The sequence below is a fragment of the Symphodus melops genome (genome assembly GCF_947650265.1).
Source record: "Symphodus melops genome assembly, chromosome: 7".
NCBI lineage: Eukaryota > Metazoa > Chordata > Actinopteri > Labriformes > Labridae > Symphodus > Symphodus melops.
In genome coordinates this window covers 23,509,499-24,006,202 of record NC_136697.1, presented here as the reverse complement: position 1 = coordinate 24,006,202, position 496,704 = coordinate 23,509,499, and the positions used below count along the sequence as shown (strand labels likewise).

Genomic DNA, 496,704 nt, shown 5'->3' with positions numbered 1-496,704 from the left:
GGTAAATATGTCAATGCTATGTTACAAAACAGCAGAAAGAGGAGCACACTCAAACTGTGATGCACGGCCACAAGAAAACTACAAGAAAACAGTTCCTTTAAAATGTGTATTATCTGGGTATCTGAGAAAAATAACATTTAATGTAGACTTATAATGCAGGAAAAAAAAACATGCAGAAAAACAGAATCACAGGCTGAGTTTCAGATTTGTTTTACTTTCTTAACAAGAATTTAGGAGCAACAGTGTTATAGGAAACAAAAATCAATAGGCTTTTTTTTTCTCTCTGGAGGGTCTGTGTGAATTTCTGCACATATTGCAATTTCTTTTAAATAAATTAGTTCACAGAAAGATGACCCAAGGTGAAAAGTAACTGTTCACGCAGCACCTCAACAACTGAGAGCATCCAAAATCAATAAAATGTCTTCTGATGATCAGTTTTGCTCATGCTAACGCAGCGCCTGTCCATGCAGGTTTATAATGACTGCAGAGGTGTTGAGCCGTTGTTTCCCAATTTAGAGAAGCAGCTTGCAGACACTCCGACAGCTTATTATAGTGTGAGGAATGACGAGAGGCAGCGTAAAGTGTTACTCAGCACAAATCAGCTGCTGCTCACAACCACTACCTGCAGAGGCAGCCAGATTCAGCCACACTGGGACACAAATTAGGTTCACATATGATATACACAGACACATACACGTTTTTTGGAGGGTCAGAATTGCATATTCATCATTTCTGTCTCAATGGCTGCTCCTCCGTGCTGTAATTAACATGTTTTTGGTCATTTCTGATGTCTTCTAATAATTTTGATGGGGACGATGGGTGGCTTGTTTTATTAGATGTCACTCTTGTTCCTGCTGGACTGAGCCAGTTCTGCAAAGACACACTGAATCCAGTTCAGTAGGCACAGGAGTACACAACTGGGAAAAAGTCCACATTATCACTATTTGGCACATGAACAATGCTCGTATTGTTTTAAACCATTCATATTTTGGGGAGCTCTGAAGCTATAAGACAAAATGACCCACTACTCCATAAAACAGATACAAGTATTACTTCCCACAAATCCTCCTGAATAGACCATGTGTGATTTAAAGTTGCCCTTCTGTTTTCTTCCTTTCAGCCATAAATACCACATAAATCAGGAGAAGCTAACTGCACAGTGTCTGGACATGCATTGAATTTTACAGCATTCCTTCATCACTTTACTGTATAGGTGGCCCGACAATTTTTATCCCACGCATCTGTCTTCCCTCACCTCTCCGGGGCTCTCAGGTATGTGGGAGTTTATTCTTTCATGTCAGAAACTGAACTTAGCCACTGTGAACAATTCCTGTTTGGTTTAATGCTCACTAGTGAACTAAGTTCTGCATCTTCAGAGAAGTCATCCCTGAGTGACATTTGCTGCAGGAAATGAAAGTGCTCTGTGTGTTATCCTGAAAAACAAAACAAAAACACCTTTTATTTGACTGGTAAAACTGATCATGGGGGTAATTAATGTTGCAATCATGTTCACTCCTCTCAGAGTAATAACATCTTCTGCTGCTCTCATGCTGTGGTTTAAACGAATGGAAACTCCAGAACTCCAGGGAAACGTGTCTGGGGAAAAAAACAGATAAAATGTGCTTGTAGAAAGAGTCCATTAGTCTGAATAAATAGCGTAAAACATGTTCCCACAGAAGACGAGTGGTTGGAGTGAGACCACAGTTTACTCTCAAATGCAATAAGTGAAAGGTTGTTTTCAGAACATGTAAGGCATTGGTTTATATCACTCCTTACATCCAGCAGTACGAGTTACTCAAGGGCTTAGATAGGCTACTAAATTGAAAGTGAGAACACAAATGAGACTAGAAATTTCTATTTTATTTGTTGAAGTTAAGAAAAGTAAATATTCTGATTACTTTCAGTGTATCATGAACATAGTACGACAACATCTGCATTTAAACCATTGACTGTGTATACAGACTGACAACACATCTCCACCTCCTTATGTTGTACAACAATGAAGCCAAAACCTGTGACAGGCATTTACAAAGTGCTCATGTCAAAGCAGCGTCTTCATGGGATTGGCTGGTGGATCCATGATGTCATGTAGCTCGCATCAAGCTCGCAGAAGTGATTCTTGTGTCGTTTTGAAGCGCACACTCGCGGTTAACAAAAAGGTCAATGACTCTTGAGGTTGTGTTTGTACTTTGTTAATTTGTTGCTCACAGAGCAGCAGGAGCCGTATTTGTCAACAGAGCTATCAATCATGGCGTAACCAAATAAAAATAAAAGAATTACAAAAAAAAGAGTACTAGAACACAAAACAGAGTGATAAGAGGTTGACATCGTTACAGAAACCAGGTTTGAGAAGAATCTAGTTCATGTGTATTTCACGTTTAAAGCTTGCCCCCCCATGTCTTATCTGCTAACATCAAGGAGGCGTGGTTTATGACCTATAGTGCAGCTGGTCAGTAGGGGGAGCACTTGGGCCATCCATTGGTTTATTCAGTCCATGATTTGAATATTGCACAACACCTCTTATTTTATGAGATAGAATTGTTTTCTTTGTTAATCAGAAACACTCTGAAATAAATATAGCAGAGAAAATCGTTGAACATTTTCTCCTGAGATTGATTCAGAGCAAAATAAACAGAAAATGTAAATAGTCGAGTAAACCTGTTGTCAGTGCTAAATGAAGTAACTGAGTCAGTTTATATGCATTCTTTGTTTGCTTCTTGTCATCACTGTTCATACTGTATTCGACACAGGCCTCAGCTTTGAGGGGCCCGTTGATATGAGGTTTATATTACTTCATGTGAAGGGCGTGATCACGGGACGTTTCTAAGCTTTAACTGCAGATATCAGCTTTCTCTTTTCACACTGTACATTTCTTTCTTTCCCTGACCGGCTGTGAAGAGTCTCTGCCTATTATAGTTTGTACTCAGGTAGTTTTTCTGAGCCTCGGGACACGTGGGCTCAGTTTTCAAGACAAACTTTCAGTCTGCACAAACTCACCGAGGTTTCATGACATCACTGCTCAGCAGTAAACAACTTACTCTCACGGTCGTGCCGCCTTGATCTGGAGCCAAACAGAAAAACTACTGCACACACAGCCATTCATAGAGTCTTGAGATACTGATATTTACTTTTCCTTGGTCATTAAGGCACTTGATCGGATATTTATCAAATGTCTTCATTGTTTCCACGAGGGAAAGTGTACATAGTGTTTATACCTTGTATTGTCGATTGTATTTTTTTAACCCCTTTATTTAATGAATGTAAATTTGCTCATATCTGTTCTTTTTTGCTATTGATGCTATTTATATTACCTGTTTTACTGTTTTTTTGGAGCTGCTGTAACACCCAGATTTCCCCCACTGGGGATCAATAAAGTTTATCCTTATCCTTTAATCCCAAAAAGTAATCTCCATAGATCCCTGTCCTCAGAATTACTTGGAGTTTACACTCTTGCAGCGGCAAAAATCTTGTAAACACAACCCAAGAGTCGGATAATAGTTTCAAGGGTATCAGTGTCCAAGTGAGGTTACCTGAGCTCTTCTGCCATTATGTCATTTTTTACCCTGCTTCAGGAAAAGAAAAGGCAGCTGCAGCCTTTGTCATCCCACCACCTTCTTCTTCCCCGTGGAGAAGACGTGTAATGATCCATCTCGGGAGTGACAAAGCCTCCTCTGCTGCTTGTTTTTCTGGCATGACTTTGTCTTACTTCTGTTCTACCTAGGTAATGGTCATTTTCTAAAAAGGAGATAGGGAAGTTGTTTAAAGACAAAGTCGGTGTAATTAGGTAGCAAGAGAAAGATAGAAAACAGAGAAACACACCACAGTCTTAAACTGTCTATAAACGCAATTCTGCAGCGCTGTATTCAGCATAAATAATCCCATATGAGACCACATGCATTTTAACGTGACACAGTGCACATCTTTTAATCAGATATTAACATTCATGCATGTTGTCTTAAAAGTGCATTCAAATGTTTGGAATCTCAACTTACCTGCATAAGGTAAAAAAAAAAATAGGCGGGATAACGAGACAGAACGAGGCCCCTCAGTGCTGTCAAAACCTGAACAATCTTTCCTGGCTTCTGTTGCATGTTCCTAGCAAGACAGCGCTGCATTCTGCTCCTCAAGCTGCTCGGAGCGAGTTCTGGGTGAGCAAAGGAGCGTAGCGTGTGTGAAAAGAGAGAAGGCACAAAAGGGGAGGAGAGGTGGGAGTTGAAGAGAGAGTGGATGATGGGACAGGTGTGGAATTTACACACCCTGCTGGTAAAGCACACTATTGGCATATTTGTTTCAGCCTGATGAGTCACCCCTCTTATGGTGGAGGTGAGAGAGATTGTGGGTTTGTGAGTGAGAGAGGGAGACACAAATAGAAACAGAGAGGAATACATTTTATGCAGGATGCATCATTGTTTCACTCGGAGATGTGTCAAATGTACATGTTTACGTTGGCTCTGTCTGAATTCACATGCGCTCGGTTGCAAGGATTAAGAAGAAAGCTGTGAACCACAAACATATCCTGCAGCAGATACACATTTAATATTCAGTAAGTTTGACAGAGAAAGTAACTCAAACAACAGTCAAAATAGTCCCATTGAACACTCACAACAATGACATTTGGTATTTCTTCTGATTTCTACCTTTTATTGTAACAGAGGGCATCAATGAACTTAGACAGTTTCACCTATTTTATCACTTATTTCTTTCACCGACATGCTGTACATGTTTTGTTTTTTTATAATTTATTAAAAAAATGTATAAATTACAGTGTGGCTGATCTGACTGTAAGCTGTTGCACTGTAGCTGTTTGTGAGAAAGCTCAAGGCTCAGCGGCACCTCTTCGACTGAGAGTATGGTCAGTATGGTGAAAGCCATCGATGGGCCTCAAAGTGGACTTCACTTACAGTAGGTCCATGTTTTATACAGTCGATAGATCTATTTTCGAGATCCCCCTGCTGACTGGCTGCAGAATAGGTTATAAACTTCACACCCAGATTCTGTGGAGATGATGACTTATAACATCACACTGGTTTGTGTTCATTTTTCAAAGAACTTGCTGCGTTCTCAACCAGATGAACAGCAGAGGGTGAAAAACAGTAAGAGAAAACGTAACACTTACACTGAAGTGACTGAACTTTTGATTACTTTGCCTGCTTTAAACTGACACAAGAATATGTTCTGATGCACCGCACTGTACTGTCCGGTTTGTTTGTTTTCCACTTGACTGTACTACCTGTTGTAAAGTTTGTAAACAGTAACCACTCAGCAACTAATACATAGTCTTAGATTTTGTTTTTTTTGCTAACGAGCAGGGAGAAAATGCAAAAATGTCCACAAGTGTCCTCACGTCAGTCACCAGATACCAATGTGCCCTCCCTCCATCAGGATGATTGTTTTGATTTGACCGCAGTAACCTGATACCTAGCGCTTTCATACATGGTTGCATCATGTCACTGTCCCTCTATACTGCAGGGCAACGGCGTGGAAAAAACCAGTGACTGTTGCCAGTTGTTGTCCTCCCCTTGTCTTTTAGGAGCACTCTGCAGCACGCTCCTCTTTGGCCCCTAATGCACCCGCTCCATTTAGCAAGGCAGAGCTGTGAAACCCAAGATCACAGACATGGTCAAAAACAACTTCACTCTCTGATTGAGCCAATATCTACTTTACATTTTAAGGAGAAACAGGAGCCTGGTTTGTGTGACTGCACATTCACTATTACAACTTCTACAATGTGTGATCTGTTGCAAAAGGTTCAACTCACATTTCAAGCAAGTCTCAATATTATCTGCAAAACCTCAGGAATTTTGTCGTCTTTTTCCAGATGTCTTGTATCCTTTACTTGACTTTGTAGTGTCAGCAACTTAATGCAAGAACGTCGTGCAAGAACGAAGTTTGAGAGCATCGACACATATTTTCTCAGGGGTCATTGTTTTGGAGCGAGAGTGGCCCCAAATACAAAGAGGTGAGACGGCTTCTGTGTGAAACCAGATCCAGTCCTGAGTGGTGGGCAGTGCATGGTTTGAGTTCTGGATGCATTAGCCCAGGCTAATGGGTTAGCTGGCTCCGACGAACCTGACTGTCCATTATCTACAGATATGGCTGAGAGAGTTTGAAGGCAAATTGCTTTTGACTGCTCTGATGTCCAACAAGCCCTTTAACTCTCCAGTTGTTGTGTGTGTTACTGATGTCTGTGATGTTTGAAGTCATACTACATTTTGTCATGACCAAGTAATCAGATTGTAGGGGCCTTCCATGAGTGTACAACATCTTTGGTACTTTTTTAAATACGTTTCCTATCACTCAAAAAAAACAACAAATAGTGCCAGTCTTTATTAGTCTGGAACCTTTGAATGACACTACTAAATCTTATTTCACCGGTTAAAGGATAAATTTAAACTAAGAGTAAAGGGGCCGCCATGGCTCAGTTGGTAGAGTTGGTTGTCTCTCAACAGGAACGTAGCCTGCAGCCATGTGTCCGATGTGTCCTTGGGCAAGATACCCAACTCCAAGATGCTTTCGCTGGGTGGCCTATGAATGGGTGTGAATGGATATGTTGTGACCTGCGGTGTAAAAGCGCTTTGAGAAGTCAGATCACTGGATAAGTGCGACACAAACTCAAGTCCATTTACCGTTCAAGTTTCAGTGAAGTTCAGAAACATCACACAGCATAGGCCCGTCTATTTTTAACTTGTTTTGTTGACTGACTCAGGAAGAAACCTGTCCTGTACCTGAGCAAATGGCAATAAACATCTCATCTTTCTTTTTTCATTTGGTCCATCACAAGGTCAACATTTCCCTCGCCTAATATATTAGGCTACAGTCACAATTAATTCCCATCAGCATTGACTGTATGTTGTGTTTAGTTTTAATTTCCAAACTTTAATATAGTAACAGTTTAAATTTAAACATGATAGTTCTTATAATTATAATCATGGTGTAGTTTTGAAAAGCCAATTCGGATTGCAGTAAACCTCCGTTCTCTCTCTCTGCCAGCAGAGGGCGACAGCACCTCCTTGTAAAGGGAAATAAACTATGAAAGACGGGAAGAAAATTCTATCTATCTATCTGTCTGATTGATGCATTTCACTTTAACATAAGTTTGAAAAGAGTTTTAAAATTATGCAAAGTAATGCATGCTTCTTGCCCTCTTTAATGATCCCTCCATTCCATCATTTATATTAATTTGACGTTCAAAGAAACGCCCTATAGCCCTTTAGACATGGTCTGTGACTGATAAATGATAGTGAATTTGTTTGATTGAAGGTGAAAAATGAGGAAGTGATCTGTCCTAAAAGAAACTTTGAGGTCAACTGCTGAAGTAGATTGCAGGACGGTTTCGGACAGCCCCAGAGAAAGACAGGAGCCGTGTAATGAGTGGCTTTTGAAGGAGAGTAAAGGTGATTGATGGGCATCGCCTTGCTGCATGCAGAGCCAACAGGAATTTGGGAATGAGTAAGTAATGTAATGGATCGGGAGAGAGAGAGAGAGAGAGAGAGAGAGAGAGAGAGAGAGAGAGAGAGAGAGAAAGAGCACTCGGGCAGGAGGTTTTGGATGCACTGCAGGACTTTGGAGGATGTGCCATAGAGGGTGCTGTTGCATTAATCAAATCTGGAAGTGATAAATGCCTGAATAAGAGATTCAGCTGCCAAGCATGAGTATTAAGGACAGAGATGAAGATTTTTTTTATGGTTGAAGAGGTTCTTTCAGTCAGCAGAATTTGTCATAATAGCATCCTTGAAACTTGGCAACATCAATTTAAGATGTGATTATAATTACTCTTTGCTGTTTGTGAGACATCCTTATTGTGAAGAAAACAAATATGTGTTTGTCTCAGACTCATTAAAGCAGGAATAACTTCTTCCTCTAAAACTCTCAAGGATCATGAGTGCCACCTACTGATCATGATGTGTAATGTATTCTTTGTGGAGAGATCATTTCTATCAATTTCATAGCTGCTTGGTTTTTAAAAAAAGACGAAGGAGGAGAGCAATTATGTAGTGTTCATTGTTCTTCATGCAAGATCTCTGACTTTGTAAGCAGCTGCAGAATTTGTATCACATTAACGTGATGTCCTGGACTCCCAGTGAGAGCAGAAGATATCCAGTTGCTAACAAAGAGGACAACAGCATCTGTGAGAATGTGTGGGAGACCTTTGACCCTCCCAGTGGTTAGTGGGAGTCAGTGACACTTACATACCAAGCTTTCAGGTCGGCTCGGCCTCTGTGGTATGAGTGGTATCACACAGGAAATGCAGAGGAGCTAATTATACTGACTGAAGTTTGTTGTTTCAGTTTAGGAGTGTAAAAATAATCTTCCAGAAAATAGGTCACAGTGTGTTTTTTTTTGTGTCTTTTTTGTTTGTTTGTGGATAGGTCTTACTCTGGAACCAAAGTCTCAGCTCAATTTGGGTTGAATTCGGTTGAAGTGAAACTTGCTTCAGTTTGCTGCGAGTCGAACTGACGACAAACAAAACATGATACATGCAGTGCATCATGTTTTGTTTTTCTTCTCTTTGCTACTCTGTTTAGTTGTTTGGGGCTTTAATGGAGGGACAGAGAGGTGTCACGCTCCCTAATGGTTCATTTATAAATGATCTATTTTCATGTTCTGAATATTGATTCTCAACCAAACATGATTATTAATCATTACTGTTGATATGCTTATCTTTGTAACCCATTGATCTGTCACACATCTGTTACACTTTCTCAGTTATTTCCTTAACTAAATGAATTAACTCCATGTTCCTACCAACCCATTGACTCTAACATCTTCACCTCACAATTAAAAGATATATATATTTTTTTGTATATTTAAATGAAGCACGACCTCCAGCGTGACCTTCACGTCCTTTTTGCCCAGATAAATTCATGTTCAGCAGTAGCACACATTCAAATTTCCTGGTTAAAATAAATATTTTTAGTACACTTATTTCTTAAGTTTGTCACTTTAGAGTTTAAACACACAACATGATGTATAACCATTATGACACAGTGCACATGATATAGTCTTGATTCATAGCTTTTGTCCCTGAAGAGGCAGAATTAATTATGATCTGAAATGACAGAACTTGATGTTTGTTGAATAACGATGGTCGCTTCTCCTTCAATCTGCCCTCATTACTCTGCTCATCATTTAGGATGTCTGTTCGGGATAATTGACGGGGTTGTGATTGAGGCCAGCTGCTAATGGACAAAGGCAAAGCACCAAAGAGCTTCATCTATCTTTCAGGCACCATGTAGGGATGTTCCTGTTGTTGTGATATGATGTCGATGATGGTGAACTGATGCCATCAGATGGCACATTGACACACTATCATGCTCGTGGCGTATGTCTCCTTTTCTGATAGGAACAAGTAGGGGGTGTAATATTCTACTTTTAAACACGTCTTTATGTCTACAGACATTATTCCACATGCTACTGTTGTTTTGTTTTTTTGTTCGTTTGTTTGTTTCAGGACTTCGAACATACTCTTTAAGAAAAAAGAAGTTTGTTTTTCATTGTTTGCACTTTTCAATGATGTTTAAAACCAATTTATTTGTCTTTGGTAAGAAAGACAAAAATGGAAAGAATGAGAAATTTCCAATGTTGGACTTTCTCTGGCGGGGCAGTCGGGACCTGCTGCGTGCGGTGCTCCATCAGCTCACAGAATGTTTTCATACATTTAAGTCCGCCTCAATATTCCTCTCCACAAAGGTAACTCTTATAAGGGCACTTGGTCATGTTTTATCTCTCACAGGGGAATCCAAACGGATACTTTTGGAACAGTATTCTTCCAACAGAGGAGCACACACTTTAGAAAAATAAGAGTATTCGTCAAGTTGTCCATGCGACATATTTTGGAAAAGGTAGCGGTAAACATGGGGAAAAGACTGAGAACAATGTTTGACTGAAATATAAATTTAGACTGTTTTCTTCACTGTTTGTTTCAGGGGGGGGTTTTTTAGGCTGGGCCGAAAGCAGTTGGGTGCCGGCTACATGTGGTACAGCGTCAGCTTTTATATCCTTATGCGGTCTTTTCTGCACTGGAAGGGCACTCTGAAGTTTAACTTTATCATGTCTTATCTGTCACATGGGCATACAGATGGATACATATGGAACATTTTCTTCTCATGGGGGGTGGGGGGGCAAACACAGCCAAACAAAACAGCTCACCAGTTGAATCTTAATGGCGCCCTAAAGTTTGACAAATAAGAAGAAATGACTCGACTTTAACTGGACCTCAGCTGGAAAGTTTCCTCAGACGTTCTTTACTGGAGCGTTGACATTGATTTAGAGCGCAAAAAAAGACTCGGCTCTCTGAGACAATGCTGCATGAGAGCAGTGGCACTAAATAAGACACTGCCACTTAGGAAAATAAGTGAGGCTGCGTGGATAGAGCCAAGATTGAAAGTTGTGTCAGCACAGTGTGTTAAACCACACTCCCAGGCTTGGCTGCTGCTGGAGCTGGTTTCCACCAAGGTCTTGCAGAGCTGTCCGTCTTTCTTTAATGACTGTTTACAAAAGCATAAAAACTCTTTTCAACACCTCCATTGACCGTCAGTAGTTCTTTAATGCAGAGGCTGCATGAGGACATCTTGGGGTGTATTCTCTTAATGAGGTCACGCTGCCCTTTTAATGAAGCTTGATTTATGTTTGCTCGCTCTTCAGATCAGTTTTGGAACAAGTAATCATCTCTCTATTGCTGTAAAGTGTCTCTGCAGTACATGAGAAGTAGATTTTTCTTTTCCAGCTGCATTTAAATTTGCAATGTACCACTTTCGACATAATGAATGGTACTTGAAACATCCACAGAAGGACTGCAGGTACCCTTTCCAAAGCTTCAGTTTGACCACGGTTTGACAAAGTCTTGTGAAACGGAGAGCAAAAATGTTGAATTTGACTTAACCTTTTTGCCTTGGAGACAAGTCACCTTATCGTACTGAATAAGAAATCAAGTACAAAAAAAAAAGGCCAAACACGAAGATCGCAGGCTCCACAGTTAGTTTTGAAAGGCAGTGCCGGATATGAAAAGATTCAGCTGTTGTTTATGTGTAAACATGAGAGATCACTCTGAATGGACAGCCCTGAACTTGGAGGTTAGATGAATGCAAAGAGTGTTCAGTGAAACCAAACGTTCAAATCTGCAGGAGGCTTGTGCAACGAAAGAAAGACAAACGAATTGAGATAATTGTCCCTGCATTAAAGGTTTCTACAGCAAGGATGCTGCAGTAATTACATTTACTTTGCACCTTAGAATGAGTTGATTAAATGTGAATAAGGTGGGTGCCAGTTGAATGAACCGAGAATCTAATTTCTAAAGTTGTACGTGATTAGTTTTAAACAGTTGAACTTCTTGTCTTCTTGTCATCATTGTTGTTTTTTTAAGCCTTTACTTTTTTTTTTTTTTTTTTACCTGATACAGAATTCAGATTTTTAACTGTGTCATGTAAATGTCACTGAGAAGCTTAAAGGATTAAAAAAAAAAGGAGTTTTGTATCTACTCTGGGGCTTTGTTGCTCGAGATGCAAATGCTGGTTGATTGGTGAACCTCATTGCTCCAGACAGAAATATGCAAACAACTACAGTGGATAGATTGGATAGTTATACAGTGGATAATTCTAAAAAAAACAAAAAACAAAACTTGGCTCTCTGACACTGAACCACAGTGTCCTTGATTACTGCCTCTATTTTCTCTGAGGAGCATGAGGTAGTGATTTTTGATTTGGAGTGAATTCTCTTGACAGCTGTTGGAAATCTCGTCATCAGCGGTCTAATCACTTGATGCCTTGATGACAAGGCTCTGGACTGCCATGGTCGTTGCCTACACGAGATTCTGGAGGAGAGAGCTCTACTTTAAAAGCCATGTTTTATTTGATTCTACGGTAGACATACTTCAGCCAAAACTCGGATGTTTTGTTCTCCTTCAAAACGCACAACATGTAAAATGTGCCCCAAGGAGGCTCTCAATCAATCAATCTAAAAAAATAACGATAAAGATAATGTTGAGGCAGATGGGGAATCACGGGAGTGATTATCTCTGCTACTGAATACCCCCCACCCCCCGACCAGACCCCACAGTGAAAACAAACCCTGTGTTGACTGTCGTTTAATGAAAGGGACATGTCCACAGGTTAGTAGCTTTGATCCCTTTAAGTACAAGACTTTATATTTTAACTTCTTCTAAAGTCAAGGACCTGTGCACTCACAGTGAAAAGAAAGTCAACGACTCCAGCGGTGTCCATTTATAAATGTCTGCGCTGGATTAATGACCGAAGGCCTTGGGGTCATGCTGTTTAATGAACAATGAGATTTGGGCTTATCTAGGTCAGTGCATGTTAGTGCTGCAGGTCAGATGTGAGTGAAAAGAAGTCTGACTGCTTGTTCCTGTTTTATAATCAGAGTCCCGCGCTGTGGGGACGACGCCAGGCCAGGCTTTTATCCCCTTTATGTTCCCTCACTGATGTTTTCATGTTGCTCCAGCATTTAGTTCAAAGATGAAACAAAGTGTAAGTGCCTGAACATTTCAATAAGAGGCAAACATCTGTCTCGTTACCTGGGAGGAAAGAATAACACAAGTGTAATATTTCTCTCCAGAAGCAGAGACGCTCACAGAGCAGCGTGCCGAGATCTTTTTTAAAGGAGATCTTTTCTGAACTACATGTTAGGCAGAATCGGACGCCATGTTCCGTCGTCGTGTTAGAACGACCACGGTAGCTCTTTCAAGGACACGACCACCTGGAAGCTCACAATCATTTTCCCTGTGACTGCAAACAGAGCTGAAGGAAGTAGCTGCAATTAACTGTTTCAAGAGATTGTTGAAATTAGTGTTTTTACTGATTCCAGTATATAACAAACAAGGAGGATGTTGAGCTACACATTACACAATGATACTTAATCAATGTCCCTGACTGACATAATTAATGATGGACAGATCTCCTTTCAGAGAAAACAGGCATATCTGAAAATTAGAGACATGTGACTATAAAACAATGTTTCAATGTGCTTAAAATAAGCTAATTACAAAGACGAATGATATCTTCAAACAAGTACTTACAGTAAAACGAAATAAATTTATATAAAACAAAGAAACTCTTTTTGCCCAACAGAGATAACATCAAAATAAAATAACAGTTCAAATGACGAGTGCTCCCAGAGATAAGAAGTGGACTGTCTTTGTTCTGTTTTCAGATAAAACATTTGGCAGAATAGGACTGCTGTGCTGTCGTGTGCAAATAAATCCAAATCCACGAGTTACATTTGATCTCTGTCTGTTCTCTGTATTGGTCAGTGTTGTCCAAATGGATTTTATGATTAAGTTACAGAACCACGACTGTTCTGTTCAAAGTCTTTCATACTTACAAATGGTTAAAATAAACTCCTCGGTCTGATTGCTTTATGAAAACTTTATCTTTCAATCATTTGACCCAAGTGCAAATTATCTGGCCCGCACTAACCCTGTCATCATTTTAAGTGAACACAGAGTGAAATACAGGAAACAACGGGAGGCTCACCTGAGACCTCGTTGGAACGGCACAGAGAAATATCGATCGGAAAGTGTCTGATTGCTGGCTGACGTTTTACCATATATCATGTGAAACTGTATGAATTTTAATGGCTTCTATCTCTATCCTATGCCTGTCATCCGTTTCTCCAAAACTAAACCAGGTAAACTCAGTCACTGTTTTGTTTTTCTCCACACACTGAGCCCCCATGGCAAGTACAATCGCACGCCAATGGGGTAAAATGAATCATTTCATTCCCATTTTCCGTCTGTCAGCCATGGCAACAGTTCTGTGCCGGCCACCTCTGCTGTACTTCTCAAGGCAATACTCGTTCTCCCTCTGTCATTATCACATCCATTAGTGCTTTTGTTGCCATTTTCATTTGGATTTCAGGCTTTCTTTCACAGCTGACTTCTGTGTCCTTGATGGTCACAACATCGAAACATATTAGACTCAGCACCCGGAGGTCTTTTAAGCTCTGCAGATTCACTGTCCATTATCTATTGTAAAATGTAAAGTTACTCGACTCAAGGACCAAAAGAAAAAAGAATATTGTAAAACAAAACCTAATTTTTCTCTCCCACAAAATCCTTGAACTCACTTATCTTATGACTTGCATGACACAGCTTCTTTTTTTGTGTGATGCAATTGGTCTTCCTGGCTTGAAAATAGGAATTGTTTTACAATGCTCTTTGGAACAGCGTGACCATTGTGTTCCCTAAAAGCAGGATATGCACACAGGGATCACTGATCTAAGATATGGCCTCACTGTGTGTGTGAGATGAACACAGTATTCTGTACACTTTGATCAGAACTGCCACAAACATCTTTTCAGATTGCAGTTTCTTTCTTCTCTCTGTGACTATATTTTTCTTTTTAAGATTTTGGATAATTGGACTCCTTGACTCCTTGGAGCGCTGAATTGGCTTCATTTATCTGACTTTGGTCCGTTTTTGACATTTAAATTCACCAGGAGTTAATACTCTTCTATTTCTTACCTTAAACAAAACAAAACAAAACACATTTCAAGCCTGACTGAATATTTTACTTGCTACCGCATGGTGATCGTAGCTTCTGAGGAAATGTGGTAATTTACTCACAACAGGAGAGCGTTGTGTGGGAAATTAGATTGACCTCATCTCCAAATGCAGGAATTCTTCATCCTCATTAAAGCACCATGTGTTGCAGTGAATGTGCTAAATTATCAGCAATACGCAGACCTCTTTGTTGTTGACAAATGATAGGAAAGCAGGTAAAGGAAATTTTTTTACTTTGATTTTCTGCATTAAAAAAAAATCTTTGTAGTGATTAAAGAGAAGCTATATTCAAGTACTACAGTGTACCGAAGAAAGCCTCATATTTTATACATTCAGTTTACATTAAAGCATTGATGTGATGCTAAAAGTGTCTCCATGGGACACACTGCTGCATGAGCTCTGGAGGAGTCACTGTTGTCTACTGTCTCTTTTTAACTTGATTATGCAGTGTGGAAATTAATATGTACGTGATGGGGAGACGGAAACACTCATGAGGACATCTTGTTGCACAACCCTGCAAATAACAAAAAGCATGTGATCAGTGCGTTGTTTGAATTATTTTGTTTTATTTAATGGGAAAGAACACAATGTTCACAGAATCTGATATCCTACATGACTCTGTGAACACAGAGTGTAGTAAGGCGTCACTTTTTGATCACAAATGATTAAAATCATTATCAACATTTGAAAACTTCAGCAAACGTTGAGACTCTAAAACCTTCAACTTCAGGAAATCTTTAAAAGTTTCAGAGAAGTTCTTATTTTTGGGATTGTGTACCCCTTATTTATAAATTGTGTACCCCTTATTTCCTAAATTTCCTGAGGGAGTCATCCCAAAGGATCAATAAAGTTTAGTCTAAGTCTAAGTCTAAGACTAAACCAGATAGATTTTGGGATATATTGATTTTTACGGTTGTCGTATTGAAGGGCCAACAGTAAAGCCCATGTTTTTGATCTTCTCATTTATTTCGAAACAGCAGGTTTAAAGTTCACAGTTCTTGGACAGTTTGTTCTTTGTGAACTAAGAAGAAAAAAAATCTCTTAAAAAAAAATGCAATAATTTTTTCTTATGATTAAAGAAATCGATGGTTTGAAAATCCTTGTTGAAACTAAAAAGTTTGTATGTATGGTTTAGAGGGGGGTTTTTTTTGGGGGGGGGGGGGGGGGGGGGGTGCGTTTTGCCCTAATTGGATAGAACAGCTGAAAAGAAACAGGAAATGTTGGGGGGGGGGGGTGACATGCAGCAAAGGGCAGAGGTCAGGATCGAACCCACAGCTACTGTGACGAGGACCACAGCCTCTGTCCATGGTCACTAGGCTTTTCTTTGGTCATTTACTACCCCAAACTCAAACTCAAGTATCCTTGCCAACTTTTGTTCAGGTCATTTCAGGGTTTTGGTAAACCATTGTGCCATTCAGCTTTATTCCCAACAGTTTGTTGTTGAGAGAAGCGAGAGGTAATATGACCAGAATGGGGAAGGGATGACTTAATGAGGCTGGAGGAAGTTAGATTCACCTTCAGGGGCGTTTTTCCTTCTTTTTTAAAAACATCAGTTTAAAAACATCAGTTTAGAAACATTGTCTTGGTATGTTTTAAAAGTAAGAACAGTAAACACAGGCTAAATGAAAAAAACACGGGGGGCCATGAGCAATAATAATAAGTATGACAATTTCTTTTCCCATTTATTACCCATGCTGTTTGTCCTGTTCAGGGACGCAGGAGGCTTGAGCCAATCACAGCTGGTTGTGGGTAAAACACAGGCTTGACATGTAGAGAAAGACAAACGTTCAAACGCACACCTACGGGCAGTTTTGGAGTCACCAATTAACCTAACGAGTATGTCTCTGCACTGTAATAGGAAGCTGGAATACCCACGCATGCCTGGGAGGGGGGGACATGCAAACTCCACACAGAAAGGCCCGTATCCGATGGGGATGTGAAACAGGCACTTTCTTGCTGAGCAGTCTTAAGTTTATTTAACATTTTAAGTTTGTTAAAACATCTTGGATGTAAACTCTGTTTCCTTCAGATTCAACTTGTTTATTTGGCATGTTTGATTATTAAGGATATTAAACGGACATATGAATCAGTATGTCACATTTGAGCACAGTTTAATGAGGCTAAATCTTTTCAGTACAGTACAATGGTATATACACATTCATCATATCACATACAGCATCTCTTGTGAACTATTAGATCTGCATATTATGTGCAGTAATGGGCCTTTCAGGTTTGCATCAGTAACTATCTGGGCCTGTGTATCTGTAGGAGGGTAAATAGGCCACCCACCATCTGACACAGAGCCAACACCATATTGAGCTCTTGTTATCTCATTTAGAGGTATCCATATGTGCTAATTAGGCCATCCTGACTCTGGCAAGGACAGAAGATCGCAGAGTGGCTGAGTGCGGAAATGTGGCTAGTCCGGAGCTGGGCTAGCTGATCCAAAACTGTGAGTATGTAAGAGGTCCCTAAGGCAACACAGTCCTAACGTACCTATCTATATGTATGGGCGCAGGCAGTATGACAAGTACATGCTTTGATATTCCCTTTGTAGCCCGTAGACACGGCTCTGCATGATGACCTCCTGCTGAGAGATCACGAGATGACAGGTCGAGATGTTGCTCAATCTCTTCTTTCTGTCAGGACTGTATAATTACATCTATGTGAGACAGAGAAATGGCTAATGTAAGGAAATGGCACACTCAGATGGGAATTTGATGACGATTTAGGTAATTTCGCTTGATTCAAGGAAATCAGAAATGAATAAATAATGAGAAAACTGGAATTCGGACACCGTAAATTAAAGTAGTGAATATAGGGTTAGATTGCTCTTCATCCCCGACTGGTTGCTTGTTAGATGCTGGAGGATCAAGCTCAGCCAATTTAACAAAAGGCCACTGTCAGTTTCTGTGCTGACTGTGCTCATTATAAGACTATTAATCATCAGGTGGGCCGTATGACTATATGATAGTGCTGTCAAACTGTGTCACTTGTATTATTGTGGTAAATGCATCGGTGCTTTTTTTTAAATATGATTTTTCCACATGACTCATCGTCCTTATAGAGCCTCTTTCACACATGCTGAAGTCACAATGTTGTCGACAACAGAGTCAGACGCAGATGATGTAAGCATCTTTAAACCAATACACACAGTCACAGTCTAAACAGCAGAGAAGAGTGTGAAGCAGATTCATTAAGTGATTCAGATCTGACCGTTTGGATATAAACGCCGTCATTGCAACCTCTTGCTGTTGGATGATTTTGATGAATGTAACCTGCTGACACACCGACTGACCCTGACTTTTTGTGGCTGGCGTGAATAAGTCGGAATGAAGTTGGGGTGAAATATTTGGCCATTTGCAGATGCACACACATGCCTGGAAAATTCTCACAAAATGATCTGAAAGTGCAGTTAATGTTTGAACGGGGGCTTTAAAGAGTCAGGACCCCCCCCCCCCCCCCCCTCCAGGGGCGTGATGCAGGGTCAGGAGAGGTCGCACAAAAAAAATGTCTTTGTACACATAAAAATGTTCTTTTAAAAAAAAAATTCAATTCATTACAATTTCCCTCAAACATGTCTGCATTACTAACTGTGTCACAATAGTGCCACAGGAGAAGCTATACAAATACACTGCATTTAAATTTTAACTATGTTTTGCCAGATTGCAACAAGTGTCATCCTTGTTCTCTCAAAGTGTAGTTAGAGCACTTTCGCTGTTGTGTCTGAACTAACGTGTCTTGTTGATTTGGTTCAAAGGTTTTCCAAGAAGACAGATGTTATTGTACAGAAGAAGTCTCCTGCAGCCGTGCTACTGAAGAAACCCTCTGACTCTGAATGGGACTTCATACAGGTCAGTCGGCTCTCTTTCATTGGTATTATTATCTTAATAAGCATTGCTTTTGAGTGTATATTGCTTATTTCTGATTGATAATGCATATAGTTTGACAGAGTGACACTGGAATAATGCTGCAGAGAGACAAGCCGTACGACAGTCATCTCTCCTCTCCACACACCCAGACTCTAGCAGTTCACACAGGAGCTAAGAACTAAAACAGAGTCCTTCCGGCAAAAACTCCTCCAGCTTTCAAAAATTCGCAGTAACGTCGAGTGGCTACAATGACGTAGGCTACATCACGTACGTAGCTTAAATTTCTTTTTTAGTCAGTCCGTGATAGGCTGTCGCAGTGTAAATTCCCATCAAACACAATCACACCATTGTTTCTTTACATTTTTGATGGTTTATTGATAAAGAATGCAACATCAATGCAACATAATTTGCATCTATGATAATATAAGTTTTATATATATAAAAAAAAAAAACTGTGCCTCAAGTGGGGGGAGGGGGGGGGGCATAGGGGGGCACTATGGCCGTCACTATGGCCAGCCGATAGTGACGGGTGTGCGACCATCATAAGTAATCAGCTCAGTGTGCACACACATCTTGTTGCTTTAAAGTCCCTGTGACTGTTCAAGTCTTACGTCCCACCGGACACAGATTCACCTCCTGGTCTTACTCGTAACAAAATGAATTCTTAATAATCCACACCGGGACGTCTACCCGAGGATACGAGTTCACAGTTGGATCTTATCTGTGTGGAGTCACAGCTCAGACCTCCGAGACGCCCAGGATGCTCCACAGCCCAACTCGTCACAAAAGATGACGTCGTGATGCCACAGGCGGCCTTCACTAGTTCTTTGCCGTTTGCTCGGTGTGTCAGGCCCATAAGACACACCTCAACTCTGCCTCTTTGACTGCCCATCAAACATATCTCTGGGTTGTTTATAACATGTTGTTTGTTGATAGCTTGTTTCCCAAAGTGTCCAAAAAGTCACCATTATCAAAGTAGAGAGGTTGAGAGCTCAATCCCCCACGACCAGCCTACAAACAGCAACTTAATAGCAAGAGCAAATTCAGCTTTGCTTCCATGTATGTGAATGTGCACGTGTGTCCATAGATGTGCATTGTCTTAGTCCTCCTGTGAAACTATAAGCATGTTAAATATAATATATGCTTAAAGCTCCCGGGCTTTGTTTCATCTTCAACAACAATCTTTCCCAGCAGCAGGGACTGGACTTCTCATCCTCCTGTTGGGAAGGATGAATCTCCTTCATCCTCCTCTGCTGTTATTCTCTGTAGTTTTTTTTTTTTTTTTTTGACAACCCATTGTTTTCAAAGCTCCAGTTATTTTCTTTGAAAATAAATGCCTAGCTGTCTTGGGTTGCAGAGGATTACGAGCCACAAAAACAGCTGTGTTCTTCTATTTTAGAAAGAGAAGAGATCTCGATTCCTCGTGCCACTTTTCTAATTATGAACCCGTTTTTTTTCCTTTGTCCACTTAATCCTTAATTCATGGCTGTATATAGTCAACAGCGATTGATTTGTAATGAAAACAACAGATTCGACTTGACTTAAACCTTCTGTTTTGCTTTTCTGACAGTTTAATGTTATGACAGTATTCAAACACTATTGTATGTACTCCAGAGGAGAAGGGTGATTACCTTTCTATACAGTATTACATGCATGCTTGCTTCAGCAGAGTGAAGTTTGGCCAAAATATCGAGGAGGAATCCTTTGAACCAAGGCAATGATGGAGTGGAATTGACAGGAGTGATGAAGGATAAAGAGGGGAAGGAGGTTGGAAAAAGGGACATAAAGAATGGTGAAAAACTCAGTCTCTTTGAGTGCTACTCACTCATCTGTGTATGTTACAAACTCCACCTCCCCCAGTACTTCTCTCCTCCCCTTCCCTCCCCTTCCCTCTCCTCCTGTCTCAGTCTTCGGCCAAGGAATCCCAGGCAGCGTTTAATTGCAGAGTGCAAAAGGCTTTAGTTGGGCTAATGAGCTCAGCACCGGAGCTGGGACTCTTCCACGCACTCTCTGACGGATCAGAAAAACCATATGGAGTCCTTCACCGGAGGAGCGTCACGGGGCGGCTGGATTTTAGGTGGAGGGGAGAGAAGGAATTTATAAATTCAGGTACAGCCTACTATCTTTGAGAGTATGTACCAAAAGCAAGAGACGGAGTAAGAGGTGGAGAAAGAGAGCGGGAGAGGGGAGGGGAGGAAACGGGAAATACACAGCCAGAGAGTGAGAGAGAGAGAGAGAGAGAGTAGAAGCCTGCAGCAGCAAATGAGACAGAGCAACGAGGCGGGAGAGGTAGAAAGAGAGACAGAGTGGAGGTGAAGAGGGGCCCCATGTAGGAGAGAGGGCTAGAGGGTGAAGAAGAGGAAGAAGAAGGAGTAGAAAGAAAGTTAGGTAGGTAAAGAAAAAGAAGGTCTGGGGAAAGGAAAGAACGGGCAGCAGAGATTAACAACTACAGGAGAGCAGGAGAAAGGAAACAACAGACAGGAAGGAAAGGGAGGGAGGGAGAAGTCTTGGGCAGAGAAGGGGGGAAAAAAAAGAGCTGAAGAAAAAGTTTTCTTGTGGGCAGACACAGATGAGGAAAACAGAGCAAGTGAATGACTGGGCTGGGGAGAGCAGGGACGGGAGGGGGACAGCTCTATTCTAAGGCGTTTTCCACACAAGCCTCTGGACGTCTTTGGACATGTACACAGAAACAACTGGACACCATCGATTCCTCCAGCACATCAACACCTCCACCCCCTGCTCCTGCCAGCACTGTGTCCGCTATGAGGAGCCGTTCCACCATCACGCCGGGCTTGGATACCCACCAGCAGGATCAGCCAGACAGACAGACCACCCATCTCTTGACTGCAGGAGAGACACACAGGCTCCTCGGTTTAAAGACGTAGGAGGGAGAGCTTTCCTTGTGGACGGGTTTGAGAGAAGTGGTCATCGCAGCCCACAGAGGAGGCCTGTGTTTGCAGGGCCGGGCCCTCGCAGCCAGTCGGGAGACGACTTGAGCCAAGTTCACCCCTGGGAGTTGAACCCTGCCCAGTGGAGCTACCCACCGGAGCCTGGGGTGAGACACTACCCGTCTGTCAGAGAACAGTGTGGCTGTTTGGTGCGTGGCGACTCCCGGACACACCCCTTTAACGCCGGGATACCCCACCCTCTCCCTCATCTTCAGGGCAAAGGTCAAGGGTACAGGCACAGGAGGACTATCCGGTATGTGTCAGTGGATGAGGAACGGGAAGCCTGTGGATGCAACTATCATTTGGAGTCGCACAATTACAATGTGGGTCATTCAAGCATGCCAAATGGCCACTGTGGACCAAGACCTGTGTTCTTTGAGGGAGGGGAGGAAAGAGATAGCCATCAGGACCGGGGACTACTGAAGGGTGGATCAGAGGATGGTTTTAATGGACGTGAAGACTCTCAGAAAGGCTTTTTCCCCACTGAAGTCCCACAAAAACAGTTAAAGCAGAGCAGACAGAAGGGGCCCTACACCCCTCCCTCTGGCATCAGCACCACAGAGCCCCCAAAGTCCACAGCAACCAACGACGAGCAGCATCAGCTGCAGAGTTCGGAGGTGGTGAAGCAGAGGAGAAGGCAGGATTTGGTGAGAGATCAGATCAGACAAGTGGTGACGGATCTGGAGGATGTATTGGGTGGGCTGAAGCAAGTTCATGTGGAGATGAAAGAGGTAGGAGTGTCTGTTATTAAAGACGTTTACTCCAGGTGTTCAAACAGGAACGTCTGCGTCAGGTGCAGATATACCAGCCTTTTCTCTCTGTGACATTTACAGATAAGCACACAAAGCTCAAATACCAACATCTGCGCAAATCATTTGAACACAGCTTTGTGCGTGCATTATCATGAGAGCGTATCATTACTTGTTCATGCTGACTGTATTGTTTGTGACTCACTCATCATCATTTTACCGAGGCAGTGATCGAGAGCGATTTTGCTCTGACCTTTTGCAGAAGGCTGGCCAAAATTGGCAGCGTTCCGGCCAGCACATTAAAGCACCCGCTCTGTTACTAAATTATGCCACAGTATCCATTTTGCATGCAGCTGTAAAATAGAATTGAATGCTTCTATAAAATACCTGCCGGTGTCCTGAAGCAACATCAATGCCATCATTTTGATTTGACACTAAAGGAGATAACCTGATTCCTGTGAATACGTACTCAGATCATTAACTTGAGTGCCTGAACCAAAACCACAAAGTCAAAAAACTCAAAAGTCTTGCACTTAAACCTACTTATAAAAAGGTATTAGCTGAAGGGTTTAAGTAAACATCGGAATATGTGAAAGTATGGAAAAATTGAAGGTACTCATTTGTTAAAAAAGGCCCCTATCATTGGCATATAATCATTTCACATTGTTAAATCAATACAGCTGCATCAATTATAGCTGATTTTTATTTGGATGAAAACATAAACATGGACTACGTCTCTTAGATGTCTTTTTTTGGTTTCTAAAGGAGGTTTTATGAAGCCCAATGATGGCAGAAATGCTCCGGCCAAACCATGTGCCCAACCGTCAGATAACTTGGCCACACCCCTCACAAGGCCACACCCCTCACAATGCACTTTATAAAAGAGTGATCTATAGAGACTAAAACTGGACTGTAAACACAATCAATCTGAATTTTAACATTGGACCTAATGAGGATTCCTTGGTTTTTAAGGCCAGCACCAAGTGGTCACTGGAGGAACTGCAGTTTTTTCACTTTTGCAATGGCTTAATTTTTCAACACAACACAGGTTGGCACATGGATATGATGATTTTTTTTGTTCTTGCATACACAGTTAGATAGCTTATCTAGTGGTTGTTAACCAAGGGGTCAGGGCCCCTCACAGGGGTCAAAAGAAACATCCGAGGGGTCGTGAGAGACTTGAAGCTCTGTTTCACTATTTGTAATAATTGTAAGATAAAATATTTGTTGGTTCAAATAAATCAAACCATCAGAGAAGGTTTAGAGGGTAAAGAACACTTCGGAGGCAGAAGGGGCTCCAACTATGAACCTCACAGTTTATTTTAATAAGCACAATCCAAGACTTGAATGAAATGATAAAATGTCCACTTGAACTGTAGTGGAGTCTCAGTATGGTTTAGTAATAACTGACTCGTAATACTGCAGATCATTAGTTTGGACACAGGTATTGACTCTCTGTATTATCATTCAGGTGGTCCAGCAGATCGATCGTCTCACAGCCAGTATCGACCTCAGTGAGGAGACGCCCTGCATCACTCAGGGGTCCTCGAGAACTTTTCACGGCTCAGTTCATCCAGGTGACCTCAAGGTGGCTCTTCTGTCCAATCACAAACCTGCTCCTGCACAAACGTCGCACCAAGTCGATGAAGACCGCATCATCCTCAGGACTAACTCTCCCTCCCCGGTTCACATGGCTTCTGTCGTCAAAACCAGCCGCTTCACCCCGCCGAGCCAAAATAAGGACATCAAGCACGAGAGGCATGGTGTTAACGGCCAGCCGCCTCACCTGTGTCCTCCCAGAGGCTCAAACCACATCGGACAAACTCATCCTGACCCTCATCCTCACAGCCTAGACCCTAAAGTCATTATTGGTAACAGCACCTCAAATTCAAGAACTCAGAAGCCGCCACTGTACCCTCAAAATGGGCGATGTGGCAAAGGCCCATACCTGCCTCCAAAGCCTGTGAGGACCCCTGCATACCCGGGGGGGAGGGGCCGCCAGAGTGCCAGCATAGTGTGAAGGAGGGAGGGGCTGTCTGCCCCGATGCCATGGGGGCCTGAAACATGAGACCCTGCTTCAGCAAGTGGAAGTCAGAGTGGGACCAGGCAGGGGAACAACTCATGGTAAGCACAGACACAAGAGGACTTTTCATGTTTTCTCCTCTCTTCTCTCACGGTGTTGATGTTTCCGTCAGAGCCGATGACGTTTGCTGTGTTTACTGGCAGAGCGGTTTTCAAAGTCAGTAAATGAATTGCAGCGTTCCTCCCCGTGACAAAAAAAGGTTTATGTGTGTGTTTGATGTATGTGTGTCTGTGTGTGGGCGGCAGGCGGAGGGGGCGTAAAGTGTCTGCTTTTGTTGATGTCACATGATTTCCCAGTTTTCTCCACACTGTAAAAGGTTTGTGTCTGATCGTTATCAGCCAGCAGAGTGAGCAAATTCACTTGCTCGTAAACGTTGGGAAAATTTGAGTTCTTTTTTTTTTTTTTTTTACAGAATTAACATTCAGTGAATACTTATTCTTACAAAATGACTGTAAAAATAAGCCGAGTTAAAAATGAAAGGCCTTAAAAGGATACTTCACCCATTTGCATGAAGCTGGAAATTTTCTTCATGTGATGCAATATGACGCTTTTTGCATCACATGAAGAAAATTTTCAAGCAAAGAAAAACAGATTTTCTCGTCTCAGGTCAAAATGAGGGCTGGATTCATGACCATTCAACACTACTACCATGTTTCTAATGATACACAGCTTCATGCAAATGGGTGAAGTATGCCTTTAAAAACAGTTCACCCATAGTGTTTCTTAATCTCTTGAATTTGAGGGCAGACTAGAGGACAAATCCAACTTCTAAGTAGATTTGAATGATTCCTGACCGGTCTCGAGTTCTGAGGGCAGACAGAGATTAAAAAGCTTTTGACAGACTTCTTTTTACAGTGTAACTTAGTCACCACTTTGGAGGAACTGAGACTTGGCAGGCACCCAGAGGTTTTTGGAGAAGGACGACCCCACAGCGGCTGGGATCCAATCATATGACACAAAAGAGGCGTCATTATATTTACAGGATGATCACAGCTCTGACTCAGAATTGGCATAACTCACTGCCAAAGGGCTTGATGAGGAGGACCCAAACCTTTCTTCTCTCGCCACAGTCAGATGTATCATTACTCACTGACTGGGAATTAGAATCAGACTTAATAACAAGATGACATCTGTGAAAAAGTCCCTCCAGGAGATACGGAAAATTGAACAGCAGATACATACAGTCAATTATTCCCCCAAAACAAAGTCCACTTTTCACAGATGCTGTATGTTTCAGTACTTCCCTCTTGTGTAGAGTATGCGTCACTGCAATCTATTTTTCTGGCCTTTCTGTGTTGGGCAAGCACAATCTGGTTTTAATCATAAAACCCTCTGGCCACGTGCCCGAACGGAGTGAGGCAAACTCTTGGTATATTTGTGACGTCCTCATAAACATAAGCACCGCTGCTCAGGGAAGGAAGCTGTTCTCCACATTCTGCTGCAGGGAGTGACGCGACGCCGAAGCTGCAGTCTCAGGTTGAGGCTGGCAGCCAGAGTAAAAAATGTCTGAGCTTTGACTTTAATAGTGAAAGAGGAGTTAAATTAGCTGTATAAAGTTGATTTTCTGTTCGACACACAATGCATTCTTTTCACTTTAAATGTCTTTCAAAGCACCGCTGCTGTTGACGTTTGAAAGGCCTGAATCATCTGAATTAGTCACCCAGTGCAGGTTCAATGTTAAACACCCAACACAACATATTTTGAGCTCAGCAGCCATGCCGCACACAAATACTCACATACTCACGCACACATTTTCTAATTTTATCCAGGAGTCTTACTGATTTAGTGACTACCCTGTCCCAAACTAATCTAACCTTTCCCTCAAGGAGCCCTTTTTGATTAAAATGATTAGCGTATCCCCACTAGCTTCCTCTTACTTGTTTCATTATAGGGTGGTGACTTTAATCAAGAAGACAGGGGTCCAAAGCTGCACATTAGCATCAGCACGAACAAAAAACAGAACAACAAAAGATGCATACGCAAAGTTAATATGAACTGCATCAAAAACAAATAAATAGAACGCATAATCAGTCATTTGAATAAACATTTATTGCTGCACTACCGCGCGCCCCAAAAACAAAACAAAAGAAAACTTGCTGATTATGTGATTTGTTTTTTTCCACAAGTTTCACTTTACCTGAGTAAAATAAAGTGGACTCTTCATCAGTGGGGGGTAAAAGGCAGTAGGAGGTCAGGTTTTATCCCTGTGCAGTAGGAGTAGCTGCTTTTGTAACTTCTAAAATCGAACTGACACTTGCTCATAGGGCACTACGTTTTTTACACAATGTGAAGATTACATTTGTAGCTTTAAAACGCAGGACAGTGTGTAGAGTTGAAAACGGAGATGAGAGAGTCAGGGATGACATTTTCAACCAGTCGCTGCTGCTTTGAGGGTTTTAGCCTCCGTACACGATATTTAGTCCCCGAACTGATCTTGCATCCTGCACATACCACCATTTCTACCATGCTAAATTAGGATGTCCTGAATATTCATTTCATTTAAGAAAATACATATCTCCAATTTTAAAAGGGACATGTGAAAAATCCTGTGTATTTGGGTAACCTGAGTGTCTATCGACCCACAACGTTTGAAATAAACACATCCAGTTTTTGTATTCTGGTAAAAAAAAAAAAAAAAAAAAAAACCTCCCCTTGTATCTCCACCCATGGACTCAACCAACAGCCTAGCAAAACATTTCTGCAGGTCTGCCATTTTTATTCTCACAACAGGAGTGACGTCTAAAATGATTAGTGAAATTTTCCTTTAATATATTGAAACGTACTTTCAATGAAGCCGTTTCTCTTTGCTTAAATGTTCCTTCTTTATTTCAAGAGATACTTCAGATGTTTATTTTCTTGGTGTTTAGTTTTTCTTCAAAACATGAAAAATCATCTTACCATAACACTCTCAAGGTCTAACTGTGATCTTCACGAGTACAAAAGCTCCTGTGCAAACACAGTAACACATAAAGCAGGTGTGATAACAAAACCTTCAATAGACTCAGCTTCACGTTGCTCGCCGACAAGCGATACAACTTGACCCACACAAGGACACACACAAACACTGCATCGCGCTCAGTCACGCACAGATTAAATCTGTGTTTCCATGGCTTCATTAATAAATAATGATACAAGTAACGCTGCCTTAAGAAGAAGCACAGTTTGAACGTACAGTGTTTGATTTCAAAGCAGGCTAAGTCTATTGAGATGCTGAGCTCATTCTATTGTTGTCCTGATGTTTCCAGGAGGAGCTGATGCAAGTGGGACGAGCTGTCAGCCAGTGGAAACAGAGCACGGCCTGAAGGTGGGGATATTTCCAAAGGGAAAACTCCCTCAAGAGTCAACCCACGACTGTATGTCACACACGCACAGAAGCATAGACAAGTGGAAGACAAACCTCTCTGGAGAATATCTACTTTTACTGTTACTTGTCAAATAAAATGTGAACTGCAACGTTCATCAGTAGAAACATAAACATATCTCTTCATGACAGTGTTTATTTATTTGTACTGTTTTATAATGCAAATAAATCTATTTTCTGGCAGCTTTCATCAGTTGGGATACTACCAAACCTCATGTATGCTATGTCAGGATTTACAAGAAATCCACAGTATTGATATTTTACAAATAAAGAGTTGAGACTTTTTCTGTTACCTTTTCTGTTTTTTTTGTAGTATGTAAGAATAATTAGTATAGAGACATGGAAGTGGGACCAGCCAATCTAAAATCAAATTGCAATAGGTGGTTTTTCCAGCATTTTCCTGGACTCTGGAGATGATGAATTGGCCGCTTAAAGTCCCAACATTTGGATACAAACTTAAAGGAAAGATTGCAGCATTACATGGCCCCTGACTCCGGGAAATGATTTATGCAATCACTTAGTCTGTTAGATGTTTCCCAAATGGTTGTGGAAGTTGTACAAAACACTTATCGGGCTGAGCTGGAGATGACAGCGTGTGATCTTTCATGGCCTTATTCTGTCAGGGCGCTCGCTGTTTCGTCCCGGGCCAGTCGGAGCCAGCATCAGCGTCTCTGTTTGTTTAAATCTTGTCTGAGACTTTCCCCACTGTGCTCCCACAACCTCCTGCTGCTGCTATCAGAGCGCACCGCTTCCGCCTCACAACACATCCCTCACTCCCCGTCTCTCTTTTTGTGTCTGCGACGAGGAGAAACGATGACAGATGGAGGTGACACATACAAGCTGTTACCTGTCATGGCTACTTTGTCCCTCACGTTCTGTCTGCAGCCACAGTGAGAGTCACTGGGTGGTTATGTAAGGTGAACGCTTGGGTTGTAAAGAGTGGCCGAAGGTAATATGCGTAAGGTGAAAAAAAAGGTACACTGCTGAGCATCCTACGTCACAATGTCACATTTGGTGCAAGGCCTTGAAGGAAATTTTTAATTATTTATTAATCTGCATAAAAAAAATATAGGGCAATGATGTTAGGCCGTTTGTCTTTTGTTTCTAAAAATGTGCTACTGCTTATTTTTTTTCCAATTAATTTTCTTTATAAAATACCCAAAGCCATCAACTCCTGAATGGAGGATCATTTGAATAGCAGTTTTAAGAGAAGGACACACAATATGGTGAACATGTGCTACACATCAGCGAGACCTGCTTTTTCAACAAGCATCAGATTTTAAAACTACAAATAAGACGGTAGGTATTATGAAATCTTATTTTATTTTTATATTGCAGAGGATGTTTGAGACAAACAGATCCTCAGAAGCACTAGCTTGTCTACATATTGATTGATTTAACATTATAAGTGAGGCTTAGATTTAAATAGTGTACTATATTTATACCAAACTGAAGTGAAGGAATTAGAATTAGGTGGGAAGACAGGATGGCTTAAAGTAAATTTTCCAACGTGCATCCATACAGAGGAAATATGTATAATATATAATCATATTTGCTGCACTATTAGTGCACACAAACCTTTACAGTTTGTTTAAACAGCTTCTCTAATCTTTAAAGTTAACAAGACCTCCATACAGCGATACAAAACAATGAATTTACTGGATGACAACCTTGCACATCTTAATATAATATATAATGTAATGATCATATGGCTCTGGGATTTAACAATATTCTTAAATAGGTACAGTATAAACATTAAGACTTAAAGAGATAAAGACAGCCTGAGCTTGGAGCGATGAATTATTATAAATCAAAGAAGCTAAGCCTTTAACATCCATCCCTAAATATAATTACAGTATATAATATCATCAGCATTGTTTTTGAGTATATATTGTTTATTTCTGATTGATTATGAATATGTAGTTTCTTGTTGTTTGACAGAGCGACACTGGAATCATGCTGCAGAGAGGAACAGTGACAAGTCATGCGACAGTCATCTGTCCTCTCCACACACTCAGATTCTACAGGAGCTGAGATCTAAAACTGAGTCCTTCCTTCTTCCAGAGGTAAAACACATGACCACCTGGTCAAAGGACTTTTTTAAAGAGGTCAAATGAAGTCTAGCTCTCAGTGACAACAGACTACATATTTTCTCACCTGAATGTTTTTATGCTTATTTTCTTAGACAATATGTTTAGTTTGCTCAGTCAATTTATGAAGATGTTCTTCTGATTAAAAACTCCTTCATAGTAGATAGTGCACTTCTAGGACATAAAGTTTAAAGTTTGTACTGTATATAAAATATTTGCCACACATGTTTTTAATAACTAAATTTAAAGTATTATTGCAAAGAAATGTTTATATACGCCCATATGGTTTAACATTGACATCGACCCAATAACACGGCTTTATGGAGCTTCAAACACGTTTCATCTTATTAATGGGACGTAACAGTTCAAGTTGACTTTCCCAGCTCTTAAAAAATTGTGATTGGTTACCGTACAGAGCTGTTCCAGTAAAAACACATCTAAATATCCCACAGCACACCAGCAGCACATTAACAAGCAGCAGACAGAATCAGTTTGCAGCTAGCTGGTAAACACCCAATGTAATATTTAGCTGCCTAAGAGCCATTGTGTGTTCCCCCACAAGACTTGTGTAAACCAAAATCAGAGTCAAAAGAGATTGAATATTGGACTTACATTTATTAAGAAAACAGAAACCAATCCACTCCTATTAAATGATAATCTTCTCAGCTTGCTTCATCGCCCCACAGGAAGGTTTAAATATGCACTTACACATGTGGATAAACAGTGAAGAGTTTAAAAAGCAAATGGACCTTTGAGTGTGAAGATGGCCTTGTATATATTAGAAGTTTAAAATGCTGGGACCATAGTCCTGTTTTTTTGGATAAGAAGACTGATTAATTTAAGTACCGGCTCAATGCATCAAAAGTGCTGCTTTCTATTTTGTGTTTTCTTGCAGGAGTGTGGATTAAATTTTTAATAGATTAGTCATGAACTGTGTCAGACTGTTTTCCATATTCCAGAAAGAGAAACACTCTTCTGCTTGCTATCCATAGGAGACGTCTGTTTTGGCAGTGAGATAAAAGTATTTTTAAAAAGGACCTTTCTTTCAACTGTTCCCTTTGACTGAAATCTAACTTTTAATACAAACATCTTATGATGAGACAAGTTCAGAACGCTGCTTGAATACCAAATTAGTCACAGAACAACCATCGATCCACAGAACGACCCCTTAATAAAGGTCTACAGACTTAGATCTGCTGCAGAGAAAGGCCTGGTGGGCTGTGAAAGGCCACGTCTTGGCCTGCAGTCCCTGACTGAGCCCTTCTGCGTACGCCGTCCGTGAATCTCATCACACAGACGCCGATGGCTGAGCTGTTGGCCGTGCTGCTTTTGTAAATACTGGAGTGACTGTGGAATCTCAGACAGAGATTTTAACCAAGACCAACACCAAACCCTTGGTACTGAAACCTCTCGTTTACCTCCTCCACCCAAAAATAATACATGAGTAAGATGCTGTTAATACCACAAGTGTCTGAAGCCGGTCCAATGGAGTATTGTTTCCTAGTCTGTTTGCGCTCTGGATGGATTCTTAACGGTGGATAAGTATACTATATCCAAATAGCCTTGTTAAAAACAGAGCAGCGGCAGGATGATACAGTGGAAGACTTTATAGACAAAAACTGCATTTTAAACCTGAGCTTTATATGTATATATTTTGAGAACAATGGGAATATAGTCACAAAAAGAATTCTTCAAGCTGACTGGCTGAGTCAACTACAACTTAGCCCATAAGTTAAAGTATGTGTTAGCTGGAGGCTAGTTAGCTAGTTAGCTAACCCAGATGCAGAATGCAGACACTAACGCAGGTATTGATGAATTAATGGTGAGACTCTCTCTGGGTAAAGGGAGAGCAGGAAATGAACCGTGTGCTGGGGAAATGGGGCAGAACGGGTGAAACAAAAGACATTCAGGAAAGGAATTGATGCAGGGGTTGGGTCAAGTTTAGCTCTAAGCAGAGAACAGGAGGTATCGTTAAAAATACAAAACGATAAGATGAGAAGGTTTTTCGGTAACTTACTTGAAGTAGACTAGTCTGGTTAACAGCTGGGGCTACAATCTGGCAAAGTGGTGCAGTTGAAGTCCAGTATTTGGAGTAGAGTTGATTGTAGATGTGCAGCTGCAGGACAATCCTGCACATCTGATCACACTCCTATAATCAAGCACAACACACTAAAATGTTGAACCACAGGGTATGACATTATGTCTGCTTATTTAGCTTCTTTTTTTTTTTTTTTCCGTTGAAATCATAATTTAGTTTCTAATTGTATTGTGGATTACTAACGGAAATATATCCACGTTTTAAAGAAATATGGTGATGTAGAAAATACACATCCGCCCATATATTGTTGTCCGAATTTTGAAAATACATTTTCCTCAAAAGATCTTGTACTGGTTATTCATTGTAAAGTTATTTTACTTTATTTTAAAATGTCAACTACGGGTCATGTAGGTAGTATTGACCAGGCTAGCTCGCATAAATCAAGTCTGGTGTTGATGAAGGCAAAGACTGTATAAAACATGAAAGTACTCTCAGTCTAAAGATGCAATATGAAGCCAATTGAATTTGCTATCTCAACCTGTGGTGGAGCTCAAGCAGGCATTAAGTCTCCTGGTTAATGTGCTACTACGCATCCACCTGTCAGTCAACTCAGTAATGTCCCTAATTATACACGTTTATGAGTAACTCTGGGGCTAAACTGCACAAGTATGATCTTATCATTTTCCAGCAGTCAGATTCGCAACAACTGACTTGAAAACGTGTTTTTAACAGTGAAAATAATTAACTGTTTTGTTTATTATTAAATTTCTGTTATGATTGGGACAAACAATTGGTATATATTGTTGTCACCACAAGAGGGCAGCATAGCCGTAGTTTTGCCTTACTACTAACAGGAGCGTTAGGCTATATTCATTTAATGTGCAACATATTCTGGTAGCGAGTGATTTTATTCTGTGGTTCAAGCAGAAACACAATGAACTGTAAAGCTCTGTGGAAAACTTTGTATTGAAGTTAGAACGAATGTCACTGTCACAGCGAAGCTTCAAAGTTCTCCCTCACGCCACGGCCACGCCCTCTTTATGTGGAATTATGTAGCTTACCCCTTCAGATCGTCTAAAACACACTGACGCTGAGTTAGTGATCATTAATATAGATGACAAATTACAGGCACGTAAGGCCTTTTGGAAGATTATACGGGGCCACACCGAGACATCAAAGCTTGACAGACACGCCGTTTCGTAAAACATCTTGATTTGCACAACTTTGAATCTTCAACTTGTCTACTATCAGCTGATACATAGAATTGATCAGATGAAGTGCATTCAAATAAGTACCCGATGAATGAGACAAATTACGCATTTTGTGACATAAAAAAAACTGTAGCAGACATCCTGTTGACATTTCACGATGACTTCAGTATAAAATTGTAGGTCTTGGCATGTTTATGTGTAAAACAGTTGTCATGTATGTAAGCAAAAAGCCTATTAAGAAAAATCAAAAGAGGGCGCCACTGAGCCATTTTGCCTCACACTTATAAATTTCATGCACTTCTGATCTTGGTCCAACATTTGTGTGTGGACACTCAAGGAACTGCAGTTCTTGTCACGTCTGCATTTGGCTTCACCAGGCTAACACTTAACACTTGGTTGAAGGTGGCGAGGCTGTTTGCGTTACAGCAGCCTCAAAGGGCTGTGAAGTAGGTACTGTAACTGATCAGTAGGGTATAAGGGCATGACTTGGATGATGGATTACCTCATGGACCGCGTATCTTTTCATAAAGGCACAAATTACTGTGTTATTTTAAATTCATTACATTGGTGTTTAGACTGCTCAAAGCTTTACAAACCCAATCAAAACATTTTACCATTTGAATTATGACTTCGGGCTTCTTCAAGGCTTTATAGGGAACAAAACAGATTGTTTCTAAGAAGAATTAATTCAGTGTTTGCTGTGATAGATTGGGAGCCAGTACAGTGCCTCAACAATCAAAGAAAAGCAAATCCTTAGAGCCATTCCTCTGAATACCACCCAAGTCACTAAACCACCCAGCTTGAAAGAGAAACAGAACTCATCATGAAACCCACTGGGAGAAGACTCCTCTGTGTTTTGCCTCTGTACTTCTAAATTTATAGCACTGTGTCTGCTGCTTGTGTAAGTGACCCCGGGTGAGGAAGTAGCCCAGTGTGTCTGCCCTACATGCCCTGGCTGTTGCAGGGCTGACCTCAGCACTGTTCTTAATCTCAACGGGATGACAGGACTGCTGAGGAATTTCTCTGCACGGTGCCTAAATCAACCTGTCAAGACGCTCCCTTCAGACGAAGCACGTTCCTCTGTTACGTCCCTGCCGACTCTCACGTGGCCCCTCTTTGTTGAAATATGACCTCAGAATACCAAGCTCTGGCCTTAGTAACCTCTCCAAACACTGCCCACCTACGTGCAGATGCATCCGGAAAATGTCTCTCCTTGCCACAGTATGCTTAGAGTAGGCTACGGGCAGATGGCAAAACCCATCCCTCTCTCACCTTACCTACCTGTACGCTTGATTATTTGTCAAGGCCAAGTGAGAAGTGCCTGGCAGATTTTCTTTCCTTTCTTTGGGCCTTTGCAGATGCCTTTGTGTAGGGATGATGGGACTCATCCAGATGTTGGAAGCCCCACAGCTGAGCAAACAGTCAATGTCTTCTCTACAACATGACATGTTTAAAATGACACGCTGGTCCAAAAAGGAGGAGACCAGCAGAGAGCTGAGGAACACAGCCAGCCAAACACTCATCACCTGATGGCTTTATTGAAGGGGCCTTGAAGGAGACAGTAATGTAAGTTTGGCTTTTAAGTAAGTTTAAAAAAAAACACCATGAAGTTCCAGAAGTACAAACCGTGGGATTTATGCCTTGCAGTAAAATAAACAAGATTATGTAGTTGGCATTGACCTGGAGTCTCAGTGTCTCTTTGCATCTCATTGGTACCGACAGTGATGAAAAATAAAGCTGATGCAGAAGTGCAAACTCTTGCAGTTCGTCGAGTGTCTGCTTGAGGCTGGAAGCAGGAGCACCGGAAGTCACAAACACATCCGTTCAAATTTTACAGCAGAAATCTAAATGTTTACAGCCTGGTACAAAAACCAAATTGGTCTGATGAGCTCATGTCTCGATCGGCACACACTGTACAGGGGAAAGACTTTATTCTACTCCTCATCACAGTTGATGGGATTTAAACTGGACTTCAGAGCCCCTTACAGTAACCGATGGGTGACGTCATTCAGACTTTGTCCAGTAACATTTACAGTCTATGCTCTGCACTCAGTGAGCATTGTTTTATCCACAAGCAATGTGATGGCAGAGTCTGTGAGTCAGTCAGCCTATCAGTTGATCCAGAATTATCTCAACAATGATTGGATGGACTCCATCGCCAGCAGAGGATTGGACTTGCTGACCACTGTTATGATTTGGATTTTTCCTCTGGCATCACCTCTGGCTTGCACTTTTTTAAAGTGAAATACTAAATTGTAATAACTTTAGCTTTTCATGTTGCAGCATGATCAAGTTATTCTAAAATTTTAGTTATTCAGTTCATTACTAAATATATCAAAACGGAGAAATTTAAAACGTTCTAGTAAGTGTTCATGCACCATATTTAAAATAAAGGTGAAGAGGGGCTTCAGTCGAGCTTTTTTTTTTTAATGGCCAACGAGTTGCAAACAGTTGTCTGACCAGAGGAGAAATAGGCAGATCTTAGCGTGCTGACATGCTAAAACACATGATGTAAACACGGTACAAATTGTACTTGCTAAGCATTAAAATCACTTATTTTGTCATTTTGTGTTAGCTGGCAGATGTCAGAGCTTGGCCTTGGTCACTGCTGTCTTGTTGCAGCCTTTTAGGATGGAGACTTGTTTTGCTTCTGTCCAGATCTAGACTTTGATCAAGACTTCTTTGAAGCGATCTCTCGTTGAAACCGTCACTGTCTGTAAATATTGTCCTGAAAAGTCCGAGACGAACAGGCCTGGAGTCGACTCAACAGGAGTTTGGGGAATTTTCCAGACACTTTCAATAACAGAGACAATCTACTCTGGCAGGGACGCACCATGGCAACTTCCAACGTAAACCATTTCAATTGCGTTTAATCTCATTGGTCGACTGCTGTCTTAAAAATAGACTATGCTCTGCTGTGTTAAATACCCGACATCTGTGCATTCAACAGTGCATACATTGTCTGGAGCCTGCATGTTTTCCAGTACATCATTCAAACGCACTTTATAAACTATATATATATATATATATATATATATATATGTATGTATGTATGTATATATATATATATATATATATATATATATATATATATATATATATATATATATATAGCTTGATTGAAAGTGATCAGTTCAAGGTAAAAACATCTCTGAATCAGAGTGAATAAAATCAGCAAGGGTTGGGGGTTCGTCCTTTCATTCCTTAGATGTTTGAAATAGTCTAGTGCTTGCAGCAAAAACACATTTGTCCTCAGTAAAAAAAAACCTCTTGGTGATGACTCTCTAGAAAGTTGTCAGTCTTCCCACTCAGAAAATATTCATGTGCAACTTAAACCCATGTCATCTCAGACACTCTCCTGTGGACATGAACGCTGGCAGGAAGCTGCCCCTGAAGCGACTCTCCTGAAATGCACAGAGGAAGAGAGAGTGAAGTGAAAAGGCCCCCATTCATGGTGCTCAAGCTGTGTTTTAGTAGAAATGGCACGGCTGTATAAGATCCTGCGGGATGCGTCTTCACAGAGGTCTGTCAGCAAACATGCCGCCAGCGTCTGCCTGCGGCCCTGTTTGTCTCTGAGGCCACAATCTGCACGAGCCACTCAAAGTAAAGATCCTACATTCAGCAGGACAGAATACAGATTCAGCCTTACACAGTGTGGATATTCAAGTTGTTTTTGTCCAACAAAAGAATATTAGATTTAAGAAGCATCTCACCTTAACCAGTCTCTGGCACATACAGTTTATAACAGTGTGCAAGCAGCTACAGCCAGACGGAAACTTTACACAAATGGAACAAATATATTTGGGTATTTTCCAACCTGAAATTAAAGCTTGAAGCCAACATTCAAAAGAACAAGGAGAAACTGTTATAACAATAAATTCATCTTTATTACGTTGAATTGAACAGACCAACAGAATGAGATTTTAAAACATTGATAATTACGACATATTCCACTTTTTGAAAACCACTCAGTTTTACACCAGCAAACATTCATGGAAACATTCTCCAACACAAAGTGAGATACTGGCAGACGAGACCAAAGAGTGGTAAAAAGATATCCTGTAGGTCTGGTGATATTTTTCATGTTTATTATTGTCAACAAATCTTCTTAAAGACAAAACTGACAGTGATCCAATTAGTGAAATCCTTGTATCCAAAGTCTGTATTTGCTATTCCTCTGTGCTGCAGACCGTCACAGATGTTCTTGAATTATAATGAGACGTGCAATTTCTTTAATTCCTTTTATTTTTACTTCAGAAAGCTACACAGCGGAGTGGCAACAAATAAATCCTTTAACTTTAATTCTTTGATGACTATAAATAATGTTAAAAAGTTGTTCACAACAAGCATAACCAATAGTACAAAATATATATCAGTGGATCCAGAGAAAGTACTGAAGCGCATAAATTACTAAAGTGAAATTTATTAGGCTACGTCAGAGTCAAAGTCAAAGCTTGACTATATTTTGAACTTCTTCAGTCCTTCTCTGAGAGCACTGACCTTTCACCGAGTGACTGAAGCACAAGAGTTTCCTTCTACTTCAATTGAAAATGTATCACATTGTAAATGCAAAGAAAGCTTAAAGCTTCCTGTTTCAACACAAACCAAATAGTTGATTTCAACATTGATCCCACCCCAGAAGAGGTAAATAATCGTTTACAGTTCGGGTGTTGGCCGATCAGATTTTGAAGGAGGCCCAAGTCGCCCCCATGTTCAGAGCAACAATTGGAAAAATCTTCAGTGTCCAGCTGTTTTAATGTTGTCATATTTATTTAATTGTTTTTTTTTAGGAAAAAAACGGAAAGACGAGGTGAGTGAATGTGAGACAGACTAAAAAAAATATATGGCTGGTTTTGGTCTTATGGCATAAAATCTGTTGACAATGCTAAAAATATAGTACATCTTATCCTTTAAATATAAGTATTAAAAAAACATGGTGTGCACAAAGCGGTAAAATAAATGAGAAACAACATGACAAAGACAACATGCAACAATAAACGATTCAAGCAATTAACCAGCATTGGAGAAGTAGACCTATATGAAAACAGTACTTGTATTTCTTCAGTAAAAAAAGTCGATATTTATGAAATGAATCATGGCACATTTGTAGAGATACAATATCAAGTAAAAGTCTCACGTGTGAAATGTACAGAAAAAGGTGTTTATGTTTGCATTTATTTCCAGTAAATGTAACACAAGACTAAACCAGCACTTTACCGATTGCACTTGTTTGTTTGTCATAAAGTCGAGGTTGCTGCACAGTACAGGGAGAGATGTTTGTTGCATAGTCCTGCAGATAGTTCTTGAAAAGGGAGGTTTCAACCTCTTCAAAAGGGAGGAAAAAAAACACAGGAGAACAAGATGTAAAAAGCTCATTTAAACACACAGGACTTATAGCATCTCTGTTGACATCACACTGTCTTGCTTTATGTTCATCTAGATAAAGGATACAAACGATTAAAATGAAACTTCATTTCTTCATCCATGTTTAGAAAATACTCCTACCTTGTTACTCTGCAGTTTCGTGTCTGCACATAGATTCCTGTGTATGTGATATCACATCTCACAACGTTGTTGGTGAAATCCGACTCTGGCACGTGGAAATTGGGATTAACGGTAACCTGCAGAGATCATGAATGAAAACGATTTGAGCAGCTCTGCATGCAAGTCTACTAAAGGGAAATCCAACAGGGCACACGTGTTACCTTTAAGATGTAGCTTCCTGGAGGTACGTCAGTGATGTCGATCCACTGACAGTCAATGTTGGCTGCATAGACGTCGTGGCATCCTGGGCTCAGCCCCTGAAAACACACCAAAACATCCCCCCCACGTTTGTTTTAAGGTTTTGAATCTTTAGACAGCTGTGTTCCTCCACGAGCTGTAAATGAGGCACATTACAGTTAAACAAACAGCTCTTTGGACACTCTGCTGTTACAAGACACCAGCACTCAGCAAAGCCAGAACCAGATATAATAAATATTCTCATACCCTAAGGATGTTTTTTCTCTTTCTGGCTCCATGGAGTTGTGGTAATAAAAACATTTCTAAAAAGTGACACAAGAGGATTAAAGACTCCACAACAAAAGTCACTTTTTAAAGCATAGCTTTGCTACCTTCACTGTTTGGTTTGACTCATTAAAGATGTGTTTCTGATAGACCAACATTGAACCAAACTTTAAAGAGCAGAGGTACTGGTTTTATGTATGACAAGCAAAGAGATGCAAAATGGTTGCCTACATATGAAATAGTTGGCTTTCTGGTTTTTTAAAGTTTTTTCCAGGCTTTGTGTGCCTTTATTTATGGATATAGCTCAATGGATATAGTCAGAAATCAGGGAAAGACAGAGAGAGTGGGGAATAGCATATGGAAAGGAGCCGCAGGTCACATTCAAACCCAGTCTGGCTGCTTGGAGAGCTATAGCCTCCGTACAACCTGAAAGAAGTCTAATTCTGTTTCTTTGGAGGAGGTTTGATGGGACTTTAAAAAATATCAGCCCTTGTATATGCTCAGCTAGCGTGACAGATTTTTTACATTTTTCACAAAGCCCTGGATTGTTATTTTGCGAGGTCTAAAAGAGGAACGGGGCTGAAAAGGAAATAAACATTGAGTTGTATCATCAACATTTTTGGATCTTATCAGATACAGGATATAAGGCCTCTGATATGTCGACGTTCCTCTTGACCTTTTAAAGTATTTTATATGTGCATATCCCTCCTGATGGTCTATATTATTAGCACATGGGTGATCCTCTGTACAGGCATCTCCTGGAGAACGTCATCGTATCAAGTCACAGTTTAGATAAATGCTCATGATTGGCCTGACCAGCACCAGGTCGGCAGGAAATCTGCCTGAGTTGGATGGAAACCAGACATCTGCCAGAGCAAACAAAAACATGAGCTCATGGATAAGTCTGGTTTCTAAGATATGATCTTTTTTTTGACAATTTCCCAAAAAATAAACAGTGATTAATCAAGGAAGCCTTGCACTGACAGAACATGTTGTAAAGCTCCGACCTGTCACCTGACAGGACAGAAGGAAAGGCCTTTGACGTGGTCCTTTCTTGCAGCAGCAACATTTGTCAGGTTTCAAAAGGTACAAAAACTCTGGACATAAATCTGATATTGCTCGTCTATTACATCCATTAAAAACATATGAAAGACCGTGCAGGATTTCCTTTTCTGCTCTTTATTGCCATTTGAGGTACTGAGTTACTGACATCTTAAGCGTTAATCAGGCTGACCTACTGTATTTTGTATGACCAGAATCCATTCATAACCACTCCTATCCCAGCCTTCTGTGTTTGAGAGACAGACGGAGTACATCCTTTTAAGGTCACCAGTCAATCTCAGGGATGCACACTCCCATTTACACCCACGGATGATTAAGAGTCAATACTTCACCTGATGTCTTTAGATAAAGGTGTCCTTTGACACACAGGCCTGCCTACAAAATAATTCAAAGAGTCTGTGACTCTTTCTGCTTTATAATTCCTGATTCCCTCAGCCTTCTTTTGCAAAATGATCTCGATCCCATTTTCTGTTCATAAGATAAAACTCATTGACTTTACAAGCTCCATAGGTGTATAAGTATGTTACCTGTGTATGAGACGTACAGGCGTAGCGGCGCCTGAATCCAGGGTCACAGCCCGTGTCCTCCAGGCAGAAACTGGCTTTATGACCCTCTGCTACTTTAAGTCCGGAGACGGTGTCCAGCAGGTCGTAGTTACTGAAGGCGTCCATGCTGTGGAAATGTCTGACCGAGAACAGAATAGAACATTGTTTCTTGCAGCAGGGCTCATACAGGTTTCAGATATGATGTTTTTTTTAAGGTGACTTTTGGAGGGCTGTGTGAACTCACTGGTGACAGCTATGCCAGTCCCACTGGTACCTGGGCTTGACAGGTAGGAAGTCAGTGGTGCCCTGATTCTTCACCTTCTGGGGGAACCTCAGGAGGACTCTGAAGTCGATGTCTCTCACGCCGGGTCCATATGCCGACCTTGGATGGATCACAGGAGGAAAAGGGCATGAGCTGCTTTGGAAAGTACTCCTGGCTGAGCTCCTGGACTTAGTTACGTCTAAGTGCAAAGGGTTTGTTCCATTGTGCTGAATGCTTTTGGGAAAATCAACCCAGAACATTTATGTGCTGGCTCGACATCATGTTGAAGAGTCACAGCTCTATAATAAGATCAAACCACTTTTTTTAACTTCATCAACACAGCAAAAAGACTTCTATATTATAAAGTGAGACATAGTTCTCCTTAAAAACATTTCCACTAAAACAAGTGAAACAAACCTGAAATGACCAGTTAAAACAGAGGAAATACCTCTGTGTGTGTGTGTGTGTGTGTGTGCATACTGAAGGAGTGAATCACTTTTGGCTGCACAGATTACCTGGCCAGACAGTTCTCCTCAGCTGCACAGCGGAGCGCGTACATCTGCATACGCTGGATGTAAGCACCTGCTTGGATGGCATACGGGTCGGGCACCAAGTCTGGTAGACCTGAGAGAGGAGATTACAAACACAGTACCAAGTTTTGAATGTTTTTTTTTTTTTTTTTAATCTGGAAACTTTTTTAGTCAGTTCATTTTTTGAGAAAAATTCTGAAACAGACACTGGCTGAGAATAAGAGCAGCTGTTTGTGTTTGTTGGCATGCTTCAAAGTGTTTTACATTCCTGAGCTGTCAGTCTGGCACTCAAAGCCCAAATTCATCTTTTTCCTCTTCTTGTTATTCACTTTATTCCTTTCTGTGATCTAGAAACAAGACTGGGCTAACTTCAAAAAGAAAAACTAAAACATCTCACATTAATTTCCAAATCAAAAACAGAAGACACTTCACATAAACCAAATTCAAACATGTATTTTCAGGTATTTATTTTGTTAGTGACGAGTAAAAGGCGCTGCAAAATCTACTTGGCAGTTTCTGGAGCTGAGATTAATCTCTAATGTTAACTGAACCCATTACAAGCATTTCATGCCTTATTTTTAATTTAGCTCAAAAAACAAAAGTGGGATGAAAAGTGGGACATTTTTGGTAGATAATTAGACAAATAGATTCATCATCATATGTGAAACCTGTATAAGCTCTGCCACAACTCGTGGACACACCGTGCCGTCATTGTTTGTTTTAGATAAGTAACATCAATGCTAAATAAGAAGGAAGATTCCACACAGTATACTTAGTACATTCAACTCACCATTTTGGAAATATCTCGTCCCATACCCTGTGCCAGGCGGAAGGCGCGTGCGGGCCCCTGACCTCCCTCTTGTGGGATACATGTTGTGGAAAACAGAATTCCTGTGGTTTTTGAACGGGTTTCGAGGGTCATCGTTAATCATGTCTTCTCCATTACCAGTGGCCTCGATCGCAACATCCTCACTCAGCGCGGGGAAAGAAGCAGGAGCTGCAGATTCTCTATCCAGACCTGTGGGATGTGCTGGAACTGAGTGATCAGTCTGCGCGTGCTGTCTGGAGACAGATGTGGCGTCTGGCACCGTGCGTAATAGTTGGTATTGCGCACCAGGAGCTGGATCTCCTCCTCTGGTATGTAGAGCAGTAGCATCCCCACTGATACCTCCACCTCTGCCCGGAAAATCTATAAAACTCCCCACTGCAGAGGCGTTCATGGCAGTGCTGTGCTCAGGGATTACTCGTCGTGCGCCTGAATTGCCTGTTGCTCCTGTTAAGTAAGGGCGCCCAGGCTGCTGAGCTGTGGCCCCTGACGCACGACCATTAGAAGCTACATACTGCCTAAAATCCTGTCTTGGAGCTACATTTTCTAGCTCTGCACCGTTAACAGTCCTCAATTGTCTAGAGTCAGCCTGTCCAGGTCTTAGAAGCGTCGCTCCTCTATGTGCAACCGGCATTTGGTTCCTGGTGGCACCCCTCCTGCTGCTCATATAAACCCTCGACTGGCTCCTGGACCGAACCGGAGCCTGGTACTCTAATCCAGTGCTCATTAAGCTATAAACCTGCCCGTTGTTCTGCCACTGAATCCGGTGCCGCCAGGGTCCAGCTGTGCGCTGCTGCTGCTGCTGCCCGGAGATGAGGGGAAGTAGTCCTTGGAAAAGGTATAAAAATACAAAAGACCATTTCGCCATGGCAGAAGAAACTAGAAAATAAAATAGAATAAAATAAATCCCTCTTGTAGATCAAGGTTATGAGAAGATTCACGCGCACAGATGTTGCTCTGAGGAGAGTGGATGAGAGGAAGGAGCGCGCTCTAAAATCCTATCACACAGAACAAAATATCAGCTCTCAGGAGGACAAGTGGAGAGGAGAAGACGGCTCGAACCTTTTCTCTGGTCGTGTAACGAATTCAGCCCAGTTACCAACGCACAGTTAAACTTTCTAGCAACAAAATTTAACCCGTACATTGCCGTAGCGAAGTTTCGTTACACAAGCCTTACACAAGGACGTTTGCAGAGTAAACTTTACGCACGGGTGTGAACTTAAGTCATCTGAATGTGGCCGTTCAGCCTGGAGATTTTCCAGACACCAGTCGGCCCAGTAGAGGAAAGGTTATCTGTAAAAAGTCTTTAGTTGTACTCTGTTAAATATTCTCTACTTCTACATAATGAGCAAGAACACCACTAGAAACTCAACAAGAGTATACTGTATGTTTAGCCAATTAGCCAAGTCATTTAAGGCCAGTCCATCATACATAATAAACAGATATTAGAGGGTATTATTTCGCAGTCAAAACTACAAACATGTTAACGAGACTTTAATGAGGCTCACCTGCTGAGCTTCATGCAGCACTAATCCTCCACCACAGGGCGGCAGGCTGCCACTGTGCGTCACCAGCCTCCAGACGCAGCAGCGCTGTAAGAGTCCAATTTAATCATCCATCCTCCATTTTTTAAAAGGATCTGTTGTTGTTGTTGTTGTTGTTGTTGTTGTTGTTGTTGTTGTTGTTTTTCCTGACTGAGTTTTCTTTAGTGACAATGAGATTTTCAAACTTCCAGATTTTATCACAATCCACAGCAGACTCCTTCAAAAGTTTAAGTCCTTTGAAAAGTTTTAAAAGAGAAATACACAAATCGTGTTTTTTTCCCCCACCGACAGAGAAGCAGTTCAATTTTCAAACGTTTTGAAGATTGTTATATAATATAATATAATAATATATATATATATGTGTGTTAAGCATTATGTATTCATGTATAGTTTTTGCCACTTTGTGTTTATCAGGCAAAGAGAAAGAAAGGGATTGTTTGTGAGTAGTTAAGAGATTATTTCTGCTGCTCATGTGCTCAGAGCGAAGTTATGAAAAAACTGAACACAAAACAGTGGCTTTCTGCTTCGTCCTTTTCATGCCATGTGTTTTTGTGTGACAGGTAAAATCTCCTGCAGTGAGGGACATGTAAGGCAGGCCACCTTCACTAAAAAGTTCAAGGCATTTTCAGTCATCCAGTACATGTTTAAAAAACTACAGAGAGTTGCTCTCAATGTTTCTGTTTATGTGACAATATATGTATTAATAGAGGAAAGACATTTATTAAGGCTGCATATGAACAGGGCAGAGGTTTGTTTTACCCCTGTGTGCAGGAGCTTACCTCTCTTATGTTCATACTACAGCTCTATTTCAGTATGCCTATTAACTGAAGACCGTGGTTTAATTCTTGAAGCATCATACACACCCTCTGCTCTGCAGCTCAGCACTCGTCTCGTCTCAAATGAAAAGCCAAATAGGGCATGAGCACGGTGAGTCTGTGTGCTTTTCTATTTTTAGTGTGAGGGACCTTCCCCTGGTCTAAAACCTGGCTCCGCCTGTTCTCTGCTGGTGCAGTGCAGATTTATAAGAGCCACAGATCCTCGGCACTGGTTTGGCACAAGACTTCCCGAGCAGGACATGTAAACCACAAAAATTAGCCAGTAAGTATGAATGTTGAATTGAGTCTTTCTTGTGTATCTGACCTGAAAGTAAACAAATCACAACAAATGTTGGCACATAAACTAATCTTGACTGTAAGCTAGCAGTGTTTGGAAATAAAATGAACACATTGTGGTTGTTTTCTTGGTACACATACAGCAGCAGCAGATCTTCGTCAGTGTGAAAGACTAATTCTTTTACGCTTTGAATATATCTTATCCCATGAATCTAGGTATCCAGGGCTGCTCACAGCTTTGCTTCTTGTGAGATTAAAGGAAGATGATGGTCTTAAAATGGTTTTACTACAAGAAAACTTCCCCCACAAGGAATATACCTGTTGTCTTCCCCTGAGGCCTCACACTGCCAGTCTGAGGAGTTTACACCTAAATGATAGATCCAGAGGTTTACCACAGAGCATGGGGAGACAATGCAGGTGAGACGCTGAACCAAATGTTTGAGAAAATGAAATGTCACTTTGTTATGTCCTGACTTTTTAAATAAACGTTGTTTTAACAGCTGATAAATGATGAATGACACGATATGGGACCTGTGCAGGTGCTTTGGGGTTCTTGTGACACCTGTCTTGCTTAACGTTGATTTGCCTTCGCCAGTTATCAATGCTGCCAGCTCTCCTCGTGTTTCGGATTCAGGCAACCTGTTTCTGTATTCACGTTTTTCACTGTGCACGTGACGAATTAAGAGTGGAGTGCGCTTAATATGTGAGCTATTTAAAACTGTCTCTTAACACTGCCAAGAACTGAACCTGTGATCTAAATACCATCTGGTGTGAAGGGTTAGCCCTGACTGAAGGCTGCTTTTTTTTTTTTTTTTTTTAAACACTAGTTTGATTAAAGTCTGTTGAAAAGATCTGCAGTTACATGAAACAAAGATACCATATAATCAAAAGTAGTAAATAAAAGTATCAGGGCAAGAGTCATCTATCCGATCTTTTTAAAATATTAATCAAGACATTTATCAGAACAAATCAACATTAAGGGAATGAAAAGACACATAGAACCACTTTTAATCCCAGCTGTAGTGTTTATATGTCATATCATGCGTCTTCCTCTGTGTGACAAGCCGAGTGTGTTCTTAAAGACGTTATTCACCAACATGCCCAGAAACTAGCATAACAAACTAATAGGGCGCCCCAGAGCTGGTAGGGTCTGGGTGCCTTGCTCAAGGGCACCTTGGTAGTGCTTGAGAAGTGGTCTGACACCTCTACAGCTACCAGACGAACTTCCATATGTTGGTCCGCATCAGGACCCAAGTCCATACGGAGTGAACTGCCCGCCTTTTGACACTAAAGTGAAGTCACTTTGTTTTCAAGAGATAAATAAGACATGAGAATAAAGTGTGTATGTGTGGTTCAGGAGCTGCTGCCACGTTCCAAGAGCACGCTAAGAAAGTGAAAAAGACAGAGAACAACAAGACGTTTCAGAGGTTATATTTGATGATTTCATGCTAAGACTTGAGCTAACTTCCCTTTGTCCTCTGTTTGGATGTAACGAAGTAGCGGTTGTGTACTTCTCAGCTGGTTGTTTGAGCCCACACTGACTTGATGTGTCATGATATTTCTCTGTTACTGCAAACTGATCAGGATCAAACGTTACATAATCAGACACCATGCTGCCTTCAAAATCAGAACAGGTGTTCCTTTTAAGCCGAACTCTACATCTAGATAGATAGAGGACGTCGTATAAAGACCATCTTTCTAAGCCATGGTACCAAGTGCTTTACAAGTTGGTGTAATCACCGAGAGATTGTAAGAGGATGACCTTAGCGTCTGTTCTTCTGTTCAAAGCTTTAACATATAAAGAGCAGGGTTCGTCAGTCATTTCAGGCTTTAAAATACATTTTAAAAATGTATCTAAATGGAAGAAATATGATTGTTAGAAATATAGCAACAGATTCTAAAACTGTCTCAATAGATGCTTACTACATTACAGTCTGTTATAAAGTATTGAGTGTTTCAGTCGTTCACATATGTTCAGCCACTGTAAGTCATTCATTCATCTCTCTAACACAACTGTCCACATGCCTCGGGGGTCCTCTCTCACTCATACGAGGGGGTCTGTGCAGCATGTGACAGCCGCTCGTCTCCTGTGTCCCTGCCCCTTCCACCCAAATCCCAAATATGGACGCCCCTGCTGTACTTTTTAGGGCTGCAATAGCGGCGAGTGACGTGGGAGTACATGCCACCCCACAAGGTTCTCACGTTACCTTAACCCCCCCCACAACCACTACCCGGTGGCATGATGGGACTGGACCCTGAGTCAGAGCTGTCTGTGGAGCGCAGGGTGGGTGTGTGTGGGTCAGTAATTGGCTGTGCACTTGTTAAATATATTCCCCTGACACCCACGGCACTTAGCCTAAATATAAAGTGACAGAGCACCCTCAGCTGCAGACCAACTGTTGGCATGAGAAGACTCTCAGAAACGCATCACAAGACCCTGAAACCCCCACCACACACACACATGCCAGGTCCTGGGATGGAACTGGGTGGTGAACAGTATGAGGCGATGCAGATTAAAAAAAAGAAAAAAAAGCTCATGTCTGAAACTAGAAACGTCCAGCCTTGAATATATATGACTTGGAGTGTAAACCCTTTCATGTCTTTATCATCGCTGCGGGGCAGACGTAAAGGGATTCACTAACGGTTAGAAATATAACTAAAGATAAGAATTACAGCCTTCAAGGTCATGCTGTAAGTCACTGACATCAAAGCCACAATAAAAGTGGAAATGTCCCGCTCATTGTTTCACCTCATTTCTGTGATGACTGAGTTGGCTCAGGGCAGAGCGATGTGGACGACTTTTACACAAGGACACTCTCTTTAAAACACCCTGTAATGACTGAAACCAGTTGGCTGAGTGCATGTTGGGACGGACATTTTTTCAATCATATTGCAATGCAAAAGTCCGAAGAAGCATGCTGACCTCAGTGCTGTGTGTATGAGTGTAAGTGTACGAGAACAGTATCATTAAAATAAAATCAACAATATGAGACTAAGTGCACCATCACACATGATCATACACTTTCAGGAAGCTCGTGTCATTGTACAGCTGGTGTTGCACACATGCTGTCTTGAAGTAGAATCATTTTACGCATAGAAACACAAAGTAACGCAAAGGCAAACACATATCAATACAAACATAAACATAAGGAGTCACTATTGCACATTTCCTGTCATATTTTCTGGACTTAACGAGACCAGTACAAAAAGAATGAGAACAAATTAGACCAGAGACAAAAACCACACTGATTAAGAAGAATAACATCAGTACTAAACAAATGTGTTTAGAAGAACCATGGCAGACGTTGTTGAAGAATATTTCTCCAAACACCTCGAGGCTCTCTGGGAAACCAATAAATGGACAGACAGACTTTTAGATAGATAGATAGATAGATAGATAGATAGATAGATAGATAGATAGATAGATAGATAGATAGATAGATAGATAGATAGATAGATAGATAGATAGATAGATAGATAGATAGATAGATAGATAGATAGATAGATACTTTATTGATCCCGAGGGAAATTTATTTTATGTTTGTATGCCTTCATGTCGAGAGAAAAAGTGGATAGAGTCAGAAGTCCCAAAGTTTTTTAAATGGCCCCCCAGGGACAAATAAAGTTTTTTTTTAATTGAATTGTCCTGGATATATATATATATATATATATATATATATATAGAGAGAGAGAGAGAGAGAGAGAGAGAGAGAAGGGAATGCCATGGGATTGGTGGAATTGCTTCGTCATGTTGTTGACGTTTTTTACTTTTCATATTTTTTATCATGCTTTGGTTATTTTTTAATTCATCTATTTTAAAACTCGAAAATAAAGAGTTATTAAAAAAAAGTCATCCATGTTTTGTATATCCTTTTAACCAAACAGAACAGTTATTTGTTCTTTTATCTCCTCCAGGAAACCTCTCTCTGTTAGTCACTTTGATTGAGGCATGTAATCTAATCTTTATGACGAGAGGCCTCATTTACGGGCCTAAATGGTTGTGCTGTAAAACGTGAAGAGCTTGACCTTTGTGTGACCCTCGTGGTCGTGTGTGCTGAGTTAGGAGATGAAACAGAGAGAAAAAAAAAGACAGGAAACACGAGGTGGATTCAGATGTTTCATTGTCGACACAAATCTGTCCTCCCAGTGGGCTTTTAGACTCTCACAGACGGTCACATCAATTCTCTTCCAGATGTTTTACACTGGGACGTCCAGAGGTGGCTTATCTTTTAGAAAAAGTTACACAGGGTTATACAAAACACAACGGTTCTGCCATTAGTTCTTAATAAGTTACAGAATTAACTATTTACAAATCAGGCTAGAAGTACAGAACCGGTGTCACACGCTGACGCAAAATGATATTTACAAGTCTATACACAGATCCTATGTGATCCCCCGTGCTGCTGTGGAGAGAAAGAGAGGAGAGACGTTACTAAAACTGAAACAGTCATCAATCATCTCTCTTTCATGTGAAGTATGTTGACGTCGATCTACCTATAATGTGTTCAGCAGCGAGTTCTGAATGCTTCCATACACTTTGCTGTAGATCTCTTCCTTTGAAGTCATGCCGTCAAGATACTCTGTGCAGAAAAAAAGACGAATGAGGTGAACGAGACAGGAAACGCATCTGTTTGTGGAGGAAGTTGCTTTTCTTTAGCATGTTGAGGGACGTGGATAGAGGAAAGAGGAAAAGCTGTGTAGGTATATGAAAGGTTGTTTATATTTTGTGTCGGCTTAACGTACCTATTCTGTCACAGTTGTTCTCCATCTCTTTCCTGTGTTTCAAGTACATGGGCCAGACGTGGCCGTCAAACAGATCGGGGGGGTCGGGGACTGTGTACGTCCTTGTACTGCAGAAACAGAATCAAAGTCATAGTTATAGTCTGTAATATCTCCTTGGGTGTAATCTGTCAAAGTCACTGAAACAGCGTGCTACCTTCTCCTGTTCTTGCACTCCTCATAAGGAATGGAAATGTAGAAACATTTGTCATAGGCTTCAATGAGAGGCCTGCAGAGAGGAAGCAGAGGATCAGGTCAGTGTAAAGGTCACAAGACTTGTTCGAGCGACTGCGAAACGAGCAAAAATGAAGAGTTGACCCACTGGTAGTTGTAGATGAGGAACCCCTCGATGATGAGAATATGGATCCCCGTCTCTGTGTCAGCGTCCTCGGCCTCAGATGACAGGCTGACGCCGTGAGAGCGGGCAAACTTGACCGGGTTCTCCCGCCAGCCCTTCACAGTGTTCACCATGGCCTCCATGTCCAGAGCGCTGATCACTGATACACAACAAGGAGAGAGAAAAGAGCGGCCTTCACCACACATGCAACAAACGCTCCTCACTAATGTGCTCTAACGCACATCAGTCACCATTAGTGAATGTCTGAAGCATTCACAGAAAAAAATGTGAAAATGAATATGATGTTTACTGTTGATTGGTTACCAAACTAGAGAAATGTGCAGGAAAGAAAGAGTACATTAATGCATGGTTTTCCTACAGGAAATCCATTCTTACCATCCCACTGTCTAAAGCCGTCCTCCCCGACTTCTATTTGATCGGGTTTCTGAAATAACAGTCACCAATAAAACATTGCTGCAACCTAGTAACCAGCCGGAGCAGATGGCACCTGGACAGGACAAGTCAAGGACTCGTCTCCACCTAAAGTAGCGCGCGGTGACTCTTTTTGAGAGCAGTTGATTGATCGCTTGCAAAACCGGGTGCAAAAAACCTCAACGATACGGCTTTGGCTAATTCAATGTCTAAACAATATCTCAAAGTTATCATCGTTAGATTATTTAATTCTACGTGCACTGTTTACAGAGACGGGCTCTAAGGTTCGGTGTGTTAAACTTTCTCTCACTTGTTTTCTTTGACCAAAAATCTAAAAGCAAATGCGAATTAAAAATTGTGCTTTCAGGTTGTTGTTTTTTTTTTTTTTGTTTTGCAGTTGTGAGGCAAAAGACGAATAATCACAATGTTATGCTTTTTTGGTTAAACATTTTAAATGAGGATGTAGAAAAAACGTTTTGGTATTTGGTTATTAATAACTGTCCCTGAAAATAGCACGAAAAGTTGGAAGTCTACTGGCTTCTCTTTAGCTCAATGGGATTATTTGATCAAGCAGAAAGGTTGGTTGCAGAATTTGCAACGTGGTTGGACAAGGTCAGACTTTAAGTGGGGACGTTCGGCCCTTTGATTGGCTGTCCAGGAGACAATCAGCCAGATGTATTACTAGGCTACTGAGTTGACAGGACATCTGCAGGTCAGACTGGGGGATACAAAATGTCCTCAAGGGCAAATTTAACGTAGCAAATTAAACATATCACAAATGATACTTACCTTGACTAAGTATTAATACAACAAGTATAGTTACTTTATCTTACAACTTAGCATATATTGATTCAAATGAGCTCTAAAGCACAAAGAAATGGGGCCTTTAATTCATCTTACCTTGAAAAAGTCATCCTGATGCACCACACAACAGTTGGGTAATGTCTTTAGAAGTCTATTTGTCAGAGTGGTCTTCCCACCGTTGGTCACACTGAAAGTCAGAAACACGTCAGGACACTCAGGTTAGTTAAGAAATGTAATTGATAGGCGAAAGAAATGCTGTTTTTGAATTTGACTTACCCTCCAATGCCTATGATGAACTTCATTTTAATTTATTGGTCGCCTCTTGAATTCAGTAAATAAAAGAAGGGAACCCAGCCAAAGCAAACAGTCTGTCGAAGGCTTCCTCTAAAAAACCTTCCCTTGTCCTCTGCCGCAGACGTCCCCCCCTTTTACTACTTCATTGATAGACAATCTCCTCGCAGGGCATTTAAAGGATTTAGCAGCAGCGTCACAGCCTCTCACCCCCTCTGCCCTCTTTCACCTCAGCCAATCAGACGGCGATTTACAGCTGGGCTGTACCAATGAGTAGGAGCAGGACCTGCGGGGCCTCGACATTTGCATGAAAGTAGATCCTAAATTTTCCACCTGCTGTCAGGAGTCAGTGAACACTGTCCAAATACACGTAACACAAATCCTACAGCTAGAAGAGTTCTTGGAAGATAATGGAGAAATATGCGACAGGCTAAGCTGTGAATCACTAAATTAATTGTGTCTTTGGAGAGAGCCACATGTGGAGTCTCAGACAGAAGCTACTGTACACTGATGAAAGCTTATACCATCTGTTCATTCTTGATTCAGTTTAAGTATAACATCAGGTGCCTCCTATAATAAAGATAAATATGTCTACAGATAACAGATGAGGACAAGAACTTGTATTATTAAATATATTGTAATGAAGGAAAAAGTCACACACCTGATTAAGACATCTGTGTGACAGCTGAGAGAAAAAGCTGATGCTTTGGGTTTTTCAGGGGGAAAAGTTTCCATGCTTATACAGCTCAGTGTGGGTGAAAACCAGAAGCTCTATATTTAGTCGCCTGTTGTGTATTTGAGTATGCTGCGTCACAAATATTTCTGATGCAACCAGCTCGAGTACGTGTCCTGCAGCAATGTGACCACAGTGTCTTGAGTCAAGGCTATCAGTCTGATAACTTGAGCGCCCACCGCTTATCAGCTTTGTTTGTTACACAGCTCTCCGGATGTGTGAAGTGAAACCCTCTGATTGTTGTGTTTGCATTTGAACAGCTTATGCTCTGATTGTGTCGCTGTGAGTGTGAAGCAGTCGAACTTTGAGTCCCAGCTATCAGAGCACACGGTTTCATGTTCAGGGCTTCGTCTTTCACCGACAATCCCGGCAGAGATGTCATTCTGTCGACGCTGTTTGATTTGATGTGTACGTCTTTAGTCTTTAATCAGAAGAGGTTGGCAGCTTGGACGTGTTGATGTGATTTTACTGAAGAGAAAAATGTTCGATTCTGCTTCAGACTTTGAGAGTACAAAACTGACCCACATAGGCTGACACATGTAGATACTGTATACACATATGGTGCACCATGTGTAACATGTGGCGCACATACTTTTTCCCTCTTGGCCTCACAGACGCTCGCTTGACCAGCCAGTTGTGTAACAGATCCATCTCTGAATTCTTCAAACCTCTTAGAGTAATAATCAGGTTTACAGGCAGAGAGAAAGAGTACTGAATGAAGAGCATAATCCACAAGGAACACTTAGTTTAGTGACTTTGATATTTACATCTGAAAAGACAGAGTATTATTATAGTATAGATAATGAAGTATTATTTCATCATCTGTACACACATGCTTAAACTTACATACTACATCAATTTAAATATATTTAATCAGACTGGAGGCAGGGAACCAACACAACAGATTTATATGATGTTTGAACATGTTATTCTGGGTTAGTCAAGGAGGCTTCATCTACTACTTTAACTTTAACTTTACTTTAACTTACCATGCACTCATCCTCTAAACTCTGAGTTTCATACCAGCATAGTGAAACATTGTACACTTTAACCTGGACACCCTGGTCAGTACACACTAAACACCTCCGTGCCTCCCTTCCTTGTTTTCATGTCATCGGGCACAGGTGTTGATATTATATTTATTCATGTCATATTGTTGTGTTTCAGATATTCAGAGATAAGAAACGCTTCTCACTCTGCCTCCGACTTTGTTGCTCTGCTAAAAGACAAAGTTTGGTTTGCTTTGGTTCTGACTCTGACGTTGTACCTGAGGTGTGAAGATTCTCTCTTGCTGTTCTGAGAAAGGACGCATGTGCGTGTCTGGAAAAGGTCACACTGTTCCTTTAAAGTTTACATTCATATTAATAACTCAACATAATAACATGTTCTTTTCAAGCTGACATGTGTTTGCATAGCACCAGTGTTAAAGAGATGTAGTTGTGTTGCTGAAGCTAGTTTAGACAAAAGGGCTGAATTGAATCAAAGTGGCTGATTAATATTTATCGATAGGAATCAAAGTATTGACACGTGGGTTTTGTGGCGTGTTAATAATACCTTGTGATCACAGTAATGTTGCGTATTAAAATAAATAAAGGTGACTTCAGGAGTATTGTGTTCAAATGACCCCTGTGAAGAACAGCAGCGGACTGTCAGGTGACACATTCATGAATCCTAATTATGGCCCTCGTCAGGAGCTGTCCGTTAAAAAGTCCAGGAAAAAACCAGAGGACATTTTATTATCGCTTCTTAATAAACACAGCATGACCAGTCTGGTGTAGTTCACTTGTTTATTTCTTACAAACAGTAAATGGCACATTTTCATAAATAATACTTTAAGCTTTAAATCTGATCTCTCTCTCTCTTTAAATATCTTTGTTTTATAACAATAGGAGGTTTCTGTCTTGTTAAAGCAGCTTTTGAAACATGATGACTGAAAACCTGACATAGACAGAAGGATTTTTAACAAGCATGCCACCTGCATATCAAACTCTGGAAAACACACGTTTCACAAGTTTGCATCAGTAACATCTACTGAAGGTCATTGCACATTATTTTTCATGAAACCCAACGACACCCATGCCACTCATATCAAAACTACACGTGTGCAAACACCTCTCAAAAATATATGTACACGTATTTACAATCTGAAGGTGGTCATAGCGCGAAGATCCTCGAGCCTTCAAGTTCATTTATTTAGTCGAAGTTGTAGATAAAGTTCAGCTTGTCATGCAGGAAGCTGAGACTGATTCATGTAGTCTTGTACTGCTTTGGTTTAAGTTTTAAGTTAAAGTTCTAGTAAAGAAGCAAGCATGACACTGACGATAATGTATCTGAGAAATGATTGTCTTGCAGGTAATGGATCCATGATGGACAGCTTTGTGATGTTGGTTCCTGATTCAATGAAAGAATGGTCCCCGCTGGTTCTTCAATGTAAAGCTCTGTAATGAAAATACAGTTTATTTCTCTTTTTGTCTTCAACACCGTGACACATCTCCAGGAGTGTAAGGCATTCAGCATATATTCCTATTATTCAGTCGACATGCACAACATGTAGACTAAATACTTCCAGACATGTTTCAGCTTTGCCTCTCTAATTTTCCCCTGCATCCTCCTGTGGCATTTAGTTAAGGGATGGTGCTTGTGACCATTCCTGGGATGTCAGCCAGACATCCTGATAGCTCTTTTGATATATGGTTGATAGCAGCGGAGGCCAGCACTGAAGGAGGGAGGGGGTTCTAAAATAACCCACCTCCCCCACCCTAACACACCCCGGCCCGCGTGGTCGGTATTTCCCTCGATTTCAGGACAGCCTGTGCGCTGCGGATCACTTTGCCAGACCTCGGCAGTATAGCTCATTAAAAATAGAGTTGATCGGTTTTGTGCAGGCAGCTCAAAGAGTCGAGCAGCTGTGCTTTATGTAACACTTCGTATGGAGGAAATATGATGTGTGGGGATCAGCTAACATTTCATGGACTCTGTCTCTCCCGGCCAGAATTTAAAGAAGTGAAACATGACTTGGCAAAAGGGAAAATGAGCCGAGCTGAGTGATAGATAGTAATGATGAGCTTCACCTTTAGTCAACTGTTCAAGATGTCAATATTTTCTTCTATGTTCTTCTTAAGTATCTCAATACATACTAAAGATGAACTGCAGCTTTATCAGCCCAGCAGTGTCACAGACGACAACAAACACATTAAAACAACCGCTGAAGAAAAAACCCCCATCCTGCTATAATATATACATTCAAAACAGCTACAATACAAAACAGCCTGAATAAAATAACAAGTGAGGAAGGGGAGCAGAAAACATTTAGCAGCACAGTCATTCAAATAGTCATCTTATAGTGTGCATGTATTTTAAGTCTCTTCTGCAGCCAAAGGTCCATATGATGCAGTGATTCACTCCAGCGTGACAGAGTGTGTGTGTGTGTGTGTGTGTGTGTGTGTGTGTGTGTGTGTGTGTGTGTGTGTGTGTGTGTGTGTGTGTGTATGGGGGGACAAGGAGAATCTCAAGTCAGGCAGGAAAAACACAGTCTCTTTTCCTTTACAACATGTATTTAATTGAAAGGAAAGAAACCTATTAGAAAAACCTGTGGTCAAAAACTACAGACTCTATTGTTTGTTTGTGTTTGTGTATCATCATTAAATAATCTTAAAGTTCCCTTTTTTAAAAAAAAAAACTGTGAACAGGAAACGGAGAACATGTCCGTCATGTTATCCATGCTCAAGGTGTGACTACCAAAGACGAGAGTGTAGCCACACACACTGCAGGTGTCTGAGGCTTTGAGTTAAACGCCTTGGGTTTATTTTGAAACCAATCATGAGCACATTTTGAGAAGAGGCTGGCTCACTCTCACTCACTCTTGGTTTTAAGGTCACTTTGATAATCATTTTCCCAAACATACAAACTGCACTCTGAACCAAGACAGCAGGTGCAGTTTGGACCTGAGATGGATGAAAATATGATAACAAAGTGAAACCGTCATCTTCTCTTATTAAGACAAACCTACTTTGCAAATATTTTCCTTCTATCTGTCATTGCATTGATTATGCTCTCCGTCCAGCACTATGCCAACACCAATATTTAACATATTTTGTTGTATTTGAAAAAAAATAAAATAAATCCATCTTTTGTCCCTTAATGCTGGATGGCTTCCAGTGTTGAGGTCCAGACTAAGCTGATGACTGAGTGTCATATCCACGTCTGTGTGAAAACAACTGCGACCCACCTTCGGGTTCAAACATTCAAACAGCTGAGAGTCTTTGCTCTGAAATGTGCACTTATGTAGTAAATCAACATCATGCTGTACTGAAGAGTGTTTGAGGCATTTTACTCATTAGAACAGATTATTTCCACCTCTGGCCTCACAGAATCCAGTGGATCTCGTGCCTGCCTCCTGGCCATTACAAACAGGTTTAAGGCATGTCCCGGTGGGCTCCCTTTTTGAAAACAGGGGCCCCCTTCTCTGCTGAGGTGACATCATCAAACTTCCTTCATTCATTTCCTTCCTTCTTTCGCAACTTCCTGTTTTTGTCCAACCAAAAACCTCCAAACTAGAACAATAATGATCTACTGTGATAAAAAAAAAATCTTGTTTGTGTTAAATGTAAAAGTTAAAACTTGAGTAGTGTGACATAAGTTTGCCCTACTTGTTTCTGCTGGTGATCTCACTTGTTTGTGAGACTGTATATTTGGGTCCTGGTCCCCCTGACCCTGTGGCCCCGTCAGTCCATGACCCAAAACTCTGACCAGGCGAGTGTCTAGCATTAGGCTGATTTCATGTCCCGTGTCTCTTTCTGCACACTTAAGCATGTATATGTAGACAGAAGAGGACATTTCCCTGTATGTCCGGGATTAGTTGCAGTGGTTTGACATTACAAACCAGCCTGGACAGGGTTGAGGAAGGCCGTTAAGTCAATGAGAACCTCTTACCTTAATGTCAGATGTCACGACCAACGTCTGCTATCATCGACTTCGGTCTGAAATGAATGAGATTCAAGTTGAGCCATAAGTAAATATAAATATTTTGCTTGCTCATGAAGCCCAAATTAGGTTGTGCCTTCTGTTGCCAAAACATATCCATGTGGCGGCTGACGCTTCAAGCGCTTAATGTAAAAGAAGAACCCACAGGCGCACATGTACATGTTTTCATAATACTAACTGACTGAATGAGAAAAGCTATCAAATAAAATGCCTGTTGTAAAATAGGTGACTGTTGTTCACCTACACGTTGTTTTGAATAAAGATTATGACTTTTCTAAACGTTCTCCGTGGGTTAATGATGTGGTGGAAACCTCTCGTTGAACCAAAGATGGCTGTGGACGGTTTGTCCTGCAGAATAAGCTCACCTTTCTTTTGGCAGTTTTGAGTTGGTCTGATTCTGCTCTTGCTCAAGTCTGTGAGTAAGAGAGTCAAATATGAATAAACATCTATTGGATCTAGGAAAAAAAAAAAGCATATGAAAGTATAATTTCTAGAAAATAAATTGCATAACAAAAACGGCCACTCACCTCTCTCTTTGTGCTCTTGCCTTCTCCTCGTCATACCTGTAAGAAAGAAATCTCAGTGATGTGTCATAACATCAGCATATTTTTCTACCAGTGGCATGAAGCTCCAAAAGGTCACACAGAGATGGCCAAAGAAGATTTTGTTAAAGTTTGGCCACATTTGCTGTGTTTAAGTATTCACTGCAGTGCTTCTCAAAGCCTGCAGTTATGAAACACACCCAGCTTATAATATTTCATTTCAGAGTTCCTCCACCTACACTAACGCTTCACAGTCAGAATGATCACAAATAACATTTTTCACTTTTTTAGAAATGTTCCTTTTCTTTGTGTTGCTGAGGACTCAGCTGTCACGTGTTGCAGGTTTCAGCTGCTTAGTATTTGTTCAAAATGACAGAAAGTCATGACAGGGATTGATTGACGGGTTTGTTTTGTCACAGCCAAAACATGTTGTGCTCTACCTTTATCATTCACCTCTTTAAAACTTTAAACAAAAATAAACAGATCGTGCTAAAAAAATTACACACACAATAAATCAGCAACCTTAACACAGCTTGGCTCTGGTTTGCCTCTACCCACATGCTGGAGGCATTCTTTAAGGTCCGATTACCGCAGTAGGCAACAGGAGCTGTCGTAGAAATGTGTCGTGTCTCAGCAGTGACCCCTGGTGGTTCAGAGTACTTACTGCAGCACACACTCAGGGATCTGCACATGCTCCATGGGGATGATCTGGCTGAGTTCATCCAGGGTGTGAATGTATCGGATCTTATCCATGAACTTCACACTGCAGAAAACATCAACAACGTACAAATGATTCACACAAAGGGAACTGTCTGAAACTGCATGTTTCTGGCAATAAAAAAATAAAATAGCTGACAATGTTCGACAATGTATATATATATATATATATATATATATATATATATATGTGTATTTTTTTTTTTTTACTTAATCATTCTCCTTTTTAAGACTCCATGTTTATCATTATTTCTGTTTATTTGATCTGTTCACAGAAAGGATCCCAGCCAACATAATGCACGATATGCCACACTGAATGCACCCCCACCTGATGAAAGGTCTTGAGATGGCCAGGACGGTCCGGATGAACCACGTTGGGTGAGCAATAATGAGACACTTCAGATTCTTCCTCAGTCTGCAGAAAACAATCAGATTTGCAGGATTTGTTCATGTATTACTCTCAAAAATGAGCTTCAGAAACACAAGTTTTACTTTCATACTGTGTGTGATCACACCTGAAAACAAAAAAACCTGCACTGAGAAATAATCTGTCTTACTTCCTGTCTATCATCTGGTAGCATCTTTTCAGCCAGCTGATGCCAGGCATCTTCCTGCGAGGAGTTGCTCCGTTCAGATAAATAATCATGTAATCTTCTGCCACCAGCAGCTCCAGGCTGCTCACCACGTACCTGAGGACAGAACAGACACGCTCAGGCCTGACTCAGACTGAACAGCAACATATACAATCAACAACACTGGAAAAGTGTGGCTGTTTAGAAGTGGCTCAGTGGATCAGAGTTCATCAGTAGACATGTTTTTAGTGACTGGCTCTTAACAATGCATGCTCCTAGATTCCCTTCAGAGAGCAGAATAGATCTTACAAGAAGAGATTCTCCATGATGTACGTGTAATCCTCACAGCTGCTGTCAGGAAGGTAGCAGGCTGCAAACACGATGATGGCATTCAGACCTTCCCCATAATAACCTGAAAGAGGAGAGAAACACGTTATCTGTTAAACTGCTCGTTGTTGTGTCGTCTCCATTAACACAGCGGTTTCATGTTGTATTCACATGCTGCTCATCTAGGTTGAATCTTCTAACAGGATCTTGTTTTTATTTACGAGTTATGTCCTTTTCACTTTGAATTGTTGTGTCGGCTTTTTGGCATGCTTGTTGAGATGCGTCCTTGTTTACAGCATTCAAATAGCAGACGTTTAATGTAAAGCAACAGGAGTTTCACTAGTGCATGAAATGTGCAGCATAAATACGTCAGCTTTGCTTTTTTTTTTTTTTTTTCTTTCTTCAGGAGTTCTATGGTCCCCTGATGATCACTTGATGCTCGAGGCTGCTCTATCTTTTATGTGTAGCAGAAGTAACTGAAAGACATCAGGGTCTCAGTTTGACCTGTCACAGAGAAGGATTTTATTTATTTAAGTCTACATACGTAACTAAGAGAAGCTCGCTTCAGTCTTTGGAGTTGGCTTAGGTGCACACTAATATTCACAGACATTAGGCACACATCAGATACACTTAACCTAAACAAATCAAGTTCAATACAGCAGTCCTGCAAATTATAATCTGACATGATGGAGGCGGTTGTATTCAGTTTTGGTTTCAGAATCAGAATCAGTTTTATTGGATCGGTGTGTTCAACACACAAGGAATTTAACTTCAGTAGACTCAAATTCATACGTTACATATCAACAATTAACTAAAAAAATAAAAAACAAGTAATTAGAGACTAATGTGTACAAGGCTAAATAAGATAATAGTGCAAAAGGATTTCAAATATACTTACAGGGTGCTTTTGAATTGCACTGTGTAATACTGACAGGCTTTGATTTTTTGAATAGTGGAATGAGAGTTTGAATCGCCTTTCAGTGAAACTTATTATTACAATCCGACATCATGAGAAACAATGTCCTCTAAAATGATCCTACAGCTGAACACTTCTAATGAACAGTCATAAAACTGCACTTTTAAAGACATGCCTGATAAAAACACAAGGCTGTGACCCCGTGAAGCTTCTTACATACAAACATCTTTTTTTGTCTGAGTGCTTTTATTCGTTTACTTCAGTTCAAACTTCCATTTAAAAAAAACAAAAAACTACCTGCTCTAATTAAAATCCACTTGTTACTAACCTCCATGTGTGACCACCCTCAGGTAGGGTCTGATGACCTGCATGTCGATCCTCTGCTCCTGATCACCGATGATCACAGTTCGCCAAAGACGACCAGAGGAGTCTCTCTCCTCTTCCCCCTCTCCTGGAAGACGCTTGGCAGTGGCCACAGGAGTGTCGTCTGCATACAAGGTGACACGAGGCAGAAGTTCAACTAAACTGAAACATTGTGGAAGTAAAAGTGTTGAGAGAGAAAAGAGGTTTGAGACTTTGTCTCGTGGATAACATTAAAGGAAAACTATATACTGTATTGCTATTCAATGTCCGCCTACAGCTTTGTGGACTAATGAATGGACTGTCAGCATTTATTAGTTACCGGTTATCCTGATTAATTAGGGTCTGAACAATGCATTAATTATTTTAAATTGCATGCAATGTTGTCCTTTTATGGGCACCATGGATAAACCTCTGCAGAGTCTAACCTCGTCACAGTGATGGAGAAGAATACTGCTGTATCTATGAAGGTCTCATTTTGCATAAAAAACTCCTAAACAGCTCAGCTAAGAGTCCAAAGTAACATCCACCTCATGCCATCAATGATTGACCTTCCTTTGAGCTGTTGTCATTTCGTTCTTGATCCATAATCAGTTCCTTTTTCTGTGGTTTAGTTAAAGTATTCACCTTTAATCTACCAGAAGGTCAAAACAGCAGTGAGAAAGATTCAAGTCACTTTTTCTGCTGGCTTTATAAATTGTTTCTGAGTAGCCGCCTCAACTTTAACCTCGTTCTTTGGAATAGATTAACAGAATTTGGATCAAATGACTTATTCTCACATTTCCTTCAGGTGAATTAGGCCAGACTGGTTTCAGAAGAGTTCAGATAGCACAGATGAGGTACGTCGTAGCTCATTGGGAGTTTGATGAACTCAGTCCTTAAGTGTTTTTTTAAAATTTTCATTTATATATTTTTTAATTAACAGTGCGCATTGATTTGTGACTAAAACTCAAACTAAGGCAAACTAAATTGAACATGATTCACTTCTTCTGACCTCGAAGTTATCAGTTCCTTCTTCAATTCTTCCTCAAACTGACTCTACATTATTTGAACTCTGTCTGACCTTCCCACTCCAGCTCGGTGCCATTGTTGATGAACTCCAGCGAGTCCGTCTCATCGGGCGTCTCGATGTCGTCCACGTTGATGTCCAGGTCGTCCGGTGTTTCCAGGAAGTCATCGGAGAGCACGGAGCCCTCGCTCTGATCCAGGGACAGGTTCATGTCGGGGGCGACCAGAGTGCGGCGCTTGCGCTGTGCAACAGTCTCGCCAACATTCAGAGAGGTTGGAGGATCTGTAGCACCATAAATACAATGAGTACAAGAACAAAATACAGCTGATATTTAATCGATTATACTTACTGCTTCTGTTGTCAGTGAGGCCACATAAAGAATCTCCATCTTCTGGAAGCGGCCTGCAGAGACAGAACATGAACAAAAGCAAGAATAAAATCACTTTTAATAATTGCTGTTTGTAAGAACTGTCGAATAATGGCTTTGACAAAGATAGGACTGAAGATAAACGATAAACTGTATCATCATAATCTCACTTTGCTCTTTGTTTATGTGTCTCCTTTGTGAGTTTACCACAGAGTGTCCTTGGAAACAAAATGTGTTGTTTAAATAAGCAACACCAGTAAGTAGCAGCTCCCCTCTGACATTATAATAGGAGCTGTAGTGTCTGCACTGAAGGGCCAGAGGGTTAGATTATGGTCAAAAGCACTCACACACACTTCACACAGACAGAGAAAGACATGAACAAAGACATGCATGCATAGACAAACACACCCAAACTCTCCACATGTACAGGCTAGTTGACGGTGCTACTGGTGTAATTGCAGTTATTATGTTGTCAGTGGCTTTGAGGAGGCGAGTTAAAGACAGTACTAACAGATATTAAAGAGCGGGGAGGAGGGAAACTATCAGCAGGGTGAAAGCATTCTTAAACATGTCTCTCTGGGACTTTAACTGTCTGCAGCTTCCTTTAAAGGTATTCATGAAAACATGTACTTTTAAACGGATGAGATAAAGGTGAGGTATAAAACAAAAGATTAACCGTTGTCTGTCTCCCCCATGCACCACCCTTAGTTTTCATTATATTGTATACACTTGTGAGTGACACATAATTGCTTCCTATGAAGACAAAGATGAAACACAATAGCAGTGTGGGTGGTCGACCATGTTTTCTTTTCATTGGGATGTGTTTGCTTTCTCCATTTTCTCACTATGCTTGTTTGCTTGTGTAACACATCATGTCTACATGGAGGACAGAACACCTTTCAGCATCAGACACACACGTCTGACCTTCCATCATAGTTGAGCTTGTTTGTCGAAGGCTATTCACAAATCGGACCAACTTACAAACGACACAATCTTTCTGTCAAACGCATGCTAAACATATCTGAGATTACCTGGGGAAGTCCTCATCCTGCCACTCGTCCTTAACCTCCATGCTGTCCATGCGTAAAGTGGCTTCTGCTGTTCCCATCCTCTGCCGGGGAGGACAGGGTTCAGCTCTCTGTGCTTGAAGAAAGGTTGAAACGAAGTCATGAAGTGGGAGATAACGGGTTAAAAACCTTGTTGAATATGTTCTGCTCTGAGACAAGCGAGCATTTCAGAGTGAAGGTGTGGAGTTTAAAAGGCGTTGGTGTTTCCTCGGAGGGAAGGATTTAATGATAGACACATCTAATTGAATTATGGGAAATGTAGGATTTGATGCATTTCACTTGTTTGCTGTTTTGTAGGTTACTGAGTATTTTTTATTTTCCATTTTTATACTATTACAATTTGCAACATGGGTCAGAGAGAAAATTATTTTCAAAGTTTCTGTATGTCCAGTACATATAAAAAATATTAACAATAAAGATGACTTGACTTTGGTTATTATTATCATATTTGTTATCTTTTAACAAACAGTTTTTAAAGACTGACCTGAATCCAACAATGTTCAGAGATCAAATATAGATATAAAGAGTTTTGGTAAAAGTTGGATCCAAAATCCAGTGACAGGGTTTGAAGCTCTACACCAACAAAGAAGAACTTTAAATATTCAGTGTGTTTGGCTAACACAGTAAGCAGGAGTGTTGTTAGCGTTTAACGGTTTAACGTTGACCAAACAGGACACTCAGTGGTTGCTAGGCGTGTATATTAATCACTGTTGTGTCATAACACTCTGTTTTCTTTACCAAAGAAAATCAGTTTGTATGACTAGTGTTCTGTTCGTAAACTCGCACTGCCACTGGAGGTCATATATTTAACAGCTCGCGTTCCCCTTAAAAAGAAGAAGTAGAAGCTGTTTTATCCAAGTTTAGAAAAACAAACTGCTTTAATAGGACAATAACTGATGTAATAAAGAATCTGTACAAAGAAATTGCTTCAGCTTTACAGAAGTCAACTGTGTTCTTGACTCATGGATGCTGTTTTGCTTCGGGCAATATCCATAAACTGAAGTCTTATTTTTGTGAAATGATGTCCCAGTGAAGTCTTCTTTCCAAAAGTCTTTGGGGAAGGAGACAAAAATAAAACCCTGCATTGCTCATAGTCCTTCAGGGCAATGCAAACAAATCACACATGACAGCAAATAGCAGATAGTGATCTGAACAACCCAACCAGACATGACAGAAGTCTCCATATGACGATGCTGGATGCTTCTTATAGCTCGGCTATGACGTGAAGCTATACGGTGTCTCGTGTTTAGGTCGGTTGCTGTCTATTGGGATCCGTCATGCGTGGAGTGAACATGGTGTGCAAGTCTCGTGTCAGAAATGTGTGCGTGGGGGAGGAGCTTCCTTCCTACATCCCTGAGCCAGCCAGAGTTCATGCTACAGCAGACGTTGGTCAGGTCCATTTGTCCACTGGGATGGAACTGATGTGCTACAGAACAACACATCAGTGACTACACCGAGGTAAAAAAGTGGGCTAAAAGGCACAGACCCTCAGGCTTCATGCTGCTGGTGCTACTGTGCTGTGATTGAATTCAAAAGATAGAAGAGATTAGTTCAGTGTTTGACCTCATCATACTGCTACAGAGAAGTAATGTTTCATGTGGCTTGATGGGGAATTCCCGATATGTCACTTGAATAAAGATCGTCCCGGATTAAAAGACACTTGAGAGTTTCCTCCTCTGTTCTCGTTCTTTAAAGATTTCTTTCTGTTACAGTTTGATCATTCTCCTGTCTGAATTATTAGTGTGTGTGTGTGTGTGTGTGTGTGTGTGTGTGTGTGTGTGTGTGTGTGTGTGTGTGTGTGTGTGTGTGTGTGTGTGGGTGGGGTATCCTTGCAGAGAATAAAGAGGAAAATTCTCACAGAAACAGAAGATCAATGCGCGTGTGGTTTGTGCGTGCAGATGGCTCAGCTGCTCACACAGTGAACTGCTGATTGATGGCCTCTAAGTAATGTTGCAGTAGCACGTGTCTGGTGAGGATTTGAGTCCAGATGGCGGAGCGGCCTTCAATTCCCAAACATGATCCTGTGAGGTTTTCACCAAAAACTTTATAATCTCAAATATAATAAAATACTGAAGATACAAAAGTGGAATGTGTTTTACTTGTTATGGTGAATATTTGTCATAGTTTAAAAAGTCTCATGACTTAGCGTAGCAAATTTCTTTCAAATAGAACATTATATTCTTCCTCCACTAGAAGAAATGAAATCATTTACATGCCTTGCAGCTTGGAGAAAAGCACTGACAGATCCACAGCTATGAAAGGAAGCCACAAGGAGAAATCATGATCAGTAAAGCCTTTTACAACTTGTCTGATGAGTTAGAAGTGATGTGAAAAGCCTGCAAAGCCCCCGATTGTTTGCATCATAATTACATTTGATGCTGTTTTGTTTTTTACTCTTCTATCTGCGCTGTAATGTTGGAACAACCAGCAATCATCTCCTTATCTGGAGAGTATCTCAGTCATTTGAATCACAGAGTTTAGCAGAATTAAACAAAGCAATAATCAATCCAATCTTGTCATTGAAACCGATTGTGACTGTGTTATGAAATCATACCATCAAAATCAGACTTCAGGTAGAGGCAGTGTACTCACATACTGTTATAAGGAAGTCTTCCTCTTCCCCGGATTTGATTGTTGACGTTCCCCTTTCCACCTCAAATCTGCCTGAGCAGAGTTAGGGTCATCAATGTTTACATCTGCAGGTACCCTCCTGTAGTCAGGATCTAAGCTGATGATGATTCTTGCTGTTTACAGATTCAAATGAAGGAGACTGACGGAGCAATGTTGTCCTCCTGTAGAGAGAAGACCAGTCAGGGAAGTCAGGGTCAACACACAACAAATGCCATCCTGCTATCATCTTTTCCCTCTCCTCCACCAGACAGATCCCTTGCTGCTGCTTTTTGGACAAAAGATAATCCTCGCTCTGTGCTTTTAGCCCGTCTCATGATGATCACACTCTCTCTCCCTCTCTTCCTCCCATTTACTTCTGCTTCTCTCTGCTGAATCCCCCTTTAACCCCCTCCTCCCTCCGCCAACACTAATGCTCCCACCCCAGGCTCTAATCCCGCTGTGATGATGTCACCCAAATGGGAGCTGTGGTACGGTCGTTGCGCAATCACACCTGCCTACCTTTTCTTTGATTCTCTTTGTACGGATCAGCTGGTTTATTTCTCTTCACGTTCAGTCCGTTTTTGCATCCATGATGAAACGGTGCTTTTTATCCTCCTGCAAACCGCAAGCTGGAAAAGATGGACGTTTCTACTTCATCTCTGTTCCCTGGCAACAGCATCTTCCTCCCTCACACACACACACACGCACAGCTTTCCTCTCTCGCTTGCCTTTTCTCACCATCTCGTTTAAGCTCTCTCACTCTCGGTGAAACCCCTCCTCCATGTGAATCCCCTCCTCCGTTTGAATACCCCTCCTTTTCTCTCGCTGTGACGATAACTCCCCCTCCCTTCCCGTCTTTTCCTGTCTCACTCTCCTCACAGCTGCACTGAGCTCTGGGCGATGTCAGTGGCATCTCCCTGACATTGCACTCATCGGCCAGTGGGGGAAGCTACAGTTTCCGATTCTTCTCTTGCCATTGGCTGTTTGGAAGATAAATGCATTGTGGTGTGTTTAGAGTTTTCTATTAATAACGCTCCTTGGCACGGCATTGAAATGCTGCAACCTTCCCAGACTTGTGACTAAAAGCACTTGTTTTCTCACCAAGCTGGTACACTAGAGCTGCTGAATTTAGAGTAGATACCAAGAGATGTTTATGTACAAACACAAAAATGCATACACTCTTTATATAGCATTAGGCTGACTCACAAAAAAAGGCTTACCAGCTGCAAGTTGTTGATTGTTTTTGTTTGGAGTAATTAGGTATCTAAAAATGTTTGAGTACTTTTTCATATTCTGAGATCAAAATTACCTTTAAAGTTTGAACCTTAAAGTTGGAAGGGATTAGATTATAATGTGTCAGCTCCTACCTTACACTAAACAGTGTTGACTTTGATAAAGAGCAGTAGAATTAAATATTAAACAGTTCTATATGTTCCGCATTGCCTACAATATGTACATCTAGGTCACTGAGGTATCTGTCGTCCTGCACTTTACTTTCCTGCCACTGGGTGGTGGTAGAGTGCTTCCTTTCAAAAACACAGAGTGCAAAGCTATCAGGCATTGTATAGTAAGCTGTTCTCCTTTTGTTGTGTTGCATTGTTTGGATTGATCTCTCGATGATTAAATGTAATGCCTTTATTATCTTTAGGTACTCACTGTTTCAAGTGCGTAGGTAAGGGAGGAAAATATTAAACAAAAGTATAAATGATATTGGATTTGAGGATAACATTTTATTGTAAAGTTCATTTGCTTAAGTGCATATTTATTTTTATTTTAATATAAACAGACAAACACTAAAAAAATCCAAGACTTGAAGCAAAGGTAACAAATCACTGTGTGATGTAAACAGGTCTCAAAGGAATGTTTGATGAATGTTAGTAATAATGAGGAGGGGTGTAAAACAAACCCTTTACACTTCAGTAACATTGTACAGGCACAACATCACTAATAAAAAGAGTCTCAAACATTTCACTGGAAGGTAAACGTCCATATTGTCATACAGGCAGAACATTAACACAATTGGGATGCAAAATGTCATAGTTATGTTTTTTTGTTGGTGCTCAATAAAAAGCCATATCGATGTTGTTTTGGAAAAGTTTGGATCTAACGGGTAATCAGGCTGGAAATGATTAAGGTAAGACAAACATCCAAAGGATTCTCATCAGAAGTTCACCAGGAAAGGTTAAGTATTTAATGTCCTTGGCTGACATATTAATGCTGTGCAGAGCAAAACCAAGAGACAAACCCTCGAAGAAACAGGAGAACAGCAAGTTAGTGTTTCTGCTCTATATTACTATTACTATGTCTATGCCTTTGCCTTCAATTACACTTTTTTTTTTATCCTACATCCAAAATGTATGACAAATAATACAAAGTGTAGTACTTAAAAGTTTAAAGGGTAATATATATTAATGCAAAATATAAATTATATATTTTCTCCTGAATAAAGGGCAGTTTTATTTTTTATTTTTTATTAGTTTTCGGCATATTTGACATTTTCTAGCTTTGATTTTCGAGAATTTAATTTTGTTTTGAACCTTAATTTAAGCCTGAAGAATCATTGAGGTTTTCAACATATAATAAATAAATATAAAATATAGAATTGGAGATATAATGAAAAACAAAACTCATTTATTCATAGTCAGAGACTCTGGTCTCGTGATCTGTCATCAGCATGAGGACAAACTTTACTCTTCATTAAAACAGATCATAGATTTCATTAAAAATGTTCTAAATATAAACGTTGTGTTTCTGTGTACGCACATGTTGCTCCTCTCATCCAGCAGCCAAGTAAAACGCCACTCTCCGCTCTTAGCGGAACCGCAATGCATGATGGTATATATTGTACACTCCTTTTTACAATGCATTTCGGGATAGATTGAGTGGGGTATGACCATGCTTACAAAATGGCGTTTTCACTATATGTTGAATAGGGAGTGATTTCGGACACTGTGTCCATAAAAGGATTATACTATAGTTTTGGAGCTGAAAAGCCAAACGCTTCAGTTCATTTTAAAGTTCTAAGTAAACCAGTGGGACTTGACACAATAGACAGTTAGTAGGGTTGGCAGCAGACAACATACTGCTGGGTATTACAGTCTATGGCCACACTAGTGCACATAAAGGCTGATCAGGGAGATTTCAAGTGTCTTACAACTACTAGAGTCCCTTTATATCACAAATCCACTAACAGCAGAGGGCCACTTAGGTCATTCCAATAATCCACAAAATATCCATTAAGTCGTACAGTATGACGGTGCTTCATGAGTGACTGTTAAGGATTACACTGGAGAGGACATTAACTTGAAACTTCATGGAGTTTTTACTTTTTACTGAGATTCTGTTGAAGACCTGTGATTGACAACATCAATCAATACCATGGAAATGTTGTATCATTAACAATAACTAAAGATTAACACCACTGTTTGCCCTAAATTGTTTTATCCTTTTTGACTCAAAGCATCCTTCAAACCAATGTACTTGTTTGTGAAGTGTCCCGTCAAACCACTTACACCTTTTCATTTACATTTAAACAGACAACTTTTTGTTAAGGTAAAAGGTGATTTATAGTGCAGGGACTTATCAAGTCAACAAAGCTTTTCAGCCTTTTAGTCTTTATTGGTTTACCTGGCCTGAAGGAACATTTATCCCTGTAAGGGCACCTGATAGTTTAGATGATGCTCGGATCTTCTAAAGCTTATGAGTATTGTTCTTTTGAATGTAATCCTTTGGATTGGCTGTTTTTATGGTTCTGATCCTAAATCGATCTATGTATCAATTTCAGATGTCAAAGTAAAAAAAAAACATACACCTGAAGCATTGAGTAATTTAATTTGTCATCAATTAATTAAAGTAAATGGATAACAGACTAAAAAGTATCTATTGATGAATGTGCTCTTTGTAACAAGTGTCCGAGCTCCACCAAAGACTTTTTGTATCTGTTTTTAGTTAAGGTCTCACAAGGTGAGGTGAATTCAGCAGCTGTATTTGAATGTGCCAACAAGCTACACATGTTTTGGCTTTTTGGGAACTGTCATATCATCCATTTTTTAAACAACATCATATAATAATTAAGTGTTAAGTGTTTTCAAATATTGCTTCATTATGTGGCTTCCTTGTACTTCTTGCTTTAATTTGTGGTAATCACCGCCAGAGCCTTTGTTTGCTTTTGTCATTAGTGCTAATTACTGGGTGGCACAAGCGTGGAGTGTTCTGTATTCTGCTGCATTCTGTTGACAATATAAAGACTCTTCATTGTCTGCAGGCCTCACATTATGCGATGAGCTCTTTGTGGTTTTAGTCCAGGGACATGTTATTAAGTCTAAACCTTTTGACTCAATATTCAAGGTTTCGAGTTCGGGAGTTTTAATAGCAACCAGCTGTTGCAAATATTTCAACTTCAATAATTTAAATGTTGAATGAAGAGCACGCTTCATCACTAAAACACTGAATACTGTAAACACGTTTAATATTTACTATTAATATGCAAGAGGGGAAAAAAACGGTCATTATTGTCAGACTGCTGCTTCTTCTGATCCTCCTGAGACCCCCCTTCCTCCTGTCCGACAGCGAAAGTGTCCCGCTGTGAGCTGCATATGGGAACAGTAAACTCAGGAAGGTTTCAGCGGCAGCCTGTCCTCGGAAAATATTTCAGGAGTGCACGTTTGCAAATGTTTTAAGTCTTTGTCAAAGAGCTTCATTTTCACATAGTGTTTGTTGAAAATAGTGAAAAGGGAAAGAGAAATGATGGCCTACATATGCTAAACAGGGATTTGTATCACTTCATGTGTACAGAATGAAAAGCTTCACATCCTCAGAGGATTGTGAAGTAAAATATATACATGTATTTATTTTTTCATTTAATTATATATATCTTCCTTTTCTGATGTTGTTTTGTCAAACACTTTAGGCCGAATCTTTCCATGAACTCAAACTATCTTGACTTGTATGTGAATGGTGTTTGACTTGTATCTAACACAGCTGTAGCTATTGATAAGATGCCAAAGAGTATTGTATTACAACCCTGACCCTAGTTTTTTTTTTTTTTTTTTTTTTTGGTGAGGGGGGGGGGGATCTTGAATGTGCACAGTCAGGATGAAACCAATTACATTTTGTAGAGATTTTGTTCATGTACTTATTTGATAGGAATGCTAGAAAGACAGAAGATGTGGGGGCAGAGACACATTCGGCTAATAGCGACAGTCCGGGAGTCAAACTTGCAACCAGTGTGACCAGGGTGCACATGGGGGGCCTGCTCTAACAACCACACCAGCCTCTGAACCTATTAACTTCAGCAACCAACTCTTGAAGCTGCATGTTTGCCTGTAATGAAGACACATAAAGGATCATCAGTGTTTATTATGAACACTTCAGCTGGATAAAATAATAATAAGAGTTTTTCATGCAATTTTCTTTGTGAATTCTACAAAACTCAAGTGATACAACCTAATACAGTTACCTTTGTGGTACGGTTATCCACAAAGCTAGACACCAAATTTGTTCATATAAATAAAGAAGTTTGAACTTTCTTGCCTTTGTGGATAAGTGTTGTGTCATGCGTGACATCAACCAACCTGAGCCAGGCTTATAAGGTAGCTTTAGGTGGTGCTTAAAGCTCAAATTAGTGTTCTAGAGGGCTCGTCAAGTTACTATCATTAAACACATCTCGTAGCCAGAGTGCTTTAAAACAATAATTATTTAATCACTTTACAATCTCAAGTCGTGCTGATGTGTTAGTTACAGTCAATTAGATAAGATAATTAAAAGGCAAAGTGTAATGAAATTAAAGTTGGACCGTCGAGGTAAACAAGTGACAGCTTTTTCAAGGCAATTATTTCTTCTTCCTCAAGAGGTGGAGCGGTTTCGATAAGGCATTTAAAAAAAATTTGTAATTTTTTTTTTTTTTTTTTTTTACAAATGGCCAATTTAAATAATGACAAAAATAAGAGTAAAGATACAAGTCTATATCCTATATACTGTATATATATGTTTAATGGAACTAATTAGAAAACTCAAACAAGTCAAGCTACAAGTCCCCATTATTTATCTTCTAATCTAAAAGTGCGCTAAAGTAAAAGTTTGAATATCCTGCACCGTCCAGAAAGTAAATATTTAATTTGACTACAGAAAACATTTCAGTTTGCCTTCTCCAGTTTCTGTCATTTCCTTGGAGTTGGAATATTGATTACATTTCTAATGGAGCATCGATCAGATAATGAGCACATTTATGGATGATCTTTGTGTCAACATGGCACAGCAGTGTAATGGAATGAGGTGAGTGAGTGCAGCCCTGGCCAAGACATCAAGTAACCGCAAATCTGTGCCAAGCTGCTGCTCTAGGTGCAGCTAATCTTCTTAAAAGAGGGTCAAGGCCCGAGCAGACCACCCTTAAATAGACATGGGTCATATCTTGTACAAACATAGAGTCCTATCATCCGATGACGACTAGACTGCGAGTAAAGAACACTATAAGTTGTAGGCTTAGAGCGGGAATGACGTTAGCAGTCTTCGCAGTGCAGACAGGAAATTCTGGATTTGTAACGAGATCTTTATGTTTAGAACTGAGAGACCCGAATCCAGTCCCATTTCATCACACCTAAAGCCAGATTCTACTACTGGTAACAAAACCATTAATGTGAGATTTTAGATTAAGATTAAACTCCGTACGCTGAGATGTATTGATCAACTCATCATTTTTATTTCTAGCAAAGTTTTAAAATTGTTTTACGGAGGTCACTCCCCTCTTGCACAGAAAAAACAAGAGGATAAAACATATTAAAATTAATTAACCTGGGTTACATTTTACCTTTCTAAGCACAATTGGGATTTTAATTCCAGTACTTGTAGCACATTCACTGTTCATTGTTTTTCAGTTTAGGAGATATTACATTTAACAACTAAGATCTTTCATAGAAGTGTGGTGTGCTAAGGTTTTAAAGAATTGTTAAATCCTACATATAAGTCCCACCAGTAAATGTGACACAGTCTGATCTTTGAGGTCTCTCAGAGAGAAAAAGGTTTCAAACGTTCTTCCTGCGCGATGACTTCTATTGTGTTGAGCAACATTCACAGTGTGCAGGATCTGTGCAGCTGTGTCATTCTCTGTGTTCTCCATGTGGAGTTTGCACTCCTTACAGCTACAGTACAGTAGTTGAGCTCTCAACCTACAGTGAAAGTTATGAAGTAGCCTTGAGACCCACAGCCTGCAGGTTGTGCTGCCCACCTGAGCTGGTCACGCATTAACTTTAATATAGGACTCTATGAATCAAAAGAGCACGTCACAAGCTTTATTCACTGAACAATAACGTTTGTTTTTGTTGCAAGCTGTTCAGGTTTAGGTTAAGTTGGTTGTTGTTGCTTTTTTTTTTTTTTACGAGTAAAACATACATCCTACTATCTCCCAACATGATCATGTGGATATACTGAATGTCATGTGTTGCTAAATTGAAAATCTAATAAAGAAGAATAAGAATTATAAACATTTTTAAAAGAAAAAGTCAACTAGCCTGGTGTGGGTAACTATGTATCCCTAAAGCTTACAATAGACAATGAATTGGGTGCCAATTTTTAATAGCGTCAGGTCGCGTGCATTGGGAGCTGGTAGAGTCGCCTCTCAACCAGAAGATCGAGAGTTCCGAGCTCCTGCATCAACATGTCTGACGTCTACATGGGCAAGATACTAAACCCCAAAGAGCTCAAATACATCAAGACAAGTTTTCTTGTATATTGTAAATGTACCTGGAAATAAAGACCGATTCAGATTAGTTCTGATGGTCTCTCTACACGGCAACCACTGCCATCAGGGTTTGAATGAGTGTGAATGACTAGGTGTGACCTGCGCCGTAAAAGCTGTTTGAGGAATCAGAAGAAGAGAAAAGTGCTTTACAAGCTTAAGTTCATTTACCATTTACTTCAAAATAAAACTGTTATGTTTCTGCCTCGCCAGACATCACTGAAAAACACCATCTTCCGTCTTTTACGCCTCTATAACTACCTGTGTTAGAATCAGGGACGGAAGGACTTAGCCTCACCATTTTGCCTACATGCTTCACACATTGCAAATGAGGCATATGTAAGACAAAAGTCATGTAATAAAACACTTCACAATACGCTTTTGAGTTTCTGGTCTTGAGTGTTTTATATAAATTGTGGCTTTTGGAAAGGATTCAACGGCACAAAAACTTTACATTAATGCAAGATAATGCAATTTTCCATTATAATCCTACATTCATAAGGCAATTATACTATTAAGGATGAGGAAGAAGATTGATGATTTGATCATTAACCTGAAAACAAGGATTGGGCCAGAATGAAAGCTAAAGCTCTGTTTCACAGGGGGAAAGAAAAACTAGATGAAGAGAAATAAGCCTTCATGAGAATACTATAAATTAAAAAAAATTCTGCTTGTTACCTGAAAAAAAACCACCCAACAAACAAATAAAAAATATTCCAAAATGCAAGATTGACAATTTCAAGATGATTATGTAATTAAAAGCTATTGATCTTCATCTGGTGAAATGCATTATCCCTTTAAACAATGAAAAGAGTTAACAGTTGTTAGTCTACTGATGACTTTTTAACTGCACAGACCTTTAAGTACCTACTATATTTAAATAGACCGCTTTCTAGTAATGTGCTTGTAATATTGTGACCATTTTAGTTTTGAGTCTTTGGAAGTCTGTGCCCTTTTATGGAGCAGTCACTAAGAAACGTTGTTTAAAAGGTTAAGGAGGTTAGACTTAAAGAGGGGGCCTTAACCTTAGGTCGAGGTGGGTTTTTATCTGAATTGGAGATGATCTTCTATTCTGACCATTATGACAAACATAGAGATTAAACGATAAAGTACCTAATTATTAAAAATACTTTTTTTCCCCTCTCTCTCTCTCTCTCCTATCAGACTCATCAGCTTGAAAAAAAATAAATGAAGCAATGGGCAAAAAAAAAAAAGGCACATTTCAAAACCTACTTTGAGTCAGTGAAGGATGCATTTCTGCTGGAGAACAATCTGCCCTACTCTGATGTGCTTTTTGAGCTGCTTGTAATCACAAAAAAACATTTGTAGACTGATATATTATATAATACAATATATTGAAATATACGTAGATCCTTTAACTGCCATGTTTTGATTTCTTAACTGATCAGTATTTAACTGTCTCTTCTGGCACTGACCCAAATGTACAACAAGTTACAGGTTCAGGTTTTCCTTGACAAACTAACTATTGCTGATCACATGACTGGTCTCTTTACCTTTTACCCTCCCTTTCCATCATTTGCCTGTCCTCTTCCTGCTGCTCACCATCCCCCTTTCCCCCTGTAAGCTGACACAGCGCCTTTAAACATTAGCGGCTTTCTTACTAATAGGATCTCAGAGGCTTAAACTGTCATCTGATAAAACTAAGGAGCTTGATAGCTATGCCGCGCCCTCTTAACCAATTTGTACTCAATTAGGATAATGGGGAAACAAGCGAAGAGGGACAGCTTTAATATATTAATGTGATAAAATGATTATCAATTTCCTTTGCCTATGGGTTGAGTGGCACTAGGACCCTCTTTAAAAATATTAGCCCATAATAAACCGAGTGGAACAACAAAGTCAATAAAAGCTTTTTTGTTACGTTTAGAAATGTGTCCACAAGTGTTTGTCTGATATTTAACATTGACACTGACCAGTAATATCAGTTCCAATTACAAATGTTCAAAGTTTAAATAAACAATTGCTCTTTAATTCCCACTGGCCAGTTACAGCCCCTGCTAGGGTCTCTGAAAACAATAATGGCAAATAGATAAGTCCCCTCCAAAATAACTGTAAGTGTGGTAAGTGCATTAACTTCCAATATACCAAAAACCTCAAGTATTCCAATCAAACATCAAGAAATGTGGTGTATATGATACAAGGTCCTTGTAAAAAAATATATGCAGGGTGAAATATCTCAAACACCCTATCTCTTCTTCTTCTCTGAGGAACAGAAGCCATCAAACTAAATCCAAGAGGTGATATTATTAATTTTATCAGGAAAAAGAAGCATTTTGGATTATTCCTTCATGATCTTTGAATATAATGTTTTTCATTATATTGTTTTAGCATTTATTTTTAAATCCCTTAGTGTATTTGTTTTGTGAGCAAAGTCTCCTTAAAATGTACTATAGTCTTTTTACTCTTTTTGTTTGAAGCATTCCCAATGTGCGGGGTTTTCACCAGCCCCCTTGATCCCGACCTGTTGACCAGGTGTGGAGTCTTCCTTACATTTGTTTGGACACACACACCTCACCCTCATGTTGTCTGGCCAACAAACCCAACCAGCCCACCTTTGCATATATATATATATATCACATTAGTAGATACAGACACATTTACTGGTGTGACTATATATATGTATGTGGATGTATTCGATGGTCTGCACCAGCGGCTAAAACTATAGAGTTCCTTGATATAGCAACAATTGGGTACGAGACTATCAACTTGGTGAATAAAAATGATACAAATACACTATGAGTCACCTGAAAATATACGCCAAGCATTTGAAACAAAACAAAATTTCTTCAACCTTGACTTTAAAATAAATGTTACAAATGCAACTTTTCTGACTTGGAAAAGTTTGAATGTTTTTTTTTTCAAAAGATATATTTTCTTGATAAGTGGCTGTCCTTCGCATTTTCATCATCATCAGATCATCAGCGACTAAGTCCTCTGCCAGTCTTATGGTATCAGATTACTAAGACAATTAATGCTACTTTCAGTTTATTACCATGATAGATAAGCATACTGAATAACTATTATAAGAAGTAAATATATATGAGAATTATAAAACCACATTTAAGTCTGTTTCAATGCAATTTATGTTTGTCTCTATATAACCATTCACCCCATAGAAATATATAAAAGTTTCACTCTTCCAATGGCAAGAAAGTGAGTAACAGGCAAGAGTAATGGGATTTTGCAGTCTTCTGTTTCTTGGAAAACGATCCTCACAACCAGGAAAAGGTGTTCAACCAAATCCATTTAGCTGACGGTCATTATGCTTATTGGAAGCACTGGCAATGCATCTCTATGTTGCCATATGGCTTTAAACTCGTTAGCAATTACAGCTCTTCAGCTAAAGCACATGCCAACCGTACAGACATTATATATATATATTGAAGAAATAAAAATGTGTCATTTCTTCAAAAAGGCTGTCGTGATCTCCGTTCTTCCATCACCAACCACCAACAAGTGTCCACCACATAGAACCAAGCACCAAACCTGGGGGGACAGAGCCGTCTCAATAGCTGCCCCCTCCCTCGGGAACTCACTCCCCACACATATTCAACACTGTTTTAATGTATGAATGTCAAAAATACTTTCTACAAAAATGTTCCATGCAGTATTTAAATTTTGGCAAGCAAAGAACTCCTAAATTTAACTCTGGCTAGTATGAGCCAGGTCAGAGGAAATCTCTAGTGTCTTTAAGGCTCATTAAGGATGGGATTGATCTCTGCAACACCTACTGTAGCCACTACAGCTCGGGTTGTGCCAGCTGGCAAAGGAGAAACTTGCAGACTGCCGGGTAAAAATGACCCCAGTGCCCCTAACCCAATTCCTCTGTGAGCTATCAAAGGCTGAGCAGTAAGATTATTCGTCAAACAGGCTTAGTTTTTTTGTACTGTACTCTTTTGACGTAAACACTTTAAGTTTATGTCAGAGTTTTGACTGATCTTGAGAGGAGAGATAGTAACTGGACTCAGGCTATGTCATCTAGTTGCTTGTGTTTAAATACATTTGGTAACATACATGAACAGCTAAATTATCATTAGGTTATTTTACTTATTGTGGTTATACACAAATGTTTAGTTGTTAAAAATTTGAAATGTATAATTAATTTAATTAAACTGGACTTTGAATATTTTTTTCCAAAAAATGTTGTAATGTCATTAAATTTCCTTTTGTTTTTAATTTTCAATATGCAATGCTGATCATGAGCAATTAATTAAACATGTTTTTAATGTAAGTCTTTATATTGTGAAGCCTTCATTATAAAAGTCCATCTCTGTGTCTTTTCTAGCTTACATTGACTATAATGAAAGGATTAGGGAAAAAACTCTCAGTACGAGCCATTATCTTTCAGACAATAGATTTTTTGAAAGAAAGTTTTGTCGAGGCTTCATTAGCAATGGCCTCCCTCTGTGGTCTGAATGCAGGACACATTTGGAGCAATTACTTGACCAGAAAACAACTGTCAGTCAGTCTTAAAGGGGAAGGATTCCAATTAATAAACCTCTTAAACCCTTTGGTTTTACTACCATTCCCCCGCAAGCTTTGGTGTCTCATGAGGTTAAGGTGAGTTTTGTGAGGAGAAAGACATTTAATGTGCTTGTTGCAAAGAACTTCAACAGTCGCTCCTTTGCTCACTTGTGCGCAGGGGATTTCAAGGACTTAACGGAGAGTAGCAAATACCTATAGCAAATACAGTTAGTGTTAATCGTCTGCTTATGGACCAGGGACACCATGTGTGCAGCACTGCCTATGTTAGGAACCTTATGAAGGTAAGATGACTTCCTCACTTTGTCAAATATGACATCTTTTGATCTATAGGTACCATATACTTATTTGTGATGAAAATATTTCCCTACTGCAGCTTGCCTTCTGTTGCACCTTGAGACATTCTCAAGTCTGTTGGATCACAGTTCAAGTTATTATATTACTTTTACCCCTTTTTTTAAGTGATAACAAGTTAATACGTTAGATAATTAAGTTGTCATATCTTATATCCACTAAACTGGAAATTTGTAAAACTGTCTTTAAATTGTATTCATAGGCCATCTTTTTATGTATTATGTAAGCGTTGCAGAGAATTACATTGTGTGTTATTGTTCTATCTTCTTTTCAGACAAAGATGTGAGTTTGTTCTTCTTTTGTGAAAACATCTCCTTCACCCTGACTAAATCTTGGAAGGATACGGCCCTCACGCTTAATATAGTAAAACTGCATTGCGTGTGAAGCAGAACAACAGCTCCTTGAAGAGCTGTCCTCCATCTTCTTACTTGGTTGCATTTCATTAAAAAAAAGGAAGCGTGCCCAAAGGCTCGAATGCATTTGTCAATGGATAGCCTGGGAATAGTGGACGATAGTTGCCTAGACAACTATGACATGGCCAAAGGTGCTGGGTCGAGTGGTGGAGGCAGGGTCCACAGTATTGATGTCATACTGGGATTCAGCAAAGATCAGGACCCATTACTTCATTCTGTCGGAGAAGATGACAGCCAAAAAACAAACATGGAAAATCAACAGCATCCTGAGAAGCATCACCCGTCTGACCCATATGGGCATCTTCCAGAACTCGGTGACAGCTCCCAACACTCCACCTACCATGGTGAGTCTTTTAAGAAAACTACAAAAAAAGTATTTTCTTTAAAATCACAAGAGGTTAAGAAGATTCTTTAACTGTGCAACAAGTGTAATAGAGCTGTATTATGATTGACATAGTCTTATATGCTGCTCTAAAACAGTTTCTCTCATGTGTTGATCAAAGCTCGTTCGTAAAGAGTTTTGGATTCACGTTACACCAACTGAAAGAAAGAGACCAGCAGATAGATGAACAAATAACAAAGTCCTATTACGGTCCCATATAATTTCTCCGGAGGGTACAAGCATTGCTGTGAAATCCTAGTTTTCCCAGTAAATGTGCATTTCTTGTAGTTACAGAAAGCCTACTGACAACTTTTCTTGTAGTCAGTGTACGCACCTTTCCCATCTCTGTTACTGTTTCCACTTTTACCTCCAGGAAGACAGACACGAGTTGTTGAGTTGTGTTTCCCTTTCATTCAGGTGTTTTCGTGCCAGGGCCTTGGTATTGTGCATGCTAGCTTAATGGCAAAGTTAAATGGAGAAGAGCTAAGATTAATGTCATTAGTTCTACCTGTCCTGTTCCTATCACGTCAATGAGAGAAGTCTCTCTAGCACAAAATCTTTGGATGTCTATATTAATTTAAAATAGTGTTTAAGGGGTTTGAACCATGGTTGGCCAAACAGCAGGTTTTAAATCCTGACCTGCTGAAAGATTGGCTGGCAATAACAGGGTAAATATGTCAACAAAGTTATTCTGTTGTCAGCCATCACCATCTACTAAAAATTACATAAAATTGCATCTTCTTAGGGTTGTTGTTTTTTTCTAAATCAGATTTTTTTTAAATATTAACATCATTTAGAAGCCCATTAAATTATGCGATAGTCATGACTTTTAGAATGAGATAAACTTGCAAAACTATCTCTATAATAGTTGAGGTGCATTTTCTTGAAGTGCATTTTCTTGAACCCTGCTGTCATATTAAACTAAACAATTCTTTGAAAAGTACTTTAAAAGAAGACAGTTTTTTTCATATCCAAAACCAGTTGCAAAATGTGGTCAACTGTTCCTCAGCTTAAATACATTTCATTTTCTGGTGGACAAATGTCTTGTGCAGACTATAAATGAACATGAGACACCATAAGTCACTGTGGGATGCAATGAAGCATCAGTGATGGGGATAGCCATTTGTTTCAATTGGTGTAATGATAAAACGTTGAAAATGCAATTGACAATGATACATCAGTAACCAAAAAAAAAAACAGTACTGTACAGTCACCAAAACAGAATACGATAACTAATACTACGTTACAGCAGGTCTGAACAATGTTAAAGTACAAACAAATACATAGCTTTGAAAAAATATAAAAGCTAATCTCGGATTCCATTCTCATTTAAAACAAACGTGAACGACTCCTTGCTATCATTTAGTAAATCTAATCAAAGATTTTCAGGACTCTTTGGGATTACTTTTATCTTTATAAACTTCTATTTTTTATTTTATCACCACAGTTGATTCTGCTCTGTGCTCATGACTTAAATGACTGATACAGACTAAATATGTCTTAAATGATGGTTGTAATATGTTGAGATATTCACTTATGTCTAAAGACTGGTTTCTAACCAATTTGAAAACTTTCAGGTTAAATATAGACTTCTCTAAATATTATGATCTCTAATAACTAGAAATTAACAAAAAAACATTTTAATGGGTATAAAAAGCTATAATTTCTCTTTTAAAACTATTGTTTAATTATTTAAAAGCTATAAAGTGTTTGCTGCTTGACATGATTGTTTCTCAATGATGATCTTTTGACTGTAATGCTTTAAACCATTTGATGTGTTGAACAAGCTTCAGTACGTCAGACACGTGGCTTATTTGCTCTACAGCTATTTCTTGGAAGACATAATCTGAACTATGACTGTTCAGCCAGCTTTGCAGAAGCCAACTAAAGTCCCTTGTTATTGGAGGAGGCATGGATTGCAGACTGAACTAGTGGCATCTGTTACTATGGGATTACTGGAAACAATTCAGTGAAAGACAAGATGTTATTTAGACTTGCCAAACCCCTGGTGTGACAAAGGCATCAGTCATTAAGCTCTGTGATCATCAGGAAGAGAGGAAAGAATTTCACTTTTTGATAAGGCTGTTTTAATGTGAAATTCATCATCAACTCATATAAAAGATGTTTTTTCATGGTATTATTGTTTAAGCTTTAAACTAGACATAAAGCACACATGATACATAAAGTTAAAGTATATTACATAGTTTATTTGATAATTAGGAAATCAGTTAGGGTATGAAGAAAGAAAGGTTAGGTTCCTTATAGCATTCAGAATACTAGTAATAATCTAGTTAACAGGCTGACTAAATACGCAATTTTTGAAAATGTAAAGAAATATTCACGTTTGAAAATGTGGTTGCATGTTAATGCAACAACTTGAGATGATCAAATATTTCGGCTGCTCATTAATACATTTTTGACTAGAAAAAAACAGCATCATGATAACATTTAGCTGTCAGAACTTTTATTTTTGGAGTCATTATATTTTGACTGAGAATGTTGTCTTTAAAAAACAGTTTACACTTACAAAAAGCATTTATATTTCACTGACAGTAGCACTTCATTATGACGTCTTAGATAAGGAAGTGCACTAAAGTGATTGTTCCTAAGATGGTGGACTCCTTTGGCTAGCTATTCGACTATTGGGGTTTAACGGTACAGTAGTTGTACCATTCCAAGAACCTCAATTGCTCTCTTAACTCCACTGTCATCTCTTTCTCTCCCCTGTCCTTATGTCCTTGGCTTTTCCTAGCCAGATGTCAACATAGTAAGATTGCCAAAACTAAAGTATGCCGTGTGCTTACTGGTTGGAAACCAACTGCACACCAGTTAGTTAATTAAAAAGTTAGTTTATATTGATTTTTTTATACTATTTGCATCCTGTCCCTTTTTAGAATCAGATCTCTTCTCCAGTGACAAGTGTGACGATGAAATTGGCGACCTGCAAAAAGAAGTGGATGTTTCAGAGGGGTCTCCAGAGACTCTCAAAGATGAGGAGCACACTAAAAAGAAACACAGAAGAAACCGAACCACCTTCACCACTTATCAGCTTCATGAGCTAGAGCGAGCCTTTGAGAAGTCCCACTACCCAGATGTCTACAGCCGTGAGGAGTTGGCCATGAAGGTCAATTTGCCTGAGGTTCGAGTTCAGGTAAAGACAATGAAATGTCCAACTGGCATGCTATCAGTTAAACCACAGTTCTGTACTGAATCAAAGGATTCAAATTGGATTCAACTTTCAAATTGGAACTCACAGAAAAAACAAACAAACATCAAGACAATCAAAGTTTGACTAAAAACACCCTGATTTATCAAGTGTTCCAACCTCTAAATCTTCCTTACAATCAAACTGAGTCAGACGAACTCAACACCTCATTGCACCATCTAATCCTATTACAATATCTTTTTGTCCAGGTGTGGTTCCAAAACCGAAGGGCCAAGTGGAGACGTCAAGAAAAAATGGACACCAGTACCATGAAGCTACATGATTCTCCCATGCTGTCATTCAATCGTCCCCCGATGCCTCCTAGCGTGGGGCCAGTGTCAAACCCGATGCCACTTGATCCATGGCTGACCTCGCCCATATCCAGTGCCACGCCGATGCATTCTATCCCAGGTTTCATGAGTTCACCACAGGGTTTGCAGCCTGCATATTCAAGCCACAGTTTCCTAAACACACCACCTGGAATGGTTCAAGGTATGCAACCAATCGGTCCTCCTCCCTACCAGTGCCCACCGAGCTTCAACGATAAATACCCTATGGAGGACGACAGGAGTTCTAGCATCGCAGCACTCAGGATGAAAGCCAAAGAGCACATTCAGTCCATGGATAAAACCTGGCAGCATATGTGAATGGATGAAACTGTGTGGAAGGAATTTTCAAGCTGCTCCAGTGAATGTTTACAAAATGCTTTTCCACTGTTTGTTTAATGTTCAAGCGGGTGGGGGTGGGAGGTGGGTGGGGGGGTGGGTGTGACACCAAAGGAGTCAGACAGTTTATTATGGACCCCAAAAATCAACTCTGGATATGAACTGCTTGTGTGTGTGTGTTTTTTTTTATAATTCACTTTAAAATGAAATTTGTTCTAACCATGTTTTTTGTCCCAAATCTTTTTAATTTCTTTTGGTTCATCTCAAAACATTTCAGAAAATACTTTTGTGTATAACTAAACACTCTAGTGTATTGAGTGGGAGAAAGTCTTCAATATGAATGTCTTAACACTTGTGCGACAACAATAATTGTGTATATTTGTGGTTAAAAAAAACAACTAAATTGCAATACAGCGGACCAGAGGCTTATTTGAGCCATGTCAGGGTCGCAATGTTGTTGGAGAAAAAAACAACTTATTAAGGTTTACATTGTAATTAAGGAATGATCTTTATGAGGAAAACTATATTTTGTTTAAAAGAAAAAAAGTGATATTCAGTTAAACCCTGCCTACATGGCTTTCAGATTAACTGCTATCATGAGAGCAAATGCTTTATGAGCATCTACTGATCATATTAAAGCTCCTTTGAGGAACTATGTATGTGTGTTAATTTTGGCAGCTGCTGTAGATATAGGGGTTCTTTCTGATCTTGTTGCTAATTTTTCTTGTACATGATGTAGGTAGGTTAAATGAAAACAAAATATATATAATTGTTTCTTTTACATGTCCAATGTAAATCTCTGGAGTGAAAATTGTAAAAAAAAAAAAAAAAAAAAAGAAGAAGAAGAAAAGAAGAAGAAAAGAACTGTTACTGCATTGTGCTGTTAATGATTTTGTCTGACACATTCCTCACAGCTGCAGTTTCAGGCAAAACATTAACTATAGTAAATAAAAATAGTAAATCCGTTAGTTGTCTCTTTTGTTTCTGTAGCCCTATAAAGATATCACTATTACTTTCAGACTGCTTCATACCCAGCTGAAAAGTCCTCACAGGAGCTTTAATTTGGTGGGCACCAGAGGTTTTTCTACCCTTGTGTCAGATTGGATAGGTTTTCCCTATTTCTGTGTAAAATGCTGCCCAGATTTTTTTTTGATACTTTCCTTTTTTTTGTTTTTGCAAATTTGGTACAAGTGTGATTTTATAACCACTATGCTTGAATAATGGAAGTTCTTTGTGTCTTTGTTTTTTTTTTATAATAAAACTGGCCTTTTGGAGAGCATTTATCCCTGTTGGGGGAGTTGATCGGAAGTCACAGAATGTAATCTAACGCAGAGGCTGATTGCAACAGACAAGCACGCCTCTTAACACCTAATTACTGCTTTTAAAGCGATTAACCCTAGATTCTCAACCACAGACAAAATGCCATCAGGTTTCCCTGAAAAAACCTTTTCACGACCTGATTATATCCGCCCCTCTCCACGAACCTAGTCATTTCTATGTTTTTATTAACAGCACAACATATCACTGATGTTTTTATAATTCACTACCTTAATGTTCATCCTTATTGGTAAAGGATGCAATGCATTGCACTGTTGACAAAATATTCATTAAGGCAGTAGGATTTACCGTGAGTAAGTTAATGGAAGCTGGCAGCCTATCTTTCCTCTTGGAAATAACCCAGTTGACTTTTGGATTAAAGTGAGATAGACATGATGTTTGGCTCAGACTTTTAGGTCATATGGATACAGAGTCTGTGTTTTTTTTTTCTGTATTTGTTTATTTGTGTGCATGCAACATTGCTAGGTTAGCAACTGCATTTGCCTAATTATTATTGTCTTTCTGAGTCTTGTGTGTCAGAAAAACACAGTCAAAATAATTCAATGGAAATCTAGGTTTTCTCAAGAAAAGTACTTGTTAACCATTATAACTTAAGGTTAGTTAGTATCAATACTAACCATAGATGATACCTATAACTATGACAATGCATTTAATGGATCTGGCAACTAAACTCCCATCTGGACACTTTAGTTAAATAAGGAATCATCATTTTATAGTATTTCAAAATATGAAATCATGGCTTTTAGAAATGGCAGCATTTGCAGCACTCTGTCAGGTTTTGTTGGTTATATTAATAAAAATCCCTGCTGACAACAGTGGACTAAAGCCAAAAAATACAAAGGAACAGTTCTTATTTCTAGAAGAAACTTTGATAAATTTCAATGGATGTTCATGTTTTTTTTTTTCATTTATATTAGAAGTTTTGGTATGTGACTTTAATTTTCATTTTGCGTAACATGGAATAAAGTTAATGTAGAATCACAAAGAAGCACTTTGATTGCGTACCTTGTTTTTGTTTTTACACATGCATTAGTGAGTCACCGACATGGCTTAGTGACGTTAATGAGCGCCGGTGTACAATAGGCCATGAAGGCTGTGATAGAGCAAGCTGGCCTGATGGAGGCCTGTTGTGTTCATCCAGGCCTGTGGAGCGTTGCCAGGCCGTTAGGCAGATGAAGCTCCACTCCATCAGGCCCAACCAGGGGTGTCAGGAGGCCCCGCCTGCTCGGGCTGCAGAGGCCACAAGGGCTCAAGCTCTAATTGCCCTCCGTTGGCCTGTGTGGCTTAGCTGCTCCAATTTATTTTTGGATAGAGGATTGTATTCAGGTCTATTTTGCATCTGACTACTTTGGAACAATCAGGAAGCAACACAGTTTAAACACAACGCTTCTATCTAACACAGTCAACTTCCTATTAATGTTGAAATCAATCAGATGCATTTGTTAAACGCTTAACAGCTTCTATGTATAGCAAAGAAAAACTGATTTTGAAGTTGGTGTAGGACATTGTAAGACACTCAAAAGTTTATTAAGAGTTATGAAAAGATTCTCCATTACACTAAGAATAACTAGTGCAAAGGACTTTAATTACAAAACATACCTACAAGTCATTTTCGCTACTTTTCTGCTTTAAGTTGCTACCTGTTAGTTATGCAAGGGAAACAATTGTTAAATACTCGCACAGTTTTTATGTCTCAGCAGAGTTAGAAATTCTATATTTAGTTAAACCGTCTCTCACCACACCCTGGTCAGAAATATATAAATGTAACACCACCCAGAATTTGTAGTAAAGGCATCAGAACTAGTATTTATATTCAACTACTTTTTCAAGCTTCACCTCCATTGGGGCCCAGGCTCTAGTTAACAGGCTGACTAAAATGTCATGGTCCATGGTGAGAATAATAAGGGAAAACAGCAGAAATAATCGGGTTTGATTAAGAAAACTTTTCAAGTGGACACCACTTTTCCTTCTTGACATAATTGGGAATCACTGAGGGTGGGGTGGTGGGGGTTTAACGGCTGGCGCCAGTTGCTTGTCTTTGCCCCAGTGTTCACTTTTAGAGAAAGGACATGTCAATCAAACCGCACTCCTCCCTCACACTGCATGTGTTTTGCTATGGGTTTGAAGTAATTGATTTGCTCTACCTCTATTAAATAACGTAGAGTAATACAAGTTGAATTGGATGTGAAAACTATTCACGCTAATTCAACACTTGGCTCACTTAAGATGTACCTACTTTTTGATGTAGGTAAATACACCAGCATCTACAGCTCACTCATGAAAAGCAGCAAGAAAAAATAGGGGAAACTTACAATCTTGCATCACACACGGCAGGACTCATTAGATGTGAAGGCCACAGATGCATATTGCTTGTAGTACATTTGAACCATCCACATAGTTCAAAGGCATTCAGCATCTTCATACTGAATAAAAAAAATATAAAAAATATATATATTAAGTAGTCACTAGTTGCTGGTTTAATGCTGTATTTATAGTTTGCCTGAGTACTATGATTTGTAAAACTTGCACTGTGCAATTGCAGGTAACTGGATCAAAAATGTCAACTTCTGCTAGATATTCCTTTGCAAAATCAATCACTTTTTAGATTTCTGACTCATTAGAATGTGTCAGCAATGATAAATACTGTCTCCAATAAACAAACAAGAATTATTCTTTTCTTCTTAATGATAGACTTTAATGATAGTTTATTTTTCAGGCAGTGTAAAGTGCCTGTGTTACTTATAGACTCAACATTAACCTATCATGAGCACTCGGTAACATTTAGCAAAGTTACAGTGGCAAGAAGCAAAATCCTTTTAAGAATTGTTAAACACACCTACCACAGAAAGATGAAGAGGTGCTCCTCCGAGGATATAATGACCCAAAAATGACACGGTTCATGTTGTGGACTTATCTGGAAGGGCAGGTTTTGCTTCACTTTTGATCTGAACACATAATTGCCTCTCATGTTGGTGAATAAAATGTTAACAATGCACAGCAGGGAGAAGGAAGTTGTTTAACATTAACTGCTGGCTTACATTATATTTCAGGTAAGTTGGCCATTGTTTCCAGAAGCATATTGTCAGATGATTGCTAAATGGTTTTAAGATGGGAAAGTCACAACTTCGTCAATATACTGATTTCAGACACTTTTGAAGTATACCTTCTGACCGGCATTGACCTTAAATACTGATACATTTTCCTTTTCAGCAATCAAATTGTAAATAAATATATATTACTATGGTCAGGCATCAATATTTTATTTGATATCACAAAGCAGGGCAACCCCACGCATGATCCAGTGGTCTGGTGACTGGATGGTAGGCAACACTACTGCTGTGATGTAATTCAGGTCCGTGCGCCTTGGTTTCTTGTAGATGGGGCAGACATAAAGCTTGGGATCCGGCGGGGCAGTGGAGTTAATGGCGAACATGTGTATGACAGGCAAAAGTGTGAAAAGCACTTTGGGTGATGACTCAATCAGTGCGGTGTTCTTCCTGTCCCAGCCAGCACCATCCAGGTACAGACCATACACATAAACTCCTTCCTGTTGAGGAAAAGCAGTAAGTGGCAGAGAAAAGCACTGTTCTTTAAAAAAAATAAAAATAAAAATAATGACACAGACTGGTGATGTGTTGCATTGGCCACTCGTATAGAACATAATGCTATTAGTGTTATGCCATTCTACTTACTGTGGGTGCGGCTGTGATCTCTTCCCTTGCCTGCTTTAGTACAATGTTGTTCAAGGTGACTGTGTCCAGAGCCCAGCCTTTGTTTGCCCTCGTTACTTCTTGTCTCATGGCCGTAAGAAAACCTGAAAAATGTTTCCCATTGAATGTAATCTACATATACCTTTATCAATTTAATGCAATTTCAGGGGTTTATTTCTGTATATTCTATTACCAACAAACAACACAACTTAATCAATTAGGATTCATTTTTTGTTTGTTTTAAGACCTCATACTTAAAGTTATGAGCAAACATACAATCAGTCTAGTGTCTATTCTGTTCAGTGATGTCCCTGCTCTTGAAAAGGGTATCGCTCACCTTGAGGGTTGAAGAATCCTGTCATCCAGAAGGTATTAGGCCTTCCTTTAAACACCCAGCAGTGGAACTGTTTGTTTCTCTCAATAAGCTCAGTGTACCAAAAGCCCAGTGTCGATGAGTCCCAGGAGATTTTTCTCCACAAGTTTGGCACACGAGCATCAAATATATTGTCAAGGGCATCACGGAGGTTCTAGAAATAAAATACAGATAATTAACTTTACTGCATGTGAAACTCTCAAGAGTATCATGCTAGGTGAGTCGTTCAATCGGTCAAAATCATTTCTAGAAAAGACTTTACTTTTCAAACATAACAGTATTGCAATATGACTCAAGAAAGGAATTGACTGTTTTACTTGAATCACAAACAGAAGCTGAAGTTTGTATTTTAAGGAATAAATAGTAAAGAGTTAGAGTTTCAGAGTGAGTTACAGAACAAAGAAATAATCTGACCTCGCTCATTATAATAGTTCCATCAATGGCCAGCTTCAGGTCAGTCAAACTTGTGCGCAGCATACTGATGATTCTTTGCATTCTATCCACCTCCTGACGTAAGAAGATGTTCATTGGGTTCAGTGCTCCCATCTTATCCAGACTGGCTTTAACCTAAATCCATAAGGGTTGAAAGGTTAGATCATTTGTTCCAAGTATAGGTGCCTATTACCCTTATTAATTAACAAACCAACCTCATGTGGCACATAACTAGGGGGCAGTTTCTCCAACATGTCTTCAGCCATGTCGTAAACAATTGACTCACGAGTCGCTCCTGATCCACCTCCACTTTCCTTTGGCTGGATATTTGTGACAGTTTCTAGCACTTCAGCAGATGTGTTTGTCTGATACCTATTTGATGTTGAAAACAGCATAAACGCAGAAATAATAATAATAACATGAAACACCTTAATAACCAAATTATTAAAGGAATATACTTCACCCATTTGCATTAAGCTTTGTATCATTAGAAACCTGGTCATATTTTTGAATGGTCGTGCATCCAGCCCTCATTTTGCCCTGAGACTAAAAGCTTTTTGTCTTTGTCTTAAAAAGGAGCCTCCGATGATGCAAACATTTTAATTTTGCGTCATTGGAGGATGTTTTGGTTAGCAAGAGTGAAACTACATCACTCGCTCCTCATGTTTTCGACCACTGAACTTAAACTTGACGTACGCTATATTGCTTAGAAGCTATGATAACAGGCTCTGTGGAAAAAACTGATAATCGAGAATGACAAAAAAAGTTAAGAACTTCAAACTGATATAGATGAAGGGGATTTTGAAGATTTTCAAAATCAAATGTTTGTGGCGATTTCCTCAATATCTCTACAATATAGTGGCGAGCAGTTGAGACTGATGAAGGAATGAGAGCTGTCTGCTGCTGACAGGCAGGTCTCAGAAGGGGCACAAGACCTGCCTGTCCACGGTGGAGCTGGGGTGAAGTGGTGGTGTTAGTGCTGTCACTGTTTGTCTATGGACACGGACATAGCGTCCATGTTCTTTCCAAGATGCCAATTGCTTCTGAAAGAGATTTCTGAATCAGTTCTTAATTTGATGCAATTCTGACATCAAGTCGGTAAGTTAAGCGTACACAGTAATTATTTTACGAGTTGTTGTTCTGACTTGGGCAGGTGTTTCACGTGCATTTTACAACTCAGAACAACTTTTAATTTTTTCAATGTGTCCGACACGAAGTGAATGCAACATTAAAGTCTGTATGTCAGCTTAAGTGGCCCGCTGTGCTGTGCATTCTGGGAGTTGTTATGTTTCATCTAATGTACATGAGCCAAAAAGATGCTTTCTGTCTTTTCTTGGTCAAGAAGGCCCAAAATCATTTCATATTTTAACTACATGTATGACCCAATTTCACTCCAGATTAATGTTTCAAAGCGTGAAGTATCCCTTTAAGTAGATATTTTTGTTGAATGATAGTTTTCGATTAACATTTCCTCACGTGATATCTGCATTAGGATGCAGCCCCAATGCTTGAGGGGAATCAGCAGTGGGCAGGCTCGAAATGCAATCCATGTACTTCTCTACTGTCTTGCACACTGGAATTTTGTAGCCAGTGTAGAAGCAAAACAGTGGGTCAAACATCTTTCTGCTGAACCACACCTGCAAATAAGAAAAAACACACACAAGTATGGGTAGATAGACAGCTACTGATCAAAGAGATATAACACATAAATGAACAAAAAAATCAAGTCATTACGCGTGCAAAACACTTGAGCAGCCGCTTATCATAGTCATCAGTAACCCTTCCTCCATATTGCACCTCGGCCAGCATGTATCGCACAGTGACCCATGAAACATCCTGAGAGAAAAACAAACAGCAAGACAAAAAGTGAAGGATGGAAAAAGCATAACAGGTCCCTTAACTAAATTATTGGACTGCTTTTGCTGATAACCACCTTTTTTGGACCGCAATCATCCAAATGTCTCTCAACAAATTCAACACTTGCAGTGAAGTCAGCAGAGTTGAACTCATATGGGATGTTCCAACCCAATGGTCCAAATTTACGTCGTTCCTAAAAAGAAAAGAAAGAAGGATCATGTTGTTTAAATAAAAGTAGACAAGGTTTAATGTGAAGCCAGATAAAATGATTGACTAAAATGTACAGCTTCCCAGAAGGTCTCACATTCCTGTTATTTGCTTCAATGTGTGCAACGCTGAATAGCATTTTTGGTTGGTTTAAATATTTATCTTGCCCACAATACCATTTACTGCAAATGAATAATGAACAAAAACATTTGGATGTTTTCACTAAAGCACTTTTTGACCTCATCAGTGACTTAAAAATAGACTGTACCTGTACAGCAGTGTGGAGGAAAGCCACACTGTACAGCAAAGGCTTCCACATAGGGAGGTTACTGACTTCCAACTGATTCTGTGATATCGCTGCAAACGTTCGTTTGAGTCCAGCCCGAATTCCCTGGGGTGGATCGTTGGTAAACTTGATAGAAGACTACAGGTAAAGAGATGAGTGTTCACAGAATTTTAGTTAGAGTATTTAACTTAGGACAGGAAATGGTGGTATACACTTAGTGAGAATTAAAATCCTGTTCCATAAAATCACCTGTAGGAGTGTGATGGAGAATCGATCGTGTGGTTCTGTGGTGATCCACACTCTGAAGGTGTTGTGCATTGATTCTGTATTTGTGATGGTATCTAGCAACTCATCCATAAAATCCAGACCCAGGTGACAATTTTGCAGAAGGACCCAGCCTCCCTAGACATTATCAGATGCAAAGAGCATACACAAGGCGCCAAGGTCAACCATCATTGAATACTCATTCCCACAACATGAAACTAAATTTAATTAAATACACACACCTTTGTCATGGATGTCTGAATAAGTTTCCGTGCATGCACCTCTTGTCCTTGTCCCATGGATATAGCTCTGCATTCTATAAGACACACCATGTAGTAAGATTTAAAAAAAAAAAAAAAAAAAAAAACAGCACATGAATGATTATTCACAGTTCAAATTAAAAGTTTATAAATGTTTAACTGGACAGTGAAGCTCACCAAGCTCAAGTTTTTTAGCGAGTGCTTCAATTTGTTCAGTTGGGTCTGAGCCCATAGAAAGGAAGCAAATGAGAGGAGTGCGAGGGTCACTCTCCTGCCATGTGCTGTGAAGGTTCAAGAGCACCGGCTCAGCAAATCTCAATCCCATGGATTCTCCTACATATTTTCTGGCCTGAGACAAAGTACGATCAGGACACCAAGACCTGAAGAGAAAATATTGTATTTAATATCAGTGTCCGTATTAAGGGTATTAATTGTGAGTTGCAAGGAAGCTGACATTATGATTAAGAATACATGGCCCACAAAAACGATAATATCATGATACAGCGAAGTGATATATTAGGATGTTTGACATGAGGGACTCTGTGTCATATAAATGCCACTCACTCATCACAGCTGAGCACAAGTCTCTATGTTGGCACGAGTTCATCCTCCACCTTTTCTCTCATCACAGAATAAAAAGCTGGAGAAACTTTATCAATTTAACTTCTTTTGGATTCAAAAGCAGCAAACACAACCCTCTTTTGCCATTGTTCCGCTTTACTCCACTGTCTTCTTATACGCTAATCCCACAGTCAAATTCTTTGGCCAATGAACTTTAGCTCATGTAACCTCTCATTCAAGTGATAAAATCCGCCGTCCAATGTTATCAAGTAGTGAAGTACTGATGAGACAAACTCGCAGAGAAATCTTTCTAGAGGGCTGTATTTCTTTAGTTAAATATTTGCGGCTTGCATATGCATAGTTGTCCCGCCCCTAGTCAACACAGAAACAACAGAATGTGACTTCCAGCAGGACTAACCTTATGAGCAAAAGTTTTTCAAACACATCAAGAGAGTTGTATCCATCGGGGATGACGCCTTCCTCTGGAGCATCCAGATTAACCCATGCTTTCCATCCTTTCCCATTTTGAGAAACCTACAAATATTTAATAAGCATAAACATTTTCTGTACACTTTTTAGCATGCTATATGATCCCTGGAAGTCAGGCTCACCTGGTTTATGATGTCAATGAACTGTGGCAATTTGCTGAGTTCCACCAAATTTAACCATACCATATCCAGGATCCAGCTGAATGGTTTCGGGGGACAGGTCTTCAGGTCAAGAGCTGCGCCCCCTGTTGGTAAATAAGAAGTTTTCATATTTTGAAGATGCCGCAACAAAAAGGTGCATTACAATTTTAAGCAAAGCTGATTATCTTACCTTTCATAAGAATCTGAAATTTGTTGTGCTCTATTTTGTTATTCTGTAGGTCAATCTTTAGGGCTAGCAAGAGCGTGAAGATGAACTTGTGGTTTTCATACAGTCCTCTCACGGTGTATCTGAACACTTCAAAGGTCAGATATTCAATGACGTTTGCAATCCGCTTCTTGGTTTTAGTGGACTTCTCAGACCTACAAAAGCAAACTCATGATTAGAGACAACAAAGAGAGGAGACAAGGTGTAACTATAGACAAGGAAAGTAATAAGATAGCTTTATTCGTACACCAGGGGACATATAACAGCGGCAGTTAAACAGCTGTTATAACCTAAAACTTCATCCTTAAAAAAACCCCAAAGGTTCTTTGAGCACTCTTTCTGAAACCAGTGTTTGTGGTACTGTACCTTTCCAGAGAGATGTCAAAAATTTTCAGGAACTGACCCAGAGAGGTCTGATACATGACATTGACCAGGCTCATTTCTGTGATCAGGAAGTAAAGGATGCTGCCTCGAGATGCAACCGGACGGTATTCAGCTTGAGCAATGTTGATCTTTAACTCGGCTTCTGCTGCAATTTCAAGCTTGGCACTAACTTCGGCAGCGGTTCGCTTGGTTATACTTAGAATGCTGATCATGGAGTCGTCATCAACCAAGGAACCTTTTATCAAATGAACAAGCACAATTATTTATGATTACAAGTCCACAGCTGTGAGAATCTATCCAAGGAACTGGTGTACCTTTTGTGCTGCTAAGTTTGTACAGCAGGTTGTCTTCCAACTCCTGCATCTTTCTCTTATTTGCAGTTACATCCTCAATTAGCTTCAGTCTTTCTGCCTCTAGTTCCTGTCAAATGATTTGAAATGAACAGGATACAGTGCAATACCAAGTTCACATGCTGCTAAAGGCACAACATATTTTAATGTCTAAAAACTTTAATTAAATCAAAGGGTAATATATCAGAACACAATTACTCATTAAGCTGAACACTACAAGGTCATGGGCTGTAAAAACATACGTACATATTTCTCTTTAAGGATGACACGACCTAGTAGCTGGTTCTCCAGGCCCTTCATGTTTACAGTAAAATCAATAATTGATGTCTTGGCACTGACTTCTGGAGAGTATGCAGGATTAGGCAGTTTGGTGGTAATATAGAGCTGGAAGCCATCCATCACATTAACCTCTTTGTCCCCAACTTTAACCTAGGACAGAAAAATCCATACATTTCATGAAGGGTGTCTTCAAAGTTGTTTGTTGTCAATTGAGTGGGTTTTGCAGCTGACTACCTTAAAACTGGTCCCAGATTTAATAAAGTTTTTCTCAAGGACATTGTCAAGGGCGGGGTCTAACTCTTCAGAGACATCTTCAATAAGAAGTGGGCGTCCCATAGAAAGGCAGTCTTCCAAATGAGTGCGAAAGAACTTGTGGTTGAGTGATGTCACCTGAAAGATAAATGACAGATATCTTCAATAACATGCGTGACTGTTATACTGTAAACAAATTGGGGAGCGTCTCTGGTGCATTTCACTATGTACTTGGAACGAATTAGCCTTTTCTTTCTCTTTAATCCAAGCCTTTCCCTGAGTCTGGGGATCGATGAGGAGGGGATATCGTGTTGCTTTTGTGACAATGATGCCGTTCTGCACAGACAAGTCATCTCCTGGGAGTCCTTGCAGGTTCCACTCACTTATCTTAATCATGAACACAAGTACATGTCTATTAGATTACCACAATAAGAACTTCTTAGCAGCAAGCAGAGAGGTTAAATGATCACATTGTTGTTCTTACAGTGGGAGGATCTACTAATGCTGAAATGAGGTTGAGGTCTCTTGTATAAGGGATTTTATGTTTCACAAGCTCCGCCTTCCAAATGTCCTTCAATAACATGTCACGGAAGTTCTGGTTGAATGGCCCACAGTAAGATAGGAAGCCAGTGAGCTGCAGAACATCACCAACAAGTCTGCATGAAAAACAGAAGAAACTTTTCTAACACTTGTATGAACAAAAACAAGCAAATGTCCACTGTGACAGACAGCCCCATTATTGCCGTCATTGTGACTATTGTTAGTATTACTAGAAGCACAGTAATGAAGTATTTGTTGTGGTAAAATAATAATAAGTATAAATATGACCCATGCTTTGTGTCTCTTTGAACAGTTTTCTTGAAACCCACCTGTTGATCTGTGACTTAAACTCTTTGCTTTGCTCTGTCCAGCGAACCTTCTCTCCACTAAGTCCATCAATAAGTGCAGATGCAGCCTGCATTTTGTTTTTACACTTTTCAGCGTCGTCAAGCAAGTCCTGTGAACATGTCATTTTGCATGATAAAAAAATAATTTTTTAGATGAAAGGAAGCTTGTTTTTAATAAAAAGTTTTCCTATTTAAACCCACTTGTTTCTCCTTCATGGCTGCATCACATTTGGCTTTTACTTTGTCAAACTCTGCTTGCTTTTCATCCAGCAGGGCTTCGGCCTGGGCCAGCTCATTATTTGCCACTTTTGACCGGCCTTCCTGAATAGCCAGGTTCGCCTGTGTACATACAAGTGATACAAAAGCTCACAAAACCACAACATAAAGCAGGCAGCACAATTCCAAGTTCAATTCACATTTTATAATGCATATTAATCTAAAAAGTGAATTGTGATCAAAGGGTATCATTGTTTGTTTTTCTTTAACATATAAAGTCTATAATCTATCTAATATTCCACTAGGCTATATATATATTGCATGAAATATAAGTATCAAGTTAAAAAATGGACTTCACCTTGAGTGGTAGCACTTCTTTATTGATCCCAAAGAATGTAGACATGGCCCTGGTCCATGCCAGCAGACCCGCCACGTTACCACACACTTTCTTAGCGTTTTCCATCGTGTAATCTTCCATGTCAAAGTAAGGTTTCAGCAGTTCTACAACTTCCTCATTAATTTTATCTTTTGGGAACTGCTGGAGGGACAGCAGGAAACCGGCGGAGCCAAAAAGCTTCAGAGAGAAAATGAGAGCCACATGTTAACAACTGTCATCAACTCCATAGAAAACAAATAGTGGTACTCTTGAAATGGGATGGTTGTGAGTATCTGGAGGGATGTCTAACATCTGTAAAGTAAAATGTGCACCTTCTGTGCCTCTCCCCATGAAGGCTTTAGACAAGGTCGTTCGGGATCCATAGTGACAGTGTCTAACTTCCTTTGAAATAATAGCAGGCAAGAATCCATAATTCTCATGATCAGATGTGGAGGCTTGGCCAATTTTTTTACAGTAGCAATGTCAGCAGGCTTGATAGTCTGCAAAATGTCCAGTAAATAGAAAATGATCATTAATGTTCAGTATACAGTATATAGTAGAACATTGGGTAGTGTACTATGCATGGTGAAAATACTGTACGTTGTCAAAATTCAGTCAAAGAAGTGACACAAATCTCACATTAAGAGCAGCTTTAGCCTCCTCTAAAGCTGGCTTTGCAGCCTCCAGTTTTTCCTCTGCAAAAGCTTTCTCTTTCTCAATTCCATCCACAATTTTCTGGGCTCTATCCTTCACAATCTGGACTTCATTCTTAACTATAGTAGCGGCTTCAGCACTCACTGTCACCTCTGCCACCACCTTTGAGAAGGCAACAAGCACATTATCCAAAATAAACACAATGACTCACATTTGTAAATTATAAACATGTAAAAAAAAAAAAAAACTACTAGCCATCTACCATTTATCCATGCATGAGTAGCTGCAGCCTGATTTAGTTTTTACCTTGTCAGCTTTGGCAGATGCAATAGCCAGTTCTTTTTCCTTGACTTCCAGATCTTTGGATAGTTGAGCCACAGACTCACTCGCCTCCATAAGTTTGGACAACCCTGAAAATCAGTAATGATTGAAAAGTTGTCCACTTATCACATATAATTTGTACTGTTACTGTACTTACTGTTTGTGTTAGCCTTACTGCTAATTTGCTTACCAACATTCATGCGCTCTGCTAGTGTGTTAATAAAGTTGTGCTTATCAGAGTAGAGTGTTTTGTAACCATTTACAAAAGAGAGGTAGGATTTTGGGGTGACATGAGTTCTTCTTCGGAACCTGTAGAATAAAACATTGCACATGAATGTGATTTAAGTCAGGGGGAAAATATGTAGGAGCATTTACAATGTGACAGAGTGAGCATTGGCCAGATTTGTATGGTATACCTTTCAAAGTAGCTTTCGCAGGCATCAGATACTTTGTCATGATATGCACCCATGGTAGTCACAACAGAAAGTTTCACATCAGCAGAACACACCATTGGAAAATCTGACAAGAAATAGTTGGATACAGCCACGAGGGCCTCTCTTGGCCAAGGAGTGAACCAGTCCATCGTGCACCCAGAAATTAACCCTGGAAACTTCAGGGACCTCGAACGAAACTTTTGCCCCACCTGTCAAAAAGAGTGGATGCAATGTCATTGGAGAGAGCATGATCATTTACAGGCATAAATGAAACCCAACTAACACTGAATATTGAGCAGGTCTAGTTAAAGGAATCGATTCATCAATGCACTGCAATGATTATTCTCATAATTCAATATCAAGTCAGGGAAATCCTGGGATGTTTTTTTTTTTGGAGGGGGGGAGGTTGTGATGACAACTCTCTCCACTGGGGGCACTGTGAATTCAGGACAGGCACAATAGTGCACTTTAGAGTGTACTGTTTTATTCTTTGTGAAGGAATAATGCAACAATAAAATACTTTTTCTAATCAGTTTGTTCTAAACTTTTAGAAACAATGCACACATTATTATTTAAGACACATCAGAAGGTTCTGTGAGTAGTCATCTGTATGTCTTATGAAATTAATGTTAAGGCATATCGAATCAAAATCAAAATTAAATCGAATCCTGATCCAAAGAATCCAAACCTACTGGTGAGAAGCAAAGAACAACGTGTAAGTTCTTTCTGGATCTGGATATGAAGAAGTCATAAAGATTGTCAAAAGTAGGTGGAATGCGAGGACACTCCTTTTTCATGACAGGGATGAGGTTCTGGGTGATCTCTTGCATCTCATCTTTGGGAAACAGGTTTGAGACCTGCACACAGTTCATTGACACGTTGTTTAAAACTTGGCTAGTTTTGAGAAATGTTGCATTAAAGACATGAGATGTTTACTGTTTAAGTCAAATGATGTCCTCACCTCTCCAGATGAAAGAACATTGTTAAGGTATTCTAAGAAGGCCTCATCTTTTATTTCATTATCTGTAAAGATGAAGGTGATGCCTTTTCCATCTGCCCCAGCTGTCTTGTACAAAACCTTTAGGTCATCCATGAAATTACTTATGTTGTATGTTCTAAAGAGAAAACAAAGCTGTGTTGAAAACCATGGATTGCTTTTTAAACAAAGAGAAGCTATATTTGCACATATTAAATAAGAATATGAAACATAACATTAATTATAACTCAAAAACTCCAAAACAAGTTGATCACAGTACTAAAAAAACAACAACAATGGGACAAAGTGATTCAAAGTTAACATCAGGTTCTTTCAGAATAAAATCTAACTATTGATTCTGAACAGTGAAGTCAAAGGGGATAAGATGATGTGGCAGTAGGCTGCTAAATTTGTGGAATTAAAGTGGTAATATACTTTTAATTTTTTTTTTTTTTTTTTTACACATTTTCATCCTGATCATTTTTACTGCATGGCCTTTTACTTCCAAGTTGGTTTAGTGACAGTGGGGACATTTCATTTATTGTATTTATTCCAGTTTTTACCTGGTCAGTGTTATCTGAAAAATGTTGTATCCAGCTATGTACGATGCCAAGCGTGTCAAGCTTTGTTTTCCTGATCCTCCCACCCCTACGAGCAAGGCATTACCGTTGTCGGTTCGAATGATCCGTGAGATCTACAGGAAGGCAAATGTCACATACATCAGAATATCTTTGGCTTACTTTATAGAACGGGCCTCCATTGGATTGGCTTTTAGATTTACCTTGACGAGATGAGTCATGGCATCCTTAAAGAAAACCAGATCCAGGCTGGAGCCTCTCACAACTTCATTGTGCTGAGCCTGATACATCATCAGCTTCTCTGATAAGAACTCAAAACTTGGCACCTAGGAGAGTTTTGTTTTTATGAGATGATGTTGACAGTGTTTGCAGCATCAAAACACAGATCTTCTAATAGCCTTAACAACACGTTCATACAATTTCATAAATTTTGGGGGCATCGAAACAGGCATCATCTTCTTCTTCTCCAGTGGGCTCAGGAGCATCTCGCAGGAAGTCAACAAAGTATGGCTCCGGGTGCACTTCTTGAACAAGACTGGTGTCAACATGCTCTTGGATCACACTATTGATGGCATTTTCAAACCACTCTCTGTCCTCAGTGCAAATGAACCTTAAGACAAAAAAAAAACAAAAAACGCTGAGCCTTGTTGCAATATTCTTAAAAGAGGAATTACAGTAACCAAGTACAGTACCTGTCAGCAATCACCCTTGTACTTTCACACTTGAAAAGGGCCAAGAGAGTAGTGATATCTTTACACTCCTCAACTTTGATGTTTAACATTCCTTGCCAGATCCTGGACAAGTCTCTCAAATTGAAGATGTAATGGAACTTGCTTGGTGTGGGAAGCATTTTCACCTTGAATGGACAATTATCACGACAGGTCAAGTCTTGATCAGTCAAATCTTTACCTATAAACACGTTCCTATCATATCTAAATATCAATAATAACCTTTGTCCGCTGCCATAAAATCCTCCCAGTAGACACAAGACATTTTATCAAGTCTGATATTTCAGGGGGAAAATTCCTGCATGGATGAAAATATCCACACCCAATTACACCTGCAGAGAGAAAGAGCACAAAGCATGAAGTGTTTTTATACCAAAAAAGCTAAATGGAAAAATAACAATTTACTTTAGAGACAGCTACCAAAGATCTTATCGATGGACGTGTTGGATGGCAGAGTGCAGTTGAAGACTGTAAACTGTCTTTTCAGCCTTTGTGGGATGTCATTTCTTCCACCACCTGGGTGAATCATGGCAGCAAGTACCTGTACATCTACAACAGTGGTGAAGTCTCCAGGCTTGTCCAGATTGTACATTCCACTCATTTCCATCATCTGCCGTACAATCTCATTGGTGATCTGATTGGACAGTAACATATAGAAGTTACTGGAATTTCACATAAAATATTCACTCTCTACACACAGGGCACACTCATACACATATATCTATCTATGAAAACCTTCTGTATAAACACCTGATCTCCCCATTCATTGACAATAGGCATGTTGATGTCATCTACAAAGACAGTCATCCTGCGTCCTCCTGGAGGTCCATATGTGCTGCCAATTCTTTTCTCAATGTAGCTTTCCACTGTTCTCTGTAAAGGCAATCAAAGGATGTCCACTCAAAAATTCTGAAGCCTTTAAAAGTCATGGATGCAGATCATAATAAATATATACCTGAAACATAATGGGTTCTGTTGCAGAGGAGAAGTTCAGGGATTTGAACAGGTCGGTCTCTGGGTCATATTTCTTGGTGTAGCCTTTTATCATTACTGTCTTGGCTGTTCCTTGTTCACCAATAAGCAGTACAGCCTAAACACACACGTAGTTTTCATCATTCACAGATAACCTTCAACCCACAAAAGTAGAGATAAAAACTACTGTTATACTTTAAAAGACACATAATGATGACCTTGCGTTGTTTGGCAATCGTCTCCAGAAGGAAAGACGTCCTTGTGTTATCCACATTTGGCACAAGAATGGAGGCGTAGTCTGGCACATGGTCAGTTGGATAGACATACTCCCCCACATGGTTGTTCCAATGACACCATTCACCTGAAACAAAGACCAAACAAAGATTAACCAGACATCAAGCAATCACTTAAAAAAGGCAAATGAGGGGTATGTAAGTGTTAGACTTCTGTACCGTTTTGGTTAACCATGTACTCAAACATAGTCTCTCCTGGCTGTGTTTTAGGCACATCAATTTTGTTTTCATGATTACAAATGTAAGCCTCCAGTTTGTCCCTATCCTCCAACTCCAAAAGGGCTCCCAGGCTCCACATCAGGCAGAAGACAAAAAGGCGTTCAAGGTGTTTGTTATCAACCAATCCCCCTTTGTCCTTAGTTGGGATGAGGCCTTCCAGCAAGTTCACAGACTGAGGGGGGATAGTATTCAAATAATTCAATATTTTTCCACAACAAGATAAAAATTAGATAAGATAGCTTTCACAAAACACACCTGCATTATATAGTTGCACTCCAGGAGGTCCATTTTTGGTTTCAGGTTGCGCTTCACATGTAAGTAAGCGTCCTCAAATATCTTCAAATATAAACTCATTATGCTTTCTGCCTGTTCAGTATTGCGCTTGTAAGCCCATCCCTACAACATTAAATTGAGGACTTCACATAAGGACTTCACAGTAAAATAAACATTCATTCTTATCTTCACACTTTCTCCAAATTGCTGATCTTGAATTTCTCTCAGGATCAATGACCTATCTATCTATCTATCTATCTATCTATCTATCTATCTATCTATCTATCTATCTATCTATCTATCTCTCTTGATTTAACAGAACAACTGTACCTGAAGAATAGGTCGCCAGCTGAGAGCTGAGGAGCTCATGAAGACCATACCCACACGTGACACAGTAGCAGGAGAAGCATTATCCATGTTGTGCACCTCAAACACCAGCTTGCAGGATGGAGACATAGTTATACGGTCACCATTAGCCAGGGTCAGCGTTTTGTTATCATCCAACACAGAGTTGAGGTTTTCAATCCATATGGCATCCACCGGGCCATCCAGCACAATCCATATGAACTCTCCTGAAAATGTCAACATTAACGAGTGAAAGATTTAGTGTAATTACCATCCAGCAACATGTGTCATAGTCCTTTTTTGAATGATAATATATAATATATGAATGCCTCTCTGTTACAGTCACTTTCAGAAAAAGGACACTTGTAATATGAATATGAAAGTTTTAGTTTAAATATTTCTCAACCTGTTACAAACCTTTCTTGGCTTTAAGTGTCCTCCTCCAGAGAGTGGAGAAGATCCCATCCGTCCAATCATTGGTGGCTACGTCAAGACGACCAAACATCTGTGGTGCAGTGATTGCTTTGGGGTTCATGCGCAACTCCCTATGTGGGCTCCCACACTCAGTCATAGCTCGCATCAGAGTATTGATGACCGTTGTCTTCCCCGCTCCACTCGGGCCCAAAGTCATCAGGCCATGGCGTACTCGTGAAGACTCATAAAGCTGACAATGAGAGTAAGACAGCCTGAACACATTTTTCAAACAACACAGATGTGTTGTTCAGAGGACAGTAAAACATTAATAAAGGGTTTTACCTGAACATCATCAATACAAATCAATTATTTATTAAAACATTAATAAAGGGTTTTACCTGAACAAGCTTCAGGTTCCATGGTGGATGGTTGATGAGGCCGGCAAGCTTCACTTGGTGGTCAACAGCAGCTTGAAGTTCAACGTATGTGCTCCCATCCAGCTGGATACCAGGGAACAGGTCATTGATCAAACTTTTGAAGAGTGGCTCATCCTCATCAACCTGAAACATAAGGAATGATTCAGATACACATTATCTTTTGACACAGTGAAACACCTTTTAATGTTTATTATACTCTTCAGTCTGGAGAACTATAGCCTCCGTACATGGAGCACACTAACCACTCACTGAACAGCATTTATAGTCTTACAACATCTTTTGCTATTTTTCACACTGGGAAAAAAGTCTTTATATTTCAAACAGTGCTTCATCTTTTCTCTGTTCACTCTAACTTTGTCTCCTATCATGCAGGTAAATTCTGGTGGTGGCGTATGAGAACCCTCAGTAGTTTAGTTGTCAGGGACCATGTAGAACAATAAAATTAATCTGACAAAGAAAAGATGCTTCGTAACAGATTATAGCTAATTTTCATCTGCAGTGCCCGGGCAGGTCAACACAGAATACATACTGTATGCAGTACCTAATTCAAGTATGTATGCAGAATACATACATACTTGAAATGCCCCCCCGAGGACAAATAAATAATCTTTTTGAATTGAATTGAATATACGATACAATAAAACAAAATATATTGCTTCACATTTGTGATGTTATAACCTACTGTATTATGTTGCTGTAAACATAGACACTGTTGGTACGCTACTGCTGGGGAAAAATAAGGTTATGTGCTATGTTTGCTCCAACAGCCATAATTCCTAAATGCATGCACACCGTGAAAAGAGAGGATGTGATAAAATATCTCTATTCATGGAGAAGCATCTTGATTTGTATTGATGATGTTAAAATACTCTGTTTGAGTCAAATCCAGCTCAGGAAGTCATTATAAATCATAAATGTCTTTTTGTTTTTGGTGGATCCAAAAAGCTGATCTGATCTGTGATCAAAATCCATGATCAGTGATCAGAACTATGGGATCTGTAACACCATTATTAGGTGGTCACAGTGAGCTCCTGTCATACCAGTTTAGAAAGATTCATGTCACGCAGCACTCTCATGACAGTGCTGGACTCTGAGTCATTAGGCCGTGCTCTCTTACTGGCCCCGAGTGTTCTTAAAACAGAGAGGATGTTCCTCAAGCCAAAATCATAGTGGACCTGAAACAGAAAGGAAGCTGTATGTGAATAAGCTTTAAGTCATTTAAAAATATGAATAATGTGTGGCCAAAAGCTTCTCGCCTGTTTTGTAAGCTGTTCTTCACACAGTTTGTAAAGGACAAAGAACTTCTGGGCTAAGATGACATTGTCATTGAATCCACAGCTGGCCAGTTTTACTCTCATGATGATCTGCAAAACACAGCAGTGAATCAAGTTGTTCGATATGAGTTAAGCTTAATGAAATCTAGACTTGACCCACCTGCCTGTCTGGTACCATCATAGACACGGTCCTGAACTGGACTTTTAAATTTTCAGGAAGTTCCTGACGACCAGCATATCCAGGGTTCTAGACATGGGATGATGATGTATTAGCTTCTGAATATTCAGTGTATATTTGTAGATTCCTTTGGATTCCTGTATCCTACCATGGTAATAAACAGGCCAAACTCTGGATTCAGATTCACAACATCTCCATCAGTAAAGATGAAAGTGCTTTTGTGTTTCTTGCGTGCCACCAGAACAATGTAGATCTGCTGAGCAGCTACTGAAAGCACCGGCAGGTCGATTCTGTTGAACTCGTCAAAGCAGCCCCAAGACCCCGACTGCGCAAGGCCTGAGGTAAAAGTAGAACATGAGATAAACAACACTCTACAACACAATGCTAGAGGAGTCAGTTCATCCTCTGGAGTACCTTTGTAGATTCTTCCCAGTCCTCTAAAGTCCATCTGGTCAGAGCAGTTGAACACAACCACATACTTGCCGAGGCAGCGACCCATGTCTTTAGTGGTTTCCGTTTTCCCAGTGCCAGCTGGCCCTGCAGGAGCTCCACCCATGCTCATGCCAAGAGCCTGGGACAGTGTGATATAACACCTGTTGATTAAAAAGACAGTGATTCGGAGAGACAACTTACAATGTATAAAAAATGTATTTTATCTATTTTAAAACACAAATTAAAATGTCCCATCTCTTGCCTGTCAGTCAGGGGGGTGATGACCAGACGGTCAGTACAGCCTAAGAACTCGTTTTGGTAAATGAAGTCGACATTAGTTATAGACACAAGGACCTTATCCAGGTCGTCCTTGAAGTAAAATCTGCTCTGCTTCAGCCATTCAAAGTCAGTGAGAGATTTCACACGCTTTTTTACCTGAGAACAAACAAGAGCCACATGATTATGTTACTGAAATGACAATAACTAGCTAATAGAATAGTGATAACAAGCCACGAGAGAAGAGAGATTTATTTAAAGAAACCTACCAGATCATTAAATATATCACTTTGGTGCACATGGATTGTGACAAGTGTCTCATATTTGACCCGGTCAAACTTGCTCAGATCATGGGTTGTTTGTTTAATTAGGGTTGTGAGTAGATCTAGGAATCTCTTTTTGGTGTAAGGCATGATCTCCCTGTCATCATCTGCATTCTGCAGTGCCTCCTCTGCATCTCTTGTCCAAAGCATTTGGATCCCCAACAAGCCAACCTGAAAGAAAGCAAGTTCAAAATGATAAACTAAAAAGATAAATGTCATAAAATGAATCTGTCAGCAACCGTTTTGCTGCCCCAGTTACTTTGGAAGGCAGCAAGAGGTCCTTTTGTTTAGCTTTGGTTTGAGGCATGAGGCCATATAACTTGATGGTTTGACAAAAGCATCAATTGTTCAGTGTGTAGCAGTTTAATCAGGACACGATTAAGCCTTTCCTCAAACAAGTGATGAGTGTTTAAAACCTCTTTCTCCCTTTAAGAATCTGCACAGAGTTGAGGTCACAGGTTGAACAGTTGATTCTATGAGGTTCTGACTTGTTGCACATGGGTCTGAGTGGTACTAAGGTTATGCATAAAAACGATGTCCTAATTTCCAAAAACAAGTCATTGTACTAAATGAGTTCATTCTGACCTGAGCTTGAAAGGTGTCAAGAAAAGGGAGAAGGTCAAAGTCTTCATCGTTGATTTCTAGACCTGAAGCTTTGATCACAGAGTGTAAAGAAGCCTGTTGCTGTAACAACAGCTCCCCAATCCAAAGCTCCACTGGTCCGTGTGCTATTACAGGAACGTCCAGCTGAAACCACAAATACACACTTACTTAATTATTGTTTACTTGTCATCAGAACATAAAAGCAGTTCATAAATAGTTGGTCATTTAAATGCAATATGATGCTTTAGAGTGGATTCAACTTAATAATGTACAACATAAATAAATCAGCTGCAACAATGTGCCTTATATTAAAAGAAACATGTGCAACATGACCACATTAACACTGCAAATGTCATTACATTTACATACCGGTAACTTCTCTCCCTCTTGTGAAATGACACACAACATCCTGTTGTAGTCTGTAGCATGAAACTCCACTTCATTGACATTGTCAAACACTCCAAGTAGATGTGACTGAAAGTAAAGCACGAGTAAAATTAGTTATTGGTCATTTTTGTCTCACAAATAACTCAATATGACAACTACAAAAAAATCCTTTGGAATTATGTTAAGATTTTTTTTTTCTCACACTATATTAAATTAAACATTACTGATAGTATATGTAAGTTGGGTCACATTCATATTTGTATTAGTTAGACATATTTGTCCCCACATTTTAAATGATTATGTTGCCAAACTTTGTGTTACAGTTTCCAAGGGTGCCCTCACCTGGATTGTGTGAGAATCACTGGCTTGTCCAAGTATTTCCAAGAGGGATGGATCAGACACAAAGAAGAAGCGTGGGAACAAGAGCCTCTTTTTCTCCAGGTACCTGTTGAGTGTTGAGTGACATCATTTCCAGTGTGACAATCATCAAATAAAAAACAAACACATGCTAATGACTGTGGTGATGAAAGTTAAATGAAAAACTTTTAAATAAAGTGCAAATTGGTTATTGTTTTTAAATGAGGCTGTCATAGTACACCAACATTTTTCAGACATATATGTAAAGGAAAAGCATCCATTTGTAGCAGCGTTGTCCTTAGTTATACACGTTAGACAACATCACAAGCTAAAGATACTTGAAGAGTTTAGATATAGGTTTTTTCCAGCCCAACTGATGTCTTTTTTTTCATTATTAATTAAATTTAAAAAAAAAAGCTTTTGACAAAGCTTTACCCTGCGAGAGATTTTTGACAAAACTCCAGCTGTTTCTGGAGATCTGGCAGCAGCTGTCCCAAGATTGGGTCCCCCGTACAGCACTCCACCACATTATGGACCTTCTGGGCCCGCTGCATGATCGTGATCCAGGACTTGTCAATGTTTTGAAAACGCTTGGCTTCCTATATGGAGAAAAAGTATTTTGGAATGTTACTGTAGTAGAGTTTAACATTATCATTTTGTTATCAAATAGTGCATTAATACACAACTGTGTTAATTCTTGATTCTGATTGGCCAACTACACACAGCAACAGTCTGCTATCCCTTAATAGCGGACTGTTGAATGATGAACGAAGTTCATTAATCATTATTTCTTACTTATCCATACCTGTGGAAGGTCTTTGGCGATGTCACCCCCAACAAACACAGCCTCCAAGTAGATCCAAAGGTTTTGGACAATAATCCACTGTTCTATCACATCAGATGATGTTGAAAGTTTGCTCACCCAATCATTGATTTCTGTTTTGTAGTAGGCACTGTACCTGTAAGGAAGAGAAGGACATACAATACAGTAACTTCCTGAAGATATACATGGGAAATGCGTGGAAATCATTACTAAGAGGAAGCATTGAATAAATGGGGCATCATTTTTTGGCTGTTCAAAATAAATGTACTGGTACATGTTATCGTTTGCGCTTTCGTACCTGTTGCTTAGCAGTGACCCCAGCACCATCAGACTATCCTCCAGGAAGGTGAAAATCTCTGCTGTCTCTGCACCTTTCAGCATCAGTTCTCCTCTATCCTTAAATGTATTTAAACTCAGGATCTGGCCAGACCACACTTCTTTCACTTGTGTTAACTTTGCCTCGATATCTTTCTCCTTCACAGCTGTTATGCAGATGTCCTTTAGTGCAGATATATACAAAAGGTTAGCTTGGGAGGGTAAAATCAATGACAGAGTACAAGTAAAAGAATGTGGCAGAAATCAGGGCAGGATGAATGCAGATTGCAACATCCAACATACCTCAATATCATCCTTGTATTTCAACAAAGGTGCTTCCATGATGTTCTGCAATGTAAAGTTTTCGGACTCCAATTCAAAATTGTGACCAGTCAGGTCAGTGATCCGGTCCCAGTGTCTCCGCATCATAGATTTATTTGCTATCATCTCAAGCAGAGGGCATGACTCACTAAAGTCATCGATGGTGGCTTTTAGGTCAAGGAAGGCCTGCCAGCTCTTCAGACCTTTTGGTAACTTTCGACATCTAGAATATAATGTGTTATGGTGCACTTGAGAAAAAATATAAACATCATTTGATTCTTGTTTTCGTTTTCTAACTCTGCCCACATTCAAAAACCTCTAACTTTTACAGCAATTTCGGTAATAAACAAGACACTGGAACTATGAAGTCTTTATAATGACACATTCCTAACTAACGCAAAAAACAAAACAATCATCGTTACCTGTTTTGAAATTCCAAAAGATCTGTGTTGATCTTCTCGATATCTACATTTACCCACAGAATGCTGTAGTACCCACTAATCTTGGCCATCACTGCGTCATACAGGCCATAGAGTTTCTGTAGTAGATCAAGCTCTTTTCTGATGTAATCAAGAAAACAAAACGATCTATTAGTGTTCATACATTCCACAAGTGCACAAAGACAACAGTCACAGTTCTAGTCATGTAGGATCCAATATGGCAGAGTGCTAACTCACTTTTTCTTGTGCAGAGAGTCGTACTGGGTTACTGGCAAACCAAGAAGCTGCTCTCCAGAGTTATAGATGCTGAAAATGTTCCACAGATCTTCAAAACATTCCTAAAGGATTAGGGAAAAAGGGTCTGTGTTAAATACAAAATAGAAACTAACCATTTTGAAAATGTTGTTTCCATCTTCATTTGCAAAAAACTGATTTAAACACAATTTATAGTAGTCTAGTTATTCATGGAACAAGGACATTTACTATGGAGTCAAACTTTTTTGGCAGGTTTTCTCTTTGATTAAGATCATTGTGAAATGTCTTGAGTGTGTCCCATGATGTCACATTCTCATAATTTCAGCAATAACGAATATAAACGATCTTTATCTTTCATTTACAATGTTACCTTAAAGTTTTGAAGTCTGCGGCTGGCTTCATGGGGAGCTATTCCATCAGCCATTGGGCCTTCCTACAAAAGAAAGAAAAAAGGCTGCATTAGAACTTGTTAATTGTTTAAATAACATATATGGTGGACTAATGAGAGTAAAAAAAACAAAGTACTTACTAATTCATACTGCTCCATATAATTGCTAACTTCATTTTGGAAATCACCAACAGAATCCAGAAGTTTTTGTTTGAACTTGGGCTGCAGGCGGACAAGCTCATCTTGCAATGATCTCTGGAAAAGCCAGAAATCAAAAAAGTAAGGTTACAGGACTATAGCAGTAACAATATTAAAAGTAATATTAATACTAACAGCTTTAGCTTGAAGCTCGTTGAAGTAATGTCTCAGGTTGGACACCCCCTCTACTTCTGTTTTGGTCATCTCGGGTTCATACTGCACTACAATTTCAAAGGCTTCCTGTGATAAAGAGTATGATGACATGTTGGATATGAACAGCTGAATTTATTCATCTTTAAAGCTTACTTATCAATGAGAAAGCATGTTTTACTGTTTTATTGAAAAAGTAATTACACTATTGAATCTGTCAGACTTCACAAATTTAAGACAGATTTCAGAGTTTGATCTCTAAGAACAGTAAGATATCATGGAATCATTTCTACTGTATCTCAAACAAAGTCTGAACACTATAATCACTATTGCTGGGGTTCAATAGACTTAAGCTGTACAACTGAATGACAATGATGATGTGACTCATACTTCAATGGAAATCAATGTCATATCCGTTTGTATTTCAGCATCCCGAAGTCCCGACAAGGCTGCCATGGCACTGCGCACATCTTCCAGACTAGTTACAGGATGCATGAGTTGTTTGAGGTATCTTTTAGTATGTATTCTAGTGTCCAGCATTTTCTTCTTGTACTTCTCTTTCAGGTATTTACACAACTGTTTCTTCCAAACTTTGGCCTCAGCTGTCAAAGACTTCTTCAATGGTTCTACATGCAACAGACACAACTTACAGTGAGGACATTTTTAAATCCTATTACACCTAAAAGGAATGAAATGAACTAGAAGGAAAAGATTCTGTTACTTTTTTGACAAAAACTATAAAATAGCCAAATAGAAGACAAAATAAATACTGTACGTTTTGGGAAATTACAAAGCACAATATTTTAACACAAACTCACAATTATAGAATAAATCATGAGGGTTACCAAATAGGATTTACAAACAAATAAAATAAATCAGAAATCTTTTTTTACCATTACCATCGCTATTGAAAATAAATGTGAATAAATCCAGAACATTTCTTTCCTAAGTAGGATTGTTGTTGGTCTACATTTGCTCTAAATGTGGCAGAGATGGTGATGATGGTCATTCCACTTTTTGGCTCCATACAGACAGGCATAAACAAAGAACTTGATGGATTCTGAATAATGCTTGAACAATGAGTTTTGTGGTTCCCGGAAATATACATGAGATGACCTGGGTAGAAGTTCCTTCTGTAACGCCCACCATGAGGTCATTTTCTTTATAGCAAAATGTTTATATTATTGTATGGAACATGTTAGATTTACCTTTCCTTAGCCTGCAATCATCAGGTAACAATTTCAGGTGTCCAGTACTTTTGCTGTGCTGTATGTTATGTTGTTCAATGTTAGCATGTTAGCACACTGTTTTGGTGATTCTTATTTCATGCTAACAACGCCATCAAAGGCAGTAAGCATTAACATCTGAGCACTGCTGAGTATGCAGTCTTACTCTAGTGCCGTAAACTGTAGAAGTAGGTCAACTAAAGCTTTGGCTCCATCCTCTGACTGGTTGATGTAACACTCTAACTAGCTTTCTACCAGCCTACCCGGCTGGACACACTGCAGCTACCTTACCTGTTGACAATTCAGTACAGCCCAAAACATTGATGGACCAAATATATTCCATTTCTTTTTCAATTGAGTCGTAGTGCTGGATTTCAGATTTGATCTGGGTTAAAGATGGATTGCTGTCGATTAATTCCTTCAAAAGTGTAAGAAAATAAATAATTATGTTAATATTATGCAAAATTGGATAAGGAGTCAAAACAATGACATGTTACTTGTGTAAGAATACCTTGATTTTGTGGTTTCTGTCCTTATCCAAGATCCCTTTAAAATGACTGAACTGCTCCAGAAAATCAGCCTCTTGTTTTTTTGGGATGGTTAACTTGGATTTCAGACTGTCCACGACCTTTTCGATGTCCATGTTTTCCAGAACATTTTGATGGAAGTTTTCTTCTTCTTCTTCAGCTTATAAAACATCACAAACAAAAAGCACGCTCAATTAAATATTTACATAAACAATTCTGGTCATACTTTGCTTATTACAGTGCTGTACAACTTTGATTCATTTTTGTCCTGTCAAAAGATTTTATAATACACTGGATTGGTGGGCGCAGATAGCCTAGCAGTTAGGTTGCTACTGTTGCCTCCCATCTACGGAGGCAACAGTCCTCCAAGAGGGTGCTTTTCCAAAGTAATTCCATACTCTCTCTTCTGAATATCTACTCTATCTGTTGAGCCAAATCCTCCTTTTCAGAACACTGCTCTTTGCTTTTAGTCTGCTTAGAGACTTAAGAAACGAGAACTGAGGTGGACGAGCAGATTTTTAGACTTGTTGAATCATTGACAGCAAGCCCAGGTTTCCTATATAAGGTTGAAGTGGGTGTCATCACTGAGATAATATCTTAAACCCTGGTTACAATGTAAACCGGTGGTTTCCAACTTCTGTTCCCTGGATCCCCTCTACCACTTGTACTTAACAAAAGATGAGCTCTGTCAAACGCATGTTTCATCTGTTTTTTAAAAGCATCTAATTTGAACCTGTCTTTTAGGCTTTGCATGCTAACAATGGCTTACCTTTATCCTTTGTGGTATCATCAGTGTATTCCCACTGCCACACAACACCTTTGCTTACTTCCAACACCAAGTCAATGAGCTGATTTATGCCCTGTTGGAGCTGATCAACATTGGGAACCATCACCTGAAGACAACATTTATATAATAAAGAAAATAGATATATTATGTTGATTAGCTCAGAGTTTAACTTTATGTTTTAACAGAAAGAGCTGGTTAATGTGTTAATGATTAGTATGAACTCACCACATCAGGTAAAACCAGTTGGATTTCAGATTTTATTAGTGGGGCCATCTTAGACCTAGAATTGGCAGAAAATCAGTACTGTTTAGCCTAGATATTATCATTATTTTACATATTGACAAGCAAACACAGACTTACTCGTGGAATAATCTCCTTTTCAAGGTGTCAAGGGATAACTTGGTAGTACTGACCAGTGCATCCAATATTCTTGAAGTAAAGTATTCATAAAGTGTTTTAAACTCCTGCAACATAGGTTGTTTTTTAGGCATTGATTGTAAAGTGTACATGAGAAAGATGCAATGGAATCAGAAAAACAAACCCACCTTTTCAAAGGTGCATGTGCTTTTTATCTCTGGGTCTACTTTAGTAGTTCTCTTCTTCTTAGCAGGGGTCTTCTCTTCTGACAATGTTTCATCCGTCGTTTCTAAAGGTTTATTGAAGTTCGGAGGGAAGACAACCACATATATATTCTTTTATCTTGGTGTATATTAGTTATTTTAATCTTTTGTATTATTTCTCTCTTTGGAAAATGGAAGACAATGAGACTTAAGAGCACCTGGAGCTGGTTCTTTATCAGTCATGTTGGTTTTTGGTTCATAAACAGCACTCAGCATGTCTCTCAGATTCCCCACTGCTTCTTTAACATGACTACACTTGCTGTTCAACGTCTTTATATGCTTCTCACAAAGGTGCTTACAAAAGAAAAAAGAGATTAGTGAAAAATAAATTCAATCAATATTGCTTTGAAAATAATCATTAAATATTAAATAGCACATACAACACTGCATACCTTGTTGTGGTCAATTAAGTACTGCAGTGTGGAAGCATGATCTTCTGGGAGTTCAATCAGCACGGTCTCTGAGATGTCTTTAAGGACATCATCAATGTGGATCTGACAAATATCCTGCACCTAAAAAAAAGTATATGACATATATTATCATTAATAATGTTACAATTGTATATATATATTTTTTTTTATATATATAAACGTTCATATTAAAAAAAACAATATTTGAGTTCACATTTTGCTCTGAGCTTTTCTCTAGTACCTTCTTTGCAATTTGTTGGAGCTCAAACAAAGCACTGTCAGCCTTTTGGAAGAACTCGTCCAATAAGAGGGAAGAACTTGACCAAGTGAGCAAGACTGCTCCATGTTGAAGCACAGATTCCACCTTGACGTTCATAAATGAAGAAATAATGCTGTTTAAGGACCTAAACACACATTACTGAAAAAAGACCAATCACTGTAAAGCAAGCATCACATTTACCCACTTATAGCTAAAGAATCTAGAAGGCGTAAGTGTTTCATTATGCCAGGTATATAAGCAAAAAACAAACAAAGTATAATCATATATTCAAACGTAAATATATTTTACTTTTTGACTGCTTACCTTTTTGATTTTTGAAGCCATCAAGTTGGTGAGATGTTCAGGTATGCACTTACAAACTGCCTCGTAATCTACCAAAATGGTCTACAAAAAACAACAACAACAAAATAACATGCAAGTCATAAAATTATATGGCCCTTTCTGTCTGTGAAATTGTATTACTTACCTGTAGTCGGAGATAAGTAGCATTTAATTGGCTTTCCAACTTAATCATATCCAATCCTATTTTTGGAATCTCAAGATCCATCTTCAACAAAAACTTGACCTCCTGAATTGTCTCGGTTACTTTCGGATGAAAACTGATCAGGAATGTTTTGTTCTTTGGGTGACGAATCAACAGCGTAAAATTCATGACTGTCACAAAGTAGGAAGAGGAAGGAGGGAACTAATATAAATACTAATCCTACAATATAATTCAAACAAACAACATTATGATGGTATCAAAATTAAAAGATAGAGCAAGAGAACTAACCAGAACCTAGATTGGACAATTCACTCATCCACGCTTCATGGTGAACAACCTCAAACTCTGTTAATACAGCTGCGGTTTTATTGAATATTGCCAGCACATCTTGACCCTCAGGTCTGCTCAGGATGTCACAGCTTGTCTGTTGCTAACCACAGAAACATTCAAGGTTAAAATAGTTTTAACAATGAACATGCATTCAAGCATTCTGCTGGGAGGAGTTTGGCTTACTTGTATGTATGTAATGACAGCAGCTATTTTTTTGTAGAGGAACCTCACCCAAGCAATCCTTCCAGCCACAGGAGGCATATTTTTAGTTAAGGGGGGATCATTTTTCAGTCTGTCATAGTACTGAAAAAAAGGTTAAGTATACCAGTAAACTCAATAAAAAATCTCAATATCCAGAGAAGATGTACCCACAAAAGTGTTCCCCAACAAGATGAGCTACCTTTCCCACAAACTCTAGTTCACGGGCATAAGCTTGAAAAATAACGCCAAAGATCTTAGGCATTTCTTCTTCAAGACAGGGAATGCTCAGCCTCTGAAAACTACAAATGAAAAATGGTGAGACCTTTTACCATAATAACGTAAAACCACCAACAGCTCAAATAACTAAAGGGCAATCTTAAAATTAGGCTACTATAGTTTGTCCCACTGACCGCTGTAATAGGGACAGAGATCGCTGAGTTGGCTTGAGGGCGGAGAAGCAGGAACTCATGAATGATTGCAGCTGGTTCTGTAGGTTAAGAACAATCAATTGAATATGACTGTATTCTTATTTAAATAAAACGTGCATTACATTTAAAGCACCACAGACTGTTAACAGTGGATAGTTATACATACCTCAAAGTGGCTGATTTGAGTCATGAACTTTGCAAAATCTTTCTCAAATTCAGATGACCTTGGACTCAACACATTGTTTTGCCTCCTTTTCAGGTTCATGGATATCGTGTGGAATTGTCTGGCCAGACTCTCGATGCCCTCAATATTTGATTTTGCGAGCGGTTCAAACGTCTTGAACACTGTAATTATTTGTACAATCTGCAAAAGATAACACTTACGGTAGTTACTAGATGAGGCTTTATGGCTGAAGTGAAATAAAATTAGATTTAAAAAGTCAGCTGCTTGGACTGCACCTTTTCAAGTTGAATGCAAAAGTCCTGAAGTTGGCCAAAGATCTGTGTCTCTGACACATCAAATGAAGACTCTCCAGCCTGTTCAATCATTTGCTTCATCGCGCTCTGGAAGCAACACTGGTACTCCTCATGCAGGCTGATACAGTTCTGCCAAAACCATAGGTGAAAAAGTTGGAATTAAATTTCAACTTGTGCTACTTTAGGCCCCTTCAATGACACCACAGCTAATCAATACTAGGTGTGGTTAGCACCTGTATTTTCCTGAGGATGTCTTCAGCATCTTGGTCCCATACTTGTTGCTTGCCAAAGTCAGTAACATATGCTCTGCATGATATAACCATCTGGTGTGTGACCTGAAAACATTTCCAGGAAAGCAAATACAAAATGTTCAAACAAATTGGTAGTAAAAATGTTTTCTTTCACTGATTAGAATAAACTCACCTTCAAGTATAGTTCCAATATCTTGTCGCCTGTATTAAAGTAAAGGGAATCATTGTAGATCCTCTGAATGGCATCAGTGATTTTCTGCATGCTTCTCGTCATGGCGACCTGATATCATACACCATTATATTATCTACGGAACACTATTACTGTAATGACTGACATACATGTATATTGACCTTATCACTTTGAAGTAATCACTAAAACGGTTTTCACACATGCACTTAAACATTCCTCCAAAAAGCAGAAGAGCCAGCCTATCAAATCTTCTTGAGTTACACATTCAAACATCAGAGGGTATAGCCTTTCCATTTGGATGGGAGAGGTGAGCCTTCAAGAGGCAAGACACACCACACACAGCATAATTATTGAACGAGTGGAAAAACACATGCATGTGGATGTGGATTGCGGCACGGTATTAATGCATCAGCATTGTGAATTTTAACATGTATTTTCTGTTCACATCACGTCACAACAATAAACAATCCTAACATCCTACAACTATCATCCATCATCCATTTACTAGTTTGTAAATGGATGCTTTAATCTAATATCTTCACCTTTATCTCCTTTTAAACCCCTACATGTATACCAGAGAATATTTAATAGAAAGGTTCCCATTCAACACTTTTCCTTTGACAATCCTTAGACAAGAAATGTTTGACTCAACGTACCGGGTCAGCGTGGTACAGAGGCTCACAGACGCTCTCCAGCGAGCTCAGGAATTTAACGTTGTCTTTTGCCTCACTGGTGCGCTCTACTATCTTGGCTTGCATCTCCTGCCACATCTACAAGCAAAATATACAGGGTCATTTTTTTATTTTATGAGCAAATTTAGAGCAAACAATCCTTTGTGATTTATAAAGCAATATATATTTCTGATTAGTTATTGGACTTCTAACTCTTTCTTTTTTTTAGAGTCCAAAAAAAAAAAAAAGCGAAAGAGGCCACACTTTTCTAGAGGTACGTACTGACATGGTCAAAAAAAAGCAGTATGCATCATGCTAACTAATGCAAGATGGACAGTATGCCAAAAAGATGTGCTTCTGGATAACTAGGGAACAATGTGTATTGATTCAGGCATAATTCACAGAATGCAGAAGACCAGTCTTTCTCATGTACAGTTTCCCAGCATGCAAAGCGCCAGGTCAGAGACTGAAATGTCAGACAAGCAGCAAGTAACCTCAGTGAAATAAATCACAATCAGACCAAACCACAAAAAGATACCAGCTATTATCTTTTTTGATTCTCAAAAAAATTTCAGTTAAATGTACCTTCACTGTTTGTTTTTATGGCACAATTTCAATAAATAACTTACGTTTACCAAAAACAAATGCTTTTATGTTACTTCTCTTCCCTCAGTTGGGTCATAACAACAGGACTTGTAAAAAATGTGTAAACTGTTATAACCTAAATCATTTATTCGTGGAAGTTTAATAGTCAAGAGTGCGTACCTCCTCTGTGTCTGGATAGCTGATATGGAGCACCGATACCACTGCAACACACTCAGGGCCTCTGATGTGATCCATGATGCAGTTTAACTTTATAGAGATTTTTTTCCAGTGTTCCAACTCAGCCATTGGTCCTTCAGCGTCAGCTCCTTTCCTCTTTGAATCACATTCTATCAGTATCTAGTGATTGTAGATTAAAAAAAAGGGACTTAATGTTAGATTGTAGCAATTCTTTTGACTTAAAAACAGTATGACTCCTATAGAAAGTTGGATATACATTTCATGGTCAAATGTGGATTCATGTGCAATGTGCATTTACTAGATTAAAAAGAAGTTAACAATGTTCAGTTACATGCTAGAATCTAAAGCACTTCTTTTTGATGCTGGATTGTTTAAGTCTTGGTTCCCTGATCTTTAACACTGACAACTGGCAAAGACCTTTTGAAAAAAAATAAAAAATAAAAAATAAATATATAAAATAAAAGTTTGACCATATATTAGTGACTGAATAACAAACATCTCAATTTCACTGACCTGCTCAATTTGCTTATACCATGACCTTAAAACTTCTTCCAGAAGCTTCACCAGGTCAGCGTCAGCAGCTGCAGCTTTCATGTCATCAATGGAGGCCAATTTGGAGAAGTCAATGTCTCCTACTGTTTCCAGATGAACAACACTCTCATTGCGCTTCTGGATAACTGGGGAACAAACAAGGAAGATTATGTTACAGGTCATCAAAACAATAACAGACCCTCATATCATTTTAATATGAATTAAAATGGAAAATACAACGTGTTTTGGCATGTTTTAATTTTTGAAGTTAAAACAAAATGATAAGTACATTTCTTATTCCCTCCAACCACCAAAACTTCAATTCAAAAATTGTGCAATTTATTGCTTACAAGAAAAAAAGGCCTTACCAATCAAGGAGTCAAGATAATGTTTTATATTGCTCTTGTAGTCCTTTATAAGTTTTTCTCCATGTTTAGTCTTTTCTAAGTCACCCCAGTCTTGTGCTTCTAGAGCTGGTAGCACAAAGCTGAAGGAGTCCCTTATTCCTTTCAGGAGACCACCTCGGGCATCAACCATTGAAAAGAAGATCTCCTACAAAACATCAATAGTCATCCATCCAGTAATGACATATAAAGGAAACAAGTTATTTAAGGTCTGCCAAAGTGATAAGACACGTTATTTTAATGGAAAAGTGTTCAGCACAGTGTGCACTTTATATTGGTATGAACAGGAACCAGAATTTCCATCCATCCATTTATTTTCAATTTTTTGAATTGAATTTTCTAGCACTTATCCGGGTCGCAGGGGCAGCAGTCTAAGCAGAGACGCCAAGATATCCCTCGCCCCGGACACTTCCTCCAGCTCTTCCGGTTGGACCCCGAGGTGTTCCCAGGCCAGCAGAGAGACATAGTCTCTCCAGCATGTCCTAGGTCTACCCCGAGGTCACCTCCCGGAGGGACATGCCCGGAACTCCTCCCAAGGGAGGCATCCAGGGGGCATCCAGAACCGATGCCCGAGACATTTCAATTTCCATAATTTCCAATAATTTCTTCATTGAACAGTGATTATTTCTTTTCTTTCTTTAGGATCCCAATTAGCACCAGCATTCACATCAGCTGTTCTACCTGGGGTCCAAAAAACTTTTTGAAAACAATGTAGCAACAAAAACGATTTTAAACCAAGATCCCAATCACAAAACTGCAAACCAACCAGATATATAGATGTCTTACCTCGTTAATGTTTTCTATATTCACAGGAACGTCCACTCTAGTCCTTGTGAAGTAGCAGCAAACACCAGTCAGGCATATCTGAGACAAATCGGCTAAAAACAGCCTTAACACTGTTTCACCTTTGGTAGTCTTAGGGTATGAACGTCCACATTCTGAAATCACAATTACTTTAATGAGAAGACTAACTGGGTGTCATATGTAGAATTTTTCAACGCTGATATCTTTTTGTGTGTAATAAAATATGGATATTCATCTTTTTTTAAGACAAGAATGCACAATATTAAGTTGATAATGTTGTATCCTATATTATACCAGTAGTAAATATAAACAACAGGAATCCAATTACCCATCTCTTAACCTTTTTTTCCAGTTAATATGAAACAAACTCCCCTGTTATCCCCTTCAAGGATCCCAAGATGTCAGAATATCTCTCAAATTTCTGAAAGATGAATTTTTGATATCTGATATTTGTGATTGTTTCTTTTAATCTACATATTTTTACTCTGGTTTATGAAACCCAACATCTAATACTAGAATGAGACTTTCTATTTCGGCAGGCTGGTTCTGAGCAGTGAAGCAAAAAAAAAAAACTGGAATCATGCATGATTCATGCCTACCTATTCCTGGGACTTTAGACTGTTGATACATAAAGGAAATGATTGTAGAACCTCCTTCAGCGAAGAAATGATCAAAAGCAGCCAGCTATTAGACAAAGAGATTGAAAATTGACAGAAATTTAAAACACTTTAAAAATGGTAACAAAGGCATGACCGTCTCAAAATCAAGAATAAAGAGCAGCACAGCAATATTTATACTAGTTATAGGAAATGAGATTAGATACACTGAAAAAATGTCTGTAGTGGTTTTCTGATAGGGCTTTTCTAGAGTTTCCCAGAGAAAATACAGTTTCTTGTTTGTCAGGTGGATATATTATCTCTTTACAATATATTTTAGTCTTTCCTAATTTACTTTTTTTATGTTTGCACTACAAGGCGAAAATGTCCCATGCCCCCCACTATAAATTACATATCAAGAAAATTAGAGCATTGATTGTAAAAAAAAAAAAAAAACCATATAATGAAAATTATACAAATGAAAAACAGGTAAAACTCACAGATGTACAATCTAAAATAAATTCCTCTGCTGCTGTCGGCTCCAAGTACAGTCTGTTAGCCAGGATGCCAATCATGTAGTTGTGAGCAGGGGTAAGGAGCTTCCTCCTGTTCTCTCTGGCTTGCTTGTACTTTGTCTAAAGGAAAAAATGTGTTATTAATAGTAATTAATGTACTTATGCAACCTAAACACAATGAACAGTACAACTAATAAATATGTTTATGAATGAATTTACCTGACCCCCATGCTTGGTCGCCCTTCGATCCTGAGTATTCATCGTCAAATTGCTGCACAGGTCAAAACCCTCTCTCCTTTGCAGTTGGAAAACTTTAAAAAAAAAAATTGCCTTAAGTTTAACTATCTGGTTAGTAGTATTACTCCATAACTGATAAACCAAGTGAAATGTTAAAACTAAAGCAGTTGGAAAACTATTTCGTAACGTTGCATGTTAGCTAGTTTAAATATTAGTCTTTGATAGAACCAATTAAATACTCTACATTTTTTTGTCTTACCTGTACTGTCGTCGGTCACCAGGTAAGATTAATACTTGTTTGCCACATTTTTGGGGTGTGTATTTGCTCGTGTTTCTCTCTTCAGAAAAACTGTACCGGAGATTTTGCTTTCCTTTAAAAGAAAGTTTCCAACCGTTAAATCGCCCTTCACATTAACCGTTTTTTTTTAAATTGTGTACTTACATACAGGCAAGAAATAATACATACCTACAGATATTCCTAAAAACAGACATAAAACAAAAACAATACACATTTTTATTAATTTTATATTTTTATTCATTACATTTTATTTAATATATGTAATTTAATTTACACATTAACAGTTACCAACGGTTTATTTTTTAGCATACGTGACGTCACTGTCAGGCGGGGGGGAGGGGGAGGCATTTTTCAAGTTGTAGCCATCGTTAAGCTGTAAACTTAGTAATGCTGCATTCAGTATATTTCACTGATCTTCTTGGTTGCATCAACGCTGTTTGTGCTCTCGTCACAACAATCAGAGTCTCTGAGCTGAACATCACGTAAACACACCATAGCCTTTAAATAAACCTAAATAACACACTGATGTCGGAAGAACGAACGACTTCCCAACTCGGGAAGTTTCGACAACCCGAGTAGCACCCGAATGCAGCACAAGTGACATATGTTTCGTGGTCTACTGTGATTGGTCCAGGCACACCATCGTGTTGTCCAATGGCAGGCAGACATCTGTTCTCTCGAGCCACTCTAAAATACTCTGCCCTCTTCCTCCTCCACCTGGTGTTCACTTCTCAGTGAGGACGTCGTCGTCGGTTGTTGAAAAAAAATGCAAGTCTTTGGAGTAGTTGTGGTCGTATTGGCATTGTACAGCGTACATGCCAATGTGTTCTTTCGGGAGGAGTTTACAGACGGTGGTAAGTTTGTCTTAAACACATATTTAAAACTGAGCCTGCAGTGGGTTGATTGATTCATTGCACGTTAGCTTGACTCTATCAACAAAAATGTACATCGTACCTTCCTCTTAAAAGTATGTTCTCATCACAAAACATCTTTTACCATTATTTGTTATAGTAATTCGCAGATTCGGCGGAAATACTCCCCTTCTCAGTTTCCTTGCTGTAACTTGGTGTTAGCTGGCTAACTTTAGCAATCCCCCCCCCCCAGCTTGAAAATGTATTTTTTTCTTCCTCCTAAGCTGAAGTTGCTGATTGTGGCCTTAATAGCAGCATAAAGATGTAACACTAGCCAGGCAAACTCATAACTCAGGTGATCTGACAGTTGTTTGTCAAGTTAGGATTTTAAGGGAAGTCGCTTGACGAAAACGAAATGTGTCTCAAGAGCTACTTTTATCTTATGTGTTTTTTTTCTCTTCTTCAGATGAATGGAGAAGTCGCTGGGTGAACTCCAAACACAAATCTGACTATGGAGAGTGGAAACTAACAGCCGGCAACTTCTATGGAGATGCTGAGAAAGACAAAGGTAAACTAATTGCTTTTAAATCCACTCATTATACAACAAAAACATGACTTGATTGGGTTTAACCCTTTTATTAGTGGTGATCATGATCTATTTATAATAATGTTAAGGCTCTTGACAGTAATTTGTGTTACTGATGTGTTGTATGAATAAGCTAATGTGGGAAAAAATAATAAAGACCAACATGTAAAAAGTTGATTCAAAAGCTTGGACATATCTTGAAGTAATGCACACACAAGATCCTTGACAATGCACATTTATAGTTTGAAGGGCCTTCGTCTTGTTATATTTACATTGTTAACTATAGAGAACCTATTTTATTGTGTTTTCCTTGCTTAAAACTTGCTTTGCTCTTTCCTTTCCAGGTCTGCAAACAAGCCAGGACGCTCGTTTTTATGCAACCTCTGCCCGCTTTGAGCCTTTCAGCAACGAGGGCAAGCCTTTGGTCATTCAGTTTACAGCCAAGCATGAGCAAAAGATTGACTGTGGTGGTGGCTATGTGAAAGTCTTCCCCTCAGACCTTGACCAGACTGATATGCATGGAGACTCTTCTTACTATGTCATGTTTGGTAGGTCACTATTTGTGATAGTTGAATGGTTAAATTAAACAATTGAGAGATTTTTAAAACACTTTATAAATATTTAATGTCATCCAGGTCCTGATATCTGTGGCTACAGCACCAAGAAAGTCCACGTCATCTTCAATTACAAAGGCAAGAATCACCTCATCAAGAAAGAGATTAAGTGCAAGGTAATGCTAACATTTTACACACGCACACATTCATTCTGATAGGCAAACATGCATTGCCTCTATACCAGTGACTTATTCCAAACTCCAATATTTCTTTCTAGGATGATGAGCTGACCCATCTTTACACGCTGATCCTGAATCCGGATCAAACCTATGAGGTGAAAATTGATAATGAGAAGGTAGAATCTGGCAGTCTGGAGGAAGACTGGGACTTCCTGCCGCCAAAGAAAATTAAGGACCCTGAAGCAAAGAAGCCAGAGGACTGGGATGATCGCGCAAAGATTGATGATGCTGATGACACCAAACCTGAGGTGAATTATTAAGTGAATCAGCCTCATCCCGCATAAAATGAAACATTTGCTATTTTCTGGATGAGGTTGGATGTTTTTCTGTTGACTTCTCTCCAACATTTCCAACGTGTCCTGATCTTTCTAGAGCTTTATTTACACTCGTATTTCTGTAATTTGAAGTTCAACTTTTTCCTTACTTATTCTCTTTTAGGACTGGGACAAACCTGAAAACATTCCAGACCCTGATGCTAAAAAGCCTGAGGATTGGGATGAGGATATGGATGGAGAGTGGGAGCCACCCATGATCCCCAACCCAGAGTACAAGGTATGCTAAATTGAGATAGTCATGGGCAGGGTTTGTGCTTTTCGTAATCCAGCCTGCTTGCGAAATACTTAACATTCACCAAATTCTAACAAACACCTTCTGTATTACAGGGAGAATGGAAACCCAAACAGATTGACAACCCCAACTACAAAGGAACCTGGGTGCATCCTGAGATTGACAATCCAGAATACAGCTCTGATTCCAACATCTACAAGTTTGACAACATTGGTGTTCTAGGTCTGGATCTTTGGCAGGTAAGAGAACCAATCTGGATTTGAAAATGAATCTTATTTCTTTGGTTATTCTAGACCTGCTGTCAAAGTTGCATTCATATTTATCTCAGGTGAAATCTGGAACCATCTTTGATAACTTCCTGATCACAGACGATGTGAAAGAGGCTGAAGAGATTGGAACAGAGACATGGGGCGCGACAAAGGTATGTTTGTCCTGGTGTCCCCTTTTGCCAATTCTTTTTATTGGAACAACATATGTAACCATTACCAGTGGGATACTGAACAGTTCCAGACATTGTTTGTAACAATGTTTATTTTATTTTTTTAACTTTCCCCAAAGGAACCCGAAAAGAACATGAAACAGGAACAAGATGACATAAAAAGAAAAGAAGACGAGGAGAAGAACAAAGAACAAGATACTGAAGCTATGGAGGAGGATGACGATGATGATGGCGATGATGAAGACATGAGTGAAGAAACAAAGGACGAAATGGAGGAGGCACTTTCAGAAATGGATGAGGAAGAAGCAAAGCATAAAGATGAGCTTTGAGGAGGTGTTGCTGATTTTGTACGTTGCTCCTTTAGAAACTGTCCTGATTTTTCCCAGGGGTATTTTGGCTGCTGTGCATCCTCTCCCTGAGATTTGGACACAACCCAACTTAGGGTGCAAATGTAGTAAAGTGGGTGTTGATGGACTTAGTTTCTCTTTCATTTGGCCATATTACCCTGTTGCCCCTGATCTGCTTAATTGATTCTTTTGTTTTTTTACCTTCAAGATCCATTTTTCATTTAGTAATAACAGAGAATAGGCAGCATGGATAGCCACTTTTTTTTTTTTTTTTTTTTTTCACATCTTTATATGCAGCAGATGTCCTCAAACCCGTTTCACAATTTTACCAAAAGCTGGTATACAAAAGAGGTGAATATCAGAAAATTGAGAATTTAAACTTTGTACCCCCTAGAAAAGGAATTCTCTTTTGCGGCCTCATGGAAAGTAAACTGCACATACCTTAAAATGAGTAGCATTGACCGACTAAATGCAAAACAATCACAAAATACAGACAAATCAAGACTGTTATGTAACTTGTTTATGTCTGTGGCACTGAATTTCAATGTTTCTCTCAAACCTAAATGCGTAATTGAAGGAAGTGTCAATCTCCATCTTAATGCACAATGAAATATTTTCTCTGCAGTAAATACTTTGGAAGTGTCTTCGTGGTAATGTGATGGAACCTGCATTACATCCTGGAAATCTGAAGAACGGATAGGGAGCCCCTGGAGTGACCCGTGATATCACAGGGAGGATTTTTATTGGACAGAATGTTAATGATACCAAAGTTTTTATTAAAAAGATTATAACCTAATTGCCTGCCTCTTTTATTGTGCTTATGCAAGTTTTTAATTGTAATGTGCTGTTCTGCACTTCTGCTTAGAATGCATGTGTGTACTGTAGTTTAAATTCTACATGTACACTTTGTGTGTAAAGGTGTGAATTAAGCATGGAATTGTGTTTGTTGGAAAAACACACTTTTCAAACATTAAAAATGGGTAATAACTTTCTTCAGAGAACGTTAATACTTTGCTCTTAAATTAGGTTTGCAACAATAAATTATTTCAACTGATTAAATTCAGATCGATTTATTTTCGTATTTAGTCCGACTCATTAAAGTAGAATCTTAATCTTCAACTGAGTGTCTGAATTATTCAAATACAGGCTTCACTTATGCACATCAATTAAATTAATGTATATTCATTGATTGCTCCAAGTTTAGGCTGTCTTTAACTCTTTGAATCTTCAAGTTTATACTGTACCTATTTAAAGACATTATAGTATTAAAGGCCCCGCTGTCTATTGTGCACAAACGACTTAACTACATGCTCAAAAACACAACTTTTCCTTGTTAGTTGATGTTATTCTGTGACTTTCAACAACTTTCTGTACCTGTCTGACTGTGTTTTTCACATGTTTCGTTTCTGTGCTTGCAGCTCGTTTGATGCTTATGTTAAATTATGTTGTCTTTTAGCGGCTCGTTTGTCTCATTTTACATGTGCAGCGTTTCTGAACATGCTTTTCTAAATGTTTGTCATTTTGGCCCCTGAGGGCTGCTGCCGACCGGAAGCCACGTCCTTCCCGTGCGCTCTGTCGCCGCTCGTGCCCGAACAGTTAAGGGGCGTGTGCGCGCTCTCGTTGTCACCAGGAAATATGGCGGCGCTCATGACTACCAGTCAGGTAACAACTCTCAGCAGCTCAGAATAAGTCTTATATTTCAGTATTAATTATCAGGTGACGATGTCAGTCGTTAAATGTACTTCGACCTTTAAGTAGCTCTATAAGCATGTGAGAAAGCTGCTCGGTGGAGCCGTGTTAGCTTCATTTCGCTGACAGCAAAGTTAACATCGTTAGCTAGGTGAAGTAAAGAAAGTAGAGTTAGTAAACGTGTTGATGGATGAATCATGACGGAGGCTAATATATCTCTAAGAAACTGGGGATGTCAACCAGGAGGATGATATTTAAATTAAAGAAAACAAATTGCTTACTGACGTGAAGCTGAACGGAGCAATAATAAACACGTAGCCTGCTATAAGTGTTAGCTGTCCAAGTGTTTACAGACTTTTATCCTTTACACTTTTCTCTTCAAACTGTATGTGCTATTTACAAGCTGACACTGTTGTTCTTGACTGAATCGTCTTCCCTGTCTGCGTGTCCAGCTCTCAGGTGGTTACCCAGCCTATGACAGCTACTACAGACAGGTAAGGTCTGACTTAACGCTGTGATTTCTTATTCAAATGATCATTTAGCTGAGTCAAATATATGATATTTCATCCTTGACTTTGTCACGTGTTTGTCTGATCTATCCATTTAGCTTGTTTGTATGCTTTGTTTATTTTTATTTTTTTTATTATCTACAGCTGGATCCAGGAAACACAGGAAAAATATCAGCCGGCGATGCAGCTCAGTTCCTTAAAAAGTCAGGCCTGTCAGACAGCACATTGGGAAAGGTGAGCTATATATATATACTTACTTGTGTATTCACAACTCACTCATGTATTCAGCGTCTGAACCTTTTTTTCCACATTTTTTATTTTAGATTTGGGATTTGGCAGATTCAGAGAGAAGAGGCTATTTGGATAAGAGGGTAAGAGATGATCTCTGGAGACGTTGTAGTTTTGTCGATGCTGCTGCTGATGTTTGCATAAAATACAGGATTTGCCTTCCTCCCTTCCTCTTTTCTAGGGTTTCTTCATCGCTCTGAGACTAGTGGCGTCAGCACAGGGTGGAAATGATGTCAGCCTTCACAACCTCAACCAAAACCTAGCTGTACCTAAATTTGTAAGTGATGGGATGACATTCCTGACAATTTCAAAATCCAATGATGTGATAAGGAACACAGTGGGTGTGGGAGATATTACACCTCTAACTTTGTTTTTAATCACCTCTTTGTAACTTGTATCTTTTTGCAGATGGACACGAACAGTCCTTTATTAAGTGTTTCAAACACGGGACCTGACTCTCAGTGGGCCATCAGGGTGAGCTGTCGGAGTTTTTGACTCGTTCCTTGCATGTTTACAAAAATCCAGCGTTTGATCTAAAATTCAATTTTGGTCTCTTTAAATTTTCCCAGCCTGATGAAAAAGGGAAGTTTGAGGGCATCTTTGAGAGTCTCTCACCTGTAAATGGACTCCTGCCAGGTGATAAAGTCAGGCCAATTTTGCTAAACTCCAAGCTACCTCTGGATGTGTTGGGAAAGGTGATATTTCTTGTTAAATTTATGTTAATAACATAATTGCAAATCCAAAGCAGTTGAACTCTTTTTTCTTCATTTTGTAAATGTTTTTTTTAGATTTGGGATCTAAGTGATGTTGATAAAGATGGACAGTTGGACAAAGAAGAGTTTACAGTGGTGAGAATATGCCATCTTTTGTTAACTTAAAGTTACGCTCTTACTTACTTAAAAAACAAATAAAATGAATTATAATCATAATATCAGATGCTGATAAATGATCTCATTTCCCTTGTACTAGGCTATGCATCTTGTGTATCGTGCCATGGAGAAGGAGCCTGTCCCAACATCCTTACCAACTAACCTCATTCCCCCGTCGAAAAGGAAGAAGTCAGCAGGAGCACTTCCTGGAGCCGTGTCTGTGCTGCCTGCTCTGTCTGGGCTGACGGCTGGCTCCGCTCTTCTTAAAGATTCCCTGCGAAGTACTCCTCCTCTGGGCAGCAGTGCTCTCCTAAGCAACAATACTGTCAACCTGTCACCAAAACACTCCTTTAAATCCAGCACACCGGTACGTTGCTTTTCTTGTGTTTTTCTTGAAGTGTTGACGCAGAAACACATTGATTGAATATTATAAATGTCTGACCCAAACATGCATGTTTTGTGGAATATACATGTACATCAGTTTACCAATATTATCTGACTGATCTAGACCCATAAAGGTATTTCTACATTAGCATTTAGGTATCCACTCGTGTAAAAATTTGTGGCAGAACATAAAACTAGAAAATGCCTGGGGTGATTGAACATGTGAAATCACATTGTTTGTTTGGCTTCATATTGGTGAGTTAGTCTCAGTGCTGCCTGCAGCAAAAAGATCAGATTGTCACAGCTGAGCAGATAGTTTAGAAGTTGTTTTTACGAGCCTTTTGAAAGAAATGTTAATGCACAGAAACAGTAATTTCCATTCCAGCTAATAATTCACTGTATCTGCTGTCATTTTAATAGACTTTTTTTATATAAAAAGTATTGGTCTTAAAAATAAATAAAATTAAGAGGTAATGTAATTTAAAAAATATTTATAATTCTGTTAAATGTCGATCATGAATTATCATCCAGCCACTCTCTCTGTTAATACATTCTAATGTCTTGAGTTTCGGTCGCAGTCACAGCTGCCTTCTTGTATTAATTACAAAAGGCGTGCGTGCTTGATAAACATGCTCTGCTACTTTATGTCGTTTCATCTCTGACTTCATAAAAAGCTCCGTCCGAACACGGCTTGTTGTTGTTAAGTACAGTATTTCCATGTGAACAACCCTTTAGAGCCTGAAATGTAACAGCAACCCGAAATGTTATTTAAAAAAGAAGCAACAAAACCCAAAATGTAATAACTAGTCGATAATGTAACAAAATGCTTAGCCCAAAATGTTGTAACTTTTTGCCCAGAATGCAACAGGTTGTTTCATAATTGGGAGAACAATATCTGGCCTGCCCCATAATGTAATAACTGACCCAAAATGTAACAACTTGTTACATGTTATTATGTTTTGGGCTCAACATATAGTTACATTATCGACCAGTTATTAAATTTAATTTTTTTAAAGAACGTACATACAGTTTTCCTTTCTCCTCCCTCAGTCAGAGCCTTTAAAGAAACCCGCATCCCATGTATTGATTGTTTCCTCATGTGTGATGGGTGGACTCGTTTTTCCACATTGTTTTCAGTGTCGTGCACTGCCCAGTCTGTTTCTCTTCACCTCGTTGTGTCTGCAGGGATTTTTCATCCGTGACTTTTGGAGGAACTGGTTTCCTCGAGAGGCTAGAGAAGTTAAACTCTGTAACACTGTGCCACAATCACCTGCTGTGTGCCAGTCCTCATTCCATACCGTCTCAACATTTCTCCTAAATTACATTTTTATATTACTTAATTACATTCATATACATATTACCTAACTAAGGCCAATAAAGTTAGCAGATTTATTTGACCGATATGTTCTTGTGCGTTTACTTTGGTTTGCAATACGTCTGTTTTTTCATAGGAGCTTTAATTTAAACTTAGATTTGATTTTTTTTTTAAATTGTTATTTGAATGGGCATTATAGGTCGACAAATCATTATGCAGGAATCTAAGGACATTCACTAATAAAGAGAGATCAGAGTGAGAAGCTTGATGCTCTGCATCTGGGCAGTGCTCGAAAGAGAGCGGGACTTGAACCGGTGACCTTATTTTATATACAAGTTAATTGATGCTACTTGTGCTATTAAGGTAGTAAACATTTTAGATACTCTTTTTTTTTTTTTTTTGATCAAAGGTTTTACTCTGTGCTATTTCAATGATCAAAAAGTTCCAGAGGCTTTAAAAAAATAGAGGATCTTAAATGATGTTTTTAAGAAGAAAAAACGAATTTGCTCAAATAAACGTTTTTATGCAAAATAGAGCGTGGAGGAGTTTGCTTGCAGTCATTTAAAAACAAGGCTACTGTTGAATATCGTGCGCCTGGGACTTCTTTTAATGTTGCGTGGTACAGAAACAAGTTCTGATGACTATTATCATATCAAAGGTCAGCATTCTGCTATAATGAGTGACAACCCTTGTTGATCTAGTTACTCTGGTTTTACTAGATTTAGACTAATACAACAAATCAACCCATTAACTATTGGACTCCAGGTTTAACCAGACTTTGTGTTCTTTTTGTAAAACCTCGTGCATCTTGTGTTTTGTTTATTCTAGCCAGCTGTGAACTGGGTGGTACCGCTGGCCGACAGGGAAAGATACGATGACATCTTTAAGAAAACCGACACTGATCACGATGGCCTGGTGACCGGGACTGAAGTGATCGAGATCTTCATGCTGTCCACTCTGTCGCAGACCATGCTGGCACAGATATGGTGAGACCAGAACGTTCACTGCCCCCTTTTTACACATTCAAAGTAACTGCACATGTTTATTTAACAGGGGGACACATGCAACGCACATTACTTCATATTTAAAATACAAAGTAGCCATGCCATGTATACAGGTTTTAATCCATGACTAATGTGCAACCCCTCTCCTTGGCTAGACTTTTAAGATTAAAACTGAAACCATAAGACGTGAAGAGATTCGACTACACTTAAAAGTTATTTGGGAAACATGAGCACCAATTTGTAATTGCATAATCTGCTTTTGCATGTTGAAAACAAAACCTGCCGTATGCGTGGATATTCTCACCAGCTTTAACACCAGCTCCATCTAGTGGACAGTCAAAGTTTCTTTTCTAAACTCATCTGAACACGATCGCTCTTGAAAATGTTTCTCACAATGCGAGATAATTGCCCTCCCCTCCTTCCGACTTCAGAAGGACGCTGCTGAAGTCAGATTCTGATTCTATGTGACAGTTATTGCCTTTAATCTTCATTTATTTAGTCCACATCTATAACAGATGTTGTCTTAAGTAACTTTACATAAGAGTAAGTGTTCACCTGACCCCTTCTCTGTTCACACATGCATCCTCTCCTCTCTCTGCAGGGGACTCGCTGACACTAAACAGACGGGCAAGCTGAACCGGGAGCAGTTCTCCCTGGCCATGTATCTGATCCAGCAGAAGGCCACTAAAGGTGTAGACCCTCCCTCCAGCCTGACCCCCGACATGATTCCCCCCTCAGAGAGGACTGCAGCTTCAGCAGCGCCACCAGTGAGTCCTCACACACACACACACACACACACACACACACACACACACACACACACACACACACATACTGTACCTGCCATTTATTGAAATTCTTTTCCAAAGATGACACATGTACCTGAATCACCTGTTGCCCTGCTGCTTTTATACATTTTGGATGCTGAGATCAGCTTTCTGACCTGTCAGCTTTGCCTCGCAAAACTTTGTCTTGCTTCTGCTTTCCTGAGCTTTCTTCCATCCTTTCAAACAGAGCTATGTGGGGTTTATGCCAGCTGTGAGACCTGACCTTTCCTCACATGCTCACATGCGCAGAGTGAGTAAATAATCGCTTTGTCACAAGGTGGCGCTGTTGTCCTGTCATATTGTCTGTGTTTCAGTCTGAGGCTTTTTGTTTCTAGATACCTTTTCTTTTACGTTTTTATTTTTGTATTAATCTTCCCCAAAAGTAGAATTCATCTCTGTTCTGCAATGTCGTTTACATGCTGTGTATTTATATATATATTTATATTTATATTTATATTGATTTAGAGTGAAAGCCTGTTCTAAACCTTAAATGTGTTAAATACTGCCACCTGCTGTTTCTTTAATGGTATGACAATAGAACCTCTCTCCAGAATTTGATGACTGACTTTATAATCATGCACATAAAGTGCCTCTTACTTTATCAGCAGATAAGGAACATATAATAATTAACCAAACAGGCATTATAACAGCAGAGTTTAGCTTTTTAAATGTCATTGTTTTCATTTCAGCTCTTTAGTTTGTTGGTTCATCAGAACTTCAACTATCAGGATGCAGTTTTTCATTCTGTGTGAGACAGAAATTAATTTTGGATAAACTGTAAGTTCAAATAAATAAACAAAGGTAGGAGAAATTCAGATCCTTTAAGTAGACCACAAAGTCTCTTCAGTCAAAATTGCAGATACTTTGATGCTTTTCCTCGCCATGGTTTTTTTAAAACTACAAGATCTCTGTGATTTTGTCATAGAGAGGGTTGAAAAGTACGGCAGATCACTGCAGGAATGTTTCATTTCGTGTAAAGAGAGGATTGTTTCGGAGCTTCTTAATTCATCAACGTCAATGTGAATCAAATGAATCTGTATTCTCTCGTCTGTGTGTATTCGTCATTGTTCATGTAGTGTGTTGCCCTGTTCGAGGTGTTTTTGCCCCCCTCCTGCATCTTTTGTTTTGTCGTACTTCCTTACCTCTTGTACCGTTCATTTTCACCTCGCTCCCTTTTTTTTTCTCTCTCTTTCCCTCCTTCTCACCTTTGTCGCCTCGTTTCCTTCTCCTGCCTTCCTTTTTTCCCCCCTCTTATTGTCTTTGTCCTGGAGTTACTTGATTCATCGTCTTTTCTTACCCCACTCTCCTTCGCTCTGCTCCGTCTTTGTCTCCCGCCTCAGGACAGCAGCAGCTCCACAGGGTCTGCCGAGCTGACGGGCATCAAAGAGCTGGATGACCTCAGCCAGGAAATAGCTCAGCTGCAGAGGTGAGCCCCTGAACTCTGAGTAGCAGGAGGACAGCTTTGTTTCTCTTCCTCCTCTTGAGACAGAGGAGGGGAGCTAACAGAGAAAGGATGTGCAGGATCAAAGTTCCTGAAAACTATTAGACGTATTTCTGCTGAATAATGTCAACATTCACTGACCAGGGTGCTCTTATCAGACTTTGTGTCCTTCAAGGTATTGAGGATATTTTACCGGGAAGTGCCTGGAGAAGTGATATTTGTCAATGCGTCAAGGCTGCGTGTTGTCTGAAGGGTCATGGAAAGAATACAGATCAATTGTTGCAACAGATGCCACATCTTTAACTGCTTCCTAATGTTTATTCTTTTAGGAATCCCTCCATCTCCATGTCATGCCAAGAGCAGTATAAGACAACCATGAATCCTTTTCTTTCTGCTCACGCACGCTCAAGTTTTCCACATCAGGACAGTTTACGTCAAGTAAAGTGACCATAAAGTGGAGATCAGCTTTAGTGCGATTTACTAATGTGTTTGCCACTCATGGCATTGTTTTCTGGGGAATCCCGTCACTCTGTTTTTGTCGAATGTCGAATGGCGAATCTATCCTAATGCTATTTCATAAAGTTTGGTCTCAAGCTCAACATAAGCTTCGTTAGGAGGAAGTAGTAACATATTATTAATCTTCGCTTTGTGTTGTTTGCCCATAGAGAGAAATTCATTTTGGAGCAAGAGGTCAGGGAAAAGGAGGACAACATCCGCCACCAAAATAGTGAACTTCAGGTAAGGTCGACCAGCCTATAAGTTTAAATCAACCTCTCCCTCGGAGTCCCAACAAAATGAGAGCGTTTTTAGGCACTTTGAGTGTCCAGTTAATCAGTGGATAAAGACGCTTCGCTGCTGCTCGTGTGTTTTGACCTTCAGGACATGCAGAATGGTCTGGACAGGGAGAGCAGCAGCCTGCAGGACCTGGAGTCACAGAAACAGGATGCCCAGGAGCGTCTGGAGGAGATGGACCAGCAACGCTCCAAGCTGGAGGGGATGCTCAATGACGTCAAGCAGAAGTGCCAGGAAGAGTCCCAGCTGGTTGGAGACTTGTCACATTCCAAACACGCATTCATATTAAAACAGAAAGAAAATCGTCTGTTGAGCATTTTGTATTTTGCCTCCTGTGACGTGGTAGTGCTCAGGAAATATCTTGTTGGAGTGCAAATTGGTGCCACTTTGTATTCATTCAGCAGATCATGCTTTGGTATCGTAAGAAAGCAATACCAGATATTAACAAAGCCATTAAGTGTTTAATGTTTGGTTTCTTTGGCTGCTAATTAAAGAAAAAGCACAACTTTTAAAGTAAGTGGAATTAGGAACACAATGTAAGTGTTTTATCTAACCATTCTATTTTTCTGCAACTGAAACTTAAATATGTCCATTATGATAAGGTCTTATCCTGTACTCTAAAAGACAGCAATGACTAAAAGTGTTCAGTTAGTTAATCTAATAAAAGTGATGCCCATCTAATGAACATTTGCTCTTCATTTCACCGTCTAGATCTCGTCACTGCACAGCCAAATCCGCTCTCAGGAGACAGATCTCCGGAGTCAGGAGGATGAACTCAACCGCACTAAGATGGACCTGAGCAGGCTGCAGGAGGAGGAGGCTCAGCTGGAGCAGAGTCTGCTGACTGGTCGAGTGCAGCTGGACAGCATCATCAAGTCCCTCAAAACCACTCAGGAAGAGATCAACCAGGTCAGTAACCACAGCTTATGGTGTGCACCATAACCCTAACCCTTACACACTTTAGTTTCATTTTTGATTCTTCTGTGTCTGAAGCCTCTTTCACACACGCACCGCATTTCAGGACAGCTTACCTCTAAAATGTTCAAGGCAAGTTTATTCACAGAGGTCTATTAATACATAAAGCCATTAATAGTGCTTTGCAGAGTTAAAAGCAGAACACTTGACCCTCACAGTGTAAAATGCTTCCTATTGGACAAGAGCCTGGAGGGGGGGTTTAAAGAGGCAGACTTCTCTAATAACATTTTAAACGAGGGTTGGTGGATGCAGCTCACGCAGAAAATGTCAGGACATTTTCAGGACTTTTGTGCATGTGTGAAATGCAATCAGCATTCTCTGGAGCAAACACGTTAGAAGCACACTGAAGTGAAACGGTCACATCTCTGCAGGTTATTATTAGCACGTTAAACCCATTACTAACTTCTAAGTAAAGTAATCTCTATTTATTGTATGCACAGGAAAGTAAAGTCAGCCTTTTCTATCTGAAGATGTCGCCTGAGCTCATTCAGGCGTGTCCTCCTACGCCTGGGTTTGGAGTTCTCTGGTGTTAACAGCTTTCTAAAATAGTTTTAAAAAAGTGACGGTGAAGGAGATCAAGTATTTTACTGAATGAAATACTGATCTGAGTGATCTGTGTGTCTAGGCCCGCAGCAAACTGTCTCTGATCCAGGACAGCCAAAAGGAGGTGACCAAGACCATCGAGCAGTACAACGGCGCTTTGAGCGACATAAACGGTGGAAACGTCAGCAACCTGCCCGACTTAAGTGAAGGGTTTGCTGAGAGGCAGAATGGAGGGTTCAGAAGTGTGGTGAGAGCGTGAATACTGTATATCCTCTTTCTTCCCCTCCAGTATCTCACCTTAAAGCAAAAAACTCTTCTTCCCAATAATCCCGGTTCAGATTTTGATACCCAACCAGAAGCATGTTCAAGTCACCCTGTCCTCATTTTTTGAATATTTTTTTATATATAATGCAGTAAGGTGATGTTGCCTCATTTCATCGTATTAGTTGGTTTCTTATTTGTCTGCATGTTACAGTGAAAAAGGAGCTCATTCACGTCTTTTAAGATAAATCGATGTTTTGTCGTTGTTTTAATGTGTCACATGCTTCGTGACGCACGGTAAATGAAAAGCTTTCAGACACCGTTCACACTGATCTGATTTATTGTCTTTCTGCATCCGTTCATCAGGATGACTCTTTTAAGTCAAAGATAGCCATGTTCAACAACAGCAGTGCTAAGGAGCCTCCAGTAGACCCCTTCAAGACAGAAGACCCCTTCAAGGCCGACCCCTTCAAAGGTCTGAAAGCCGTGTTTATATTCTTTACTCTTTCCCGTCTGTGATCGTCTGCACTAAGTTTGAGCTTCTGTCATGAAGCGTTTCCTTCAAATACTCCACATGTACCTGCGTTTCAGTTGTTTTTGTTTTGTTAGAAAAGGAAATCATCGCTGTGGGAAAACAAACTACAGCTCTGATCATTTGAATTTAAAGGCTGATGATGAATCTTGACCACGAATCACTGACACTTTTTGTTTTCTTTTTCTAGATCCGTTTGGAGATCCTTTCAAAGAAAGCGATCCCTTTAAAGGCACCTCATCCGATGATTTTTTTAAGAGTACAGACAAGTCAAACGTTTTTGGATCCTCAGAACCATTTGGCAGAAAACCGACGCCACCAGCAAAGGTATCAAAGCCTTTTTTTTTTTTTTTTTAAATCACTTCGCTGACATTTATTGTAGTGGTTATCATGTTCCTTTCTCATGCTATGCTATAATGAAGCACTCCATACAAAGGCTCACAATGATTCATTTGACTTTATGTGTGATGGCTCGCTGTGGTGCTGAGAGAAAGGAGCTCTGAAGTGTCCTCACTATTACAGAGAGCTACATAAAGATGCTGACATGGCGAATGAATTTTCGTTTCTTTGTCTCCTCTCAGCCGAGCGCCTTCGGTGACTCTTTCACATCAAACAGCCCCAAACCAAAGGACTCGGGTACGTAGCTTGCTCATATGTAGAGAGTGGACTTTGTGGTTTTAAATGTCCAAGTGTGAACTAAAAAGAACCCCTGATGTTTTACACATAAAATAAGAACATAAAGCACAAGGTGTGTTATTTGGTATTTGAAGTCAATTCTTTCTTCTTTTATTAGACTGAGTGTGGAGGGTTGTTGAGTACATGTTTCCATTTCACTGCAACAAAAATACAAGTCCCAGGCGCCTAATATACTGATCATTGGGTAACTTTTTGTTTTTAACCACAATTGGAGCCAATTTCCTGCACAGGTTACATAGCACAAAAATACCAAAACACACACACACTCTCTCTCTCTCTCTCTCTCTCTCTCTCTCTCTCTCCCTCTCTCTCTCTCTCTCTCTCTCTCTCTCTCTCTCTCTGATGATCATTAAGATAACAGGGACTTTAACACTGAAAGTGTTACTGAAAGGATTCATGTTAAGTCATCCTGACATCCTCAGACGGTCGATATGTCGTGCTTTCACAGCGGAGCTTACTGTATGTTGACATCTGGCTCGATCACTTCAAAGCACAAACGCCGGGGCGTCTGTGGCTCAGTTGAGACGAGTCGGTTTCCACTGAGGTTCGATCACCACCATGTCCAGCAGCAACCGATGTGTCCTTGACCAAGACGATTAAATATGACTGTGTTTAAATGGGATTAAATGATGAGTGCACACAGCAGCCTCTTCCTTCAGGGCGTGAATGTGTAGATGTGACATGCGGTCAGAAGAATAGACAAGCTGAAGTCCACTTACCATTCACCATCTTAAAAGACGGATTACTAATAAAGTGACTAATGATGACTGAATGAACATTATTCATAGTATGTCATTTTAGCGGATGCTAAACTGCATCCCTCTACCCAAAACGTGCAGATTTCCCAGAAGCCGGCTCTATTAATGGACATGTTAGTTGTGAAACACGTCTCAAAGAGCCATTCTTTGCCATTCTGGTGACGTTTTAGATTTAGATTTTATTTGGGGGAGGGGGGGCAGCAGGGCAAACCATTTTTACTCACTGCGGCTTCATTTTTTCCTGTGCTTTCAGGCTATTTTTAGTCGAGTACCTACGCATATAACTCCTGGCAAACTAAAAATACTCCCCCCTACCCTGGAAAAACAGGAGGCCTGCAGGAGCCAAACATAACAGAAACGTTGTGACTGTTGGTCCTGCTCTACTAGAATACACTGCCACTCCTTGAAGCAGTGCTCTGCTCGCTGCCTCTGTCCTTTCTGCTATTCAAACGCTCTGCCTCGTTACGGAAGTTGTTTTAAGTTAGTGGCGACTTCTGGTCACTGCTCTGCCATGCTACACACCTTCAGAGGAACACAGAGGCAACTGTAGCCCTGAGCTGACTTACTGTGCGTAAAAGAAAAACACTACGTACTTCACATGAATGGGCTCGCTTGTAATTGCACACTCACAACAAACATATTCTATTACAATGTTTTGTTTTTCCACTGTAACCATGTGCACTTAGCCCTTATTTTTTTCATTAAGTGGCATGCCAGCTGAGCTGCAAAACAACCTCGGCACAGTTCTGCCTAACACTGCGCTAAGTGACGCCTTTAATTAGCTGATCAGATGCATACGTCAGGTCAAACTAAACCTCTGCTCGCCAGGATTTGGCAAAATGTCACGGAAAATTATACGGTCATGCCTCATCTTTCTCCCCCCCCCCCCCCCCCCCCCCCCCGAAAAATAGTAAGCAGGCCCTTTCAGTAAGCAAGATGCAGAGCTGATTTTATTATTTTAAAAGTGTGGTTTAGGACTGAGCTTTATGATAAATTCTGGCTTTTTCTTTGAACACATTCAGATGTTCCTTATGTTTTATAATGTTGTCTTGTCACAGATGTGTTCGGGACTACGGACCCCTTTGGGAGCAGCTCCTTTGGAAGTAAGGGCAGTGGATTTGCTGACTTCAGTCAGATGTCAAAGGTGAGCTCCTGAATCAGTTCCACCATTTTTTATTATTATTATTATTATTATTACTCATGAGTCTGAGAGCAGAGGGGAACAAAGTGTTCTGTTAATTCCTTACTTTTGTGCCAGTTTATCACCTTTCTGAAAACAACCTCTCTGCTATCAAGGCTAAAGCTTTTGGCTCACACTCCTGTTGGAGTCATCATTTTTCTTCTTCTTGTCCTCTCCCTTGTGTGTGAACAGAAGTTGGACAACCCTGTTCTCCCGTCAAAGAAAAATGTGCCTAATCGGCCTGCACCTCCCTATGGTAAGCCCTGATTTTATATGCACTACCTGTGTGTGTGTGTGTGTACAGGACTGAGCATGCTGCTTAACTTCAGTTGTGTTTCTGTAATGTTCTGTTGATTTAGTCAAAGTGAACATGTTTACTGTTTACCAAGCCATTATTGTCTTTTCTTTATTGTACACTTTTTTATTTTGCGATGTGCCAGCTTCCATCTGTCACTGTCGTGTTGTTGCAGTCAAACCACTATGTTTACATGCACACCATGTTCCTGTATTAATCGGAATAATTACAATATTCTAACTGCGTAGGAGTCAACAATGGGTCGTGTAAACGTGTGAGTCAGAATATGCTACTTTACGTTCATCGATGACATCTTGTCATGACACTATTACTACGGTTTTTTCAGAATATACTGATTACCATGTACACATATTTTTCAGAATGTTGCCTGAACCAAAATAAAAACCATGATAGGAACGTTTTTGTGCATGTAAACATAGTCAATGTAAACAACTGTTGTTGTCCTACAAAAAATCCATTTTGTTCTCTGATGTTACGCAGAAGAAAAAAAAAAAAGTACTTCCCTGTTGAGATATGAGGGTGAGACTGAAATTGCATTCTTGTGAAGTTATAAACAGGAAAGCAGTTGGTGGAGGTGGGGGGGGCGTGATGTCCCCTCTCTGGTGTCACTGAGCTTTAATGTTAGTTCGAGGTTTAAAGCTTCCACTTGTCATATAGAGTGATGACATGGAGAACACCTCCTCTCTGCCTTTGGCTGCATTAAGCCTCATGTTCGCCTTGTTTTGTTTGTGTGTGTGTGTGTGTGTGTGTGTGTGTGTGTGTGTGTGTGTGTTGATGCTCACATAATCAACCACTACCCACAGGCCCTGCCCAGCACGTGCCCTTCCTCTGTGACCTTGCACTTATTCTGTAGGCAGGAACCACAGCGTGAGAAAGTTGGTGTTCCTCTTTGCTTTACCGCACACAGAAGGGTTGAGATAAGTGGCACTCGTGAACTAGCCGGCCAGCTGCAGAGATGAGCATCACATGACGCTCTCGTCCAATTTCATTGGCTACGCTGAATGACTTCATCACAGGGACGATTGCATTTGTTGTAGTCTCTTCAGGAATCCTATAGCCATTCGCTTTGAAAGGCGTGTACGTCATTAAAGCAAAACCGACAATATTCAAATGTCCAGTCTCTGCCCTGTGTTTGCATAGAAGCCCTTCAGATCACAGACGCAGCCGATGTGTCATTGCACAAATGTTTTAATGCATAAATGATTATGAAAACATGATAATACAAAGCGTTCTGTGTACAAGGGTGTGTCTCTTACAATGACACACTTCAATGCATCAGTGAACTTCACTCCAAAAATGTGGTCAACACCTTCTTTTTTTCTTTTTTTAAATCAATATGGCTTTCCCCTGGGTGACTGCTGTGCAAAGCATCAGCGTGAAGCTGCTGGCTTCCTGTTAGAATTTCGGCCTCACAATATAACACGGCAGCCTTTTGAAAGTGTGACCTTAGTTTCCCAAGAGCATCTGTTTGTTGATGTATGAAGAAGGGTTTTGACGATACCAGAATTTTAAAAGCTATGCTAAAAGTTCAGTTCCAACAGTCCCCATCCCACTGCTGTAAAAAACAGACGTCTTGTGCACCCAACATTTGGTACTTTCCTGTTTTTGGTGACCAAAAAAAAATAAAATGCAGGCAAAATTGCACAACGTTTCAGTACCAGAAACTTGCCAGGGTATTTGTGCCATTCAGACTGCGCTCTCTGTTTTGCTGGAGGCAGCTTTCGGTTAATGATATGACTGAGACGCTGTGTCATTTTTAGAGCTTTGGTACTTTTCAAGACTGTCAATCTTTGAACGTCAAAGAATGAACTGTTAAAAAAAACACGTGCTATCAAAAAATAGCCAAATACATGAACATGTGGACGACCTTGAAGTATGTTATCTTGCATGGACTTATATCAACATCTTCCTCTCCAGTAGGTTTGCTCAGTTTGACCGCATCAGAGCCGTCCCTGAGCGTCGGCTCCACGGCAGACAGTTCAGGCTCGTTTGTTACAACTCCCTCGAGTAATGCATCCAAAGACTGTCCTGTGGGTTTTGCAGATTTTGACTCTGTAAGTGTAGTCTGCTTCTGGTTTCCTGTTGGTATTCTTGTCTGCATGACGCCGCGCTGATCTTACGATCTGACTCTTCAGACTGTAGCGCTGTAAGGCTCCGAGGTGACAAGTGTCACTTGGCCTCTTTCTGTTAAAGACGTCGTGCTAACTGGCTGTCCGCTAACAACTGGCCGAACGTCTAAGAGCTTGGTGAAGACGGAGATGAAACGTTTACACGGCCTCTGAACGTGTGTCTGTTTAGTGGATTGTCATGGTAAAGGGGCTCTTGCATGCTTGCTGTTATCTCAGGATTTATAAACTCTTAATCAGCCAGTCAGTGAACTTGTCTGGTCAGGTATGCACTGAAGGAGCATCATTCAAGTCTTAGAAGTGCAATCTAAAGGGATATTTGCTGTCAAAGCATGATATGCCTGGAAGCAGAGCACCACAGAGTAAATCTTCCTCTTTGTCCCACGTCTTCCGCTGCTTTGCCTTTTGTGTGCAGCCTGAGTTTGGAGAGATGATGCATGGCAGCTTTTTGTGTCTGGTTTGTATCGTTCGACGTCACATGCATCGATGTTATCCCTCATGCCAGCATGAGAGTTGTGAAAGGAATTTGTGGGTTTTCTCTCTTTTTTTATTTTTTTTTATCGAGCTCTGTATTGTAATTTTTTTTTTTTCTGCCAGGATCTGAATATGAGGAGGTAAGTGCGTACATGGGTGTGGTGGTCAGTCCTCTGCATGTGAAAAAACCTGTCTGCACGGCGTGATCCGAGCACGCTGATTCATGAGCATGATTATTATTTCCTCAGTTACACTGATCCACGTGCTGAATGATTACGGGTAATATGTGGGCAGCAGTAGTTTGTCACGCTTGTAGTGTTGCTTTTTTCTGCTTTTCTGTGACGTCCAGGCAGAATCCAAACATCTAAATTATGGCATTTATTGTTTCTTAATTTACAGCTATGCAGCTTTATAAATCCGATCATTTCAGTTATGTTTGATGTGTATTTTGATCCTTTGCCCAAATGAAGAAAGTTGATTTAAAATTTGCATCCCATGTTACAGTACTCTCATATCGTGCTTGGATCCAATGACGCTGCTCTATTTGTGTTGACATTTCTGGTTTTGTTTCCATGTCTAATGCTTGTGTCTCTGCTCCAGTTTGGAAGTGAGAGCCAGCAGCTGAAATGGGCCAAGCGGGAGAGCGAGCGTGAGGAGCAGGAGAGGCTGAGGAGGCTGCGTCTCCAGGAACAGCAGGACCTGGAGCTGGCCATGGCTCTGAGCAGGGCAGACATGCCCAGCTCCTAACCAGGCATGCTCACCACAGCCTTACAGTCCCTCTGTCCTCAGGCTGATGACAACAGCACCCACACTGGCCCAATGTGACTAGCAGCCCTGTTTAACAACTTGTGTCAGAGACCAGTGTTTCTACGCCTCAACTGGACTCAAGTCAGATAACTCCATATTCAGCAAGCATTTCAGGTTTATTGCTCCCAAACATCAAGGCGCCTATAATCAGGGACAAAACACAGCAAAGTTAATTTCAGCTCATCCTGCAAAAAAACAAACATGTTTAATGCAAGTACTCCTCTGAGTACTCGAATACAACCTACAGTATATTTAACTTCATATCTCGGTGTCCAATTACCCTCAGTATCTAATCGCCTGTGTCTTACAAAAAGTCACTTTTAACAATACTTTTCAGTTTTATTTATATGTGTAAGCAACAGATGTGTTGTGTAAGTACTTGTAAAGGAAATGTATAAACTGTTTTATATAACCTTTTAGTTTTTTTTCCAGAGAAACTCCATTTTAAAATCAAACTATAGAGGCGTACTACTTCTTCAGCCTTTTATTGAGTTTGCCTAGTTTCAAAAGTTTAGTTTTAAGGAGCTCTGTAGTGTAATGTAAATACGGTTAGATGATGGTTTTATGTTCACGCTTTGGGAAAAAGCCTGAATCATTTGTTTTGTTTTTTAATGCAAACCTGTCTTAAAGGAGCAGAGTTTGCTAATCAGATCATCAGTGGGAAGATGTGCTATTTTAAGTCTAATGAGTTGTGTTTTTAGCCATTTGTGCCGGCTTCATCAGCTATTCAAGACCTTGAAGTGAAAATAGTGATAAATATTAGAGCATAGTCAGACTCTCAGCTTGGGTACATTTATGTAAGAAAACAATGTTTTGGGGAACCCTGATTAGCATTTTAGCCTTCACATATATCTCGTTTAATGGAGTTTTTGATGCTCGTGATAATCATTGAAGTCTTCCTTTCTTCTAAACAAAGTTCGGCCCATCTGCAGCGCTGTCGCACCGTCCCTCTCTGATGTCAACAGCTGGTGTCTGTCAGGCTGTCTTTCATTGGTTGCCTTGTTGTAACGCCCAACGACAACTTGCACTCCCATACAACTAAAGCCTCTATAAAATGGATCAATGTGTAAACTTGTGTTGTTTATACTGGTGCTGTTACACATACCTGTTCCTTACTTCTTCACACTATCACTGATACACAGTGACGTCTGCTTCCAACCTTTCGCCAATCTTTTCTGGCCTCTCAAATCAACCAGTGGATCTCTTTTTCCCTTGATGGATTCTTTTTTTCCCCCGGTCAGTTTTGTCTCATGATCCAGTTGGAGGACATTTCTTGAAATGCCTTAAAATCTTGTATCTTTGTAACTAAGAAACGCTAATCAGGTTTATTTGGCACATAATGTTTGCATTTGTATATTCCAGAGCTTACTGGATATGTGCAAAGTGATGGCGCCTTATTTATCATCATATCTGCATTGTATCATTTAATATTGCACAGTATGTATGTGATTCTTCAAAAAACAACCTCAGAGCTTTGACATGCTCTGAACTGTAATAAGTTTCAACTGAATAAAAGTGATCTTTGAAATCCGTTCAATAAGGAGCTAAGTCTTGTGTTCCAGGTACTCGTGGATCATCACTGTTCTTACAGCCATCAAATAGATGACCTCATGGAGCAGTAGTGATTAAACATTACGTGTAAGAGGGAAAGACTTCAGCCAACCTTTTTAGATTTAACGGTTTCAGTCTATAACTTCACCAAAATGTAGTTAAAGAGATATAGATATGTATCGTTTATATCTTGAATTGTTTTAATATTAGAACAGAAAAGCTGAAATGAAAGTGATACATTTGCATCAACCATTGCAGATATTTTTACCTAGTGTGCACTTCCTCTTTTTTAATAATAGGACGATAAATTCGAGCAAATTGTTGACATTCAGCACTTCAAGATATGCGATAACTCAAACTGTGTGACACGACGTCCACGCCCGTAATGCAACAGAAAGGGGAGCGATATGTCAATCACCAGCCAACTAAAGAAAATGTTGAATATTTATCTTTTTTAAATGCCATCTGGCTTTGATACATGGACTCACTTTGATGCGGGGGGAAACATATGCTGAGTGACACCACGCAGACATAATATGCATGGACTGAGAAACTTTGAAACTGCAGAGCAGGGTGACTCTGTGTAATTGTAGTATTAAGGCCCTTTGATGCCCTCCTATAATTTCTACCCATCAGAAAGGGAGTCTAAGGGCTCCCTGATGAGGGTTTGCAGTGCCCCTCTGTCCAGACAGCTCCCCGCTCACTCTGTAATTATGGAAATGGAGTGTTTGTATTTATAGGCTAAGCCCACAAGCGGCTGCCCTTCTGCAGCTGCAAGACATCACAGTGGAAATCAAGTGCCCATGTTTCGAATTAGAGTGGGGATATGATGGCAACATGTATGACCTATTTAGAGTGACGGATCTGACCGTCTGCAGGTTTGCTGCTCTTACTTACACTGGTTGTAAAGGCAGTGTGGAACCTGTCAGTGACTTATTGAACGAAAAGTGTGAAAAAGGTGTAAGCATGCATGAAAGGAAAATAGACCCCTGTCAAAAAGCTCAATTTCATTGTTTTTAATATTTACAATAAATACATTTGACAGTATAAAATCCATGTACATTTTTTTTAATATAAATTTAAGTGAAAAATAATGCACAGGACGTCAAGCCCTGATAGTGAACAGAGGGGGCTGGATCTGAGAGTTTCACAAACAAGGAGACAAAATCAACTCCAAAGAGTGGGAAACGGGAAAAGTTCAGGCCATTCAGACATTGAGGCAGTTTAAATAAAACATTGTCTTTGCACATGGCAGGCAACTGTATGTGCACCTCACTCCTGTCAACAAGATCATGTTCTGTTTTGTGGCCACATCGTTTGGTCATGAAGAGTTTTACAGTAGCACAGTCATAGAAAGGCACTTTTGTGTCAAACACAGCATTCCAGTTCTGTCAAAGAAGAGTAGTATGTACAGGGCCAGCCCCTTCTTGGTCTGCCTGCTCTAAAGCAAACACAGCTTTTCTAAAGCTTTCATACAACCAAAGTAGTACCAGCTACGTTATTAAAACATAAAAACACAAAAACTTTGAATTCAATATTATATATATATATATATATAAAAAGACTTTGGTCAGGTGTAGAGCAATTTAAATAAAAAATACACCAGTTAATTACATTAAAAAAATAACACAATCCCCCCCATGAACCCCAAGTCCTTATGTGGGCTTCTTCACATGTGTCTCTTCATGTGGAGAGCGAGGTGGTCAGACCTGGAGAAGGCGCGTTCACACAGATGGCACTGGAAGGGCCTGTGACCTGTGTGTTTGCGGAAATGACGCGTCAGCTCATCTGAGCGGGCAAATTTCCATCCACAGCCTTCCCAACTGCAGTGGTACGGCTTCTCACCTACATGGACAAAGAAATTAGAGATTATTAGTCTTTGTTTAAAGGGAATACATTGATTAGAGTTAACCAGGTATGTGCGTAATTACGCACTACTGTCATCATGATAGGTAATAAAAGTTATTCATAATAGATATGGGCTCAGACTTACCGGTGTGAGTTCTGAGATGTGCCTTCAGGTGGGAGCTCTTTGTGTAAGTTTTCCCGCAGCCAGCGAATGTGCAGGTGTGCGTGGCAGTGCGCTTCCGCGGCCAGGTGCGTCGCCCTCTCTTGGGTTTGGAGTCCATCAGCTCGAGGGGAGAAGAAGGCGGGGTGAGCATCACCCTCTGCGCGCCTGGCTGCATGCTGAGACCTTCATCGTACATGCCAAAGGCAGTGTGTTGAGCATGATAGGGCATCTGCATCTGTGGAGCCTGAGGGTGGTGTGGGAAAGCCGCCGGTGAGTGATACTTCTGAGAGAAGTTCATGGGTTGGCACAGTTGTGCCTGGCACTCCGAAGCTCCCTGGTCATTGGGGCTGAGAGGCGGGGTCATGTTGCTTGCTGCACGCGGGGAGATGGCCACTCGGGGCTGCTCGAAGGACATCATGCACGAAACGTTCCCTTCTTGCTTGATTTTGCTGCAGCTTTGTGGCACCATGCCCATAACGGGGCCGTAACCGTCCATGGGGGGCTCAACTTTGATCTCCTGCCGGGGGAAAGGCACCGTGTTGACGTAAAATCTCCCCTGAACGCAAGGGTTGCGCGTAATGCCATAGTTGTTGGGTCCTTCTGAGCGGAGAAGCTCTGTCATGAGGCTGGCGCCGTACGGGGGCGGCGGGGAGCGGTGGTCCTCAGCTTGGTAGGATGGCACCGAGTGTCCCGTCGTGTACATGCTTTGGTCAACGGTGCCAGCAAAGTCCGCCGCGCTGTCTGAGCCAGTTGTGTTGGCGAGAATAAAATCCAGATCCAAATAATTACTCAGATCCTCGTCGTCCTTTTTACTGTGATTGTCCAAGTTGTGTACCATTTCAAGCATGGAGCAGCTGCTGGAGACAAGTTTGTCCATCTCTCCCTTCCACCTCTGAAAGAACGAAAAGATGTTTGTTAGATATGATGAGTCAAATGTTGCCTTGAAGACAAAAGTTTTAGGAGAGACGCAGGTGACTTTACTTAGACCTTTCTACATGTCAAATGTGCTTTTATTCTTGTTACAATAAAGCAAGTGAACAGTTAAAGCTTTAAACATATTTACAAGCTCAATGAAAAGTTGAGTTCCAATAACATGCAACACTCACATTTTAACATAAAACAAAGTGATAGACTTACGTTTTCCCAGGTTCTCTCTCTTTGGTTTGAGAATGTGGAAAAGGACGGCAGCATCACTCCGGATAAGGCCATCGTTGGGTGAAAATAAGAATAATGTGTCTCGTCAAAGTCGCGTTGTGTTGAGCGGCAGCGCGCGGGTCTGTGCGCCTTAACTCACTGGTGCCTCTCCACAGCTGCGCTCAGAAGACATGAACAAGTTTGTAAGTGGTAGGAGGTCCTTCAAACCTTTTAACTGTCTGAGCTCGGCGCGATCGTCCAATTGTGAGAGCTCAGGAAACAACGTAAAGTTTCGTAAATTTAGCTCTTTATAAAGCGTCTGGTGCAGGCAGTGCTACTCAGTTCGCTCTGTGACAGATAGTGCAGCGCAGAGGAGCCTATAAAGTCCAGGACCTCCCCCCCACCGTGACGCAGACACCAACAGACACACCTACCACAATTTGAGTTGGAAAAAAGTTGCTGGCAAATAACAAACACACTGACAATATAGCAACCATAGATACTTACGTAATATGCTCAAAAGAACAAGCCTAATGACAGAAACTGCTGCAGGCTAAACCACAAGAACTATATTAAATATGAGAGGCTGTCGGTGCTTCAGATAATCAGATGAGATGTGACGATTACATGAACAGTCAGCCTAATGCGAAATATAATAAGAGAGATGTGGAAAAAAACCTGAAAGGAAAGACAATGGAATAAGAAAAAGATTTTAATAAGAAGGAGGCATCATGCGTGAAGATTATGGCAGTAAACCTCACTGGGCATGATATTGAAACATGTCAAACCGAATTTATAAATTGTTTTTATCGAGAATGATTAGTTTAATCTTTATTCTCAGTGTTTTCATCATTTGTTTTTGAGACCACAAGAACACTTTATATCCACTTTTGCTTTCCTTTAATTAAAAGAAGAAAACCATCTCGTTGCCTTGTCCAGCTTTCCCTGTTACCTTCCCATTATTAAACCTTTAGATTGAATAAGGTGATTTTTGATGAGTTTGAACTGTACATGCAGATGAAGATGCCTCCACCTGTTTGGCACGTCTCGCTTTCGGCTCATTCTCATTAATGGGAGACGGTTTTGTCCCCTCACAGCATGCTTGTCCAAACAGGCGCCAGACTCGTCTGAAACGCGTTTCACGGCTTTTAAACTCTCTAACCTCTGGTGATGTAAACATGATTTAAAGTAAGGTCCCATTCAGGTGTAAATAATGGACTGAGAGGGGGGGGGGGGGGGGGGCACTGCGGTGTCGATTGGAGCTCAAATTTACATCACAACTCGGGCCTGCTTGTTGTTGTTTGTGCTGAGGGGATCTGGTTTCTGACGTGAAGACAGTCGGTCTGTTTTCTCAGCAGGAATCCTCAGACTCCAAAGGTCATTAGGCCGACTGTAACTCTGCACTGCGCTGTAAAGCCTTCACTACATGAGAAAACATATTATCTCTAAGTGTTTTAAGACAATTATCAAACTCAAAGCATATCAGCATTATATATAAATGAAAAATTCACCCCTACACATACATAGGCCTATATAATATCTTCAATTAAACATAATGATACTCAAATGCTTTAATGACAAATCTGCATCCAGGTCAGGGATACTCAAGGATTTTTTTTGTCATGTCAGTAGTATCTAAACCCTGAAAACTTCAAATTTATATTTAATACTTCTACCTAAGTTTAGTTAACAAGAATGTTTAGTAATAATGTAACTTATAAATATACTTTATTCTAGTTTAATACTAATAATGATTGTTATTAATGATGTATTCACCTCCCATTTATCCAGTTGTAGAAGATTTTTTTTGCTTTTTAACTGAGGTTAGGTTAATTGACCTTTAAAGGTTTAATTAGTGTCAGTCTATTAACAAGTATCTGTCCTCAGTTATCCACTTCTTAGAAATCTTAGAAAACTTTTCTGAGTTAGTGTATTGTGTTAGCTCATCAAATTTCCAAACCAAAATATTTGAGTACATAAACTTTCCAACTCTGAGCAACACCGTGCCACGTAAAGCTGAAGAAAAGCACTCCCTCTTCTGCAACAGGTGCAGTAAAAACACGTCAAAGTACTCAGTGTGATGGGAATCTGAGTAAACAAAGAAGCTCTCAGCTCAGAGACACATGACAGACACATCGCCTCTCATCAGGCGCTCACCTCCACTATTAAACTCTAGGAGAGGAGCTGTGAGATTTCCACATCCTGATCCCTCATCTGTACTGTGTGTTCAGTGGAATGGAAAGTGCGTCACACGGCAGCAGTCCAGTAAGGCCGGAGAGGAAGTGTGTTTTCAGTGGCAGCGGACAGAGTGGCTGGTCTGATGTCTGAACCCTTGACCGCTGACTCTGACCCCGGCTCTGTGCCGCCAAGTCCTCTGCTCTGCTACCAGTGAGAGTGCTCTTTACTCTCACTTCCCCCGTTACTCAGCTACCTTTAACGCTTTGTAACGATCTAGTTTCAGGAACTTCTTCTACTACTGGCCTCTGTAGAGTTACTCTCATAAATTACTTTCAAACGCAATTTTGTTTTGCATCAAGCGCTTGTGGCATAGATTTCCCTCCCTGATGGCGATGTAAGAAGCTCTCACCTGTTGAATATAAACCGCTGTGGACATCTGATTGAGCTAATCTTGAAGATGATGCCATGTCATCACAAAATCACACATTTGTGGTTTTTAACCATGACATGTTTATCACCACAGAACAGAAAATGTATTATCTAGAGAGTAAGATAAGAAGGTAAAGATAACTCTGTGTGTTCACTGTGTAGCAATAGTTTTGGGGTTCTTAGCTCATCTAAGCACCGAGGCTTGAAACAAGATAAAACAAGTACCGGTAGCTTGGATCCATGCAAAGAACAGAGTGTGACTCACAGCCCTGGTGTACTTTATCATATTGTTTATTTTTACATTTGTACAAAAGTGTAGGAATTGATAGTTTGTGGTTGCTTTTAGTTTTGCATCATGAGTGCAACATGTTGTTCCTCAACATGCTGATTTATTTATTTAGGGACACCTTTAGCTTTCCTTCTACTCAATTAGCTCTGGGTCTCTAACCGCTTCCAACCCTCAATTGTAAAGCCTCGTTCCAGATAGGTCTTTTTTTTTACTGCTTTCAAACTGACATAAAACCCCTAAAAACTTTCAGGCTGATCTGAATGTGTGAATGTAAACAACTGAATACTTTTTTTTATTATATCCATTTTGGGGGTCTTTTCACCTTTATTTAACAGGACAGTTGAAAGAGTATGAAACAGGAAAGAGAGAGTGCGAAATGACATGCGAGAAAAGAGCCACAGAACGGATTTGAACCCAGGCCGCCTTCCTGGAGTACAGTCTTCTACATGAAGGCACATTTTTCACTCGGGATTTACCCTGAATTTTTCTTGCCAGGCCTCTAGTGAATTTTCAACATTAAGTCGGGGTGAGATGATTTGAGACATATCTGGGAAATTCACAGCAAGCTAGTGAGAGATTATGTTTACATCCTGGAATCAGTTTGTTGTTCATCCCTACGACCTGAATGTTGTCAAATTGGAATAAAAAAACAAAACAGATTTTGTTCCATATTGGTCAAGAAATAGTCAAGAAGAAGCATCAACTCTGTCTACCAAGTGAGACGCAGCTGCTTAATTTATGTTCACGTTATCTTTTGTTTGAGGATTTTATTATGATGAAACTTAAGCTTTGCATCACCTGGGCTGAGCTAAATGAGGAGGAAAGTTCACATCGTTCCTTTTACCACTTGTTATTTGGAAACAAGAAGTGGTGTCTTACATTTCACCTAGAATTTGCAGTACACTCAGTTCATTGTGATGATTCCACCAGACCTTGTTAACAGAAGATTTGCAACTTGTATAAAGAGCTTGCAGTGTGCACCTGGTGAATTCAAATGTCTGCCAGACAGAACTGAAAAGTTTTCACATGAGTAGCCTCAAATAATGTGAAACTGCACACAGCGGGGCTCTGATCCATGACGTGCAGCAACGGGATGAGAAAGGCAAACAAGTGAGCCGGAGCTGGCAAGTCTGGTGTTTCCCCAAAAAGAGCTCTCACTAATTTATATGACGTTTCAGAGAGGTTTGTATTTCATTCTGATCCGTCACTTCCTGTGGAGAAGTGTACGTACCCGGCGAGAGAATTTCATTTTGGCAAATTAAGTACAGGACCTCTCTTACAATGGGTGGGACACACTTCTAACTGCAGCTGCCAACATTGAAATATTCTTTAGTGGAAGTTAAAGACATTTATAAAATGTTCATAGAAAGCTGAAAGTGAATTGATCCCTCAAAGAATTCCTCTTTTGAGAGGTCAGAAGTCAAATATACGACAGCTTCTCGTATGCAGCCCAATGTGAGCTGCACATTTGAAATTCCTTGCAGAAGAGGAACCACTGAACATGCTGAATAAAAAAAAAATGTTGAATGCAAATGAGGCAAATTTCCACAGAAGCCTCAGAAAATCTCTTTCCCTGAATTGAGATTTACGCAATAGTGTAAATTGGGCAACCGGCATGTCATTTCACCACTGTAAAGACTGAATAATTTGTGCTGCTGACTTATCTATGCAGTTAAGTTTCCGAGTTATCAACAGGTTGTCAAGTTGCTATCCAGTCATGGAGCTGATGACATGTTGTTGCACCAACGACAGCGACACCAACTCTTGAAAATATTCTGTTTTCTTAAGACAAAACATTTTCCCACACAAAAACTTACTTGAATTGATGACAACTGCTGTTTTCACAGATCACACTTTCATCTATTATTCACTGAACTCTTGCTTCTCTTATTTTATACAACTTCAGTTCTCTAAATCCAAATCACACCCCACCCAAAAAAAAAAAAGGGAAAGCTCAACCACAATGCGAATAAGCGTTCTAGAAATAATGCAGGAAAAGGTCAAATAAGATGACAAAGTTGCAAAAATATCTGTTTTTTGAAAACAATATCTAGAGCAACCGACACGTTTTTCCACAGAGTAAAATACATGAAGTGGCAATTAATCACAGAATCTTTAGATATTTTCCCAATTTTCTTGTCTTTTCTGCCAAACACAGAACAGAGGGTGGATCACATGGTGCGCCATCACCATCCATGTCTCATGTTCTCCATGATGAAATTTGTGTTGCCACTATAAGTAAGTATTTAACTACATGAAAACAGGCATGCGTTATGTCTGTGTCAGGTCTGAAAGTGTTTCGTCAGTGTCGTGAGGACTTTTGGATACACATCAGCTCTGCCTCATGTGGCACACTTCGCTAACTTCCATGGAAAAACTGTGTGTGAGTGTCAGAGGTAGCGGTGGGCCTGCACAGGACGTCCTGACTGAGCCCGAGTCAAGGAGAGTTTGAGAGCGAGCGGGATCCTGCACCGTGCTTATATACCCTGGTTATTTTTAAACACCCACCCCTTTGCTTATTACAGAGTTCCCCCCCCCCCCACCCCCTCCACTCAGGAAACACGTTTGGCTCTTTTTCCTGCTCACATGCGGCCAGATTCAAACAGAATCAAAGAATGATAGCATTGAGGCTCTCCAACCCCCCTGTTGGAAAAAAAAAGAAGGGAAGGGGGGGTTAGACAAGGGGGAGAAAGATGTTTAGCAGAAAAGTTTGGCACGCGCCATCAGCTTGACATCCAAGGAGCTGGCTCTAGTCCTGCTCCAATTTCAGTAAACCTCAAACATTTGTTAAAATAACAGCACATGGACAGAGCAGACAGTCAGTTTTTACCTGAAGCAGAGCAATCAACCAGGTTTCTGTAGCAAATTAGCATAACTAAAGAACAGTTGAGTTTCACTGTTTAAGATAACTGTCAAAAACAGAGCTGCCAGCAACCTGCAGTCTTTCCTTGTTTATTACACTGCACTCATTGGCATTACGTGTGGTATGACGATGCCTAGTTGTTTACATTGCTATCTGTAAAGGAACGCTGTGATACTGAAACGTGCAGAATTACAAATTTAAGTTGTCACAACTCTAGCCCTACGACAAACATTATATTTCATAGTATGTGTTATTGACAAGGCAGCCTTTTTAGGGACAATTGTGTATTTTTAAAGAAGCCTCAATCCAGGATCAATCTGACAACTGATAAATGAACCAAACAATAAAATCAGATCGAAACTGAAGAGCCAAAAAACGCAGAACTACATTTGGACATCCCTCTCAGTATGAGGAACACCACTTTAAAAAGCATCAACATCTGAAATTAGAAAACTGATAGTTCAACGTTTTTAAGACACACACAGGGACTGAGAGCGTTGACTGTGCATTTCTTAAAGTCTTATGCTTCTGTGTTCATCCTTAAAGCCTACGGACAGGAGTAGTGAATGAACAGGGAACCGGTTTACGTTTCATCTACTTCGTTATTAACATCTGGAGCCAACTTTATTGCATGCCTTTAAATAAATAAGTAATATTCAACAAAACAATGAAACCTTTTAATAGATTTGCTAAATGAAAATTATGTGGATTTATTGGTCTTTAGTACGATTGAATCTACACGAAGACGTTACTCCATGTCATTATATAAAGGAGGACGAACTGATAATATTATCTTTCCTGTTAATTTTGGTACAGTTTAAGTGCACCAAAAACTAAAAAATGACCTCAAAGTTCAACTTTTATAATCCAAATGTTGAGTAGATAGCATTTCTGGCTGCACTATGCATTTGTAACTTTCATGTGTGCTAATAGCTAGCAAACACTGCTACTTTTATAACAGTAAAGATGGACTGATTATATGAAGCACTGCACATTTAAAAAAAATACAATATGACCAGTAGGTTCTGCCTTCTTTACCCAAATAAAGATAGCATGATTGGATGTATTAGCCATTGTTTATCTAAGCTAGGTGAAAGCCAGCAGCATGTAAATCATTTATATTGTAGAAAACTTGTTTTTAATGTGTTTTAATGACAGATGAAACACACTGGAGAAAAGAGTTTCAGGCAAAATGTGTGCAGAAGTGAACATTTGGAAAACAAAGGGTTCATACTGCGCTCCACAGCACCTCTGCCTTTAAAACAGCCAGCGTCTGGCTTCCACAGAACCCAAATATGTGTCTCGACAACCAATGTAGTTTTCAGCAAGTGTTATGGAAACCCACCTTTTAAAAATACGCAGCTCACTTCGGCTAACATGGCAAGGATAATGGCTACATGTGGATATAATTGAGCCAGGAGAGCACAGGGGGATGGGCCCCAATTTATTAGCTGTTAACACCAGGAATCATACCGGTCCCACTCGTCATACCACACACACACACACACACACACACACACACACACACACACACACACATACGGCTTCATTGGCTGTGAAAATGTTGTTTTTTCCCTCCAAAGTGCTAAGAAAGGTGCTTTTTATTAGATAAATGAGAATGGGCAGGCTCTTGAGATCGTGAAGTGGGCTGCTCTGAAAAAGACTGGAACATTTTCAGACATGTATTTGGTCACACGACACTTGATTGCTGGCCAGACTCAGAGCTACGCCTGCAAGAAAGATAATTTCACAATTTAAAGTTTAAAAGACTTTCAAAAGCTTTCTTATTAAGGTTAGTACCACTGTAACGTTTTCACGTTTACTCCATATGTTATCTGTTCTACGTTTTATATTTCATAAACAGTGCGTAGAGAAGGATTGAATGTTTTGTTGAAGTGCAGATGTAACCTGAGTTTATATGCTAAGCTAATGCTCACCCATTGAGTAAGTGGTGCCAACAATCTGAAAGAAAATAAGAACATATAGGCTTACCTCTTAAACTGTTGGGATTTTGTTTCTTAGCTGGAGGAACATGAGAATGCCCGACTTATTTAAATGTGAAATTTTTAACCTGGAAACTATTAGCTCGGCTTAGCACTAAGAGTGAAAACATGCAGACAAGGATAGCTGGCAATCAGAATCCAGCGAACAGCACTTCTACACTTTCAAATGTGTTGAATCTTTTTAACAAATCAAAAGGAAGAAAATAAGCAAGAATAGAATACCATTGTGTTTCTTCTATCTGGAGAGGATGCAGCCCCAACACCTTAAGGAACAATCGCACATCCAAATTTCTGATATTCTCAAATTATCTGAATTATTTGAAGAAAGATGTGGCCCTCTGATGGTACAAAACATGTGACAGAACAAAGAAATGGACCGAAATAAATACATATGCTTCATTGACCTTTGGACTGTTTTTTTCCAGCCAATGAAAATGACTGTGAAAATGTTTTGGTTCCCAACCCTCCAGTTGAGAACCACTCAGGAATATATGAAAAAAAAAAGAAAAAGCATACTCTGCAAATGCTCTTGTTGTTAAGTTTTAGCCTGAAAACCAATCGCTTGGCTTCGCACAGAGGTGAAACAGCGAGGCTTTCAGAATCAGGCTGAGAGAACTAATTAAGCTATTTTATTCTGCATTCATTATGTTGATCAAATAATTCATATGTTTTAAGGTTTTGATAAGCAAAGCTAGGCTAGCTGTCTCCATGTTGTTGTAAACAGTTTCTGTTGCTTAATTACGTACCCCAAAAAAAGTGATTAAGTGTCCTTCCATAAATTTGAACCTTCTCTTTTTTGAAATTTTTCAGATATGGTACCTGTTTCTTTATAAAGGTTTTTCTTTTCTCAAGTTAAAAATCTGAATCTGATTCCGATTCTTTTGCATTGGTTGGGTTCACTCTACTGTTTCACCTTCAGAATGATGACACTGTACAAAGCAGCGTCTATCCTGCTGAAAGCTCGGGGAGGCCTGTGTTTTTCTCCTCTGTGTGGTACGACGGCCTCAGTCCTGTGCGCATTTGAACATGCCGAACTAAACTGTGCCAGCTGTTCAAATAGCATAACCCCGGCCTCGACACAGGTTCCCCATTGAAGCCACGCTCCGCTTGATGGAGTGATCCAGCCTGCAGTGCACTTTATAGTGTACACACCTCGAAATGGCGACATTTGTAAAAAGGCTAATAAAAACATTCCTCCAGCAAGGAATGCACCAGGTATTTCCTCCCCTACACCTGGTTACGATTCCTTGAGTGCACTCGTCTGTTTTCACAGAACCACACTCTTTCAGGCAGTGGATATTGATCCTGTACTCATGAATGGCGTTGTGTTTTTCTAAATGGATGACATTGAAAACATGTGGGGCCAAAAGCTTGACGCCATTTCACCTCAAAGTGTTACGAGCTTGTTGGAAAGGTTTTTGAGAAATTCATAGAAGTTCAATGTGATGTTGAAATCAATGGAATTACGCAGTGAGTAAAAGTCATCTTGTGTGAAATCAGGTGGGAGTAGGTTATCAGCTCTTATGTCCAGTACAGGGTCAGGATTTGTCACTGTTCGTGAGAAGTGGCAGAAGACTATAACACATGACTACGTGTACGTGCAGGGAAGCTTCTCCATCTCAGGGTTTTCATCATTTCAGCAAGTCATTATTGACCTCTGACATCCTTTTAAAGGTATCACAATGATATCACAGATTACAGTTTGCAAGAGTCATTCTGTCCTGATGCTTTGGAGGTAGTGACAAAGGAGAAACACTGGGGGCCCAGTGGGAAGGTGTAACGTCCGAGCCGGCAGTTCTGGAACAGTGGTCTGTTGTGTTTGTGAATCCCCTGCTGTTTACCTTACCTAACACAATCTAAAATCATTTACTAACTCAACTCAACTCAACTCAACTTTATTTATAAAGCGCTTTAAACAGCCGTAGCTGTGACAAAGTGCTGTACATCCATGAAGAGCACAAACGTAAAACATAAGTAAAACACTAACAGGGTTAAAACAATAAAAACAATAAAAACAACAAAACACTAAAACAAGAACAGAGTCTCATGCTGGGTTAAAAGCCAAAGAATAAAAATGTGTTTTAAGATGAGTTTTAAAAATGGACAGTGAGGGGGCGTGTCTTATGTGCAATGGGAGATCAATACTAAGACATCAATATTTCGCTGTGGCAAATTTGACGCAAAAGAACAAACATATTGTGATGTTGGAATTTCATTTCAGCGCTGTTTTAGAATTGCAATGTGTTTGCTGAGCATGTAACTTATAGTTTTAACAGCTTCTTTGCAAAAAAAAAAATAAACAGCTTCCTGCTGTGAATGAAAAGCAGTAAGAGAGCAGAGTGTGAACAGAAACAGAGAAACTGTGAAGCAGACATCTAAAGAATGAGCTGAAACTTGCTATAAAGCTTCATAAAGCCGAGGGGAGCTGCAGATTCAGGTTTTTAACCTCGTGCTACAGCTGCTTTACAGCTGCAGTATTATGGCTTTAAAACAAGGGAAGCCCAGTTATGAGATCATTTAGCAGCCATCCTCACAGTAGATGCTCGAACAACCTTTGAACATCACAGAGAGGCTGAATACAAGGTTTTCATGGACATCACGTTTGAGTCCCTCCTCCATCTTATGAGAACATGAAGACAATCTAACAAGACTATTATAGTCTACAGGAACAGACTGGAAGTGTAGGTTTTAAAAGTAGTGTGCTCTCGAAAAACAAGTCATTTAGTAAAAGCAAATATCAGGCAGCATTGTGGGAAATGTAGGCTAAAGTATTTTGGTGTTTGAGACTTATCAGGGACTGAACGGTCAGGATGCTTTTTTTCTAAACTAATTCTTCTTAAATAAAAAAAAAAAAAAGGATTTTTGGCAACGGCAATCTAAATATAGAACTACTTGAGTCAGAAGAACATATAATATGTTATCCTTTATTATACCAAGAAGTATCTATTTTTATCAAATCATACAGACCAAATCCATACAGAAGTCTCTGCCCCTCCATGTCACAAGTCTTTCTTAAAGCTATCTGACACTCTCTCTTTGTCAATAACTCCTCAGGTTGTGGCTCTCAGGGGTCAGACAGGTTCCTCTGCACATTTCAGATGCTATCTCAAAGGCACACGGGGACATTAACCTAGAGTCAAACTGTCATAAAAACACCCTGCTTTGCAAAGGGGGTGAGGGGTGAGAAAGATGCTGACTGATAGTTTCTCATGTAGTTTCCTGGTTGATGGGATGAGACAGTTAAACTCAGAAACAGTTTACTTGTGAGAAATATTCTTATTAAATGGCCACACTGTCAGTTTCACATTGACAGAAAAGTCACAGCTGGTGAAGTGATTTCTGGGTGTAACCAGTGCTAAATCAATGAATTTCTACTTTGGACAGTTACAACAGTTGAAGGGAGTGTTCAGGTGCTGAGGGTGTTCCATCAACTGAGTAATTTTGACTTTTGGGTTCGGTTGCAAAAACACAGGGAGAGTAGCACTCTGTGGTTGACAAGCAAACGAGATCCGGTGTGTACCGACCATTTGGCACGCGCTGCATTCAGGTTCTGATGTGTCCCTCTTTCACTCTTAGCCTGCTGACAGGAATTGGTGTTTGAAGTGTGGTTTTGTCAGCTAACCAGGTGGGTCCACGATGCAAAATATTCAGCTCATCATGTGTGAAGTGTGCTACCTCAACGGAGAGAGTGGTTTGCAGAGCCACATGTCGGTTTCCTCCCCAACTTTCAGCAGTTTCTTTTGTGGCATCCACTGATATAGAGTGGCTATGTGCATCCACTGATATAGAGTTTAAATTAGCGAAAAGTAGTCAACAGCCGGAGAACTTTCACATACGTTTAATACAGCTGTTTTATATTACAGCGGCATAACTTAAAATGCACACTCAGCACGTTACATGAAGTCAAAAAAAGCTTCAAAAACTCCCGCAAAAACACTGAGTGAATCGAGTTACTCCTGGTCCCACAAACCTAATTGATTTATTTACTACACCTGGCTTCAATAAACGGCACCAAAGCGCAGGTCTCTGGTCTATTTAACGCTTCAGCTGAGGTATAATTAACCTGCTGTAATAGCTCAGGGGCCACACCGACTGGTTAACTTCAAACTCCCCCCGAGCTTCTTACCCCTGCTCTTTAATAACCTGTATCTCTTGTATCATCTCTGCCTCCTCACTTGCTTCCTGAATGGGGCCCACCATTGATCAGGCGGTAATTTATGAGCTTTCTGTAGGGGGAAATAGACAGGGGCTGGTTGTTATCATAGCTGTAATACTGAGGAGGGAAGACTTTTCTTATTAGCACAGGTGAAATTTAAGAAGATTACACAATCTGACGTCAAAATGACAATTATTACAGGCCTATGTAGTCATCATGCTTGTTCAGTTAACGGCCTCAATGCATATTTTTTCTTATAAGTCACATCAGGGTCATGTCTATTTGTGAATGATTGAGGTTATTCGTACAAGGAAGGACTGTTGACGTAACCGCACCGCAGTGTCTTATTCATCAACCAACTGTTCCCAAACTACGCGATCATCTTGTGCTTTCACACTGCATTGTCACTGTAACACACTATACTGTCTCTCTCTCCCTCCCTCTCCCTCCCTCTCTCTCTCTCTCTCACACACACACACACACACACACACACAAACACACACAGTGCTTAGTAACAAGAGCTGAGTAATACACGTTTAAATGTAATTTCAACATATAGCTATATATGCTATATAAAGCTTTAAAATTATAGCTTAAGTCATGTTGAGTTAGTTTTGTGAGTTGGTTCCAGTTCAACAGTTTCTAGGTTTTTATCCAAAATATGAATGCAGGAGCGGCTTGTGATGCGACCAGGAACTCCTCCTTAGACCAGACCGTCTCATTTCAGCTCAGCATGAAGGGTCTACGCAGGCTACCAAGGATGGTTTCATTCGAGGGATGCAGACTGGGTTGATTTTGGACATGGCTGTAGACAGTTTATAAAACATGGATGTAATCTTAGTGACGTCACCCATTGATGAGGAGGCCTTGTGAAGTCAAACAATGGGGGTGCCATATTGGAAAAGCTTTCTGTGGCGGACTTTAAGCCACCAGACAAACAGCTTAAATGTGCTCACCTGTCAGGCACCTAATCAGAGATGCCCTTAATCATGTTAATGTGTGTCAGACTCTTAGCCCTTAAAACAATCCAATCATACAAGTTGTGAAATAAATAACCCCTTTTTACTGTGTGAACGAATAACAGAAAATATTCAGTCAAAACTTGAGCCGGGCAGTAAATGGGCATTTTAACCTGGGCCTTGATTGGGGTCGCTTGGCTTTAGTAGTCAGTCTCAAGGGGACACTTTAGGAACGGCACTTGTTTTCCATTTCTGCATTGGCTTCATTTTGTAACACTGCAGGATGGTTCTTGGTCCCACAGGCCTCTTAAAGGGTCAAAGGTCAGAGTGGCTGCTCCTCTGAATCCATGACCTTTGGAGAGCTTGAGGATTCACCCTCTCAACCTTGACTGACCACTTAAGACTCACCTGAGCCCTCCCTTTAGCACTTATCAAGCCCATCGTGTTTGTCAGAACCTGTTTGTTGCATGACCTGCTGCCCGTGTCGTCCTCTGAGCCCCTGACACTCACCTCTCAGATAATGACTCCTGGCTCGATTAATTCCTTTCTTGTTTGTCTTCCCATATAAGCCCCCCACAATCATCAGCATGCCCGGGCAATTTTCAGGCTGTGTACTTCAACCTGCAGCAGGCCGAGGGGATAAACACACTTGATCCATAAATGCATGTGTGCTCATTATGGGAAGAAGAGCCCTGCAGCTCTGGGTGACATTCTTAAAAGCAGCTGCTGTGTTTAACCTGAGGCGCAGACACGGTTGCAGGAGAATAAGCCTCTGTTAATCTACCTGCCTGGCATATTATGCAATTTAAACATTCTTAAGTCAAAGGGATAGAGATGTTCTTTGACACAGGCCTGCATGCATGTCAGTGGGGTTCAACTTTTGAATAATAATGAGTTGCTATCTCTTTGTAATAAAATTAGGTGCGTTTTTCATGTGTGCCTCTTATGCAAATTAAACAAATTTGAGTTTGTGGCAGCGGTGTAACAGTTTTCTTAGTTCTGCATTAGAGGTGTAAAAGCGCTCAGATATGGCAGCTCGTCGATATATTTCGAGAGTTTTAGTATTACATACTGTAGGTGTGCTCGGTTTTAATGCAGCTGGTAACCACTTCCTGTTTTTGGAACAGTGAATCTCACAGTTTGGCCATCATTTCCTGGAGTGTGTTTCGTGTGTGTAAGCGTGAGCAGTCGTGTGTGTTGTGGGTTAACGCAAACTCAGGCAGCTTGCAGTGTTTGCAATGAACAATCACAGTTCCTCTCTACTCAGTGTGGTGCACCTTTTTTTTTTTTTTTTTTTTACAAACACCAGCTCTCTTTTCACTAGAAGTTTGTGGCGAGAGTGCACCAAAAACATTTGTATCTTTGTTCGTTTTCGTGTTGCTCTATGCATGTGTAGCTTTCAATAAATCTGATAGCCAGTGTTGCTTCATGTACAAGTATTTTTTTTGTAGACATATTGTAGTAAAATTAAATAAACAAATGTTCTTTTTTGTATGAAGGGCATGTGTTTAAGCCTTTTTGTCTTTCAGGAAACTGATGCATCATTCCCCATTGTGGCCTCACACTGTAACCTTCCTGCTCGACTGAAGAGCCGTGTGAGAGAGCTGCGTACACATTGTCTCTTCATCTCTGCGTCTCTCTTGATGTGCTTTGTCTACAATCAGCTCAGTCTACAAGCAGCTTGGACCTCAAGCAGCCTCGTGACAAAGATTTAACATTCTTGTATGAGTCGAATGTTGTCTCTGAAATCAGCGATTAACAGAAACACTAGCACGTCACTTGTGTGTATGTTGTGCTGCTTTCAGTGAGCCAATGGGACGGTCAGGATCTTAAATTGTTTTCACTGACTCTAAAGGTGACCAGATGTATACTCATCTGGAATTTTATGCGCCTTGCCCCATTGGGTTGCACAAGCTTGACTGAAATGCTGTTGGCTTGAAAATACAAAGAGAGATCTCACAGCTGCTTCTGATGGATGATTAGCAAGATACATTTTGAATCCAGAGAAAATGCTTAAACTCTCTTTCAAGTTCTTACATAAGGTTCTGAATTAGGCCTGCAAGATGTGAATACAACTATTCCATGTGCATGAGATGTAATAAATAAACCAAAAGTCATTTTCTCATATATAGAGATAAACTTAGGCTTTGTTAATGTGTTTCTCAAACGTGCATCAACACACACACACACACACAAGGATCTATTAGATGAGAAGGAGAAAACAGATGATTTAGCAACCGCTTCACACAGGTAGCCACATGTGCCACAAGTTAGAGAAGTGGGCCTGACTCGTGGGGGAAGAGGTTCCCTTCTGGTTTTGCACACAGAGATAAACAGCTCATTTGGCTGAAAATAGATCCCCTTCATCTCTGCTTGACCTAGAATTTGCGCTCCCACATTGAAGGTTTTCCACCAAACCCTGTTGTTACCTGCTGAAAAACTGAGGAGGAGGCAGAAACGTTTAGCGGCTACAAGTTCATCCTTGTTGCAGCACCCCAAAGACTGGAGGGTCCTTCGCCAGAGACTGGATTAGATGTCCTCTTGACTCTAGAAATACCCTCATTGGGGGACAAAATGGGGTTATAATGGAAATGTATGGCAGGGTGTGGCGTGTTATGAGTATACCACAAATTATGGGCTGGTGGGGGAATTGTTCTAATCCACAAAACCAATACTGCGGCAACAGGGCTGCCATTTTGGAGAAAAAGAAGGAGCCAGTTATTTCCTGAGTTCAGGCCGAGATCTAATTGATCATGAGGAAGCTGTGTGGGCCTGGTGGTGTTTTAAGGAGGGGGTAAAGACCCCACACATTTGAGGGTTTTACATGAGGAAGTGTATGAATATACCTGTCAGTGATGTTGTAAGATGGATACCATTGGTGTGGAAGCTATAATTACGTTCTTGTCCAAATACGGCTCATATTCATGTCTTTTTTTAATTCCCCCTCTCTCAGCAGGGAAAAGTTAGTAACAGCAATCAAAGATAGCATCTGATGTCTGCGTTCCAGCAAATTTAAGATTTCAGCTTCGTCCTTTGTCGTCATTCTTTAATAATTCACCGCACTTTGCTGGACTGTAACTTTCATCAGATGTTGAGACGCTGGGACGTCCTGGATCATGTTGTGTTTCTGCTTTTCTTGGAATGTGCGCTGGCCCTTTGATTGTTCTGTTTCCTGTGATTTCAGAGGCCCTTTGTCTCTGCGTGCTCACTCACTAATCAGGGAACTCCGTCATAGTTCCCCGTCGCCAGGCCGCGCTCCCCCTTAATGTCACCCTCTGTGTAATGATATTTTTGGCTCTGCTGTCACACTTTCACAGTCCGTTGAAGGGGGAGACATTTTTAAAGCTGGCAGGAACAATAACCTTGAGGAATGCAAGGACTAAAAATGAAATTGTGGCATCACTGGCAGTTCAGGAAGGTAACTACTTTGTCATGGGGGGAAAAAAAAGAAACTGAAAACCCCCCACAACTTGACACTTTTGCTCACCTTTATAGCCTCTATATGATTTATGATTTAAAATATTTCAGGCTACTGTACGCATGGATCATTTTTCTCTGTTCATAAACTGCACAAGACAAAAACACACGGCAAGTCGAGGGAATAATAATGAGGTCAGTTTTTTTACACTCTGGGTTTCCCCCATCTTCTTTTGCTTAGACTGTGGTTTCACAATGTGTTATGGGATCCATGAAACAACAATGAAACCAGATGTGCTTAGTAATGTGTCTCTGTACAGTCTTTTTTTTTGCAGAAGTGGAGAGGCGAGATCGCACCATGTAGTCTGTGTGAGAACTTTGTGCCATCTAAGCTTTCTGTAAGGGCCGCAGTTCCCTTTTATACCTCCTCTTAAAATAAGCCCCCTCCCATTGGCTGAGCGAGGACTGGTCATTGAATCACATCAGGCCAATTAGAGAGTAACACTTCCTCTGCCGTGAAAGATGTTTCCTGTTGATAGTAAACGTGTGGCCTGCTGAAGAACAGAGAAAAGCAGGGGGGGGGGCTTGTTGAAACGCTGCCAGTGTTTCCCTGACCTTCGTGGCCTACATGGCGGAAAAACTGATGCTGTCTTTGGCCGAGGTGTGTTTTGACTGTGTGGATGTATTGGCGGGTGAGTAGCAGTGGTGGAAAGTAACTGAGTAAATTTAATCAAGTGCAAGTTTTTTTATGTACGTGTGAAACATGACAGAAAGGGGAAAAATAAATAAATAATGAGGCAGAGGATGAAGTTCAAACCTTTTGCTCATTTCTGGACAAGTATTTCTTGAAGTTAGTTAATGTTGTCATGTCTTGTTCCAAGATTTAAAAAAAATGGTGTCTATGGCAGACCCTCCTATTTGGACCGTTGTAGAGGTGTGGGGAAAGAGGCCTGCAGCTTCAAGCGGGCAGACTAGTTGTTTTGATGGAACATTTAGCAATTAAAAAGAAAAGAAACATTTACCTTGTAAACCCTGTAGATGGTCTCATAAATAGCTGCTTTAGAATTTAAAAGGTATCCAACAAAAAATTAGCAAACAAGGGAAAAAGGACGTGCTTTACAAGCACTTTCACCTTTGCTACCAGGCTGCCTTCACTTTCGTCTAACAGTCTTCTACACTTCTCGAATTTCTAGAACATTTCAGGACAGGATGCCCCCGACATTTCTGTCCCCATTCACACACATCCCTCACAGCAGGAAATTGTACATGTCAGACGGAGAGGGTCACAGGAGGCAGAACATGACATAAAAAAGGGGGCTTTAAAGTCACATGTATCCAAGATGGCGGATGAGCGCAGCAGAGTGTGACAGCCGTGATGAGAGTTTTCATCTTTATGTCAATGCAACATGTAATTGGTCTTATTCAGGGTATGAACTAAAGAGAGGAAAAGAACATGCTGGGTAGCAGAAAAGAATATGAAGCAGCTTCATTACATGCATGACGATCCAACGACTCCCGGTCACAATTCCTTTCCGTGTTCAGCCTGACACCCCGTCCTACTGCGTCCTGTTTACTGCTTTGCTGAGGCTAAAAGTTCCAGTCAGGTGAAAAGTTAGCGATTTGCTTTCGCCCAGGCCGTTTGATTGTTGCTTTTTGAAGGGGCCTGATCACTTAAAGGGATACACCAAGCTGTGTATCATTAGAAACATGGTAGTAGTGTTGAATGGTCGTGAATCCAACCCTCATTTTGCCCTGAGACGAGAAAAATGTGTTTTTCTTTGCTTGAAAGTTTTCTTCATGTGATGCAAAAATCGACATATTGCATCACATGAAGAAAACTTCCAGAAAAATAAAAACACATTTTTCTCGTCTCAGGGCAAAATGAGGGTTGGATTCACGACCATTCAACACTACTACCATGTTTCTAATGATACACAGCTTCATGCAAATGGGTGAAGTATCCCTTTAATAACACTAAAGCTGCCAACTTCATACAAAATCCTTAAATTTGACTTCACCCTGATTAACTGCAACATTTGCTGCTTACACACTAATGCATCAAGATAAACAAAAAACAATTCGTTGGTGGTCTTGTGGTTCGTTTGCGAGTCCCATGTACGGAGGCTACCGTCCTGCAGGTGGCTCGGGTTCAACTGAGACCTGTGGCGACCTTACGGAAAGTCATTCTTTCTTACCCTGATTGTCTCCTCTATCTACTGTCCTGTCTCTCAATTAAGACATAAAAAGCTAAACATTAAAAAAAACCATATAATGACCACGAACCCCTTTGTTAATACTTTGTTTTAAGGACAGTGACACGATCTGAAAAGGTTTTTACACACACGATCCTTCCTCACTTGTGTGCCGCGATACTCAGTTTTGTTTAGATACACACAAACACATAATTGATTTACAATGAACTTCTGCCATGTCATGTCTTCCCAGTCTCACTGATTTGGGCTGACGGCTGACCTTCATGTTTACATGCAAACGCAGTGATGTGAAGTGGTTCCCTCCCTGTGGGAATGACAGCTTCACTCTGATCTACTCACAATCCAAATCTGTATTTAGAGCGACAAACAGATCTGATGCTTAACTCTTCATGGCCCATGATGTGTTTTCACAGCCATGTAAACACACTGAAACCACATGTGATGTGTTCCCTCCTTTTTGATGTCCGTGAGAAAAAAAACAATCCTGCAAAAGGTTAAAAATCCTTGAGGTCTGAGTTCTCATGGTAAAGCTTTCAGTGCTTTTCAGTCTGTTGACCTCTACCAGGGTTGCAGTGACCAGTCTAAAGCCCTCACGCCCACCTGTTTCTGCGGCCTGCATAGACTCAGGGTTGTTTACCTCTAATGGGACTCTGCTGCAGAGTAAAAACTGAGGGGCCCGATGGTTTTGGGCCGCAGGTTGGAGGAATGTCTACCGTCTGGACGGGAAAATATAATCAGCTGAGATCAGCAAATTAGAGGCCAGTTTCTCTTTTTCCTTTTTCACGCTCTCACTTTCTCTGCAGTGAGAGCGTGTATATGCTTCTCACGCAGGCAGGCTCTCTCTATTTCTCACTCTCTCTGAGCTACACACACATGGGCTCTTTCAGATGAAGAAAAATGACACCTTTTCTTTCAGCTATTTCCTCTGTTTTTACATACTTGGACCCGGGGTACAAGAGGCAACCTTGTGTTTTCATGTGACAAAACACACAGAGGTCTGTGTGGCTTTGGAGGAGGTGAATAGCCTAATTCATCATTTGAGGTTAGGCCTGTCTGAGCCTCATCAGGGAATATCTTTATCTACACTCAAAAAGTGGGACTGTTGGCGCTGTCTCTCGAGCTTAAAGAAACTCCAACTTAGCCCTGTCCTCCGTTTGACTGATGACTTCTCTGGAGAATCAAAATTCCACAGTAAAAGTTGGCTTTCTACCTAAAAGCTGTAGGCCTGCGTTTCGTGAGAGGGGAATCTCACGTTCTCCTGCTTTGCAAAGGAAATGGCTATTTGCTATGATCGTTCAGTTTATTGGCTGCGTTCACAGCAAGCCAACACCAGTAGTTTAAGAACAAGATTCTTATATTGAACAACAATATCAATACGGCCGCATGTGCAGTTTTTTAGTTCTTAAAAACGGGATGTTTACAAAGTCCTTACTGAATGTTCTCTAGCTTATTAGTAAAATTTCACATCGACCGGATAACGGCTGCTGAGGTGATCTGAGGCTGTTGGGATGAAGAAGATGATCAAACTGAAAAGTCAAAGTGGAGGGTCGCATGTAACAATGAATAAACTATTTTAAAAGACAGCAGCGATCCCTCTCCTGCTGCTGAGGTGAATTCTCCACAGAATATTCTGCGGCGTTCTCACATTAGCTCACTCGGACTTGCTGCAGAAAAATTTCTGTATGTTTCTCTTGTCATGGGCAAAGTGCATTAGACAGATATAATGTGTTATTTCACTGTCAAAAACTAAACTATGCAATACGCATATTCACATAATTTTGTACTATTACTGTATATACAACAATAATAGAAGAATTTGAATTTTGATTTTCTTAACCTCTAATTTAAACATATCAGTACTAGTTTATAACAATTGCACACAAATTAAATATAATATGCATACAAATTATATAACTTTCAGAACCTTTCTTTCTTGCAAATAGTCGATAGTCAAACTGAAAAACCCCAGAATATTTAAATAAATGATTTCTGTATCATTTAATCATTTTTTACTTTGTTAATTTAGCACTAGGAATAATAATCTGCAGGTTATGAATGGAAAAGGTATGAAATGTCACTGTGTGTGTTTTGTGTGCATAATCTATTTCATTCTGCAGAGATAAGGAGACTGATATGATATGTTGTGATTCCATGTTACATTCTTTATGAAAAGGGTTCGCTACCATTCAGCCGGTTATGTTGCAAGGTATGTTTCTGTATGGTCCATGTGCCCCCTTTTAACTTTGAGCACCTGCCCCTCCAAAGGTCTCTGCACGGCCCTGATCCTGACTAAGCCTTTGCTCGAGCTGCAGTGCTCATATGTTTTACATACAATAAAGAGCTGTGAGATTATGCTATTACAGTAAAACATCTAATAGTAACTTCTAGAAGTAAGTGGAAAAACATCCACAATAACAAAGCTCAAGCTACAGCAGAAATAAATAAATGTGTAAATGTTTAGTTATCCTGGTGTGCACTATTGTCATCGGCACACTCGTGTTTCACATGAGGAATAAAAAGTCATGCAGGAGCATTATTCCTGATCATGAAGCCTCCACAGTGGACATTAAGGCGAGCAGGTCAACCACAGGCACGCTCAGACTGACAGTCCTCGGCTGCCTGTCACGTACACTCACTCTCACACATTCTCGCTCGCTCTCACACAGATGTCGATAACCACACTTGTAATGTGAACCTCACTGCTGAACAGAGCAGGTCTATAATTACAGAGTGATGGTGGTGAAGCCATAATCACAAAGACTCAAATAGAATCTGAATTAACAGATTATTCTAGATTGACTTGTTCCCTCTGTTTACACAAGGCCGTTTTGATTTATATTTGGAGTTTGAGCGCCTATTGTCCCTCGAACAATTGTTAACCTTTCTCTGATTGAGCCTTTAAGAAGCCTAGAAGCGATGACTTGCAATTGTGCTTTTGCTTTCACTCAGAAGCCACATCAAAGCTGTTTTTCTGTGTCTCGAACGTCGACAGAAAAAGGCAGTTTGATTCTGATCATTACGCTCAAGAGGAAAAAAACAACACTGAATCAGTGGCCAACTGTGAATCACGCTCCTGTGTTCACCTGCGTTCAACAGATGCCTCAGTGTGCTTCTGTTACACACTGCATTTCCACTATTTCAGAGCAGCTGGCGGAAACCGTTAAATGAGCAGAAACTATGACACCTCCACGGTCTGAAAATTGGCCTTTTTTTCTTTCCACAGAAGTGTATTATTTTAACTGGTTCTGTCACCTGTTTATAGGCTTGTTGATCGTGCATGAGCTGCTCTGACCTGTGGAATGTTTTTCTCTTTATTTGGACCATTTCGCCTCTTAATGATGCATTCTCACATAAATCTTAAATTTGCTTTACAGAGCTACAGCTATTTCAGACACAATGAAACATTAATATTTGGAAAAAAAAAAGGGTAGAAATATGTCCTTTAAATCAGTGTATTGTGTAGTTAAACATATTCAGGGTACCCACAAAAAAAAGCAGAGTACAAAACAGGACATAATTAAGCAGTTTCATTACGTGCATGAGGATCGCACCGGTCAGGCAGGTAGCAGGATATAAAAGTCACCACGCCCTCTCACTTTCTCGTGAATTTTTCTGGATACTGTACTTCCTGCTGCCAGCTCACACCAACCTCATGCAGAAATGTTAGTCAGAGGCAATCAGGAAATATTCCAGTTAAACTTAAAGACAGCTCACCCAGAAAACGGAAGTTTATGAAAGCTCTATTTACTACTTTTGACATTGGAATGGTTTGTCATAGATGAGCTCTATCTTTATCTATGTAGGACAGCACTTTTTTTCAGTGTTCTGCATCAAACTGGGCTGTTTGTGACTGCAAACGACTGTTTAAAAACACTGTCGTTGCTCAATGGCAATTGCCTAAGACACCCCATTCCTGGGAAATGAATGCGTGCCCTTGTTCCAAATTTAGTTTTCGCCCGCCACCATGGGCTGCTATTTGGTCTGCCATTTCTCAGGGTTGTGGGCTTCTTTAATGAGCACTTTGATCCCACTCAGGTCTGGCGCTGGTGTTTACGCGACCCTGGAGTGAAGAAAAAAAAAGGAGAAAGGAAAAAATGGTGTCCTATTCTTTGCGAGAGACCTCTGAGCTGTGGTGTCCAGCGAAGCAGCCACATTAGGACCCCAGGGACCTGGTCTTCATCTTAAGACCCCGGATGACCGGCCGCAGAAACTTTGTGGCTGCTCTGTGGATTTCTGTGGAGAGTACAACAACAGATGAAAAATGTACACTAAACCAGGGCCATAAGGGATAAAATAACATGAATTATAATCAGTCAACCCATCACATTCTTGAGGATTAAAACTTCTTATTGCAAATGTCAGTGGCAGCTGTTTTTTTCTCTACTCATTCGTAGTAAAACATGTGCTCCTGATTAGGATTTCACTTTATCAGCTGAATACTTTTCATAACTGCATAACTTCATCAACTCCTTGGCTCAACACACCAAAAATGAAACCTCTCTGACTTTGACACAGAGCAGCTGTTGTAAGCGTGAAGGCAAAAGAACATTTGAACTGCATCCGTATGCCTTCACCGTAACCTGCGAAAGACAACGTGAAGATTACCCAGTTCAGAATCTTTAGTGTGTTATTTTTCCAAAGTCGGTCTCAGGAGGCATGACATCACATGAAAAGCAAGACACAGACGTGGCAGATGAAGCAACAGTCTTACGTTTGTGGGTTACGACAGTGTTTGCCTTTATGTCAACGCTGTATGTGAAATAGATGCAGATTAATCCCTTCGGTCTCTAATACATGCGTCATACCCCGCCCACCTGCTCATGATTTGTCCTGACTATTACCTGTTGTGTTCACACAGTTCCCCAGCCAGACTTTATTCAGAAATGTGTCGGGATGATGTTGGCAGAAAAAATCTTGTTGAAATCAGGTTAAAAAAAATAAGATCTGTTAGCATTCACACATGCACCTGGGCCTGAACGTTGTAGGACATTTTCTGGACTTTTGTGTATTTGTGGAAACAACAACTGACTTGTTGGATTAGCACCATTGGTGGCGTTATCTATTGATGCCCAAGGAAGTCGTTCACATGTTTCCTTTCTCATCAGGAGTTACTGACTGCACCTGTGGTGGTCTCACTCAGCTCATGGCTGATGACAATCAGCTGTGCCGGGAGGTGATATTAGCGATTTTCTCGTCAGTTGGTTTTGTGTGTTGAGACTGTCAGTTTGATGTCTTTTGAATTAAAATCTCAGTTGTGTGTGTTTTTTAAAAAAACATCTTCTGACAGCCATTTGTGAATCCTTCCATGAGCCCTTCTTTTATTGGCTCCCCTTCTTTTGTTTAAGATCAATTTAGACGAGGAACTTTTATGTTTGTCTGTGTTATTTTTAGACACGAAGCAGAACAACAATAAATATCTGCTCACAGTGAAGATACAAAGTTATAGAACATACCGGTTTTAATACATCTTCATGCTGTGTTAATTAGGAAGCCTTGATGATTTATGTAGGCTTGTTTGACTGTTTTTGGCAGACTAAGTGGGCTGGCAGGAAAAGTTCTGGTTACGGGTGAAAAAGTCAGATTTTGTGTCTCAATTCATCAAAAACAAATAGAAGGACCAAAGTACATATAACAAAACCAATGATTTATTTTAACAAAAAGCAAACAAAATGTACTGAGTTTCAAATCCATACAAAGTCCAAAAAAAGGCTCAACACAAATCCTCAAGGAGCCACGAGGAAACCGATGACAGGGTAGACAAAGGAAAGGAACACTGGGGCAATCAGACACAAGGGAGACTATAGTGACATAGGTGAAGACAAGCTGAGCAATCAAAATGGAGGGAAACCAGACAAAGTAGGGAAGTAAGAGAATAAATGCTAGACATGTTGTACACAGAGAAAAAAAAAAACTACAAAATAAAACAGGAAATGATGCAAACTAAAATTTAGGATTATCAAGAGAAATGCACAGGATACAGATACTCAAGAATACAAATGTGGAAAAAATACAACAAGGAACAAACAAACTAAACAAGAGTAAATCCTGACAGATCGTTCCTTTCAAGTCGAAAGACTGCTCAGTATCATATAAAGCCAGTCCAGGGAAACTTGTGCACATTGATACGACAAACCTGCACACAGATGGATGGATGGATGGATGGATGGATGGATGGATGGATGGATAGATAGATAGATAGATAGATAGATAGATAGATAGGAACATGGAGAGAATTGTCTTACGGTTCATGTAGAAACTTTTGCTATTATTGTTCGACGTCATTCGATTCAGAACATGAACTTAAATCATCTCTGACGGCAAACAAAAGCAAACAATCAACTTCTGATTGACGTTTTTCCTCGTTGCTAATTTAAACTCAGGACATGTATGCAGAACAAAAAAAGCTTTGACATTTTGTCTGGTTGCTTTTATTCGCCTGAAGGTATCAGCAGGCTTTGCCACATTCCACCAAATGAATTACCAGCTGCGTGGGCAAACACAAAACAATAAAGAGCTAAAAGAAGTGAATGTTTTCAGTTTGACATCAACTCCCATCTACTCGGCTTGTCAAACTCTGTGGGAGCACCCTGCCCCCCCCCCCCCCCCCCCCCCCCCAACAATTACAGCCTAACCCATGGCCTTACATTGAGTGTATTGAATACAATTTGGTGAAGATGTTGGTTACTTAGTTCATTATGAAACATAAATCCTTAAATCCTGTTTGAAAATGAAGACAGGATATGCAAAGCCTGAGTAACTGCCAGGGCTGGCAGGTGTGGGTGCTTATTTGCTTTTGGAAATTCAACTTGAAACTTGAAAACAAATCACAAAAACATTTATTTCAAGTTGTGTACATATCTTACTTACTCGTGCATAAATAACCCTTCCAGTCTTTCAAAGGCACTGCAGAGAGAGTTGGATGGTTTGATGGGAATTTATAAGAGCCAAAGACAAGACGGCAACTTGGTTGTTGACTCAGTGACTCACTGAAGGATTGTCGTTGTTTGCACTTGGCTGCTTATCACGAGTATAGGGCCATGTGAGCGGGTGGAGGAGCAAGATCCTCTCTGCAGGTAAGTTAACAATGACCAATCAAGATGCTTGGCAGACAAATCATGCAATGGCAGCAAAACTTTGGTGTTCTCGTGTGGACACACATTCACGTTTGCGGTGTAGGGTAGGACGGTTCAGTGCAAGATAAATCCGAGGATTAAGCCGGGTGTAAATGGCTGTCAGGCTTGATGCAACATTTTTGCCTGGACTTGCCCATTGTGTGCCCATCCACGTGTTCTGGATCCCCATGTGTCAGTGGTTATGAGTCACACCAGACAACGTTATTTGCCCAAGCTGTCGTGAGTCATGCACTGCATGCTAGCTGGATGGGACCAGGACTGTAGATGTTTTCTCATGCCTTTAGTAGACTATCTGTTTCACTAAAGCTTTTGTAAGGTATTCCTATCTGTTGTTTTTTTGCATGCTAATTTTCACATCCATCTCAAAACCAACAAAACACCCCCACTCCAAGTCTTCTATTTAAATCTACATCTTGCATGTCACTCAAGATTACTTTCAACCTTTATCATGAAATGTGCTGAGTTGTGAAAGTACATGCATAGCTATGATGCACTTTTTTTTTTTTTTACCTTCAAGGAATCCTAGAGAAGGGATGCACTAAAGTACACACAGTTCTTGACTTTAGAAACTTGCGTGGGCGGCTGTCAGAGTTGCATATCGGAGTGCGACCAAGGGTTGTAGCAGGATGGAGACAGTTCAAGCCTCAGTGCTGATATGCAGACATTATAGGTGTCTTATCTCTGCCTCTGGCTCCTTAAGTCAGCTTTACACCACTCCAGTTACAGGTTTTACAGCAACATAAAAAAATGGCCATAAACATAAAATGAGTGACTGATAACTGCACTCTGCTGAAGGAGGCCCTCTAATTAGTATGTTTTACGAGCAAGGGATCCACAGTGAAAACATGTCCATGCTGCGCCGAACAGCAAACACTGCCTGGGAGGTCACAGTGCCCGCAGTGAGATCTGCACTGTCCTTAGACCAAGTTCAGGCCACTTCACAGGAAGTCGCATGGCAGACCTTTGGCACCCACATCATATTTGCTAATTAAACGGTTAATCACAGTGTGAGTAATTAGATAGCTTCAATGTGCAGCAGCCAAGCGATGATAAGATGGCGGGCATTCCACTATTATCAGTGATGTTTGCATAGATATGTTTCTAACGTAACTCTGATTCACCAAACAACTCACAACTTATTTGAGCAACACTCTGAAGGGAAGTATTCAAAGAAGGCTTTCTATCTGTGACTGAAACTGAACCAAAGGAAAGAAAACAATAACAATGAGTTTCTCTTTTTTAGTTACTCAAGTAGGATAATCGCACGGCTCGTCCGGGCAGTCCTGGGACTCACTTGGACACAATGTTCGATTGAGCCCCTCCGGAAACTCGCCATAATGTTCCCAATATGAACTGTGTGACCGCTTCTCTGGCTCTCCATAGGAAATAAATAGAAAGATCTGAGTCATAGGAACCAGTGGAGCCGTACAGTAAGGGAGTTGAAAACTGATTCAACCTGAAAATTTGCTTTTAATATAAATGTACACTGAAGTTATTTGTGCAGAGAAATACTTTGAAATACTGAAATTTTACAGCTTCATTTAATTTTTACAAATTCAAAGAAAGCACACTACAGCCTGCTTGTTGACATAAAACTGCAGTTACAATATGAGGTAAGCTTAAACCCTTTACTGATGAACGATGGCACCCGTGAGGATTTATTTTGTGTTTTGGTCATTTTAAATAATGAGCTTGTGGAAGGATTTTTCAAAAACATGTCCACTGAGAATTAAAAGCTTTCAATGCTGTGGCGTGTCAGGAATGAATCACTAAAGAATTCCTCGAGATCACCAACATCTCCAGTTTCACCTGCATCTGCGAGAATGAGCTCTTGTGCTTGACGACACAGGCCGACCTCTTCGCTAAGAAAAGCTCTCTAAATGATTGAAATATTTCAGATGCTCCTCCAGACAAAAGAAGTAAAAACCAGGGAGTTGAGTGAGAGGCAGCAGAGTTCCCTCTGACCCTCTGGTCAACCAGAAAGTGGGAAGGGTTAATCCGGGTTTACACTGACCTCACTCAGCAGCTCCTCAGCTCTGCAGTGATAAACATGAGTACCACGAGGATTCTCCTCTCACCTGGTGACAAAGCAGCGCCCCGGACCTGACCCCACAGGTGACGACAGACCTGACAAGACAACTCTACTGTGGAAGATAGACGGAGAGAAGAAGACAGAGTCACATAGAAACAGAAGCAGAAGAAGCCATAAAGATAAGCCCCATTCAGTCACGGACTCTGTGAAACTGCTGGGTTTGTTTATCCGTTAAAGCCACTGGAAACCTAAATCCTTAATGGCTTCCTTACAATGTACTTTCAGGTGTTAAGCTCTAATTTTTAACACCATGTTAACCCAGGCTGTTACCAACCAGCTCCCCTGGTACATTTAGGGTGGTAGAGTCACTGTGAGACTGCAACACCAAATATTTAGTCATCACGTTTACATCCTGCAAACGTTGAATCTACCAGTCTAAGACATAAAACCTTAATTTTTTTTTGTGTGTTATTGAAATGTGGTGTCTCTCTGAATATAACTCATCGTGTCTGTTGTCTTGTCTTACATTGTTGTGTCGTGTTTCTGCACGTTGATGTTGCATCAGCCAAGCAAAATTATGTTCAAATTCTCAGATGAAAGACTTCAGCGTGGCACGTTTTGTGCAAGTTTGGATCTGTTTTTTTTTTATATCAATATCATGAACCCTGGAAGTCTTAGGAGGAAACCAAATAAAGAAAAGATGGTAACAAAAAAAAAGCAGCTAATAGAGGTGAAGGAGACAGAGTGAAGGGGAGAAAAACTGAAATGTAACTTGTTCCTTATCAACTCCCTTGTGTTTCTCTGCTCTCCTGCTTTTAAACCTGAAATCGGCAAACCTTTCCCCCTTTTCTTCCTCGCAGCTGATAACATCCCTGCAATCGTTCAAGGCAAACTCAGAGTTCAAAGGATGTCAGAGGAACTGTTTGCAAAGCGTTGGGCGTGGACATTAGCTTTGCAGCAATTTGCTCTTGAATTTGGACTTATCTGTATTTCTATTGATAAGGTAAAGCTGATTCATCAGTGACAAGGAGCTGAACTTGATCACAGCACATTACATTTTTCACCGTGACTAATGTTGAAACTATATGTTGTGTACAAAGGTGATGGAGGATGGAGAGGTTTCAGACTGGTGTTTGGGTAATAGCTATAAATCAACCGCAGACATGTTTAGTAGTCCGTGTGTAGGTGTGTTTTGTGTTGAACAGGCTTAAAAAACTATTACTACATTCCATGTATGTGTTCACCTGTCTGCTCAAGTTTCATCCTCACACACACACCTTCCAGCTGTTTTTATAGTAACAGCTGTAGATTCAATAAGTGAATTACTGACTGAAGCTCAGACATACATGACTTTGAGGGAATCTTTACGGCTGCATGTTTTGACATGAAAAGTCAATTCATTCAAGTCATCATAGCACAAACGAACATGTACTCAGTGAATTCCAGCGAATTTAGTTTGATGAAATAAATGTCTATGCTATGACACGTATATAAGAGCTCGTTCTCTTTACAAAGTCAGCACCACAGACACTTTTTTTGTTCTTTTGTTTTTTCTTCTTTTGATTCAGAAAAAGAGTTGCAGATAGCTTAACCAAATCATCAATTGTATTCACAAGAACATGGAGATTTTAGCCCAGTAGTGCAAACAGTCTAATCATGCACAGATCACATCCCACTTGATCAATGTGACCTCTCCAAATGACATCCTGCTGCGTTCTCACATCAGCGCGCTGACTTTTCTGTGGAGGAAATACGAGAAGAAACACTGGACGGATTCAGAGTGTACGTTTTCAGCTGTTGGCGTTGACTCGTGAAGCTCACCCGGAAAAACTTCAGGAATTGTGTGAAAGCACTAATTTCACTTTCAAGATTTCAAGTACAGAGTATGATCCACAACTTTGGATGGCTTAAATATATAAGGAGAGGTTCAAGAGACGCCAGCTAAGCTCAGTTGGGAGACCAGGTGCCTTGAGTCCTCTTCTCACTGGTCGCAGGTTTGAATCCCAGCCCTGACCCTGTCTGCCGCATGTCGTCTCCCACCCTCTCTCCACATGTTTCCTGTTCCTCCATAGCTGTCCTATCAAAGTGAATACACTGGTTTAGCTAAAACGTAAAGAAATATGACATGATTTGTTGTAACTTTCTGAGTTGTCACGAGCACGATTACAACAGATATCCTGCAGATAAAGTCAGCAGAGGGAAAAATAAATCCGACAAAGTAAGAAAACTCCTGCAGACCACATGAATGCTTGTTATTTCCTGCCTTGTTTACATGCAAGTGCAATAAAACTGTGATAAAACGATCTACAGAGGAGCTCCTTGAGCATGACCTTCTTGTAAAATGTTACACGAGCCTCTGCAGGTATTTTAATGAGTACATCATAAACTAAACCTTCACTTCTGTTGACACAGAAATGAAAGAGCTGGCAGCGTTTGTCGGTGCTTTAACAAAGCTCTTTCTGTGCTGCATCTGTCTATTACTTTGTAATTTTTTACCATTTACAAGGAGCATCAAGTTATGCAGGTAAGGCCAGTTAGTGTGTGCGTTTGTTTTTTTTCTCACAATCTACCACATCAAATTCCTTAGAGTCAGGTGAACCTGCAGAGTGCATGCAATTTCTTTGTTTCAGTTTCATGCAGCTCCTGACTTGATCTGTTTAGTTTTGAACTTTTCTGTAAGCTTCTTTAATTAAAGACACAGAGTGAGTATTAAGTCCGCTCACTGTCGACGCCAAATTCTTAATAGATTCAAGAGCAGCAAATACGTTCTGATAGAAAATGTTTAGACCCTGACTACCCGTGCTAAAAACTCTAGGTGTGCTTCCTCACACACTCATCATGCACCTGTACCAGACTGCGCTGAAAAGAGCTGATAGCCGAGTGAAAGAACTTGACATTTGTTTTCCTAATCGCCGCTGACACGTCCTTTCTGTTTGTGCAGAGCGAGAAGTATCACAGAGCTCAACAAAGGCCCCGTTTACTCATCGCCTTTATTTGTCAAAGTGTTTCCCCGCAGCTCCCTGAAACCACAGGCTCATTACTTTATCCTCCGTAGTGTTAGCTTTAAAAATCCACATCAGCACACTCATTTAGTAACGGATGATAAATATTTATGTGGCATGTCACAAAGAAGACAAACGGATGCAAGTGGAGAACAGACACGAATGCAAGCTCCCTTTTTCTTACCCAATTGTTAAGATTTATTTTTTCATGCTGAATGTCAGCTGGAACTGTTTAATCTATAACTACGGCTGGACTCATGAGATCTTACTGGATTGTTTGAAGTGATGTGGTGATTCTTGTAGCTAAGTCTATTGTTTTTATATAAGTGATTATTTGTTGTCAAAAGTAATGACATTTGGATAAAAATGGTTTCTCTTGATTGAATAATTGAGCTTTGGCTTTTCAAGCTGACCGGTATTTCAAAATAAAAGCAGACATTCAGCTTGATGAATGCCTGAATTGTACAGTTTCAATTGTTCATATCTGTCTCATTAAATTTCGGGATGCAGGGTTCCTGTCACAGGCTGCCAACCTAAAATATGGTTGTTGGAGAGGTGTCAGGGAAATTCCCGAGTACTGTTGAGGTGCCCTTTAGCAAGGCACAAAACCCCTAACCCCTCTGGTACCCTGCCTGCGTAGTCTGTAGCAGCCCCACTCTGACATCTCTCCTTTAATGTATGTCCACAAGTCCTGTTTGTGCATGCAAATAATAACAACGTGCTGTTGTATGTTTTGAGTTTTTGATTCATGATTCTTCTACTATGTTACCAGGGTTTCTCTTCTTCTGGCTTGATAATTGGTAAACCTTGTCGTTTTAACATGTGACTTTGGGGCCCCTTGATTCTTGTTGGTTTTTACAATAGATAGGCCATGCTTCAGGTAACCATAGTGTCCCCTCAGCCAGAAAGAAGCCTCAAGAGCTGACATGAAACATCACAAAAATATTCTGCTGCAGCTGGAAGCATCTGGACACGATGAGATCATTTTTTGTAGTTTGTGTTGAAATCTTGCAGAGACACGAAAAACCACATTGCCAAACAACAAATGATGCCCCGTGAACACAACCGAGCCAACAGCATGTTCGAACTTTTGTTCATCTCCCCTTCACCCACCCCTCCCCCCTCCTCTCCCAGTCTGTGTCTCAGGTTGCCTGCAGTCGCATATGATGGCCCGAGGCCTCCGCTTAAATCCGCAGCCCAGACGTCTGCCTCATCAGGAGTCCTGCATTGAGTGCTGCTTTAGTCCCCCCCCCCCCCCCCCCCCCCCTTGTTAATGGGAGCCCTGCATTGTGAGGTGACTCTTGCATTGTGAGGTGACTCTTGCATTGTGAGGTGACTCTTGTAATATTGTCTTGCAGAGTTGGTGAATCGGCTGTGAGGGCACCGGGCTGACAGCGGCTCCTGTGAAGTCTTGTTGACCTACTGACTGGAGCCACCTGACAGTCCATCATCAGGGCACAGAAACTCTCCTACAGGACTGAAGACTGGCTGCTTCTGGTCTGGATAAATACATTTCTCAAACTGGCTCAACTCGTAAATAAATATAATGTGAACATGTCCGTGGAGCTTTAACAACACATGAGATCAAAACACGTGAACACACCTTAAATCAAAAGAGTTAATAACTTCTTATCATGATGTAAAATAGTGGAAAGATGATGAAGTCCATAGTAATCAGCATTTATAAGGGCCATATCAATGCTAATGTGCTTGTTAACATGCTAACAACCATACCTACATATTTTATGTTAGTAGAATTTCTATGGGGTTCAAATAAAGTTTACACAATAATACTCAAAAGTACACACACACACACACACACACACACACACACACACACACACACACACACACTGTGAATTGAAGCTACAGAAACGAGATTTCTACTTCCAGATCGAGTCAGTGGCATGTTCAGGACACATGAATGCATCGCTTGTGTTTCGACTGTTTGTGTTGTTCTTCAGACGCTGCAATTAAACCATCAAATCAATATCTGCGCTGTACTCTCTGGTAATCTAACTTGTGATTTCGGTCCTTTGTGGAGCCATTGTTTCACTTAACTAATCAGAGACTGAGCTTTTATCTGATCGGAGAGCCTTTTAACGTCTGTCAGCAGACTGAACGAGCCCAGCTCCTGCTTCCAGCGTCTCTCACGTTCAGCACGCAACTCGATGTTGAAAAGAACCACTTCTGCCCAGAAGGGAAGAAAATGTCCTACGTTATTGAAATGGGATATTAACATTGTGTCTAAAAATACTTGAGGGACTCTTAATGATATGAGCATTCACAAGAATGGAAAAGTATCAGCCCCTGACCTGTTAGATCCTCAATGCAGGCTGACATTTCTTGAGTTGAAACTTTGAACTCAACTTTAAAGATTTGTTTCCGCAGAAAACATGTAGATACAGCAGAAACAGGAAATTGTACCCTTAAATGCAACCTTATACTGATGGTCACACAGATAAATTTGAGGTGACTTTGTCTCTGGAGGACTGTGTGCTGCCCTCATGTAACTGAAGCTCTCAGAGAATCTGTGGATAATGACGGTGCCTCCATTGTTCGCCTGCATTGTGTTTCTCTGGGAATTAGGACGACAAGAAACCTACCTTTTGTTAATCTCTCTTCTATTTTGTATTATCACATCAGTACTTCTACACCACAGAAGAGCACATCTAACACACACACACAAACACATTGACATTATGTGCACAAGGTCTACGCCACTTCAAAGGCTTCAGTCGGTGTACAAAGCTGCAAAATTGCAGGAGGAGGTTAAATTAGAAGGGGAGCACGGGTGCTGCTTGTTCTTCAGAGGGAGAGGAAGCACATTCGGAAGGACCTTTAATCTCCAACAATGCTGCTAAATTGAACACCCTGAGGGAATGACATCACATGGTTTGCTGTAGCGATATCACATTGCAAAATAGTAAATCCATTGCTGTCCCAGATCTTATTGTCCTCAGTGTGACAGAGGTCAAATTTCGGGATATTATAAGTTTGTCAGTGGGAGGTTTCTGGTAGGTGTTGTGTTGCTAATCCTAGCGAACAGAGGCACAACATAGGAGTTTAATTATGACATGATGTTGTTTCATCATTTCATTGAGAGATTGTCCAACAAATTCTTTCAGATATTTTATCAGTTTGGGTTTAGTATTTATCTAGTTCAAAAGTAACCCTAAACGCTGCTGTTAAAACTTCTGTGAGGAGTTTTTCACTGGTTTGGAAACAGACTGAAATCAATACGGATGCTCTTTTATACAAATGCAACCAAATCATCAGGTATAGGATTTTATTCAAGTATGCCTTTGGTCATTTGCCTCCATTGATAGGACAGCTGAGAGAGACAGGAAACTTTGGTTGGGGAGAGCGAGGATCGACGTGCAGCAAAGGACTGAGGCTGATTCCGCAGACGAGCGCAGCCTCTGCTCATGTTGGGCTGCCTCTGGGTCAGTCAGGTCAGGCAAACAGCCCTTGTTTACATTTTGAACAAAACAAGTTCAGACAGTAAATTAACATAAAGGTAAAGAAAGTTAAACAGCCTCATTATCATTGTTGGACTTTAATGTGAAACCCAAACACGTTGACCAAGTGATCTGGTGAAAAGTTAAAGGGGATCAGGATGACAGGGGTTTTTTTGGGTTGTTGGCAGACATCAATTACACCAGAGCCAGATATGCAAAGCAATACCATGAACCGCTCTTTTCCACAGGGGGTTGCAATAAATCAACTCAAAATAAAAGATCCTCACAGAGGCCATAACTGACTCGTATATGTGTCTGCTGGTGGTGCACAAAAACTCGTTTGGAATTAAATGTATTGCTCTGGAGAACAGGAGAATATATTGTACAATTCAAAAGGTGTTTTTTTTTGTGGTAAACTTTATACATTTATACATATACAACATAAGAGCGTTTATACATTTTAAATATGTGTAAATGTTATTCTGAATGCTCTGTGTAAGCCAGGTCAAACACAAAAACCTTTAATGATGTTTATAGGCTTTAGGGCCTAATCCACAAGTATTGTTGCTGCTTGCATGCACTTAATAGTCTTCAAAATCAAAACATAAAGTATCTCTGGGTAATGTTTGGTGTAAATTGTAACCTTTCAAAAAAAAAAAAAAAAAAAGCTGCGCTCCTCCAGCACCTCAGCTTAACTCATCATCTCTGTCTTTGTGACAGCCTATAATTGCAGACTTTTTAAGCAGCCCTGGAGATGTGTTGTAGATAAGCTGTCCAGCTTAACACAGGGAAGGCTTCTCCGTGGTTTCCTTTAGGCACGGCGTTCCCGAAGGCGGCAGGTTTCACGTGAAGTATCAGGTTTCAAAGATGTTGTTCAAAACACATAGAGTAAGATGACTGATTTATGGTGCAATAAGCTGGAAAGACTTAATGTGAAAAATAAGATCCATATTTAAGCTTGTTGTGTATTTTAGTGGCATGCTTTTTAAGCTAAAGTTGTCCCATGAGATCATGAAAGACAACTTGAGGACAAATGGTTTTTGATGTGATTGGTCATTACAGCGTTTAAAATAGGCCAACTTTTTAATTACAGTAAACACCAGCAGAAGTAAATACCCCGTCATCTGATACCATCTCGGGTAGAGTAAACCCCCCCCCCCCCCCCCCCCCCCCCCCCCCCCCTTTCATTAACACTTAACAGTAAATTCAGGTAATGAAGCTGTAGCCCTGAGGTCCCTCTGTCTCAAAACTCATCAAGAATGACAATAGAGCCGATTTCTACTCTGGGAAAAACATTAACACAATATGCAACAGAGGGATTTTCAGGTAGGATTGGGTAAAAAAAATGCCAGCAGCCAGATTAATTCTGGTTTATCCACATTTTAAGATGGACAACTTCCTCCGGTAATGATTGTGTATTGTCAGATCTGCAGCAGAATGTGGAGAGCTTGCTTTAGCGGGACTCATCAAGTGGCGTCCTTTGACGTTGAAGCTGGTTTATTGAATGCAACCTGCAACGCTCCAAACAAAACAATAAAAGCTCCGAGACATTCAAAGTGGAGAAGAGACAAAGAATGTGAGTTTAATGAAAACCTTTTTGAAAGTGATTAGTGATAGCGAGAGCTCCTCAGGCAGGTTGTTTTAAAGGCCCAAAGAGGTGGGTGACCTTTGGACTTTTACCTCGAAAGACAAAAAGTCATGACATCTCCACTTCAAAGTCAGAGGCCAGAGAAGATACAATCAATGAAACCTGCGAATCAAGTTTAGAAAAAGGTAGCGCAGAAGTGTTGAATGGAAACTTACAGTCAGATACTTTTAATGACGACATGAATTTTGACAAGTTATCATTTGCACGTCACTTTTTAACCATCGCTTGAACTAAACTGTGTGCTCCATTTTCTCTGTTCTTGCTCTTTGCTGCTCTAACACCGGACACTTCCACACTGTGGGATAAAGAAAGGTTTCAATTATGTTGTCTCAATCAAACCATACAGCGTGCAAGTATGACCCCAGAGAGTTCACATCCTGTTTCAGACATGTAAATACATACAGGACACAACAACAACTTTTTCAAGGTTAAATTTGCACTGTGGTGTTTCAGGCATTTGTGGACAGTTACAAGATGACTCATTAGCGCCTCTTAAAAAATCTAACAGGGCGACAGTGGCCGGCTCTAAAACAACTGGGAATTGCACAGCTTAAATTTTCTTAATGACCTCTGTTATGAAGTTCATAGAAAAGGCTTTAAAGATGAGGAGTTGTAAAAACCCACAGTTTTAGCCAAGTGAAATATTGATCAGCATGTTTCACCACACATGACTTCATCATACAAGCTGCAGTCTGACACATCAGGTTGTAAGAACAGCACATACGAAATCAGCAAGCTTTGTCATTTTGTTATAGAAACAGATACATTAAGTGACAATAATTAATTTAGAAATACACACTCAAAGCCTCCATTCTATTACAGACGTTTAGCAACATATTTGTTCTTGTTGGCAAAATGTATGAAGGACATAGTTTAGGATGAACTCTAAATGAAGCAAGTATAACAATAACTCATGGAAAAGTTATTGACCTTTTAGCGTTTGGAAAATAAAAACGACAAAAACCAATAAATGTGTTTTCTCATTCTAGTACAGTATTTTATATATTTTATATTTAATTTGTTTGTGATAGAATTTTGAATACAAGATTGCTTGCCTATAATCACAACATTAACAATTAGATAATTATAATCACAGTTGGATAAGATAAACCACACAAAGAGACATCACATTGTTAAACACCGAGGCATGTTTTCAACCTTTTCCTCCTGCAGATTAAAGATAAAAAAGACCTGGCGCTTCATCAGATTTAAGAACCTCAACGTCCATTCAAAAGAGAAACACAGATTCAGCTCTGCAGCTCACATGAACACCTCAGCTTCAACATGTGCTAATTACCTAACACGAACTCTGTGGTCATAATGCCATCCCTCCCGATCCCTCCTTAAACAATGAGCTGTAAAGTGAGCGGAGCCGCGAACACATGTCTGCCCTCAGACGCTGTGATGGGCAGCATGACATTAGACAAACAAGTCGCAGCTTATAGCTGCAATTATCCGTTCTTATGCTTTTGTCTATGTTTGAAATCAAAATACCTCTTTGATGAACATCTGATGAGTAATAAGTGATGGCACGAACGTTGTGCAGTCTTGTTCCTTTTGTTCACAGAGATGCTGATGAGTTGCACAAATCCTGCTCCTTCAAAGTTATTCATGAGGCTCAAACAAGTTTGTCAAACTAAATGAAAAAGCTCTGCTACAAGTATTGGCAGCAAATTGGATGTATGTTGATGTTGGATAGATTCTTGAAACTGAGGAACTGGAGATAGTTCCCCTGCCCAATTTACAGGTATACACAGAATAGGTGAAGAGATGAGAGATGTGGGGAGTTGCGAGTGGGGTCGAGACTTGATGTCGAACCGGAAACCAATGCATCAAGGACTTGCCTCAGTCACCTGTTCTATCGACTGATCGAAACCTGCTCCAATAAAATATTTTGGTTCTTGTCAATAACCACCATCTCTTACACTGCATTTTGCCAGGTTTGTTATGTGGTAAAATCATGTTCGGGGAATATAGAACATAGAAAAGGATCAGAGGCGTGATCAGAGGAGTAATGTTGTAAAACAGACAGAGCTATTGGCTGGATGAAGGAATAAAATACGTAGGTTTCAGATAAATCAGCTCTATCATCAGTGAAGTCTATATATTAGTCAGTGGACAATTGATACGTAAAGAAAAGACACGTTTGTTGAAAAATGCAAACTCAAACTCCAGTGTTCTTGGTGAAATTCCTCTTTGTTATTTCACCATCTGAAAAAATAACCTTGAAAATGTGTTTTTTAAATTATTATTCTATAGGACGTAGCCTTCGTTTATTAAAGCAATACCCATTGCTAAAGCTTCAGAAACAATACTTGTTTTAGTATTGGATAAAGGTCTGAACATCATGCTGTCCTTTTAGGAATGAAAGCGGGGGGGGGGGCTGTTATTTGTGTTTTTAGTCATTGTCACTGAAAGAAAGAGGAAACGTGACTTGTGCATGTTCTATTGTCATTTCCTTTTATAAAAACAATGACCGTGCCTTCCTTTATTGTTCTAGGGCCGATCAGAACATCTGTGTTGTGGGAGGGATAACTCAGAATACTCTTATTCTCACTGTACTCATGTTTAAAATATTTCAGAATTACTCATCCAGAGATTATAAATCATATGACTAAGATTTTACTTTCTCCAAAACACAACATGGTCTTCATGGAGATACATTTTAAGACTTTGACAGAAGTATCAACCGATCCCAATGAGTCACAGACCAGTTTGCCATCCCAAGAAAGTTTTGACTTTCAATAAACTCCCTTTCTGGACAGGCACGTTTAAACAGAAACACAAAAAGTTGCAACACTTTTTAAAGTTACACACATGACTGAGACTCAGAGCGTTTTTTGATGTGCTGCTAAGAAATTTGAATCAAAATGTGAATTAATTGAAAAGATCCTTCCTTTGGTTCTCTTGTATTTTCTGACAGGATTAAACATTGTTTGCATTTCCATCTGTCCAACAGTTGTGAGCAAGTATCTCAACGTTGCATGACTCTTTGCTGTGGAAAATGGAAAACAAAGCTGTTTACACTACTTGTCCGAGCTCAATATGTTTGCAGACATTATGAATAACTACTGTATAGAAGTACACAATTAATTTGTGATGGTCTTATTTTCTTTTGAAGGTACTAGAAAGCCATCGTGAATAGCTTCAGGAGTCATAGCCGGCTGAAAATGAATTTGCAGAAAATCATTGTTTCCCTTAAATTAATTGAATTGGTTTCAGCAGCCTCCCCTTCCAATCCACCCATCATACTGTATCTATAACTATTCTTTAACCAGTTACACCTGTCACTCTGGGAACACTGTGTGCTTTTCTTGACTGATGCTGGAACTAAAAACGCTTTCAGCACAAGAAGACGCCCACAGATCATAAAATCCCCAAACTGGACAATGAAGCTTGAGTTGTTAAAATCTTTTATAGTGAAATACCCCTGCCTGTTCTCTCAACCAACAGAAGTCAAACATTTACTGACCCTAAAAATACACGCTTTCTGCCGATTGTATAATTACATGGCGCGGGTAGCGGGGATGTTGGCGTGTAACGTGATGCCGCTTTGTGTGTTTGTGAAGGGAAGGGGTTGCGGAAAAGGGGAGGGAGATGAGGCGGGGGAGTTTTGGTACAATATAATTAAATAGGATGGCTTTCACAGAGCTCAACTTGTTATTGTCTTTAAAACCACAAAAAGATGGCATGTAAAAATAGATCTGCGGCAGAGGCTTTTTCTCCTTCTTTAAATGTATATTTTAGAAAGTTTTGATGAATGAATTCTGCTTTGAGGTGGTGACATTGATCAGCATCTTGAATGAAGGCCTCAGTGTGCCCTCAATCGAGTTTTTGTTCCTGCACATACCACTTGCATGTATGTCCGCTGTTAACCTGTCAACACAATAAATCCGCTCTCTTGAAATGGTCCTGAAAAAACTTCAGGTAAACCTTGAACCGTTGGTGTTCCCTGAGTTTAACCCCAGTTTGGCCAGTGCCACATTTTTTTTTTTTTGACTTATGCAATTCCATCCAAGAGGTATTTTATTGAAGTGGTTGCCTATTTGCCCGCACATTAAACGCCTGAGGAATGCGTCCCTCGGTTTGCTGAGGTTGTTTTGATGTGCATTCAAAAAGCCTGTGTGTGCAGAAGGAGCTTATTCACAGCTCACAGGGACTCAATGGCTTCATTTGTCCTTGAAGGTAAACACTCACAGAGGAGGCCCTCAAATATGGCCTTTTCAAATGCCAAGGCCCCCTCGGCTCTCCGTCTTATTTGACAATGAACAAATTCCTATTCAAAAGCACTTACTGTGCGATAGCGCGGCATTGTGGTGCCATCAGCACACCTGAGTTAATGAATGAACCACTGTTGAACAAAGCTTGTTTACAGATTAACCACACTGTAACAGGACATCTATGTTTGACATAATGAAGTCAGTCCAAAATAAAGATGTTTGCAGTGGATTAAAAAAATTCTGTTCTGATGTATTGTCTGGGTGTTCTGTTTGTTTACACAGACAAGATTCGAGCCCCTCTATCAACACCATGCTGCCGTTCAAAATTAATTCTTGTGGATGGATTCAAAGCAAATGTGTACTGTGTGTGTGTGTGTGTGTGTGTGTGTGTGTGTGTGTGTGTTTTAAAGTTTCCTGAATAATTTACACAAAATCTTTCCTCTAAGAGTCATGTGTAAACAGTTGACCTGTTACTTTTAGTGAATGAGTGTCAAAGGATCAGATTGTACCGATAGATTGACAGCCCATATGACCAATCAGAGAGCTAGAACAGGCAGCGAGGTTTTGACATGCTGTTTGTGTAGGATCAAGTTAGGTTGACAACTCCCAGGATATAGTTACACAGAGTCTGAAAGCGTCATGGCAACAGCAGACGTGCCAGTTTGATGTGTCCCCTCCAGTCTTGATAAATGTAAACTGCAAACTTCCAGCTTCCTGGGAATAATTGTTATGATATAGCTTGAGTGTGTGTGTGTGTGTGTGTGTGTGTGTGTGTGTGTGTGTGTGTGTGTGTGTGTGTCTGCACTCTTCCGCTTGTGGGAGTTTTCAAAGGAGACTTTATTGACACTTGCTCAAAGCTCAGTCCCACTTTAAACCAAACGTTTGTGCTTGACCATTGGAACAAACAGTTTGAGAACATAATATGTGAGCTCAGCTCGGTTGTGTGTAACCAATTCACTGAGTGAATACAGAGTGACTTGACATTTCACCACATTTATACAATCATCACTTGTACACACGACCTTAGCCGACAGTTTCAAACAGTATTAACTGGTTAGTGGTATAGTTGTACACACTTCCTTGCGAGAGAACCACAGCTCACGGCCAAATCTTCATGCTGCTATCGACTCTGAAACTATTCTACACTATGTTAAGGTGGAAAACGTATTGTTGCTTTAGTAGTTCAAACTGTCTCCATTTATACTTACTACTCATTCTCTTCTGTTGACTTGCTGACTAGTTTTGGATTTCTTCAACAAATAGTCACGACTGACTCAGGCTCCGTAGCTTACTGGATATTTAGTTTTCTTTTTGAATATTTATTTTTAACCATAAGGGAATTTTACAGATACATTTTTATCTTTTCATTTTTGATCTTCCAAATTCCTTGTGTTTTTATCTGAAATATCTTTTGTTACCTTGGTGACCAAAAGTTAAATACGCCCCTGCATCGCACACATGCCAAATGCTTAAGCACACAAATGGTTGGCATCTCCACTGGCATGGAAAGCAAAAAAAAAAACATTAGGTTGGATATAATCATAGAATCTGCAGCACAGAATTAAACACTTAAAAACAACAAACACAACGCACAACAGTAAAGCCTTCCTGAATTCACGTCAAATACCAGAGACAATGTCTGGATCAGATTGTCAAAATACCGAGACACCACAACACTTTTTACCCTGCAGGTTCCCAGCTTGGTGCAATGAGTCATCAGCGCCACAGTCTATCCCAGGATGCACCACGTGGGCACGCAGCATTCTCAGGTGAGGTGTGTGTGTTAGATTGTCTGTCATGTCTTTCAGTGCACAACTACACACAGGTGGCCTTTGTGGAATTCTGACATTTCACTCTGTCAACGCAAGAAATACAAAATAACTTTGGCTCCAACATCAACAGCGAAGAAAGTTTCAGACAGTGAATGTGTGAAGATGACTTCGAGAAAGGCCGCACATTCCCATCACAACTGTAAACTTCCACTCTTTATTTGATTATTGGTGCAGCCAAGCGACGTCCCACACACGCCAACACACCCATACTTTAGATAAAGGAAGTGTACTCTTGCATGACTAAAACACTCCGCAAACATGATTTAAAGCATCTGACTGACTGTAGTTCCAGCACCAAGCAACCAGACAGGTTGACAGGGTGCGTTTGTTATCACACATGCTTTCATATAAAAGAGAGAATCCTCATTGAACACAAAAAACATGAATGGAGTTTGGCATGCATGTATAAGTTACTGTATTGTCAAAACCTTGTTTTTTCTTCTAAATAATGCTGCTTCAATTTTGTTTTAAGATAAGTGTTGCTCACGTTTTCATTTTTACCTCTGGTTTTATTTCCATGACTTGCTGATTTCAAGATGTGCCTGTTTAACTGCTAAATGCTCCATTGTGTTTAGCAACTAACGGCTAGCTTTGAAAAATCTAATTAATTAGGGCCTGTGTCGCTAAGTGTGTCTTTGTTTCGACTGGCACCATCTATTTTCAATACAAATCCAAAGCAGTTCAATGTTCACAGCAACAAGCATCCGCAGCACAAACCTCCCCTCAGTGTCAGCTGGTTTGTTGTCGCTGCACCCACAGTTGAAAACCGTTCAACTTTTAAAAATGGATTACAGGAGGAGACTTTTTTTTTTCAATAAGTGTCAAACACCTTTTTTGTTTGTCTGTTTTTGTTTGGCTCATCTGGATGGAAAATTTCCTGTAGCACATTCTGTGAATTTGGCAAACACCTGTCTCTACTTGGACCAGCACCAAAGTTATTTGGCAGCTAATTTTGTGCTGCTTTCTGATAAGGTCAAATGAACTCAGTGAATGGAAATCTTTTGCTGTTACAACAATGCTGCTGTCTTACCCTGGTATGAATCGAAAGGTAATCCCTGATGAGATTTTTGTTAAGATGAACAAACTGTTTGTTTTGTTCTTTCTTGGAACTTGCTGAGCTTTTCTCCTCAGTTTTCGATTGCTCCACTGACCTGCACAAAACAAAGAGAAAGAAAACGCCTGCGTAGCCACTCCATCAGCATTGTTTCAGCTCACCCCATCAGCGTGCAAATCATGTAAATTGCAGAGAAGGGTGGGTGCGTATGCTGTAATTTCAATGGAATATGTGTGCTTAAATTAGAGCACGGCGTGGTTAGGGGGGGCGAACGAACTGAGGCGCTGGGGCCGGTGGCTGGTGATTGGCTGCATGTTGGGCTAACAGACAGGGCCTTTCCACTGGTCGTGACGGGCGGTTCTGATGTGGCGGACCACGCAGTTCTGATGACGGGGTTGCATGTGTTCCTTGACCCTGACCATAATGGACAACTTTTACCCGCCGGAAGAAAATTACAGCCCCTCAGGAATGTTGCTGTTATTATTTTTCCTTCTTCTTCCTATAAAATAGAAGAGGACTTTTCAACGTGTAAGCAATCATAAAACCATCTCAGCAAAGAGGGAAATGGACTTTTTTGTCATTGTAGTCCATGTAAGCGGGTTTTATATGACAAAGAGGGAGTCCAGACGAGTTTATGGGGATGTTCTACTAAATTAGACATATTTGTCCAATTTGTTCCTCTGCAAGCCCCCCGACTACCTCACTACCACAGCTGAAATGTAGAAGTCTATCTTTCCAGAGGAGAGGATGTCGAAAAACGTGCCATGTGAGTTTGCGCTAACAACAGCATACATGTTATTTATTCAGAGGGAACACATGCTTTAAGACTTTCCCACACCAGCTTCTAACAATACAACTCAAACACTTTAACTTCTCTTGTGGGAGCAGAGCGAGTTTAACTCCCCCCCTTAGATTTAAATCATCCTTAAAATATATATCTCCTGGAGGATCCCTCCAAACCAACCTGTGCACGCTGGTAAAACGAAAAGTGACTCACTAAAGTCCTTATAAACTGAAATTGCTTGATATATTTGGCTCGAGTCACCCGGGTAAATTTAACGGGGTCTGTAAGAAGTTAAATAGAATAACCACATGGGTCAACACTAAAAGTGAGGCTGGTTTGGCTCTAGAGAGGGTCCAGCATCTGCTTAAAAGCTAAGAGCTGAACACAAATGGGAAAACTCTGGCGCACTCTCAGCCTCCTTTTGGAAAGTGGAGCCCGAACAGAAAACTAAACAGGTGGCAGAGCTGAGCTGATTCATCCTTTGGAAGTGAAACTCCTCATTAGGATTTAGGTGAGGAGACTCTGTTCGACCTCGAGACACAAACACGTTTTTTTTTAAAGTTCTTTGCTCCTGTTTTTGAAGTGTGGAGATAAAGATCAGTGGGATTAGCACAGCTTGAATTCAGATGACTCTGAAAGTCTTTTAGGGAGTAATGGTGGTGGGGGGGGACCCTTCAATGATCATATCTGTTGTTGAGGATCAAAGGAGAGAGGCCTTAAAGCCCTGAGGGATGCTGTTGCCTCTTGTTGCTCCTCACCTCACTTCACCTGTCCCGTCAGGTGTGTAAGTGTAGGACAGGGCTGGGGGGAGATATTCAAGCTTATTATGTGACAGAAGAGAGAAAGGAAGAAGAATTCCCTTCAGTCTTTAAACATTTTGCACAGTGTTAAGATAATGAAAGGCGTCCCGCAGGCACATCCGGATCTGTCGCCTAAATGAGGTGGTTGTTTAAATCCTGGTGTAATTTTTTGGGAATGCTTGGGAATGTTGTCGTATGGATCACGCTTCCTTACTGTACAGTACTACCACCAAGGTCGTAATGTACTTTTTATTGTTTACTTCTTTTTACTTTATTTAGAATTTTGTTTGCAATATCATTTTGGTTTTAATGAGTTTTGGTTGTCGTTGATGGTTTTATTTTATTATATTTTTTTTAATTCTTACGAATAAGCTGCTTTCAAAAGTGCAGTCATGCAAATGGCAAACCTTCAGACAGACAGCCCATGCCACTGAATAAAAGACAGACAAATGTTATTCTACATGTAACAACATAACTGACCAACAAAAGGTTGAACACACTGGTGAGCAGAATATGGTGCAGCTTCAGCACATGCACCAAGATGTTAACTATCACATTACTGACATTTCTGCTTGATTGCAGTGACTTTTTTTTAATTGTCTTGCTGTGCACGTGCCTCCTCCCAGTAATTACGGTAAATGTTACGGTTAATTCACTTTAAGTTTAAAAATCTAATACAGATTCAGGATGGGTTTTTTTTTAAATAATAAAAATGTTTTTCATTGCAGTTTTCTTTATTTTGTTAGTTGCCACTGACTTTTATAACCTTGACTATTAAATGGCTTTTTTAAAGGTCTAATCTTAAAACACTTTCAGTGAAATAAATGACTGTTGCATATTTATAATATGCAACATAATGCAGTTTGAGCCTGTGGCCCAGAGATGTAAGCCTTTTGATTCCAAGTAAGTGACATGATTAGGTGTCAAGTCGCCTTCCCCTAAACAAGTATTGACCTTTAGATGTGTTCTTAGATTATTAGTATTAAGTGACACATATTTTCCAAGTACATTTTATCAGGTAATGCAGCGAGGAGCAGGAATTATTTTACCAAATCTGGGTAACAAATACGATACATTAAATTAGTATTGTTCTTCATGCACCAACAAAGATAATGTTTTACTAAAGTGTGTTTTTTTTTCTCACTAGTTTTTATCTGATGAAGGCAAAAGGAAAACAGTGTGTCTCAAGACAAGCTTTCATAACGGTGAGATTATTCAGCATGTTATAACTCTTAAAGCTGCATCTTAACTAGCTTACTGAGTTATGCATTTTCTTTTTTTCCTTGATGATTTTGTCAGTAAGTATGTTAGATAGAAACCGGCACCTGGAAGCTGAGAGACTGATTTTCCCAGGTTTATAGCGCAGTGACTCAAACATACATGTCCTGTTCCCGCATTATCTGCCACTGGAATTTTGTTATTAATTTCCCGTCTGTTATGATCAGAAACCAACAGTGAACTTAATGAGAGGTCCCTGGTGTATTACTTTAAAACAATAAGTTTAGCATCGAGGAAGCACATCCTTCTTTCACAGTAACTCATGAAACAGGAAAAGCAATGTTAAATTTCCAAACTGTTGAAATGTTGCATGGAAACCTTCTTCTGCAATTGTTTCCTGTTCGCACATTTGGAGCTGCAGTCTTTGATTCAGACTTGTAATTTATCGCTTCAGTGCCTCGTGATCTCCTGTGGGCATGACAGTAAATTGCCCCTCAGTGTAGATGTAGAGATAGAGATCACAGTCGCTGCGCTACAACCTTAGTTTTGGTATGCTGACGGATGGCTGCCGAAGCTTTTTTCTTTTAAACCTGTTGGGGCTGAGAGTCAAGAAGTCAATTAACTTGGGGTGAAAAGGTCAATTTAAGGATATTTTACCTGGCATGGTTTTAGTCTCTAATATAGTTCCATTCTTTAACACATTTTGTGAAGACAATGTATATTCTTGTTTTCTGGATTTGTTTGATTTGAGATTCTGATGTGAGCCACACTGGTTGTTTTTTTACTTTTCTTGATTTCTATTTTCACTGCAAATAGTCCCCCCCTAAGAGAAGGTAAGATTCTGCCAAGAGCAAAATAGAAATCCAACTCGAAACTGCAGTGAAGTTTTCTTTAGTGTAATGTACAAGCACCTTCAGGGGCAACAAGAAGCCATACATCTGTACTTTATTTCATAACAGCAGGTGTGTGCGTTTCCACTTTAAAATCTCAATCAGAGAATATTGTGGTTGTTATTGCATTTGGCCTGGTTATCAATTTGAGCACAGTGACGACTCAAGTGACTATTCTCTAATACTATTAGAGTGTTTTGAAGTTTGTAATTTTCATAAACATGTTAGTTTGACTGAAATCGTACTCAGTCAAATGTCTCAAAGTCAGACGATGACACTTTGATGATGTGGCTGAGGATCGATTAACTCTTGCACGTCTATGGTTCAACTTTGGAAGTCAGATGGAATTAGTGTTCAGAAACAATATCTAGAAGGATATTGTTAACTGTACTTGCATTTAGGTGTTTGAAGACATACAGTAGCCTACAGTTAAATTGGTTAAGAGGTTAAGATTTTAAATGGTTTTAAATCCAACTTCAGCCCTTCGCTGCATGTCTCTCTCTCTCCCTCCAACATTTCCTGTCTCTCTTCAGCTGTCATATCCAGTAAAGGTAAAAGGTGACTGGTTTAACCCCATTTTACTTTCCACACACACACACACTGTTTTCCTGCATCCAGCCCAAACCTGCTGAAACACTAATGGATGGAAACCACTGCCCTTCCTACAACAGCATCCAGTCTCGGCACCTACAGAATCTGAAAATCAATGCAGACATAAACATGTCAACATTTTTAGAACTAATAATGCTGGTGTTTTAGCAGGTGTCATTTTTACAGTGTGGAGCCAAACAACCCAACAGTGATGAACGGCATGGAGGAGCAGACTAAATATGTAAAAGCTGTGTACTTAAGGATCAAAGTATTGTCTAGAGAATAGTCTCCTCTTCTTCTTTTCAACGTGATTACATACTACATGCTACTGTGAGTTTGCTCACATTTACCACTTTGCTGTGGTAAATGTACACAAAGGCTTTTTGGCCTGCATGCTGTATAGCACTTAGTCTGAATCTGATCTGATGCCAGCTATAAAGGCCTTAAAAAAACTCTGGAGGATAGATGAATATTCAGACTGGGATCTCGCTACTCGCTTCTGTATGTCATATAAACTGTTTGAAGGAGAGTTTCACAATCTGCTAAAAACTAAAGGCATGCTTGAGTAAGTAAACCTTTTGCATTTACGTCTAAGGATGCCTAAGCTGTTAATAACATATATATCTTAAGTGTTTTTCCATTGAGTAATGTGTGGTGTTACAATAGCTACTAGGCCATAAATCAGCCACAGTAATTACAGACAATAACCTGTTTAATTGCTGTGAGGTGGGCGAAGGTTGTATCTCGCTGTCTGCACAGCTAATACATCATTTACACATTAATCAACGTTGGATGCAGTCTGCAGGGGCCGCACCTCCTACAAAGACAGGAGTTACTTCATCAGACTGGGATATGAAGACACACTGAAAGTCTAACCAAAGAGAATAAGCTAATCTTATCAATCATGTTGAAGATTAACAATAAGCGCCCTTCTTAAACGTGTGTTTATTTTTGGATTGTATGTATGTTTCTAAAATGTAAATGCTGCAGGATGTTTGAACCCTTTATGCTCTTTGTCTTATGCACGAGCACACAGTAAGCTAACCACGTGTGCAACCACCCTACCCCTAATCATAAATAAGGGGGAGCCTTCGAAGCGACCCCATCATTGCACCAGTGAAATACATACCCATCAAACAAGCTATTTCTGGTCTGAACTTCTTCATGTGGTTGATTTTCTATTTTTGCCTCAGCCTTGACTTTTAACTGAAGGATATTGTATACCCTGACCGAACTCGAAATTGCAAATTATATGAGGGGAATCATGTGCAGATAGGATGAATCACAGTAGGTTATCATAACCAGCACAAAGTCAAACACAAGTCGTGCTGAACGCGTCCTCAAACCCCTGTCCCGAGGCTGCATCCCAAAGGTTTATTTTTACTCAGCTGTGAATGGTTATGGCAGCAAACCGACATATGGCTGTAAGATTGAGTGGTCTTTGTGGAAAATGGGGACGGAAATTATAGAGGGGGAGAGCTGGTGTCACACTGGCCTCTCATTCCTCCTCTTCTCGTCAAACTGATTGGATAAATACACAAGGTTTCCCTGCGACCGGGAAACAGTAACAGGATGAGGACAGTGGTCGCGTGCATCACCTGCATTTACAGCAGGAGGGTTTATATTGAACTTTTCATCCAGACAGTTTACAATGTAGGCCTGCTCTCTCACAGCAGTTCAGCACGCTGGAAGGAAACTTTGTTTTGTGAGGCTGTAAAACACGGCACTGTCCCATAAAATCATGATGTGATGGACAGCAACTCAAATACCGAAACGCTCGTAGTGTGACATGGTTTCTTTTAAAAGTCCAAAAAGTTTAAATCAAGTTCAGTTTGAGGGTTTAATATGTAGGTGAGAAAAAAGGGACACATCTTTGAATGGGGTTTAGTTAGAATGAAGTTCAGAGTCAGAATTACATAAGATAAACTAATAACAAGAGCTTCCCTTGGACTAACAGTCACAGTCCGACAGGTTTAAAGCCAAATCCTCCTGATCTCCGCTGTTTAGATTCCTCTTTTTATGTCTCCTTTCTTTGATCCTTTTATGTTGGGAAATATATCGCTCAGACTTTGGCTACATTGCCTGCATTTTAATGTTGCTCTCATTTCAAAACATTTCATAAGAAGATTTGTGGAGCTAACATTATTGTAACTCTTCAGTTGTGTAATGAATCCTTGATATGGAGTAAAGTTAAAGACAGAAAACAAAATAAAGTCATGCCCCTTAATAATCACTTATGGGTCTACATACGGTGTCTGCAGAGACCCTGTAATCTACCTATACTTTAAATTTCTTAGCAGGAAGTGTCTGTGTCACCCCCAGCCAATGACAGAGCCCAGGTGAGTTTGGGAGTGGATACAATTCAATGATTGGATGCCATTAAAAATCCTGCGTACTCAGACGTTAAACATAATCATAGTGAGGTGAAATTCCATGCGAATGAAACTTGATCCAAATCGAGGTGACAACAAGATGACAAACGAGATGGGTGTTTTACAGCAACTTTATTTGGCCCGCCTCCGCTCCACCTCTTTGCCTGTGTATGGATTAGCCAGAAGTTTGTTGGAGTCAGCGTTCCCAATAAAGCCACTTGCCATCATTGGGCTTCATAAGGCGGCCTCTTTAGTTGCATGTCAAATTTTAGTTGTGACACATTAAGCAACAAGGAAGTGTCGCTACTGATGCTGATGAAGCTCTGCGATGAGTGAAATTGGCTGTTTTCTCCATCCTGCTGCGCGAAAACAAAAGTTAAAGATCTTCAAATCCACACCTGTTAGTTGCCTCGTATTTTTTCTCTGCCGTGTTTGTAAGCACAGCTGTACCAATTTCCCTGTTGACGGTTTCGACCATGAGCTCCTAAACTGTCGTGTTTAGAGCAAGAGCGAGCTGCACACTCACTTTCTCCTGCCCAATCTGTCAGTGCGGATCAGGTTTCTGGCCTATTCAGTGACTTAGAGTCACTTCTGACTGTTCCCTTTGAAGTCAATAATGTTTTACAAGGTTTGATAGTCTTGGAGAGTTTGTTGTGGCGCGGGACAGACTGTACTTTGTGAGTGTGTTTACTTTGCTGCTGTCTATCCAGAGCTCTTTTTTTCAAAGACCAGACCTATTCTAAATGAGACACAATGAAGAATCCAAAAACCAGTCAACCTCAGTAAGCAAGGCTGTCCTCAAACCGTGAGCTCATTGGTCGTACTGTAATTACCAGTACTCTTTGAAATCATCCATTGTCACATGTGAATTGAAGTGGATTTGCTGTAAGGGGACAATGAAGCCCCGCTGCAAAACGTCTAGCGAGTGACACTGATGTCAAACACATGTTTCCCCCCACAGCCCAACAGAAATAGACAAGCCTATTTAGAGGTCTGGTTTGCATGCAGGCTCCAAGGACTGATGTTTGCAATCTGGGAGCCACAGTGGGTTTTTACATGATCAGTAATTCAAAAAGTGGTCGGCCAAAGAATTCCTCTTGTGCCTCTTTGTTTTGCTGTTGCCATGCACTTGTGCTAAAATATCATTTGGTGCTACGGGCCGGCATTAAGACAGCAGAAAGTATGTCGGCCGCAGTCCAATAGGCCTATCAAATGTCCAGAGGAGCTGCAGAGGGGAAAACAAATATTTTCAGTAGCAGGGAGAGAAACCAAAAGGCGCTCTGGTGGACAATCAAAGTGAATTAGGGGGTTTCTCATGTGCGCGTCAATGTTTATTACAGCTGTAACTGTCCAGATAATATCCAGATGTAGGTTTTATAGATTTGTAGCTTGTTAAAAGAGCCATTTGAAATACAGGGAGAAGAGGTTTGACTTCTGCGGTGCTGCTGAGAATCTGGAGTTGTCGTTATTCAGGGTGCAAGGTGTATTTTGCGCTCGCCGTGCACTTGTTTTTCTTGTTATTTCTAAATAGGAAACGTGAACAAAAAGATACCAAAAAAAGCTCCTTAAAGCCTTTGAATTGACTTCTAACAGCCAGGTGTCCTGTGCCGTCTCATAGAAGACCGAGGAGGATTTACCCTCTTTTGTGGCTCAACAAAGGACTTCTCAATTTGCGGGCTGCTTCAAGCAACTCTGTTCAGCGAGAGGAGTAAAATACCATCTTTGTTATCAAACATTCAGAGATTTCCTCTCCTGTATGTGTAATGAAAAGGAAGACATCTTTTTTTTTTTTTTTTTTTTCGCACAACACAACTTCCCTCGAACACAAACCGGACACATCTCTGTGTGTTCAGGGGGGGTTGTTTACTCTTGAAGACCAAGGGCGATCACAGGCAGTTGTCAAAGGAAAACATTATTCAAACTGCCCTGTAGATTTTGCCTCAGGATGTGGAGAACCGTCATTTTAGATATGTCATTTTCACATAATCCCTCTGCAGCGTCGGGGCATGTCGTGGCACTGCAGCTCCACAGCATCGAGGAAACGCAGATGTGTAAATATAGAGCGCTAAAGAACTACCGGAGGCTTTGACTTTCAGTTTGGATAAGTGTGAAAAGAAGAGACGTTAAGTAACTGACAAAACAAACAGACAGGGCGCAGTGAGTGCCTTTTTTTCTGTGTTTTAGATACTACGGCTGTAACCAGGGTAGTTTTCCAGGACTATGTGTGGCAGAAGTCTGAAACTTGAGCTGACATTATACTCTATAATAAAATATGTTAGTATCAGTGAACTGACTGTGACTGTCTGAACACTTTTACATCATCTGTGAGTGATTCATGAGATAAACAGAGTTGATGAATGATGAAAGATGTTTTGGCTAGTTTGTCACATTTTCCCTTTTTAACAGTTTCACAAATCTAAAGACGTTTTCGCAGTGATAATAAACCGTGGACAAGAATATTGTTAACTTCTTGAAACCACAGCATCTGTGGAACTCTGGTTTCTTTTGCCACAGGAAGCCGTGTGCCAATCTTTCCCTCGACTGTCCTTTCTTCTGTCTGACCTCTATTTGGCCTGGCGTTCGGTGCCTCATACCAGACGTTTGGATCTCAGCGTCCGTCTCTCTTTTTTCTGTCCACTGTGAGCCTTTCCTCTCTCTCTCTCTCTCTTTCTGCGTCTGCTCTTTTTTTTTTTTTCCAGCCGTGTGAATGTTTTGCCTCTCGTGTGTTTGAGAGGAGCTCATGTGGCGACATCTGATGTTTCTTCTGTTTGCATTTTTTGTTGTTTGTAACGTTTGAAATATTTGACTCTGTCATTCAGATTATCCATACTGTGATCATTTTACAGTGTTTGGTCTATTCAGCACATTAGCTGTGAGTGTCAACCCATCGCTCCTCTGTATTGCTCTTCTGAAGCTTTCTTCCCTTTTCTTTTCTCTTTCCAAATTATTGGTCTGAGGATGTCGTATGCTTGTGAGGCCTCTTGAGGGAAACATTTGATTTTGGGCTGTACAAATAAGAAATCGACCAAACTTAAAGATCTCGTGTTTTTGGACTATTGTTCAGAGAAGCAGCAGTTTGGATTCCTTTATATTACACTCATAGACATTTTGAGCTACATATTTTACAACTATTTACATACCTCATCAAGACTATGATCATTTTGCTATCAATGATTGTAATGATGAGTATGTATACATATTACATAATTAAATTAAGAAATTCAAGTGCGCTGAAAAAGAAAATCCGTCATCTGTCGCCTGTAAAAACTTTAACCAATGTCTGCCACAAGGTACCAATCTGATGAACCAATCACACGTCTCCGTCTCCCTGCTCTTCTCTTCCTCCTTAAGTGCACAAGCCCACACTCAAAGTGTGAGCTGAGCTCTTTAAAGTTGAATAAGATATGTTTGAACTGTGTCTTAAATCATCTGCTGACCCTGCTTTTTTTTTTCTGTCTTTGTGCCTCTTGTGGGGTCTGAGCCACAGGTTGGGATCTGTTGCTCTGTAATAATAGGATGTGTGTATATTGTGAAATAGGCCTTGATAGTATGGTTGTACGTGCTCTACAGTCCTTTTGCTGATCTTCCAGACTTTGGACTCTGCTGCTGATGAGCCAGTTTCCAAGGCAAACCCACCAAAACACTCGTTACGTGCGATCTCTTAATGGGAAGCAAAAATAGCAACTGTGCCAAATGTTGTGAACTTTCACCCTTAAGACATGACGAGTAACAAGCTCTGATGAGGCTGTATAACCCACCGGCACGTAGTACAGTCAGAAGTCTCTGTGCACTATCTGTCAGCGACGTGTGGGCTGGAGACACTGAGATTACAGCAGCGTCTCAAGGCCAGCACGGTTGAGCACTCGGCTATAAGCTCTTTAAAACCAATATTGTTCTAAAGTCTACACAGGAGGATGGAAATTTCCCTGCACTTGAGGAATACCCTGCTGTAAATCCAGCCGGGACCACACACTGAGCTGCTGCTGCTGCAACAACTGTTTCAGGTTTTTGGTGTGTGTGTGTGTGTATGTAGGTGTGAGTGTGTGTGTGTGTGTGTGTGTGTGTGTGAGAGGAAGTCCCTCACATTCCGCGGCTTCACCTATAGTAAAACACCTTTTTCTCCGGTTACTGCCTCAAAGTGACTCATCAGCTTTCTGCATTTCACAACCGAGTCTTCTCACACGACGATTGTCGGGGCACTCTGCATGCCTGAGAGGGGAACGACCTGCTTTGACGTCACGCAAAGATCAGAGTCCTGGAGCGACACGCGAGGATATCCCTGTTGCTAGGCACCGGGGTTCCGTGTGCAGGTAAACACGGGGTTCCTGATTGTGGCACACCTGTGTTTGACACTGCCACGCTGTCACCTGTTGCTTCATCGTACTGTTGAGTAACCATAGTTATTTTCCATTGACAATATCTACACTAAGGTATCCGCTGTAAAATCTGTGTTGGCATGGAAACCAAATAACTCCTCGAGGGAACATAACAAGTTATCTTTTCCTCTAACCTGTTGGCCTAGTTATTGCATGAGAAAGTTTATTTGTGAGCATCACGTGAACGCTTCAATTATGCAATTAATTAAGCATGTTATTACTGCATTTACCACAGGTTACATTTACATCTTTGAAGTTGCTCTGACGTATTTTTGTAACACAAACGGGCGTCATGTTCCTTGACTTGACATGTTATGATAACCCGGTGGTAAATATACGATAAAAGAGTGTATGTTTATGGCAAATATTTGTGAACATAAGAGAGGATACGAGCGTCTGTAAGCAGTCGTGCGACTTCAGCTGCACGGCAGGGCTCCTCTCAGACGCCGCAGAGGTCTGATGTTTGCTTCATGAATGCAACCTTCTCATCACAGGCCAAATATTCACCAGCTCTGCCAGCTTTCGCAGAGAGGGAGAGCGCACGTCTACACACGACCGAGGAGCAGCGGGGGATTTTATACCTTTATGTTATAAATGATGGTGGTGGTAGTAATAGCCGTACACATTTCTGAATGGATAGACAAATCTGTTACAAATGTCTGTGGTGCAGGAGAGGATCCAGAGCCTTGGTGTGTCCAGAGTCCTGCACACACCAAGCTGCTCAAGAGTTTGTGTAATGAATCCGGTCTGACAAGGTGTCAGCACCACTTTAACACAAGACAGTAGAATTCTCCTCACGTCACATAAACGTGAATACACACCCAGCATTCAAAAAATACATTCGACTAATTACATTTAACAGTATACTACTAACCCTCCACCTCCAGTGTGATGTGATTACTATCACTGTTGTTTGGCCTCTCTCAGTAACCTCCTGTGTGCTGATAGGCCTCTCCTCAGAGATGGACACACCCTGAAGCTGCTTTTATTCACCTAAAAAAGACTAAAAAATTAAATATATGCCAAATGTATGACGAGAAAAAAACTCAAGCCTAATACTTAGCCAGCTTTGATGCCTTACTGTCACCTTATTGTACACTATTATTTTGTGATCACTTATTGAAAACACTTTCTCTCTTCATGCAGCAGTGTCTCTTTTACAGTTGTGTGTATTATTGCTGTACTTTTCTTTTAGAGAAGAAACAGTTGGGGGTTTTTTTTCTGTATTATTTCTGTGATGCAACACGAGCTAGTGCTATGATTTATAAAGAAATGGCTGATTAAATTAAGGCTTTTCACTTCTTTCAAGAGTATCTTGGATTTTAACACTTTGATGAGCGTCAGGTGGATCAATGAGCCAAGTTCAATAAAAACCAAAAGTCACAGAGATCAACTGATAATTCTTTATCTACATATCTCTGTTTGTGTCAAATACACACAATTTATCTGACTTAATATTTCAGTCACTGTCTCAAATATGGGAGAAAAGGCCTTTTCATGTCATGCATTTTTTTCTATTAACAAATCTTCTCGTGTTGCAGTGAAACGTTTCAGCTTTGGATTAAACGGTATGTTTTGAAAACAGGCCGGTTATTCTGCGGCTGATTCTTTAGTGAATACTGAAGCATTTCACTGAACTGAAAAATCTTCTGCTCCTCGACCAGATGCATCTGCTAAATAAGAGTGTCAAACGCAGAGGTTTGAAAGAATATTCCTGCAACACTCATTATTGAATCAAGTCGACCCTGTGCTGGTTTTTAAGGACAGACGTGGCTTTTTTTAAGTTATGGCGACATGGACTGACCCTTCAGCACCTGCTTTGAGTGACTCATGAATTCAGAATATCACAGTCCCCTTACAGGACTAACTTCAGGAATGACCTCATGCGGGACCTCTGCAGTCTGGCTTGGCACGAACAATAGCAGGTCTGTGCGCTGCGTCCATCCGACATTTCTCTCGAGCATGTCTGCGACCGCTGACCACAGCTTGAGTCACATCCTTCCCCGCTCTCCTGCATGTTTACGGAGCGCTGGCGCTCTGGTGCCTATGATATCACGCGCCCTGGGTATTAAGAGGCGCACTGTTTGAACAGACCTCCAGCACGGCGTGGAAAGAACCATCCAGGGTTTGCTACAACCACAAACATGATACTAGAACCCCCCTCCCCTCCTTTTTGAGTTTTCCCCCTGCGTTCAGCATTCCTCACTGGTTTGCGGTACAGGTGCCTCTGGGTGACACTATGTCAGTTTAGTGTGATGACTGCTGTGACATCACACACAAAATGACGCAGGGAGACGATGGAAAACTTTTCTCTAAATAGACATTTAATGATTTAAAACAGCGTGGTTACATAGAGGGGAAAGGGGAAACAGGTGTCGGGGTGGAAAACAGGGATTCATAACTGTTTGTTTTTCTTTGTTTTACTGAGTAACTTCAATGAGCACACTTCATGTGTTTTTATGCAAAGCGTAAACGTCCGAGGAGTCACACCGACGAATAGAAAGCACAGGAGCCGTGCAGGCAGGCATCACTCTGGCATGTATCAATGGCATCACATGGAGGTAACGGTACAAAAACAAGTGAGCGCTTCAATTTACAACATAACACTGAGTCGACGTTCATTGACATGTAACAAATATATACAGATAATCAACAAAGAGGAATTGTGGTAGAACAAAGCAGCTTCATCTGCGAGAGTGACCGGAGCGCGTTTGAATCCTGTGTGGAGGTGATTACAGAAACAAATGTAACATACTCTTTCCAACTATTTGACCTGCGGTGATAGGATGCTTCTCTTGGGTTAGATGTAAACTTTACTCTTGCTGTATTGGCCTCGCTCACATTCGTATGATACAGTTAATTATTTTTTTTACTTAATTTTTAAACCTTTCTACGCGAAGGCTCCATCTAATATTTGCATTGATCTGAAATGAATATACCTTCAACTCAAACGAACCGAAAAACAAAGTCGATACCGACAGTTGCTCTCATGACTGACACCTGCCATTTGATATCACATTAGCGGCTCGACTCCGCCCCCTCTGATTTCCACCTGCCTGCTGCCTACTGGGTCCGGAGCTGGTAATCTGTGGAGGAAATGAACAAGACTTAATCAAATGTACGACAGAAAAAGAGGAGGAACTGAAGAGAAATCAAGTGGAGGCAGCTGATGCTTTCCACCCAGAGTGAGTGAAACATAAAGGAAATGAGATGAGGATGTTTAGCAATTAGTGGCAACATTAGCAAAAAGACCAACATGTGCAACCTTGGTAATGTCAGCGTGAAGACTGAGGAAGGTCGGGAACATTTTTTTTTTTTTAAACTTAAAGTTCACTTTCTCACATTTCGCAGGACGTTGCCACATTGCCTCATGTTCTACAGTGTATCCCCTTTTTCATAGAACTGCATCATTTCAAAGTTGGTTCCCACCACATTGCATTGTATTGCCCAACTGTTGCCTAATAAGTGCACATATGGGCACTCTGTACAAGGATCACTGAACTATATGACCTACCTCCGTTCTGGGTGATGTAGCGCACCCACGGCAGGGCCTGATAGCCACTCTTCTCGATGATCTTCAGGTAACGCACCTGCAGAGGGAAACAAAGGAGAATGAGCCAAATGAACATGAGCAATTCAAGAGAGAAGGAAAAGCTTCAAACAGCTCCTCCGAGGATGAATTCTGTGATAGAATCAATGTCAGCTTGGCAAACAATTAAAATCAAAGTCTTTCTTTCAATAATGACATCGAGTGTAAATGCAGCAGCTCGTCCCTCTCTCTCTCTCTCTCTCTCTCTCTCTCTTTATGGTGGCGTTTGTTTATCTTTTAGTCTTTTTCTTTTTTTAAAAGATACTGCAACTAAAATATCAACCAATCCTGGAGAGGCTGGCGAGGAATCTTTCACTCAGTGTGGAAGTGCCTCTAATCACGCACCTCTTCATAGCGCTAATGTTCTGCCCGGAGTATTTTACCAGAGATTTAATAGTGAATCTGTAGTTTGAGCGCACCGTGTATCAGTGTGATAAACGGACTGTCACCACTAAGGCTGTAACGCTGGCCCCTCCGGAGCTACCTTTAAAGCCTCCAGGTGTGAAGTGTTTCAGAGGCCGAAGATACAATATCAGTGAAGTGCTGTGCAAGCTGCAAGTAGTAGTGAGAGTGAGAGTGGTGCTGCCGATGAGGAAGTAGTAGTACGAGTCACTCTCAGAAGAGGGAAGCAGATAGAAAAACAGCTTTCAAGGGACAAGCTGAGTGAATTTACATAACTGTAACATATCGTTCTCTTAAAGTTCTCTGAAGAGGGGGGTGAAAAAAAAATGCAGCATTAGCATTATCAGGATACAACTTTCACAAGCTATTGTGCAAAATTTCACCACAACAGTGTTAGCACACAGCTCAATTACGAGAAGTCAATCTAAAAATAAACCCTGCCAGCTTGACCATCACTGACGGCGATTGCACAGCGACAAGTGGAGAGCAAAAAAACAAGGTGCAAACATGGTCGGTGTTTTCATCGCTCCATGTTATTCAGATCAACTGGTTGGAATGAAAAGTTTGTTTATTTTTTATTTCTTTGAACAAAGATCTGAGGATGCCCTTCTTTGTGTCGTCTCTCTTTATCTTGTGGTGGCATTAAGTATGCGCTGTAAAACATAATTACACACATCTCCTCCATGCTCCGCGTTTATGCAGAAAAAAACGTTCACACAAAACTCTCTGTGAATAAAAAAAATAAAAATGGAACCGCTCTCTCACGATTAGGAGTGATTGCAGCGCGGCCATTTTAGGGCTGACACGACCCCTCTCTGGGAAATGTCGCCGGTTCTCAGCTGAAAAGCAGGACAGACTGGGCAGGAATTTGCGGGTCGGGAGATGGCGGCCCTCTGGTGAGGCCGCCTTGTTATTACCTTCTACTACACGGCGAGGTCGGAGAGAGAGAGAGAGAGAGAGAGAGAGAGAGAGAGAGAGAGGGAGCTCCGTGGCCACCAGACACATGACGACAAACACACAAACACAGGATCAGCGAGTTTGCCTGCGCAGCACTTCTCCCCGAAGCCGGCAGCCAAAACATGCAGCCAGGCCTGACCGTCGGCTACACCGTCAGCAAAACGCCACCAGAAGCCATCCTCCGCAAAATATCATTATGGCTTGTAAGAAGAGAAGGGGTAGGCTGGATGTTTGTCGTATGGTGTTTGGTAAGTACAGACTACATGTGTGGTCTGGATTTATCAGGCTTTTGCTCCAAGCCGGGGCCCCGTAAGCATCTGCCAGCTTGTTTGGGTTCCTTCGACTTCACCTAAAGACAGGAGATGTGAAAGTATAACAACACCTCTGCTCTTACTGCCGCACGGCCAAAGTGTGGGCTTCCTTCGCTTCGAGTCAAATTTACAAGGTGCAGTGACGTGCATTACACACACTCGACATGTGCTATCCCCTGCACTTAGTGGTGGAGTAAAGAGGAACTTTCTCATGCTTTGATATTTACATGCGTCTAATTAAACTTCACACGGCCTCTTCTCACACGTCGAGGAGCGCTGCTGCACGCTGCAGCAGAGCCTGAGAGCCAGTCTGCTGCCCTGTAATAAGGGGAGAAGGTTACAGGCCTGACACAAGCGCTCGATGGGAATATTGCTCCTATTAAGTCGGCTCTGAGATGGTGGGACTGAAAACACGGAGCGTTTAGAGCTGTGACATGGAGAGAAGGTTCAGCGGACACCTAAGAGCCCTTTTGTTTACAGAAGAGACCAACATATGGATTTGAAATGAATCACAGCTGTGACTCACTCGTGTGAGACAGCTGCTGGTGCCAAATATTGAAATTTTAATTGAAAAAATAAATACGGTGCTCTTTACAGATTTCTATGCCAAATTCTCTCACCGCCTTGTCTCTTTGTGACCGGCGCTCACGATGTGAATGAAGGAAACGAGAACAGGAGTTAACTGGCCAAAGTAGAAGTTGACAGAGATAAAATAAATCGGAAAAAAAAAAGGAAAAAAATGTGGGATAATGTTGGAGAGCGGTAACAAGATGTATCATGACAGTATGGTCCTGAAACCAGTAAGTGTAGTGTAGTGAGATATTATTTTAATCATGAGTCGAGTTGTATGAACATTTGATCCGAAATGGAAAAAAAAAAAAAAAAAATCATCTGAAGAAGAATCACTCTCACATCTTTAGGCAACAAAGCCAAATGTTTTTTTTTTTTTCTCTCTCTCTTAACGTTGAGGCTGGAAACAATAGTTGAGTCACAGATATAAATGCTATGCTAAGAGCTCCACTTTAAACTTGAATTTCCCTCGGGATCAATAAAGTATCTATCTATCTATCTATCTATCTATCTAAGTCGAGCATACGTTGAGAAATATGAAAGTCCCCCAGGAGCTCTGTGGGTTTCACATTCAGAGCTCTTTAGGTGGCTTCCTCCTCGACACTTCATCGAAAGACATTCAACGGTATAAAGAAACCTTTCTGACATTTGGGCTCTCTCGTTGGTTTCTGCATATTTCTTTTATTTATTTTCCTTTGAACGGTCTGCTTAACTCAAACAATATATAACAATATATCCATACAGACGAGTTCACAAACAGTGATGAGGACTGAAGATTTCTGAACTCATCAACTACTTTGTCCATGGATCAAAGGATGATAATCTTCTAAAACAAAGTATGATGAGTGAGAATGAATCGTTTTCTGATTGAATCTGTTGTCTGGATTATTAAACTGCTCGACATACTTTATCACGTCTGTTATTTCTTATGTGACTATTGTTTCCAAATCTTTTGTAAAACGTCCTGTGACTTCTTTTCTCAGGTCGTCTGTCCTCTGAGCGGTTCTCTAAAAGTTTGATTTGTGTAGTTTCTTCCTGCCTCAGGACTACAGATGACATTAGTGTGCATACTTACATGGATGCTTTTGGCTGTTATGTGGATTCATGAGCACCGTCCTAATTCAAGAAATACATAAACTAAATTAACATGTGACATGATCCTGGCATTATATAGATTGTACAGCGACGACAGGCCAACAGTAGTGATCATCCAAAAAGCACAATGCTGTCTGTAGATATTAATCAGCTGATCACTGATGAGTCTCGATCAAAGTGAAGAGGATCCATCTACACAACAGACGACACAGTCTGACATAGCTCTAAAAGGATTCAAGTATTAGATTGAAAATGAGCGTATGATGATTTCATTTTTATGTTCATGTGAATGTTTCATCTTAAAATTGTTGTTAAAAAAAAGATGTGTTACAACATAGATTAAGTGCATCTCTGTGTTCTTTTTATTGTTTACAAAATCTCTATTTGATAAGAAAACGTAAAAGAAGTCAGTTGAGTAACCAGTGAAGTGTTTACAGTAACACATGTTGTAAGTGTGAAGAGGAACTAGTGAAGAAAAAAAAACACACGAGTCACTTCAGTGTCTTTGACCTTAAACACACCGGACACTTATTTCTGCGTATGAAATTCAATCTCTCTGTAAAACAATAGAGAATCAAGGTGCAGGCCTCTCCTCTTGGATAATGCAGAGTGACTCCACACCTGCCTCTGTCGCTGCACTGCCACTCTGTGCACTCACTTTTATCCGAGCATCTGTTCATTTCAAAAAGGAAGGGAGGAACCAGATGATTTCACTCAGCTGTCAAATGACCTTTGAAAATGACAAGTATACTTTTATTGCCAAAAAACACCCCAATTAAAAGTATTATATTTTTCAATTAACGTTCAATTAACATCAGTGTGAGCTGCTGCCGTTTCCGAGTGGGCTGCGTAATGTCCATACAACTTAATGAGCTTCATAGGAAACGCTGGAAAAAAATAAAATAAAATGAGCAAAGAGCTCTTTTACTGACAGCTACACAGAAGTCAATCAAATGTGAGACTGAGAGAGGCCCTTGAAGAGAACAGAATAAAGTAGATCATCGAGGATACATGGTGGTCCACTACAAAAACATGATGCTGTTGTCCACGTTGTGCGTTTGCTTTTAGGAATTTACAATTACAAACAAAAGGAGAGATGCACCCGTCCACTTTTTTCACTTATGATCTGATTCAGATATTTTTCTTACTGGTATCATAACTAACAGTGTTGTTGTTTGGTCATATGTGTTAGGCTGCACTAGGCTGTCTTAGACCTGTGCTGGATTCACATATAGACAGGAAGCAGCAACAGCAGTGAGGTTTTTCAAATTACATCTTTTAAACTGAAGTGTAAGATTTTGAGTTTTGTTCATACAGAAGGAGCAGCTCCGTCTCGTCTGAACATCGTCATGTTGACGATTTGTGGACATTTCTTTAAGTTCAGTCTGAATGTCTTCAAAGTGACGTGGAGCTCCAACACTAGTCCCATATCAGATCTGCAAATGAACCTGATACCAATATATGATGGGATCGGTCACTTCTCTAAAAAAGCCTCCATAAAACAATCCTTGTGTCAGCACATTAGGCTGTTCATTTTGATAATAATTGACTTTAATACTACTAAGTAGAGCTGAAACGATTCCTTCAGTAATTCGAGTAATTCGATTACAAAAATTGTTCGAGGAATTTCCGCTACCTCGAGGCCTCGTTTAGTTCTTTTTTTTTTTTTTTTGCATCATCAAAACTATGCTGTGAGTATTAAAAACGCTTAATACAGCTGCAGCTACCTGCTCCTATCTCAGCTGCACGCCGAGTCTGACACACCAACAGACACTTCAGCGCTAACGCACACATACACACGCACACACGAGCGCGCCCCTTTTAACTTTTAGTCTGTCAACACATCCGCGATCTATACGACCGAGTCGGGAACACGTGATCCGATCAGACGGTCGGCTTTTCTCCGTTCACTCTCTCCATGTCTGCAGCTAACATAGCGATAGCAGCGTCCGCTCACAGTCTCTGTAGTCTCAGTCTGTGAGCGCGCTGAATGCACGCGCTGCAGGAGCAGAGATACACACGTCTAATAATCAACAGACTGATTATAGGAAGAGTCTAATGTTGGTAAAGCTAAATCAAGAGAGAACTTGTTTTGTGGAATGATACTTTATTGTTCTCTGATGGATTTTAGCTTTTAGTCTGTAATGTTACTAAGAAATGACTTTTCACAGCTATGATGTTGAAATCTGCAGGACGTGTTGGAGAGACAGCGCTTAGCTTCACAATGTGCCAGCTGAGAATCACGTGCGTTAATTCAAAGTGGAATAATGACGAGGTGAAAGCAGAGAGACTGAGTGACTGAGCTCTTCCTCTGTGATCAGTGAGCTGCCCTTCACTTCAAGTCGCTTTACTTCAACAAGTGTCTCTCTTGTAATTTGAGGTTTTGCTAAAGATGTGCCAACTTCCCTGAAAAGAGCACAGCAGTATGTATAACTTCTGGTTCCAACATGACTGGAGAATATTTCATTTTCAGAGTTTTAGACAAATAAGCACAATGTGGAGTAAGCTCCAGGTTGTGATTGTACCGGCTGAAAAACAAACTGCATTTCTCTCACACAGTAATAAGATCGGGGTCGATGACATATTTTTAAACCATGATTGTCAGGTTTCTTCACTGCAGGTCACGGGGAAGCTTCATCTTGTGTTGCTCTGGTGCTTCACACATAATCACAGGACAACTGTGATTACACAGGAGGTGCAGCACATCTGTGTAAATCTGCGGTCAGCCAGAGTTTTCATCCAAAACATGAAGGAAAACATTAACTTCTCTTAAAGCATCATGAGAATTACAATCAAAATCCGATAAATCTTCCGACATGTAACCAAGAACGACGTTTTCTATCGCTGTGATTAACACACAAAAAAAGGCAGAGGGTGACTCAAGTCTGCTTTGTTAAACACTGAACCACATATGGAGCCTCACAGCGCAGCAATACTGCCCCCTGTGGCCAAAAACAACACAGGCATGAATTGTTTGAATTCCTGCTCTGGAGAGAGTTTGTTTGAGACGCTGCTGCTGCTGCTGCTGCTGCTGCTGCGTGCCATAAATTCTAATTCAAGGATGACAGGGAAACAACAGAGAACCACAAGACATTTAGACTATGCATGCATGCATGAACACTGGACTGCAAACACGCAGAAAAAACTGGACCACTGCGCTTGTTTGTAACGTCTCCCAGGTGGTTTACCAAACAGGAACGATCCAGTCGGTCAGACCAACAGTTTCCTGTGATTAAATCGTATACTTGATCATTTTATCCCTTCTCTGGGAACTCATTTGAGCTCAGCTGACCTCTTCCTGTGTGCTGAGACATGCAGGTTAAATGTTAACCCTGACAGAGATTATGTGTGTGTGTGTGTGTGTGTGTGTGTGTGTGTGTGTGTGTGTGTGTGTGTGTGTGTGTGTGTGTGTGTTGAGACAGACCTGGATGCCGGAGGTGGTGAAATACGGAATCTCAAACTTGACACTGATCGGTGGCTTCCCCTCCTTGTCTTCAGCCTCGACACTCGGCAGACCGAAGTGGGCTCGCATCAGATACTCTTTCCCACCCTGTCAGAAGTCAAACACAACATTATGAACCTCAAGTTTCAAACCAAATCAAGTCAAGGATTTTATGAAAAACAACTCATGGACATGTAGAAACTCAGGTATGATACAAAAATCACCATAACTACTTAAAAACAGTCACTTTGTAATCCTCTGTGTGATACTCATGAGTCATAAGTTCTGCTCACAGGGAAGGACTTGATGGACCAGACGATCTCGCTGTTCTCAGGCACCCACTTCACGCTGCCCACTGTGGTCTTGAATTTGGGTGAATCAGCGTCCGTTGGCACAGGAATGTGGATCTCCACGTTGTTGGCTGTGGAACGCCTTTTAAACTGGCTCTTTGCCTGAGAGGAGAAACGAGCGGGTCAAGTTAAACAAGGTGTCCCGTCCTAAGCAGAGCGCTAACCGCAGGCTTATTAATAGCCGTGTGAAAACTAGAGATGAAGAAAAACAACCACGCTGTGTTGTGAAAACTATTACAGTGTGCTGAACTCTGCTGTGATGCTCCGTACTTTTTATTTTTATTTTCAGACATCACGGTGGAAGCAATCGTCCACAACTGTTTTTTTGTTTTTTTTTAAATGAAAGACTCAAGAAGTATTTAAAAAAGTGAAAAAGAGACGGACCTTGATCATGTACTCGATCCGACTGTGGGAGTGCTTCTCAATAACAGATTCAATCCAGATCAAGGGCTTCACCTGAGACACAAACAACACACACATTATTCAACCTACAGTACGTAACGTCAAACATGACGCAGACCCCATCTAGTGGACGGAAGATGTTACTACAAGAGCCAACAATCTGATCAGAGGAATTTAACACATTTGACCTTCTATATTGAACACTATCCAATGCTCTCTAGTTCACTACTACCTCCACATACTGAGACTTCAATAACTAGTGAAAGGTAGAATCATCACCTTTCTGACCGTCAGGAAGAACTGAAAATAATTTGCCTTGTTAAGTAGAATTTATGTTGCGAGTACAGAACTGAAGTAGCATGAAACAGAAAGTTGTCTTATAAGAAACAACAACCTGTAACGTCTAAAACCTGTGTGCATGTAGAGGTGTAATTAGATATGTGACGCACACTGAGCAGGACGCTCCCCTCTCTCTTTTTTTTTTAACAAACTGTAAGTCCTGCAGCGACACGAGGGCCTGTTCAAGAAGAGACCGTAACGCCTCGCCGTCGAAGTAAATATCATCGAGGTGAGCCGGCATCCAAGGAAGGAACAGAGAGAGTAACAACAGACGAAACAGCGTCTCTGAGCCGGCATGTCTGCTCATGTCTGTTTGTTTCCATGGCGGGCCTCTCGTGTTTCCATAGCAACATGACTTAATGTTAAAACATATAATGGTGCGCCAGTATTATACCGAGTAGTGACAGAGGTTTGTAAAGAAGCTGTGGTGAGGTCTCAGCTTCAAAAGAGCAACAAAAGGCGTGGGTTTAAATCAATTCTAAAGTTCTTCCTACTCCTATTTAGCACATCTGTTTTCATGAAATACTGAACGTTTTTGTATTTTCACGCTTTTCATTTTGTTTTGCATCTTTGATACGTTTGATTTTGATATGTCTGACATGAACTGTAATGTAACTGTTTTTTCATGCGTCGTCAACAAGCAAACACACAAATATCAATACATGCAGTAAGCTTATATGGGCGGTAAACTGCTCGCCGTTGGCAGGTTTTAATGTCACCTCGTTCCTCTTATGTGGAGTCAGCCACACCGGGTTATCAGACCTGGTTTAAGGAGTCGGAGGCGCTGTACTCACATGAGTGTTGAGGCGGTAGGACATGAGCTCAAACTCTCCATCGGGGGGAATGAAAGAAATGGTGCGATCGTTCTCAAAGCGAGACAGGCGGACACACTGGTGGAACTTCACATCTTCCAACTCGACTGATTTACTCTTACCCCCTGCGTGAAAATACAACACAAACCACATGCATACACATTTTTTTTTTTAAAAAAGGAGGAAAAACTAGAAGATTACTGTTGAATTAAGAGGAAGGTCTACCTGCACTTATAAATATTTCTTAGAGTTTTTAAAGTCAGGTTAAAGAAACGGATGGATACACAGTATGAAGGGTTTGAAATAAGTGTCTGACTCTGGCACACTTAGAAAGGTTAAAGCTCCTGTGAGGAGTTTTCATCTGGTTAGGAATCCAAATATGTGACCTATGTGATCAAGACTGATTCTTTCTATGGAGTAATTATTATTATTTTAACTCCTGCTGCAGAGAAGGTGACAGTAGATGTAAGTTAATGCACACTAAGAAACTCTTTCCCACAGTGAAGATTCACAGCAGGTGATCTGTGTGACTGTTTATTTAAAGCAGCAGGAGCTCTCTGTTTGAAAACACTCTTTAAAAGGTGTCCAGGACAAGATCAGCAAAAGGGCTAAGACGTACCGCTTTGTCAACAGGGCGACCAAAATCAGTGCAAAACAAAAGATTTAATAACTGCAGACGTTTCGTCACTACGTCATTTATGGCTTCTTTTATCTGCCTTCATTTTAGAGAGAGTGGATAAGGTTGAGAGAGAGAAAGAGAGTGGGGAAAGAAGCGACAGCTCAGATTTGAACCCGGGCCGCCCGCTCCCAAGGTCTACAGCCTCTGTGCATCAGGTACGGTCACTAACCGCTGGCTCCATTATATAACATGAGGGAACTCACGTCCGGTGTTCTCAAACAGAACTTTGTCGTTCAGGCCCAAACGCAACTCCGGCATTCCTGACAGAAAGACTCGCATCTTGATGGAGCCCACGATCTCACTCCGGAGGACATTCCCATTGGCACTGACCTGAAACACAGAGGGTGTTAACGCAACACTTACATTAGATAAATCAGCAAAAGCACCGAGCTTATTTTGTGACGCACACAGGGAGGAAGTTCCCGGACACTGTGACTGTCACTCCTTGAGCAACACAGCACTTCTAAAACGAGGAGTTCCTACCAGGAGGTTGACTGACTCAATGACGTCCAGGAAGACCTCGTTCTTCCTGTACTTGATGCCCTCTGACCTCCAGGAGACGGCGTTGGTGACTGTGGCGGGGGGTCTCGGGGCGCCGGTGTCCAGCTTGTGCCCCTCCTGGGTTATGTATCTGTGAGACAAAAAAAACACACGAAAAGAATGAGGAAAAACAGAGAGAGAAAGGAAGCCAGCTGTCTGTAGCGGTAAGTTCCCAGAAAGCATCAAAGGAGAAGAGAGAGACTTGTGGTTACGAGAGGGAGGACAGTGGGAGTTGTTGCTGAAGTCTGGGGGAAATCCAGAGTTAGCTTGTGACGTGTCAGTGTCAATCAGAGTGCTGTGAGTTGAAACGGTCACAATACAAATCTGTGTCAACCACAGTGCTCAGAGTTCAAACAGTCATCTGGTGCACTCGCACGTTCTCACTGGAAGATTTACAGGAATGACAAAGAACGGCTCATTTCATTACAACACTTCATCTCTGCTCAGGACAGGAACGCACCTCGTCCCTTTTTTTAAGTTTTCTTTTGGGACTTTTTATGACTTTATGTCGAGATAGGACAGAAGATAGAGTCAGCACTCGAGGAGGGAGGGAGAGAGAGAGAGAGAGAGAGAGAGAGAGAGAGAGAGAGAGAGAGAGAGAGAGAGAGAGAGAGAGAGAGAGAGAGAGAGAGAGAGAGAGAGAGAGAGAGAGAGAGAGAGAGAGAGAGAGAGAGAGAGAGAGAGAGAGAAGGGAATGACATGCAGGAAAAGAGACAGGTCGGATTCAAACCTTCTGTAGACGGACGCACACACTAAACACTACAGGAGCCCCACACATACTTTTTTTTTTAAATTGTAGTCTCATGTGTCTCCCTTCATTTTTTAGAAAGTGTTTGTTTTTTGTACAGTTGATATGTCTTAGTTGTTTATGTCTATTGTAACGTATGTAAAGAGCTATGTTGCTTATTTCTGTATTGATTTGTTCTTGTATTTTTATACTTTATATTTTGTACATTTTTACAAACATTGGGTCGTATACTCTTTACTGTTTTTCAAATGACAATAAACATCTGTTCTAATTCATTGTGATCTTTACTCTGATATTGAGGATTGTGACTTTCGATTACTTCGGTCTGTGAAATCACGAGGAAAGAGAAAAATCAGCACACTGAATGTCCTTTCCATTTTTTCGGACACATTTCAGCACTCGGCCTTTATGAAAGTTGACGTTTGTTTTTGCTGCTCTGAACCCAGGAAAAAAGGAAACTGAAAGGACATTCAGATGTTTCTCTTTAGTGTTGCTGTCGTCGTCTGCCTGGAACTGTGTGACCCTTTTTTGCTGTTTTTAAAATCAGGAGGAAACCAGGGAAACAAACAGTTTTAATGAGAATATAACTTGTGAAAGGTATCAGGTAGAATAACCAAACTGATGTTAAATAAAGAGAGGCTGATGATGATGATGATGATGAAGATCTTCAAAACAGAAAACCCTGCAGTGTTTTTTTTTGTTTGTTTGTTTTTTTCCTAAAGTGCTGCGCATATTTAAGTTAAATAAAAGGAGACGAATGACAGAGAACTGTGCAGGTGAACACAAAAACAAAAACAAAACAAAAACAATCACATGAGAACATTTCTTGAAAAGCTAATATTGTTTTGGGACTCATAAGAAAAAGAAATCACAACAAAATGAGTCAAAATACATAAATCTTGGGATGCCTGGAGGTTAGGTTGTGCCTCATGTACAAAGGTTTTCGTCCTTTTCTCAAATGATGACATTTGACCAAAACGACACTAAAATAATGGAAGTTTCAGAAACATGAAGTTATTCAGAGGCATCTCTGCAAAGAGTCTTAAAGTAGATGATTTTCCTGATCTGATCTTCTTCTGAACTAAAGTATTTATTTGACCAGAGATGAGTAAGAAAAGGTGAAATGGTCCGATTCAGTGACAACACGCTTCTTTGACTTGTGACAGTAAAGTATTTCACTCAGTGAGGTGAACTTATCAAGGACAGACTTTTACAGGCCACCAGGTGTCAGTGTGTCTCTTCAGTTTGAGCCCAGAGAGGTTAACATTGTTAACAAACACTCCTTAATCCTCTCTATATATACTGTATGGTATGATCGTTTTAAGACGAAGAGCGAGGGGTCTTTTTCTGCTGTCAATGTGGAAACTGGAAAATACTAATTATTAGTCATGGTTTTTTTTTTAATATTAGCTTAGGTAAAAATGAAAACAGGCTTCACATAGAAGGATACTTACTCTTGCAGGATCTTACTGTCTGTAGTCTGAGGATAGCCAAAGTCCATCAGTTCATCCATCAGCTCATAAATGATGACAAAGTTGTCTCTGATGCTCTCCTCCTCCAATTCTTTAAAATACTCTGAAAACACCTGAACAAGACAAACGCTGCTTTATAACCCAGCGTCACTATCATTGTGAATATTGAGTGCATGACTTCGTTAGCGTTACTTATTTTCTCATTCTGCTGCAGGAAAATACGCAGGAGACTGAAATCAAGCCTACCTGGACGATTTTGTACAAGAAAGAGAAGACCAGGGAGACACTGGCATTTTTCTTGGACGTCGCGACCACTGACAAGAAGTAAGTTAAGAACAGAAGCAACACCCGCTTTAAACTGAAACAGAATAAAATCAATTCATGAATCGAAAATATAATATCAAGAGTTGACATGTGGATTGGGGACAAATAAAAAGATAAATTAAAAAAAGAGGATACAGTAGAGGTTATTGTGTTTGATCCACATGAAGCGGACTCCTCCGTGGGCCAGGATGGGAGACAGCGTCCCCTCCTCCTCTTTGTCCATCAGAAGAGTCATGAAGTGCTCGATCTCCGACATGTCCACATCTCCCCGGTAGTTTCGACACACGAGGACCTGAAAGAACAACATTGTTACTACATCACAAAAGGACGGCAGTATTCCTGAGAAACAAGTGAACTTAAATGGTAATAAAATCACAAAGTAAGATGAATGTTGACGAGGGTTTTAAAGTTACTAATTCAGCTCAATAAATACACGTGGTCATACGATGATTTAATTTACCAGCCATTAAGAAATACGATTTGGCTGTGTCTCTTTACATTTTTTGTCTTTTTACGTGTATATGTTTATATGTTCACATATTCCCATATACAGAAGAACCAAAGACACACAATAAACAGAAATCATGCATCAATAAACACATGTGGAGCTTTAAGCAGAGAAACATGACGTGCATTCATGTCTAATGGTTCTTTGTCCTGGTGTTTAGCAGAGTTGCACTGTTGTTGAATTAAACGGTCGAGTTAAGGGAGACTGATACTCAGACTGCAGTAATGGTGCAAACTCACTGAACACACTTTGACTAAAGACAGAGCGAGTTGACATCATGACAGACAAGATGAGCACATCATAGCTGCTGAGAGCTTTAGGACTCAGCAGAGAACCAAAAAAAAACAGAAGGCAGCTCGTGTAGTATGATCTGTATAAGATAAGACAAACCTTTAATTCATGTCAATTCATGTGACTTTTACACTGTTATGTCTGCTAAATGCTGCTTCACGTCTGTTATAATTGTTTATGTTTAACCAGATGCTGTTTCTTGTTTTCACTTCTGATCTGTCTGCTTAATTACTGCCATGTTATTTGTTTTTGTGGCTTTTTTTTTTTTTTTTTTAGCAATGTTTGAATTTGTTTTGATTTTCCAGGAAGCCTTTAGTAAGATCTGACCAGGGACAGCAGATGAAAATGAGCCTTTTGACTAACTCTGGCATATTTACTTAAATGTTTTATTAATATGCATTGACCCTGTAAAATAAAATAATAAATAGATTTTGGGCTTTTAAGGATAATTATGGTAGGTACTTTCCTGCCGACACTTCCCATTGGGCGACCTGTGCTTTAGAAATGCATGTTTGGTAAGTGATTAACATTTCTAGCACAACAGCTAGGAGTCTTTAAAGTCTTTGCACCCTCGTCTCACAACAGCTAGGAGTCTTTAAAGTCTTTGCACCCTCGTCTCACAACAGCTAGGAGTCTTTAAAGTCTTTTCATCCTCGTCTCCTCACAGCTGTCCCACCTTTCATCTTCCTAATCGTTACGTGGCCTTATATATATTTTTCACTGAAACCCATCATAAGAAATCAGCCACATCGTTCAGGTGAAATGCAGAGGCTCTATTTGCAAGCTGACCCCTTCCCCTCAGCATATCAATGTGTGTTTTTATGTTATCTGACCTGCAGCAGATCATAATAATCTGACAGCTAAGAATGTGTTAGCCATGCTAACGTTAGCTTAGCACAGCAGCATCAGCTCCCTTTTTTTTTTTTCTTACCTTTCCTTTCAAATCCAAAACATACACCGCACTCGCTGACATCTCCGACTAATTTATCCGAGCTTAGTTCAGCTCGTTGTCAGCACCGTGTTGATTTTCTGTGATAATAACTAGTCAAAGGCTAACATTAAACAGCAGACATTCATTCATAATACTGAAAAGAGGAAATACACTCTTCCCTTTTTGTGACACCGTCCATAGAGCTCACGGACGCCTCCTGTTGGCCAGGAGGATGAAATGAAAGTATTTTTTATTATGTATTTCTCAAATGACTGATGGGATGTGGCAAATCCTTTTAAATATAATCAAACAAATACAAATGTACAGGATGAATAACTTCATGAGCGCCTTCGTGATACTGCATGATTATAGACAATATAACGTAATAAAAGTGCAATATATTTATCTGAATAGTAATCTCACACACAGCTTTTGTTTTTATATCTATTTGTAGCTGCACCTTATTTTGTAAATAATAAATTCCTCATTTAAATACATAATGCTTTTTATTCTGCACTTCAACGAGCCAATGCAACAACATTTCTTATCTGCACTGTAAAGCTCAAATTTGAATGACAATAATGCCTAAGGCTATAAACGCTGTTAACAGACTTCCTGTAAGAGCTGTAGTTTGGATTTGTTTTTGTAAAATCTAAAGTGCCATGTGATTTAATGTACTGAGGATAAAACATCTCTTTTTGTTATCAATTATCTATTTTGTACTTTACACACAAATGTAAAGACATTGTTTACAAGGAAAAGAAGAAAGAAAAAATCTTTTGATACACTGCTTAAAAACACACACAACATAGGTTTTAATGTTGTCAACAATCATAATCCTGTGCTGTATATTCTGTTTTCTTTGAATACTTTACTAACAACAAAAGATGACTTCTCTGTGCGTCGTAAACACAACTATTAAGAAAACCAGAGCTAAAGTTGTCATTAATCAGCAACATGAATTGTAGTGATTCTGTTTTTGAAAACATCATTTGTCACCTCAGGAGGAGGGAAACTATAGACCTAAAAAACAATAGTCCACTACCCTGGGACTTGTTAAATATTTAATGCCTGTGTCATTTCCTCTTTTTGTGTTAGGCTACTTAGGGCGTAGGTATTGTGCATGCCTGCTTTGTTGTCTTCATTACTATTTTAGCCTTTATATTGAATAAAACTTCTTAATAAGTAAGTGCTTTTCAGCATTTATTTCTATTTTGTTTGGACTTTTTGTTTTTCCTTTCAGTTAAAAAAAAACAGGATCCTAACAATGAGCAGTGAAATAGTCAGACAGGGGCAGGAACCACTCATCTGCACTTACAAAAAGAGGACAAAACTAAAGGGACAATACAAAGCCTCAAACACGTCACACTTCACTTTCTCATGTATTCAAGCCTCTGTGTACCTCAGGCCACAGGTACAGATCGCTCACCTTCAGGACTGAATGAGCCATGACAAACTTTGTGCCCACATCCATCAGACATTTAATATTTTTCATAACCTATTAACATGCCTTAAATATATCTCACAAGTTAACTTGAGTGGTTAATCATTTTTAACCCAAGTGTGTGTGTGTGTGTGTGTGTGTGTGTGTGTGTGTGTGTGTGTGTGTGTGTGTGTGTGTGCTGTGATTCATGTGAGCAGTGTTGGCACATTATTTTAGACAGTTTCAGTTAGTTATTGTTTTCTGGTGAAGCCTTTTGTTTTCATCAAAGTTTAATTTCCCAAAATGTTTTTTACATTTTAGTTTTTGTTATTTCCTGAACAATAATCTATGAAGATAAAGGAACATTTGATATAAAAAAAGGCAAAGAACAAGGCAAAACTACATCCAGTTTTTGAAGTATGCACTTTCATGACCTGACTATCCTCATTTTTACAATCTCAGTTCGCTGAATGATACACAATATAATCAGGTATTTACTTGGGTGTGAACTTACACAATTTACCTTGCAGAACCTTTGCCATAGTGGTGTTATTTGTGCCCTTATGTCTCTTAACCCCCATTAAAACAATAAACACATGCATTTAAAATGACTATAAATGTGCTTGCCCACATAAGTGAGAGCCACTGGTGTAACTGGTAAGCCAGCTTTGTCAACTTTTTGTGTCTGCCTTGTACAGTGAGTCTCTTACCATTCAACTCTCATTATGCTTTTTCATTGTTATTGTGCAAAAATGTGTGACTAATTTGAACTCATTCAAACTCATTCTTTTCTTTCAGCTGCACTTAATTAGTGCAAATCTTTATTGTCTTAAGTTCTGATGGGGCCTCCTTCCTAAGCCAATACTGAAACTTAACAAAACTTCATCATCTCACTGAGAATATCATCTGTGGTGTTAGTCTTAAACAGACTTGACATGCCATCATCAGAGGTGAAAAGACCGCTGAAACATGAGACAAAGTAACGCAGCCTCATGCAGCTATATTCTGCTTATTAATATGTCAGTGTAGGACAGTACACAAAGCCGCTTGAGCAATTACTGAGGTAGTGCAGGCTTAACAGTGAAATAACATGGGTTTAAGGGCTCGCTCTATAACACAAACTCAAACAGCTGCGACTTTTCACAGCTGTGTGTGTACAGAGATGTGGAATGATGACGGTGAGTGAAGAAGCACAACAGATCATTTGAGGGGAGGACGTTTTGGAGAAACCCAGTTTTTAAATTCAGAACAAAAATGGTCAGCAGTGACATTAATAAAGACGTGTTTCAAGAGTGAAAACAGACAAGCATCTTTTTTCTTCCCCCTACTCAGATCAGTATCTGCATTTGGAAAGCCTTTCAGCGCCGAGCTTTTGCAAGACAACTGTGCCTCGTCTAAGTGACACATCTAAGATCCTCTTGGCCTGTAAGATGGAGTCTAGACATTGTCAGAAGTCACAGATACACATGGACTGAGTTACAGGGCCAAATATAACAGATTGCTACTTCCCTCAGCTACTTCCATGTACTATATACTGTACAGTGTGTTTGTGTGTGTGTGTGTGTGTGTGTGTGTGTTTGGTGACTCTTGGGAAGCAGTGGATGTGATTGCGCAGTTAATAAACATGTTTGTGCAGAAGCCTCAGAGCTGAACAGGCCTGGTGACGTATGTAATGGTGTTACTGAATGGGCTTGTTAGTGTAGACTATGAGTCAGTGCGTCACACAGGTGTTACGCACTCTTTCGTGCAGGTGTTGCCACAGCAAACTGTTGTCATATGCGACTTTCAATTTTCTCTCTTTCTTCTGATTCATGGAGAGAAATAAATCCATTCACTGCTTGTCAAATTCTTACAGCTGATCACAAAGTGGAAGCGTCGAAGACCAAACTGTAGCATCAGTGCCCACATGGAGTTTGCATGACATCAGGCACTAAAGGCTACTGAAAGTGTTCTAGTCTCTCCTCTTCAAGCGTTCATACACTCTAATCTGTTCCACCATTCCCATGGCTTTGTGATTTATACTTAGCAGGACTTTGACTCTACTCCCAAGGCGATCCTGTGGCTTTTGGGGGAGTTTTTTACCATACAAGGAGCAGAGGAGTTTAGCTGGGTTTCCTGTGGGAGGTTTCTGATTTCTCTCACTCCGCATCTGATTCACTCTGCCTCTATTTCTCTCTCTCTCTTTCTCCCTCACTCCTCTTCCTCCTTTTCCCTCCTCTGCTCCTCTTCTGGTTCGTCGCCAGGCTTCTTTACTTCTAACCGTGCAGCCTAAACAAGTCAAAGAATTCTAATATTAAAGGAAAACCTCACCGAAACATTTCCAAAAACAATATTCGTACGCTAAATTGTCACAATAGTATCTGAGCTATGTGTTATCATAACATTGCACACAAGGAGCGTCCTGACAGACCAAATAAGGCGCACAGTCCCAGCTCTTTATCATTACAGGACGTGATGTAAGCTTGTTCAAGCTATCAAACTGCCACCACTTCTCACAAACTCAGGCCAAAAAAGGGCTGCGGCTCCCCTCCCCTTCTAAACAGTTGTATTAGTCCACTTACAGAAATATTGGTCTCTTTAAGACACGAGTACAAATGTGTGGATCCCATTTCCTCAGACTTTTGCAAAGCTAACGTAACGTTTTAAACACATTTACTGTGATCACTTAGTTTCTCTTGTGCTGCACACATTTTACAATTCACATTAGAAGTAAACCCAATCATTCCCAAAGTACCATTTAAACAATAAAAAACTTGTCTCTTGCCCCTCATGTGTGTGCAGTATCAAGCAGTGCGCTAACCTGCTTTATTGTTTTTATCTTCTTTTTTTTTTTTAAGTTTTCCCTTGTTCCAACTGTGCTGGTAAATACACCCATCCAAGTGGAGTTTTAGGGTATTTGTGTCACCTGAACTTGTGACTTTCTATTGAGGAAAAGTAGAAGAAAACTTAAGACCAAATTTTGGGAGCCGATAGCCAAGCAGTTATTCCGCTCAGCCCACGAACAGCGGCTATCGTCCTCATCGAAGCGGGCGAGCGTTGGAATCTGACTTTTTGCTGCATGAAATTCCCCACTCTCTCCAAAATATATATCTCTAAATGTATTGTCACTATGAAGATGGTGCAGGCTGATTGAAGACACATTGGTGTGTTTTAAATGTGTCTGTTATATTTGTCAAACCGTGCTGAGTGCCTGGACCTGGGTCATTGCTAACCAATGCGTTTGTTTTCAAGCTTCCCTCCATCTTTTCTTAAAGTAAAACCTTCATTGAGCATCAGTGGTTTGAGGGATATCATAAGCGCTTCTGTTGTCTCTCTTCTTTATCTTCTTTTAGTGTTGAACATACACACACTTGATGTACTTAGATTGAATCATCAAATGATCAGCCAAATAAGACAGAAATAGGAAAATTCTAAGGACATTTTTAGTGCTTTTGTTATAACTAGAAGATATCTCATCATTTTGAGGCGCTTGTATTTTTTTTTTTTTTTTTACTGGAAAGAAACAATATGGTCTTTAAAGTCAAAGTGCAGAAAACGGAATGTCAGGTGTTGTTTCTAATTGTCCCTCGTGTGATGGGTTCTCTTCGCCAAAATACAATTGTTCTGTGAGAAATCCCATCAAACTATGGGATGGACACTGCAACAAGTGTCAGTGCAGCATGATAAACAAGAGGCACTGTAAATGAGTCCAAGTTTATTCTCAGATGAATCTCAAGGGGCCTCTGTGTGCCTCACTGTTCTGTGAGTTTCCTTGTAATCTCTATTTTTAGATGGGGCAGCTGGCACAGATGAGCTGAAATCAAGCAGACAGGTCTATTAGTGCTGATGTCATCAGCGAACTCACACATACGCAAAAACAAAAGTTCCTGCTCCTCATTTTAAATTAACCACCTCTTCCACCAAAGGTCTCATTTTAAATGGTATCTATTGTCTTTTGGTACCATTTTCTCAGCTTTCTTGTCATTTTTTCCTGCAAATAAGTCCCGTGACATTAATACCACTCACACCATGCGTATCTCATTGGTGCATAAAATCATATTCCTGGAAACCATCTGTGTAATACAAGTTTTATCCGCATGTCAAAAAACATGACTAAATAAAGGTTCTGCCGGGCCAGTAGTAATTAAGAGGATGTTAATTGCAGGAGACCTGTGGTTTATGTCTGTGCAGCTCGACCGAAAAGCTGCAGCAGCCTGGTGTAGATCACATGCAGACAGCCCCAATTTTCTTTGGCTGGATCATTTTCCATACAGCCCTTTTTCATTCAGCGGCAGAATGAAAACTATGTCCTTCTCTAACCAACTCTGGTATTAACATCAATTTGAACATTCCTAAGTAAGAACACAGGCGTATGGATATCCAGCTCAAACGGGGGGAGAAAAATGAACTCTCAGAAACTCATATTACTGATGTGAACAATGTTCTTTTGATGTCTGGGCTACGGATCATTTTGCTGCTTCTTATCAGATATTTCTCTCCTCACTTCTGTCCAAAACAAAAAGGCCATGACCCAAAAAAGGTCAGGGGTGGGATGTTGCCAACACATCTACACCATGTTGTTCCTCCAAAGAGCCTTGAAGAGGTGAGGTCCAGATCAGGGAGGGATGGGGGGGGGGGGGCATAGTGAGGTTTAGAGTAGCCAAAGTGGGGAGTGGCGGAAGGGGTAAACGGTGGGAAAGGGCTGTCACTGGAGACCGGGGCTGCCTCAAAACCTCGAGTGAAGTTTAAATCACACAGAGCTCCTCCAACTCTCACTTTGCATCCTCCTCTCCTCTGCTCACTCTCCGTCTCTCTCCTCCTCCTCTTCTCTGCATCCACTGGTTGAACCTCCAGTTGGCCCTGCTCCGGATCTTCCTGCTGAACATCTGCAGCAGCTTTTCACCTAAAGAAATAAAACAAGCTTTCCTCTGACTTTTGTGAGCCACTGAAACCCATCCATCACCATGGAGGCCATCAAGAAGAAGATGCAGATGCTGAAGCTGGACAAGGAGAACGCCATCGACAGGGCGGAACAGGCCGAGTCCGACAAGAAGGCAGCGGAGGACAAATCCAAGCAGGTGAGACGAGACAGATGTGAAGGTGTCGAATCAGAATGAAAGGAATCATCCAAGGCAAAAAAAGTGCAGCACATCAGCAGTTAAAAGGAGTAAAGGAACAAATGCACAACATCAGTAAGATTAGAAAAAGAATGAACATTATGAGCATTTTAATCAAATTTTAAAATGGGATTTTATGTTTCATATACCAAACAAGTATACAAATGCTACAAAATGTAAAGATCAGTGAAAATAAATGTACCCAAATATATACATTTGAACAAATATCTTTATAAAATACTTTATACTTTATAAAAAACTTTTTTTAAAGTTTATTTGGATTTTTTGTGGGTTTATTGAAGTATGTGCAAAAATAAATTCATATTTTAGATATGACTTTTTTTTTTCATCTCATGATGCATGAGATTACGAAAGACTATTAAAAGTAGATTATTGTTGTTTTGATTTAAGAGGTTAAAAATCTCCAGCAACACTTGTAGTATGAAGATTAACTTTATTGACAAATTAGACTGACATGTTTCAGCTTGTAGCCTGCAAGTGTTGCTGGAGCTTGTTGACTTCTACAAGAACAGCCATATGTGTTGAGTTAAGAAGTAAAAATCTAGATGGTGAAATCTAGTTGCCACATTCAATTTTCAAAGAGTTTTATTAAATGTCTTATCCACTGATAAGAAAACAACCTAACCTGTTTTGATTATTTTATGAACACAGCTTGATTTAAAAAAAAGAAGTAGCTCCCATTTGCAAATGAAATCAATTGTATTTTGAGTGTGGGGTAGCCCTGCATAAAATGTCACGTAATTCCCAAAGCACCAAGTGCTGAATTACAGCGAGCAGCTGATACTGAGCCCTTGGGCCGTGTCTTCTGGTGGGCAGGGAGAGGAGGAGGGGGAGGATGAGGAGGTCCACAGGGATGCAAGAAGAGAATCCCAAAGTGACGACTGGTCAAGTTTTTTTTAACAGCAAAACTCAAGGATTGTTTGAAACTACCAGAAATATGTTGCAGGAGATAAAAGAGCGAATCCATAGCTAATGGTGTTTTTAATCATAAACTGAAGAGAACTGCATTACCCAGCATTCTTATCTGAATTTGAGTCTTTTCAGGAAAACCTCACAAATCGCACACGTCCATATTTGGTGCTGCATTGCAGCAGCCTTACACTGTGTGATATTTTGAGGGCTAACTTAATGATAGCATGCTTACAAGCAATGCAGAACTTGGGGATGTAATGGAATATTTGAGGTTTTCAAAACGTGGCAATTATTTCACAGTAGGAGGGAGTTTTGTCATCATGGCGGTACGAGAGGAATGCTAGAGGGCAGGGAGTTTGAGAGGCAGGATCTTCATTAAAGCAAGTGGAAAGAAACCTCTCTCGGGTGGCTAATACTCTAATGAGACCCTCAGAGACAACAAGGACCGACAGTTGTCAGTTGGCAGCACACACATGGACCCTCAGCATGTCTTCCAGATCAAGAAGCAGTCAGCATGAAATCCTAGAAGATTACGCAGGGGGCTTTAGTTTGTTTGGAGGGCAGCAATACAAGCAGTGCTAAGAGATGCTTTCTTTGCTATTCTTGGCCTGATGGGACCAGAGCGCAGCAGAGCTGACAGAAGACACTGAAAATACACAGAGCATAAACTTAATATCAACAATAAATACAGACAACAGACTCCAGCAGCCAGACTACATCTGGGGTACTTTTGATTTTTGTACAGACTTTATCACGGAGAGTTTACATTGGAAACTACTGTCTTCAAAAGAAATAGTCCTGATAAAAACTTTTGATGACGCAAGACCTGTGGCTTTAATCATGGGAAGACTTCCTGAATTTTGAACCATGCATAGCTGAGGGGATAAATGCAGCTGTAATCTTAAAATATAAACACATTTAAAGGGGACTGGCATAAAATTATGTTTAGACGTTCATGATTCCCAGAAGATGAATCATTATCCTTTTGGTGGTCCCCTGATGATTCCCTTACCACCATGAGGTTTATATTCATGGTATTAAGAGAGAACAACTACAGGATGTTTTTTTGGATGCGTAAACACACAATCATGTCCTCTGAAAATGACTATATTACGACTTTATATCTGGAACCATGGTTGGAACAACATTTGGTTTACAACCAAATGTCTTGAAAATGGAAAATCCCATTAGTCTCTTTGTTGTTTTATGTACTATTAAGAAAATGTTAGCATGTTAAATAAAGACTGTCGATTATAGATTTTAAGGAAAATACTGAAGCGCTTCAAAAGGGTTTTATTTTTAATGTCCAGCAGGGGGCGACTTAATTAGAATTAAACTTAAAGATGGAGATCTCAAAAATGTATAGAGATTTTGTATCCATTACATCAGCAAACATTTCCATACTGTATGTAGGCTACCATCTTAATTGAGCACTAAATACAGTTAGCCATTACATTACAGCAGATGCAGCTTGTTTCTATTAAACTGATGCCTCAGAATCATGCAGGCAAACTTTACCTTCACTGGTTGCTTGATGAATAACAACATACAGGTAAATGGGCTAAATGAACTAAGCTATTGGCCTGTGGTAACCGTGGACACAAGCAGAGCAGCATAGAACAGGAGAATGTTTGGGTTGCTTGGCAACAGTCCATGGTTTCAGATAAGTTGTAGAACCAGTTTATTAGAGGAACAAAACATAATAATCTGCTGTCGATCATGACTGAAACTGTAATTATATGTCAGTATAACTGTACAGATGTTTAAGCCTATAATTGAAGCACTTCAGTACTGATAGAAGGCCTTCACCATTAATTCTGTCATGTCATATTGCTTAAATTGATAAAGTAATGTATGCTTACAGTGACCATGTCATTGACAACTTGTTAACATTGTGATTTAACAGACAATAGCAATTTAAAAATGTGTAGGCCTATCCACCAGTACAATAAATGGTAAATAATGATTATTTTTACAGATTATGATATGTAGCCCGTATGCTACACAGTTTGAATAACAGAAAGGCCAAATGCGGGGCTATAAAATAGTAGTCCACTAAACAATGTGGGACATGCAGGTGGCTAAATTCCCTTTTTACAGTGTCTAATGCTCACACACAAAAATGGGATGGTCAACATGGTGAGCATTATTCCAACAAGAAATTAGCATGTTAGCATGACAGCATAAGAAAGTATAAGCTAAATTGTTATTTGTATGTAGCTCAAAGCATCAGAGAGTTCAAGTGCAATGCCACACAGTAACATAGAAGTGGTTGTAGGCCTTGTTGCTGCAAACTGCTACAACACTGTCTAATAAAACAGAAGATAAGTATCTATTTTTCCATGCAGTGTTTCACAGTTTCTTATACCTTTGAGCAGCAACATCTTGGATTGTGTTTATCGTATCCATCATGTTTGTCTTCTTTCAGCTGGAGGACGAGTTGCTGGCTCTGCAGAAGAAACTGAAGGGAACAGAGGATGAGCTTGATAAGTACTCAGAGGCCCTGAAGGAAGCTCAGGAGAAACTGGAGCTGTCTGAGAAGAAGGCCACAGATGTGAGTGAACCACAGAAAGGGACATCTGAAATGCATTACACTGGAACACCACAACTTCTAAGTTTCAGACTTCAGTAATGATAACAACTCTATCAGATGGACTAAAGATCGAGGGGAGGTCAGTCATAGAGACACATTCAGGTCGACAAACAGATGTTATTTTCAAAGAAATCTTGGAGTGAAAGTTTTCTAACACTCGCTCTGAGTGTTGTTTTCACTTCCAACACCCTCGAAAAGGCTGTGCCTGAACTCGTTCTGACAATTAAATTATGTCTTTATTAAAGAGACATGGCAGCCTATGATGCAACATTGACATTTAGAGATTAAATGATTAGAAACTGTATTGAAGTTTTAATCCATATCAGTATCAGGTACAAACCATGGATAGTTATGGGGCACAATTGTTCAATGTCCCTCAGTTTTGATCATTTCAAATGAATGAATGAAGGAATAAAAGAAGGCTCCTTCACACCACAGCTTTGCCCTGAGATTTGACATCTATTTCTGTCTTTTACAAATCCCTTACAAAAACACACTGCACTATGCATATATGACAGTATTTACACAAAACTTGTAATCTTCTTCTCAGCACCTACTGATCAACCTCAAAAGAAACGGATCAACAAGCCTTAAATGGAGCCTGAAATGACTGAGCTGTACCTCTTTATGCAGAATCACAGTCTTAGTTATCGGTGTATTTCTGAGGCTTGTAACAAAGCTTTTCCTCAAGCACAGACAGAACTCGGCCAGCCTGTAGCCGACCAGGAATCTCAGGAATGCAGCTTAAGCAAACAGAGAACCCCGTACTGCAGTTTCTAATGAAATCAATGCTCTGGCCTTTTTTGGGGCGGAGATACTCTGTGCTCTGTCTGGCCCTTACAACACGTACCTGATCTGGAACAAAGCAGAATGACCACTCACCTTTAAGGAGCATCTTTGTTTTACAGATATGCCTCAGTTCACAGGAAAAGATATGTTTTCATGACGTTTTATCTTTTATCTTGAGAAAAACAGTCTTGACTTTTGCTTTTCATGGGCAGTAACGACAAGTATACAATGAAACTTCTTTAATAATGTAGTTTTAAATGATGAGAATTTCATTATGTAGGAATAACAACATTTATACTCATACTATGTCTACATCTTACTGTTATTGGCACTATCTACTCATGTGCTGAATGGATAGATCTTTAGCTCCAGTCATTGTTTTGTTCAGTTTCAGTGTCAGTTACCACAACATAAAACATATATTGTTTAGCTCAGGTTAAGTCTGCACTCTGTATACAGAGACTACAGTCCTCGGCGTATCACGTGCTGGTTCAACTCCCGGCCTCAGCCCTTTGATGCACATTCTCCCCACTCTATCCTGCCTGAATGTTTTGCATCCCTTTAACAAAAAGAAAAAAGGTCCAAGAATAATCTACGTGAAAAAAAGGAAAGAAGAATTGACCTACAAAAGACATTACAGTTTAAATGTTCACAACCATGTTCAGATTCAGGTTACTTTATTTGTACATGTAGGTAAGTTTGGTTACAGGGAGAGTCACTTCCTACATAAAACACACAAAGTTTGACACAACCACCGTTTTACAGTTTGGTGCTGTAAAACAATCCTTCATTTACTGTGAAAGAATAAGCCTCTTATTTCTAACATTTAAATTAATAGTTGTGCATTAAGCAAATGTTAGCATCCTTGATTAAGACTGCAAGTGGAAATAGTCGGCTGTGGCTTCCCAGTTTAACACCTCAAATACAACATGTAGCTCATTTAGGTAAACAGGGCTCGTGATAGTAAAATAGTTGATAAAGCAGGGTATGTTTAAGGTGTAGCAGTGTGTGCTGTGATTGACAGGCTAGTTTAAATTGCAACTTCACAGTTAGGCCTCTTACAAGGATCCCAGTGTACGCATCCCGAGATATCATATTCACTGCTTCTTTTGGCTCCAAGATCACAACAAACAAATGCAAGATAATTAGCCTTTACAACTCAGACAAGTTGCATTTTATACCTTATTTTATTTATGTTTTTATTGTATTTATCTAATGACAATTTGCCTACAGCTACATTTCTGCTCTTGGGGATCAATAGAGGATTATCTTATCTTAAATTCAAAGACATAATGTCATTTATTATTTCAACAATATTTGAATGAATATACAGCACCTTTTACCAGTGTTACTTACTGTTTATGAAAGCATAAACCCCAAAAGGTTAGAGGTCTGCTCACAGATGATTTGTGTCTCAGATAAACTATCAGCAGCCAGCAGATCTGCTTTCTGTCGACTTGTCCAACCCCATTATGTCTTGTAGTATATTTTACACTGCTTCTAAGGGATGCTGTTGGGTATAAAAGTGACACAGGGACAGACAGAAAAAATAAATCAGTGAAGAGTGAGGGGGGGAGGTAGAGTCAGAAGGGGACGCTGGAGGAATGTGTCGCCACCCGATGGCTGCAGGTCATGCCTGCAAGCAAATCAATTTACATGCCAGTCCAATGCAGGTCAACAACCCGGGTTGTTGCAGCCACACCCAAACCTTAGACCATCCCTCCTTTCCTCCCCCTTTCGAGAAGTAAACTTTGGACCTTTTATTTTACAACTCTGTCCTTTCACACTCTTTCCTCTCCTCCCCCCAACTGAACCATATAAATCATATGTCTAGATTCTCGACATTTAATCAGCTATGATTAATCAGACTGGTGAATCCGATGAATCAGAACTGTTGCACACTCGTCCTCTCGTGATCTCTGCCCTGCTTCCCTCTGATCACACGAGAAAAATGCAGTTTAGGCAACACCTTAAATTTGCCTTATAAGTCCACAATAGAACCGCTTCGACTCCCTCTCGCAGGACTTTTCACACACCTCTTTTTGAGGAGGAAAAGGAGCAGTGCCTTCCCCTCCTAAATCCGGTGATGTCATCTGAGACCAGGCTTCTTCACAGGATTGGAGGAACTCGCCATAAATTTCCTGAAAACTCCCAGCCCTTTTTTTTTTCTCTCCCCATCCCAACAGTTGCACGTCCCCTGACTTCCTGCCCGAGAAAAAAAAGAGGCTTTTCCTCGGAGGCTGAAACTTCAAATCAATAACTTTTAAGGGACACAGACGGTCAATTTAGGCTGCTACTTTTCCCCCTTCCGCCTTCTTTTCGACCGAGAAAACTATTAAATCGAGGTAATGGAGGTGGTAAAGAAGAAAATCCAAAGCCTCCAGCAACAAGTTGACGATGCAGAAGACCGTGCACTGGAAGTACAAAGGGTGTTGGACACTGAACGGGAACTGCGTGAAAAAGTGAGACAATGTGTCATTTTCCTAAAACTTCTGTCGCCTTTTCAATTTGAGTTTTATTGTCACTCAACTCCTGTGCAGCTTTTATTGAGAACTTTTTGCGAGATTTTAACTCGCTCTCGGACCTCAGGTAACAATTATCATCCTCTGAAATGTTTTATAACTTTTTTTTTTTTGGTCCAGCGAACCCCATTCGTAAATATGACGTGTTTACATTGTAAGGTGTCCATAAAGTTGGTTTTGGAGACTTTTAGGGAAGTTGAGGCATCGTTGTGGGGACATTCCTTGGCGGACTTTTGTTCGGCTGTGTTATCTAACTCCAACCCGCCCTATATCTTCTCAAACACGAAGAAATGCACCGACATGAACTGTCAGCGTGGTTGTGAAATACCAAAGGATGGCAGGATTGTAATTTCTTTAAATCTCAACTATTATTGTCTCATAGGCCACACTTTGAAAGGTGTTTGTTCCTGTTTAGCATTTTTTTTCTGCTGGCGTTTTGAGCCTTTTCATTTGTCATTTGGATCAAAAGTGTACAAAGTGAAGAGCTGGTGCAGTTCTTCATTCTCCTCTCCACACAGGAAGGAGAGGGCAGACATGGTTATCTGTGATATCAGCCCCACAGGAAACAGGCCAAACACAGCTCATCTAGATACATACATGGGTTTACTTGACAACCATTAAAACAATCGAGCTGTAAAACTTGAGATGTGTCAGGGTGTTCGGCTGTCCTTCTGTTTGTCTACATCAGCAGTTTTTCTGAGTATCTGGTCAAGCTGCAAAGTCCAGAAGTTATTATGGTTGTTAAGGCTAAAACTGGTTACCTGTAAAAGACCTGACCAGTATGAATGAAGACAACAGGAATATACATTTAGATTATGTCCAGATACACTCAATATGATGAAAATTCCATGTCCATACTATTGGTTTCATTTAACTAAAAACACTCTAAGTATTTGGATTGATTGCCATCATAAAATAATAGGATATAAGATCATAAAACGGCATACTTTACCCATAACCTTTGAACCACATACCTTTAGTTCACAATGCAATGAATTAGATTTAATCAACTCAGTAGACCTAAATGCACTATAAATCAGACCTTGCAGTCCAAACTATTTTCCAAACACTTTTATAATCCATGATTATATAATGTATAGCAAGTTTCAAACATGCTGCTTCAGCCATCCTGGACAGTATCCTTCCTCCTGCAGCTGCACTGTGTTTCCTGGCTGACCTCTGACACCTCTCTTCCTCTCTGTGTCGCTGTAGGCAGAGGGCGATGTGGCATCCCTGAACCGCAGGATCCAGCTGGTGGAGGAGGAGCTGGACCGTGCTCAGGAAAGACTGGCCACAGCCCTGCAGAAACTGGAGGAGGCTGAGAAGGCTGCAGATGAGAGCGAAAGGTGACAATCGACATAAAAACTCAGTTATAATGCATCATCCAATCATTTAAGAGAAACAACACACTTTAGATCATGTTAGGTGTTATTGAGGTTAAACGCAACCATTGATCTTAAAGAAGGTTCTGTCCATCCACTGAATAAAACATGGACATACTCTGAGTGATTTGGCCCATTTACTTTCTGAAGAAAAGATGAATGATGACAATATGAAAAGCTCTCTCCACCTAACTATCTCAATCTAAAAACCAGACAGGTGAAGCTGAGGTGGGTCTTAAGCCTCCTAGGTCACAACAACTACGCTCCAAGCTGTCAGGACTTTGTTAAACACTGAACCTTAGCATAACCAATACAGATTATTTAGACTGTCAAAAATTCAACCCATGTACAGTTCTAACAAAAACAGATGCATGGACTGAATTGTTTATTTATTATTAGGCCTTCTGTAAATGACATTTTTAAATTGGGCTTAGTGGGAGTTCATTGGCTGTCGGAGCCGGCCTCAAGTGGACACTCGAGGAACTGCAACCTTGTTGCCTCTGGTGTTTGCTTCAGCTGTAGTCGCTCTGTTCTACCAAGAACAAACTACTGTAACCATAAAGATGTTAACCACACTTTAAGCGACATAAACATCTATAGGATTTTTGGTGGAGGGGGATGTTACTGTTTAAGGAAAATAAAAAGTTAAAAGTTGAATCAACTTTATACATTTTAAAATACAGATTCGTACAGATACAAAATAAGTCCGAGAGAAATTTCCAAAAGAAATGGTTTCATTAGAAAAAAACCTGCCAGCTTAACAAAACAACTAGTAGTGTTGCTAGTAACTAGTAAATCTTGTAAGGTGATTTAAAAGATTTAATCTCTTGGGAAAGTCTTAATTTCTGTCGATATGATTTTAATTTTTTTTCTGTGGCTACATTATCTATGAACTCATGTTTAATATTATCTTTGGGTTGACGAGCAGAGACAGTACTGTTGTGTTGTTTAACTTCAAACTGTCCGTCTTTGTGATCGTCAGAGGCATGAAGGTGATTGAGAACAGAGCCATGAAAGACGAGGAGAAGATGGAGATCCAGGAGATGCAGCTCAAAGAAGCCAAACACATCGCTGAGGAGGCCGACCGCAAATATGAGGAGGTTCGTCCTCAGGAGAGATCTCAGTAGAGCTAACTGATAGTTTACACATGGATCATACACCAATGTATATGCTCACCTGTGATTATTATTATTATTTTTTTTTTGGTCAGGTTGCCCGTAAACTGGTGATCCTGGAGGGTGAGCTGGAGAGAGCAGAAGAGAGAGCAGAAATTGCAGAGCTGTAAGCAGAAATTTGCTGAATCTCTTAAGACACCTACCCAATAAAATATGTTTTCAGTTTTACATTTAGAAAATGTATGTGAATTTCTGTCTTTGTACAGTAAGTGTGGAGACCTGGAAGAAGAGCTGAAGAACGTCACCAACAACCTGAAGTCTCTAGAGGCTCAGTCTGACAAGGTGAGTGGTGTCAACCTGTCCTGTAGATCAAAGGAACGCAATCGAATAAAGGTTAAAAGGCCCAAACAATAACTCTTAAAAAAGAAAGAGATAATATCATGTAACTTTAGGGTTTACATCAGAAATATTAAGCATATAGGATTGTAAAAATTTTCACCACTTTGATTCTTTTTTCTTTTTTTTTTTATATACCTTTTGTTTCAAAACAATGCAGTCCCTATTGTGTTGTTGATCGATGGCACCTGAAAGTCAAAAAGTATAAAAAAAAAAAATCTTCAGTTTTGATCAAAAGCCGCCATGAGCTGAAGAATGATAGCACGGGCAAAATTGTGCAAATACATTGGTCACATTTGGGGACAGAAATACATGTGTATTTGTGCAATTTAGAGTGTGTAGTAGTTTGGCTGCAACCTTTAGTAAAACAAAAAAAAACCTATCCAATATTTGTTGCATATGGGACTTTTATTATTTATCCCCGGTTTTAAAACGGGTCTCGATATAGTTTGATTTCTTTTCCTATACAAGCGTAAAATTATGGTGTTAAGCATTAAAAGCCTTTTTAAAAAAACTCATTTTCAGACAAATGTGTCTTTTTCATGTAAATGATTGTCTCTGTCCATGTCTTTTTAGTACTCTGCAAAGGAGGACAAATACGAGGAGGAGATCAAAGTCCTGAGTGACAGACTTAAGGAGGTAAGTTCATGTCTGTTCAAGCGCTGTCCTCTGGTGGGAGCTGTGACTGGACGATCAATGTTTATTGCGTGTCTTTTTTCTAAAGGCTGAAACCCGTGCAGAGTTTGCAGAAAGATCCGTTGCCAAGCTGGAAAAGACCATAGATGACTTAGAAGGTACGTGGATCCTTTTTTTTTGACTCACTTTGTTTAAAACGTTCCTGCTCTGTATTTCTTATTCTTAATCTACAATCTCTTTTTTCTCTCGTTTGTTTCTCCTCTTTGGCCTGAAATTCCGTCTGTACCTCTTCCACCTGCTCTCCCTCTCTCTGACCTCTGACCTGCAGACGAACTGTACACTCAGAAGCTCAAGTACAAGGCTATCAGCGAGGAGCTGGATAATGCCCTCAATGATATGAACACCTTGTAAACCTTGCATTAAGCTCGAGATGTCTTCACTTTCTCTTTGCCTCTTCTTACCTGTGTAGAAGCACTTTGTCTCTCGTTTTCTCCCTTTGCTTGAACTTCTCCTCGCTCCTTTTTCTTTAGTTCAATAAAGGATTTTTTCTCTTTTACTGTCTTCTTTCTTTTTTTTAACATCTTAAATGTGTTTTGTTTATCTCTCCACTTTAAAATAAATGTGTTTACGATATAGCTAATTGATACCTGCTGTTACCTTTTTAATTGCAGAATGCCTATCTAAAGCGAAAGAGGAAAACTTAGGAATGCACCAAGTCCTGGACCAAACACTGCAGGAGCTGGGAAGCTTGTAATATGCCAAGGAGAACATCAACCAATAAATAAAAAAACAACCCCCCTTTTTTTTTTTTTTTTTGTTAAAAGATATTTTCTACATGCCATCCATTGTCTGTGATTTCACTCTTTATCCTGGTAGCTAAAACACATGTACCCCTTTTTATATATTTATGGTTCTTTTGTTTCTTTACCTTTTTTTTAAAAATGGTTTTTGGGTCCATATGATTTTCAGTGTTGGTGCTGGAAGTGTTTTTGACCAAACCCTTAGCACAAATAAAAGTGATGAAGATGCTGATGAAGAAGTGAGTTGGATGAGTAATGTTGGCTGTCTGCGTGTGTGTGTGTGTGTGTCCTTTAGGCTGTTTCAACACACAGCCATAAACTGGAAACAGCAGAGAGAGCTCAACCTCTAATTTACAAGTGCTAACACGCTCACTGCTTTTTGTTTTGCCTCACACAGTAAATTCCTCAAACATGAAACTACAGCGCCGCTCGTCCCACAACCACAGCTGAGTCTGACATAGCTGATACAAGACAACTAATAGAATTTACTACAGTGATCAAACAGTGCACTGGTACATAAGGTAAATGTAAGAGCTAATGCTGTCCTCATGAGAGGAATAATAATGATGACATCACTCAACACTGTTTGCTGTTGTTTAGTTACTTTATATACCAAAACTTTTGTCGTCATTTTTTTATTATAATGAAACTAAATGATCAAGTCATCGCCCTGAACGTGAACGGTCTTCAAAGAGAAACTTCAAAACAGCAACCCAATAGTATTTGTAGAGGCTCATTACAGGAAATACAACGGTGTTTATAGATCAGTGAAATAAGTATTACCAGGGAAATCAAAAGTAAAAGAAGACTACTTTATAAATGTATTTTAAAATGCTTTATCTACTGTAACTGAATAATAACTTAAGTGGAGTAAAACACAATTTATTGCACTTAAAGTTCAATCAGAAAAGTATCTGTAGTTTGGGTCAACATTGTTAGCATGTGGCATTTAGGTCCTTTTTATTTAACTATATAGAGTATTTACAATTTATGCATCGACTCTTTGTTCAATCTGAGGTCCAAATTGCATAATTTTTCATTAAATAAATCTGATCGGTTGAACATTATCAGAAATTTGGGTCACAGTTTCTCGTTAAGGAAGTGATGGTGGGTCCTGAGGTTAGACCAGTTGAGAACGCGGATGTTGAGTGTCTTAGTGGTGTAGTGCAGGGTATGTGCAAGTATACAGAATTAATCACCTATTTTTCAGTCTCCTTAGAGTACACCCACTTCTTATCCTCCTCTGATAGTCTGCTGCTATCAACTTTCCCTCAGATGGTCAGGGGACTATGTAGGTGTCTCAGCCAGTTGTCTGTTTGCCAGTTAATAAGATAAAACCTGCTCTTATTTTGTGATTTATGTTGTTTTGGGGTGGAAAATTGGACGTAATTGACCCCAAATCAAACATAAATTAAGTTGATCCAATCAAAAAATATCCATAGGCCTATTGAAGAGGAAACACAGGAAGTCAAAACAAAAGTTAAAAATTCAAAGTGGAAAATCCCTAGTAAAACTAAATGGTCCTAAATGAGATTAAGTTCATCTGCAGACTAAAAAAGTAAATCTTGAGTTTGTTTTTAAGAATATTTACATCGTGTTCTGCCCTCGTGCCTCCAGGTGAACTGTATAAACTGCAGGTGTATTCCGGACCGGCAGGGGGCGTCGTTTCCACAAATCAACGTCACAGCTTCGCCGGGCGGGATTTCCGCAATAATACCAAGTATGGCGAAGACATACGACTATTTGTTTAAATTACTGTTAATCGGCGACTCTGGTGTCGGGAAGACCTGTGTCCTGTTCAGGTTTTCAGAGGATGCCTTCAACTCGACGTTTATCTCAACTATAGGTACAGTTTTCATTTAAATCGGCTGTCTTTCTTTCTGTTTACAGTGACGTCTGTCACGAAGGCTCCGTCTACTTCCTGGAATGCTAGCTGTGGTACATTGATAGCGCGGAGTATTTTCTCTCTTTTTGACATTTAAACAGTGTCTGATATTTGAAGAGATATAATTAATACAAGTGACTGTTTGACAACAGACGGAAAGGGAAGACTTAAATACTGGATGGGGTTGTCAATGTAACTGTAGGAGTGTGAAGTGTTGAGCTAATGCCGGGTGTCTCCTTTGATATACAAACATTAGCCTTTAGGCCTCGTCTATATTCTGGCGCTATTTGCGACTAATACACGCATTAAATAGAGGCTGTTGTTGTCTTCGTCGTCGTCTTTACATGTTTCTGTAGCCGAACATGGCGTAAAGCCGAGCCCTCGTTTAATCATTGTTATTGTGTGTCTCTATTGTGCTACATAATAAATGTGTCCCTGAAGGCATTGACTTCAAGATTAGGACCATAGAGCTCGACGGGAAGAAGATAAAGTTGCAGATATGGTAAGTCTAAAATAAAAACCTGTGGTTATGTTTTATTAATGTTCAGCTTGCTTGTATGGATGGTGGACTTTAAAGGTGCACTGTGGAGGTTTGATAAATAAATATAAAATTAGAGAAATACACAGATTATGTGTTAAATGTTTGAAGAAGTCATGGCCGTAAAAGTGAACCTGTAACTCCTGGTAAAAAAACAACAACTTCTAAACAAGGTCCAGTTTGTTCCAGTAAAGTTTGTTTTTTCAGTTGAGAAAATATATCGTATTGTTTCACTACCCCAACATTAAAATTTCATGACTAAATCTCCAGAGTGCACCTTTAAGGCAAGCTTCCTGTCAGCTGTAGTCCTTAAAACTCTGAAACTACGTGTAAAACCTTGTAAACGGCTTCAGCGCTTGAATCTTAAATGTAAAGGTACATTGTTATCATATTGTTTCTGCCCTAGGCGACAACCTTACTGGTTTTATGACCTGTCAAAGTTCATGCTCATTCAGCTTTTATTTTATATACTTGATTGATCCACGATGGCGCACAGGAGGCGCCCCAGAGCTGGTGGGCGCTTCACACCTCCCAGCAACACTCGCATGTTTGACTCCATAAATGTGAAACAAGTCTTTTTTAATATTGACCTGGTGTACTTCATAACAGCGAGATTTACAAACGTCTTTATTTCAAGGATGGTTAAGATTAAGAACAATTTACAGACAAATAGCTGTGCAGTTATAGAAATCATACAGCGAACGTGTGTAACCCCTTTCCCCTTCAGTATCCTCACTTTTCTTCCTTTTTTTATAATATACATCTTATTACTCACTATCCAGTATACATTTCTGTAAAGAGTGGTGTGTAGTTACATTTATTTAGCATGTATGGAGACAGTCCAACGCCTTCTCTACACCTCAAAGTTGAGGGACGAAGAGCAATAATAGAAATATAGTACAAAATACACAATGCATGACATGAACTGTATTCATACACATCGATATATGTATGCATGGATGGCTGTGACAGATGTACATATGAGAACATTAATGGATCCATTTGTACCCAAAGTGATGGTAGGTGGGGGGGCCTGACTTCACTGAGAATTTTAAGTCAATTCTGGTGTTTTTTCAGGGATACAGCTGGACAGGAGCGCTTCCGAACAATCACAACCGCCTACTACAGAGGAGCAATGGTGCGTGTCATCACAACAAATCTCCACTTTTCCTGGAAGCTACATGTTCTTGGCTCCATTCATCCCTCATCTTTTTTTTCTTCTTTTTTTTCTGTACAGGGCATCATGCTCGTCTACGACATCACCAACGAGAAGTCTTTTGATAATATCAAGAACTGGATAAGAAACATCGAGGAGGTGTGTAAGAGACTCAGCAGACTATCGTGTGTGTTCGAAACAGCTCAATTAAAAACAGAACTGCTACTGACTGTTATTGTCTTGATCCAGCATGCCTCCTCTGACGTCGAGAAGATGGTCCTGGGCAACAAGTGTGACATCAATGACAAGCGGCAGGTGTCCAAAGACAGAGGGGAGAAGGTGGGAAGTTGTTGTTATATTTTCTAATCGGTTATAGAGTAAGTGAATGTATATAAAAACAAGCAGATGTTAACAGACTTAAATTGATGTAAATCTCTGTTTCTTTTAGCTTGCTTTGGAGTATGGGATAAAGTTCATGGAGACCAGTGCAAAGGCCAACATCAACGTTGAGAATGTAAGAAGCTCGAGTTAGGAGATGATTCAAAAATCATGGATCATGTGTTTGACTTTTTTTTTTCTTTCATCCACAGTCGTTCCTGACACTTGCAAGAGACATCAAATCCAAAATGGACACGAAATTGGTAAGAAGACGCCTTTAATTAATAGCTTGAGCAGTGATTCATTTTGAGACTTGAAATTAATGGAGAATTTTATTTATTTATATATTTTTTTAAAGTTTGAAACTTTTCATTCTTCTGCATGTGAAAATGCACATCATAATTCTGTAGATAGGATTCTTCAGCCAGTTAGGCTCCTTGTGCCTGACGTCTGTCTGACCCTTTGCAGGAGGGCAACACGCCGCAGGGGACCAGTCATGGAGTCAAGATCTCAGAGCCTCAGAAAAAGACCAGCTTCTTCCGCTGTAGCTTACTCTGAGGACCGAGGCCTTCACCTGGACATGAATGGACTGTGCTTGCCGATGGCACTTCCTTCCCCTCTTTTGACCGATCCACGGCCTGTCCTCCCAGTCCGCACACAAACCATAATATTCCAAGAAATCAGAGGAGTTCCCCTCCTCCTCTCTTCCTCTTCTGAAAGCTTCCAGAGGTGCATCTCTTCCTTTTTTTTATTTTTTTTTATTTTTTATTTTTTCAAGGAAGTCTGTCGTCTTCATCGGGTTAATGCTGTGAGTGCTCGACCGGTCGAGGACCCAGCCAGCAGCATTCTCCGCAGCTTCCTTTTCACAGAAAGACAAGCTCTTACTCCTGATGTTAACCTCGTTGTACCACGCACTCACATTTCTCACAGCCAGTAGCACAACCGAGGATGAGAAACCGTTGAGTTTATGTCAAAGTTATGGGATTCCAATTACAAAAAGTAATATCTATATCTATTTTGTATTAGTGCTCTTTCCCCTATTTGTGTTCTAAATGCTAACCAGAGACTGAAAGGCTTGAGCTTTAGTGAAACAGAGCTGAACTGTCCAGAATCAGTCAGAAGGAGGTCACAGGTCAGAGAGGAATCAAGACGGTGTGAGCTCTGCTCTTCTCATGCGTGTTGCACTTTGCAGTCATTGGATGCGTTTCATCCCGTACTGATCATTACACAATTCTTCCAACGTTGTTTAACTTTTACACGGTAGCCATCAGGTGCTGGAAGACGGTAAAACTAGAAATACAATGCAGAGTTTTGACTGCGTAGATGAAGCACTTCCTGTTAGATTGATATCAGTGTTGGTGAGAAGACACGTTTGTGCTGAAGCTTTGTTTGGTTCAGAGACCTGCGTTGTCATCTTAAACTGATCAGTGCAAAAAAAAAAAAACTGTTTACAGAAATATAAAGATATGCAGCACATATTGATAATCCGCCACAGTAGAGTTCTGTGTAATAAGATATTTAGTCATTATTTTATCATCAGTATGTCTAGAAGTTATTCCTGTTCTAAAGATGTCTGAAAGTATCTTCAAAAGAGTTTTCTTATATCCAAGCTGAAACAATTAAGCTGAAAAAAACCAAAACAAACCATTGAACTTCCTGTCATGTCAGGTAAAGAAAGAAAGCTAATCCACGCGCTTCAGAAGATAGAAACAGCAAAAACATTCAGTGTTTACACTTCAGGATTCACCTTAAATGTGAATTTGATTATCAGGGCAGTTTACGTTTAAAGAAACAGCTTCTGCTCTAAATTGCGTTGCCTTTTTAATTTGAGGGTTCGGAAGCAGCTCTGATTCACAGTGAAGCTAAATGACGTCCTGGTTACATCGACAGATCCAAGTCCAGCACTGTAAGCCCCCTTCTTCTTCTCCTCCTGCTATCCACGCAGCTCTCCTTGCACTTTACCAGTAACTCGTGTTTTGTGTGTAGTCTGTGCCAAGTGATAGTTTTTGCAAAACAAAAGAAAAAGTGTTAATCTAATCAGTCTTTGTAGGACAACAAGCTGAACTCCTAAATTTGACTACACCTTGAGCTCCTGCTGAGATTTCACTGCTGGTGGAGCACTGTCCTGGTTTTAGATCACTGAAAAGTAAACGCCCTGTCATACTTAAATATATATATTTATATAAAAAGAACAAATAATTTGCAAGCCTGTGTTTATATGCTACTGCCCTGCCAAACTGTAGTTTTTCCGTGTGCACTGGCTCCATGTCAGCTCCAGATGGTCTCGTGTCGTCAGCCGTGTCCTGTGCGTTTGTGTGTGTCTTAGTTTGACAGCTAGGGGGCAGCGCAGGCAAAGTAGACACGACAGACGAGTGCCCGAACTCCAATTATAATCAGTATTGTATTGAGAGCGCGAGCCGTAGTGAACTCCACTTGTGTAATCCTTGATGCACCCTCTTTATGTCTCTTGAGTTTTTCCACCTTCATCATCCTGTGTTTCGTCGCTAGTCTGAAAAATCCAACTCCTGTATGCACAAAATCGAGGGAGGATCAGCTTTTGCTTGCCTGCACTTTTTTTTTTTTATTGTTTAATATCAAATCATTTGGGACCTCATGATTACCACGGCCATTTGTCTTAACCGCTAATACTCAGTTCTGTCATAGGTGAGCTATGCATTGTGAATCTTGGACCTGTGCACATTTGTGTGAAGTCAGTTTTCAGACATATTTGTAGTCCTGTACTGTTGAACGTATGGGGGGGGGGGGGGGGGGTTTGTTTTGTTTTGCATTATTCTCTGAGTCTTCAGCAGGACTTGCTCTGTTTTAAAGAGAGAGAGATCAATGTGGGTGAAGTTAAGAACGATGAGTACGAAGAAGAGTTTGGAGGCGGAGTCGCCGTCTCGTCGGAGCGATGCCGTAGCTTTAAGTCCTGAACAGAGACGTAGGGAGGAGACTTCTGTCGGCTGAAATGATACCTTCTCTTTGATTTTTGTTTTTAAAACCATATCGCACATCAGATTACACCGTACACCCCGTTTTTACAGCCATGTTTCCATTCCATCGATTTGTGAAGTGCACGGGGTGTATGAAACAAATACATACAAAGAAAAACACACGCCCACATTGTAAATACCACTCTGAAAAAAAAAATAGATCTACTTAAAGTGTACTGTACTTTCTAAACCCATATGATAATTTATCTACAATTTGTAGATATGTGTACTTTTGATTTAATAAAATAAGATGATAAAATTGTCTTTCATGAATTCACTTGTCTTTGTTGGTCTTGTGTGAGTCGACCCCGTGTTCCCACAATGCATCCTGACAAACAGCTCTCCTTTTCTGGCCTCTTGGGACCTGCTGGAATATTCTGCCATGTGTTTCTTTTATAGTCGGCTGTAACTCTATCCCTTTAGATACAAAACAAAAAATGCTCTGTTGGCGCTCACAGCTAATGAGGCGTGTCTTTGATTGATTAGCTGATTCTTCCAAACTGATGAGGAACCTGCAGGACCACCGTGACTGCAGCAGCACTGCACAGTTACAGTAAGTTAAAGGAGATGTGTAATCTCTGCTTTCTAAAAAATATATGTTTAAGGAACTGTCAAGGTAAGAATATTTTTATTTAGCAGTTTTTATTACAAATAAAAACACAAGCACACATAAATATATTCACAGGAGGGAAATGGTACTTTTTGTTTGAGAAGTCAGGATTCCAACTCTTGAAAAATAATCTTCAGTGTTAAAAGTTCTTCCTCAGGTTCTCTTTGAGTCACATTTTGGCTAAACTTTCTTCAGATCCTTATGTGAAAGGTGCTGTGAACAGAAACGAGAAAAAAAAACACTTCAGGATTCCAATGAAAGGAAGGAAAGCCAAAGTTACCGTAGGTACATTACTAAACCGAACCTTTGAGTTTTGGTCTGTTATATGAATGTGTATATATTTAGCTCCCGCTCTGTCGACCTACCTGAGGAAGTCTGGTGCTCGAACAATCATGTGCTGGAAGTCCTCCAGTGACAGACGCCCGTCGTTGTCCAGGTCGGCTTCATCGATCACTTTCTCACACACCATCCTCACCTCGTCCTCAGTCAGCTCGTTACGGGTCAGTTTGTTCACGGTTTTCTCCAGGTCCGACTTGCAGATGAAGTCGTCGTCGTTGAAATCTTGGAAAAGGCGTAAAAGGAAAGATGTGATGACAACGAAAATGACCACTGGAGCAAACGTTTGGATAATAACTTCAAGACAATTCCCAAGAAAAAACTACACAAGATTGATTGCTTACAGCTTCTTGAATGTCACTGTAACATATCAACTTGTTTCCAAGGGCGTCCCAAACACACATTTACAAACAGAAGAGTACGACACAATAATACAAAAGATAAAACGAGCAGATGAAAACCGAAACAAGACAAAACAAAATGAGAATTACAATCTTCAATGAGACACAACTACATAAAAAAGATCAGTTCGTACTTAGATGAAATAAACAGAACAGGCACCACTGGAAACATATCATAACATACACCAATGATCAATGCAGCAGCTCCACTGGCTGCTACCTTCAGCACTTTGTCTAGCTCCAAATGATGACACCAACACAAGGTGTCATGGGGGGATTTCAGCTTTGTTTATGGGGGGAGAATAAGATGCACCGTCCATCTTTCTATATGGTGGGTTAAATACAACCGTTTAATCTTGGTTACAGCTTGGCTGTGGGCACTCAGGGGTGGACTTGACCTGTTAGTCCCCTTAACATGCCTTGTTCCTCCAAGCGAAGGATTACAACCCCCCCCCCCCCCCCCCTCCTTAGGTTGTATACCTTCTCTATAGGTCTGAATAATTGATGAAAAATGTCTTTGACCCGTGACCACAGGGTGATGTGTATATAACTTCTTCATCTGTCAGCGTCTGTTAATTAGGGGCAGCCGTAGTCCTGCGGCCGGGCACAGGACGAGCCTGAACACGGCTTTGAAAAGCTCTTTACCTCCATAATAGGCTGCTTAATCATTAATAACATTCCATGCACCATCCGTCATGGTTACAGCTCCAAATCCCTCATCGTGCTCTCTTTGCATGTGATGCTTCCATATTGGACTTCAAGTAGATTTTCCATGATTTATCGAATGCTGTTAAACTTACTGGGAAATTTGAATTATTTCTCACCCGTATCCAAATCAGTTGAGACTTTTTATAAAACATTGAAACTTCCGTGTTTAATCTCGACTCCTTAGAGTCTATCTTAAATGAGCTCAAGTCCAGGAAACTAAACGTTTTGCAGTTTTCATTCAGCTGCTTAATAAACTCTGATCATACTGAATGAACTCGGCACTCTGCACTTTGCTTTAATATTTTGTTTTCGTTTGTTTGCATGGTGATTTTTGTTCTCGGTGCGATGCAAACTCCCCGAGGTGTAATAAAGGTTTCAGTCATTCATTCAATAATTAAATTCCCAATGTTCTATATATCCCTTATTGAAATTCTCACCCACAGGTTTGTTCAGAGAAGAAAGACGTACTTTTGTGTGTGAATAGTAAATGTATGATGTCAAAAAAAAAATAGTTTGTAGTAATAATCCTGCTTTAGGCTTCTTTGTTAAAGTTCAGTTTGTGGCAAAAGATTGAACTCAAACTCACCAAGCTCTCTCTTTTTTTTTTTTTTTTTTTTTTTACAAATTGGGTTTTAATTAAATAATATAAGAAGTAAAATATTCTGGATTTTAAACTTTTTTCAGAGCGTTGATGATGAACTTTTTTAAATGTTTTAATATATGTTGCAATAAGGAAAACGGCAACCAGAAGGATGCCATTTTTTTGTCGTGAGACCAACTTGAGGGTTGTTTTACCATAGATTTTGAAAGCGTAGTAGGCCTTGAGGTCACGCGGGGCCATCTCACTCAGGACTGAAAACATGTCCAGAAAGTCGTCCAGGGTCATGTTTCCCTCTCCGTCCTCCGAGAAAACCTCGGCGATCCTCTGACGAAATGGGTTGTCCTGCAAATGAGGGGACACGGGCAGGCCTACGGTTATAAAAGTCTGATGAAACGTGTGTCAATAATTCAGTGTGATCAGTCATACAGAACTATAAAGAGGAGCTCTGTGGATGTGATCGCTTTCCTTCGCTCTGTTGTTGTGTGTTTTTGCTCAGTAAAATCTCATGTCTATTCCTTTTCTCGCCTTGTTATGATTTGATACATTTCCACAGGAACTCCCTCTTTCTCAGTGTTAGCGCTCCTGTTTACCTTGCTGTCATTGGGTAAAGAGGCATATAATTGACCCATTTCCAACAAGTGTGCCCTGAGGGACTTGCCAGCATTCTTCAAGTTTAAAGGAGTCGGATAACGTATAACCTTTCAAAGAATTCTGTCGATTAGTTGGCCATTAATTATGGATTGGGAACACAGGGGAGAGAGTGGGTCTGCGGGTTGTGTGGACCAATGGGTCTACCTTCAGCTCGGGCATGGTGCCAATCAGCTCATATGGTAGCGTCACATCTGGTTGGTTGGTGTAGTCGAGGGGAACGAGCTGCGGTGCCAAATCCCTATAGCGGTAGAACAGCCTGGGAGAGGTTTGAAAAATGGACTTATTATTATTGTATGAATAGAAAATAATAGCATGCCTTTATTTTCATCAGGAATTGTACAAACATATGTTGCTTTACTTTTCTAAAACAAGAAAATATTCAATTGATATTTGATCACATAACCACTGGATTCGTCGAATGTTGTAAGAACTTTAGATATCAGATATCATTGCACCATACTCACATGTTATTGCACACTGATTGCTACTACACCATATTACACAGGAAGTGTTGTGCACCGTGTTACTGACAGAAGTAAGTCCTGGGGGGGGGGGGGGGGGGGGTTGTGCTGTGTAGTGTAGGGGGCAGTGGTGCTGTCAAGGTCAGGTCAGCTTCCACATGGCAGCGGAGAATGTTACTTTATATTTTGTAGGTGTTTGTTGGATAGAGGAAATACTCAATGTGCAATTCAAATGCAGTTTCTAATTTGTTCTCTGTTGTGCTGAAAAGTAAAAACACAGGGGAGAGGATCTGTTTTCGGAAAAATTACTTCCTGTAGAACTTTTAATAGCAGTCCATTTGACGAGTGTTACAATTAGTTTAGAGTGACTGCTAAAATTCTGATGTGGCCGGCGTCTTATCAGAAATTACTCTTCAGCCCTTTTAAGATCTGGATTCTGCAACAGTATATATATATTGATTTCACAATGTGTCCCAGTCTGTGAATTCACAAGAGGAAGCAGAAAAGAGCACGTCACAGTGGGAGCTCCACATACACATGCACAGTCAGACATGTAGGCTACTCCAAACAGCACTGTGCTCCACCACTGGTTCTGCCGATCCATTCTGCTGTAACGCTCTGTTACTACCTCTGACGACAGTATGGAGGGGGTCACTACGTCACAACAACATTTATATTGAAGGTAAAATGTCAGAGGGACGTACATTTTACATCTTCAAACCGCGCTCTGAATAGGCCTTCAATTATTTTAATTTACAAAATGTGTGCATGTCCAACATTCAGTGGGAGGTGCATGTTTAACATTTTATAACAAAAATTGTTTCAGAAAATATCGCTTACACATGAACAAAAAAAAAGCATTTAAAAAAAAAAGACTTTGCCCACAGGGGGCGCCAAAGTCAACGCAACGGTTACAGTGAATTTATTGACTCACCTGAGAATTTCTTTTCTTGTAAAATATGTACAATCCTGCGAAAAACAAAGATATTGTTTTATACTTTAATTTATATAATAATACATTAATAAAAAAAACACATTTACTTCTAAATGCAAAATAAATATGAAAAATAGTAATTTAAGAAAACCTGTATTTATTTAGTTAAATCTTCATGTTATGGTAATAATGTTTTGTATATGGAGCTGAGGTACACACAGAGTTAAAAAGAACAAACATTTCTCTTTGAAATGTAGCAAAATAAAGGAATAAAACTGAAATTATCACAAACACTAAAGCATAATATTTCAAAATAAATATTTAAAGTATTAAATTACTCCTATCCTCAAAGAATTAAAATCTACAAATATGATCAGTCATGCTCCCTGTAAAAAAAGCCCGTCATGACCCTGGTCCCCTTCTACTCACTGAAACAAAGTAGTGATATTCCCACAAATGGTCTAATCTTGTTTACATTCGCTGGTACTTGGTGTAGATAAGAGAAGCACAGCACAGAGAGAATGAGGCTAAAGAAATCGGAGTGACACCTACCTGATAGGCGTCTAGCTGCTGAGCTGTAAAGATGGTCTGTTTATTCCCCATGTCTGAGCATGCAGACACCAAGCCTCACATCCATCGCTGCTCCACCATCAGTGTTTTTTTATGGTGTGTGAATATGTCAGATATGAAATACTGGGACAAAAGGAAGCCCGAGCCAAAGAGAGGATCGGGTGTCAGGCTGCCTTGGGCCCTTTGGTCCCCGTTATAATGGCAGCATTTCATCATTTTCTCCATTGTGAATAGCAGCCCCTCTGACAATGAATAAGGGCTGTCGTCCAGCATCATGCCAAGTGGTATCAACCCCCTTTAGTGCCACTGTATGGCCAACGCCTCGGTCACTGCTCAGGTTACACTCTGTAGAGACAGGGTTTTGTCATGGGCAAAAGACGTTTTGATGGGAGACAAGTTTTGTTTCAGCAGAGCACAAAACTATTGGATATTTATCCAATGGGTAGATTTAAACCTTCAGTTTCAGATCAGGTATATTTTATAAATATATCCGACCTACAACTGAAAAGTAGAACATGCATTTTAATTATACTTGCAAAGTCATAAACCTTGTGGCAGGGAATTCAGCTAAAAATATAAGGTCTTCCAGGTCTTAAAGAGTCTCCCTGGCTTACCTTCATATGTGATTTATAATTTTATGAAATGAGTATTCAACTGAATTTAAAACCGAGATATTTAGTACTTTTATAACACTTGGTTTGAGTTTCTCTACACTCCGATCTCTATTACCTGCAAAGAGCGCTCACAAATAGTCCTACTGTCATGTTGATATCATAAATACTTTTAGAAGGACTCTCCAACCATTAGTCTGTGTTCTACGTGTAACAAATGTGTTATTTGTCTTTAACTACACAATAGCAAATAAATACAATAATAAGTTAGGTTTTGTTAAAAAGAGTCATGAAGTTCAGGCAGATAAATAGATGTACTACTTTTCTACATGACGCTGTATTATTATTTTTTTAAACCTGTCTCTCTTTCTGTATCTACCGGATAACTCAATCTTACTGTACAACAAGTGAAAACAAGGAGACACATTTCACCTTTTGTTAAGTTTCCAAGCAGCACGTTGTGTCAACTTGAAGCTCCTGTAAATAACTTTTCAGTTTGTGAAGATGTTTGTGCCTCCCTGTGGACAAAGTGCTAAACAGTGTCTTTTAAGAAAAACATAATATTGCTCCATTTAGTTATTTTAGGGACGTTTTATCATCATTTTTGCTATAAAAAATGTTTAACACAAGTGCCATGAATCCTGTTGTATGACTCTGACCCCTAGCAGTTGTCTGAGACATTGAAAATAACTATAACAGAAGTCAATCTTTGTGCTGACGCTCTCATTTTAGCTCGTTGCTCATTTCAGTCTGTAACCAGCTAAAAACGACTCATATAAGCTTTGACTTTGGTATTTTTCAACTGTTGTTTGATGACACTGACATGTTGGCCTTTGCTTATTTTCCTCTGAAGGAGCAGCTACAGATGTTGAAGTTTTCAGTCATCACCTCCAGTGTTGATTACAGGTTAGATATCCAGATGTTGCATTCAGGCAGCTGCCTCTGAGTATGTCTTTGTAATGTCTGCACACATTCTTGTTCAGTTTGCTGGGTAAGGAAGCAGAACATAAAACTTGTTCATGTCATTTTTCATACACAGTCAAATATCACCAGCGATATACTGAATCCTACTTTACCATCAAGATCTTTGATCCAGTGAAATGAGCAAACAGTCGAGGCCCATTTTAACACCATCTTCTCCACTTTCCTCTCCATCTGCTGGGCAGAAACATCCGTAATACAAGGCAGTCCAGAACCATCTTTAACTACAACCAGGAAAACAGCCTAAAGCAGAGGTTGTTGTTGTGATGGCTGTGGGGTTTGATGGCAGAAATAAAGTCAATAAAGTGGCCTTTACAGACGTATTAGTTAAGTCTTAGTATGTAGGAGTATTAAATAGTTTGTTCCTTTTTCTGAGTTGTCTATTTCTTTTTAAAGATATATAATCTATTAGATCTTGTTAGAATTTTAAAATACAGATTTTAGTTGATATTTTTCAGCTACTTTTCTTGTCAGGTTTTTTTTTTACTTTTAAAGGACGGTCTGTGACTGTGTTCAAAACCACACGAGCACCTCAGCGCCATCTGGTGGTGATGATGAGGTTCTGCAGAGTGAACGCTTCTGGATGGGATTAGTTTTAAACTCAAAAAGGATAAAGGCCTGTATGATATAAAAAATATATATATCACGTGTGATTCTAGTGTTTTACATGTGATCTGTTCTTTAAGTATTCAAGATTGCAAATTTAGGGATGGAAAAGCAAATGTTGACTTTCCCCCCATGAAGATAAATTACTTATACGAAAACTTGCTCCAAATAAATTCACTCTGTAATTTGTTTACACCATTTATTCTGACTCTGTCATCGTTTACAAAAACATAAAATATACACATTTACATCTTTCACAGGATCTCACTTCCATCACTGCCATATATTATAATTTATGAATATTTACATATATTACATTGCCACATACTGGGCTCTGCACATTACTCACTATTCTTTGCATTTCAGTTTTAAAGGGCAGCTGCTTCAAGAGATTGATATTGTACTTCTGATGAATATCTGTGCAGCCCAACTACATTGACAGTCTTCAGTGGCAGCCGCAGCTTCCAGCCACCATGTCGTTATACTGTTTGAGCACCACATTCTCGTCATCATCAAAGTAGAGGAGGTTAATGGAGAAGAGCTTGTCAGGCACGCAGCACGGCGTATCAATGCCTTTCATCAGCTTCAGAGCGTTGATGATGGACTGGACGGTGGCGTGGTTGGTCGGCCTCATGTTTTGGCCCAGAGGGAAGGGGCAGGAACCTTTGCAGTGGTAGGCGTTGTAACCCCGGGGGGACACGATCCAACCGGACCAACCGATCTCCTCGAAGTCTACGTAGAGAGGCTGCCGCTGGCAGGGAGAAGACACGCCTTCCTCCTCGCTGTAGTCCAGTGAGCGGGCGCTGCGGGAGGGTGGACCTGACATGGGGACCTGGGGCAGAGTGGAAGTGGGAGTGGTGTCGTTTGGGTCTGTTGAAGGAAAGGGGAGATTTTTTGTTAGACTACTTTTGTACATAGGAGCAGGAGCAGGTCCACAAAATGCCTCAGGGTTACAGTAGGAGATCTCAAGAAACCTCTACATGTCTGTTCTTCTGTAATCAGGAACAAAATGGCAGCTGCAGTCTTAGCTGTGATGGATTTACATCTTGAATACATACATTCACTCTGGGCTTGTTTTTATAGCTTATGGTGAAAATACTGTTTTGTTATCACTACAGATTCTCTGTAGACAATGATTTTAAATGATGTGCAATGTACACATTTGTAGTTATTCATGGTTTTACAGTCATTATTTTCATGGTACAAATAATAGTGTTGAAAAAGAAGGGGGAGAGTAAGGAGGCCAGGGTTTCTTTCTTAGGCCTCATAGCTCTCGTCTCGAGCACGGCTCATAGTACTGTCAGTGTGTTCAATTGAACTATTGCAGGATATAAAATATAAAACAAGTCTTACCCGTGCTTTCAAGAGTTGTGGAGCGTCGTCCGTCGTCGGTGAAAAGGACCAGCATGGGCTGTTTGCTCTGGTGATGGTTGCGTCCTGAAGCAAAGCGAATGTATTTCATGTCCATCTGGCTCCCTCCAAGAGTCCTCACCACCACATGGAGCCCCAGGTTACTGCCTTCATCCATTGTCCAGGACCGGACCTTCGAGAGGAAGATCAAAACGGTCGATTAAAACACAGAACGTGTACAGGTTTGTTGGGGGGGGGGGGGGGGGGGGGGGGAACTTCATGAGTTAAATGAGGCTTCACAGAAAAGCGGTTACTTACAGCTTGTGTGATGGTAAACACTTCCCAACCAGTAGAGTGGACTGGGATTAGTCGAGAAGACAACAACTTCTTCTCCTGTGTGCTGTTTTTTCTGCTGGGGTCGAGCAGCTGGTAGACACTAATCTGAACAGAACAGAAGAGAAGAGACAGGGGATTTACAGTCATGTCCCAGACAAGGGGGAGATGCACTTGGGTGTCTCTCATTATTTTTCCGTTAAGCATCTTTAATGGTACAAACCTGGCAGAAGTGATGTCTTTGAAATGTCAGCGTTGCCTGAGGCCGCAGCTTGAAGAGATGGAGCTCTGCTGTGAGGATCTTCTCACTTCTGGCAACCATGGACAGATTGAACCTGTACTCCACCTGTTCACTGTGCACTGCAATGGAAATCACGTCATTAGAAAAAACCTTATCAGAGACTGCTAGAAAGGAGCCAGGAGCAAACCTATATGCAAGCTCAAAACCAGCTCTTACATTTGTCAAAGAAGCTGCGCACAGTATTCCCCTCCAGGAGGTTCGGGTCCTTGGTCACCCCGTCCACATCAGCCACCGTGTTGTACAGATCAAGCATGTACTGGGGAGGCTGCTTGTGTCCATGGACAGCTGGAGGGTCCTCCATCCCAAAAACCTCCAACAGCCTCTTGATGGCTGCTGAGCGGACTTCCTCCGGCTCGTTGTCGGCGGTGAAATGATTCTCCAGGTAGTTGAGGGAAGGCCGTGCGGCGGCGTTAAACACCAGTGTCGCAAAGCTGATCACAAACATCAACATCTCTGAGGCTTGAGTAGGTTCCCGGTGCGTCCGCGTCTTCGATCCACAACCAGTCTGCAACTTTGAGTTGGAGTGACTGAGGGGGTCCTGGAAGTCTCGACTTTTATATCAAATGCTCCCGTTCACTCCTCAGTGCCCCTAAAGTCTTGGTAAACAGCAGTAAAGATGCTATTTGGTCGCAAATGTAAATCACCAATCAGCGAGTATAAAGGGAAACTAATGGCGGCGCTAACAAGGTGTGAACCCGATTGTAGATTTCATTCAAGCCCATTGTCCCCACGTCTGGCAATAAAGCTTCAAATAAACTCATTTCAGCCTTTGAAAAAGCGTGTTGCTCATCCACGAGAGACTTTGTCGTTATGGGGTGTACTTCTATCTGATTTCTGCTTTTAGATGGAGGAATATGGACACAGAGTAATAGGAGCTGATCTCTTGAGGAAGTGTCCTCTCCACGGGAGCTCATCTGCGCTTAAATGAATCCATTAAATTTGAATAATGGGCACAGTGTCTTAGGTGGAAACCAATTACTTCGATAAAGAGAAGAGTGTTGCTGACTTCACGTTGCGAGATTTGCATAACTGCTAATCCAGTTCCAGCTGGAGAATCACTGAACATGCAGGGTTTATTTTTTATTTTACTGGAACTCAAAGTTGACCATTTCAGTAGAACACGTTTGTATTGTGCTACATAGATTACCATCATGTATATGCATAAAAGACTTTCTTTTCACAATATGCTTGATATCAGTTCTGAATACAACTCGTAGTTTGTACATTTCAAAATAAAGTTAATCCTCTTTAGCTGGTCTTTAACCGCTTTCCATACAAAGTCTCTATTTCGAAATCAATTAATTCTTTAAAAAAACAATCATCAACTCGTCTTTAAAGTAGTTATCCATTTAATTCAACTGAATTATTCTGAATATCAACCTCAGAAAAAGCTCTAACGGACTTTCTGATCACTCTGATCTTTACGCATGAGGCTTCGATCTTTACGCATGAGGCTGCGATCTTTACGCACGAGAAAAAGACAGATGGACTCTGAAAGAAAAAAAAACGTTGTTTCCCCTCGACTGAAATAAACATTTATGAGATCAAAGCTTCTTCTTAACGACACCTTGAAAGCAAGTCCTACAGCAGCTCTACTCAGATGAAAGCAGAGAAACAAGTGCTTTTCACACGTGGGTTTAAAACCAGGACTTATTACCGACCTGCACGTGTGTTTTTTTAAACAGGCTGTGGCAAAACTGGCTTCTTTCAAGTGACTCTTTAAACACCGATTTCTGCTCTTTGAAACTGGTAACATTGATTTCACATTGAATAAAGGTGAAAGACTAATACACATTTATTCAGTGACATGCCAGGTATACCTCTCGTTTTTGTTTCATAAGAATTTGAAAGAAAAAAATATTGCACTTTTTTTCCCACAGATTGTCCTTATTAAATTTATTTACAAAATTATCATTTTTACATATATTACATATAATACAATAATACTTTAGGGTGGAAAGTTCATAAAAAATGTTCAGCATTAGATCAGTGACTCCGGCCTCTGGCGTTCTGAACAGGGATTTAGTTTCCTGAGAGGGAAGGCAACATTCAGTCTTGGCACAGACAGGAGGAAATGGAGTGGACAGTGCGAATCTGTCCGTGCTGGTTTAAGAAGCTGTGACTCTCGTAGGCCTGAGGAACACAGGAACTGGACTCTCCGTCCGCCCACAAGTGGCAGATTTCTGGATCAGATGGACTCCTAGGGCAGAACAAAAAAAAGCACATTTAAATCATGGTTTAAACGACATAAACAAACCTTAATGCTTTACATGATTTTCTGAAGTGTGCAAATGTGGTGACATTTTTAAATGAAGGTATGGATCTGCATGAAGCCGGCTGTTGACGTCAATTTGCACTAATGGTGACAATATTGTCCATCTGATAAAGCACTATACTAGCCCAGCAGCTATGTATCATGCCCCATGTGCAGAGGCCATAGTCCTCATTGCATCAGCTGTGGGTTCAAATCTAACTGGGGCCTTCCTGCTTCTCTTCAGTTGTCCTATCTTATAAGAGCAAATGGCCCCAAAATGTCTCTATTACGAAATCTGCTCATAAATAATTTAACAATAAAAACCAGAATAGATCAGTATTTTTACAGGTAACTTAAATAATATCCTTGTTATAAAACATGCAGTCATATCTTTAGCAACTTTGACCCACTGTTGGTGAAGTGAAATCAAATGATTATACTTCTAAACTGTTTTAAATGTTATATGCTTTTAATTTGTTTGATAATAAATGTATAGATTTATCATTTCTGGACATGACAGCCTAAAGAAAGATATGGACTGTGTCAGGATGACTTTAGAACAACATGTGAAAGAAATAGTAATATTACACATTTATTTGAAAGTCGCTGGTTTATTCTTGGTGTTAAAAGCATTTAGGTTCAATACGAGCTGCAACACGTGGAATGAAAAAAGGAAAAGGGTTGAAGGAAATTTAAAGATACCCTTTTGTTGTTTTTTTTGTTGTTTTTTTTTGCAGCAGGCAACCAAAATCAAATTACGTAATAAAGTCAATATGAGCCTAATAATTCTTCTTTAAAACGGGATAGAGGTTACACTATTAGAGGCTCTACTCTTTTCCTGAAATAAAGCAGATTGTATATAAGCAACATTTGCTGTAGGAATTAAACTAAAAGACCAACATGCTGAGGGCAGAAAGTGTCAGAGTTCACAGGTAATTGTTACGAGTGTGGCTGGGGAGGTGTTTGTGTGTGTGCGTGGGTATGTGGAGCAGCTGTGTTCATACTTACCTGAGAAGACATCGTTTTCCCATAGTGCAGCCTCCCAAACATCTGCCCACATCTATTTCCTGTGGAAAATTAGCAACACAGAGAGACGGCCGTCAGCTCGCAGCTGGTCACAAATATTGACACAGTTGAGTCGGGGGTTAAATGCTGTTTAACATGTTAACTGCTTTCATTCGACACCTGCGGGGGCCATTTGTGTTTGCATTGCCCTCACACTTCAGGTGCTGGAGGAGACAAACGGTGTCTGGGAATTTATCTTAAAACTCACTGTGGAAACTAAATCTTAAATGTGTTTTATCCCCCAAACTTTGAAGCTTAAAACATAAATGATTGTTTTAAACTATTCGCGATAGTTGAGCTGTGGATGGGGGCTTCACATATGGGGACGTTTAAGGGAGAATCATGAGTAAATCCTCAACGTCTGCATGGTCAACCAAACAATTTAAATCAGGTTTGATTTCCAAGAAGTAAGCGTAGCTCGGACTAAAATCTACCCCCAGTCCCTCATGTGTAATTATTGCATGCTATGTCTGAATAAGCATGCAGCACATCCTGCAGTCTGGCAGTGCAGACACAGACCAGTGGATTAGCTTGATTAAGTGCTGTCTTCCACATGTGTCTGATGCATAAAGATAGTTCATTACAGTCTGGCACCCAACTGGAGCCCCCCCGTTTCCTCTAAAGTTGATCACAAAGGAAAGTGTGAAACCTGCAGCACAAATGAATCCCCTCTACTGGTGCTTATTAAAGAGGAAATGAGGCCTTTTCTCAAAGGCTGAATTCAAATATGAAAATTGATATTCCCACATGTTCAATGTGGTCAAACAGGAGTTAGAAATAAAGAGAGACCATGTTGAAGCGTCTTAAACTCACTTTGAGCCTTTCTTCTTTGACTCCATCTGCATGCTGTACTATTTCATAATAATACTCCACAAATGGGACTCTATAGCAGCTTTCCTTCAGGTCACAAGCCGCCACGGTCTGGATGAGGTCCACTTTGTTTGGGGTCTCCACCAAGGCTGAGTCGAATTTAGTGGGGACGCAGGAGAATCCCTCTGTGAAGGATTGACAAAGACAACATTTTAGTTATGGTAATCTGAACGTGAGATTCAAAACAGAGGCACAACTGTAAAACAAAGTATATTTTTTTTGTGATTGCTTGAAAAAGAAAGGCCAATGATAGATCTTTTAAGACACTAAAAGAATCGTCCTAACTTGTATTATAAGTGCTGTTTGTGAAACTGACCAACCATATGTCTTCAATACGGTGATTTCATATCACAAAACACATAGAATGCTGTGGGAGATCTCCTAATTTAACAATAAAACTTTAAATTTCTTGAAAAAGAATGACTTGAGGCTTGCATTGCAGGGCTGCTTTACGGCAGTCAGTGAATTTCAAGTTTTATTTTGAAAAAAGAAAAAAAAAATCCCCTTTAGAACTACTTGAATCAATGCATCAACCCAATGGCCCTGTGGGGGTTGAAATGATATGCAATGATATGATAAGCACTTAAACAAATAAGACATTTTTTTAATTCCAAATTGTTAATTGTGCAAATGCATTTTTAGTTTCCTAAATTTCTCTTTTAATGAGGCCTTCGATATCAAGATAATAGAAGACAGACTTTATTTAAAAATGTGTTTGCATTAAAGTTTTTACATTCACTTAAAATGAGCTGTTCTTCGTATCGTTGTTTAAAATAAACTTTATGTGCAGTGAAGGCATCTTTTCTGGGCCATGTTTTGGTCGTTGTTTACTGTATGTGTATAAGCTGTAAGCCTTTTCTGGGTTTGCTTCAGGTAGACACACTCACCTGGCGCTCCCTTGGACCTGGAGCATCCTCCCACGTCGATGACCGTCTCATACGGTGTATCGGAGTAATAGCTCTTCAGTGCGGGCACGCGGAGGCACTGGGTCACCTTGATCTCGCAGTGACACTCCTGGATGATCTCCACCTCCCGGGGCCCCTCGAACAGAAGCACCCGGTCCACGCGCATCCCGGTCGGCTCGCACAGCTGGTGCATCCCGCAGGAGGGCAGCTGGTCCAGGGGCTCCGGACTCTCTGGAGGTGAGGGTCTGCGCGTTTTACCCTTTTATAAGGTAAAAGACGATATAGTTTGAGACATGTCGAAACAAGTTTCGACTATGTGAATGTTTTATTTAAATCTACACAGACACGTCTCTTAAAGCGTGCAGCTCAGATATTCATCAGAGCTGTTGATTGGTTTATACGTCATTTCACTTCAAATGTGTTCATCTTAAAATTAATGTATTGTTACACAGCTTTTTAGTAAGCTGATAATATTATCAAGTGGCTGCATTATTATTGGAGTTTAAAAACAAAACAAAACATTGACAGCCAAAGTCACAGCGCCCTCTTGTGGTCACGAAGCGGAACTTCACTTACTTTTTTGCTCCTGAGGAATTCGAGCATTGAGGAGTGTTTTGAGTAGTCCTGCTGTCCTGCTTCATGTGAAGACCTGACTGCTCCCTCACAGTGAGACCTGCACATGCCCACATCAACGCTGACAGGACTCCCAGAGATGTCTGCAGTGAGAGACACACACAGACATACATTTATATCATGTCAGAGACAAGGCCATTATTTAAAGAAGAAAAAGAATAAATCCATGTAACATTTAAGTATCTAAATCAGTATGAAAAAAAGATATTGCCTCATATACTCACACACTGACATGCATGATGGGAAATGTAGTGCATTACCTTGTCCGATGTAGACGAAGTGGCTCTGTCTTTTGCAGCACCTTCTCTGTGTGAACAGGTTTCTGTGATCTATGTTTTTGCTCAACACTCCGGTCACTGGAAATCACACAACATACATCACATGAGTTTGCAAAGTTAACTTTTTACTCATTAAAGCCTGCTCATGCTTTTCTTTACAAGGGGCTAAAAGGGTTAATCATGTCCAACGTTTAGCGCTTTGGGTTGATGAGGAAAGAGTATTTTACATCACAGTTAAATCTGGGGCACACAAGTGGAGATCTTCACATTTACTGTCATGAAATGTACTCATCTGCAGCACAAGAGGCCAACATGTAATTTTGTGATGAATAATTCAAACCATTGCTCTCGGTGATATTTATGCAGGAAGGTGTATGAACATGTGAACGTATTCATTTTGAATTTTGTTGGAGAAAAAAAGTCAACAGAAGGTTTAGTCTGCGGCACCACAGCCTCGTCTACCACTCATGCTTACAAGTCTTACACAAGTGACATATCCGTTCATCCAATGAAAAGCAACACGTCTAAACACATTATACCAACTTTAGAAAAGAATGAATCAAACAGTACTTACAGGTGAGGTGGAGGGCACACAGGAGGAGAAGGAGCTGTTGTAGTAAATCCATGTTTTAAGGTCGTATCTGCTCCTCAGCTGTTAAACTCAGAGTGTCCTTCTGCTCTCTCACGCCTCTGATATTTATATGGGATCAAGCTTCAGCCCCAAATGTGACCTGAAAACAAGCCCTTTAAAGTGGTGTGGAGCCTAAAAAGTGAGAGCTAATCAAATTTCCATGCTGAATGCTTTGTGGGATGGAGTTCTTACAAGCACTTCAAAGGAAACCTCTGCAGCTTTTCTGTTTCTGCTGCGAGTCACCCAGAGGCTCGAGTGTGTCGACCGGCCCGAGCTCAGCCTAATGAAGGGCTTAAGTAGCCTTGAGCCATTAAAGCGTCGCTCATTCAAAGGCATTAATCATCTTTTATCTCAGGGGGAAGGTGTTTAGCACCTCTAACTTAAAACAAAACCCGGCCCAAGCACACAAACAGGATCAGCGTGGGGGCCTGAGCCTCCCCTTCACCAAACTCCAGCACCTTTGTGTTTATTCAACGTGACACCAAATGGCTGGAGCTCAGAGCGGCCCCTGCAAAACTCAGCCCCTCTTTCTGCTACCAAGAGCAAAGAGGCAAGATGAAGACAAATAAAAGAAGCCCTCTGTTTTGTTAAGATGATGTCAGACAGATATTTTAGTTTTTAGATATTTGTGACGTAAACTAAGAGGACAGGAAGTGTTGCAAAAAGACTTCAAATCTGATCATGTTCTGTAGAAATTTCCGCCCTAAATACTATTTTTGTTACTTATTCAAAAATGCTATGTGATGTTTTAAAAAGGATGATTTTATTCTTATTAAAAAAGTGTATTTGTTTGCATCTTAATAAGGTGTTAGTCCTTCTTTGAAGTGCTGATCTAATCCCCTCATTTTCTCCGGGATCAACGGATCATCGTTGAGAGGGCCGTCAGCACTCAGACACCGTGATTAACATGACGCCTGCAACAGTTTCTATTGCTGATTCCACAAATCCTGTTGATACGCTATCATAGCCCTGGTAATACTCAGATTACTTGTTTATTCATTGATTTAATTATTTGAATCAGTCGCGTCAAACGTGAAGATTATTTGTACGATTTAGAGCGGCAGAACGTTTGTTAGAATCATTTCATCAGGTGTCAGAAGTTTATCAAGGCCAAGTCTCAAAGTCAGGAACTTTTAAAATAAAATTAAAATAAGTAATAATTAAGGTTGCACACCTTCAAACAGATGACGTTGGGATATAAATCTTTATATTGTTTGTTTTAACTTGATGTCACAGCGGTCATCAGAGCCTGTGACCTTTACACCTCTGGGGCATCTTAAATATTTGCCCCTGTGGTCTCCTACTCATTTTAATTCAGACACAGTTTGTATTATTAAAAGTGTTTTTCAAGTTATGTAACACAATCACACACATCATTATCATATTTTAAAAATGTGGCATGTCTAAGTAGTCAGACTCCTCAGGTGCTCTGTGACCTCGAGGGTTCACCTTATTGTCAGGCTCCTCACATGCAGACTGTAAGGTTCCAGTTTGTAAATCTTTCCCTGAAGGAAAACACATTTTCTGTTTGTTTCGGATCAACAAGGAAAACGATCACAACTATGTGATGATATTGATAGGACTGATGTGGTCTTAAAATAAGACTGATATTCATAGTTGTAGTCAGGAAGTCTCCTGCACTTCAAAATTGCAACTTGACAGTCTTTAAAGATCAACTTCACTTACTAACTTAAATATAAAGTACCTTTCACCGACAGATGCTTCATGTATCTGGCAAATCAGTGCAATTGCAGCAGGAAGCTACATCGAAGCAAACAAAGGCAGAAAGGACAAAGGCAGGCGTTGTAGTTTCAGTCCTTCAAAATAAAATGTAGCACCCTTCCTTTTCTTCCAAATCAACCTGTTTGAATGAAGCTTATCTCCCCTCCCTAATCCAACAAATGAATCTCACATTGCACATGCTGAGATGATTACTGATTGGTGATTGGATTATAGAAAGGCACTCTCGGCATAGCCACGCGGCTTATGAGCAAGGATGACTGTTAGACATCCCCGTTGTCTAGATCGTGCGGCAGAGGTTGTCAGCAGCGGCAGCTAACAGACGGTTCATCAGCAGGTTTTGCACCTTGTGTCTGATTGGTGTCAGGGTCAGTGTCTGGGTCACTGTGTAGTCTCGTCTGAAGGTCACAGACACTCCCTGAATCCACTCGCTGTAGCCTTTTGTACATGATATGAGCTTAAAAAATGTCTTTTTTTTGTCTTGATTTGATGGAAATTTAGAGTTTCACTTCACAGAAATGAGCAACATCATTTGAAACAAAAATACAAATAACGAATAGTAAAGATGGACTTATGTTAAAAGTGAATATGTTATCAGACTATCTGAACCCCTTTCTTACTGCACTTCCCCACTCCCCTGACCCCTAACACTATGCTCATAGGCAGTGTTTATATGTCGAGATAATCCCTTGAAGAGGCTGTGTGAGCATTTACAGGTGATATATGTTCGTGTGTGTGTGTGTGTGTGTGTGTGTGTGAGTGTGAGTGTGTGGGTGGGGGGTTAAAGAAGCCTCTGTAAAGCCCTGCTATTGTCTGTCTCTGTGGGATTACGCCGCGTCATGCTGCAGCTCGAGATTATACAGCTGGAGAAAACAGTGCAGCATTGGGAGAGAAAGAGCAGTGGACATCCTAAGAGCTCTGCTTCTGATGCATGCGGAGGGTTTTACATGACGCTCTCTGGATTATTTTATCTCCTTTTTTTTTTTTTCTTTCTTTCTTCAACCAGTTTGTGCTTTGTGAGAATTTCCCATGCCTGGTAATTTGTCCACTTTGTCTTGTTTGTAAAATCTTCAAGAAATCAGATTTGAAGGGGCAGCAGAGCACCTCCTGTCAGTCAGAGCAGAAACCATGTATCTGAACAACAAGAATAACAACATCAACACAGAGAGGAGCAACAAGAATATAAAAGGCAAAACATGTGAGTACAGACACACCACTTATTTAACACCTGAAGCTTGATTACTCTACTATTAAACAGAATATTACAATTTCTAGCGTTTAACCAAAAGCTGTAACATCCCAACTTGTTTTTCCAATTCTTCTCAGGGGTTCACTCGAAGACGACCTCGCGTCAGGAGGACAACTTCGACGTGACATCCCAGAAAGTGTTGAAGAAGGTGGAGATGGAAGAGAGCACAGCAGAGGAGAAGGAGGCGATGCGGCGCACCGCCTTTGGGAAAGCCTTTTATGACCTGAGCCACTCCGAGAGGGTGATGGATGACATGACGTTTGGACGGAGGGTAGGGCTTTACGAGCTGAGGGGAGAGATCGGCTCTGGAAACTTCTCTCAGGTTAGACTGGGGATACACGACCTGACCAGAGGTGAGACGCTCGCTGATTTGTTTGATTGGTTGTTGTTGTTGTTGTTTTTCAAGCTTCAGTGTCCAGGTAAGACAGCTGGAGAGTTAACCATATTTTTCTATCGACAGAGAAGATGTTCAAGCATTTCACGTTTGATTTATGATTCTACAACTTTTAAATAAAGTGACATGACTATTTGAAATGAGTTCATTAGTGTGGCTTTTTAAAGGCCTCTATCTGGTGAAGAGTCAACAGCATGCATGTTTCCAGAGTATCTGCTGTGTTGATAAGTAATGAGGGGCATAAAGACCACGCCCTTCCTCTCTGACAAAGAAAACTATTTTAGCACCACTAATAAAGTTGGTCATGTGTCGTATCAGAACAGTCCATCTTCATTATAAGATGTTTAATAGTTTTTATTCAACTATTATTTTTGATGCTACAATTGTGTTTGTATCAAATGTTATTTTGCATCAAATATCATTTTATCATAATTTTGAGTTATTTTATGATGAAACTCTCTACATTTAATTTTTTTTAAATTTAATGACACTTTAATTAATTAATTAAATTCAATTTTAATTTGCTGCAAAGGCCATGACAGTTCTCAAGATCAGTGGATACAGGATTACTGTCCAGATGCTTATCTTTATTTTTTTTATTAACATCTGTATTTTATAACTATTGGTGTTCTCTTGAGGATTTTTAGAAGGAAAGTTGAATAATATCTGCCGTCTAAATCCCTCTTCTTAATAACACATCCAAGTGTAACTAGAGGTATTCAAAGTATAAATTAAACAAGCCATGACCTAATCTATAAAGCCTTCAGCAATAAGTAATGATGCCTTAAAAAGTGCTGGAGCACCAAAACATTATGATATACCATGAATTATGTCGATGAGTTACTGAATCTAAATGTTTATTCCTCTTGTCTTCATCTGATAGAGCGAGTGGCAGTAAAAATCCTGGATAAGAATCATCTGGACCAGCAGACACAAGAGATCTGTTGCATGGTGAAGCTGGCTCACCCCAACATAGTGCGTCTGTATGAGGTGATGGAGACGTTCAAGCGGCTCTACCTGGTGATGGAGTACGCCAGTGGAGGAGAGCTGTTCTCACGTATCAGCACCAGGGGGCGCCTGTCAGACCTGGAGAGCAAGCTCGTGTTCTCCCAGGTCCTGTCAGCAGTAAAACACATGGTGAGTCAACAGCCGGCGGACATGAAGACTCATCTTTTTAGAAAATAAGAAAGTAAACATCCATGCCAGATCATTCAAACAGCTGAAGTAAAGAATATCACACTGATTTGAAATACTTTTATTGAAGATATGTCACGTATGAGATTTGTTGAGGCAAAAAAAAAAGCATGTTACAGCTTTCATATCTAAAGGTTCTCGAACCATAAAACAATTATGCAGGAGATAAGATTTAGTCTTAATGTCCCAAATTACACCACAATAATCTCAACCTATTTCCTCTTTTCCCAGCATGATAACAACATTGTACACAGAGACCTGAAGGCGGAGAACATCTTCTACACCAGCACCTACTGCATTAAAGTGGGTGACTTTGGTTTCAGCACGTCCAGCCACCCCAACGGCGTCCTTCACACGTTCTGCGGCTCCCCGCCATATGCAGCCCCGGAGCTCTTTACGGAAAAAGGTTACATCGGTCAGAATGCGGATATTTGGGCGCTGGGTGTCTTGCTTTACTTCATGGTGACGGCATCTATGCCCTTCAAGGCTGCAAACACAAATTTGCTGAGGTGTTGTATCCTGCAGGGCGCGTACGCCATTCCCCCGTTTGTTCCCTCAACATGTCAGGAGGTCATTCGGGGTCTGCTGAGGCCGGTTCCTGCGGATCGCCTCACTGTGGCAGATATCATGGACAGCCAGTGGATGGCAGGTGTTGAATACCCCCGGCCCTACCAAGCTTGTGCCCCAACACCCTCCCACCTGATCGAGCCTTCCTACAACCTCAGCTCAGATGAACTGAAAGTCAAAGCAGCGCTGGAGGATCTCGGCATCACCAAGGCCAATCTCCTCAACAACAACTTAGACTTGAGAAGCCCTGTTACGGGGGCTTACAGGATTCTGCTTCACCGCATCCAAAAGAGGAGGTCTGTGGAAGCTGTGGGCTTCAGACGGACGGGGAGCAAAGAGTCCCAGAACAGACTCAGATGGAGAGCAGGTTCAGAGGGAATGCTAAACAAACACCGATCTGTGGTCTGCAGCACCATGTAGTCAACGAAAGCAACGTATTGGGAGCTCATTTGTCTGTTTACTTAAAAGTTTCATGAGAAATGAACACACATTTCCACTAGAAAAAGAACTGAAATAGAAAATAATGTGAATATAATATTAAAGTTCAGAGTCTGATATAGCAGTCAGCTGTTAGAAAACCATGTTCAAAAACATCTTATTCAGCCATTTTACTGATTAGACTGATTTTACTGATATGCTATTTTTCAAGACTGTGAAGATCTTCGTTTGAATTTGAAAGGTACCATTTACCTTCCCATGTAGCATTCTGCTAGTAAGGAGAATAGAAGTAGTATGAACAGGCTTCAAAGAGCAGAAAAAAGATACGAGTGGCGTTCGCCTTAGTTGAAAAGAGAGCAAATAAAATGGATAAATGTTCTCCCAGAGTGTCACAGGTTTTATTATTATTGTATTGTGTATATGCCTTTTTTAACTTTTGTTTTATTGTCCAGCACTTTGGTCAGCTGTGGTTGTTTTAAAGTGCTTAATTAAATAAAGTTGGATTGGATTGGATTGGATTATTTGTTTGACTTGAAAGTTCCTGGTTGAGTTTGGCGTGAATCCTTCAAGTCGAAGACTTTCTTTGGTGGCTTGATGCTGAAACACATGTTGACCATGGCATGACGATGAAGGTGTTTTAAATTGTTTAAATTAATGGGCCTTGGAGTTATTTGTCTATTACAGCATGTATCCCAAGAGAGCACCTCAGATGTATGCTCTTTCTGTGTACAGGAAGCGCGCCTTCCAGTTTGTTTTTTGAGGGCATGTTGTCATTCTTAAAAAGACGTCTTATTCCATGGATGGACATTTACAACGGAGGATTTCCTAACATTTCCTGTAAATGCAAGTCACTGGAAAGAAGCGTAGGCCCTGTTATCCAGCTGTGGACATACTTGGCACTCTTTTGCTGCTGGAATAACATTTTAGTTTTTACAGTGCAGATGCACTTAAACTCACAGAGCATGAAAGCACGAGGACGATGATGACTTCAGAGGAATTTCGACATATCAAAACTACATGGAATATATAAGTACCGGTAATGATTGAACTGTCAGATAAGTGTGGGAAATAATCCAGAGATTTTTTAAAGATACAATTTAGTGTTTGGTTTTGCAAGATCACCGCCTGCTTTACGAAATATTTCACATCTATGTTTACATATCAAAGAAATGTAAACTTGTACGGGCTTTTCATCTTCATTAAACCCAGATAGTTATTTCATGCTCTTTGATAACTCCTGGTGCTAATCTTTATTCCTATAAAACATAGATGAAACTTTAAGTGGCTCATTTTCAATAACTTTTGAATACACAAAGTGTGCAGCTATCAGCAGTGCAGAGGACTCATTTTAGTGGCAGTATGTTTTCAATTCCATTCAATTCCAATTAAATAATAATAAAAATATATATATATTTGTCCCCGGGGCAATTCAAGTGCAGCTTTACTAAAATCAGACAAAGAAAATAAAATGTCCATAAAAAGTAAAGTGTCAAAATGTAAATACAAAATTACAAAGTTAAATATCTATCTATATCTATATATCAAAAAAGAGTTGGAGGTTTAAGTGGACCATGATCAGACTAAATATGTAAACAGAAATATCTACAGTACTGAACATATGTACATAACTATTGTGTATATAATAAACATATACAGAGATATGTGCAAGTGAAGCAACTAAATACATACTACAGCTGGGGGGGGGGGGGGGGGGGGGGGGGACGAAGGTTTTTATGGAATATCACATAATTTCACTTTTTTAAAACTATGTTATTTCTAAGCAAAGAATTAATCACTGCTGCAAACATAAGAATACTTCACAAAGTGGGTGCCGGAGAGCCAAGCAGTTAAGTTGGGTGCCCTATGTATGGAGACGTCAGTCCTCGTCACAATGCTGTGGGTTCGAATCCAACCTGGGCCTTTTGCTGCTATTATGTAAAGTGACCATCAGAGGTAACTAATCCTTGAATTTCCCTCGGGATCAATAAAGTATCTATCTATCTATCTATCTAGATATCTATCTATCTATCTATCTATCTGTCTGTCTGTCTGTCTGTCTGTCTGTCTGTCTGTCTGTCTGTCTGTCTGTCTGTCTGTCTGTCTGTCTATCTGTCTATCTATCTATCTATCTATCTATCTATCTATCTATCTATCTATCTATCTATCTATCTATCTATCTATCTATCTATCTATCTATCTATCTATCTATCTATCTATCTATCTATCTCTCTATCTCTCTAATCCCATTTATACAACGCAGACGAAGCAGCCGTTCTCTCCTCCGAACATTTCCTGACTCTCTTTGGCTGTCCGATACTAAAAGAAAAAAGGCACCAAAAATAACCTTGATAAACAAACAGAAAACATCCCAACAATGTTCTCATTGATCTGCTATTCAAAGTAGGATGCAGAGTTCACATGTGAAAGATCAATTCTAGTTTATTTTTAAATCTTGTTTTTCTCTGCAAACTTGTGATATTTTTAATCTTGTCTGAATGTCCTCTGAGGGAATACAAAGACTTACCTCATCTTATCTGTCATTATATTAGAAATACACATTTTAATCTCAGTATACCTGTATATATGTTATCCAAAAATATTTTCACCTAGTCTCTGAAACCTACATAAATTCCAGATTGAACTTTAGTGACCTTGAAGCGTAATAACTAACCTGTGGCAACATTTCTGGCTCAACAGCATAAAATAGTGCAGTCGTTCTTTATGATCCTACAGCTCATAACTCACTGCTCAAAGGGAAACAAAGGCGTGGGTTTGACAGATTTAGGTTGTGCAATATCATATATTACGGCTATAAATGACTTTCTTTTTCATCCCTCTTCTTGGCCTTTTTCGCCGGTCTCTACTTAGAGTCATGTTAAATGCCAACATTATTTGTTTGCACCAAACATGCACAGACCTCTGTGAATATGAACTCCAAAGTTTCAAAGGTATGAATTTGGCAGAGATGCAGCAAATGGAAAACAACAAGTCTGTGCTGTGATTTTGAATGATTTCATTGGCCAGCAATGACACTTGTGAGCATCACTGTTTCTGCTTTCTGCTTCATTCATCTGTTTCATTGTAAAAAAAACCTCTTACTTAGCTTTCAGGGTTTTTTTTTTATCTTTGACATAAGATGGCATACATTTCTGATCTCGATGCCAACCCAGCCTTTTCTTTCTGCCCCAGCATGCAAAGTCAAAGAGCGCTTCAAGTTTTTCAGTAATGTTTTGCAATAAGCATCAACACAAAGATCCTTTTCAAGCTGCAACAAAATTCTTTGTCCTTGAAAGTTGCATGAATTTGTCTCACTCTGAGCAGTTATACTTATCCATCAATGTGGTATAGGCCATTGCTGTCTTGGTAATCATTAAGAATTTGCCAAGTTATCAATCACCTTAACCTCTTGGCCAAATTTGAAACCAATTCAAACAAAACGTTCAGCTGTGTGCATGCAGAACTCTGCGTCTCATCTTGATTGCCCTACTTTAATCTATTCAAAAAGCACCATTGTGCTGTCTGTCATGTTGCCATTGATACATATTTCAATCAACACGCAGAGTAAAAGACCAAGCCTCTGCAAGGCATCAATTTCTGAGTCATTAATCTCCACAGACGGCCCAGTCAAACGCTGCATTACTCACTGGGAGATTTTATCAGCTGCATGTCCCAGCAGTTCTTGTAAATGCCCAGAAAGACGAGAGTGTAAAGCACCCATGACAAGAATCAATTAAGCACCTGTACCATCAGATACTGCTGGCTGTAAATCAGCACGTTACATTCACAACTACCCTCATTGAAGGGTCACATGTGTCACTTCTATTGATGCAGATAATTTGCGCAGCGAGTATTTAAAACTCTGGTTTTTATTGGCTTCACATGCAATGCAAATAAAGTTGCAAATCTCAGAAACAGCCAATGACTTGGAACTGTGTACTTCAAGCAAGATGGGAAAAGTAAAACAAAAATGGGAATAAAGAAAAACACTCATAATCATAATTTTTTTTATATAACACAAAGTATTTAGGGTCTCAAAGGGGGTTAAGATTTGTTGAGTTAATGGACCTGAGCTTGTGTAGCTCTTTTCTGATCTTCTGATACTGAAAGCAGCTCACACCTACACATTCACACACTGATGGCTGAGGTTGCTGTGTAAAGTGACCAGCAGAAGTAACTAATCCCATTCATACACATTCATTAGACGCTAAAAATCTAGCAGCGACTTGGGGTTAAACATCTCGCCTCATGGACGTTGGACACGTGGCTCCGACCTTCTCTTTGATAAACAACAATTCAGCCAACTGAGCCACAAGTGATTTTGGTATCCTTGTGTTTCTCAGTCCCTTTTTGAGTGTTTCCCCTCCAGAGTGCCTCGTGTGCCCAACCCTGAAAATGTTCACCTGTGTCAATTAGTTTAACCTGTGTTTGACTACCTGTGTATGTGGTCTGTCATTATGTCGACCCTCCCGTGGTTCGTGTTTCAAGATTTCCTTTTCCAGGATTTTTCCTTGGTTGTTTTTGTTTTTTTAAGGATATTTGTGTTGGATCTTTGATTGGACCTTCTTTCCTTTTTTCACCAGTAGAAGTAGGTAAATTCAATGTTTAAGGAAGTAGTTTTGGATATATACATTTTGCTCCAGTACATTTGTTTAATCCATTATTTGGACACTTGTAATGGGGCTAAGCTGAATACATGCAGTCATTAACTTTGCTGAAACCAAACTGTTTCAGGAATATAGTATTCCTCATATCATTTAGTCTCTGCATACATGTGTATAAAAGCATTCAGTAGGCCTTTTAAAAGAGTTTTAAAATGTTTTATTTGTTGTTGAAATAAAGTCTAAAAAAGGATTTAGTTAAAAGATAGAAGAAAAAATTGAAATACTTATTGTACAAAAGTAGTAGGCTTGTAAACAATATTAATAAACACATTTAGTGAACCTTTTAGAGTTACACAAATATTGTTAGAAAGCCTTGGCTTAAAACATGTGAAGAGACAAACATAAAAAATACAGACAAGAAACAAAGACAGAGGTTTTTCCATTTCTATAAGACAAAAATTTAGACATTTAACAGCTTATTATTACATCGGTTATTGACATTTTGAGACATGAAGCAAACTCCATCTTATTTATTATACTATTTACACTCCATCACCATTAACCAAGCAGCTCATTGAATATCTGAGACCTCGAAGGGCGAGAAAATAGTCCCAAGCACGCTCAGTAAAGCAGCCATGATGTTTAAAACATTTATATGTAATGTGCAGTCAAGCTGGTGTCAGCAGTCCAACCCCGAGGGAACTATTAAACTTTGACCAAGCCAGAGTGAAAGAGAAAATAATGCTACAAGAGGTCCTTGACCAGCCTTCCAGTAAGACGCCATAAAACAGTTTGATGCTTTATGATAAGATTCCTCCTTCTCAGTGTCTGTGCTGATGTAGACGGTGCTGTGAAGAGCAAAGACAAACATTTCAAATTGTTAAAAAGAAAAGAATTTTCTTTAATTCTTCTGAACGTCTCTATTTTTTTGCCACTTAAAATATTTATTTAGGGAAAATAAACTGAATGCGGTGACAGACTTGTCATTCGTTTTATGAACACAGGGATCCCTGTGATTTGATAAGTTGGATAGTATTTTCAGAAAGCACTCACCTTGCTGCCCTTCTTTTCCTTTCTGTCAACTCTCTTCATCAGCTCTTGCACCCAGCTCTCTCTGGGGTCCGTGCAAAACTCCCGGCCCTTCCTCATCGTGAAACTGGAAGTTAAGCATACAAACAGATGTTTAGTTTGAAAAGCCGGCTAAAATGAGGAACTCTGAAGTTGAAGAGAGGGATTGTTTTCAGGATTATTATAATTTTTTTTTTTAAACGGTTGAGCGTGTGTACTCACATCACAGCAGTCAGATTGCAGTCTCCATCTGGCACCTGCCATCTGTACTTCACCGCATGTCTCTGAACACCGTTGCCCATTTTTTTCACGTACCTCAAACAGCAGTCTTCAAAGGTCCCTGAGGGATGAGAAGCACAGCAACAATCAGTCCCATTACATTGTACAGTTCAGATGGAGGACCCCTTCAAGGAACAGCTTTTCCCACCAGACCTTTAGACTTTTACACCAATACGACCTCATAAAAAAATCTCACCCTGCTGTCTTTTTTTTATTTGATCAAATTTTCACTCACCAACTATCCTTATCTAGAAAAAAAAGAGAGGCTGTTTCGTCCGTGTGTTGTTAATCACATCATGTGACACCTATGACATAGATTAATTACAATATCTTGTTGCTGGTGGTCTTGTGTGTAAGTCATAGCGCTGCATTACTATAAATCTTTAAAAAAAAAAAAAATCCTCACAGGAGCTTTAATATTCACACAAAACCTCCCAGCAAAAGATTATGACACCTTTGTAAGTGTACATTGGCACTGTGACAAAAAAACCCAACCTTGAATGTTGAATCTATTATACAACAACATTTGTACAAAGTCCACTAAATCAAGTTATCAATAAAGAGGTGATTGTATCAGAGAGTGGATGTTGGACATGCTGAACAAAGAGACCTCATCCGCCCACACTTATACTTGCACGCAATAAACCAGCTTTGACCCTCACTTTATCTAGTTCATCAATCTGTTATTGCCACACATCTCCCCATTACCAGCTGTTTTGTAAATGATCTCACCTTGGGCCATCGTAAGACAGAGACAGAGTCCCATCAGCAGGAAGAACAGCGAGATGAACCGCATGGTGCAGATTGTATATCAGATCTGGAGGGAACAGGACACCAAGAGATTCACTGTTTACCTGCAGAGAGTCTTATCACACACTTTCCCCAAGTCCTGTTTACAACTTTGGACCTTGCACATATAATTGAAAACTCTCTGGATACGAACATGTGCTTTCTCTCTGCACCTGTATCTAAATTTATAACACTGTGACAGGTTTGAAATATGTGTCATTCTGTTTTTTATTGAATAAGGAAAGAAGCTGGTCGGAAACATCGACCAGCTCAAATGTATTGGCATTCAATGTTAAATCATTATAAAATAAATGTGACACATTAACTAACTTATAAATGATTACTTTGATTAACTGATAAAAACACAATAGAGGAATAAAAGGTACAGCAGTTTAGATTTCTTACATGAATCTGGTCGTTAGTACCACAGACGATATGTGTTAATGAATGATGCAGTCTGTGTAACCAGCACTCAAAAACGTTTAAACAAAACTTTTTACTTTCTCTTCACAAAAACTTTGAGTGACACTGCATATGAAAATGAGCTTTTTGGCCAATTAAGATGAGTGAAGAAAAGACGAGAAGTGAAGACAAAAGGAGTGAAGAGAAAAGTTGAGAAAATCCTGACAATAGTTGTTAGAAATGTAACGAAGCATTATTTGAAAATGGTGTCAATTTCAATAAAAGAGTTAAAGACAACTCACCTGAAATGCTGCACATGTATTTCCCCAGCTCTCTCTGTATCTCTGCCTCTATCTCTTCGTGTGTGTGTGTTTGTGTGTGTGTGCAGGTGAGACGACGGTGCTCTTATAAAGCACTCAGGACAGGGATCATATTTCCGCCGCTCTGCTTTGTACTCAGTTCATCTATCTCTCTTTTTTTTTTTCTTTTTCTGTGTCAACCCAACTTTGATGTGGGGGTGGAACAAGTGCTTTACAGCTATCAGATGACTTTGAGATTATCTGTGATTTATGTGCACATCTTCTTAGCTGGACATGATTCTTATGAAGCTGTTGTCATTCTTATTTCTCTTAACATATTTTAAGTAGTATGGTCGATCTTTATAAAACCCACTACTGAAACAGGAAACAGATCTCTTACAATACAATCTGTCTTTGCCTGAGGTTATTGTGATTGGAGTCCATCCTGTTACACTCTTAAAGGTTTAGTCATCCCTTCACAGTGACAGTTACATATTGAGAAACCCCTAAATCTGCAGTAATCCCTGCTGAAGGAAGGTTTTTAGTGCAATTAGTCCTTCAATACGGTTCTTAACTTTTGTACAAAATGTTTAACTGAGTAAACTCTGGCACTTCAGAGTGTCAGTGAATAAAGAGGGTAAAAAAACATCATTTTCAAACAATCAAACTTTTGTGTTCAAGCGTTGGAGCTCATCTGTTAGAAATCATTATACAGCACAGTGATATATGTTAGCTTAAGCAACAGATCAGGTATTTGCATCTTCTGTATTCATGCATGTTATTGTAAATGCAAACAATGTAACATATGGAGCAACTTGTTCATTTATAAAACATATCATTATCATTTTTATTAAATATCAAAATCACTTAAAATTGCATTTATAATGTGTTTGTCCATCTTTTTAAATACAAAACTAAATTCTTTGTGCTTGTCATCTTAGTCTATTTGTTGTACTGTAACTGCAGACCACTCATTGTGTTAGCTGAGAGATGACATGACAGACCATTACAACCTTGATATCTGCTGTGTATAAACAAAAACACAACTGAGACATATTCAGCCTATAACAACCAGCTTGTGATGGCTATAAGAAAAAGTGCAAATACAGTACATATAATATTTTACAGGTTTATTGATGTTGATGGCAACACGGCAAAATCCTACATGCTGATTGGCTATTTGTCTGGGCAGTGGAAGGGCTTATGTTTAGCTATCTTGGCATTTAAATGTAGTACAAGTGGAGGGCAAATACACAAGTATAACATTTTCCATTTACTTAAAAGTTAGTTGTACAGGTTGTGTATAGATATAGAGGTATAAAGATTGGTGGAAACTATTGATGGGTATACAAGTGTTACAAAGGTTGCCTTTCTATAAACCAATTAACCTTTGTCCTTTGGATGCCTAAAACAGGCGGGAAACAGGCAGTGACATCCTTTCAGGGTCTTAGTTCATAGAGCAAAACATTACAATCATTTTTCCCTCCTCGTGTCACAGTTTATTCATTAAGCTGAACAATATTATATTGCATACTGCAAGTCATCAAATGTGTGGAAAACCTTAGCCTAGAGAGAATTAGTTGATGGGCAGTATAAAGTGAAATGTTTCCTGTTGCTCATTTACTTTTAATTGTGTGTGGAAGTCCCCAGATACCACACATGTGTTTTATTTGGCCATAAAAATGTTTATCTCTGAACTCTACATCTGAGAGAAATGTTTGTTGGCTACAGATTACTAACATGGAGTATGTCGAAATCTAAATCTAATGTCCCATTTGAACAAACATAACTCGTCCATGTGCTGAAGTTTGTAGTCTGTTGAAGCGGTCCATACATAAATCAAAATGCCTACAGTTAAAGGAAAACATCATTATTCTGATTATTAATCTGTTGATCGTGTCTGTTTTGCTTGTCAGTTATCTCAGGCAACCCTGACTCTGATGTGGGAAACATAAGTTATCAAATGTGGATTATTCTTCCACTAATAACAATCTGACAGTTGAGATTTTTGAATTAAAAACACATGTCTGAGTTGCATTATCGCATATCCACCATGAAAGGCTTTCACTTTTTGATTCCTGAAAATAAGCCAGTTTTCTTTTCACTGTGTCTTTTGTTGAAGCTTTTGTGACAGATATTAATGAGCTCTGAACGCCCGTTTGGACATCTGATAGCGTTGCTCACTGTTTATACTCCTGACAGTACTCCCATCAAAACAGCATGCTAAAGTCCAATGAAGTATTTCCATGACCTGCCCCTTTTCATTTCCTATGCCCGCAAGTTACTTCTTTAAGGGTTTAAAAAAAATTTCAAATAGTTTTTTTTTTTGTTTTTTTTTAAGAGACTTTCTTGCCTTTCAGGGTAAGGCAGAGGGGATTCTGGTGAGACACATCGTCGCTTTGTTTCAACACCAGTCGCTGTCCAGTGTCTGCGGTGCTGCTCTCACTGTTCCATCGGGGAAACATTTATGTGTAAAAGTCACAGCCCTCCCCATCTGACAGGGTAAACTTTCCATTGTGAAGGATTTGTCAATGAAAGATATTGAAAATGTCATGAAATTTCCTGGCGCGCATGTGTGAAAACACCTACAGTACAGAGTGATGAGACCTGTGTTATATTTCTTTGCCCAAAGTACACATCAAGTTTGTATACATCATCTATTTGTTTTATGAATAGTATAAGGAGACCGGGTATGAGACAGCAACAAAGTTAAGATGACAATGTTTCCTTTATATTAATGCTACATGTAGTTCAACATTGTCACTGCATCAACAGAAGAACACACTGGTGTCCCAACAGTCACATACTGATCTGACTTCATGCTTTGTAGGGAGAAAAAATCCTGCTAGAGAGGTGTTAAAAAATGTCACCATTTGTGTTCACTCATGAAGCTCACCTCAAAAATGTCAAGACATTTCCAAAAGTAGTTTTTTTGTGTGTGTGCTAACAGCTGGGGACGACGGTGTTAAAGCGAGCTGAAGTCTTAGAACACATGCATTACATCCCACTTTAGGAATATGCAAACGTGTTGTTCCTTCCAAGTTGCCACCCAGGCATTTGAAGATTTCATGAAAGTTTAATGTGCTGTGATTTACACACAAATTGCCTCAGTCGTTTTGTGCGATTCTGGTCTTGCTGGCTGCTGACAGTTAGGTCTACACATTAAAGAGATCAGATTACTCCCTGGAAGGACAAACTGTAACTTCAAAAAGGAAAAAAACAATAACATTGGCTGTCATGATCTCTATTACTGGATGTGATTCCATAATAAAAAAATATCTTGATGGATTAATGGCAGTCAAGATGATGGTCTACTGCCGATGGCACTTGGACTCATGTCATGTGATGACATGCATGTGTTGTTTTCTTCATACCTTTCAGACAATGTGATATGTCGTTTTTTCTCATGGTGGCTGTCATTGTGCATGCATACACAAGGAGACATCTCCATTAATCTGTCTGTGTGAACGTTGACTTTGGCACACGGTTTATTAAAAGCTGCAACACAGATGAAGACAGATCATCCCCACATCCTGCAGACTGAATAATGAAACTGATTTAAGTTTAACATGTGTAGCAACCATCCATTTGTAAACTGTATGAGCCTGAAAAATGAAGACATTGAATCAAACGTGGAAAAAAATAGAAAGCTTCTCACATAATCACCTCATCTGACACTTACCACCTGGAAGGGGTTACAGGCTTAGAATATAACCATAAAAACGATTTATTTAACCTTTAATTAGCCAAGACAGAAAACTCATTGTGTAAATTGTGTTGCTGCCTGTCTTGGCTTTAGGACTTTCTTGAAAATGTATTTTTTTCTCAGTTTCATTTAAACAACGAGCAGCCTCACAGACAAATAAAATAAAATACACTATTAGACACTAAAAGACACAAGTAACACATTTAAACAGCATCTGTCTGTGAAGATCATCGACAGACACTTTTAGGAGAACAGCTACAGCTGGATGTGTCCGACTCCAGGTCATTTAACATCCTCTTAAAACCACCCAATGAGAGCATCTCGTTTAAGTCTCAGCTCTTTCTTTTATGACTTGTTCCAAACTTAAACGTCTTTTTCCCCAGTTCAGTTCGGACTTTTGGAACAGACAGTAAGAAAAGATCCTGAGCCTGAAGATTATGAGTCCCTGTACTCTTCTGACCTCTGTAGACTGGGTATTATTTATCGATCAGTTGATTAAGCAAAATGTATCCTCATTGCTCTTTTTCTTCTATAGCCCCCCAATTTACTTTCAGAAATATGCACTAACATGTATGTGGAGTAAAGTTACTACTTGGTGAGCGTTAAGCTTTCAGGCATGCTATCATTACAAGTGTTGACTTTCTGATTTTGCCCTGAACATTTGACATGTGCGACACTGAAAGAAAGAGAATAAGTGAAGCTGTTTTGGTTTTAAAGAACAAGCCAAGCGCTCCTGACAGATTATGTGGTAAAAAGCACAAACACAAGCAGAGGCTTGTTTAAGCTGTGCCTGAAGGGAAATTTGAAGAATGATTCTTTCTGAAACCTTGGTTTCAGAATTGTGCAATTCAAACTCTTGTTGGAATTGCACAATGTACTCTATGCTGCGTCCCATAACCATGATGTTCTTAAACAAAGGTTTTGAGTAGTATACAGACATAGCTTAAAGTCTGCTTTAAACTAAGTAAAGTATGCAACAAATGTAATTTCTTAAATTGATTTTGAGTAACTGAGCCTTACCAAACATTAAAACATCTGAGACGATAGAGACGGACTAACTTTGTCGCTGTCAATATTGCACCATATGAGCGAATATAAACAATGTTTTTCAATAATACTGCAAATTTAGATATTTAAAAGACAGATGCCATAAAGCTAGATGTTTTTTATTCTAATGTTAAATTTTATGTCCTAGAAGTGCACTATGTAGTGGTTTAACACCAGAAAGACAATGTCATCGTCCTGACTCTTGTAATACAATCATCAAATGACTGCTGCCAAATGTCGATATTTCAAGTTGAAAAAGGACTTTAAACAGGCTTCCTTTTGTATTCTTCAGTTAATCAGATATCATGATTTTTTTCATTGTCTTGCAATACACGAGTTATCAATGAATTGCTATGTTAACATCATTTATCTTGGGCGGCTGTGGCTCAGTTGGTAGAGTCGTCGTCTCTGGACGGAGGGCCATGGGTTTGATCCACAGCTCCTGCAGCAGCATGTGTGATGTGTCCTTGGCAAAGACCCTTAATACCCAACTTACTGCTTCGTTGACAGTGTGTGAATGAGTTTGGAAGTTACTTTTGGTGGTCTCACTGCACAGCATACATCAGTGTTTGAATGTGAAGTTGTGACATATGGCGTAAAAGCGCTTTGAGTCAAAAGACTAGAACAGAAATAAACAAGCTGAAGTTTATTTACCATTTATCTTGGGCCAAGCATAGCTTACTGTATCTTATCATATCATGTCGAGTGGTGCAGTATCGTAAGTAATACAACAATTCCCCTCCTATAAAATAGAGATAAAAACAATAAATAAAGGTACAAGTCCATACATTTTCATATCATATGCATAGTTAGTAGGACACGACCATGTGAGAATAAACTACATTTTTAACAGAGCATGTTTCAAAATTATATTCATCATCTGCAACAAGTTTTGTGTTAACAGCAATAACACAAAATGATTTGATTTTTTCTATATTTAAAAAAAAAAAAAAAAAACTTCAAAGAAAAGTAAAGCCATTCAAAATAGTAGAAACGTTGACATTAACTTTTTAACAGGTTGTGTTAAAGAATAATATACAGCTTGAAGAGGCCGACTTCAGGCTGTAAATGAAAGTGTGCCCTCTGGTGGTACTTGAGGCACACTGCATAGGCTTTCAGTTCAGAAACAACCATGCAAAGCAAGGCAGATCTCCGGCTGTTGGTACACATCACAAAGTTGTAATAATATATGCTCAAACTGTTGAAAAAAATATCGAAGATTACCTAAGATTAGGTCCAAATCTATACGTGTCTTGTTGTTCTATCTATCTGTCTGTATGTTTCATTCTGAAAACACATTAGCTTGGGTGCTGTTGTGTGTGCCTGTAATCCAAGTTCCCGGGAGGCTGAAGCTGCATGCAGACTGTTTATTTTTTGGGGGAACAGCAGTAACTCAGTTTGCAGGGCCTTCGGTTGGGAACCGGAGGGTCACCGGCTCAAGTCTCAGTATCTGACTGGTCTGCAGACACACCCGTCGCTATCGGCGGGCCATAGGGGGCCGGGCCCGCCCGCATAAATGCTTTTGCCCCCCCCCCCCCCCCTTTTTTAAAACTTAATATTGTATGATCATAGATGCAAATTATGTTGCATTCTTTATCAGTAAACCATCAAAAATGTAAAGAAACAATGGTGTGATTGTGTTTGATGGGAATTTACACTGCAACAGCCTATCACGGACTGACTAAAAGTTCACTATGTAGTATGGGGAAGAGGATCTTCTTCTTCATCAATTGATTTTATGACTGAGCAAAGAAAACAAACACATTTTCTTCAGAAATATGGATCAAAACATTTAGGTAAGAAAATGGGTCGTAGGTGCACTGTCACTGCGAGCTAAGCTTCATTAGGCCTTTTAAAAAAGTCCTGGGACCAGATTGTCATGTGTTTGACTTCATGTTCACGAGTGAAATCGGTTCTTGTGTGGTGTGTTGCTGTTGCCGTGTGGCCGCACACAACACACTGTACGACCAAAACTGTAAAACAAACGATTATTTATCACCGTGTGTGGTCTCTAAAGTTTGGGAAATGGCCGACAATTTTAAAATCCTGCCGTGTGAACCAGCCTTAAGGTAAATATAGATTGAACATGAGGCCATGGGTGTTCTTTCAGTCACTTTGCGTCTGATCTAGGCAGCGGAGAATTTGTATGAGGTCATGTGACTGCCTGGCTCTGTTTGATTGGTGAAATGGAGTCAAACGTTGTTAGTGGCTACGATTGGTGAAATGGAGTCAAACGTTGTTAGTGGCTACGTTTGATTGGCAAAAAAGAGACGTGAAATAGCCTTTGGTGGACGGCTATGTCGAAACAAAACAAACCATACTGAAAAACAGAAGAATAAATATAAAAGTAGCAAGCATGTATCTCACTGTAATGGAGTAAAAGTCTTGTTTCTTCTTCACAAATATACTCAAGTAAAAGTAAAAAGTATGTTGCATTAAAACTACTCTCACAAGTACAATTTATCCAAAAAGTTACTTAAGCTGTGCATACTAAAGGCTGGTTCACACGGCAGGAATTTAAAATTGTCGGCCGATTTCCCAAACTTTAGAAATCACATACATGGCGATAAATAATCCGAAGTTTTACAGTTTTGGTCGTAAAGTGTGTGGTGTGCGGCCACATGGCAACATCAACACACCACACACGAACGAAGGAACGAAAGAACGTCCCCCAATCAGACAGGAAATCTCCCAAAACTGTTTATGACCTTTGTCAGTTTGCTTCAGGGTGAGCATCACAATGCATTGCTACCTACAGTTCTTAACTGTTTTAGATCAAAACAGTATTTTAGTGTTGAAAATTGGCCATAGTTGAACAGCAAGTGCTTTCAATACAACTTTCAAATAAAGCTTATTGTTTTCTTAGTGCAAATACTTGTGATATCTTTCTGATATCGTGGTGCAATACCATCACACTATAGCCGACATTAACATAACATGCATAGTTTACCTCGACAGTGTCTCTGTCTCTCTGGATTACTTTGCTTGCTAATTTTGTTTTGTAATGTAGCATCAAAGACTGTAAATATTACGCGCAGCATACACCCACAAATTGTGATTAACATTACAGTATAAAAAAACCCATCTCCTTTGTCAACCAAATGAAATTGTTGAGTTAAATTATTCGCACTTTCTTTATGTGTTCTGACCAGACAATAGCTGCTGAATTCAAAAGCAGAAAAAAGGCGCAAAAATAACATGAAGTGCTCGTCAACTAAAAACTGGCTAATTCTATTGAATTGGATAAATTAAAAATTCTCTTAATTTAGAATTACATAAACATAAAGATTAATGCAACCAATATAATCAGATACTATCTTAAACATTTTTGTTTGAAAGTTACATACATACATTATTTGAGCCTCACAACCAGCTCAGGAGCGCTTGCTTTGTGCAGCCCCGTCACTCTGACATCTCTCCATCCGTGCATGTCCATACAGAATCCTGTCTGTGCATGTGTCTATTTGAGCCTGTGTGTAGCATGTCAGTATTTGTATACACCTGAGTTAATAAAAACATATGCTTCTTCTTCATCCTTTTTGCTCATGAACCATCAAATCTCTGAATCATCATCATCATCCTCATGTCTCGTTCTGGTCTCACCGCACAAGGCCTGATGGTCTTCTTTGATGACATCTATCATCAGGACCACAACGAGGATGCCAACCAAGCCGTATCCATGACAACTGCACAAACGCCTTCCTTCCCCTGAGGGGTTTGCTGAAATAGTTGTCTTTAGATGCCCCCTGAATCTTTTTAGGGGGGGAAACAAAAAGCTCACAAGAAGCCTATGTTAATCATTATTTTACTTGTGCTATTCACAGTGTAGCCTTTATTTTATAGTTCATAAACTTTGATGACATTTCTTTCAGGGGCCTTAGCTGTTTAGGTGGAAGCCTAAATATAATAAAAAATATCATGATCATGGTGACATTAATGGTCTGGTAATATCACTGTGGCCTAATTCAAGGGCACATGAGGAGCCGGGACTGCTTGCTGCATCAGGGAACCGGCGGGCAATGTGTCGTCTCGTCTGAACACTGAAAACATTTCTTCTTCCTCCGCTCGTGTTATCTGCGCGGTGGGTTGTGGGTGTGTGAGCGTCGAAGTAAAATGGCGGACTTGGCAAACGAAGGTGAGTAAGTGGCTGTAAGAAAAAAAAACAATAGAGATACGGAGCCGGGAGAAAGGTCGCACACGTTGTCTGCATATTTGACGCCTTAAACGAAGCTGGTCGACAAGCATGTTAACAGTCAGTTCGGGTGAATTGACGGCGTCGCGGCGTTTACAAGACTACAGCGTTAGCATGCGGGCTAACAATGCTAACGGCTCGGGCGGTGGGTAATACCTGGAGTGTCTCGAAACGCCCTCGTATATTGCTGCTTGTCTACTAGCTGTCTTTACCTCTCATAGCGCTTAGCACCCCGGCTATTTATAGGCTAGTGTTTATTACCCCGTTGTAGTGAGCTAAAAGACCCCGCTGTGCATGTGAAAATAACGCAAAGTGGGCCAAGACGCTCAATAAGTCCCTGTCATAAAGTTAAAACACATAACGCATTGCATGAGTGCTTTAAAAAACTCCTGCATGTTTTGTGTTTCTTCAGTTAGCATTCACTTGCAAGATTGCTTGACGTCCATTTAGGCGCGTAGAGAGGAAAAACATTAACACCCCCCACCCCCCGACGTTGCTTTTTTTTAAAGGCTAATCCCTGCTACTTTAAAAAAAATCCCCTTTCTTTCTGTTTAATTAGCATGCCATTGCAATGTCCTGATAAGCGTTGTTGGGGTTAATCAAGGTGATAATATGTGTGTCATTTGCCTGTCAGTCGAGATGACTCATGCGGGATGGAGCGCATTAGCAGGCTAACTATAGCGAGCTAAGCTACATTAGAGAAACAACCGGCAGTGCCGACTATTTCCTGGAGCGGGTCAAGCTATATGGTGTAAACGCTAGCTGGGGAAACATAAACCGGGAACATTTCGGACTGCTTGAATTTCGGCCGTGAGCATCAGTGGTGCATGCTTGAATTGTTGCATACATCAGTTAAGATAGCTGATTGCAAGCCTTACCGAAATGTGAAGCTACGTGTTAAATATAGGTCACAGCGTGTGATCATGTTTTCTGCACATAACATAGTTGCATATATAAACAGCTAGCATTAGCATGAGGGGTTATGTGTTTAAAAAAAAAAAGGTTCTGGTTGGTTGGGGCTGTTTTGATGTTGGCGCATGCTTGTGTGGTCCGGTATAACGATGCTACACCTGCTCAGGCCCAAACTCAGACAGAGCAAAACCTTTGTCTGCTACATGATAGGATTACACAGGTTACCGTGTGCAGGTAGACGAGTTAGCTGGGCTGAGCTGACATCATGTTATTACCTGGCCTGACAATTGTTATCCAGTCTCTCAGTTGCTTTTTGCAGTGGCATGATCTGAATCAATGACCCAATATGATAACGAGGTCTAACTGACACAAAAGGATGAATGGAACTCTCATAGCTTTTTGATTAATCTTTTACTATTGTGTTAGTGCATACATTAATATTTGATTATTTTTTTTCCATAAGTATTTTTTTTTTTTTTTTTGCTGTGATTCAAGATCTCATTTCCCAAGACAGCAACATTAAAGTTTAAGAGAAGATGGACACTTAAATCAATTTTTCAATCAGAAGCGTTTGGCAGAGAAATGCATAGAGAGGTCATAGATCATTTATCCTGTTTTTTTTTAATTATTTTTTTTAAGTGCTCCAAGCGTCTTTGCGCATTTCTTACACATAGGGTCTTGTCCTGCTCCGCTTTATTGTATAGATAGATGGATGGATGTACTTGATTGATCCCAAGCTGGGAAAGTGTGGCGTTACAGCAGCAGGACATCAAACACACAATGTTAGTAACAAAACAAAACTGTAACTTGTTGCTTTGATTCTCGTGCCTTTCTGCTCTTTTGATACTATTACACAGAAAGCTAAAGATGCTCAAATAACATAACTCACATTTGTAAATGTTTCACTTGATATTCAGTCATCGTCACATCAGGTGATCCTTGTAGCCGGAGGCTTACTGATGATGATGACGAGTATCACAACAAAAATGTATGACCGCATGGCTGCAGAAAATATGGAAACAAAGGTGTGAGAAGCGTCAGTTTTTGACACGAGTGCTGCATCTCTGTCAGTGCTTTTACGGAAGGGACAGTCGAGTCTCTCTCTCTTTTGTGCACGTGGCGATTTATCATTGAATAAGAAGCAAACAAGACCATCAGCAGACAGATGGACTTTTTTTCTTGAGTTATTTTTAAAGCCTGAAAGTAACTGCTGCCACAGGAGAAGTGTCAGTCGAAGTGATTAACATCCACCCTGCAGAAACTGTTTCCTGTTTTACATTTCTCACAGCAGAACTCCTTAAAGAGTGATACACTTGACTTTTGAAAGACAACAGGATGAGATTTGTTTTTAAGACAGAAATGTGTCTCACACACATGCAGGTCAAAGTAAGCTCAGAGATCCGAGGTAACCCTCGGTCCACTGGGGTCCCAGAAAGGTTCACCTGCCATCTTCAGTCGCTTATAAACTCACAGGTGAACTGAAGCTATTCAGCGTTATAGAAATCTATTTGCTCGTGTCACCTTGGTCATATCATTCTCACACGGCCATCTTTTACAAAACAGGTCTTAGCTTTACTTCAGTGTTTGATAAAAGCAGCCACTTTAAGTTTCTGACCCACATTTTGCATCCCTCACAGTCTGTGAAATATAGGGAGGGGGGAATGTAAAGATTTTTTATTTTAAGCCATTATTGGAGAGACAGGACAGTGGATAGAGATGGAAATCATGGAGAGAGCGAGGGGGGGGGGGGGGGGGGAGGAGCCACCACATTCAAATCTAACCTGGACCGCCCGCTTGAAGGACGATATCCTCCGGACATCAGGCCGTGCATTAAACACTGCGCCACCAGCTCCACAAATGCAGGATTTCTATGAATATCTTCCCATGATTTTGGTTTTTATATGATATCAGCGGTGGTGTGTTTTATCGCTGTGCATTGAATTCTTTAGTGTGGTTCAGGGCTTGATGATTATGCTGAGACTGTACATGTATAAAACATTCTGGATTTACCACAGCTCAAGCTGTCACTGTTTTCAGAGAATGATGGAGCTCAGAGAGGATTTTATGAAACCTTTAGTTTTTTTTTCTACTGTTAACTATGAAAAAGAAGGAAAGGAGCAGGACTGCTGTACACTTTGAAATTGTACATCAATGACTAGCCTCTACTTCTCTTAACAGACAAGCCTGCCATAGCGCCCCCTGTGTTTGTTTTCCAAAAAGATAAAGCACAGAAGGTAAGTTTCTCTTCAGGAATATGTATGTTGTGTTTGTCACATTTTATGACTATGATATTTTGGTCAGCCTGGACTACAATTTTTTTTCAAGTACACATTTCAAATGTTTCCATATTAGCAGATTTCTAAAGGCATGATGAACTGTCAAAAGAAGTCGAGTTTATTGTTTGCTTCATTTTCTTTTTTTTGTCGCTGTATTTTCTCATTAACCTGAAAATCTCAAATGAAATACACAAAAGAAAAGTCCACTTGATGTTTTGGAGATCTTTCTTGAACAGCTCCAAACGAATTACCACTGATCTCGAGCCTGATGCTGCCTGTTATTCTTTTGTTTGGGACTTTTATTTAAGGGTTACTTGTTGTAAAATCTAAGTGCTAATTGTGTTGTCTTGCAGCGATCTGCAGAGGGCTCGAGTGCAGAAGATGGAGAAGGTAAACCTAACACTGAACCGGATCCCATCCTTTTGTTAATCATCTTTCTCTCGTACAGTTATTTAAACTTCATACTTTTTTTTTTTTCACTCGTAGATTCAGATAAAGACGAAGGAAGCTACTGCCCCCCTGTGAAAAGGGAAAGGACCTCGTCGTTCCCACCGCCACATTCTGGTGAGAGCACATTGTGACTAAGCAGAACATTTGTGTGCTTTTTCTTGGTTCTTGCTTGTGGTGTACGCATTGATTTGTATGCTGAGTGCAATGCCTGTTTGCTACTTTGCAGTTCCCAAGAACAATGTATTCATGCCCTCAAGTTTCTGCCAGTCCCCGACTGGGAACTCTGACTCTGAGCCAGGTAGGCATCAAGACCACCATTAGTGTCTCTTCTCGGCTTTTAGGCCCCTGCCAGTGATCAGCTCACTTTCAAAGGTCAAACATCGTACTTTTTTTTCTTTTTTTTTCAGTTTTGGTGGGAAAGAAATCATTAAACAGCTTCAGATTAATAATCAACAACTTTAGGATTTCATGTCACAAACCAGCTCTAGTTGACTTGAATGTGAGCGTGAGTGGAGGAAAAAATCCACAGCCATGTGTTGTTGTTGTTTTTTTTTTTATAGAAAAGATCTGACATAGATTACATGAAGAATTCAACCAACAGCCTGTGTCAATGTGGTTTATGTTATAAGCAGCTGAAAGAGGGGCCATGATGTGTTTGGCCAAAAGGTGTCAGTTCTGAATGAATGCTCTGAAGAAGAGCGTCTCCTTATCCCCAGTAACTGTGGGAAGGAGTCTTCATTGTTGGAGCATTATGACTTAATACAACCTGTGATCAAGTCTGTACGTACTGTAGTTAACTTCTGAATGATGACTATTTAAAATGACAAGATCAGTTTGGAAGCAAATTCTGAGTTGGTGAAATAATGTATATGATGCCAATATTGATATCGGTAGCAGCGAGGGCAATCGACCATAAAGTCCCCGGTGTTATCTGCTTGTATTTGGCTTTAATTTGTGAGATGAGACAAAAAATGGAGGAGGAGTTTAAACCACCTGGAGCTTATTCTATATCTGCAGATCGATGCTACAGAGGTGTGATATGACAGGACAGGTATACAGACACTGATTGACTCACTTATTTAAAAGAACAAACACAATTCTTAGGAATAAGATATAAATGAAACGTTGTTTAACGTGAACGTTTGTGAGGCAGATTTTGGCCTCACTGATTAGGAATACGTCATGTCAGGCTATTAAAACCACTGAGCTGGAGAGCGAGAGGCAGACAAAGATCAGAGGCCCGAGGGCCAATGTTAGTGTGCAGGAGTTGGATCACAGCACAGCCCTCGAAGCTCTCACAGGGTTGCTGTAGTAACGGGCCTTTTGGTTTGAAAGGTGACGAGACAGAAGGAATGAACCCTTTATAAGTTGCTCTGTGACTCTTGGATCTTTTTTTATTTTTTTGTCTTAACGTCTGCCCTCTCCTGTGCTCCGCCTCATCAGAAGAGAAACCTGTGGGATTCCGTTTAAAGCCACCGACTCTCATACATGGACAGGCACCAAGTTCAGGTTTGTGTTTGAGGCTCTTGACCTTGTCCGTGCTATGTTGTCACACTGACTTTAATGAAATTGTAAAAAAAAAAAAGACCCTTCGACCCTTTTTCACATGTCCTCTATTAGAAATAGGCAGGGTAAAACTAGACTTGAACATGTAAACCCAAAACGTCTCATTGTGCTGTAAAAAAAGTTTGAGACAAGTTGGCTGTGTTTCAGGGGTCCCAAGTCAGAAACCCAAGGAACAGCAACGCAGTGTCCTCCGCCCTGCAGTTCTTCAGGCGCCGCCCTCTAAATCGCATATAGAGTCCAGTGAGTGCAGCTCGGAGTCCCCTGCACAAATAAGTAGCTTAACGAACATCACTATAAGATCATTGCTTTGTGTATATGTTAGTAACATGGATAGTGCATGCCCTTGCAGTCTTCTTCATGTGCTGTACAGGCTAAACCTCCTCTGGGACTGTTAAAAAGGAAAATGTGTTTTTTTTTTCTTCTTCTTTTTGTTTGCTCATTCAGATTCTAGTTGTGGAACCAACGGTGTGAAAAAATCCTCAGATGGGGCACTTGCGACCCCGTCCATTTTCCTGAACAACACAGAGCACTCGGCCGACCCAACAAAGTCGCAGGTGAGGAGTTTGTAAACGTCGGCCTGAAATAAGCCTGAGCTTGGAATTGAAGAACAAAAGCTGTCCGATCAGTCCAGGCTGTACTTCATGCTGCAGGCTTGTGCTTGTAACAAGGACGCATATCGAGTTTTGTTTTAAGAAGTTATGCAAATGTTATGCACCAATAGAATTGCTCGGATGCGGGTGAAATTTGCGAGTAAAAGTGACCTCTCAAAGGAGCGCTAATTGTATTATTGTGGGACTTGCATTATATTGACGATACAGAGTGAGATCGAGTTGACCCGAAGGATTTCATTCGCTCGTTTTTTTTTCTTTTTCTTCAGAAACATGAAAACGAGGAAGATGGAGTGAGTGATAACAAAGAGGGAGGTGAAACAGAGAAGAAGGATGCAGATGTAGCAATATCTTTTGTATTTGGTCAAAATATCAAAGACAGAGCAAAGGTGGGTTGTGTTTTATTAGTCATACGTTTCCTCTGATTTACAGTAAGCGTGCAGACTGAGCATGTGTGACACGGGAATTGGTAAAAGTAGAAGACGAGTTCTTAAACATTTGTGAGGATCCTCTGACCAATAAGTTAGCGTGCATTACTCTGCAGTTTATTTGTGATTCTATACACTTTAATACTGTCACTACATGAATGGTCTGCTTCACTTTATTAGAAGTGTTTTCTATGTGCCAGTGCATACAGGGCGGTGCATGTGTGTTAAATAGTGTTTTGTCTGTGGTCGGTCTGAAACTGTAATAGTAGAACTGTTTAGCCAATATTTAGACTTACTGCTCGATCACTTTCTATGTTGCATGTTGGTTTTTTTTAAGCATAAAAAACATTCACACTGATTTATTTATTTTTCTCTCTAGTTGGAAGAGAACAGTACAGAAGAGAAGTCAAAGGATGGTGTGCCACTGGACTCGAAAGCAGAGGGCACTAATTATTTCTTACAATACATCTCTACCCCAAGGTAATGACAGCGTCCGTTCTTTTCAGCCGCTCGTCTTCATCCATGATCCGCTTCCATCCCTTCTCTAAAGTCCGTTTCTTTCCTCTTCTTCTCGCAGTTCAAAAAAAGCCACAAACAGTACAGACAGTGGGGCAAAATTTGTTTTTGGGCAGAACATGTCAGCGCGAGTTCTGGTGAGAGTCGTGAGTTTATCACCTGCCACATTACAAAGACGTTAAGCTTTGAACAACTTCCAATCAATACCTTTTTTTGTTGTTGTTTTTTTTAGAGCCCACCAAAGGGCGAAGCCTCAAATGAGGAATTTAAAGAAGTCTTAGCTGCACCTGCTTCAGAGCCCTCATCGCAGGAAGCCACCCCAGAGAAAGGTAAAAACAAGAAGAGCCCTCCCTGATTTCTGACCGTGTATGATGTTTTAATAGTTGTTTTATGAGATTTAAGAGATAACCACAAATTACAGGTAACACAGAGTTAGGTAAACAGTTGTGACTGTAATCCTTAAAGTCAGAGTCACTGAATTATATCTTTCTATCTGCGGAGTTCAGCAAAATCTGTAGTGTTTACTAGAAGACCACCAAGAAATGAATTCTACATCTGTAGTTTGGGATGCAAAATTCATACCATTGGTTTGATGATTACCATTAAAACAATGGAGGCTATAATTATACACAGTGTAGTTTTTTTGTTTTGGTTTCAGAGAATGGCATTTCCTTTGTTTGGTTTCAATCATGAACTCAGACTGAAATGGCGAGGTCGCTGTGTGAACACAGCTAACACTTGATGGTTATTTTATCAAGCAAACACTCAAAGCTGTGTCACCTGGTGAGAAAATAATTAGCCTATCATTTCTAGGTGGGACTGACTTTTCTTTTTGTAAAATGACAATGAATAAAAAAACCCTCCTGCCTGGCACAGCTTTTCTTAATGCAGCCTGAGCAGCTCTGGTGTTAAGTGACTGAGTGCCAGCCGTAGCATGGTCACCTTTCAGACCGGGATAATCCCACATTTTGCAGATACTGTGCTTTTTTTATTTTTTTATTCAGACGTATCAATTAAGGATAAGTCTCCAGCGGGCCTTAGATTTCTCCTGACTGTATTTTATCTCCTTAGTGAACAGTGTGTCGGAGTCTTTGGAGGAGTCTGCAGCAGCTTACACCAAAGCCACAGCCAAGAAGTGCATCTTAGAGAAAGTCGACGTCAAAACCGGAGAGGAGTCGGAAAGCAACGTTTTACAGGTAGAAGCGAGCTCTCTTCATGCAACACATACTGTACATTAAATAGAAACGGCAGACAGCAGTACAGTTCCTGTTTGTATCACTCTTAAACTTCAGATGCAGTGCAAGTTGTACGTCTTTGAGAAGACGGCTCAGTCGTGGATAGAGAGAGGTCGAGGTTTGCTGAGGCTCAACGACATGGCGTCAACAGAAGATGGCACGCTACAATCCCGTCTAGGTAAACTCACCTGTCGAAAAAAAGAAAATGACTTGATCTCAGATGGATAAAAAAAAAAATCTGTAATGTTTTTGGGGCGTTTTTATCAAGTTTACAAAGCTGCTTTTGGCGATTGTTTGATCAGTGACATCAGAGTGCAATTCATAACCATTGCATTTTTTATCCGTCATTTTTCTGGAAGTAATTATTCAAAATGAAAATGTTATTTTGAGAGCCCTAAAATAATCAACTGTCTTTATTTACGGTTCAATGATCAGATTCCAAACTGATTTGGAAAAATGAGAGATAAAAAATATCTCTGTGAAAATCTACAACCAGTTCTTACAAATAGTGTGATCAGTACCTGGCTTTGAACACAAGGGGGAGCCCTTTCCTTTGCTGTCTCCATCTGTGAACAAGGCTTTACTTGACTCCACTGAAATCACTGTATATGCTTAAAGGTGAAAGAGGAAGTATTACATGTTTACTCATTGAAAAAGAAGAAATATCTGATTATTTAAAGAGTCTTCATTCTCTGAAAAGTGCGTCTGTTTTTGTTTGGATGTTTTTCAGACCAAAACTCTTATTTTAGACCTTAGTATCACGCTGGATAGAGATATCTGTAATCACTGTATTCAGGTTAACAAACATGTCATTAGCGCGTGACAAACTCAGCAGCTTGAGTCAGCTTGGACAGAACACTCGCTTGGATTGTAAGGCGGTTAATTTTATCTTTGATGACAACGAGTCGGAGAACAACAATCATGGAGTCAGGTAGAACAGGATGACGGTAAGAGAGATGTTTTCCTTTGACGTGTTTGTGTGTTTAAACTCTTCCAGTGATGAGGACCCAGGGCAGCCTCCGGTTGATCCTCAACACTAAACTTTGGCCCCAGATGCAGGTGGACAAGGCCAGCGAGAAGAGTGTACGAATCACTGCCATGGACACAGAGGACCAGGGGTTCAAGGTCTTCCTAATATCGGTATGTTTCACTAGAGCGGTCATTCCAGATGTGTTTGTTCACCACCTTATTTGCCTCTATGAAGGTTTATTCTCTGATGGACCCACTGCCCAACAGAACTGTAGTATTGTGAGTATTGAAAATGGCCGCATTCATTTCCCTGGAAGCCTTTGGCTCAATCTTAAAGGACAAAAAAGGCGAGGCAATCGGACAATGTCTCTGTTTCTGAATTGTAACCTGTCATCATGACTGCACTTTGCCGAAAACTGATCTGCTTATTGTAATTTATTTTTTTTCTTAACTTATTGTTCATAAACTGTTTTATTTATGATGTGTGCTGCTGCCCTCTTGGCCAGGTCACCCTTGTGAAAGAGATCTTGATCTCAATGGGTTAATTACCTGGTTAAATAAATAAAAGCATTTTTATCCGTGCTTGATCTCAGAGCACAGGGATGGTCTTCTGTATATCCGCGGATTATACTTAATGTGTCCTTTAGTTAATTAAATCAGGGATTTATCTCACTTTCAGTACAAATGGAATAAAAATGTCAAAGTTTTTCATCCATAAGCTGTTTGGAAAACAAACTCAGTGGGGTCCTGGTTTGTTTGAATAGAAACCTAAAGACAAGACGTGTGACCAGCAGAGCTCGGCGATGCGGCTGTAGACGAACTGTTGCTCTGCGTGTGTGTGCATGCACAGGGACATAGAAGTGCAGGGTGGCAGGACACCGCTCCATTAGCAAGAAGAAGCTATTTTACAAAGTTCATAGCTTTGTGGTCATGAGGGCGAATGAGCGAAGAGCCATGGCATGAGGCAAGACTCGGGCAAAGCTAAACAAATCACTTTCCTGTGTTTCTCCAAACCTGCTGCATAACAAGCACCTGTGGGGAGGGCGAGATGGAGAGGGAGAGATCAGCTGGATAGATCACATGGATATGAGTAGACGGGTAGATTACATGTTGGTGGCTATCTGATTGCAAAAGGCGCTGAAGTGAGGAGCAGGCTGAGGCTCTTGAGGTTGTGCACCGTCTCAGTAGTTTTGTTGAAATGTATTACATAACCAATCGTAGCTCACTGAACACCCAATATCAGAAAGTTTTCAAAAGCTCAATAAACAGTTTAAACACAGTTAAAAGGTTATTCTTAATACTTGAAGATAATAATTATTATGTACAGAGGATTATAAACAAGACGCTTATCGTGGATTTGGGTTTCCGGAGGCTTTAACACATTTAACCTACGGACTAATCAGTCCAATCGAAAGGCTTCACCTTTGTATTGCCAGTTCAAGGCAGGATCTTCATGCCTCTGTGACGAGGTCAGCAGCTTAGTGGAGGAACAAAGTTGTACCCCGAATGATCTGCCAGGCAGGTAGTGTAAGGTCCCAACAGAGGTGAGATGGGATCACGGTGAAGCGACGGAGCGAGTGAGGTGGATCAGCCCTCTGTGTGTGTGTGTGTGTCTAAATGTGTGTGTACGTGAAGCTCCGGCTGTTTGTTTACACGTTACCTCCTGTGCTCTTGAAAGCCATGACGCAGCGTCAAATAGCACACTGGGTCAGCAGTTTAAAGAACGGAGCGACGCACAGACTTGAGATCTAAAAAGGGCTCTGATGAGATGAATCATTTGGGGCAGGTCTAATGAGGACAGCTCCTGAAAGCACACGTCTCATCTCTCAGCTTTTTTAGGATGAAAATACTTTGCATTTAGTTTGTTCATCTGCTCCTGTTGCAGTCTGGCTTATTTTGTTTCGGTGAGTCGGCGTCTTGTTCATAGAAGATGACCGGTTTTACGTGACTCCTGATTTCAGCGTGTGTTCAGTTAGCATCACCTGTGTTGAAGCTTTTACTATGAATCATGTCCATGTGAGAATGTTTCATTCAGTGCAGCTGACTGGTCTCTCCCTCCGTGTCTGCTGTCTTTTAGGGTAGCTCTAAGGACGTAGGTCAGCTGGCTGCAGCGCTACATCACCGTATCTTAGCCCTGAAGAGCCGGGCAGAGCAGGAGCCCGAGACCCCGACGACAACCATCCCTAACGCAGAGGTACCGCAGTCCAACGAGGACGACAGTGACGAGGAGGACGATGCCTCTGCTTCAGCTCCAGCCTGCACTCCTGCTACGAGTCAGTGATTTTTATTGTCAGCCTCTGGGTTTATTGCTGCCGTTTGCTTGTTGGGACCACATCAGCAGTTTGTTTGGTGATATATATGTTTGTTCCTCTGCAGGTAATTCAGAGGGAGGAGAGAGCCAGGCAGCAGGGAGCACATAGCGTCACTCTTGGACAGCCTGCGTAGATGCTGTTGTTAAGGCATTTTGCTGTAGGCATCTCTATGGACACCCCTTGACCAACATGGGTCCTCCAGACCAGTACTTTTGGATATTAGAAGTCTAGCTCCAGGAAATAACCCCTCGTGCCGGAGTGTCTCACCCAACTCGTGCAGTTCATCTTCTCTGCATTCAGCGTAATATCTGGAGTCGTTTCTTCCTTCCCTCTCCTGTTTTGTGTTTTATTTTTGTTTTCGAGTATTTTTTCCTCTTCCCGATAGCAAAAATAAAGACTTCAAAGCTTTGGTTTGGGACTTTTCTGCTCATCATATTGATGAGTGTAAGGGTGTTTTCCTCTACATTTTAAAGTATGGCACATGTTAAGACTGCAGTTTCTACTTTGGGACCTTTTTACTCACTCTACAGTCGACCTCTGGATGCCACGAATCCAGAGGAGCTTGATTCACAGTGTATTTGACCAGTCATCAGTCAGTTGTTACTACATTGACTCCAACCTTCCTCCTACCCATCTCCATCCCAACCAGTCCGTGCGTTAGCTTTTGGCAAATGTAATTTATTTTGGATGGTCATTTTCATGAGGTATCTCGACACATGTGCTGTTTGTAATGGCGAGCCAAGACCACTCGAGTTGTCATTAATAGCAGTTTCTTATATTTCCTATTGACCTATATTATACTGAATAAAAGACTGAAACAAAGCAGTTCCTGCTTATGTGAGTTAATGATGCCAGGACAAAGAAGCCGAAGGAGTCACTTCCAACTTGCCTCTCAAATTAATACAATTTGTCATTCACCCTGTTTGTACATTTTATTTTTGTTTTTAAATCAAAAACTTTGAACACACGGTCTCATTTCTGCATGAAACTTGTTTCTTTTTTTTTTCTTTTCTTTTTAGCATCCCAAAAGTTTGTGTTGTTACATATTTTTTTTTATTTTGGAAATATACAAACTTTTTATCCATTTACATTTTGAAAACTTATTGAAATGAAGACTTTAATTTCATGTGTGGAAAATTTGAGTGATAACTGTAATACTTTTTTTGAATGTCATGTACATTTGAATATATCATTTAGTAGCGCACCATGTTTTCTCATCTCCTCCAACTGCCCCCTTTACAAAATAAACCCTTTTGGACTGACATCTCGGATGTTTTTCTGAAACCTACGTTTTGTTTTGTGTACAATTTTTCAACTTGAATCCAAAATTCTGAGTTTGGACTTTGTTAGAATGGTTTCATTTGGCCTTGTCTCCTTTAGATGTTTATGATCAGCTTAGAAAATGTAGGATGGTTCATCTGTTTTGTATTCATGTGTGCGATCTGGCCTGCAGGCTGGTGTTCGCTGACTGAGCAGGTGTCAGACCAGGACTTCCTTTAGTACTGAATGCATCCCACATGTTTATAAATATTTAATGCCTGTATCTATCCCAACAACCTGATGCAATCCTAAACATCCAAATGACTGCTTCCTCTTTATCAGACTCTCTGTGGTGACTCAGGAGGAAAGTATTTTCTACCATGTCGTATATAAACGACTGCAGCGGTGTCACCAAGGGAAAAAAAACCATTCAGCCCATAAATGTTGGTGCCATATAGAATCTATCAATATGAATAAATTACAGCTCTTACAGCCTTAAAAACCATTCATACTTCAAGATCTCTTTTTTTACTTCACTGAATTTTTTTTTTTTTTTTTTGAGTGTTTACCAGAGAGGTCTGCAAACGAGCAAACTCTATTTATACAAGACCTTTATAAACAAAAACCCCAAAGTGTTCTACGAGAACATGAACAGTAGGATAGAAGTGTACAACCCACAAAATTCAAGGAGGCAAAAAAATGTCAACACTTAGTTCCAGACTTGAGTAACAAAAACAAGATCATAATCGCATTTCATTTTCAACCTTGAAAAGCCAGAAGTCTCCGCTCAGAGAGAGAGAGAGACACCGACTGAGTCTTTGTCATCGGCAACGATATAAGACAGTCACATAATGATCCATCATAATATCTGACTCATTTAAAAAAAACCTAATATGTTGTCTCCATTTGTATCCTGCAGTCAACTTCCTCTTCCTCTTTAGTGATTAACTTCCTGTCATGTTGCCCTCGGTCCACATGAAGTAGTGACGAGGTGAGTCAGGAGTTTAAATACCACGCGAGTCAGGAGAACAATAAACTGAGTGACGGACCATTACTCAAAGTTCAGGCAGTTTCTGAGAGTCTCTGTAGAAAAGCTGCAGCTTTGACAATGTGAAGCAGATCCAAAGATGAAGTTTTCACAACTTGTCCACTCAATGACCACTTGTCTCCATGTTGGGAAACCCTGCTACAAGAGACACAGTAACTACAAGAACGAGAAACCAAAAAATCATTGGTGAAACCAGGACAATTCCTGAAGTTTAGAGTAAGGTGCAAGAATGATGATTATCAAGAGTCTTCGTTTGGATCTTTTGTTCAAATTGTTTTTACTCAGTAAACAGTCATGAAGTTCACACTCGGTACAACTTGTCCGCACAATTCTTTAAACCATGTTTGTCTTTAAAACCTATCATCTTAATGATGATGATGACGATGGTCTTGATTGATGGTGAGGAGGGTAATGACGATAGTTTTGTTTGATGACGACGTTTTTAAGATGGTTTCTGTACTCGTCAGAGCTCTGAAGAACTGTCGTCAGTGACATGCTTTGACTCTGTGGACTGGCTGTCAGCAGCTGGGAGTCCTGATCGTTTGCACTTACTGACAGTGTTCCCTCTTTTCTAGATAAATAGATTTTTCGAGATTGTGTTTTACTTAATGTACACCACTATGAATTGTAGAGAGGCTGGCGAGCTTTTCCATATTCATTTAAAATTTAGAAAATGTTGTCCTCACTTTTTAAATCTGCCGTAAAACCAACTTAAACGTTAGGGTCCACTTAATAAACTGTTGCTGCTGCTTTATTTTACATTAACGTGAACTCGTTTGCTTCACCACGTAGGGTGAATTTGAGTCGTGACTCACCACGATGGGACTCTAAGTAGAGTTACAGGTAAAACACAAAGTGTGTCACTATTCTTTTTGCCTGTGAATTCACTCTGGAAGAATGATTATTATCAACAGGACAGGCAATCTCAATCTCATTACCACCAGCTGCTTTGTAATGGCCTTTCTTGGAGGGGGTGGGGAGGCTGCGGACCCCCCAAACATATCACCACCTTTGTTCTCCTCCCTTTTCCATATGCTGTTAGTCCTTTACACTGTGATTTGTATTCCTTTATGATTTGAAATGTTTCTAAATCTACATCTGTCCCGCGGTAAGGTTGTCACAACAGTTTGGAATGAAACACAGATGGTATCACACTAATGTTTTTCCTCTGTTATACTGGGATCAAATAAAGACTTTTCCCTCTTCACAGGAAGAAGTTAACCCTAGCAGTAAAAAGAGAAAAAAAAAACCCAAACCTCAAACACTCCCCTCCTCTCCTCTCGTAGTCTTTGTTGATTTATGAAGCCTAAAGCTTTTCTCGGCTCAAAAAGTTGTCACGTAGGAAACTTGGAACAAGATAAACAAACGCTGAACGCAGTCGGAGAAAAGGGGAAGAACAGTGCGTTGAATATTCAGAGGTGGTCTTACCTATTAACACAGTAGCGCGTTGCTTAGTAACCTGATTGTTTTTCTGTATCATAGCGCTGCTTTACTATGTGCCCGAGGCATTAGGGTTATATAGGGACAACAATCTCCACAGTAACAACGTAAGCACCATGTGTTGTGAGGTGCAGGACTTCATGGCATGTATTTGTGGTTTGTGGTTTTAGTTAGCACTCTTTATCAACAGGGGAAATCTCTTTATCCAAAGAGGAAAGGGGAGACTCCCGTGACTAAGAAAGGTTTAAACCATTTAGGCTTGATCGGGGGTTTTTTGCCTTTCTACTTCGTGGCTCTTGGGATAGACATTTTGGCGTGTCAGACTGCTGGTCAGATAGAAAGCCAGTCTTAAAAAAAAAAAAAAAAAAAAACCAATTCAGAGAAAACATGATGGATTGCTGTGACATTTTGTCCAAGTATTCACTTCACCTCAGACAATGAGTCCTAAATACTTAAGTGATTTTCTGACATTCTTCTTGAGGTTTTCAGAGACTTACTCAACAACATGACGTTTGGAAAAGTCATACATGTCTTACTCTGGGTAAAAACATCAATGACTATAATCTACCAAGACCACCATCAAAATGTTAACTTTGTTCAATACTTTGGTTTTATGACCAAACACCTGCCAAATATATAATCTACGTATAAGGCAGGGCAATTGATTGAATTTCTCTATCGGCTCATTACTGCAACCAAATGTTTTCTCTGTCTTTAAAAGTCTTCACAACTTCCGTTTGCTTTCGTAACTATTAATCATTAAAAAAGAAAAAGAAAAAGAAAGAAACCTCAGGATGTAAATTGTGCTAGCCCTGTCCTGGTTTTGAAGTCACAAACTAAAAAGAAAACTCTGATAGAGCAGATTTTATAGTGAAGTTAGCGGTCAAACACTCTGCACAGTACTTTAATGTGAATCTGTGAATAGTTACTATGTTCTTTGTTGCAGTCGCTCCCACTAAAATGTGCTTCTCTGTCTCTGCAGGGAATTAATCTGCATTGTGTTTCTGATAGAATGAATATTCAGAGTGTTTTTTTTCTGCACTTTAAATGCAAATGGCACACCAAAGAAATGCATGACTTCAGACCAGGTGGAAGCTGTTGTAAAGTGATATCCTTGAGTCGCAGCAGCTCCTGAATTTCAGTAGACTTGGATAACTTTCAAGCCTATACATGTCATGATGTCAGAATGAGAAGCGTCTAATATGCATTGTTAAAAAAAGAAGAAGTAAGAGCTCAGGAATGAATCTCTTGTGTCGTTAGTCAAACAGCTCCTTTTGAGAATTCCTTACAGAGAACAAATTACACCTGCTAACACGAAAGTCATTCCTCTTCTCTGCACGGTCGGCGGCGGTGTTATAACTCAGTGAGCTTTTGAAGGGAGCGCAAAATCAAAATTTCCACCTCAGACGGCACATTTTTAAGACCTGCATGTTGTCACCTGCAAACTGAAGCTTGTTTACCATAGGCAGGTCTGTAAATGAGAGTGAGTCATACAAGCCTGCAAGTCAGAGGGGGAAGTTTGAGGCATTTTATAGGAAGATCATTTCAGAGTGGATCCAGGGGAGAGTGATAAACGATAGTGTTAAAATGCCTTACTAAAAGAATTTAAGGAATGCTCGGATGAGAAAAGGGGGAGTGTGGTGTTTTCATATAGGTGTACAGATGTAAATCAAGAATATTCGTCCCACGAAGCAGCTTGGATAAACAGCAGGAAACATAAAAAACAAACATCAAAAGATCCAAAGACACTTTTATATCATCTCTGATAGAAAAAGGCCTCAGATAAATCTTGTGTTTTATTCTTCCTTACAAGGAGTCAAGCCCTTCCTAAGAAGGCTCGGGGGGGAAATCACAGCAAAAACGTTTCCTCCATGCTGCATTTACAAGAAACTAGAGAGAAATGTTGCTTCAAGAAGTGAGATTACTAAGGGGAAAAATGGAGGGGCATGACGTGGATTTTAAATGTCTGAACGTCAGTCCATAGATAAATAAATACATTTCTCAATAGTCAGACATGGTTTTACAGTAGCGTATTGTTGTACACTCTAAACAGACAGAACCCAGAAATGAAATGTTTTGTCTTTTAACCACCCTGTGGGAACATTTGTCTGATGACTACACTGGGGGGGAAAAACGTTAAGTCCATTGAATTTGGTTTGCTACATTTTTTTTTCTATTACAACGCATAAGGCAAGAAAAATGGTGGAAACAGTAAAAGTCACTACAGTTTGTGACACATTTCAAAGGTTTATTTTATGACACAAGTGCTGCTTTATAGCAGCTTTCAATTTAATAACAATTTGTCAATTCGTTATTAAATTGCAATTTTTCTCTTACACGTCCCATCCATTCTTTTTAAATGTGTAGAAACTCCTTAACATGTTCATCATTTTATTCTTATCAGAGTTTCCTTTACTTGTATTTATCTGGTGTCTGGTATTCTGCTGCTAAGTCAACACAGTTGATCTGAAGTGTTGTTCAGCACAGACAGAAAAAACAATCCTCTTGGCTGCTCAATACTCAAACACAATGTTCTGTTCAGTCCATTTCTCTTCCTCAAGTATTGTTTTAAATGTTGACCTTTGACATGTTACCATTGAACAGAAATCTGAGAAATGACAAGTGTTATTGATCATGTCGTTCTTTCCCTATGTATTGTGATATTTATCTTTTAGACCAACTTGATATAATATTATATTAAATATAAATATTTTCTTTAAATCATTCACGTTATACAATGATTTTGTCATTCTCCTGCCATGCCACAAGGGGGAGCTGTCCAAAACTATCTCTGAAAACAACCCAAAAATATGTCTTATGTTGCATGATGCATTTTTTTTAATTTCAGAAGAATGTTGAATTTTGAATTCATTTGTTAAAAGGGGACAAAACTATTTATTAAACAGTTTCAATACAGAGCCTGAAACTGGTGTGCTGCATTAAGAGTATATCGCTAATGCTAATTTCCAACACTTGTCCCTAGTTGGGCCTTTGAAGGTGAAATCATAAATTTGACTTTCATCTATTTTCTCTGAACACTGAATAGAGAAACAAACGAGCCCATGCAAAGTTAGTTTTAGAGAACTAGTGCTTCTGCTGATAGTCTGTATTCATTACAATCAATCATGTGAAACATAATGTGAAACTTCAATATATCTGTAAAAGTCAAACCAAAAAGCTTTAAGCTACGTCCTCACACTTAGAGCACCTTGATCCCATTGTCCCATTGTCAACATCAGACCAGATAAAATAAGACATCATAGGACAGACGTAAAATCAGTCATTCCTGTTACTACCTCAACTTTCTTTCTGTCCTTTAAACTTCATTCTGTATCAGATTCCAGTCAGGCTGCACATAGAAAATGCAGTACTACGAATAATCTGGGATGTTTCACATAATTATGGACCCCTATAAAGAGGCCACGTCCATGGACCCCTCCCATCATATATGGCTATTCACGTTTTTATCATTCTGGGCCCTTTCCACATGAGGGCTCTGTTCCCATTCTACGTCCAATCCAACTATCCTGCTGCTTCAGAAAAACAAACAAGGTGCACTTTGGGTGTTTTGTTTTTTAACAAAAGACAATTAAACTCAAAATCTTAATCTACGAGGGATTTGTCAGCTAATTAGTGTTGTTTGTGACACTACATATGTTACAACTAAGACAGATTAACACCCGAAACAAAACAGACAGAGTGTCCTGGAAAAGTCGACCCATGTTGGAAAAAGGTTGTTTCAAAGAATTAACGACACTTTGGACAGCCGGCAGCATCAAACACTGGAAAAGGAAGGATTTCTGAATAAACATCTCTTAATAAAGCAAAGCTAGAAAGAGTGTAGAGTTTACTTGAAATGAAATAATATACACAGATCGTTCGGCGTTATGATTTACAGCCCGAGTCAGTCAAGCCAACTGTTAAATGCTTTCTCTGAAATTGTCATTATTTTTCTTCCATTTTCCACTTCATTCTCCTTTTGTTATTGGCTATAAAAAGTCTAACATCTAGGTTGTTGAACATTTTGTCGATGCAGAAGCAGATCCTTGTTTATTAATGGTGTCCAAAATGTTCACTTGATACTTTATTTTGGGTCTGCCTTTGAAATCTGAACACACCAGTGTCCAGAAATTCATTTATTTCTACGAAAGAAATACTTCTTCGATAAACTTCAAAAACGTGCGCTTCAAAGTAGACAGTAATCTCATTAAAATTTAATAACATGTAATGAAATCCATATTGAACAGATACAGGATGTGTGAATTGCAGAGGGGGGCGGAGGTCGTAGGGAGGAGCGAGTCAATTGAGCTGCAGGATGATCACTTCCTTTGGCTTTCCAGCTCTACACCTTGCCCCACTTCCCTCTAATCCCCCTCTTCCATCAAATCCTACCACTCCCAATCATGGCCCCACCCCAAAGCCCCTTTAAACACTCACACCCCCACCAACAGTGAAAATAAACACGCTGGCACGCATGGTCTTTTTTTTCTGACTCAAATCAAAAGCATTTGAACGCAAAGCGCCCTGATCCCTGTCCATACAGAGACTTTGTAAACAAAGCCAATGTGAAAAAAAAAACGGTCAAAGGTTTCAAGGTGTGGAGCTGATTCTGATCCATATGGGAAGCAATGACCAAGCAGCAGAAAATAATGACTCATAACAGCAACACAGAGAGAGAGAGAGAGAGAGAGAGGAGTATCCTGGGTTAAAAGATAACAGTGTCAAATCCACTACAAAGACCTGACATATCTCCACTTACAATCAGTAACATTAAGTCCGCTTGTCAACATTTAATCCATCTGTCAAGTGTCCTAACAGCTCTCCAGGTAGCCGTCTATCAGCAGCATCTCTACGATCACATTCACCCCAAGCAGCGCCAAGTGTGACTGTTTGCAAAGAGTCACACAAGAAGACATCAGAAGCCTGCAAACAGAAGATTCATTGTTCATGCAAACACACGCCAGCCTGTGAAAAGAATGGCCATCTTTCTTTTAACAGGCGAGACGGTGCCAGCCAAGATCTATTTAGAGACAGCGCTGCCAAATTAAGCAGCCTTTTGCATCCCCAGTGCAGCCTCTCAAAGAACGCGAACCAGCCAATCAGAAACAAAGTGCAGCTGCACCATTAGCAGCCTGTCTGCAGCTCATAAAAAAAAGTCAACTCCAGACTGTGTTTTAACTGTTTACATATCATAGACAGCAGTCACTTATTATGAGATGAATCACCTTTGACTCAATCTTGTCTCAGACCCCATGTTGTATATATTATATGTCATCTTTCTCAAGAAGTGGCTTGTATAAATTCACTGAATTATTTACGTTTATTTAGGTTTAAAGCTTTTAAATATTTATGGATGTGCAATAGCCAAATGTGCATGAATAATGAATGAATACAAGGAGTCAACTAGTACATTTCTTTCACTAGTACATCTATCTCCATTATGTGATGACTAATCCAAGACCTCACATTACTCCCCTGAACTAATGTTGAGTAAATCTTTGCTTAAATTAAAAATGCTACACCCAATGTCTTTTGAGATCGTTTCTTAATGTAAAAATCACCAAAATGCGTTTCATTGATTAACCTCCAGATAGTTCAGAGTTGCTCAGGGAGAGGAGAAACACCTGCTCTCTGCAGTTGTTCAAGCTGTGCGGGTCCTCCAGAGTCTGCGCCGCATCCTCCATCCTGATTTGTCTCTCTAAAGATGTCCGAGCACACCAACACGCTGCAGCTGGACATGGGAGGGGGTTGTAATACTTTGGCATGTTTATTGTGGAGCTTGTCAGTACGGCTAGCAACAACAGCTGTCTTGCATACACTCACACAATTATCCTGAATATTTCATCTGAATCTGCGAACAAAAATAATCATTGGTTTGAGCTAAAATGTGCTCATTTCAAACACGACATACTTGTTCAAAATGTGCAGTAGAATTTGCAACCACGACAGCAGAAGAGATCGGTAACCTGCAACACCAAGAACACACAAAGTAAAGGATAATGCATGGACAGAACCAATTTGGATTGCATTAGCATCTCCTCTGTTGAGTTTCAGTGAGTAGGTGTCAGACATTTATTATGAAATGTAAATTTGTTGTTAATTTCATTAGACAGCTTGCCCAGCGTTTACAGTGGGATTAACACCTAATGGAGCATACGTCAGGAAAGACACAACTACTCCAATCATTATTTCTTTGAGAATGTCCAACCACAGTCCGAGCGTAGTACACATTCCTCCACATGAGTCTTAGCTTGTGGTCAAATGGATGCCATGTGTTGTTATGCAGTTCAAGTTTCTCACCAGCCTTGTTTTCATTAACTGTCTTTTGTCTCTTCATTCCTCCAGATCCGGCACTTCTTTGCTCCGGCTGTGTAGACGCGTCACTTGCGTTTACTGCAGTGGCAAGAAACGGAAATATCTGTTTATACCCGAGGTAGAGTGGTTCCACTTTCCCTGCAGTTGTAAACATTTTCTGCATATTTTGGTTGCTCTAACTTGTACATAAAATAGCAGGAAACTACATAGAGGATCTGTAAATACAACTTGTTGGTCAATGTTCTCCAAAGCTGCCTCTTCGCTCTGGGTACTGCGAAGGTAGCTGTCACTTGATACGCAGATATCATTGAATCCAAATGTTTGAGTGTGAAGTGTCTTTGATGTGAGGGGAGTCATGCTTGTCGTAGTTTGTTTTTAAATATAAAATTGCTGGAAATACAAACTGTTGAAGTCATTTCCACAGCTGTAGTAAATACAGTAAGTCACAGTCAAACTAAAACATGTGCTCCACTTGGACAGATAAAACCCAAAGGAAAACAGATTATTTTTTCACTCAAAAATATAGTGAAGTTACCCGGGACTATCTGTCAGCCAGATACTTCTGTGTGTCCATTGTCTCTCTTCTCAAATTGACCTTTGCGTTACCTCCAATTGCTTGCATTCGTGGCATAAAAAACTTACAGAGGTGGTGTCGACTCATTGAGTCTGGGAAGGGAGATGAGTAAATTGTGTTGGCTGCTCTTCTCTGGGATTTGTGTCCCCTGGGGATAATAAGCTGTAAGTCCACATGTATATGTAAACATATGGAGGGGTTTTCCAGCTTGATATAACTGATCCTCAAGAGAGGAAACATAGGGACAACATGTCAAGTTTAAGATCATTTACACCCAGAATGCAATCAAGCAGCAAACATTACAAGTATTCGAGGCTTTCACTAAAATGTCACACTGACTGTATGTGAGGGCTACTTTTCAGGCTTTGACACTTAAACCTCAAACTAAAACTTTTCTTGACTTTCCTCCACATGAAAACGTTAATTAAAAAAAACGATGCTGTCTGTATGTATGTTTTCCATCACATGGAAACACCATTACAGCAGTTCCTTCCTCCGTACCCACACAGTGTTATGAATGACCATACCCTCATATCCAAAGGAGATGACGTGTGCTGTTGTTGTACCCGTGTGTGATTAATCCACATTCCCTGAACATGCCTAATCAGCTTCCTTCCAATTATATCCTTCAGTACTTTTCAAATGTAACATTTAATTTATTATGGCTTGCATTATGTTTCCAAGTAGACACATGCCAAAAGAATGAAGCAACAATTATTTCTAACAATTAGGGCTACACAGTTGCTCTCCGTGCCATGACATGTTGCCATGTTGGCTTTGAAGGGAGAGGGGTTAATACACTGTTTTTACACCAGGCAATATCAGCCTATTCAATTTATTTTGTGTGAATAAACTGTTTCCTTTGTTCTTTTTCTTATTCTTGTGTGTGCAAAAAGTAAGGAGGAAGTGAGCGTCTGTGTACTCGATTTGCTTAGTAAGGTTTTGCCCCCAAACCTGGAAGCAGAGTTGTGCTAGTAGTGAGCAGAGCAGATGGGACACACAAGAAATATAGACAATTATAAAACATTACATTTCTAAGTAATCTGTCTTCTCCCAAATATGGCTCTCAAATACAGAAAATAAGACAGAAGAGAGAAAGAGAGGGCAGAAATATGCCACCTATGTTTTCAAAGCCCGAGGTGGCTGAAGTCTGTGAATGCAAAGTGTAATGAGTATGCTAGTTAGGTTGATAAGGTCATCACATAAAGTTCTGATTACATTTAACTAATCTTTAAGCCAACAGTTAGTAAAAGCAGGCACACTTTTTGCAAGCTTAATTTACAAAAAAGAAGATCCCTTGCCTCAAAAGCTTCAGGCTGTGAATAACTCTCTCCCATCACAAACGCCTCGCAGAATGACTTTACTCCAACTTGAACTGAAGATGGAGGTGAGCACCTTTTCATGAAATTGTGTCTTTAAACAAGGAAATGTGGGCTTCTTTGTATTCTTGAAAATTATCATTATGATCCTTAATATTATTGACTTAATAATAATAAATCCCTGTGTAAATCCCTGTGCAAATCCTCTTTGGTTCTAGCTGTCCCTTTCCATTTTTGTCGGAGGCTAATTGTCTTATTTGGTTGGGTGGTGTTGTTGGTTTATTTAAAGTTTTGCATAGCTGGTAGAATTTTTCAATAAATTACCAACAAAATACATCAAGACTTTCTCACTTTTTCCTTTTGAGGGTGTCTGTATATATGCAGAATATTGTCTGTGAAGTGCTATATTTTCAGTGTGAAGAGGTAAGCAAGGAATTATGATTAATTATTGAGATAAGCACAACCTGTAGATTCTGTGTTCATCAGAACGCTGAATACATTCAGTCCAAAGGGATTAAAGAGTTATTTATGGGCACACTCACACTACCATGCCAAAGCACGATTGTCCGCCCTCCGCTGAGAACATGACTGCAACGTTACTGACTTTGTGGCTTATTTCAAGTCATGTGGCTCTCTAATTCTCAGAGATCTTCTTGATTAATGCAAGGCTGAGATGGATTTTTCGTCTTGTCCACATTGCGTACCTGTGATTGAGCTCACGCACAAGTCACTGTACCATGATCCAACCGTGCCAGGGCCAAGGAAAGTATACGGTGCTTGAGCAACAACAAACTGAACTTTGGGGGAGGTCAAACTTGCTTGGGCACGGTACTGATTACCTTGTGCTAAGTGTGTGCACCGTAACTCATAAAACCTTTCAGTTAAAACTTTAAACTATGCGGTATTCAAACAAATAGCATGGTTGTTTATGCCCACTTTGTAAAAGTTTACTTTTTAAAGAACCAATGATGTGGTCCATGGCAGTTTCCTAGAATTGTTCCTAAACAGGAGTAAATTGGACTTTTGTCAGGGGACTATTTTCAGCCGCGGATAAATACACATTTGGGCTCTAGTGAGTATATTTGGCAGCAGAATAGTGTATGTGGGATTGACTCAACATAAATTACAGTTCCAGTACAGGTTTCATTGTAATGCAGGAATGTTCCACCCAACAGTAAGATTCACGTGTGTATTTAATATTTTTGGACAATATCAGAGCTCTCGGAAGAGTTGGCTTCAGGGGCGATACAAATCATTGTTGATTTTTGTGCTTCCAAGGATTTTTTTTCAAGGAAAAGAAGGTTATTTCAAGAATCAAAGAGCCTTACTTTGATTTTTTTTTTCTTTTCGGTCAGTTATTAAACACAAAAAGCTCTTTCGGATTTAGCTTCCTGCCATCAGGATCAAACTCTGGTCACACGCCCTGGTGTCTTCAGGCACCAAGCTGCTGTATAATAGATGGTGTCAGTGTCATTGAGAAACATTTATTTATTCACATGACAAAGGTGTTGTATTTCATCCTATGGATTATTTAATATAACCTGTAATCCAACTGTACCCACAGGGATCTCCTTTTTACAGGTATTCATTTCATTATTAACAACATCTGGAATTATCAGAGTTTCGTTATTTTATTTACTTATTTTCATTACAATCTGAGTACAGAATATTGAACACCCAAAGATTGATACGTTGAGAGAAATAATGAATATCCGTACCTCTGAAATAATGTTTATTCAGCAGTCAATATAGGATGTTAGATAAAACATTTTTGGCACAGTTGCTTAATGATGATAAGCTGTCCCGTTTCTGTGTGGTAATCTAAATAAATATGCAAAACCATAATTTACTTCCCAAATAAATACAATATGAACTACAATAAAGATGCACTGCATCAGTGCCCAACACTGCACCTCCTTGGAAACAAACAAACAAAATCAAAACAAAACATAATTTATAGTACTTCAGGCAAAGAGTTGCATAAAACCCAATAAAGATTTTCAAAGGTGAAAAAGATGCTTCATAATGAATTCCAATAGCTTATTTTCCCCTAAAACTCTACCAGGCAAATCAATGAGGAGGCATTTGATTGGCCAATAAAAGGCTGAATTTGGGCGTTGAATCGTAGCAGGTAACAGGGTTTCATGTGTAGCTACAAAGACATGTCCACATCCTGACACTACTTCATCGCTTGTTTTCTGTCAGCAGAAAGAATCAGCCCACTTAAATGATTATCTTCCTTCACCCTTGAGCTTAAGACGATCTAAAACCTCTCAGGTGTAAATACTCCCACATCACATGAAAGTGGCTCTGTCACCTGGAACATGAGACCTTAGATGATTATGAATCAAAGTTTGTGTGGGTGTTTGAATGGACTAGGTGTGTTTTGGCAATTCTTTGAAGAAAATTATATGTATAATTCCAAAAGATTACGGGTTGTTACAATACAGATTTTTTTGTGTGAGGAAAAAGTGTATACAAATTTTACTGGACAATTTCTTTGAAGTATGATGAGTAATTCTATGGAGAACATGTGGAATAAACGTCATGCTCTTCAATAACTTAAGTGTGAAATATTTGAAAGAGGTCCTCATTGTTAATCTAAACAACATCAATATACAAAACACAATAATTAAAGCTGGGTATCAAACCTGAAACTATATAAAAGTATTTTCTTTCATTTTCAAATGCAGTTAATAACACGAATTCCTTTCCCTGTGTAATAACACTGCAATCAGTAACACTAATGCATACACGCATGAAAACAGGTCACATAGTTGCCGCCTGTAATAACAACAACTCAACCAACCTTTAATTCATTACACTTCCAAAAGACAGCGGACCACTGGACATCGTTTCAGCTCAGTGGTTCAAAGTCCTGAACAGAGCTTTAAGTTAACTTTGGTGCATATCTTTAGTTTGGATTCACAAAATGACTTTGGTATTGAATGTCCTCATTTCTCTCTGAAGTTTCATTACTGTCAACATTATAATCATGTACAAGTACATGGTCGACATCTATAGGTATTATGTGTAGTAACAGCAATTATCTAGTCCATCTTATCTACCGCTTCATTGCTCACCTAACGCACGGTACTACTTCTTAAGTATCTCAAAAATAATGTTGCTACATTGTTGTTACACCACAGTTTACAGTGTTACTACACAGCGAGAAAAGTTCATAAAAACGTTTTGGTTTGAAGAGTCATTTTTTTGTGTCTCCATTGATGGAACGCATGGAAAACGCAGCACTTGCTGTCCATGTGAAATGCTTCCAATTTGTATTGACAGGTGTCAAAAAGTCAAGTCGTCCTGTCACAAAAAGGCCACCATGCAGCCACAAACACATTCTTATTATTTCTTCTCCATGAGTTTATATTCCACAGTTAGCCATGGCTGAGAGCAGCAAGAATAAGTGATGAGTTCAGTTCTTTGGGTCATACACACCCACAGTGCTTCGCTGACACATTTTGTATTGTGTGATAGCGGCTGTTGTTGTCCAGAAAGGAAAAGTCCTTTTCGAAAGCGGTCGGCCGGCAGCAGGGTCCATTGCTAACCTTGTCCTTTCGGCCCTTCTTCCTGAAACCTATCTGTGCCATGTGCTTCATGGTAAAGTCATAGTTTTGCATGGCTTCCATACATTTGCCAGTGCAGTAGCGCAGTATTAGCGTCTCATCGCTTTTATATCCGAGATTCAGTTCAGTCACTGTCACCTCCAGCTCCCTTATAGAGCAGGGCTTAGGCCTGCGGGCTCTTTTAGTCCTTCGAGCCAGGCTGTCACCCAGACGTCGGCTTTTCCTTCTCTTCCTGTCAAGCAAGGTCCCGACCACATGCTGCAGCTCGCCTTCCGTAAAACTCTGGAACATCTTGGAAACTGGAAGGGAGGATAAATCAAATTCAACAAACAGGTAGGGTATATATTATCTGATTCCTCTGAAATGGATGCAGTTCTCAATAATCAGATACGTCAGTGGTACAGACGGTCCGGGGAGATAGTGCCGTGCCGTCGACAGCTACAAACTAGTCTTTTCACCATCACCAGTACGGACAGTGCAAGAACTCCCTGAAGCGCATTTAAGCTGACAAATGCCTTTCAATAAGGCCACGTGAAACCAAAGCAAAGTGGGTTTATCATCCTCACTTGAAGGTTATAATGGTTCCATGGAGAGCAGGTGAACTATGAGGTGCTAATTGACAGGAGGTTATTTCCTGACATCAAAACCTGCTTTCCAAACAACAGAGCGGGGCACTAAGTGTTCTGTCTAAACCCCCAAAGCCCTTTGACACCTTACCTCAGGCTAGACAAGAAAGAAGACAATAACAGTTTATCTTACACTCTGAGAGGAGAGAGTTCATCTCGTCTGTTGAGCGTGCTCTTCGATGAAGACCACCCATCTGCTGGGACATGGACATCGCTGCTGATTGTGCAGATGATGATGCCGAGGTTTTAGATGTTGAGTCCGATGACGAAGATGGTCTTGATAAGGATGACGATGTGTGTGGAGAATTTTTCCGAGGTTTGAACTGTCCAACAGCGGCCATATTTCTAACAAGGAGGATGGACAGGGCTGCACCACAGAGCACGAAGGCAAAAGTAGCACCTTTCCATAACTTCATCTTAGAACGTGGAGGAGCATTGAAACTCTGTTGAGAGAGGCAAAGCAAACACAGACGTCAGACATGTATTTACAGTCTCACCTTCAATCATACATACCAAGCAACCTTCCTCAAGTTATCACATTAATGCACAGAGAACAATGCAAAACCTGTAGCGTCTATACCTTCAAATTTTATTGATCTTGCCATAAATCCTTTCATCTCGACGGGGCTTTTATTTTACTGTCAGTTTATATTTCTGATTCGGCTGTCAGCTCATTTTCACTTTTAAGTGGGTTCATGATCCGCGATCTTGACATCCCCATGCTGACAAATGAGAAAGCAGTGTGTGTTCACTCGCAGCTGCCTAGAGAGAAAAAATGTATCACTGCACTGTCTTATTTGAGCTAAAGGCATCTTGAATGAGCTTTGTCTCTCAAAGTCTTTAAAAAAAAAAAGAAAAAAAAGAAGTGAGAATCATTTTAAAAATACCTGATGGGAATGGGAATATAAGCTTGGTCCTTTCATTTTTGAAGAAAAACACTTTCTCTTTGCAGAAGTAAATGCTTTTGGAAATATCCTTTCAAAGAGGAGAAATCCTTTCCTTCCTCAACTGGAACCTCTAAACCACACCTATTTGCAATGCTATGCATGTACATGTGTGTTTGTACATCCCTTTATCTTATACCGCCCCTCCCATTGTATAGACGCTGCACCACAGCTGCCAAGAAACCTCACTTTCGAAGAATTGAACCTTATTTCTTACCTTTCCTTATTGCCATGCTACAGGTATTTGAGAAGTTTTACAAGCTCACTTCTTTGTCTTTTTCATATCAAGTCACCAGTGAGCAGAACATTTCCCAAGAGCAGGAAACGGTATACCGGCGGTGACTAACAGCAAATCCAGACCAGCCTTACAAATTGTTTTGCCAGACTGGATTCTGTAGTGTACATAATACAGGCTGTGTGAGTGTTTACAATGGTTTGAAATTCACATATCCATGTCTAGTTTAGTATAAAAACAAAAATCTGAAATTAATTACTTCTGGAAGTTTGCACTTTTAGCGTGTGAATTACTCCTGCAGATCACATTAACTGATTTTTTTTTTTAAATGAAAAATTGTAAAGAGTTGGAACACTTTGGCTTTCTGGTGGAATTTTTAGAGTTAAGTAAGAAAAACAAGGAAAAGGAAAACTATAGGCAAAATCAGACATTTCTCCAGAGTTTTGGCCACCGCAGAGGGAAAAATACAAAGGCGCTGCATGCATGAGTTTCAATGGAATAAACAGCGTATAAACAGGTCAAACCAGTCCTATCAGTCACAGCTTGACTCATCACTCATAATTTCATCCGTGTTTGACGTGGTAACCAGTCTTTTCACAATAAAGTGGGAGAATGGTATTCATTTAAAAGTCAAACATTTCAGCTAACGACCTCATTTGACATTGTCAATCTGATTCAAATGTGAAGCCGCGGCTGCGTCAGAATCTTAGTCATACCCGCCTATACAGTGCGTCTGATTTTCACTGGCTATATTTATTCACCAGACATGATAGATAGAAGCCTCCAGTGAATGTCTAATTTAGTTTCTGTAGGTCCAACACCAACGCCTGACACCAGAAATCCTCCTGCTCTCGCTGTTAATTTGATAAATGTTCAATTTAGAAAGGGGCTGGTTTATTATAATATATGGCAAAGGGTGAGATCATTGTTTTCTTATGCTGTTAAAAGGTCAGTTTGGGCCGATTACTCTGCCTTGGACTTCACTGTTTCACACGGCTGTGATACATCAATGACTGTGGCCTGTGAGATCCTGATAAAACGATTAGCTTGGTAGAAATAGATGAGTTCTCCGATGTCTTGATCTCTGAGGCTTGACAAACCCTGGTCATCAAGCGCTGATCTCATGTCCCTGAAGACGCTTTGATTGTCATAATTGCTCCACTCAGAAACACATTAGTCCCATCTGCAGTCGATTGGCGGCTATAAAAATGCCAAGGTGCATTTTGCAGCTTGTTCGGATGGTCTCAGATGACTAATTGGCACAGATATTTAATATCTACCACTGGCCCCTGCTGTCATGTACATAAATAAACAGATATTAATAAGGGAAGAGGCACCAGTGTTTTCTTAGGTGAGCAAGGGCAACATATGAACGAGCATACCACTTCTCAGAAAAGACAAATGCTGCTGTTTCCAGCAAATAGAGGATAGTAACAAAGCAGAGGATATAGAGGAATCCCAGAGGACACTCCAGCAGAAGGAAAAGCCATCCCCAAAATGAGACAAAAGTGCAGATGAGCTGCAGAGACAACCAAAAAAGCGTCCTTACAGGCGCAGCACGTCGAGCCCTTACAAAGTCAGGAGGACTGATGTGCCCGTACATGCTCCTGTTTTTTGAGATAAGGGCCAAAATGTGAGCGCCAAAACAAACAGAAAATCAACTTATCACAAGAAAAAAAGGGTCCTGTTTGCATGGATGACAGTCCTTTAAAAGATTGTGTGGACCTAGTGGGATTGAAAGTGAATATGAGGTAAGCTTGAGAAAGTACACCTGAGGTTTTGCTGTCAGTCAGACGTCACCTGAAGTGCTACCAACAGAGTGAAAACAGTCCAGGAGGCTCATTAACCTGTTTGAGGCAAACCATGAAAGTGAACCGCAAAGCCAAGAATGAATTCCCTGGTCTGTCAAAGCCATTCCTGAGCTGTTATGTATACTCCAATGAGTGCATCACACACTCAAGTCCAGCCCTCAAACACCAGCCGAGTTCTTGTTGTCACTCAAAGATTGCATTATTTGAAATGACACAATGAAATGGATGTTTTCAAGAAATAATTGGGTCAGTGGCAAATGTGCTACTAAGCTGTCAGTAATGTAATTACAGCAGCGTGGCACTCGTGTCCTTCTCTCTCCCATGCCAGAGGGAGACAATCCAAAGAATGCCCCGGCCTATGGACGATGAAGTAGAGATCTGTCAAATTGGGGATAAGGGGCGTCTGTGGTTAACACTTGAATGAAGCGAGCAGACAGGGGGAGCCTTCTTGTCAGCTCGCTTGGATCTTTAGCACTGTGACAAGATTACAGCAAGAGAAGATCACAGAGCGGAATGAATGAAGTCTTTGTGTTGAAAAAAACAGACACCGACTTTAATGTCTCTCCACTCTGTAGCATGCGTTCCTATAGATTCCCTAAATACAGCCTGTTCTGTCTCACTCGCTCCTTCGCTGTGACTCACAAATGCCATAAACACACACTTGCGACACATGTGTGGTTTCACTTTCCCTTGAGTCATATGACACATCCTTGTGTAGAAATCGAGACAAAGTCTAACCTTCCATTGTTGTCCAGACACCCACTTCACTTCCAGTGCGTACTCCCAGCAACACCATCATATAACACTAAATAATCCAGTTTACAAAACACTGCCGCTTCGTGATTTCTAGTAATGTCCACGGATTGAGTAATCGTTTATTAGCCACTCCATAACTTGAGGCCCTTTTACCTACAGAACATTATTACCACGCTGTGCTTTTCAACTCAGCTCCACCCATGTGATCGCCTGCCTCTGAACACACCCCACAAATACCTGCACTGCACCGACAGCACAGGAGCATAACAAACAGCAGGAAAGGCACCTACTGTGTTATTGCAGGGAAACCACCTGCTTTTGGGAGTCCTAGAGAGGCAATGTCTCGTCTTTTCCCTCTTAAGTGAGCATCAGGAGGCCTGGGGACAGCTAGAGAGTGCTGGGGACGTAATAGGGACATATTCCAAAGATCAGGGCAGGATTAGCACTAATGCCTGCCGGCTTTATCTGTAGTCACGTGGTTTAACACCTGGCTTCAGTGTTGGCGGTGGAGCCTGAGTCCTGCTGCATGTGTGTGTGTGCGTCTGTGTTAATCCATCAGACACCTCTAAGTTAGGGGTTAGGCCAGCAATGTATGCAGGTCCCACCGAGTGAGCGCCAGCAGGCACAACTCCTTCTTGTTTTCTCCAAACCTGTCAAGGTTTCTATCTCAATATTAAAGAATAGTAACATGCTCAGTCAGATGTTTCCACCAAGTTTGGCCCAAAAAGGCTGCGAAATAAAGATGAGGTTCTGATCCAGGATTTTCCCGTTCTAAATCCAGCCCGGGTTCTAATGCAACTGAAAAAGGCTTAGGTTAGACTGTGCTTTAATTTTGCTAGGCAACTGCTTCGGTTCGCTCACACTCAGTCACTCAGTAACCATTGCATGATTAAAGCAAGCTTGTGCCTTGTTAGATGAAAACATTGCTGCTCATTATTGAGAAGGATATGAGCTGGAGCACATTAAAAGTAATGCCAGAAAAACAGAGTACATTTTTAATCACATTTTAAATACTAAACATTATTGGGTCAATTTAATGTCCTGGATGCAGGTGAGTGTGTAGAAAGATTCCATTTTATTTTGGGAGCCTTACTATCACATCACACGGATTCATCCGGATTAATCCACTGACCAACACCATGGCACGACATGTCCCAACTCAAACCTGCTGCTGTTAGGGTGGCGTTAATGAGATCTGAGGCGCAGAAACACTTATAGACGCACATTTGACCCCTGTCCCAATTTATCTGCCCTTTCTATTAAAGGAAGAGTTGAGTCAAGGTGTAGTTCTGACATGCATTTCTCTTTCACAAAGAGGTTACATGAGGCTTGTCAGGCAAACATCACCTCGCTCCCTCATTTTTGAGCGAGCTGGAAGAAAGATTGATGTTGTCTGAACTACTTTCTAAAGAAGAGTCTCTGAGCCTCTATTCTGGCTTCTAGCTGCCTAATCTGTCCATGCTAGATCCTCTTTTTACACAACCGCAGCGCCTCTAAACCAGTGTTAAACATGTTGATGTTGCTGCTACAAAAGGGATGACGGCAATCTGGCACACGCTGAATACCAGTTTCAAATATGACCCACGCGAGCATGCAGAAGCAAGTACAAACATCTCAAATATGATGACATTTTACATCTTCATAACTCCGTGCTCTCTTTGAAAGACGAGCATGTTAATCATTTCCATGCACAATGTATGTTTTCGAAAGAATGATGAGATGATGAGAAGTCGTGCGTCAGTGCAGCTTCCCTTTCAGTTTCTCTAGTTATGATCAGCTTTGTCAGGTTATGAAAGTTGGACGGCTCAATTGACTTTAGGCTTAACCTCTCTCCGGCCTCTGGGGGCTCTGCTGGATACAGTGTAATCTCTCCATATGATATGGGCTTAGTAGGAAGGGATCATCACTTTAGTAAAATGCTTATAGCCAGAATCACAGATTTTGCTTCTCTTAGAGTTTATATTTAAGAAGGCATCATTCATACTTATAATTACTTCTCTGTAACTATTTGAACAATTAGAGAAACAGTTCTGCAAAAAAAAAAAAAATCAATGTCTTCCTTTGATAATCGGCTAAGACACCATTTAATATGATTTCTAAGATTTGCTGGAAAAATGAAAGCAATTATGCATGATAAAGTGGCATACCACCATGCTTGGTAAGTGACAGAGAAGTAAATATCCCCTCCGAGAAAACAAACTACATGTTGACAGGTTGTTCAAATTATCCCGAGGACAAGAATACTAATTTCTTCCTTTTGTTGCTCTCCAACAATGTGACATACCCCTTTTAATCAAATGTAACCGCTCCACAAACATATCGTGACAGGCTGCTCTGCGCTATTGACATGTGGTTCCAGCAAAGGCCGCTTGTTGATACAGCTAATCCACCGTGTGTTTTCTGCCACTCAAGCACTTGGGGAGGCATGCCTGTCAGCGGCACCTAACGCCTTCCCCATAAGCTGCTGGCTTAAACTAACAAAAGAAGATGTGGTGTCCTTACCGTTCGGCCGGCTAATCCAGACTTAGCTGCGTGGCGTCGTCTTCAGCTGACCACCACAGGCAAGTGCTGGCAGGGTAAGTCCATCATCATCACAGGAGAGGAGTGAGGGCAGGACTCCTGCTTGTTCCCCTGAAAATCATCACAACTCCCTGTGCCAGCAAGTAGGGGAGGTGACCTGACTTGATTCAGGTCCAGGGTGTATTATCCTTCTATCATGTTTGCACTTCCATTGAACTCTTTTAAGTTGCAAAGATCAGAATCAGCATTCCTCTGAATGTAACAGTGCACTTCATGGCACTCAAAATGATCCATTCAACAAGACAGTCATGTGTTTAGCAAAGCTCCTGACATTGACATCTGGTTCACTTTAGAAAACTTGTGTCATCATGCGTCTTCATACGAAACTCCTGATCTGCCTTTTGCACGATCCTGAACCTGAAACAGAAGAAAACAGATGAACTGAGCCATGCAATAAACAGCTCTTGCAGATGTCTTAACTTTTATTCCATCTGTTGTGCAACTCCATCTCCTCCAGATAATTTTAACTCCACACAACAGCATGGTTGGAAAGATAATGCTCATCTCCTTACCCCCTTTCCAGCAGCAGGTCTTCTCTTCAGCTCTAAGGAGGGGAACTCTGTGGGTTGAGAAGATTGGTTAGGGTGAGGAGGGAGAGCGTAGTTACCGTAAGCGGAGCAGAGCCCATCTGATGCCTCTGCCTGCCTCCCCCCCCCCCCCTCAACTGTTGCTCCTCCTCCTCCATAGTTGTGCTTGTGGGACGAGTCGGATTACTCCTGACATGATAATCTCCCTGGCTCTAGCTCCAGGAGCACTAAAGGATGCTTTGGCCTGAGCAAGGGCTTACATTTACCTTCTGCCACAGGAGAGTCTGCCATTCTAAGTGGGTGACTAGTAATAGCCCCAATTGGGCAGATCAGTCGAGTCTGCTGAAGCAAGTGTTTTTCAATCTTTTAGGTGGAATTAAGAAAGTGCACAATAGGTTTAAATGGTGCTAAGACAACATTAACCCCCAGTTAAATGGACTTATCACAGCGGAGGTATTTCATGAGGATTCAATCTACAGTTGGCTGGAGATAAATCCAGGGTGTTGTTGCAAGTCTCACGTTCACGTCACCGCCAATACAAACCAGTGTTTTAGCTCTCGAGCCTTGAGCAGTAAATGAGGAGCAGATGGCTGTGCTTTTGTAAGGTATCAAGCACTTCAGACTTTTATCTAAATAAATACCCCATCCATGGAGGAAATGCGTCAGGTGTGTAGGGTCAATCATATCTAAACAAAGGCCAGCTTGGAGACCAGGGAGGTGAGAGATACACAAAGCGTTGCAGGTGCTGTTTTGAGAGCAGATAAATAAATCCTCAGAAACAGAGTTGATTCAAACTAAACGTGTGGTTTTACAAAAGCGTCTGCGGCCGAAGAAAGTTGAAATAAAACAGATATCGCTGTGCTAGGGTTAAAAAAAAGCCAGACTCACATCAGGGAACAAATTATTTGTTAACAAATTTGTCGTTCTAACAGCATGAGTCATTCCCGTATCCTCGGGCCAAATTATACACAAATCACGCTTTGCAAAATTCCACTCATAAAGTGGAGCTGTTGCAAAGCACTAACTTTCTAGAAACTTCAAATTCGATGAATGGGAGAAAAAGGGAAAACCCAATGAAGTCTTCATTGTCCAAGTCCAAGCTTTGTTTTAAACCAAATATGTGCATTGATGAATACCCTAACGTTGATTGCTCACCGACCTCAAGCCGAGGTTTCTGGTGTCTGAAATGAAGCCAAGACAAACTCTCCTTCAGTTCAGCCTCAGCTCTTAAGCACCGACCTAAAGGATAACACTGTGCCACAAATCAGGAGAGGATTCTTACTCTTCATCATGGTGAGAATATTTAGCTGACAGTCAACAGATGCAAAATCATTCCAATCATCTTTCAGAAAAAAAAGAAAACATAAGAATTATCATTACATTACAAACTTGTTTGACATAGCACTCAAGCCACCCATGAATATACATAATGATTTCCAGTTAGCAGTTTGTCTGTCCTTGAAAAGGATCTATCAGCTCAGAAACATTTCCTGACATCAGGCAGGAACATTTCTCCTCTATAGCGTCCATATTGTTCACAGATGTGCAACGTTTTCGTAGACCAGCCTCCTGCATTAAAAGCCCAACAGCTGTTAATTGCTAAATCAAGTCAGAGACAATAACAGTGAAACACTTGATGTGTAAACAACATAGAGTCATTCTCAACAGCTAAGATTACGTTAGTCACGAAGACAGTCTGACACTCAGAAATATACAAGAGGAAAAAAACCAACAAAGAATGTTTCAAATTCGAATTTGTTCGGATCCCAATACTCAGATTGAATCTTTTCCACTGGGTGTGGATGAGTGAAGAAACACATTTTGTTTAGGTTTCGGCCAAGATTTTAAGGAAGCCCTCAATCAGTAACACTATAAACATACCATTCCAGTCGAGGTGTCATTAGAAAGGCTGGAACTAAGGCACAACTGTTGCTTCTACCCGCGCCTTGCACAAGATGTGGTTTGATGATTGGACAAGTATCCGTCAGCCAAATGTCATCTCAGTCGGTGGAAAACTACCTTTTAGGGCACCGAAATCTAAACAGGCATTTGTGAAAAAGATGAAGTTGGACAATGAGTGCTTTTTCTAAATGTGTTTCCTGTTGAAAGAAAACACCGCTTTCTCTAAAAAAGTGGTAACAAGGTACATCCATCCTGGCCCAAGAACAAATATACATGGCAATTTGCAGTTGGGACCAGACAGGCTGCGGCTCCAGGGCTGAAGAGGCCACTTATATGTCAAAGAAGAAGCGTTCGATTTTTAAACGCTTTCACCTCATTGCCTAAAAAACACAATGTGTGTTGACATTTTTACCCCGACTTATTAAGTGTTTTCTTAAGTGTTTTAGTCTGTTAAATGTATTATAGGCATTTGCTTCCTGCGCCTCTACAACTCTACAAGAAGGATGTTTAAATTATCAGACGGCTAAATGCTGCCCCCATCTGCCCGTGGTTTAAAGCTACAATTCCCCTTAGATATCTGTCTCTTATCAATACAGATACTAAAACTCAACCAGTACTTCTAATTTTAGGTAAAAAATACTTTATTTTTTCATCAGATATTGGTTTTGAGAGAGTACTTGCTCGTGCAGATCTGCCACTGTGACACAGCATAGTCAGTATTCATTCATCCAAAGGACAGTTTGGCTCCCTTTGTAGTTTTCGTTTGCACAGGAAACCTTTAGTTCCATCAGGACCGAAGGGCTGACGCAGCACCCTTTGCATGAATCTCGGCTCATTCAGGTCCCCAGCCACCTTGGGGTTTAATGCATTGGCTGCAAATTTGCGCCTCAGCACCCATGGGCTCTGGGAATTATCCCTATTGTAGTCTCCAGAGCACCAGCTCATCTTACTGCCCCTCTGATTTAAACCACAGAAGGGCTGGATGTTGCTGCTGGTGGATAACAGCTCCAAGGTCTTCTGCGTGGAGTTACTGTGGGACTCCTGGGGTTGAGGTGTGTTTACAGTCTCAATGGAAACTTTAACTGGTGAAGAGGGTTCTTCTTGGACTGCTTCCTGGGAGATTTCGAGGGGATTTTCTTCTCCAGGATGTTCCTCCTTGGCGGGGTGGTACATCCGAAATCCCAGTGGTACCACACGCATGCCCTCGCTGTCAGACTCGTCTTTAAGAAGACTGTACGCCTTACGAACTGCATCCAATTGTTCAAACTTCACCACGGCACTCAAATGAAGGCCAAGCTCTTTGTGACGCTTGGCATAGGTCTGCAGCTCCTTGGGAAGCTTTTCGCCAGGATGCAGTATCCACACTGACGTAACGGTGCCATGAGTGCTGAACTTCTGGAAGATTCTCTCTGAGAGTGAGTGTTGCTCAAGGCCTCGGGCTGCTCCATCTTTTCCAGTTTTCTCCTCAGAAATGTTCCATGCGAGGAGAAGCCTGCTGGTGGGGGAACACAGAAGCCATTTGGGAAGCGGCTTTTTCCGCCTCACTTTAGTGCATTCATCATTCACCTCCAGAAGCTCCGAGAACTCTGCTCCAGCTAGAGTCATGTACCAGTCTGTGGTCAGGACCTTAATCTGAGACAAACATTTGCAACCTCAGCTCTGTTTGCATTTCACTGAATGTTTAATAGAGCTGGAGGAATGTAAACACCATGGAAAGCAAACAAAATCGAGTTGATGTTTTCTTTACCTTTTTCAAACAAGTGAGGAGCTTTAGGCTGACGAAGCCCTGCTTGTTCCTCTGCACATGTTTTAGCAGGAAGCCGTCCTGCGCCAGGTGGCTGTCGGAGAACAAATCCTCCAACTGGGCTTTAATCTTCAAGCAGAGAGACTCACCTTCACGGTCTTCTTCTTGGGAGGATTGTGCACAATCTCTACAAGAACACATGGCTCAGCATCTTAATATTGTGTATATATAGTAGTCAAACATGTGTTTTCTAATTTCCTTACCCAGTTGGATTACTCATCGTTTTACTCAGGTCACTCAGGAGCTAAGCCGTTGTTTGAGTTTTTCTTAGTAAAGCCTGACAGTCACTGAATGAAATCTAAAACACAGTGGACGCCGTTTGTAAAACTACAATGATGTCAATTTGTTTTTGTGGAATCCAAAACAAAAACTTTGTAAAATGCTACAACCAGTTCTAGATTACACAACAGCACCTCGACCAATCGATACTAAAACACGTTTAAAAACAACAACAAACTTTTTTTTCTCTACAAACTAGCTGTCATTGGCAGAGTATTATTTTTTGAGCTTTTGTGACACTTTTCTAGTCTTCTGTTTACTGAAAGCACTTTTACACTGCAGGTCACACCTAAACATTCAGACACTGATGGAAGAGGCTGCTGTGTAAAGTAATCCCATTCATACACATTCATACGCTGCTGCCGAAACAATTCAGAGTTGAGTGTCTTGCCAAAAAGGACACATGGGACATGTAACAGCAGGAACTGAGCTGGGAATCAAACCCTCGACCTTCCGGACCAAAAGGTTTCCACAGTTCAGATTGTGTGCAGGAGTTTCAATAACTGAAAACAAGAAATGACTCTGTAGTAGATGTTAGGACTTGTATTTTTGTTGCTATGGTAACAACACAAGTATTTATATGAATTCATTCAGACTATTACCTTATTGAAGTGTAACATCCTGGTATCGTTCCAACACTATTGAAATCCTGTCGGTGTGTGTCTGTCTTTTCCATGTTACTGCTTCTCTCTGGATCATTCCCAAATGTTAAACACAACAACAAATCAGTACCAGAAAACACATGGAAAACACTGCTCTTTTCTTCTCATATGTTGCACATGAGATAAACAAACCGAGACAGATGCCAGCTTTTCCATAGATGCAATCATAGCATTTTGTGGCATCAACTGGCAGTCATTTCAGCGACACGGTGTGTGGGCTAATAATGAGAGGAAGACTGAGGGGGAGATGAAGACTCACCATGAGCACACTCAAACCATGACAGGAAAAACAAACGTCAATATGGTCATTTAAAAGGAGCTTCTTTAAATACAATTGTTATCAGTCTTCAATAAAAGCACAACAAATCTGCTCCATCAAACGTCAGTGGGAGTGAACTGATTTCTTTTGACAGCAGTGTCTCCATGCCAACATAAACAGCTCAACTGTTATTAGGGTGTGTGTCACACTCCCTCCTTCACAAGAAGCATTGAGTAATGACTCCTTTCCAGGAATCTGTGAAGCTCCTGTTTAGTGGATTTATCGTTCACTGCTTCAAACATTACAACAATAATGTCCTACTTTAATTTAACCGTCAAATTCAGATGTAAGTACACAAGACCAGCGTGCCAATCCAGGTGCTGCAGCCTTCACATGAAACGTCTGAAGGCTGAATGGATCGCAGTGGCGTGAGTTTCTGAAGGACCCGGCGAGTCCTTCGCGTCGAGGCCTCCTCCAGAAATTGCAGGATGAAAAGCGCTCATTGTTCTGTAATGGTTCTGCTTCTTACAAACAACAAAAACAGAGGAATCAAAGATCCCAGCTCCAAAACCTGAAAGCGGTGTCTCGGCTTCACGGTGGAAAAATCATGGTGCGTTTATGACTAAGAATGTGTTTTAGACATTTTTCTGGGCGCACATTTAAAAAAAGGAGGGGGCGGATATATTTTTTCAAAACTCGTTGCTTCAACCTTGCAAACACAAACCTTTTCGAACATTAAGTTGCATTGTGGGAAAAAAAAAGAAACGCCTGCAGACAAAAAAACACAGGATTATGAACTTCTTCATAGTGGTCAGAGATCAGGAAATGCTTTTTGAGCAGAATAACTGGCAACAAGAGAAACGCAGACAGATTTCTGGTGTCCCTCAGGGTCCCAAACTTGCACTGAAGGATAAAGGTTTTAACTTCAGCAAACAACAGAATCAAAAAACACAACATCACAAGGCAGAATTTGTACAAAAACCCAATTATTTAACTTTATTAACATCAATGTTTTTTCTTTTTCATCAACAGTTTGTTTTTAAATTCCAGTTCTTTATAACAAATAGAAAACAGACTGTGTGTACAACAGATCGAACCCCTACAGCACTAAGCATTCACAAGGTAAAAATGAACATTTTAGTTTTTCTCCAGCCTTTTTCAAGTCCCCCCTTTCCTCCCACGACCGCCTCCACCCCCGCCACCGCCACCGCACCGTTTAGGCCTCTCTGGATCAGACGCTCCCGCTCTCGCGGCTCTTTGTGGGAGAAGATGTGTGCTTGAGTGGTGCGTTGGCCCCGCGCTGAGCGAGGAGTCGTCCATTTTTGATGAGTGGGGTGGGGTGGGGGGGTTGTGCTGTTTCTCCTCGTTCAAACGGACTGTCGAAGTTACTATGGTAGTACAGTAGATACAACGGTGTTTCCATGAATACACACTCTAGGACGGCAGGCTCTCTGCAGTCTCTAGGGTTGGTAGATCAGCAGAATTAATCCTTTTTAACAATATACCTTTGAAGCTGTGTATATATCTATGTGTAATTGTACATATATATATAATCAATCATAATTATATATATTTATATATATATTTATAGTTCTATTTCTGTATAAAATAATATCAGGGTTCAGTCCAAAGGGCTGAGTCTCTCTCCCTCTGGTAGGAATGGTTGATTCTGTACAGGTGCCGTTAATGGCTCCACTCCTCAGCCCGCGTGAACCACATCCGCTCCTTCAGGTCTGCGTGGTTCAGTTCCAGCAAAGCCACCAGGCTAATGGGCAGCGAGGAGATGGGAGGGACTTGAAGAGCAACAATATTCAGAGATCAGGGAGTTTGTTTTTCTGTCAACAACCCTGGGTTATAAAAGTCTGTTTCCCTCAGGTAAGTTCTCCGCTGTGGAGTATGAAGGCCTCAATGCCGTAGGCTTCGGATGAAACGAAACGAAACACGTAGAAATCATGTGCTTTCCATTTCTGTACACCTCTGATTTACTCTCCCGTCGGGTGATCCACTTCCTTGTTTTTATAACTAGCTACCATGTTTGCAGAAGGACAAAACTTCAGCAAGTGTGTGCTCTGAAATCAATTTGTAATAGTTGATTTTTTTTCTGTTGAGATGGCAAGTGAAAAGGCAAAAAAAAAAAAAAGTTTGGGTTATTGAACTGAATAAGACCAAAAAAAACAACATTTATGACACATAATATAAAGACAAAAAAAAAAGAAAATATTGTGAAAGCAGCTCAGAGAACAGTGGTCCTCTTGTATTAGTATCTAGGAACGTGTTTAAAATACATGTCCCTTGTGCTAAAGTACCCTAAAATAAAAAAAGTACCGATTATGAACATAATGCACACCCTAGGCTGGGCAGTTTAAGACAAAAGAAATGTCTGATGTTAAAATGCTGATTAAAAAGAACAAATATACTAAACAAGAACATAATGAATCATAATATAGACAATAACATTAACATCAAAACAAAGAGAGTGCTCTCTTAGTGCTACCAGTAGCCTTTGACAATCAGGGAGGTTTGGCTTCGACGGAGCAGAGAGGCGAGCTGCCACTCTGCGCCGTCGCGTCTGTACAAGAATTGTCATGTTTGTCAGAGTCATTGTAATGTTTCTGTTATTCTTTTTAAAGCAAAAAAATCTTGTGGTTGGTTAAATCAGTGTGGATCTCTGTGATTGGTTGAACCCGTTGCAGGGCCCGCAAGCGCATCCCTTTTCTCCTCCCCTCTTGTTTGGCTGCGAGGGGCAGGTTTGTTTTTTTCTTTTCTTTTTTTTTAAGGGGGTCAAGTGAGTGGATGGTGGCTGAGATGGGACACTTGGCACACTCCTGAGAGGTTTGACCAGGGAGGCTGCTCGGTAGGAGTGGTTATGTTGCATAGTGGTCAAAGCTCCCCAGGTACTCCAACGCTGCCCTGTAGCACAGCTGGTACTGGTCCTAAAGACAGGAAACAAGAAGTCTGAGTGAGAGAGTCTTCAGAGATATCTGGAAAATCACACATCAAAGCTGGTTTTCTTTTCTTAACTCTGCTCCGTTGCATAAATACGACCTATATGGCTTGATCGTCTGTCTTTCAAGGAAGAGAGGATAGAAAAGATGCGGAATCAAAGGAGGTGCAGCACTGGAGCTGATACACTCTCTTGTTGTTTTCCACAGATACTTCAGTTCAAGTTATGTTAATTTCATCCTCCCTTCATAATAAGACGTAAAGTGGTCATAACTGATGTGATTTCTTTTCTTTAATGTCGTTACAAAACGAACTTTGGGTCCAGTGCTGACTCTTCACATGTGAAGATGACTGACATCACTGATATGAGTTTGCTGAAAGATTCAGGATCAGCCCTCGAAAAACTGTGCAAGGAAAATGTGTGAGCACCGTAACAACAGGGCCAACCATCCTGTCACTCTGTCTGCAAGATGTTCTTACCTCGGTCTGCACCATGGCCGGCCGCTGGGTGCGAAGTGTCTTCACTGTCTGGAAGAGGTCGACCACTCCTTCGTACCTCATCCTCTCCAGCACGATGCTGAGAGTGATGAAGACTCCGGTCCTGCCCACCCCGGCACTGACACACAAACACAAACTATTTATCACCATATCCTGTCTCAGGCTCCACAGATTACCCTTACTTCCTCTAAATAAGGGAGTGAAGTTTATTTTAAATCGACCTATTTCAGGTTCAGATACAATTTGATTACGTCCATTTTCCCCTCGTTTGGTCCGAAAAATACAACGTTCACACCGTAGAATAAATGAGCTCTGCAAACTACATCCTACGTCTTTTAAAAGAAGTTCACAGAAAAAACTACAAAATGTATAAACTGCATACTCTAAGTAAGAATGACCTCATAGGCCTGTAATTAAGTGCAACTCTTAAACATTAAACAAAGTAACATTTAAAATAGGATTTTCATCAGACAATTCACAACAAGGTGTAAAAAGGATCTAAGAGCCTAAAAGCACAGACTCTGAAATGAGGTGTCTCTTGTTTTATCTAGCTCTCACTTTGTGCATCTGTAACAAAGAACATTTGTAATCTGAGTGCAGAGACGAAGATAAGACTCTGCTGCTCGTCACTCCAAATACAAATCTCTTTTCTTTTTTTTCTGCCACTTGTCCTCCTTACCTGCAGTGTACAGTGATTGGTCCGTCCTGTCCGAACTGTTCCTTGGTTTTGTGCACTTGTCCGATGAAGTCGATGAAGCCCTCTCCAGTTTTTGGCACTCCTTGTTCAGGCCAGTCATTGAACTGGAACTGGCGGATTGTTCTGGACTGGCCATCCTGAGGGGAAGCAACGAAGTAGAGTTCAGAGGTGATGGATCAGTGCTGGTATAGATTGTTTGGCCGAGCTCTCTTTGATCTTTTAATTCACCTTGAGATAAAATCACTTCTTTATTTTTCCCTAACATGTTTGTGTCTTGCTGTGTTCGTTGCTCCTCAGTCGAGCTGAAGGAGAACCATAACCTTGCTGGCTTCTAATCAGCTAATTTACACCTCGGCGACATGAATGAAGCTGACCACTCCGGAGGAGAGACAATCGGCCTCCGGTCGTCGACGTCACCATGGAGTCAAATATATGACGGCACTGTGGTGTGTGCAGGAATGGAATTCATTATTTTTGAGTGTATTTAAAGATCGTCCTCTGAATGCACACCGTGTACATACAGGAAGAAGAGGAGTGGATGTTGGATTGGAGTGCTGAGGGGCTGTGGGCCCTCTGATGACAGTAACGTATATTTATAGCCTATTGAAACAACAGCGTCACAGGGAGCTGCAGCTCTGGCCTTTGGGGATTGAAGGCTATGCTTTTCATGTGTTTTCACAGTCATCTCGAATCACACATGCACACACACACACACACACACACACACACACACTGAATCCATAGAGCAAGCATAGTGCTGCTAAATCTGGGTAAATATGTTTGATGGTACATTCACTTGATGTCAGCCTGTCAGGAGAAATAACACGCGACTTCTCTGATCATCTCTACCTTGAAATTTACAGGCGGTATAATTTTCAACACTTAAGGCGACTCTCTACATTTGTCTGTGAACCTAAAATTAAGATGGATTTGGGTTGGATGGTTGGGTTTCTGTAAAATGCCAATCAATCCTCACCCCCATCGACACGTGTAAGAACACACACACACACACACACACACACAAGGGGCGAACCCACAGACTGGATCCAACATACCCTGGCATCTGTGACTTTGAACTCTCTGAGGATGTACTGTGGCATGTTGTACTCAGCCATCGGATCCACCACAAAGTACTGGTACCTGGCTGAACGCTCGGCTGGCCAGTATTGATGGCACTTCTCCTGCACAGAGAAAAGAGAGAGAGCGAGCACATTTTAGCACCTTTACTCCAGGAATATTTCCCCAAACATTCATGAAAAATTGACTTCCACCGGATATCATTAACACAGGTTCGGTGAGGTTATTACTCATTCTGAGTCACCGAAAGCAAATCAAGGAGAGACTACTCTGTGCTTTGAGAACGCGGTCTAATTCATCATCGGAAGCTAAATATTTCCATCATTTGTTTGTGTTTCTAACTACGGCGATGATGTGCTCGAGTGTTGCTGTGATTACAGATGCGAGGGTGATAAAAGCTATAAAATGCTGTCGGACTCACCGTGATGATCAAAATAACAACTCGGTTAAAGATGTGGGTTTAATCTGGCATACAGATCAACGCACTGGAACAAGTCAGTCTGAGAACTTCCTCTTTTTGAATTAAAGCAGGTGATCATTTCGGTCCCTTAAATATGAAGCTGCACCTGCTCGTCTGAGCTCAGTATCAGGGATGACAAAGTTTGATCCGAAATCATTTTTGCTCAAACTAAGCAAACCTCTCCCGGCGAGATAGTAGCTGGTTTATGGAACATTTATAATGAGTTTCTACTCTCGGATTTTCGTGCCGTGGCTTAAGACCCCCTGAGCCCTCAAAATTCACAGTTTTTCTGCAAGTTCATGGATGAAATCTAAAAAAAAACAAAAAAACTGAAGTCCAAACTTTGCTGAGTTTTAAAAACTGTCTTAAGCAGGAGTTGTAAATGTAAAACTTAGTCTTTTGCTCCCTTGTTAAAAAAAAAAAAAAAACTGCTTCACTTTAAAAAAAAATAAAAAAATAATGCAGTTGTGCAGTTTGGGAATTAGGTGTAGTCTTGGAAGGCTTCCAATTATTGACAAATCCAACAGAGGAGTGTGTTGGTTTGAGCACAGATGCATTCCAGTCGTGCTGATAAGGAAGTTAACTTTCAACCAAAGTTACTTTTTAGGGTTGGAATGGATTAATATTTGAGCAGCGTGACTCAGCAGCTCAGCTGAACAGACTCGGCATAGAAAGATTATCGCTCCCTGAAATGGTCCAATAACCCTTGAAGGGGGCTGCATGCTCAGATATACATCGTGTGTTTGTGTGTTTTACCCGTCCCATCTCCCGCAGCTTCGTGAGCATGACAACGATGGTGGAGTTGTGCTCCCACAGCATCCTCCAGAAGTCCTCGGTGGTCTCAGCCAGTGGGCCCTGCGTGGCCAGGTAGGCCTTCTGCTGTCTGAAGACACAACACCACACACAGACCATTAGACATGACACACCATCAACCCCATGATGGAAACACAACAAAGCAGTAATAAGAGAAGGCTGTAAAGATGTGCTGCTGTTTATCCAACACAAGCAGACACGGTGCCAAACTGGTGTTTGTACAGAAACATGTTCAGACACAATATGTATTCAAGTAAAAGTCAAAGGCTGGAGGAGAGCTTTCTGTGTTCCTCATGCATCTACAGCGGCCTGACTTAGAGGAGAGGGGATCAAACCCCCATAGAGCACGCTGCTTAAAAGCACTGAGCTGAAAATGATGGAGAATGTGCGGTCCTGTCGTCCTTGTGCTGTTTGTCAAAAGACTTCAACACGAGTGCCAGCAGGAAAAAGACTCCTCCACGTTTAATAAACAGAGCAAATAATCCTCTGCAATATCATCGCCACTGAGCTATTAAAGCCTGGAAAGAGTCTCTACTTCTTCGTCCTTTGTAACACAACACAGAAAGAGAGAGAGAGAGAGAGAGAGAGAGAGAGAGAGCACTCGATGCGCTCCCTAAACTAGAGATGAGCTCATCCGCTGAGCTGCCAGAGCTGTGCTGCTGTCCTACGTGACTTTGACGCAGCTCGGCACTTCTTTAGTCAAACAGCAGGTGGCAGCAGTGCACTGATCTACGGAGTGAGAGGAACCTGCACAACACAACACAAAACTCCCCTATTGTGGTATGTGTACTACCTCTCATGCCTTTTTTTTTTTTAGTTTTTATTTAAAGCTGGAAAATGTGTCATTGAGATGTAAGAATGTCATTTAGCAGAGAGTAAAGACAGACAGTGACACTGATCAACATGTCTGCAGTCAGATGGCTGGAGCACACGTCCGCTCTCATCCAGGTGTATGCTTGCATGCGTGCAGCAGCCTCCCATGTATTTTCAGACACGCTACTACACACTCGGTGACACGCTGAGCCACGGCTGAACAACTAATGAAGGGGCTGCAGGCGAGGCACTAATGTGGAACCGGGAGATTAGAATATGCTCAGGGCCTCGCTCGCACAAATAAAGAAAGAGCAGATTGGTGGAGAGGAGAAGAGATGGCGTACGAGGAGGAGAGGGCAGCATCAAACGAGTGCGACGAAAAACGGAGGAAGTAAAGAGAGGGGGATGCACGAGGAAGAGGAAGACGTGGAAGTGGAGAGCAAAATGGGAGGAGATGAAAAGAGTGAGGAGTGCACTCTCCAGCTGGACATCAGAGCGCAAAGTAGGAGTGACTGCTGAGGAGGAGGAGGAGAGAGAGAGAGAGAGAGAGAGAGAGAGAGAGAGAGAGAGAGAGAGAGAGCGAAGGAGAAGAAAGTCAAAAAAGGAAGGCGAAGAAAATGAAGTAAAAAAAAAAAGGTAATATGAGAGCAGATGAGACATGAAGGGAAGAAAAGCTTACCAGGGGACGAATACAAAATGTCTAATTGATAGGGTGGACCCCTCTAACCTCCCCATCATACAGCCCCTAGCCAAAACAAAAACAACTCCAACCGTATCACACAATACTGAGTTCTCTGCACACAGCGTCCTGATGAGCGCACTGCCAAACAGCACAAAGCACTCTCCGCATCATCCCACATGACTGCAGTGCTCGAGGACATAGTGTTTCATTTCAACCTCATTACAATGCTAAAACTCCAGCCTGCATCCGAGCATATCCAGGGCTCTTGCCCCTGATAGCATAGCTCGAATCAATGGCTCGCCTCTCATTAGCTTAGCATATTATTGGCTTTTCTTGAAGACGCTGGGGTGAAGGGCACTGGAGGCCCCTGTTTAGTTTTTATTTATGCCCAGGCTTTAAAAAGCGGCTTAATCACACGGTGCCACTGGTGCACACAACAGGTCCCCGCCCGGATATGTCTGTCTCAGCCGTGATGTTTGGATGGAAAATTAAGATGGCGAGTGAGAGCAGAGGGTGGGAAGAGAGAGCGAGAGAGAGCGGAGGGAGAGAGCGGTGAGATTAAAGAGGAGGAGCAGAGAGAGACTGAGACTGTACGGAGTAAGACAAATGAAGAAGAAGAAGAAGAAGAAGAAGAAGAAGAAGAAGAAGAAGAAGAAGAAAAAGAAGAAGAAGAAGAAGAAGAAGAAGAAGAAGAAGAAGAAGAAGAAGCAGTGAACGTGGAGTAGACAATGAAAAGCAAAGAACACGGAGGAGAGGAGGGAAAAGGGGAGGAAAGGGAGAGAGAAAACACACTTCATTACAGTGCTCTCTCGCTGCAATTATGCTATTTGCACAACAACAATGGAGGGTCGGCCTCTGCAGAGCATCTTCTCATTAACAACAGGGCTGGAGAAGGAGGAGGGTGGAGGTGTTGTCTCCCCACAAGGACTGAGTCACATTTCAGACCCACTAATTCCTTCCCCTCCCAGAACACTTGGACCACTGAAGTGTCAGCGCCGTCCGTCTCTGCCCGTACTTATAAAGATATAAAACGGAGCGCTGCCTTTTCATCCTCCTCGCTCGGGGGAAGCAATTTGGACTCGCAGCGAACGCGAGGACACGCAGCAGTGGCGGCTCGGCGAACGACAGCGACTGTGACAGAGACGCTGAACACTGCCCACTGCGGACTCATCTTCAGGCCCCTCCCATACATCTGTGTCCAGTCCGCTGTGAATAATACGCACTGTATTTCTCACACCTGTGACAACCTGCTGATGCCAGAAAACAACCTGTCAAATCCAGCGCAGCCTGGAAAGATTTAGGACAGTGAATCTGTTTTTAATGAGCTGCCCCCTCCATGTAATACTGGACGAGCCTGTGAGCAGCGAAACCAGACTCTGAGTTTGAAATTAAGATTCACGATTGCATCATGCATGCTCAATTTTTGTTCAGCAGATGCCTGTGCCTCAAACATGAAGAGTCCCTGGATGATGTACCAGGCATGTACAGCAGATATCTTGGTAACATCCTGACTGTGTTGCTGTGCAGCTAGAACAAAAAATAGGCTGCTTGTTGCTACAAATGTCTGTTTTTAGAAAACTGTCCTGCTCTGATTGCTTGTCCAAAAAATGTGCACCTACTGTAAAAAAAAAAAGTTATTTTCTGCAACCACCACACTCGTGAAGAGCACAGACTGAATAGGAGACATGGACTTAGTCATTGTGACAACATCCATTTGTTTATGAACTCCCCTATAGAAGCCTCAGACTTGGCATTGAAGCCGTCGAGTGCTTTGACAGGTTTTAGGAGTCTGACGTTTGGACAACAGAGTAGATCTGCAGCTCTTGTACATCTCTCTTCTGGTTGACATGTAGCCACACCCTGAAGGAAGGAAGGAAGGAAGCACACTTGCTGCATTGTCAACGTTACTGTGAAGAAGACTTCAAATTAAAGGACATGAATCATGCTGTAAAAGAGAGACCAGGAAAACGTCCGAATAAAAAGGAGGCCTAGATTGTCAACAATCCAAGCACTTTTTTTGCAAACCAGTGTCGTCTCCCCCTGCTGACCATCACAAAGACTGCAGGTTTAAGACGCTTCACTTTGAAAAACTACAAGTCTATTTCTTACAACCTCTGGTGACCACTCAACCTGAGAGCTATCCAATGAGCCCCACTGTTTCACTGAGAGACATGTTCCTCCATTTAAATGCTCTGATCATTAACAACAAACTGTCTAAGAGAGCCACACCTCCAGTAGGAACACGTGGGTGCAGGGAGAAGAGGATAAGATGGTGAACTCGTCTTTTCATACTGACTCGTCCTTGACAGCTCGCCGTCAGCGCCTAAACATCACAGTCATTATATTCAGCTCAGATCTTAAAGCCACAGCCTTTGCTGACCTGTAGCCGTCAATGCAGCTGGCGTTGATGTAGTCGGAGCCCTCGACGCCACGGATGGGCTGCAGGCAGACACGGGTGGACTCGAAAGGCATGATGTTGACCAGGCGGTTCTTGAATTTGTTGCAGGGCAAGTTGGCGCTGATGAAGCGTGACGTGTGCGCTTTGGAGTTCGCCAGTCTCTGTTTAATGAAAGGTGTGAAGAAAGCAGACAGGGGAGAGAGACGGGGAGAGAGAGAGAGAGAGAGAGAGAGAGAGAGAGAGAGAGAGAGAGAGAGAGAGAGAAAATATGAATGACCTGTGACCTGAGATAAACAAACAAGGAAGCAACTGACAATGAGTTGACAATCTCTTTTTTAGACTTCACGTTTCCTGTCACGAGCGATAAGAGGACTCTGCGGCGAGGAATAGCCAAGGCTTGAAGGACTGTAGGCGGGACAAGCTCGAGGCTGGCAGTGGACGGAGCACAGATGGACAGAGCAGGAGTATGTGTGGACAGTCATAGTACTCCAGTATAATTGGTGTGTGTGTGTGTGTGTGTGTGTGTGTGTGTGTGGCCAGACTGTGTGGGCACCGAGGCTGTGGCCCCCACATACGCCGCAATCATTCTCTCACTCTTTCATTCTCTGTGGTTGGCAGGAGTGGAGATGCTATTATCACTTCAAACAGAATGGATCATGGTCATAAGAGGGCTAATGGCAGAGACGCGCTGGGAGGAAAGTGTGTAATAACATCACAGTTGATGGCTATTGACAGAAGGTGTGCGTGTGATTGCGAGTCACCTTGAACACCAGCTGTGTGTATGTGTCAGTGACAGTCACGGTGTGTAGGTGTGTTTGTGTTTCTGTGTGTTTGTTCTGCTTCATTTGTCCATGTAGAATATGATGCTACTGTAGCTACCTGAATGTCACCTAAGCAGATTACTGTGCATCGGCTTATTTGGCAAATTAACGTTTTTGTGAATTAATTCAATCAGCTTGGAGATAGCGACACTGTGGAGAGAAGGTCAGTATTCCAACTGCGGTCTGATGCCCGACTGACAATCTGGTGCTCACAAATCAGATTGGAATGAGAAAGACATGCAGAATTAGGACTTGGCGATGACCAGAATTTTTCTAATTGAGCAATATCCACATTTGTCCTGTAATACAGTTTGATGCTGCCAATTTGGAAAATATCATAAATAGATGGAGGCCCGGAAGAAAAACAAGAGGCTTCATGGGTTAAACTTAAAAAGCTTGTTCTGTCCATCACATGAGGATCAAGTGATTAAACCAATAAAACACTGAATTCAAAGTCAAGCATCGGTGCTCTCTGCAGCTTTTCAGTGATGCTTCAGGGTCTGTGAGCCTAACTGCTCTGAACTTAAGCTTACTGATTTAAATGAATTAGATTTAGGTTTAGGAGCTTAAACAACATGGATCGAAAAGTGTTTTTGACATCAGAGAATAAAAAAACATTACAATGGAGCTGAACTTTTGTTCTGCTGTTTTTGCTGCAGTATGCAAACTGATAGATCCGTCTATGGTAAACCTAAGTTAATAAAGTTTATCATTGTACTTGGCTTGATTTGATTTGATCAGTAGTGAAATAATTGTGATGTTTAGCAACATGACATTCTTTCTGTAAGGTGTAACAATGTCCTCCCTAAACTAAGCAGTGTACCTGAATAATGAGAGCAGAGAAAGGCAGTGTTTTGTGAAGTTCAATTCTGCAGGAGTCAGCTTTGGTAGGAATTTAAATGTGATTTATTACCCTGACTAAGTCATCAAAAAGAGCCTGGAGTAATTCTTGTCTGAGCTGAGTGCTTCTCCCTCACCTTGAACTCTAGCTCCATGGCAGTAACCGTCTCGCCGGGCGGGGGCTGGGTGAGCTTCTGGATGTGGGCGTACAGATTACGTGCCGGCACCTCGGTGTTTCCGCAGGTGGCTGCCTCCAGCAGGGCTTCGTGGATGAAGATGTACTGGTCCTCGGTCTGGACCATGTAGTTCCTCTGGGCACGCATGCATGTCACGTGACCGTAGATGTCCACAGACTTCTCGTGTTTCATGCGCTCCAGCATGGCATCGATCACGATAAAGCAGCCAGTCCTGCCCACGCCCGCGCTGATGGAGAGAGAGAGAGAGAGAAGGGGTAAATAACTTCATGAGTCATGGAAAGAAAAACGTTCATGTGTCTGTTTACTCTGAAGAACAAGATCTACAGAGAGTCTGCTTTTCATTCTCAGCAGTAATGAGAGAATCTATAATGGCCACGAGGATTTTATGTACAAGACACATATAAGTTCTTTACCATTAACCTTCAGACTCTTTCCATTGTTTACAAGCTGCTAGCTTTGCATGCATTGTATTTGTGTGTAAAATAACTACACATGTGTTTGTTAGATAATTAGTGGCCACATACATTGATAAATAATTTTTCAAGCACGAACACAACACTGGCTGTTTTTTTGTACAAAAACTCTGACATCAAAAAGATGAAATAATGAATCAGGAAGATAAGAATCACTGAACTGTAATTATTCCTACCTGCAGGACGACACTGTGGTCAAAAAGATGAAAGCTTCATATCACACATCTTTAAGATTAGGATTATGTTCTGTGTCGATGCCGGGCACCAGAAAACAGAGGACCTTTGAGCTAAGTTGACTCTTCGTAGCGTAATAGCAAAGCAAAAATAAAAACTGTAGCTGCAGATGGTTAAATTAAGTCTGTGTTTACAGAAACATCCGGAGAGGATGTAGACCGTCTGCAGCATAAGGTACGTGTCCTTTAGAAAGCCTGGGCACTTATCACAGATGGAAGAGATTAAAACACAGCGTCTCTCCCCGTCCTTTTTAACCATGGAGGAGACATGCCATGAACACGAGGTGAAAATGATCAATTCATCAGCTGTAAACACATACTGGGCGTCTTCCCTTTTACACCCACCTGCAGTGAACCACCATGGGTCCTGCATCCGGAGGGTTGCATGCCTTTACTCGCCGTAGGAAGGCCAGGATGGGGGTGGGGTACTCTGGCACGCCGTGGTCTGGCCAGGCCATGAACTGGAACTGTCTCACCTCTCTTTTCTCGCTGGAGCCGTTCTGCAGGCGGGTCAGAGGGGTCGGGGAAGAACAAAAGGTTTGAGTGTGGATGAATACCCCGACATCGTGAATTTTTAATCGGCAGCTTTTTTTGAAAGAGAAAACCCGTCATGTTGGCAGAAATGTTTAAAACGGTTATGAAGTCAGAGTTGATGAAAGGAAGCTAATGTTCTACAGTTACGTTTGAACAGCACCAGAGATGTACTTGTCAAACATGCAGATATTTTTAGCAAAGGTCTGGAGTTGACTCACTTTAATAGCAGTACATAATGTGCTCTACTTTCACCGCGGGGATCTTTTTGCAACTGAAGGTGCTGATAACGTGTACAATATCGGAATAGAACTCCAGCAGCTTCTCAAATAAAGTTTTAGCATTATCGCTCGTCCTGATTGAAACCAAATAATGGCTTCAGCTGGAGACTTGTATTTAATTAGAGAATATAATAATGAAATTATGAGCAAGTAATGGAAAAAGAGCTGGCAGAGGAGAAATAAAGGACGGAACATCAGACGCATCATCGTGGTCTCAACTATATGAATCAAAGCGGAAAACTGAAATCTTTTATTGCCTTTTGAGAGAACAAGAGACAAATATTGGATGTTTAAAACCAATTACTGCATCGAAAAAAAAAAAGATTACAGTGGTAATACCCTTTATCTGACTTGAGAAAAATAAGAATTTCCTTTTTAAAGAGTGACCCTGGTGATGATGAACAGCAATTTTTTCCCGCTGGAAACGTGGCCTTTACGAGGATGTCTCCAAGTGTGGTTAACTGCAAATGAAAACGGCAGCGCTGTACCTTGTAGAGGGCAAAAGTTCGGACGCTGTAAGTAGCCAACTCCACGGTGTCCAGCATGGTGACCTGGATCATCCCGTAGGTCTCTGTTCCTCGCGCTGGCCAGTACTGGTCACACTTCACCTGGCAGGGCAAGAGAAAGGGCACGCTGTCAGGAGAGAACTGCCGCTAACATCCACCGTGAGACTACTGAGAGGCTTGTAGGATCACACTGATTAACAAGGAGGGAACATTAGAGAGGTCAGATCAAACGCTCCGTCCAGTGCCTAATTAAAAAGTGACGAGCGGCAGTCAGCTCCTGTATCTCCTAAAGAATGAAAACAAGTGCATTCATGTGTGTCTGTATTTGAAGCAGGCTTCAAAGGGGCATTAAAAAGCTCACTTTGTCTTTTAGCAGCCTGTGATCATTTTCAGTTAGCTAATTGTCAGATGCTTTTCAACCCTTTGTAACATATGCTTTTGGCACATTTGTACACAGAACAAACTTCACTTCTGACGAGGCGAGAGGTCCTCCAAACACTGGCACTAAGTGTCTTCACTTCACTGTGCGTCTCTGCAAACGGCACACTTAGTTTAGTTACATTTTCACTTTACTCCCTCTCTTTTGGCAAATCTCAACGGCCATTAAAATGGAACAAAAACAACTTTGAAAAATTAGACTTCTTCGCTCAAACATTTATAGAACTCTTCCTCATCTGATTGATGAGAGTCACTCTCGGCCACCTCTCGAGTCTGGCTCCTATTTTCAAGCTGCAGTAAGAAGGCGTCTGTTCAGGAAATGTTGGAGAAATGGGTCCTAAACTACTTCTGAATAATTTGGAGTTCAAAAATAGGTCATGCAGTTGCACAATCATGCTCCGTTTGATTTTTATAACACCTAATAGTTGTTCGCAGGCTCTTCGAGTTTTCTAGCAACGATGAGTCACATCATTATCTAAACACTGGGCCGAGCCTGCTGATTGGTCTTTCTTCTCGCTTCAGGGCTTGATGGATGTTGTGAAGAATGAAACACAGAGAAGCTAAAGAGCTTGCGACGTGTGTCCTGAAATTCTAAGGCAGGTTCAGCTGAAGTTGCGCCCATTTTCAATCAGTCAAAGGCTGTGACTTTAAAAGCATGAGCTTAAAAAAAAACCCAACACATTTTATGTGTTTGCCTTAAATGTGTAATTTCAGAGACTCCCCATATGTCTGCTCTGTTTACATGTAGAAAGAAAACAAAAGCAAAATGAGTTCTGATGTTGGGATTTCCAGGACTACGACTTGCTGCTATTGATCTGGGCAACATGGCAGGAAGAGATGTGGCGCGGGTAAGCTAATTATATTGATACTGCAGCACAGAGCTGACATTTGGAGGCACCTCGGCTTTCTCAGGGAGCTGGTACAAATCGACAGACAAAATGCGCTAAAATTCACCCCCTCACATTTCACCTCCCCCGGTGACAGCTCCCATTCAGAGGCAGAGGAAGAGCTCGCAGGAGAAACTCAATTGAGTGATGGGGAACCACTTGCAGTACAAACATATGGATTAGCAGTCAGCACAGTAATGAATATCTCCCTGCCGTCTAAGGTTGGGTGGCATAGTCTATTCCTTGCAAACACACACACACACAAAGAGAAAGACACTCACACACACACACACACACACACACATACACGCACACACACGCACACACACGCACACACACACACACACACACACACACACACACACACACACACACACAGGCCGCAGGTTTCACTGTCATCTGTGTGTGCTTTGAAGCTGGCTTCTCACATGTCAACACCTGGCCTTTAGCAGAGGACACAGACCTCTTATCCACACACACACACACACACACACCCACACACACACAAAGTGAGTAATACCGCCGGTCTCATTTGAAGTCCCCAGCCTTTTAAGGTTTTCACTAACTAGTAATGATGTTGCAAAAGGAAGCTGAATTTTTCTTGCTGTCAGATCTCATCATATTCGTCATGCTCCTCCGTTTGGCAAAGACATCCGTCTGGCTGGGTGGTGGGAGGTTGACTCACTCACCATATGTGTACTTCAGAGTGTGTACGTGAGGGAGAATTAGACAAACAGAGGGTGTTTGTTTATGTTAAGGAAGAGTAAAAAAAATAACAAAATCCTTAAAAATGTATCAATATCATGTGTCTAATCGGGAGTACAGACGACTTTTTGTGGTGACTTGTCTCGTTCGAGATGTCAAACATTGTTTGTCTGGTTTGCAGTCTGAAAGTCTTCCATCATGCAGAAGCCATTTCATTATTTCAAGTCACGTTTAGTTTCCTTTTTGTTCATTATAAATGTCACGAGTCATTTTAATTCAACTTTTCAGAACCCTTGTTCATTACTCTGGAGGTGTTTATTGTCATTTAAAGTAATTCAACACAAAATAGACATCACCTTAAACTGGATCCCAAACATGCTTCCAACATTTATGATATTAGCAATCCGCCGAAAAACTCAACATAGTCGTAGTGCTGTAAAAGAGAGACGTAAAACATCATCTACTAACATGGAGATGTTTGTTTAAGGTGCTCTGACCATGGTGGACGTTGTTTCAGTGATGTCACTGATGTGTGTCTCTGAGGAGGACAGAGTGTCGATCGCCATTTTTGAAACGCTGTCTCCACCTCACTTCAGTCAACCCAGAGACAGGTGAAGAAGTAGAGCTGAGGCGGGCTTAAGCCTCCTGGAGAACAGCTTAAATGTGCCACCCTGACAAGCCTCTAATTATGCAAATGCATGCATTTCACTTAGCTCCAATATCATCAAAATGGATGAGTTATAAAAAAATGCATCCTCTGTTCAGTTTGTACCAACAAAGAAACGACCCTTTAGAGATACATATTTTTATCTGCTATTGATCTAACGGGGATTCTTTGGCTTTTGCAGGCAGCCTCAAGAGGACACTCGAGGAACTGCATCTTCTTTAACTCACAAGTTCTCCCAGCCCCACTGGTGGAAGACGGGCTTGGCTCTCTACATCTTTCTCCACAGTTATGGCAAGCCAATTGATTCTTAAACGTGTGTAGGAGGTGGGGACAGGCTGAGAGCTGTTTCATTTCTTTCGTCCCTGTGTATGAACACTGTGTGTTTGGCTGTGAGTCTGAGATCAAAGCAGGAGAGGGTGGTCATCAGTCATAGAGCTCTGAAATAGCCACTCAGACACACTAAATAAAAAGAGCTATTTGGGAAGATGTGTGTGTCCTCGCTGAGATTGACTGAGTAATAAAAATGATCTCAAAAAAACATATCGAGAATTCTCCATGGTACAAACTAATGAGCTCTGTTGCGAAGACATAGTTCGCCCACAATTTACCTAAATGATTGATTGTGCGTATAGATTAAAATCAAAACAGATGATGTTTTGATTGTAAGAATGAAAAGCAGTTTATGTATATGCTGTTTACTGAATAATAAACTTAGCTTGAGGTAATCAACCACCTCCTCACCATCCCAAAAAAATCAATGCCGAGGATTTTGGAAATGAGCTCTTTCATTTACGATCTCTTTTACTTCCAGTCTGCTGTCTTGGGACTCTTCTTGATTAGGCCGCCGTATTGCACTCACTGCTAAAGCACAACATACGGAGCATGATTTTTGTGATGGTAATTAAAAAGGCCATCCCAATTTTGAATCTCAAGTTGCCCATATTCTCCTTTTTTTGTTGCTTTTATTAGCTTGAATGTATTTATAGGAGCACACGGGTGACAATCCTTTTAACTCCAAGCACAGAATTTCATTACGGTGACTTGGCTTTGAGAGCCGGATTCAAAAAGAGCAAACATAAATGAGACACTCGACGTCTATGAAACCTTGGCACGGCGTTGCAAAAATAAATATGAAACAATCAGGAACGAGCTCTCAAAGCAGTGTCTACATAATGAACTGGAGTGAATTTGCATCATAATGAATATATGTGTGACTACTCTGCACATGCTTGTAAAAAAAACTGAACGTTTTTCCTTTTTTTCTTGATCGAGGGCAAACACGTGTTTGCATCATGTGCAGAGTGTCCAAAGTAACTCCAACATCAGGGAAACACTAACAACAGGAGGGAGGATAGGAAATGCTAAAAAAGAAGAAGAAGAAGAAGAAGAAAAAAAAAAGAACAAGCTTGTTTTGAAATTTAACTTCACAAACAGTTTGAGGAGGAATTGATGCAGAAGTTTTAAAAGATTGCTGAAGACTCAGGGAAAGAAGCAACATGAAGCGATACTGTCCACGGACAACCAAACTATCCTTTGAAGTCCTTGTGACTTTGATCATGCTGACAAATCCTGCTTTAAAGTAGGACCGGGCTTCTACATGCCTTCAGGCTTCGTTTGGTGTAATGTTACTTCTCTGGTCTGGAGCTACACAAGTATACTATAGACATCAGGAAACTCCAATCTGGGCCATATTTCAACTTTAAAATACTGACTGTCTGGAACAGCACAGAACTTTCAACTTCGATGGCTTTAAGTTTTACGAGAAGGTAATTTTTTTTGTCCTCTTTGTAAGGATGTCCCTTCTATTCAGAGCAGTCACCTGTTGGTTCCTTTGGTATATCGGTTAAAGAAGTGGAATAACAACATTGGTTTAAACCTTAATCCCCAGATTGCAAGCTGCTTTGACAACCTATGACAACAGTAACACGTATTCCTGGCTTCTACATTCACTGGCTTGTCTTAAATATAGCCAGACACTACTTAGCATGACGTTGCACTTTCATCTTCTTGATTTAATTACAAACCTCTGATGAGACACAAAAAGTGCTTGTCACTGTTAGCCTGTTTCTTTCCTTACCCGTGACTTTTCCTCCAGCCTGGTCATCATGACGATGGTGTTGGATCTTTGCTCCCACACCATCCTCCAGAAGTCGCTCAGGGTCTCTGGCAGCGGCCCCTGTGTGGCGATGTAGGCATTCTGCTTTCTGTAGCCGTCAATGTAGTTCGAGTTGATGTAATCACTGCCTGGAACCGCTGAAACAAAGACGAGACGTGAGGAATTGTGCCCATCGTAGAATCGACTCGGGTTTATTCGACCTAATGAAGCTGCTCGGAGTCAGAGATCTCTCCAGAACAAATCCTATTGACAAGTCTATGATGACTACTCTATAAGGCTGAACAAAAATCTTAAACATGCTTAGTGGATAAAACCGGAGACTTCTAAAGCAGCAGCTGCAGGTTTGGTCTTTGTGAAGGAGGTCTCAATCAATGGGAGCCTCAGTCAACTGCTAAATAAGAGGTTAAGTGGCGACATAAGCTCTTACCGTCCACAGAGGTGAGCACCACTCTGGAGTGGTCATAGGCAATGACATTTGCATAGCGATTCTTTGGCTTGTTGACCTCCATGTTGGAATTCTCCCAGGTAAACTGCTGGCCGGGATCAATGGACTGTCAGAGAGGGCAAGAGAGGAAAGACACAGAAAGAGGAGAGAGAGAGAGAGATCAATTATGAGAGAATGGACAGAGACACTAAAGAAGGCAAGAAGAGAAAACAGAAGGATTCTCCTGAGTCTTTTGTGGATAAAATGGGATTAGACTGGGGGGGGTTAGGGCAAACTGACCCCACTGTTGGCTGTCACTCCATGCAGGAGCAGACTACTATGGAAAACAAAGCTTTAAATGGAACAAACACTCACGTCATGTCTCATGAAAAGATACAGCGAACGGTGCAGACAGGTAATTGTTTTGTTTTTTTTGCAGATTGTAAGAAACACTATGAGAAGAGGAGGCGCCTTACTGCTGGTTAAACTGCTGCTGCTGTTTGTGCGTGAACACATTGATAATTTGCATGACATTTGATGCCTTGAATGCCAATGAAGAAGAAAGACGGAGGCACACGTTTTAGTGATTTAAATCCATAATAAATAAAACAAAGAGGCCACTGAGCCAACAGGAAAGCCGACAGACGTTTGACTTCAATGTCTTCACCCAGCAGGATCATAATGTACATTTGACCTCAAAACTGAGAGGAGCTTTTTGTACAAACTCTCTCCCTTCATGCTTGTCCTATTGAATTACCTGATTCTGAGAAGTCACATGCATGAAGCCTAGCAGGAACTATGATTCCCCCCTGTCTTCTTTTTTTTATCTCTAATCTTCTATTTCTTTTGCCTTTTTCCTTCATCTTTTGTTTCAGCCTCTCTGTTTCTAACCCTCCCTTTCTCCTGCTATTTGTTTCTCGGGCTAAGACGACAGTCGACTGCATACATATTGATCTGGTGAGATATGTGACTGCCTCCCATCCCTTGGCTCGATAATGTCACAGAGTCTCTTGTTATTCTGTATCGATCCCCCCTCAGCTCAGACCGGAACCATGTCCACTAATTCCCCAGACCTTTCGCCTCACAAATCCAGCAGGAGTCACAATGACACCTTCCAAATTCCTTCACTTACTTAACACGGCTTTCGCACAAGTTTAATTATTAGAGTTCATTTGTTTTGACAAACCGATGGATCAGACGTAATGGTCATAAATATTGGCTAACTGATCAAATAAAGGGTGCAGTGTGAGGTCAGTGGAGAGTTTAAATCAGGCTCTATGGTGCACTTTTACAAGTGCTCTGAAAGTGAGGCAAAGTGCTGTTTACCTTAATAACAAAAGTCAGGACATGTTCATTCAATTTAAATGTACATTTTGGAAAATATCTCACACATAATTACATATTAATGCAAGTTTGCAGCCACTACAGTTTAGAGTAATGATTCTCAACTGGTGGGTCGGGACCCCGAGCAATTTTTAGTGGGTTACAAATTATTGGCTTGAAAAAAATGTGTCTAAAAGAGAACTGTGTAGCGCTTTTTAAGCCTTTTTTAAAAAAATCATTTTTTAAATTCTGTCACATGATTTGTACTGACTGAGGTCCAAAATGCAAAATTTTTCAGTAAAATGAATCTAATTGGCTGAAAAATCAGAAATTTGGAGTCGCAATTTTTCACAGAGGAAGCTGGTGTGTCCTGAGGCTGGTTTAGAGAAAACTAGATGCAGGTCTATGCAGAGAAGTATTTGGCCGTCTAACGAGAGGAAACTTGCTGTCATGTTGTTCTTGAATCCTTTTTGAAGCTTCAGTGGACGTTTCAGTCCCTCATGTCATCATAAATAAATCCCTGAATGTGTTTCAGTTGTACTTTATGATAATGTGAAGATGTGACATGAGAACCGGTAGACGGAAACCAACGTCATGCTGTCCTATGGAGCGGCACCACAGGAGTCACATTTGTATAAACTATTCTAGACCATCTCAGAGAGAGCTATGGATGTGCTATATGATTTTTGTACAAGAGAAAAAAAAAACATAACAAATGCTCATATGCAAGAAATCTTCCACTACAGCTCTAAATAGCTCAGCAGTAGTCATGTGAGTTCGCTTGTTTTGCCGCTGATGAGCTCCGCAGTGGCAATTTCTCTGTCTGTGACGGCCAGTACGAAGAGAAACATTTCATTTGCTGTCAAAATATTTCACATCTACTCGAGTGCTCTGTGAACGGAGTCCACTAGATGGTTGACAACTAGCACGACAGTTAGCGAGAGATGGCAAAAAAGGTGAAAAGCAAACGCCCTAGTTATTCTGGAAATGCTTTCAAATGAACTTAATGATGCTACTGTATGACGACTGCAGCGTGATAATGCTTCCTGCAGCAAAAAGACAGTCAGGGGCAGCCGCGGCATGCCTGATTGACAAATTCTGCTCATTACCCAGAGTGCACATTGCTCAGTGTGATGCGGACTGGCGTTGGTAGTAGAGGAAGTGTCAGGCCGCCGAAAAAACTTCTGGGAGAGGAGGTGGCGAAGTCTCAAAAAAATTCGCTGCCTCTGGGGAAGGCGCAACGGGAGCAGCCGGTGAACGTGACTGTGACAAAGCACCACGAGCTCTGCCACAGCGCCTTGGCTGGCGCAGAGAGGGGCGGCCATCTGCCGGGCCACGGCGGGGGTCTTCCCTGGCTAAGAATGGTACAGAGAGGGGATGGGGACGGGCTGGGTGCCTGCAGTCCTGCAAGCCACTTCTCTGGCTTGATTTGTTTATACTAACTCAACCATCCGGGATGTACTAGAGGGGCACTGAGCTGCACTAGAAAGATCTTAATTGAGTGCAGAATTTTACCAAAGCCTAATTAAGTCCCCTGCTAGCTGTTAGTTTTACACTAAACCTGACAGAAAGACTCTAAAACATATAGTGTATAGAAAATGTTCAAATGGGTTTCTAAACACTGGATGAATGTGTCGCTGCTCTCGCATTGTAATGAGTCGCTCCCACAGATTTGTATTCAAACCTACACCTCTTTTTATGTTTCCTCTGCTGTCAATGATAGAAAGGAGGCAAACACATGATAAGAAAGAGCTCTCAGAAAGACTAAACACAATTTAGCAGCAGTACAGACTGCATCCTCCAAAATGTTTAATCAACACCACCCACAGCTTCAGCAAAAACACAACACTCTGTAACCTTATGGAGGCTGTTGTATTTGGATGTCTTAATTTCAGCTGGGAATACAACAATTGAGAAAAAGATCCTGCATGAAATCTGAATGAATAAAAAACCACACTCGTATGAGACAAACATTTTAAGATTCAAAGAAAAGCACTACGGATGGTTTCAAATTATTTCTCTCACGTAGGCAGTACCACTGGGCAGATGATTCATTGGTTATGTAAAGCTATCAAAATGTATTTGATTTTCCGCCGTAACTGGACAGGGCAGGCAACGGAACGGCAACAAAATGTTGGCTAAAGTTTGGCTTGCGGTGTTGCTGAGGGGAAGGTTATGAGGTCATCACAATCGGGGTTGTTTTGTTTTTTTCTCTCTCTCTCTCTCAGGAGTGTGAAACTGTGCAGCAGATTTTCATGCTGTAGCAACATATGCTGGCCACAGAAAACAGACTGGAGGCAATCAAATAACCTTTCAGGACAAAAAAACCCAAAACAAAACAAAACAAAACAAAAAAACCCAAAACAAAACAAAACAAAACAAAAAAACCCACCCAAAACATCTCAAATCATCCCTACTGCCTCGTTGTATCCATCAATGTGAAGAATAGTGCTGATTACTCAAAACAGATCGAACAATCAGGACGACTAAATAAAAGACAGCTCTTGTTTTTCTGTATTCAAGGATGCCTCTCGTCTTCATCTGGCCTCGCTTTGTCCCCAAACCGACTATGTGGCACTTTAAATGCAAATGTGCTAACTCTTTTCTGAGGGTGAACACTGACAAGAGATAATCCCTCACCGAGTCGCATCGGAGAGACCGCCAGCAAAATAACATTCTCCGGGGAAACATCAAGCCACACACAGATTGCTTAAGCAACCCGCCACCTGCTAGTTTTGTGAAAAAGCATCTCGCAGCATTTAATGTAAGTGCTGGTGTCCTAGTGCGAATGGTAATAGAGTTGTAAAAATAACTGAAGAATGACTGTGAAGGAAGTCTTCTATAATCCATTAGAACACATGCATATAGGATCAAAGAGGCAAAAACAGACACTCATTTATTGGATCAAAATAGGGGAAACACCAATTCTGCATCACTGCCGGGCTCTTACCTCGTACTCCTGGGAGAAGCGGAGGCCATCGTTGGCCTTCAGTCGCTCTATGTGGTCGGCAAGGTCGATGACGGGAATGGGTGGGTGCTCCCTCATTCCTGGGAGAGAGGAGGAAGAGGAGCATAGAGGGGGGGGAGGAAACACACACACACAAAAAAGAATGAGATCTGACTGTTCTTACATTATGAGACATGCACATGGACTTACACTAAACACTGGCTGGACCACAGGGTGAGTGAGGCTACCAGCGGGACCATGAGGTGGCTGTGTAACAGTGAGGAGAGTGCACTTTGTCCAACAATGCATGAAGAGAGGGAGAAAGAGAGAGAGAGAGAGAGAGAGCGAGCGAGAGAGCGAGAGCTCACAAGTTGAAACAGGCTGGTGACATTTGGTGACATTTGGTGATGTCGTCATGCTAAGTGAGGAGGACAGAGGTGGGGCTGGCACAGCAATGCACATGAGTGACTGGGTGAGCATGCTCCTGGAAGGAAGCGGGAGGAAAGACATCTCTGTGACTCCACAGCGCTCAATCGGTGGCAGAGGTGGGATCAGAGAAGGAACCCACAAGTCTCTACAAATCAGTCACGCTGTCACTTCCCAGGGAGAGAAAAAAAACTGACTGGTCACCAGCCAAAACTCATTTCTTTGAAAATCTCTTTCTCAACAATGGACTATCTCCTGGCCCAGCCTGGAGCGCTTGGGCTGGGATTAATTTCAAACAACCCCCCTGCCGCTCTCTAGATTTCTCATCGCTGGGTTATTGGATGATTTATTGCTAATCTACCGACACAAATTCCCCCTGTGCCTCTGAACTTGGCAAGGCTCTGCGCTTAAACGGATTGTTGGGAACTTGCCTCATGTGTTCAAAGTTAACTGTATGCGACACATGAAGGGGCTCTGAAGTTACACAGGGAGCATCATTAAACTTACATATAGCCGGACGTCACACAGAGATCAGAGACCATCATGGTGTAAATATTAACATTAGTGCCTTTGGCAGAGCTGTAGGGTCATGGGTCACGTTTTCAGCTCATAATTACTGTAATGTTAACGGCTAATGGCTGGTAACTATGGCCACTGCACAAAATGAGACCTGACCAATTACACTAATTTAATACTATCACACAGAGAGACATTAGTGTATGTGTTTTTATGTGTTCAGCCAGGTCCTTTATGGCTATGTTGCTGGGTAAATGGAGAGTGAAGCCATACATAACAAGGCTGATGAGTAACTGTCCGCTCTGCTCAACTGTCCTTGAAACCATCGAGGCCTCTGCTTCTGCACCAAAAAGGTGTTGTGGGAAGTTCACAGCTGGTAGAGGACACCGCTGCATCCCATAGAGCGCCAGAGGCTACAAGCTTGTGAGGCTTGTGATGTCTGTCAGGGTTGCATCGAGGGGAATGTGATCGGGGGTGGGGGGGGGAGTGGGGGGGAGGACGAGTGACTGCATGTGTGGGAAATACACAGTAGGTGAGATAGCAGACTAACTTGGAGTGTTGGGGCAGCGATGAGAGCTGGGACCTGCAGAGAGAGGACAGTGAAGGAGGGAGGAAGAACAACACTCAATCAATGGAGGTGGCTCAGGTTCAGACCAGGGCCAAACAGTATCTGCAAATAACCTTTTAACTGTTGGCAGGAGCAGACAGCGGGCGGTGCACACTCTCTCAGGATAATTCAAGTTGTGTAGTTTCGGTTGTTAAGCAGAAGTGTATACAAAGCTTGACTTTAAAACGCTCCCCTGAGACGGCTCAGTGTAAAGAGCACTCCTGTAGAAAGGCTACTACTTGTGTTTCCTGAAGTGTTAAAGGAAAATCTCCTCTTATTGCAACTTGGGAGTAATTGTCAAAGAGTTGGTCAACATATTGGTTTTTCACTTTGAAAACAACTTCCCACAAAGTAACTGCTAAGATCTGGAAACATCAAAACGTTCGGTCTGAGGTTTTTTCTTAGACACTATTTCAGTCCCTCGAGGAAGCTGCAACGTCGGCTTCACAAATATCATCCAGGGTGTCCCTCCTGTCTGTCAGGAAAGGTGATTATTTAATGTACAAGTTCTGTGATAACATTAATTTAGATGGTAATTTACACCTCATATAGTGTGCAGGTATAACGTCAGAGAAGTTCAGAAGTACTTGGCTTATTCTGTGTAAGATGTGAAGTTCTATGAGCCTGACAGATTTGCATCTTTGTTTTTTTTTTGTGATGGAATCTTTCGATTGAAACCTGTTGTCATTTTATTTATTTTAAGATTCATCATTTTGCAGTGTGCTTTATAAATATACCGCGCACCTTAAAACCTGAAAAATATTTGCTAATAAATCACGTTTTGTTGGAATTGTTGTGATCTTGAGCCTTTATTGGTAAGGATGATTAAAACTTCAAAAACAGCTGCAACCATTTGGCAAATTTGCAAATAGCTTCTGCCATGTCGCTTAAAAAACAGAGACTCAAAACATCACACGTTTCATCAGCATTATTTTGATTAGCTTCCTCAAAATCAAAGCATTTCGAGTGGTTACAATCACAAAAAGCCTGAAAAAAAAAATCCTGGCAGGATTGTTCATTTGGAGGTGAAATAAATCTACTGTACGTAACATATATAAATATCGCATTACAAGACCTGAAGCAGGAAATCATGCCTTTGTTTCCTCTTTAAAATGTTTTAAAGAAACCAGATATTTAACCTTCTTTTTGTTGTCTCTGTGATTCTTGTTCTTTAACTTATTGATGTTTCCAGATCTCAGCAAACAAACTGTTTAACATTTTATTTTCATCTGTAGAAAAAAAGCTAATCGCTCCGACCCCTGATAGATGAACCATCATTTCCCTTGACACGCTCAGACTGGCCGGTCTGCCAAGAATAGACCAGGTCATTTACTCGTACAACCACAAGGCCTGCTGCTGAAGTGCCATAAGGATGGTACAGCCGGGGTCTGTTTAACAAACCAATGTGCTGGAGACATGAGCTGCAATCGGCTGGACCACTTAACAACAATCAGAATCAGAGCAGGAATGTTCACCTGCTGTGGGCGAATCAAAGAGAGAAAGAGCGAGAGGACAGAGAAATAGACTGCTCAATATTCACTTAGCACCGCCTTGGAATCTCGCATGTTTTCACAAGCGAGACCCAGCCATGGTGATTTTTTTTTTGATAATCACCACTCTTGAAGCAAAACAGAGAGGAGCGAAGGCGGAGAAAGAAGGAGATAAATGTTGACGTGCAGAGGGAGAGAAAGGAGAAAAGAAAGAGAGCGAGAGATTACCCTACAGGGAGAATTGAAAGACAAAAGAGGAAAGAGGAGGAGTGGGAGGATGGAAGAACAGGGCTCTTTTAGAGCGGCAGCGCAGCTTAATTCCTCTGCAGGGGTTCAAAGGGGCTGTACGAGTGTGTGCGTAGGGGAACAGGATCTTTAATAACCCGTGAGAACACACACACACACACACACACACACACACACACACACACACACACACACACACACACACACACACACACACACACACACACACACACACACACACACACACACACACACACACACACACACACACACACACACACACACACACACACACACACACACACACACACACACAGAAAACACACAGAAAGACGCACGACTGCGTGTGCACAGAGGGTTGACATTTTCTCTCAGCTCCATTGTTCCCTCAGCCTGGCTCACCTTGACATCAGAGGCAGCAGGACTCATTACCAGCTAGGGGGAATGAAAGGAGCTCATGGAGGGAGGAGGAGCGAGGGCCGAGAGAGGAGGGAGGAGATCAGGAGGAAAAAAGGAAGAAGGCTGATGCTGAGGCGGGCACCCTGACACAACACCCCCCCCCACTTCACTACTGTGCGTGGATTGAATCTGAATCCACTGGCCTTTACTCCTCTGCCTACACAGATGCTCACATGTTTTGTTTTTCTTTTCTTGCATTATTATGACTTTTTTTTTATAGCACTAGTCTTGATTTAAATTGATAATAAAGAAGCAGGAAACATAGATTTGATACAGAAACACCTGCTACAAAGAGCCAGCAAACAAGAGATCCATCGAAGGAATAGCAAAGCAGGAGGGCAGGTGTTCATTGCAAAAGTAAATTGCTTTTGGAAATTCTGCTCAGCGTTTAGTTGAAAAGAGGAATATCAAAATGTAATACCCATCACTTCATAAAAAACACAGGGTGTAAAAAAAAAAACACTCTAACAGATGAGTCATCTTATGATTCTTTCTCAAGCTTCCTGATTGGATCGTTTGATGAGTTACAAGTAGGATGTTCACGTTGCAATGAGGCCCCGACAGGTCTTCAGTCACAACGACAGACTATATGTGTGAAGTGCAAAAGAAAGACTTCCCAAGTAGAAAAAACCCCCAAACTTACATCTGTACTTATGTTCTACCTACAGACACTAACCCTGATCTCAAGTGTAAGGGTGAAATCAGCCTGTCAAGAAACACATCCTCCTAAAAAGAGTTTTAACAGCATAAAGTTAGACAATCAATCATGTTTTCATAATTTTGAGAATGAGCTCATTTGAGGTTTGAAAGGGTGACAGGATCGGGGGATGGTAGCTGCATCTGTCCAAAGTTATCTTACAGCGATGTGTGAAATCCCGTCTATGCAAAGACCTCATTTCAAACCATTTAATTTCTCATAGGATCATCATAAAGGTGGCCCTTTATGGGCTGTGTGATGTTACCAGAGACATCATAAAGGGAGCAGCTTTGAACATTTCGCTCCCAACATGATCAAAGTCTTCAAACAGGAAGTGAAATCCTCCCGTTTGACAGGTTTGGTAATAATAACAGGGTAAACTTGATCAGGAGTATGTTAGTGTTTTCTAGTTTAAGTCCCTTTGTTTTTGTTTTTTTACCTGGAGTCTGGTAGTTGAGTCTTCTCATCTCCACAGGGTCGGAGGAGTTGGCCAGCAGGGAGTCTTTCACCCCTCCTGAGTGCTCGTCTTTGGGTAGAGGTGATGCCCGCTTCCTGAGACGGCAGAAATGTAAACGAACACATTAACCACATGTGAGAGCTTCCGACCTCATACATGCATGTTATAAGTTTGATCATCCGATTCCTTAAGCTCGAGACAAATGACAAGATGATTCGGAATGATGGGAATTTCCTAGAATGTGGTTAGAACAAAGAGGTGAGGAAAAATGCACACATTCTGAACACGTGGTGAGGCTCATGGTTTACTGTTTCCAAAACCAGTTAGTGGGACTGGCAATTCAAGAGACAGTAGGTACCAGGAAATTAGCCCCATTAGTTTGCCAACTGGAGTTTAATGTGTATGAAGGAACGGTGTCATGTTCCTGGAGTGGACTAGGTTGGGTTTGTTTGCCGCTGGATAGGTGACAGCTGCTGTGTGGGTATGTGTACATGAGTGCGTGTTTGTGTGTAGCAAAGATTAAAATGTGTGATTTTCGCTGCTGTGTGTGTGCGCTAACAACACATTGTGTTTACTGGCTTTCCAGATTGAGAGGAAAACAGGCGGCTGCTGTAATTAGCTCATCAGCTGGGTGGCACAACACTGGGTAATTAGACCAGTTCTGCAGCACCTGCACTGCCAGGCTGGGCCGGGCTGAGTCTAGAATAGCACAGAACAGGAGAGCGCACAGCTCAGATTGGCTCGGCTCAGTCAACCGCAGCTCCGTCCATCAGGCGGACAGAGGGATGAAAAACGTAAACCGCCTGTATTCTAATGTTCAGACGGCGAGCATCTGTTGACACACACACACACACACACACACAGATGTACTCTTCCCCACCTCTCTCCCTTCTGCAGCTACACACAGTCACACAGATACAGCTGCAGACTCACGAGCCTTCAGACTGCAAATGGAAATGGGCGGAATGAAGCATCAGGGCGCCCTGTGGAAATTTCACATCTCATTGCACTCCATTTGCAAGTGGCGAGCGCGGGTTTTAGGCAGGAGCAGGGCCTTCTGTTAAAGCCCATCCTTGTGAAAATATCTAAAGCTGGTGGTGAACACACAGCCATAACCCCGTCCACCTCATGCTGCCCGGGCCTGGGCCTCACCACCACCTGTTATCTTATGCTGCAGGGGCTTAAGCTAATGCTAGCAGCGTGACGGCTAATCTATGACAAGCATCTTTTGCTCTCCAGCCGAGAGCTGAGCCAGACCGTATCCGGTTTTCCCAGAGACCACTGCTGGTGCGGGGCTGGGTTAGGGGAGGGGGTGTTGAAAGAGTCGGGCATCTGCGAGCTGTTCTCGACAACCCCCATGTCTCCCCCTGACCCAATCAGATGCCAATCTACATGACACTTTAGTGCTGGCCTAAAGTAAACATGGCAGAAATCTCAATAGGGTTATTCATCTGAGGCCCAAAGTGAGGGGTTAAGACGTGTGAGAATGTGAGTACACACACACTTATACACACACACACACATATTGCATGTGCATGAGTGCGTTTAGTACAGGGTGCGTTTAATGAGGAGAGAACAGGGCCCTTTGTTGAGACTCCTGCCATGAGGAAGCAGAGGGGGGGGGGGGAGAGAAAAGTGAAGGAATGAGTCTTGGTGGAAAATGTCAGCTTTAAAGATGGGAACATTTCTTTTTCAGCAGTTTTCCTGTCTGGCATTTACTTCACAATGGCCCATTCAGCAGCAGGTGATGCCTTGGCATATTCAGATGGGGCCGATCCTGAAGGGGCGCGCTGACACTGGCTGGATAATGAAACAGCACAGAGACAAACCCTGGCAGACAGGAAGATCTGAGGGGGAGCACTGGCACTAGATGTGGAACATGCACTGGTGCACCGAGGTGACCCGGGGGTCCCTCTGACCCGGGTTATCGGGAGCTGCAGAGTCTGCTGCCTCTCATGTCTTGTAAGTCATGTAAAACTGAACAAATTAGATTAGACATGCCAATTTAAAAAGGATTCCCTTTATTTCTGTGTGAGTGGATTTTCTGAGTAGCGCCTGCTGGAGCTGAGAGGCAGCTGACCCTGTAGCCCAGAAGAGACCATGAATTCCAGCGATTTCACAACACGAATGAAAGGGACTTGGGAAGTGGTGAATGAAGTTGTAAAAAAAAAAAATGTGACAGCGACAGTACCCACCTTTCCTGTTTGCTGCATTCAAAAAGGGGCAAAAAGAAGGGGCGATTAAAGGTAATTATAACTCACATGACGATCACGTCTGACCACCAAATGTTTCTGTTCACTTCTATTTCCAGAAGTTTATCCAAAAAACATAAACCACATCTTGAAAGCACAGCATAAAAAAAAAGTTATCTTAACACACAGTGGAGAATTTTTGAGAATAACCTCATCATTGTTCACTGCTGCTGTTGGTCTTGGCAAATATGCAGGTAGCAATAACAACCTGTGGTGGCGTGTGATTATTCCTTCGCACATGTGCTGCCAGTCCACAGTGAAAAGGGCACAGCAGCCACCTCCCCACAGTCCCTCCTGTCGATCCGTGTCTACACGGAGAAAGGGCTTCCAGGCAGAGGATGTGCTACTCAGCAGTGAGCTGTCTCAAGGCCTATTATTAACCGCTCGCTCTCTAAATGTGCCGGGGAGCACAGCCACACAGCAGGGCTGTGGATGGCAGGCTGGAGCATAGGTATGATGTGAAAGGGAGAATTTTGTAATGGAGTGAGCAGGAGAAGCTCGAGGTCCGGGACTGAGTCAGGAAGAAAAGTCCAGTAATGTAAATAATTGCAGACATGTTATTTATACGGTGACCAAACCACATTTGTTATCTTGCAAATGACAGTTGAATACTAAAAAGCTTAAAGGCAGGCAGGTTTTTTTTCTCTTCAGTTGAATATTTTATTTAGCCGCAGTGATTAATTTGTCCCTTTTCTGTGCTTTTACCTGACAGGCCAGCCTGATTCATTTCAAAGGAAATTAATCATCTCTCCTTTTTTTATAATCGACTTCCAATGAGGACGTTTTCAAAAGACGAAAATAAAAGTAAAGCCTTTTTTTTCTTGCCTTGAAGTATCTTGTGATGGGCATATTAATGAGATATAAAGCTTTTTTAAAAAAAAAAATCATTTATGGGATGTCGAAAATTAAACTAAAAATAAATTGCTCTAAAAGTTGCACCTTGTTGGCCTGTGTGCACTCCCGTCAGCTGACCTGCTTTGGAGAGATATTGACTGAGATTAAGCCCTCTGTTTCTAGTTTAAAACGACCAGTGGTGTTTGGAAAAACACATTTTCCATCCAAACTAAGAGTTTTTGAAAGCCAGGCTGTGCTTTTCATTAAGGGAGGCGAAGTCAGCTGACGTTTTAACGTTTTAACTGACACTTCACTTAAAATTGTCCAGCTGGGCCAAAAATCTTCCAGGAGAAATGAGAATTTTCTCTCCCCCGTGACACTGTATATGTGGTGGGGGAAATCGGATGTTATAGTTTGGTGGAGTGAGCAGTGGCAGAGAGCAGCATGTCTCATTACCATTCCTGATGCAACCCAAAGAAACCTACAATCACAAGTGTCACTGCAGTTCAAGCTCACACAGCCGCAGACGCAAGCGGCTGAGCGCGGCCTCTTACTTCTTAAAGAGCAGGATGGCGATGACGATGATGATGATGAGGACCACAGCCAGCACTGGACCCATGACCCACAACATTTCGGGATGCTCCATCCCATGTGCCATGCTTGTTGTGCCCTGGATGGGGTCGGAGTAAGGACTGGCGGAAAAAGTCATCTGCAGGAGGGGGAGGGAGAAGAACATGTGTGAGAAACACAGGTGCATGAGAGCTAAGTCACTTCAAAGCTTTGAGATGGATGCAAGATTTTCCCTTCTTATCTAAATCACGCCTTCAGGGGATTTTACACTTCCTAAAAAGCAAGTCAAAAATAGCCTTCCCAGGGGAAAGGAAGTTCAAGCAAGCACTCTTCAACATACTGTAGAGTTCTTAGTGACGGTGGAAGCAGAGGACGTGTTTTGTGTATAAAGACGATGTACATCTATATGCCAATATCCTTCTCGTACACTGGCAAGGTGAGGCGATGCAAATGCTGGATTAAAACAATCTTTATATGATGCGGTTACAAAAGGGGTCGTAAATCTGTAGTTGTCAAGAGTCAAACAATTGATAACAAATACAATATAACAAGCAGTCCCCTTTTCTCAAATAAACAAATAAAGGAGAAATCATTAAAAATAATCAGTATTTTCTGTAGCTAATGTAACGATGTGGGAAACGCTAAAAATATATAGAGCTTGCTACGTCGACCTTGTTAGGAAAAGGAATCAAAGTATCTGAATGCAAATTTCATGCTCCTGGCATCCTGAGAAGTTATTTCATGATATTAATAAGCTACGGTTCAAGGATACGTCAGAACAAGCCATGAAGCTAGCTCAAAAGACTCTCTCCCCAAAAACAATAACCATCCTTGTTAATGAAGTTATTATGCCTCCACTAAAGGATTGCATCACGCTAGAGATGAGCTGGGGCGAGACAGGAGAGCCGGAGAGGCGCAGACAGAGATGCAGGGATGAGTGTGCATGTCCCTTGGCCACAGAGATAAATGGGGGCACAGGAGAGGACTCATCTCTTCTTCATTAGTGCTCACACCGTGACGGAAGAGGAGGTGGAGGAGGTGACGGCGTGGCGGCATTTCCACCTTGGTTTTAAATGAGACATCTCTCTGCTCCTTCGTCTCCAATTGACGTATGGGAGAAGTAAAGGTGGGAGAGGCGGAAGTGTGTTTCAGGGAGTGCGTGTGCAGGCCGACACAGTATGGTGTTTCAAAAAAAAAAAAAAAAGTATCTGAAAGTAAATGGAGTACGGCTGCAGGAGAGCAAGGTGACAGATGAGGAAAAGAAAGAGGGAGGAGCGAAGCATCTGTCATTAGAGCTCAGCGTGGCTCCCATTGAACGAAGAGGGGAGATGCAGGTTTGGGGAGGGGAAGCGAGGATGCGGCGGGGGCATGGGTGACAGATCGCAGCCCCTTGAAGGGAATTGGGCTCCCATCGTGCAGCGGAGTGGCGGGGCGGCAGGCAGCAGTAATCTGGATCATTAGCTGCACAGCAGCCTGCTCTCCTGCACACAGGCAGATATTAATTGGAAAGATAAGCTGAGATGAGCTCAAAGAGTCCTGCGCTCTGTCATATATTTCTGTTATCGCTCCCTTCTCTTGGGCAACTGCCGGAAACATTTACTGTGTGGGTGTGAACGTTACAGCATGTCTCAATCGTGTACGTGCAAACCTGAAACTCCGATATTAGACCCAGACAAGAGAGGACTCGAGCACAAAGTAAAGAGACTCACATTCCCACGTTACGGCGTTAGTTTGAAGCAGCAATATTTCACACAGAGATGCACACAAGGAGCTCATGAGACTGTTTTTCTCTCGTCCTGTGTGAACTCATTAGCGAAGAACAAAGACTACACAGTGGAGGGACACGACTGATGTGATGACACCACGAGGCTTCCCGTTCCTTCAGAAGGGCCCAAAAAAACTGGAGGATATGGCCCTGCAGGGAATCCTGGGAATTCTTCTTTTTCTTTTTTTTGGGGATGGTGTAACAAATGACTGCAGCTGTGCTTTCAGAGAAGGATAAGGGTAAGAGGAGTGAGAGGAGAGGAGACGGGCGGACAAAAAGAGAGAGCTTTTTGTCTGTTGGTCACGCCGAAGTACTGGGATCATCCATTTAAACGGCCCTAATATCTGATAAAAGCTCAGTCACGCAGATCCTAATGCCCTCGCAGAGTGATATCACAATGGAGCGATGGTGCAGTGAAGGAATGTGTGAGTCACACACAGTGAGAGATGTACATGTGTGCACAAAATGGACAGAAATGGCTTTTTCTGTAAGAGCTCGATTAACTCCATGTTTTTAAAACACCATGATTCACTAGGCTTCATGACAAATGTCCTTTATGAAACATCCAAATGCACTCGAAGGCTTTGTTTGCAGCCCGCACTGAAGAACATTTACACAACCATTCAATTTGGATTTATTGCCTGCGCCCGACTAAAATTGGACTTTCGAAATGTGAACACTTAAATCAAACTACGGCAAATATTTCAAAGTGAGACGAACACACCCAGATACATCGATCGGGAATTGACTTCCTCACACCTCAATCTAGGCGCTCTGTGCACGTTCCACAGTATGTGGATGTATAAATGCAAAGTAGAAAGGAGGCAAGATGGTGGCATTTAGTGCTCGAGTGAGATTTACGCATTTCTAGACACCATTTATTGAGTCAGCTGAAGGAGGTGATCATATTGTAGCACATACAGTAGATGAAAGGAAAATAATTTGCTGCTTAGTTGTCGAATGTTTTGTATGTAACGTTGTAGGTCAATCTGAAGTAACTGAGATGGCTGTTTATCTCTGGTGCTGGTTTACTGGGAGGACATTAGTCCAGGTCAATAAATGGCATACTGGAGTTATAACCGTAGATCAACAGCAATGATAGAAGACATCTGTTACATAATTCGACGGGGAGGATTTCTTTGTTCTTCGTCTCCTCATAGTGTCCTGTATGCTCACAGTGTTTACAGTCTTTGGTAAATGATCTCTGTAAACACAATGCTTCATCTACAAAATCATTTAATCTAATGAAGACGGCGTTATCTTTGGCTCTTACTCCAGCGTTTGGAACAAGGTCCAGTATTATAAATGAAGTAAATGTGTTATTTGTACTTTCAAAGTGTAAAACGAATAATCAATCCCGTCTTTGAATTGTAGCTGCTCTGATTGATGTCTCGTGCTGCGCTGACAGTTCTCAATTCAATACATGGTTTGTAGTTATTTATAACTGGAGGAGATGACAATAGATATAAATTCACCTTGGGCACTAGTGCAAAAGAAACAACCCACTGGCACAAACACAGGACTGGAAACCATAGAAACAGATCACGTGGAGCCTTTAAACACTGGATACAATTCAAAGAATCATAAGCACGTCAGATTGTTCAAATTAAATGACGTTCCGACTGAGAAGAGACAAAGTGGAGAATATAACGGTGGGTGTTTACACTGCATGTAAGCACTCGAGCTTCACTGTATGTTCAACTGTAAGTCTGAAGAGAGCTGAGTGGGATTGTGTGTATACATGGAATAAATGGGCGTGAGAGCCTGTGTGAGCATACATCATTTCTTTCTGAGCTCCTCTGAGTCTCCACGAGAGAAGAGTGTGTGTTTGTCTCAGGCTGATGCTGCTGAGAGTGTACGTGTGCGACTGTGAGTGTTTGTCTGAGACAAAAGAAAGAGAACGCGAGTGAGAGTAGGTGATGAGAGATGGCACAGAGCGAGGACACACACACACACACACACACACACACACACTGACTGAACTAGGTAGAAGTGTATCGAGTCAGCAATCTGGCCTGTGGGCTACAAAACTTCCCGAGTCGGCCGCCGCTCTGCCGTCCCCTGTGCACAGCATCCGCTACGTGCAGCACAGGCAACATTTGTTTCAACTCGCCGTTGACCCCGCAAGCTCCACGACTCTCCAAAAGTGGCTAAATAAGCCGCGGGCATGTGTGCCAGACAAACAAACAAACATGCAAAGAGACCCATTACGTATCTGCCGTTCCCTCTGCCTCCCCGGGGAGGCTGAGCAGCTCATTGCTGCATGACACGAGGAAAGACAACAAGAGGGAGAAGGAAGAGGCTCGACAGAGAGATACTGTATGGAGACGGTAAACACAGAGGTATAAAAAAGTAAGAGAGAAGATGACAGTGTGTAAGAGTATGTCTTTATCTTCGAGGAACAGAAAGATGGCTGCAGGGTGTAGCCTAGCCTGTATGATGACCCTTCTCCCTCACACTGCAGTTCTCATTTCACACTTCCTTCTCACCACTTGTTTTCCCTTACATGCCCTCTTTCCAATTCAGCACCAGAACTGCACTTTTCCCTCTCTGGCCGTCTGAATACAAAGCATCCAGATGTCTGGAGGCATCACTAGAGGGGAGAAGAACTAGCAGTGTACACCACATAGAAGGGTTGAATTGAAAACACCTTCGACCACCCTTGGTGAAAAGTTGGGTCTGGATTAGCTTACAGTCTTCGCTGGGGAAGAAGAAAAAAAAACAATCCTGTTTTTATAAATCTCTCTTGATATTGTTTTTTTTTTTAAGCATTTTGAATATGGAAAGAAGCCGGTTTTCCATGTTAAGGGTGTTTGGAGCCCAGAGCACCAAAAGAATTAGTGCTACAAAAGCCAATTCTTGTTGCGAGTGAGTGGAATATAAAATGTCTGAAAAGCTCTGCAAAAAAAAAGAAAAAGAAAAGAGTTGTAAACACATCTGTGAGCCACAGACTCACCTAGGCTATCAAAAGAAAAGCACACATTAGCACAGTTTCCTCCTCTCCCACCAGTTCGCTTCCCTCTCATGCTAGCTTCACAGACTGGACGGGACACAATACCAAATATTTGCTTTCCCTCTTTTCCTCTCTCCAACAGCTCCCTTCGTCTCTGTCTCACATCACACAATATTTCATGCTACCTCCCTCCCTCTCTCTCTTCTCGCATTAAATGATACTGTTTATACACACCCAGCATCTATCATCCCATTTCACACTTCCCCCGGCTTGTTTATCTGCCTTGGGTGCTGGGGAGACATGAAGGCACACTCTCTCTTTTTTTCTCTCTCTCTCTCTCTCTCTCTCTCTCACCCCCCCTTCGCCTTTCCTTCCCTCTCTTCTTTCCTCCAACCACTGCTGGCTGCTTGTGGCCATTGATATACGAGGGCTTATTAAACCCTGGCGGTCCTGTTTGATCTACGCTGAGGGAGTTTGGGTGGTGCTGGGGAAGTGTAGTAAAGACACAAGTCATTTACTCCAGTACTTGTTGTCTTATTCTCCTGGGTCTGGTGAAGATCCCGCTCGAGGCGGCTTCTGCCAACTGCTCCATCCCGCTGCCTGCGTTACCTTCTGTACCCGTTTGTGTTTGGTAATAAATGTTTGCAAGTGCTGCGTTGGGGGTGACAAAAACAAACGCTGCAGTGGTTTCGGAGTCTCACAAAGAGTGCGTATGGGGGATTTGCGCGGCGATCAATGACAGCCTGCCTGTAGTCTCCGCCTCAGAATTCGGCATGTTGTCATGCACACAGGAAACAAGGTCAGAGGGAGAGAAGCGTGTGTTACATGCACTGCAGTGATCCTGTAATACCCCTGTTTCTTACATGCAGCCCGTCAGTTATTGGATTTCTCTCCCATCGTCTACTGTACTTTGAGCCAAGGATTGAATATTCTGAGTGGATTTGTGACAGGGCCTGAAGAAGGGTTTCTTTTCATCCAGGTCTTGGGACGGACAGTTCATGGAGAGGCTAGGCTCTGTTGTACCAAACAGACACTTTATTTCCCCATGCGTGCACTTCCTGTTTGTTAGAAAACTACTGTCTACTGTTTCGTTTGAAATCTCAACTTTCTCTCCTCCCTTGTTGGTCTGACATTGGATATAATTACTTTGGCTGCAAGGATAAACTGCAAGAGTAATTATCTTAACTCTAATCCGTGTCGCTCAACTCTTTCCCTGCTGTCTTTGTACAAACCCTTTAATAAAACTGTTCATACATAAAAAAAATAATAATAATAAAAAAAAAATGCAGTCATTTTCAGTAATGCAGCACAGCTAAGCGAGTTTCTGGAAACCTTTCCCTCAGTTAAGGAAACCAGGCGTCTCATTTGCATGTGAAGAAATTGGGGTTACCTGAAGGTAAACACTGACTGACTCACCCTGTAAGTGAAGCCTGATTAATCCAAGTGATTAAGTTTTAAAGTGGGAGGGTGCTACATAGTTTAAGGAGGGGCAGAACACTGAAAAAGACAAATCTTGAGTGCCACTGATCCAACCTGCAGCGTCTGGCGGTTGCAGTGAGAGTGCTGTGCAGCGATGGGGTTTAAGCATCTCCTTTGAAGTCAAGTGTATCATGGCTGCCCACTATAGCCTCCTTCGCACCTCCCTCCCCTCGTCAGAGCGAAGGAGAGGAGGATTACTGAGATGGGGGGGGGCTTTTGGGGACATTTAAAGCAGCATTTCAAGGGAATCAGGCCTGCTTTACAGACTCCCTAGGCCCTGTGACCAGGCCCTCGTCTTCCTCTTAACTCCAGCTGCACTAATCAATCTCCTCTGCTCTCTTCATGGTGGAGAACGATGAGTAGAGAGAGAGAGACAAAGAAAAGAAGAGAGGGAGCGAATTAAAAAAAAAAAAGAGGGAGGAGATGTGAGAGGAGAGAATGTAATAGGTGAAAAGTCTGGGATTTGGTTTCGGACATGAAGAACTTGCACACCCCTCCCCTCTGTGCTCGCCCGTGGTCCAGCTTCTGAATATGCATGTCTCGGGTAGTGGAGGAGCCCAGAGCAATTGCAGCCTCTCATTCTTCCTGCAGTGAAGTTTACTCCAGACCATCCTGGAGGAGAGCTGGGACTCTGCACGAGTGCAGTGTTTGACGAGCATACAGGGCATCCACTTAGAAAGCCAAGGGTCTTGTATAAGCACAGTTAAGAGAGCTGCACAGCGCCCAACCAGCTCTCAAAAATGGCAAAGCTGGATCTCTGATGTTGTTGTCAACTGATAAGGGAGTTATCAGGACAAGCTGCAATGACTTTTAGAGGCGGCGCTAGTAAAGGGTAAGTGGCAATAAAAACAACAACAATTTGGCTTGCCACTGCCATTTTGGAACGGTTTGATTGGAAACGCTGTCACAGCCTGAGGATGGGTGATAAACTAAAGTAGTTTGTGTGAAAAGAGAAAACATGTCACAAATAAATATAGAGTACAAGCTCAGGTAAATGAAGTTTTTAATCTAAGAAATCCAGGAGGGGGCTTTACTCAGAAAGTGAAAAACACAACTTTGAGGCATGCTGCGTGATTGTCAGTCCTTAATCAGTAAAATGACAGTTTCACTTAAGTGTGTGTCTTACATAATTTGCAGCGCTGTCGGTCCCCTCGGATCGGAGCACGGCCAGGACGAAGCACTTATACTCCTGCGGACTGGTCAGGGGCTTGTTGTAGAAGCCGTTGTACTTCTTTTCATCACCCAGGGTGAATGTGGGCGGCAGGGAGGCCAACTTGGCAGCTATGTAAGGCTTAGAGGAGTCCAGGTGGCGCCTTCGCCTCAGAGCAGGGCCTTCACTTGACCTGAGCAGCTGTAAAAAAAAAAAAAAAAAAATTAGAAAGCAAAACTTAAGGTCATTTTTTAAATTAAGTTTGAACCCTTAAATACAAAAAAAGTGACTGCTCATTAATCAATAGATTGGAGGATAGATGCAAAATGTCCATTTCCCATCTTCTGGCTACATTTTTATTATGTGTGTTTTATAAAAAAAAACAAAACCCTCTGGACCAACTGGATGCTCTAACTTCTTTGCAATCAAACTGTCTAAGTCTGCTACTTCCTATGTCTCCCAATAAGAGATAATGACTCCACAGCTACCGTGCCCTTTGCTCACGGAAACATCTTCGCAAACAATGCAGCCAAGCTACGACGTAAGCAATTAGCGCTTGCTCCAGCACACAATCTCAGCATGACTGCCAGCCTCGTTAATAAATGAGCAGGAGCAAACAGCACTGCGGCATTATGTTTTCAGCAGCATTTTGTTTTCTGTCAGTGATGTCTCATGCGCTGCTCCAGATGTAGCTTTATTAAATCATTATGTCGGAGGGAGGAGACAATGGCCTGCTCGGTGTTTAATGACTCAGGGAGTCCCATCTCTCTCCCTCTCTAGGTCTCCACTTTTATTTCCTCAGGGAACTTTGAACAAAAGCAAAGCAAAAGCGAGGAGCCTCACAGTTTACTGAAAAATTATGCTATGAATATTCCGGCACGTCATTTAGCCTAAATTCTCTCGTGGACAAGGAATACCTTTATTCAATAAAAAACTAAAGTCGTCAGAAATCTTTATCCTCATTTGAATATCTTATGTCGAACTTTGTTTGGGACTCTGGGACTTTAAGGATACATATGGATCTAGAGCAGGAGGTTTGACCAGTCCAATAAAGACAAATGGTACTTGCCAAACATTTACATCCATAGTTAAACGAGCGTAAGACTATTGACTTTGCACTCAAACCTTTAGATTCAGCAGATGGGTACAGTTTACAGACTTGGCGTCCAATCAGGACATTCCCCACCTGCCCGAGTGAGTCATTGTTTAAAATCTCTCCGCCGTGTCAGCCCCCCCTCCCGAGCCCAGGAGGGTAGAGCTAATTAGCTACAAACAGTGACTTCCTACCCAGTTGGAACGGAAGATGCAATCCGTGACTCCTGACCTCACACATTAGCCAATCAGCCACCAGCTGGCACTCACCTCGTCCAGGTCCATCTCGTCTGGATTCTTCCACTGCCGCGTTGACTGGGACACCGGCACCACCACGATGTAGTACCACCTGCCAAGAAAAACAGAGCTGGTGTAAAGACAGGCAGACTGTAGCGCATACACGCTGGGATCAAAAGGGGCCAAGTGTATTAATGAACACAGTGCAAACATTTAGGAAGACATACTTTCACTGTGACGTTTCCTGGACTGAATTCAAAACTTAGGGTGGCACACAAGCAGGTTCCAACCAAGGTCGAACACCAGCAGATTGGCTCTGCATTCCCCAATTAATGGCTAATCACTAAGAACATCTGCCATGTAGACTGGAACAAACACGATCCCAGTGAGAGGAGCCTTCAGCTCACAGAGATCCCCACAGGATTCCATAGGTTAATAGAAGCAGCTATGTGTCTGCTAATGTGTGTTTCCTTTTCTGCTTTCATTATAAAGACACGCAACAGACAGACAGACAGATCGGGAAGACGTTACGGAGTTCAGGGTCAAACTCGAGAGGACTATTATTGAGAACATAATGTACAAAAATCTGTTTCTCAGCTGTTTTCAAACATGAACGTGATGAACGTGTGTGAGTGTGTGTGTATGTGTGTGTGTGTGTGTGTGTGTGTGTGTGTGTTCCTCAGGACAAAGACGTGATGTAAAAAGACTGGGTGGAAATCTAAGATTGCGAATCCAAGAGTCTAACAAAATTACGTTTTATGGCTTTATTCTAATGTGTCAGTGTCAGTGGATGTGTTCACAATATCAACAAACAGTAACGAGTATAAAACAGCTTGACAACATGCATGAAGATTAAACCGGCTGTGCGGCTGTAAAAACCTTCCCATCCCTTCCACCTGCTCAGGGTGAATTTTCCTGAATTTTACCTGCTGCCTTTACACATCTGCTTGACCCAACTTCACCTGAAATGACCCCCTGAGACGAATTTGAATTCAAAGAGGAATATTACTCATGTTTTCGAGAGAAAAGGTCTCGATAAAGTCGGGATGTAAAATGTGGCTGTTTTACATTCACTCAGCGGCTCACTCCCAAAGTTTTCAGAAGATATTCAGGCCTTTTTGGATGTATGAAAACACAACACGTATGTGTATTTATGTACTGGTTCGCCGGTTGTCCTTCTCCGCTGCTCCAGCTCACCCCTCGTCTGTCTTGCCTCAGCTGAAGGTTTCAACCACTTGTAAAATCAGCTGCTGCTGACAGAGAGAGCAGCTGCTTTTCTCCCCTTTCTCTCCAGGCCTCAAGTCTGTGATTCAACAGTCAGTCAAGTCTGAGAGTGGGAAAAGGCATGTATAACAAGACCCCTCATCCCCCCCCCCCCCCCCCCCCCACACACACACACACACACACACACCTCCACTCTCACATCCCCAATCACGTGTGCTCTTTGCCTGTCAATCGGCGCTGGAGCTTCGCCAGCCTTGACAGCCCTGTAATCTTTTCACCAATCAACCCTCTGCACTCTCACTATATGGATGTGTGTGTGTGTGTGTGCGTATCTGAAGGAAAGGCTTTACTTGTCAGGGTCAGACACAATTCTGCTCTTAACACTTTGAGTCAAAAGATAATACAGCTTTCCCCGATGTTAGAAGTCTCAATTATCATCAGCCTCCGTGTTAAGTTGGCGACATTAAAAGTTCCCGTTTCAGGCTTCAGAAGTGAGCAGAGCTTCTTGAGCTGCTACACTCACTTTTGCTCCCTTTGAATTATTTTAACACAAATATTTTCATAAAATGATAATGTAATTGTAGTTTCTATTGTACATCAATAATGAAATGATTGTGTGCTTTCACTGCTGGATGAATGTTAATGTACCTTTGCACAGCTGCTTATTTAAATTCTAACCATCTCCTCAGTGTGTTATTAACAGTGTAAATATATAGGTCCCTCTTAACACTTTACACAGCCTACTACTCAAACCACCTGGTGACTGCAAAAATCAAATCAACTCAAGCTAGTTTATCTCTTATTCTAGCAAAACACAACATGTAGCGTATTGCTGTATTTCTCTTCCTGTGTGATAGCTAGCATGTGTGTTCAGTACTGACCTGACGTGTGTTGTGGTCTGGACCTGAGGCAGGTTGATGGTCATCTTGCCACCCTGAGCCTGATGTGTGCTGGGCTTGGTCTTGATCAGGTCAGGGGCAGTGCGGATGGACACCTGCTGCTGCAGACCCCCGGCAATGTTGCCCCTGCTTGTCAGCACAAAGGAGTAGTCTGTGTCCGGCTGCAGCTGTGAGATCAGCTTCCTCTTCAGGTTTCCCTGCACTTCCACGCTTTGCTGGTTGTATAAGATCTGTGTGATCGCACCAGGGAAAGCTTTGAGTTATGATTTGAACGCAAAAAAACAAACAAAACAAAACAAAAAAAACACAGAATCTACAACTCTAGACAAATGTAATTTCTCTCTTATCACTTCCTCCAACGCATACTTGCACACACAAACGCAGCAGGTTTCTCAGTGGCACACCTTGTCTCACATGCTTAGATGTCACAGCGGCACATTTAAACATTTATTTTTTTTTTTTTACACTTTAAACTGTCTTTGCACCATTACCTTGGAGATTGGTATGATAGCATCTCGACAGGTTAATACATCTGGTAAATGAACAGGAATCCGACTTCTATATCTCTCAAATGGGGCAATTAGGGAAAAACGCGTCTAGCAACTCAGTCAAAGTGTCAAAATCTGAAAGTGTCGCACAGTGTGTAAAGCAAGCAGTAAAGTAAAGTATAAACAACGTGAGAATTCTTGCTCTGTGCTAAAATTATTTAACGAAAGAATAATCTGTTTATCTTATTAACAAGCGCAAAAAGCAAGGAGCATTACAAAGAGTTTTATAGGAGTGCAGGTTTTAAGATAAAATGTGCCCTTTGTGTATTTGTCAGGATTACTTGAATCCTTGCACTCACCTTGAAAGGCACTTGGGATTTGTAGTTTGGTGGCAAATCCCAGGTGAGGAGGACTGATGTCTTCATCACAGCTTTGACACCAAAGTTAAGGGTGGGAAAATCTGGGATGGGGAAAATCCTTTGGATTATTATCTCACACATGACATCTTGTATGCCACAAAACGTGCATAATTCAATTTCACACCGCGGCAGCAACAAGAAACCCTCTCGGTAAATAATGTGAGCGCATTATGCGGCGATACCTTTGAACCAAAACTTGACAAGCCACAGGGGCGTTCGAAGAACATCAACCATCTCGTTCACGCTTGTTTACAGATCACATGAAAATAGCCTTCATCTCCCGAAGCCTGCTCCATTTACTTCACAGCGTTTCGAACAACATACGCAAAAAAGACCAAGATGTCTTTGATTACCAAGAAATGCATATGACGACATGTCTTAAAATAGGCGTCACGATTGAGTGGCTATAAATAAGAAGTTTTACATTAATAAGATTATAAAACACACGCTGAATGCTCCTTAGATAGGTGACTAATGGGAGGGAGGATGAAGCGGTGCATGGTAATGTGACTGTAGCGTGTAATGAGATTAGTACTCTACAAATCAATAAACACAGAGCTGTACTGTATAGAGTGTTAGATGAGGAAGACATGGCACTGATACAGACAGAGAAGCTCCTCTTACAGAGTGTTTACACTTCAGGTGATGTGATGTCGATGGGCGCGCTGACGTAAGCTGTTGCAAACTGTGTGATTGTGTAACGATGACGTGACTCTGTTTGTCTTGTTTTCCAGTCAAACACCTCCACTGTGTGTGTGTGTGTGTGTGTGTGTGTGTGTTTAAATGTCCCTCGTGTGTCGTCGTACCGTTGGACATGGTCCTGCTCTGGATGCTGGGACTGAGGGGTCCCCCGCCCTTGCTGGTGTAAGCCTGCACCCGGATGTCGTAGGTGGTGTCAGGATTAAGGCCCTGGATTGTCATGTGCGTGTCAGCCGTGCGGTTGGTGCTGTTTTGTAGACTGTTGATGTCCCGGTACACGACCATGTAGTGAACGATCTTGCCGTTCCTCTCGGCCATCAGCGGGGGCTCCCAGGTCAGCTGGGTGCTGGACTGGGTGAGTCCCGTGACCCGCAGGTTGAACGGGAAGCCTGAAGGCACGTCTTCGGGGGTGCTGATCTCCTTCACGTAGGCCTCGCCGATGCCGGCGCGGTTCCGAGCGCTGAGGCGGAACACGTAGGTGGCGCCTTTGTGCAGCTCGGTGGCCGTGTAATGGTCGTCGGTCTTTTTCAGCTCACGTGAGATCATGTTCTCCTCGTCGGTGCGCTTGTACTGCAGCTGGTAGCCCATCAGCTCACCCACCATCTCCTTGGGTGGCTGCCACTGGATCAGCGCCGTGTTGCCCATGGTGGTGCTGATCATCATGGTCGGCTTTCCTGGGACTACGAACGAAGATTTGGGAGAGGTAAAAGAAAAGAATAAGCTGCGGTTGTTTTTTATTCCTCTAAATACTATTTTACAATTTTAATAAACCTTTTAAAGTCCTGAGAGAAACTTTGTAATAGCTGTACGCCGTGGCTCTCTGGGGATCTTCTCCTGTATGTTTTCTGATGAGAAATCTCCTCCCGCTTTATTTTAATATTACAGCCTATCACTCCCTGGGAATCTTTGCTTCGGGTAAATAACAAGTCCAGCTCTATAAAAAGGCAACACGACTGTATGTGAGAACCAGCAGCTCTTCAGGTTGCTAAACGTGAGGCTCATTCAGCCTTGTATAAGCCGCAGGACACTTGGTTAATAAAAGTAAAGATCTCTTATTCATACTATTTAACAGCTGCTGATCCCACTGACACTACCAAGACTTTAATTCAGAGACCATGGCTGAATGAGGCAGACAGAGGTGATCAGTCTTTTACATGATGACCTTGATCGGACTGACTCTGACCTGCTCCGGTGGTGGTGATGACTTTGGCTTTGCTTCTAGCGCCGTCACCCTTGGTGGTGTACGCTGCCACGGTGACAGAGTAGGTGGTTTCAGAATGCAGTCCGCCAATGATGGCCTCCTGTAAGATGGAAACAAACACAAGGCCACGGGTTAAAAGGAATCAGTGAGCCTGAGCGAGGCTGCCTCCGTGGGGGGGAAAAAAAACAACAACAACGACAACAAAACAAACAAAAACAACCCACAAACCCGTTTCACACAAGCTCCCCTCACAAATCACACAGCACCAAAAGAAAACCATAACAACATATGACACCCTTCTCTAGCCACTGGCACTGTTTGTTTTTATCACTTGCCTGTAAGAAGCAAAACATTTGAAGAATTTAACAGACAGTTTTGAACACACACTAACAGGTCAACGATTTTTTCTTGAACTTGTCATGTACAAGAAAAAATCCTTCACCCGTTTTTTAAGGCACACTTTGAACCCTTTAACCAACAAACCAACCAAGTGAACCAGAACGTCACCAGTGTGTCAGTGTTCTTGCTTCTGCATGGATAAGCGTTACACTTTACCCAGAGGAGTCGAGGACCGGCCCTGCACGGCCGTCTACGAATGCTAGACTCGTGAGTGTTGGATCAATCATACAGATGAAAACACTCTGATGTCATTTACTGAAATAACTTGAGCGGATTCTTAATTGTCCTCTGGAATCCAATGTGCATGGGTTGTAAATTTACACAAAAACACAGACACACTCAGGTCATTGAACGCATCCTAACTGTGAGCAGAACAGGCAAAACAATCCAAGGCAACACTCTGTTATTGATAACGTGCTGCAGTGCTGGCACTCACTTCACCAGCCTGCATCACACACACACACACACACACACACACACACACACACACACACACACACACACACACACACACACACACACACACACACACAGAGGCTGGAATTAAACACACTGAGCTTGAACAAAGCCCAAATGACAAGAGACACGCAAACATGTGAACACACATACTCACCCGTGTACAGTGGATAAAACACACAGTATACATGCATGTACAGAGACATGGTGTACATTATGCACACGTACACACACACACACACACACACACACACACGTACACACACACACACACACACACACATACTGAGAACAAATGAACGCCTGCAGATTGAAGTTGTGTGTGTCTGACTGGGGCCACTCAGAGGACGAATGCACAGATGCCTACCGGCCTTCCTGCCGAAACTCCCTGCATACTACTCATCGTCCTGGAATACTTCACGGGTTTACTCGGATGCTGTTTTCTTTAACTAATGAAGTTTTAATTTCCTGACCATAGAAGAGCATTTAACAGTCTATATAAGCCCGTTCTGTTTGACAATGCTGTTAACTGTGCTGCTCTTTAAGGGACATTCAGCGCTCCCGTACTAGCCTTTAAGAGAGACAGGGGAAAAAAGAACTAAATTACTGTATCATAAAACCATTTTAACTTTATGGAGGAAGTCTCATTACTTTAATCGTACAAAATGGCTTTAACAGTCTCAGCAGTGGCATCCAAAGAGATCTTGCTCCCCTATTCTGGCAAGGTCAAACAGGGTCTAGCAACACTTTTGAAATTCAGCAGAAAATAGAAAAAAGCGAGGCTTCAAAGTTTCCTTCAGAGCAAATGCTTAGAGCAGCACCAAAGGGCATTACAGAGATTATCAAGTGGACTAGTTATAGAAATGGATTCTTTTCTGCAAGCCTTCCTATAACACTAGCCTACAGTAACAACGGTGAGGAGGGCCGGGCAAAAATGGGCAGCATTGAAGGAAGCGTTTTAATAATAATCTGTGCTAACAGCACACTTTTCTAAACTCTGTTACAAAATGCTTCACATGAAAATGCACATGAAGCAATGAAGCAAGACGGGCATCATAATAACAAGACCAGTAACCATGGAAACCCTTCACTTTTTACGTCAAGAGAAATCGGTTTATAATTTAAAAGAGGTCACTGAGTCTGTGGACTGAATTTTCAGGTGTTTTTTTTTTTTTTTTTGGGCTTTAACTGTGATTGCTCGATCACAACAAGTTTTCAGCCGCACTTCAGGAACACATGAAAGACCTCGGGCTGCACCCTGGCTCATATGTGAGCGACTGTTTAGATACGTAGCGTGAAGGGAGGCCGCGAATAGCGTTAAAGGTCAGACGTTAGACCTCAAGTTCTGTCCGAAAACATGCTGGGAGCCAAATACAAGGAGGACATAAACGGGTCATGTGTTCACTATGTAGAGGTTTTTTTTTTGTTTTGTTTTTTTTATGACACAAGCACAAAGTTTGGTCAGAGTTTTTTATTGCTGTATTTCTTCTATTAGCAGGTTTATTTGAATCCCTGTGATAACCTCACGCTAAAGTCAGCAAGCCATGCCAATGTTTTCTCTGCTGACATCTTTCTGTCGCTCGTCACACTCCATAAGTCAAACGGCCCACAGGCTGCTATCACCTAAATATAGCTGCTAAAAGTCCTGCAATCCTAAATGCATGAACATGTGTCTTTCTCCAACAGAGTCTGTCAGGTGTTAATCAACACAGCGAGTGCGGAGCGGAGGGAGGGCAGGCATTCCTGACTCACTCTATGTGGGCGTAATCTGACCATGTGTTTCAACACATTTCTGTTCAACTGGCTGTTATCGAATCAAAGAAATGATCGGCGCACATATTTCGCTGGCTGGTCGATTTTCAACAGATGAAATCTCGACTATATCAACTTTTTCGCCGGTGGTCACTTCTTAGATTAACCTATGATGCTTTTTTTTTTTTTTTTCTCCCTCTCATGAAACAAGCACTGAAAATTGCTCAAAGTAATTATTTGACCGTGTTTCTGCGAGAGCTGTAAACCTTTTCTCAAATAAAGTCTTTGCCCTTGTTTGGAAGATGAAAGCCATGTTTGTTATTCTGGCAGGTTTCTATTGAATTTCTCACGAGGAACAGTATGTGGCCCCCGCGCTTATGCCAGTGCAATATGACGTCTGGGAGGTAATAAGCCATAACAAAGGGCTGCGTGACAGCCATGGAACAGTGAGCTGCCATCCAGGCGAATGAAAAGAACATGAAAGGCTGGTGGCAATCTCTGAGATGTGAGAAAGTGATAAAAAAAAAAAAAAAACAGCTCCTCCCCTCAAATAGACGTGTCTTCTGGAACAGTAGGTGAGACAGCAGGTGAGAGGAGCCTGATTAATGTCAGCGTCTCGCTGGGTTTGGTGACACTGTACGCTCAATGACGGGGAGATCAGCTCTAAACTCGCTGCAGGAAGCATCTCGGCTGCTGCTGCGACTTTCTTCTTGTGTGAAGTAAATTACAAAACTTAAAGCTGCAATCATGATCGGAAGTATTCTTCATGCGTTTCAGGTCGTCGTCATGAACACAAACAAGATCTTTTTTTCAAACAGGGAATCATTAGGACACACTTTCCGGGGTTATGATCTTTCTATGAGGATTCACACCGAGTAGGTTACAGGCACGGCACACACAAAACCAAATAAACAAAAAAAAACACACTTAACTCGTCACCCAAACACACACAAACACACACACTGCAACCCCAAACTGCAGAGGGTAGAAGAGCCTGCCCTGCAAGACGACCCAGCAGCACACATGAGGGTTACTCACATGCTCGGTGGACTCCTCAATATTCCACTGATGATGGGAGAGAAGACACAGGACACAGAGGGCGGGGAGAGAAATGAGTCAGAGACAACACAACAGGCAGGGAAAAAAAGCGCTTGTCTTTTTTTCGCTCAAAGACAGATGAATGTAGGTTTCGACAGAGTCATGCGGTGGAGAAAAACACACTGAGGGAGAGGAAGAGGGAGAGGGAGAGTGATGGACGAGGAGGGGGTAAAATAAAAAAAAAAAGGAGTGAAGACAAGTTGACTGGAATAAAATAAATGACGTAGCCAAGTTGAGCACTGGTTCTGAAGTTCATTACTGTTTACGATGCACTGCCTTGTTTCTCATTTGCCTTTGGAGCCAATAAAAAAAACTCTGTCTTCCTTGATCACAGAACGCCTCTCTTTAGGATGCAAACTATCTCTCTGTGGAAATGAAGAATCAACTATGAAGAAGAATCTCGGAAGCATTTCCCTTTTTCTTGTTCGGACGTAGAGGGAGGGCCTTTTTTATTCATAATACTTCAATATGTTTTCAAAATGTTCTCCTTGCTCGCATGCGCTCGGCCAAGTGATTCCCTGGGGAAGTGAAAGCCCATTTCGTGCCGCGGGGCGCCGTCGGTGCCGAGCGTGAAATCCTATTACCAGTGCTGCTATGCTAGCCCTGTGACATCAAACCCCATCGATGCAGAACGCAACTGCCGGTGTTTACGAGCAGCTCGCTCCACAACTGCAGAGGAGTTCACTGGTGGGTGGCCTGGTTGACACGAGGCAGGAGAGATGACACCAGTGACACTTAATTGGAACAAAATGTGAAACAAACAAACAAACAAACAAACAAAAACAGGACAGGACGAGGAAGAGCTGTGGGTGGCGGCTAGCATGTGAGCATTAGTGAGAATAACTACAGCTGCCTCTGATGGAGGGAGGAGAGCGAGGAAACGATTCCCCTCTCACATGAAGACGTTCAACAGCAGGAACCTTTGAGAGTGTTCAGTGAAAATGTGCACCGCAGCCAACGTGCAGAGCAGCACACATTAAGTGTTGTTGGTCCAACATCGTGTCTGACGAAACTCAACAGCTGCCGTCATCATCACAACATGTGCGCAATCACGCAGCTGTTACACGTGAAACGGCACCATTTGTTTTGATCGTTGTGATCGTTTTTGAAACTGCTCGAGGAATGTTGCCAATAGCACCAAAGCGATGTTTGTCTGAAATTATAATAAACTGACTGTTTACTTTTCTGCTACGTCAAAGTTGAAAAAAAAAAAACGACCCTAGAGGAATAAACATGAACGGCATCAACAAATCTTTTCATCGCGAAAAGAAGCGACTGCGATTAAGCCTGCAATGTTTCATTTGTTGTTGTATATACAACAAAATATACACTATAAATAAGGTTTTCTTTTGCAAGCTAACAAAATAGTTCAAACAATAGGAACAACACATTGTCTCAAAATGTGTGTCAAAATCAGTGAAAATGTTGTGCATACCATTAGAGGTAATCAAATGATGTTTGATGTAAGTGAACTGGTCCATTAAGAAGGAGAAGCTCGATGCCATGCGCACATGTCCATCGATGTACTGGCTGATATCAGGAAGAAGTAAGCAGCATGATGATTCGAGGGATTACACAACTGGAAGCATAGTAGTCATTTGTGATCATTTGATCTTCTCTGGTTGAGCTACAGTGTGTTAAATACAAATCAGCATAACCATAATAATCTGCGTCTAAAGAGTTGACTGTTTTATACCATCACAACACTAGAGTCTCTATTCGTGTAGATCTCAGTCACTGTTACACAAAAACAAAAACACTACGTCTTTGTTTGCAGTCGAATCAAAGGAAAATGAATTCCTTATATCAGCAGATTAAAACATATGTTTACATGTAACCTAGTTGATACAAAATCGTTAGTGTTTTGCAGAGCTGATGACACATTATCAAAATAAATCACATCGCAATTTGGACGTGTATAGATTTTTTTTTTCCTCTCACCCTGAGTCATACAACATATGCCTCAGAGACTAAATCTGGCAGCGGTGCCTGCCTGCCTGCTTGCCCAGAATTTCGCTCTTGTAACTCCAGACATTTTTTAAAACAAAGACAGCGAGCCTCACACACTACTGATTCATTGTTCACTGGAGAGACGCTGTTCATCATCCCGCATTGACTGTTGGCATATGAAAAGACAAAAGGCCCAACTCCTCCGCCCTCCTCCCCGCGGATGGGTCTTTATCACCAACCAGCTAACTGTCGCGTAAGTGAGGCCTGTGTTCGGTCCCAGTAGCAACTCGTCGACAAACATGGAACATTACAACCTGCTGCCTCGTGCTCCCCTGACACATCGGGCCACTAAATAGTACCGTTTAAGAACAGCTGTTACTTAACTCCATGAATAAGAGTTTGCGACGTGCCTAATTGCTTAATTTGTTTACTGTTGACTCCACTCAGTATGTCAACAGAGCGGCGAACACATTAAGGTTCACAAGAGTTCCTATCGCTTCCTGGTCTTAATCCCCTCCTATCACAACTGCTGTTGCGTTTAGCCTAAATCCATTGGAGAATTATAAATTATCCCTCGTTTATATTTTGGAATGCAAGCGCAAGCTGAAAACACATCATGGCTGATAAGCGTCGTTCGCGGAAACGGAGCGGTATAATTTGCAGGCGGATGAATGCAAATGTGATGACACGGGCTGAGATGTGTGGCTATAAAAACCAGAACGAGGGGAGGACGAGTGATGTGGAAGAGAAGGAGCTGTCATGATTGATGGAGTGAAACGGGCTGAGGTGCTTCTTTTCTACCCTTTTTATTTTCTTCTTTTCGATTCACGTTGAACTCCAATCTGTGAAGGCCGTTGAGGCGGTGAGGCATCGATGTGCTCGCACACCCACACACACACACACAAACGCGTACGCGCCACTTAAACGCATGAGCGGTCAAACAAAATGAAACCTGGAAAAGTGGCGCTGAGTGACGGCGAACTCGGGACAGGAAGGCGAACAGGAAGGAGGAAATGCTAAGACGCACGGACAGCGTCTAATGGCTTCAAACCCAATCACGCCATTTGGTGCCATCTTTAATGGATGGATGAAACACATGGTAGGGAGCGAGAGGTTGTTGAGTGCATAGTGACGGAGCAGCCTTAGTGGGGTGGAGTTGCCCACTCAGGTTTAGGCCACTCTCCCAATAGAGATATGGTTAGAAAGGGGTCGATAACATCACACTGTTAACATGGCCTCTGGTTTAAATTTAGCAGGGAAATGAGGCCGCTGTGTGGGCTCCTGCATGAAAAGAAAAAGAGGCGCTTAAACCGCCCACGCACATGCGAGCTCTCCTCGCTCTCCTCCCAGCAACTCAGCTAACCCTGAGTGAGGGTGAGAAGGAGGGAAGGAGCCCGAAACAGACAGACACTATCAAGGGGGAGAGGTTACAGCAATTTTGACACAATCTGCAAATCCAATCAGCCAGTTCTAAATCCAGACTGAAGTCTAAGGTAAGGCTGTGCTGTGTTGTAAGGAAGCCTGGAAAATCTGGATTTTTGTTTTCCCCCTGGCAGGCTTAGTGTGATGCAGGTGAAAGGCTGGATATGGAACTGATTTCACATTAAATTAGGTAAATTCTTGGGAGAAACGCTGTGGGAAGCGCCAGGATTGAAGAAAATTGTTTTTTTTTTTCCCCTTTTGTTTATCATCAATTACAGGTGTGCGTATGCGGGATTTAGCGTGAGTCTAGGATGAATCATGAACTTTCCTCAGCCAGCTGGAACACCTACTGCACGGTTGAACGACGAGCCGAGCGTGTTTGCTCATGTTATCGGAGTTGTTGTTTTTTTTTGGTGCACTTGTTCTTGTGGTATGTGAATGGAAAGATGAGCAAGAAAGGAGGGATTGTTCCGAGAGCAGCGGGGCGCCAAGGTGGACAAGGAGCGTCGGCTGACTGTGTGGTCTTAACGACGTCGGGGCAGGTCCTTACAGGTTGGCTGCTCAACGCTGTCTCACGGAAAACAATCTGTGAAGATGATTCAATCAAGGGTAACCAAGCCGCACGCAAGCCTCTGTTAATTACTCACACGGCTTTCTCGGGCAGGAAGAGTGCAAACGGAGAACAAGAGAAAAAGGGGAAGGGAGGAATTCCAGTTTGTGCTGTGGAGGCAGCCGTGAGTTTGGAGAGGTGTCCTGGAACATGAGAGTTATCCCGTGTGTTGCCAAATTGCAGCGTGGCTTTGTGTTTATTGTGTGAAGCTGGCACAAATGAGACGTGGCGGTGAGTATTGTTTGCACAACAACCCGGGTCATGTTCAGTTCAGTTTTCAGAGCGTAGAACGTAGTCACGCTAACCATGCCTGGAACCAAAACACTTCCAGGAAGACACGCAGCCACCATGTCTTTTTTTCACGTCTTCCAGACCGAACGGTGATTCGGTCCTGGCAGTCAAGCACTCGAGTACACAGTCAGATAAGAACGGACTGTCAGCAGAAGCTGCCAAAAAGAAGAAGCTGTTTGACAGTGTTCAGGTGTTCAGGGGTTGAATGATGTAGAGACCTGGGCCGGTGATAAAAGTCGAAGCTTGTCCAAAATAAACTTAATGTGGATTTTATGCTTAGAAATTGCCATTGAAGTTCAACACTTAGGGGCTTAACAAGCGCACATATGAGTCATTTGGTTTTTTTTTTTACCACTCAAGGCCATGTTGCACAGCAGGGAGCTAAACTTCTACTTAGCATCACTTGGGATGTAATACGTCTGAAACGTCATTTCAAGGTGACCTTCACGGTGCCTCACTTCTGAAATTCCAAGCCTTTAAGGCAGCACGGTGTTTACAGAAGCAAATGAGGGTTAACAGCTCCACTCAAGGGCACAGCAGTGAACGCTGCCTTGGAAGTGAACCAGCAACCTGTTGCTCCACCCAAAATGCTGTTGCAAAGCATTTATCAGCAAACGCTGCTCAGGGACACACGTAAGGCTGCTCAGTCTGTTTTTTTTTTTTTTTTTCCCCCTCCTCTGGTGTTCCTGCGGCCAAAGGAGTGCTTACTTGTTCAAATGAGATGTTTCTGTGTGAGGCCATCCTGGGTGCGAGTGAATGCGTGTTCGCGCAAATGTTACTCCCGGCAAACAATCAGAAGGAGGCTCTTAAGCCGCTCTCTCGTCTCCCAAACAGAAAAAAAAAAGAGAGAGAGAGAGAGAGAGAGAGAGAGAGAGAGAGGGGGATTTTTTCTTTTTTTTTGGTTTTAAGATATTCATGAATCTCTGAATCCCTCTTAAGGATTACAATCTTTCATCCATCTCACGGTGTCACACAGCTTTGGGCGACTCGCAGCGGCCTGCATTAATGTGTAAAGCACGGCATCAGGAAGAAAAAAAAAAAAAACTAATTTATAAACATGGTAACAAGGCAGTGCATATGTATTACTACTCAAACCACAAGGAGGTGCATTGACTCTGCAAAGCTCCATCCTGATGGAACATATATAAAATATTAAAAAGCTATTACTGTAGAATTAGAATGGATCTTGTTACCACAGCTAATCCCAAGCTGTAGGAGCGGGATCCCAATTTCTCGTATAAAAGTTACACGTAGAAAAACGATGAGGAAGAAAGGGGGGGGGGGGCATGAGGGTTAACTGTAGATGACAGAAGTAAAATTCCATGTGTGTCTCCCTGTGTGGAGGAAATGAAGCGTGAACTCAGAGAATTGAAGGGAATAGGGGGAGCGCTGGAGAATGAAAATAATGGGAAATGAGCATAAGACAGCTACAGACAGGTGGAGAGACAGACAAAGGCCCTGACAAGAGTAAGACATCACCCAGTACCTGCGCCTCCGGCAAAGCAACGTCCATGATGTTTGGCTGGCCTCTCGGTTCGCCGTTCTCGAGCCGAGAGAAGATGACTTGGTAGCCACGGATTTGGCCGTGCTGCTTCCCCTGCAGGGGCGGCTTCCAGGTGACCCGGATTGCCGTGGAGTTTACAGCCTCGACCTCAAGTTTCCTGGGGGGAGCTCCTGGCACTGGAAACCAGGAATAAAAAAATAAAAAAAAAGGGGGTTTGGGGAATACGAGAAGACGAAAGACGAGAGAGGGAGGGGGAGGAACAGAAGAGTTAAAATATGCTGAGTAAGTTATTTTCTTCTGCTAACTGAGTTTTGTGATGTGGAGCCAAGTACTCAAATCAAAAAAACAGACTTGTACGTTTTTTATAGACTTGGGTACACTGCAGAAAGACTACATCAAAACCATCCTTTACTTCTTCAATGTCTCCTCTGTCCCCAAAACACCCTCAGCAGGACAGCATGTGGTCTATAATGCCTTTAATTCTCCTATGAAATTAGCTGTGTTGCGGAGGACTTCAAACACATTAATTATAGACGACTCCCTTTTAGGGGATTCTGCTCTCTGTCAGACAGCAAACAAGATGGGGAACAAGTGAGAAAAAGAGGGAAGAGAGAAAGAAGAGAAAGCTGAAGTTCTTCTCCTTTTTCTCTTCGGAGCAGGAAAAAGAAAAAAAACAAGAAGGCATTCAGACAATGAAACCAGAGGGGAAAGTGTTGCAGAGCCCAGGCCCGGAGGTGATGAGCCTCAACCTGCCAATGAAGTCAAGAGTGTAAGCTTAAAAGAGCGCGCTGGAAAGTGGAAGGGAGTAGGTAACTCATTAGCTCAGGATTGATCAGCAGGTTACAGAGGAATGTGCTGTCGAGGAGAATGAAGGAAAACAGTGACAGGAAGCCCCAAGCGAAAAAAAAAAGAAGAGTCTGAGCACTCTCTTCTGAAGGCGAGGTTTCAACCTACCATCCTCTTTGGTTTTCATCCTCACCGGGGCACTCTCAGGGCCCGGACCCACGTCAGTGTGTGCCCTCACCCACACCTGATACTCAGTCCACTTCTCTAGGCCCTCCAGCACATAGCTGGTGGCGTCGGCGCCGATGCCCGGCCCCTCGTGCCGCTCAGTGTCCTCTCCAGACAGGGCCTGGTAGCTGACTGTGTAGCGCACAATGGCGCCGTGGCGGCTGGCGGCGGGCGGTGCCACCCAACTCACCTTGAGGCTGGTGGAGCTCAGGCTGACCAATTGCACATCCTGAGGTGGGGCAGACGGGGCTGTAGGGGGAAGGGGGGGACAACCACACGGAGGAGGGCACGGAACAAAAATAAAATAAAAAAAAACACAAGCAAACTTAAAGTAAAACTGGAAGCTTTTTGTATGGTTGTCAAAATAACTGTGAATGTACCATTAAAAATGTCATCAGATTTTAAATGTTTTGCATTTACACGGTTTCAAGTACCATCCAATCTTGTCCACGTTTATGAATGTGTCCTCGTGTGTAAAGAAAGTTTGATTTCTCCCACTTTCTGAGCTGTTGACGTTCACGAATCATGTGTACTCATCGAGTAGCTGCCAACTCTGAAATACAATTTCCAACTTTGAATATGACATTTTCCTTTTGATACCCAAATACAAAAAGCTTCCATGCTACGCAGGATGCTACCTCCGGACTGAGAGATTGGCTGCACAAACACATTATCCGGCTCCAGTCGAAGCTGTCTGGCACTCCATTTATGTGAGAGGCCATGAAACTACAGGGTGGTCTGAGCTGAAGATGAAATGTGCCAAAATTTTACAAGACGATGCTTTTATAAAGATGTAATTTGTCCATAACTGCCTTGTCTGCTGCTCTGCGCAGCATGCGGAGGGAGAGCGATAAAGAGGCCGTGGATGTGTGAGCGTGGGAACAAGAGCCTGACCGTGGTGACTGGTGTTAGCACGTGGATGCACAAGCTCTGGACTGACCTCGCTAAGTGCTCACACACTTTCTCTGAAGCCTATACATAATTATGTGACTTTATAATCAATGACTATCATCAGCAGTTATTATTGGAGCTTCACGCTGTAGTCAACAACTGGTTTGGAGCGACGACAGTGGAAAAAGGCTCCTGTTGTTGTTATGAGAGAGGACAGAATAAGTACACCAGTATTAAATATACATATGAACAAGTGAAATAAAATAAACACTGTCAGAAAGTTTGAGTGCTATCTAAAAGCAAACCAGAGCGGTCTTCATTTTGACATTACTGTATGTTGAATCTTTATTTTCTGTCTTTCGTTCTTTATTGCTTCATGTGTTTTATTGGTGTTAAGGAGTTTATTTTTATTCAACGTTCTAAATTATTTTGTACCATTTACTGAAAAGGGACAAAATTTAAAATGAAGCTCTGACCTCTTTCAGATTCAAGCTTTGCATCCAAACTATGTTCAATTAAAATAAATAAATGTGATGCTTTTAAACCATGTCTTTAATGAGACCTTGTGAAGGTGAAATCTTTCCTGCTTATTATCCCATTTATATATCCCACCTATAACACTTGTTGTGAACTGGCGCTTTACAAACAATGATTGATTGATTGATTGATTGATAGATTGGTATTGCGTTCACCCTGTTTACTTTAAACGCACAAACGTTTCTCGCATGTCCAAGCTCAGTGTGTGTAAAACACACGTAAAGCAGGCAGTATACAGTGTAACATATATGTATGAGGGGGCTAATTTAAAGCTACATCTCCACGCAGAATAATAATATTATTGAAAACAATATGATCCAGATATCAAAAGAGCTGCAGCACAAAAGAAACTCTCAAGTCCGGAGAAAAACTGAAAAACGAATAAACCATTTAAAAACAGGGAACAACATTGAAAACAAACACAACAGCATTCATATATTACATGCATCTAACTCAATACTCAACAAAACAACTTATTCCACTTGACAAAATAAAGGGCCTCTCCAAAAAGAACAAAATGAACCACGAGAAATAAAACTCAAAGCATGGTGTTCACACAAACATGCCCCTAATACTTCTTTTCATTTCAATAAGCAGAGCAGTGAACAGCTAGCTCAAATAAGAATCCGAAGAACTCGTGCCAGAAAAATGAAACTTCACCTCGGCTTAACAAAAGAGGGCCGAGTCTCCTCAGGTGGTCTCACTGGAGAGTGGACAAAGAACTACAAAGACCCGACAAACACCACATGCATTACAAAAGGGTGACGGAGCGAATCAAAACAATGGCCATGATTGTCAGGATAGATTGTGATACCGAGGTCTGGATGAAAATATGCTCGATCAAAGTCAAATTGGATGAGGGGAGGACAACACCACGGGAAATACATTTGCCTCAGAGCCAAAGAGTGGGCCTAAAATAGAGAGAGAATTATTGATGGAGGGAAAAAAGTGCCTCGCTCTACTGCAACTTATTCCCAATTGTCAAGCCTAGTATTTAATTATCAAAGCATTTATATATGATGTGAATCAATCCACATGATTCCAGTCTAAGCATTAGATGTTAATGATGGAAAATGTAGTATTTTCTGTTTCTGTCATTTTTTCTAAATATAGACCAGTACGCACTTTATGAATCTATTCCCAATTGTCTGTTGTGATTTTTTGTTTGGAAATGACCTCTCGACCTTGAACTCATTTTGAACCTCTCTCACGCGGTGGCTGAAATATTTCATCACTCTGCATTTTTGCAGAATGTGAATTTCTTGTTTGGACATTTGTGAACGTCTCTAAGAAATATATAAACAGCTTTGTTGTGTTCAATGCTCTGAATATTAAAAAAAAAAAAAAAAAGTTTCAATATGTTGCACAAAAAATGTCACACTCTCCCACTGCTTCGGTCTCCTATTCTTCCCAGGGAGACGGCTCATTTCATGCACACAGTCCTTTCGCCATGAAATCCCAATGCTGTGTCCTTGTGTCTCCTGCTGTCAGGAGCTGCAAGGACACACACTCATCACCACTCATGATGTAGACTGACACTTTTATAACTCTGTGTTTGTCAGAGGTATTGGTCCAAACAGGGAAACACTTCAAAGAGAAATCTTCATCACTTTGGTGTACTTTAGATTTTCTTTTCTCTTGTGAGCCCTGAACTGGCTGGACTTATGTTTCAGTTGGAGCAACACTGACAATGTTTTGGACAAACTTTTAAGCATGTAGCTATTATTTTTATTATAAAAGGCTGAAACCACTGGCATGAGATTTAACTTGGCCAAAGATAAGATAATAAAAGTACTGGAGCTGTCCTAAGCCAATCCCAAGGATTGCTAACAAGGGCAACTGTGGCTAGTTTTATACGACCTCTATCCACTTAAATAGACCTGACTAAAATCTGATCCCCCATTCCCTCCATCCAACGCTGCAGAGCTGCTTCGAAGCCAGCTTCTACAGTGCAGCATTTTGCGGGAAATGCCAGCAGAAATTAGAGGGTGTGAATGTGATCAGCGGTGCGAGTGCGCACAAATCAGCTGTCACTAATTAGCGCTAATTGCATGAGTAGCTTGACGGCCAGCCAATATTAAACGTGTCTTTTGGCAGGTTGGGATGCTCTGCACAAGCTGATGTCAATACTCAAAGATCTTTAAGTGAGATGAAGCTCCACTCTGAGTGTACAGAGGGCTTCTGTAGTTTCAACAGCTGAATCTCTGACAGAGTATCTCCAGTCACTTTCAGCCAGGAGTCGTATTTCAACAGTGATGCTTTACAGATAAACACAATACGGGAGTATATTAGAAAAGGTATATTTTGTCTAAATGTTCTTGTTTTTTAAAAGCAATGTCGTATGGCAGAGAATGTGTGCAAGGTAAAATCACTGTACATAAGCCTCCTGGTTGAGCTCCAAGTTGCCACCACAGCATTAAAAAAAATCAGCAGTCAGCTGACAGAGAGTGACGTTTTGAGTGCTGGCATTGTAAAAGCACATCATGATGATTTGAGGCAAAAAAAAAAAAAAAAAACCACAGCAGGGCTCACGAATGTGGGGATAGGACACATTAAACGTACCTTTGACACGGGACACAGAGCCTGCCCCTCAGATAGACGGACAGGAGGGTTAGTGTTGGTGACAGAGGGGAGGCGGTGGAAGCGTGAGGCTGACCGGGATGGCTGCATTGTCAGCACTATATGTTGTGCAGAAATTGATTTGACATTCAAGATGCCAACGTTGTCTGATTTAAGCTCTATGAAACTCCAATTTGTCCTGCCTAGACCTATACCTGACTTCAGCCCACTGTGGGCGTCTGTTACTCGACAAAGTAAGTCTGGTTAGTGGACAGAAAGCAGTTAAGACAGATAAAGAGACGACGCCAGAGAACAAAACTGATGGACTTACTGGACTGAGCTGTGCGGGCCTCGATGGGCTGTGTGTAGACTCCTAAACCCATCTCAGAACGGGCAGCCAGAGAGAAGCGGTACAAGGTGTCTGGCTTTAGACCATCCACAGCATATGAGCCGGCTGGGTTGAAGGTCACATGTATCTGGAGGGAATCAAACACGGAGGAATTAATCTTCAACTTTAATCCTAAAGCCCAGACTGCTGTCTCACTTTCCTGACATGCATCTAAAGTAGCGAACAAGTAGTAAAAAAAAATTAAAAATTAAAAAAAAAAACGAGTTCAAAGGCGTTGCAGTGGTCCATCAGAGATGATCGAAGCCTTAACAGGGTAAGATAGATAGATAGATAGATAGATAGATAGATAGATAGATAGATAGATAGATAGATAGATAGATAGATAGATAGATAGATAGATAGATAGATAGATAGATAGATAGATAGATAGATAGATAGATAGATAGATAGATAGATAGATAGATAGATAGATAGATAGATAGATAGATAGATAGATAGATAGATAGATAGATAGATAGATAGATAGATAGATAGATAGATAGATAGATAGATAGATAGATAGATAGATAGATAGATAGATAGATAGATAGATAGATAGATAGATAGATAGATAGATAGATAGATAGATAGATAGATAGATAGATAGATAGATAGCTTCGCTTTCTGTTACTGCACTAGTTGGTTCTCAAGCGCTTTAGAGTTGAGTGCAGAGATACCATTTCATTGCTTCAGCTGCAGATTCCCATTCAGAAAAATTGCATCATGAAGAGCAAGATGTATTCGTCTGGACTCTCCCAGCATAACAAGAAATGTGTAAATAAGATAGCCAGATAGATAGACGGGTAGAGAGACAGATAAGAAAAAGAAGAACCAAAAAAAAGAGAAAAACAAGTTATGAAATAGTTGTAACTCCATATTGTTATTCTAACCTTGTTGTCTATGCCAGCCTCCCAGTACTGCAGCTCATACTTAGTGATGGGGTCCTGCACGGGCCACAGCCACGTTAGCAGAATGCGGCTATCCAGCTCAGCTTCGGCCTCAAAGCTGGACGGCTGTGCAGGGACTGGGTACACAGGGGCAAGAGGGCAAAAGTTGAAGAATCAAGGGAACAAAGGCAGCTCTATAATAAAGCTAAATGTTCTCTATAGTGTCAGCAACGTTAACTACATCACACAAACAGCTGAGGATAAAGACATGGCACAGACGCACCAATACATAAACAGAACGATGAAAACAGTGCAGATGTACACACACATATACATATATAGTGTGTGACTCATTTAAAACTGATGTACTCTTTTAATACATTCCCAACATTATTAATCCTGTACATGTGTTTTCTGTTCATTAAATGTGCTACAATAATAGTATTTTGTTCTTAAATCAGTGTAATTGGTTTCCCAAAGCTGCGGTGGTTTTAAGATTCAATTTCATAAAATAAAGTTTTAATTCAACCCGCAAAATAAAAACATTTTTCAACATATTAAGGGAAACGTTCTTAAACATTCTTTCCATCGAACATGTCTGCACAACTAAAAATGGCCTACGATGTGATCTTTGATGAGCTCTTTGAAATGTCCACGAACTTGCACACAGTCATTGAGATACAGAGCACACACAGCTGCTTACCTCCCTGCTGGGTTTTGACTTGCAGGATGTCAGAAGGTGGCCCGTCACCTACTGAGGTGAAGCCCAGCACCCTCAGGCTGTAGGTGATATCAGGAGTCAGACCTGAGATGGTTGTTAGGCTGCTGTCGTCTGTGTTGTGTTTCTGCCAGGCGCTGAGCGGAGCTGTCAGGTCGGAGCTGTAGTAGACCCGGTAGCCTCTGATTTGCCCGTTGGGTTCCTCGGGCGGCTCCCATTGGACCAGCATGGTGCTGGCACTCAGCATGCGCGCTTGGACATGCAGGGGCGGTGAGGAGGGGGCCTGTTCGCCAGTGCGCGTCTCCACGGGGTCGCTGGGCGGCCCGCGGCCGATGTTGTTGACAGCCATGACACGGAATTCATACTCAGAGTAAGGGCTGAGTCCACCGATACTGTAACGGGTGGTTGCCACACCTTCCACCTCCTGGAAGCCGTTGTCGGACGACTTGGCTCTGTACTGGATCATGTAGTAGGACACAGGCTCGGGGTTTCCAGAGTCCCAGGTGAGAGTCACACTGGTGGCTGTCGTCTCAGTCACAATCAGGGAGGTGGGAGGCTTAGGCAAGGCTGACGAGGGAAAACGAGGGTATTAGCTTTGAAATTATGAATGGACCCTCAGGACTTACGGGTAATTTGAGAAACATTGGACGTTTGACACATAATATATCATGGTTCTGAAAATATAGGCACAATGCAGCTAAAATCTGCTCTCTTAGAGGAAAGACATGACTGTAATTCTCCATTCGGTAACTCATAGCAATGAAATGATTGTTTCATAAGCTAATCCTTATAGTGCTGTCGGCAGCCAATATCCCAAAAGGAATATAAAAGGCAGACAGAAATCCCAATTTCGTGCTTTATAAACGGCCTGGTCATTACTGACAAAACAAGAAAATTGCAAGAGTGGTTCCTGTTGTGAGTTTATGACAGAAACAAACAAAAGAAAGCATCTTCATTATCCTCCTTGGAGAAGAGGGGGCTGTTTTCTTTGGTCTCTCTAAATGACAGTGACATTCAGAGTATCGATCAGCCGAGAGGAAAGAGGGATCAATACAGACAACAACTGATAAGGGAGGCTGCAATGGGTAGACGACACACTCACATCGTCGCGTACACACAGGTGGGTCGAATCACACTTACACTTTCATACTGAAAACAGGCGGAAACAAACATGCAGAAACACACACACACACACACACACACACACACACACACACACACACTCACACAAGCATCACATCAGTGCTCATTAGGGCTACATTTGCCGATCACATCATGCAGAGTCTTGGTAGAGGATGCCTCTGGCGGTAATCCCCGGAGAACGGCTTTGTCAGGCCTGATACCCGTGTCCCTCAGTGGGAGAGCACGGTGTTGCTGCCTAAATACCTGACAAATCTGGCGGCCCCTTGAATACCAAAGTCATCCATCACAGCCTGCTGAGGGTGAATGAAGCTGTAGGTTTAAGATGACGTGCTTGTCAGGGACTACATGGGTGCGGTCGGGAGGAATGCATAGCAGCATAACACGACAAAGATTGTGTGTTTTGGCAAGGCTAATTGAAACGCTGTCTGGGGGGGTGGGGGGGGGGGTGGCATTTGGAGGCATGCAAGAACAACTGCGAAGGATGGTTGACCTCATTTAAAAGCTGCATCAAGTTAAAGAGAAATGACCAACCTTCACGCTGATCTGTTAGAGGATGAAGGGGAGCGATGAAATGAGAGCATACAAAAGTGAAGAGGGAACGACACGGTGAAACAGAACAATGTTTCCGTAGACAATTGGTGTTCTCACACATGATCAAAAGGCCCTGAAATGTTCCCAAAACTGTCGGGGGGGAGCTGCATATCTGAACGCAAGGTTTTTTTTTTTAACCTGACTTTTTGTCTGCCAGCGTCAGGAGGAGTTTTTTCTGCACGAAGTCAGGGTGAGTTATCATTTCAAAGCAGCAGGATGGATTCAGTAACATTTCAGTGCGAGAGAGAGGCCAGTATGATAATATATCACTTGATCAGTGCGATTACTGTGCACGTAATAAAGCAGCTCTGTGCTCTCTCTTGTTCGCCAGTATGCTCTGTTCCACTCGTTTCTTGATGCTGTAATGAGTTCAATGATACATTGAATGGATATAAAAGCAAAGACCGGGGAAGGGCAGTGAAAATCTCAGTTTAAATTTAAGTGCGACTCAGGTCGATGTCAGGTGCAGGCAGTCCTGCAATTTTTCAAAACATTTTGAGGGATGCATGTGTGAAAGGGGGCCTGTGGGTTGACGCAACACAAACAGCAGAGTCAATGCTGTTACATCAACAGATACATAGATGGAAACGCGTGAGGAGAGGTCAGAAGGACAGCTCTTACCTTTTACTGTCACCTGAGCGGTGGCTTCTATCATGCCCAGAGAGGACATGGCCACGCAGGTGTAGTTCGCTGACTCTCGGATGTTGGTGACCTCCAACACGTTCCGTCCGAGCGGCATCTCTTCCTCCTTGGTGAGCTCCAGCTGACCCATGATCCACTTGACGTAGGGCATGGGTGAGCCCACTGCCACACATGTGAGGTTGACGCTGCCCCCTGGCATCACCTCTTGGTTGGTGGGTGGAATGGAGAACCTGGGCGGGACCCTTCGCACTACAAAAAGAAGCAGGCGGAAATGGTGAGCAGGTTTGATAAGTTAGGTGAATATGATTTTTCCCCCCCCCCCCCTTATTTAATGAATGGCTTTGCCCCATACAACAACACACGGCTAAAAGCTAACACAGAAAGGCAAACAGAATAGCGAGTTGATCGCTTTTGTCCGAGTGTGCAGGCGAGCACAATGGGGATAATAGGACTGTCATAAGATGGCTCTGGAAATTCACAAGAAAACTTTGAGGGGGTGTTTTATCCTCTAGCCTACAAAAGGGAATATATAAAAAAAAAAAATAGCCCAGTTTTTGTGGAGACTTTGCCTGGGCCCTCTTTTGTCAAAGTGTCAAATGGCAGTGAGAGTTGCATCATTGAGGGTCCCTGTGGAGATGGCATTGTTTGATTTGTCCTCCCGCTCCCTCTCTCTGGCTCCTCCTCGCTCGGCCTGTCTTTCTCCCTCGCTCTCTTTGTGCAGTTCTGATATGCAGATAGGCTGACATTAAAAAGGGGTTCCCATGGAGACAAGAAGGGCCCGTTGATGTCGCCAGGGACAAGGCAAACACCGATGCAGAGCCTCAATGCAACGCTGAATGGCTGGCCCAGAATAAACAGGCAACCAGCATTTACATAGGGCTTGTTTTCTGTCTAAATAAAGACATGCCTGACGTATTTGCACACTTAAGATCTTTTCCTGGCAACTTTTAGCAACCGTAACAAACTTATCTGCTCGTCGTTTTGCTTGACACTGCCATGTGAACATCCCATCAGTGTCAGAGCGGATAACTTTATGACATACTGCCATAATATTTGCAGAACTTGGGAAGGAGGAGCTCTTGTTACTTTAACCTTCAAATACATAGAAAGTGAAGCCAAGCCAAACATTTAGCTCCCTCGTAATGACCCACCAGTCCTATCCTGATTACACTGGTCTTATGTATTCAAAACTCCATGACATGAAGCTATCCCTGCACAATTTATCCTGCTTGTTTCCCCTAATGCGCTACAACAGCTCCCGAGGAAGAAAAAAAAGCCCTTGACTGTAATTGCTCTTTTGCACCGGTCTCCATGAAAATGGATTTTCAAATGTGAGCCTCCCTCCACACACCTCCTTAACCCCTCCCTCCACAAGCTAATTTGAACCAGAACGTTGTTACTATACAGCCGTACTTGTTATTCCCCTCATTATGTGGTGAAATGGGAAAAACACACCAAAATAAAACACCTTTTTAGATTCCAGTTAGGAAAAGCAGGTTTCTCTGGACCGCATTGCAATAAGGGGGGGAACTGGTTCACATCTGAATGATCCCAAAATAATTGAGGTGCTTTATATAGACCTGCTGCAGTTTTTTTTTTTCTTTAATCATCAATACAATCATGTGGGCTTAAACTGCTGGGCTAGTTTTCAAGTGAAAAGAAAATGAAGTTAGACAGGTCTGAGCCACAAACAAGAGGGGAAAATTCATGCAATGGAATCGGGGATTTTGTGTTTCCTTTCACCTCTGACTTTAACTCCCAAATCAATCAGTTCTTTTCACTGGAATACATTTTAAAGGGGGAGTTTGGCAAACAAAAATCAAAGCAGAACGTTAGGTCAGCTGAAGTCAAGGATAAGGTAATGATGCGGTCAATAATTAAAATGATGTGACGTTCACAAAACAAAAACATCAGGATAACTGGAAGGGTACTTGTTTGGAAGTTTCTACACTGTAAGGATGGTTGCATGCAGGAAAAGTGACGGATATGGACAGTCCAGAAAGAACATCAGCCATGACATCTGCTTTCAAGGCTCACAGGAATATGGCAGATTTTTGACGCCAGTAGAGCACAGTTAAGGGAGCGTTACCAGCCTGGGAACAGGACAGGGAAGACTTTCTCAAGCAGAGCATGCACTGGACTTTGGGAAAGACATGGGATGAGATCACAAGCCTAAGCAAGCTGATGGAAGAAGATAAAGGAGGCGCTCCATCCATTTTTTTTTCTCCTGTTAATGACTGAACATCTGATCTCATGTGTGGCTAATGCCTGACACACTTTCCTTTGAGTGTTTTCGAGAGAAAAAAGCGTTCCACTTATGTTGAAGGCCACCTGTGTCTTCTCACGCGACTAAAATTCTCCAACTGCAGCTATTTTTTTTTTCACAACACCTGCTGATGAAAGAGAGAAACCTGAGAGAAGCGGCCCTAATGTAAAACCATTAGGCTCAAAGTATCTGTTATTTTTTCATGATACCATAGACTAAACAGTGCTAAGAGCAGTCAGTCAATGGGGGCTGTGTATATTGAACACTTAATGTTGTGAATAATTCATGTCGTGCGGTTAAGTTTGGAGAGGTGCTGTGGAACAAATGACTAGAGGGCAGGTAATTGTTATCGATTCCCCCGAAGCCTCTCTCCTGTTGAGAGCGGTTTGGAGAGACGGGCTCCGGGACTCTATCAAAACCACAAAATAAGCCCTGTCTCCACTCTGCCTGCCCGCTTGCTGGATACCTATAAATTTAACTGCCTTGACAAAGTGCCCAGGGATAGCAGAACCTGTTCAGTCAATCAATATTTGAGCACACTGGCATGGAGTCAGCGGGCTCCCAGGCTTCCTGGCAGCAGTGCTGGGCAACTATGATAGCTGATCATCCCCCCTGTCAGCACACTGCCAGCTCATTCTTAAATATTCCATAGGTCAGCTCTTTGTGCTGAAGGGTTTTGCAGATAAAAACAAGTGTGAAAATTATTCCATCAACATACAGTCTCTTTTAGAGCAGGGGTGAAGAATTGCACTTTTGCTCACAATGAGATACAATATGCTACGCTACGCTAACGTGCTTCTGTTCAGGGTGACCTCAGGTGAGTGAAGTTGTGACTTGAAAAATTCAATCCTCACATTGTATCTAAAAGATGACATATTGTACATAAATCCAGATCTTGCCCCCCCCCCCCCTTTTTTATAAAAAGCCAGCACTTTTGTTGCTTTAATTTTTAATGATAGGCTGCTATCCAGCAAATCAAGTCAAATTAAATGGAAGTGTTTTATTTGGACGCTTTTGAACATCTGCTTGGCCTCCTGTTGCAACATCACATGAGAACGAGGGGGGGGGGGGGGGGTGTTTATCTTCTCATTAAGATAACATGTGCCTATCACATCATTCAGTCCCTTGGAAGAGGTTAGCCACACAGGCCTAATCCCCCATGGAGGCTTTGTCAGTTTTATCCATGTCCCTTGGTGTGTGTGGGGGGGGGGGGGGCAAATACCTGACACATCCGGTTGCCACCTGAATACAGAAGTCATCCATCGAATATATTTGACGTGAATACAGAGACAGGTGGACAATCTAAGGGGGTGAAGGGAGCTACACGATGAGGTGTATTACACAACACACTATATGGGTGTGGATGCTACATACATACTGTGTGTTTTGGCACAGCTACGAGAAACAGGGTTAGGGGGAGTGGCATCAGGAGGCATGCAACAACTATTCAAGGATTCATGCAGCAACACAGTTACACTTAAATGGATAAAGGAGAGCTGTCAAAACGATGCAGTTTTTTTTTTTTGAAGGGAGGGGTTTCTATGTTCTCATTGGATGGGGCTGGAAAGGGCAGTGGACCTGTGGGACCTGGATCAAACGGAAAGGGGAGGATTAAAAGTGAAAATGACCAACCTTCCCGCTGATCTGTTTGAGGATGAAGTGATTTGATGGAGGTGAGCGATGGAATGAAAAGATACAAAAGTGGAGAGGAAACAACACAGTGAAACAGAACAGTGTTTCTGAAGACAGTGGAGGTTAGTGACATGACACAGATAGACAGAGTAAAACAGTCCCAGGGAGGGAAACTCACTTCAAACTAGGACTGAGCATTGTTTTTTTCTATAACTGTATTAGAGTGAATTTTTTGTTTGTAAGTCTCTTGAAAGTATAGTCGAGACTGACTTACAGTTTTATGAAGCAAGAAGGATTGTTTTATATGAAAACATTGCCGTACAAATCAGCAAAGTGGTAAGAGGAACTGATTTTAGTCCACAGAAGCCTCTTAAACCAAAAGTTCCTCCCAGGTGCTTTAAAAAAAAAATCTAATCAAATGGATGTAAAGGATTTAAAGAATTAACAGTTTGTCAGATTTTTGTTTATATATCGTAATACACAACATCATTTATATGATAGACTATTGAGGCATTCATGATGTTAACAATCACACTAATAATTTAAGGACTGAATCCCAATTCATGATTGAGCTGAGTTGATCGGTTTGTTAGCTTCTCTCCCTGACACCTGCGCAGACACACACAGAACAGCATGGAGATATTTCGGTTCAAAAGAAGCCCGTCTGCAGCACTTTATCCTCGATGACATATTGACATGTCACATGGATATATGAAGCAGTGCCAGCAGACAGAAGCTGACATCCCTCCTCCGTTGTGGGAGAAGCACTTGACAAATGAACTCTGATGCACAATCACAGGACGCTTGCGATTCTGCCCACGTTGATGGAGCCCTCCTTTACAGAGGGGGTGTGGGCGGGTGGTGGTGGTGGTGGGGGGGTGGGGGGGGGGGGGGGGTGACCTGCAACGCACCTGCACACACCTACAAACACCCACACACTCTTAATGGATGAGAAGTGGAAGGACATAAATAGATACAGACGCTGGAAGGGACAAACAATTCATGAGTAGACCCCTCCCCCCCCCCCGCTCAGGAAAGTGCCCTCCTCCTTCAGCCTCACCACCCCCACCACACTGAAATATGAGAACATCATTCTTTGGTGGCTCTAAAATGTCAAGACATGGGTGGTGCTGGCAGCATGTGTGTGTACCTGCAGACAGGATGGGGATCAGGTAGCGGCAGTGAGTTGAAAAAAACAGAAAACAGAAACACATTTGGAGACACCAAACACCGACCCCAAACAAACGCTTTGAATGTGTGCAGTGTGTCTGTGTGTGTGTGTGTGTGTGTGTGTGTGTGTGTGTGTGTTTTATAGAGGAAAATACCATCATTCTGTCACCTCCAAGTAGTTATAACTTTTTGGCGTTTTATGCCTACAAATGACTGTTCTACCCAGAGGGGATGATGTTTGGGATGATTCTTTGAAGACGATGATTAAATAAAGTTTTTTCATGATTTATTCAAAAGTCTAATGAAATTTTGAAACCCAGTCACCCAGATGACTTCGTCGCAATATTTTTGATACTTCAAAGGTTTTAGAATTTGTGAAATTGTGTTTGTTTTTTGTTTTTCGTTCGTAGGCTACATAAAATGTGTTTTTTTTTTGTTTTGTTTTTTTTTGTCCAAAGTTTGGAATCGCCCGATGTTATCTACCTTCTGCTGCACATCAACACTTTAAAATGTAACAGTTGTCAAATAACCCGTTTGCCTCCAGAGCTTGTTATGTTTACAGGTTTCATGGCAGATGTTGTAAGCCCCTAAATCTCCCCTCCGGAGTCCAAGAATAAAAAAAAATATATACAGACACACACACACATAACAACAGGAGAGGAAAGAGAGGGATGTCAGAGGCCACTTGTCTCGCCTCCCTCATGTTTTAAACCCAATCAAGCAGCGAGGTGATAGCACAGCCCCCGGGTCGCGTCTCCTCATTCCCGCCGCAGTAACAAAGACGGAGTGAAAACATAGCTGGAGCCTTTGTTCTCCCATCCACACTAGTACACTTTTAAAAGGTTACGGTTCGTTGGATTTCTATCTCTCCACTGGTGAGGTGAGGCTGGTGGAAAAGCCGGTGCCGGGGCCATCGGGTTGACAGCTACCTGGGTGGTGTTACAGACTAGCTGGGCCTCGGGGCCCTGCTGGCGCCAAGCCACACAACCACTGTAATTACCTCTGAGGGGGGAAAAAGGGCTGTGTTTGCACCTGTGACAGACATGTCCTGATTAATAGACGAGACGTGCATCCCTTTCTCGCCTCTGCTGTTTGGCTGACTATCCCATCCTGTCACGATTTAAGATCTAAACCTTCTGAAGCCCTCTGTGTTTTATCTTGAAATGTAATGCCGCTATGTTCCTTTGAGTATATTTTACCTCTGGTCCCTCTGATCCACGAGGAGGGTCTGTCTGATGAAAACAATTTTTTTTGATACTTTTTACTAAGTAAAATATACTTGTGTTCATCAAAAGACCAGCTGTTGATAAGAGGTGCATTTATAAAAGGGCAGATAAAGAAGTCTCTCTTCCTGGTTTCCTGTATCATTGGTTTATGATTCATGTCTGGATTTAGAGGTAAACTTTGGACACTGATTTCCTTGTTTTATCTTTAGTGATGAAAAATGAGACAAAGCAATAACTCATCCATAAAATGGCCTTTGTGATACTCTATGCGTTTGTGCTTTTAACACAATTATGCAGAGATGGCTGACAGTGTCTCTTTCTTACCCCCGACACTTTTCCTCCCTCCCTCCTCCACCCACACTAACAACTGGAGCAGCGACTCTGTTTCATGTACATCAGACATGCTGGTGTTATCCGCAGGGGCTGACCTAGTCTACTCTCTCTCCCCTATACCAGCTTTTTTCCAGGACAGGTACAACGCTGCCTTTGCCCTGCATTAGCCTGCCCACGGAGACACCGCAACAAAAACAAACCCTGAAACTCCAGACCCCACCACGTCTGCAGAGGCTCGGGGTTGTGTGTGTGGGGAATAATGGAGCCTTTCGATACAGTCAAAATAAAAAAGAAAGGAGGTCTGGCATGGTTGTCAATGCCAGCAGAGAAAACACTTCTTTTTTTTCCAATGAAGCTGTTTTCTCAGGGGCTGCACCTGGTGCCAAACAGGAGGTTGAGGTTAGTTCAGCTTAGTAATGGGGAAAAGAAAAGGAAAGGATAACAGTAAATATTATCTGTCAAACTATTAATAATGTGGAAATTAAAGAACAATTTAAGGCCCTATTTGTGTCTTTCACATGTTTATTCTTTATATTTGACTTTTTTTAAATTCTATTTTAAATATTGGTATATTGCTTCTCATATTTTATTTTATTTAAGTTCTTGTTATTTTAGTATTTTTTTTCTTGCACTTGACAATAAAAAATGATTCTGATTCTGGTTTTCACTTTTCTTAGCTGAACAGCTCTGCTTCGGTCTGAGGTGAGCAGATGCATGCTGGAAGTTACACCATGCAATTGCTCCAGGAATCAAAGGTGTGATCTGTTGCATCCTGGCAGATGCATAAGAGCCAACAGCTAACATAGGCTGCACACTGCAAAGAAGAGCTCTCATCAACCAAAGTAACTGAACTCCACAGTGAGAATGCACCGTGGAGGAGACAGGCTCTTTAAAGAGAGAAAACATGTTTCATGGTTACAGGTTAGCAAAGAACATTCACAAAGAAACGAGATGAATTCAACAGTTGGAAGGTTGTTTTTTTGTAAAAGCTTTAGACAACAGTCTCTGTACTTTACCTCGTACGTAGAGATTGGCAGGAGCGGAGTAACGGGTCCCGGCGCTGTTCATGGCAACACATTCATATTTCCCTTGGTCGGACTCCTCGCTGTTCTCAATTTGTAGAGCTCCTGCATAGAGGATTAGCAAATTTAGCTGTCTTGACAGTTGAGGAATATGAGATGAAACTTGGCATGAAACCACAGCAGATATCTGCACAGTGACTTGCTAGAGAGCCTGTAGTCAACTAGTCAAACCCGATTCATGCATAATTAAATGTCCCCCGACATGGACGCAGTTTTGTCAAGAAAAATGCTCATGGCAAGCACTTAGCTGATTTGGCAAGTTAAATGAAACCACGGACAGAATATTTGCCTAGTTGTGTTAAGGGGGGGGGGGTACCATGACTGGGGGTCAATTAATCATCTGAACAACATGTCACATCCAGCACAGTATGAGCAGGTCGTCTGCTTATGAACATAAACCAAAGTGTTTGTGTCATGGAGTGTTATCCGTCACAGCCAGATGTTAGAAAGAAGCTAAGCTGAGCTGTATAACAAGCACAAGAAAAACAAGGAAGTGGATGAATTGACCAAAGGGCAATAATTACACTGGTGAGAGAAACGCTGCTGTAATCAAGTAGCTTTCTGATTATTTGTAATAAATAATGAGATCAAAGTGTGAGTGAGTATACGGTAAATCTTACTGAATACTGTAGACGTGATTTTCTTGATTTAGCTTTAAACGTAGCTCTGAGCTAGGTAGCAGCACAGGTATCCTCGTTCAATTGTTGTGGCTGCACTCAGCAGTGAGGTCGTTACTCTGTTCTTTTAATCACAAACTCTTTGACCACGTCTCAACGAAGCCGTCGAGGAAGACGATCCTCTGCCAGATGGCTAAGATTAGTATTCACAACAGCGAGTAGCTGTAGCCATCAGAAGGAAGCCCAACATGTTGTTTCCTTTAAAGCATGAAAGCCCAGGAGAGAATTCATGATACGGTTATTTTGAAACCCCATGTCCATAACCATGAGATAATCTCATCTGTTGAATTGCAAATGGCTGACAGATGGGCCAAATTGTAATCTCTCAAACTTTAAGGAGAGAGAGAGAGAGAGAGAGAGAGAGAGAGAGAGAGAAAAAAAAAAAGCTCTAAAACAGAAATCTTACCTGTTCTCACACTTAAAAAAAAATGGATGTTGAAAATAAAACTACTTCTCACAGCAGTACAAGTACGTACGTCACGAGTGAGTGATAGCTGCTATCACGTCTCCAAAACAGCATGGTACGAGCATGAAAGGCGGCCAGCCACCATGCAGTTTGAAAATGACAAAAATACTCAGCATAAGACGATGTCAGAATACATTTGTGTACATCATGCAGTATGAGATGAATGTAACAAACAGGTACCACCAACCGTAGGCGGGGGGGGGGGAGACCAGAGAGGAGAAGTGAAACAGGGCGGAGCAGTGACATGTGATAATACCGGTGTAGATCCCATGACAACACTTCCCTCCAAGGTGTTTGCTCTGCATGTTGAGCTCCTCGCCGTCTGATTCAGCACTGACATGCACCTGCATACTGATGCTGTTGTCACCAATCTGTCACTCTGCCCATGTTCCCATGGGACACAACAGTAGGAGTACTACAGGAATGGAGAAGGTTACTGCTATGGCAGTTGTCTCCGCTGCAACACTAAATCCCTCCAAGTACTCCCAACTGCTCAATCACTGGCAGATCTTCTGCAAGGTCACTTTACTGTTTCCCTGTGCAGAGATTACACATAGGATGCCACCAGGCTGCCTTAAAGAGTTAAACATGTCATTGAATCGGGCCTGTACAGGAGCTGTGGACACTGAGACAGGAAGACAGCTAGCTCAAAATGGATTCAGTTTTTACCCTTTTACGTCTCCGACTCGTGGGGAGAAAAGATGATTATCATAAAAAAAAAAAGGGTCGATGCTTCCATCTTAACAATCTCGACCAGCCCTCCTGTTCCCATGCTGCGGGCGAAGTGCTGCATATGCTGTATGCAAATGCAGCCATTTTAGTTTACATTGAGGCTGCAGAGGGGAAGCAGGTAGAGCCTCTTGTGGCAATGGTGGCCTTTAGTTGAAAATGCTGCTGCTCGCCTCTTTCAGCAGGGAAAAGCAGCGGAGAGAAGCTGCCTTCGAAAGCGGTTTGTTTGTGTATGAATGTTTGTTCATAGAGGTGGTTCGTTTCTATAGGAGGAGCCTTGAAGAGGCTCATTTACAAGATAACACCTTGGACTTTTGCATCCCCATTCTCCTGACGTCAGGGTTGGTGATTATGTGTTTGTTGAGGCTCAGACAGCAGACAGAACAGGTTGGGAGGAGATGGCGTGGGGGGGAGTGGATTGGCGCCGACAGTGTGGATGAACCTGGTGATGTGGCTTTGGGGGAGAGGGAGGTGCAGCACGGGTCTGATATGGTTGTGAGGGAATGGTGTGGACGTGATATTTTCCAACACACTTCATCATCCTTACCTCTAATTGGTGTACCACCTAGGTGGGAGTAATTTTGATGCAAACAGGGTTGAAAGATTAGTTAGTAATCCACTTACAACAGTGGGAGAGAAAAACATGGCTTCTGACAGGCCACAGAGAGAAAAATAATGCACAGAGTAGAAGCCACTTTAATGCAAAATGACAAAGCTCAGTGTTCACAATCAGTGCTGAGGAGCTCGTGTCCGACTGTCCTTAATGGTCAAAAAAACACACATCTATTGAGAACCATTTTTAAATAGAAATGTCTATTTTTTTCACTAAAGCAGAGAAATAGCTAAAGCTGCATTTGTCCTTGCAGCTACATAGCAGCACATTTTTGGATCATAATAACTAATTACCAACAACCCCCAGACTGCATTTAAGCAGAAAGGTCAGTGTAAATGTGCAAGAGAAATGAATTAAATGTCACACTCAGTCAATAGAGTGATGCAAAGAAAAAAGTATTCAGGTCAGAGGAATCACATTGAAAAGAAGTGAGTATCTGTGCAGAGTAAATGACTTGGATGGCGAGAGAAGATAGATCTAATCAGTGCGCACGCTCGCTCAAAACCGAGCCAATCTGATGGGAGAAAAAAAGACCTCGACGTTCCTTCTTCTAGTTTACCGTGGCAGCGAATCGTCGCATCTTTTTCTGCAATCAAAACTAAAATCTTTGGCCTCATATCAGGCCACACGCAGAAATGTAACAAAGGCAGAAGGTGTTCAGTAAAAGATAATAAGAAGTGTTCGTCTGAGGGCATCAATTATCAGCACATTTTCAGGAACTATGAGTTTGTCCATAATAAGGTTTGTCAGAATGTGTACACTGTTTTAAAACAGCACAATCTCTGTTATTTTAATAGGACTGGGAATCTTCGTCAAACGATTCAAAACGAGTCTGGATAATTTGGTGCATGGATTCAAAGTCTATTTTAAAGTTATTACACACTTATGGATGCACTCCAGTCGTCTGTGAGACCGGTTGATTTTCTTGCTGCTCTAGCCTTAGCACTTAGCAGGGAGTGACTGGTTAGCCAAATAAAAAATAAAAAAATCTATTTTCAGGAAGTTATGAATTAATTAATTTAAAACCTAATTTTTAACATTAATAAAATAAATGTAAACCTCTATATTTACAGTATGGAAGTTAAAAAATCAAAGGTTTGAAAAAGTGAGAGCTTCACTCGCAGGTTGGTTCTACTGAAATAAAAGAGATAACATTGATTACATTAACAATGTGTTTGTGCTATCTGGACAGTGTGCTGGAGTTTGCTTGCAATATTCAACATTGGGTTCACTGGACTTTTGTTGCTGTGATATCGAAACAGGTTATTGATGCTGTTAGATTTTTACAAGTGTTGTGTAAGTTTACGATGCGAGTCCTGTGACAACCCAAGCTGGAGGAAGAATAAAACAACTCACAGTCACATGATAACAACGATTAAGTAGCTGTATTAGTGTTTACTTGGTGAGAAATCTGAGTCTAACTTTGGATGTTCTTGTCGTTGAGCCTCATTTTTAATATCGCAGGAACATGGACAGTGTAAGCGCCCCAGTGACCTCTATCCAGCTTCCACTGGGCAGCTTTAGCGGCCAGGCTTTTTCTGGAGTGGCTCTCATCTTTAATCTTCGGGGCGTCAGACCTGCAGCCTGGCCTGACACTCTCTAAGTGAGGTAGATTTAGTAAGGAGTGACAAGAGTGAGCCCGGTCAAAAGCTTCTAATCTTTCCACCTTGCAGCCTTTCTGTCTGATCCGGGTCATGTGGCCACTGTTTATTTATCAAGTGGACAAAGATCAGCTCATTGATTTTTTTTTTTCTTGTTCTCTGCAAGGTTGAATGGTAGCGAATGCATCACTGGCTCTCGCCTGCATGTTTAAGAGGGGATTAAGGATTATTTAATATGGTGAAAAATTCCCTTTCTGTACTTTGGAAGGTTAGAAACTCATGCATCAGTGTCGTAACAAGCAGGAACAAGTTTCCTCCAACTTCTGCGCTATAAACCGCTGACACTGATGTGAGGAAAGAAAATCTGCAAGAGCTCGGCTAACGTATCAAGGTAACAAATTTGGAGCACAACTTTCATGTCCTTGGTGATGAAAGAGACCATATGAAGTCATACGTTACAACAAAGGCCCTTTGTGCTTCACATCATCATCATGACTCATGTGTTGGTATTCGATGGCGGATTGTAACCTGCGGCTTTCCTTACATCATCAGTGTGTCACGTAAGAAGGGCCTTAAAGAAATGATCTCGGATCAAATCTAATTGTTCATGATATTAAATCAAATCACATCAAATTGTACCTGAGCGAAGCTGTTTGATGCGCCCGTTGCTGCTGCTGATATCCACAGGAAGCATGTCCTTGAACCAGGAGATCTCCGGGTCCGGGTTTCCACCGGCGGCACACAGCATGGTGGCCGTTCTGGTCTTTTCTACCACCTTCAGCTGAGGGCCCATATCGATCGTAGGGAAGCCATGGGGGATCTGGTTCTCTGAAAAATTAGCAAAGGAAGATTTTTAAGTACAACAGACACAAAAGAGCAAGAAAGAGAAAAAGAGTAAAAACATGTTGACAGAAGGATTCTGGCAGAGTGGCTCTAATTTGCCGTAAGAGGTGCTGAGTGCATCAGGGCTGTTTATGTAGAAATAGAGCGAGCACATTTCAGGTGCTACAGGCTCAGCATGCACACGCACGCACGCACACACACACACACACACACACACACACACACACACACACACACACACACACACACACACACACACACACACACACACACACACACACACACACACACACACACACAGACACACAAACAGAGCGGTAAAATGATACTGGAGTTTTAGATCTGGTTTGATTTGATCTCAAGTTGAAAAAAAAACAACAAAAAAAAACAAAAACAATCCCTCACTTCCTGTCTCTGATTGATTATCATAGCAGGTTTATGGGCTATGGGGGGGTCTCAGGTTGAGACAGGCTAAGGATGGTTGCTATCTGCCTCTGGGCACTCATGCATAAATGAGCCGCCTTAGGCTTAGCGAGCTAAACAAACATATTTGAATAATCAGACTCATCATTATGAATGTAGCGGCGTGTCCATGACAACACACAAGGTAAGAGCCCGAAAGCATAATCAGAGATTCTGAGGTGAAAGGTTGTTCTCTAAGGTATAAACTGACGTGTTATTAGAAGATTAACAAAATGTCGACAATATGTTTTCAACGGTCAACAGATTGGGAGTAAATCCTGGTCCACAGAATCCAGACAAAGGTTCTTCAATGCTTTTTGGAAAAGATTAAAAACATCATGTTTTAAAGTCGAAAAAGTGCCCAAGCTTTACAATGTTTGGTATCTGAACATTATGGATTTGTGCAATTGAGACACTGGCATAAGTTTGATTGCATTGTTAGTAATGTAAAAGACCTGTCTTAAATCTGGTGCACAGGACTTCATCATTGTTGCCATGGTATTGATATTGTTTGTTTTCTGGCGTTACAACATCCGACACTCAAACTAAGTGGAAAACAACAACTTCTAAGCCGCTCAGCCTTTTTTCAATGTAAGGTGTTCCACATTTAGAAATGGACAGTCGCCACTGAATAAGCACTGATGTGGAGTTTTGGAAACAGCTGTTTCAGTGGTCCAGAACTGACATTTCTTTCAAGAGCTGAGCTCATTCAAATGTTTTTGAGGATCAAATAAAACGTCGTATAGCCTCACCTCACTGTGCATTTATAATCCTAAATCATACCCCACCCTCCCTCTGCCCTCATAATAAATCCCAATTTAACCTCTGGACGGTGTTAATCAAGAGGAAACACGATGGCCCTCAAGAGGTATTATTATCAGCACGCTCTCAAACTTGTAATCTCTTTTATCTCTTCTCTTTTATGTCGATGTCTCCTTGGGGCCAAAGTGCTACGATGAAATCCTTAGAACAGCACTAATGATTGTAACTCCTGCCTTTGGGGAATCAGACGTACCTTACTGCTGGTTAGGAATACGCACATGATGGTAGGTCTGCAGTGATGAAGACATTCTTTAAAAAAAGGTCCTCAGGTCTTTCGAAAAGTTAGGTAAGAAACATCTTCCGCAACATGAACACGATGGCACAGAAACCACGGGAGTGAAGGAGCTACGCACTAAAAACGTCACATTATGGAATAGTAGAAAAGCTAAACAAACTGTATTTAGTCAAGAAAAGTGAGGGAGGAAATCTTTCATTAAGGGGAATGGATCGCTGTATTTTATCTCCAGCAACTCCACTGGAGCGGTCAGACATGAGGACTGTGATTACAGGTCTGTGCATGTACGACTCAGAGGGAGAGCATAGAGATAAAAACACACACACACACACACACACACACACATTTCTTTTTAAATGAAAGTTGTTGTTCACTTCAGAATATTCTGGAACAAAACCATTTTTAAAGTTTGCGATCTGTTCACAGTGAAGGAGGATTATCAGCTCCAGGAAGAACTCTATACAGTCCACTCTTGCATTAAGCAAGGGCCCACATCATCAATAACCTGGACCTATGTTAGAATTTCATTCAGATTTCCTCTCCTGTAACCAAAGGAGAGGGATGTCTAGCCTCAGATTAAGTCGAAAGGATGCAGAAAACAGCGTGTCTGAGTCTAAAATCCATATGTAAACTTATATGGCGGGGGCATGAAACGCTGCATGAGGGTTGTACTTTGTTCTGATCCCAGGCAGCGCAGTTGCTCCTTCTTCCCCCTCTTGTGTTTGGCCTGCAGCCCGGATCGTCTCATATTCAGATGTACTTGACAGATCTCTGCACAGCCTCTTATCTCTGTGGCGAGGCTTTCTTCCTGTCTAACGATATAGGATTTGTCCTCAGACATCCCGACTGAAATCACGATACTTTGACAAAACAGACAACTGCGGCATAATGAAATAACGCTGTGCTATTTGTCATTGTAGGGATCACAGTAACAGTAGCGCCCTGTGGTTTGCTCTGTAACCTTCAAAGCAAAGGTGGAAGTAAAGCTTTCTTTGGTGGCCTAATATAAGTGCAATAATGGATTTCTCTTCTTTAAAGTACAATTCGGGGGAAGCATTAAATAATGTAAAGTGTGCAGGGAGCTGACCTCCACTCTCACCTTCTCACTATTCACTTAGAACTTGTTCATAATGGTTACAGATCACCTGAGAGGAGGTCCCTTTGTGGCTGCTGACATGGACTCAATTTTCTCCTGGAGGTATTCACCAGGGAAGGGTGCACAGTTGGTAAGAGTATCGGGTGCTTGTGTTCAGGGGCGCTGGGCTGTGTTTGGGGAGCTTGCAGAAGAACTCAATTAAGGTCTGTGTGCAGCCATGCAGCCACTACTCCATACTGAGTAATCATGTGGAGTTGGGAAGATATGGAGCCCGGAAGAAAAGATGATCGCATAAGAAGAAAAAACAAAAAAAAAAAAAGGAGGAATCCTCAAACATATTTTAAGATTCACAGTCTCATGTCTTCCCTGCCTACCTGAGGGGAAATCTCTGAAGTAAAGAATACAGAAGGAAAAATAAATTGTGACTAACACACAGGTAGAAGGATCAGAGCTTGATTCGGATGTGTTCATTATTTCTATTGAAGCCCTGAGCACTTGGCTGATCTTCAATCAATCAAGGACATTTACATTTACGTCTACTGCATCCTTAATACTTGTACCCCCTCTGAGTCTTGTCCAACAATGTACACCACACAGTACAGATGCTAAAGTGGGTGAAACTCATTGAGCCCAATGTGCGATAGTGTGGATCTCTGCTGGCTGTGTATGTTGTTAATTTCTTTAATTTGCAATTTTGTTCAACACCCTGACCCTCCATATTTATTTCTATGTTCTATATTTATGACTTTCATGTTGTGTATAAAAACATCTGTAATGACCAGGAATAAAAGAAACAAAACAGTTTTGCTGATTCTGATCGTACCCACAATTAAATCATTCTATAGATGAGGTTTACAGCTGTGGTCGGCTTCCTTAAAACATCTACTGAGAAATCTTTCAATATTTGTACTAGAGAAGAGAGACCAACAGAGCGAGCTGCTGTTAATGCTGTAGTGCTTTAAGAAGAGAAATGAAGCATTGGATATTTTCTAGCAAACCCTTTTCGTATTGCTTCCTATAGAATATTTATGATTCAGATTATTGGCAAATGTTCCCGGGCTGTGAAAAATGCAAACCGTTGGTAAAACAGGACAAAGGAAGTTATTACACGAGTCAGCAGCTCCGTCATACCAGGAAGCACAAACAGGGAACACTTTAAAAAGCAAACAGCTGCTGCAAAGCCTCCACCTGAATCTATCCCCGACTTCTGCCCAATGTTTGCATTGCAGGCACGCCGGCCGACGTACAGTATGTGTGAAAGATTAGTGAAAAGCACACAGTGGCTTTACTTCACACTGTGTCCATTTTTATTTTATTTTTTACAGGGGATCACTCTAAATGAAAGAGTAGACAGGCTGTGCTGTAAAGTGTTCTACATAACGTAGGAGGCAGAGCTTCAGAGTTAAAGACTAAAGAGCAGCATAAAGCTAATGTTAATGAGAGGTGGGCAACAGAAGCAGGAGGAAATAAAGAAGAGCAGATCAACTGCACCAAAACAAATACAATTCAAAGAAACTTCAAGAATCAACAAAAAGGTCCGAGTCTTCTCTTGGACCTTTCGTACCCTGTTGACATGATGTCAAACGCTGCTCTTATAAATGTGCTTTGTGTAAAAAATGGTACGGCTCCAAGTAACTTGAGTTTATTTCAGTTAAACAGTTTGTGGATCTAAATAGTTATTATATTCTAAGTTTGTTCTTTTATTTTGCTATATTTTCACTGAATGTGTCCACAGACTGAGAATGACTGTTTGACCTGCAGCCCTCTCAAGGCCTATAATTAACCCTGCTATTCTTTGTTGTAATTTTCTCTTTCATGCAATTTCAATCATATTGTTTCTCAAAAAAATATGCTTCTAACAAAAAAGTGAATGGACTTTTAATCCCTAAGATGTATTTCTCTTGTAAAAGGTCCAGGTCAATACGTTTTAGTTAACATAATACTCTAGATTATATTTCTCACGGAACAAACCCGAGTTTCAATTAACTTCTGAAAGTTGACTTTGTCCTTGGCTTCTTGTCGAAGAACGAATAATGGGAAATATGTCTCTATAGACATCTCCATCAAAGATCTTGTCGATGGGTTAGATTTGAGCCCTGCCTGTCTGTTCCTAATACAGCAATTCCTGCGGCTGGCCTTGTCTTCCAAATTGTCGTCCCAGGAAGACAAAGACATGCCTTTGTTCAGTCCTTTTTAATTTGCAGGGAAAAGAAAAGCGATGGGGGAAATTTGGCGAGGCTCCAATGAAATAGTGCGGGCGATGCAGGTTGATGTTTGTCAAGATAGAGGGCATTTTGAATAATAGGGCCTCTTGTTCTTAAGTGTAATTCATCAGTAAAATTCACTTCTCTGTCTCGTCTGGCCAGGGAAATTCGAGTAAGGAGAAAATCTTGCGATAAAATCATGTGGGCTCTGCATTACTCAGATGAAAGTGCTGAAAGACAATATTAATGAAGTGTGTGTGAGGTTGTCAAACTTTTGAGAGGCTCTGATACTTTTAAAGTAATGCGTTTAAAATGATACAAGCTACTTCAAGATCAACAGTGTCTAAAAGCACCGAAGCTCAAAAACAACTCCAGACCTTCAGTCGGGATGGGAATCTTTGTGAATCATGATTCAATTCAGAGTCGATTTTCCATTCAAAAGGATTCTGGATTCATTCCTTTAAGTCTATTTATGATTTAGTACATCCTTTAGGATCTACTCCAGTCATCTGGGAGACTGGCTGAAATTCTAGCTGCTTAATTTGGCATGCTAATGAGTTAAAGAGCAAGCCTTAGCAGGGAGTGACTGATTAGCCAAACACTCTCTAAACTTCAGTCACATATAACCCAAAAATGTTGGCGGTTATTCGACACCAAAACATTTCCAACAGTGTGCAGGACTTTTTTTTTTTTTTTTTTGGTAATTAAAAACAAGAAATGACCCACTATTTGGTGCAAAGACTTCTGTCTTTGTTGACAAATTCTAACGTTCACGTTGGAATTATTCTTTATCTTTCAGCATTCTGAAATCGTGCAGGCTTCATGCAAACCTAAAGCTGTGTCTGCGATACAGTTGTGACAACAACAAAAAAGCAGTAGAAACGCCCTGGATTAGCAAACGAGAAAGGCCCAAGGCAGAGCCAGGAATGCATGAACTGGTTCCTCCATGATGGGAAAATAAGGACCATTGTTCTCTAAACAAGCGTTATCACGCAAAGTGCTGCAACATGATCAGCTCAGCAGATGAACTTGTTGACGGAGGTCACAGTCGTAGAGTAGAACAAAGAGGGGAGAAGTGATGGCTTTATGTCGTTTTGTGGTGCTGTTACTCAATTAGGTTAGCAGTAGGGGGGGGGACGACTCTGCATACAAGGCACGGGAGAACATGGGAAAACATATTGTGTGGAGAGAAGAGGCACAAGTTTTCTATGATTATATGTTTAAATTAAGAAAGACATGATGATCAAGTAATCAAAAACTGTTGTGTGAAGGAGATGCCTCGGCTGCATCCACCACAGGAAGGTGGGTTAAGATGTAGATGAGAAAAAAGTGAAAAAGGAGGGGAAGGGTTGCGAAGAGGAGGGGGCAAGGGAGGGGTGCATGCCAACCTCCTGCCAGCTCCAATTACCAATGTGAGCGGAGCGTGGCAGCTCGGGCGATGGGTCTAATCAGAGCCCCGCTGAAAGAGACCCGTCCCTGTCCTCCTGCCCCACTGGGAGGCTGCTGGAGCTCAATCCCACACTATCGTCAGCCAGCCTTCTTCCCCTCCACCCAGAGACACTCATCTCAATGGAAGGAAAACACTCCACAAAACCCCTGCTCCCTCGTAACAGGGGAGCCCTGACACAGTGGCACGGGATGCAAAAGTTCTGCAGAAGAAAAAAAAAAAAAAAAAGCCCGCCTCATTTCCATTTGAGTATCTCTGCCTGTGTTCTACTCGAGAGCAGAAGGTGGTGAATGACATGTGCTGCTATGAATGTTTTACGTCACAGTTGCACCGCAGAAAGGTCCCATCAGACGGCACACGCGCACTCATGAAACATGTGTGTTCGAAATATTCATAAGAAAACAATGCGACGACATGAGCAGGAGCTGTGTGAAGTGCCCCCCAGCATCTCGTGTGATTCTCAATCAATTGTTAATCCAAGTCAGCGTCAACGTGCGGCATCAAAAATGAAGCCTCCGAAGAGAGTCTGTCTTACATTCTTTTGCGCTTTACATCTGAGCTGATCTCATTTCCAGCAAGAAATAAAAAGGTCCTGTGATCTCTACGTGCGCCTGTTGCAAAGTGATGGATGACAACAATTAAAGGTGATGTCTCCTTTGATAGCAGGAACCAAAGGACCACAGTGACAGCAGCGCAGCCACTTGCCTCATGAAATATTACTGCTCTAAAATCTACCCTTTTAAACATACATCAGCAAACTGTCTTCTTACTTAGTGCTATAAAAAAACATTTTTGCCCTTCTGGAGAATATGTAGGTCACTTTTTTTTGATGTGTGAGGAAGTGTTGCATGTTGCACTTAACTGCTCGCTAAATGTGTGAAATGAGCAGCGCTATTTAGTCAAATGTGAAGTGTAGAAGCCACAAAGGCTGCAGTGTGTGTCCTATATCCAACTAATAAGGTGTTTTAATCATTCCTCGTGCTGCTTGTACAGCCTGTGAAGAGGACTGTATATATATATATATATATATATATATATATAGTGCAATAAGTGTTGGTTATGTCTGTGTCTCGACTGGTCTCGAGTCAATCTAACACTAAAAAGCAGACAAGCAGTCTGCAGAAAACAAAGTGCAGCGCCTGAGGCTGTTTCTAGCCAAGAACATCGTCGAGACAGACATTTGCATCTGCGCGAGTCACGGAACTGTGTGAGAGGTGTCAGCAGCAGCAGGAGGTGCGAGAAGAGAGCCAAAGCTAACACAAGTTCAACTGAGAGCGCTCTCTGAATAGTTAGATCCTTGATGGAGTGTAAAACGTTCAGCAAGTTCATTTGGAAAATGTTAAACAGCAAAGGATTTATGAGGAGTGACAGCCGTGAAGTGGTTAGCACCACTGCCTTACCTTCTGGGTTAGAACCTGAATGCTGGCTGGCTCGCTGGGGGCTTTTCTGCATAGAGTTTGAATGTTTTTCAGTGTTTTTTTTTTTTTTTTCTTTAAGAGTCCAAAAAAAGGTTGACTGGCAGCAACCATTTTCACAGTGAATGTGTTGTTACAGTCTCAGTTTGCTCACTCGTGTAGCTGATGGCTGTGCTTACAGAACTAGGAATAAAACAGTGATTGGTCACGATGTTGTGGCCTTCTCACACATGTATAAAACTCCTAAAAAAAGATCCTGACATGTTTTGATTGAGCTGTGTGAACGCAAACAGCAGCGTACAATTAGCATTAAAAAGGCAAAATCCATCGTCATAGCGTAGAACCTAGTTGAGACCTGCGCCATATTGGAAATGTTGTAAACATTTCAGGCTACTGTAATGTTCGTTTTACATTATGTCCTGCCTTCTAAGACCCCCCCCCCTCCCTCCATCCAACAGGGACAATCTGTGAGGGTTCATACATGGGTTGCTTTCCTGAAAATGAGGTGAAGTGTGAAAAGGGCTTTGGAAAGAGGTAATGGATAACCGCTCTTACAGTTACTAACATTACACCTTTACTGTCGTTCACACAATTACCACCTTGTGTTTCATGGGTACAGTATGGTAGTGCTTGTAGGTGTCTTTTTTAAAATCCTGTGACATTCAGGTCTTCAGTCAGAAACTAATAAGCCCCCGAGAAAGGCAGACAGACCTGACTGGTGTTCATGTAACCGCCTGCCAACATCGGAGGGCGAGGCGTTCTCTCACATGTTCTGCCACCAAGGGCGCGTGAGCAGGACCCTTCTGCTCTTCAGAGAGATCCTAGTTGGCAGAGCTCCGTCTGCAGAGGTGTCCTCTGCGGGGATGACACGGCACAACTCGACATCAAAGACCCGGCAAGCGGGCCATTGATGTAATACTATTGTAATGACACGAAAATTGCGAAATTCTCTATGGAAAAGGAGGCAATTGTACAAAACGAAAATGTGCGTTCAAATATGTCTGAATGTCTTGTCGAGTTGGTAGCCTCTGGCACGCTATCTCCGAGCCCAGGTGTTGTGGCAGTTGCTATGGAGATAGTGAGGCATCAAATACAACGAACACACACAGACGCACCTGCATGCAACGGACCATCACAAAACACAGTCATAACAAAAACACTGTCAATGCAGCAGTTAATACGTGCTACCAGCTCGTGTTCATATCATTGTGCTGTTATCCTGCTGTTTATCCAAGTGTACTTGGTGTACGCCTGTAATGCAAGCCATGACCTTTGAAATAATACACTTTTTGTCTGGCTGAGAAGAACATTTGGCCCTATTTCCTCGCCTACAGTCAGATAATCAATAACAGTCATCTAATTTCCCCCCACTACTCCTTCCTTTCCTTCCTTCCTTCCTTTCCTCCCTCTCTTTTTTATCTTTCCCCTCCCTTCCCATTCCCTTTCATCCCTACTTCTCCCCTTTTTCTCCGATCTGATATCATACTTCCCCTGTCGCCAGGATGATCTACGGCCCTGCCAGATGCCCCGCGCCTGTTATTTATTCTGCGGCGCACCGGTTAGTACATAACCGTGGCCTTCGACCGGTAAAGCAACCCAAGGGTGGTCTTCTAAATTCACATGGTTTTGCTGACCGAGTCACCTTGTAGGACAAGCGCTGCTGCACAGGATCACATCCTCCATTAACTACGCTGTACGAGCAGCACAGCTGTAGGCTTTCATTGGGAGATTACAGCTCTTACTTCTTGCCTCGTGGTCCGACCAACAGGACTTTGATTGAAGACCCTTGAGATTATAGTATTACAGAGTACACGGTTTGTGGTTTACTACTCATTTTAATGCAGCTGCCTCTAAGATGGAAAAACCTGTGGGCTCGTGGTTAATTTCTGTACTAATACGATGTGGCTAATAAGACAAGCTATTCCTCAAGGTGTCTTGGAAAAAGAACAAGGACGGGACCAGGAATCAGGAATCAGGAAGCGTGACGGTTAATGAAATAAGGTCCGTGTGAAGAAGCAGAGCAGCATTTTACAAATAAATGAATTAATTGATCCTCTCCATAACTCAAATTAATCATCGACTGAGCTCTATTGTGACATGTTTAGTGTAATTATGGCAGATAAGGATGGCTTTTATGAATTCAGAGAAAGGCGGTGGATGTAGTGAAATATGAAAGGTTCTGTTAATTAAATCCTCAATGGCTGGGCTCCTGTGACAGCCTTTACTTATTCTCTCAGTCAGAGATAATGAATAATACAAAGGGTCTGTGAGTCAATGTTGACAGCTTCAACTTTGTGCTGGTTTCCACAAGTGGAAGGTGTTGCTCAAAGTCTCACAATTTGACATAACCTATTAAAAGCAGAGTGTGCACATCTTGAGAAAAAAAAAATACTGCTATTTGAGCTCAACAGCTACAACCATCTCTCCAATGCTTCTGCAGGAGGTCTGCCCCCTGAATTAATGGATGCATATCGCAAGTTCATGACCAAGTAGTAACCTCTGGCGCTGGGAAATGAAACCAATGGGAAAGTGAAAATACAGTTCATTGAGTGTCAACTTAAGGCTGGCTTAAAAAAAGTCAAAAAGCTTTTAATACATAGAAAATAACCAGCAGGCCCATACACACCATGACTGAATCTCTGTACCTGTTTCTTCATTGATCGAAAGTTGGATAGAGAGAGCATTTCCCAAATAGCCACCACTGTTGTTGGGCTTCATGACACCTCTTCAGAAACCAACGGGTGTCATAACTGAGAATACATCCATGTTTCACACAGTCAGCGGTATATGGCACTAACAAATGGACAATATGGTGGAATATGGAGTCTCTCCTTTAGATGGTAAACCGAGATTTTTATTGCCATGAAAACACAGGTGGCATATGTTTCTGTCACTAGTGTGATTATAAGCCTCCCAATATAGATGTTAAAAACAACAACTTATCAAAGCCAAGAATAAGCCTGGACTGCATATCAATATCATTGCTGGTACCTTTAACAGTAGAAGAGACTTATAGTTTACAGTGGGTGGTGCATTCATAGCAGGTCAAATATCCCTGTGTCCTAATAGTAAAACATGTTATAACTGTTAGGGTTCAGCTCCTGGTGGGTGAGGTGGAAGACTAAGACAAAGAACAGAAAAGGAAGGAGAACAAAGGAAAAGATGTCTCTACCTATTATTACGAGGTCTTACATCCCATTGATTATTTTATTATTTCATACGCTGTAGTTGGTGCAGCCTTGATTTCACAAGAAAGGACAGAGACCTGCTCTCCCTGACAGCGGCGGTCAATAATGTGGTAATGAATAATTAAAGAACAGGTAAGTGCTTCAAACAGCTGGGTGTTAACATGCCTTGACTGTGCGTGAAGCAGGGCAGACCTGAATCTGAGCCTGACTGCTTGGTCAAGCGTCCCTTGTGAAACAGGTTAGAGATATTGATGCAGATGTAATGCATACAAAATCAACGGTGCCTTTGAGAGCTGGAAGCAACTACAACCTTGAAAAACACAGCTTTAGCAGCTTAGAGAAAATGGGACTATGCCTCTTAAACACGAGAAAAATGTCAAGCTTAAGGCCGAGCTGCAACCCTGGTGGTGAGTCAGGCAGTTTTTCCCCCCCTGCCTTCTCTGGCCCAGTGGGTAAGCCAAGAGGGCTCCGTGTGTAAATGTGTGAGGAAAGAGGGTCAGGGTGAAAGGACTCCCATTAGCCAGCTCATTGAGTGTAGGTATTAGAACCTCCCTGACATGCAGTCGGCCCATCCATCCATGGCCAGTCAGGGCCTGGGGAGCTGTTGACTCATTGGCCTGCAGGGTTTTAAGGTGGACCTCGCTCTTTACTGTACCTGCAGGGGAACGGCCGAGAGAGTCATTCTAAAAAAGACCAAGGAAAGTAAGCTGATTTTTGCTGATGCGTTCTGCATTGTTTTTACTTTATTGCTCCCAAATAGGGATAATAACATTCACACAATTGGTGCAGCGTGTACAGTATTGTAAGTCTAGCAGTAATATTCCAGGGTGAAACTGTCTAATCGTGTTTGCTTTGACTTTTTCTTTTAGATTTTGTGTGATAATGAATCAATAAGGCCAAAAAAAAAAAAAACAGCAAATAGAATGAATTCTTCATAACAAATGTTCCCACAGAGTTAAAACAATGGTCCGTGTTTTGCTTTCAGATTGTGTAATGCTCTGTCACTGTGAAGGCATTGCTTCTCTTCAGAGGAGTCGTCGGTGTTGCAGTGTTGTCTAATCACTGGTTTTGCATAAGTCAGAGACAGGCGCAGAAAGCTACTGCTGTTGCTCATCAAAGCACAGAAATCATCTACAACATGCAATTATAGGGATGAATATGAGGCAAGTGTTGGAAATCTAGAGAGCACAACGTCAATTAAAGACTTTTACAATGACTCAAGGTAAAAAAAAAGAAAGTTGCTTCTATGTGGATGAAGCGTTTTTAAAAGTGTATTTCTCTGAGAAAAGAACACACTGTATGTTTAACACACAAGAATTTAATATAGTTATTAAACAAACTCTGTTAGTCAAGTAAGAGCAGTTATAGTGATTATATTATTTTCTGTTACCATGGAGAGATATTTATATATCATAGATTTCCTTATTAAAAACTGTTGAATAGGACAAAGAATAGAACCAAGATCGAGGGAGCCTGGCTGAGCATAAAACACTTTGAACTGAATAAGGAGAACAGCATGAAGCAATGAACAACATCATTTGAAGCTAAATTACACTTTAGCTGTGCAGGGCTCTGACTGCGCAGGTTTAAGTAAGTGTTGTCTCGCATTTGACCCTCACATAACAATTAGATTTTGGTGCACACTTGTGAGCGACAGCTTTAGTCACCCTCATAATCAGACTTACGTAAATACAAATTTAAGATCTTCCATCAAATGAATTAATCAAAGGGAAAAGGGGAAAAAACAGATAGTGTGTATCCGAGCTTAACATCCCAGTGGAGGAGGCAGTGTGCCGCTCTGAATGCATGCATCATGAAGCACTATTGATAATCACATCGGTCATGCTCTCACAAACCAGTCTCCAGTCAAATCTGTAATTGAATAATGAAAGCCTGCTGCAGCTGTTTGTGGCAGATATTTAATAGCACGTGTCATTTCTGGGATGCCCCGGTCTGTTCCTGACAATGTGCAGATATTAACGGATGTGCATGTCTTGTCACATCTCCAATAACTTCTGAAGCCCAGAGACAACATCCAGATGAGAGGTTCAATGTGTCCTGACAACCAACACTGGCCACGACATTAGGTTTTTACACAGTGACAGGCTGCAGCGCTGCTTTCAATAAACGTTTGACAGCAGCCAGGACGCTCACTGATCAAAGTTTCACTGTGTAAGCTGTGTAGCATGAAGTAGGGGTGTGCACAATTAGCCAAATAACCAGTAACAGTTTATATTAATTAATAGTATATGGTCTGGTGTGTATCTGTGTTAAGTCTGACTGTCTAATAAAGATGGGAGCATTTGTTAAAATCGAGATAAGATTAATAACTTTCAACGCTAAGCAGCCACTCCCTGCTAAGCGCTAATGCTAGCTCTTCAACTCAGTAGAATGCCAAATGGAGCAGCAAGAAATTCAGTCAGTTTCACAGATGACTGGAGGAGATCCTGGAGGATGTACTAATTCAATGAGCTTTGTATCAATGGATTCAGAATATAATCTGAATCGAACCGTGGCCCCAAGAATCCAAATCGAGTCCTGAGAAACCCCAAATTTCCCAGCCCGACTGTCTCATCCATCACAAGAGCTTGACCACGTTGATGTACATTAAGAAAAGGGGTTGAAAAAAGTTGACATTAGCATCATCAAAGAATAAGATGACACTAAATGGAAGAATATAATCTACATGAATTTTGTCATTTTTACTTCCTGGGCTCTTGGGCTTAACGTTTGAGCAAACGGGGTTTTTTTGAGAGTTGTTACAACACCCTTTGAAAACTACAGGCTCGACGAAAAAGGATAGAAACATCCCAGCATGAGCCTTCCTTAACACCTTTCAGGATGCTGAATGTTCCCCAAAGTGGTCGAAGTTACGAGACAAATTAGAGAAATGTAAATCCACTCTTAAGTCATTCGGACAGGCTGCAGTTGTGTTTGGAGGTTTAATTCCAAATTACTCGCTTTTAACGATTTAGAGAGCGGTTGGAAGCAGCAAAAGCTGTAACGATTAAGTGACTTTTTAAAGAAGCAGTATAATTCACCACCTGTGCCAAGAAAAATAAGAAACCCTTCGGATTTTACATTTTCCTCACAATTAAATGTCTAACCCTCCTGGCTAGTCTCCAATCTATCACCACTCCTTTATATTATTCTGAGTCATTGACCCGTCTCTCTCTCTCTCTCTCTCTCTCTCTCTCTCTCTGTTCATCTCTCTTGTTTTTCCCTTTATTCCCTGAGGCCATAGACATGATCAGCACTGACGGCACAGACATACCAGACATTCATACTCTGCAGATAGAGCTTGCCAAAAGCATGGCGCAATTGATGGACAAGTACAGATAATAAAATGTAGCCTTAAAGCTGGATGTCTACATGTAACGTGAATAATGTAGTCTGGTGTCAAACGGCTCTCAGGGGACAGATTCATTGAACAGGGTCAGTTTGAATAGCACTTGAAATTCAGCTGGTATGTGAAGTCGTTACTTATCGTTTTGATGTCTATTTTTTCTACACTTATATTTTTATTTTTTGCACTGTGCGATTTTTCTTCTGCTATCCTGCTTTGCTGCTGTAACACTGTAAATGTCTCCGCTTGCGAGATGAATAAAGGATTATCTTATCTTATCTTAGGTCATGGATTCTCCCTTCATTCATCCTTCAGGAACATAATGCCTCTTTATGACCAACTCAAACAATCAGCAGCAGCGTAGGTGTACGATGAGGTGACTCAGTGTGAGCAAACAACCTTTTTCAAAACGTGTCCAAACATGCAGGTTTAAAGAAAGTAGGGTGAGATTTTCCATCAGGTAACACTCCCTCCCCCCCCCCCCCCCCCCCCCCCCCCCTCCCACACACACACACAGCTCTCATCTGCGCTCCTGCGTATAAGAGAAATGCTTGATTAAAGATGGTGAAGCATCTTGCAGCATCAGTCTGTTATACTATAGAGAGACGAGAATGCAGCAGCTGAAAGCCTCACCGAACCTTTAAAGCTGCTCCACCTCCTCACTGTGCTCGAGTCCTTATAAGCAAAGGATGGAGGGATGCAGATTGGGTGGCCAGGAGGGTGCTTCCACCCTGCCATATTGTGTGAGTCCTTGGGAGAAACATGCATAGACAGATGCAGTTTGTATCTGTCAGGCCGGATAGGATCTACGACGCTGGGCCTCCAGCCAGCAGATGGTGGGAGAAATTAAATCTGTGACACAGACTGACACAACGGAGCCCAGAAATACAGTAGGGGGAGTACACCTGTAGATCAGTGTGTGTCTGTGCGTTAATGGCTGTCCCTGAATGTCTTTGTGTGCGTGCGAGTTTCGTGCTTCTGTATTCCTGCAGCGTGCTGTGACTAATAACAGCCCTGCCTTAAACGGAAGCAAGAACCTGTTCTGCTTCAAATCAAATCAAAACCTTCACGGGCGGCTTCATTTCATAAACAACCTACAGTGTGCATTGTTAAACATGAACTGACCACTCACTTTCCTTCAACAACAGCAGATATTAGAATGACAGCACGGATATAACAGAAACCCACCAGCATTCAAAAAGAGAATGAGAGGGAGTGAGAAAGTAATGTGGGGGAAAAGCAGTTACACAACAGACCTTATTTTGGTCATTGTGGATGATTTGAATAGCGCGAAGGAAAGGAGAGGATTAAGTTGTCGGAGGAGCAGGCCTCGGTATTAAATCATTCCGATATAGCTTCTCTATGTATTTATCTTGCTGGGGAAGAGGCGCAATGCGATTTCTATGCTGTTTATCCAGTCAGGTTTGTTGTCCATACTTGCCTGGCTCCTGAGATATTTATTACTGGCATTGTGTCGCAGTCATTTTTTTCCCCTCTGCACCGGGGACCAGAATGCATTCCAAGCAAATAAAGGCCTTTTTTCTAAACAGGGAGGCCATAATTTGTTTACTGCTATCAGACACAGGGCGGCGAAGTACAGGCAACACAGTAGAGCTATGTTGAATTCCAGTTTGAAATGTTCACGAATGATACGGCCTGTCTTCCTGTCATACTATATGAGGACATGAAATGGACTCAAAGGCAGAAATCTATTAACATTTCAGGGACCTGTGTCACTCCTAGGTTTTGATGTCTGACATGTTTTTGCAAAGCAGGGTAGTATTTTTTCAAAAGAGGAGCTTTGAATTCTTGCATATTTCTCATTTGACCTTTCCAAAAAAAAAAAAAAAAGTCCATTTTCTCCTCGACACTACATGTTTATAGATGAGTTGCCAAGGAATTATAAAAAAAAAAAATTAAAAAAAAAAAAGATGAGCAGCTGGTTTTGAAGGACAACCTTTCTAATTTGCGCTCTGACTGCGGAGGATCCCAGTAATGATGGAGCTTTTTGATCTGGCCCCATTAGATAACATTCCTCCTTTCCAGAGACCGCTCGGCTGTCTCCCAGAGGACCAGAGAATATTCTCCCACACCGCGCGTACCTGTTCACAGAGTTTCGGCTCATTTGAAGGAATCCGCTCGAGTCACACAGAGCCCTGCAGATTGTTTTCGCTCTTATATGTCAGAGGAATTTTGCTGAAACTATTAAAAGTTACATTTTGGGAGTGTAAGCACATAAAGTGAAGATTTTTTGTACTCTTGTAGGGTTTGATAAGACTTTCTTTCTAGTTACAATTTCTAGCTTTAATCTTGTTTTGAGACTTATGGAGAACAAACAAGCCATTACATACTGAAGTCATAAAAGCAGGGTTAATATTGCACGTCATTATTTTCCCTTGAATATGTGACCTCTGTTGATTTATTTTTTTTTACTGGGAAGATATGCGTTATTTTTGTGTTATTTAATTTGCATGTCTTGTCGCTGAACTCCTTTCCCAGGACTTGTTAATGTTGCAATTCCCTTGCCGCTAATAGAAGCCAATAAAACCAAATACTTTATTTTTTTCCCAAAGCAGTTTCATCAGACTTTGGAGCTTGTTTTGCAGACAAAGGCAGCTTCCCACTGTGAAAACAGTCACTATTTTCAACGCTTCATGGAGCCTCATCAGTTTTATCGTCACTATTAGTATCCTGACATGTTTTTGACACCACCTTAGTCATTTCTCGATTTGAGTCATTGCATTTTACATTTTACGTGCTCATCAAATGTTAACGGCGGTGGGAATTTGAATTATTGCCTCGGCGTGGAGAAGTGGCAGCACAGCACTCTGCGTTTAAGACTGATGTTGTGAGCTGAGATGTCTTTTCTGTCCGGCAGTAGTTTATTCCATACATCACAGAGACAAGCACCATTTACCTGAACATTTACGGAAGCAGTTCAATTCAAGAAAGGCCGCTCAAGGTCAAAGCCTCGGCATCGTTACCCGAGTAATGAGTCATTGTTCCCTCTGGTCATCTCTCTATTCTACCCCTACCACGTCACGCCACTGCTCACTGTCCACCATCACTAACGGTGAGAGATTCGGAGCTCGACCGGAGAGGGAGTAGATACAGAAAGAGAACAGAGTTAAAGAGACACGAGGGCAGAAACTGAAATGAAAGAGAGGGGAAGAGAAGAGGAAATGAAAGACTGACAGCAACAATATTTCTCAATCATACCTCCCCCTCCAGTCTCAGCAGCATCGTCTGCATCATTATTTATCCATACAGGTCAGGCCTGCACACAGCTCACTGACTCTCCCTAACTGTTACACACACACACACACACAGTCAGGGCAGGATTGTACATTTGAAAAGTAATTTTCCATGTCTGCCATTATTCAAAACATCTCAGTGAGAAAATGATGATTATAGCCAAGGATCCTCTCATTTTGACTTATGACAGTGTGACAGCAGTGAAGAAACATGACTCTCTTCTTGTTATTTGGCTTCTTTTGCTGCGACGCTCTCTCAGTCTTACACACACACAATGAGAAATGACTGAGCTGACTTTGGGCTCACATGTAAGTCCCAGTGGTGTGACCCCCTTTTTCAAGAGCTGGAGTGGGAGGGGGGTGGAGGGGGGCGTGAGAACCTCCAGGAACAAAGAGCAGGGCTGTTACAGCGTGACAGAATTACAGAGTGACTCAAGACTCATGACTGCAAAAGTGCTAATGCCCGACCCGGCTGGTGTGAAACTATGCTTTTGCTGCTCGCCACAGGTAAGTGTGAGAGTGAAGTGTGCAGTCACAACCCCATCGGAGATCATCTGTATCCAGCATGAAATTCACACTCATTTGTACACAACTTCATTTTTTATAGACGTTTAAATTGACTCATTATTTGATATTTGACTGATCTCTGCATCGGCCTGCAAAAAATCAATACAACTAATATACTTTGTTGTAAATATTTAAACTGTACAGTAATAACTAGATGAAGTGTGAAAAAAACACTAGATGATGCATGCTGGCTATAACTCACAGTTTTAATGGTCTATAGTTTCTTTAAGGGGACAATAAAGTGAATGATACGTTACATTACGATACAGTATTGGTGTGGTATGTTGTGTTCTCTAATCCTATCATAGGCCATCAATCGGATCGTCATATCATATCTGCTTTACTTGCTTTATCATATTTGTCTCTCCTTACTCCAAATTCAATCCAAATAGCTGTTTTGTTTTTTTTTCTCGACAAAATTGGCAAAAATTGATCTCAGGGTAGCTGACATCCAGCTCGAGATTGATCTGACAGCATCAAAAGTAAGAAAGAACGGCCATTTCTACCTGGGGCTTTGTCTGACAGATGAAATGTGAGCAAGCAGCATTAGATGGAATAATGGTTCTTTTTCAGTGATGAAGTGAATAAAAACATGTTTGAATGTGTTTCTATGAACAAGGTTGCCAGACTCTGGTCCCCCTCCTTTTGTCACATGAGTCAGCAGTGCTGACATAAAAAAAGAAAAAAAAAAAGTACTTCATTCTGTTGAATTAATTATCACAAGAAAGTGATCCAGATACCTCGGTGCACTTTTGAACCGTAGCATTTGCCCACACGCACTTCACCCTTCAAATGAGCACACTGAAGGCATGTGTAAAGCCGCACTGTTATGACTGTCATAATCCATATTTTGCAGGATTGGCAGAACCAAATAAAGAGCCGGTATATGAAATAATCATAATTAATGCTCGACCTTCCTTTGCTCTGCTTAAAACTATAATCCAGATCGACTTAGTGCTTTAATGACTTTACCATTCTCACTGCCTCTCTGCTCAATGTATTATGACAACTTTATGTGGATGCAAAAGTCACATGGACTTAAAGTCATGTGGGGAGTGAGAGGCTTTTCTTGTGAAATGCATTCAAAACAAGGTTCTCACTTATGAAACCGTTCTTTCAACCTTGATTTTTCCAAGGGCTAGCTGAAACTGTGACGCTCAGCTGAATATTTTCTTTGCACATTCCCTTGTGGAGAGCTAGCCGGGGAACTCGCAGTCCTCTCGTATTTGTCACCAAGCAGCTTAACTGGTTCTGTGCCTTGCTCAAGGGCGCCACACCGGATCAAGTTTACAGACGCTCGGCAGTTTTCTTGGTCACTTTCTGCAGATTCTATCATTGGATTCAGAACAGCAACACTGTGACGTGACGCCTTCAGGCTACCGCTGCCCCATTAAGGAGAAGGATCATTAGTCTCCGTCTGTTTGGTGCTGCCCCAGTGTTTTCTTGTGTGGTGCTGCTGATATGAACTTGATGTATCGCTAGGCTACAAACAATAGTCTAAAAATAGAGCCAAGCTGACAACATTTCTCCCAGAGTTGTGTGTGGGTTTTTCTTACACAGTGTGCTTGTACATTTGTGTTCACATGTGCATGTATGAACAAGTTGTGCAGCAAATCCTCAGGGTCCCGGGAGAACAGATTGAAGGAGTTTTTTTTTTCATTAAATGTGATATGTGGCTCTTTTTCTTTTGCGGTCTGTGCGGCTGCACTTGAGAGTCTTCCTCTGGTAAAAAGGACAAAGGCTCAAGGACCAAATGAAATCACACATTTTACAGGCAAAGAAAGAAAACGTACTGTATAAAGCAGAAGATCTTAAGGAACCTTTGAAGGTATTATGAAAGTTAACCATTTATTTAAGTTGACTAGATTGTGTGTGATGTAATGATGACACTTAGAATGATGTATATTTACAGCTGCGTCTGTATGGAGACGTTTTGGAGTAATACGAAGCAGAACAAGCTGCAAGCTTCTGTAGATAGCGGTGTAGCTTTTGGCAGAGATTCCTTACATCAGAAAAAGACACAACAACTTGGCAACACACCACTGCAGTCCAAGTCCTGAAATAAATATCTGTCTCTCTTCGCCTTGTTAAATGATCTACGAAGACTCCACCAGTTGTTTACATTGGCAGTTTGCCAGTTCAATCTGGACAGGTAGCGTAAAAAAAAAAAAAAAAGCGGCTTGCTTGGGCTTGTAGGGCTGAGAGCAGCTGTCCACACGATTATATGAACCTACAGTGTTTTGGTTTGCCAGAGCAAAACAAAGAGCTTAAAGAGGCTTAGCTGTGTGTAGAGGTGCAGACTCAGGTGTTAGTTTAAGGTGGAAACATCAACACTAGTAACCTTTTTAAACTGCTAAGCAGAAGTTAGACTTTTTCTCAATGAATGTAGCTTAATGTATATTCAAAGATGTGTTTTCGGAGAAAGAAATGGTGAGCATTGCATTCCTTTTTTTTTTTTTTTCCTCCCTTTCATTTCGTTCAGAGCGTATGACGTGGGTTGAGCAACAAACACTAAAAACATTCAAGTGTCTGATTTCAAACCCGTCGAGTATGCAGTGAAGTGATGTGGTAGTAAAGCTCTATAGATGGAAGAATCCCTCACGTGTGTGTCTGCGTAGCACTCGACTCGGAGGTTAGCGACTCCAACACAGAGCGCAGGATCACAGAGAGAGGACGGCTTCATGCAAAGCACGGCTGCTGGCGAGAAACAGTAGCTCACTGTTCTTCTTCACTAACTGAGGGAATCCAAACCGCGGCGTCCTATTTCGCCCCCGAAACACATACACATTGTGATTAATCTCATCTCAGTCATGTTAGTGCTGTGTGTTTGTGCAGGCAGCAGCATTCCTCGCAATAAAGCGCAAAGGACGGATAGAAAAAAAGAAATAAACCCTGTCTTTGCGCAGGAGAAAAACTCCCTACGGGTAGATTATGCAAGCCCAGTCGATGATATCATCAAATCAGCGTGGACGGAGGAAAAAAGGACGGGTGGGTGTAAGAAAGATGGGACTCAAACAAGGGATAGAAAGGCTGCATTTGACTGAGTGGGGATCTGCTTTAATGCCAGTGTAATGGCTAAGGAAGGCCTTAATCCTCCCGCCGGCGACTTCTGGAGCCTTTTTCTTTTTTTTTTTCTTCTAAAGTTTCTAATGAAATCAACTCCTGTGATGACTAGCTCCCACATGACAAAATTACAATCAGCCAAGACAGAAATTCATCTTCACAGCTCATTGACATGGAAGGCTGAGCAGGGAACCCCTGTCTACATAAATCATATACATTAAGTGTATGTGCGAGAGGGAGAGAAATGCTTGGAGGTCAAACTGGCCTGCAGGCAGCGCAGGAAGAACTCTGAGTGGAAATTATTTACACACTTACTTAGCATATGTGTGAGAGGTGACTTTAAAGGAAATCACCTACTTGTATTTTTTTTTTACATTGCAGTCCTGCTTTAGCTGTCAGTCATTATTCAACAAACGCAGCTCCTGATGGGGCAATTTATTATTTCTTCATTTGATTATGGAATTGATTTTCTCTGCTCGATGATTGGGACACGGATGACTAACTCATTAAGAGAGGGAGATATAGTGTGGCATCACAGTCAATAAATGGCAACCATTTCCTACAATATAACTCGACTCCAGGTCACACATTCTGCTGAATTGCTGAACTGTATGCTATCTTGTTTAAAAAACGCATTCCTTGCATTTTCTTTTTTTTTTCTTTTTTACCTTGCAGAGTTTACATTAAGATAGATCTGCTTCTCTATGACATTGCCAATACCCAGAGTCTTCAGAGTTCGCAAATGTTTATGTATGAATAGCTAAGGCAGACACCTGTATGTGCTTTGGATAAATTGGAGTCAAAGCTTTAAAAAAAAAAAAAAAAAAAAATCTGCAGCAGCAGCATCAGGAAAAGAAAGACGAAGGAGTGAAAATGGAAGGAAAAAAAAGCAAGAGTGAAAACAAGATGGAGAAAGAAACCAAGCAAAAAGAGAAAAAGAAAGACTTATCTTACCTTCAAGCACTGTGAGCTTGGCACTGGTGTTGATCTCGCCTGCACTGTTGGTGGCCGTGCACTCGTAAATGGCTTCGTCTCTGTGTGTGCGCAGTGGCTGGATCCGCAATACTGAGCCTGAGCCATCGTCAAACTCAATCACCTGGGAGGGCGAGAGCCAAGAAAAAGGGCCTGTTACTTATTTACTTCAGGGGCTATTTGTTGAGACTTTTCTTCGTCCCTGTCCTGTGAGAGACAGACGTTCAAGTTTTGCATCTTTGATTAATACAAAAGATTGATTTTTGGAGAGAATAGTGTAAAACAAACAAATAAGCTCAACAAGTAGAACCCCAGATCATACCAGGGATTACCAAACAGGAGCGTACCCCGATAGTACCAGCAGCTACATCACGTCACAAAGACCTGTCAGAACGAGTGTGAATCCCCACCTAAGGCACCTCTTCTGTTCATGTGAGTTCAAAAGAGGAGGGGAAATACATCTCGAAATACATCAAGGGGATGTGTGGTCAGAGATGGTGGAGCAGGAGATCAGCAGTGGGAAGGACGAGGGTGTAAAAAGAGTGAAAGAGATGAAGAGGACTATATAAATCAAGATGGAGGAAGATTAAAGAGAAGGGACGCCTGTCTGGTCTCGCTCCAAGACGACAAGAGTTGGTGTGATGCTCAATAACAGGGCAATTGATTGTGAGTGCTGCGTGAGTGTGTTTAGTGCTAACGCTGTGTGTGCGGATGTGTCTGTGTTAATGAGAGAGGTCTACAAAGGCAGGCTAAAGCCCACGCCTGTAATGCGCTTGTCACGTGTGTTGTGTTCGTGCCTGCTCGTATTTGTGCATACATGTGGGCGTGTGTGAGAGCCTTCACAGATCTGACAGGCACGCACGAGTGCTCACCTCAAAGCGCTGCGAGCTGACTTTCTTGCCTTTCTTCATCCAGGTGATTCTTGGTTTTGGCTCCCCGGCGGCCTGGCACACAAACGACGCAACTCCACCTGAGATGCCCGTCTGATCCTCCGGGGATTTGACAAAACTTGGCAAGCCTGAGAGAGGCAGAGCAACAAAAAAAGGGACGAGAGGGAGGACGGGAAGCGATGAAAAGAGGGAGGGGGGGGGAGAGGTGAAGGTGATGTTAGTGCCGACTGTCAGTCATGTTGGCATGCAAAACTTGGTTTTCTATGGGTATCCGTTTCTCTACACAAAGGCAACAAGAGACAACCCTACAGTGGCATTGTTGCTGTGCACACCTGCAGCTGAGACATGGGAGAAACATCCCGTCTTTGTGAGCGCGCCTGTCAACATATCATGTTGAATTTCTCACCTCTGCTTTCTCACACCATTTGAAACAAGGCACCGAAAAAGTCTCTGTTCCATTTATTGAATACATTTCATTTATTTTTTCTACTAAAAAAAAACAAACAATATTACAAATACCACAGCATGAAGAAAACATGTTCATAGACTGATCATTTTCTATTTATGCCAAACATGTATACATTTGAAATCCTTGAACATGCACCAAAAAATACTGTTGTTTTAGTGATGAAGTGCAAAATGAGAAGAGTTCCTGAAATTGAATGCACAGATTAATACAAAAAAGAATTCCTCTCAGTTGTCATGTACTGTGTGCACATCTGTTTATGTATCCCACAAAGACTCTGCCCTATCTGTACACATGTGCTATGTTTGGGAAAACTTCCTGGGTGTCAATCGTTGGGAAGTTGGACGCATCACTCCACAGGATGGGATGAACAGGAAAGGTTGTTGGAGAGGCCACGAACAGCTGGCAGTGAGACGTGTTGATTTAGTTGCTCTGAAACAAAAACTTGGTAACCTGCTGCAAGTTAGTATTTTTTATTATTCCAAGGTTGCTTGTTTAGTTCATGTGGTAGAGCATGTGCAGAGGCTACAGTTGTAAGTTTGACCCCCAATGCTAACAGTCTTTTGGTGCAAGTCCCCCCCCCCCCCCCCCCCCCCCCTGTCCTGTCCCAGATGTCTGTTCACTCTTAAACTGTCCAATTCAAATGAAAGAAAACACCCCAAAATGAGTTTTTAAAAGAACATAACCACTTAAAAACAAACAGAAAACAAGACTGTATTTCTCAAGATTCACTGCTTTTTTTTTCTTGATTGTGTTACATCCTCTTCTCTCTCATCCTCAATCATGCTCCCTGGTCTTTTGTTTTCTTAAGAGTAGAGTAGAGTAGAGAAGCGTGTGGGAAGATGTGCAGCAAAAGTCAAGGTTTGGACTCAAATCCGGGACTGCCATGAGGACTTCAGTCTTTGCACAAAAAATAAAAGTAGTGTTTGTGTCCCCAAAAAGAACTGATTTACTGATCCTTCAAACAACCCAAATACTGGACAAGCAGAGATTTGAACAAGGTCAACTCTACCAACAATAGATGTCAGAAAACCCAGACGAGCAAGACGTCATTAAATGATACACTTTCAGTGGTTTTCTGGATACGAACAGCTGTGGTGGCTTATTATGTATGAAGCTAGCTGGGATGAGCTGAAGTCGAACAATGCTCCTCCTATGCACAGTCACGTCTTCCTGACATTCGAGCTCCGCTGTGTTTACAACAACACTGAGGGCTACCTTGGAGAACACCTTTACAGGAGATTTTTTTTTCTGTTTGCCTTCGGGGTGTTTTTTACTTTTTCTTTTTTCTTTTTTTCTTTTTTTTACCTCGCACCACACCCAACATCATTATGTGTAGGACAATGGAGTGTTTGTTTCAGTGACAGCCCATCTAACTTGACACGATGCTACAATGAGCGCTCCTCAGCCGCGTGCGTTAGCCGCCATGCTACGTGCTTTATTTGCAGCTTCAGACGTGCTTAATACCAGTCTGGCTCTAACAACATAACACAATGGCCCTTATTACCAGCTCAGTCAGCTCCTGTTTCATCTCTGGAGTCATTAAAGAGGGAGGAGGGGAACACCTAAACCACAGTGGTGACGAGCACACAGGCCCCGTGGAGATACGCACAAAGGGCTGAAATATTACGCTGTATACACAGAGGAGACGCCAGCCTCCCCTCTCTGAGCACACACTGGGGGGAAATCCACCATTCTTTGCTTTTTTTTAATGTGTTCTAATATAACACTGGGGAGGGGGGGTCAATGTCTCATTATCATAGCTTTGCACCTCTCCTTGATAAAGACAGGACGTGATAGTGCTTTCTCCAGGTCTTCTTGTTATATTGCCAACCTCTGGCCTCGCTTGGCAAAACAGAGAGAGAGAAAGAGTTGGTGTTGTCTGTCCTTGCTCGAGGACATCTCTGCAGAGGAGCTTTCTCCCAGCAACACAGCGGTGTACAATAAAAGAGCTACTGCCAGCATGCAGACCGTGAACTGTGTGCATATATAACACTATGACGCTGATGTTGCAAAGCTTGAAACCAATGCAATGCTGGAACTAAATATTAGCAAAATGTAATTAAATGACAATATTGGGTGTTTGTTTTTTAAAACATCAACATGTCGTCAACAGCAGAACTGCAGAAGTAGAAAACGTAGATCTGTAGATGACTTTGAAAAATAGAGAAGCAGGACTCCAGCTGCTGTTTTTTTATTCTTCAAATGATCCATTTTATGACCTGTTAGTCTTTCTGTAAGTCACTGTCAAATAACTTCCAATTCAGCAGAAGAGATTAAAGCTAACATCCATGTCCTCTGGTTAAAAAGCAATTATTCTAAACCAACAGTGACAAACAAAAACACAATCACAGCATTTTACATAACACTGACGGGCTCCAGAGTACTGGAGAGCACTGCAGTGTTAAAGTGGCCTCTTGTACATGCTTGGCGATTTAAAGTTATCCGACGCTTCCATCCATCCATCTTTGACCCGTGACCCCGCTCACAGCACCTAAACCCACCTGACATTTGAATGATATTTTTCGTGTTAGTTCTCTGAGAGACAAGATTTAGGCTGCAGCAGCACAGCTATAAATCCTTCCTATAGCATGAGAATGTGACTGTGACACACATGCCGGCAGCAGCAGGGGAGCTGTGCTAATGATTCAAACCTGATAAGCCCTTAAGAGTGTGCGCCTCAGCATGCATCCGTGCGTGCATGGTTGCTGAGCCGGAATGCTCCAGAACTGATTATCGCCATTTCTGACTTCCAAGAGTTCCCTGCTAACATCTGTCCGTAGTAGCTTCAAGTGAAGTTGATGTGCAGTGCTTTTCACATTGTTGCTAAGATGGAGGATCAGGCTGCATTAAAGAGTTCCTCGGCACATGCTCAAATTCAAATTAAAGGATGTAAGCTTACATGTTACCACACACATAAGGGGCGAGCAACCGCTGGATAGAAGAAATCAGGAGGATTTTTCGGGATGAGCGGAGGGAAAGGAAAACTGGCCTTCACATCTTTTGCTGTATTAATCCTCTTAAACGAGATTCCCCCTGAATTTTGTGGGTTAACCTCTGACTCTGAGGCAAAACTATGGCAAAATCAAAGCTGCCTGTCCTTAATCCTGATCTCACCAGGCACTCAATAAAAAAAAATCTGGATGGCTTGATAGCGGTCCTCACACACTCCAAAAGCATTTATTTTTGGGCCTAAGAGTCTTCGGAGTTCCTCCATCACGGTGAGCACAACTGGCGAGTGAGCATATCAAACTGCTCCGTTTGTCACTTCCTTTCTCCGAGAGACAAAATCCAGACTCGACCCTTTTTCTTTTTTTTTTTTCTTTGCCTGTGTCCCATTTTCCTGGCTGTCAGGCACCTGTCACATGAAAACAATGGCAGGGACCAAGTGGAAAACACATAAGCCTACCTATGCAAATCCTTCACTCAGCCAGAGACTGCAGGCTTTGAGCTGCACTCTTTCCCCGCTTTGATACATCACATTCAGGAGTCCTATCTCGACACACACGGCTTTAACGTATGCTCACTTTTTTCGCGGGAAGTGCTGCCAAAAAAACGACAGGGCGAGTGTTTGTTGCAAGGTGACAGGATTTCAAGGTTAAGGTTACCTGCTCATGAATACTTCATACTTAACATTTGCAGTAGTTTATGTGCACAGACCAGACCCAGACCGTTCTTTCACATGACTAAAAGGAGCTATCATAACTGGAGTCCATCATTCCACCGATTCATTTTAACGACCAATGGCTAAACGGTGTTGCAGAACACAAACAGCAATATTGCTGTACGTGGTGGTGGAAAAAGTCAAACATGTTTGTCGTTAGCAGAACACAACTCTCATGTTACATTTCAGAAATGGAACCCACAAGTTAATGAGAAGAGCACATTAACCCTATTATGATAACAATAACAAACCATAAGGCTATAAGGCAGCTTAATGCAAACCCTCTGTTTACATGGTCCTACAAAGTGCTAGCTAACTTGTGCCCTGTATTTTTTAAAGTTATTTGCAGCATTGTGCATTTTAATTCAGGGTGGACACAGAGCACGGTTTTCTCACTTCAAATCTCTTTCATGCTGTGTTGTCCTGGGTACATTCATTCCAGGGCAGGGTATCGACAACTCTTCATAGATTTCCAGTTTGGACAGCACTCAGGGAGCCTAATGGCTCCTGATTGCTGTGAGTGGGGGGAGATGGAACAGCTTCTCTCAGTTAGCATAATGCCTGCAGCGCTGTTTGTTTGGTCGGATGTCATTAGAAAGATGAAAGGGAAATGGGGGGGGGTTCCCAAATTTCAGTAATGCTGCAGGTGTTCATGAGATAGATCTCAAGGTAGTGGGACAGGAACACCTGTTAGCATACAATTAACCGAAAATGACTTTGTAGAGGACTACAAAAGAAAATGGACTCCACACAATAAACACAGTAGATCTTTTTGTAGGCAACAACAGAGGGGGACTTTTTTAAGAGAATAAAGGAAAAGGGAAATTCATTTCAAAAGAATAATATGGGGGTTTTTTTGCACCCACTCAAAACACTGTCATGGTCTGTCTGGCTGTTTGCTATTTCCCTGTGCAAACACACAGAATTGTGTCTGTTTTTCCTTGTCATGGGCCCCCGAGCAAGCTTTGTAACAAATGCAGAGACAGCAGGGAGAGTCGTGTAAATGGCACTTGTGTGGCTAACAATTAGCGTATTCCCAAGCCTACCAGAGTGCCCGGTGAGAGCTACTCTCTGGTGTAGAGTATCAGGGATCGATACACACGTGGCACAGAGAAAACCATTAATTCGTATTAATAATGGATTAGCAAGTTATCATTTTCATGAGGCAACACTTAGTGGAAATTTGTCTGATGGCATCAGCTCTGGTCGTTTTAATGGAACACTTCCATTAAGGCCTTTTCGGGCCATTAGCAGGCAACTTGTTTGCAATTAATTCCATATAAAGCTGCCTCCCCTGCAAGTTATTTACCCCGATAAAGTCAACTGCACTTCAGGCTGTTTGTTTAAACCAATAAACATAATGTTTTCTATCTGCAACTTCACTTTAACAGCTGAATACAGAGGAGTATTGTTTAGTCTTTAATTCTTCCAAAGGTTCACATCGCACGCGTTACATTTGATGTCAAGTGGCCTAAAGTGCTAAATAACATGAATCAGAGTCCCTCTCTGCGTGATCAGTGTATTTACATCATTTAACATCATTCATCGCTCTCAAAACTGTCAGATCCGTCAACTTGAGCTCGTCATTTAAAGATTCATTTTTGCAGCACAGTCCAACAGCTCCCCTCTTGTTTTTGCTGGCTGCCCGAGTTAAACACTGTGTGAATATTTAACACTCAGATGATTGGGCCGACAACTCCTCCAACACAAAGGTTCAACGTTCACAACGCCAGACACCCTGAATTCAAACACAACAAGGGCAGAAACAGGTGGAGTTAGCTTATTTCTCAACGTGTTTGAACAACTTCTTTCTGGATGGTCTGGTTTGGTTACACTTTCCACTCCCTTATTGACAGTCAGCTCACACTGCATTCCCTCACGATAACACACAAACCAAAGAAACTTTCTTTTCAGGGTGATAGTGAAGTGGCTGAAGATTGATGGAGCGTTCTTTGCGTTATCAGAACTTCAGTGAAATCACAAGAGCTGTGTGATTCATCATCAGTTAGATACTGTACTAAAGACAAAACGTCTAAACCTATGGAAGAAAACAAAAAAACATCAAGCTCTTAGATCGCCATGTGTGGACCACGAAGACGTGCTTTCAATCAGGCCTTCCAATTCGTCTGTGAATTATTCAAGACAGTGGAGAAGAAAAAGAACTCTAAGTGCAATTACCCTTCACTCCCCTCTTCCCAGTGTGAGCAACATTAATGTAATGGCTTTCATCTTCTCAAGCCGATTATGAACAACGGAGGAATCTCTAAAGGCTGCTGTCGCTCTCCTCTTGTCTGTCAGTCAATATGTGGCATTTAAAAAGGAGAAAACAAGAAGAAGAACCATACAGTGTTTTGGTGGTCACTTCCTTAAATGGGCATTTAGAAGTCATTGTTTCAAAAACAGGCGATCCTAAATGCTTCATTGTGTACCTGGTATCACACTATTGAGCGTCTGAGGTTTTATATTACATCTGCTGTTTCAACTGGCGCCCAACCTAAATCTTGTCAAAAGATGACTCACTGCTTGTGGCTTCTTTCAACACGCCTTATTCCTTAAGGGAAAGTTGAACAGACATTAGATAAAGGCATTGTACTATGATTTATTTGTTATGCTTCTTAAAGACAAAAGTACCTTTGTTGCCTTATTACATGAGGACAAAAAACAGAAAATAATAGTGTTTTAGAGACATTATCGTGATGAAATTAGGGCACGCTACACTTCATGTTTTACAGCTTTCCTCTCCTACCTTAATGGTCACATCCTTTATTTCCTGGTGATGGCTCATCATGCTATATTCTCAAAGTAATTCACGTACAGTCTAAGTACAGCTACCGCTGTGGACAATACGAATGTATAATGACTGTATCTGTGATGAACACACTTCAATAAGTATGTGGCCCAAACCTACAAGCGAAGCCTCCGAATGCCAGATGAACTGCAGAGCTCATCTGCATAACCCCAAGGCTACATCACCTCCAATGTTCATTTGGTTCACTTGATGAAATGTTCTCATTTGCACTGTCATGAAACTAAGTGTTTTTTTTTTTTTTCTATTCTGGAGCTGTGAAGGACGAGTGACTTTTGCATTTGAAGGCGTGCGTGGGCGGCTAACAGAGTGTCAACCTGGGGACACTCGCATGCAAAACGAAGACGAAGAGGGATTTGGAATGCAGCTTGAATATGTAATATAGTGTATGGCGTGCCACCTTTGTAATGGAAATCCAAACGACTCTGTAAAGTTGCTGTGGGAGTATAAAAGGATATTTGGGCTACTGATGGAGGGCTTTGTTAATGCTGCTGGGTAGAGTCCAATGGTCACCTTGGCCCAGACCCTCACATTAATAGACCGGTGTGAGGAAAATGTTAAGTGTGTTAAGTGATCCCAGGAGGGGGTGGGTTGGTGGCTCCGAAGCTCAGATGGCTCCTGGCTTCTTCATAGATCCCATTTTGGGGTTAGCTCGCCATCCATCACCACGCACCCCCTTGCGACCCCACTAAACTCATTAATTTGCCTCCCCTAGATTAGCCCCCCCCCCCCCCCCCCCCAAGAGATCTCAAAGAGCCCCTACCATTGTTCTCATCGTCTCACCCACACGGCCCAGAGGTCTTAAGTAATTCAACTCTCCCCTAGCCAAAATTGAGGGAGAAATTAAATCATGGTACCGTAGGGACGTGGAGCAACAAAGAAATCCGCCTGTACATGTGCCAACAGGCTCTTTGTTGCTTCCCTTATGATTTGGCTTCTTTGAAAAGCTAAGGTGACCGTTTACCCATGAAATAGTTCCCCCTTGAGATCCTGTGCTATATGCTGCTCCATGTCCACAGGCTGTTGGAATTGAGCTAAATGTCTTTAAATGCACCTAAGAGGATGCTCCAAAAGTAAACAATACATTGGTGTGTGGAAATACGCCGGTAGGTAATATGATTATGTCCCAGCTATTACAAATGTCTCCCTATTCAGTGGAGTCTCATCAATTATCAGAGTATTATAAAAACAGATTTTGGACTTTTCACTAAGGCCTCAAAAATGTGTTATACGTTCAGATTTCAGAATATAATTCAAGTCTTTCACAATTGTGGTTATTATGCCGTATTCAAAATCAAAGTAGAGACAGTGTATGAATGAAATAAGTAAGACATCATTTGAAAAAGAGTGACGTTTAATTACAGTTTGTCGATAAAGTCGTCACTGAGGAAGCAGAATTAAAATCTAAGCGTCGTCTTATTATTATTATTATTACAGTTATTGACATTGGTAAAAATCATTTAAAGGTTGAAGCATGATCAGAAGTGGTGCAGTGAATATAAACATTCATGCCATGTTTTATTTTCTTTTTTGGGGGGTATTTCATATTCTTAAGTTAATCAGAATCGTTGTATCCTGACATTATATCATGGGCCCCCCATGCTTCCGACGCCTACCTTTCTCCATCCGCCCTTTTCTGAAGTGACGCTGGTCATCCTGTGGCATTGCTGAGTGCAGGACAGCACCGAGTCTGGGTGACTGCCTCTGGCCCTGCTATTGAGCTCCCTAATTAAACTATTAATCTCACGCCATTAACCTCCGACGACCCTTTCTTCCCTCCATTCTGACATTGCCGCACTCGATTATGAAAACAACTTCCCATCAGATCTCCACAACCGCTAGATTGCATCCCTCCATCACTCCAATGTGCTGATTTGTTCTCACGTACAGTACATGCCCCTTTTCCCTCGCTGCTTTCTCTGAGCACATTTTCCGAGGTTTAGTCCTCCCTCCTCCTCAGCCTCTCTCTGTGACTCTCTGGGTGATGTGTGTGGACCACAGCTGTGTGTTAACTGCATTACTCTCCAAGTGGCTCTCCAAGGTGGATATGGTTACTTTTAATTAAAAAAGAATCAATTTCCATCCCTGTCAGTTTTTGAACTGGGTGACCATATGGACACTCAAAAATACAATCCAATTTCCAGGCCCCCAGCCCGCTGTCTGGCCATCTCTCTTGCAACCACTTTGGCACGTCCATCACATCAGCCCATTGTAGGAGTAAAAAAAATTGGCAAATCAATTTACAGCGCTTGTCTTATAGGTTCATTTTCTTTAAAGCACACTAACTATTGAGGGTTATTCCTGTCTAAAGCAAAGGGTACATGTAAATTAAGCAGAGTGGCCCCATGGGAAACCTCTTGGTGGACTAGTCATCGGGCAATAAAGGAACACAATGGCGACCAAATGTTCTAAAGGACTAAAAGAAAAGACAATATTCATCTATTGATGTCACAGTACATAGGGGACCACAAATAAGACACTAAAAGGTTGCAGCGTGAAAAGTCACTTCAACTTATGAAGCTAATTATGGTGCCATTGTAATCCTGCCGCCACTGGGAGTGAACAGAGCAGGCTCGGGCGCAAAAGGCCCCGCTGGTGTAGCTGCACCTCACATGAAAAGCAAGCGAAGATTATAACATGGTAGCCACCAGAGGAGAAACATACATCAAAAGCTTATTAAAGCCAATGAAATAAGTCACTATGACAGCACTACAAAAAGATAACCATTACATTTAAGTGCTGGGTATGTGTGACTTTGAGGCTGACCTTGTAGGCCACTGGTCTATTGTGTACGAGGAGGCCGTATGGGGAGCTGCTTGATTAGGCTGAGCTCCCTGGGGATCGATGGGACGTCTGCGATCAGCACTCAGAGTAATCACACTGTATTGTGCGCCTTCTCAATGACGGCGTAAGATGAATGATGTCATGTGGCCGTACACTGATAGTGCCGCTCCAGGATTTCTTGTACTTATTTGTGCTTGTTAAATCGCGACGAAGTGACCCATCTTGAGAGTCAGAACAAACAAACAGTATGACAACAACGACCATTGTGATGCAGCCAACCCTGAAGCAGCAGTACACAATGTGAGACAAAGGCAGATGAGTGTTTGTTATTGAGTGATTAAACATGCTCACATTTGCTACCTGTGGTTTCTGCTGAACTTTTTCAAGGACGACACAAGGATACCAGACTGAACCCATGTAATCACAAACCCGCCCGACACCCTGCCCATAATATCTGTCTGCTATATGCCCTGTAATACAGGAAATCCAAACCAGAACTATCAAGTTCACATAACTAAGTTGCATACAAATTACAGACATCAAATGCATGCAACCCCTATATTAGCGGTAGGTGTTATTTTTGCCCCCCAACTGTCTTATTTTAATTCTATGTCTGTTTGCTTTGCACTCTGGGTAATTGCAGGTTAAGGCTCTCTTTCCATGTGTGCGTGCATCAAACTACAACCAGAGGTTAACCTCGGTGCAGAGCCAAGAGTTATTTTTGTTTTATCTGTCTTTCAAGCTCAAATTCCATCTCTCCTTATTCGATCTGTTCACAACTGTTCGCTCTGTTGTTATTCAGAAATGATTTCATTACCAAAATTAAAGACTCATCTTGCTGAAGACAGAGAAACAATGAGCAAGATAACTTCATTTAAACAACTAAAGATACTCTGGGACCCAATCTGCACTGATCAGCTGTTTGAATAGTTACCACAGTGCAAGAACACACTATCTAGATGTTTCTAAGTGTGTGTGTATCATTAGATATTTCTGTGTTTACTGAGGGGAAAACTGCATTTAAAGAATGAGTGGTCTGCATGGAATGAATTCTACTGAAGGACATCACCATGCTGCTCATTTGATGAATGTTCACATACACTGATATCTGCCTAAAGCACGTACATAACAATACTATAGCAGCATAACTAAATAATCAAGGCCCCATCCAAACTCTGGGCCAGACTGGGCATCAGCACACATTTAAATAACATCTTGGCAACTTCAGCCCCCCTGATACTTCCTGTGTTTTCTTCTTAATGGGGCTCTTTTGTGCACGTGCAATTGAATCTGCTTTGTTTATTCGCCTGGGAGCAATTAAAACATAGAAATGCACATGCACGTAATACAACGTGACGTAGAAGGTATATGCACAACCAATGCATCAATTACTGTAGAGCTCATTAGCTTTCTAATTAAGAAGATTTCCTTCAGACAATTCATTATCAGAAGTTCAAACCCTCAGTCATCAGAGTACGCTACTTTAAATCAGGACGCACAGCAAACTGTATCTTACTGCAATAGTTTTAGAAGAGCAGCATGAGTGGACTCGAGTTGAATACATGTCACTGTGTTTGACTCTGGGAATGGATTCAGTGCAGTGGGGCACATCTTGCTGAAGTAATTCTGTTCCAGTCAAGGTTTGATTCGGTCCGATCCCATTACAGGCAGAGCGAAGACACTTCTTGCTGGACTAAAAGAAAAAAACGTCAGGAGTGGAAGAACTTTTCTCCAAGGTCAAGTTCATACCAAAACTGTGCAGCGCCCCAGACACCCCGCAAGAGACAAAAAGGATGATAACACAGAGCCGAGTGAGACGAGGCAAAGGGGACAGGAAAACAAATCCCGCCGGACCCTCGTATTAGAGGACAGGGCAGTTGGCGTTTGAGGTGGGGGGAGGGATGGATGGGAGGGGGTCGAGGTATAATTGAATTACAGTGACCGTATGACAGCACTGTAGGTGAGGTCATGTGTTGAATTAATTCTGTCCCTGACCTCTTCTGTGGCAGGGCAAAGCCTCTTGGCCGGCCCTGAGACCTAAAGCGCAGCGACGGTGACACGTCTTTCCGAGTTCCTTCTTCCAGCCAAAAACCGTCATTCAGATTGACAGCCGGTCACAGAGGCCGACGGCACTTCAATCCTTGTGCTTATTTTTAGTATAAAGGCTAACGCTCTCTACACCTTGGGACATGCATTAGAGAAGCTGCTATTTCTGTTCGCTACAATACACCAAAGACGTGCGAGGTAAACTGGATCGACATGTATATTCTACTTTAAAAAAGAAAGAAGTACAGCTGGTTCTATAAATATCCATCCATTAAGTTAATGTGCAACACCGTCCCTTTAAATGAGGAGAATATCTTTCACTGTGTGTGTTTGTCATTAAAGTTGTCAAAGTTTAAAACCATGTGTTTTAAAATGATATAATCTCCACTTTTTAAATATAACCCAGACTGTATGCAGCGCAGGTAGCTTACCATTTCAAACAATTAAAAATAAGAAATTGACACGTTATTGAAAGCACTTTCATGTGTGTCTCTGTAGAGTCCAATCAGTGCTGTTTGATTTCTACTAGTATGGAATTAAAGCTTCAAACACTGTTATAAAACAAACCCTTCTCTTCATTAAAATGCTCCTAGTGTTACAAAAAAAAGATCAGATACATTTTCCCATTTGTATGTGGAGGTTACTTACTGTCTGCTTGAGAGGAGAACACCATGCAGCTGAGTAGAAGCAGGAACAGCAACGCCCCTCTGGGCAGGAGGGGCACTGCCAGGTGAATATTAGGCACCATGTTCCAAGTTGGCACTGCTCCCTCCTCGGTCCCCAGCTAGACACGTCCCACTCTGACAGGATCAAAGACTAACACCTGGGAGAAGCAAACACATGCAGAACAGGAGGAACATTAGTATTCCAACTCGGTGTGTATTTGCATAGATTTGAATGAGCTTAATAACACAGCAAAGCAGAAATATCAAAGCAGAAGTGGAAGAGCAAAAACAAGACGGACTTTCTGTACTCTGGCGTGTAAACAGCAGCGCACAAATCTGGAGATCTTTGGTCGGGATCAACACAACATCCGATAACCTCAATCCTGCTCGGGGCGAAGGGAAATACAAGCGAGGCGAAGGCAACACGCAAACCGCCGTGTATGAGCCGAGGAGTTACAAAACAACTGCATCACAGACGAAAAGCAGGAAAATTATTGGAGGAAATGACAAGAACAAAGTGGAGGTCAGGACACAGGGTGAAGCCCCTCAGCTCCCCCTTCACAACAGGGATCAGTTAAAAATCCAGAGGACCTCCGAAACAGGACTCCCCAGGGGGGCCAACCGCCCACTTAATGTTCCCCATTAAGAAATTGGAAGTGTGTCTTCCAGATGGGCTCAAATCACACAAAGTGCCATGATCTCATAACATGACAACACGTATGCATACGTAAACACACAACACACCCCGGGGAGTGGTGGGGGGGGGGGGGGGGGGGCAAGGTTGGTCAACAAAGCCGCAGCAGCAGGTGTACCACAAATGAACCATAATTAAGCATGCGATAAAACAGAAAGCCCGGCTCCATCTTCTTAAGTAGTGGGTGGAGACGCAAAAACAGAGGCCGTCCCTCAAACAAGTCCAAACAAGCTGTGATTCTTTGTCTTTTTTTTTTTTTGGTAATGACATTAGGGGAAGGAAATGACTCAGCCGGCTGATAAGATCGCCTCCATGACCTTAAGTTTGTTACAGCCCGCAGATTCAATGTTTAATGCCATTAGAAACAGAGTTGCAGTGTGTTCCCATATACTAGACAAACCAAATTTCTTATCCCCTTCACTCATGCCCATGGCCATCTGGGATGAGTAATCATAGCGCTGTAAAGCAGACCACATGCAGTAAGGATAGATATCTCTCTAAATTAAAGCAGTGTCTCCAGAGGGAGAAAAAAAAAAAAGGAGCTCAAATGAGAAAAGTTTGAAAAGTTGGAAAGTAAAGCCTACTTTTTTTTTCTTTCAAGGACTCCCTGACAACGATTCTGTACCGAGCTTTTACAAGAGGCCCGTTGGAATTGAATTGAAAATGTCTCCGCTTGTCTGTTCAGTCTCACTTTTGAGTTGAGAACGGTGACTAAACAATACTTATTGCTGATATTTCTGGAAGAAGAAGAAGAAGAAAAAAAAAACGAAAGAGAGACATGCACAGTGTGGAATATCTTGAGGCTTCCTGGGTGGCCAGTCAGCTTTAGTCTATTCAGTTCGGCCAAATAAGTTAAAGTGTCAGCAACACAATGCCTCCAGTATCCTGTGAACAAAAAACAACATTTCCATTCTTAAGCCTGTGGAGGTGTTCAGCAGCCCCATTACTCATGTAGCCATTTCAATGTGCGAGGAAACACAGGAAAAAAAAAATGCACACAGCGGGCACTTCTTTGACCACCCTCTTTGAGAAACGAGACCAAGGAAATCACTCTGCAAGGCAAATAGTTCAACAGCTTTCCTTGTCTCTATCTGGGCTCTGCATTGGCTGCTTCCGAAAAGTAGAAACGTAGAAAAGCCTTTTGTGTGTGTGTGTGTGTGTGTGTGTGTGTGTGTGTGTGTGTGTGTGTGTGTGAGTCATGGTGCTGGTGTTTCACCTTTGCAGACAGGTATCATCAACGCTCGCTCTTCATCACTGTTTGTCACTTACAGGAATGTGCCTCTGGGCTTTCCTGCCTACTGAACCAATTTCCTATAAACACACACCTTCCCTCTCCGAGGAATTTCCTAACACATCATCTTTCATCAGTGAAAGTTCAAGCTGTTGAGCTGCAACGTTCTCCTCCTCCTTCCCTTCCAAACTTTTTTTTTTTTTTTGAGACACACTCAGAAGTGTGGCTTAAATTATTGAAAAACCTCTGGAAAATAACGCTTCCTCTCGTGTCTTCACCTTCAGCGCTAATGAGAAAGCAGCTCATTGTTGATGTGTTAAGCTGTAGCTGTCTGAGAAAGAAGAAAAAAAAAGATACACAAATAACAGCGCTTGAGGTGCCAAAGAACTGGATCACTCCCTCTATCCGCAAACCGAATGAGAGACATTAAGGTCTCGTGTTTTTTTTTTTTTTTGTGTTTGTTTTCATGCTGATAGCCCAAGTTAGCGCCGCAAAAAAAATTAGTCGAAACTCGCATCAAGTTTGTTGGCTGACAAATTTGTTTTGACACTCATTTTCTATGTACGTCAGCGTTGCGTTGCCTCGTGTCAGCGGGTAGAGGAAGAGAGCGAGGCTGATAAAGTTGGCTACTCGCCGTGCTCCAAACCCTTGGCGGTGGAGGGATATCTCTCACAGCAGATGCCAGAGAGAGGCAGATGCTTTTCATCTTCAATGAGACAAATTCCTAGAGCGAGGTTTTTATTCTTTATTTATTTCCCTACTTATTTCTCCCCGTGCTGCTTTTTTTTTTTTTGGTGCCTCCCAGCTGCACACAAACACAATGGGACAACACTTGCCACTATGGGCGTTTGTTCGGTGGCAGTAGGGCTACTGAGCGAAGGACAGGGGACCAACAGGGACATGCTGCAGCGTTAGCCAGAATCTGAGTAAAGGCTCTGCACACAGGAAGACATTGTTAGCAACTCTGTGGGAGAGCAGGAGAAAAAACAGAGAGAAGACGGAGGGGTGGAAGTCTGCCCTTGTGAGATTGTATTCTATGAACAGATTCAGTGAGAATAATGGGCCTCTTTACTTATATTCAAGTGTGATTGTGCTCGTCGCAGTAATGTATTGTTGGATAAATCAGATAAGAAGGGTACAAAGGAATGGTTTGATACAGTATGAAGCATTCTGCTTATGATAACATAACACCAGTTGTTTTATCATGTTGTAATCCGAGGTTGTGAGTTTTAATCTTACCGTCTGACTGATCTGTAAATGAAGGTGTTCGTGTGAAGAAAACGTGCAGGACTGACTCACACACTCCAGCATAGGTTCAGTGTGAGCATTGACAGCTAATCGCTTCAATGATCACCTCCTTAAAAGGAGCTATTTACGCAGACGAGATGTCAGGTTCTTAATGAGGAGCAGGTAGGAAAGAGTCTTCCCTTACAGACTGGAGAAAAAGGATGCGGGAGTGTGATGCACCAATGAGAGAAGGAGAACCACGCAGCCGAAGATGCATCATTTGGAAAGCTGTGCCAATCAGAGGACAGGAAACCAACACATCTGAAAATGCATCATGTGGTTAGATAATCTCTGAGTATAAAAGTGTTCAGGGCAAAAAAGGCCGTGGGTTCAGACTTTGTGAACTGATCCAGCGTCTGTCTGTCGTCATGGAAACGTAGTGAAGCCTGAGACTCTGTAACTAACAGGTTAATAAACTCTGTTAACCTGAAAGAGACGCCTCCAGTCCTTCCTCTCATCCCATCAAAAAGGATGCACGCAGAACTCCGAGGTCATCATTTCAAGGAGTCCGGTTTCTTTATACAACATTTAGGAAAAGGATAAACTAGGTCGACTTTTATCCAACAATTCAAATGTGAAGCTCGGGAAGGGTTTGACAGAAAGCGAGCTCTACTAGGAAAATGATATGCCAGATTATTTCGCCACAAATGGAGATCCTAATTAATAAACGTAATCACGACAATTAGGCAGGATGAATTCAGGAGCTAAACAGTTTTGCAGCTTGAGTTGATTATGTGTATTAATACAGTCTGAAACACGAGCTGAAATGAACTTTTAATTAATCAGTATGTCACAACAGAGTTTTAAAAAAGGCAGCGGGTAAATGATGAAAATATAGATAACAACATTCAGACTGAATTTAATTAGCACTAAATTCTCTTTGACACTGACTTCATAATAAAGCAAAGCAGGGATTTTTCACTTGGGCTCTTTTTTTGTTTTGTGTTCGTCTGTAAAGCTCGTGTGAGGAACTTTGAAGTTACAACGTTGACTGAAATGAACACTGAGGCCTCGAGATGAGCGACAAAACCATCCGCGACAGTATGACTTCTTACTATATGCTTATTTGTGATGCTTTAAACTGCTGCCCTGGGGTAGGGCTCACATGGAGTGAAAAAACACAGCACACTGCAGCAACAAGCTTAAAGGCAGAGATTCTAAATGAGTCACATGACTGAAAACAGGATGACCTTCGGCTGACGTGCATTCAGAGGGAGAAGACGAGCACAGATACTACACTAAGACGACACAAGCTGAGCACATTCAGGCGACGAGCACGTTGAAGTGATGAGCCAGGTAAACGTGCGCTTTGTGTGTCTCTGTTCTCGTCTCGGGGAGAAACAAAAGAAAGGCCTTATTAAAGTCCACCCATGCAGGCTTCATTCTTCCAGAGTTTGTTTACTGGAAACAATACATTAGACCCACAGAGGTCTGACACCAGGCCAACACAATTTAAGTTGCAGCATCGAGTCCACGTGTGCAATTTTTCAACATGTCAGGGACATATATTACATGAGAGCACATACAGGAGCCTACGGCAGCCATGTTTCATCTTAACACAGAGAGGCTGGGAAAGACAAATGAAGGGTTATACGAGTTGAAATAAACGTGAACTCAAAATACCAATCACTTCTTGACTCCTTCGGCTGTGTGTGTGTGTGCGTGTGTGTGGGGAGTTCCCTGTCATACAAACCGTGACACTTGCTGTGCATACGGTTATGCTGCTTTAAAGACAGAGAGGTTTAGAGAAGTAGTTAACGAGGGAACAAAGAGACGTGAACATCTCCAACGGTAAAAAACCGTGAGGGACAAAAGATTGGTGCGTGAGTGCAGCGAGGAGGGGAAGAAAACAGAAGTTACACACCTATCCTGTTTGCTTATTTGCCACCCACATCATGTGCCTGTCGTTCACGTTATTACCGTGTGTGTGTGTGTGTGTGTGTGTGTGTGTGTGTGTGTGTGTGTGTGTGTGTGTGGCAAGGGAGTGGCCACCCATACAGAAGTCTACAAACAGACAGTGTGAGACACAGCTGTGCAGTGAGAGAGAGAGAGAGAGAGAGAGAGAGCACAGAGGCTGAGTAAACACTACCATTACACTAACTACAGGTAGCATGTCTGCCTGCCATCGTTTCCATCCCTCCTACTCATGTTCTCTCCCTCTCCGTCTCTGTTTAATGGGTCATCCTGTGTGCGGGGAGGTGGGACAGAAGAGATATATGGCCAAGCAGAGTGCCGAGCTAATCATGGCCGTCTCTGGAGGTGATAAACCCAGACCGGAGAGGCTTGTGTTGGCGCAGCCTGCGACGGCTCCATAAACACAGTTACAAGCTGAATTTCAGACAGCAGTGTGTTTTGGCCTCCTGATTAGTTTTCCATGCCCTGGTAGGTTCACCCTCTCAAGTCTGTTCTCCTTTTCTTTTTCTTTTTTCTTTTTTTTTTTTACCTCAGCAGCCAACATGCACCGCCAATTACCGTAAGCCGACGAGTGCTCTCGTGTAAAATGAAAGCGTGATGTAACCAAAATGAGGTTTCCTCTCGGAGCTTTCTTCTCATGCTGTATCCACAGACTTGATCCTGCGTGTGCCCCCCCCCCCCCCCCACACACACACACGGCTGCGACGCGGCCCTGCGTCGAACCTAACGCCGCCCCACAAAAGGTAATGTCCTGCGACCTATCAAGCTTTACAGCCGTTTTGTTTACAAGCCGAGACCACAGAGTTAATTGTTAACACTTTATTGCCTGGGTGAAGATTGAGAGACAGAAAGAAAAAACCTGGACGAGACGTGCGCACTTCCCTCAATCGAGCAATACAAAAGGAGGGAGCGCTGATTATTGCTGACCTGCAATGAAAACGCTCCTGTCATAAATCACAGGAGGAAAGCGTCTCTGCCTGTTTGGATGACTTAAAGAAATCTATCACGTAGATAATTCAAGACACGGGAATGATTAACAACATAATACTTCAGGTGGGTGACATTTACGCAGACATTAACAGCATGTGACGCTGATGCATGTGACCCAGTGAGACGTCATCTGTGACGCGCGAGGACTGAACTCAGGCTCCCGATGATGCGTCAGACTCGGGACGGGCTCTAACCTGCCCTTCGACAGAATGCAAAGAGCGTCGCGTACTGGCGCCTCCCAAAAGATAGAGCGGCGGTCGGGATGTAGTCCGCTCGAATGAACATTTAACAAAACTCCGACGCCTCCATAAATTGCCACTGAAGAGGGGGATTTACAATCAGCCAATCCCGTCAGCCGCAAATCAATCCCAGGATGAAAGGTGATGTGTAGTACACTGATATGTATTACGCCCAGCAGAAGAGACATACAAGAGTGCCACCTCCATTTGGATTTATTGGAGAGTGATTATTGGAGCTGCACAGCGAGGAGAGAATGGCTCGCACTACAAAGTGCTGGGTAAAGGGCCTGCAATAAATCAAAACGCAGGCTCGATGTAAAACCGACATTTATCAAATGAAAGCCATGTCTCACACTATCTGGACAAATGAACTTCAACTTCAACTTTAGGAGCCACAAACAACTTCAGCTTGATAAAGTTTTCATCTCGTTCGGGAACCTTTTCTTCCCTGACCTCGATCCCTGACCTCGATCTCCTGATCTGCGTTTGGACCGTTTTTTTGTGACGTGGAAATGTGGTGGAGGGTTGTCGCAATACCACAACTTTAAGTAAGACCGTGGTACCTGGTGTGTTACCATGGCAACAGAACACAAGCCGTGTTCGAGCTTTAGTTCGCTAAGATGTAAAGAAAGTCTCAAACCTAAAGAAAAATCCAGAGGAGCTCTTCAAAGACAACGCTGTGTTTGAATTATTTATTTTTCCATCAATGACTTTTTTCTCCAGCAGCTTTTTCAGTCTGTCATTTATTGCCTCAACAACTTTGTCAATACTATTAATAACTAAAAAAACAGGAGTTTTAAAACCACAGTATTACTATGATTTGTCAAATAGCAGCTCTGTTGATCCTGAAGTTTCTTTCTATCAAAGAACGGACCGCAGAGTAAGAGAATGGTCTGTTTTTATTGAGCAAACCTTGAGTTCCTCAAAGCTATAGCCTTTATAAAAACAACGTTCAATGAACAAAGCTTCACTTGAAACAGTGATTTTTTGTGTTGCTGTGTGCAGCCACCAGCCTTGACCTAGTTCAAGGATAAAAAAAGTTTGAATATTTTTGTTGTTCACACATCCGATAGTTCTCCAAATGAATTAGTGCATAATTAAGAATGATTCCGAGCTACGGCCACACATTAAATTAGCAATATAAAGTGAGAAACGTTCTCGACAGCAGATGTGCTCACATATCAAAAGGAAGCGCACACTGTCGAGCGGGGAAGATGAGCTAAGACGTCACCACTTGACGGTTTGCTTGTGGACAGATGGTGCCATAAAATGACTAGGCAGGCAGCACAGAAGGCACAGACTCCCCCACCCCACCCATCTCCCCTCCCCCACGCACCCACCCACCCTTACCAAAGCCAACGCAGAGGACTTCAAACCCCAACACCACCCCCCCTGGGCAGAAAGCCTCGTCTCCACCATTAAAAGACAAACAGAGTGAAGGCATGTGAGCAGGAAGAAGAGCTCCATAGATCAATAGCTGGCCAAACATGGGCCAGTTGTTCCAGCTCCGCTCTATCCACCGGTATGTAATGAGGCCTGCAGGATTCTTTGCAACTGGAAAGTGCAGAAACATGAAAAAAAATATTTGGCACTATAGAGCCATGCTAGACCATGGAAGGGTATGGACTACAACTGGAACTGAAAACACAAAGTTTCCTCCGACAATGTGGAAGAAGAGAAAAAGCCTTCCATCTTTCCTCCTTCAATAGGATATTTATTTATTTTGCAGGAGGCGTAGAGGTGAGGATATTGAGCCCGAACTTTGTATAGCAGCATAGGAGGGGGCTTTTGAGGGCTTCATACAATTCAGCAGGTGTTCCCACTGTTCTAAATCAATTACCTCTAGCCAGTCAGTGCTTAGGGTAGGGGGGTATTGTAAATCAGCTTGGTGTCAGGCCAGATTAGTGACTGTAACGGCTGGGAGTGGAGCTCTTTCCCTTCAGAGGCCTGCATGAGAACCAGGCTGCGGCCGCTTTGCTCAGCGACAGAGGAGCAATAGTTTTGTCACCACACTTTGGACTGAGGTTGGGCTGAATCCATTCTGATAGATTTGGTCGCCTTTTCATACCCTTTAATATCTCTAATGATGGAAGGAAATGCAAATCAATGAGCAGGACTGCTTTCAGGCACTATTGGATTTCTTGGATTCTTTCATCAATGCGATCAAATGTACTTTTTTTTTTTTTTTTGGTCAAGAACTTAATCAATATGGTACACCCACACTCTCTACACACAGCTCTGCAATAATTAGGATTTGCCTTCTCGTACATGGAAAACTCAAATCAGCTGCAGACGGATTAGCCACCGTTGGCTATTAATCAAGAAACGTGCTCATTGGCATGGGGTGAATGGTGCTTGTTCAACTGCCAGCATAAAAGCAACCCCTTATCTCACGACAACCTCTTTATGCAAATGAAATTCCAAGGAACTGCTTTGTCAGCAAAAACTTCCCAAAGAGCACATCCCCTTCAAACACAGGCGGGTGAAACTGTAACTCCTGTTTACTTCATGACAAAGACGATGCAACATTTCTCAAACCATACCAGCTAGGTTGAGTAGCGCTCGTACTCAGAAAGAGCTGAAAGAGCAGTGTTTGAAAATGCGTATTGACACAATGGTTGTATTATTATTTCACCTGACAACGGAGCGTGTAAAAGACGGAGGGAAAACAATCCTCTGCGGTCCAAGGTACAGACGAACAAACCCGAGTGTTGACACAGAGAGAGGTTAGACTAACGCAGCGAGCGCTGGGAAAAGCACTTCCTATATAATCAAGCATTTTGTGGTGGAAACAGAGAGACTGAACCTGCCGGTGTCTTTTTGTAAACGGTGCCGTTTACAAAAAGAAGAACTGCTGATGAGAAACATGTTTGCAGGAATCTAAAAGGCACGCACACATCTGCTGTTCTGAGACTGAACTTAAAACAAAAAGCCTTTGTGTCACACAAAGAAAAGCCAAGACTGCCGCTCTACCTGAAACAGTTAAGACCAAACAGATTTAACATGGGTTAGTTGCCACTGCAAATGGAGAAAAAGGACAATCCCTCAAGTCTTTATTCAACTTCCATCCTGCCTGCTATTCCAGGCGGCCATCCTCTCAGCCCGCTGTCTAACTAGTGAAAAGAGGCAGATTCTAATAAGCCGTTCTGTCACTCTGCGTTTCTCTCCATTCCCCTGTTTCTTCCTCACTCTCTCTCTCTCTCTCTCTCTCTCTCCCTCGCTCCCTGGCCGTGTCTCCCTCTCCCTCTCCGTCTCTTTCCCTCTGTCTGAGCCACGAGCCAGTCTGGTGGAGCAGATGGAACCATATATCCCCATTGCTCTCTGGAGGCCTGAGGATTTAAAATGTAAAAGAGATGAGTGTGGAGAAGGCAGCCACCATTCGATAAAGGGCAGGAGAAGTGGGGGGGGGGCTCTCGGCTTATAGCGCGTTCATTAAAAATGTACAGTATGTCGAAAATCTCCAGAGCTGTAAAATACAATGGTACAGAGGTTTCCTGGTCCGCCTTGAAAACGTTCCAACGCTTTGTTTCAGGTGATGCTAACAGAGCACTAACTGTTTGTATTAGTTACAGCAGCAGATGCCACAAAATACACTTTTAGTGTTGATGGAGACTTAATTGAGAACCAATGAGACCATCAACTAATCGTTTAACTGCCTTTATAAATATTTATCGACAAACATTTGCCTTTTCACACAGCCCGTCTCTACAGAGGGCCTGTAAGCTGCCATGGATCACACACCTTTCATTCAATCGTTTTGTCAGGATAACGACGCTCGTGAACTTGCACAACGAGGCTAAAATGAGCTTAGTGTCGTCATCCCGAGACAACGAGATAAACAAAAAAGTTAAGATCACAAATGTACTCTTTATCGCAGTTTGAAGGAGTAAAATAAAACGAGTTTATCTGTGTCTGATTAGGGCTTCATGTTTATCAACCAGGGTTAGATAATGAATTAGCATCAGTTTTGATGGACTGACTATTCATGCAGCGTTGGGTTAGATTCTGTTTCCAGCCTGTCACTGGGTGTGGATATAATCAGTATCTTACATTGACCGCTGTTTGCTTTTGGAATGTTGATCAAACAGGAAACTGATCGATAAGGCAGCATCTGATGTCCCGATTCATTCAGAATGACCACAATAACGAGTTAGCAAGTCAAGTTAGTCATTTAATAAATGAACTAAATGCTTGGAGTTAACAGCCATGTGAAACACACGTGACTCTTTAAGTGTCCTTACCCAGAAATCTGGAGTCAGACTTGCCTTCCTCACACTCCTCACCTCAGACCACCTTTCAGGTAATGACGAGATATCCCAACACTAGATCTGTCGTCGGGGAGGAGATTTTGCTCCGTCTTCCATCTCTGCGTGGCAGCTTGACAGGCAGGAAGAGTGAAGAACAACAGGCATGCGAGGTCGTGAGCCGTACAATCGATTGCCAAGCTGACTAGCGAGGTCCATTATACTGACAGGCCGGAGCCACAACACGACGACCTGCACTCCACCGACGTCCTCATTACTACCTATGAATCTCTCACTGGGACCAATCTCTCCGGTGCTCGACCTCTTCTTGCTTCCTATCCGCAGTATACGTCTCCCTGGGCTGAACACAGGAGTGCATTTCGATCTGTCAGTCTGATGGATGCGTTTTCCAAGAGGCAAAAGCCACACCTAAGCCTCCGCGTCCAGCTTCACACACTTGACAAGCAATGGATGCAGAACAAAGGCAACAAACAGTAAATATACACCGATTTTTTGGTTGTTGCTCTTTTGGGTAAAAATGCAGTCTGGAAGGACTTAACAGCCCGTGCAATCTTGGGGAAATTTCACCCGTCCAACAGGAACAGGAAACTTCTGCTGTATTAAACATTTTTCACACCATCGCCCTTTGCGATCTGCTCCCCTCGTCCTTCTCCACCACCTCCACCCCCTCTAGTTATTCTGAAATCCTTAGTCCTTGGAAGACTTATTTATACCCTAACCCCCACCCCCCGCCTCATACTACACCGGCATAGGATTTACCTGCTGCAGCTGAGACATCCTCCAGACTATCAATTACCACCAGTGTAGAGTCACTGTTCTGCAGCTTGGCTAACAAGACACGCACACACATACAATACAAACACACACACACACACACACACACACACACACATACTGAGGGAAGTCTTGGAAACATCCAGTTCGAGAAATTCTGAGTTGAATATGTGTCAAAGGATTTCACTGACTAATCAAACAGCTAGCTGGACATTCACCTGATGAAACACGTAGACAGGAGTGTGGAAGCAGCCAATCAGGCTAACTGGCATTTAGATCAAATGTTCTGTGACAGAAGAGTCGAGTTTTTTCATTATGAGGAAGAAGAGCAGCAATTATTGAAGTGAATATGACAGACGCGCTTTCTTCAGAAAACGGAGCAGTACCGTCTCGTATTGGAAAATTAATAAAGAACTCTTAATCTAACAGAACTAGAACCAGTCAATGTGGATGTTTGGATAAAAGTGGCGTGCCTGCATTTCAGAGATTTTTTGAAGTATTAAAAAAAAGCACAAACATAAAAAACCTGCAGCCCCTCGCTGCAGTCCTTTTTTTTTTTTAGTCGTGACTGGTCTGCAATGTGCTGAAATCAGAGATCTCACCAAATTCTTCCTGACATGTCATCTCTCTCTCTCTCTCTCTCTCTCTCTCTGACAACGATTAGACTGAACACCAGGCCATTACACATACAGAGAGACACGCAGGGACAGGACCTGTCACTCACCCCAGCAGATCCGCCCTGACGCCTAAAGTGCCTCTGTCAGGTCAACAAATGAAAAGCCATCACAGCCAATGTTGCAGTCACCCAGTTGAAGTCATTCCAGAGACTGCTTAAACGCTTCCTCGTCACGTCCTGTTCAACTTGGTTGAGCATATTTGGGCTCAAGGCGCCAGCTTTGATTTCTGCGCCTTTAGTGCTTTGTTGATTTACCATCGCTGAAGGTGAACAAACATGCGGGAAACAGCAATCATGGCAGGGGCATTAGGCTAACACTCCCTAATGTGACTGGTAGGGGGGACTAGAGCCTGAGATCTCACAGAGCCTGGTCACATCAGTCCACCCAGTGCAGACTGTACGCCTGTGGAGAAACATCTGAGAAAGCAAATTCCTTTCAAGTGAGCCATCGTGTCTCGCCGTGGCAGGAGCTCAGTGATCATTAGGAGAACATATTCGGGTCAAAAAGCTAATGAATGTGCATGAACAATGGACTGTATGGAAACTGCCTTTAAAGCAGAACACCCCCAGCTCCCCATCAAACCACAAGTCACCAGAGAGACTGAGCAAAGGGGGGGATTCTTTTGGGGGTTTTTTATCACTTACTGACCAACGTGCAAAAATGTTGAATGCATTATTTCGACGGAAAACTTTCCCACCTTCCCAGCTAGCATAAAGACATCGCGTGTTTATCTTGAGCTTCCATGCAGGAGATGTAAAGGGTCTTTCTTATGAACCATATGGAGGAAGCTGGCTATCCCCCTACAACAACCCCCCCCCCCCCCCGACCCCCTCCCTCCCCTTTCCCACAGCTATTGGTCCTGTCTGACTGTCAGCCTCGGCAGCCAAGTCTCCCATGTTTACTAATGTAGAAGCAACCCCTTTATCAGGGAGGAGATTTGTAGGGAAGAGGCAGGGGATTAGCCATCAAATTACCAGGCAGACAGCATTCGTGCTGCAGGGTTGTGAAGAGGTAATCTCTGAGGCTGAAGGGGGGAGATCCTGATAAAGGTTTGGGATTGGTGCTGCGGAACTACAAAATCCAAACAGCATTTAAGTCAAATCTAAAAGTGTGCTTCAGGAGAGTTAGTTTTTTTTCCTCCAAGAAAGTTCCCCCTTGCCTGTTTTTTTTGTTGTTGTTTGTTTGTTGTGGTAACTTCTTCAATATGACCAACATGGTTCCTCCAGTGTGGTCGGGCTCTGTGGTCTTATTACACCCCACACACAGCAAGACTTTTGAGAGGAGAAATCCCTCAAACAGGAATGCTGTAGCTATGGCAGGGCAAGTGGAATTAGATTTCAGTGGCCTTGCTTGCGGTTCTTGCATTGTCACCCCGCTGCCCTCCCTTAAACAAGCAGTGTTCTCCTCAGAGAGCCCCCCCCCCCCACCCCCCCATGCCCCCCACCCCCGGACACAGGAATGTTTCATCAACGCCTCGGCCCCCAGCACCCTTACAGGGCCACGCTGAGCCAACAGGCGCTGCATAGGGACGGCTATAAATAAGTCAGACATTATAATGAAACCGAATGAATCTCCATCCATCTTCCCAAAACAAGCCAGCGACCACAAGAGCTCTGCGAGGAGGAAGAATCATCGCATCGGTTTGAGGACGAACCACAGCCAAACTGACCAGAGTGGAAACATGCAAGACGCGCGCCACGCTCTGAGATGCTGCTGGGTCCGAGTGTTTGCATGCAGAGGAGAGGCTTCTTTTATCATCTGAAATCTAGATTTAAGAGAGGGGGGGGCCTAATCCCACATGCCACAATTTGAGATCAGCAAGAAGCAGAGTGTTGAAAACAAGTCATAACTTCAGGGGGGGAAGAGACGGGAGAGCTGATAAAGTAATCAAGCAGAATGTTGAGTCCAAGCCAGACATTTGGAGAAATTGGGAGGCTGAACAAACAGCAGCGATGGCGGAGGCAGAGGGATAAATCAGCCACACGACTGTAGTCCCGGAAGCAGGCAGCAAATAAATCAAGCCTGCGTTCAATTTGATTTGCTTTACAGTAGTTAAGCATCGGCAGTTATCCCTTCACACTCAAGAGCAAGGTGAAGCTGTGACCTTTAGTTCCCTTTATTAGCAGTCCACAAGCAGCCAACCTGACCTTGTCTCAGAAAATATAACATTTGATATTAGCAGCATATCACACAGCCATTTATCCTCCATGGAATGAGTATCATGCAACAGAGCAAAAACTTACGTTCCCTGGTTTGGTCCAATTTTCAGGAAATAGTTCAATGCATGGAATAATATATTTTTTTGCCATGGCCTATGCATGTCTCCTACCTGCCCTGCTGCACACCGACATACACAAGCACACGCTCTGCTCCTGTCATACATACAGAGTACCAAAAAAAAAAAAAAAAGCAGCTCCCCCTGCTGAAAATGTAGCCTGTTTCAATCAATGTGGAGGCGTAATGGGATGATGTGGAATTGAAATGAGTTTTGTGCAAGGAGGGAAATGTCCTCTGTGACAAAGCAGATTTGTGTTCCCGTTGAGGAATCCAGTGGCGCAGTGCACAGACTTAAAGTTAAATGAAAGGTGCAAGGCTATGAGCACAACACAGACCTCTGATGGCTGGCTATAACAGGCCATAAAAATGAGAATACATTGAACCGGTGGTGGAGAATAGACAATGTAAAGAAAGAGTGCAACAGAAGGCTGTGGGTCACTACAGAGCTGAACGAGCTTTACGACTGAGCAGAGGTGGAAAAAAATCTATTTATGTAAAAATCCAGATTCTTCTTCTTTTTATTTATTTATTTTTATTTAAAATCGAATCCTAACTTCCAAAAGAAAATGATGCATGTTTTCCGCAGCCCTACGACTGAGCACTAAGATCCACGTCAAGGCTGCAACTTTGTCATTGTAGATTCATTTGAAAATATTCTGCTGATCAGTCAATCGATGGTTTAATCATGAAGTTGTGCCAGAGGTCGACGTTATTTTAAAAATGAATATTTACCTTTAAAAAATACAGAGAGACAATCAGTCAGTCCTTATCATCATGTTTCATGTTACGCCATGAAAAAGTGATGACAGAAAGTTCTTTCCACGTCATTGTGGTTCTGCTCCACATATTTATATGTAATTATCAATGAGACAACAGAGCTCCTGTAAATGTGTCATAATGCTCAAGGGGAGACGCATTGTGTGAACACAATTGGAGATTTTATGACTTTACCAAAAAAACAAAAAGAAAAGTCCTGCCAGTAAAAAGACTGTGTGAAGGCTGGGTGAGCTGATGTGGAAGCACAGCAGGTAATATTCAGGAAGAGTTCATCACGTTCGTATCACAGGAACGGCCAGCAGCAACGACCACATCATGTTGGATTCGGTTGATTTGGAATCCATTTCTGTATTTCTGCTAATCCACCATGTTTGGCCTCCTGAGACGCCCTCATGTCCAAACAGTGAAGGTCGTCGATGTGAGGTGTGTGTGTGTGTGTGTGTGAATAGTTAAGACAGGAAGAATTCAGGGGCAACATGTACCAGGATCTTTTCTAGAAAATTCACATGTTGGTGTGCAATCAAAGGATGTAGGTGGCTTTCACAAGACACGTTTCAATTGATCACAAATCAGGAAAAAAATGAAAAAAGAGAAAGAAAAAAAAAATGTTTATGAAGCCTGAGTAGATGTCAAAGAAGAGACTAAGACATGCTTCAATCAAAAGAGCTCTGTGCCTGAAGCAGCTGAGGAAAAGTGCTCTTGTCAAAACACTGGATTTAGTGATGAAGAAGTCCTTTCTTCTAAACCTTTCCTCTCAGCACCTGTCACAATGAATGAGGGGGACGTCTGCAAAGAAAGGAAGTGTCACATCCGCCACAAAAAAAAAAAAAAAAAGTCGCTCATGTTGTGCAGCGCTCGCGCATCACGCGGCCAGTGGCCGTTGATTGACATCGCACATTAAGCAGGACATGTCTGGCACACTCACCCCCAGCTGTATCAACATCTTGTGCAGCACAGACCAGAGGATTGACAATTAGGCGCTGTCATCATAAACACAGCTACTCGTGACCTTGTCACCATCGGGCGAAACTCAGTGACACAAACACAATTGAGAAACTTCCCTCTGCTGCTGCTTCTTCACCCGGGACCTGATCACTAATAAGTCAGCAACAGAGTCAAAGCTTAGAATTTTAATAAGCCAACAAAAGGGCCCAACAGGCTTCCAGTCTCCTTACAGTACACATCCTAGACAAATATATGGCCCTGCTGACACAAAGGCCTCCTCAGACATTGATCTGTGATTGTAAGAAACCTCCTTCTTGTCCCAACTGGGACTCGAGTGACTAAGCAGATCCATCATGCATTAACAGGCCATTACACATCGCCCGTTTCACAGATGATGAGAAATCAAGTTTTATGGAGAAATCCATATGCTCAGCCCATAATTACTTGTGAGGGAATCAGATGGGGAGAGAGATTGAGCGATTGACCGTTCCTCGCAGTAATCCATTGAAAGGAGAAGAGAGTGCGTCCGAGGCAGTCATTTAAGGGGAGGATATCCTCCATGTTTGGTCGGGGGAATCTAATAAAGCGCAGTGGTTTACAAATGACCAGAGTTATTTCTCAGGTCACTTCCTGGACTCTTAATGTTTCTGTGGAACATTACCGGTGACAGAGTGACTTGAGCACAATCGTAAAAGCGGAATGGCGGGTCAGCGGCCTGCGTGCTGGAGGTGAGGGAGGACGACCTGCAGGTCATCCTGTGTGGACACAGATTGGTTTTCTTTGAACAAGTGTTCATGCCTAACACTTTTTTTTTGTTTTGTCTTGTTTGTTTATCCTTCTAGCCTTCTTGAGTTTGGCCACAAGGTCATTTATTAATCAAGCGACCTACCAGTAAAGACTGACTGCTAACAGCCAGGGTCGTCATTAGTTTCACAGGAAAGAAAAAGCATTTCATTGATAGAAAAATAAAAGGCAAGTTTAGCTTTGGTCCAACTATAAAGAAAAACACACAAGTTTCCATTGAAGTGAGACAGACCCGTGGGGAAGTGCAGTGGTTTCAAAGGCCAAACAGAAACGAGACAGACATGTTGTCTACACTCTGTTCTTTGAAAGGTTAAGACAGCTCTGATGGAAAAGAGCAAGTTGCAAAAGGGATATTTTATTCCCACTGACAGCTCCTCGTATTGAGCAACAAACTTATTGTGCAACAACTGCCACATTTATTGTGACCGAGTACGAGATGAACTCGGTCCAAACGTTCCTCATACAGGAGCATAAAAGTTTTATGTCGTAATAAAGACGAAACAAAAGATTTAAGACATAATTACAGCTGAGGGAGACGTTCAGAGCGCTTTATTCTGTGTTGAGATGAAGCCAAAGTGGTTCAAAAACTTTCTTCGGTTGAGTCTTTCCAAAAACTTCCTTCAGCTAAGTCGTAGCTGATCATCACTGTCAGTTAAAAACAAACACTTCCCAAAACAAGAATTACAGCTTTTACTTTGTTAAAAAGGAACACGCATATTTCAAAAAAAATCCTAATTGACTACCAACATTTCTCCTCTGAAATGATCTGAAAGTTCAAAGCTTTTCAGTGTCTCCTTCCAGAGCCGGAATGTTTGTCTGTGAAACGTAACCCTCCAGATTGCCCAGGGAGATAAAGACAACTGGAAAAACAGGTTGTTTGGCCTCGGTGCAGGCCTAATGCAGCAGAACGGCAGGGTGTCTCACCTTAGCAGCGGTAGCTAGGGGACATTCTATGGCCCTTCTATTCAAAGTCCTCTGAATACGTAGGGGAGGGCTTCACCAGACAGGGCAATTTGCCAGAGAGCCAGCCAATAGAGCTAAGCCAAGACGAGGTTAAACTATTGTTTTGGCTTAACAAGCCAGAGTGAGCAAGGACAAAAGGAGCGGGGACAAAAGAATAGTAAGAAAATACCTGACCATTGAAGTGTAACACATCAACTTATTTTGTTACTTAAATAATAAAAGAGGAAGTTTATCTCAAGAGGAAAAATAAAAACAATGGGAATGGGAGTTTAAAGACCATGAACGTTCAGTTTACAAGCCAATATGTTTTCTTCAGAGTTACGTGGAGTGAAATGAACACTTACCCATACATGTCAGGAAAGTCCACTGATAAACTTGGAATAATTACTCTTATTCCTTATTCCTGAGAGAGACACACACAGAGAGAGGGAACGAAGAGAGAGTATCCAAATCCTTGAAAGAAAACCCAACTGTATCCAAGAAAGATTATCCCTGAGCGGTGTCTTATGAAAAGGTGTAAGAGAGAAAGTAGCCTCTGCTTCCTGCTCAGTTATTCCATCCACAGCGTTTCATTAAAGCGGAGGAACTGTCTCTGGGCTCTCCGGTGATACGTTTCCAGCTGTGGCTGTAGAGCGATGTGTCCTGGGGAGAGATCCTTCAGAGGCAATGTTTGTTCACACACTGAGCGGGCGTTCAGGGGACTGCCTGGGAGAGGCCAAGCCCACAGTGTGATGTCACTGGTGTCAAATTTCAGTGTGAGTTGGGGGGGGGAGGCAAAGGGGGGAGGCAAAGGGCCTTACCTTTTTGAAAACCTTGACCAATGAGGGAGGGTTTTTAATGCACCTGCAAGGAAGGAAGAAAAAAAAAAAAAAAAAAAAAAAAAGGCACCACAACACGTGATGTTATGTGCTGCTGCAGCTTGCAGACTCCATTGTGTCTTATCTATTGCCCACCTTCCACGAAGAGAATGGCACCTAATGGAAGCTCATATGCAGGCTTTGCTAAACCTGAGTAAAAAAAAGCAGGCTGTCTGACAACTCCAACATCCTTAATTGTGCTCTTAAATGGAACTCCTGCATGTGTTTCCAAATCAATTTTCCATGTGATTATCGCTGAAGCTAAGAAGTGACCTTGAAACATGAAAAAAAAAAAAAAAGAATAAACATTCCCAAAGGACGGGCTGGATATGAAATGGACAGTGACATTTTTGGTGGGTTTCAGAAATGACTTCACACGCTGTCTCTGGTCAAAAAAAAAAAAAAAAAAAAAAAAAAGAAAAGAAATATGCAAAATCCCCACTCTTGATTCAGCATTGCACACGCACACACACACACACACACACACACACACACACACTCAGGGTTCCCAAACACACTGGCTCTCACTCCCCGCGGTCAAACTCTTCTAGCCATGGAGCTAATCATCCACAACAGATGTTCAGAAATGTTCAGTTGGATTTATGACAGAGCTCAGAGGAACAGCCAAGTCAGCCTCTGGTGCTGCTTCTTTTTTTTTTTTTTTTTTTCTCCCTCCGTCCCTACAAGGACAAGGGATTGCACTGCGAGAGGATGTCAGCACAACCATTCTCTTCCCCTAAAAATTCCCTGGCTCTCTCTGAGATTCACCATCCGAGACGACAGCGCCTTAATAGATCACAGAGCCTCGGGACCTTGGGGAGAGGTTTGCCCATTTATCCCAATAATACCGTGTGGACTGTAACTTGACTCATGCAGTAATGCTTCAACAATATTTCGCCCTGGACATTATTATGTTTTTTTTTTCATATATCAGTGCCACTGCTGACGCTGCAAGACATGGCCGAGTCCGGAGACAAATGTTTGTAGTAAAGCCGTATATAATGCCAAGCTGCATTAATAATTCATGCATTAGCGCTCTATTATTAAATGTGCATACTTTCTAAAAGGAAAATAAGCAGTAATCATTGCTTACTGATTACTCATTTCATTCCAAATCTAAAGAGAACAGAGAAACAGGACTGGAAGTGAAACCAAGAGAAGTGAAGTCATTTAAGGTTCTGAAGAGGACATATGAGGATTTCCACTAACAGCAGCACTGTTTAATGTCTTCTAGGCTTAAACTCAGCTGAAGGAAACAGTGAACAGCAATGCGTTCTACATATCTTTTTGTTGTTAACAATGGGAGACAGTCTGCTTTTACTGCAGGCTGCAGATCTGTGCACACAACAGTCGCTCCAGAGAGAGAGAGAGAGAAGTGTTTCATCAGAACTTTCTGTGGAGTTCAGGAGAAATGTAGGATGTGGGTCGTCTTATGAAAGAGTAATTCAATTCACACAGTCTAACATAATACATATACATATATATATATAAATATATTCTAGCCGTTTGTGCTGCAACACTCTTACTAATAAAGTGTGCACGGAGGAAAGAACGTCCTCACATTTGCATAACGACTATCTGCAAAGAGGAGAACAACCAATCTGGACATTTTGGAAACCTTTCTTTTCTCACAAGCTCATGATGAGAGTTTGAGGGAACCTTCTGGAGAATAATTATTACACCCACACACCCCTGAGGAGAGGAGGAGAAAAAAAAAGTACTTTTTGTGGGTGTAACGAGTCTGCGCAAACTCAAATGTCAACTTCGTCTGGTATGAAATTGCTGAACAAATCCCACTGGTTAAAAAGGTTGAAGAAATGATTATCGTCTGGGGGGCTTGAACAGCGGAGAGGGGAGAGGAAATGAATTGTGAGCAAGCGTAATGTAGAGCAGTGTGTCAGATACACAACATGAGCCATCTCATCTCGAGTGTAATCTCATTTTAGTGCAATGTAAAAAAAAAAAAAAAAAACTTAAAACACAGATGGAGTCCGGCAGTAAGCTGCTGCCTCCTCTGAGCACTTGTAGCTCAGGCAGTTTTAGGATTTATCTTCTGCCCCACCCTCCCCCCCAAAAAAAGCTTGAATAGAGTTGGTAACACCCCCTACCAAGTCTGAGAATTTATAACATTGCGACAAACACCCATCCCCCCGCTTGTTTGATTCTCCTGAAGACGGAAAAAAAAAAAAAAAAAAAGAAGAAGAAGAGGTTTACAGCCTCTTCAGTGTGAAGGAGCCGGCCTCTCCCTGACTTCAGCCCATCTGCCAACACAGCCCAGGTCACACACTCTCCTCAGAAGTTGATTTTTTTTTGTGAGATCAGTTTCTCACTTTTCAAGTTGTTATTCTGCCAGTCATTGCATGTACAGACGTTGTTTTTTTTGTTTTTTTGGAGCTGCAGGGTTATCTTCAGGTGAAGAACACCTGGATCAAGCCCGACACCTTCGCTCCTCTGTGCTAGCTTGTAGTCATCATCTGATGGGAAACTGCGCTGACTGCAGTAGGAAGGGATGAATCACACTGGCCCTGGGCTTTATCAATATAACCGTCTGCCCCATCTAACAAGTCAGCCAAAAACATTTTAACAAGGTTCAGCTTGGAGGAAAGAGAAGAAACTTCAGCGTCTCGGGTCGGGAGGGTAAAGATTGACTGAATAACTGATAGAAAGAATATACTGTACTGCTTCTTCAAACAGAGGCCTCACTTCCTCGAAGAACGCTTGTGAATAATAACAAACTGCTATCTTTATTTAGAGGCTTTTTTAAAGGAAAGCATTCATTATGTGGTGTTTGTGCCTTATCTCCACATTAAGAAGGTCACTGATAAACACAGCTCAAGCTCGGGCTGCGTGCCAGTGAAAAAATGCTGACCTGTGTCGTAAACGCTGAGCTGTGAAAGTCAGTGTGCTGCTGCTGATGGGCTCTTAAGACTCGCACTATGTCACCACGTCCAACGGCACAGCTGGGCAACACCTGTTAGCTTCAAATTCCCCGGCCCGATTCACAATTTAGTGAGGCCGCGGCTACTGCTGTTGGCTGTTTGTTTGCTAATTGAACTCCAGATTGCGACCGTGGTGGTGTGTGTGTGTGTGTGTGTGTGTGTGTGTGTGTCTCACATGCGTGGTCGTAACGCAATGTGGGGACATGTGCATTAAGCTATATCTCACTGTAAACCTATAAACTGTGCTTACCATGATGGACCAGATGGGAGTCTGAAAGTGTCGCACGTCCACAGCGTAGACTAGAAAAAAACGTCTATTTAAAAAAACGTGGAGGATTTTTTTGTTTGGTCCGTACCTCTGCCAAGTTCAACAGTCCAAACAACAAGGGCAGACTTTTGGCCCTGAGTTTTTTTTTTCTTTCTCGGGACTGTCTGCAGATAACACTGGCTCCAGCGCCGAGAGGGAGTGTGATGGCACACGGTGACAGCAGGTGTGAAAAAGACAAGGACAGTGGGAAACAGAGCACATAAAAACACAGATAAGATTGGCTTGCTGGTGCTGACCTTCACTGAGTGTTCGGCTGTGTGCGTGCCTGCACAGACTTGTCTACGCGAGGGGAGCATGTGAATTAGTGCATGTGTCCCTGCGTCTGTATATGTGTCCTTAGAGCCTGTATGCATGTGCTGACTTGTTTCGTACTGACAGAATGAGAGTGCAGAAAAAGAAACCACAGGTAGGACGAGAAGGGTGAGGAGGCGATGGAGGCATGCACCTATTTTCCCGCTACTCGTTGAAAATCAAAAAAAAGAAAAGAGGAAAAAAAACAACAACGAGCGCTCTCCATTACACTCTGCTGCTGACAACTGGCGGGGCACGCTCTCTGAGGGAAACAGCGGAGCGTGCTGGCGAATGCATGAGACAAATCATTTTTATCTGGGACCCGAGCGGGTATTGACAAAGCGGGGGTGCATTTAGATAGCCCAATTAAAAAACTGGGGGGGAAATGAAGCAACATTGAGGCACTTTACAGAGCTGTGCCCCCTCTCCACCCTCTGTGCCCCCCCCCCCCCCCCCTCCCCTCCCCTCCCCTGCGCTCCCTCAAAATCTCTCCAGAGACTCACTTCCTGGCATGCTGCACTCTGTGAGGTGTGCGGGGGTGGCAAATGAAAGCAAAAAGAAGCGGGTGGCTCAGAAAAGTGGCTTTGAGGTGAAATGTGCAAAAAAAAAAAAAAAAACGGGAGGCGTTGTGTTTTTCTTTTCTTGTGTGTGTGTGAGAAGAGAGACGGAATGACGAAGCATCATTTTAACAGTTTCATCTTTCGCTCCGAAATATGCACAGTCCTCTTGACGGAGTAATAGTCGCTGCTTCAGTACGAGGAAGATTTCCTGATAGGCTGCGTGGCACACGGCTGGGTCGAGAACAGTCAAGGGACTCGCTGCAACTCTGCGCAACTTCAAAGGGTAAGATGGCAATCAATGGTATGGATGTTGGCTCTCATTTATCCAAACTTGTCTCAGCGGCTGACCTTCAGTGTCACCCGCTCCCTGCTCCAAAGCCCGCACGGTTCAATTCCCCGTCTTTTCTCACCTGAGTATGTCTCCCTCCGGTCTCATTTTTTGGACCTGTGTGTGCGTCTCTTTTGATCAATGGCCGCTCCGCCGAGATGAACTGTCAGGTGCGGTCCTGGAACACATGGGCACCTCAGCGCTGAACACACAACAAAACTCTCATTCATCAGTTTCCTGCAGGTCTTCTGAGAGGTCACACGAGCAGCGCATGGAAACATGTTTATAGTGTAGGAGGAGAGAATGAAGAAAAAAAAAAAAAACAGCCTGGATAGTTTCTCCAACAAAACGGAAAGTCAGTTTGGAGAAAGAGCAATGCCGTGTTTTTGCTGTGACCAGCTGTTCAGCCGTGTTACATTTCACAGGCTGCTGTCAACAGATCTGCAAAGATGCAAGCTGTTTCTACCATGCATCATGTTCGGTGATGTTCCTGTCGGCAGGGAAACTGATGTATCGGCTTTTTATGACGTATTTCATCTACTTTTTTTAAAAACCTTGTCTTTTATCTCGCGTAGAAAACCGTCTGCAACAAGCTGTCATGTCGGTTTGTGATTCACTTTGTGACATGAAGAAAACCATTGCCATTACAAAATCGAAATAAACTGCAGAATTGAACAAAGCGATTTCCACCTTGAAATAGTTTAATAGAGAGCGCCTTCCCCCTCGAAAGAAGCTTCTCCAATAGAAAAGGAAAATGATGTGAAACATGTTTAGGAACAAGCTTACTTAAAGAACCTCAAATGTAGAAAAGAAAGGGGCAAGGCTGGGATGTGTTTTCTGCAGTTCCTCGAACAGAGTGAGCATGCTGTGCTCCGAGACGACTTTGATGAAAAACTTTCAGCGAGAGCTTCCTAATAAAAGCCCACCGAGCGGTCGCTCCCGACCCGAGGAGGAAACAGTCATCCAGAGGAAGCATCTGGAAGGCCCCTCCTGTCAGAGACAGAATGTTTCCTCCCACAGGGGGGAAGAAGGTTCTAGCGCTGAAGATGATAAGTAGCCTGACTGGATGCTGTGGAAAGTGTCAACAAGCTTTTCACTTCCACTCTTGGCTTTGTGGATGTCAATATGTTCGCCCACATAAAAACAACCGCATGTGATTCTGTGTGGTCCTTCTCATGTTTCCCACCGAACAAAACAGTTGTGCTTCATAACACATTTTTTTGTTTTGTTTTATTGTTCTAATAATTTCCCACTGGCTTGCAGAAAAACAACGGATAGGGATGCATTCAAAAGCAGTGTTGCTAATAGCTGTCATTAGGAAACCTCAGTGATCTTTGCAGCAGAACACAGCACTTTGCTGGAATCCAAAGAAATGAGTCTCTGTGTTGGGGAACACTGCTTCCACTGCTGAAAGGAAACAAACCACAAATTAGGAGCTGGCATCTTGTATGCTACACTAATGGGCTAAGTACTTATAGCTTAGGCAATGTATTGCTTAAAGTATCGCCAAATAGTTACATCATAAACATACATGCCAAATGTAAACGCTGTGTCCAATATCCATGACACAGTTTACCACATTTAAAACCTCTTAACAGCGACTTTAAGCATTCGACGGGATCACATCGCTGAGAGTGTTGTACAACATGTCTAAACAAACGACACACATTTCATTTGGGTATATTGAGTTGAAGCACAGTCAAATCTCATTTTCTGCTTCACTTTCACAAATTGGGCTGACGTCTCGCTGCAGCAGCATCAGTTTGTTTTTTTTTTGTTTTTTTTTTCCAAATGAGTGGAACAAAACTTTGTGCTGCAAATTAAAATTCTCCTTTTTTTTTTGTCCCAAACAGACATAAACATGCAAGCACAAGCCCAGAGACACACACACACACACACACATACACACACACACACACACACACACACACACACACACAACCATTTCAATGGATGAAAAGCCTGCCAAATAAAAGAGTAATCCATCACTCGTGCCATTTTGCATTTGCAGGGTCCCCCCTCTTAAACAATGACTTGACTGACGGAGAAAGATAAGGGCCCTCTGTTGACCAAAACAGTGAACACATCAAAGAAAAAGAAAAGAGCTTGAAAAAAAAGTCATGTTGTTTCGTGTGGGGATTAAGTTTGGAGGAAAACGACTGATTCAAACACAGAACTAGCAGAACACACTCAGTGCGTTACTTAACTAACGACAGTTAAATGGTGATCATAGTTTCACGCTAAGTCTGTGTTTTTCTTCATCAACCACTGATGGCGTGGAGGAACAAATTGACTTCAACTGTCTGACGAGAACGCTAGCCCCAAAATAATTAAGGAAATGAAATATTCAACATATAACTTCTTATTATAGCATCAGCGCCTCATAAATTTATAGAGGAGAAATGAGGGAATTAATTTGGACTTCTAATGGAGAAGAAAGCCAGTCATTTCCCTTTGCTCCCATTCAACTTCATTTAGCCTTCACACCGTCGATCACGTATCCCTGGGATTAACTGGAACATGGCAGATCAGGCAAACTGGTTTCAGGACGTTGGTCTGTATTGTTATGAAAGAGGAGTGTGTGGCTAAAAGAGCAAGCTAACAATGAAAAAGGATCTGAGCTAAAGTGCTCCAGGGGGCAATTTTTCAAATAGTCCTGACTCCTCTAAAGCCATTTCTTCCTCTTGATGGAGAAGTTTTGCTAAAAGTAAAAGTGCTAAAGTGGAGTGCTCTTAGAGAAGGGAACAAAGAAATAATAAAAAAAAAAACAGTACCTCAGAGCCAAAACCTAGACTGAGGAAAATACCCCTCGCATCCAAACCCTACTTCAGACACCACTAAAGACTCTAACCACCAAGCTCCTAACCCTGTGAAGACTTTCCTCTTTAGATAGAGCCCAGACATTTCCATCTTCTAGATACATTTTACATAACTTATTTGGCAAATTTGTAATCGCATAAAAAGCCGTTTTGAAAAAAAAGATACAGTTTCCACAGAATGTCTCTTTTTATTTCTGTCTCCTCTCGCCTTGAGCATAAAGTCTACTAAGACCTCATGGGACTTTGAGAGTCAAGTCAGGGCAACTGTCAGGTTGCTCTCAGACGCCAGTGGATCATATGCGGGTAAAACCAAGCGCTGGCTTCAAGGGTGTGATCAGCAACACAAAGCAGTGAAAAACCTCTCGAGCTTCAAATGAAAGGAAAAGAAATCCATGCATACGCAGTTTTATGAATTCTAGATATTCTTTCCATGATGTATTCTCTCCTATTTCCCCTTTAAAGAGACAGAAATCGGGCTTCCACACAGACACCATTATGGAGTTAGCGCAATGTAGCTGGGGGTTTTTTTAATTAGAAAAACAGTGTACGGAAGTTTTTTTTTCCAGGAAGTGTATCAACTGTAATCCGGGTGTCATTTCACAGCTTTTAAATGTCCTCCATGTATCTCACTAAAGACAACATTTTGCGGGTATCATGGGTGATGGCACACTGGGTGCAGCAACAGGATAAGCATTCCTTGAGTTACTAAATTCCAGTTGGGCTCCCTACTGTCTGGCAGAAATAGGGCCAACGTGTTGGTGACACTGGGGCACCGCACAACAATCCTCACTTCCTGCACAAGTCAAATATTCCAGGCTGAGGTCAAAGGCACACTTTAGGTCACAATGTAGGTGCTACTACCCAATAAACACAACATGCCATCATGATCCCAGATCACACTTTCAGAGGTGCTGCATGGTGTGAAGTCAGGCCGTCAAAAAAAAAAAAAAAGTGACCTTACACTTTCACTTGCTCTAAAAAGGGATCCGGGAAGAACGTCGGTGGAGCCAGTGGTTTTAACTATTCGTAAGACTGCAGCGACGAAAATCAACTGGAGATCACTCTGCTTTGTTCCAGTACAAACATGTTTCAGAGATCTGAATCGAGCCAAAGATTTCTCAATAATTGGGTTCATTTTTGGACTGTGAAAGAAAATACAACTGTAAAGGCCCAATGCATGCATACGAGTGGAACTTGTGATGTTTGGTAGATGAGTTCCTTTTCTTTAAGAAATATTCAAGCTTTTCTTTTCGTCTTTTGTATTGTGTCTGAAAAGACTCTTTTGTTTACTTTTCATAAACCTGCAAAATCTCAAATAAAATAAATAAAAAGGGAGTCAGAAAAGGTCCCGGGACCTTTTAATCGCAGTCCATCCCTCTGCTCCGAGCCATGTGGCTGATCCCGTCGGACAGCCCCAAACTCAAATGCTAGGTGAACCGTGATGTAATTTCCCCCAGCATCTCCTGATGCGTTTTCGCCTGGTGCTCGCCTATGAAGAGGCTTCCTGCTAGGAAAATGTTCAGATCACTTCTGATCTCTGTAATGAGTTTTGCCACTCCGGTTAAATCTCTGACAGTATGAGGAACAAGTCGTGCAGTGGACAAATGCCACCTCTCTGACACTGCGTGCGTGTGAATGGCCGAGTTTGCACTTGTCTCTCTAATGTGACCTTTTGTGTTTGGATACGCCAAAGGTGAACAACACATGTGACCCGCTGATGCTTTCTTATATGAAGCATAAACGTGAAGTCATGTCGTGTTGTCTGATCACACCTCGCTGTCATCTTTCAGATGTGTAAAACGGACAGCTCTATAACCCTGTTAGACTGTTGGGCATTGAAAAGACAAGTGTAACTAAAACAGTCGTCAGTAAAGTCCTAAAGAGCATTTCAACAACAGGAAGACAAACACAAATGTTCTATCAATCAATCAATCAATCAATCAAACTTTATTTGTATAGCACCTTCCAGTACCAAATGGTGCACAAGGTGCTTTCCAGGGTAAAAACAAATGTTATTCTGGACTCATAAACTTTGAGGGTACATCGAGGTTTGGGGTCTGAATCATAGAGGGACTAAAGATGTCATAACTCAGGATACCATGATAAAGGGTCAACAATAATAATGATATCCCGATACAGTCATTCTGTGATAATTGACCTATTCCAAGATACTCAAATCATGACTTTCCTCCATTTATTTTTTTTGGAACAATGAACTCTCCCCTTGTAACCTTCACTCATGTTATAAACGAGTTATGAGGTAGGCAGGCATAATGGCCTGGGAAATCTGTTTAAAGCCACATAGTTTGAATCCAAATGTTGCTGTTTTCACCAACATTTCACTGATTTCAATCACAGGAGTGAGGATGACGATGTCTTGCCATGTGGGTGTCTTTTGTCCTGTTTATTCTTGAAGGGCTCAGTTGATCAATGCTCTACTGACCTTTCTAATGTCTTTTCAAACATATAGGACTTTTCATACAGTTGGACGGTGTGACAGTAATAGAAGCTTCATGTAATGAATCATAAATGATGAAATCGAAAATGATAACAGAGACAGTATTTATACCCGTGCCTGTGTGTTAGATTCCATCACACAGTGCAGGTGTTGACGTTTTTTTGTGTCCACCCGTTCGGCATCACTCTGGTGATAAAAATGCATTCTTGGGGAGAAAGTGTCCTCTGGAAACGTTCTGCCTAATATTCCTGGGGAGAGGTTCAGAAAATGTGTCAGCAGATGGCCAATTCTTGTGGGCAGACAAGCCACCATGGCAGGGAAATATGTTCGCTGCTGAATTAAACTAGCCCCGTGTCCCTTCAGTGACTATGCAAATCAGTCTGTATGTCAACTAGCCTAAACTGAATTGGCAATTTAAATTAAGTTGCTATGCAGTAACTAAATAATACAAGTGGAGGACTGAGAAAAGTCCCCGGGGGAAAGGCATGACTCAAATTTCTGGTTGTGCACAGAGCAGCCACATGAAATCTTAACAATTAAAGCTGTCTGGATTGTCATGATAGCTTAGTACATGTGTTTGAAGAGTAAACTCATTCCTCTGAATTCCTCAGCCTTTCATTTGAAAGCACACAGTTTTATCAGTTGTTCAGCAGATTGACTCAGGGGAATCATAGGTTTCTCTTTGTGTGCTCTTTGTTATCTCATACAGCCGATGGAAGAAAAAGAAAATACCGACTGTCTCTGTGCTTAATATATAGAAAGACGTAAAGTTCAACCTTCTTTCAGGCTGGAATAACACACAGGCCTCAATTTGCAAGTGCAAACAGGCCAGTAAAATCAAATCAATACACATTATTGGCTCAGTGAGGACCAGGATTTGAAAGGAAAACAAGAGTCTCAGCGGAAATCCTTTGAACTCCTTAACTCGAAATGTGAACAAACATTTCCAGTTAACTTAACTGCAAACCATCAGTAATGTCAAAAAGGAGCCCGCACTCTAATTTCTACGTGTAAAGCCTAAATGACATCAGCTTTCCACAGGCACAGCACCCCGGTTAAGATGAAAGTAATCAGAGCAGACAAGAAATTACAAAAACATGCTGTGACCTTTCAAGTCGGAGGGGAAAGGCTGTGTGTATACATTTACCAAATGTGAGGGGACAGTGATAAAAAAAAAAAATCCCATCGCAGAAATTGGAGTGTGACTAATGGCTAGTGAAAGCTGCTCCCTAACCTTAACACCAAAATAATCTTGCCCAAGTCTCCATGGCCACTTTGTGGGAGCAACGGGGGGTGTGACAGGTGGAATGGAGGACCACCTGCACACCCGGCGGAGCCAGCTCTTTACTGGCACCACCAACATTTGTTACGCTCTGGATTCCCATTACTTTAGAGCTAGGTTGGCTGGGAAATCCATCTCCTGGTGTCAGGTTTATCAAACTTCTATGCAAGCTGCAAAAGTGGAAACGGGGGGGAAAGGATCATAGCCGTGCAATGAGCCTACAGAGGATAGATGTCTTCACTTAAGCTGCTCATAAGTCCAGGATATAAAAATGTGTGCATGCTCACCTGGCTCTGATCCTGCGTTAGCTACGTTAGCTTCAAATATTAACTATCCAAACATAATTTGGGGACATCATGGAGCCTAAGATACAAGTCACCACATTAAAATTACAAGGAGCAGAATTATATGCACGCAAACAACCTTAGCAGGCTTAGTGTCAGCACTAAATTTAATAGGCACTTGACATACAGGGAAAGCTGCAAACCGAGGTAATATACGCTGTGTATAAGAGGGAAACATTAGCCAAGCCGGGTTTGGATGCCAGCTTTAAAAGTGTGCGGCATGATTTCGACCTCACATAGTTCAATTTGAACAGATCTCTTCTAAACAGTGGTGAACAAAAAGGTCTTGATGCTGCTCAATAGACACAGACTGTAACACAGGGTTGAATTCATATTTAATTCAGTAAAGGCATTGTATAATACTCAGCATTGTTAAGAATCCATCAATCAAGTGATAGTATAGGTGCAAATATTTCAACACTTGATAAATGCGGGACTTTTCTGCACAACACTTAAAGGCCTTGTGTTTTTTTGTTTTTTTTTGTGAAGACGGGTAAGAACTAGAGGCAGGGGAAAAAAATATATTTTCTACAGAGACAGACATCCTCTAGGTCTACCCTCTCTACATGGCTCTCTGCATCAATAACACAGACTGACATGCACAAGATACTCTCAAGGAGAGCCAGTCAGTTTGCCTCACTGGAGTGCTTGCTGTGAAATAAACAAATGAGAAGTGACAATCCTTGTGATAGTCCATACATCCTCATGAACAGGACACATCCTCGTCTACTCTGTCCGTACCTCTATGGAGCTCAGACGCGATCCAGGTGGCTGAGTCCCCCCGCAACAAAAGACATTACAGAGACGAAAAGGAACACCACCCGAAAGACTCGAAAAAATAGTTCAGAGTCAACTGAAGGTTCTTTGCAAAAAAAAAAAAAAATACTAAAAAGAGAAAATCAAGTGAGAGCGTGTGAGCCGTATAAAACGTTGGTGCAATACAGATCAGATGTGCGAGGCGTCTGGGAGCAGCGACACTGAGAACACAAACCAGCGAAATGTCTGTCAGGAGCTGAAGCAGACCTGGAAGAGCGTATAAATTGTATTAGTTGCAACAATGTGAAGCCCCCGGGGATTTTAGAACAGAAGCGTGGGAAAGAACAAGATGTGCTTCACATGCGTCTCACTGTACAGATAATCACATTTGTATGAACTTTTTTTTTTTTCCCCAACAAGGTTTTAAACAATCATTACACAGTGGAAAATCAACACAACACAACAACACTGCACACTAACCAAGCTGAAACACTGAAGGAGGACTGAACAAAGATTCAGGCTGTACATGGAATATTACGGGTGACACCTCAGTATCGGTTAAACATCGGTATGCCCTGTTAACATCCATTGGCCAATGTCAGGCACCAATGAGCTTTGTGTAGCAAGTGTGTCAAAACACCTCATGCTGGGAAGCAAGTCTACCTGACTGTTTATTGAATACATTGTTTGATTAAGCAGAAGAAGACACCTGATTTATTTTTCATGGCCCAAACGTCAAAAGGAAATTGGGAAAAATCAGCAACAGGCAGTTTGTGAGACGAGTTCCAGTGAGTGACATTTCAAGGGGATGAAACACTGGCGAAAAAATATATTAATACATACACGCTCATTTTTTTTTTAAAAAAACAAAAAAAAACATTGTCGACAGAATGGGCTCAGTACCTTCACACCTGATGAATCCGTCGTAATGTTAGTTTGGAAATACAAATATTTCTTAACAGTTGAAGTCCTTTATTAAGAGTGTGTGGATGTGTGTAATTCAAAGAGCAGCTAATTTATGACAAGACATGAAATCATTGAAGTAATCAGAAGGAAATTATAAATCATACACACTAGTGTATGCTTTAGGTTCCATTGAGTTCCAACACATTCAATGAAAATGTGTCTTCGCCTTTTCTTGTCAAATCCAGCAGCAGTTCATTTGTTATTCATAATAATACAAATGTGTGGCTGATTAGTATTGTTCAGATTGAACCTCAGATAAAGTTTACATTGCTATCAGTTCATCTTAATTGTGATTTGAGCTCAACAAAGATGTGAGTATTTGAAAGTGGAACGCCTCAATTATTTAAGTCCCTGAGTGTTTGAGCTGCCTCGGTTTTCATGTGAAAGTCACCAAGGTAAGGAGGCAAAGCTCGGGTCTGAAGAAAAACAAAAAGGGAAAGAGGGAAGAAAAAGTTAGTCATATGATGCATTTCTACAGCTTTGCCATAAAGCTTCTAATTAGTTGAGACATTTTGCTTAGTAGCCTGGCATTTTAGCCACAGGGGGGCTGATACAGTAAATTGTATTGGACATGCAAGCAGAAGGACACAACCTAAAAGGCTGATTCAGGAGTCTGAATCCTGTGCTCCTCTGAAATCCTATAAAAAATAAAAAAAAAACAAGAGCAGTGAACAGAGTATGAAGAAGTTATATTATTTCAGTGAGGGTGTGGAAAATAGGCGTCAAAATGAACAATGCTGGGACACTACCGATTTACAGGAACAAGCAATTACCCTTCACAAATTTCATGCAAGTCTATCCTAAATAAAGTGCAGTTATCACAGGAGCTATTCAAGGCCTAGATAGAGATGTTCATTAGCCTATTGCTGAGACAAACACATTTGATGGATTAAACAGTCAAATCTAACAAGATGCTTGAACTGCTGTCCTGGTTGTTAAGAGAGATCAAAGTGGGGCCTGAGGGCCTGGTAAGTACGAGGAGCAGGATTGGTTCAGCAGAGCTCCAAAAGAACAAGTGCTGGACCGAGGAGATACGACATCAGACGTGTGCGCTGCATTCCCCGAGGCCTGTTCTTTCGAAACTGTCAGCCTGCCTACCAAATGTGCAGGAAAGAAGGAGGACACAAACAGTCTTTCAGAGAGGCACTTCTAATCTAACAATAAGCATAAGCCTCATTTGGTAATGTGCCGTCTTAGAGGAGCTGATTGAATATGTAAATATCTTTTTGATTTTTTTTTTTTTTTTAGATGCCACCCCCTGTAAATTCTCATCCTGCAGAGATGAATGTGGGACACATTCCGGGGGGAAGGATCCTAGGAGCAATTAGCCATTGTGGTCGAATGTATCATAATATGCGTACAGGTTTAATTTACATAAAACAGTGCACTGAAAAATGGAAAATGCATGCATGAAGAGCAGGATGCATTACAGCGTAAAAAAGCTCTCACCAAATGACATGTTATGCTCGGGAGGAGACCTGAGGTTTTGAATTTCAAGCCAAGAAGGGCAGACATCACATGTGGACATTAAATATATGGTTGTGTGTGGTACTCGCTCTGCGGTTGGAGTACTTTCCTCAGTGGCACATGCTATATTTGCTTTTTGATGGATTGCCTGTCTGCCTTTACCAGTGCAGATACCATAAGGAGGACAGAAGTGCTGATGGAATGGTTTTTGGGTTTTTTTTTACTAAGCTTTCAGGCACATCACAAAGTGCAGGCCTTCATTGTCAGGCTCGACAAAATCCTTCAGCTCGTATCAATGTGGTTACCTTTTATTGAATGGAGGTTTAAATATCAGATTCAATCAGACCTATTTGTTTCAATGTCTGTGAGATGCCACAACATGTTAGATGAAGCTTCAGTCTGAAGGTCTGAAGCCTGTCCCAGGCTTCTGTCGACTAGTGGAATCGATTGTGAAGTACTCTCTTTGGTTAAGCGTTGAATAAATTGGTGAATGTATTGATTGGTAGTCTGACAGAAAATCCGCCATGAATCTGATCATGTAGGAAAGCCATTAATTAAAATGAAAAAAACAGTCAAGATAATTCACTTAACATGTGATGGTAAAAAATTATGTAAAAAATGATTTCCTGAGTGTAGCTAGCAGAGTCGACATACATCTTTATCTATGTTATCGAGTTAAAGCCTTCCAATCCAATGACATGACATGACATCCATCTTGTACGCTGTTTACAGCACATGTTGGTTTTCATGCATGGCAGTATTGTTTACACACATTAAAACAGCATTGTGTGCCTAAATCCATCTAAACATAAAACATAGATAATTAGTTGAACCGACTAATAATTATTCTGCCATCATACGAGGATGTGTAAATGTGTTGCTTTCGTTATCAATTCAACAAACTGTAACGAGAATGCATCTGGCTTTCGTTTTGCTTTAACAAAATGCACTCTTGTGGTTTTATTGACTTGTGATTGGGATACTTCACCAAATCCTCACTTTTCCAGATTCCACCATTAATCCATCAATGCATTTATTTATCGTAAAAACACGTGTTCATTGACTGGCAAAGACATGAATACGTTGTAAACTGGGATTGGATTCTTGAGCAACCCAACGCCGCGAGGAATAACAACAGCTGTTTGCAGCTTAACCATACCCTTCTTACTATTACTGTTACTATTACAGTTTCTCACTTCACCTCTAAGTGCATCCATTGTGAAAAACTACAAACAACAAACACCAACATGGTGTGTGATGCGATGCCTCGTTCTCCTTTCTTTCAGGGGTATCCATATTGGGGATTTGGTGAGAAGATCAGCAGAGGTGCTGATAATGACTTTGATACGCCAAATAATTCCCTAAATGTGTCTAAAGCCACACAGGAATGCATAAAGATATGCCTGGGGGAAAAGTGGGCGTCCAGTAACGCATTGTTGCCATAGGGGAATGTATTACCACAGTCCATGTGCAAAGTGTGACCGATCAATTAAAACTTCCTCCTGGAAAAGAGCACGTTGAGAGTGGGGGGGAATCAGCGTCTGCTGTGTCCCACCCTCTGCTGGATCTGCGGACCATTCAAAGTCATACGATATCATACAATGCTCCGTTTTCTGGGGACGTAAACGAGGGAGCAAGAAAGGGGAGGAAACTGTGAGAAAGGGAGGGAGAGGGAGGCTTTTGTGTGCACATTCTTCATGGTGGATATCGGAAACAGCCAGATGCTGTCCATCACAAATGAAGGCAAGAGAAAAGACTGGCCTATTTATCTAATGAAGAGGTCAAGGGCTGGGGGGGGGGGGGGGGAGCTAAGTGGGCAAGAGCCAAGACTGTGACAATGCCATTCCCAAGGAATTCATACCAAAGGAGGCAGATTAGCCAAGCATGGCCTCGTAATGAATATGTTGAATAATGTACTTATTTACATAGTGTTTTTATTGAATGGAAATTCCAGGTAAGCAAGCTCTCCTAAACCAGTTCCCTTTGTAGACAACTGCTAATCGAAAGCTGAAATGCTAAGGTTATTGTCATATCCACGATTTGAAACTGAAGGACTTACTACTTTTTTCCAGTCCAACACTGGTAACTGAAGATATTACTTGTAGGGGTGTAGTGGCATAAAACATGAATATTTACGAGAAAAACAAATATGCATGGGATTTTAGTTCATTGGCCATTAACTGGCTCTAAAGCAAGTGTTTTTTATTTTTAGTTGACTTTAATAGAGCCAGCAGAGCATTTAAGCGTTTCATTCAGTTCAAACGTTTATGCTCATTCGGAGTCGAGGCTCACTTTATTTGCATGTTTTGCTCCGTTAAGAAGCCCTGGAGGTTCATCCACTGGTGCAGCCAGCCAAGAGCTGGAGGACTCATTTATACAGTGGAAGACACAGCAGCTCAATGTGAAGGACCACAGCTCGAGACGTGTTAAAAAAAAACGTTTCAGGCAAATTCTGTCGCAATGTTTGGCTTTTTGGTCGTTTGAGTTTCTGGACACGGACCAAACCTCATATGAACGACCTCAGCACACTCAGTTTCGTCCATCGCTCTTTGTCCACTGTGGCTGTAACTTAGAGGGAAACCATGAGGCTTCCATGTGATAGATCAAACTGACACTGGAGGATTCTCCTGCCCTGCTCTCTCTTTTTGTGTTCATCATCATGATGACATACACGAGATGAGCTATAAGTCCCATCCAGAGGCTAACACAGCTAACAGCTAACATCCTTAATAAGCAGATGATTGAAGCGTTAATTTAAGGACACAGGGATAAGCCTTCAGAACACTTTTGGTGAATAATGCAATTACTGTAGTCTTGCTTTAGGATTAAAGACCTGTGCGGCACAGTGGAACACAATGTCTACTCATTAGTTGTTGATGGACAAAAGACCTGCAGGCCCAAACAAAACCCTCATAACTGAAGCAAGCATGATTGCAATACAATCACATTTCACACAGATTTTCAGTTAACAAGGTGAAGAAACAGGGCAGCAGCTGTAAACAGCATTTCGGCAATCTCACCTCCTCAAGGTGAAGGACACATCTCCAAATGAAAACGTCTAAAACAACCTCTTTTGTGGCAGAACAAGCACTCAGACGGAACATTGTTATCTGTTATCACCAGAGGGTCAATAGCACACAGTACTTAAACCACGGCCATCTACAGCTAAAGATCCAACTCATCTGCAACACCCATTAGCCTGCCCAGAGGACAGATACACAATGGCTTCTGCATTGCCATTTTCAATTCAATGTGCTGCTGCTTTTATGGCTAAAAGAAACAACACCCGTTCAGATGGAGAAATTGTAGCGCAGGACTGTCAGACAACTCAAGTGGGGCGAAAGGAGTCAGGTTTCTACACAAAAACAGATGATTAAATGTCTGCTGATTGCTCCACGGGTCGAGAAATATTCACAGAGCAAAGCTCGAGCACAGAAGAAAAAAGCGTACCCCTCAATTTCAATTCACCGATACAGCTAGAAACAGCATCAGTAAAAAGGAGAAAAAGCTGGTTGAGTTGTGTTGTTGCTCTATTTGTTCGTCTGACTTCTGAAGGTACTTCCAAGTTGTATGCAGTTCTTGTGCTTTATCGCCGGGTGCAATATACATATCATTACAACATCAGCATAATGGCTAACATTGTTGCCATAGTAACACCTGTGATTGATGGCTTTGTTAAGAGGAATAGTTACACCCCATTAAACTGGAGTAATAATGCATGGCATTCGTCTCAATAACCAGGGACAAAGCAATTACCAAGTCATTAAAAAAAGGAAAAGACTAATACAACACAGCACGCACGAGTATGAGTGGCGTGCCTTGAGATCAGCTTGTTTTGGGATTTTTTTCAAAATAAAAATGTACATGTATGTGTACAAACTAGGGAGTCTGCTGAGCTCCTGGGATTCATGTTTGTGCTACCTATGGATTTAGATTAAGTAATGATTATTATCTGCATACATGAATTTGCATTGAAATGACTCTTTTGTTTCATGAATGTAAAACAGAGTTTGTCAGCTATTCTGCATCTCCAATTCTTCCACATCTTTCACTACAGATGCTGTAATAATGACAGCTTGAATGCTCGTTTCCTCTGGGATTATATTCAGATGTGTCTTGGCAATAATTTGATGGTAAGTCAAGAATACTTCACAAGGAATATTGTCCCACTCTGCACTCGCCCCCCCCCCCCATGCAGAGAAAAAGCACAGCAGTACTGCCAGTGATTGAGAGAACTCAACATTGAAATGAGAGAGAGGAGGTGGAGTGACACAGATGTGCCGTTGTTCGATGAGAGCAGCATGCATGCAGGGTAAGAACGCACGCCACACCATGCACGTGCATTGACAGCGGTGTCACTCAATCATCCTGGTTGAGAGCCAATCCATCCATTGCTGGTTGACTGGGATCCAATCACCATTCCCAACAGGGCCGGAATGAAAGAAAGGCAGACAGCATGTGAAGAAGCCCCCTCTCTCATGGTAGATTGATGGGGCAAATCTTAGGGTGGCTCATGAGGCATTCTACATCCAGACGAACATACCATATATCATACAGCACTTTGAAAACAACACTTTTAGTTCACTCTGGGAAATCAGTGAGAATGTTCACGCTGCAGTTTGGTATTGCCAAAAAAAAAAAAAAAGGTTTCTGGGGATTGATTTTGCCTTAACGTTGGCCATCCAGCTTCAGGAAGCCATTTAGGATGCATCATGAGTTTCATCGTCTCTGTCCAAAGCAGCTTTAACATCTTGTTGTATTGAATCCTGCAAAATGTTTTTTTCTCTCTTAAAAGGAGAAAGTACTGAGGTTAGAACACATAAAGCAACAGGGGAGAAGAAAATAAGGAAAAAGGGGTAAAACGGTTGGTTGTTTTGGTGTTTCCACGCGTCAGATGATAGATGTCGAATAAGTTCGAACAAAAAACTTGTTTTATCTCGCTGTTTGACTGACTGGGTGGGATAGCTGAGCTATAGCTGGCCCAAAAAAAAAAAATATATATATATATATATATATATATACACATAGGTAAAGAGGAGGTGTGAGGGTATTCAAATAAATGAGACAAAAAAACTGAGAGTCAAAAATACAAATCTGAAATGAGATCAAAGCCTGAGCACAATAAACTAACAAAGAGCTAACATTTATTTTGGTTGACAATCATAATGCTGATCATTGCTCGGATTCATGGATTGGTTAGTTCTGTACAATTTTAATTTGTAAAAATATTGATGAGTGCTATCCAAACCTGAGCATTATGTTAAGGCACACACATCTTGTCTTTATTTGAATCAAAGACTTTCGTCCATTTACCACCTTAACATCTGCTTGCTTTCATCACAGCGGAAGGAGCAAAGATTCACATGAAAAAGAGCTCGTCCGTTAAATGTATTCATCTTTAAAGGATAACAACGGTGCACAGAAAATATCTTGCGAAAACGTCAGACATTCGTCTCCAGACATTCAGCTCGTAAATGTCGACACAGGACTCAAACTGAAGCCGAGGCTTCTTGTTTTTAGTTGGACGGGCAACAAACCGAATAAATCTTTTTTGACTAACCAGATTAATCTGCTCATTAATTATCATTCTGTGTTAGACTGGCTGTTTTTACGGGGCAAGTCAGAGCCTTAAGGGAAAATCCTTGGGAAAATCCCTTCTTGTTCCATGAACTGACACAGAATAATTTAAAATATATTATCCTCAACAACTCCAATAATATTAATTGGCCTTTGCTGCACATTTTGTATTCATGAGTAGGCCCTCTTATGAAACAGATAGAAGCCTTTCTGTAAATGTAATCAGCACTAACACAGGAAAAATGGCTATTCATGAGGCTAGTTAAAGGCGCTACATCCGCTTCACGACCACATGGATGGGACCTGATGTGGGGGTGTGAGAAAGCTGCAAATACTGTGAATACAGTATGTGTTTGCAGTCATTGTCCCTCAAAAGTCAGCGAGATACAGCTGCCTCGCACAGTAATCACCCACACTTATTATGCTGTTGATCATTTTCCCACCTAGCTTCTGGTTACACAATGAAACAGGCAACTTCAGCATGTCCAAAGTTGCTTAATGGCATGATGTCATCTCTGCTCCAAGTGCCACTGTGACTAACTGTGAGGTGGCATCCGGCACAGCTGTCAGAACAAATTTCAATGTTTGAGACTTACAGTATGTAAAAAGAAAAAGAACTCGGTGGAACTTTATATGCAGAGCTGACTCCTTATTCCTTCTTTAAGAAACCTGCAAGTACAAGAAATAACTCAGAGCCTCTAAGGAAAGGAGCGAGTCAGGAACCAGCTTCATTTGCATGTTGAACATTCATTGTCTCCTGCTGTAATGCATCACTTGTTAAAGGCACTTGGAGTACAAAGCTGCCTGCATGAATTCATCCACACAAATGAAGCACATTTCATTCCAGGCAACATATAGTAGGCTATGTGTTGAGTCTCCACATACAGTATCATCCATCACTGATGGAATAAGCCTACAGACCTTTCTGATCATGCAACAGATACTCGTGGAGTGCACGAAGAGAACATCCTATGACTCATAAGAGCAATCATTTATTCAACTTAGAGAATAATTAAGCGTCAGTGGGTCTTTTTATTTTCATTTTCAAGTAGGTCGAGTGGGAAAGCTCTGATTGCACAACAGAATTATAATTAAAAAGTGCTCAATAATGAATATGCATCAATAAAACCAAATGAATTATACCGTATATTGGTATTATGTACGAGTGACCACGGAGAGACTCTTACCACATTTCTTTCAGTCTAGGACCATCTCCATCTGCTTTGACAGAAAATCAGTTTTGATTTCAAATGTTTGTTTCATACATCATTTTCATTCATTATGAATCTTTCCCATTTTACATCCATGCAGCTGTTTTTTTGTCTCCTGGGAGGAGCTGGATTCACTTTGGCGGTCCCTGTGGACAAAGCAGTAGCTCTTATCTCATCTGTGTTTCCTAGTTAAATATAGCATCCTCCTGTAGTCATGTGCTACATATTCTAATGGAAAATGTAAAACAATATATAGATCTATTTATTCAGGTTTCTTGTCTGACACCTACAGCAGCAGTAAACAAAGCTGTATAGAAATCTTCAGTCTTTCTGCTGAAGGTCTTGTTTGCTTAAAAAGGTAATATAACGGCAAGCTGCCAAAAAGTATTCACAGTGGTCTTTTTTAAAATCAAACAAAGGCAAAAAATACAATATAACTTGATTTTGCTCTTTATCGAGGGCTGCTCCTGCAACCGCAATAATGACCAAACCAACCACAGAGCATGGTCAGCCAATCGTCAGCCGCCTCACTCCGACTCGTGTTGAGACGGAAACAATGGCAACTGCCCTGGAACCTAAAGCCAATGGAACTGTTCCTCTTTTGGGAACATTTCAGCTTTCAGCCAAATGAAAAAAAAAAAAAAAAAAAGAACCAGCTAATTCAGGCAGTTTGTAAAAAAAAAAGAAAAACATCTGTGCCAGAACGATCCCGTGTGAAACCAGTAAACACATCGAACTCAAGGTCTCATCTAGCAAATGGTATCTGACCAGCAAGTTTCCCAATTACAACTCCAACACTAACACTCTTTCTAACACTACAGGTGAGCCTGGTTTGGGGGACGGCTTGTTATCAAGACACAGCAAAACCAAAAGGGAGCAGAATCACAACAGCATGGGGGGGGGGGGGGGGGGTATTGTGTATTGTGGAGCCAAATCATACTGTAGAGGTTTTTAAAAAGCGACAGTTTTTTATGTTTAGTTGATGGTTCACTGAGATATTCAGACGATGCTCTAGAGACAGATGTAGAGTCCAAGTTCACAGGTTGGTTTAGCAGTAGGTGGGGCGGAGGAAAAGCAGAGATATCTGATTTATCTCTGGGCAAAAACTAGGACCAAAAACTCCTTTCAAGCACCAAGCCTCAAGCAACAGTACAACTGTTATTGTCAAAGCCTGCTCGTGGCTCTAATCTGTATTATGAAGATAAATAACACACACAGCAGCCAAGATAATGCATTATTTGGAGTCTTCCTCAGGCAAAACTGCCATTTACCAATCCTGACTTCCTTGATTGACAAGAGCAATATAATCCTCGTCTTTCAGCCGTTTATTGACATGTGCCAGAGGATCCTGCTCCGGCTCAGCCTCCCACGGCTCGTCCTGTGTCAGCATCGCACACAAACACGGCATCGGCCTGTTAAACAGCTCCGTCAAATGGCAGCTTTGGGGGATGTGGAGAAGCACAAGCTCACATTGGAGCTGTGCACACAAGGGGAGAAGACAGCGACCAAGCTGTGGTCCTGTGGCTGCCGCAGCGCTCTTTAAGATCCTGCGTGAGCCCTGAAGAGTCGCTAAATGACAGAGACAAGCTCGAGGTGCATCACACAGAAAGAGGAACTATTTAATTTCACAGCGTTTTGTCTCTGATTTGGAATATTTTGGGGCGATCCGTCTGGTACTCAGCCGGCTTTAAATCTGTATATTTAGTTCAGATATGGATGTGTTCAGTTTTATTTAAAGCCTACAAAGAAGAAAATGCTTCTGAAAAGACTTCAGAGTTTCATCTCTTTCAGTACTCACATCACCAGTCTGTTTTCACTCTGTAAAAAGCTGCGTGTGGAACCTTTCATTTTCAGAATAAACTTCAATAATTGTGTTTTTTTTTCTGCTGCTCTTGGTTTCTTGTTACTTTTTTCACAGAACAATGCAATCATTTATAACACACAATATCTTGTCAGAAGGAAACTATCAATGGGCCAGTGTGCCTGGAGCTGATACAAACCAAATGTAGTGTGCTTGACTCTAGCTGACACTATAATCCACACACCATGTGCAATGAGGCAATAAAAGATTGTAAAGATGGACAATTCCCCAGCAATAACATATTTGGTCCAGACTGACATCAAAATGACTCTAAACGCCAGACAACACATCCTGGGTGTCTCCGCCAAGTTCAGCACGAAGAGAAGTTGAGTGCATTCAAAGAACGCCCGACGGTGCAAAAGCCTGCAGTAAGCTAACAAGAACAGACGCTTCTCTTGATTATGTGAATCTGGCTGCTTACACAGCAAAAGAACAAAAGTTTGATCAAGTGTCAGGTGTTCGAGTCTCCCAAGCGTCTGTGAACACAGCATGTACCATATCAAGTCTAAACCTTTACATAGTCTGCCGAATGAAACCGAGTCAAGCTGCTGCATCACACAGCATGAGCACATTTAAGAATGGGATAAAACGTGCAAAAGAAGCACCAGTGTGGTCTTTGAACGGGGTTATAAAAGATGCAGCAGGAAAGACGAAGCAACATGAATTCATCATTTTGTAGCCCGCGGTGCTTAACAGCGCTAAAGAGTCACACAAACGCACAACACATTGACTTCTGCACTTTGCATGAAAAATACAATGAAATGTTCTCTCGTCAAGGAAATTGCTTAACATATGTAGAAAAACACAATATCCTGCTGAACAGCCGAATATCACCCTGCACTGCTTTTAATTACCTGCTGAGATTCTATTATTGGAAAAATAAAAGGCTGGTAATTACATTTTCCAATTTGTAGGTGGATAATTCATCAGTCCTGTGTCCCCGTTGACAAAAAATGTGGATGTTGAACAAATCTCAAACATTAGTCGTTCTGCAGCCGCCAAAAAAACATTTCAAAAATGTGTTTTTTTTTTAAAGAAAATAATTAAAACATACACACTTGTTCCTCGGCTAAAAAACACAACGATGGCGAGTTTCAGCGTGCCTGTCAATCATGAAGATATTTCACATTTCCTGACAGACTTACTGGTTGCTGATACTCAGGTTGTCACACATCCAAAGCAACACATGTCGTGTTTATCATTCCAGACGGATTGACATATTATAGACTAACATTAACTTGAACCTAACATCTGTGAGAAAATATCCAGCAGATGAAAGCCTGAGGGAGCGGGATAATTGGTAAGCCATCACGGCAAATTAGAAGTTGAAAGGCGTGTCGTTCCTTAAAACTCCCAGTAAAACAAATCCATTGATCTGACAAACACAATTAAGTTAATAATGTACGTTAAATGATGACTACGAATATAAATGCCACCATTTTGTTGTCTTAATTTGTTTTTTTTAACAAGGTCAATCACTGGCGCTCTTTCCTTTGAAGCTTAAGAAGTGAGTGACTGCTCGGCTGCTATCAGCACAGGTCAGACTGCCTCTCATCAATAGGCTCATCTCTTGCCTCAAAGAGGAAACTCATTGGAATGCTCCAGAGGCTCATGGGAGGACGTACACACAGTCCTTGACCATGATATGCTGCTTAAAATGTAAATGAGCTTCTGAATAATGGGACAAGTCAGCAATGAATATGCAGACGACCACAAATTATTTTTTGCTTATCTTATCAATCATGTTTTGTTTGTTGGCATTTTGGGGGGGCTGAAGACAGTCCCGACCAAAACCCAGGAACTTAATCTACTTAAGTCCAAGGTTTGGAAGTCCCAGTGTCTTTGACCTTGTTCCCTGTTTTGATTGGGTGACATTTGTCACATGTTGACAGGCAGTTGTAAAACCATTCGGTTCAGACCACTCCACCCAGTTCTGATTAGGTCCAAATTGTCTGTGTGCTAAGATGAATGTCAGTAACCAGGGTCGGGGGCCAATCCTGCCATTTTTCAATGGGTTGATATCAGCCATGTAAATCACCACCCTTGATAAATCCTTTTGTTTGCTCCTGGTACACTTGCTGTCTAGAATATCCAATTAGCCCTTACTAAATCCTAAATTGAGCAGGCTTAGTATCTGGCAGCACCAAAGTCAAGCCTCTGCCTTGCTGTTGGTCGTTTTTAGAGCTCGGCTCGTCCAGCAAGGAAAGAAACCACATTTTGAACAAGTTTAAGATTTGTTGCCAAAGCGCCTGTTTAAGTGACTCTGGATTTCTTGACCATGTTTGTTCTAATCCAAAAGCCAGACAGAGGGAGAGACGGTTTGGCTGGTTGGTGAATTGCCTGTAATGGTAAATACAGGATAGAACTGCAGCTCCAAGAGGGGAAGGGGAGAAACATAAGCAGCAAAGCAGGAGAATTGTTGATCGATTCTTGTATCTCTCGCTCTCTTGCAAAGAAAGTCGGCACACTTATTATTTGACATCGGAGTGGTTGGATTACATTTGCAGCTTCTTGCCTCTAAAAGTTTACGTGGTGATATATAGCTGTACATCTCACGCCTGGCTTACTATACTCCTTGGATCATTGGTATTCATGGAAAAGTTAAGTCAATAGAGCTTATTACAGGAAGACAAAAAGAAAAACCTGTCTGCCACTGATTGGACCTTCTTACTTCTTTAAACCATCAGCCTTTACAAATGACAATAAGAAACAGTCAGAGATAAATTAATGGATATATTATGTCCCCAGTGAGCAGCTTTCACAGACAAATGCTGAAGATCCTATATATGGCCTACTTTAGGTTATGTGTGCACTGTGGAGCTGTTTCATACAAAACATCTTATCTAAGTATAAATGTATTGGACTGGCCTCAAATCACATCAAAGCACTAGTGGACTTGTCAAAATGAAAAGTAGTAAGTCTGAGCATTGCCTAATATCATCTGCACTCAAAGCTCCGAACTCCACCAAGTCAGCATACAAACGATCTTCCTGTAGATGAATATAATCCAGATCAAAGTGTGTGTGGACACATTCTGTCCATGCTACTGTGAAAAGACATAAAGTATAACCACTGATTGTTTAAGCAGTGCTGAAGGTCCTTTTATATCCTATGCAAATAAAAAAAAACTCATTTTAATGACTATATTTTCTATTTAAAAATACATGTTTTCAATTCTCACTGTCTTGCCTATTCTTGCATTCGATATAATCCAGAGTTTGACAGCAGACAAACTCAATTAGAACCTGAAACACAATTTTTAATTGAAGTGATCTTTCCTATTTCCAAACATTACTTTAATGTTTGTTTGTTTGGTTTTGGGTTCCTCCTTTGGGCAGATAAAATGTGCCTGCACATTACCTTCAAATCAGATCAAAGTGCCAGGGCTTTGCGCGGGTATTAAAGAAAGATAAGACTCGAAGCAGACAAAAATGAGAACTCCCTTATCCTGCCCTGTTGCTGCATATCACACGCAAGTCTCCTTATTAAGCAGGTGTGGATTATTTTTTATCACTTTTTGGAACAAAAAGCGTAATACAAAACACTGCATGGTGTCATCACAGTGAAAACAAAATGGTCTTTTTAAGGCTGCTGAAATATGCATTTTTTTTTTTTATCAAACTTCTCGACTTCTTCTCAAAACTTATGTTCTTTTGCCTTTTTGCTTGATCACTTTCGAGATTTATTTCTTAATCAGCAACCAACCACCTATACGACCACTATGAACATGTTCACTGAAAACAAAGTGTATCCCCAGGGTTCATTTGATGCCATCCAACCTTCAGTGTTGCACCATTTCAGTACCTGAATATCGTCAATAAATCCACTTCTTTGAGTCAAATATTACCTTGCATTCCTTATCTCCAAAGCACCACACTCAGGGGTGAAGCTGCCAACAATGTTTTTGCCAATCAGCAGTAAGCTGCTCACACAGTTAAAAGTGAACTAAATCCTTCTGTGAATGCAATGGAAGATAGCAGAGGCGTTTAACTAAACGTGACAGAATCAGGAAACTGTCAATACCTCTGCCAGACATATCAGCCGGATTTGGCTTTTTAATTCAAACCTCTTCTGATTTTACTCAACATTATCAGTGGTCTGTCCAAAGAAATCTATAGTTAACATAAACCTGCACGACAGACCAACCGATTTAAACTCGGGGCCTCGCTGGCTGTTTGGTACAGTTTGGAGCGTACCCTCACATACTTCAGCTTCTTCCACATAACCCCACGGCTACTTCTCCCAATGTTCAAGTCACCGCCCTAAAAGACAAGAGTAAGGATGAACCATTCCTTTGGAGTTCTCTAACTTTGCCCCAATCACATGAGGTGACTTAGCACAGAAGACTACACACAGCATAGCAAGGAGAGGGGAGGAAAAAACAAGCTAATCAACATGCAGAGACAGGAAGCCGAGTGAGTCCGAGTCAAGCTGCCAAGCCGCCAGATAAAGATCTGTCTGACACGTAGCCTTTTAAATAATCCACTTGTAAGTACACCATTTAGAAACATTAACATCCAGCTGGGAAAAGGTGATTTTCCAAAGGGCGTGATGGGGGGGGGGTGCGGGACTTTTCGAAGATGGATGATCGTGTGGACAGGCACAATGTGGAGACCTTTTCACAGACTTTAGATGTCACTCATTAGAACCCAAAGCAACTGCTGCTGATCCTCGAGAGGGTTCCTGGGTGTCCTTGGAGAGGGGAAACGTGAGCCGAGTCTCTGCCTTTTGTGGAGGTCTTGCATAACAATAGTGAGGCGGGATGAGGAATTTTCTAATGGGGCAGACTGCAAACACTAGAAGCAGGTGATGTTGGCTAAAGCCTCCTCTGTCAGTTTACATTTTAAACGCCTCACAAAGTAAGTCAAATCCGGTTTGTGCAGCCCTTGTTTGCGAGCTGACTTTTTACCGTCCCCCCCCTCCTCCCCCCTCTTTCCTGCTCGGTCCCAGTATTCTGAGGGGAGAGAGACTGAACAAAAACACAAGAGAGGACATGTTGGATGTGAAAACATGCTGGTTATTTAGTTCTGACTAACACTTCACTCTGTCGAGTTAGTAATCCTTGTTGCTTTAATAACGAGACAGCAGTCTGCTTCGCGTGTGAAGCCCAAAGAAAGCATCCCTGTCCGTGTAATGCTGAAGAAGCGGCGTGGGAATCAGACGGGAGTTTGTCCGACTTAAAAAGGACTAGGAAATTCTTGTCCCCTCCGAGGGAGGGAGGGAGGGGGGGAGGGGGTGCTCAGTGAGGATGTGTGCCACGTTAATTGCTTTATGACAATTTAAGGCTTCGAATAAATCCGCAGCAATTCAAGTGACGCGAGCTTTCTCAAACATGCTCAGTGTGCTCTGTCAATTAATTATCGCAGACATTTGTGGGCAATATTACCTGGCTGAAAGCAGGAAAAATCAGAGCTGCTGGGACTCCAAAGCTCAGACATGGATATAAAGCTTATTAGGGAGGAAGACACACAAAGCAATCAGCAGACTTTCTTAAGACTCGACTATCCAGAAGGGCTTAACCACCCTATTTCACAGTAGTTCAGAGAGAAGAGTTTTTCCTAAGATTCAAGATTAAAGGGAACCATTTTCAGGAGGCAATTTCTATTTCTCTGACAGCGGCTCCTACTTCAAGTCAAGGATAAGGCTCATATCTATATATGGGCCTTGACAAAGAAAGATAAGGGCGGAAAAACTGCTTATCCTTGTGCCTGACGTATTAGGAACAATAGACTACTTCGTTCACTTCACAACTTTGCTGTTGTAAATTTCATTTTTCTCTTTCTCCAACACGGCCAGGATGAAGTTAAGATGCGCAGATTGTGAGTTTGGTGAGGAGTGAGTATACGTTTGTGTGCGTGTTGGGGCGTGCAGCGGTGGTGGGGGCTCCGTACCTATCTTAGAAGAAGAAAAAAAAGCCCGAGCATTCAGCGCATCTTGAGCTATAAATCAGTGCCCTGGTCAACGTGGCCAACAGCATTTTCAAACCCATTTGCAGCAGATAATGCCAGCTATTCCTCCCAGCCCCAGGGACAGCAGAGCCAGCCTCATGAATCATTGCCCTTTTAGAGGAGCTGCAGAGCGGAGCTCACCTTGCTGTGTCCACAGGGTTCTCTTGACTCGTCCTGGTAGGCAGAAACAAAAGGGGGGGGGGGGGGGGGGGGGGGCAAAGGAAAACGTTCAAACGCTAAAATATTTCTTTGTGAGTTCACAGAGAATTCGGACGTAAACCAGGGTCAGAGGATGACTGTTGCAATCGCCCCTTCTATTGTGAACTTTTGTTAGCGATGAAGTCGTAGCTACAAAAAACCTCAAGAACAACTAGTGGGACTTCACGTCAACGCTTTCAGCGACTGCAAGCAGAGGAAGGAAGGAAGGCGTCTGCATCTGATCATCAAGCGGTCACGTCAAATTCAACCTTATCCCCTGATTTGAAGAAAGCCCGACGGTAAAAGATCACACGAGCACTTGTGGGTTAATGGAATCTCCTCACAAGTGTGAAATATGTGAAAATGAAAAGAGTAACTCCATTTCCAATCCGTTTGGAATAGATAATTGACTTTGTTAGCGTTTGCACCACTTTTGACTTACAGAAGATTAACCTGATTTTCTGCATATGTTTGTTATGCAAAGATGATTTAACCTCTGAAATCATATTGAAATTTGCTCCAGAAATAAAAGAATGATTGGACTGTTGTTCTTCGTTGAAGGATGAGAATGTGTGTTGGAACTTATAAAGATGTTTTACATCTCGATAATTAGTCAAATCTTACTTTTGCAAAGACATAAAGCATTATTATCTTAATGTGTTACACATCATTAAAGGCAAACATTCAAAGGTGCACGTCGACATGCGCTGGATTTCTTGTGCTCAGTGACCTGGTTAACCATTACTCAGTGCTTCATGTTGATCTGTGGGGAATTGTAAACTGTTTCACGAAGTCTCCTCTGGACCAACCACATTCTCCCCTCGAGGGTTTAATGTGCAAAAGTCGTGAACAGCATGACATCGCAGCGGAGGAAAAGTCGGATCACATGAAATGCAAGTGTCTGGTTTTGATCTGGTATCAGCCCTCGGGTCTTTAATGTCGCTTTTTTTATGGCATGTTTTAATGCCTACTCTACATTTACGTTTCTGTCTTGTATAATGTAATTTGTATGGGTCTGAATTTTCTCTTAATAAAACACCCCTTGGTCATAAACTGTGGAAATTAGCTCAGGCTGTAAATGCGATGATATGTTGTATTATCTCCTTTTCTCTGCCTGTATATCTGCCCCTATAAATACAAACAATAATAAAATCATAAAAAAATATGGATTTGTATAAACGATCTGCCACACCCATGGGTGTACCACAATGGAAAGTAACCTGCAGACCTTCCTGTAATGGAAAGCAGCCTTTTATCCTTTGTCCATAAACATTAAATATACAATAAATTCCATTTATTACAGACAGCCAAATGAGTTCCCCTCTCCGCAGCACCTCCACCGCCTCCAGTAACCTCGTGCTGGGATATTCCATTACTCTCCGACTACAGTAAGGAGAAGTCGACATGATTTCAGCTCGACACTCCAGTGTGTAACCTTGAAACGTTTTTAATGCGAGTCTGATGAATGCGGGTAATGTGCGACAGTGGAGCGGATCATTTGTGTCCTCGTAGCCCGACGTTCAAACACAAACAGGACGCAGGAAACAACTTGTCATTCTGGTCAGTGCTCAGACGGTTGCTTTTATTCTTCTGTTACTTCGGTTATGATAATACCACGATGTCCCTGATGGGAACTATTACACATTTCAAGGCTTATCTGTTGGCAATTTTCTCGGCTTCAAATACTGCTTGATTAATTTAAGCTCGATCAGACTGGATTGACTTACATAACAAAACTTTGGAGTGTGGTAATATGTCTTATTTTAGATGGGTATGTTCTTACAGCAAAGCCAGAAATAGGTTACAGTACATGACTAATACCTCGACGCTAGATGGACTAAATGACACGTGATAATGACGTGATGATCATAAAACACTCGCATGCATGTTTATGGTTAATTTCTCTGTTTACTTCCTTAAATATCCACAGTGAATTATTAATCGCACTGATTTTAGAGACACGTCATGTTCTGAACAATCCCAACAGATAAAACTTTCTTTCCCACATTTCTGTATTTTTCACACGAGCTCGAGCCCTGAGAATAAATAATTCACAGTCATGAGCCTCACACTTGGGTCTTTAAGGTTTTTTTTTTTTTCTTCCCGGTGCGTTTTGAGCCGAGCTGGGAGAAGAGCACGCTTCAAAGCTTTGCTCAGTCCTTAATTCAGTCACTGAATTATTGCATTACATGGTTTTATTAGAGTCACTTGTCTTCACTTGTGTCGTGCATTCGAACTAAATCAAATCAAGACATCTTGAAAAACATCTCCAACGCTGGCTGTGGAGGTTTTGTGGAGACATGCTCCCAGTCTGAGACAGCAAGTGGACAATCCCGGAGATACTGCCAACAAAGCCTCATGTGTGCAGCTTCTGCGCAAGTTCAGTTGAGCCTTTATCGCAGAAAAGAGGGAACACATCTTCAGATTTGCGTTTGGCAAAAAATCCTGTTTATTTCCAAGTGTGCCGTCTTTCATTTGCTGTTTTTGCCTGTTCATGTCTTGACCGTGAGCTCCGGTGTGACGCGATGACATGCTGTCAACGCTAATGGCCTTTGATGGCATCAAGGCTCTGTCAGGAGGATGCAGTAGGTGCTCAGAGCCAAGGCCCTTGGTCGCCCTGCGTGGATGAAGAGCTGTCATCTCTGTCCCTCACTGCCAAAGATGCCCACCTCCCCTCCCCCCTCTTCCTGCCTCCCTAAAATCCTATCCATCTGCCGTATCAGCGGGGCAGACGGAGTGCAAGGCATGCACTTTTTCTGCTCGTCACTGTTGTTCTTTAGCATGCAGAGCTATGAAGATGAGTCTTCGCTGCTACAATCAACACATGGTCAGTTACAGAATTTCTTTTTTCCCAAAAAAATAAAAAAATAAAAAAAGTGCTTTTGGCTTGTCTTGAGGCCAGTGCTTTAAAGTGCGTCTTCTAAAAGAGTTTCTGCTGCAACTGTCAGTCTTGAATCATCTTTACCGCTTCCATAAGCTAAAAGCATTCAGTGGAGTGTTCTGACAAAGTGTCTTGCTACTGACTTCCAATTCTTTTTTCTTTTTCTTTTTTTCCAGAAAATCAGTCAGCATGATTTTTTTTCCTTTTTTTTTGCACCTGAAAGTGCACGCCGAATCTCTGACTGTCCATATGCTTGTGTAACTGCGTACAAGCCAGAACGGGTAATGGCTTGGACAGAGAATCCCGCGAGGAAAGAAGCTTTTAGAGAAAAAAAAACACACACACACACAGGGCACGGCTATAATGTGCCGACATCCTTCCACTGAAAGACTGCATGCAAGCTAAAACACGCAAAGTCATGATTCCTTCTCTGGCCACATAAATAAAGGATGGCTTCATGACTGTCACATCTCAAATATCTCGGTCCCCTCATCAGTAATGCAACAGTGTCATAGCACGCTAAGTGTCAACAGTGAATAACAACAGAGGCCGAGAAGGACCTTTTATTCCACCTCTCGTCGGACCATCCGCTTGCCTGCACTGCTAATATAAAGTAGATGTAGAATCCAGGCCAAGCTCAGTGTGAAAACTGGCTCATTATTCATTGCAGTCAGCGTTTAATCTACATAACCTATGTGAATTTGTCACATTTCTCCCACTTTTGAAGCATGGAGTATGTGGCATTTAAGTCCAGCCCTGATAAGACGGCTGACTGTTTGACCTTCATGTAATGTTCTACATCAATTCTGCTCCAGCCGGTGTGTTTGTAGGTGTGCGTGCGACTCGGTGAGTGTGAGTTCTAATTAGACGTGGAGAAAAAAAAAAAAAAAAAAAAACCCCGAACAGAATCGTTCGACAAACGACAAGCGAAACGAATGACACCGGCCGCTGAGCCGTTGCTCCATTTGTCCCCATCCAGCGTTTGTCTGAAATGAACGAGCGCGTCATCCGAGCCACTCCTGCTGACAGGGCAAACGCTCAGCCGAGGCGCCCAGGTCTTACACGCGTGTCACATGTCCCTGTCAACTCGACGGTACATCTCCCAATACACAAGATGTGATAAAACTGTCTGCTGTGCCATAACCGTGGAGGAGCATCCACACAGAATCGATGTTTGGATCCTCAGCGAAAGATGTAATAACACACAAGCGGCATCTCTCGGAACATGAAGCCATTTGGGCTCTAATGATTCATAAAACTCAGAGTTGGATTTAATAGCGTTATGTATTTCCATCGCTGCAAAATAAGGACGGCCTGGGTGAATTACTGCCACATTTCCATTTTTAATTAACTGTGACACCCAACTTTATGCAAGCATGAAAGTATAATATGTGATAGTGTGAAAACCAAACAATGGTGTTTTGTTCCATTTCAAGTGTTTTCTCTGCAGGATTACAGCAGACACAGCTCTTCACAGGACAACAATAAAAAAATGTAAAAAAAAAAAAAAAAACATGTGGTGTCAAAACATGAGCCTTCACATTGACTGAACAGCCACACTGCTGCATTGTTCCACAGATACACAGGTCAGTTTGTTTGAGTCATCACACGCAGCAGATCAAGCACACCGCATCACTGAGGATCAATGATATGATGAACTGTTATCCTCCCAAATGGTTTCAGACACATTTCAGCACGTGTTTGAAAATAATACAGGTTCTGTCGTTCAAATGATCAATAAGAGTATCGAAAAGTACCAAAGATTTACTTCAGATACTCAGGTATTGTTAAGTGAAAGCTGTCAGGAGCGAGAGAGCGACAGAGCACTCCTATTGTTGTTAATTAGAATAAATGACCCAATTGGGGAAATTATTGTTTGACTTTTACAAGAATCGATCAAAGTTTAAAATTCTGGCATCTCGACATCCTTCGCTCCTGCAGACTATCTGTATCTGTAACATTCATAAATATCCTGATCTACATGACTGTACAGCCTGGCCAGCATATTGCCAATTCTGACAACAGACGGTATATTTTTTGCCTTTTTTTTTTTTTTGCTTGAACAATCATCCAATACAAGATATTTAGCTTAGAGAAAAAAAAAGGGCATTCGGGCTGCTGTAACAAGGAAATACTTGGCATTTCCGCTTTATGATTAATGAATGATTTGAGGCCGATATAGACTCGAGCAGCATGATGTTTTCAGGGACCTTGCACTGCAGGTACTGGACACATCCTGCACTCTTATTACCTCTATGAAAAACAGTTTTCCCACACTGCCAGCAGGCGTGGTATGAGTAAGCACCCAGCTCATTGAGCAGACACAAAATACTATGTTTAGACAAAAACAATAATTATTTTTGCATGCATGGGCTAGCAATGCCATTGGCGTTCAGACTGGTTTGAAAAAAGCCTCGTTATGGGTATTAAACTATTTAAACAACTGAAATGCTTAACAGTAACGACATTACATCAAATCTACAGCACTTAGAGCGGCAGAGAGTTTCTACATGATGACATGATGTAACTGTCAGGTGAGAGGAGTCAAATCAGCAGCAGTGAAGTGAAGGTAAACATTAAAGCAATAAGAATCCTCTTCGATGTGTTTGGTGGCTAAAAGTTATAATTAGATGGCCTGTGTGGTGGGATTGCAACGCCATCTGGGACCATCTGAGATCACACAGAAGATGAATAGCAACAGTTTCCTCATCTCACCACAGACTTTGTTATGCATACCAATGGGCAGATAACTGCACAATTCCCAGTGTTTTCTCAAAGTGCACATTCAAATATCACACGAAAGAAAATCAAGAAAAGAGCAGAGATACTTTGAGACTCGAGTGGGTTGGTGGTGTACCTCCTTTAATCACTTACAAAGCTGCATTTATTGATTCATTTGGTTGGTTTGTTTTTTTATTAAATGGAGAGTAAAAATATGTAAATTCAAATTTCTAATCTGAATATTTTCTGCCTATTTTCCTCCTCTTGTACAATAAACGGAACATGTTTGAGGTACGGATCAAACAAGGCTTTTAAGCATGCCATCTTTGCCTCTGAGAAACACTTACCAAGTTGTGTTTGAATAATTTCTGACATTTGATAGACCAATTAAAAAAACGGATTAAATAAGAAAATGCTCAACATTTTTAACAGCACTGAATGTCATAGCTGGTTGCAGTGCTAATGTCGTGGTATTCTTAAACAAACATAGAGTTAAATATCCAAATGCAGGTTTCTTGAAACCTAATAAAGTGAAGGTAAGGAGCTACTATGTAAATACATCCAGTGTTGCAAAACAATAAACCCAGAGTCAATTATGTGTGCTTTTACTGCTGCTGCTAATGCTTAGCTTCAGTCATTAGCAGTGACATTAACAGAACACTGACATCCTAAAGGTTCAGCCGTTGAATTCCAACATCCTTCACTCATTAGTCTTTCCACTTATTCCTCTAAAGACGTCTGTGGCACTTGCCCTCCAGTAGCACTTTGACTCTTTAATGAGTTTTGTGTTTTTTTTTTAAGGCTTAGGTGGTAAAAATATAATTAAGGGTACTTGGTATATTTAGGTAATGGCTACCTTCTAACACGTTGATACAGAACAAGAGCAAAGTTGACGCAAGGTCCTGACAAAGCAAATTGCTTTGGCCAATTTTCACAGATTTCAGACTTTAGTTGTTAATCACAAAGTGGAGCTGGAGAGAAAAGTTCCAGCGCTTACAGAAAAGGGTGTATAATCTAAAGCAGGCGGACCATGACTTTCTAGGAGGTCCTGTTGGATAGATGACACACAAAACTGATTAACATTTGACCTTTCAATGTCATCCATATTCAGCACTTCACTCAACAGCACACGCACGCTTTGAAGGAAAAACCAACAAATCACACGAGGTGTGCGATAAAAATAGCTGTTATATGGTGGAGCAGGCCACTTTTAGGCCGTGCGCCTGTTTCCACTTTCCCCATCGCAGGGGTGCCCTGTAAAACACTGGTGTAAATGGTTTATAATGCCACCAGTGGACTCTGAAATGGGAGACCTGGTTTCAATCAGCAGTCAAATTGCTCCTACATTACCGTCGCAGACAGAGTAGTAAATCACTCATTGCCTCTGTGCGGCTGACGTAAAAGGAACAAGCATTGTTAAAAATCCACCGAGCGTGCCACGGAGAGCACCCTGTCACTGTGCCAGGGTGGGATGCTAAACAGGACAATAGCCGTTACTTGTCTCTGTAGACGGAAGAGATCGTGGACAAGCTGATGTCAAAGTGAGTATCTGAACTGGGATGTGTTGAAATATACAGAGAGAGACCTTGTTTGCAGCTTTAGGCTCCTGTAACTTCCAAAAAGCTTCATTACAACCAGTTTGAACCAGTTTGCCTGTTTTAAAAGACTTCTCGGTTTCTCCGTGCCAACGCCCCAACAGTGGGCCAGTGAAGCATCTCAGAGCACTTATAATCCCCTATAAAGCTTAGAAATGCTGATCCCGCCCACCACAGACCAACACACTCTGGGCAGAACCTCTCATTAGAACTCCAAGGCCCTGAAATTACAAAGATTTACCCATATGGAAAGCATGAGAAAGCGTCAGCTGGGAGAGGGTTGTGCCGAGTGGTTTTTCAGTGTGTGGTCACAGAGGAGCTGGTTTTGCTTTAACAGTGCCATTCAGACTGGCCCCCCGCCAGGGAGTACCGGCATTTCAGGATCCAGGAAGCTGAGGCAGATGCTATGGCAAGTAGCCCCACACAAGGCCAGCGAGGAAATACCCAGAACCGCTACGTACAAATGTACACATAGGCCGGAAGTGTAGCCAGGTCAAAAGAACACAACCACATTGAGCATGTAAATAAAACTATTTAAAGGGAGACAATATAAACAGCTTCACCTGAGTTTCAGTTCTTTAAACCACAGGTCAAACCACAAAACAAATGTTGCAGTGTCAGTAGAGCTGATGCTTGCTAATTGCTTCCGTGCAGCCCAGTATTAGACACTATGCATGCCTGGTGGATGACGTCAGGGTCTAGATTACTTTCTCTCACAAGAAAGAAATCATTCATCAGACCAACTGTTGACTCTCCTGGCATGGAACAAAGGAAGAAAGCAATGTAATGATCCAATGTGGGCCAACCTGTAATCCTCTAAGAGTCATGAAGATTAGGTCAAATAAATCACACGTCTTCACGTGAATCCTTTAAGTTTTGAAGTGGTCGGAGTACAAAGTAGGCCTAACAGTTTGCACTGATGTATAGGTATTCAGCACATACTACGAGTGCTCAAACAATGGCAGAGAAATATTATTCAGATAACACCAAAAAGTGAAACATTCAATGTAAAAAAAAAAAAAAAAAAAAGGCACACAAATTTAAGGAATAAACAGGAAAATCAGCCAGGAGAAACATCGAGAAAGCTTGCAGCTCCCCTGCAACATGTTGCCACCATGACAGAGGAAAACCTTAATGCTTCAGCAGCATGGGACACAACAACACCGGCGTCAACACAGGTTTAAATAACAGATATATCAACCAAATTACAGCAGGTACATTAACAGCTTGCATTCAAACCAAGCGAAACAGAGTCATCTTTGGGATGAAATACACACAGTGAGTGCACCTACATGCACGTTATCTCTGCAGCTGACATGAGAACAAAAGGTATTAATTGATGAACTGCCTCGATATGTGCAAAGAAAATAAGACAGAAGGGTATGATATAACCCTGAATTTAAAACACAAATACGCCATCACATTATTTTCAGTAGGCAGGAGCTAAGAGCTAGACACCCGAACATGCAGCGAGGCCTATAGGAGTCATTTGCAGAAAGCCTCTGATGCAATTCCAAGAAACTAACCCACCCTGTATCATCCTGTTACAGTTTGGCTTGTGGTTATGGTCTCGTCATTGTGTCTGCGACAGCAGTAATCGGGTTTATATATTGATAATAAATGGTGGCCATGAAGCAACCTCAACTTGTCAAACATGCATGCAATCCTTTTTTTTTTTAAATAAATCAAACAGGGCAGTGGGCTTCATCCAATGCTGAGGATCTTTCCAAAACACTCCCCTTATTTAACACCTATTCAAGACCTGTACAAGATTACAGGTTATTATATATTACTGATCATATGAAAAGGCAGACGATTCTTGACAATTTCATTATCTTGTGAATAAAAAAATATATGCAAGGAGCAACTGCACAGCAGTGTACGCAGCCACTGCTGCAGGAACAGTGGTTTATAAGGGCAGATGAATGACATAAACACGTCACGACAGGAGTGTCTGAAAACTGATGGGCATTTAAGAAGTGGAATACCTGTCTGAGAGATGATAACTAAAGAAAAAAAAGCAAATATTTCGTATGCTGGGGAGGGGGGGAGGGGGGGCGGAGGCGCGCGATGACATGCTCGCATCCATGCACGCGCACACATGAAAGGTTAAACATGTTTAATATAAGGTCCAAAATAGGAACAATTCCTTACATTGCTGTTCAGACACAAAAATAGGGTGAGGACAGGCTCGCGCCCCGCAGACCACCACTGCTCCTATTTCTATTTCATCAGTGATTCTCGACAGATTTTCTGCTTGATTGAAGCTCTCATCCCTCCGCAGACTTACAGACACGTCTATTTGCTCCCTGAAAAGTGCCAGCGCTCAGTTTATTGGCAACTCGGCGCAGGTTTTTGTTTATCGACAATCACTTGTGGAAATAATTAATCTGCTTCCACCCTCATTCACCTTCATGTTTTGTGGATACTTGGAATTTTTGCTTCGAGGGTTTTTTCCTGTGCAGACGAAATATCTTTAGCTGTAATTTCGTGTCGGGTTAGTCTAAAAGTTGTCAGCGTATTCATTTAGAGTTAACGTGAATAAAACAGCAACAAAGTGTGTGTGTGTGTGTGTGTGTGTGCGCGTGCGTCTGTGTGCGCGTGTGCGTGGCTGTCGGACATTAGCCCAAGATCGTCTATGCAGGACGGGGCTGAATTACAATATTTAACAGAGCATTTTTCCAAAGTACCCACAGCTCACAACGCGCACCCAACAAACAGACAAACACACTGTTCACTAAGTTAGCGATAAAAGCCACGCTTTCAATGGGGGGGGACATTCAGAAAGGAAAAAGATAACGGTGCACTTACTGAATCTCCTCTTTGTCACCTCCGTTTGCATTTCTCTCCTTCTCCCTGATCCCGCTAGCGTTTAGTCCTGTCTCCACTTTGTAGCAAGCACAAATTCCACTTCATGTAATTAACACGCGTTACGTAGAACCAGACCGAAGAGTAAAAGAAGAAGAAGAAGAATGGGGAAAGGGAAAAGGAGTCCAGTCAGTGGCAGCCCACAGGAACACGAGGTCCTATCCCGGCCAGTCGACCGGGGTCGTGGTGGATACTGGATCTATTCGTGGCAGCAGTAGCAGCACCCCGCCGTCTCTCCGCTCACGGGTTTAACGTCAGCTCCGCTCAAGTGTTCAGTGTCGCTGCCTGTCTGCACGCAAGAAGACAAATATTATTTCCTCTCTTGCAAATAAATCTTTTCCTTTTCGTCTCATTCAAGTTTTATTTGTTGAAGTCCGTACACAGGTTCCCCCTTTAAAAACAGAAGGAGCTGTGGCAGGTTATGGGAGCTGCTGCTGCTCCGTCTCTCCCTCCACAGTCACGCTTCTCTCTCTCTCTCTGCCTCTGTGGAAGACAACACACACAGCAGGTCGGTCAGCAGGATTTTTCGGATCCACTCGGCTTCACTCGCTGCTGTTGTCCATTCACTTCCAGCCTTCTCAGGTCCTGCAAACGCGAGACACGAGGGGATATATCAAACCTGCCATTATTTTATTTCACTGTTTACACTTTTCACCTGCTAGAAACGACGTCAAGTATACAATGGTGAAGGTTATTATACGGGGCAAAACTTGGGATCTTGGATTTATTCTATGTAAGCAAAGACCTCTTAATACAGTCTTTTACTATAACAGATGAATTAAAATAATCCTGATATACGTTTTTAGCCCTTCTCAGCTATTCCAGGCGATTTAGTCAAGTTGTAATGAGGCTTTGCCTTATTATCCAAAAGATACATTTGACAAACATAAGCTGCACATATTGGATGAAACGCACTGAGTAGGCTATTTCATGTAGGTGATTTATTTCTAAAACACTGTATTAGTATTGCTGCTCAGGTCCTTTTTGAAAAACAAAAATGGTGTGAAATCATTAGCAGTTGACACCAGCTTTAGTTTTGGACTGATGTTGGAACATGTCAGACAATTTCCGAGGCTAAACAATCCTCAATTTCTTTGAGTTAAGGCAACAAATGCAAAACTCTCCAATTCAAATGGCAGCCAGAGAAAATTTCAGCAGTGCTTGGACCTCCCAACCAGTAACTTCCCTTCTTTCTTTTTCATATAGACCTTCTATGAAGAAGGAAACTTTGCTTAGTTATCATGCACATAAATTCAGTTTTAGTTATCTAAGATTAAAATTTTTTTTAATTTCATAGAAAATGTGCTTGATAGTCATGTTTTGATAAAAATGTTATTTAAAAAATCTTAAAGGTAGAATGCAACTTTTTGATCCAGTAGATGTCGCCCTTGAGCACCAGCATTAAACCACAACAAACAGCTCTTTAGCAACACCTCCTTCTCCACTTGTGTTCTCACGAAGGAGTTAATGAATTAGTACACACCACAACTAAGTACCATAATTAAGCACCATTAAGCGCAAGTGGTGGACAAATTTGTCCTTTGCTCGAGCTGCAGTTGCGGCCTACTTTGTTGTGTTAGCAGTCTAATGTTAGCACACTGGTTAACTTGTAGTTTCATAACTCAACACAGAATGACCTTGATCTAAAGACACGTGACTTCTAAGTATGTAGCGAGTTGGTTATGTTATTCTTTTTTTCTCAAGTCCTAGACTAAAACAGCTTTATACTCAAGGCATTTCCCATCCATGTAAACATGATGTAAACATGGCTCAGCTGGTGGGACTCACGCTTCTCACTCACTGCAGACAGTCATGACTCAGAGATACATTTACATATATTGGATTTCTGCTATAAATTTAGATCTCTCTGACATTAGGCCATGTCAATCCTTACCAGGTTCCAAGTCTTTGTTGTAAATTAACAGTGTCATAAATCTAAAGCAGTTATGGCAAACTCAGTCACTGCAGGTCTTTTCTTTTCTCTTTGAACACTATGCAAATGCTTAGAAATATAGGCAATACGCTGGGAAACCCGTGTATTGTCGAAGATTATTCTGGATGGCAATTATTCAAGCTATTGCAGGAAGCAGCCAATTTTAAATACTGATTTCTTCATACACTCTCTCATTATAAACGTGGAAAAAAGGAATTCCTCATTTTCCTGGGGAGCCCCTCCAGCTAACCCAGGTGGTCCCCAGGCCCCACTCTTGAAGCCTCTGCCATAAGCAAAGTCATGAATCATCACTGTGAATAGAAAATGTATAAATACCACCCTATTATGCCCTTTTTCAGCAAATACAAAGGATCTACAGCACCTACTCCACATCCTTCTTGCTCTAACCTTGCAAAAGCCCGGGATAAGACTTTTATTCATAATTTATTACAACAGCCCAACTTTCTGGCTTTTCACAGGTACTCTAATTTGTTTGTTTTTTTTAAAAACAGCCTTGGGAAAAGGTTGTAGGAAATATTCCCCATAGTTCAGTGACACACAAGCATGTTAAACAAGATGACTCTGACAAGAAACACTGCAATGACTTTGCAATTTGAATACATGTGAATATTAAAAAAGATACCCAAGTATACATTACATACAGCTTGAATTAACTGCAAAAAAACAGAACATCCTCCATGTTTTAGGAGCTAGAATCAGCAATTTGTGGTCTTTTTTTGCTTGAGAGATTACATAAACTATTGAGTTATTATCAAAATAGAGTGCCAATTATTTTTTAACAGATTCAAGTTCTTATTTGGCCCCCCTTGTTGACAAAGCTGTACCTCATATATCTTCACCTACTCTTTCCAGTGTTTTTTTTTTTTTTTTTTTAACAAAATAGTCAAAAGTATAACTCATTAAGATTCTTGCCCGTGGAAATAAAAAAATAAAAAAATAAAAAAACGTTTTTTTGAACAAAAATATCTTCCAAATGTGTCATTCATTGTGAATATTTCTATGGAAATGAAAACAAAAGCTGTTTCAGCAGCATGCTGTTAATCACTTTGTCTGATGATGATCCTGTGGCAGCAGTCTCAAATATAAAAAAATAATTAAAAAAATACACATTTTTCTTTCCGATGTGCTTGGTTGCTTTGGTTGGCCAAAGAGCACTATCTGTATTAATTTCAGTCTTTTCATAACCATCTGAAAACTCCTCACAGAACTTTAGGTAATCATTTAATCATTGCAGCTCTCGACAGTATCACAGATACTCAATCTTGATTTGCAATTTACAATACAATGAAAATACAGGACAGTCAAGGACACGTTTTGGGAGCTAGAATTTGTTAGCAGAGCAGTGTAAAGGGGACTAATAAGAGGACTCTGCTTACAATGCAGCTTGACTGTTAGTGCATGAGCACTCAAGCGACTCGGTTGAACGTGCAGGGCATGAACGCCCTGACCCCCAGTAATGAGGACCTGAATATCTTTAGGATTCTGACAACCCGTCTACTCCGCCTTCTAACCTAACCATGATCAATCGTTAGCCTGGCAGAACTCCTGCTGAACTGCAGACCGCCTCATGACTGGTGCATAAGACGTTTAAACAAGGTTTAACATTTCCATAAATGTCCCTTGCTGTTGGACAATCGGGTTTGTTCTTTATTCATCAATGTACACACACGCAAACACTGGCATCTACTCGATAATAAAATGAGTTGCCATGCCAAATGATAACCTTGGAGAGAGCCCAAGGATCCACAAATAGAACCCTTCAGACAATAAAAGGCCAGGCTAGAGCTCTTACACTCAGAGGAAGGCCATTGTTAACATACAACAACCATCAATATGTAAGGTGCCAGACAGAGAAATTGGTGCATGTGCTCAATAATGCTGTTAGGTATCTCTGGTGGCAAAAAACTGAGTCTGTTTTTCAGCCCTGGACATCTCATGTGGACAGTGCAGAAGACCTATAAACAACCTCTGCCAGTGAAGGTCAAAGAATATGTCTAGTGTTGTTTTTATGTAGCCATGTTGCATAAAGACTCCTTCAAGGGCAACCAAGCTTTATACTTGCTGGATGTTGTGCAACAGCACCCCAAAAAAAATTACATGTTTTCTACCCTGAGCACTGAAGAAAAACTTATTTTACTGCTGCAGTCCTATAACCTCCATGCAATCAGGTTTCATTAAGCTGTACAATAATGGAACTCTGCTGCTTTTTGCACATACACTTTACATTAAAGTAAGACATATAAATTCCTATTTTTTCAGTCAATTAAACATCTTATAGCCATCGAAGTACTGGAACTCTAAACTACGTCCTGCTCTTAATTATTGCTACAATTTGCAATAAATGGTTGACTAAATTACTGTGAATCCAAAAGGGTCTGAGGTACTGAATCTGCCTCTAACCATAACTCTCCTGGAACATAGCTTCATCCATGGATCCCTTTATCAGCTTTTCCTCCTTATTAATTTCTTTATTGAACTCTATGGGGAAATTAGTTGGTTGAAATTACTTGTAAAAGGATTCATTTCTATCATGAAGCCCCTCAGTCTGTACATGATGGTTTAAAGGCAGATTTAATATTGGTGCAGTAAGTTTTCGGGCAGTGATCCATGTCAAAAAGAGTCTTTAAAAAGTGAATACAGACCATTTGAGAGTATATAAAGTGTATATTAAAAAGGAAACTTGTGCTGCATTAAAATAAAACCAAAGTTTAGAATTCCTTATTGACTAAGCATATTTTGATGCTGTGTCAAAAACAAATTATGTCATTTGCTGTATCGTTCCAGAGTTTGCTTCCCCTGGCAGGTTATATGAAACAGCATTTTATTGTCTCCTTCTGGAACAGCAAACTCCAAACACAATAAGAAGTCACAGTCAGGGCTACTTCCTTTTTTATTATCATTGATATGTAAAACTCTACCAAAAAAAACTGCATGTACATTCAGTTTTCTTTCTGATGCTGGCCCCTTGTTGTACATATTGAAACCAATAACAGGTTCAGGTTCAATAGCACAATCTAAGAAATCACTTTTACTTCATCTTAATCAGTACCAATGGCAATAAGAAGTAATTGCAGGCATCAGCTACAGTTATTGTTTTGGTGGCATATCAAAGCAGCAGACCTTTCTAACAAGTGAATTTTTTTGCATTTGCTCTGCTTTCCACTCTTTGTTGGACCAACCAATACAGGGTGATGAAAACTCTTCAGTAAGGCCGGCTCAGACGAGAGCAGTTTAGAAATTCTAACAGATTTAGAAATCAGGTTGCATCATGCACACAACGTTAAAAGACTCACAGAGTTTTGTCTTTCTATCTCAATTGTGTTGACAAAACAAAAAATAGCACCTCACTCAATGCAGGATTTTTGTTAAGATTAACGTGCACTGAAGGGAATGCTTGTGAATTTGGTTTAAATCAGCTGAAAACTTCTATGAGCTTGGCCCAGTGGTGTGCCATTTGGGATAGTTTCCCTGAACAGTCCCAGATGACACTCAATGCCAAAAATTGCCAATGCAAAGACTTAGATCAGTGATCATTAAAGTTCTACAGAGACAATTACTAAAGTAAAATCTTCAGAGTAATAACGCCAGAGTCGAGTTTAAGCGTAAAATAGCTTTGTTGACATGTGCCTCATAAAGACTAAAGAAAGTAAAATAAAGCTAATTGGCAAACTCAACAAGTCAATCACAAGTTGTTTCATGGTAAGACAATCGCAAATGATCACAGAACACAAGTATCTTTTAGCTGCCACTCAAGGGATACAGCCTTCAAGCACTTACAGCCTTAGATCCATGTACTTAAATATGTTTCAGTCCTTCAGCTGACATGGCATAAACTTTGTCTTCTCATCTATCCAAACCTGCGTGGGTCATCCTCTGACACTCATCTTGTGGATAACTTTGTCTTGTTTTCTTCACGGCCCTCATCTAAATATAACTTTCAGGTCAAAGCCAGGTATGGGAACTGTGGAGCATGTGCAGAATGCCAAGGCTAGTTTGGGTCAGATGGAGGTGTACAGTATACATCCAAGACAAAATTGACTCTAAACAGAGTCTCTAGGTGAGTTCAGTT

At 41.3% G+C, this 496,704-nt stretch overlaps 20 protein-coding genes and 2 long non-coding RNA genes across 53 annotated transcripts; 9 read left to right on the top strand and 13 right to left on the bottom strand.

Annotated features, from left to right (window-relative positions):
- Nucleotides 1–16,686: 16,686 nt before the first annotated feature.
- Nucleotides 16,687–34,409, bottom strand: LOC306826917. Its single transcript, XR_013779547.1, has 3 exons — nt 34,149–34,409; nt 31,636–31,767; nt 16,687–17,177 (listed from the first exon to the last, which is right to left on the bottom strand). It is a non-coding gene; the product is annotated as an uncharacterized lncRNA (long non-coding RNA).
- Nucleotides 20,210–27,811, top strand: LOC306826256 (uncharacterized protein). The gene is made up of 3 exons (XM_079347456.1): nt 20,210–22,066; nt 23,556–24,208; nt 27,413–27,811. The coding sequence occupies exons 1-2, from the start codon at nt 21,065–21,067 to the stop codon at nt 24,102–24,104; spliced, it is 1,551 nt and encodes a 516-aa protein (XP_079203582.1). The 5' UTR covers nt 20,210–21,064; the 3' UTR covers nt 24,105–24,208; nt 27,413–27,811.
- A 3,266-nt stretch (nt 34,410–37,675) lies between the features above and the next one.
- LOC306827582 (protein-lysine 6-oxidase-like) lies at nt 37,676–43,691 on the bottom strand. 3 transcript variants are annotated; one of them, XM_079349498.1, is made up of 8 exons: nt 43,607–43,691; nt 42,063–43,391; nt 41,258–41,366; nt 40,725–40,862; nt 40,463–40,619; nt 38,573–38,668; nt 38,373–38,488; nt 37,676–38,192 (listed from the first exon to the last, which is right to left on the bottom strand). In XM_079349498.1, exons 2-8 carry the CDS (start codon nt 42,964–42,966, stop codon nt 38,186–38,188), a joined length of 1,527 nt encoding a protein of 508 aa, XP_079205624.1. In that variant the 5' UTR covers nt 42,967–43,391; nt 43,607–43,691; the 3' UTR covers nt 37,676–38,185. The 3 variants fall into 3 exon arrangements, with proteins under 3 accessions (XP_079205624.1, XP_079205625.1, XP_079205626.1); XM_079349499.1 differs by having other exon boundaries at nt 42,063–42,977; nt 43,607–43,680; XM_079349500.1 differs by having other exon boundaries at nt 42,063–42,926; nt 43,607–43,680.
- Nucleotides 43,692–44,589: 898 nt separating this feature from the next.
- On the top strand, nt 44,590–58,752 carry LOC306827076. Its single transcript, XR_013779571.1, has 3 exons — nt 44,590–44,740; nt 44,971–45,171; nt 58,648–58,752. It is a non-coding gene; the product is annotated as an uncharacterized lncRNA (long non-coding RNA).
- On the bottom strand, nt 48,859–51,532 carry LOC306827470 (nicotinamide riboside kinase 2-like). 2 transcript variants are annotated; one of them, XM_079349307.1, is made up of 8 exons: nt 51,383–51,532; nt 51,203–51,293; nt 50,267–50,315; nt 49,856–50,030; nt 49,691–49,762; nt 49,498–49,604; nt 49,249–49,334; nt 48,859–49,157 (listed from the first exon to the last, which is right to left on the bottom strand). In XM_079349307.1, the coding sequence occupies exons 1-7, from the start codon at nt 51,406–51,408 to the stop codon at nt 49,249–49,251; spliced, it is 606 nt and encodes a 201-aa protein (XP_079205433.1). In that variant the 5' UTR covers nt 51,409–51,532; the 3' UTR covers nt 48,859–49,157. The 2 variants fall into 2 exon arrangements, with proteins under 2 accessions (XP_079205433.1, XP_079205434.1); XM_079349308.1 differs by having other exon boundaries at nt 48,859–49,154.
- Nucleotides 53,906–66,439, bottom strand: LOC306827075 (caytaxin-like). 4 transcript variants are annotated; one of them, XM_079348720.1, is made up of 15 exons: nt 66,339–66,439; nt 66,120–66,229; nt 65,583–65,782; nt 62,955–63,066; nt 61,906–61,958; nt 61,611–61,838; nt 60,516–60,674; nt 59,254–59,356; nt 58,930–59,061; nt 58,701–58,787; nt 58,320–58,418; nt 57,641–57,676; nt 57,479–57,526; nt 57,063–57,109; nt 53,906–54,568 (listed from the first exon to the last, which is right to left on the bottom strand). In XM_079348720.1, the coding sequence occupies exons 4-14, from the start codon at nt 63,029–63,031 to the stop codon at nt 57,070–57,072; spliced, it is 1,062 nt and encodes a 353-aa protein (XP_079204846.1). In that variant the 5' UTR covers nt 63,032–63,066; nt 65,583–65,782; nt 66,120–66,229; nt 66,339–66,439; the 3' UTR covers nt 53,906–54,568; nt 57,063–57,069. The 4 variants fall into 4 exon arrangements, with proteins under 4 accessions (XP_079204846.1, XP_079204844.1, XP_079204845.1 ...); XM_079348718.1 differs by lacking the exon at nt 66,339–66,439 and having other exon boundaries at nt 66,120–66,330; XM_079348719.1 differs by lacking the exon at nt 66,339–66,439 and having other exon boundaries at nt 62,955–63,061; nt 66,120–66,330.
- Nucleotides 66,440–77,581: 11,142 nt separating this feature from the next.
- Nucleotides 77,582–85,180, top strand: LOC306826656 (retinal homeobox protein Rx2-like). The gene is made up of 4 exons (XM_079348115.1): nt 77,582–78,119; nt 78,464–78,946; nt 81,879–82,135; nt 82,399–85,180. The coding sequence occupies exons 2-4, from the start codon at nt 78,664–78,666 to the stop codon at nt 82,834–82,836; spliced, it is 978 nt and encodes a 325-aa protein (XP_079204241.1). The 5' UTR covers nt 77,582–78,119; nt 78,464–78,663; the 3' UTR covers nt 82,837–85,180.
- Nucleotides 85,181–87,435: 2,255 nt separating this feature from the next.
- Nucleotides 87,436–119,929, bottom strand: LOC306827153 (dynein axonemal heavy chain 8-like). The gene is made up of 92 exons (XM_079348822.1): nt 119,840–119,929; nt 119,606–119,740; nt 119,109–119,193; nt 118,492–118,643; nt 117,670–117,853; nt 117,284–117,447; nt 116,753–116,929; nt 115,973–116,086; nt 115,299–115,406; nt 115,109–115,210; nt 114,858–115,004; nt 114,565–114,762; nt 114,381–114,457; nt 114,170–114,269; nt 113,953–114,072; nt 113,728–113,869; nt 113,422–113,609; nt 113,259–113,339; nt 112,917–113,039; nt 112,658–112,777; nt 112,424–112,559; nt 112,191–112,291; nt 112,006–112,109; nt 111,871–111,943; nt 111,628–111,751; nt 110,843–111,018; nt 110,623–110,749; nt 109,496–109,731; nt 109,091–109,195; nt 108,899–109,012; nt 108,740–108,802; nt 108,352–108,452; nt 108,097–108,234; nt 107,657–107,897; nt 107,337–107,536; nt 107,021–107,174; nt 106,651–106,814; nt 106,201–106,303; nt 105,841–105,945; nt 105,454–105,615; nt 104,815–105,039; nt 104,532–104,704; nt 104,252–104,430; nt 103,986–104,173; nt 103,820–103,906; nt 103,642–103,749; nt 103,426–103,560; nt 102,347–102,508; nt 101,952–102,198; nt 101,520–101,761; nt 101,172–101,312; nt 100,857–101,088; nt 100,623–100,765; nt 100,388–100,522; nt 100,183–100,305; nt 99,853–100,066; nt 99,655–99,764; nt 99,397–99,560; nt 99,122–99,314; nt 98,908–99,030; nt 98,690–98,820; nt 98,112–98,265; nt 97,843–98,007; nt 97,133–97,359; nt 96,907–97,025; nt 96,702–96,805; nt 96,381–96,557; nt 96,074–96,241; nt 95,724–95,939; nt 95,351–95,488; nt 95,132–95,259; nt 94,747–94,918; nt 94,494–94,649; nt 94,245–94,400; nt 93,978–94,160; nt 93,696–93,801; nt 93,364–93,616; nt 92,962–93,152; nt 92,754–92,875; nt 92,561–92,676; nt 91,759–91,961; nt 91,564–91,637; nt 91,307–91,459; nt 91,040–91,195; nt 90,641–90,757; nt 90,442–90,543; nt 90,184–90,344; nt 88,923–89,079; nt 88,690–88,842; nt 88,240–88,429; nt 87,885–88,006; nt 87,436–87,739 (listed from the first exon to the last, which is right to left on the bottom strand). Exons 1-92 carry the CDS (start codon nt 119,879–119,881, stop codon nt 87,452–87,454), a joined length of 13,668 nt encoding a protein of 4,555 aa, XP_079204948.1. The 5' UTR covers nt 119,882–119,929; the 3' UTR covers nt 87,436–87,451.
- A 630-nt stretch (nt 119,930–120,559) lies between these two features.
- Nucleotides 120,560–124,534, top strand: calr3b (calreticulin 3b). The gene is made up of 9 exons (XM_079347655.1): nt 120,560–121,009; nt 121,473–121,574; nt 121,937–122,140; nt 122,228–122,322; nt 122,424–122,633; nt 122,824–122,937; nt 123,048–123,191; nt 123,281–123,373; nt 123,511–124,534. Exons 1-9 carry the CDS (start codon nt 120,922–120,924, stop codon nt 123,718–123,720), a joined length of 1,260 nt encoding a protein of 419 aa, XP_079203781.1. The 5' UTR covers nt 120,560–120,921; the 3' UTR covers nt 123,721–124,534.
- A 775-nt stretch (nt 124,535–125,309) lies between these two features.
- Nucleotides 125,310–143,067, top strand: LOC306827283 (epidermal growth factor receptor substrate 15-like 1). Of its 5 annotated transcripts, XM_079348991.1 has the most exons (25): nt 125,311–125,400; nt 125,880–125,921; nt 126,081–126,170; nt 126,260–126,307; nt 126,406–126,501; nt 126,633–126,698; nt 126,794–126,919; nt 127,013–127,072; nt 127,194–127,460; nt 129,621–129,778; nt 130,398–130,563; nt 130,811–130,873; nt 131,964–132,049; nt 132,730–132,802; nt 132,944–133,105; nt 133,568–133,765; nt 134,457–134,621; nt 135,002–135,110; nt 135,358–135,494; nt 135,749–135,803; nt 137,680–137,765; nt 137,994–138,057; nt 140,035–140,171; nt 140,841–140,857; nt 141,318–141,478. In XM_079348991.1, the coding sequence occupies exons 1-25, from the start codon at nt 125,374–125,376 to the stop codon at nt 141,340–141,342; spliced, it is 2,523 nt and encodes an 840-aa protein (XP_079205117.1). In that variant the 5' UTR covers nt 125,311–125,373; the 3' UTR covers nt 141,343–141,478. The 5 variants fall into 5 exon arrangements, with proteins under 5 accessions (XP_079205121.1, XP_079205117.1, XP_079205118.1 ...); XM_079348992.1 differs by lacking the exon at nt 140,035–140,171 and having other exon boundaries at nt 141,318–143,067; XM_079348995.1 differs by lacking the exons at nt 140,841–140,857; nt 141,318–141,478 and having other exon boundaries at nt 125,310–125,400; nt 140,035–140,834.
- Nucleotides 143,068–144,076: 1,009 nt separating this feature from the next.
- klf2b (Kruppel like factor 2b) lies at nt 144,077–146,557 on the bottom strand. The gene is made up of 3 exons (XM_079348996.1): nt 146,224–146,557; nt 145,069–145,978; nt 144,077–144,920 (listed from the first exon to the last, which is right to left on the bottom strand). The coding sequence occupies exons 1-3, from the start codon at nt 146,293–146,295 to the stop codon at nt 144,745–144,747; spliced, it is 1,158 nt and encodes a 385-aa protein (XP_079205122.1). The 5' UTR covers nt 146,296–146,557; the 3' UTR covers nt 144,077–144,744.
- Nucleotides 146,558–202,443: 55,886 nt separating this feature from the next.
- ap1m1 (adaptor related protein complex 1 subunit mu 1) lies at nt 202,444–218,094 on the bottom strand. Its single transcript, XM_079348250.1, has 12 exons — nt 217,903–218,094; nt 216,308–216,464; nt 216,095–216,162; nt 215,831–215,961; nt 213,572–213,719; nt 213,292–213,418; nt 212,392–212,534; nt 211,241–211,312; nt 210,800–210,958; nt 210,489–210,614; nt 203,655–203,730; nt 202,444–203,226 (listed from the first exon to the last, which is right to left on the bottom strand). Exons 1-12 carry the CDS (start codon nt 217,942–217,944, stop codon nt 203,204–203,206), a joined length of 1,272 nt encoding a protein of 423 aa, XP_079204376.1. The 5' UTR covers nt 217,945–218,094; the 3' UTR covers nt 202,444–203,203.
- Nucleotides 218,095–224,057: 5,963 nt separating this feature from the next.
- On the top strand, nt 224,058–235,826 carry tpm4b (tropomyosin 4b). Of its 4 annotated transcripts, none has more exons than XM_079347393.1 (9): nt 224,058–224,382; nt 227,783–227,908; nt 232,471–232,604; nt 233,623–233,740; nt 233,851–233,921; nt 234,022–234,097; nt 234,728–234,790; nt 234,876–234,945; nt 235,116–235,341. In XM_079347393.1, exons 1-9 carry the CDS (start codon nt 224,269–224,271, stop codon nt 235,196–235,198), a joined length of 855 nt encoding a protein of 284 aa, XP_079203519.1. In that variant the 5' UTR covers nt 224,058–224,268; the 3' UTR covers nt 235,199–235,341. The 4 variants fall into 4 exon arrangements, with proteins under 4 accessions (XP_079203519.1, XP_079203518.1, XP_079203521.1 ...); XM_079347392.1 differs by lacking the exon at nt 235,116–235,341 and adding an exon at nt 235,459–235,826 and having other exon boundaries at nt 224,061–224,382; XM_079347395.1 differs by lacking the exons at nt 224,058–224,382; nt 227,783–227,908 and adding an exon at nt 230,850–231,198.
- Nucleotides 235,827–237,232: 1,406 nt separating this feature from the next.
- On the top strand, nt 237,233–242,801 carry LOC306826514 (ras-related protein Rab-8A-like). Its single transcript, XM_079347876.1, has 8 exons — nt 237,233–237,433; nt 237,914–237,974; nt 239,088–239,148; nt 239,248–239,325; nt 239,416–239,505; nt 239,615–239,680; nt 239,757–239,807; nt 240,013–242,801. The coding sequence occupies exons 1-8, from the start codon at nt 237,310–237,312 to the stop codon at nt 240,100–240,102; spliced, it is 621 nt and encodes a 206-aa protein (XP_079204002.1). The 5' UTR covers nt 237,233–237,309; the 3' UTR covers nt 240,103–242,801.
- Nucleotides 242,802–243,196: 395 nt separating this feature from the next.
- Nucleotides 243,197–247,892, bottom strand: cib3 (calcium and integrin binding family member 3). Its single transcript, XM_079348675.1, has 6 exons — nt 247,792–247,892; nt 247,240–247,274; nt 245,989–246,100; nt 245,388–245,535; nt 243,513–243,708; nt 243,197–243,360 (listed from the first exon to the last, which is right to left on the bottom strand). The coding sequence occupies exons 1-6, from the start codon at nt 247,840–247,842 to the stop codon at nt 243,339–243,341; spliced, it is 564 nt and encodes a 187-aa protein (XP_079204801.1). The 5' UTR covers nt 247,843–247,892; the 3' UTR covers nt 243,197–243,338.
- Nucleotides 247,893–250,452: 2,560 nt separating this feature from the next.
- Nucleotides 250,453–252,442, bottom strand: admp (anti-dorsalizing morphogenic protein; the record flags this gene model as incomplete). Its single annotated transcript, XM_079349198.1, has 5 exons — nt 250,453–250,877; nt 251,361–251,550; nt 251,676–251,798; nt 251,914–252,050; nt 252,148–252,442. 5 exons carry the CDS (start codon nt 252,440–252,442, stop codon nt 250,453–250,455), a joined length of 1,170 nt encoding a protein of 389 aa, XP_079205324.1.
- A 4,533-nt stretch (nt 252,443–256,975) lies between these two features.
- On the top strand, nt 256,976–264,587 carry LOC306826393 (serine/threonine-protein kinase NIM1-like). The gene is made up of 5 exons (XM_079347691.1): nt 256,976–257,322; nt 261,435–261,565; nt 261,694–261,969; nt 262,894–263,147; nt 263,436–264,587. Exons 1-5 carry the CDS (start codon nt 257,015–257,017, stop codon nt 264,189–264,191), a joined length of 1,725 nt encoding a protein of 574 aa, XP_079203817.1. The 5' UTR covers nt 256,976–257,014; the 3' UTR covers nt 264,192–264,587.
- A 4,417-nt stretch (nt 264,588–269,004) lies between these two features.
- LOC306826921 (C-C motif chemokine 25-like) lies at nt 269,005–319,524 on the bottom strand. The gene is made up of 6 exons (XM_079348487.1): nt 319,514–319,524; nt 271,651–271,709; nt 270,890–270,974; nt 270,101–270,218; nt 269,864–269,966; nt 269,005–269,658 (listed from the first exon to the last, which is right to left on the bottom strand). The coding sequence occupies exons 3-6, from the start codon at nt 270,951–270,953 to the stop codon at nt 269,632–269,634; spliced, it is 312 nt and encodes a 103-aa protein (XP_079204613.1). The 5' UTR covers nt 270,954–270,974; nt 271,651–271,709; nt 319,514–319,524; the 3' UTR covers nt 269,005–269,631.
- On the top strand, nt 280,096–293,152 carry ranbp3b (RAN binding protein 3b). Of its 4 annotated transcripts, none has more exons than XM_079349284.1 (17): nt 280,096–280,535; nt 283,725–283,738; nt 284,134–284,170; nt 284,267–284,344; nt 284,457–284,528; nt 285,674–285,739; nt 285,944–286,069; nt 286,241–286,350; nt 286,674–286,793; nt 287,212–287,312; nt 287,410–287,485; nt 287,581–287,677; nt 288,420–288,544; nt 288,641–288,761; nt 289,581–289,723; nt 291,630–291,825; nt 291,929–293,152. In XM_079349284.1, the coding sequence occupies exons 1-17, from the start codon at nt 280,514–280,516 to the stop codon at nt 291,970–291,972; spliced, it is 1,548 nt and encodes a 515-aa protein (XP_079205410.1). In that variant the 5' UTR covers nt 280,096–280,513; the 3' UTR covers nt 291,973–293,152. The 4 variants fall into 4 exon arrangements, with proteins under 4 accessions (XP_079205410.1, XP_079205408.1, XP_079205409.1 ...); XM_079349282.1 differs by having other exon boundaries at nt 283,683–283,738; XM_079349283.1 differs by having other exon boundaries at nt 280,097–280,535; nt 283,683–283,738; nt 285,944–286,036.
- On the bottom strand, nt 305,329–316,894 carry LOC306827224 (neurturin-like). Of its 3 annotated transcripts, XM_079348897.1 has the most exons (5): nt 316,756–316,894; nt 314,860–314,906; nt 314,270–314,704; nt 308,155–308,464; nt 305,329–307,694 (listed from the first exon to the last, which is right to left on the bottom strand). In XM_079348897.1, the coding sequence occupies exons 4-5, from the start codon at nt 308,435–308,437 to the stop codon at nt 307,258–307,260; spliced, it is 720 nt and encodes a 239-aa protein (XP_079205023.1). In that variant the 5' UTR covers nt 308,438–308,464; nt 314,270–314,704; nt 314,860–314,906; nt 316,756–316,894; the 3' UTR covers nt 305,329–307,257. The 3 variants fall into 3 exon arrangements, with proteins under 3 accessions (XP_079205023.1, XP_079205022.1, XP_079205024.1); XM_079348896.1 differs by lacking the exon at nt 316,756–316,894 and having other exon boundaries at nt 314,860–314,953; XM_079348898.1 differs by lacking the exons at nt 314,270–314,704; nt 314,860–314,906; nt 316,756–316,894 and adding an exon at nt 311,750–311,829.
- Nucleotides 317,394–318,962, bottom strand: LOC306826920 (la-related protein 6-like). Its single transcript, XM_079348486.1, has 3 exons — nt 318,784–318,962; nt 318,524–318,707; nt 317,394–318,408 (listed from the first exon to the last, which is right to left on the bottom strand). Exons 1-3 carry the CDS (start codon nt 318,798–318,800, stop codon nt 317,497–317,499), a joined length of 1,113 nt encoding a protein of 370 aa, XP_079204612.1. The 5' UTR covers nt 318,801–318,962; the 3' UTR covers nt 317,394–317,496.
- A 1,225-nt stretch (nt 319,525–320,749) lies between the features above and the next one.
- ptprfb (protein tyrosine phosphatase receptor type Fb) lies at nt 320,750–491,235 on the bottom strand. 14 transcript variants are annotated; one of them, XM_079348478.1, is made up of 35 exons: nt 490,625–491,235; nt 432,573–432,747; nt 420,141–420,286; nt 419,251–419,392; nt 396,994–397,182; nt 394,688–394,705; nt 392,203–392,313; nt 384,539–384,808; nt 382,169–382,750; nt 381,469–381,602; nt 380,522–380,666; nt 376,147–376,452; nt 375,175–375,368; nt 369,356–369,382; nt 365,693–365,810; nt 364,617–365,189; nt 363,751–363,851; nt 362,886–363,133; nt 360,814–360,892; nt 359,428–359,652; nt 352,089–352,243; nt 348,431–348,543; nt 345,043–345,075; nt 343,554–343,651; nt 339,284–339,407; nt 338,818–338,984; nt 334,026–334,145; nt 333,071–333,225; nt 331,960–332,245; nt 330,144–330,322; nt 326,212–326,338; nt 324,974–325,099; nt 323,901–324,055; nt 323,204–323,339; nt 320,750–322,713 (listed from the first exon to the last, which is right to left on the bottom strand). In XM_079348478.1, exons 2-35 carry the CDS (start codon nt 432,670–432,672, stop codon nt 322,645–322,647), a joined length of 5,751 nt encoding a protein of 1,916 aa, XP_079204604.1. In that variant the 5' UTR covers nt 432,673–432,747; nt 490,625–491,235; the 3' UTR covers nt 320,750–322,644. The 14 variants fall into 14 exon arrangements, with proteins under 14 accessions (XP_079204604.1, XP_079204597.1, XP_079204603.1 ...); XM_079348471.1 differs by having other exon boundaries at nt 338,818–338,993; nt 490,625–491,234; XM_079348477.1 differs by lacking the exon at nt 490,625–491,235 and adding an exon at nt 450,771–451,181 and having other exon boundaries at nt 338,818–338,993.
- Nucleotides 491,236–496,704: the final 5,469 nt, after the last annotated feature.

Excerpts from the sequence above, each read along its gene's own strand:
- LOC306826921 (XM_079348487.1), bottom strand. The coding sequence starts at position 270,953 with ATGCGGTTCATCTCGCTGTTCTTCCTGCTGATGGGACTCTGTCTCTGT. Across the intron at positions 270,219-270,889 it reads CTGTCTTACGATGGCCCAAG|GGACCTTTGAAGACTGCTGT; the intron begins GTGAGATCATTT and ends CTCATCCCTCAG. Across the intron at positions 269,659-269,863 it reads AGGAAAAGAAGGGCAGCAAG|CACCGTCTACATCAGCACAG; the intron begins GTGAGTGCTTTC and ends TGCTCTTCACAG.
- LOC306827075 (XM_079348720.1), bottom strand. The coding sequence starts at position 63,031 with ATGGGAACAGCAGAAGCCACTTTACGCATGGACAGCATGGAGGTTAAG. Across the intron at positions 61,959-62,954 it reads CAGGATGAGGACTTCCCCAG|GCCGCTTCCAGAAGATGGAG; the intron begins GTAATCTCAGAT and ends CTGTCTCTGCAG. Across the intron at positions 58,788-58,929 it reads TACCAGATGATAGACAGGAA|ACTGAGGAAGAATCTGAAGT; the intron begins GTAAGACAGATT and ends TGTTTTCTGCAG.
- LOC306827224 (XM_079348897.1), bottom strand. The coding sequence starts at position 308,437 with ATGAAGTTATGGAAAGGTGCTACTTTTGCCTTCGTGCTCTGTGGTGCA. Across the intron at positions 307,695-308,154 it reads GAACTCTCTCCTCTCAGAGT|TTTCCAAGATGTTCCAGAGT; the intron begins GTAAGATAAACT and ends CCTCCCTTCCAG.
- cib3 (XM_079348675.1), bottom strand. The coding sequence starts at position 247,842 with ATGGGGAATAAACAGACCATCTTTACAGCTCAGCAGCTAGACGCCTAT. Across the intron at positions 247,275-247,791 it reads AGCAGCTAGACGCCTATCAG|GATTGTACATATTTTACAAG; the intron begins GTAGGTGTCACT and ends TGTTTTTCGCAG. Across the intron at positions 245,536-245,988 it reads GCACCATGCCCGAGCTGAAG|GACAACCCATTTCGTCAGAG; the intron begins GTAGACCCATTG and ends CCTCATTTGCAG.
- tpm4b (XM_079347392.1), top strand. The coding sequence starts at position 224,269 with ATGGAGGCCATCAAGAAGAAGATGCAGATGCTGAAGCTGGACAAGGAG. Across the intron at positions 234,791-234,875 it reads TGAGTGACAGACTTAAGGAG|GCTGAAACCCGTGCAGAGTT; the intron begins GTAAGTTCATGT and ends TTTTTTCTAAAG. Across the intron at positions 234,946-235,458 it reads GACCATAGATGACTTAGAAG|AATGCCTATCTAAAGCGAAA; the intron begins GTACGTGGATCC and ends TTTTAATTGCAG.
- ap1m1 (XM_079348250.1), bottom strand. The coding sequence starts at position 217,944 with ATGTCAGCGAGTGCGGTGTATGTTTTGGATTTGAAAGGAAAG. Across the intron at positions 210,959-211,240 it reads GGATCGAGTACATGATCAAG|GCAAAGAGCCAGTTTAAAAG; the intron begins GTCCGTCTCTTT and ends TTCTCCTCTCAG. Across the intron at positions 210,615-210,799 it reads GGTCCATCAAGTCCTTCCCT|GGTGGGAAAGAGTATCTGAT; the intron begins GTGAGCAGAACT and ends GACTTCTGACAG.
- LOC306827470 (XM_079349307.1), bottom strand. The coding sequence starts at position 51,408 with ATGAAGTTCATCATAGGCATTGGAGG. Across the intron at positions 49,763-49,855 it reads TTCCTCATCTACAACTACCA|GCCTCTCATTGAAGCCTATG; the intron begins GTGGGTCAACTC and ends TCCTCTCTGCAG. Across the intron at positions 49,335-49,497 it reads GAACAACTGTGACAGAATAG|AGTATCTTGACGGCATGACT; the intron begins GTACGTTAAGCC and ends TTTTCTGCACAG.
- calr3b (XM_079347655.1), top strand. The coding sequence starts at position 120,922 with ATGCAAGTCTTTGGAGTAGTTGTGGTCGTATTGGCATTGTACAGCGTA. Across the intron at positions 122,141-122,227 it reads TTCTTACTATGTCATGTTTG|GTCCTGATATCTGTGGCTAC; the intron begins GTAGGTCACTAT and ends AATGTCATCCAG. Across the intron at positions 122,323-122,423 it reads AGAAAGAGATTAAGTGCAAG|GATGATGAGCTGACCCATCT; the intron begins GTAATGCTAACA and ends ATTTCTTTCTAG.
- LOC306826920 (XM_079348486.1), bottom strand. Across the intron at positions 318,409-318,523 it reads TCCTCACTTGTTTGAAAAAG|ATTAAGGTCCTGACCACAGA; the intron begins GTAAAGAAAACA and ends TGTTTGTCTCAG.
- LOC306827582 (XM_079349498.1), bottom strand. The coding sequence starts at position 42,966 with ATGGCGAAATGGTCTTTTGTATTTTTATACCTTTTCCAAGGACTACTT. Across the intron at positions 41,367-42,062 it reads GACGAGATATTTCCAAAATG|GTCTACCAGACTTGGTGCCC; the intron begins GTGAGTTGAATG and ends CTCCTCTCTCAG. Across the intron at positions 38,489-38,572 it reads CAGGAAGCTACATCTTAAAG|GTTACCGTTAATCCCAATTT; the intron begins GTAACACGTGTG and ends TGATCTCTGCAG.
- klf2b (XM_079348996.1), bottom strand. The coding sequence starts at position 146,295 with ATGGCCTTATCCGGAGTGATGCTGCCGTCCTTTTCCACATTCTCAAAC. Across the intron at positions 145,979-146,223 it reads GAGAGAGAACCTGGGAAAAC|AGGTGGAAGGGAGAGATGGA; the intron begins GTAAGTCTATCA and ends TCGTTCTTTCAG. Across the intron at positions 144,921-145,068 it reads ACATCTCAGAACTCACACCG|GTGAGAAGCCGTACCACTGC; the intron begins GTAAGTCTGAGC and ends TTGTCCATGTAG.
- LOC306826656 (XM_079348115.1), top strand. The coding sequence starts at position 78,664 with ATGCATTTGTCAATGGATAGCCTGGGAATAGTGGACGATAGTTGCCTA. Across the intron at positions 78,947-81,878 it reads CCAACACTCCACCTACCATG|AATCAGATCTCTTCTCCAGT; the intron begins GTGAGTCTTTTA and ends GTCCCTTTTTAG. Across the intron at positions 82,136-82,398 it reads TGCCTGAGGTTCGAGTTCAG|GTGTGGTTCCAAAACCGAAG; the intron begins GTAAAGACAATG and ends CTTTTTGTCCAG.
- LOC306827153 (XM_079348822.1), bottom strand. The coding sequence starts at position 119,881 with ATGAATACTCAGGATCGAAGGGCGACCAAGCATGGGGGTCAG. Across the intron at positions 114,073-114,169 it reads AACTAGAGTTTGTGGGAAAG|TACTATGACAGACTGAAAAA; the intron begins GTAGCTCATCTT and ends CCTTTTTTTCAG. Across the intron at positions 105,946-106,200 it reads GTGATTCTCACACAATCCAG|TCACATCTACTTGGAGTGTT; the intron begins GTGAGGGCACCC and ends CTTTACTTTCAG.
- LOC306826256 (XM_079347456.1), top strand. The coding sequence starts at position 21,065 with ATGTACACAGAAACAACTGGACACCATCGATTCCTCCAGCACATCAAC. Across the intron at positions 22,067-23,555 it reads TTCATGTGGAGATGAAAGAG|GTGGTCCAGCAGATCGATCG; the intron begins GTAGGAGTGTCT and ends ATTATCATTCAG.
- LOC306827283 (XM_079348995.1), top strand. The coding sequence starts at position 125,374 with ATGGCGGCGCTCATGACTACCAGTCAG. Across the intron at positions 126,308-126,405 it reads GAGGCTATTTGGATAAGAGG|GGTTTCTTCATCGCTCTGAG; the intron begins GTAAGAGATGAT and ends CCTCTTTTCTAG. Across the intron at positions 135,111-135,357 it reads CAAGGCCGACCCCTTCAAAG|ATCCGTTTGGAGATCCTTTC; the intron begins GTCTGAAAGCCG and ends TTCTTTTTCTAG.
- LOC306826514 (XM_079347876.1), top strand. The coding sequence starts at position 237,310 with ATGGCGAAGACATACGACTATTTGTTTAAATTACTGTTAATCGGCGAC. Across the intron at positions 239,149-239,247 it reads CCTACTACAGAGGAGCAATG|GGCATCATGCTCGTCTACGA; the intron begins GTGCGTGTCATC and ends TTTTCTGTACAG. Across the intron at positions 239,808-240,012 it reads CCAAAATGGACACGAAATTG|GAGGGCAACACGCCGCAGGG; the intron begins GTAAGAAGACGC and ends GACCCTTTGCAG.
- ptprfb (XM_079348471.1), bottom strand. The coding sequence starts at position 432,672 with ATGGTGCCTAATATTCACCTGGCAGTGCCCCTCCTGCCCAGAGGGGCG. Across the intron at positions 375,369-376,146 it reads GATGAAAACCAAAGAGGATG|TGCCAGGAGCTCCCCCCAGG; the intron begins GTAGGTTGAAAC and ends CCTGGTTTCCAG. Across the intron at positions 334,146-338,817 it reads GGCTGGAGGAAAAGTCACGG|GTGAAGTGTGACCAGTACTG; the intron begins GTAAGGAAAGAA and ends TTGCCCTGCCAG.
- ranbp3b (XM_079349282.1), top strand. The coding sequence starts at position 280,514 with ATGGCGGACTTGGCAAACGAAG. Across the intron at positions 284,529-285,673 it reads GAACTCTGACTCTGAGCCAG|AAGAGAAACCTGTGGGATTC; the intron begins GTAGGCATCAAG and ends CCGCCTCATCAG. Across the intron at positions 288,545-288,640 it reads CGGAAAGCAACGTTTTACAG|ATGCAGTGCAAGTTGTACGT; the intron begins GTAGAAGCGAGC and ends CTTAAACTTCAG.
- LOC306826393 (XM_079347691.1), top strand. The coding sequence starts at position 257,015 with ATGTGTATAAGCTGTAAGCCTTTTCTGGGTTTGCTTCAGGTAGACACA. Across the intron at positions 257,323-261,434 it reads GGGCTCCGGACTCTCTGGAG|TCTTCAAGAAATCAGATTTG; the intron begins GTGAGGGTCTGC and ends TTGTTTGTAAAA. Across the intron at positions 261,566-261,693 it reads GAATATAAAAGGCAAAACAT|GGGTTCACTCGAAGACGACC; the intron begins GTGAGTACAGAC and ends AATTCTTCTCAG.